The sequence below is a fragment of the Mesoplodon bidens genome (genome assembly GCF_964165515.1).
Source record: "Mesoplodon bidens genome assembly, chromosome: 7".
NCBI classification, from domain to species: Eukaryota; Metazoa; Chordata; class Mammalia; order Artiodactyla; family Ziphiidae; genus Mesoplodon; species Mesoplodon bidens.
In genome coordinates, this window is record NC_138164.1 from 37,476,020 (window position 1) to 37,979,796 (window position 503,777).

At 43.4% G+C, this 503,777-nt stretch overlaps 7 protein-coding genes, 4 long non-coding RNA genes and 2 pseudogenes across 13 annotated transcripts; 7 read left to right on the forward strand and 6 right to left on the reverse strand.

Moving 5' to 3' along the window:
* The first annotated feature begins 8,003 nt into the window (after positions 1 to 8,003).
* Positions 8,004 to 8,594, forward strand: LOC308620349 (ferritin light chain-like). The gene has a single exon (XM_081239849.1). It carries the CDS (start codon positions 8,084 to 8,086, stop codon positions 8,432 to 8,434), a length of 351 nt encoding a protein of 116 aa, XP_081095975.1. The 5' UTR covers positions 8,004 to 8,083; the 3' UTR covers positions 8,435 to 8,594.
* A 12,327-nt stretch (positions 8,595 to 20,921) lies between these two features.
* LOC308620420 (UDP-N-acetylglucosamine--peptide N-acetylglucosaminyltransferase 110 kDa subunit-like) lies at positions 20,922 to 24,091 on the reverse strand (the record flags this gene model as incomplete). The annotated part of the gene is made up of 1 exon (XM_081239957.1): positions 20,922 to 24,091. The coding sequence occupies one exon, from the start codon at positions 24,089 to 24,091 to the stop codon at positions 20,951 to 20,953; it is 3,141 nt and encodes a 1,046-aa protein (XP_081096083.1). The 3' UTR covers positions 20,922 to 20,950.
* Positions 24,092 to 50,028: 25,937 nt separating this feature from the next.
* LOC308620762 (centrosomal protein of 78 kDa-like) lies at positions 50,029 to 473,632 on the forward strand (annotated as a pseudogene). The gene is made up of 17 exons: positions 50,029 to 50,432; positions 53,533 to 53,705; positions 443,896 to 443,968; positions 445,020 to 445,129; positions 447,358 to 447,532; positions 449,523 to 449,636; positions 451,631 to 451,694; positions 454,629 to 454,707; positions 454,812 to 455,167; positions 457,143 to 457,402; positions 458,593 to 458,642; positions 460,053 to 460,183; positions 469,228 to 469,305; positions 470,760 to 470,926; positions 471,989 to 472,160; positions 472,483 to 472,530; positions 473,069 to 473,632. The product of its transcript is annotated as a centrosomal protein of 78 kDa-like (transcript).
* On the reverse strand, positions 133,769 to 143,454 carry LOC308620061 (NUT family member 2G-like; the record flags this gene model as incomplete). The annotated part of the gene is made up of 3 exons (XM_081239400.1): positions 133,769 to 134,623; positions 135,144 to 135,211; positions 143,364 to 143,454. The coding sequence occupies 3 exons, from the start codon at positions 143,452 to 143,454 to the stop codon at positions 133,832 to 133,834; spliced, it is 951 nt and encodes a 316-aa protein (XP_081095526.1). The 3' UTR covers positions 133,769 to 133,831.
* Positions 187,676 to 213,817, reverse strand: LOC308620062 (centrosomal protein of 78 kDa-like; annotated as a pseudogene). Its single transcript has 9 exons — positions 213,798 to 213,817; positions 213,303 to 213,440; positions 212,065 to 212,114; positions 210,521 to 210,651; positions 201,322 to 201,399; positions 199,696 to 199,862; positions 189,300 to 189,471; positions 188,930 to 188,977; positions 187,676 to 188,397 (listed from the first exon to the last, which is right to left on the reverse strand). The product of its transcript is annotated as a centrosomal protein of 78 kDa-like (transcript).
* On the reverse strand, positions 225,620 to 226,582 carry LOC308619866. Its single transcript, XR_014016266.1, has 3 exons — positions 226,507 to 226,582; positions 226,180 to 226,336; positions 225,620 to 225,727 (listed from the first exon to the last, which is right to left on the reverse strand). It is a non-coding gene; the product is annotated as an uncharacterized lncRNA (long non-coding RNA).
* On the reverse strand, positions 228,316 to 234,174 carry LOC308620216. The gene is made up of 3 exons (XR_014016298.1): positions 233,942 to 234,174; positions 233,357 to 233,611; positions 228,316 to 228,476 (listed from the first exon to the last, which is right to left on the reverse strand). It is a non-coding gene; the product is annotated as an uncharacterized lncRNA (long non-coding RNA).
* On the forward strand, positions 243,764 to 395,851 carry LOC308620064 (forkhead-associated domain-containing protein 1-like; the record flags this gene model as incomplete). The annotated part of the gene is made up of 18 exons (XM_081239402.1): positions 243,764 to 244,289; positions 249,242 to 249,392; positions 308,315 to 308,421; positions 327,702 to 327,908; positions 344,055 to 344,325; positions 353,501 to 353,610; positions 356,701 to 356,937; positions 369,064 to 369,172; positions 372,835 to 372,965; positions 375,200 to 375,289; positions 376,317 to 376,421; positions 380,160 to 380,261; positions 382,117 to 382,246; positions 382,934 to 383,058; positions 385,978 to 386,073; positions 386,494 to 386,714; positions 387,251 to 387,416; positions 395,735 to 395,851. Exons 3-18 carry the CDS (start codon positions 308,329 to 308,331, stop codon positions 395,849 to 395,851), a joined length of 2,310 nt encoding a protein of 769 aa, XP_081095528.1. The 5' UTR covers positions 243,764 to 244,289; positions 249,242 to 249,392; positions 308,315 to 308,328.
* Positions 263,378 to 300,916, forward strand: LOC308620063 (forkhead-associated domain-containing protein 1-like; the record flags this gene model as incomplete). Its single annotated transcript, XM_081239401.1, has 10 exons — positions 263,378 to 263,447; positions 264,475 to 264,579; positions 268,325 to 268,432; positions 272,294 to 272,446; positions 273,300 to 273,495; positions 284,766 to 284,890; positions 287,812 to 287,907; positions 288,335 to 288,466; positions 300,690 to 300,752; positions 300,908 to 300,916. Exons 2-10 carry the CDS (start codon positions 264,487 to 264,489, stop codon positions 300,914 to 300,916), a joined length of 975 nt encoding a protein of 324 aa, XP_081095527.1. The 5' UTR covers positions 263,378 to 263,447; positions 264,475 to 264,486.
* On the forward strand, positions 413,341 to 416,859 carry LOC308621168. The gene is made up of 3 exons (XR_014016424.1): positions 413,341 to 413,515; positions 414,637 to 414,676; positions 415,379 to 416,859. It is a non-coding gene; the product is annotated as an uncharacterized lncRNA (long non-coding RNA).
* On the forward strand, positions 434,098 to 441,099 carry LOC308620217 (BCL-6 corepressor-like). Its single transcript, XM_081239601.1, has 3 exons — positions 434,098 to 434,575; positions 439,477 to 439,643; positions 440,794 to 441,099. Exons 1-3 carry the CDS (start codon positions 434,492 to 434,494, stop codon positions 440,978 to 440,980), a joined length of 438 nt encoding a protein of 145 aa, XP_081095727.1. The 5' UTR covers positions 434,098 to 434,491; the 3' UTR covers positions 440,981 to 441,099.
* On the forward strand, positions 441,407 to 442,490 carry LOC308620219. Its single transcript, XR_014016299.1, has 3 exons — positions 441,407 to 441,453; positions 441,624 to 441,780; positions 442,233 to 442,490. It is a non-coding gene; the product is annotated as an uncharacterized lncRNA (long non-coding RNA).
* LOC308619849 (transcription initiation factor TFIID subunit 7-like) lies at positions 452,725 to 455,218 on the reverse strand. The gene has a single exon (XM_081239070.1). The coding sequence runs from the start codon at positions 454,361 to 454,363 to the stop codon at positions 453,314 to 453,316; it is 1,050 nt and encodes a 349-aa protein (XP_081095196.1). The 5' UTR covers positions 454,364 to 455,218; the 3' UTR covers positions 452,725 to 453,313.
* Positions 473,633 to 503,777: the final 30,145 nt, after the last annotated feature.

Here is a 503,777-nt window from a genome sequence, read left to right on the forward strand (position 1 = left end):
TGCACCCTAATGTTCATGGCAGCATTATTTACAATTGACAACATATGGAAGCAAGCTAAGTGTTTATTAAGAGATGAATGGGTAAGGAAGATGTGATATATATATATATACAATGGAATACTACTTAGCTAAAAAAAAATTTTGTTTGAATTGAAATTGTATCAAGTATCTTTTCCGACCACAATGCTATGAGACTAGACATCAATTACAGGAAAAGAGCTGTAAAAAAATACAAACACATGGAGGCTAAAGAATACACTACTCAATAACGAAGTGATCACTGAAGAAATCAAAGAGGAAATTAAAAAATACCTAGAAACAAATGACAATGGAGACACGACGACCCAAAACCTATGGGATGCAGCAAAAGCAGTTCTAAGAGGGAAGTTTATAGCAATACAATCCCACCTTAAGAAACAGGAAACATCTCGAATAAATAACCTAATCTTGCACCTCAAGCAATTAGAGAAAGAAGAACAAAAACATCCCAAAGTTAACAGAAGGAAAGAAATCATAAAAATCAGATCAGAAATAAATGAAAAAGAAATGAAGGAAATGATAGCAAAGATCAATAAAACTAAAAGCTGGTTCTTTGAGAAGATAAACAAAATTGATAAACCATTAGCCAGACTCATCAAGAAAAAAAGGGAGAAGACTCAAATCAATAGAATTAGAAATGAAAAAGGAGAAGTAACAACTGACACTGCAGAAATACAAAAGATCATGAGAGATTACTACAAGCAACTCTATGCCAATAAAATGGACAACCTGGAAGAAATGGACAGATTCTTAGAAATGCACAACCTGCCAAGACTGAATCAGGAAGAAATAGAAAATATGAACAGACCAATCACAAGCACTGAAATTGAAACTGTGATAAAAAATCTTCCAACAAACAAAAGCCCAGGACCAGATGGCTTCACAGGCGAATTCTATCAAGCATTTAGAGAAGAGCTAACACCTATCCTTCTGAAACTCTTCCAAAATATAGCAGAGGGAGGAACACTCCCAAACTCATTCTACGAGGCCACCATCACCTTGATACCAAAACCAGACAAGGATGTCACAAAGAAAGAAAACTACAGGCCAATATCACTGATGAACATAGATGCAAAAATCCTCAACAAAATACTAGCAAACAGAATCCAACAGCACATTAAAAGGATCATACACCATGATCAAGTGGGGTTTATTCCAGGAATGCAAGGATTCTTCAATATACGCAAATCAATCAACGTGATACACCATATTAACAAATTGAAGGAGAAAAACCATATGATCATCTCAATAGATGCAGAGAAAGCTTTCGACAAAATTCAACACCCATTTATGATAAAAACCCTGCAGAAAGTAGGCATAGAGGGAACTTTCCTCAACATAATAAAGGCCATATATGACAAACCCACAGCCAGCATCGTCCTCAATGGTGAAAAACTGAAACCATTTCCACTAAGATCAGGAACAAGACAAGGTTGCCCACTCTCACCACTCTTATTCAACATAGTTTTGGAAGTTATAGCCACAGCAATCAGAGAAGAAAAGGAAATAAAAGGAATCCAAATCAGAAAAGAAGAAGTAAAGCTGTCACTGTTTGCAGATGACATGATACTATACATAGAGAATCCTAAAGATGCTACCAGAAAACTACTAGAGCTAATCAATGAATTTGGTAAAGTTGCAGGATACAAAATTAATGCAAAGAAATCTCTGGCATCCCCATATACTAATGATGAAAAATCTGAAAGTGAAATCAAGGAAACACTCCCATTTACCACTGCAACAAAAAGAATAAAATATCTAGGAATAAACCTACCTAAGGAGACAAAAGACCTGTATGCAGAAAATTATAAGACCCTGATGAAAGAAATTAAAGATGATACAAATAGATGGAGAGATGTACCATGTTCTTGGATTGGAAGAATCAACATTGTGAAAATGACTCTACTACCCAAAGCAATCTACAGATTCAATGCAATCCCTATCAAACTACCACTGGCATTTTTCACAGAACAAGAACAAAAAATTTCACAATTTGTATGGAAACACAAAAGACCCCGAATAGCCAAAGCAATCTTGAGGACGAAAAATGGAGCTGGAGGAATCAGGCTCCCTGACTTCAGACTATACTACAAAGCTACAGTAATCAAGACAGCATGGTACTGGCACAAAAACAGAAAGATAGATCAATGGAACAGGATAGAAAGCCCAGAGATAAACCCACGCACATATGCTCAACTTATCTTTGATAAAGGAGGCAGGAATGTACAGTGGAGAAAGGACAGTCTCTTCAATAAGTGGTGCTGGGAAAACTGGATAGGGACATGTAAAAGTATGAGATTCGATCACTCCCTAACACCATACACAAAAATAAGCTCAAAATGGGTTAAAGACCTAAATGTAAGGCCAGAAACTATCAAACTCTTAGAGGAAAACATAGGCAGAACACTCTATGACATAAATCACAGCAAGATCCTTTTTGACCCTCCTCCTAGAGAAATGGAAATCAAAACAAAAATAAACACATGGGACCTAATGAAACTTAAAAGCTTTTGCACAGCAAAGGAAACCATAAACAAGACCAAAAGACAACCCTCAGAATGGGAGAAAATATTTGCTAATGAAGCAACTGACAAAGGATTAATCTCCAAAATTTATAAGCAGCTCATGCAGCTCAATAACAAATAAACAAACAACCCAATCCAAAAATGGGCAGAAGACCTAAATAGACATTTCTCCACAGAAGATATACAGACTGCCAACAAACACATGAAAGGATGCTCAACATCTTTACTCAGTAGAGAAATGCAAATCAAAACTACAATGAGATATCATCTCACACCAGTCAGAATGGCCATCATCAAAAAATCTAGAAACAATAAATGCTGGAGAGGGTGTGGAAAAAAGGGAACACTCTTGCACTGCTGGTGGGAATGTGAATTGGTACAGCCACTATGGAGAACGGTATGGAGGTTCGTTAAAAAACTACAAATAGAACTACCATATGACCCAGCAATCCCACTACTGGGCATATACCCTGAGAAAACCATAATTCAAAAAGAGACATGTACCAAAATGTTCATAGCAGCCCTATTTACAATAGCCCGGAGATGGAAACAACCTAAGTGTCCATCATCGGATGAATGGGTAAAGAAGATGTGGCACATATATACAATGGAATATTACTCAGCCATAAAAAGAAACGAAATTGAGCTATTTGTAATGAGGTGGATGGACCCAGAGCCTGTCATACAGAGTGAAGTAAGTCAGAAAGAGAAAGACAAATACTGTATGCTGACACATATATATGGAATTTAAGAAAAAAAAATGTCATGAAGAACATAGGGGTAAGACAGGAATAAAGACACAGACCTACTAGAGAATGGACTTGAATATATGGGGAGGCGGAAGGGTAAGCTGTGACAAAGTGAAAGAGCAGCATGGACATATATACACTACCAAACGTAAGGTAGATAGCTAGTGGGAAGCAGCCGCATAGCACAGGGAGATCAGCTCAGTGCTTTGTGACCGCCTGGAGGGGTGGGATAGGGAGGGTGGGAAGGAGACGCAAGAGGGAAGAGATATGGGAACATATGTATATGTATAACTGATTCACTTTGTTATAAAACAGAAACTAACACACCATTGTGAAGAAATTATACTCCAATAAAGTTGTAAAAAATAATAATAAAGTTAAAAATTTTTTAAAAAGAAGAAAAAAACCCCCAAGCAAACTAGGAATAGAAAAGGAACATACTGAAACTCATCAAGAGGGTCTACAAACAACCTATACCGACATTATATTTAACTGTGAAAGACTGAATGCTTTCTCTGTAAGATCAGAAACAAGGCACCGATATCTGCCCTCACCACTTTTATTAAATATATTAATGGAGGTTCTAGTAAGAAAGTAAAGCAAAAATAAATAAATACATAAATTTAAAAGTTAAATTTTTAAAACATTTATTTAAAAGATAAAAGGACTATTCCTACTACGTTGAATAGGAAGGAATATACCCTACTGAATGTTGAACAGTAATATATACTATTATATTAAATAAGGAAAAGTAAAACGGTATCTGAAGAGGAGATGATAATCTAAATGGAGAAAATACCAAGGAATCCACAAAAAGCTTGAGAAATAATATTAGTTTGTAAATGTTTTAGAGTACAAATCAACACAGTTTTATCAAATTATATATTAATAACAAATGTGTAGAAGCTTAAATAAAAATATGTGATGCCATTTACAACTGACCTAAATAAATACTTAAATATAAGCCCAATAAGACATTTATAGGTCCTCTATACTGAAAATTACAAAATGCTGATGAAGAAAAATGTAAAAGTCCCAAACAAATAGTGAGACATACCTTGTTCATGGATTAGAAAACACAACATAATAAAGATGTCAATTCTCCCCAAGTTAAGAGGCTTAACAGAGTTACTCTTAAAATGCCCTCAAGGTTTTTGTGTATATAGACAAGCTTATTCTAAGATTTATATAGTAAGAAGAGGCTGAAGAATAGCTAAAACAATTTGTAAAGGAAGATTAAAATGGGAGGAATTCATCTACCCAATTTCAAGATTTTGCAGTAATGATGGAGGTTAGATACACAGATCAATGGAATGGAATAGAGAACCCAGAAATAGACTGACATAAATACATTTAACTTGTTCTTGACAGCAGTGTGAAAGCTATCAAGGAAGAATAGACTTTTCAAAAAATGGTACTGAAACAGTTGGACATCCCTCGACAAAAACAAACAAACAAAAAATGAACCTTAACCTAAACCTCCACACCTTACACAAAAATTAAATCAAAATGGATCATAATCTTCAATGTAAAAGCAGGACACTTTGAGAAAAAAAATAGGAGAAAATCTTTGGCATCTAGAACTACGTGAATAATTCTTAGACTTGACACGGAAAGTATGATCAATAAAAGCAAACATTGATAAATTGGATCTCATCAAAATGAGTTAAAAATGCTTCATAGAAGATCATTTTAAGTGGATGAAAACTCAGATTACACAGTGGGAAAACATATTTGAAAATCCCACATGAGACAAATGACTTGTATCTATAATATACAAAGAACTCTCCAAACAACTTAAAAAAACCCAACTAGAAAATAGGCAGAAGACAGGAACAGACATTTCATGGAAGAGAATATACACATGGCAAAGAAGCACATGAAAAGATGCTCAACATCATTAGCCATTAGGGAAATGCAAATTCAGACCATAATGAGATATCAGAGAATAACGAAAATTAAAGTATAGTGACAACATCAAATGCTGGTGAGTACATAGAAAAAGGATCTCACATCACTGGTGGGAAAATAAAATGGTTTAGCCACTCTGAGAAACAGCTTGACAGTCTCTTTTAATCCTAAAAGTAGATTCACCCTACAACACAGTAATTGTACTCTTGAGCATTTATCCAAAAGAAACAAAAACTTCATTAAGTTCCCACAGCAACTTACACATAAATGTTCATAGCAGTTTTATTTATAACAGCCCAAAACTGGCCACTACCCAAATGTCTTTCAATGGATGAATGTTGAAACAAATTGTGATAAAATCTTATGATAGAATACTACCGAGCAACAAAAAGGAACAAATTATTAATATATGCAAAAATTGAAATGAACTTCAAGGGAATGATGCTGAGGGAAAAATTTTAAAAAGCCAATCTCCGAAGATGAAGTAATTCATGATGATATTTACATATTATTCTTAAAATAACAAAACTGTGGAGATGGAGAACAGATTAGAAGTTGCCAAGGGTTAGACATGGGGGTAGAAAGTACAGCGGGGGATCTTTGTGAGGTTTTTGTGGTCCCAGTACAAATAATACAGCAATCTTGGTTTTAACCGCGAAAGATGTTTAAAAGCAATTCCTAATAAGAGGTGTCCAGATATTTAGCAATGGCAGCAGATTAGAGGTATAGCTACCCAACATGACAGCTTCAAAACAGATGGTACTAATTCAATGCATATGTTCATTTTTAAAAGGCCAATCACAACACTTAAATGGCATATATCTTAACGATATTATTCTAAGGATCCAGCTATACCAGATGGACTAGCAGGATTTTCTGTACATTCAATCTTATTTTAGACAGTAAATCTTATAATAAGACAGTTAAAAAAAGAAAAAGAAAAAAAAAACAAACCAACTACAGTTGGATACTCTCATAGGAAGATGAGGTGAAAATATGTAGCAGCGGTTCAAAAGCTTAAGCAGTGGCACCTAAATTTGGCTGCACATTAGAATCATCTGAAGCACTTTTTAAAAACCCTCACACCAACAGTTGGTCATCCTAAACCAATAAAATCATTTTAAATCTCCTCAGACGATGCCATTGTCTAGCCAGAAGTGAGAACCAGCGGACTAAGCAGAAGGGGATGTTTCTACAAAGATTTCTTAACAATAAGTTCTTTCACCCAATCAGATTTACCTTCCTGCAAAGGGGTAAAGAAGGCTAGATGTTGTCCATACTTGCTTAGCTTTAATTAGCACTTGTGACTTGCCCAAAACCTAGATCATGTTTCCCCTAAATTTCATGTGATTTCCTAAGTTCTTCAAATCCAGGGCTAAGGGGTTTGCCAGGATGAGATTTTAAGTGCTCACACAGGGGAAGTCCCTGGCAAACCAGGACAGAGGTCACTCTACATTGAAATGTAAAGCATCCTAAATAACCCTGCCACTGCCCCCAGATACTTGTCTGTGCCAACCAGTGGAGAAAAGGCATTCTCCATTACTACCACGGCAAATGCTGCTCTACTTGCCTTGGCTACTCCCTATCTTTTCCAGGCGTCTCTCCCCTTCACCTGCTGGTGGACGCTTTGGCAGCTGACAATGCAGATATTTTCAAACTTTAAGGTGAATAAAAATCATCTGGAGGGCCAGTTATAACAGAAATCACTGAGCCCCACTAGAGTTGCTCATTCCATAGGGCTGGGACAGGGTCCTAAAACTTGAATATCTGACACATTATCAGGGGACGCTGGTAAAGCTGGTCAGGTTGTTACCGAATGCACGTTCGTGTGTCTGAAGCACAGTGAGGCCAAACAAACCGAAAGGTTGGAGTCTGGGGCAGAGAAAGGTTTATTGCAGGATCGAGCAAGGAGAGGGGTGGCCCGTGTTCCAAAAACCCTGAAATCTCCAAAGGATTTCAGCAAAGCATTTTTAAAGGCCACGTGAGGGAGGGACGTCCCAGGGAATGTGATCAGCTCGTGCACAATCATCTGACTGGCTGATGTTGAGGCCACAGGGCAGGTAACATTATCCATCCTTAGGTGCCAGAAGGTCTGGGGGCTGTGTGCTCATGATCATCAAAGAGTTAACTTCTTCCACTGGGTGGTGGTTTTTAGCATCTGAAAACTCAAGAAATATGCCTGAGATACTATTATCTGAGGACTTCAGAGAGGAACTACAGCAGAGGCTATGGAGGATGGGTCTGTCCTAGGAAGGCCCCATAGGGTACTGCTTGGTTACAAGGTGACCATACTTTGAGAACCACTGCTCTAGTGGCTTGGAATGTTAAAGTAATGGAAGAAGCCCTTCCCAGATCTAGATTCTAGTATCACCAGCTATTTTGGTGGGGTTCCGGGAAGGGTAAGTTTTGTCCTTGCTTGGACTTCTTGTTCATTTATATCAAAGCCTATTTGAGGCAGTGCACTCGGCAGTCCTGCAGATCTGTCTTTGGCTTCAACAGTGTTTGGAATGAACAGACCCAGGGACGCTCCTTGCTCCAGCCCCCGACCACACTCCAACATTTCTTCCTGTCGCAACCTTTGGAATCAGCCACTCAGCTATCCTCAGCCTCCAGGACAGGCCAACACCGTTTTTGGAGCTTAGCTCCTTATCACTGATCAACCACGAGTTCCCAGGTTCGTCAGAATTATTCCATTGAGGTGGAGGCCGCCATCCACCGCCTGTTCAACATGCATCTGTGGACACTTACCTCTCTCTAAGCTTCTATTTCCACAGCAACAGTGGGACTCTGGACAATGGGGGCCACAGTTTTCGCCAACTGGCTGAAGAGAAGTGTGAGGGCGCCCAGCGACTCTTGAAAATGCAAAACAAGTGCTGCGGCCGCGCCCTCTTCCAGGATGCGCGGAAGCCTTCTCAAGATGAGTGGGGTAAAACCCAGGACACTGTGCAAGCCGCCATTCTTAGGGAGAAGAACCTGAACCAGGCACTATCGGATCTGCGCGCCCTGGGTCCTGCCCGCGCAGACTCTCACCTCTGTGACTTCCTGGAGAGCCGCTTCCTGGAGGAGCAGCTGAAACTCATCAAGAAGATGGGCAACCACCTGACCAACCTCCGCAGGCTGGCTGGTCCGCAGGCTGTGCTGGGCGAGTATCTTTTCGAAAGGCTCACGCTCGAGCACAAACAGGAGTCTCTGAAGTCCAGCGGCCTCTGAGGAGCCCCTCTGGCGTCAGAGCTTCTGCCCGAAGCCCAGCTCTGCAGCCACTAGGCAGCTTTGTAACCGCCCTGGAGCACTCTCCCAAGCCTTGGACCAAATGGAAACAATAACGCTTTTTGCAGAAGGAAAAAAAAAGCCTATTTGAAACACAAACAGAATAAAGAGAAAAAAAGAAAAAATATATATATATATTCATGTTCTTTTAACATATGAATTGCCCCACTTTATCTGTGTGAAATACGTTTGTTCCCGTTATTGGGCTGGTTCTCAAGCTTTGCTGCTCGTATGAATTACCTAAAGAGCTCTTTTTTTCTTTTAGTATTAAATATTTTTTTAATTAGTTTCTGCTTTATAACAAACTGAATCAGTTATACATATACATCTGTTCCCATATCCCTTCCCCTAAAGAGCTTTGAATAGAAACTTTGGTGTCTGGGTCCCAGCCCCAGAGATTTTGATTCAGTAGGTCTAGGGAGGAGCCTGGGCACGGTGAGGTCTCAGAGTTCCCCAGGTGATTCTAATATGCAGCAACTTTGTGAACCACCTCTTGGCTTCAATCCAGCTAGTGATCAGATATTAAATCTAAGACACATGGGCTAGTGCGTGAGCTCTGCTGCTAGGCGTGTTCCATTTTCTTCCTCCTGGAAGATTTGTGCCAGGGAAAATGATTGATAGTTGTGTTACTTCTCTGAAATGGATAGAAATTTCCAATTAGCGTGAACAGGGGAGGGTGAATGGGTGAATGCAATAAGGTGTATCATTTATGTATTTCCCTATGTGTATGGCTAGAAGCTTTTGCAACTGACGTCTGCCCTACTTTTCATGCGAATGGTAGTGCTTGTCCTCCTAATGCAGCTGTAAACTTTATAAGCCCATAGGTAGACAGCATCACAAAATATTTACCCCTCCCCACTGGCCCACTCTCAAGCTTCACTCCCCTTCCCCAATACACAAATGTACATCAGTGTGCTTGAGACCAACATCAACATACTGACTGTCAATTCTTCTACTTTGCAGCTTCCCTCTTATCAGGAGGTGTCAGCATTTAGTGCCCAGAGGAGGCATTTCCAGTCATCTCAGCTTAGAGGTCAAATATCCAAATATCCAAAGTAAAAAAGGTTAAAGAAAAGAAGAAGAAGAAGAAAGCAAGGAAGAAAAGAAGGAAACAATTTTCTTATCTCATAGTAATAAGGCAGTTTTCCTTAAAAAAAAATAAAGACTTAAGCCTTAAATTCTCTTTCCTAATCAAAATGTGCTTTTCCGTCTTTAGACTATTCCTCTTATATCCTGTATTATTCATGATGTTTAATTCTTGAAATAGCACATGGCTGAAAACAGAAGCTAACCTCTTGTCCACTATGAATTAAATCTTCTTTTCCTAGGACCCGTCTACAATGTACAGTTTGGGGTTTGCCAACGTAATTATTTTCTCTGAAATAAGGTACAGCATTTTGCCTTTTCAATATATAGTTATACAATACATTGTTAACACAACATAGTTAATATAGTCAATACAACTATAACACACATGATATGATGCCACTTTGGTGATTTTCTTCATCCATGTAATTCTGAAATTTGACAGTATAGTTTTCATATTCTAATGAGCTGAGTATTACCTTTGCAAGGATAGAAAAATAAAATAAATTCATAATATTCTTGTGTGGTTTGCCCCTGGGGTGGATTACCATAATGGGGGCATATTTGAGCCTTTCTCCAAGTCATTAAAAAACCTCCAGCGAGTAGCCCCTTGTCCTCTCCAGGAAACTGCGGGAAGGTATCTTTAATCACAATAATCCTGGGGGGAGAAATCTCGGAAATAAGACATCTGCTTCTGTGCCTTGTTGTTTTGCACAATAGCAATGATTGCTTTAGCAGCTTCTATTGCCATATGTGTATAGTAAGTAAATGAACATAAAATTGAATGAACGCATAAAAGAAGGATAAACCCACCCAGTTTAACAAATCCACTCTCTCACCTGCTGTGCCCTGAAACGTGAAAGAAAGAATCACGGGATCATAAGGATTCATAAAGTAACAGTCTCTGTTAACAATATTGACAGGAGGTATAAGGATGATTTGTCTGATGTGGGACCAACAGCTTAACTGCTTAATTCTTTTTTTTAAGGGCAAATCATTCATTTATTGTTTAAAGATTGCAAGACAACATCGGAATTTTTGTAGCACAATTTAAATGTTTTACTTTTTTGATAAAGCAGAGTATAATAGAAAAACAATTAGTTTCCAGTAATATCTATATTTCTATTCAGAATTAAGTCTTCCACAGACATGTAACCTGGAAACAAAAGCCTGTTCCAATAAGCAAAGCTTCAACAGAGCGGCTACTTTTCGGGCCAGGGAAAGGTTCATCCCTATAGGATGATGATGTGCTGTGTAAAATGGCTGCAAGGTCACAGCCTTGAGGGCGTTGGAAGTCTGTTATCCTATTCCACATTAAGTAGTTTGGTGAACTTCAAACGACCGTTCGTCTGCAACCAAGCTGCCAACCTTTAACTGATATTTCAAACAGGTAAAAAATAAATGAAAAGAAATCCCTACACTGATGTTCCTCGATTTACACTGTTAAATGGTTCATTAACATGTAATTCTGGCTAAGAATTACATTTGAGACTCCTTGCTCAGATTTTGGTGAACAGTACTAATCTTTAGAAATTCAAGTTCTTATTAATCAATAATTTGTCAGCTAGGATACATTCAGGCATCAGCTGCAACTACAGAATAGGTGCACTGCCTCAGCGCTTTGGAAAGACATAATCTACAACACTACTAGCAGACAAAATATCTGTTACTAGACAGCATATGTGCAGTACAGCAAGACAAAAACATATATTCATATGTGCCGCGGACCAGCCGGAGAAAGAGGATTTCACCGCCCAGGGTCAGAAGGGACGGGGTAAGGAACTGAAGTAGCACCGACGAATGGGGTCAGAAGGACCAAGACAACTGATGGTTGCAAGGCAAGTTTTATTATGCTACGGTTGCAGATTATATAGACTAGAAATGGAAGGTTGCCAGATGGTGGTTTACATTATCTATAGACTGTCTTGGCTCAAGGTTAACTTCCCTGGGAGAAAACCCATAAGCCCAGAATCATCCAAAATAACCTGCATGTGCAAGGGGGAGACAGCTTTGCTTGTCTCATTTTACATTCTTTCTGATTTCTGGGCCCTGGTGATTTATCTCCCATGGAATGGAACAAGGAAGGGAACAAGTAGGGACAGTCCCTTCGAGCAGCGGCGGCATGCCTGGCATGTCCATAGCCTGATCTCAAGGCTGACTGTTTCCCTCAGTTCCCCCTTTTTTATTTTTTAATTTTTGCTGCAAAATAATTCCATGAAGCGTAGTGCCGAGAGTAGTATATTGTTGCATGAGGATACGAAACAGACATGAGAAGATTATTATCAAAAATAGGCAAATTATGGCCAGGGTAATAAATCCTGACAACCCTCCAGTAATCCATGACTGAGGGTTTAACCACTTTAAATGGTCCAGTAAAGTTTTAATTACATCTTCTTGCCAAATATCATCAAGATGTGCATTTTGTATATCCTGAATTTCAGCATTTAATTTCTTAAGGTCAAGACTAATATTATTATCTGACCAAACACTCAGCAGATGCATTTTTACTTTTTCCCATTCCCAAATACAGTCATTGTACTTGTAAGGAGTAACACAAATCCATGTATACTTTTCATGACAAGCTAAACGCATCCTCAATTTTAATGCTGCCATCTGATCTCCAATCCCCCAAATTGCGTTTTTAAATTCATCTAACTTGTTATTCATCTGTAAATCTACGTGACTTTGTAAAGATAAAGCAAGACTGGTATTTTGAGATAATTGATTAGCAAAGTGAGCATGATTAATACTCTGTGAAAGAGCAAGACAGGCAGTAGCCGCGGTAGCAGACAGAGCAGCCAAGGCAAGTAAACTTACTATTAGCCACCCAATAAAGCGTCTCCTTCTCTGCAAGGCTTTAGAGAGTTCTACCCATGCCTGTACTCCAGTATCTTCCTACCAAGGTTCTCTCAGATGTACAGGCACCATAACATATATGGGTTACTTTAGTATAAGCACAGATTGTGTTCCTGCAGAAGGGAACATACAACTGTAAAAATACAATGAACACAGCTAATATTATATCCTCCTTTGGAAGAATTACCAATGCTAATAGAACCAATCAAAAGTGTATATGGAGGAGCAACACAAGTTATAACAGGTGTATTGGAATAAGTTAGAGCTAGTTTCCATATACCCCAGTTCTTTTGAAATGCGATAAACCTATCTATGACGGGAATACAAGAGATAAGAATTTACCCCTTGGTATAATCTATAGTACACCATATTTGGTTATTATTCCAAGATGCATTGCAACATTCAAAATTGGATCCAGGAAAGTTAATGGTCATAAAAGGAGGAAATTGATTTTTTGATTTTCTCTTAAAAATAGTAACCATATATCCAGCCATAAGTATCCCTTGTCCTCCAAGTAAACGCTTCATACACAAATAATTTCCTGAATCTTCACCTGTAACCTTGGCTATAGTAATAGCAGAATCCCTAAGTGGTGAGGCGTATGAGATTTGACCTCTAATATTAATAGGTTGCCCATTTTTATAGCAAATGATGGTATCCTTAAGATCCTCTCGTCGGCTGGTAGCCGGGCATGTAAGAGTAATGTTGGTTCCTGTAAAACGAAGGATGCCTGGAGAGCCTGACAAACTAATTGATTGATCCGTTCCCTCATAAACATCTGTATGCTCATAACTAATAGCCTTTACACATCCAGTTTCCAGATTCAATGGGCTAAGACAGACAGGATAGGTACTAAACCAGTTAGTATAATTTACAGACATATTGATTTGTTTTATATTCCCAATAAGAGGCCCATAAACAGTATCATTGTAAAATACAGGAAACTCTGCTTCAGACCAAGATATGGGTTTTAATAGTGGAGGATCAGGTACATAGGCCCAGTAAGTTGCTGCATTAACAGAGGGAACACATGAAATGGTTGCCAACATAGCCAAAAATAAAGTCACAGGTGTAACAGGATTATTCTGTTGTTTCACTAACTCTAGAGCTCGTGAAACCAATTGTTTAATTTGTCCCCAAGTTGGAACATCACTCCTTTGAGTCGTCCTGGCAAGTGGTCTCCTCTTCTTCTTCTTTTGCTGAATCAACACTGTCAAATTTTCGGGAGAGATGCAGAGCTTCTTCATCTTCTGAACTAGTTGTGAGCTGTGGCGAGCCATCTATTTGCTTGACTAAGCAAGCGCTCAGGAAGCCAGAGAGGTCCAGGAGCTGATCTGGGAAATATACACACGTGACCACGTCCCCAAATCAACACAGGATCAGGACCACGCCAAGTGCTGGTTAGCGGATCTTTCCCGAGGACCTCCAGAGACTGAAAGGCCAATCTTGGCTCAGCCACCAACCTTTCCCCTGTCAACAGTGAGAAAATTTAAAATAAACAGAGCATGATTTATAAGGTTATGTAGTGTTGTTCTATATAATTCCCCCATTTTTATTTTTTCAATAGTTAGCTTTAAAGATCTACTTGCACGTTGTATAATACCTTGTCCTTGAGGGTTACGTGGAATGCCTGTAATATTGGTAATTTGTAATGAATTACAAAATGTTGCAAAGCAACACTAGTGTAAGTGCGCCCATTGTCTGTTTTAATAATTTTGGGAAGGTTCATGAAAGCAAAACAGTGTAATAAATGAGTGATGACATGTTTAGTAGCTTCTCGGGTCTGTGCTGTAGCACAGAGGAAACCAGAATAAGTATCAATAGTGACATGAACAAACTGTAATTTCCCAAAAGACGGGATATGAGTAACATCCATTTGCCATAAATGACTAGGTAATAATCCACGAGGATTAACACCATAATGTGGAACAGGAAGGTGAGGTAAGCACTGTGGGCATTGCTTAACAATTTGTCAGGGCAGCTTCACGAGTAAGGGAAAATTGTTTGCGTAATGTAGCTGCCGACTGATGGTGTAAAGCATGCGATTGTTGTGCTGCTTGTGAAGCAGTTTGATCATAACTTACCATAATATGAGGGTGTCCAGGACATGGACCATGAGTATCAACAGTATGAAGATAATGAATGCAATACCTTAGCCATTCTTGACAGCATGACGAACGGAAAGGAGGAGGACGGTAAATTGGGATATGTCCTGCTTTAGGGAAAAGAGATTGAGGAGGAAGAGTAACTTTAACTTTATTTTTGGGAGGAAAATGCACAGGATAAAGATCACGTTTAGATCGAGTTAAAACATCTGCAGTCCCATTCATTTTAGACAATGGACCAGACAAGTTAGAATGAGCACGGATATGCAGAGCTGCAACAGGACCATCGTGGGAACGAATAAGCTGTTGAAGCAAACGAAAAGACGATGATAATTCAGGGTCATTAGTATATCCTCTGGTCGCAGTCTCCAGAAGAAATAATAAGCTAATAAGATATTTACTATCAGAAAACAAATGAAAAGATATAGAAGGCAAATGTTTAAAAGCCATAATGACAGCAAACAGTTCAACACGTTGAGCTGAAGTCAAGGAAGTTTGTTTAATGAGTTTTGTTCCATCGTCAATGATTACAGTAGCCACTCCTGAAGAAGAACCGTCTGTAAAAAACCAAAGGTACATGAGGAATAGGCTGTTGCCTAATTATAGAAGGAAAGATATAAGAGTTAAGTTTGCTGAATTGGATCAATTTATCAGCAGGCTAATGGCATTCCAAGGTACCTGAAAATCCTGCAAGAACAAGACCCCATTCATTACTATGTTGAAAAAGCCAATTTTGTTGACTAACTGAATAAGGGATAATAATTTGAGAAGGTTCTAGACCTATAAGTTGTAAGCATCTAGTTCTACCTTGCATTATTAACTTAATAATAAGTTCATAATAAGGGTTAATAACTTTAGAGGATGGAGTTTTCATATGAATCCATTCAATAATTCCACCAGTTTGCCATAAGATGGCAGTAGGCACATGAGGTGTTGGACAAGCAACTAAAGACATGGGCAGGTGAGTATGTATTCGAGTTAACTGTGCAGAGCTGATAGCTCTATTAACTATTTGGGAAGCTTGGAATCCTCTGGAGTCATAGAGCGTGAAGTAGAAGGATCTGAGTCACCTTTAAGAATATCAAGTAAAGGCTCTAACTGAGCAGTAGGAAGTTCTAAGGAAGGCCTTAGCCAATTAATATCTCCAAGTAATTTTTGAAAATCATTTCATGTTTTTAAATTATCAACTCGAATTTGCAGTTTTTGAGGCCTAATGGTAGAGTTATCAATATATTTTCCCAAATAGAAAAATGGAGATTGTCTTTGAATTTTTTCTGAGGCAATGACCAAGCCAAATGATTGTAAGGATTGTTGTAAAAATTGAGAAGCAGTCTCTAATCAAGAAATATTGTCAGTGGCTAAAAGTATATCATCCATATAATGTATGAGATATAACGTTGGAAACCTTTTTCTCACAGGAGTTAAGGCCTGAGCCACATATATTTGGCATAATGTAGGACTATTTGCCATGCCCTGAGGCAATACTTTCCATTGATATCTCCTCATGGGTTCCTTAAAATTTAAGGAAGGCAAGCTAAAAGCAAAATGTTTTCTATCTTCAGGAAACAAAGGAATAGTGAAAAAACAATCTTTAAATCTATAACTAAAAGATGATAACTGTGTGGTATGGCTGTTGGAGAGGGTAGGCCTAGTTGAAGAGCTCCCATTATTAGCATAGTTTTATTAACAGCTCTTAGACCCTGTAATAACCTCTATTTTCCAGACTTTTTCTTGATAATAAAAATAGGAGTATTCCAAGGACTATTGGAAATTTCTAAATGCCCGAATTGTTCCAGTACTAATTGTTCTGCAGCTTCTAATTTCTCCTTTGTGAGGGGCCATTGGTCCACCCATACAGGGTCATCACTCAGCCAAGTAATTGGACCAGCAGTGAGTGGAGGAGAATCCAAGGCCCCTAAGAAAAACCCAAACCTTGTCTATCACTTTTTATTTTCACATCAATAGGATAGACAGTTCCTTTTTGATTTGTTCCCAGCCCTTTTGTGGGAAGAAATCCTGGATCCAACACCATATTAGAGACGTGAGAATTTGGACTATAAAGTAATACTCCCATTTCTTTTCATATATCTTGGCCCAAGAGGTTTAAAGGCAGCCCAGGCAAAACGTAAGGCTGGAAGTATCCTGAATGGCCCTCACTATCTTGCCATAATAATAACTGACTACTTTGCATAGGAGAACTCTGTCCTATTCCTTGAAGTTCTGTAATAATAGGACTAACGGGCCAATGTTTAGGCCAGTGCATCTGCGTCATAACAGAGACATCAGCTCCAGTGTCTAAAAAACCTGAAAAAACCTTTCCATTCATGGTTCATTTCATTTCTGGACGTTCTTTCCCTATCTTCTGAATCCAGTAGGCAGCACTAGATGATCCAAAAGCCTTTGTTTCTCTCTTTTGATGTTGTAAAATTTGTCCATGAGGTACAAAGGGCAAAAGTAGCAATTGTGGAATTTTATCACCAGGAGAAATCGTTATTATATTTTTAATAGTTTGTGCCATGATTTTTATTTCTCCTTCGTACTCAGAGTCTATGAGTCCTGGCATAATAGTTAAACCCTTCATGGCGACACTACTTCTTCCCAATAACAGTCCAATCAAACCCTTGGGTAAAGGTCCATAGATGCCCATAGAGAGGGCCTGAGGACCCATTGCAGGAGTTAATACATATCGGGCGGAGGTACTGAGGTCCAGTCCTGTGCTTCCTGCTGTTGCTCTGGAGAGCGAAGATATTGCATGTTTTTGTTTTTGGTTAATGTCTGATTGATAGTTTGAGGAGGATAGGCAGACGTTGCCCCTATTATTTGTTGGGGCCGGGGAAGGCCCCGGGAGGAGTTTCCCGACAGTGGTGTCCCATCCCTGTGGGCCACTGAGTGACAATCTCGTGCCCAACGTTTTCCCCTATTGCATTTAGGGCATAAACCAGGGATTTTCTGACCATCTGGAGGTTTTTGAGTAGGGAAGGAAGGAGCAGGGTTACAATGAAAAAATCCACATTCTCCAGCAAAATGACCTGCCTTTCCACATTGAAAACTAGTCTTTGTTCTCTTTTGATTGTTTTTAAACCCCACTTTAGTTAATGCTGCAGCCATAGCAGCACCCTGTATATAAGCAGGCCCAATGTCTGCACAAAGGCGAATATAATCCTCCAGTGTTCCCCGTTTTCTCCAAGGTCGAATCGCAGCCTGACCTGCATTATTAGCGTTTTCAAAAGCAAGTTGCTTAACTACAATTGTACCAGTGAGTCCATCCACAATGAGTCTCCCCACCGCCTGTAACAATCTATCTACAAAATCAGCATATGGTTCATCAGGTCCCTGTCTCATTTTTGAAAGATCCTCAGTTTTGTGTGTAGAAGGTAATTTCCTCCAGGCTTGTAATGCCAAATGATTTATTTGAGGATAAGCAACAAAGGTATAAGTTAGTTGATCTTGTAAAGAAATATATAGTCCTTCCCCAATCAGCATATGATAATCCACTGGAATATCATGGGTAGCATTCTTTTCTGCTTCTTCAGCAGCCCGTTCATAAAAATCAAACTTCCATATTAAATAATCTCCACCATTTAAACAAGCTCGTGCAATAGACTTCCAATCAGCGGGGGAAAGAGCTTCTCCTGCAATAGTGTCAACCATAGCAGTAGTAAAAGGAGCAGTGGGCCCATATTGAGCACAAGCAGATTTTAAATCTTTCAAAACTTTAAAAGGAAGAGCCTGATGCTCCCTAATAGCCTGTTGAGGATGATTAGGATCAGGTCTTTCTATGACAGGACAACAGAAAATAGGATCTTCTCCTCGTTTTATTGCTGCTTATACAGCACGTTGCAAGAGACTGAGCATTTTTACAGATGTAGATTTTTGAGGAAGACAGTCCTTACTAATTTGCAGCTTTTTCACTGACTTATCTGTCATAGCCATTAGAAAATCATCCTCAGGATGATTCTCTCTTTTATGTTTTTTTTTCTCTCTCTTTTATGTTTAAAAGCCTCATCGGTTAAGTCAAAATGTTCCTCTTCATCTGAAATATTTAAATTAATTAGCTCTTTCGGTTTAGGAAGTGGCGACACAGTAGCTGATAATACAGTCTTGTCTTCTGTCAGAGGCTTATGTTTTTCTGACTTTACATTCAAATCAACACTATCATGAGAAGAACCTAAACATATTTTTATCAGATTCCACAAACTAAATGTAACAACAGCAGTATGAGTAGGCCCTCGAGACTCATAATAATTTTTTAAATCTTCTCCAACTTTCTGCCAGATTTCTGTCACAGAGCCGCCATCAGGAAACCAGGGAGATACATCATGGATATGCTGCAAAAATTCAGTCAACTGTGAGGTAGAAACTTTATTACCCCGAGCTATAAGCATCGAAAGTAAAACCTGAGCAAATAATTCACGCTCCTTTGAGCCCTTTTGCCCCATCTTATTTTACTTCTGACTGTTGCCTTATGCCTCTATTAGTTTCACTTTTACTCGTGGCCACACATATTTTGCATAAGGGTTCTCTTACCTGCACTTTCTTTTCCTTTTAATTGCCTTCATGCTTCAGGTCCCTGTTCGGGCACCACTTGCCATGGACCAGCCTCAGAAAGAGGATTTCACCACCCAGGGTCAGAAGGGACGGGGTAAGGAACTGAAGTAGCACCGACGAATGGGGTCAGAAGGAACAAGACAACTGATGGTTGCAAGGTAAGTTTTATTATGCTACAGGTGCAGATTATATAGACTAGAAAAGGGAAGGTTGCCAGACGGTGGTTTACATTATCTAATGACTGTCTCAGCTCAAGGTTAACTTCCCTGGGAGAAAACCCATAAGCCCAGAATCATCCAAAATAACCTGCATGTGCAGGGAGGAGACAGCTTTGCTTGTCTCATTTTACTTTCTTTCTGATTTCTGGGCCCTGGTGATTTATCTCCCATGGAATGGAACAAGGAGGGGAACAAGTAGGGACAGTCCCTTCGAGCAGCAGTGGCATGCCTGGCATGTCCGAAGGTGCTCTCAAGGCTGACTGCTTCCCACACATATGTTGGCTTGTTTAAGCCTCAAGCCCTCGATCCTTTGTTGAAATACAATAATTTCATTCCTATGGTTTTCAATACCAAAAACTCAACCTCCAGGAGGGTTAAAGTCTAATTTGTACTCCAAACCAAGTAGCAGTGCAGTTCACTACTACTGAGGCTGAATCCATAAAGACTTCAAGACCACGACCAGAAGACAAGTTATTATATATAATACCCTAGAAGGCCTGAAACATAATTATCATATACATAGCTGGTCCTTCAGAACTTTTTACCTATAACATGTTTTTTGATGAAAGTTATTTAATGTACTGGAGATAACTGTGAATTACTGATCAAATATTTGAATACTTATACTTACCTGGAATTTCATTTCTGCTGAAAGAAAAAGGAAGAACAGGACTCACCTAAAAAAAACAAACTTTAGAAATGAAAGTAAACATCTTATCACACACTATCACTTTTGGAAGCAGCATAGAGGGGCAGTCAACAGTAAAACTGGTGAAATAGGACAAAACTCTAGGCCAAAAATCCATTATTATTATCATCAGTGACAGTACCACAACTGTGCCCTTCATAATTAATAAGCACTCCTAAGAGTCTTCATTTGGCACCAGATGATGTGTTTAAGAGAAACACTCTGGGAGGTTTTGAATCAGACTTGGTTTTTTGTTAGCCAAGTTACAGGAGAATTTTTAAAGTGGGGGGAAGGGAAGAAGGAAATGGACCAGAAAAAGGATTGAAGCCATCATCTACAAACCAACAAAGCACTGAGAGTTCCAAACGTTATGTCAGACACTAAAATGACTGATACAGGCTCAAATGGTTTATAAAACCTAGAAAAAGACTACACCAGCAAAGTCCCCATTTATCTGTAGAGTTCAGAAACTAAAACAAGGAATATTTCGGCTTAACACCTTATCTCAAGAGAATCATATACACTTCACATGAATAAAAATACCTGAAACCAAACATTTTTAAAAGCTCCAATACCCAAAATAGAAAGAAAAAAATTAATTCAGAAGACTCAATCCATCCATGATAATCACAAAATGGCTGGGCAATCTCTATCTCCCTTCCACACTAACCATCCATCCCCTGGAAGACCAAGGGAGATCAGACCTTCCAGACTTACCTTCCAGACCTTCCAGACACCTGGCTGCGGCAAAATTCGATGGAATCTCCTTGTGGAACAGCAGTTTCCCATCTCTTGTGTCTCTCCCTGTCATGATCATGCAGGAAGCAAGTCTGGCTGTGCTATTTCTTATCATTGTGTGTCACCCATCTGCAACATGATATTGAAAAAGTAGTTCCCCTTCCCCCAGAAGGTTGAGGCTCAGCTACAGGGGTAATTCTCCTGGGCACACAGTCATTATTTAGGCCGACTCAGTGACTTCAACAGGCTTAATCATGTCATCAGGTTTGTTGCCAGCTGCATAATGCTCCCACATCTGTAGATAGAGCCGCTCTAGTTCCATCGTGTATTGTCTGGTGTTGAACAGAGGGCTAGATGTTCTCTGCTTCCAGACTTTGCCACGAATTTTCTTCAGGTATTCTACATCAGTTCCCAGTTTCACAGCTATCTCTTCATATTCTTGTCTATTTTTAGCAATCAGCTCAAGACAGCCTAAACAAGTGAGCTGGGAAGCTGCAACTCGGGAAGCAAGAGTCTCTCCTGGCAGAGTCACCATGGGGGTCCCTGCCCAAAGGACGTCCATCCCTGTGGTGTGTCCATTACAGAGTGGAGTGTCCAAGCAGACATCAGCCAGCTGGCCTCTCCGAACATGTTCCTCTTTAGGAGCAACAGGGGAAAAAATGATACGGCTCGGGGGAAGGCCCATATTTTGTGCGTACTGTTGAATATTAGCTTCTCCTGCTGCTGGAAAACGCAACAGCCACAGTACACTATCGGGAACACGCTTCAGAATATTTGCCCACATCTGCAAAGTAGATGGGTCAAGTTTGTATAACTGATTAAAGTTACAGTACACAATGGCATCTTCCGGTAACCCGTACTGAGAACGTGTGGTTACAATAATGGTACGGGGAACCTCCTCTCCAGTGGCAGCCTTATTGTTGATCAGGGTAGTTGCCAGTCCATTGCTAATACTGAATCCATTAATTGTAATCTGAATTTGTCCTCTGTTAATCATTTCAATAACTGCTTCTGCAACAGTATTCATAGGAATGACAGGCATATTAAGAGCTGTATTACTGCTGTCTGCGTTGTCTTCTCCATCAGGACATTTCATCTTGACTATTTGCACATCTGATAGACTATCAAGAAATGCTTGGAGGTCGATGCCATTCAGCACAATCCGATTGTCATAAATGTGCCCATCGGACTTAAAATCGATGACGGCTTTTTTCTTCAGGTGAGGAAACATATTAGCATGATCACCAATAAAGAAAGTATGGGGCATATAAGCCAGTTTCTCAGAATACTGCTCAGCAACTTCAGCAGGTGAAGTTTCCTGATCAGTGATGATATAATCCATGAAAAGCGCGCCACTAGTCCCAGGGTACCCCAGCCACATTGCCTGAATAGGAGCTGGCCTGAGAGCAAAGAGTTCATTTCGAGCACCCCTGGTATAACCATTCAGATTTACGAGGATGTGTATACCATCTTGATGGATGCGATCAGCTGCTTTCCCATTGCATGGAATCTGAGAAAGATCAATGAAATGATTGGCTTCTGCCATCACCTTCGCTCGGAAGTTTGTGCCATCATGTGGGCTCAGGCCATAACAGAATATCTCAAATTTATCAGGATTGTGCATGCCTGGAATAGACTGCATAAGATGAGAAGTAGGATGATTCCCAAAGTCAGAACTCACGTATCCTACACGCAGTCGACCATCACTGAGCTTCAGGTCTTTTGGATGTTCATACGGTGGTTTATGAAGGACACTTATATTAGCCAAGCAGAGGTTCCCATGCCTCTCAGCAATAGCCTTCCTGAAGCCATGAGAAAGAGGATAGAGCATACTATGATGAGGCTGCACAGAAGGCAACCTATTCCTCTCCAACTGGTCAGCCACAATGCTGACCAACTTCTTCATTCGCTCATCATAGTCTGTCCAATCACAGACAACCTGCAGGCAATGAGCCAAATTACAATAAGCGTCAGGAAAGTCAGGTTGAAGCTTCAGAACAGTGCGATAAGAAGCAATTGCTTCTGGAATATTCCCTGAATCGTGGTGAATGGAAGCCAGATTGCTGTGGGCATCCGCAAATGCAGGGCTGATCTGAACGGCACGAGTATAACACTGCAAGGCTCCCTGAACATCCTGCATCTCCCGTAGGGTGTTTCCCATATTGCAGTAGGCATCAGCAAAGGTAGGACTGATTCGAATAGCCTCCTTATAATGCATCAGAGCTTCGTGCAGTTTTCCCTGCTGCTTCAATACACTTGCTAAATTTGAATGGGCATCAGCAAAGTCTGGGCAGAGCTCTAATGCTTTACGATACAAGCGAACTGCCTCTTCACTGTTTCCCTGTTCTCCTTTGATATTGGCTAGGTTATTCAGAGAGTCTGCATGGGTGGGACACAGCCGGAGAGCTGTATGATAACAATCTTCTGCTTCAGCAACACTGCCCTTCTCTTTGAGAGCGTTTCCTAGGTTGCAGTAAGCATCAGGGAAATGTGGTTGCAATTCAATAGCTCGCCTGTAGGTGTCTATTGCCAGATCCATCAGGCCTTGCTCATAGTATACACAAGCCAGGTTGCCATGTACCACTGCATGATTTGGACTCAAGCTTAGGGCACGAAGGTAAGCTGCCACAGCTCTGTCAAAAATCCGTGCCTCATTGAAGACATTTCCTAAATTGATATAAGCATCCAGAAAATTGGGGTCAAGGGTGACAGCCTTTTCAAAGTGATGAATTGCAAGCCAAATCTCCCCCTGTGCATTGAAAACACAGCCAAGATTACTCCAAGCTACTGCAAAGTTCGGTTGCGTCTCAATTGCTTTCAAATAACATGCCTTGGCTTCTTCTAAGCCACCCAGGGCTTTGAGCAGGTTCCCCAGGTCACTGCGAACACAGTACAAATAAGGATTGTACTGAAGAGCAGAGACGTAAGCTTGTACTGCCCCTTCCATGTCGCCTGCTGCTACCAATGCGGCTGCCAGGTTAATATAACCATCGATGAAATCTGGTTTGAGACGCAATGCATGCCGGTAATGCTCAGTTGCTTCCTGCAACTGCCCTCTTTCCTTGTACACATTCCCCAAATTCGAATAGGCTTCTGCCAGAAGAGGGTTCTGTTTAATTGCCAGAGTACTAAAGTGGGCAGATCTGTCCAGCCTTCGACACTGGAAGTGTATAGATGAAAGTAATAAAAGTACACCAGTATTGCCTGGCTCTTGTCTCCAGAGCTGCATGCAGTGTCTCTCAGCTGTCTCAAAATCTCCTGCCTGATATTCTCGATGTGCCAACTCAGCTAACCCTTGGAAGGAAAGCATACATTTCGTTGGTTCTGTGCTGTCGGCCACGTTGCCCACGGAAGACGCCATCTGGAGCTTCTGGAGAGAGTGAAATAAGGGGGTAATTGAGTCCCGCTGCCGCCACTACTGGCAAGAATGTTTCTAGAGGTAGCAAACACGAGCGCAGCAGCCGTACCACTGCTTTGGCAGGCTTAAGCGGCGGCAACGGTTACAGGCACCGAAACTTAGGAACTCTGGTTGGCCATCTACCTCTCATGCTCTTGAAATCTTAATTCTTAACCCTGCCCTCTTCCACCATTTTTCTGCTAATCAGGGAATAAAAATTACCTATCCATTTGCCTTACAAGAAATCAAAAGTCAGTAGTCCAAACACTTTTAAAAATATTGTTTTCTGTCCAGTTGGAAATGAGATACATGATTGACTTTTCTTCATCATTCATATAGTCAACGTGGAAAACATTAGGGCCATGAATTTCAATACAGTAAGATGAGAAAATTTTAAATTGGCCTTCCCAAACCACTAATAAGTAACCGATGTTGTATATGATGCTAAAATCTTAGAGACTGAGTTTGATATTTTAAAAGTTCTGAAAACATTAGCTAATTTCTCCTCATCAAATTTCTCATGACTCAAACCTGAGTGTTACTTTTTAAAAGATAAATTTATTTATTTTTATTTATTTATTTTTATTTTGGCTGCATTGGGTCTTCAGTGCTGCGTGCAGGCTTTCTCTAGTTGAGGTGAGCGGGGGCTACTCTTTGTTGTGGTGCCGGGGCTTCTCATCACAGTAGCTTCTATTGTTGTTCCACAACTCTATGGGTTCCTTTTTAGGTCCTACAAAGAACCCTAGAAATTAGTTCATGTAATTATAGGTTTTTGCAAAATTGTCAAAAGTGAGATATTTTAACTTCCATCAGGTAAGTCCAGCGTCTATTTCTTTGCCAATTTTCCTTCTATCATAGTCCGCTATGTTGGATCATATTGGATTGGTCACAGGCTTTTTTGAAACCTGGCTAAGGAGATGTTTTAAGTGAGGCTATTATGTGATTTTCAGACACCACCATATGTAATTGACTATATAATATCCCATTACAGGAATAACTTCCAGTACTCTTACTGACTACTCTACTGACTTAACTAGCACAAGACACAGAAACGTAAGGACAAAAACCACCTTACAATATAGCCATGTCTTGCACTTCACAGCTCTCAAAGCATGTGCATTTGAAGAAGAAAAAAAGAACTGAAAAGTATAAAACCAGAAGTTATTCTGTGGAAAATTATTTCAATCATCAGGCATGTGAAAGATAAGTCAAAGATTCAGTTTTCTTCAATGCTTAGTCAAAACGGACATTTCCTTCTGTCAAGAATATACTCCAGGGCTTCCCTGGTGGTGCAGTGGTTGAGAGTCTGCCTGCCGATGCAGGGGACACGGGTTCGTGCCCCGGTCCGGGAAGATCCCAAATGCCATGTAGCGGCTAGGCCCGTGAGCCATGGCCACTGATCCTGCATGTCCGGAGACTGTGCCCCGCAACGGGGAGAGGCCACAACAGTGAGAGGCCAGCATACCGCAAACACAAAAAAACAAAAAAACAATAAACTCCAGGGGCTCCCCTGATGGCACAGTGGTTAGGAAGCCACCTGCCAATGCAGGGGACATGGGTTCGAGCCCTGGTCCGGGAAGATCCCACATGACGCGGAGCAACTAAGACCGTGTGCCACAACTATGGAGCCTGTGCTCTAGAGCCCGTGAGCCACAACTACTGAGCCTGCGAGCCACAACTACTGAAGCTTGCGTGCCTAGAGCCCGTGCTCTGCAACAAGAGAAGCCACTGCAATAAGAAGCCTGCACACCACAACAAAGAGTATCCCTCAGTCGCTGCAACTAGAGAAAGCCTGCGCACAGCAACGAAGACACAACACAGTCAAAAATAAATAAATAAATAAATAAATAAAAGAATATAGCCCATCACTAATGTGTGTAATGGAATGGTGTGAATGAGTATTTTATCAGAATTCCTGTAATGCACAATCCTATAGCAGTACTGAAATCAGTAATGCATTTATAATAGTAAATAGTTATGAGGAAGTAATCCATAGAGGTTTTCTCAAAGTTAACAATGAAAATTAATGTGACATTATCAATAATAAATTGTGACGCTGAAATAAACTTTTCTAAACTATTAATAACTAAAAGCAAACTCTAATCAACCATGTTAAAAGAAATCTATGTCTATAAACTACAAAGTTTATTTCTGAAAATTTTATTTCTAAAACACATAAACTGTCATATGAGGAGGCAGTTAAAGAATATATAGCTACAAGAGTGGGGAAAAAGTTTTATAGAGACACATCTGGCAGTAGTGAATTTTCAAATGTCATTTTTCTAGATTTTGTGACACCTATAGTATTGATATTTGAAAGCATTTAAAAAATTGTAATTTGAAGATTTGCTACTTCCAGGTAGAGTAAAATATTTGGAAGCAAAACAACATTTCCACGGAGAAAAATTTTAAAAGCCAAATAAAATAGTCAGCATTCAATCAAAAAGTTCTAGACATACCAAGAGATAGAATCATTTGACTAAAATTCTAAGAAAGGAACAGATAATACAAAAATATTTATATAAGATATTGTGTATCTTTATCAGGAAAAGTCTTTATCAAGAAAAGACTTTAAAATCATCAGAATTAATATTATATTTTATTTATTTGTATATTTTATTTATATATTTATATAAAGGACTTAAAGATAAAGGCCTAGTTAAGGCAGTGACAAAAGCAGTAGCAGTGGGAGTGAAAAGAAATGGTTATATTCAAGGATATTTTGTCAGTAAAAGTCCAAGATCAAATGTCTGACTGCATACATGGGATGGATAGACGGAGTGGGAAAAATCAAAGTTAACTATAGAGGTTCTAGTGAAGATGGGGTTGCCATCACCCAACCCAAGGGGTTGCAATCATCCCCAAGGTCTAGGAGACTCAAAGGGAAGGTCATGGTCGAGGAAAAGTTAATTGCTGGGAAAATAAGACTCCCAGTCTCTCCATCTCCTTATACTAGTTTTTTTTTTAACATCTCTATTGGAGTATAATTGCTTTACAATGGTGTGTTAGTTTCTGCTTTATAACAAAGTAAATCAGTTATACATATACATATGTCCCAATATCTCTTCCCTCTTGGATCTCCCTCCCTCCCACCCTCCCTATCTCACCCCTCTAGGTGGTCACAAAGCACAGAGCTGATCTCCCTGTGCTATGCGGCTGCTTCCCACTAGTTATCTATTCCTTACACCAGTTTTGTTTTTCCACTCATATACGTAGCAGCATTTCATTCAAGGGGAAAGCCATTGATCTGACTGGTCAAATTAAACACCATAGTTCAAGGCACATTTACAGTGGTTAGTTCCTCCACAATTTAGAAAGTAACATTCACAATTTCCCTCTTCCTACACCGTGGAACACATTGGCCATTCCTCCAAAGTTTCCACTCCATAGAGTGGACCAGAGTTGACATTAGCCCAGAACTGAGAGCTTGGCATGAGATGGTGTCAACCCCTCCTAGAGCTCTGGCATAAGTTATGACCCAACCCAGCTCCACAGAGAGCTCTGCATGGAATCTTGTCTCAGCCATAATAATGTGATTCTGCTTTTCATTTGGTTTTCTTCTTTGCTTAACTTTCTCTGGCCACTCTGACAAACAAAATTTCAGGCATTCCTGGGCCACTCACTAACTTTATTCTGTCTAATGATATCCAGATTCCCAAGAAAATTACTAACAATAAAGGGGGAAATTTGGAACATGGTGAGTTTTAGGTGCCTGAAAATACAGGTAACTGAATCCAGTTAAGTAGCAAATTATTTGGGTATCAAATATGCCAGTAGAAGAGCAGACTAAGCTCAATTTAATGTACTCTTATTGAGACACATGTAAATTCTGGGTCAATTTTGAAAAAGTTAAAAGCACATAGCTGAGATTAAAAGAAAGAAAGGAATACCTGCATGTTTCAGAAAGTAACAGAGAAATGAAATCCAGAGAAATAAGAGCAGACTGATGTGTATGGGTTCCGTTCCTTAGTATAGGCCTTATGTAAATAGGGGCTGGAGCTAGAAATCTAACATTACCTTGAGGCCAGGAATTTAGACTCAGGATGGAACAATATTGAGAAGTTAGTACAGATATCCTACAGAAATTTCATGAGGAACTGCTTAGTCCATTAAGAGGGCCAAGGGAGGTGGTGAGGAAGACTGATATCTCTTGAAAACCTTCAGGTACAGAAAACATCAACACCTCTGAAAAGTAGGCCTGTCCTTCCCAGAGTTGTGATGGCCAGGTTGTCACTAACCTGTAAGGCCCTGTAGGAATCAGAAACTGCAAGGAGAGTAATTCAAAGAAAAACAGATGCAGGATGGGTGTGGCAATAAATCCTAGGACCCTATCAGAAACAAAATTAAAACCACTCTAGAGGGAAATTTTAACAAACCAGAGCAGAGAGTATCCTAACCAGAATAGAATAATAATTCTGAAGAAGTTACTTTAGTTATTTACGTAATATTCAATGCATTTCCATGGCCAGGCCCTTTTGAAGAATTCGAAAACATATACAAACAATTCATTTACATCTTATATATCCCACCATCCAGAGCAAAATTCACTTAAGAACTGTACTGGTGGAAATTGGGCGGCACTATGGAGAAAATAAAACGGTGTTTGCCATCAAAAAACATGAAGGTAAGAAAGATAATGTCTAATTTTTTAATTATCCTGTGGTTTCTTGAAACCTTTTGGAAACCCAAAATAGAGAAACCTAGGAGGAAATGAAGATTTAAATATTTAGAGATTTATCAACTCATCTCTAAAAGCTTTATTAATCTCTTATTTTAATAACATTCCTGAGAGGTATAAATGTGTCCAGTGATAGGGTTGAATAAGCCTGAGAGAATTTCATTTGTTTACTATTCTTGGTCAGCTCTTAAGACCTTTCAGGAGCATCTTGATTTTCATGGCCTCATCCAACAAAAAGCAGGATATTTTACAGAAAGTCCTGGTCCACTTTTTGGCTTACTTTTGTGTTTATGTTTTTGGTTTTTTCACATTGGGCGGTACATTAGGCTACTTATTGCATACTCCCTCATTCATGCATGCATTTATTCAAACAATATTTACTGAGTTGAGACATTTAATTAACACTCAATAAATGATGTTTAGATGAATGAATGTGCTTTTTATCAAAGTAAGTGTAAGTACTGAGAAAAATTACAGAATGTATGATCCCAGCCCCACAAAAGCTTATAACTGTGTTGAGGATGCTGATGAAATAACTAATATATCATATTATCATAATATATCATATTGGACAGTTTCTAAGTTCAAAAATTAGTTTTTATAGATAATCAGAGCATAAGGAGGACAAAGAAGGGACAGTTCATTATGGGTTGAATCTATCAATAAATGTATATTTCAGATGAGATTTGAGATTGACCTTAAAGAAGAGGACTTAGATATATGAACAGAGAACAAAAAAGGCATGGTGATAGCATGTGCATAGATAGTGTGGCCGATATTTATGTTCTTCATTAAAGATAGTCAGAGATAACCCAAATGTAACTGTTTCCATGGGTCCATTCTCAGTATCCAAACAAAACGGCAAATCCTATCTTAGTAAAACTAATGAAAAACACAGTCTTTAACAAAGAGATTGTGAAGGAAAGGGAGAGAGAAAGGCTTGCATCCCACACCACACAACAAAACTTATTGAATTCTTTGTTTAATTTTCTCCCTCTGAAAATTTCCTCTCCCTCTCTCTGTACGTCTCTCTTCTCCCACATCTGGCCACACTCTACCAGCCATCTTTCCAGATCTTTCCAGAACTCTCCATCCTAGTTTCATTAGGCCACAATTTAAACATCTCACAGGTCTCCAGGATGCCTCCCCATCACTTATTCCACAAAGACAAACAAAGGACACTTCTCAGGATCACATTTCTTTGAAGGAAGAGGTCATGAGGAGTGATTATAAATAATATAAGGTGGAGAACAGTGACTTAAAATACCATTTTTCAGCTTAGAATGTGAATACAGGGAACTTTGGGAAACTAGAAAATCTAGAAAGGATTCATTGATAATTATTTATGTTCAATGAATAAAATAAAATGTAATAATACAGCTAAACTCTGACAGATTAACTTTTTCAAAAGTTGCTTTCACACACCTTCACTATTGGGATGATTGATAAACACACCTTTCCTTCTTTACTTTCTTCTTTCTTTGCAGATACTGGCACCAAACTTTCAAACAATAAGAACCTTCCCATAAGTCCCTTGCCGGGAAGATTAAGGTATAACAATCCAAACAAATTTTTGAAGAAGATAACTGGTTGAAAGCATAAGAAAAGAGCTGGGGGGCTTCCCTGGTGGCGCAGTGTTTGAGAGTCCGCCTGCCGATGCAGGGGACGCGGGTTCGGGCCCCGGTCCGGGAAGATCCCACATGCCGCGGAGCGGCTGGGCCCGTGAGCCATGGCCGCTCAGCCTGTGCGTCCAGAGCCTGTGCTCCGCAATGGGAGAGGCCACAACAGTGAGAGGCCCGCATACCGCAAAAAAAAAAAAAAAAGAAAAGAGCTGGGTTTCTCTTATTCAACAGTCACATAATGAGTAATGTGGGAATTGGTTTAAAAAGTCTCTCTGCATGAAGGGCTAAGGTTAAGATTAGAACTTCTGAGGCCAGAAGAGCAAAATGACTACAACAATCCACATATTTTCAAGAGCTGCCCTTTGGATGTGAGGGATTCATTTTTCCCACTACTTTTTCAGCAACCCAACTGGTGTCTTTATTAAACGACCTAAGAGAATACAATGTGGCCAAGAAGGCTTAGATTTCCTTAGCCCCAAGTCAGATATTCTCCAGTGATTGTCCACTCTAATTAAAAAGAGAGATTTACAAAAGGAAACTGGATACAACTGAGTGTACCTTAATTTCAACCCTTTACCTGAGTTATTTGTTTTGCTTTCAATTCTCCGCTGAACTGCCTACATTAATATATTTTTAAGAACATTTCCTTAAGTTGAAGTATTCATTCAGTATATTCATTTATTATAATTTAGAAAAGTCAAATGATCTAGGCAAATTCATTTCTATATTGCCACAGCAGTGTATTGTGAACTAAATGACACCTGGCAGTTCTTTACTCAGATACTAACTCAATTAGAAGGCAGAACAAGGATACCTACCCATTCAGGGAAGGAAAGGTCACTTAGCCTCTGTAGCTGTCTTAGGTCTCTCATCATCACAGTAACAAATTGAACACTAAAAACCATATGATCATCTCAAGAGATGCAGAAAAAGCTTTTGAAAAAACTTCAATATCCATTCATGGTAAAAACTCTCCAGAAAGTGGGCATAGAGGGAACATACCTCAACATAATAAAGGCCATATATGACAAGCCCATAGCTAACATACTCAATGGTGAAAAGCTGAAAGCATTTCCCCTAAGATCCAGAACAAGACAAGGATGCCCACTCTCACCACTTTTATTGAAGGTAGTTTTGGAAGTCCTAGCCACAGCAATCAGGCAAGAAAGTAAATAAATAAAAGGACTCCAAAATGGAAAGGAAAAAGTAAAACTGTCACTGTTTGCAGATGGCATGATACATAGAATATCTGAAAGACACCATCAAAAAATTATTAGAGCTCAAAAATGAACTTGGTAAATTTGCAGGATACAAAATTTATATATAGAAATCTATTGTATTTCTATACACTAACAGTGAACTATCAGAAAGAGAAATTAAGGAAACAATCCCATTTACAATCGTGTAAAAAAGAATAAAATACATAAGACTAAATCTGCCTAAGGAGGTAAAAGACCTGTACCCAGGGAACTATACGACACTGATACAAGAAATTAAAGATGACACAAACAGCTGGAAAGATATACCACGGTCACGGATTGGAAGAATTAATATTGTTAAAATGACCATCATACCCAAGGAAATCTACAGATTCAATGCAGTCTGTATCAACATATCAAGGGCATTTTCCACAGACCTAGAACAAATAATTTTAAACTTTGTATGGAAACACAAAAGATCCTGAATAGTTAAAACAGTCTTGAGAAAGAAGAACACAACTGGAGGAATCATGCTCCCTGGCTTCAGACTGTGCTACAAACCTACAGTAATCAAAACAGTGTGGTACTGGCACAAAACATCGATTACTGGAACAGAATACAGAGCCCAGAAAGAAACCCATGCACTTATGGTCAATGAGTCTATGAAAAAGGAGGCAAGAATATGCAATGGAGAAATGTCTGGGCTTCCTTAGGGATGGTTTCATCAATTAATTTGTTTTCTTAAATGGACCATACTTTTCCATGTCTTTGTATACCTTGTGATTTTTTTGGTTGAAAATTTGTCTTTCAAATATTATAATGTAGTATCTATGGAAATCAGATTCTCCCACTTTCCCAGGGTTTTCTGGGCTTTTGATTGTTGAAGGCTGTAGTAGTCTGTTTGTTTAGGGACCTTCCCAAACTATTTTTGCAATGACTGTTTTCCTTATTGTATGTACGCACTGAAGTCTCTGTTCCTTTAGTTCATGTTTAGCTAATGTTTTGACAGAGATTTCCTTGAATTCCTGCAACTAAAACAAACAAAAACAAATATACACAAGCACATCCACATGCACACTCAAAACCACACACCTGTGCCCATTGTGCAGATTGATGGATCACTCCTTCAACATTTAGCTGACTTGCATTGAGTTCAGGGCTCAACCCATGGTCAAAGCTTAGAGACTCCTCTAGTGTTTTCAGAACATGCATCTTATCTTGAGTATGCATGTGGCTTTCTGAATTTCTCTGGGCACATGTGTACTTTTTGTAGGTTCTAATTTCCCAAAGAATCTCCCCCAACTTTGGCTCCTGCATCTTCTGTGGTCTAGTGTATTTCAATGCACAGTCTTCTGCCCCAGCCATCTGTGCTTTGTTAGTTCACCTTGCACTTTTTTTGAGCAATGACCGCTGCTTTTCCAGACTGTGTTCCAAGTTAGCTAAGACAGAGATAAGCATCTTGTGTCAGTCCTTCAGGTAGCTCCCAGACAGGTTAGAACAGATACACATGATAATCTGACAGTACGGTCTCTTCTGCTCCCTCCTGAAGCAGGATTGAGGGTCCCATACTAGGAATGGTCTGCTGCTACTTTCAGACTATCACTGCATTAAGACTCCACCACTTTAAGACCATCACTACACTAACAGTGGATGGGGCAAGGGCAGGTAAAAATGCCACAAAGCTTTCCTGCCATTTTCAAATTGCCTCTTCCCTGGTTCAGTATGTGTTTGGTTGCTATAAATCTTTGGCTCATTTCGGGACTAAGAGAAACTCAAAGAACCCCACAGCAAGAAACAGTACAATCAAACTCTCAGAAGCCAAAAGACACAGAAAGAATCTTTTCTCCCAAAGGAGAAAGAAAAAAGAAATTTGTTACAAAGCAGGGATCCTCAGAAAGATTAGAGCTAATTTCCTATATGAAACCACGGAAGCAAGAGGCCAGACATATTTAAAGTGCTGAAAGAAAAAAAATTGTCCACCAAGAATTCTATATTTGGCCAAACTGGTTTCAAAACTTAGGGAGAAATTAACGCATTCCCAGATGAACAAAGGCTGAGGGCGTTTATTTTACAGCTTCCTACCACTGCCCTAGGAGAAATGCTAAATTGAACCTTCAGGTTGAAATGAAAGGACACTAGACAGCAACTCGAAGCTGTAGAAAGAAATAGAAATCTCCAGTAAAGATAAATACATGGGCAAATACTAAAGCCAGTATTGTGTTATTGGCTTGTAACTCTACTTTTTATTTCTTACATGATTGAAAAAACAAATGCATAAAATAATCATAAATCCATGTTTTTGGGCTCACAAAGTATAAAGGTGTAATTTGTGACAACAATAATGTAAAGAGGAGGAATGGAACTGTAGAGGAACAGAGTTTCTGTGTGCTACTGAAGTTGGTTTCAATTGAAATTATATTGTTTTAACTTTAGAATGGTAAATGGAATCTTCTTGAGAACCACAAAGAAAATATCAATAGACTATATGCAAAAAGAAATGAAAAGGGAATCAAGAGTTCACCACAAGAAAATCGGGTAAGCACAGAAGTCAGTAATGGAGTAAATCAGGGGCAAAAAATGCATAAGACATATAGAAAACAAGCAGGAAACAGACAGAATTAAGTTCTTCCTCATCAGTAAGTTTTGAAAAAGTAAGTGGATTAAGCTCTCCAATAAAAAGATAAACATTGGCAGAATGGACTTTAAAAACAACCATAATCCAAGTATATGCTGTCCGCAAAAAACTCACTTGATTTCAAAAGACACAAGTTACTTGAAAGTTAAAGCATAGAATAATATATCCCATGCAAATAGTAACAAAAAAGAAGGAAAGAGAGACAGAAAAAGAAAGAAAGGAAGGAAGGAAGGAAGGAAGGAAGATAGATCTGGGATGGCTATGTTACTATCACACAAAATAAACTTTAAATCAAAAACTATCACAAGAGGAAAAGGAGGCCACTATATGTTGATAACAAGTTCAATCTATCAAGAAGATATAACAACTATAAACATATATGTACCAAACAACCCCCAAATATGTGAAGCAAACATTGACAGAATTGAAGGAAGAAATAGATAGTTCTAAAATAATAGGTGGAGATCAATACCTTGCTTTCAATAATGGAAAACACATCTAGACAGAAGATCAGTAGAGAGGTAGGGGGACTGAATAACACATTTAATCAACTAAACCTAACAGCCATATATAGATCACTCCACTCAACAACAGCAGAATACACATTTTTCTCAAGTACACATGGAACGTTCTCCGGGAAAGACCATATGTTAGGCCACAATACAAGTACCAATACATTTTTAAGAAATTGAAATCATACAAAGTATCTTCTTTAGCCACAGTGAAATGAAGGTAGAAATCAATAACAGAACCATTGATAGCCATTTCCCATCATGCCTGCCACACATGATATAAAGCAATGAAGGGAAAAGCATAATTTACCATTTAGAAAAGTGGGAAAGAGGACATACCATTGACACAGAGTGTGTGCTGTTTTCCGTTGTCAGGGATAGAAATAAATTAGCATCATTTATTCATTAGTGTGTTAATTTCTTGGTCAATCATTGGGCAGCCAGTGTTTCTGCCTGATGGGAAGATTTCCTATACTCAGTGTTGAGTGGAGCCAACCTTGAAAGGGACATTTTAAAGGATTATACTGTGATGGGCTTCGCAGTACCCTTCCTCCTATGCCAGTATTTAGGCTGGGGTATTTCCATGGAGTGTGTAAAATCGTAGGCCCCAGTTCACCAGAATTTAGTTTGACTCGTTTTGTTAATACATTCCCTCAGTACTTTGTCTTTTGTAACCTTTTGCATTTACTTCATTCTTTATTATCACTGCAAAACAACTTTGTTTCCTGTTCAGATGCCAAAAAGTGGATATCAATACCTCCTGAGTTTTACACATCACAGATCAGTTTTGGATATCAGGGACAGAGACAACAGCTATTTCCAATGACTCTGAGACATACTTTGAACATGTGATTAAAATGTTGAGTGTTGAAATGTGTGTCGAGCTCATTATAGTTGCTCTAAAAGGATCAAACTGCAAAGATTTAAAAATCTTTACCTTTGAATAGTTTTCCTGTGCTGTCCTTTTGTGTCAGACTGTTAATGTGCAGTCTGGCACCTTCAAATAACGTGGCTTTGTAACCAATTATTTACATGTTGTTTTATCCACAGAGAATCTTTTTTTATTTTTTTTATTTTTATTTTATTTATTTATTTATTTATTTATTTATTTTTGGCTGTGTTGGGTCTTCATTTCTGTGCGAGGGCTTTCTCTAGTTGCGGCAAGCGGGGGCCACTCTTCATCGCTGTGTGCGGGCCTCTCACTATCACAGCCTCTCTTGTCGTGGAGCACAGGCTCCAGACGTATAGGCTCAGTAGTTGTGGCTCACGGGCCCAGCCGCTCTGCGGCATGTGGGATCCTCCCAGACCAGGGCTCGAACCCATGTCCCCTGCATTAGCAGGCAGATTCTCAACCACTGTGCCACCAGGGAAGCCCCAGAGAATCTTTTTTTAAAAATAAATTTATTATTTATTTTTGGCTGTGTTGGGTCTTTGTTGCTGCACACAGGCTGTCTCTAGTTGGGGTGAGCGGGGGCTACTCTTCGTTGTGGTGTGCGGGCTCCTCATTGCTGTGGCATCTCTTGTTGCGGAGCATGGGCTCTAGGCGCTGGGTCTTCAGTAGTTTTGGCACACGGGCTTCAGTAGTTGTGGCTCATGGGCCCTAGAGCACAGGCTCAGTAGTTGTGGCACACGGGCTTAGTTGCTCCGTGGCATGTGGGATCTTCCCGGACCAGGGCTCGAACCCATGTCCCCTGCACTGGCAGGCGGATTCCCAACCACTGTGCCACCAGGGAAGTCCCCACACAGAGAATCTTAAGGTCAAAACATACAACTCGATTAACTACACTTCCTCCTGTTCACATTTCCCTCATCTTTTCTTCATCTTCTGTCTATGTATCCTTGGCCCTGTTTATATTAAGTGCTTTTGCAGTTATATTTGATTGTCTGTATTCCGGTGAGTTACCACAATGCTTTATGAGACACGCTAGGATATAAATGCATTTAAGTAATATATATATATATGTGTAGTTTGCTTGAGTGCAGTGTTTTTTGTTTTCTGTACTGAATTCATTAGCATGGGTCGGTATAAACTTTAGCATAGGTCGATATGTAATTTGTAAACTCATAAAGTCTTGAAAGTGAGGAAATAAGTCTTTCAAATTTAATTATTTATTGTAAAGAGCAGAATAGCATACATAAACAGGTGCCTAATGAAAACTTGTATTCTAATTTGGAACTCTCATGAACACCTATTTTTTTGTTCTTCTAAGGGTATGATAGTAGGCCATTTGATTATTTTTATTTTTATGGCTTTAACTTTAGAACAATGAAATATTCATAAATTTTAAAAAGTATTTTTCTTTATTTCATGGGGGTGGGATGCTGGAGAAGTGAAAGGTCAAACACCTATTGAGGAATCCATACTTGTCTATATAGTGTGTACTTTTATTTCAATAACTGATTTAAAATTCCTAAAAGGATGCTATAATAAGTTATTATGCCATTTTACAGACTGAATCAAGTGAATTTCAGGGAGGTATGAAACTTGCCTAAGGCCATCAAGCTGCCAAGTGGTAGAAGTGAGAATTAAATCCAGGTATACCTATCGCCAAAGTTTCTGCTCATCTCTTTACATCATCCACTTTTAATAGCCAATGCTTTTCTGCTTACAAATATGACTGAGGTTTCCAGACAGTCAACATTGCTTTTTAATAAGATAGAAAAGTTATTGTTGCTTCTCTAAAGACATATTCCTTTTCCATTAAGTGACTTTAGTTGTTCAGATAATACTTCCAGACAGTAGTCATCATACAGTTGGAGACTAAGAACAGAACTCAGGGATGTGTCTAGCAGTCAGTAAAGACCAACTGGGCTCACTGATGATACTTACGGTCATTTCCTCTAGACTAACATAATGTTATTAATAAGACCCTAATAATTCACAGTACTGCCCTTGCCTGATTGTTTGTTCTTCTCCCTCTATCACTCTCTCTTTCCCCATATTATTATTATTTTTGACAATTTTTGGTGAATTAAATTCAGGGATTAGTATTCAGGAGCGCTAGTCACAAAAGCAGAGAATCTTAGCTCACACCAAAGGAAGAAAATAGAGAAACAGTATAAATTATATGAATACACACATTTCACACATGTACCAACTATATGTTGCACTTCTCCAAAATCTATTCGGTATCTGCACATTTATTGTATATTAGCAGTAAGACTAGAAATGAGCGTAATGCTCTGTTTACAAGATACAGAAAACAGACCCAAATATGAAAATTACTAGCAATGAGAATGGGGAAGAAAGACTACAACAAGGAATGTAGATGATATTTTTGTTTCTTAGCTGTGATGCCAAATATTGAACTTTCAACTTGAGACAAGGAGGCCATAAAAAGTTGTATTAATTTCCTAGAGCTGCCATGACAAAGTACCAGAGACTGAGGAGGTTAAACAACAGAAATTTACTCACTCACTAAGTAAGTAAATTTACTTACTCAGTGTAGAGGCTAGAAATCTGAGATAAGGCGTCAACAGGATTGATTTCTTCTGAGGTATCTCTTCTTGGTTTGTAGATGCCATGTTTTCCTTTTGTCTTCACATGGTCTTCTCTCTGTGCATGTCTGTGTCCTAATATTTTCTTTTTATAAGGACACCAGTCATATTGAATTAGAGCCCACCCATTTGACCTCATTTGACCTCAGTTACCTATTTAAGGGCCTTATCTCCAAATACAGTCAGATTACGAGGTATTGGTGGTTAAGACTTACACATAAGTAAGTAAGTAACTATTGTTTACAGTGAGTTGCTTAAGGATATGAATTTACACAAGACAAACAAGAAGAAATTACATAACACTGTGTGTTACACAAAGATATTAAATTAATCATCTTAACATCCTGTGAGATGGGCATTAAATTAGACTAAGCAAGAGTAAGCAACTTATCCAGAATTGTATAGTTGGTACTTTCCAGAATTTAAACCAGGTATTTTTCCAGTTCCATTCTACGTTATATATTCATTTCATTATTTGAAATGAATTTTGAGTCCTCATTTTGCTTAGTTTCTGAAGTTATATGGGGATAGAATGGAGTTGGATATTTTCAGTGACATTCACACATGGGGAAGGAAATTGAGTCCAGAAGCTTCAGCAATGTTTCTATGGAGAATGCTAACAACAGAACCAGAAACACCGTTATCCTTTTGGTTCAGTGATCTTTCCTAAAGCACTACAAGAATCAATTTTAAGAAGCCCAGTGTTTTCCAAACTTTCACCAATGGGCTCTGTAGGGTCCTCTAACAATATCTAAGAGACTAACTAGCTTCACATTCCAAGCCACTTAAGACAAGGAGTTCTGATTGTTCTCTGTGAGGAAATCAAGTGACAATCATAGCTGGTAATTTAGGGTAGTTTCTTCAGGGCCCAGGCAAAACCTAATACACAAGTAATAATCATTGTTAAGTGCATCTCTGACAGGGATTCATCACGTAGCAAAGAGGTCTATAAATTGGGAGAAATTATGATCAAAGACAAACATAGACCACAGTTATTTAATTAATGCTCAATTATTTATGAGTTTAACTTTGGTTAACCTCATTTTCCTTCTTCTAGACAATTTCCAATTCATCTCCACAAAGAGACCAGAATACTTACCTTCCAAAACAAGATTTATTGTGTTCCTTTAATTCAAAGCATACAGTGACTTCTACATTCACTCCACCAAGTTTTGCTAGGAGAGAAAAGGAGACATTATATTTTGTCTTGAATTACATATGCCACCATACTTGACTTAGCCCATCCTACTGGAAGCACTTTGACGCAGATTCTACAGTGTTGTCTTACATCCTCTACGGAATCAAGCCAAGGGAATCACACATAGTTACAGCTGGAAAAACGTTTGTTCTGGGTTGATACTTTTGGCCTTTACCACCAAGACTTTATCACCAAGATCTATCTTTACAGTCTCTAAACAGGAGACCTTCTTGCCTTCCATTTTCATATTGACAAGGAAGGTAAAGGGAAGAACTGAGAAGTACCCAAAGTCAGCTAGCAGCCAGCACAGATAAATCATCTGTGGGGATATTGTTTCTTTCAAAAGATATAAACATGAGAGGAAGTCCTAGTGTTTGAAACAATTGTGCATAATAAAATTCCATGAAAACCTAGAAATCCAGATGCAGATCAGTAACATATTGGCTAAATAAGCTGTTATGTTCATGCAATGGACAAGTGTACAGACATTAAGAAGAACGAGATACTCATTTCTATGAGATTCTCTTTTCACTGAACTCATCAGTGTTGCAAAAACAGTGTTACATAATACTTTTTCTTTAACATTATATCAGGCATCCTCATCTTGTCCTGCATTTATTGCCAGTGTTACTAAAGTTTATCATTTACCTCTTTCTCTTTTAGACATATAATTTCTTCTTATTTTGGAAGCATTCATCAATCCCTATTTTACTCTTTCTTCTAAATTACAAATGAATATTGAACTTTAGAAACTATCTTTTGGGGGCTATTTCAAGTGATTGTATAGTTTGGCTCTCCTTGGACCTTGTTATATGGTAAATTATATTTTGTTATTTTATATATGCTATTTATTATATTTCGTATTATGTTTACTAATTACATTTATTATATTATAATTACATTATAATTAAGGTAGCATTTTGTTTTAGATAGACAAAACAACCAGTGGAATAGGAAGCATCTTAAAATTAAATGCAAGAGCATAAGGGAATTGAGATTAAAATAAAATTCACATTTTGGATCAGTAGCAAAAATTATTCAACAAAAGTGGGAAAATATGGCTATCATTACTAAATTCTAGATACAGCAACTAGTTAAAAGTTAAAAAAATAATGAAACTGTAAAAGTATCAGAAACCTGGGAGACATGAAATAAAGTATTCATGAGGAATACCTTTCTAAGATACAAAGAAAAAAGGATACATTTAATTATATAAGAATTAAAATTTGCCTCATGGCAAAATGCACTACAATGGTCAGAAAACAAGCAAAAGAAATTGGGAAATATATTAAGAAATGGATATGCTTTGTTTACAACTTTTGAGAGAAGCACATGTTTCTTTTTCCTTTAACCTGTTATGGGGGTATTCATCTATAATGTAAGTGCATGGTTCCTTTCCTTTAACCTGTAATGTGAGATTTAATCCATATGGTAAGTGCATGGTTCCTTTCCTTTCATCTGTAATGTGAGTGTGAACATGTGGCACTGTTCCCAAGCACAGACTTTGGATGTTCCTGTACTGGTCCCATCACTGACCATCCACAAAAACTTACAAATGTTGCTTCACTTTCCTGGGGGTTAGAGTCTTAGCTACGAAATGGAAGCAAAATAGAACTTTCCCACAGGGATGATAGAAGGTTTAAAGGAGTAAATATGTAAGTGCCTTAGCACAGTGCCTAGTACAAGAGAGATCAATATAAGTACTTATCAATTTTTTAAAGAGACAGATGAAAGAAATAAAATGTGGTAATTTCAATCTATTGATATATATTCTTGACTTTAAACTACCTTTTCATTCATTGGATGACCTAACTTGCTCATGCTTTTTCTTACTCTAGTGAACTTGGGTAGCTAATATCATAGTTTAAAATTTTTGCTTTTATATTTACAAGGAAATTTGACCTGTAAATTTCTTTTTCCTTACAGTCCTAATCTATTTTCAGTATTAGGATTATATAGACTTCATAAGATGAATAAAGGAGCATTCTTCCGTCGCTTTCTCTAGAAGTTTTTCTTTGTTAATATTAACGTTATCTGTTTAATAGAAGTTCGATAGAATTGACCTCCCAAATGATCTGGCTGGGTCTGGTATTTTCTTGGTGAAAGATTGTAAACTATTGACATAATTCCTTTACTGGTGAAAGAACTCCAGCTATAGATTTCCTCTTGTGTCAGTTTTGGTAAACTTTAGGAGCTAGGAAATTGTCCACTTTACAGAAATGTTCAAATTTACTGGCATTTTATATATTCTCTGTTTGTACTCTCTGCTATAACATTGTCCTGATTCTTTCTGTATATTATTTACTTATGTTTTTGTTTTGCTTAATCAAAGTGTGTTTTTTAAATCTTTTCAAAGAATATTCCTTTGACTTACTAAATCACCTCAATTTTATACTTTTTTCTGTTTTATTAAGTTCTGCTCATGTATTTATTATCTATTTTTCTATGTTCTCAGGGTTTATTGTTTTACTCTTCTGATATCAATTAAAACGCTTGATTATTAATTTTTAGAAATCTTTTTAGTTATAAATAGTTGAACTTTTTGAAGATTCCAGCTTAGTTGTAAGTATCTAAGGGTCAGCTCGTCCACATTGTTGCTAGCCTAAGGCTTAGTTCACCCTATCGCAATGTATATATTGACATTTTTTACCCTCGACTTTCTGTGTTTTGCTACTTCTCACTTTTCTTTGGAGAGAAGCCCTTTGAAATACCCTTAACTTATTTTACAGCCAATAAGTCTTTAAAATAATGTGTATTTTTTAAAGATAGATCTACTTATATAATTAGGCAGAAAATCTGATCTGCCATATTTTTTTTTTTTTTTGCGGTATGCGGGCCTCTCACTGTTGTGGCCTCTCCAGTTGCGGAGCACAGGCTCCGGATGCGCAGGCCCAGCGGCCATGGCTCACGGGCCCAGCCGCTCCGCAGCATATGGGATCCTCCCAGACCGGGGCACGAACCCGTATCCCCTGCATCGGCAGGCGGACTCTCAACCACTGCGCCACCAGGGAGGCCCTAATCTGCCATATTTTTAAAAACAGCATAAATTCACTCTTCTCCATGATTAATCTGCTGTATTACACGACCTTCGAGTTTTTAGCTTTATCAATGACATGTACTTGAAAAATGTTTTAAAGATCCTACCCAGTCTTTTAAAACATCCTTGTTCCTTGTTTCAGTTCTAGTTTCATGTATATTTTCTGCCTTGCACCTGATTAGTCCAACATCTGATGGATGGCCTTGGGAATCTAATTCTGGTATTGATTGCTTTTTGCTGATTCTCTTCACTTCTAGCTGATTTCTTCATTATTGTGTAAATTTAGATCATGAGCTCATGTTTAGCTAAACTTTATCTGTGGGAATGCTATAGGCCTGTGTTGAAGGTCTACCTCTCCAGAAAGGGTTTAGTTTTGTGTTTGGAATACCACCGATTTGGGAGCATTTTAAGTTAATTTCTTAGCTTCTGTTTGCAAGACCGCACATAAATTGGCAACCCAAACACTGGGAACACAGATCTGGGGTTCAGAATTCTGAAGATTTCCTACCTGTTTCCTACCCAGAGCAGAGGCCAAGAGAATTTGGTCTTAGTCTCCCTTTGCCAGCAGATATTTTTTCTCCTGGCACACCCTTTCATTGAAGGTGAAGCTAGGGATAGATAGGTTTAGTTCTAACTTCCCATCTAGTAGGAATGGAGTCTTACCTCCTGCCTCTCATGTGGTCATGGCCATTTAAAAACAAGTTTCTATGTCAGGTGTGTCATTAAACTAAGGCATCCAGACAGATGCCTATTTTTATGGCCTATGAGCTATGAATAATTTACACATTTTAACTGGTAACGTTTTAAATGGTTACCTAAGTACCTAAATAATATCCTCAATTTTGCCTCTTTGGTCTACAAAGCCTAAAATATTTGCCACTTGGCTCCATAAAAACAGGATTTCCAGCTTCTGTTCTAAGCTATCAAGATCTTCAATCCACTCCTAATATAGCTATAACTCTCACGCATGTACCACCCTTCTTTCATGGGTCCTGGAAATTTCTACTGCATACTTCAAAAATCAACCACGCACTTAAAAATAAGTTGTGTACATTTAACCTAGCATACCTAACCCTTTTCCTTTAGGAGAGTTTTTCAAGTAATCTTGCCCACCGTATTCTTTAGAGCTTTATTAATAATGGCAAAAAAATTAAAACAACTTAACATTTAACAAATGGGAAGTGTTCATAACAATTATAGAAGCACATACAGTAGAAAACTATACACTCTTATTGAAACAGTGAGACATAACTAGTTTTATTCTTAGAGAACTATGTTTATTTAGGTCCCTTTTGTGTAAATAAGTATATATTTCTGTGTATGCATGTATATAGTCATGTATTTATATACACATACATTATTTGTATGATATAGTTATATAAACATATGAAATACATACCTATACACATACCTTTGATTTATATTTGTATACATACACAGGAATATAATTATATATATTATATAGTTATATACATTGAACTGAAAACTGGTAGTATACATATATATAGTGTATAAATGTGTGTCTATGTGCATGTGTAGAAAAGCAGTTTGAGAGATATGGAAGCATGAGTTAGACAGGGTTCACGATTGTAAAAGTAGTTATGTGTAGGTAGTGAGGTTAAGGCCTATTTGATTGAAAATATTGCATATTTTTACATCAATTGTTATGATGAACAGATTCCTATGTAAGTAAAATTATAAATAGGGCTTCCCTGGTGGCGCAGTGGTTGAGAGTCTGCTTGCCGATGCAGGAGACACGGGTTCGTGCCCCGGTCTGGGAAGATCCCACATGCCGTGGAGCGGCTAGGCCCGTGAGCCATGGCCGCTGAGCCTGCGTGTCCGGAGCCTGTGCTCCGCAATGGGAGAGGCCACAACAGTGAGAGGCCCGCATACTGCAAAAAAAAAAAAAAAAAAAATTATAAATAGCTATACATACTTGTATGTGTAATGTACAATTAAAATATATATAGTTTCATAGATGTATTATATTTATATTACATAATATAATTGTCTTATACTAATACATTATGTATTGTGTTATATAGAATATATTAACTATAGTGTATTATATCAGATAATAATAATTATATATTTATAATATATATATAAATATATATATTTATAATTTATATATTATGATATAATTGTTTTATAATCAATATTACAGGATATATCATATTAATATTATGAACATATTAACCATATAAATACATTTCATTACTCATATATTTTGTATATAATATATGCTAGGCAAAAATATATATTAATATAATACATAATTGTTATACATTAATATAAATATTAGTATATTACATTTATATATCAATATAATATTTAATATTGGTATATTATAGTTAATATATACATAACTAATGCTCTGCTACAAGTAGAATAAGACCAGGAGTATGGCCAAAGCAAATTCTAAAAATATTAGATTACTTCTATTCATTTATATGTCATTTTCCTGGAATCTGCATCTGGCTATTAGAGAGGACACACAGCAAAATCAACACAAAGTGCCCAGGAGGACATTGGATCCTTTGTTTATCGGAGCCTCAAAGGAAACACAGTGCTATCCAGTCCCCCATCAAAGAGCCAAGAGCAAACCTTGAAGCACCCAGTAAAAGCCCATTCAAACAAAAAAGCTTTTCCGGGCTTCCCTGGTGGCGCAGTGGTTGGGAGTCCGCCTGCCGATGCAGGGGACGCGGGTTCGTGCCCCGGTCCGGGAAGATCCCACATGCCGCGGAGCGGCTGGGCCCGTGAGCCATGGCCGCTGAGCCTGCATGTCCAGAGCCTGTGCTCCGCAACGGGAGACGCCACAACAGTGGGAGGCCTGCATACCGCAAAAAAAAAAAAAAAAAAAAAAAAAGCTTTTCTACTTAAACTGGAAAAAGTTAAGTTCCCAAGAGACCCCCTACATCGACCACCAAAGCTCATTTGGCAGTAAAAGCAATAACGTTCACCGAACAACAAGAAACCCAAAACAATAGTTGTTTTAGCACAAACACAAAAAAGCAGCTAATTAGTGTCTCTCCCGTTTGAAAGAAGGGGGTGGGAAGTGGGCAGAAGACCTGATAGGAAAGATAAAAAGCAAAGGAAAAGGAAAATAGAAGTTTCCAGTTTGACACTCAAGCTGTCTTCTGCATCCATTTCGTCAAGACCACCAAGTCAATGTGGAGGCTTTTTCCTCCTTCCCTTTTCTTTTCATGAGACTGATCACAACCAGCACTGCAGAGTCCATCGAATTAAGGAATGCTGTTGCCTACATGTGTGAATGAGCTGTGAGTAAAGTACTGAAGTAGAGGACACCTAAAGTGAAACGTCTTCATGAATGTCCATGTGGCTGAGCAGGAAGTTAACCTTTCGTAGATGTGCTAAAGAAGAAGAGTTGGCTTTTATTTTATTTACTTTTCCCTGGACTCTGTTGAATGACTATCATCTACAAGTTCAGGCTACTTTTTGCTGAGGATTAATGCACTGGGAGAGCTGAGAGAAAACTGAACAGTAGAGCTGTCTTTTTCTTGACCAGTTCACCTTACTTTCCCAAACTCTAAGTCTTTCCCTAATTCTTTCTCCTTTTTAGTGTAGTAAAATGAACAGAACACAAAATGCACCATTTTGATCATTTTACAATTCAGTGGAATTTAGTACTGTCACAATGCTGTGCAACTATCACCACTGTCCAGCTGCAAAACATTTTCATCCCCCCAAGAGGAAACCTACACCCATTTTAAGGACTCATTCCCTATTTCCCTCTGTTCCAAACCCCTGGCAACCACTAATGTATAATATTTGCCGTGTGTATGGATGTGCCACTGCTGGACATTTCGTATAAATGGAACCATACCATATGTAGCCTTTCGTGCCTGATGATAAGTTGTGCAGTGGTAGGAAAAACTAAAATGCGATGTACTGTATGATGTATGTTTTACTGAAGTGGCTTGGTCAGATTATAATGATTTATGATAGAAATCACGTAAAGCAAGCATCACAATTCTCCAGGAATGTTCTGAAGAATGCTGATGTTAATTATGAATATGTGAATCCCAAATCTTTCATTTGTATTGACCTTATCTCATTAATTCTTCTCCCAACACTGCCATAACTAGAGTTGAGTTCTAAAACTTACCTTCCTCTTTCCCCATAGAAATTGTCCCACAATTTCAAAAAGTTCTCAAAGGTGAAAAAGTGCACACGACGTTTATCACGTTTGCAAATGCCGATGGAAATGCTTAGCTAACACTGTCCAAAATGCAATATTCTTCTGTGAGAGCACCCAACTTTAAACAAATACACATATTCTAAATACAGCTTAGACCTGTGACATGTTTTGGTCACTGAAGTATGAGCAGACATGATGGCCTTAAATGAGCAGAAGAGGCCTTAAATGGGCTTGTGCGGTTGGGCTCACCTATGTTTCAGTGAACTTTTAGAGAAGACAGGGCCTGGGAGCTGCGGCCTCACAGTTGGGCTCCAGACGAAGAGGTGTGTGACAGACCTCAAACTGATCCAAAACACGGAGCAAAACTAGCCATCTAGAGGTCTAAAAGAGAGCCACTGCAGCTAGCCCATAGGTCCAAGAAAAATAAATTCTTGTTTATGTAACTGAGTTTGGGGTGATTTGTTCCAAAGCATTATCACAGCAAGAGCTGACTAACACAACATCCTCCAAATCATTGTTATGTAAATGGATGCCACCATGCCTACATTTAAGGCAACTGTGTCCTCAAATTGTGAGAAATCTTGAACCCTTGGTGCCTCTCCAACACAATGTACATGGCTAAATTTCCACAAATAAGTTCACTAATATACCACAAAGATCTCCCTAAACTTGTATTAAATGTAATGCAAAGTTCTTTCTTTTCATTTTCTGCTTCTACATAGTTAAAATGCTGTTTATCAATGGAAAACGGTTCTTGCCGTTTGGCTTCTGTCGTTAGAGTCCTTTGAACTCTTTGGCTTTTCAGCTCCTAGGCTGTAACATTTCAATCAGCAAATGCCCCAAGGAGAAAAGCTGCACCAAATGTGAAGCTTGCGTCTGTGTTTCCCTTCTCTCCAGAACTTGGCCCACATGTCTTGGTGTCTCTCTAACACTCAGACGCCAGCGAACAGAAGTTCTCCTACTCTATCCAGCTTCTCTAACATTTCTTTAGGCTTCGCCTGATCTTCTGTTATTATTCAACTATCATCTCAATTAACCCTAGGAAGCAAATCTACCATTTTTAGAGAAAACGGAACCCTGGTACACCGTTGGTAGGAATGTCAACTGGTGCAGCCACTGTGGACAACAGTATGGAGGGTTCTCAAAAACTAAAAATAGAACTACCATATGACCTCGCAACTCCAGTGCTGGGTATAAATCCAAAAAGAACAAAAACATGTGTTTTCAAAAACATGTATTTGAAAAGATACATGCACCCCAATGTTCGGAGCATCAGTATTTACAATTACCAAGATATGGAAGCAACCTAAGTCTCATCAACTGATGAATGGATAAAAAAGATGTGGTACATATAACCAATGGCATACTACTCAGCCTTAAAAAAGAAAGAAATGTTGCCATTTGCAGCAACATAGATGGACTTGGAGGGCATTGTGGTAAGTGAAATAAGTCAAACAAAAACAAACACTGTAGGATATCACCTATATATGGAATCTAAAAAATACAGCAATCTACCGAATATAACAAAAAAGAAGGGGAGTCACAGATATAGAGAACAAACTAATGGTTGCCAGTGCGGAGGGGGAGGAGGGGGCAATACGGGGTGGGGAAGTGAGAGATGTCAACTACTGGGTGTACGATAGGCTCAAAGATGTATTGTACAACACAGGGAATATAGCCAATATTTTGTAATAACTGTAAATGTAAAGTATCCTTTAAAAAGTATACACAATTTTTTACAACAGAAATCATACTGAAAATTGGAAACAATTTAAATGTCCATCAACAGGAAAATGCAGGAAAATATAAATTATTGCATTTCCCTACATGGGAATCCTACATAGTGAGGAAACTACATGAACTAGACAGATCTTTACGTGTCAGCATGGATGAACCTAGCAAAGATAACACTAAAAAAAGCAAGTAAGAAGAGAAAACATAGTAGAATACTATATGAGGTTTAAGAATACTTAAAAATGTAGCCTAAATAGAAAGACATCCATGCAGTGATGGAGACCAAGTTCAGAAGAGTGGTCACCCAGGGTCAGCTGGGGAGTGGCTGTGTTTGGGAAAGTGGTCACAGCAGGCTCTTCAACAGGAATGGTAATGTTTCACTTCACACGCTGGCTGGAGGACGGAGGAGTGTCTGCAATGTTATAATGTGAGCACGCTGCATGTGAAAGCCATTGCTGACCACATCTAGGGGATCTGATACGCGGGAGCTGGTAGTGGGTGGAGGCATCCAGAAGGTGGTGGTAGAAGAGGAACGTTGTATGCATAACGCCTAAGGCCTGACCAGAGGACGACCACTGTTCTAGAAACTGGACACAAATCCAACTTCTACGGCCAATGTTAAAAGACAAACTGAGGCATGTTTAAAAGAAGACTTTACGTGAGCAAAAATAGATTCAATTCAGGCACCGCCAAAGCGGAAGTGGTGAGGAGCACTCCAGCCACAGGAGCTGCAGAGATTTTTAGTTTCAAAGGGCAGAAGCAAAGCAAGGAAATGACTGACTTGCTATCGCTTTAAAGCCTAGTTGGTGGTTTCTGACTAGTTGTCCTCAGCGCTGTGCGTCACCCTGAGGCGTTGACAGGCTTAGATTTCGGTTGCTTTACGTAGGCGGCCGCATCACTAGAGCCACCGCAGGCTAACGGCCTCCTTGCAGGGTTCATTTACTAACACCAATTGTCTGAGTCCTTACTCTTACTCGGCCACTTCACTTCCTACGCCTCAATTTCTCTTCTGTAAAGTGGATATTCAGTAGTAAATTCTCTGTGGAGTTGTCAGTACAAAACAAAGTGATTAGTAACCACGATCATGTCCTGAATGCATGGAACACGTCACCATTTGCCAACTACCGTGTCAAGTTAGCAGAAACTACGGAAATTAAGAGCTCTCCGCATAAATTCACACACCCGTGCACCAGGTAAGGGACCACAGGCAGACGTTCACTCAGCCTTTCGTGTGTCCCTCACGGAATACACGCTCTCTCCTGGGCGGGGGGAGCACAGACACTTACGGGAGTTTACTTTTCAAATGCGTTGATACAACCAGGTCTCACTTTTGTTTGGATGAGTCAGCAAACGCTTTTTGGAAGCCCCAAAGTCTCCACACCTCCAACGTTTCGCGCTGCCTTAGTCTCAGAGCTCAAGCCCCTACTCTTCAGGCCGCGTCACCATGGGAGACAGGGCTGCATGCGGACGCGACGCACGGCGAGCGTGCTGACGTCCTCGAGCCCCGCCCCCACGGTCCCGCCCGCTGACTTAAACGGCAGCCCCGCAGCGTGGAGGGCGTAGGTGCGTGAGCCAACACCAGGCCGTGCGGGGTCTCCGGAGCGCGGCATGGGGGGGTTGGCGTAGCTGGGGCCCGTGGCCCTATGTCTTCTGGCTGCGACGCCGGTCCTGCGCACGCTGCGGGGCCGCAGCCGCCGGGCGGTGGGCGCCCGAGGGGCCGGGAGGCGAGCCGGGGCCCCCAGGCGGGTGTGGGCATCATGTCCGCAGCCAGCGTCCCCGAGGCCGCGCTCGGGCCATGATCCCTTGGTGAAGCTGCGCCGGGACGGCGTGGCCGATATCTTTCCGCGCTCTGAGGACCTGTGCGCGCTGCAGGACTCGGTGCCTCTGCCCTCCGTGCGCGCTTCCCTACAGGAGGGCCTGCTGGACTTAAGGCCGACCGCCTCCGCGGGGTGCACTGGGCGCCGCTCCTGAGCACCCGCTGCCCCTGATCTGTATCCAGAGCTTCTTCCAGCCACGGCGTGTCGAGACAGGTTTGTACTTCCCGCTTCCAGGGCCCCTCGTGTGGGCACTGAGAAGCAGGGTTTTAAATGGTGCAAGGTGGAGGGTGGGCACTAGAACCAGTGCCCAGTGACCGGGTGTGCGTGCACTAGACAGGGCGTGTGGCCTAGGACTCCTGCCGGCTCGGTGACCCCGGCCGAGTGCCTTAAGGCTTCAAGGTCTCAGTGTTCTCATCTGTAGCGTGGGCTTAACAGGACCCAGTCTCTCTGGCGGTTACAAGGATGCACTGTGTTAATGCTTCTAGACTCTACAAAGTAGAACACTTAGCACAGTTTGGAGCATCGTTAATTGTTGCACAGATGTTACCTGGTCTGTTGAATGACTTTGCCTGGTACACACCAAAGCGATTAGGAAATGGATATATCCCAGCTTCATTTCCTTTCCATTAAAACAGGGCTCAGGAAAGAAAAAATCTGTTTTTCAGTAGTCGTATCATATAGTGGAAAGAGCACTGGTGTGAAGGCAGCCTAGGGTTTGAATTCCAGGGCTTATGCTGTCTGTGGCCTGGGCAGGTTTCTTTTGCACTACAATCCCCACACTTGTAAAATGACATTAATAACCACTCTTTCTGTGGGTTCTTAGAATGAATTAAGCAGGTTATGTGTGTAAAGTAGCCTGGCACTTAAATGAGTTGTCAGAACCAAGGGCTGCTGGAGAGGATGCTTCTGCCCTAGGTAATCTTCCCTTCTACTGGGCAGCAAGTAAACACAAGCACAGTAGTCAGTGCTCTGGAAGAAGTGAGTTCTGGTGCTATAGAGCACAGAATCTCTTTTTTCTTTAATTTAATTTTTATTTTATATTGGAGGATAGTTGATGTACAATATTGTGTTAGTTTCAGGTGTACAGTAAAGTGATTCCGTTATACATGTATCCATTCCTTTTCAGATTCTTTTCCCGTACAGTTTGTTCCAGGCTATGGAGTAGAGTTCCCTGTGCTGTGCAGTAGGTCCTTGTTGATGATCTATTTGATATAGAGTCGTGTGTCTATGTTAATGCCAAAGTCCTAATGTATCCCCCCCCCACCTTTCCCCTTTGCAGAGCACAGAATCTTGGAAGGGAAAGTTCAGGGTAGGCTTCTTGGAGGAGGTGCCATCCTTTCTAAGGATATGTAGAAGCTACTGGGGTGGCAGGAGGGAGCAGTGTGTGTCAAAGTTTGAGAAATATAAGAAAATATGGCAAAACTAAGGTATAGGACTGGAACTCAGGGTTTGGGAAAGAAATGAGAGTTGATATTGGAAACCTAGTGGGGCCCAACAGAACGGGGCCTTGTTTGTCCTGTCAGAAGTTTAGATGTTTATCCTGAAGGCTGTGGGAAACCCTAAAGAACAGTGAGATGGACTTCTGGTTTAGAGACTTACTCGGACCTCCATGTGCAAGGCACTTGATTGGGTGCAGGGTGAATTGTAATCTAAGGTTCCCACTTAAGTTATAAAAGGTTGGACTGGATTTTGCAGATCTGAGAGAGAATGGGTGGGGCCTGGTGACCAGTTAGAAAAGGGAGGGCAGCAAGCGTGGGTGACAGTTTACAGCTGCATCTTTTTGAGAGATACAGAGCACCGTAGGAAGGTATTGGGGGTGGGGAGAGGATTTTAGTTCATCTTCAGTGCTTTAGAGGGGCCTGGTAGACAGGTCTGGGCCCAAGGTTCAGATCTGGGCTTTTGGGGAGGAGAGGTGTTTGAAGGCATGGTAGAGACTTAGGTTATCCACAAGAAGATCCAAAGAATCATAGGTCTGAGAGATTTTTAAGTGGGTATATTTGAGGATGTTTATAAGCTGTGAGAAAGTAGCCAGCAGAGGAAGGGTGTAAAGATCTAGGACAGGAAATGATTGTTCATTTGATTTTGAAAAGCTGAATACTTATCGTGTGCCTGGCCCTTTTCTAGGATCTGGGGTTCACACCATCTGTTATCTCTTCTGCAAGGATAGTTCAACTCCTCCCCTGGTGAAGAGAAGTCAGATTATTCTTTGCGTCCCATTCAGGTATAAGAACTGTTCTGTACCTCTGAAGGGACTTTACTTAACCAGAGTAATAAGTTAGAAATCAAAAGAAATTAGAGCTGGAAGGGACCTTAAAGGCCACTGTACTTAATTTTGCCTGATATTTGACATTGAATGTAAGAAAAATTTATTGTAGAGCCCATTCTCTTCAGAGTTCCTTCACTGAACTTTCTTTATGTCTTGCATCCAGTGGGTCTATCTTGTAAATTTTGGCCTCCTCCTAAATTTTCTTCTTCATCCATATTACATTTTGCCCAGGCTATGGCAGAAACTCCTGGGTGGTTTCACGGCCCCTGGTCTCAGTTCCTCTAAGTTCATCTGCCTACTCGGGTTGAGTGATCTTCTAACATGACAAGATATGCCTAAAATAATGCTGCTAATGGCTTGCCCACACAGAGTTAGTGCATACTAGCCGCCCAGCGTGTGCTCTGCACAGAGGCCTGTAGTCTGAACTGTGCTTTGCCAAGCCTCCTGGGGCTCTTTGGCCTTGAGGAAGGGGAGCTTTTTGTGATCACTCCCTTTATCTAATTGGTCCTTCAGCAGCGGGGCACCTTTTTCTAATCAGCAGAGGCACCCTTACTCAGCCAGTGGTAGCCCCAGGCCTCATCACCTGTGGGATACAAGCCATGCTCTCTCCCAGGCTTGCTTGGGCCAACATCTCTATTTTTATTTCTGTCTCTTCTCACACTTGGACCCCTGGTCTTTAGTCATCCCCACCTGCAGTATTTACAGTGCCCAGCAGGTGTCAGGCTTGAGTGTCTTTGCACAGGTGCTCCCTGTGCAGTTAATGCACCTCCTACTCCAACTCTGCATAGCCTCATCTTTCTAGACTGTACTTCAGGGTTATCATGAAGCCGTCACTTAGATATAACTTTTGGCCTCCATAGGCACTTCTGTGCTTAAAGGTTATAGTTCTTTATCTCATGTGATTGAAATTTTGAGTTTATAGATCTTCCTCCTTAATGAGGCTTTAAGGACAGGAGTCATTTCTAATCCTTAGCACAGAGCAGATGCTTTTTAAAGGTGATAAAATGTATGGTTTAAATGACTCATTTTACAATAATTTTGCTGTAGCTTCCGATAGAAATAAAGTTTCCAGATGTTGTGTTCCTGCAATAAGAAATAAAGATGTGACCTTCCAGCTGTGTAAAGCCCATCAACGCTGTGTAAGTGCATCGGATGCGCTAAGGAACGTGGAGCCAAGTGGGCTAGTTGTGAGAGAGAGAGACTTAACTATGTTAACAAAGGTAAGCCTTCATTGTGTCCTGCCAACATTTGATAGTTACTTTTGGGCAAACTAAAGCAATAAAATTTTAAACTGTTCCTCCCCATTAAAGGGATTGACTATTTGGCCACTTTGGTGCACCTGTGTCTTGTGAATTGTCCAATTGGAGATGGAGGTTTAGAAAGTGAGTTTCAGTCTTGTTTCAGTCTCTTCCCATCAGACTGGTCTCGTGATTTCCTACACACCATGTTACTTCCTGTCTACCTTTCCTTGGTGTTGTTCATGCCTGGATTGTCTCCTGTACCTGCTCAAACCTTGGTCCATTCTCATTTGTACCATGGAAGTTTGTCATGCCGGATACTGTCAGAACTAATTTTACTTAAGTTTGTGTTAAGGTGCAAAGCACACGTTTTGTATATTATCTGTTTTTTGTGTTTGTGTATATTTTTATGGTTTCTCTTCAAGAAATATTATGAGTAGGGAAATAACAAGATGTAAAGAGCAAAAAAGTCATCATTCTCTTTTAAGTTGTTAGAACATCTACCCGCAATCATACTGCACTGTGGTATGTGTTAAAATAGGAAATTTATGTCATGTCCCGTAGGAGCAGGAAAGTCAGTGGTGTTAGTGAGGGTGTGTCATGGAAGTAATCACTAAGCAGGTGACTGCTGGTTGGGGTCCTGAAACATTAGTGTGTGTTCCCTGTGTCCAGTAGTGGTCTGGAGAGGTCAGGAAGCGTGCCTTTCAATTTGAGGGAACAGAGGGTTTGAGGTCCTCTCTGTTCTATTGCTCTAGTACACTGCATAGCAGCTCATAAAATACTGTGTTTATAGTTGATATTTAAATCGCTGATTGATCATCAAGATTGGGATGTATCATTGGAAATGAAAATAGGAAGAGTCTTATGCTTTTTAGGTTTTTCCTTTTTTCCCGATGTCTCAGAAGGCTCTTTGACGGGGGACATTTTATTCTCCCATACAATTCCATGAATACTTATACCCTGGCACTTATTTTAATGTCATTTTCAATTTATAAATGTCTCTGAAACACATACTGTAAACTATTTGAGGGTAATGACCATGGCCATTGATGACACATCTTAAATGTGCATCGTGTTAATGTTTGAGTGTCAGGTGGTCTACCATCAGTGCTTCCTTCTTTCACCCAGTTTTCTTCCTCATTTCCTTCTCCAAATTTGTCTCATTTTTCTACTCTCCCTTTTGCTTCTCTATTCTTGCTTTCTCTTTCCCATTGCATGTGTCATTCTTCTTTTTCTTCTTCTTCTTCTCCTTCTGACTTCATTATTATGGCCAACCAAAACCTTTTCCAGGATTGTCTCTATCTTCCTTTCCTCTTCATTGCCATCCACAAACTCTTAGAGAATATTCTTGCTTGACTCCCTTACTTCCTAGCATACCCATGTACTTCCTGATCACTTTAGAACATTGAAAAGGGTTGGAATTTTTAAAAATAGGTAATTATAATCAGTCTTCTTTCACCTCTGGCATAAGACTCTTCTTCCTCAATCTGACCATTCTTAAATCTAGAAGTACTCCAGCTCATTGGTCTCCCTTACCCCCATGTTTAGGCCAAAGAACTTGTGAAACCTTAGCCCTGTTTAATACTTGAATTTATCAAAACATAAGAGGGCTAATTCTGCCTAAGGGCACCAAAGAAGAATAAAGATGCCACAAATAAATGTTTAGTCCAGATTTATAATGGACTCTTAAGTGCCTAGTTGAGTGCTAACCGTTAACTCACTTGAACACCAGGGAGGTCATGACACAAACTAACATGTTAATTGTAAAGACACTTCACTTCACCATTCCTCAATGTAGCTGATAAACTGCATCCAGTTAGCTTAAATAACATGAATGATGAACTTCCCTGTGTATATAAATTGGGAGTTTCTAAAGTTTTCTTTTTCCCTTTGTACAACTACTGACTGCCACCTCGCTTGGTCAGTGCAATAGGAAATGATGACTAAGAAACACATTGTCTCAATATCAGTGGACATAATGTCCTAGTAGTCTATAAAAATCTCAAAATTCTTAATCTAAAAGGTAGGTCTGCCAATCTTATATTCCTTTTCCTTTGTTAATATAAGTATACAATCTATGAAGGTCTCAGTTTCCTTACTTAGAATATGAGGTGGATAGATTTGCTAATATCTAGGGACCTTTCCAATTTTAATATTCCCTAGTTATAAGGGCTGAGCCAAATACAATGGCTCCCTTAATCATTAACCTCGCTCATGATGAAAGTTATCAGCAAGTTCTACTTGTAAGAGATCAAACATTCATATCCATGTATATTGTAGCACATTGACTTTTACAGAACTCCAAGTAACACAACATAGTTACATTCATAGACTTAAGGTCACCGTGGTATACTTTACAATTTTTCTTTTCCCTAGGAAGGAAATGTAGATCCCTAGGAAGGGATTTCTTTCTCTGCCTTTCAGTAATGTAAGCCTTTTATTATCTCTTGGATCCTAAAAATGGGTAGGGTTTTGGCAGGTGGAGCTTAGGACAAACATTCCAGGTGACAGAGACAACAGGAGAAAGGGCAGAAGGAAGAATGGATTTTCAGAAAGAGTTGATATCTTACATGATGAGAGCAGCGTTTCACAATCTCTGTCCTGCAGAACACTGGTTTTAGATGATGTTAATGTAGTTACAGGACAGAAGCATTTGGGAAGAACTGTACTCTACATCCCGACATGAAATTCAAGTTTCACTTTGTTTCATTACATACTCTGAAAAGTTTTGGAGGAAGGAATTGATTTATTTTTGTTTAATTCAGTCTTACTCACAGTTACTTGACAAACCTATATTCAGCTGATGGGACTGTATTTTGTGAAAGGCCAATCGGAGAAATGGTGAGATGGAGCTTAGGCTATTTCTCTGTTGGGACAGGCATGTGATTATTTTTCTTATAATCCTTTACTGTTTGTCCTAACAACTGTTACTTTGCAGGCGTCAGTGGTTTTTTTTGTTTTTTTTTTACATCTTTATTGGAGTATAATTGCTTTACAGTGTTGTGTTAGTTTCTGCTGTGTAACAAAGTGAATCAGCTATATGCATACATATATCCCCAGGATTCAGTTTTAAGCCCTCTGTTTTTATCTGAGTTATTGGGACTCTTAGAAAGCTCAACAATCCTGGAGTCTTCATCTGTGATGTAGTTTCCAGAAGCTCCTGGCACTTACCACTATTTCCTCTTGATTCTTTTCCTCCGACTTCAGACTTCTTACAATTATGAGCTGATGGTTTTCTCAGCCTCTAGTGTCAAAACCAGCTACCTCACTCATCTTCATTGTCTCAGTTACAAGGTGCAATATTTCCCATGTTTATATGCGTCAAAATAGAAGTCAGGGATTGATACATAGTATATGCGTAATAAAAATTGTATTTCTTTTTTTTCTTTGTTCAAAGGTATCCAAACACTGGCCAAGTTCTTAAATTGAAAGTAGAGTGATCTAACTTATTCAGCTCATCCAACCATCAAAGTTGAATATTTGTCTTTTTTCTTACACATATTTCTTGTATTCCAATTGTGACATTCTAGAGCACAGTGAGTACATTTATAACTTATTACTGCATTACTACCTTGGCTATTCCTTGATCAAAATTTACTTCATACAACTGACAGCCTAATTAACCTACTAGAGTCTTTTTTTAATGTACGCATATATTAAAAAAACTCTAGTAGGTTAACTGCATTGCTAATAACTGAATTTTTACACCTCTATGCACCCATGTATCCAACACCAGATCAAGATATTATAAAATATTTCTAACACCCTACACGGTTCTCTGTTACTTCTTTCTGTTCCATACTCTCCCAGGGCAACACGTAAGCTGACCTCTATCACCATATATGACATACGTGGAAACACACAGTGTGTATTCTTTGGTATCTGGCCTCTGGTTACATATCATTATATCAGTAGTTTATTCTTTTATTGTGTTTTCCTGATTTTTTTAAACCTAGACATTCATACAGTGTCAAAGTACCACTGAGTTCTTCATATTATTATGCTGACCTCCATCTTCAGGGGCTTTCTACAGTCTTCCATGTGTCTTTGCACCTACTTTCTCTTCCGTCTAATTATGTTTCATTTAACCAACCTCAGCCAACCTTCCCCCATATTCCCCAACACGTAGCACTCCTGTGTTCAGCTTTTTTTTTTTTTTGTCCCCTATTCCATAAGCCCTTTGTGCCATTCCTGACACTGTGCCTGTTCCCTGCCCGGAAGGCCTGTTCCCTACCCTCTATATACTTGTTCAAGACTCAGTTTAAATGCTACCTGTTCTGAGAAGTCTTCTCAGAAGAAGCCAGTACTTTGTGGAATCCTTCTTTAATGAAATCCCATAGCAAGTGTAATCTGTCCTCCCTGATCTGGTAATTAATTATCCATTGTTCCTATCATATAGTGTTTGTTTTCCTTGTGTGCTGTTATTATTTATTGAAGCAGATTACAGTGACTTGAACCAGGAACTGGGTCATTTTCCTCTTCATTTTAGTGCAAGTTTCTGTGATAAACTCTTTTTCCCTCACTTCCCATTCACCCTCAGCAGTTGTTAAACATGAAGTACAAGTGAAACTTATTGGTTAACAGGTTTTTGTGGTCCTTGGTTCTGGTCCCTAGGTCTAAGCTGCACTTCTGTAGTGCTAATTTGACTGATTTCTTATTGTCACATAACTCAGGCATTAACTAAATCCTTACAAATTTAGCTACATATAAGATAGTATTAAAAAAACCCAGTGGATATCAAAAGTTTTGGCCTGGAGGAGAGTGTTGTATGAGTCCTAGTTTGGTGGGGCTCACACTTAATGATCGAGCCTTCCAATATTCCACTGTAAGTAAGAAAGAGGTATGCAAATATATGGTTAATATTTAGCAGTGTTGATAAAAAGAAGAGAGAAAGGGATGACAGATACTTTGAGGGCCTTTTGGAATTCATGAACAATTATGATTGGATGAGGAAAAAGAAGAACCGAGGGCTAACCTCCCACAAGTGAAGTCAGGAAAGAGAGAAGGGCTCATCTGGTATGCAGGTAGAGAGGTTTGACCTACAGAATCTTAGAAAACCTCAACAATCTGAGCAGCGTTTGCAAGAGGCAAACTAAAGGGCTAACAAAAGTCTGCAAAAGTCTCACACAAAGAACTCTGGCATGGTGTTCATCATCTAGCTAATCCTAACATGCAGACATTTATGAGAGTAAAGTCAGGTCTTTACCAGAGTGGGTTTCTTATTTGGGCAACTGGGTCAAATGAAGAAAGGCAGGTGTAGGCTGCCAGAGTAATAAATAAGGAGAGGAAAAACAAAAAGAACGAGACATATCATTCATCAGTGATTTCCCCCCAGTATTCTTAGCCTCCAGCTTATCTCCATCTTACTGCTAACACAGGAACTAGACCGAACAGTGAGGTAAAAGGTCTCTACAGAAACTGAGGTAATATAGAAAATAAAAAAATAAAACATAACATTGTCAATTTTCTTCCTAGGGGTAATTGAGATGGTAGTTCAATAATAACATAAGATCAGGCGAAGTCTAAAGAAATTTTAGAAAAGCTGGATAAAGTAAGAAAACATCTGTTCGCTGCCATCTGAATGTTAGAGAGACACCAAGACGTGGGCCAAGTTGTGGAGAGAAGGGAAACACAGACGCAAGCTTGACATTTGGTGCAGCTTTTCTCCTTGGGGCATTTGCGGATTCAAATCTTACAGCCTAAGAACTGAAAAGCCAAGGAGTTCAAAAGACTCTAACCACAGAAGCCAATGGGCAACAGCTCAAGCTAAAGGCAACAACTAATGGAATGACAAGCTAAGTGTATCTTTAGTCTCACAGGGCTGCGGGAACCATTACATTTAAAGCCTAACAAATACAAGGGTAGTTGGGAATAGGGAGAATCCAAACTTTCACATGGTAATCCCAAAGGGCAACACCCGTAGAGGAAGGACAAGACAGGAATAGACCAACCTTCACACAGACTGAAAAACGGCTTTGAATGAGCTCAAACGGAGAATGGACTAAGGTTACCAGTCCCTATAGTAACTGTCTGCCATGGGCCAAAGTAAATCTTTTCAAGAGAAAGATAACAACATCCAGAATGTGGAGGTATCTTTATAGTTTCCTAAAATAAGTTAAGCCCAATTTTAGTATAAAAAATAATTGGACATAACCAGGAAAAAGACTAAATGATCAAAAGTTCAAAAAAAGAAAGAAAGAAAAAAGACAACATAAATAGACATAGGAGGACAAGAGTTAGCAGGCCTTGGTTAAAAAAAAAACAACAAAACTACTATGGTTAAACAAAGAAAATAGACACATGGCAAATAAGCATATGAAAAGATGCTACACATTCCATGTCATCAGTGAATTTTGAATTAGAATGATAATGAGATAACACTACACACCTATTTAAATGGCTAAAATCCCCAAACTGAAATACCGAAGTTGGTGATGATGCAGAACAATTGGAATTCTCATTTGTGGCTAGCGGGATACTTGGCAGTTTCTGACAAAATAAACGTACTTTTACCATACAGTGATCTAGTAATCCTGCTCTTTGGCATTTACCCATAGGAACTGAAAAGTTATGAAAGTAAGAGCCTTTACAGTGAGAAAATTCTATGATTCTATGGTTTTTCAACTCATTAATTTGTGTAGTTCATCCATTTTACTCATTGTATACACTTAAGTATATTGTTCCTTGAAATGGCCATTCAAAGTTGTTTCCTGTGCCACACACTATGAATGTTAGGGTTGGTCCTGTGTAAATCTTACCCCCATTGATTTAGTATTATCCCTAAACAAGCAACTTTCTTCCATAAGGAAACAAAAAAGAGGTTCAGAAATGTCCAAACTAAGTTTTTATAAAACTGTGTTATCAAATCTTATTTATCAAAAAACTTCAAACATAGCAGTATGAGTTCCCATATACCCTTTACTCAGCTTCCCCAAATGTTAACATTTTCTATTACTAGAGTATAATTATTGAAAGCAGAAAGTTTACATTGTCACAATGCTACTAATGATTTATAGACTCGTATTCAAATATTGCCTATTGTCTTGCAGTCCAGATTCAAATCTAGGATCCCTTATTGCATTTGCTTGTCATATCTCCCCATTCTTCTCTAATCTAGGATAGTTCCTCAGTCTTTTTTTGTCTGTTATGACCTTGAAGTAATGGAAAATCTTAGCCAGTCATTTTGTAGAATTTTTCTCAAATAGGGTTTGTTTGATATTTTCTCATGGTTAGACTGAGGATATGTATTTCTTGACAAGAACACTTCAGGAGAGATATTATGCCATTTTCAGTACATATTAGAGGTACAAACAAATCTGTATGTCTCACTACTGGGGATGCTAACTTTGATGACTTAGTTATAATGATAGCTGCAAAATCACTATTTTTCCCTTTGTAATTATTTGAGATTGTTCAAATATTCTGCTTCTTGTTTAATTTTCCCATACTAATTTTAGCATCCATCAATAATTTTTGACTCCACCCATTACTGTGGTGTTTGATGATTGTTCATTTTCTATCCCCATCATTCCCTCTACATTTATTAACTATAATTTGAGTATAAGAAAGAGCTGTTCTTCTCCTTCATTTATGTATTTATCTGGTTATTTGTTCATATATATACATACATCAGTGTGAACTTGTGGATAATTATTTTATTCTACGGGTTAAAATTTATTACTATCATTAATAGTTTTGTTTCTCAAAGTGTTCCATATTTGGTCACTGGTACTCCTTCCAGCTGTCTCCTATATTTTTCCTACATGGCCATACAATTGTTGGAGTAATATCTTACTTTCTGACACCACAAAGTGCTCCAGACCCATCTTTTACTTTCCTCTGTCTCAGCCTTGAATCAGTCATTTCTCCATGGAGTTCTTGTTCCTTGCATTAATAATGGTATTCAGAAACCAGAATCTTGGTATGAGGTGGATTTATCACTATGCAAGCTACCTCATTGTGTTTTCAGCAGAGAGAGCTAAAAATATATATACGAATACATAAAAATATACAAGTATCTATTTTCATATTATCTATCTGGGTGTGTGTGTATATACACACACGTGTGCACGCACACACATTATCATCTGTCTATCTACATATATATATAACTTCAAATTGATACATGAATTCAAATTGATACCTTGATTCCAATCCAACAGCACAGGGTTTATTCTAGCCTCCCTTACCCTTTCCTTATTTGTCACTCTTTAACAATTAGAAACCTGATTCTCATTATTTGCAGTCTATTCATTTGCTCAATTCTGGAATACACATAAAATATTTAAAAATCATTAACCTGTACACGTGTGAAAAATAAATTTACTAACAAGTTCAATATTTGTGTACATTTCTTTTTGTCTTTAGCTTTTCAGTATATATTGTGCATGGTTAATCACAGTATATTAAAATACTGTTTTCCAAAGTTACTTAGGTTAGCTCTTTCCCACCTCCTTCAGTGTGTTTTTTTTTCTTCTGCAGTGTGAGAAAATCTAGTACTTTGTGTTCAACTCAGACTACCAAACCAGAAGTTCTAGCAGAAAAGGTGATAATCCATATGTGCAATGAGATCCCCAGGTGATTCTTTTCATTGGAGAAATATGAGGAACACTGCTTGACGTCTCTACAACTAAGATGTCTAAAATGAAACTTCAATGATTCCTTCTTCCAAACTTTTCCATCCTGCAAATCTTTTCTTCCTCAGTGAATGGTGCCATGATTCACACAAAAAGTAACTCCATGCAAAAACCTGGGAATGATCCTCAGTTCCTTCCTTTTGTTCACTTTCTGCATAGACTGCATCATTAGGTCCTCTGGAATCTCATCTCTCTCTCTCTCATCACATATATAATGTTTCTCTTCATCTTCATTGCCACCGTCTTAGCCACTACCATTTCTCCTTTGCTCTACTTGAACAGCCTAGTATCTACACAACTATCTTTTCATTTAATTGCTTTCTCTTGCATCTAAGATAAAGTCAAAATCCTTAGCCTTATAGATTCTGGTCTTGCCTTTTCTTGTAAGTTGTATTTTCATACTTATAAGTACAGGCACACTCTCACACACACACACACGTATAGTTGGTATTGTTAGTTTAGGTTTTGTTTGCCCTCCCATCCTAGCATGAGAAAATTAAGAAACAAAGTCAAACCAAAAAAAACACTTTAAAAATAAATTTGAATAATATCCTTTCCCTCCAGAACATTTCTCTAAAGCAGTATTATCATTAATGGCAGTACAGACCAGAATTTTTTCCCTTAGACATAAAGGCATGGTGAAGAAGTCTCATTAAAAACTGGAATCTAAGCTTTCAATGTCAAATTCTGTCTCTAATCTTCTGCAGTAAGCCCTAATGATTAAAGTATAGGAATCTGAATCAGAGGTCTGGTTTAGTATAATCTTTTTTGTAATAAGCTTTGTACCTTAGACAAGTCATTTATCTCTCCATTCCTTAATTTCTTCATTTATAAACGGAGATGTTAAGAGTATTGCTATTCAAGGCTAATGAAAAAAGAATGCATCTAAGTACTGTATCAAACACTTTAAAAAGTAACCAGTTCAGGTTCTCTGCCCATTTTTAAATTGGAATATCTGGGGTGTTTTGATATTAAATTGTATGATTTCTTTAGATAATTTGGATATTAACTCCTTATCAGATATATCATTTGAAAAAATCTTTCATTCAGTAAGTTACCTTTTCATTTTGTGATGGTTTTCTCCTCTCTGCAAAAGCTTTTCAGTTTGATATAATGACACTTGTTTAATTTTACTTCTGTTGGCCATGCCTGAGGAGATAGACCCCCCAAAAATATTGCTAAGATCGATGTCAATGTATTTTTCCTAGGGGTTTTATGGTTTCAGGTCTTAAATGTGAGTCTTTAATCCATTTTAAATTTATTTTTATATATGGTATAAGGAAATAATTCAGTTTCACTCTTTTGCAGGTAGTTGTCCAATTTTCCTAACACCATTTATTGTCTTTATTTCATTGTATGTTCTTGCCTCCTTTGTTGTAGATTAATTGATCACATAACTGTGGGTTCATTTCTGGGCTCTCTATTCCACTGACCTATGTGTCTGTTGTTATGCTAATACCATACTGTTTTGATTACTATAGCTTTGTAGTATAGTCTGAGATCAGTGCATGTCATACCACCAGGTTTGTTTTTCTTTCTCAATATAGCTTTGGTTATTGGAGGTTGTTTGTTTGTTTGGATGATTCTATACAAATTTTAGGATTATTTGTTCTAATTCTGTGAAAAATACCATTGGTATTTTGATAGGGGTTACATTGCTTTGGGAATACATACAAATGACCAAAAGACACATGAAAAGATGCTCAATATCACTAATCATCTGGGAAATGCAAATCAAAACCACAGTGAGATATCACCTTACACCTGTCAGAATGGCCGTCATCCAAAAGGGAACCCTTGTGCACTGTTAGTGGGAATGTAAATTGGTGCAGCCACTATGGAAAACAGTACAGAGGTTCCCCTAAATGTTAAAAATAGAATTACCATATGATCCAACAATTCAACTTCTGAGTATCTATCCAAAGAAAACAAAGACACTAATAAGAAAGGATGTATGCACCCCTCTGTTCATTGGAGCATTACTTATACTAGCCAAGATATGGAAGAAACTAGTGTCCATAAATAGATGAATGGATAAAGAAGATGTGGTGTATATATACACACATATATAATGAAATATTACTTAGTCCTAAAAAAGAATGAAATATCTTCACTTGCAACAACATGGATTGACCTAGAGTACTAGGTGTGCTAAGTGAAATAACTCAGACAGAGAAGAACAAATACTGTATGATTTCACTTATATGTGAAATCTAAAAAAGAAAACAAAGAAAACAAAAGAGAAACAAACTTGTAGATACAGAGAACAAACTGGTGATTACTAGAGGGGAAGGGGGATGGGGACTGAGAGAAATAGGTGAAGGGGATTAAGTGGTACAAATTTCCAGTTATAAAATAAATGTCTTGGGGATGCAATCTACTGCATAAGGAATATAGTCAATAATACTGTAATAATTTTGTATGGTGATATATGGTTACTAGACTTATCATGGTGACCAATTCAAATGTATTTAGATGTTGGATCACTATGTTGAACACTTGAAACTAACATAATATTGTATGTCAACTCTACTTCAATAAAAAAGTGACCAGTTAACATTAATTGGTATTATAATTACATTTTCTCTTCATAAAGGCACATTTTATTGATTTTTTCATTATGAAGTATAAAAGTACCTTTTACTTTCAAGATGAGTTCTAAGATTACTTGTTAATGTTAATATGGTAATTTAAAATACGTCTAGATATAATTTAATTTTAATTGCCTAACACAAATATGTCTGATATTCACCATTATGAGTTCAAACCTTTTAGTAAAGATGTCAAATGAGTCACCAAAACATTTTTGTTTATTGCCTCTCATTGAACCCTAAATGCTAACAAGACTTTTTGTTGGAATGAGGGATCAAAGTTTTATACTCTTTAAGAACTAATGCCATAGCTGTTTTATTTTTATAAATAAAGCTCTTTCTGTTTACTTTGTAGTGTACAATTTTTGACTGGCCTGGAAAGAGAAAAATTATTCTTTGGGCTGACAAAGAGGCTCATTGCTGATGAAGGGAAGAAGACAAAGAAGAATAGAGAAAGAAGGATTAGTTCCTCTTTCAAAAGGGAGTAAGATACTAGAGCTTTCTGCAGGGAAACTGAAGCACACCTTTCTTTCTGAGATTTGAAAGGAAGAGATGCCCTACATTTAAATATCTAGAGTATATCTTCCATTTAAAAATGAACCTAGCTATCTTTCTGTTTTTGTGCCAGTACCATACTGTCTTGATTACTGTAGCTTTGTAGTATAGTCTGAAGTCAGGGAGCCTGATTCCTCCAGCTCCATTTTTCGTTCTCAAGATTGCTTTGGCTATTCGGGGTCTTTTGTGTTTCCATACAAATTGTGAAATTTTTTGTTCTAGTTCTGTGAAAAATGCCAGTGGTAGTTTGATAGGGATTGCATTGAATCTGTAGATTGCTTTGGGTAGTAGAGTCATTTTCACAATGTTGATTCTTCCAATCCAAGAACATGGTACATCTCTCCATCTATTTGTATCATCTTTAATTTCTTTCATCAGTGTCTTATAATTTTCTGCATACAGGTCTTTTGTCTCCTTAGGTAGGTTTATTCCTAGATATTTTATTCTTTTTGTTGCAGTGGTAAATGGGAGTGTTTCCTTGATTTCACTTTCAGATTTTTCATCATTAGTATATAGGAATGCCAGAGATTTCTGTGCATTAATTTTGTATCCTGCAACTTTACCAAATTCATTGATTAATTCTAGTAGTTTTCTGGTAGCATCTTTAGGATTCTCTATGCATAGTATCATGTCATCTGCAAACAGTGACAGCTTTACTTCTTCTTTTCCAATTTGGATTCCTTTTATTTCCTTTTCTTCTCTGATTGCTGTGGCTATAACTTCCAAAACTATGTTGAATAAGAGTGTTGAGAGTGGGCAACCTTGTCTTGTTCCTGATCTTAGTGGAAATGGTTTCAGTTTTTCACCATTGAGGACGATGCTGGCTGTGGGTTTGTCATATATGGCCTTTATTATGTTGAGGAAAGTTCCCTCTATGCCTACTTTCTGCAGGGTTTTTATCATAAATGGGTGTTGAATTTTGTCGAAAGCTTTCTCTGCATCTATTGAGATGATCATATGGTTTTTCTCCTTCAATTTGTTAATATGGTGTATCACGTTGATTGATTTGCGTATATTGAAGAATCCTTGCATTCCTGGAATAAACCCCACTTGATCATGGTGTATGATCCTTTTAATGTGCTGTTGGATTCTGTTTGCTAGTATTTTGTTGAGGATTTTTGCATCTATGTTCATCAGTGATATTGGCCTGTAGTTTTCTTTCTTTGTGACATCCTTGTCTGGTTTTGGTATCAAGGTGATGGTGGCCTCGTAGAATGAGTTTGGGAGTGTTCCTCCCTCTGCTATATTTTGGAAGAGTTTCAGAAGGATAGGTGTTAGCTCTTCTCTAAATGCTTGATAGAATTCGCCTGTGAAGCCATCTGGTCCTGGGCTTTTGTTTGTTGGAAGATTTTTTATCACAGTTTCAATTTCAGTGCTTGTGATTGGTCTGTTCATATTTTCTATTTCTTCCTGATTCAGTCTTGGCAGGTTGTGCATTTCTAAGAATTTGTCCATTTCTTCCAGGTTGTCCATTTTATTGGCATAGAGTTGCTTATAGTAATCTTTCCTGATCTTTTGTATTTCTGCAGTGTCAGTTGTTACTTCTCCTTTTTCATTTCTAATTCTACTGATTTGAGTCTTCTTCCTTTTTTTCTTGATGAGTCTGGCTAATGGTTTATCAATTTTGTTTATCTTCTCAAAGAACCAGCTTTTAGTTTTATTGATCTTTGCTATCGTTTCCTTCATTTCTTTTTCATTTATTTCTGATCTGATTTTTATGATTTCTTTCCTTCTGCTAACTTTGGGATGTTTTTGTTCTTCTTTCTGTAATTGCTTTAGGTGCAAGGTTAGGTTGTTTATTCGAGATGTTTCCTGTTTCTTAAGGTGGGATTGTATTGCTATAAACTTCCCTCTTAGAACTGCTTTTGCTGCATCCCATAGGTTTTGGGTCGTCGTGTCTCCATTGTCATTTGTTTCTAGGTATTTTTTAATTTCCTCTTTGATTTCTTCAGTGATCACTTCGTTATTGAGTAGTGTATTGTTTAGCCTCCATGTGTTTGTATTTTTTTACAGCTCTTTTCCTGTAATTGATGTCTAGTCTCATAGCATTGTGGTCGGAAAAGATACTTGATACAATTTCAATTCAAACAAAATTTTTTTTTAGCTAAGTAGTATTCCATTGTATATATATATATATCACATCTTCCTTACCCATTCATCTCTTAATAAACACTTAGCTTGCTTCCATATGTTGTCAATTGTAAATAATGCTGCCATGAACATTAGGGTGCATATATCTTTTCAAATTAATGTTTTTGGTTTTATTTTTTTCGATATATATCCAGGAATGAAAATGCTGTGTCATATGGTAGTTCTAATTTTTTTTACAAGTTTATTGGAGTACAGTTGATTCACAATGGCGTATTAGTTTCTGCTTTATAACAAAGCGAATCAGTTATACATATACACCTGTTCCCATATCCCCTCCCTCTTGTGTCTCCCTCCCTCCCACCCTGGACCCCTCTTTACCGCTTCCCAGCAGGTGCACTGTCCTCTCCCTGCTGGACTCTCCCTCTCCCTCCCATTCCTCTTCCACGGCCTGGTGGGAGAGTGGGGAGAGGGACAAGGAAACTTAGGGGAAGCAGCAACGTTTCAGCCTTATAAGAGTGAGATAATGGCTTCCGTGGTGGCGCAGTGGTTGAGAGTCCACCTGCCGATGCAGGGGACACGGGTTGGTACCCCGGTTCGGGAAGATCCCACATGCCGCGGAGTGGCTGGGCCCATGAGCCATGGCCGCTGAGCCTGTGCGTCCGGAGCCTGTGCTCCGCAACGGGAGAGGCCACAACCGTGAGAGGCCCGCGTACCCCCCCCAAAAAAAATAAATAAAGAGTGAGATAAGTATGTAAAAAAAGATCCCAGGTACATCGACTCAGTGGATTAAAAAGTTACGTTAAAACACGCAATTTGGCAAAGCTCTTTGGCTGAATGTTTACTGACACTGCGTTCAGAATTCTGTACTGGGGGAGTACACGTCCGCTCCCCTCAGGCACCTTTGAGTCCAAGAGCCATTTGGAGAAGCTAAAATCATAGAAAACTACAGGTGCTCACGCACCCTTCAAAGGGTGTCTACAAACACACACACACACACACACACACACACACACACACACACAAAGGGCACCTTTGGATGTCACAAAGTCCATGGATTATCCAAAGCCTGCCCCTTGATTCCAGTTAAGAAGTTCTAGTCTACTTATCAAAATCTTGAGAATGTGGTATCACTGTTGACCCAGAGATTTCACTACCTGAATAAAAATGTCACATGTACAAAATACTAAATGGAAAAAACTCCAGTTCAACACAGATTATTTTTCTGAATAAAAATGTCACATGCACAAAAAGACTAAATGGAAAAATTTCCAATTCCAGACAGGTTATTTTTCTATGAGGGTAGGAAGTATATGGTAGCCGAGATGCAGAGAAGAAAATAGCCAACTCAGGGTCATGCAGTGTCACTGGAAGCTTCTTCTGAACCTCCCAACTCGTACTTCCACTCCTCCCCTTGGGGTCTGAGTCTTGCTTTTTTTCTTGGGTTTCCCTGGTGGCACAGTGGTCAAGAATCCGCCTGCCGATGCAGGGGACACAGGTTCGAGCCCTGGTCCGGGAAGATCCCACATACCGCGGAGCACCTAACGCCCGTGCGCCACAACTACTGAGCCTGCAAGCCATAACTCCTCAGCCCGCGAGCCACAACTACTGAGCCCACGCGCCTAGGGCCCATGCTCTGCCGCAAAGAGAAGCCACCTCAATGAGAAGCCTGCACACTGCACCGAAGAGTAGCCCCCGCTCGCCGCGACTAGAGAAAGCCTGCGCCCAGCAACGAAGACCCAACGCAGCCGAAAATAAGTAAAACAAAAATCTTAAGGAAGGAAAACAAGAATTCTCATTGTTGTGCAACCATCCCGACCATCCATCTCCAGAATGTTTTCATCCTGTCCAAGTGAAACTCTGTCCCCATTAAACACTGACTCCCCACCCCCCTCCCAGCCCCTGACACCCACCACTCCACTTTCTGTCTCTATGAATTTGACCCATCTGGGGACCTCACAGAAGTGGAATCATGTAACATTTGTCCATTTGTATCTGACTTATCCACTTAGCTTAATGTCTTCGCGTGTCATCTGTGTGGTAGCCTGTGTCAAAATTTCCTTCCTAGACCCCAAAGCCAGTGTGGACAGTACACAGTGAGTGAGAAGGAAATAAAACCGTGGGTCTGAAGAAGTTCAGATGTTTGCCAAGTGCAGTGGGAAAGCAGTGAATGAGAGGTGTCCTGATCCAGTTTGCACTGAAAGAGGAACAATTGATTTTGGCTGCTGCATAAATGGATGGGGTGGGGATTCAGTAAGAGTGGAAGTCGGGAGACCCAGATAAGGTTAGGAATTTGGCGTGGTAGTCCAGGAAGACGTTGTCTGAGAAGATGGAGAGAAGTAAACAGGTTCTCTATATTTGGAGGGAGAATCAGCAGGGCTCATCGGGGGATCAGATTGCGGGGAGGTAGCGGGGCGCTATTCTGTTTACTCTGTGTGCACGTGTGTGCTTATGCCTCTACTGCTGAGACTTAATTGTTTCTACAAAGAAACACTAACCTTTCCTCTTAAAAGTGGAATTGTTAAATTTTCACTGTTCATACAAAGAAATGTCAATCTTTGAAAAATACATAAATGGTCTTTGTATCAATTAGAAACTTTCCTTCCTGTTTGTGGGTGAATAATATCTGTTGTGTGAATATACACACTACATTTTCTTGATCCATTCATCTGTCAGTGAACACTTGGTTTGTTTCCACAGTTTGGCTCTGAATCTTGCTTTTGAATTATTGTTTGGACTTTGATGAGAAGTATCTCTGTTGTTCAGGATGTGCCCAGAGGTTTATTCTGTCTTCTGATCACTTCCATATTTCTAATTAGCCCAAGCAATGCATACGTAGAGTCAAATCAGTTCATCCAAGGTGCAGGGACTGAGTGTCTCTTTGGTTTGCACTCGTGGACTTTCTGAGATGTTCTAGGTCTCAGAGGCCGTGCAAAGAGTGTCTGAGGTCCTCCAGAGCTGCCACAGCCTGGCTCTCCTCAGGGTCTGCACTGCTGGGAAAAGCACTGCTGCTTGAGGACCTGTGTCCCTCTGCTGTAGACGTTGCATTGTTAGGAGGCAAATGAATTCAGATTTGCGTTCATCATGCTTTCAACCATCACAGCTGATTGGGTCCTTGTATAACAAAACAGAAGTTCACTCTCCCTCTTGGCTAACAGGCTTTCAAATATTAGAAGGTTGGTATTCTGTCCCCATGAAAATTTCTCTTGTATACTGTGAAATACCCTGATTGCTTTATCTAGTCTTCAGATCTGGATTTGCACAATCCCACCCCACCGCACCTTGTCCAAATGTGCAACAGTCGGGTGGGACCCATCTTAAGATGTGTTGGTATGTTGTCCAAAAATGGCGTAAGCAGCCCAGATTGAATGTGATGTTGTAAGTGAGCAGGACCTTGTGGGGCCTTCCTGGGATGGATTTTCCCCATGTCTTCTGCCTGCTTCTTGTCTTTAGAAAATTTTAGCCTCCTAGCCTTCCGTGAGTTGGAAACAAACAATTTAATCAGAGAAGGGAGAAAGTGCCAAAAGAAAGGAAAAGAGTCCCCAAAGACCAAATAATACTAGTGTAGCCATTAAACAAAGTCAAGGACCTTTAGTTCCTCCTCAAGGGCTGTAGATACTGTTCTGAGCCACGTCCTTGGAGCTGTTTTGCAGAGACTGAAGCCCCCAGCAGGGGGGAGGAAGGTAACTGCATGCTGCCCACAAGCACGTAGACCCCAGACCAGCTGGAACCAGCCGGTTGATGATGTTGACCTCAGATTACCTCACCACCAACCAATCGGAAGAATGTCCACAAGCTGACCACACACCCCTCAACCTCCTCTCCCTCACCCCACTCGTTTGTAATTCACTTTAAACATTTTTTAAATTTTATATTGGGAGTATAGTTGATTTACAGTGTTGTGTTAGTTTCCGGTGTACAGCAAAGTGATTCAGTTATATGGACACAGATATCTATTCTTTTTCAGATTGTTTTCCCATTTAGGTTATTACCGAATTTTGCTTTTTTTTCGTGGTGCTGTGTGGCTTGTAGGATCTCAGTTCCCTGACCAGGGATTGAACCCAGGCCACGGCCGTGAAAGACCAGAATCCTAACCTCTGGGCCACCAGGGAACTCCCTAGGTTACTACAGAATATTGAGTAGAGATCCCTGTGCTCTACAGGAGGTCCTTGTTGATTTCCTGTTTTATATATAGTTGTGTGCATATGTTAGCCCCAACCTCCTGATCTATCCCTCTCCCCCACCTTTTCCCTTTGGTAAACATAAGTTTTTTTTCTATGTCTGTGAGTCTGTTTCCGTTCTGTTCAGAAGTTCATTCGTATCACTGTTTTAGATTCCACAGAGGAGTGGTAGCGTATGGTATTTGTCTTTGTCTGACGTCCTTCACTTAGTCTGATAATCTCTAGGTCCATCCATGTTGCTGCACATGGCATAATCTCATTCTTTTTTATGGCTGAGTAGTATTCCATCACACATATGTACCACATCTTCCCTATCCATTCCTCTGTCGATGGACATTTAAGTTGCTTCCATGTCTTGGCTATTGTAAATCGTACTGCTATACATATTGGGGTGCATGTGTCTTCTTGAATTATGGTTTTCTCTGGGTATATGCCCAGGAGTGGGATTGCTGGGTCCTACGGTAGCTCTAGCTTTAGTGTTTTGAGGAGCCTCCACACTGTTCTGCATAGCGGCAGCACCAGTGTACATTCCCACCAACAGCCTCACCCCATCTGTAAACACCTTTCCCTGAAAGCCACGGGGGAGTGGGGGCCTTTTGAGCCCTAGATACCTGGACCCCTTGCTTGTTGCCCTGCTGTAAACGCGGCACTTTCCTTCACCGTGACCCGTGTCCGTAGACGGGCTTTAGTGCGTGCGGGCGAGTGGACCCAAGTGTGGTTCCGTAACAGCGTGTTTGGAGATCAGCAGAACTGTCGCCTCTCCTCCTCTCTCTTCCTCCTGCGGATGCAGTTTAATACAACAACGGCTGTAGCTCTAGTGCAGAAATATCAGTGGGGTGAAGCAGAAGGGCTTTGTCAATACAGTCCTTTGGGCATGAGAGTCCCGTGGAGAAAATATTCCAACACAGATGCCTGGACCCAGCCTCACAGATTCTAATTCCACAGCACTGAGCCAGGGCCTAATTTTAACCTTCTCAATTGACATGCTTCTGATGTGGAAATGACTGGGTGGGATGTGCCACCCAGGCTGGTGCAGTAGGGGGTCTTCAAGGCATCGTTGAATGCAATAAGCAGGAGGGAGGTGAACCGTGACCTGGATTTCAACCAGGCAGCCTCTGGCAGGGCTGTGGCCAGGCCATGGGTCCACAGCTGAGCAGACGTCTGTGTCAGCCTGCAGTCCTCCTGCCAACGGGTCCGTGACAAGCCCTCCAGCGGCCTGGTGCTGCTGCGGATGAGCAGCCCTGGGATCGGAGTTCAGCCCAGGCACCTACCTGCTACATACATAGTGCATGTGCTTGTGAGGAAACCGCCCTCTCCACCAGGAAGCCTGGAGCACATCCTCCCATACAGCCCTCAGAGGGGACCAACCCTGCTGACACCTTGATCTCAGACTTGCAGCCTGCGTAAATGTCGGACAGTGCATTTGTGTTGCTTAAGCCCGCCAGTGTGTCGTATTTTGTGACGCAGCCCAAGTAAACTGCTACGACCTGTATTTTGAATAAGAAGGAATTCACATGAGATGGTCACTTTCCTGCTTCCCCTGCCTTTATTTTTTTTATTTTTATTTGTAAAAAATTATTTATGTCTCTTAGGCTGCATCGTGTCTAATTGCAGCACGCAGGCTTAATTGCCCCGTGGCGTGTGGGATCTTAGCTCCCGGACCAGTGTTCCCAGGCTTTGAACCCACGTACCCTGTATTAGAAGGCGGATTCTTTACCACTGGAACACCAGGGAAGTCCCTCCCCTGCCTTTAAATTAAGACGTGTCGCTGAGCTTCAAAGAAGAGCCTGTCCTTTTCTGTTAGATTACAAACTTGAGTTTTCTTCTTAAACAGTGCGTTTCCTGGTTGTGGTAGATGTGTTAGTGTTGAAAAAAATGGTTGAGAGACTTTAAGAGGAAAATGATTTTAGAAATCCTGAAGATGGGTGCCAGTTATCTTGATAAAATTGGTATGTTAAGAGACCCAAAATAAACAGGAGAAAACACAGGCAACTACTTAGGAAATGCAGGATGGGAAAGGCTTCTTCAAGTACAGTGTCCAAGCTGATGAAAAGTATGAAGTGAAAGTGAAAGATTTGAACACAAAATATCTTTTTAAGTGTCTGTATAACAGAATGTGAGAGGAAAAAATTAACTTAAAAAGATAAAGAACAGGGATTGACAGATACACACTTTTATATGTAAAATAGATAAACAGTAAGGACCTACTGTATAGCCCAGGGAACTATGTTCAATATCTTGTAATAACCCATAATGGAAAAAAGAACCTGAAAAAGAATACATATATTCTTACATAAATACATGTAACTGAGTCACTTTGCTGTACACCTGAAATATTGCAAACGAAGTATACTTCAATAAAAATAGATAAGTGACAAAGTAGGGAAAATATCTGTATTTAATAGAAATGCAGATACAAAAAGAGAAAGCTTTATATTGTAAATCTCCATATATATGAAGAGATCTTAATGAAAGCAAACTAAAAGGTGGCCATTGCTGCTTCTGGTCAAGGTGAAATCGCAGGGTCCAGGTTTACCCTCCTAGCTTCAACAACTTTAAAAAGGGGGAAATGTATGAAATGACAGTTTTTCGCCTTTTGGAGAGAGGGGTGAGTCGTGAGAGACATCAGCTCACTGCTGGACATCCTGTTCATTGGGATGACTCCGTACTTATTATTCCCTTTTTTAGAGCATTTCCTCATGACAACTTGTAATAGAAAGACTTCCAGAGAGTGTCCAGGGCAGGGGGCTGGGGAGCCCAGCATGTCTCTGGGCTGAAGGAATAGAGTGAGGTGTGGAGGTGGGCACAGCAGCTGGGGTTCACAGGCCACCCCAGTCTTCTGCTGAGACACGGTCAGTGCACGTGGGTGAGGTGAGAACTGGAGGCCTGGTGGCGTGCTCATGGGCGCACTGCCCTTCCAAGGCGCTTCCCAGCAAGGTACTCTGTGTAGCTGATGTCCTTACGTGGTGAACTTGGAAAATGCGAGAAATGCGCCCTGGAGGTTTGCCAGGCTCAGGCTCAGAGGAGGTGTGGTCGCTGTCATTCCCACACAAGCAGCATTTCATCAGTGAGAATTCAGGCAGAGGCCACAGTCAGCAGCAGCAAGAACTGGAAAAGACCATTCGTGGCTCTAAGCAGCCACTTCCAAGAGCAGTTTTGGAGAAGCACACATTTTGTGCAGGATTCATTTAATGTGGCAGTTCAGCTGGGGAAATCAGGAATGGGTTAGGTGCTTATTCATTTGCATGAATCATCACTTCTTATTTCCGTTTTTAGAGGATTTCCTCAAGACGCTTGTAATAGAAATACTTCCTCTGTCCCTTTCGTAAGTATCTAAATCTTTTTAAAAGCTAAATCAGTCTCTTGCCAGCATTACAACCCAGGAATGTTTATGTTAAGGACCTGAGAGCTATCTTCTTTATCTCTCTGTCACCAGGGGAGTTTAGGCTAGGTGTTAGGCACTTTCCTCTGAGCTATAAGTACGTGCTTGTCCTAGAGATAGGAGAAGTTGTCTTTCTCCTTTGGATAAAGGGTATTAACTAGCATGGACAACCACCGAGATGACCAGGTGAATTTAGGATGTACTCTGAAAGAATGTATGCCATTTTTATGGTGGTGTCAAGTCTATTCCCATGAGGCAAGTTCCCGTTTATCTTGAGAACCTGTATGCAACAGATTTTATCTGCTGAGCTCTAAAAAAAAAAAGGTGAGGTTGATTTCATTTGCACAAACATTAGTGGTTCACCTGTGGGTGCACAGCACAGTCTGGTTTAATGGTTATTCAACAGTAAAACCGTTTTCTTTCTCTCTACATTTGTGGAGAGGATTTTCTCGGTTGGCGAGAGATTTTTTTATTTTTATTTTGTGTGTTCGTTAATTAATTAATTAATGAGACTGTGCTGCACAGCATGCGGGATCTTAGTTCCCCAACCAGGAATCAAACACGTGCCCCCTGCAGTGGAAACTAGGAGTCTTCACCACTGGACCACCAGGGAAGTCCCTGGAGATTTTATTTTTACCTTTTCCCCTAGCAGCTTTTAAGGAACAGTTGGCCAAGAACACAGTTATATTATTTCACCCCCAGTGATAAATAGTGATAAATCATTACCCTTCTGATTCCATTTTTGAAAAATGATATTTTTACCTAACATAAACAGTATCCTGTATAAGAGGTAAGAGCCCAGGTATCTGTTTTCTGTTTTCGGTTTGTGTGTACGTTCTGATTTTCGTACAGTTTTTAATGCGTTGGTTGTGTAATCTAAACAGCTACAGTTTCTATTTTCTTTTCCTTCCGTGGGCAATATTAGTTTGTGTCATGGCTGGGCATTTATTGTATTCTAGGATTTGAATGAAAGTTGTAGCGTTTCAGTTAAGGGAACATGATACCCTCCTTCCCCTCTCCTGGTGGTGGGGGAATCTCAGATGTAACCCGAAATGTCCCAGGGCCGGGAAAGGACCAGGGAGCCTGGAGACCATCACACAGCCCCCACTTGAGGCCACACCTTTCCTTGATCCCTAACAGGAGTGAAGACAAATGGGCAATGGAGTCCCTGGTCCAGGCGGCACACCCTCGCAGCACAGCAGCACTTGAGCGCCAGATGAGAAGGAGACATTTCATACGCTCACTATCTTGACGGCACGGAGACTTCTGGGAGGCTTCTGGAGTCCGGGTACTTGTCCCGTGCTCCTGGCGGGCTTTGGCAGGCGGACTTCGGGCGTCCGCCTGCGCAGGTGCGCCTCATGATTTGTGCGTGTTGGCGCACGCGCACCGTCGCCGCCCCGCCCCCGCTTCCTGTGCGTGCCCAGGTCGTCGCTGGCCGTCGTTCCCCAGTCTTGGCCTCTTGCGGGCGAGCATTTCGGGGCCTGCGGGGCGGTACGCTGTCCGGGCCGGCCGGCAGCCCGCGGGAGCGGGCTGTGCGGGCGAGGGTTCGCGTGGGCCGGGCGGAGGCTGGAACTGTGACCTCCGAGCTCGAACCGCGGAGCCCGCGTTTGGGCCGGAGTGGCCGGGCGGCCGGCAGCGGTGCAGTGCCCGACCATGTGCAGCGCGGGGCCAAGCGAGGTCCCGGGAGGGACGTGGGCCCAGAGCCGGCTCCTCTGGCCCAGTGGTCTCGGGAGGCGGAGCGGAGGGACCCCGAGAGAGGAGCGCGCCCGAGGAGCAGCCCCCGGACGGGAGCCCGGGGCCGGTGAGCGAGTCCCGACGGGGTAGGTGTTGCGTCTGCAGGCCTGTAGTTGGTTGTGGAGCCTGCGGCCCTTGAAGAGCAGGGCTTGGGGTAGCCCGCCCCGGGCCCCGCGGTAGAGCCACCTGGAGGGTTTGACCGCTTCCCGGAGGTGGAGGGGCCGGGCTGGAGGACAGGGCTGGCTGCTCCGGATGGGGCTCCCCTGGGACTTGTGAGCTCTGGGTGTCCTGGGGGAGCAGGGTCCACAGGCTCGGCCGGGACGTGCTGCGTCCTCCCCTCCGTCCAACCCCGATCCTCCTCCTCGTCCTCCCCCTCCTGTCGCCGTCTCGGCATCTCGCACGTGTGTCTCAAGGCGCGTCAGCACCTTGGTTGTGTAATGTAAGCGTCCGCCGCCCCCCTGGGTTGTGCCCTGTGGAGTCGCCCAGTGTAATCGGTGCAGGATGAGTCTGCAGGGCTTCTGTCCTGCTGCCTCGGGTGAGGAAGGAAGCGATGGGGCCTGAGAAGGGAGATGACTTGTCCTAGACCCTCACCGGGTGTGCACGTGGGGTCGCTCACAGGACTCCAAACTCCTAGGGCAGGTGTTCTGTCCACTTAAAGTCAGCTTTAATAAAAGATGTTTTCGAGCGTTGCACTTAAGTTTGTAAAGTTTGTACAAATCATTGCAAGACTGAAACGCACCTGAGTGTGTCCCTTTATTCTGGGTATCCTGTGGATGTTCTGACCTAAGTTGTTAACAGACTGAGAAGAGATAAACTATAAGCGTTTTTTAATTTCATATTTAATGACGGAGGTTTATTTTAATAGGGTTCAATGTACACTCGCTATGGAAAAATAAAGTATCCCCTCAGGTACCAGAGTCACGTGGGAGTTACAGACCTGAGGGTGGTTGCTCCCTCCTTATTCTCACAGGCCCTTCTGAAGGTGAAAGGACGGGTCTCCCACAGGTGTCTCTTGTGGAGCGCGGGGCGGGTGCTCGTGCACCCCGAGCCGCTTCAGTCGTAGCTTCACTGCCTGCGTTTTCCTTCTCCAGGTCCGCCTCCACTGTCACAGTCCTGCACGTTGTTCTAAGAGCAGCGGAAAATGAGTCAGCCTCTGGTGAGTTTTGCTGTTTACGTATTTACCTGCTGCTGTTCTTTTGTGATAACACCTTGGGAGGCGAATAGTTCAAAAGTTAAAATGGGAAAGTAGGAGTCGGTAAAAGATGTGGTTAGACAAAGTGTAGAGGAGCAGGTCAGCACCAAGTGTTTCTGGCAAGTTCTACGTGTAGATCCCAGGATCCTCTTAGAGCCACAGTACAAGCCTCGTGTTCTTGACATTTGTGGCAGAACACCATCCCTTGCTTGACTTATATGGTCCTGCCAAATCACTTTTGTTCTCGAGCGTTAAAAGGTTTCCCTGAGGATCCCGCTGTAGGCCGCGAGCCTTCCTGAGCAACAGCCCCTAACGTGTTGACGTTGGTGCCTTCCTTGTGCTTCCTGTAAGCCGAGAGCGTGCTGTCCAGGGAGCACTCAGTGCATATAAGTTGTCTGTTCAGTAGAACACCGTTGTCACATAGGTACATTGTTTTCAGTGCTCAGTCGAGGGATGCAATGAGGATCATCTGGAAGAACAGCCTTGTCACCCTTCCAGTAAATTGCGCTCTTTGTCTCTTACAATCTCAGAGGGTCGCGCTACACACCATGCAGTGAGGTCTCTGGCAAAGATTCTTGTTTCCCAGCTGAATTGTATCGTGCAGCCTGCGGTCTTGGTTCTGCCCCTCCACGGAACCTGATCCGGTTGAGGTGACCTGGCATCCAGCATACAAAGCAGTGGAGATTTGCCAGTCGTCACCTCAGACCACTGTCGCCTTGCCATCTGCAGAGTCTGCGCTGTTGGTTTCTGTGACAGATCTCTCCTTGCTGTCTTCCTGACTGACTCTGTCTTCCGCCCTCTGTGTGTGTTGTCGTTTCACCCTTGGTCCATGACTCTCCACCCCGTCTGATCTCACCCTCTGGTGCTTTTCACCTCCAACTCTGTCAGTTCTCCCCCCTGGACCCGACAGATGCCTCTGTCCAGCCACTTGCCAGCATCTCTATGGAGTTTGTCCAAAGGGCACCTCGGATGACTAGATCCAGTAGATCCAGAAATGATTATTTACAGCTCCCCTGCCCCTTGCCTTGTCCTGTTGTCTCTGGCGGCTCATCGTTGCATCATCCAGCCTGTCACCTGCCCAGAAAAATGAGTTCATTCTAAAGTCCTTCTCCATCCTCTGTTACCACGTTGTAGTGTGAGGCTTGTTAATGTCGTCTTCTGGATGGTTTTTATTCGTTCTCCTTCATCCCATACTTGCTACCATTAAAACAGCTTATCTGTTCATTTCTGTAGTTACAGAAACTTCTTTTCTGTGCCGCTACCTCTTTCCTCCAGCAGCTCAAGTGTATTCTCCACGCTGAGTATTTCTCCTAAAATATTAATCACAGCGTTTTGTCTGCATGTGGGAAGCACTTTAGAGGTTCCCTGGGTGACTGGACAAACGAGGTTGCCGTTCCGCGGAGCCAATAACCATCGAGCCCAGCACTGGGGGGGAGAGGTCCTAACTCGCCGATGATGTGTTTGGATGGATCTGTGGGGTAAAATCCTGATCGGAGAGGCTTAGGAGAGAGGAGTGGGAGAACTGGGTTTGTTCTGGTCCCAACTTTTTCAAGACATTTTGCTGTGACGGGGAAAATAGAAACTGGACAGTAGCTGGGGTAGGAGCTGAGGTCCGGGGAGGATGTTGTGTTGTGTTGTGTTGTGTTGTGATGGGAGAAATAACAGTGGGAATGATCCAGTAGATGCGTGTGGGGGAGGGGAGAGCTGCTACCCGTGGTCCTGGAGTGGGGAGGGGATGGCTGAGCAGGGTTGCAGGTGGGGAAGCCCTCCGATGGCTTCTGTGTTCTCAGGGAAGCAGCTCCTCAGCTGAGGGTGAGGGTGAGGTTGGGGGTTTGAGGGGAGAGCAGAGCTCTGGGGCCCAGCTCCATCGTGACCATCAGCACACACAGTGCATCCAGCTGGGAAGACTGTACTTGCCTTCCCTGCCTGAAAAGCCATCTCCTTTCTTAAATGTGGGAGTAATTACTCTTTGGGGAGCCTATGTAATTACACGGGTGCTGCTCAGCTCAAAGCGAATTGAGTGCCAGTTCTGGCCACGGACATTTTCTGCTCTGCTGATGGAAGGGTCCCCAGAGGAAGTGTCCTGCTTGCCTGGCTCTTGGCCTTGAGGACCCTTCACACCATCTAGTGTTGTGTCTTTTATCTTTGACATAAGCATCAAATGTCTTCAGTTTCTGCATGTGATCTTAAGAAGCAATTCTCTGCTTCCAGGAGCTTCTGTGCTCCTCGGGAAAGGCACTTCACAGACATAATTACAGGAGAGCTCGGGAATCCTGCCCGTCGATACATAGGGAACTCCAGAGTGCTGACAAAGGAGAGCCTGCTTTTATTTATTTATTTATTCATTCATTTTAATTTTTTATTTGTTTACTATTTAACTTATTCAGTTTCGGCTGCGTTGGGTCTCTGTTGTTGCGCGCGGGCTTTGTTCTCTAGTTGCGGCGAGCCGAGGCTACTCTTCGTGGCAGTGCGCGGGCTTCTCATTGCGGTGGCTTCTCTTATTGTGGAGCACAGCTTCTAGGCATGCGGGCCTCAGTAGTTGCGGGTCGTGGGCACAGTAGTTGTGGCACGCAGGCTCTAGAGCGCAGGCTCAGTAGTTGTGGTGCACGGGCTTAGTTGCTCCACACCATGTGGCATCTTCCCGGACCAGTGTTCGAACCCGTGTGCCCACCATTGGCAGGCGGATTGTTAACCAGTGTGCGACCAGGGAAGTCCGAGAGCCTGGTTTTAAATGCATTGTCAGAGCACGTGGCTCAGTGACTCGGGGAAGGGGGACGGCCCTCAAGTGCCCAGGACTTGGGTAGCTGCAGAGGTTGGTGAGGCTCTCAGAGCAGCGTGAGGTGGAGTGGATGAGGCTCCTGAGGTGCTGGTAAGGACCTCCTTCCTTAGGATGTGGGCCTCCCGTCAGGAAGAGTGGGACGTGAAGGCAGGCAGACCCTGAGTTTGACTGAAGAGCCTCCCCTCTGTGCTGGTTTTGGTTTCTTCCTGTGCAGAAACTGAAACCTTGTAATTGGGACAGTGAGTCATCTGATCAAAAGATGTCATGTGTAGAGACTGTGGACGGCATGAAACGCGGGGTGGGGTGCGGTGGGTCAAGTCAGGGGGACTCTGGGCTCCAGCGCGATGCCCGACAGGAAGGGGCGAGGCCGCGGCGTGTTCCCGCTCATCCTAGGCCCCGGTAAGCAGTATGGACGTTCCCTCGGGGTTTTTCTGAATCGTGAATGAGGTTGAGAGTATTGTCACGTGCTTAGAAGCCGTTTCTTCTTTTTAATTGGTGGACAGTCTTTAGCGCAGCTTTAGGGTTATAGGAGAATCAGAATCGAGCAGACAGCGCTTTCCTATACCCGTCCCTCTGGGTTCCCTCCCTTGGTAACGTCTCTGGCCTGTGTGGCGCGTCATCTCAGTGATGGATCGGCATTGACACCTAATTCTCCCCTGGAGTCTGTAGTTTATATCAAGGCTCACTCTCTGTGTCCTACTGTTCAGGTTTGGACAGGTGTGATGACCTGCAGCCACCACTGCAGTGCCACCCAGAACCATTTCACTGCCCGAAACATCCCTGGGGGCCACCTTCCCTACCAGTGCCCTACCAGAACATCCTACCAGTGCCCCCAAGCCCCCGACAGCTGCTGGTCTTGTTACTGTCTGTGTATTTTTGCCCTTTCGAGAATGTCACGTAGTTGGAGTCCTTCATTCTGTGGTCTTTTCAGACTGGTGTCTTTCTGTTTTTGTATGAAGGGCCTGTTCATGTCCACTGCCCGTCTTACTGCCCCAATGCTTTCCTGTGGTTTTTTTTTTTTTTTTTTTTTCTGTGCGCGCGCCTCTCACTGTTGTCTCCTCTCCTGCTTCGGAGCTCAGGCTCCGGACGTGCAGGCTCAGCAGCCATGGCTCAAGGGCCCAGCCGATCCGCGGCATGTGGGATCCTCCCGGTCCGGGGCACGAACCCGTGTCCCCTGCATCGTTTGGCACTGGAAGGCTTCCAGAAGCCTCCCCCTTCCATTGCAGCTGAGGAAGCAGCTCCTCAGCTGAAGGTGTGGGTGAGGTTGGGGGTTTGAGAATAGGCAGTTGGAAGAACTCAGTCTGGAAGACACGATGTGGGAGGGAATCTGAGTAGCTCATGTAACGTGTGTATAGATTATTCACTAAATCTTGAGTTAGCTCTTAAGATTGAGAAGAAGCAGCATTAGGGAATAATAAGCGAGCTGTCCTCCACATCCTAAGACACGGTACCAACTGAGACTATAAATCTGCAGGTCCAGATTCATTCACAGATGGTAGGCTGCTGGGAAGCTGTTAGCCAGAGTTAGGGGGTTAGGGAGCAAATCCCCAACTTAGATTCTGTAGAGGGTAACAACCTGCCTCTCTCATGCAGGGGGAGATGGAATTCTCAGCTGAATGCCTCAGGACTCCGGTCCATTATCATGGCTGTTGTAATCTGTTTCTGAAGTGGTCTTTTCTACAACATTGAAAAAAGTGACTGCATTATCCTGAACATTTTTATCAAGTAACAAATCAGCTGATATAAATGCATAAAGTTGGCTGAAAGCAGGCCAGGATTTCAAAGCCCCTTCGGCATGTCTAGGTTGGGCACACGTCATGGAGCCTAAGAGTTTATTTAGATGGGGAATCTTAAAAAGCTGCGACTAAAAGTCACCATGAAATCATCAAACTTTTAAGTTTGAAAAAGGCTCATTCTTTTTCATATGTAAAAAAACATTAAGTGAGTCATTACAAGAGCTTTTTAAAAAGCCTCCTGTCAAGAGAGTGACAGATACAGAACTTTAAACCCATGCCTCTGGGGCCAGTGCTCTTTCTGTCATAAAATGTTTCTCCCTAACATTTGATGAATCAAAACATACACACACACACACACACATACACACACACACACACAATGTTAAGACCCAGTGTTCACTCTTCAACTTGCTTTCAACCATATGGAAACTTTATGGATTGAGTCTTTCAGATATTATTTCAGAGCAGATAAGCCAAACGCTATTTCTCTCACCTGGCTCCAAGCACTGTTTAGTCTTCTCCAACTGGGTGTAATTATTCACTAGGGATCTCACCTATTGTTCAACACTCAAACTTGTGATGGCCATGCTGTGGACTCCATTGTCTTGAGAGGAAAGTTTACACACCAAAACATTTGGGTGGGTGAAAGGAACACAGGAGAGGAGACTAGAGGAAAGGTATCGGTAAATATGTAGTGAGTTGTTGCTCTTCTACCTTGATTATGCCTGAATGGCTATTTTTATTAACATGAGCTTGTGCTACGTGCTTGATGCATGACACACGCAGACTCCCTTAACTTAGAACATAATTGTGGCACATGTATCTCCAGCTACAAATATAGATACCAAAGAGCCTAAGGAGCTCTGAGAGTCACATACCTTCATTTATTTTTTTGACTTTTTCTTCTTTTGTGAGGATTGAATAGAAATAAAAGCTAAAAAGTATCCCTTATTCACCTAGCAATTTCTTCTCATCTTCCTTTTCTCAGGTAACATCTCTAGGAATCCTCCCATACCCAGGAAAAGATAGTTTCTCCTGCTCTTTACAATCAAAACCCCCTGGGCAACCCTTTCTCATACCTTTTATAGTAGGGTGTTGAATTGTGGATTTACTTGTCTGAATCTTCTTGAACCTGTGAGAAAATTGAGTGCAGGGGCTGAATCTTCCAACGGTGTATCTTCCAGTGCCAAGCACAAAAGAGTCAACTAACATGTAGCTTTAAAAAAAAAGTATCTTGTACATATTGTAAGTGTTCAATACATTTGTACATCAAATACATGAAATAATCAAGGCTGAGAAATATGATAGGAAAAAATTAATATTAAGGAGGATTTATAAATGAGTAGAAAGGGGATTTTAGGGAAGAAATCATGATTTAAGATTATTGTTTTTTTTTAACCTGGTATATGTTGCGGATTGCTATAGAAGAAAAGGCAGTTCAGTACTTTGAAAATGTGTGAAGTCTATATTCATTAGTTCATCAGCTAAAATAAGGTGGTATGCCCATAGCTGCTCATCTTTCAAAAATTTTCATAAATGTCAACTTGTTGAAAATATTTTTGAAACTAATTTTTCTTTACCTTTTAAATTCTCTTGGAATTAAACATGGTGATTTACCACTAAGACCTTCAAGATGTATTAATTTATTTAGGCCACCATAATAAATTTGAGAGAGTCTTTGTACAGAGATGCATTTTAAAAAACACAGTTAATCACCCAAAAGTAATTTATAAAGGAATTCAAATTTTAACCATTACTCATAAAAAAAGGTGAAAAAAGGAATTAAATTCATAAAAAGTTGAACATTCCTAAATCTTCATCCCCCTACTCAATTTTCTTGTAGTTCACAGTGCTGCAGAATTCCTAATGCAGAAATCCTCAATTATATCCAGCACTTTTTGGCTTTTCCCTTTTCTTTACAAACCCTCCATTATTTTCTTTTTCTTTTTTTTAAATATCTTTTTTGGAGTATAATTGCTTTACAGTGGTGTGTTAGTTTCTGCTGTATAACAGAGTGAATCAGCTATATGTATACATATATCCCCATATCCCCTCCCTCTTGCGTCTCCCTCCCACCCTCCCTATCCCAGCCCTCCAGGCTGTCACCAAGCACCGAGCTGATCTCCCTGTGCTATGCGGCCGCTTCCCACTAGCTCTCTATTATTCTGTGTTTGGTAGTGTATCTATGTCCATGCTACTCTCTCACAGCGTCCCAGCCTAACCTTCCCCCTTCCTTGTGTCCTCAAGTCCATTCTCCACATCTGTGTGTTTATTCCTGTCCTGCTCCTTGGTTTATCGGAACCTTTCTCTTTTTTTTTAGATTCCATATATATGTGTTAGCATACAGTATTTGTTTTTCTCTTTCTGACTTCCTTCGCTCTGTATGACAGACTCTAGGTCCATCCACCTCACTACAAATAACTCAATTTCGTTTCTTTCTATGGCTGAGTAATATTCCATTGTATATATGTGCCACACCTTCTTTATCCATTCATGTGTTGATGGACATTTAGGTTGCTTCCATGTCGTGGCTATTGTAAATACAGCTGCAATGAACATTGTGGTCCATGACTCTTTTTGAATTATGGCTTTCTCAGTGTATATGCCCAGTAGTGAGATTGCTGGGTCGTATGGTAGTTCTCTTTTTTAGTTTTACCTCCATACTGTTCTCCATAGTGGCTATACCAATTTACAGTCCCACCAACAGTGTAGGAGGGTTCCCTTTTCTCCACACCCTCTCCAGCGTTTATTGTCTGTAGATTTTTTGATGATGGCCATTCTGACCGGTGTGAGGTGATACCTCATTGTACCTTTGATTTGCATTTCTCTAATGATGAGTGATGCTGAGCATTGTTTCATGTGTTTGTTGGCAATCTGTATGTCTTCTTTGGAGAAATGTCTATTTAGGCCTTACGCCCATTTTTGGATTAGTTTGTTTGTTTTTTTGATATTGAGCTGTGTGAGCTGCTTGCAAATTTTAGAGATTAATCCTTTGTTAGTTGCTTCATTTGCACATATTTTCTCCCATTCTGAGGGTTGTTTTTTCGTCTTGTTTATGGTTTCCATTGCTGTGCAAAAGCCCCATAGCAGTATTGTGAGTGTCACTGAAGCAGACTTGGGTCCACTTATCCACGTGCAATAAACCCAATCTACTGACACTGGGTTGTGGTGAAATAAAGTGCCGTGTTTTATTGTAAGGCACCATACAAAGAGTCTGGACAGCTAGTACTCAAAAAGCCTCATTTTCCTGATGGGTTTCAGCAAAGTGTTTTTAAAGGCACGGTGAGGGAGGGGAGTCCCAGGGTATGTGATCAGCTTGTGCACAGTTCTCTGTTTGGTTGATGGTGAGGTTTCAGGACAGTGTCACAGGGGTTAATGTCATCAATTCTTTGGCTCCAGTAGGCCTGGGGGCTATGTGCTCATGGTCATTAAGTAGTTAACCTTCCATTTGGTGGGAGTTTTAGCATCTGTAAAGCAGGAAATGTGCATCAAATACTGTTATCTATGTACTTCAGAGAGGAGCTAAAGTAGAGGATATGGGGGAGGGGTCTATCCTAGGAAGGCCCCATAGGGTCCTCCTCTGTTATATGAGCCCTGATGTTCTTTCCAAAATCCTCTTAAAGTTGAAGACAGACAGATTGGGTTTCCATTTTTTTGCTACCAAAAGCATCCTAACTTATACACTTGGCATAAAAATACTCTACTAATTTGGTACCTGCTCAGAGGTCTTGCTCAGGGCTGTACACAACTCCAGCTTGTGTCATTCACATTGACATTATTATGAATGGTACCCACTGGAGTTGTGCAGTCCCCAACTTTCATAGTTGTAAAAGGCTGTGCTGCTTTGTATCTGCTCATCTTTCCAGCTCCCCTTCAGTTGTCTTACATATGTGAGCTACAGTTGAGTCAGTTCCAACTACTTTTGCTCTCCAGAGGAACCATGGTATTACTTGGGGTTTTTGTGATCACTTTGTTCCCAATGCCAAATACAGATTCTTCACAGTTTGTTCATCTGACAGAGTCGTGTTTATTCTTTGATGGTCTTCTCAGATATCACCTTTACTCTAAAACTTTTCTGGTCACATCATTTTCCTGCCATAGACCCTAGGCACTCATAGTAAATGACTTTATCAAATGTAAACATAGCACTTTGTGTACATTTCTATCAATGCATCTCATGATGTTTTTTTATGTTAGTCTTCTGTACTGACCTATGTGCTTTTTGAGCAAACAGATTTTTCTAATTGTGGCCTAGTAGAGGAAACCCTAGCACACAGCAGATGCTTAAAGGACTCTCTCTTTGTGGACTGTTTAATGTATTCATTAACACTCATAATTCACTGAATGAACCAAATCATTTAATATTTACAGTTTTCCACAGCAAGATCTTTTTCGACCCACCGCCTAGAGTAATGAAAATAAAAACAAAAATAAATAAATGGGACCTAATGAAACTTAGAAGCTTTTGCACAGCAAAGGAAACCATAAACAAACTGAAAAGACAACCCTCAGAATGGGAGAAAATATTTTCAAACAAAGCAACTGACAAGGGATTAATCTCCAAAATACACAAACAGCTCATTCAGCTCAATATCAAAAAGACAAACAACCCAATCAAAAAATGGGTGGAAGACCTAAATAGACATTTCTCCAAAGAAGACATACAGGTGGCCAAGAAACACATGAAAAGATGCTCAACATCACTAATCATTAGAGAAATGCAAATCAAAATGACAGTGAAGTATCACCTCATACCAGTCAGAATGGCCATCATCAAAAAATCTACAGACAATAAATGCTGGAGAGGGTGTGGAGAAAAGGGTACCCTCCAACACTGTTGGTGGAACTGTAAATTGGTACAGCCACTATGGAGAACAGTATGGAGATTCCTTAAAAAACTAAAGATAGAGCTACCATATGACCTAGCAATCCCACTCCTAGGCATATATCCAAAGAAAACCATAATTCGAAAGGATGAATGCACCCCAATGTTCACTGCAGCACTATTTATAATAGCCAGCACGTGGAAGGAACCTAAATGTCCATCAACAGAAGAATGGATAAAGAAGATGTGGTACATATATACAATGGAATATTCCTCAGCCATAAAAAGGAATGAAATAGTGCCATTTGCAGAGATGTGGTTGGAGCTAGAGATTGTCATACAGAGTGAAGTAAGTCAGACAGAGAAAGACAAATATTGTACAGTACCATTTATGTGTGGAATCTAGAAAAATGGTAGAGATGAACTTACTTGCAAAGCAGAAATAGAGTCACAGATGTAGAGAACAACCTTACGGTTACCAAGGGGGGAAGGGGTGGGTGGGATGAATTGGGAGATTGGGACTGACATATATAACTACTATGTATAAAATAGGTAACTAATGAGAACCTACTGTATATCACAGGGAACTCTACTCAGTGCTCTGTGGTGACCTAAATGGGAAGGAAATCTAAAAAAGAGCAGATATATGTATATGTATGACTGATTCACTTTGCTATACAGCAAGAAACTAACACAACATTGTAAAAGAACTATACTCCAATAAAAATCAAATAAAAATTTTAGAGTTTTCAATCTCCCATTACCACATATATCCAGATGCAGCAATATTTACTTCTTCTATCAGTTGCCAATGTCAACTAAAAAAACCCAAACAATAGCAGCACAGTAAGGAGAAACTTTACTCAAAAGGGTAAGTGCGAGGAGGGGCCTATTGCAATTGGGGGAGGAGAACTATCGCATTAGGGAGAATGCTGTGACCCTAAGATCTGCAAGCCTCTCAGTGGTTAATCAAAAGGGGTTTTTCTTCTCTTGAGAGGAAGTAACAAGGGTATTAAGGGTAGGGTGTGGGCAAATGGGATAAAAGAGTAGCTTGAGTGGATGGTAGATCAGAGAATATTTTACCTTGAGGTCAGCCTGTTCTTAGGAGAGATTATCTGTTGACTCAGTCTGACAGTGAGTCCCAGTTCTGGAGCCTGGAGGAAGGAGTGAAACTTTACAGTTTGATTAATAAGCAGTTTGTTCCAATTGATTAGTAGGAATAAACACTTCAGATGATAATTTATGAGACAAAAAAATGGCAATTTGGAATATCTTTGTCTGGCATTGCCATAGGTAAACAAGAGGAGGCATCTGTGGTGGTTCTTAGGAATAAGCTGTTTTCCACAACACAAAGGGCAGAGGGATATCTTAACTTTTGCTGTTTTCCAGGATTCGAGGGCTCAGGTAAAATTCCACATTGTCACTAATAATAGTTTTCAGTATCGAAGGACACAATTAGACTATATAAAACTTTATTTTCTTTTGCAGTGGTCATCACACAGCCAAGCAAATGTATCCACTTGTTAAATTTAATTACCTTTTATCTTAGAGAGTTCCCCCAAATTAAATAGGTCGGAAATTTTTATAAAGAATCAAATATTGCTTTCCTGTCTGAAAATTGTGGACTGAGTATCAGAGACTTATCAGATTCCTTTCAAGCTAAAGTCACCTTCATTCACTTGATAAGACTGTAGAGGGCACAGTTGGACTGAAACAAAGCTTGAGTGAAAGAGTGTGAGAACTTCATTACACCCAGCTAATATCCACCTGTGTGCTGTCAGTGATTCATATCTGCCTTTCAGAGCAAAGGTCTTTTAAAAAATCTTTTTGAAAGAGGGTTTTCTTATTTGTCACTTTACTTTCTTTTTAATTAATCCTGACAACATTTCATGTGAGAAAGTGTGTTTGAAGAGATAGAATTATAAATGAGTCCAGCATTATTGTTACAGTCCCTGTATTAAAATGTTACTGTAAGCTAAGGCAAGGAAGTCAAAGATAGTAGATTAAGAGAAAACTGCTGGGGAAATGAGCAAGCATTATTAAAAACAAGTGACAGGTTTGTATTACTCTATTGGAAGGAGCATATAGTAGTGGAAAGACTAAGGAATTAGTTGGGCTATCTGTAAGCTATTTGAAGCACAGCTTTTCCAAAGCTAAGTAAAGTTTTGTCTAATCATCAGCTAATTTGTGGTTTCAAAATCCTGTAGTGTTCTTGATGCAGTTACCACCAAAATGAAGCATGCCCTTCTTCCTAATGGTCTACTCCTCCCCTTCCTTGTACTATATGTGCAAAACAAATGACATATACGAACTCTTTATGTTCTCTTTTCACCCTGCTTTCATTCCACATTGCACCAAGATTTCATTTTCCACATCAGTAATGGCTTTATAATTTCCAAATTCAAAGGTTTTTCTTCTGTCTCATTTACCTTAAAATCTCAATTGCCTTTGATTTTTTGCTCCTCACAGATGACTCTTATCTTTTTGCTGTAATTGTGTTGACTATGTACTACCTGTTACTCTTTTCACATATTTAGCAAATCAGTTTGTTAGTTTGAGTGCTTCTTTTTGATTTTTCCCATTCCATTATTTTGGGAATTCACCATACTTCTGTATTTTGTGTGCTGGTTCTCCTCTATCAGACTATTGATTGAATTTTATGTTTCCAGCTAAAACCTGCCATTGGATTGGCTATTACCTCAGTGGGAAATGGCTAGGGTATCCATGTAATGTACTCTCACTAAAGCCCCAACTTTGTATTGCTAATTGCCTTCTAAATATTCATAAATGGATGTCTTGCTGTTCCTTGAAAGATAGCTATTCAAAATCATTTTTCTCTCCAAACCTAGTCCCTCTTTCTGATTTTCTCATTCTTCTATCTCTGCCATAGCCTTTAGATAGAAAAAAATTTGACTGTTTTTTCAACTAACACTCTGTAGGCTCCTTGCTATCCTCCTAGGCCAGGTCTTTGGGCCAAGGTAACTAGTGTCTGGATCCATTAGAAAGTCCAAGGGGGCAGAATTTTCTTTATGCTTTGTTCATTAATGTAGCCTAATCACAAAGGATGATAACTAGCTCAATTAATATTCATTAATAAATGAATGAGCCCAAATACCCAAAGTTAGGTTCTCCTATTCTTTATTTTACATTAATTACCAGATGAATATTTTTAATACCACTTTTGTATTGCTGCTTTTCTGATCAGAAACTTCATTGAGTCTATTTTGTCTCTTTTTTTCTGACTTTTAAGATTGTCCATTTTTCTATTCTAAGGAGGTCCTAAGAAAGTGAATTAATGTTGTGGGTAAGAGTGAACGTACTGGAGTTAAACAGCCTGAGTTTGATTATTGTTCTTTCATTTACTAACTGAGACAGGTATTTAATTTTTCTGTGCCTCGGTTTCTACGTCTTTAAAATTGAGATAATGATCAGTGGATTGATGTTAGGATGAAATAAGTTAGTGTGTCTTAAGCACTCAAACAGTGCCTGGTATTTAATGAATGCTCAATATGCATTATTATTATTATTATTATTATAAACCTCTACATTTGAAAAGCGTCTGTACAGTCAGTGACATCCAGATGTTTAACAGAACATATCCCATCTTTCAAACAAAATTTTACATGTAATCCCAATAACTTTATGAAATACAAAATAAGTGTGGCTTTGATTATTTGTACCCTCCGCTCTTTCATAAACTCATAAATGTCCTTGACAAAATCCCCAAACTCCAAGAACTACAATTTAAAAACCCCTGGTCTCAGTAACTTTTTTTCTTTTTTTTTTAATATTTATTTTTTTGGCTGCACTGGGTCTTAGTTGTGGCATGCAGACTTCTTAGTTGTGGCATGCGGAATCTTAGTTGCAGAATGTGGACTCTTAGTTGCAGCATGCATGCGGGATCTAGTTCCCTGACCAGGGATCAAACCCGGGCCCCCTGCATTGGGAGCACAGGGTCTTACCCAGTGGACCACCAGAGAAGTCCCTGGTCTCAGTAACTTTTGATGTAAGTATTTACTGATTGACTAAGTCATGTTGAAAACCATTAGATTGTAGAAAGAGCAGGCATTTTAATAATACATCTATTATATTGCCTGTCTCAAGTGAGGGTATTGTAAGACAAGGAAGTTACATTTGAAAATATTATGTAACACAGACAATTTATATCTATTTTAGTAAATTTAGATCAAAGGAATAAACTTTTTTTTTATAATAAATGAGGGGTAAGTTTGAATTACAAATCATACTTAAGGAATCAAAGTGTTGTGTTATTATAATTGTCATATATAGAATAAATTATTTGCCCTTTGAGCATTTGGAGATGACTTAAAACATTATTTGTTTCTGAACTAAACCTAAAAGATGTAAAAAGCATTTTCTAAATGATAATATTGATATTAACAATACTTATCCTTTTACTTTCAACTCTGTAAGCTTAGTAAAACTTCAGTCTTTATTGATATCCCCATATCTAAAAGATATTTATCTCTACTGCTTAACTGGAAATTTTTGAGAAAAAATTAATTGATGTTATTAAAAGAAAGGTGTCATCTAAAATTATACTGTCTTATTTTTAGAAAGAATTTGCTGAGTGATCCAATGAACATCTGACTAAGAGTCATGTACTCTTAAAGGGGTTGAGAACAGGTTCATGAGATATTTGAGTCCCTTCATTTTACAAATGAGAAAAATATGAGCCTGCTTAGCTAAGGAATTTACCAAAGATAGATGATTGCATATTAAATATTAAGAAGTATTAAAATCTCTGTTCTCAATCCAGTACTCTTTCCACCATTTGGAAAATTAATCATACAGTCTCAAACATCAAAATATTTTTTCCTGTATCCAAAAGAGAACAGAATGTCATGTTTTAGAATCCAGATGTCATATCAACTTAAAAAGCAACATAAAAAACAATTGTAAAGTAAAACTTTGGATTAAGCAGATGATGACTGCTTGATTGGTAGTGGCTTATACTGGAATATAAAGTAAATCAATAAGCAGAAATACTGCAGTCATCTGTTTTTCTGAATGTCAATCAACAGAGCTGTTCTAAGAAGGATTGAGAAATAGCAAAAGGCTGGTCTTTCTCCAATCTGTGGTTGTCTTTATTGAACTCATTTTCTTTTTTCCTTGCCCTTTTTGGTGCCTCTTATCTCTGTTCTCTCCTTCTCCTACCAAAACTTCTAGGAAACTTGTATCAAACTTGTACTGAAATGTAAATGGCTTACAAGCCTTAAGGTGCTGCCTCTCCCAGGGAAGTGTGAGGAGTGAGATTTAAGAGGGGCAAAGAAAGGTAAAGTTATAGACTGTATATCTAAATATGAAATTTTAAGCATCAATGAGGAAGAGAATAGCAGTTTTAAATTGTAGGAGGACACACTTCCCAGTGATTTTAAAACCATTGTTAATCTCCCCAAAGAAATAAAAACCAAACAGACAAACAAATATGCAACAAATATAACAGCCAAACACAAAAACAAAAATAAGAAACCCCAAATTAATGGGACTTGACTATGTTGAAACTGAGATTAATATGTGGAGTATTGATTTCTCTAATAAGTTGAGTCCCTCAGTCCATGAACATGGTATATCCCTTTATCTAGGTATTCTTTAATTTTTCTCAGTACTGCTTCATAATTTTGCATATAGAAGTCTTCGTATCTCTCATTAGATTTATTTTTATGTGTTTCACTTTTTAGATATTACCATCAAGAGCATCGTTTTCTGAATATCCTATTTGCTGTTGGTCTGTACAAATACAATTGATTTTTAACAATATTGACCTTGGATTCAGCAACCTTGTTAAATTATCTTATTCAAATGGCTTACCTGTAGAATTTGTTTCAAATACCATAAGGATTAAAAGATCAATCCTCTAAAACAATGTAATAAATCTAAGATTTGATACAAACAGTAATGTTTTTAAAAATTCATACAGCAAAACTTGACAGGAAAAGAAGAATAAATATGTAAATCCACAATGATCGTGGGAGATTTTAACACAACTCCCTCAGTAGTAGGTAGAACAACCAGCCAAAAGTCCATGGAAGATTTTTAACACAAATATCAAACTTGATCAATTTGAAATATATAAAACGCTCTATGCAACAATGATGGAAATCACACTTTTCACAAGTATATATAGACTATATTACAAAATTACTTATATGGTTGTACATAAAGCAAGTCTCAGCATATTTCAAAGACTGAAATACAATAAAATATGCTTTCTGACCATTGAGATGTTGAGTTAGAAATCAGTAACAAAAATTATTTTAAAATAGATCCAAATGTTCAGGAATTAAGCATTTTACTTTAATAATCCACAAAGAAGAAATCACAATTAGCATAAGAAAAGCAAAATTTTAGCTATACTCCCATGGTTTATTACATATGTGTGTACTCTAACACCATCACAGTTTCCCCCACAAGCATATGCACTAACAGAGTTTGTATCCTATCTATCTAGTTTCCTTTAGGGTCTGATAAGGCCAGTTGAAGATGCTTACTAAATGCTAATTGGGTGTATCGGCAGAACTCTTGGTTTTAAGCAACATGATATGACTTAGATAGCTTTAAGAAAATGAATTTATTACAGTGATACAGAGTAGCTCACAGAATGGTTTGGAGAGTCAGAGAACCGTGGGTCTAAACGATCAGCCAGGAGAAATGTCTAAACTTATTTCATGGTCTGATGTGGTGAAGGCGAGATTGCCGCTACTGCTGGATTACTTGATTACTCTGCAGATTGTAATGCTGAGCTCACAAACACAGAATTTAGATGCTGCTGGAAAGAGGGTATTGCTTCCACTAGGGTTCTTTTGTGTGACCAGTATAGACTCTACAATTACTGTTTTCCACTCACTCACTGGCAGCTTTTAATTGCAAATCTGGGGCATATGCATCCAACTGATAGAATTCCGTTTTTGTGCTAATGCCCTAGTTTCAAAGGAGGCTGAGAAAACAAGTACTTGAGATGTTTAGCTTCTATGGTGAAAGGTGGATTTGCCTCATAAAGGGGGAGATTCCTAAATCATAGGGAATGGACAAGGTTCATGCAATTTATCTATGACTTTCAGGCAGACATGGGTCTTGCCAAGACACTTTGGATAGTCTATTTACTGATCTGTAGGTTCTCTGAGCATGATGTCATTAAAATAGAGGATAAGTGTGATGTCAGAAGGTCAAGGTCTCTATGAACTAAGCTGTGATGTAGAATGAAAAAGTTGAGACAATACAGTGAAATTAATACTGCTGCCTTGTGATTTGCAAGCAAATTGTTCTGATGTTCTCAGCTTTTTAGAGTAAAGGAATAAAAGCATGTGCCTAATCAATAACTACTGATTACTTAGAAAGCAAAGCAGGTCCCTTAGAACCTTACTGATTTGTTCTAGTGAAGAGACCACATATAGAACAATGGTCTCAATTTGCTGTCTCTAGCTGATCAAATTTATAACAATCTTCTGTTTTACTCCTGAATACTCTGACTTCTACACTAGACAAATTGAAATTTTAAAAGGGAATATGATAGAAATCACCAACCCTGAATTTGTAAAATCTTCAGTAGTGAAACTAATCACTGTGATTCTCTTAGGGATTTAATCATGCTTTTGACATATTATTATAATAAATAGAGGAAGCTCTTGGGGCTTTTATTGAGCTCTTCCTAATAAAAATATTATTCCCTGAGACATGCAGCCAAGATGGTGATTCTGCTTGTGGCTGAGTGTACTACTTTAATGATATACTAAGAAACTAGTGAAATATTTATGGAATTTTGGGGCATCCTAGTAGTCCTACTGGGAGGCAGACTTAAGTCAAACTGCCATTTATCATTTCATCTTCATGTCTCCACCCTGACTAGTGGAGAATAGTGGTATCGAAGGTACCAAGAATCAATACAGGGAAGGGTAAAGAGGTTGGGATGGGAAAAATTGACTTCCATTTTCTAGGTAACTCTTCTTGGCTAAGTCATTACATGTCTCCAATCATGGCGAAAAAAATGTTACTATATGTCGTAAAATTGACTTCTCTTTAGAAAGATGGCAAGTGAGGGTTGGAGAGTCCTTTCTTTATTGGAATCTACCATTATATCCTCATCCCACTACAAAGAAGTCCAGTTCTTTTTCAGTCAGTGCCCCATTCCAAGATGCCAATTAAACTCTCATAATAAAGCAGTCATCAGAATTAAATGTTTAGTGTTATTCTATCTCAACCTGTGGATGCAAGAAGTAAGACTTTTATCACATTCACAGAAAGTTAATGATATTTGGCCTTATCTTGAGCTGGGAATTTAAGACTGGAATATTACATTCTTATTACATTGGTTTATCCTGTTGTCTTTATTTTTAATTTATTTTATTAATTTATGAAAAGAAATTTTATTGTGGTAAGAAAACAATATGTGATCTACTCTCACATTTTTAAGTGTATAATACAGCCCCTGGCAACTATCATTCTATTCTTTGTTTCTGCGAGTTTGACTATTTTAGATATCTCATGTAAGTGGAATCATGCAGTATTTGTTCTTCTGTGACTGGCATATTTCACTTAGCATAACATCTTCAGATATATCTATGTTACTGCACATGGCAGATTTTCCTTCTTTTTTAAGGCTGGACAATATTCTATTGTATGTATATATCACATTTTAAAAATGTATTCATCCATCAATGGATATGTACGTTTTGTCCATATCTTGGCTATCATGAATAATGCTACAGTGAGCATGGTAGTGCAGAAATATCTTTTAGATCTTGATTTCAAATCTTTAGACTATCTACAGAGAAGTGGCATTGCTGGGTCACGTGATAATTCTATTTTTAAGGTTTTCAAGACCCTCCATACTATTTCATAGCAACTGTACCATTTTACATTCTTACCAACAGTACCCAGTAGTTCCAATTTCTCCACATCCTTACCAATACTTTACTTTATTTATTTTTATAATAGCCATCCTAACAGGTTCAGGATGATACCTCATTGTGTGTTTTCTTTTGTTGTTTTCTGGGGGTTGTTTTGGTCTGTGCTGTGCGGCATGTGGGATCTTAGTTCCCTGACCAGGGATTGAACCTGCACCCTCAGCAGTGAAAGCACAGAGTCTTAACCACTGGACCACCAGGGAATTCCCTCATTGTGGTTTTGATTTACATTTTCCTGATGGTTAGTGATGTTGAGCACCTTTTCATATATCTGTTGACCATTTATATATCTTCTTTGGCAAAATGTCTGTTCAAGCCCATCATTGCCCATTTTTAAATTGGGTTATTTGGGGGGTTTTTTGCTATTAAGTCATAGGAGTTTCTTATAAATTTTGAATATTAAGCCCTTATCTGATACAGGGTTTGCAAGTATTTTCTTCTCTTCCATAGGCTGCCTTTTCATTTTGTTGATTGTTTCCTTTGCTGTTCAGAAGGTTTTTAGTTTGATGTAGTTCTACTTGCCCATTTTTGCTTTGTTGCCTGTGCTTTTGGTGTCATATAGTTAGGACATCATTGCCAAAATTAGTGTCAAGGATCTTTTCCCCTATGTTTTCTTCTAGGAGTTTTACAGTTTCAGATCTTATGTTTAAGTCTTTAATCCATTTAGAGTTGATTTTTGTGTATGATACAAGAGTCCAGTTTCATTCTTTTGCATGTGGATATCCAATTTCACCAACACCATTTGTCAGTTCTGAGAAAGAACAAAGTTGGAGGCATAAGAGTTTCTGATTTCAAAAACTATATTACAAACCTACAGTACTCAAAACAGCATGGTACTGGCAAAAAGACAGACGAATGGAACAGAATAGAGAGACTAGAAATAAACATATGCATATACAGCCAACTGATCTTTGACAAAGGAGCTAAGAATACAATTGGGAAAGGATGCTCTCCCAGTGCCCTTAGAAGTAACCATGACACCCTACAGATTTGGAATATTCAGGGCCTCCATACTTTTTTAAAAGATAAATTTATTTATTTATTTTTGGCTCCATGGTGTCTTCGTTGCTGTGCACGGGCTTTCTCTACTTGTGGCGAGTGAGGGCTACTCTTCATTGCAGTGTGCGGGCTTCTCATTGCGGTGGCTTCTCTTGTTGCAGAGCACAGGCTCTAGGCTCATAGGCTTCAGTAGTTGTGGCACACAGGCTCAGTAGTTGTGGCTCGTGGGCTTAGTTGCTTCCCGGACCAGGGCTCGAACCCGTGTCCCTTGCACTGTCAGGTGGATTCCTAACCACTGCACCACCAGGGAAGTCCCAGGACCTTCATCCTTTTACATGTGAGTTACTACTTGATTTTCCCTAGTCAGGTCACTAGTAGGCTTTAAGTTCCAGGAGACTCTAAGGTTAATTTTTCTCAATTTGTTTCTTATTGCCAACTAGGGATTTACTGTCTTCAGTGCCAACCAGGCTAGATAACTGATGGCAGTTTCTCCTATATCCTCAATGATCTGTTGTCTCTGATCTCTCCTGGTATCAATTTTTATGTTAGAGCAATAGATGACTTACTCTGGGTTAATTAAGTAGAAAATAAACTACTAAAAAGATATTGGACAGTTTATGGAATCTCTAAATAAAAGATTCAAGAACCAGCATTGGTGTTTGGAAGTTTAAACTTATGCCTAGGAATCATGCTGTAGAATTGGTCCAGGGAACAACCTAGTGCAAGAGTCACTGGGCAGAGACACTTCAGCTAGAACTACAAATATCAATGATAGGGGATGCTAAATACAGTAATATGAATCACTGATACATTTGTTCTGGATACTGAAAACTGTGTGTGCTTTCCACTTCCAGAATATATTCTAAGCAGTCTTTTCTTCTTGTCAGTAGCTTCTAGTCCAGTCTCCAGAATGGATATAACTGATTGTCAGAGCTAAGGTCATATGCTAGCCTATGGCCCTAAAGGTTACTCAGAGATTAAGTAGCTGGCATTTTCAATCTCAATAACGAGAGACAGATTCTTCCTCATAAGATGGGGATTTCCATAACTTATATATGGGTTCATACACTGGACAAAAACGAAGAGTAGAACTCTCCATTAGAGTTTATTCATGAATAAATACCACATAAGTCATAATTTTCTTTACAATAATATTTTGGAAACAAGAATAAGGAAGTTATATATATATATATATATATATACACACACACACACACACACACACACATATATATACACAGACACACACACATACACATATATGTATATATGGGTGTGTGTGTTTATAAATTCTGACTTTATATAAAGTAGGCCTTTGTTTTTTACTGTGACTGTTCTGAATGCAGAATGGGGATTCTTTTAGTTACAAAGAGGAAAATGAAAACTTTTTTCTGAACTAAACTACATGAAGTGTGAACATGAAGATTAACATCGTCTCTGAGGCAGGAACCTCAAAATTATACTCCTTCTCAATCAATGTTATTGTCAGTTCTTAGTTTTATTAATTATTAAAGGAAAATATATATCCAAGACATTACTGCAAATAAATATTTTAGAATATGTCTGGCTTTTCCTGTACAGTGAAAACATTTTTATAATATGAAATGTAAGAACAGATATTTTTCCAACGTAAGTTCTCGTTGCACATTCTCACATATTATAACCATATGTAATTACTGTTAAGTGAAAAGCCTGAATTAGATGAGTAAATTGTTAGAGCCAGTGGTAAGAAAATTATTATATATATTTTTAGCACAGTATTTAAATTTTATATTTAAGAAACTTTTGAGGGACTTTTCATCTAGCTAGTAAGTGAGTTAATTAAAAACAGAGGAACGTTGTGAAGAGTGACACCATGGTGTTTTTAGAATCAGAGGGGTATGAATTCCAAGTATTCAATGATAATTTTTGAGATCCTACCACAGCCAGGTACATGGCTTTTACATTTTCTCTAGGAATTTCATTTTCATCATCTAAACAATAGATATAAAACATTTAACTAATGAAGTTTTTGAGAGCAGAACAAATCTTCAAGGCAAGACACAAAAAGGTGAAAACCTTTCCAAGTAACTTGACTATGTTCCAGAGCAAAACTCAATAATATTTATAGAAATACAAAAATATTCATCACTACTACAAGGCAAAATTAATAAGTTATGGCATCCAACCAAAGATTACCAGGCATACAAAGGGTCAGGGAAAGATGAACTATAATAAGAATAATCACTTGAGAGTGACCCAAAACTGGCACAGATGTTAGAATGAGAAGATAAGGAAGTCAAAATAGCTTTTATAATTGTACCACCCATGTTAAAAAAAGTTATGTCGAAATATAGAAGATATAAAAAAGAACCCAATTTAACTTCTAGAGATGAAAGCTACAGTTATTGAGATCAAAACAAAGCAAACAAATCATTTGATAGGTTTTGTGTGTTTGAAACTTTGTTGTTTGAAAATTTGTTTCATTTGTTCTACCAGTTAGACCTGGTAGAAGAAACAGTGTTTCTGGGTAAGAGATGATAAAAATACCAGTCCTCCAGTTAGTTCACTGTCACTCTCAGAGAGCTTAAAAGAGAACTCAGTGTGGTTGAACAGTAGCCCAGAGAATAAGTTGGAGGGGGTTATTGCTGGAAGTGACAAAAGTAAGACACGGCTTCCACTTTGGGGTGTCTTCTGTTGTAAAAGAGGCAAGAATGAGGATGAACCATAAACTCTTCCCATGCTGAAGCCACAGAGTGAACCCATCCCATGTTATTAGAGGCCACTGATAGCAGAGGCAGAAGACCAGGATCATAACTGCTAATGGGCAGCTAATTGTGCTTGTAGTCAGAGGAGGGTCTCCCTCTTTTCCCCTTTTTCTTTTTAATTCTAAACTCAGGGTTATAATTAAACAAAACAGGAATTTAGAGAAGAGCATGTGGGAAGCTTTTTGGCTATTTGGAGTTGTTGCTTTGAACAAATATCCCCCCAATAAAAATAATAACATAATAATAGTAGTACATGAAATGTCCATATATTGACTTAAATGAATTCTTTAAAATTAGATGTAGTTTTTGGTCTAGACTGCAAAAGCATTAAATTTCCCTTGTAGCAGTTACTGAAAAAAAATTAAACATTTAAATTTCTTTACTTCATCAAGATTGAATTTCTCAATCAAACCACATATGATTAACCTGGTTTTCCAATGTATCTTTTATAACAGACACATAATCTGATAATAAACATGGCATTGCTTTCTAAATTATTTTTAATGACATACATGATAGAACATGAGAGGATCTTGGCCCATTTAGCAACCCCCATACTTTTATTTTAATGGAACATATAGTTTAGGTAGAAAATATAGCCTAGTGGATTTAAAAAAAATTATCTTTGGAAATGAAAAATAATGGAACTGAAAGATTATGTATAAATTAGAGACTATAAGGATTTGATTTATTTGAAGTACAGAGTCCTTAAATTGTGCTTCTGGTTAATAAACTGGCTTTAGACATTGGACAAAGGTCTGTAATTTCTTCTACTACAGTCTGGTATTTCAAGAGCTACCAAGAAAACACTGCTGAATGGCTTTAGGTCTCAGAAGTTAAGACACAAGAGAAGTCAGATATCACCACTATGGTGGTAAATTCCCTCTATGCCAAACAATTTTAAAAAATTCCACTTCTCTCATTAGAATACCACAGTGCAGAACTTGCGTGGTGGCGCAGTGGTTAAGAATCCGCCTGCCAAGGCAGGGGACATGGGTGCGAGCCCTGGTCCAGGAAGATCCCACATGCCCAGAGCAACTAAGCCAGTGTGCCATAACTACTGAGCCTGCATGGCACAACTACTGAAGCCCACGTGTCTAGAGCCCGTGCTCCACAACAAGCGAAGACACCGCAATGAAGAGTAACCCCCACTCGCCGCCACTAGAGAAAGCCCACGCGCAGCAATGAAGACCCAACGCAGCCAAAAATAAATAAAAATTAATTAATTAAAGAAGAAAAAAGAATACCACAGTGCAATGTCATCATCTCCTCAAGAAAAAGTGCCATATAATTCTGTTCTCTGTCTTCAGTGTTATGCAGTAAGACAAGATTTGTTTTCTCCAAGTCCCCCCTCCCTTTTTTTTGGTCATTTCCCCCTCCTAGAAGAGAGCCTTAGCTTAGATGAGAAAATAAAGTTTCTATTATCATAACACCAAATAAAGGCTATCAACATTTGCAAGGGAAATTTTGATTGTAGATGTTTAACTGAAAGATTAAAACATATTTCCGTAGGACCTTCAAGGTACCTGACCTCTCCCACAGCGTATCTTGCTGAGAAGATGAAAGGAGCCTATTGACTGCTAATCAAGCCTTGCAGAGTAAGAAGAAAGCTGAAAAAACCAAGGTCATGGTGAAGAGGAGAAAAGTTAGGGAGAACCTACAGAGATGCAGCTTTAAGCTGAAACCGGTATAGACTTTAAATGGAAAAGAGGAAAACACTATCCGTGCTCTCCACTGTTCTCTATGTGTTTTGTATCGTAAAGTAGGCTTTTCTTCTAGTAACAGACCCACTTTCATGCTCTTCCAGATATTCAAGTCTACATAAATAAGGATTTATATACTTGTGGTCTTGTCTGAGATTACTGTACTGTGACATAACATATGGCTGTGCCTCCATCTAAGACTACCATAGAAATGAGCCAAGAAATACTCCACCGTTTATCTAAACTACCAGATTGTTGCTGAGGAAGGGGAGTGCTCACAGCTTTTGTAAATTGATGTAATGAATACTCTTTCAGCAGGGGAGTAACTTGAGAAAAGTAGTAATCTTGGCCTGGAAGCACTGGCGGAGAGAATGCATGGTTTAACATGAATGCCTAGGTTAATGCTTTCTTGTGAGTTTATTAGTTTCCCATAGGAAAATTTCACAAGCTGTTATCAGGCTATGAAGAGAGGGAAGAAGTCTGGGGAAGGTCATATGTGTGTCTGCATCATCCAAAATGGCTGATAGAAGGGAAATTAGATTGTTTATGAAGGCGGAGGAAAAGTCCCTGAATGATATGGCAATATTGATGGGGGCAATGCAGTTGATAGAGTATTTGGCTCCAGCTACATTTGAAAGAGGGCTTGAAACTAGTGAAAAGACAGCCAGTAGGTACGTGAGAAGAAGAATGCATTATTTAGGAATTCATGATTCTCTGCCATTCTCAAATAATTCATTGAATAATTAATTGAGAGGATGGGTAAGGGAAATTGATTAAGCTTTAGAGAAACTGATAAAAATTATTTAGTGGACAGTGTATGTTATGGTTGATTTAAGAGATTTTCAAGGGTAATTTTGACTTTACTCCCTTAAACAATATTTTCCACTGATTTTAGCACCTAATCAAATATCAGAGTAATATTTGACTCCAATTTATGGACAGATTTGAATATACAAAATCTTAAGTAACCTGAGAATGGAAGGCAAGTTTAAAGAGAAGTTATAAGGTATGGATACAAATTTTTCCTCTCAATAAGCAGTGCAAAAGGAGAACTACAGCTGTAGAACCCTAGAGTTTGTAGAGCTTTTCAGTGTGATTGAGCCATCAGAGATCAATGTTTTATGGTACCATAGTAGGAAATCCTATATTATGATATCGTAGTATCGAAGTTAGTGATCTTATTCAATTGTGATGGTATTTTAAAAGACTAAGAAAATTAGGATGTGTGTGTGTTTGTACTAAAGGAAGTTGAAGAAGAAACTATTAATCATTAATTTACTGTATCCCAAATTCAGAATTCAGAAGTTGGCATGGTATAGATTCAGGAATTTTTTTGTCTGTGTTAGATTTAAGGAAAGAGTGAATATTATTTGATACCCATAGGAAGACTAAACCTAAAGAGAATATAAATACTTTTTTCTAGGGAGATTTTTTTTCCTTTGAAAAAATGCTTCAGGGTAACACTAGAGTCTAAACTCTTTGGGGACAGTGGCTATTGGTGAGAGTATTTGGAAGTGTAGGTCTAGTTAAATAATAAACTTGATTCTTGGAGTTAAGGACTCTGAAAAAGCAAGAAAAGTTACTTCTCTAAGGGCAGGATCACCTTAAGGAAGTTAATTTGAAAATGTCATTTAACAGGTGTGAGTTTTGACACACTTCAGTGAATATGTGCACCATGTTGTTCATTGACAAGGGGAAAAAGAATTACTATGTCATTAACAAGACCACTTCTTACCAATCTGAAAGAACTAAAGATATTTGGAGAGTTCAGATGGTATTATAATTGATTCATCCAAGATTACTCCTAGAGTGAAATAAGTGGATTGGCATTCAGCATCTATTTGATCTATAGTCATTTCCCTTTATTCGAGGTTTCATTTTCTACTGTTTCAGTTACCCACGGTCAACCGAAGTCCAAAAATATTAAGTAGAAACTTCCAGAAATAAACAATTCATAAATTTCTGAGTAGCGTGATGAAATCTTGTATCATCCATCCACCCACCGGGATATGGACCATCCCTTTGTCTGGCATATCTCACCCCTTAGTCACTTAGTAGCCATCTTGGTTATAGAACTGACTCTCAGTATCACAGTGCTTGTGTCCAAGTCACCCTTATTTTACTTAATAATGGCCCCAAAGCAAAAGAGGAGTGATGCTGGCAATTTGGATATGCCAAAGAGAAGCTGTAAAGTAGTGTCTTTAGGTGAAAAGGTGAAAGTTCTTGGTTTAATAAGGAAAGAAAAAATCATTTGCTGAGGTTGCTAAGATCTATGGTAAGAATGAATCTTCTGTATGTGAAATTGTGAAGAAGGAAAAATAAATTCATGCTAGTTTTGCGGTCACACCTCAAATTGCAAAAGTTATGGCCACAGTGCATGGTAAGTGCTTAGTTAAGATGGAAAAGGCATGAAATTTGTACAATAAGATATTTTGAGAGAGGAAGGGACCACATTCAGATAACTTTTATTATAGTATATTGCTATAATTTTTACATTTTATTATTAGTTATTGTTAACCTCTTACTGTGCCTATCTTATAAATTTTATCATAGGTATGTAAGTATAGGAAAAAAACACAGTATATATAGGATTCGGTGCTATCTGCTGTTTCATGCAACCACTGGGGTCTTGGAATGTATACCCTGAGGATAAGGGGGCTACTGCATTTTCTAGTATACCTTCCTAAGGCAGAGGTTAGAAGTTAAGAAAAAAAAATCCCAAACCCTCTTTCAGCTTGGGATCTTTATGTAAAAGAAATTCCACAAACTCAGTGCATTTATGTGAGACTTGGAATTTGAAAATAAGGAAAGGCAGTTATCCTGGTGCTTTAGCTTTTGTGGCCAGCAAGCATCGCTGTGGAGACATAAGTATTCATCTGTAGCATCATTCCTGTGTACTTAACTCCCTAGGTAGTAAGCACAATAGCTGTTTCTCTTTGTGAGTTTAGATGGAAAATCTATAGACTCTATGTACATTTAATGAAAATTATGAAGCAGTAACAATTGTTACAATCACACGGGTCAAGAAATGGAACATTGGCAACAACCAAGAATCCCCTCCATGCCTTGCATCATCACAAAACCCTCCCATAGCACAAACAATAACCACTTACCTAACTTTTATGTTAACCCATTCATTGTTTTTCTTTGTAGATTTATTACTTATGTGCACATTCCTGTAATACTGTTGATAGATATTTGTGTTGTTTTCTATTTATGGCTGTCATGAACAATGCTGAACAAGATACATGTTTATATATGTATCCTAGTAGACAGGAGAACACGTTTCTCTAGGGAGTGAACTACTGGGTTACAGGGAAGTTTCAGGAATGAGATGCTGAGTCACAGAGAAAATATGTCCTTAAACCACAAGATAATGACAAGTGGTCCAATCAACTTACACTTCCAACAGTGGTGGTGACTCATATTTAAATTCCTTGACATTAGTTGTTATCATTTATTTTAATATTTCCTATCTAATCTGTGTGTAGTGGTACCTCATTATGGTGTGAATTTTAGTTTTCATGATTACTATTGAAAATATAAATATTTTACAGTTTTAAATATAGTTATTGGCTTTTGGGATTTGCTGTTTTTTGAAGGGTCTATTGAATTTTTGGCCTACTTTTCTATTGGGTTATTTGCCTTTTTATTCTTGCTTTTAAGAGTTTATTTCATTTTTTAGTTGAAGTATAGTTGATTTACAATATTATATTACTTTCAGATGTAGAACATAGTGATTCAATATTTTTATAGATTATACTCCATTTAAAGTTATTATAAAATATTGGCCATATTTCCTGAACTGTAAATATATCTTTGTAGCTGATTTATTTTACACATTTTATACCTCTTTATCCCCTACCCCTATCTTGCCCCTTCCTCCTTCTCTTTCCCCACTGGTAACCACTAGTCTGTTCTCTATAACTGTGGGTCTATTTCAGTTTTGTTATAGTCATTCATTTTATTTTTTAGATTCCACATATAAATGATAACATACAGTATTTGTCTTTCTCTGTCTGACTTATTTCACTAATCATAATACCCTCCATGTCCATCCATGTTGTTGCAAATGGCAGGATTTCTTTCTTTTTCATGGCTGAGTAATATTTCTCTCTGTGTGTGTGTGTGTGTGCGTGCGTGTGTGTGTATCATACCACATGTTATTTATTCATTTGGCTGTTAGCAGGCACTTAGGTTTCTTCCATATCTTGGCTATTGTAAATAATGTACATAATGCTGCTGTGAACATTGGGTGCATTCATCTTTTTGGATTAGTATTTTCGTTTTCTTTGGATATATACCCAGGAGTGGAATTGCTGGATCTTGTGGTAGTTCTGATTTTAGTTTTTGAGAAACCTTCATACTGTTTTCCATAGTGGCTGCACCAATTCATATTCCTACCAACAGTGTACTAGGGTTCCCTTTTCTCCACATCCTTGCCAACATTTGTTATTTGTAGTCTTTTTGATGATAGCCATTCTGACAGGTATGAAGTGATACCTCATTGTGGTTTTGATTTGTATTTCTTTGTTGATTAGTGATGTGCATCTTTTCATGTGCCTATTGGCCACCTGTATGTATTCTTTGGAAACATGTCTATTCAGGTCTTCTGCCCATTTTTAATTGTTTTTTTAATATTGAGTTTTATGCGATGTTCATGTATTTTAGATATTAACCTCTTATAGGTCATATCATTTGCAAATATTTTCTGCCCTTTAGTAGGTTGTCTTTTCATGTTGTCAGTGGTTTCCTTTTCAGTGCAAAAGCTTTAAAGTTGATTTAGGTCCCATTTGTTTATTTTTTCTTTGGTTTCCTTTGTCTTAGGAGACAGATCCAAAATAATATTGCTATTATTTATGTCAGAGTGTTTTGCCTATGTTTTCTTCAAGGAGTTTTATGGTTTCTGATCTTGTATTTAGGTCTTTAATCCATTTTGAATTTATTTCTGTATATGATGTGAGAAAGTGTTCTAATTTAATTGTTTCACAAGTAGCTGTCCAGTTTTCCCAGCACCACTTATTGAAGAGACCTTTTTCCTATTGAACATTCTTGCCTCCTTTGTCTTAGATTAATTGACCATAAGTGTATATAGGTTTATTTCTGGTCTCTCTATTCTGTTCCATATGTCTGTTTTGGTGTCAGTACCATACTGTTTTGTTTACTGTAGGTCTGTACTAGAGTCTGAAGTCAGGGCGTGAGATACCTCCAGCTTTATTCTTTTTAAGTTCTTTTCATATTTTGAATAGTAGTCTCTCTATTGGTTTTATATGTTGCAATGATCTTTTCAGGTCTGTGGCATGACCTCTCTTTTAACTATCTTTGTGTTTTCTTTTGTTGGAAAATATTTCTTAATTTAATGTGGGTAAATACATCAATCTTTTCCTTTAAAGCTTATACTTTTTTCCATCTTTCTACTTTGTGGCTTAAAGATAGCCTCCTATATTGTCTTTTAAAATATATTTGGTACCATTTCACATGTAGGTCATTAATCCATCTGGAAATAATTTTGTTTACAATATGATACAATTTTAATTATTTTTTCTTTATGGATACCCTAGTGCTCAGCATTTTTTAATCAAAAAGTTTGTTATGTCTTTGTTGAGGTGCTGTGATACCTCTGTTATACAGAGGTGCCGTGTGTGTGTGTGTGTGTGTGTGTACATATATATACATATGATTTTGTTTTAACAATATATGTTTTGGTTTGTTTTTCTGTGTCTCTATTAAGTCTTCTTTTGGTTCATTTGTTTGTCTCTATATCAAAACTGCACCCTCTTTGTTACTAGAGCTTTATAAGAACACTAAATATTCAGTAGAACAAGTTTTCCCACATTTATATTATTCTTCAAGTGTGTGGTGGGCTTTTGTAATCCGTATAAATTTTTAAAGAAGTTTTTCAGGTCCAAAACAAAATCTTTGGCATTTTCACTTAGATTTTTCTTACCCTATAACTTAATTTTTAGAGACTTAACATCTTTTCACTATTAAGATATCCAACTTATAAACACAAAATATATCTCTTCATTTCTGATTTCCTCAAGGTCTTTGAAAAACTATTATAATGTTGTCTGTAAAGGCTTTGTATATCTTATTGGATTTATTGCTACTTCAGCTTTTTGGTGCTATCTAAAAGGATTTCTTTCTTTTTACTATCACTTTCTGTTTGATGCTATTATATAAAAACACAATTTATTTTTATTGATTTTTATCTAGAAATCTTAAGAAGCTCTCTTACAAATCCTAGCAATTTCCTGTACATTATTTTGTATTTTCTCTGTACACAACAATATCATATATAAATAGAACAAGTTGTGTGTTTTCTTTTCTAATCCTTAGACATTTTAGTTCTTTTTCTTGACTTTCTCCACTGGCTAAACTCTCAAGTACAATACTGAATAGAGTGGTGACAGGGGGCATCCTTGTCTTCTTCCTGATCTTTAAATCTTTAATCATCTCACCTGTATCTATAATGTTACTCTATGGTAGATAGCTAATTTTCATTTAAGAAAGTTTCTGTTTCTAGTTTGATAAGATTAGCTGCGGGTTTTTGTAAAATCATACATGACTGCTGAAATTATAAGAAACTTTGGATTTAATTTTTTGTATCTTTAATTTTATTAATTTTGTTATGTAAAATAATTTTGGTTGTCTGTCATGAAATTAGCTTTTTATGTTGGACTCAGTTTGCTTATATTATATTTACCATCTGTTTTCCTGGGTAAGGTCACCTCTAATTATCCTTTCTTATACTGTCCTTTCCTGTCTTGAAATGAAGAAAATATTAAAAAGTAGTTGAATAGTGTTCCCTCTTTCTATTCTCAAAGAGTTTGTGTACTACTGGAATTCTTCCTTTCTTTAGAACACACTAGTGAAAAATCTTGGATTTCAGCTTTCTTCATGGTGAGAATAGTGAGTGCTGATTCAGTGTCTGTAATGTATAAATGTATGTATAAATTTCTATTTCTGTTTGAATCTATTTTGATATTATATTTTTCTAGGGGACTGTGATTTTTATAAAATTTAAAATTTATTTGAAAACACTTTGTTCATTTTTTCCTTTGTAAAGTCTGTAACATGTATGTGATATATGACCCTTTTACCTTTCTGATATTGGCTTCTTTTTCTTTTTTGGTCTTGAGAAGACTCTCAAGTAGATAGCCATTTTTATTAGTATTTTCAAAGAGCCAAATGTTAGCTTTTGAATTTGTATTGTTTATTTTCTATGTCATTAATTTCTGCTCTTGCATTTATTATTTACTTCTTCCACTTTCTTTGGGTATGTCTCTTGAAGATAGCACATAGTTACATGTAATTTTATACAATCTGACACGTATTTTCTTTTCATTTGGAGCAGCCAATCCATTTGCATTAAATGTAGTTACTAATTTGGTTTAAATCTTCCTTTTTTTCCTACTTGTCTAAATTCTTTCATATTTTTCTTTTTCTTCTGGAATCGTGAATATTTATAGCAGTCTACTTTGACTCTATTAAGTTTGAAACTGTAAGCTCTATTTTATTATTTAATGACAATTTCTGTCAGAATTTACTAAATATTTAGAGCTGAAAAAAAAAACCCTTGCTGGGAACCTGTAAATCAATACTTGTAATCTGTGTCTCACACACACACACACACACACACACACACATTTGAAAGGAAACTTATTAGAAATTAATTAGCTAAGTTTGCAACATAAGAATTAAATAGATTGTGCCATAGAAGAAGAGATAATTAATAAAACAAGTAGGACAAACAGAAAACAAACTATAGAGGGTATCAATAATCTCCAACTTGTAGGAGGACTCACACTTCACACTATTTAAAACAATAGTGGTAGGACAGTAAAATGGCGTCACTCAATTGAAAACCATCTAAGCAGTTCCTCCAACAATTAAACATGAAATTACCATATGACCCAGCAATTCTACTCCTAGATGTATACCCAAGAGAAATGAAAACATATGTTCACACCAATTGAACAAGATTGTTTACAGCAACATTTTTCATAGTAGCAAACATGTGGAAACAGCCAAAACGTCCATCAGCTGATAAATGGATGAACAGAATTGGTATGTCCATACAATGAAATATTACTTGGTTATAAAAAGGAATGAAATACTGATGCATGCTATCACCTAGATGAACCTTCAAAATATTATGCTAAGTAAAAAAGTCAGTCACAAAAGACCTTATATTGTATGATTCTCTTTCTATGAAATGTCCAGAATAGTGAAATCTACAGGGACAGAAGATAGATTAGTGGTTGCTTAGAGCTTGTGGGAAGTAGGGTGGGAATATAGGGAGGTGATGCCTAAAGAATATTAGATTTGTTTTTTGAAGTGATAAAAATGTTCGAAATTGACTGTAATGATGGTTGCACTTATATGTGAATATACTCAAAATCACTGAAATATATAAATAGGTGAATTCTATGGTATGTGAATTATATGTCAGTAAAAAATGGGATCTAAATTGACAATAGAGAGGATCAGTAAACTTCAATTTTGTTTCTTTGAAAATATAAAGAATGGTATTTTTTTATGTTCATAGAAGAGGAAGGCACAAACAAAACTATGAAAGAATAAGGGTTTTACTTACATATATTTGGAGTTTTACTAATTATAGGAATAAAGTAAAGAGTATCATGCCATTAATATGAAAATTTATAAAAACTTGAATTAAAAAATAAAATTAGCAAAATTGTCTTAAGAGGAAATAGAGAAACATAGTATACTAACAACTTTTACATGAATAGGCTAGTCTGGTCAAATGTCTAGAAATCAGCAAACAAAAACACCAGGACCAGACATTTTAAAAGTGCTTTGCAAATCCTTCAGGGATCAAATTAACTTTTATCTTATATAAAATTTTTCAGAGAGTGAAACAAGAGGGTATACTCACTTTTTCAATATACAATAGCCAAACCAAAATAAATAAATAAATAAAATATACAACACATCCATTTATAGAGATCAGTAAAACTATTCCAAATAAAATATTAACACAAGATTAATTTATATGTACAGAAACAAAAGCCAGTGGAAAATATATTTGAAAACAAAAAAAGAGGTGGAAAATGTCTGCATACAAAATACAAGAAAATCTGTAATCTCTGAACTTGCTGGATACAAGACTGACATACAAAAACCAATAAGAATTTAAAATATTAGCAACAACCAGTAAGAAAATGTACTACTATTAGTAAATACTATTCCATTAATACTTTTACTATTAAGTAAAAATATCATTCACAATAAAATAATAAATATCAGGTATTTGAGAATAAATATCATAACGTGAGTCAAATATTCATGGAGAAAATGATGCTTTCTTAAAGGATGTAAAAAATGAAATGGAACACTTTATAATATTCTTTGTAAAAATGAATCAATATTTTATAATTGACCATGCCACTAACTTGTGTATGCATTGCTATCACAATGAAAATTGCAATAGATATTTTCATAAGCCATGACAAGCTAAATCTAAAGTTTATATGGGAGAGAAGTGTATTAGGCAGAGTTCTCCAGAGAACCAGAAGCAGAGCCAATAGGAGATGTGTATGTGCAAAACATCTGCAGGGCAGGGCAACAGGCTGGAGACCCAGGGAAGAGCTGATATTGCAGTGTGAGTCCAAAGGCGACTCTGCTGGCCGAATTCCCTCTTTTTGAGGGGACGTCAGTCTTTTTTCTATTAAGACTTTCAACTGATTGGGTGAAATGTTAATCTCATCTAAAAAAATGCTTCACACAAATATCATGAATAATGTTTGACCAAATGTCTGGTTACCGTGTCTTAGCCAAGGTGACCATTACGTATAAGTAGGGAGTTGAAAGTAGCCAAAAAATTCTGAAGAAGATATGAAAACATTAAGAAACATGAAGAAAGGGCAACCTATGCTACCTGATATAAACATTTAAAGTCATATTAATTAGAACAGTGTGGCACTGGCACAGCAAAGGTATAGACAAACAAAATTGAACAGAATATAGGGCCCAGGAACATAGATAGATTAAAAAAAAGACTAATGTGGTAACATTACAGATTTGTGGAGAAAGGATGAACCTTTTAATAAATGGTGTTGAGATGATTGGGAATTCATATGGACAAAGGATTAGACCCCTATCTTAAAGAAATGAGAAAATAAATTCCAGTTCAAATCAAAAATTAAATATGAAAGAAAAAACATGAATACTTTAAGAGCAAAATATGGATATAGCTTTATGAAATCAGGGAAGGGTTTCTTAAACACAACATTTAAAGAATCACAAAGTATGAAGAAAAGCTGAACAGATTATATGACATTCATATTGAAACATTTCCACAGCAGTATAGACAAATGGACAAATAAAAACACAAAAGAATAAATCTGGGTGGCCACGAAACTTATAAAAGAAAGGTCAGCCTCTCTATCATTAAGGAAATTCTTATTTATCTACATTAGAAGCTATGTGCATTGGAATCTTAATGTAGTGCTGTTTATAATAAGGTGGATGTTACCTAAATTCCCTTCTTAAAGGTAATTGATAAATAAATTATGGTTTGTTCTCAAAAGTAATATTATACAATAGGTAAATTGAATGAAATGTTTTTGTGTGTATTAACATGGGTGGATCATAATAACATAATGTGAATTTAAAAAATAAATTGCAGTTACAAAAAGAGTATGTAGGTTTACAAATATATGAACTGAAGGGATGGGTGTGTGTGTGTGTTTGTGTGTGTATGTGAGAGAGAGAGCAAGAGACAGTGTGTACATGAGTTTTTGTGTGTGTTAAATAAGAATATATATGTAGTCAGATATGGCAACATGAACATAGAAGATTCACATACCTTTTGGATAGAGATCTCTCTAATGATTGGGGATGATCTGAAGCGAAATGCAGGAATCAGATCTTTGGAAATACCCGTCAGGCTCCACGTGAAGTTTTGAAAAATTTACCACTTTAAGTAAACATTTTCTTCTCTGAGTCTGTTAAGATTTATTGCAAGTTCGATCTAATGAGCTGTATAGTAGAATGAACTTTTCAAAGTATGCTTGGTGAGGGATAGATTTCAGATCATTGATTGTTCCCCTAAAGACTAAGGCTATTTGGTGAGGAGGCTCCAAAACAAGGATTTTGTCGATATATAAATCTGTTTTCTTGAAGAGCTAATTATTTGTAGTTATGGCAGTATAATTTATTGAAGCTTTAATTTGTGTTTGTTTTCCCCAATAACTCTATGACCACCACTTCAAGATGGTAGTCAACATTTGCTGTTAATTACTTCAGGGGAGATTTGTGTTAGGGTGAAAAGCTGGTGTTTCCTGGAATTGACCGATTTTCCTTTGTTCTTTGAAAAGCACAAATACTTTGAAAGAATAATGTTAGGTGAGAGAGAGAGAGAGAGGAAACAGAGGAGAGCCATTGAGACTCCAAAGGAAGAGGGATAGATGTCCCCGAGGCTGGAGAGAGGGACATATCTTCATGTAGCAGAAAACTTAAACATTCACTATGGCAATGTGAAAATAGGGCATGTCTCCAGAGGTACAGAAAGATTTCAGAAACAGTGGTTATGCACTTCATGCAAGTAATATGGGTTCAGGCACCAACTTTCCTGTTATTCCAATTTATCAGTGAAGCAGTAGAGTCAGCAGATTTAAAGCCACCATGAAAGTTCAACAAGATGTATCTTTTGTTTAAGGCCCAAATACAGAGCCTCTACCACACTTTCTAGGGTTATTTTAAGCCTCTAGAATGTTCATGTGACCTAACGAAAGAAATGGATTCTTGAATGATGACAAATGGTAGTTTCTTCTTTGCCTGATGGGATGAGGGCTTACATTATTATTAAATTTGACATAAAAGAAGTGAATGAGCCTCTTCTTTTTTTTTTTTTTTAAGATGTTGGGGGTAGGAGTTTAGTAATTTATTTATTTATTTTTGCTGTGTTAGGTCTTCGTTTCTGTGCAAGGGCTTTCTCTAGTTGTGGCAAGCGGGGGCCACGCTTCATCGCGGTGCGCGGGCCTCTCACTATCGCAGCCTCTCGTTGCGGAGCACAGGCTCCAGATGCGCAGGCTCAGTAGATGTGGCTCACGGGCCTAGTTGCTCCGTGGCATGTGGGATCCTCCCAGACCAGGGCTCGAACCCGTGTCCCCTGCATTAGTAGGCAGATTCTCAACCACTGCACCACCAGGGAAGCCCGAGCCTCTTCTTGACCAAACACTTGAAATTCACTTTAATGAGAATACCAATATGGTGTTGTAGAATAACAAAATCTCATGCAAGAAGGGAGCCTAGTGATCACTCCATCCAGCCTACCATTTTGTAAATAAGGAACCTGAAATTGATCAAATGTGGACAACTTGCCCGAACTTAATATTCTGGTAATTAATCAAGCTGCGATTCAAACTCAGGTCTTTTGATTCCAGGTCTAGTTTATTTTTCCCATTACATTAGGCTTTGTTTAAATAGATACAATTTTAAAAGTACATGATACCTTTACTCACTGTGGGACAGTATTCCAACATGAAGGTTTTATTTCTATTTGCCTTTCCTTGAACCTAGGACAGTTGAGGAACACACACACACACACACACACACACACACACACTCAGTAAATCTTCATTGCTTTGACTATCAATCCATTGGTATTTTAGCGTTTCCTTCAGAGATATGATGCATCCTAAGAAGCTATATTTTCAAATAGCATATTTCAGATGAATTATCTAAATGTGTGGGGGTTAGTTCCTGAAAATCTATTTCTCAGTTAATTGCTAGTTAATGTTTTTCTATTTTTACCACCTTAATCTGCTGTCCGTTACCTGGACTCTTAAAAAGGGCCTTCTAAAGTTTCTTCTTGAATCCTTGTTTACTTGTCTATAGGAAACTCCCCATAGATAATCTTTTTTTTTTCTTTTTTTTTTTGTGGTACACGGGCCTCTCACTGCTGTGGCCTCTCCCGTTGCGGAGCACAGGCTCCGGATGCGCAGGCTCAGCGGCCATGGCTCGCGGGCCCAGCCGCTCCGCGGCATGTGGGATCTTCCCGGACCGGGACACGAACCCGTGTCCCCTGCATCGGCAGGCGGACTCTCAACCACTGTGCCACCAGGGAAGCCCTCCCCCCCATAGATAATCTTTAAAAATTAAATTAGATCATTTTTCTCCCATGTTTAAGCCTCCAAACCCAACTCTGCATTGCACTATCCTATTGTAATTGAATAAAATCAATATTTCTCACCATTGACTAAAAAGCTTACATGATATGGCATCTCCCAAATACTCCTTTGTTTGGTCTGCTATGACAAAAATACCATAGACGGTCTTTTTCTGTCTTATATCACTTATATATGGAATCTAAAAAAGCCAAAGTCATAAAAGCAAAGAGTAGAATGGTGGTTTCCAGGGGCTGGGGGTGGGGAAATTGGAAAAATGTTGGTCAAATGATATAAACTTGCAACTGGTATTGATAGATAAATAAGCCCTGGAGATTTAATGCACAACATAGTGATTACAGTCAACAATACTGTACTATAAACTTCAAAGTTGCTAAGAGACTAGATCATAATTATTCTCACCACAAAAAAAGGAATGATAATTGTGTGACATGATAGAGGTGTTAGCTAATGGTACTGGTGGTAATCATACTGCAATATACAAATGTACCAAACCAACAAGTGTACACCTTGCACTTACATAATGTTATATTTCAACTATATCTCAATAAAAAATACTATAGGCTGGGTGGCTTAAACACAAATATTTGTTTCTTATAATTCTGAAGTAGTATTTCCCCCAAATACTACTTCACTATGGAGTTGTAAGATCATCTTACATATCCTGGATGCCAGTCTATGTTATGTATATATCTATATCTATATCTATATCTCATGAATGTTTTCTCCAATCTGTGGCTTGCCCTTTCATTTTCTAATGGTGTCTTTAAAAGTGCAGAAATTTAAAATTTTAATGTAGTTATAATTTTTTTTATAATTATCCAAATGCTATTTTTAAAATTCTGAGGTAACATGGTTTTAATTATAAATTGAAAAGCAGATAGTATAGGTATGTGATTTTGTATCTCATGCAGAATTTGGCAGTCTGGTAGCTTGTGAATATTTTCTATTTGTACTATTATTGCATGTATGAATTTATTTACAATAAATATACTTATGTGATACATAGAGAATATTTAAATTGTCAGGATTTGCTATTTCCCCATAACCTTTCTCCTGCCAATACTCTGAAGACTTGAAATGTTTACTTTCTTAATTGGTACAAGGCCTTTGTTGAGGTGGGGGGTGGACGGGAGAGAGATATAAAGAATGTAAAGAATACAAATAATAGCCCAGGCTATTCTCTATGAGGAAGAATGAAAGAGGGCAAAGGGGTAAGAAGGATAGGGAACAATAAAGGAAGGGTGAGGACAGGAGAGAAGAGGTAAAAGGAAAGAGCAGTCACTATCAGGAATGGGATTTAGGAAAGGGAGTGTGTAACAAATCTTTCGGAATCCTAGCTGTGTGCTGCCTGCATCTTTAAAACAAATCAACATGATCTTCAGTGCTTTCTGGAGGTTGGTTTCTGTTTGTGTGCATTATCATACTTAGGCTGTGATATATTTGACATCCTAAATTTTCATGGAGTTTATTTCCCACTCTTTGACATCTATGTATCTTACTGACACAACTTGAGTACCTCCTACTTTTTCTCATGTCCAATCACCATAAACTCATCAATACAAGGGACTATCATAATGCTTTTGTGATATCCAGATGACTAATCTCCCTATGGACTATAATATTATAGACATCGGGAGACTTGGCATAGCACTCAAGTAAGACAAAGTTTGAGTGTACTTCTGTCTCTGTCAGATAGAAGTGAACTGCTCCGTTACCTTTGCTGTTTGATGTGGAGACAACTATTCGCCAGATCAATAGCTGTGTATCAGGAGTTAGAGATGTTTTGATTTGTTCCAGAAAAAAGAGGCCCATAAAATCCAGCAGCTTTGATTAGAATTAGTACCTCATTATCTTATGATAATCAACAATCATTGTCCATGACTTATTTGCCTTTTTTACAGGCCAAACAGATTATTTAAATGGGGCGGGTGATGGAGATTCCCATCTGCATGGTTATTTTAGTCTCTGCAAATTCCCCAGATATGTGCTATTGCTATTTTTTGGTATCGTTTTCATGTAGGGACAGTTCCAGGAGTTTCCACTTGGCCCTTCCTATGTATTTTTTTCCAGTTGTGGCCAAATATGCATGACATAAAAGTGACCATCTTAACCATGTGTAGGTGTACCATTTAGTGGCATTAAGTACATTCACGTTGTTGTGCAACCATCATTACCATTCATCTCCAGGACTTTTTTCATCTTCCCAAACTGAAACTCTGTACCCATTAAACAACACCTCTCCATTCATCACTGCACCCAGACCCTGGCAATCACCATTCTATGATCTGTCTATATAAATTTGACTACTCTAGTACCTCATATGACTGGAATCACAGTATTTGTGTTTTCGGTTCTGGCTTATTTCATTTAGCATAATGTCTTCAAAGTTCATCCGTATCGTAGTGTGTGTCAGAATTTTTTACCTTTGAAGGGTCATTAATATTCCATTGTATGTATATACTACATTTTGTTTATCCATTCCTCTGTTGATGGACATTTAGGTTGTTTCCATCTTTTGGCTATTGTGAATAATGCTGCTAAGAAGGTGAAATTACAAACATCTGTTCAAGTCCCTGCTTTTAATTCCTTTGGATATATACTCTGAAGTAGAATAGCTAGATCGTATGGTAGTTCTGTTTAATTTTTTGAGGAACTGCAATGTAGAAGGGTTCAGATTTCTACACATCCATGCGAATACTTGTTCTTTATTATTGTTTTTAATAATAGCTATCCTAATGGATGTCAGGCAGTAGCCGTTCTTAATAGCACTCACTGACCTTGGTTGAGAGTTCTGTCATTTTCCAAGTATGTGTACTCCAAAACTACATTCAGATATGGGGAAATATAGTGTGGGTCACTGCACAAGATTTCTAGTGAGGTGAACTTGTGTCAAAATTCCAATTATCACATGGCTTCCATAAGCCCTATTATGACCTGAAGACCACAGTGATGTTTTGGAACCTCAGGTGTGTAAATTTATCTTAATAATCTCTGAAAAATTCTGAGTTTTCCACTTTTCTTTCTAAACATTCCCCCTGGAAAATTGTAAACCCCTTTGAGGTAGACCTGGAGGAAAAAAATAATCACACTCTATACTTTTGACAGTGTTGCAGCAAAGTTCCTGAAGCTATTGTAGCCACCTGATCTCTGGTTTAGGTCTGGGCGAGGCTGTAATTTTCATTGCTGGAAAATCAATGCAGGTTTCTGCTCATTGTGCTTGAATTTTATTTTCATGTATACAGTTCAAGCCTGCTCATCAATGTAATTCCCAGTGTAAATGTGATTAATCTGTTACTGCTGGAAGTCACTTTGGGTCAAAATACTGCCACTCTGCCCTGCTGACCTTTATGATAATTGCACTCACCTTGTTTCTCATGTTAAATGCTACCACTTAACCTCTGCTACTTTGTAACCCAATGTTCCTGTCAAAAAGCACGGGGGCCATTTCATTGGTGCTATCCCGCATTGTCATCTTTAGCCCACAGAAGACAGATGCCACAGAGGTTTAAAAGGATGCTTGTATTTCTCTCATCAAAGAATGTCTTAATGTCTTGAAGAAGAATGTTATCGGTGACCTCTGAGGGGGCATAACTATGGGATAGTTGAGTGGGTTTTACATAATTAATCCACTCCAACATTCTTATTTTAAGTACATGGATTCCTTTGTCTACATTCTGTCAGATAAATTATGGCATCTTGCCCTCTTTGAATGTTGCTGACTATTGAATCTATGTTTCAGTCAGCCAAACAAGCCAACGATTAGAGCCAATTCCATCAGCTAGAGCTAATACTTTGAATCTCAGGTAACGTCTTTATAATAAATTCAACCCCTTGCAACTTTATATTCGATCTTTCTCAGTCTAACACTTATAAAATATATGCCAGGGCTTCCCTGGTGGCACAGTGGTTGAGAGTCCACCTGCCAATGCAGGGGACACGGGTTCGTGCCCCGGTCCAGGAGGATCCCACATGCCGCGGAGCGGCTGGGCCCGTGAGCCATGGCCACTGAGCCTGCGCGTCCGGAGCCTGTGCTCCACAACGGGAGAGGCCACAACAGTGAGAGGCCCGCGTACCGCAAAAAAACAAACAAAAAACCCCAAAAAAACATATGCCACACACACATTCTACAGGTTTCTGCTGATACACATTAGCAGGATATAGCATTTCTTTTGATGTATATGCTAACTCCTACCAGGGTGGACATTATACTTGCCTACTGGGGCCTGGTAGAATCTGACTGTAGTTATTAGGATGCAATAAGTGCTGATGTGGGTGGGTCTTGAGAAAAGTAGAAATTTCCTTGAAAACTAACCTATTTAGATGAGGTCTTTAGAGATATGTTAAGTAAGGGAAGGTTAGTTTCCTCAAATGGGGAGGAAGAAGGGTGGCTTCCTTTGGCAAGGAAACCACAGGAAGATTTGGGTTAAAAATTTTCATATTAATCTGAGTCTGCCTACCTGCACTTATCCTAAATACTCAATATATCCTTATCTTAATACCCAACTCTTCCTGATCAATGTCCTGATATTAATCTGTGAGGCTTAGCACAGATGTACGTTGAACTTGCATTTTAATTCTGCAACCCACACTTTTAGATTTGAAACTTGATCCTCAGCCATGTCTGCTGTGTGGCTCTAAGACATGAGAAAATTTTAAGGCCCTCAGTGTGGCTCTCTGTGTCTTCCCATGCCTCGATCTGAGAGCTTAAACACCTAACACCTTTTAACATTAAGTGTAAACATTTTCATTTTGTAAGCTCTCTGGTGCTATAAGAAGCAGCTAATGGTCCCCATGGTGCTTGTAGGTATTACTGCTGTAATAGACAAAATCCGCTGCCGCTTGAGATGTAAAAGTATTGTCTTCAACTGGCAATATGTTCAAAGCAAATATTGCTGGTAATTTATTTATTGCTTCCACTACTCGGAAGAAGCACTTGTCTTTGCATTGGCAATGGAGTCACTATTACATTCAAGCTCAAAACCTTATTCCAGAGCCCCATCTTGAGCATCTTTTTCCTGGGATTACTCATGCAGGACAGGAAATCTGCTTCAGGAAGTTTAGAAAGTAGATTTTAATAAAAGGAGCTTGTTTCAAAAGTTATAAAAGCTGGAGTCAAATGAAATAGGAAGGCAACCTAGAGTTTGGAAAGACTGAATCCCCTAAGCAGAACTGGAATGAATGTAGAGACTGCTAGTGGGTGCTGGGAACATGGAGGGAGAAGCCCTTGAGCAGGAATTGGACGCATGAGGGAGACGAAGCCTCAGTTGTATGTACAACTCAAAGAAAGAGGGCATTCTGGGTTCTCCCCTATCCCCTTCCTCCAAACTCTCACCAGTCCTTCCTTTACTCAAAATTAATTGGAAGCTAGTTGTCAGTGAATCCTGGGAAACCGAGTTTTCAGGAGTCAGTCCTCTAAAATAAAAATCAGAGCTGGAAAAAGAGAAATAGTCTTTAAAAATTATTCACACAAATATGCCATCCCTTTACAATAACTTCTCACATTCCAGTTCACTTGTTCAAATACCCCACCACTATGATAGTACTTTGACGCAAGTCTGTTTACTCCCTTGCTTTCTCCTGATACTGCCTTTGTATCTCCCCATACTCTCTTACATTCCAATGTCCATTATCTACTAGTGTGTTTGTCCCTACCCCTGTTCCAGTGTCTTTTAATTATGCTGGATCAACCCAAACCATTGCTTTCTCTTTTCTTGATCTCCAGCTTTCAAAGTCTTCCCAAGTAAAGTGTATAATAGTTTAGATTGTTTCCTTTATAAATTCATGATCACTAACCTAAAAGGTCCTTTAATATTGCCCTTTAATTCTGCTACATTAATCTGGACCCATCATTTCCCACTCTTTACACTTTGTTCTCTCTTTCTGCACTATTCTTTTTTTTTTTAATCTTTATTGGAGTATAATTGCGTTACAATGTTGTGTTAGTTTCTGCTGTATAACAAAGTGATTCAGCTATTGCACTATTCTTAAATGGCATGTCCCCACCATTTGCTATAATATCAGGAGATAATCTCTTTTAATTCACAGAAAAGAAAAGAAAAAACATTAGGAGAACTTTCCTGTTAATTAACATAATAGAGTTACTACATCTGCTGCCATCTTTATCTCCTTTGGTAATTTAACAGAACAGAAGCTCTATTCCTACTAAACCCAATTCCCTTACTCCTGATTTGGATTGCATCACCTTGCACTCTCTAAGGATCCTTATTTTGTTCAATACCTTCTCTAATCTGGATCTTTTCCACTATCTTTTTTAAACATTCTAAAATCTTCCAAATTGGGAAAAATAATAAAGAAGAGTAAAGCAAAAAAGGAAAGCAAAACCAAACTCACCTTTCTCCACCTGACTTCTGTTACTAATTACCACACTATCTCTTCTTCAAAGGCACAGTTTTTAAAATAATTCTTGAAAATGTTTTTCTATATCTTGGCAATTGTGAATAATGCTTCAATGAACATGAGAGTGCAATCTTTTTGAGATCCTGATTTCAGTTCTCTTATACATATATATACACACACACACACATATATATATACATATATATATACATATATCCATTCAGAAGTGGGATTGCTAAATCATATGATAGTTCTATTTTTAATTTTTCGAGAAGCCTCCATACTGTTTTCCATAGTGACTATATACCATATTGTATTCCCACCAACAGTGTACAAGAGATCCAATTTCTCCATATTCTCCCCAGTACTTGTTACCTTTATATTTTTGAAACTAAGCATCCTAACAGGTGTGAGGTGATATCTCTTTGTGATTTTGATTTGCATTGCCCTGATGATTAGCGATGCTGAGTACCTTTTCATATACAGTTTGGCCATTCATATGTGTTCTTTGGAAAATGTATATTCAAGTTCTTTGCCCATTTCTTGATGGAGTTATTGGGTTTATTTGCTACTTAGTTGTGGGAATTCCTTATAAATTTTGGATATTGACCCCTTACCAGATATATGATTTGCAAATATTTTCTCCCATTCCATTGGTTACCTTTCCATTCTGTTGGTTGTTTCCTTTGCTGTGCAGGAGCTTTTTATTTTGATGTAGTTCTACTTGTCTATTTTTGCTTCTGTGGTCTGTGCTTTTGGTGTCATAGCCAATAAATCATTGCCAAGATCAGTGTCAAGAAGCTTTTCCCAAAATGTTCCTCAACAGATGAATGGTTCAAAGCATGTAGTATATATTTACAATGGAATATTTTCAACTTTAAAAGAAGAAGGGGGTTCTACCATTGTGGCAACAGGGATGAACCTGGAGGACAATACGCTAAGTAAATAAGCCAGTCACAGAAGGACAAATACTGCATAATTCCATTTATATGAGGTATCTAAAATAATCAGACTCATGGAAGCAGAGAATAGAATGTTGGTTGCCAGGGGCTGGGGAAAGGGAGAAATGGGGAGCTGTTGTTCAACAGGTATGAATTTTCAGTTATACAAGATGAATAAATTTGAGAAATCTGCTGTACAAATAGTGTCTATAGTTAACAATAGTGTTAAGCACGTAAAATTAGTTAAGAGGGTCAATTTCATGTTAAGTGTTCTTACCACACACAGAAAAAATGGGACACAAGGAAGCTTTTGGAGGGGACAGATATGTCTATTACCTTGATTGTGTTAATTGTCTCATGGGTTTATGCATATGTCCAAACTCATCAAATAGTATACATTAAGCATGTGCCATTTTTTGTGCATCAGTTATATACCTCCATAAAGCTGTTTAAAAATGTTTATCTGTATTTGATATCTTCATTTTATGACTTCCTTCTCATGCTTCAACCCACTCCCAATAGAATCCATCTTTTATTACTCCAATAAAAAGGTACTTCATAAACTATTTCCAAATCCATGGATGCGATGTGAAAATTTTATCTCCTAGTTACTTGACCTGTAAGTAGGATTTGCTTCTGTCTTTGAGACTTGATTTTCCTTGACCCAAAAACTCCTCTGGTTTTCTTCTCATCTCTGCGGCAGTTCATTCTCTATCTTCTTTGCAGGTACGTATCCTTCTCCTCAGACATTAAATGTTGAAATTCTTCAAAATTCAGTTTTAGGCCATTATGTCCTCTCACTCTGGAACTCATAATATGATTTCACAGAAACACACAGCTTCAGTTACCAACTCCATCAAGTTTGGACATTTGTGTACCTGAGACCTCTAATCTGAATTCTGTAAATCCAGTTGCCTAATTAACATCTAAATCTGTTCATTTAAAATATACATAAAGCTAAATACTCATGGTCTCCCTAAACTGCTGAATCTCTCCTCCTTCATTTTCATTTGTCTTAGTGTGTAGTGACACCATTCACCCAGTTGTATAAACCAGGCACCTAACAATAATCTTTGAGTTCAACCTCTCGCATCAGCCACTATATCCTATCCATTATCAATCTTATCCATTTTACCTCCTAGATACTTCCTTAATCTATCTAATGTCCTCTATCTACTCATCGTTGTAAGTGGTAAATTAATGCATGAATATATATTTCCCTGATTGCTTTGCTTGGTACCTGTAGTTTTTATGGCAGAAAAATTTATATTAAAAAAAATCCGTTCATCTTCCGTGTATCTTCCCTTCTGTTCCTCCATCCTTCTGTCCCCATTTCAAGCAAGTATACAGGACTCCCTAGAAACCTCTTCCTCAGGAAATATGCCATTTCTAAGCCTCAAGGTGTGAAGGAGGAGATTACAAGGCAGTTGGAGGATTAAAAGCCAGTGAGTACAACAAGCACTGCCTGACACTACCTTGTTACTGGATAGAGCCTTGGAGCTGCACCAACTCATTAGAGGGATGTAGTTGAGAGAGATATAGGGAAGGCATGTAATAGGCATGAGGTATCTATCTCATCAAATATTTCAGCATCCCAAACATTATAGAGGAGCATTTATAAATGGGACATAAAGGTACAGGTGTCCCGGTCTCAGAAGACCAGAAGGACCTCCACAACACTTTCATGTTACAGGGTTTTTATACCACTTTGGTTGTATAAGGTACCTCGAATAATGGCTGAGTCTAAATTCTCTACTTGCTCAGTTATTTAAAGAATTAAATTCATTTAAATCAAGTAAAGAAACAGTAGGTTTATAGCAGCTCATAACTGCTTACTTTTTTTAAAAAAAATTTATTTATTTATTATTTTTGGCTCTGTGTTGGGTCTTCGTTGCTGCACGCGAGCTTTCTCTAGTTGCGGAGAGTGGGGGCTACTCTTTGTTGCAGTGTGCGGGCTTCTCATCACGGTGGCTTCTCGTTGCGGAGCATGGGCTCTAGGTGCACGGGCTTCAGTAGTTGTGGCGCATGGGTTCTAGAGCGCAGGCTCAATAGTTGTGGCACACGGACTCTAGAGCGCAGGCTCAGTAGTTGCAGCACATGGGCTTAGTTGCTCCGCGGCATGTGGGATCTTCGGGAACCAGGGCTGGAACCCGTGTCCCCTGCATTGGCAGGTGGATTCTTAACCACTGCGCCACCAGGGAAGCCCCTTAACTGCTTACTTTATGTAGAAAAGCTGTCACCAATATATGGCAAGAACTTTGCTTGTATAATTTACACTAACTGGTATAATACACCTTCTACAAGAAAACTGAACAAGAATGAACTAGGGAGCAAAACATTTTTATCCTTTGAGCCATTCTGTTTTTAAGGGTTCTTGTAAGCTCTGATGTTTTATCTCTGAGAGAAAGAAAAAAAATTTTTTTAATTGGAAATTTAGAGATTTTTTTTTAAAACTTAAAATGGAAGATCTTGGTAGTAATTGAGTGTATAGTATTGTGTCATATGTTTTATTATTCATTTTATAGAACTAATTGCCCATGTGTTCCTATAATAGGGGAGGAAAAAATAACGGTTTTAGTCCCAGTATAGATATTGCGTGATAAAAGGAGAATGATGACCATCTCCATTTCCAAAGGGAGAACAGGAATTCAAAACATGCTATGCCATAAATCGTTTAATTCAGCATTTTAAAATATTTTGAGCATTTTGAACTCAATGTTTTGTAACTTCTAAAAAAGTATAATGTATATACATAATTTCCACACATTTAAAATGACTTGTTAAATTGTTAAGACCTGACTTCTTTCTCAAAATTAAGGTATGCTAGTCGGACCTGAGAATAGCCTCCAGAGGGCGACCAAGTTTCATCCCTGCAAACAACTGCATCAAAATGTAACATTGCTTCCAACAAAAGCAAGGACTTTCTAAAGTTAAAATTTGAAAAGCCAGTGATAATAGTTAATCCTTGAAAAAATACCATGACCCAAAGTCTGAATAGCTCTGCAAATATTGGTTGTTTCAGAAGGAGACCACCTCTAATTTGATGGTTTAGTAGAGCAAGGGCCTTTGAATCTAGACAAATCTCACAAAGCTACTAGATCAGCAAAACTTGTCATCAGTTCACGCATGCTCTAATTTTCCTGCTCACTGAAGTCTACCTCTTCTAAGCACCTTGTATTAGCAGGGTTTGGCTCTTGCATTTCCACAGACGTAAGGCCTTAAATTCAAGGGTCAGCTCTACAAATGGTTGATATATTACTTTGTAAATAGAGTTTCATCTATGGAATGGGATAAATATCTTCCTTATGTCTCATTGTTTTGTGAGTATTAAATTAGATAAATATATGAAAACACTTGACACAATGACTGGTTGGTAAACTTACTTTCTGCCCATTTCTTTTGCCCTCCCTTTTTTTCTCCTTAAATTGAGAAAGATAGGATCTTATTATGTCATTCACTTGAATGTTTTAGTGCTATATCACTCTTCCATTACTTTTCCCCAAAGTATATTTTTAAAAATCTCACAGAAATAAAGTAGTGATTAAGTTTAAATAATTGATATTTCTCAATCCCTAGACAGAAGTATATCTAATAACAGTAGGTTTGTTAATCCTTGACTGATAATGACTAGAAAATAAAGAAGTATTTCTAATTGGGCAATCCATCCAATTGGCTCTCACCGTGTACCAATGGATTATTTTTTTTCTACTTATTTCATCTTTATTAAAGCTACAACACAGAGAACATTAGTTGAGTTTACTTTGTAACTGCCCTTTCTCATTATTCCTGACCTGTATCTAACTAGCAGACAGTTACTTTTGATTCTTCTGAGAAAGTTCCTAAAGCATTGCTTTTCTTTATAAAATAACCTTCCTGAAGGTAATGCTAATTTTAACTACTGATCAAGATGGCCTTAATGTGTCCCTCAGTTTGGCTAAACTTCAGACAGGATTTTTCTTTACCATAGGCCCCTAACCTCCCTTTTCTGAAAACATTTACTTTAAGAAGCTTGAAATTATAAATTCTTTCTCTGCCCCTTTGAGATGTAAATTTTCTCCTAGTCACTTGATAATTTTCCAACCCAGAAATGTCTTTCTCAAGGACCTGGGAGTCAGCTCTTTGAAATATAACCTTCAAGAAAGGTATTGCCCCTAGTTCCCAGTCTCTGTGGGGAGTATAGGAGCCTAACTTTGATAAGAGCCAAAGCAAACAGAGATGGTCTAATTATATTGACCAACCTCTTCCCCAGCATCCTCTACTATTTTTCCTACAGCTCATCCTGGCATCTAAAAACTTCCATGCCTTTTGTTTCAGCAGAACGGAGTTCAGTGTCTCTCCCCTATTACAGAATCATCTTGAGTAAAGTACTCCTTGCCTGTTTAACCATCTGGTGCAATTTTTCTTTGACATCACTCCATCACATACTCCAAACTGCCTACCACTTTCAGATTAATCTTATAAAACTTTGTATATGTGCTGCTGAAGTGAGCACAATCTTTATAGAACTTTGAATCACTCCCTATTTCCTGTGGCATGAAGCCCACCATTCAAACTTCTCCACAGTCTTATACCTTCCAAACTCATTAGTGTTATCTTCCAATTCCTGAATTCTCTCCTCCAATAATATTAGTACATTTTCTTCCTAAACGTGGCTAACATTTCCCTATTTTGAGATTTCATGTGTCTTCTAATTTTTTTAATATTTGGAAATTTTATTAGACTGTATTTGCCCATAACAAATAAAATAGAAATTGTTTCAAGTCTTTGCAAATAAATTTAATACAGGGTATTAAGAACACCAGTGATGAAACTTCTGAGAAGTAAAGAAGGGCCACCTAGATAATGGAGTGATTAGTAGGAATAGGAATTTACTTGTACCCCTATGCTGGAAAGGCAAAGTTAAGGAGAGGGTTGTAAAGGCGTCCAGGGCCAGGTTAAATGATCATCAATGTCAGACCATACCAGTTCTGTCTCATTGGAGTTGGAGCCGTGGAAGTTACACAGTTGCTGCTGGAGAATCTTCACAAAGTAGAGGAAGAAAGGGAGAAATCTCATAGCTTATCCCTAAACTTCCATATACCATCAGTTGCTTCTTTTTGGCTGAGCCTGATCAGAAGTAAGCTGCCTGTATGAGTCTGCTATCATGTGATAGAAAACAGATTCAAGAAGGAACAATGACTAAATTCAAGAAAAAGCAGTCCCAAACTAGTATTTTTGCTTGAATGTTATGCAACAGTCTGTTTTCTGTATTTTTTCTAACTTTATTGAGATGTAATTGACATATAGCATTGTGTAAGTTTAAGGTGTACAACCTGTTGGTATGTTACATGTTGTGAAATGATTACCACAGTGGAGCTAGTTAACACACCTCCGTTACCTCGCATAAATAGCATTTTTTTTGGTGAGAACATTTAAGATCTCTCTTAGCAACTTTCAAGTATATAATACAGTTCTGTTAACTGCAATCACCATGCTGTAGATTAGATTCCCAGAAATTCATGTGCTAACTGGATATTTTACCCTTTGGTCAACATCTCTCCATTTCCCCCAACCCCAACCCCTAGCAACAACCATTCTATTCTCTGTTTCTCTGGGTTTGGCTGTTTTAGAGTCTACAATTTAGTTACATCATACAGTATTTATTTTTCTCTCTCTGACTTATTTCACTCATCATAATGCCCCAAGGATCCATAAATGTTGTTGCAAGTGGCAGGATTTTCTTCTTTTTCATGGCTGAATAATATTCCATCTATGTACATACCACATCTTCTATATCCATTTATCCATGTATGGACACTTTGGTTGTTTCCATCTCTCGGCAATTGTGAATAATGCTGCAATGAACGTGCGAGTGCAGATATCTCTTTGAAATAGTTATTTCATTTTCTTTGGATATATAGGATTGCTAATGTATGGTAGTTTTCTTTTTAATTTTTTGAGGAGACTCCATATTGTTTACCATAGCGGCTGTACCAATTTACATTCCCACCAACAGTGCACAAGGGTTTCCTTTTCTGCATCCTTGTCAACATTTGTTACCTCTTAGTCTCTTTGAGGTGATATCTCGTTGTAGTTTTGATTTGCATTTCCCTGGTGATTAGTGATGTAGAGCATCTTTTCATGAACCTGCTGGTGATCTGGATGTCTTCATTGGAAAATTTTTTATTCAGTTCTTCTGCCCAAGTTTTAATTGAATTGTTTGAAAATCTATATCTATCTATATCTATATATCTATATATAGATATATAGATATAGCCATTGTATGAGTTCCTTATATATTTTGGATATTAACACGTTATCAGGTACATGATTTGCAAATATTTTCTCCCATTCTGTAGCTTGCCCTTTCATTTTGTTGATTGTTTATTTTTCTGTGTAGAAGCTTTTTAGGTTGATGTTATATAACAAGTTGTATAACAAGTTGTATATAACAAGTTATATAACAAGTTGTATTTCTCTTGGTGATTTTAAGATTCCCTTGTTATCTTTAACGTTGACATTTTAATTTTAATATTTCTTGGTATGGATCTCTTTAGGTTGATCTGCTTTGGAGCTCTCTGGGCTTCCTGTATCTGGATGTCTGTTTCTTTCCCCAGGTTAGGAAAAGTTTTCAGATATTATTTCTACAAATGTTTTCTGCCCCGTTTTCTCTTCTCCTTCTGGAGTTTCCTATAAGGTGAATTTTATTCCATTTGATGTGCCATAAATCCCTTCAGCTATATTCATTATTTTCATTCTTTTTTCTTCCTTATTCTCTGATTGGATGAGTTCCTCTGACCTGTCTTTGAGTTCACCTATTCTTTCTTGTGCTTCATCTACTGTATTTCTAAGTTCAGTTATTGCATTCTCCAGTTCCGTGACTTCTATTTGGAACTTTCTTATATCTTCTATTTCTTCGTTGAAGTTCTCACTGTTTTCATCCATTTTCCTTCTGAGTTCAGTGAGCATTTTTATGACCATAACTTTGAACTCTTTATCAAGTAAATTACTTATGTTCATTTCATTAAGATTTTTTCCTGAGGTTTTATTTTGTTCTTTTTTTGGAGTATAGTCCTCCCTTTCTTCATTTTGCTTGACTCTCTGTGTTGGTTTCTATGCATTAAGTGAAATAGCCACATCTCCCAGTCTTGAAGAGCTGTGTGACAGATGAACCTTGTCATTTAACCCTGTCTACTCTTGGTTGCCTCTCAAACCTTTGTGATTGTCTAAGCAGTTTATTTTTAATAGACCTGGCACACCATCCCAGCGGTTGAGGGTGTGCCAAGACAAATGAGCAACCCAAAGTGGAGGATCTCAGGCAGCACCTAGATTCAGGTTGATAGGAAGCCAGAAAACTTGGTAACAGCTTTTAAAGAATGCAAATGTATTTAGTCTTGTGAGATTGCAAGTGGAAGCCCTGCTGCGCCCCAGAAGCAAGCAATCTGAAGGTGTTCCCTGGGGAGCAGTCACAAGAAAACAGTGCTTCAGATAAGTGTACAAGCTCCATTCTGGGAGATAGCAGTGGACTGTAGTAAGGCAGAGTGAGGGTGGAGAGATGGCACCCCCAGCCTACCTTCCCCGAGAGCACATCCGTAGCCTCTAGATGTGTGCTGAACCTGAAGCCTGCTCTTAAGTCTTGTCCCTACTAGCAAATAGGCCTTTTTCATGTAAAGGCTGGGGCTGTGTCTCAGTCTGATGTGTAGTGGTACATCCTGGGGGTGGTATCCTGCCAAGAACTGTCTCTCCAATTGTTACAGTCCCATGGGACCCAGAAAAGAAATCCCTCCTGGCCTCCAGAGCCAGGTGATCAAGGAGCATCCCCTGAGTGGAGGCCACAAAAATGGGATCTCCTGTCTTGGAGATTCTGGCTCTCTGGAGCACATCAGAAGGAAAGTGTGAAGATGATGCTTACTGGCTGAGTGAGGCGGTGGGAAGAGTGCAAAGATGACACCATTTGAATAAAGGGAAAGAGGGAAAAGAAAAAAAAGAAAAGAAGAAAAAAATATATATATATAGCAAGACAGAGGAAGAGAAGGGAAGAAGGAGCCAGCTGGCTGGCGCACAAAGCTGTCACCTGCAGGAAAGGAAAAAGGGGAAAAAAGATGGCACCTTTCAGTTTTATCAAGGCAGAGAGAGAGCAGGAAGATGGCACCCGCCAGCCTCTGTCCCTGGGGAGTATTCCAGCAGGCCCCTGTTCCTCAGATTAATGCTTTAAAATTGGGAAGTGAGTCTCTTTCACCAAAAGTCAGAGTGCTTTTCAAAGGGCTGCTTCTACACTTGGCCCTGGGACAGGTGAGTCTGTGCACAGGCCCTTTAAGAGCTGTTCCTCAGTTCACCACAGCCCTGTGGGTCTCATGGGATGTGCCTTGTTGGTCTTCAAAGTCAGATGTTTTGAGGGTCCATCTCTCAGGTGCCAGCCTTAAAATTTGGAGTGCCCAATGTGGGGTCCATACCCTTCACCTCTCAGGAAGAAGCTCCAGGTTTTGAGTTCCTTCCTAATTGTGTGTCTCCACACCAAGGATGGGGTTTATGGCAAAATTGTGTCTCAGCCTTTCCTACCTGTTTTGATGTGGTTTCCCTCTGGTTTTCCTGATGTGAAGGGGTTGCTCCACCATCTTTTAGTTTTCTTCAGAGGAAATTTTTCCATATGTAGCTGTAGCTTTGGTGTGTTTGTGGGAGGAGGTGGGTTCGGGATCTTCCTATGTTGCCATCTTGAACTGGAACCTATTTAATATGTTTTAAATTTTGGTTTTCAGTTGTTCAGTTTGTTACTAGTATATGGAAATCTGATCAATGTTGTGTATTAATGTGTATGTATTGATTTTATATTCTGAGATCCTGCTAAAGCAAGCTATTATAATTTATTATGAGTCTACTTATACCTTCCTTGGAATTTTCTATGTAGACAATTATGTCATCTGTAAAGAATGACAGTTATATTTCTTCTTTTCTAATATGTATGCCTCTTTTTTCCTTTTCTTGCTGTACTACACTGACTAGCATCTAAAGTACTAAGTTGAAAACTAAGATAAGAGTGGACCTTCTAACCTAGTTTTTGAACTCAGGGAAAAGCATTCATTCTTTCACCATTTCATGTGATGTTAGAAGTAGGTTTTCTGTAGAGGCTCTTTATTAGGTTGAGGTAGTGCCCTTCTATTCCTAGTTTCCTGAGCACTTTTAATATGAAGGGGCGTTGAATCTCGTTCAGTGCCTGTTCTGTGTTAACTGGTGTAACAGCACGTGTCTCCTCTTTAGACTCAATCTGGTAGATTACATTGGTGAGTGGTCACCATTGAACAAGGCTTGCGTCCCTGGAATAAACGCCACTTGGTCATAGTCTGTTATTCATGTGGATGCTGATGGTAGGTATTCTTGTGGATTCCTTCTAGGAGGGTAAATTCTGGTTCCCCCAAAACGCCCGTGTTTAACCCCTCCTATGACAATATGTGCACGTTACCTTGTATGGAAAAATGGACTTTGCAGCTGTGACTAAGTAAAAAATCTTGAGATGAAGAGATTATCCTAAATTTTCTGGGTGGGCTATATATAAACACAAAGAGCTGTGTAGGAGGGACACAGGAAGAGTCAGAGTTGGAGAGACCATGTGATGAGGGAAGCAGAGATTAAAGTGATGCACTTTGAAGATGGAAGAAGGGACTAATTCCAAGGAATGCAGGCAGCCTCTAGAAGACAGAAAGGGAGAGGAAACAGATTCTCCTGTAGGGCTTCAAAAGGAACAAGCCCTGAGACACCTTGACTAATATCAGACTACTAAGCTGCAAAAACTTTCTTTCACAAAGGGTCAAGGAGGGCTGGGAGCACATATGTGCTGCCCACCTGGACAGAGGGGGACCTGTGAGGCTGACCTACAGATTCTGTGGAGGTGGAGAGACATGAGCCCCTTTCTTCTCCAAGCTCTTTGCAGGGTCCAGCAGAGAGTCATGCCACCTGTGGAAGCCTGCGGCCCCAGTTTTGCATGCTGGTGGTGTAGGGGTCATGTTCAGGGAATCTCTGTTGTCCTAACACCTGCCTGGGTCCTGGGGAAGGAATCAGAAGTCAGAAGCAGGAGAAGAGCCTTTGGCCAGCAGGGAAAGGGGGGTGAGGCCCAGGGCAGGTCCATAAAAGATCAGAGCATCTCAGTGCTTTAGGAGGAAGGGGCTTCAGAGGTGGGCCAGCACAGGCTGTGACAGAGGCTAAGCGGACTGGGAGGGGAGGCACTTCTGGGAGACAGCAGGGGTCTACTCCCTGCCCCTCATTGTTTGCTCATCTCACTCTAATGAGGGGGTCATTTCCCCTGCTCTGATGATTCGAAGCCTCTGCCGACACCCACAGGACGGTGACTGAGGCCTCCACACTCCTCAGCATGGATCCCAGCTCCCACTCAGATCTGGGGCCACAGACACCTCTCCCACCCCCTGCCGCCCCTGTGAGCAAGCTGTTCTTGTGAAACGTGGTCATAGTTTGTTAGGAGGACCTGCTTCCTATGGGGATACAAACCAGTGTTGATACCAGTACACACACACGTCCAGCCATGGGTGCAAAGGGAAGGGACAGTAGCTCTGGGGTGTCTTTGCAGACCCGGAGGCCCCGGACGCCAGTCCCCACGGCCACAGCCACATGGGTCCTCCTCCCTCAGTTGAACGAGATGCTGCTGCACAGAAATCCCACAAGTTCCACAAAGGGGCCCGACTGTCCTTTCCCTTATACACACCTTTAACGGGTGCCCCATGAATCTCCCCACACCCATTCCCCTTGTTGCATCCTCATTGGGATGAAGAGGTAGCTGCCTCCACCACTCTCCACATTGCAATAATCCCAGTGGAACTAGAGGATGCTCCCGCTACGATGAGGCAGACAGTCCCGTCCCCATGGCCAAGACTTTTCGTCTCTGGTCAGGCCACCCACAGAGGAAACCCTGGATGAGCGGAGGGTCATCCCAGCGCCGTCGTCTGGCCACATGAGGAAAGCAGAGAGAAGCTCCATAATGACAAGGGCCGTCTCCAGGCTCCATCCTAGAAACTGGTGAGTGTCCAGAGGGCTGAAAGGCACAAGAGCAGCTCTGCCTCCCCAGAAGGTTCAGGGATGCAGAAGACGGTACAGATGCCCCAGAAGGCCCCTAGCCGAGCAGGCGTTAGAGAAGGGGCTGATGAGGGGGTCCCTGGGGAAAGTGAGAGCTGTGCGTTCCCAGGGGCAGCCTGAGGAGTCCTTGTCTATGTGGAGGAAAGGTGTGGCCACCTGTAGACCCAGAGCTCCTGTGACCTCCCTCATCCTTCCTTCCTCTCAGGATCGCTCTCTGTGGAGCAGCTCAACACCAACAAGATGACAGTGGCCTGAGAGCATTTCCCACGAAAACGATCTTTGTTCACAATTTACATACATCACTCCAAAGGTCCTGCTCCCACCCACACCTGGCCACACCCACCTCCCCCACCTCCCTAACCCCCAACAATCCCGCTCCCCCTCCCCACCCTGGTGGTCCTGCCCCGCTCCCTTCCCCCCACATCATCCAGGATCAGCACTGGGAGGAGGAGGAGGAGCCCCTAGGCTCCCCAGGGGGCTGCCCTGGGGCCTCGCCCTGGAGGGCCAGCCCAGCTGTTCCCTACTGGCTGCAGTGCTTCTTCCTCCTCTTCCCACGCTTCTTTGTGTCAAACGGGTCACGCTTTCTCTTTCTCAGCTGTGAGGGGCGAGCCAGCCCCAGAGCCAAGGCTGGCCTCCCAGAGACGCCGAGGCCAGCCCCGGGGATGGGCAGCTTCTCAGCAGCGGCTGGGTGTCCACACAGAGCCCGCTTCCTCGACTTGGGAGCGGCTGGTGGAGCTGGGCTGAGGCCTCTTCTCTGAGAGGAGGGGGACTGGGGAACACTCTGGGCCCCCCAACCTCCAGAGGAAGCCAGGGCTGAGACATGCGCAGGACTGAGGGACATCCCGAAAGGCACCAGTATATGCTGAGAGTCTATGATGAAGACGCTTTGGAGCACCTCCTCGTTCTCACTGGACCCTTCCCTGGGCACTCGGGCCTCCCGAAGAGGAGAGGCCTTTCTGAGAACAGACGCATCCCTGGATCTCAGTAGAGGGCCGGTGCGCCTTTGACCCTGGGGAGGGGAGAGCCATACGGGCCGGAATATAGAGAACTCCTGACGTCCTCCAGAGGGAACAAAGACTTTGGGCCTGCACAGGGCAGTGTCTGTTTGCATGAGCCTATGAAGAGCCTGAGAATCAATCTCTGGTGGGCAGGCTTCATCACTGACCCCTAGATGGGGGTCTTGGTCGTGCCTCTGGGCACCTTGGCCGGCGTCGGACTCAGAAGGACTTGAGGCCATTCCGGGTGCACTGTGACTCAGGGCTGCCCGCACACCGTCGTCCTCTTTCAAGGCCAGGAGTCGTTTCTGCACCAGCTGGTAGGAGGGAGGAGGACAGTGACGGCTCCACACACACGTGTGAGAGGAGGAGCACTGGGCAGTGGGACAATGGCCCTGGGGGGGAGGAGGGGACGGGCGACCCCAGGACTCGAATCCAAATACAGACACTGTGGCAGTCCGGCCATTCTCCTGCAACTGATTCCCAGCTTTGTGACCTTCCCTCCCCTCCCGGCTCCCTATCCTCTCCTTCCTTTCACCCTGCACTGCACCCACCCCAGAACGGGCCCTTCCCCATGCCAGGTGTCCCAGGCAGGGGAGGGATGGACAGCGCTATGTGGCCCTCCTGTTCTGGGGCCCTACCTCTCCCCTGTTCACTGGGGTCCCTCTGTGCCCTGGTCTTCCTGAGTGTCCCTTGTGTCCCCTGTTCTACCGGGGATCCCTCCCTCCTCTGGCTCCCCTGGGTCATCTGGGTTCCCCTGTCCCCTGGATCACCTGGGGTCCCCCTCCCGTGGGGTCCCCTGGCTCCCTGAGTGTCCCTCTCCCTCCCCTGTCTCACTTCTTCGGGGGTGAGCCCTTCCTCCTGCTCCAGCTCCTTCTCTAGGGCCAAGAGATCCAGCTGTGGGTCTGGGGAAAGCAAATCTGCCAGGAATCCAGGGTGAATGACTGCCTCCACCTAGAACAGAAAGAAGAGGCTGTGAGCATCCTCGGCCAGGAGTGGCCTGTGAGACAAGAAGGCCAGGAGGGAAAGTGAAAAGCAGAGACCCACCCCACTCTCCTCCACAAGGCGGGGATGGTCAGCGCGCACACGCACACACACACACACACGCAAACATGCACATACACAGTCACACACAAAAGAGCACATATACAGAGGCACAAACACAGACACAAAGGCATACACACAGATAGACACAAACATATACACACAAACATCTGCGTAAACCTCCCCTAACACCAGGCTCAGGAACAAGGAGCTGAGCTTAAGTCCCAACGGCCTGAGCAGAACCCAGATCTTGGGTGCTGAGAGTTCCATGCCCTGGCATCTTGCAGACCCCAGTCTCCAGGCCTAGCCTACTTTGGTGACAAAGTCCTCCTGGGAACACAGCTTGTCGATATAGCTTAAGAGATCCGGGTCCGAGTAGGTGCCGTCCTCTTCCTGCTGCAGCTCATTTCCGTCCTCTCCCCATTCTGCATCTGAGTCGCCTGTGGCTGAGTGGACGGGCCCCACCAGCGCCTCCATGATGTCCATATACTCCCTCACAGCCTCAGGTGGAATGTCCTCGGGTGCCTTGGGCTCCGGGGGTCGCTGGGACCCGTGTGGCTTCGGGCGGGAGGGCTGGGCCCAGGGGCCGGACATCCTGGGAGCACAGGCTGCGGCAGAGCAGGAGGAAGGGAAGGAAGGTGAGGGGCTCCCGGTCTACCTCCTGACCACCGAGCGCACGCTGGTGAGGGCACTGTTGGGGGACATTGATGTGGGTGTGGGGGGGTCAGGACCACCTGAAGCTTCATGCACAGTTGGAGGGGGGAGGTAAGGGGGCATCTAAGAGAGTCACATATAAGGAAGTGGGGAACCTCCAATTTTCTAGGGGTGTCCCCATCAAGCCCACTTCTTAGGCAGACTTTGTGTGCAGTCCTTTGACAGGGAGGCGTGAGAGAAGTTACAAGATTGACCAAGTCAATACCCCGTAGTAACAAAGGGCATCTGAGACCCCACCCCCCACCCCCCGCCTCGGTGGCTGTTTTGCTTGAAAGACCAATGCCCCTGTCTTGAAGGAAAATGATCCACATGGGAAGAGTGGCCAACCCTGGGCCCCTGTTACCTGTGCGTTCAACTCCAGTGGGAACCTGGGTGGCCGGCTGAAGGCCCACTTTCGGGGCTGGGGGCCCCCGAGGATCCAGCTTCGGTGGGGCTGGAGGAGGCAGGCCCTGCGCGCACTGCATCCACCGCAACTGCTGGATCTGTATCTCCTCCTCTGCCTCAAATTGCATGAACCTGGGGTGTGACGGAGGCACAGGCCATCCTGAGAAAATGGCCTGGGTTCTGGAGCCCAACAAAGGCAGCCAAGAATGAGGGATTGGGAGAGGATGTGCCTTGGGGCTGTCAAGGCCCTGTGAGGTGCTGTCCACAGCAGAGAGCTGCTCCTGGAACTGATACAAGATCTGGGACCCTTCCTGCCTCACCAGCACTGGAGAGCATTCAACAGCATAGAGCCAGGTCGCTGCATTGAACCAGGTCAACGGGACACATGGCTGACCCAGGGGGCACCCTCCCCATGCCCCCCATCCAGAGCCACATGAAGGGCTGACAGCCAGAGGCTGGAACAGGCATGTGTTCCCCACAGGGGTCCTTGCCCAAATCCAGGACCCTGGGTTGGGACTGAGAGTTCTGGAACGTAGACCTGGAGACAGGGCTCAGGAGAGGCTGGACGATGTGGATGCTGAGCTTAGAGGACAGGCCTTCCTTTCCTCTGAGAGGTGCTTGTTTGTTTGGTTTTGTTTCTTAAACCAAGGGGATTACCGTGGAGCAAACACTGGAAGGGCCAGAGACCCTTGGGCTGATGACAGCTGGCTTCCCCAGCCTCTTGAGGGATGCCAGGGTACCCACTCAGGCCACTTTTCGTGAGGAGAGGGGGTCCCAAATCTATGTCAGTGGCCGCCAGCCAGCCACCACTAAGGAAGCAGCAGGCTGGCGGGTGGAGCTCTTTCCCCAGCCCAGCCCATATGGCCGGAGTTGGACCCCTACTGGACTCACAGCTTCACCCTGCCCCGTCCTGAGACCTTCATGTGAGGGCAAGGGTAGGTCAAACTCAGGGGAGGGCAGAGCTCGTGGTGGAGGAAGGACAGAAGACCCAAACTGTCAAGGTGAGGGAGGGGTTTCTGGAGGACTGTAGGGCCTCTGGGCTGCGGGCCCCCCGTTCCGAGCGACAGCCCTTCTCCTTTGTCCTCTCTGATGAGCACCCCCACGGCCAGACCCTGCCCTCACCCACTCGCTTCACCCTCCACGCAGCCCCTGGGCCCAGGACGCTGACTCACTTTTGCGCCATCTCGTAGTAGATCATCCGGTCAGAGTTGCTAATGTGCTGCCATTCCTGCACGGCCCTGCACAGTCCCTCCTCCAGTGTCATGGTGGGCTTCAGGCGGGCCAGGGATCGAAGCGCTGGGCTGTAAGCACTCGGGGTCAGTCTCTGTGCCCAGCCCAGCCCCCACCTGCCTGACCCCACCCACCAATGTGGACCACACATCACTCAACACAGCATGACTGAGCAACAGGAGAGTGAGAGGCAGGTGTCTGGGAGAGCAGAGACAAGCCTTCCCGGCTACGGCTGTCACCGCCTCACACTCACTCGAGGATGACCATCCACTCCCAGGCTAGAGCTGGGACACTGTGCCTTGGGGAGCTCTTTTCCTCTTCAAGGCTGCCTTTTCATAATAAAAATCACCATCATCAGTGAGGCGTGGCATGTGCCAGGCAATCTGCTCACACTTCATAGATTAGCCCAAGGAGTCTTCTGCACGGTCCTCTGAAGGTGAAGTGTGATTGTCCCCTTTTTACGAGGGACCGCAGGTTTAGGATGGAAATGCCTGCCAGGCTCACAACTCTAGTGGGAGAGAGCCCATGCCCTTAGGAGAGCTCTACCATCACCCTGTTCCTAGTGGAATTCTCCACATCAACAAAGTCGAGGCGTGCATGAAGCGCTCTCCTGGGCCCCGCGCTCCTCCCCCTTCTCCGAAGTGACCTCCCCCGGCCACGTACACTCAAGTGCTGTATGAAAGGAGACGTCAGCACAGGAGAGTGTGGCATCCACTCCTTGGCTCCTCAACTTACACCACGACCCTCTCTGACTTCAAGTCTTCAGGCCATATTACCAGGAGAATCATGGAAGAGCAAGCTGGCTAGACTCACAGAGGGGTGGGGTCAGTTGAGATAAGGCACATTTCAGTCATGATGTCATGGACTAGCAGGCTCGCCCGTATGACTGACAGTGTGCCTTTTCGTGGCGTGGACATCGCCTTCACACCTTGCTTCCAGTATCCCTAGAAACCTAACCTGCGAGTCCATCCCCAGTTCCTCTTTATCTAAGAGCTCCGATAAGCTCATGACCCCCTGAGCGTTCACTCACATGAGAAAGCAGGAAAGAGCTTCTGCATCAGGACTCTGGGGAAGGTGTCTCCGGGCCAGTGGCTTGAGGCGCTGCCACCGTCGGAAGTTACTGTACACGCTCTGGTGGTTAGAGCAGTCCTCCTGCGAGGCATAGGGCTGGTTGGTGTCCAGGCTGCCCTCCCTGGAAGTGCCACGTGGCCATGGCCCAGAGTTCACTGGGCGAATGTTAGGGGCCATCTGGGCAGCTGGTGGTGGAGCTTGAGGAGGAAAGCCTGGGGTCCAGCCTCCCTTGCCAGCCTGAGTAACTCCAACAGCTGGAGCAGTCACAATGGTCTCCATCGCAGGGGTTGCTAAGAATATGGGTGCAGGACATGCAGCACTCCCGCTGAGGGCCCCTGGAGCGCTCCAGTTGAGGGGGCCCTGAGGAACGATAAAGGTCTGAGCTGGGGGGGCCTGCACTGGCCTCCCTTGTGACCTGACTTGTACAGTGAAGTTGCAAGCCCCAGGGGCACTGGGGCCACAGCCACCATTAGCCACCAAAGGCATCCTGGGGAAAGCTGGCAGCCACAGGCTGCTGCCAGGAGGGAATGCGGGGGTGATGAGAGGTGGCAGGTGCTGCTCCCAGGGTGGCCAGTGCTGGGCGCCAGGAATGGGTGGAGGAAAGGACACTGCCGTGAAAGTAGACAAGGAGGCACCGGGGTTCATGGTGACATCCGTTCCCAGCACTGCAGATGCTGTTGAGGCAAAGGAAAGGAGTGAATGGAGGAGGAGAATGGGCAAGTGGGACTGAGGCTTTCTGCGGCATCAGAGTGTAAATCTCCACAGATGAGAGACTCTTGGACAAGGGAAACTGCAGCGTGCAAATGTCTTCAAGTGATTTTCATGCCCTGACCTCCAGTTGAGAATTATTCCACTGGTGACCCCACGCCCATCCACCAAGCTCCCTGACCCCTGCCTGCCGAGAAGAAATTGCCTCAGCAAGCACTCACTTGGAGAGCCTCCCTAAGGCACACCCTGGCACCTAAGCCTCACAGGCTGTCTCCCAAGACCTGGAGCTGTGTGGACATCTGCTCTGTGAGAAATGCCCCTCAGCCGGCGTACTAGCAGGTGGGGCCTTCTGCAAGGTAAGTTCTAGGCCCCCAAAGGCCCTTTGTGGACAGGCACTGTGTAAAATATTAGGGCCCCACCTCCTCCTCAGTCCTCCTTTTCCTGATGCTCAGTATAAATCCCCTCTTTCTTTCCTAGCCTCACAAAACAAAACAAAATGCTGGAAAATATCTCTAATGGAATCCTGATACAAACCCATGACACTGGCCCAGAAAGCACCTGCATCTCCGAACAACCCACAGCAGATACGTAACATGGGCCAGGTCCTGCCACCCCTTCCCCAGTGCCCAGAGTCACTGTCATCAGTCAGGAGTTCTGTTCCTAGGGGCTTGGGGTGGTCTGAGAAGTAGGCGCGTGTCCCTTAGATTCTGTCATTTCACAGCCAGTGATGGCTGCAGAGGATTAAACAAGGGCCAGGGAATTGTCATGTTACATTGGTCGTGGGAGTATAGACTGCCTGTGGTCCTTCCCCTTCCAGCTCCCAATAACGGAGAGACAATCTGAGATGCAGGCATAAGCCAGATGCCATGGCGATCAAGTTGTCTGAAACACATCCCCGTTCAGGAGAACAAGGTACACACCACGGTGCACCTAACTCACCAGAACAGATGTCATAGGACGTTTAATAGTAACACAGAAGATCATCTTCCTGATCCTGGGCTACACTCCTTCCCCCTTTAAAAGAGGAAGCAGGCTTCATAGACATTCCACCCGAAACAACCCCACTCCACATCTGTTCCCTGTCCATGAAGGAGTGACCTGAAATAGGAACAAACTCTTCCTCTCAAGGCAGCCTGAGGGTCCACCATGAGATACTGGACAAGATGAAGTAGGTCTGAAGTACTGCCATTCCACAAAAGGAAGAACAATTCAGAGCAACTCAGGAACCTGAGCCCTCTCTTGGCTGAAGTTACTCGTAATGGTTGCCCATCCCCTGTTGAATCCAAGGCAACAGTTACCTGAACTGACAAGTGAGCTCTGGGCTGGGAGGAGTGGACGAGGTGTGGGCTGCGGCAGTTAGAGTAACCCCCTGCCTAGCTCTCGGAGAGGACACTTCACTGCAGGTGTAGCCACACACAGCCCCATTGAATAGTTTTCTCACCAAGACCATCTCTCCCCACGGCCCCCTGAGATACAGTATGCTCCTGTTCAAACCCCTTTGAAAGATATGGTGAGGCAAGCTTCAGGTGCCTGAGGAACACAATACAGCTCTAGGCTTTCCTCATGACCCTCCCCGTGTCACCACCAGGACATCACACACATCCTTACACACACGTTTCAAAGTGGCTTGTCTCCCTTCTAGAAAGAATCAGACTGTCTGCTGCCATCCTTTCTCCATAGCCAGGGCAATTCCTCTGGATCCACCTCCAACGACCCCTCCTCCCCAGGGCAGTCTCAGGTTTCTTCAGGCTCCCCAGTCTCCCCAGGTGAAATGTCCTTGTGCGTCCAGTGCTCTCTTCTCCCTCTACTTCAGTCCAACTAGGTGCCCACAGTTAAGTGTAACATGTGAACCTGAAGGATGTGAGGATGGCAGGGTCTCTGAGAACACACCCCCAGCCTATAGTAGCTTACCTCCTATTGAAGCCATCCTGCAGGCTTGGGCACGGACTACTGCTGCCTGGTAGCCTCAATGAGAAAAGTCAAGACCAGGAGCCAGAGAGCGACCTGCTTCAGCAAACGCTCGGGATCCAAGTCAACGAGGGACACGTTTGAAAGTAAACAGGAAAATGCGGGCTGAACCGTTCTGCGGTGGGGGAGGGGCAGAGGGCACGTGGGTCGGGGTGGGGTGGCGTGCGCTGGGGGGACATTCCACGAGGGCTCTGGCAGGTAGGCAAGAACCGGAAGTTCCTTCCACCTCCCACAGTGGCAACACAATTGGCGTGTGCCTCTTTAGGCAGTTTATAAACTGTTGTTTTGATTCACGGCACCGAGGTTGAGCATGACAGTCCCTTCCTTTCACGTCTTTATCCATCAACCTAGGTTTTGTTTGTTTGTTTGTTTGTTTGTTTTGCGGTACGCGGGCCTCTCACTGTTGTGGCCTCTCCCGTTGCGGAGCACAGGCTCCGGGCGCGCAGGCTCAGCGGCCATGGCTCACGGTCCCAGCTGCTCCGCGGCATGGGGGATCTTCCCAGACCGGGGCACGAACCCGTGTCCCCTGCATCGGCAGGCGGACTCTCAACCACTGCGCCACCAGGGAAGCCCTGGAGCTTTTATAATGAAGGAAAACTTGTATGATTTGCAACCAATAACTTCATACTAGAGGAATGGTGAGGCAAAATATTGTACCCAGGCACTCGAGAAAGGCAGGCTTCCTTGTTGCTTCCTCCCTTTGTTCAGTCATTCAACCAATTATTTACAAGATTCTCACTCATAATTCTGATACAGTATTTGAAGGACTCTTCTCAAGGCCACTGATACAAAAATTGCACTGTGCAAAAATTAGCCAGTCCCAATACTGCAATCACTTTTGTAATACTTCAAAATCCTACACCCCACAGACAGAGATAATCAAATTAGCCCAAATGTAACTTGGGAAGACCAGTCACAGAAGGGAGTATCTAAAAGTCCTTTGGATCATGATCTCTGACTATTCCTGCACAGAAGGTGGGGGCGGGCATTGACTACTGAGAAAAAACATCTCTGGACATGCATCACAAGCCTCAGAAGACAGTTCATCTTCCACTCAATCACGAAACATTAAAGAAACGAAGAGATACCATGTTTGTGTCTTGTGGAGTTTTCAAGTCTGCACTTGGAGGCGCTTAGTGCTGTTACATGTGAGGGGTCTTCAGAGGCATCCTGTTGAGTGAGAAATGCTCTAATCTTGCATTTGACCAGAAAGCGGATCTGATGATTGAAGTTTCTTTGGGAAGTATTACAAAGTCAGGTCAGTAAGTTGATCCCGCTACTGTTTTTGTTGTTGTTGTTTTATTGTCAACTGAAATTCTGCAAGATATTATAAAAAAGGAGGGAGGGAAAATAAAATTGTTCCCATACTACCTGTTGAAATTGGCCCAGATTGTCAACTCTTTCTCAAAATTATTTTTTAAAAAACCCCAAAACCGTACAAAGGAAACACCTGTGAACACGGAGAAAAAATATTCTAGTAGAGTAAATGCGTTGGAAAAACTCTAGGAACGGAGTCAGGAGACAGTATCTTAAGAGTGTTTCCCAGGTCTGAAATTCTTTGCTAGCATTGTTCTTTAACGGAAACTTCAGGTGTGCTAGGAAAAAGGACCTACTGTTTTTTGAAAGGCATTAACAAGAACCAAGGAACGGCAGTCCAAAGGGCATGAAAGTACTTGCCCCAATTTGAGGCTACTGTGCTTACAGCGGAGCTCTCCAGAACTCTTTGTAGCTAAGTGCATGGGTTTCACGAGTGCAATATAAAACTCACGAGTGCACATTTCCCAAGAGCTGGTTTTAAGAAGAGACCGTCACGAAGGTTCCCAGCGAGGAGCGTCGCCAGAGAAGTTCCGCAGCTTGCCCGACCCTCCATTTCTGTCCTCTCCTGCAGAGACCTCCTAGGCCCGCGCACCCCGCGCCTGCACGCCCGCGCACGCCCACTGGGGCGGGTCTCTCGGGCACGGCGGACCGCCGTCCTCCAACAGCTCCCGGCGTCTGCTGGGGCAGTTTGCTCCGGAAGACAGGAGCGCATGCGCGAGCGCGGAGGGTGGGGCCCCAATGGCTGTCCGGCGGGGGAGGGGCCTGTCATGGCGGCCTGTAGAGTCAATTCTAGGAATCCTGAGGTAAGGGGTACGGGGACTTTTCACCCCTCAGGTGTCACCGCTCTGCACTGTTGTTCACCCTGTGGGTTATTTGTGCCCTTGTCCATGTAAGGAGACTCCCCACAATGTGGATTCACGCCCCCATAGAGCTCGATTCCCTTGAGATGTTTACCCCAGGATTATCGGCACCACTGGGGAGCCGGCTGCATGAAGGGTTCAGTGATTGCGGGGCCTACAGTGGGGGCTAAATAGTGTGTGCGAGCTATTAAACAGGTGCCGTTCTAGTCTGCGCGTTGTGAAGAGTACAAAAGCTAGAGGGAAGTTCTTGCGAGTTGAAAACCCTCATCTGGTTCCGAAGGTGTAGCTCAGGTGATTGGAAAATGAGTGAAGATGGAAGGAACACACTCATCGTTTCACTAGTGTCTTCCTTCTTATCATAAAAACATCAGTCAACGCTTAGGTTCAAACTGCATTCTTTTGTCGGTGATGCGAGCAACTTTGCTGAATGTGGTAATAAGCATGTATTTGTAGTCTGGTGTCAAATCATGATTGATTTGCAAGCATAGATGGGGTCTGTACATACTTAATTGGTTGGTGGGAATCTGATAGGTAGTCAAATGTGTGGGTTGGTTTTGTCCGTGGATATTTGTGTTTGAAGGGAGGTCATGCCTGTGTTTTTGTGAGAGTGTGTAAGAGTGAGCGTTGTATTTGGAGGGTGTTGAGATGTGACGCAGGCATACTCAAGGAGTTGGTGGTTAGGTGTTTGTAATTTGGTGTTTGGGGAATATGTTTACATGTGTTTTTTTCACCCCTGAATTTGGGGATTTGTGTGTGTGTAATGGTGGATTTGGAAGGATTATCTGCATATGCGTAAGGGCCATGTCAGGAAAAGTAGTGGTGTATATTACTTTGGGTGTCCAGTCTGTTAATTTTGTATATTTGGGGAATGTAGGCTGATCATTTGTGTATTCAGGGCACGTTGTATGGTTATGGGGTGTTTGTGGGTGTGCATTTTCAGGAGCTGTGTATGTATATTTGGATGTGTAGAGGGCAAGTCTGTGACTATTTTATGGGGCTGGTGGATGTTGAATGTGTAGGTATGTTGTGTTTGTATGATCCTGTATTCTGCAAGATGGCAGAGTTCATTCTGTGTGAGAGGTTGGGAATATGGGGTTATGTATACGCCAGTAGTGTGGTACTGTATGTGTATTTGGAACAAAGGGTGTATAGGGTGACATTATTGTCTATTTGTAGTGTACTGGGTAATCGTGGTTCTATTTGGGACTTGTGGAGAGTTGTGTGTTAAATGAGTTTGTGTGTGTATTCAAGGGGCATGGCCACTTGGAGGAATATTTGCTGAGGCTGTGCATTTGTAATTTTCAGTAGGAGCCTCTTAGGCTTATGTATTTTGGGAAGTGAGTATATGTGTATCTGATAGAGAGGTGGGGTTCTATGTTTCTACAGGGAAGATGGACAATTGCATTTGTATGTATTAGAAATATGTGATACGGGTATTTGTTAGTACTTGCATATGTGTGACTGGCTCCTGATAGCTAGGGATAATTTGATATATGGAAGTTGTTTCATAAATGGTTTGCTGGAGATATTTCCATGTATCTTACTTGTGTATTCTAATCCGTGTGCGTGTCCATCATCAGGTGCATGCATTATCAGAGTTTGTTCATAAGGTATGGAGTTGTTAGGAGTATTCAAAGTGTATTTCTTTGGAGAACGCTAGGGTGTTTATACATGTGTTTGGTAGGAGTAAGAGGTGGTCTGTCTATATATTCAGGGTGAGGGTAGAAACATATATATATACACACACAGACATATACAGTTTGTATGTTGGAGTAGTGGTGGGGAGCTTGTATTCTGGAGAGGTAGCATAATGTATAGTGTTTGGGAGGGGATCCATATGTTCAGGGGTTAGGAATATTTGCATGTGTGTGTCCATAGGTGTGTGAGAATTGTGTATGTATCTTAGTAAGACTGCAGAGGTTGTCAGTGTTTTTCTGTTTTGAGTGTGTCTGAGCATTTGGGGTGTATACTCATGAGTAGTTTGTGGATGTGTGTATTTGTGATTTGTGAGTGTAGCAGGAGGCTTCGAGTCCTCTGTGTGTCTATTTCAAAATGTAATGCCTGAAGAATTTAGTGGTGTTGCTTGTATGTGTGTTCTCAGTATTAGTGAGGTGGACTTATATGTACAGTTGACCCTTGAACAACATGGGTTTGAACCACACGGGTCCACTTATAGTGGATTTCTTTTTCAGTAACTACTACAGGACTACTACAGGATCCATGGATGCAGAGCCACTGCATGGAGGGTTGGCGCCCTAACCCCCAAGCTGTTCAAGGGTCAGCTGTCTTTGATAAGTATAGATTATTTGTGTCTGTGTGTGTGTTTGAGTTCCTGGGGCTTCTGGGGTATGTATTCTGTGGGACGTGAGAGTTTAGTTTGTGTGTTTGGAAACCAGTAGGCTGTGTGGGTTCTGTGTGTGTGCAGGAGTCCTGCAGTCTATGTATTTTAGGGCCGTGGGATTGCATATGGGTGTTTTTTGGGTTGCACATGAGACAGTTGTGTACTTGGTGACCCTGTGTGCTTAGGTACTCAGTGTGTACATCTGGATGGCATATTGGTTGCACATGTTTGTTTTCAGGCCCATGTTGTGTGTGTATATATAGTTGTGAGAGTGGAATGTGAATATTCAGGGTGAGTAAGGTTTCATCTGTAAAAATTTAGGTAGTAAGAGGTGGTCTGTTTGTGTATTTATTCAGGGTGAGGGTGTGTGTTCAGGAGATATATATATATATATATATCTATGTACAAACACAAATGTGTATGTGGTGTCCTTTTGGTTATATATCTGTGGTGGGAGTTGAGAGTTCTCCTTGGGGTGTAAGTGGATTCTGTGCACACATTCACAGGAAAAGTTATGGCATGTGCTGGAACTGGTTCATACTGTCTTGGGAGAGTCAATGGTGCATATCTCTTCCCAGCTGTGTGTTTAGTGATGTCAGGTGGGTAGCTTGAAATTGGTCCTGCTGGGAATATTTATACCATGTAGATACCATAAGTGAAGTCTTTCCCGCCTTTCTCGGAGAGCTTTTTATCAAGCACTTAGCAGCGTACCACTGATGTGCGTGTTTGGATTGTGTATGTATGAAGCAAGAATATTTGGGCATCGGTGGGTACGTATGGGACCCTCATGTGAATTGTGAGTGGGGCATCTGGGGCTATGGGCCCTTGTATATGTGCATTGACCCTGGTAATTGTGAATCATTGCATTGCTCCTATCAGGTTGGTCTGTTCTTTAGGGCCAGAGAATCCCCACAAATGTTGTTGATTCCCAGTAGAAATCATGCAGATGGATACAGGGGTGTCTGTACCTTAGGCAGGTGGACACTCCTTCAGCATTTGTGTGGTCCTAGCATCTGGGTCCCTAGAAGGGGGCGCCTGGCGGACAGATGGCCATGCAGAGCAGAACCTTCACAGGTGTGTTGTTGGCATGACAGGCAGCAATCAGAAAGTCATGGGGCTTCCTGGATAGGAGGTCAGATGACCAAGGGCTCTCCCAGGAAAACCCCCTGAGAATCAGTTGGACAGCTACAGGCATTACTGGCTCTTCTGTGGCACAGCGGACGTGCAAGGACACCCTCCACATGGGGTCCAGAGCCATGTGTCCCTGAGCCCAACTGCCCCAGGGTGGTGGGAACTGTTGCATATCAGGCTGGTCAACTGTATCACTAGGTCTCAACCAACCTGTCTCATGGAAACCTAAGTCCTCACGGATAGGCAGGACCTCTAGGGATCACTGAGCTGACAAGGGCAGAGGTAGGGAGGCTTTGTCACTGAGGGAGAGTTGGGGACTGAGACCTGGAGAGCCTGGGGAGTCCCACTCTGAGGAGATGTGGCTCTGATGTTCCCAAACCCTTTAGACATGTTCTCTGTTCTTTTCTGAAGGCTCAAGATGCTTCTAGCAGTGGGAAGCTTATCTCAGTTTCATGTTTCTCTGATAGCATGAACTGACCCTTTTATTCACTCTTCCACATCGAGCTGCAAACCCATCAGAGGGAACCATGTGATCGTTGTAGCCACCAGCTGACCCCACAGCCACCTTGTGCCTGCCTTGGACCCACCCAAGCATTTCTGAGCCTTCTTTATGGTGAGTCTTGTGGCCTTTTCTCCCTCATTGTGACTCCTCCTGCCAATAAAACATGCTGTGAATGTTAACAAAAGGAAAGCTGCACTAGAATTGGAGTCTGGAAGGCCCGTAGAGGGAGCTCTCATACCATGCCACTCATCATCAATTACCCCAACAGGAAGAGGTCACTTACTGACCCCAAAGAGGAAGTGCAACCACTTTACTACCCCAGCTGGAGGAGGGAAGACTTCCTTCCTGGCCAGCAACAAGAAATAGAAAATAGAAATAGCTAATAGAAAATTCCGCAGTTTAGCCAATGAGACGCCGTTGTCACCTGAAGTTTTACTTTCCTCCAGTGAACTTTCATTTTTTCCCTTGATGATGACTTTCTTTCCTTGTCCCACCCTCCTTACTATACAAGTCTTCTGGGACTTCCCTGGTGGTCCAGCAGCCAAGACTCCGCGCTTCCAATGCACGGGGCATGGGTTCGATCCCTGGTCGGGGAACTAAGATTTCCACATGCCACGTGGCATGGCCAAAAAAAAAGAAAGCCTTCCATGTTGTGTAACCCGTTGGAGTATCTCCCTTTCTATCAGATGAGATGCTGCCTGATTCATGAATCGTTTAATAAGGCCAATTTATTCAAAATTCAAAGTAAATCTTCCAATTTACTCCGTTAAATTTTGTTTTTTAATACATTGGGGGCATGCAGAGGTGGCCACTAACAGTTTAATATGTATCCCTCCAGAAATGTTCTGTATAAAAATATGTATGTGCACTTTTCTAAAATCCACTCTTATGATTGCTACTGCTAACAAGATGATTTTATGATTAAATGCTTATCTTTTTAAAAAGAAAAAGGTAAATATATTGGTGGCAGTGATGGGATCTGAAGCAAATTTCTGATAACATTTGGGACAAGGAGGAACAGGTGTGGTGCCCACAACTCCTTTGAGTTCACTGTCTTTCTTGCCATTCCTGAAGGTTGTTGGTAAGCTCCTCTTGGTTTGAGCTCCATTCTCTTTGCGTTTGTGCTCCCAATCTAACTGGCTTTCCTTTACAGGGCAGGTCAGTTTGGCTGGTAGAGGATTCTCCTTGAGGCCAAACCCCTAGCCTTTCAGATGGAAATTCCCAGGACACAGTAACATCTCTTGGTTATTGCCAGTATATTTTTTGAGTGGTAAACCATAGCCCCTAATTTTGTTCCCTGGATTCCACACTGGGCACTGCTGACAGTGTAGTCTGCACTTGCCCATCTGTTTGGAATCAGCCCCCAGTTTCCATGCTTGGAGCTGTTGGTGGTGGCTATAGTTCTCCATTTTGTTTGGAATCAGTTTGCAGTCCCCCTTCCTTGGGATTTGCCGTTTGGATCTTTTTCCTCAGTCCAAGGATCCCTGGGAATCGGTGGTGATGCATACCAGGCCTTCTTTTGTCCAGGACATAGTAACATCTCTTTGTTACTGCTGATATATTAAGGCGCAGGTTTTTTGTGTGTTCTTTTGGGTTGACAAAGGCTAGCTAAGGAAATGAGATCCTTTATCGCCCAAGAGTTGAGAATGCCAGCTTCTGGCACACCTGCTTATTTTATATTTAAGAACTATGGTCCTGGAGGTTGTAGATATTTAGAAAGATGGAAAAATTATACTAATATTGATCTAGAATTACAGTGGTCATTGTGGGGCATGTTCCAGTTAGACAAGATTGTACATTTAAGGAAACCACTAGAGAGCAAGGGTTCACAGATTGCACAGGGAGAATGAGATGCCTGCTTTACTTGGTATGTAAAAGTTTACAGACGGTTTCAAGATTCCAAAATAGCTTCGTTTAGAGACTTAGAACAAAAAGCTAATGAAAAATTAAAGGGACAAAAGGTACCTGAGACAAAAGACCGTAGGACGGATGTGACTGCAGACGCACCTCCTACTGTCCCCCCCTTTCCGTTGTCACCCGAGGACTCTTGTGTTACTCATTTCCTGTCTGAAATACTTCTCTATTCCAAAAAGAATATTTAACAATTGCCATTTAAAGTGAAACTACCTGAGGTTGCAGGTGAGCCCCCTCAGGTGTCCTTTACCCCTTGGTCAAAGACTGAACTGAGAGCTGTAGTCAAAGAATTCTCTAAACCTTGGAGGAACCCCCAACATTTTTTAAAGAACTTAGAGTCACTGTCAGGGCGTATGTCCCCAAACTGCTAGATCTTTATCCACTTGTACACATGTTGGTAGGACTGGGGGAAGCCCCAGAATAGATGTGGGAAGCAAAATGACATAATCCCTAGGATGGTATTCAAGATCCTCAACCTAAAAAGGCTTGCAGAATAACAACTAACCTTTTATAAGCTATTCCTAAAATCTTCCCTGCTCACACTTGGTCTATTATTAATTGGCCTAATAATGATCGATGTATTATTCACTCGTACAAACAAAAGAGGGGTGAATCTGTGGAAGACTTTGGAACCAGTTTGGAAGCTCTCTTTTTACAGCAGTTGGTGTTCCAAGCAATAAAAAGGCCACTCAGCCTGCTTTAACTGTCCTCTTTGTAAGTGGATTATCTTCTGAGATGAGTGGATTGATAAAAGGGCAGAAAAGAGGGTGGGAGGCTATAGGCCTGACTGAACTCGTGACTATAGCTGAGCATTTTGAAAGGACCTTGGAGCAAGATCACAAACAGAAATCCACCAAGCTCATAGCCTTACAGTTACAACAGCTCTAAGGCAAGGGACACAAAATGACACCTGGGCCTCCCCCATTACAACCTCCTAGGGGTCCATGATCAATTTGATGACCCAAAGTTGATGTTTCATTTGTAATCAGTGAGGACACTGGAAAAAGAGGTGTCCTCAAAGGTCCTATGCAAACTCTTCACAAATGCTCTGATATCTGTCTCAAAGGGAGGGCCCCCCATGACCCTCTCCCCTAGTTGGCAGAACTCCAGAGGTTCTCTGGTAAACTATTAGCAGCAATGACCTTAAACAGCCCAGAGGAAAATATAATGAAAAACGGCCAAATTTTAGTTGATACTGGAGCTATGCTTTCTACTTGAAACCCCACTCTCATATTTTACTTTGAAATCTACATTAAACTCTAACCCTAACTGTAAACATAATTACCTAACCCTTTAACACCCTACCCCTAGCCCTAACCAGAGCTGTGCTTTCTACTCTAAATCCCACCCTCAAAGAACAACAGGTGCCTCTGAGTAAAGAGGATGTTTCCATAGTGGGAGTACCTAATACAGTTCAGAGAGAATTTTTATCTCAACCAAGATTCCTTTCTGCTATGCAGTATAGCCCCAGTTAATCTATTCAGTAGAGATCTCTTTTCTAACTTCAAAGGGCCAGTACATTTTGCCTCCAGTGGAGATCTCACCTTAAAATTTCCTGATCAACGTGAACCTGATCAGTTATGTTCCTTACAATCTGTCCTGGACCTAAAAGCGGAAGTTCAACAAAAGTTCCCTAATTGGAAGGAGATGCCTGCAAATTTGGGGGCTACTTCTGACAGGATGCCTGCAAATTTGGGGGCTACTTCTGACAGTGTTAACATCAGAAGAATAAAAAAATGCAAACCTATAAAGATTCAGATAGATGTAGCTAAACCTCTACCTAGGTTTCCTCAAGAGCTATTAAAGCCTGCGGTCATACAAGGTCCCATAGCTATTGTAGAAGACCTAATTGCCCAGGAGGTAATCATTCGTGTACTCGTCCCTGCAGCATGCCAATCTTGCCTGGTTGGAAACCTGGCAGGATGGCGATTTGTCCAGGACTTGGGAGCTGTTAATAAAAATAGTTTTTCCCTGTTTTCCTGTTGTTCCAAACCTAGCCACCCTTGTGTCACAAGCTTGAACTGACTTGAAATGGTTTACAGTTGGAGACCTTTGTTCACCTTTCTTCAGCATCCCGGAGACCCAACAGCCAATATCTACATGGCTTTACTTGGAACAATCAACAATATACCTGCACTTTTATGCCTCAAGGGTTCACTGGGACTCCTTCTTTTTTCCTCCCAAGTACTTCACCAAGATTTAAGTACCCTCTAGTTCCCTGAGAAATCAGCCTTTTTACCATATGGAGATAACCTCCTGCTGTACTCAGCTACTGTAAAGGTTCCATAAGGCATTCATAAAAGATTCCATTTATTTGCTGCAACAGTTAGCTGAGAAAGAACAAAGGAAAAATTACAATTATCCGTAGACGCTGTTCATTACCTAGGACGTAATCTAAGCACTGAAGGAATTCAGCTAACTCCAGAGAGAATTAGGCTGATACAGGAACTTCCTAGACTCACAACTAAGTGCTAGCATTGTGGATTTCTAGGTTTAGCTGGTTATTGCAAGCTCTAGGTTCCAAATTTTTCTGTTACCTCTTCCACTCTATGAACTTATTAAAGATTTAGTTCCTGAATCCTTTGCTTGGGAAGATAAACATAAGCAGGTTTTTATAAGGCTAAAACAAGCACTGCAAGAACTGCCTGCCTTAGGGTTACCCAAATGATCAGGTTCAGGTTGATCCGGAAACTTTTTTTTTTTTTTTTTGCGGTACGCGGGCCTCTCACTGTTGTGGCCTCTCCCGTTGCGGAGCACAGGCTCCGGACACGCAGGCTCAGCGGCCATGGCTCACGGGCCCAGCCGCTCTGCGGCATGTGGGATCTTCCCGGACCGGGGCACGAACCCGTGTCCCCTGCATCGGCAGGTGAACTGTCAACCACTGCGCCACCAGGGAAGCCCGATCCAGATACTTTAAGGTGAGATCTCCACTGGAGGCAAAGTATATTAGCCCTTTTAAGTTCGAAAAGAGATCTCTACTTAATAGATTAACTTTAGGTTATTCAAAACCTTTTCCTTTATTTGTGCATGAAAGGCATAATCAGGCCGCGCAGAACTGTGTGAGCATGGTAGTAAACACAGGCCTATTGCCTGTTATAGCATACAACTTGATTCAGTTGCTTTTGCCTGTCTCAGGTGTCTTAAGGTTATAGCCACAACTGCAAATTTAGTGGAAGCCTTGGCAGATTTGACTCTAGAAAATGAAGTTTATTTGCAAACTCCACACCTTGTCCACAGTCTTCTTAACGCTGAATTGACAACATTTCTCCGCAAGTATCACTGGATTAACTTCCTGTGAAATCCTGCTTTCACCACCTAATCTTTAAACGTCACACCGTTCTCAATCCCGCTACACTACTACCTCTGCCTCACAAAGGTGAGGGCCGTGACTGCCAGGTAACAGTGTCCCATGGGAATTCCCTGGGAGTCCATTGGTGAGGACTCCGAGCTTCCACTGCAGGGAGCGCGGGTTGGATCTCTGGTCGAGGAACTACGATTCCACGAGCCACATGGCATGGCCCAAAACAAAAACAAAACAAACAGAAAACAGTGTCCCACTTTGTGACACCGTGTCCTGAGTAAAGATGTTACCAAGTCCAAGCTTGCTCTGCTTGCCGCACGACAGGCCATAAATCGGAGATGAGGTGTTGAGGCAAGGAATATGACTTTATTCAGAAAGCCAGCAGACCGAGAAGATGGCAGAGTAAAGTCTCAAAATAACCATCTTATCGGGGTTTGGGTGCCAGTTTCTTTTATAATACAGAGATGGGGAGGAGATGAGGAGGTAAAGTAAGAAGGCCATAAGTTGTGCGAATAGCCCCTGGAATGGCCAGCCTCGGGGAGGAGACGTGTTAATTTCTTCTTAATTGTAGCCATCCACAGGTGGAAGGAGTCCATATGTTTCCCTGAACAAAGGCACTTTGGTTTAACATTCAGACAGAGGGACAGGATTCCCCGAGGCAGGCCATTATGTACAGGTACAGACAGTATCCTTGTAGTGAACAAAAGCAGCAGAAGGCAAAGGTTAAAGTAAAAGGAACAGGTCCCATGTGGAGTCCGATTTGGCTCTTCCCTGTTAGAATTCCCTACTGTCAATGTCCATTCCACAGTCTTGTGGATAAAAGGGGGTGACGGCCCTTCTAATTGCTTCATCAGATGGATCTTTCCGGGAGTGTCCACCATTGGTGCCGGTGTTCCAAACGTTGGGTTTTTGGTTTTTTTGTTCCTCTCTGGAAAGTGTGTCCTTTACACCTGTAGCCTTAAAAAAAATATTCTCAGCCTAAAAGTTGAGAGTTACGACCTCTTTGATGGGAATTTTGAGGGCTTCAAGCCTGGGAGGCAGCATCTTAAGTTAAGGAATTCAGCACTTTTCCATGTACGGGAAGATGCAAGGGTCTGGGCTCACTGAAATCAGTCATTTGATATGTACCTCAGCTGTCTGGGGCCTGTATCCTATATTCTCATATCCTGAGTTTCGTCAGGGCTCACCGGCTCACGTTGGGGGGCTGCAGTCGCTAATGACTGATGTGTCAGGAAATATTCCATTTCTCAGATCCTCTCCTCTTGGTCAGGATTTTGACCAATATTTGGGAGACGTTTCAGGATCAAATTTTGTCCCACGGCGCTGGGAGGCTCATCCCAGGTCAGGGGAGAATTCTTGATATGCCACTCCAGGTGCTAGTTTTTGGATTAGGCCCTATTGCTAATTAAAGATCTTCTGGATCCTCTATCTAATTATGATCCAGGAGACATTTTCCCTTGTTGCTTCCTCCTGTACCTAGAATCACACTATTACAATTATTTCATGTTATAAATGTGGTCTATTTTCTCAAGATGTTTAGCCATTGAAGTATTGTTGGAGGCCTGGTTCCATACTGGGTACTGTAAGAGACGCCAGTCTTATAAAGTAGACAGGATATAAGTAATGCAGCTAGTAACGTTAACAAAGACACAGTACAGCAGGGAGACACAAAGAGCAAACAATCTGGAAACAAAGAACAATGATCAGTATAACTACTTGTAATCCAATTGCAATAGCGAGCGACCAGAGGTACCATAACTGATTTAGTGAGCCATCCGCTGTTTCAGTGTACCAGCAGTGCGTACTTAGACGTGCATGGCTTAATCTTTGGGACAAGCATATGCTACTGGCAGGATCACCCAGGTAGAGAGAAAAAGATAAATGTTTCAATTCTGCTTACAAGGGTATAATTTAACAAATGACTGTAAATCATAATGAGTTTAAGGGGAGCGTTTTGCTTACACCTGGAAAACACAGAGTTAAAACAGTCATTTTTCAGATAGAAACCATAAAAATTATAACCATAATTATAACCAAAATTATAACCATAAGTATAACCCTTTTACCCAGGCATGTGCAACTAATCGTTTTTGTTAACAGCTTTATGAAGCCATCAGGTTTCCCATTAGAATTCTTCAAGTTCTTACCCAGTTCACCTTTATGGTTTGAAAATCAGAAACTTGTATTTATGCAAAGGTCCTTTCTATAAATCTTCTTGGAGAGGAAGCATTTTTGCAAAGGCATCAGAGTGAAACCATGACTGTGTACAATGGTGAAAGACTTAAGAAGGCACGTTTCAATCTGATTACAGTGCAATTGAGAAAGTAACGTGGTTACTGCGGTGACATGCAACACTTTCAGACAATAAAGAGAATTCTGACTGGTAACATTTTACCAGGACATACCAGATTTTAGGAACTCCATATAATCTGCAGAATACCTGTGTCATTTGGCATACAATAGAACCTAAGAAGATTTATTGCTTATTTGACAACACTTCCTGTGTCATTCAACCTAATTAGTTAATATCTCTCTTTGGGGTGTTTCAGGGGCCCTTTGAAGCACCCCAAAGTTAGCTAGAGGTCAAAGGAACTTCATTATAATTTGATTTGGAAAGTTTTGTCAAAAAAATAAGAAAAGGGTTTAAAACAGATAGGATCCCATGTCACTGTGAAACAATAGTTATTCACTTAGCCAAAGTAACAATAAAAGATTTCAAAGGCAAGTACAGAACAGATCTCTTAAAAGGTAGAAAAACTTAAAATCTGGTATCAAAGGCAGTCCAAAATCTTAAGAAACCTTGTCTTCTTAACAAAGAGAAAAGCGAAATTCAAGTTGTGCACCAGCTTACTTTTAAAACGTATTTACCCAATTAAACTTATTTTAAACTTAGTCCTGACCACGTACAGAACTCTTTTTTTCAGGGTCCACTTTCCATAAACCTTCTGTCACTTACTTTAGCACAATTCTGACTTTCAAGTGGTCAAATATCTGGAGAGATTAATTTTAGATAGACCTTCCTAAAAAGTATTTTAAAAAGTTCACCTAAAGCTCTTACCTCATTTGCCTTTTCTTTCCTTAAAAGTTTCTTCACATCAAGTTATTTCCTTGCTGACAAATTTGCAACAGATATAACAAGATTTTATTTAGCTTATATTAAACGTAGGCACAATAAAAGTATTATACTTAATGTTGATGACTCTAACAGCATGTCTCTATTAATTAGATCAACAAACGAACGTTAATACCAGGTCTTAATTAATACTGACTATTTCCCAGTTCACATGAACCTGAAGCTCATTTAGCTCAGTTTCTCTTGTATTTAGAATAGTTTGGTGTGTAAGTGCTTACTTTTCTTTAAGCCAATTAAATAGAGCTCATCCACAAATCAACCTCAGCAATGTTATCCAAAGACAAAGACACATACAAGGACACAAACATACAGAGACGTCATGGTTGTCATTTCAGAATTTCAGCACTGAGTCAGGTACAGCCATGTGAAGCCCATCAGTTTAGAAAAAGAGGTTGGATTCAAATTAGGTTTCTGGCAGATGGAACAAATCCAACTCACTTGTCTAGATGGCTGAATTTTTACAGAAAAGACACTTAGGTTTTTTATTTATCCTTGATAAGTCAGTTTCTAAATTACTTTACCCTCTTTCAAAAAGGTGCATTTTAGAAAGATGGCAGAGATGAGAGTTCCTGAGAAGACCAGAAAGGACATTTGCATCTCAAAGATACAGGCAAGTTTTTCCTAGGATGACTTTGTTTCCCCTTTGTTTAATATTTACAAGCCTCTTAAGATAAACAGGGAGGGTTTGGGGAGTGGTATCTATTGGAGAGTCAATCAACTCGTTCCCCACTGTCAAAGTTCCCTGGGGCTCCTGTGGGGAAATTAGAATCGGACGCCTCAAGGCCAAGGGAGTCCCCTGGCCTCTTATAGGATGTCCGCACAAGGGAACTTGCCCTGCTGTGGATGTGGCTCCCAGTCCAAATTGGGTGGCTTGTGGAGTCTTAGATGGTGATACTAAATCAGGCTCCTGTCCTCTGGGGGTTAACACAGAAACTTCTATTTGATCCCCGTGGGTAGGGGAAACAGGAGGTGGTGAATATGATGGCGGCATGGGGGGAGGGTGGGCAGGTGGAACAACTGCCGGTGCAGCTTGCTGTTTTGCAAAACACTTCTAACTGCGAGATCCTATAAAAATTGAGTGAGCCATTTAGGGGCTACCGCCCTTGTGATCCTATATTTTGGGTCCACACCCTATTACAATAGTATACATGTCTTTCTTAGTCATAGGCTCAGGGCTATGTTACACCCATTTATCTACTATAGGCCCCAAAGGGCTCTCCTTCAGGGTTGATGGAGTATTTCCCATTTTGTACACCCAAACGCAAAAGACGCAAACAAATTCTGGCATCAGTGCACACAAAACCAAGACCAAAACCAAGGAACCAGTTCCCAAATCGGTTCTGAGGGGGTGTAGTGGTGTAGAGAGCAGCCGTCTGGTGCAGAAGCCCACAGGCAGCTAGGAGGAGCTGTGTTAGTCCAAAGGGTCCGGGACACATAGTCCATTCTCAGCCCAGAAGGAGCAGCCAGGGGGAACCAGTGGGAGGGCTTGACTAATTGAGCTTTGTGCCTGCTATAAAGCTTATTGTTTAGCTCTTGGCCAGTAAACTATGGAGGGTTTGTACGTGGCTGCATAAATGGGTCTAAGAATGATGGACAAGTGTGGTATTCGTTGCCTCCAAAGTGTGGAGAGACCTAAGTAAGATGTGTTGGGCTTGCTATAGTGTGTTTGGGGGCTGAATAGTTAACAGCTGAGGTTTAGCTGCAAAAGGAATTTTCTGGCTTTTAGAGGATCAGTTAATGCCCAGAAATTTAATAGTTGTGGACAGCCCTTGAATTTTATGTGGGGCAATAAATAGCCCACCTGTATGTTATAGATGGGTCACCAACCATGTTAGGGCCTTGTGCACCAGTCTCCTGAGGGGCTGTGGATTAGAACCTCAGTATAGTGCCAGACGGTGCAAGGGGACCCCAGGTCTTGCCGGCAAAGACTGTGGGCAATAGCTGGGCTGTTAAGATAGCCAGTAGGCAGACAGGTTAAAACATACTGGGTGCCTTCTGAAGTAAAAGTAGACTGCAGCTGGGACTCCTTAATAACTGGTACTGAATAGAACATAACAGCTAGATTGTCACAGCAAAGTAATTCCCTGGAGCCCTTTGGATATCCTTAATGAACTGGACAATGTTGGAAATGGGAGCCTTAATAGTGGGGAGCAGCACTTCTATTTCAGTAGTTGATTATAAGTCACCACTCATTAATAGCAGGCTTTAATAGCAGCCAAATGGGGAAATTGAAAAGGAGAAATGGTGTGTTTAATGACTTCTTCTTTTCATAAATTCTGAATTATGGGCTGCAATCCCACAGCCCCCTGTCATACATGTTATTGGGGGATATTTACTGTCTTAGGTGGCAGTCTTATGGGCTCCCAGTTTCAGCTTCCACCAGGAAGGCCAGGAATTTGGGTTTGTTCCAAATGGCGTTGCAGTACATCAAGGCATCCATAGCTGTAACGGGAAAAGGTAGGGCCAAAGGGGCTACCACCACTAAAAGATTTTTAATAAAGATTGTTTCAATAGTGACATTCAATGGAAGTTGAATGCTTTCTACTCCCCTGACTACTATGCCTTGTAATCTAAAGTGTGGCCCTTGCTTATAATTGGAGGGGTTCCCAGGAGGCACTGTAATTTGAGCTCCCGTTGTCAATGAGAGCCATAAGAAAATTTGTTTATGTGTGTCCCAAGGAAAATTAGAGAAGTATATGGGCAAGTGTCCCAGAGGAGGGCCACGCTCCAGGGATCTGCCAGGTCCCTAAGGCAGAGGCGTTGGCAGAGGTCAGGGTAGAGGATTCGGAGAGGTGATGGCTACCCATCACTCCAGTCTCCGGAAGAGTCTGCAGCGCCTGAGCAAAAATTTCTAACTTGTGCTTGGGCGGTCTCAAGTTGACATCATTAGGGACCCCCATCTCCAGAGCTGCCAATACAGGGAGGTCTGTTAGTCATCTCATGAAGGATGGAGCTGTGTGATGGCACCACCCCTTGGTGGAGCTCAGTAAGGGTCCCAGAAGTCCCTATATCCCTTAAGGGTCCTCTGCTGGGTTCCTGGCCAATGGGGCAGCGGGGCCCATGTGCCTTTACTGGCAAGCGAGATTTGGGGCTTCCGAAAACTTATCTTTTTCGTATCCAGCTACAACATGGATGCAGTCCCACGCCTGTTGGACTGTATCTGCCGTTTCTTTGAATCGTAACTGCATGGCTTTAGAATTAGGGGGAACACCCTTCTCCCCCTTCCCTTGGACAAATGTTTTCTAGAAAAATTTGCCTTTCAACCATGGTATAGTTACATGTCTCTGTTTCTTGTTCATGCTGGTCATCTGATGTTTTGGTGCAATGGATGGTGACAGGGAACACCTGGAATGGAGTTTCCTCTTCCTGACTCATACGCTGCCACTTCCTGTTTAGGGTGTCCCAGTCAGCCTGGGTGGGGTCAAGGGATGACTTGCAACAGCAGCAAGAAATGCAGCAACATAGGAGGCACTTACCTCAGCGGCATTTGCCCGTTCAGGGTACCGTGATGCCCCTGGTACAGCTGCCTCTATCATCGGTTAGGGCTGTGTGGGGAACTCTTGGATGTATGTTTCGGGCATAGGATGGTTTGGGGTAATAGTAAAGCTGTGTAGAGACTGTGTATGTGTGATCTGGGGAGAGATGAGGGGCATGAGTGCCTTTGTGAGTGTACGGTTGGTGTAGCATGGTGTGGCTGGGTGGTGGGCTGCTTCTGGGTGTTTTGAGGCTATGTGTGCAGGCATTTGAGAAGAGGTAGGGGTATGCATTTTAATGCTTTGTGTGTTGGATCCGTGTGTATTCAGAGTGCAGGGGTTATACACATGCTCATCCTGTAGGGTAAGAGTCCAGGGAGTGTATTTTTGATGTGGAGGAATTTGCAGAGATTGGGGTTGTCAGTGTAAACTGGGGCTGCTAGCTGTGTGTGTATAATCAGGGGATGTGTCAGAGGCTGTTTATAGTATCTCAAGAGGGAGATGGGTGTGTGTTTGTATTGGGGGTGTGAGGTCATGATGTGTTCTGGGGGGAGTATTTAGGAGAAGGTTGGAAACATTGTGTCTCTCTGATGGTATTTTGTGTTTGTCTCAGCTTCTGAGGCATTGTACATACGTGGATGTTGACAGCTGTGTGCGGACTGTATGTGTTCTACTTGGATTTGGGGGGTTGTGTCTTCTATTAAGAAGTCTGTGAGTTTGGTTTGAATATATTTGGCTATTGTTGAAGGGTTTGTGTGTTTGCATTGAGGGGTTATATGGGGTTGGGTGGATTTTTGTGGGGTATGAGGATTTAGGTGTTTGATTATCAGGGGCCATTGGGGGTGTGATTTTGTATTCAAGACTGTGGCTGTGGTTTTATTGGGGTTTGTAGTGCATGTATATTGGAGCAGGAGGGTTCTGGGCACACAGTCAGGCATTTGCTCATAAGTAGGGAGTTTGTGTGTTTGAGGATGTTTGGAGCTCTGTGGGGCTCTGTGATGGTGGCACAGGTGACTGTGGGCAGGTGGAGTGTGTGTTGGGCTGGAAGGGAAACTCGAGGGCCTGTTGGGGACTGTGAGGCACCCATGTGAACTCCCACGTGGACTGACCTTTGTTCCTTCTGATCCTCTGTGGCTTGTCCGCATCGTGATCTTCTGTGGCATCTACTCCCCTGGAGTGGTCAGCGATACTCTGCTCATTCTTAGCCAGATGAGTCAGGAAATGTCACTTCCTCTGGCAGCTGGATGTGCCTCTTGCAAGTGAGTGGTCCTGGAGTCCAGGGTGCAGGACTGGTGGACAGATGCAGAGTGAAGCTGATTCCCCCATGAGCCCTCTCCTCAGTGAGGTGGCCAGGAGGTCAGGGCTGTATCTCCAGAAGGTCAGACATGGCCAGTCCTCTCTAGAATGTGCTGGAGCGGCCAACTCGTTGAACGCACCCTGCCAGGAGATAAACAGACCCTGAGGACAATTCCTAAGGGAGAAGTCTATACCTACCCATCTTCCACTTTCTCCTTTGGATGGCCTCTACCACAAGGTCAAAGCTAAGCCCCCTCACACGGCCTTTCTTGGCCTGGTCTTACTGAGCGGCCAGTCTCTCCCCACATCCTGGCTCACTATGGGCCCTCTGGTGATACCAGCAAGAGGGCTCCCTGCATGTCAGTTCTCACCTCCTTCCCTTGGCCCATGCTGCCCTTGCTGTTTGTCCTGCTCTTACTCTCCCAAGGCTGTTAAGTCACCCTGTCCAGGTGGGAAGGATCCACTGAAAATGCACATTTGAATAATTACTGCATCACCTGAGTCTCTAGCATGTACCAGGCACTATGACGCTTGCCAAATCCCTAAAAACCCCACAAAGCGGATATGCTATTAGTTGAACTTTGCAGGTGATGAAGCTGAGGTTCAGAGGTGAGCAACCATGACCAAGTACCCTGTATGTACCAGAATATCAATCAGACTGGTCAACGTATCCAATAAAGCCAAACATTAGTCTGATCAGTACGCCTAGATGCAAGGCTGTAAAGGCGCAAAATATGTCCCAGCACGAGAAAGAGCAGTGCCAAGTACCCCAGCAAAGAAGCAGTGTTCATATCTTGCTTTCTTAATCGAAATAACTGCACATCAACCCACAATTTCCTACTCTGTTAATAGGAGAAAAATACCAATGTGCGTTGTCCTGTAAAACTACCTTAAAAGAATATGTATGATCCCGAGTGCTTTAGTAATGACCCCAAATCACCATCATGAAGTTGGGATACTTCTTAAAACACTGCAAGTCTTACACACTGGCATATAGAATCTGTAAAGTTAGTTCTTTGGGTAATGATGGTAGATAGAAGTGGCCCAGAAGGACAGAAGACAGGAAATAGAGCAGAAACTATTTGTCCAGAGGTGACAATGGGTCATAGCCAAGGTTCAAGCATTACGAGGGAGGTGGTGAAAATAGTAATGGGCATAGAGTGTAATAAGTCAAGGATATCTAATGTAGTTTCTAATGAATGTTTGTGAAAGACATATAACTAAAAAGATAATAGGCTGGGAGGTGAAATAATACAAAACATTTGATATATTTTTTACAAGGATAAAAGAAGATAGAAATGAACATTAAGGAAGTAGGTCTTTAGAAATAGAAATAGAATATAGAAAAACTATAAGATGGTTACTAACCTCACAATATGATGAGGCAACTTAGATTTATTTTGTTTAAATAAATTGGTAGACTATATTTACAGTAGTTTTAAGTTTAAAGAGAATTTTTGAGCAGAGTATTGAGTTCCCATACACCCCCTCACATCTATTCCCCAAACCACACTTTCCCCTATTATTAACGTCTTGCATTAGTGTGGGGCATTTTTTTACAATTGATGAGCCAATGTTCATACATTATTATTAACTAATATCCATAGTTTACATTACAGTTTACTCTGTTGTATATCCTATGGGTTTTGACGAATGTATGACAAGCATTGACCATTACAGTGTCATACAGAATAGCTTAAGTGCCCTCCGTTTTCCAGGATGTCCTATAGCTGAAATCATACAGCATGTATCCATTTCAGTTTGGCATCTTTCATTTAGCAATATGCGTTTAGGGTTCCTCCATGTCTCTTCCATTTAGTACTCTTATAGCTCAAGCTGCCATAACATAATACTATAGGCTTAGTGACTTTAACAACTCACAGTTCTAGAGGCTTGGAAGTCTAAGATCACGGTGCTGGCCAATTCAGTGCCTGGTGAGGGCTCTCTTGCTGGCTTGCAGACAACTGTCTTTTCACTGTGTCCTCACATGTTGGAGAGAGACAGAAAAAATTCTCTGGTTTCTTCTTATAGGGGCACTAATAGAGCCTAATCCTCATGACATCATTTAATCCAATTACCTGCCAAAGGTCCCATCTCCAAATACCATCACTTTCTTAGAGCTTGAATATATGAATTTTGGGGGAACAGAATTCAGTTGACAGTCTCATTCTTCTAACAGTATAAAATATGACTAATAAAGAAAGCTCATCATTAAATTATCTCTTTTCTAGCAATACATAGATATTTACATGCTGTTTTAAACCATTTATATATATTTTTTACATCTTTATTGGAATATAATTGCTTTACAATGGTGTGTTAGTTTCTGATTTATAACAAAGCGAATCAGTCATACATACACACATGTTCCCATATCTCTTCCCTCTTGCGTCTCCCTCCCTCCCACCCTCCCTATCCCACCCCTCTAGGTGGTCACAGAGCACCGAGCTGATGTCTCTGTGCCACGTGGCTGCTTCCCACTAGCTATCTATTTTACGTTTGGTAGTGTATATATGTCCATGCCACTTTCTCGCTTTGTCACAGCTTCCCCTTCCCCTTCCCCATATCCTCAAGTCCATTCTCAAATAGGTCTGTGTCTTTATTCCTGTCTTACCCCTAGGTTCTTCATGACATTTTTTTTTACATATTAATTGGAGTATAATTGCTTTACAATGGTGTGTTAGTTTCTGTTTTATAACAAAGTGAATCAGTTATACATAAACATATGTTCCCATATCTCTTCCCTCTTGCGTCTCCCTCCCTCCCACCCTCCCTATCCCACCCCTCCAGGTGGTCACAAAGCCCCGAGCTGATCTCCCTGTGCTATGCGGCTGCTTCCCACTAGCTAGCGACCTTATATTTGGTAGTGTATCACAGCTTACCCTTCCCCCTCCCCATATCCTCAAGTCCATTCTCTAGAAGGTCTGTGTCTTTTTTTTTTTTTTTTTTGCAGTACGCGGGACTCTCACTGTTGTGGCCTCTCGTGTTGCGGAGCACAGGCTCCGGACGCGCCGGCTCAGCCGCCATGGCTCACAGTCCCAGCCGCTCCGCGGCATGTGGGATCTTCCTAGACCTGGGCACGAACCCGTGTCCCCTGCATCGGCAGGCAGACTCTCAACCACTGCGCCACCAGGGAAGCCCCAGGTCTGTGTCTTTATTCCTGTCTTACCTCTAGGTTCTTCATCACATTTTTTTCTTAAATTCTATATATATGTGTTAGCATACGGTATTTGTCTTTCTCTTTCTGACTTACTTCACTCTGTATGACAGACTCTAGGTCCATCCACCTCACTACAAATAACTCAATTTCATTTCTTTTTATGGCTGAGTAATATTCCATTGTATATATGTGCCACATCTTCTTTTTCCATTCATCTGATGATAGACACTTAGCTTGTTTCCATCTCCGGGCTATTGTAAATAGAGCTGCAATGAACATTTTGGTACATCACTCTTTTTGAATTATGGTTTTCTCAGGGTATATACCCAGTAATGGGATTGCTGGGTCATATGGTAGTTCTATTTGTAGTTTTTTAAGGAACCTCCATATTGTTCTCCATAGTGGCTGTACCAATTCACATTCCCACCAGCAGTGCAAGAGTGTTCCCTTTTCTCCACACCCTCTGCAGCATTTATTGTTTCTAGATTTCTTGATGATGGCCATTCTGACTGGTGTGAGATGATATCTCATTGTAGTTTTGAGTTGCATTTCTCTAATGATTAATGATGTTGAGCATTCTTTCATGTGTTTGTTGGCAGTCTGTATATCTTCTGTGGAGAAATGTCTATTTAGGTCTTCTGCCCATTTTTGGATTGGGTTGTTTGTTTTTTGTTATTGAGCTGCATGAGCTGCTTATACATTTTGGAGATTAATCCTTTGTCCGTTGCTTCATTTGCAAATATTTTCTCCCATTCTGTGGGTTGTCTTTTGGTCTTGTTTATGGTTTCCTTTGCTGTGCAAAAGCTTTTAAGTTTCATTAGGTCCCATTTGTTTATTTTTGTTTTGATTTCCATTTCTCTAGGAGGTGGGTCAAAAAGGATCTTGCTGTGATTTATGTCATAGAGTGTTCTGCCTATGTTTTCCTCTAAGAGTTTGATAGTTTCTGGCCTTACATTTAGATCTTTAATCCATTTTGAGCTTACTATTATGTATGGTGTTAGGGAGGGATCGAATCTCATACTTTTACATGTCCCTGTCCAGTTTTCCCAGCACCACTTATTGAAGAGGCTGTCCTTTCTCCACTGTACATTCCTGCCTCCTTTATCAAAGATAAGGTGACCATATGTGTGTGGGTTTATCTCTGGGCTTTCTATCCTGTTCCATTGATCTATCTTTCTGTTTTTCTGCCAGTACCATACTGTCTTGATTACTGTAGCTTTGTAGTATAGTCTGAAGTCAGGGAGCCTGATTCCTCCAGCTCCGTTTTACGTTCTCAAGATTGCCTTGGCTATTCGGGGTCTTTTGTGTTTCCATACAAATTGTGATATTTGTTGCTCTAGTTCTGTTAAAAATGCCAGTGGTAGTTTGATAGGGATTGCATTGAATCTGTAGATTGCTTTGGGTAGTAGAGTCATTTTCACAATGTTGATTCTTGCCATCCAAGAACATGGTATATCTCTCCATCTATTTGTATCATCTTTAATTTCTTTCATCAGTGTCTTATAATTTTCTGCATACAGGTCTTTTGTCTCCTTAGGTAGGTTTATTCCTAGAAATTTTATTCTTTTTGTTGCAGTGGTAAATGGGAGTGTTTTCTTGATTTCACTTTCAGATTTTTCATCATTAGTGTATAGGAATGCCAGAGATTTCTGTGCATTAATTTTGTATCCTGCTACTTTACCAAATTCATTGATTAGCTCTAGTAGTTTTCTGGTAGCATCTTTAGGATTCTCTATGTATAGTATCATGTCATCTGCAAACAGTAACAGCTTTACTTCTTCTTTTCCGATTTGGATTCCTTTTATTTCCTTTTCTTCTCTGATTGCTGTGGCTAAAACTTTCAAAACTATGTTGAATAAGATTGGTGAGAGTGGGCAACCTTGTTTTGTTCCTGATCTTATTGGAAATGCTTTCAGTTTTTCACCATTGAGGACAATGTTGGCTGTGGGTTTGTCATATATGGCCTTTATTATGTTGAGGAAAGTTCCCTCTATGCCTACTTTCTGCAGGTTTTTTATCATAAATGGTTGTTGAATTTTGTCAAAAGCTTTCTCTGCATCTATTGAGATGATCATATGGTTTTTCTCCTTCCATTTGTTAATATGGTATATCACGTTGATTGATTTGCGTATATTGAAGAATGCTTGCATTCCTGGAATAAACCCCACTTGATCATGGTGTATGATCCTTTTAATGTGCTGTTGGATTCTGTTTGCTAGTATTTTGTTGAGGATTTTTGCATCTATGTTCATCAGTGTTATTGGCCTGTAGTTTTCTTTCTTTGTGACATCCTTGTCTGGTTTTGGTATCAGGGTGATGGTGGCCTAGTAGAATGAGTTTGGGAGTGTTCCTCCTTCTGCTATATTTTGGAAGAGTTTGAGAAGGATAGGTGTTAGCTCTTCTCTAAATGTTTGATAGAATTCACCTGTGAAGCCATCTGGTCCTGGGTTTTTGTTTGTTGGAAGATTTTTAATCACAGTTTCAATTTCAGTGCTTGTGATTGGTCTGTTCATATTTTCCATTTCTTCCTGATTCAGTCTTGGCAGGTTGTGCATTTCTAAGAATTTGTCCATTTCTTCCAGGTTGTCCATTTTATTGGCATAGAGTTGCTTGTAGTAATCTCTCCTGATCTTTTGTATTTCTGCAGTGTCAGTGGTTACTTTTCCTTTTTCATTTCTAATTCTATTGATTTGAGTCTTCTCCCTTTTTTTCTTGATGAGTCTGGCTAATGGTTTATCAATTTTGTTTATCTTCTCAAAGAACCAGCTTTTAGTTTTATTGATCTTTGCTATCGTTTCCTTCATTTCTTTTTCATTTATTTCTGATCTGATCTTTATGATTTCTTTCCTTCTGCTAACTTTGGGTTTTTTTTGTTGTTCTTCTTCTTCTTTCTCTAATTGCTTTAGGTGCAAGTTTAGGTTGTTTATTCGACATGTTTCCTGTTTCTTAAGGTAGGATTGTATTGCTATAAACTTCCCTCTTAGAACTGCTTTTGCTGCCTCTCCTAGGTTTTGGGTTGTGGTGTCTCCATTGTCATTTGTTTCTAGGTATTTTTTGATTTCCTCTTTGATTTCTTCAATGATCACTTCATTATTAAGTAGTGTATTGTTTAGCCTCCATGTGTTTGTATTTTTTACAGATCTTTTCCTGTAATTGATATCTAGTCTCATAGCGTTGTGGTCAGAAAAGATACTTGATACAATTTCAATTTTCTTAAATTTACCAAGGCTTGATTTGTGACCCAAGATATGATCTATCCTGCAGAATGTTCCATGAGCACTTGAGAAAAATGTGTATTCTGTTGTTTTTGGATGGAATGTCCTATAAATATCAATTAAGTCCATCTTGTTTAATGTATCATTTAAAGCTTGTGTTTCCTTATTTATTTTCATTTTGGATGATCTGTCCATTGGTGAAAGTGGGGTGTTAAAGTCCCCTACTATGAATGTGCTACTGTCGATTTCCCCTTTTATGGCTGTTAGTATTTGCCTTATGTATTGAGGTGCTCCTATGTTGGGTGCCTAAATATTTACAATTGTTATATCTCCTTGTTGGATCGATCCCTTGATCATTAGGTAGTGTCCTTCTTTGTGTCTTCTAATAGTCTTTATTTTAAAGTCTATTTTGACTGATATGAGAACTGCTACTCCAGCTTTCTTTTGATTTCGATTTGCATGGAATATCTTTTTCCATCCCCTTACTTTCAGTCTGTATGTGTCTCTAGGTCTGAAGTGGGTCTCTTGTAGACATCATATATATGGGTCTTGTTTTTGTATCCATTCAGCCAATCTGTGTCTTTTGGTGGGAGCATTTAGTCCATTTACATTTAAGGTAATTATCGATATGTGTGTTCCTATTCCCATTTTCTTAATTGTTTTGGGTTCGTTATTGTAGTTCTTTTCCTTCTCTTGTGTTTCTTGCCTAGAGAAATTCCTTTAGCATTTGTTGTAAAGCTGGTTTGGTGGTGCTGAACCCTCTCAGCTTTTGCTTGTCTGTAAAGGTTTTAATTTCTCCATCAAATCTGAATGAGCTCCTTGCTGGGTAGAGTAATCTTGGTTGTAGGTTTTTCTCCTTCATCATTTTAAATATGTCCTGCCAGTCCCCTCTTGCTTGCAGAGTTTCTGCTGAAAGATCAGCTGTTAACGTTATGGGGATTCCCTTGTGTGTTATTTGTTGTTTTTCCCTTGCTGCTTTTAATAGGTTTTCTTTGTATTTAATTTTTGACAGTTTGATTAATATGTGTCTTGACGTGTTTCTCCTTGGATTTTTCCTGTATGGGACACTCTGTGCTTCCTGGACTTGATTAACTATTTCCTTTCCCATATTAGGGAAGTTTTCAACTATAATCTCTTCAAATATTTTCTCAGTCCCTTTCTTTTTCTCTTCTTCTTCTGGAACTCCTATAATTCGAATGTTGGTGCGTTTAGTGTTGTCCCAGGGGTCTCTGAGACTGTCCTCAGTTCTTTTCATTCTTTTTTCTTTCTTCTGCTCTGCAGTAGTTATTTCCACTATTTTATCTTCCAGGTCACTTATCCGTTCTTCTGCCTCAGTTATTCTGCTATTGATGCAATCTAGAGTATTTTTCATTTCACTTATTGTGTTGTTCAAAAAGAGGAAAAGAGGAGAAAATCATAAATCTTGCTCTCAAAGTCCACCTCCTCAAGTTGGGATGATTCCTTGTCTATTCATGTATTCCACAGATGCAGGATACAAGTTGATTGTGGAGCTTTAATCCGCTGCTTCTGAGGCTGCTGGGAGGGATTTTCCTTTCTCTTCTTTCTTTGCACAGCTCCCGGGGCTCAGCTTTGGATTTGGCCCCGCCTCTGCATGTAGGTCGCCGGAGGGCATCTGTTCTTCGCTCAGACAGGATGGGGTTAAAGGAACAGCTGCTTCGGGGACTCTGACTCACTCAGGCCTGGGGGAGGGAGGGGTACGGAGTGCGGGGCGAGCCTGCGGCGGCAGAGGCCGGCGTGATGTTGCACCAGCCCGAGGTGTGCCGTGCACTCTCCCGGGGAAGCTGTCCCTGGATCCCGGGACCCCGGCAGTGGCGGGCTGCACAGCCTCCCCGGAAAGGGAGTGTGGACAGTGACCTGCGCTCGCACACAGGCCTCTTGGCGGTGGCAGCAGCAGCCCCAGCATCCCACGCCTGCCTCTGGGGTCCGCGCTTTTAGCCGCGGCTCGCGCCCGTCTCTGGAGCTCCTTTAAGCAGCGCTCTTAATCCCCTCTCCTCGTGCACCAGGAAACAAAGAGGGAAGAAAAAGTCTCTTGCCTCTTCGGCAGGTCCAGACTTTTTCCCGGACTCCCTCCCGGCCAGCCGTGGTGCACTTACCCCTTCAGGCTGTGTTCAGGCTGCCAACCCTAGTCCTCTCCCTGTGCTCCCGACAGAAACCTGAAACCCGAGCCTCAGCTCACAGCCCCGCCCGCGCCGGTGGCCGAGCAGACAAGCCTCCCGGGCTGGTGAGTGCCGGTCGGCACCCATCCTCTGTGCGGGAATCTCTCCGCTTTGCCCTCCGCACCCCTGTTGCTGTGCTCTCCTCCGCTACTCCCAAGCTTTCCCCCTCTGCCACCTGCAGTCTCTGCCCTCGAAGGGGCTTCCTAGTGTGTGGAAACCTTTCCTGCCTCACAGCTCCCTCCCACTGGTGCAGGTCCCGTCCCTATCCTTTTGTCTCTGTTTATTCTTTTTTCTTTTGCCCTACCCAGAGTGCATGGGGAGTTTCTTGCCTTTTGGGGGGTCTGAGGTCTTCTGCCAGCGTTCAGAATGTGGTCTGTAGGAGCTGTTCCACGTGTAGATGTATTTCTGGTGTATCTGTGGGGAGGAAGGTGATCTCCGTGTCTTACTCTTCCACCATCTTCCCCCAGGCCCCTAAGGAGTTTTATTAGCAAGTAATCAAGATGTTTTTTCACAAGGCTCCCGATTAGCTGTTGGTATACTAAGAGTGAATCAGAGTTAGCGTAGTTTCTGATTTCTTTACATTGTCTATGTGGATGATCATATTTTTACTGCTGGGGGTGGCGGTGGTGGGGAGTGAGGGAATGTTGCTTTCCTGCTCCTGATGGTTCAGTCCTGTCAAGAGAGCTCATAGGGTCCTATCAGCGCTGCTTCTTTACTGACTCTGCCCCAGGGTGATCAAGTGACTTATATAGAAAGCTTGAAAAGAATTAAGTGAGCATGCTTGCCTTGACTAATTCTGTTCTCTCCCTTGAGAGTGTGAGTGTCTTCTGTTTCTCTCATTCTGTGTATTACTAGTTAGTAAATCTGCCCAATTCTGCGGTTCAGTTATGTGATCATTTCATTCAAACTGGATTCTCAAGCCAGGGTTATCAAGAGTAACAGGAATATTCGGCCCTCCATCTTTTCTCTTTTATCTTATTTCCTAATTTATTCCAAACCAAATGGAATTAAGACATTGTACTTGCTGAAAGGTAATTAGAAGTTCCTGACACTTGGTGCATTACCTGGGAACACTGAGAAATAAAAAGAAAGGAGCAGACATTTTGGAGAGGAAAATGTCCATGTGGAAAATCTTTTGTTACTGCCAAGGAAGGTAGTCTACTGCCTTGGTCTTTAATGTATGGTGGGATGTTGAAACCTTTGACTGTTTGAAAATATTTAGGTTTGTGCAGTAAACTGCTGAAGCTTAGAAAACGTTTAATGCATGCTGTATAAATGTGCCGTGCTTGCTGGGAGACTAATAAACTTGGAGGCTGAACACAATAGAAATTTACGATCTCACAGTTGTAGAGGCCAGAAGTGTGTTGTCAAGGTGTCAGCAAGGCTGCTCTCCCTACTGATGCTCTAGGGAAGATTCTATCCCTTGCCTCTTTCAGCTTCTGGTGGTTGCCAGCTTCCTTGGCTTGAAGCCACGTCACTCAGTTTTGGTCTGTGTCTTCACATCACCCCCTTTCTGTGTCTGTATCTTCTCTTTTGTGTGTCTCAAATATCCCTCTGCCCTTCTTGTATATTAAGGACAATTGTCATTCTATTTAGGACCCATCCAGCTAATATAGGATGGAAATCCCATCTCAAGATCCTTAATGACGTTTGCAAAACCCTTTTTTTTTTTCAAATGAGGTAACAGTCAAGGCTTAGGACATGGATATATCCTTTTGGGGGCCACCATCCAACCCAGTACACCAGCCATAAGATACTTTGATTTTGGCTGATGGCTGCAGCTTATGGTGTGGGAGAGTGGCTGTTTCTTTCGAGCCACTTAAGTAAAGGTCTGATATAAAGAAAAGGGGCATTAGGGAGTTGCAGGTGACTGAGCAATACCTGGAGCGGAATGAATAAGGCACCTGGAGGGTCTTTAGTATACAGAGACCTTTACCTGGCACTTGACTTGAGAGTGTGCAGGAGTTTACAGGGCAGGAAAGTCTCAGGCAGCCGTCCACCTTGCCTTACTCTTCAGGTACAGTTTTTCCCAAGCAGGCTTGACTGAGACAAAGACTCAATTATAAGGAAAACATGTTTTATAGAACTTGTCGGCACTGACACATATGGTCTACCGTAGGCTCAAGTGACGCCCTTCACATGTGGACCCAAGCTGACACTGGATTTGTCAATTATATTGGAGAAAGAAATGTTGTCCTAAAGGCAGCCGCCTTTGGTCTATGTAGTTCCATAGCAGGAGGCAGTGAAAATGGCCATGGCGGCATAGGACTGTCAAATCTACGCCTCAGACCTGGAGGTGTAATGTCACTCGACAGAACCCATAAACAGCTCAGTACTGCAGTGTAAACAACAAGGTCATCAAAGAGGAAGGATAACGCAAGAGTCCATGTGTGACAGATGCTCAGGGCTGTGCACTGCACATGGCAAATTCATAGTGACAAATCAATGTCAAGCTAAAAGTTTCCTCCTGGTTCGAAGTTCGCAGGTCAGAAATTTCAGTTAAATGGCATAGACTAATGGACATTCTAGTGAGGCTAAAACCAAAGAGACTTTCTCTTTCTCTCAAATGCCATTGAGTTTCCGCTATGTTCTTTGATCAAAGTCTTTACTGGATTCCGGGAACAAAAATGTGCCTAGTTTCACTCTTCTAAGAGTGGGGGTTTGGCTTGCTTTTGAGATTGTTTTTAAATGTTGGGGATAGTGCTGTAAAATCAAATTGTATCTTAGTAACTCTTTAGACTCTTTAAAAGCATGGTTCATGAGAGGGTTGATAAACTGATAAAACAGCCAAGGCCCTGAGAGACCCACACCCGTGTCAGTGACAGAAGTCCAAGCTACAGATACTGAAGGAGCCCTCAGTCCCATTCAGGCAATGAAAGCCCTGTCACTGAGAATGAACCAAATGTACATTTGGGAGGATTGTTTATGGACATTTAGGACTTTGGATTTTTAACCCACAGTAACAAGGAAACTTGATTTCAAAATTGGGATTTAATACTTTGGAACCTTAATTCATAAGAGCGTGTAATGTGTGCCCTTTTAATTTGTCTGTGAAGAATTTGATACTGGCAAAGGTGTACTTACAAATTTGCAACATTTCTATGATTTCTGAATTGTATTACTGGATGCTTTTCTGTATTTAATCTTAGTTTGTCATTTGACCTCATCAAATGTCTATGGTTAGCTATGTTGTGGATGGCTGGTAGAACAAAAAGTTGTTTCTGATCATTGGATATGAGTAGCCTTGGAGTTCATTTGAATTAATGCAATTTCTCACCCATATCAGAGACTTCTGGGATGAAACTCTAAGGCATCCACCAGCAGTTCCTGGAGGCCACTCAAATGAGTAGCCCCATAAAAGTGTGAGCAGGACTGTCCTGATAAAGGTCTATGCTTTCCTGAAGGGAGAGCCATATTCCATTAATTATAGGCTTAAAAGCATCGTTGAGTGGGTTAAGAGATTGAAAACACCAGGGGAGCATTAGTGACAGTTTCCCTTCTCATTCTTACGGGTACCAGCATGTGAAGGGAATTTGATTAGTGTAACTTTTAACCTCCCTGCTCTTATGTTCACTGACACTGGCTAGGTGAGGTGACCTACCTGACGGGCAAAGTTGGGAAGAATAACTGGCCATGCTTTGCTAAGCTCTTCTTTCCTTCATCTTGGGAGTGAGTCTGGTGATAGAGAGACAGAAGTTCTCTGCTCCACTGTGGACATGCCCCTCTCACCTGGCTTTGCCTGGAACCAACTTGCTGCAACAAAGTGGGTAAGTCTGGATAACTCTACAATTCAGTTGACAGACTCACTTGGCTATGTCATGAAGCCCCATTTTCCAACATGGGCTCTAACGGTAACAAGTGACATAATGTGTGGGCTCCAGTGCAAAATGAAAATATAGTGCCTCTTGTTCAAACTGCAAAGAAAAAGTCTTGTTGAAAGTATTTGCACTGGGGTGCATAGTGTCCTCCCCAAATTCATGTTCACCTGGAACCTGTGAATGTGCCCAAGTAAATTCTTTTTTCAGATAGAATCGAGATAAGATGACATCATACTAGATTAGGATGAGTCCTAAATGGGTTCTGTGGGTTGTTCTCTCTTCTCTTTTTCATACATGTCATCTTTTTCAGCAGACTGTTTGGCTAATATTGGGAAGTAACACGAGTAAGAAAGAATATGATAAGATTCCTTGGACATTCTTGTTTCTTAAAAAACAACACTTTCGGGCTTCCCTGGTGGCGCAGTGGTTGAGAGTCCGCCTGCCGATGCGGGGGACACGGGTTTGTGCCCCGGTCCGGGAAGATCCCACATGCCGTGGAGCGGCTGGGCCCGTGAGCCATGGCCGCTGAGCCTGCGCATCCAGAGCCTGTGCTCCACAACAGGAGAGGCCACAGTAGTGAGAAGCCCGCGTACTGCACAAAAAAAACCAAAAAAACAAAAAAAAAACAACACTTTCTTTCTGTGTTAGAAGTAAGTTCAGATTCAAATGGAAAGCATGGCCTCCACATCTGTTAACACCTTCACTTAGTCTTGGATGTGACCAGTAGCACAGAATTCTGGTGGAACACAGCAAGACTCCAAATGGGTACCAAATAAGCATGTCATGGAAAGCACACCACAAGCAGGGTGAAAACTAGATGTGAATGGGGCAGCAGGAATGGTGGCAGACACACATATTGCACACGTCTCCTCTGCTCATGCATATATTTTATTGTCCCATAAACTTTACTTACAGAACGTAAGTTCAAAGATAAAATCATTAAGAATATTAAGACAGCAATATCAGAGCATGAAACCAAGCAAGTGTGGGGCCCTTCTGAGCATGGTTCATCTGGGACTTGATAAACTGGTAAAAACAGCCAAGGCTGTGAGATACCCACACCATGTCAGTGACAGGAGTCCAAGCTACAGATATTGAAGGGGCCCTCAATACCACTCAGGCACTGAAAGCCCTGTCACTGAGAATGAACCAAAATATAAATTTAGGAGGATAATTTATGGACACTTAGGACTGGATTTTTAACCCACAATAACAAGAAAACTTCATTTCAAAAGAAAGTGTGAGGTCTTCAAGTTTGCTTTCGTTATTGAGGGTCCTTTGTGGTTACATATCAATTTTGGAGTGGTTTCTTCTATTTCTGCAAAAACAGGGGATTTTGATAGGCATTGCATTAAATCTGTAGATAGCTTTGTGTAACATGGACATTTTAACAATAGTTCATGAACATGGGATGTCTTTCCATTTATTTATGTCTTCCTTAATTTCTCTCAATACTGCTGTAGTTTTCAGTGTACAAGTGTTTCATGTCTTTGGTTAAGCTTATTGCTAAGTATTTTATCCTTTTAGATGGTATTGTAAATGGAATTGTTCTCCTAATTTCTTTTTCAGATTGTTCATTGTTAATGTACAGAAATGCAAGTGATGTGTGTATGTTGATTTCATATTCTGCAAACAAACTTTGCTAAGTTTATTCTAATACATTTTTTGTTCTAATAATTTTTTGTGAAATATTTAGCACTTTCTACATCTTTTTCAATCGTTTCCCTTTCAGCCTAAATGTATCCTTAAATCTAGGGGACATTTTGACCTCCATCTTAGGCTTTCATCTTATTTCTCAACTTATTCAGTCTTAGTTATTGAGTGTTCTCCTTATTGTTTGCCACTTTGGAGAATCCAACAAAATGTTCTACTCAAGGTGAGACGTCTTTTCTCTTCCGCCTCTGAACCTGAATATCACTTATTACTTACTTCATTCTCTTAGCACTTAGCATTCGAAGTTTAACGGGTGATCTTTCTTAAAGGAGGCCAATATGCTCACCGAATTCAAGACCTCTGGTGAGTTGTGTCAAGTGTATAGGAATCATATTAACTTGTTGGCTGTTAGCACCCCTGGAAACATTTCTAAAGTGGCCTTTGACATTGATATTCAGGTATATTGAGCACCACATTAAAGAGTTTAACAGAATAAGAGTAGGCTGGTCTTTCCTAAAGCAGAGTTTATTCAAGGGTGACCTTTTCGTAACCTGCATCAGGCTCATCCGCATTGAGTCATTGAGTGCCCTCAACCCCCCTAAACTGTAAACTTTTTTTTTTCTTTTTCTTTTTTGTGGTACGCGGGCCTCTCACTGTTGTGGCCTCTCCTGTTGCGGAGCACAGGCTCCAGACGCGCAGCAGAGGTTCCAGACATGCAGGCTCAGCGGCCATGGCTCGCGGGCCGAGCCGCTCCGCGGCATGTGGGATCCTCCCGGACCGGGGCACAAACCCGTGTCCCCTGCATCAGCAGGCGGACTCTCAACCACTGTGCCACCAGGGAAGCCCCTGTAAACTTCTTATACACAAGAATTATGTTTTATAGCTCTTGTTCCCCTTCCCTATACCTAAACATACCTGGAATAGAAGGTGCCTCTACGAACAGGTGTTGCTTTAGTTTAAACTACATTAAGTACATGTATATGTTCATTTCCCTCTGGGAAAGGAGGCTACTTTCCACAGGATTCAAATATCAAGCCTTTAAACTTCCTTGAACCCATAGATATATAAATAGTTGCATAACTATCCTCCCTCTATACAACTCTAAGATGATCATATCAAAGTATGGTCATTAATTGTTTTTAATTGCAAACAGATAATAAGCAAAGTGTAAGGAATTTCTTCCACCAAAGTAAAGGCCAAAGTTCAAAAAGTCAAATTAATATGGGATTTGTTACTATTCTAAATAGTAAAGAACACTGACAAGAAATAGCACAGTGCTGGTTGCTATTATCATCTTTTCATTTTCCATTACTGTTGTTTATATTATCTTCATGGGATTTCACTGAAATTATCAAGGTTTTTTAATAGTCACTAAAAAACAAAATGCCTTGAAATGCCAATACAAAGAAAAATGAGTCAGAACATGAAAAAGTGTTTTAGACAAGTTGACGACATATATTCTTTGCTCATTTCTCTTTTTGAGACAACTTCCATCTTCTTCACACCCACATGTACAATACACTGAATAAAATACAAGCCCATCACTCGATGGTGATAAGAAAAGGAAAGATAAGCCGGTTCCAGAAAATCCCTCTATTCCTAGTATCTTGTTGCATCTGGCAAAAAAGAGCATTTTGAAATATTCTCTAAAGTTTTGTATTTTATTTTATAATAATTTACTTCTTTATCTCAATGTAAATATTAAAAACGCATGAGAAATATGTTAACATTCAGCATTTGACTATTCTTATCTACTTCCTTAATGTTTCCTTTGCCTCCTATGATGATCTTTTGGGATAGACAGCACATACCACTCTCATACTCCCCAGACTCTACAGCCCCATACACATGCAAAATAGCTTGTGTGCGGATGTGTTAACATATACTTGGTTGAGTCAGGAAGGCTGTAGAGTACATCGTTTTTACACCTCAACATTTTAAGAGTTTTTGGAAAGTAACCCTAGTTTGAGTGCAAGTTCCATCGATTTATCAAATGCATTTCAGGTATATCTAGGTATGTCCAGTCATATGGTAAGGCTATATTACTGGGAGACTATTTACATGAGCAAGTGAAAAGAAATCAGTGAAAGAATATATTATAACCAAGAGTCAGATATAATAGGTCAATCAAATAGAATGTAGATCCCAGGAACATATCCACACATATAAGGACAATTGATTTTTCAACAGAGGTGCAAAGCCAATTTTGAGGAGAAAGGATAGTCTTCTTGACAAATGGTGCTGGAAGCATGTAGTACATGGATATAGTGCCTAGTTCACCATATGCAAAAGTATGACCTTTGATCCCTACTTCACACCATATAAAGAATTAACTAAATGTAGATCAAAACACAAATCTCTAAAACTTGGACACAATCTTTTTGACCTTGGGTTAAGCAAAGATTTCCTAGAGATGACACCAAAAACAAGATCCATAAAAGAAAAAAAGTAATAAATTGGGTTTCATCTTTGGAAGCCATTATTAATAAAAGAAAAGCCACAGGTTGGAAGAAAATATTTACAAATTATACACCTGAAAAGACTTGTGCCTCTAACACGTAGAGAACTCTCAAAACTCAGTAATTAGAAAAAAAATTTTAAATTAACAATATGGGTAAGAATATTTAAAAAGAGATCCTGCCAAGGAGGTGTACGGACGCAAATAAGCACATGACGTTGCTCAATGTAATCCATTATTAGCTCTATGGAAATGAACGCCCCAGGAGATACCACTACACACCTACTGAATGGCTAAAATTAGAAAAGTCCAAGCACACCAAGTACTGGTGAGGCAGTGTAGGAACTGCGCGGCTTTTACATGCTAGTGGGAGGGCAAGAGTGCAGTCACTTCAGTCCGCAGTTCGGCCGTTTCTTCATAAGTTGAACGTACACCTACCGTATGACCCAGCCTTTCTGCACCCGGATATTTATGCAAGAAAAATGAAAGCATATGTGCACACAAAGACTTGTACATGGATCATCATAGCATCTTTATTTCTAATAGACAGAATTGAAACAACCTCGAGCACCCATCAACAAGAGAATGAATAAATATACTGTGGTATACCCATACAGTGAAACACTATTCAGCAAAACAAAGTGATAAACTATTGACACCCACCAGAATATGAATTACTCTCCAAATAATTACATTGAGTGAAAGAAGCCAGATAAAAGAGTCCTCAGTGTGTGAATCCCTTTATCTAAATTTCTAGAAAAATGCAAACACGTCTCTAATGAAAGAAAGCATATCAGTGCTCACTTGGGGATGTGGAGGGCTGGAATGTGAGGGGAAAAAAGGGGCTTTATGAATGAGGCATAAACACTTGCAAGTGATGGATATGTTCCTTTTCTTGATTGTGTTGGCAGTTCCATGGGTATATGCATATTTCAGAATTTAAATTGTGTTTTTAAGTATGTGCAGTGTACTGTGTCCGTTCTATTTAACAGAGCCATTAAAAAAAGACTAAGAACAGACGTTTGTCTCAACGAATAAATGTAACAAAGAACAGAAAAGTCAACTACAGTATGATCTCTGTCAGTTGAATTTTCCTGTAGTTTATTTCCTCAAAAAATATATCCCAGTTCTTAAAAGAGGTGGGACTCTTAATAAATGGTTAAAAAAACCCAGCAAAGCCATCAGCAGGGTGAGCTCCGGCTACTTTTCAATTGTGAGACACTAGGTGCACAGTGCAGACATGCTAGGGTGTTTGTTCTTCCTGCCCAATATCTTAGAGAGGATATGAAACACCCCCATTAAATGCCTGCAAGTGATGCCCAGAGTGGAGTTTGGAGAATGATGGCTGTGATCTTTAATATGGTTGTGCCTTTGTAAAGAATCTCACTCAGAATTTCCAGGGTAATTTTGGAGTCCATTTTTTGTGTGTTTTTTGGATGATATATATGTAACTCACCTGAAGAATATACCCACGTAGACTTGAAGTTAGGGACCAGCTGGTGTAAATCTGTGTGGTTATCTCCTGACCTAACCTTTTAGCTTCTTTTTGCTCCTTGATTGTAGTTAAGCTTCATCTTGCCTCAGGGACTTTGTATTCGCTGTTCCCATGTTTTGGAAATATTATTTCCAGAAAAATTTTCCATAACTGATTCCTTTCTATTCTTTGGCACTCATCTCTTAAAGATATTTTTTCCTTGATTGTCCTACTAGCCTAACTCAGTCCCAATTTAACAGATTACCTTACTTCTTTCACAGAATAATAATCAAACCAAATATTATCTTTGGTGTCTCTTTGTATTTAGATGAACTTCTTCCCAAAGAACTCAAGCCCCCCAGTGACAGAGGTTGTTACCTTTCTTATCCCTTATTCTGGGTCTTAGAACTGTGTCTGGCATGTAGTAATCACTCGAGGTCTGTTGACTGTGTAAAGAATATGTGAGTAGATGAACAGATTTGGAGTTATTTGAGGTCGCTCTTAAAGATGGCTCGTGTTGGTGATTAAATTAAAGTTGTAGGTTTTAGAGTTGGAAGTGATCTTGCTGAGTCTCACAGTTAGGGCAAAACTCTCCCTACTGTAGCATCCCTGACAGATGATCAAGTCTGAGCTTGAATAACTGTATATGAAAGACCCTAACCAGGGCACCCTCCTAGCTCTGCCAGGTCAGATAGAATTTTGGACTATTCTCTTTCTCTCTCTTGTAGACAGCCACTGTCATTTGGTAAGCCATAAGCCTTCCATTGCTTTGACTGTGGTTAGTGTGTTTGCTGGATTTCTAAAATATATTTTTAGTGTTTACTTGTTTAGATTGAAAAGATTGGGCTATATTTTTAAAAGTTGATCCCACCATTTTGGAAGGCCTTTTAAGTTGTGATATTGCATGCAAGAGTGCTAATGGAATTCTGGACTCCATATTTTCGTTTTTACCTTTTTTTTTTTTCTCAGACTTTGAACTAACAATGGCTAAGAATGAGAGGCACTGAGACCCGAATATTTTTTCCCTTGTCAGGCACAGAGAATATGGGAAAGAATGAAATTGGGAAATTGTTTTGCTCCTCTTCCTTTCCTCCTTTTTGGTCAGTTACCTTAGTCGTCCACCTCACTTTGTATTTCTAGCCTGGCTTCAGAAGACCTGAATTTGATGAACTACACACTGATGGAGTAGTAGATTGCTAGAAGGAATGGCGGCTTCACAGAATTATTTTCAAGAAGGATGGTCCAGCCAATTTCCTCACTTCCATTGTGAAAGGAGTTCCCTATTCCTAAGAAAATGGACCTATGTCCGACTGACACAGAAGATGGAGATGTATCCCAGTGCATTTATATATGTATATCTATTAAATTTATGTATATATATATAATGCCTAATGGAAACATCTCAGATGTTCTCTTTGGTATTTTTCTTTAATTTTACTTATAAAATTGTGACCATTTTTTAACTCAAAAGAGGAGAACCTTAAAAATTAATTAAGAAGACATCCTCAGTAGTCTAAGGTTCAGAGTGACTTGGCAGAGAAAATTGCTGAATGGTTAGATAATAGTGCTGGTATGCTTGGCTATTGTAACACTTTACATTTGAGTTTCTCTTCCTTGAAATTACAAGAACTATATGACTCAAGAGAAAGATTGATAATTAGGAATATTCTGCTTGCTTTTTTTTTTTTATTATTTTTGTTGTTGTTGCAGTACGCGGGCCTGTCACTGCTGCGGCCTCTCCCGTTGCGGAGCACAGGCTCCGGACGCGCAGGCCCAGCGGCCGTGGCCCACGGGCCCAGCCGCTCCGCGGCATGTGGGATCCTCCCGGACTGGGGCACGAACCCGTGTCCCCTGCATCGGCAGGCGGACTCCCAACCACTGTGCCACCAGGGAAGCCCCTCTGCTTGCTTTTTATATAGCGTATTGAAGAACATTTTAATTATTTGGAGGTCATAGGAAGGAACCTTCATGATCTAAGTTTTGAACAAGTAGTGTTGCAACACAAAGCTATGACTTAAAAAGGAAATTTGAAATGACCTATTTCTTTTGGCATCTCAATCCAGATATCTGTCAGTAAAATGAGTCACTTTTCAGTCAAATGGGTGGTCAGCAATATAATTTTTTATTGGGAAGCTGAAAGACACCATTGCCAAGCAGAGCACCTGCAGTGTTCACATCTATATGTGAGCATCTTTCGTTTTACCAAGGGGTGCAAGTGAAGAGAAGGCAGGCAGAGAAATGCACTTGAATAAAGCTTTTCAAGATGGATAGAACAGAGAGCATTCCCAGAGGCAGGTCAAGTCCAACCCAAGAACAACTCTCTCAGTGCTTTCACAACTAGGTAAAATACAAGACCAGTAGTAACTCAGCTCTCAAATCAGTGGTGAAATCCAGCGGAAGGTTGTTAATATTGATATGGTTAACATACATCAAATAGGATTACTGAATTTTCTGAATCCAACTGAACTCCCAGGATTGTTTGGTTTCAAAGGCTGTTGGGCTCAAGACGCATTTGGTTTTAAATAATCCTTCCTAAAATGTTCAGCTTTCAGTCTAATATGATTGAAACCCAGCTTGAGTGTGTCTTATAATACACTGGACTGGAAAGACTATGGGCACTGAATTATTCAAAACATGGCAGGTGAAGGAGTGATATGTGGGGAGGATGTGATCATAGAAATGAGTGAGACTTGATATGTCTTGTTATCTCATTTGATTTACCTGTTAGAACTCTTCCAAATATTAGAGGAAAGAAATCAATATCAATTTTCACCTGTCACGTTCCACACTTCAATGATTAATGAATGTCAAATTTGACCACAGTTTTCTGTACCACCTGCTCTGAAATAATATTTCTGGGCCTTTATTAAAAATGTAAAATTGTTGGGCTTCCCTGGTGGCGCAGTGGTTGGGGGTCCGCCTGCCGATGCAGGGGACGCGGGTTCGTGCCCCTGTCCCGGAGGATCCCACGTGCCGCGCAGCGGCTGGGCCCGCGAGCCATGGCCGTGGAGCCTGTGTGTCCGGAGCCTGTGCTCCGCAACGGGAGGGGCCACAGCAGTGAGAGGCCCGCGTACAGCAAAAAAAAAAAAAAAAAAAAAAAAAAAAAAAAAAAAAATGTAAAATTGTCATTGAATTTCCAAATATGATTCTGCAGTGGCTAATTCAGCTTGTTTTATTAGTAAGCAAGTTCTGATGAGTAATACTAACTTAATAAGCCTGCATGTGAGGTTAAAGTGTCAACTGTTCCTGCTGAAGGTGATGAGATATGACTGTGATGAGGTGGTAGGGCACTCACCTTCCTGAACGAACCCTGCGAGCACACAGTTCTTGGGAGAAACCAGTACAAATCTGATATCATTTTGCATGTCTCCTGTAGCAGTGGAATGCACACACATACAAACATGATCATGGGTGAAAAAACACACATGCGCACCTTAGAGGCTTACATTAATTTCTGAATATAGTTCTCCGGAAAGAAAAAGCTTCACTGATGATTTGTATTTTTATAGTTTATTGTTTTATCCATACTCAAACACTTCATGAAATCACTTCCTGTTTTGTTGTCCATGGAATCCTTTCCATTTTGAGATGCTAAATATAAATCGAAATAATGATTATAGTCCTTGGCCATGAAAGACTAAGTTACAGAGAACCCGGTGACTGGAGGTCAGAGCTGCCACAGAATTATTCTCTGCTCCAGAGACCATCAGAATATCACTGTGTACCCACTTAAGGATAGAATGCTGCTATTGAGAAACGAGCTCTCTTTTATTTCTACTAAAAGGAGAGAACAGTAGGGGACCTTGGCTGCGAGAGTGTATGAGACTTTCTCTGTTTTGTACAATAAGCCAAAAACAATACATGAAATAGCCACACGCCTTTTGTCTTTTGTACCGAGCTCCTTCCTGTATTGCTCCTGATCAATTACACTTAAATCAACAAGAGTTGCTTGAACATTTTGACAGTTATGTTCCCCATACCCTGAAGCCTTTTTAAAGGGTTACTGAGATAAAGCTATTTCAAAAATACTCCCTCCAAATTTTTTCAGGGTGGCATCAATGAAAGTAACTTAGAGGAAAAAAACTTGAGTTCCTGGCCTACCCCTCTAAGGCCAGGCAAGCATAAACCTTCATAGCAAAACCTAAGTTTGCTCCCAGTTGAGAATTTGGTTTCCACGGTCTTATATAAAAAGTATATGGAGACTTTAATTCCCTATAAGCCCTTTCCAAAGAGTGAATACAGTTCATCATTCGTAAGAGATGATGGAAGTTACAATTTTGTTGAATAGGTGGAATATATATTACATATAATATACATATTTATTTTATATATATATATATAATATATATAAAGTTACTATTCAGAGTCCTAAAACGTGGATTTTTCTTACTTACCAAGAATGAACAGTAACTTGATCTCTAAACAATAAAGCACCTGGTCATAACAGAATCATAACAAATATTTGATATCAGAATGAATTCACTGTTCAGGTGTAAAGAGGGAATAGCTTCAGTTTTCCTCTTTCGGGCACCCCATTATTGCATCCTGGACAGAGGGGATTTTCTTGATTTTAATCTAAAGGAGAAATGGTCACTTTTGTTGAGATGGAAATTGACCACCTCAGTAGGCAGAGGCACTGTTTTTATTTGGCTGAATTCATGTTTCTAGTGATAATTCAAGGTGTAATAGGGTTTTCTCAGCCACTCCAAAATCTGAAAATGATAAGCATCTCACCAGAGTTTCAGGATGGCCCATTACCTATTCTGTGGAAAGGATATTCAAAACACCATGCTTCATCAATGTCTTCTTTGACTTATTAATGAATGGACAACTACTGAGTTAAGACAGTGTCTTATCCTTGCTTCAAAAAAATAAAAACAAAAAACCCCCACAAACACAAAAAAACTGTTAACAATGAAAACTTATTATGCCAGGCCTTAGTATGGCCTGACTTGGAAATTTAGTTTCAGAGGCTTTTGTGAATATACTAAGGAAAGAGGACCTAGGTGTATCTTATTCCCACAGGCCGCCAATAAATATTTGCTTAACGGACAAAATATGAATATATAGTGTAGGAGAGAACCTGACAGATGCTTAACATTATTGAGTGATAGCAATGCCCAAACTCATCTGTGATCAAGCACTATGAAAGTATCCTCCTAAGGATAAACTTATTACAAATAAGAAGTGAAAATTCAATTATGCAGATACTTTCAGTGTCAGCTCTGATATGCAAAAAGCATGGAAGTTGTCACTGTATCTTGTCCTTACAAGATAATGCTGTACAAAATGAAAATCAGTGACTTTTCTCAGACGTGATTAATAAAACATGTAACTATGAAAGAATTTTCAAACGGTAATTATGTATGTGTATATATGTGTCTCTGAAAAATCTGTGTCAAAGAAAACTGAGGCTATCAGTATAAACTTCTTTAACTTCTATCTCTTCTTACCTTTATTTCCTCCCAAACTTACCAGTATCCATCCAGCTCGAAGGATACAAGTGATTTTTATATACTGTGCAAGGTTTTTTTTTTCTTATTCATATGTCCGTGTTTCCCCAATTCTCTAAATTATTATCTACATCTTCAGGATCTCCTTTATTGGTTCCTTCATTTCAACATGTAAAATAGAAGTCCTTCTCATTCTAAAAAATTCTTTTTTGCTAATTATTTTCTCTTTTCATCCAAACTCCTTGAGAGCAGCCTCTTCCCACTGTCCTCACTAGCCCCGCCTGGCCCCGACAGGCAGCCCTACACCCTCAGTTTATTACCATCTGGCTTTTTGTCCACCACTTCCCTGCACTGCTCTAAGGTCACTGGGGACCTAACTGCCCAAATCCAATGGACACTCACAGTCTCTGAAGGACGACGCTGGCATCTCCTTCCTCCTTCTTGAATCTCTGTCACCTCTCTCCTTCCCAGAATTCTTTCTCTGCTTATCACTTAAACGTTGTCAGGACTCACAGTTCTCTGAAATCTCATCCATTTTCATGATTTTAATGACTGCTGATATGTGCTGAGGACATTCAAATTTTTATCTTTCCATGTCTTCACGTGCATGTCCAGTTATCTACCAGTTTGTCTTCTGAATTCTACAGGTGCTTCAAAATTCTACATGTCCAGAACTAAAGTCTTTTCCCCACTTCAGTTCTTTATCCCCTATTTCCAAACTCAATGATACCACCACCCAACCTTAGTCACACAGATGGGGGTTCAGCCTCCGCCTCCTACTTCTTCCTTACTTCCCAAGGTCAAGTCTTGCTGGTAATTTCCTAAATACAATTAGAACTTATTTCTTCCCTTCATCTATACCTTATTTCAGACCCCTTTCTTCTTGCTATTACCTGGTCTAGAAGTTACGAAATTGCTGTTCGGTGGAACCAGTTGTTAGACATTCTATTAAAAAAGGACTCTAGGGTCAAATAGCTTTGAGGATGGCTGTGTACCATACGCCTGCTGTGACGATCCAGAATGAACATTAGCCTACAGCAGTCCCGAGAAGCTGTACAGTAAAGGAACCTGATTAACTTTACTTAAGCCAGGTTGTCCCTTCTGCCGGCCTATAAACCTTTCAGTAGGGACAGGAGAGGAGGTGGCAGCGTGAAAATCCCACTTGAAAATATAAAGCACTGCTCCTCAGAAGAGTGGGGCATAATTATCTCCAGGCTTCTTCAGATTCCTCATCCATACTGACGTCAGTGGTCTAAAATGCCACCTGAACTTGTCCTTTCCATTCTTAGCTATTTTCTGAGGAAACCAGCTCCACGCACATGGTTGGTTAAGACCTGCTCTCCTCCTCCTCGCTGCCTCCTTTAGGGGCACTTGCCGCTGCCTGGGGACACTGCACTGATCCTCCAGAGCCTGTGCCTGTGGCTCTGTAACACACCCCTCGCACACTCACGGCTCTGGACTTCCGCTGTCCACTCTGCCTTGAGTATCCTTGCCTTTCACCGGCTGACTCACCAGTTTCTCACGAGTCCTTTAAAACTTAGCTTAGGGACTGCCTCTTTTGATGACTTTTCTTTGCCTCACGGCTCCCCCTCTTCTTCCACAAACACTGACTAAATGCCCTGAATATGCCCGTCACAGCAGGTCACGTGCAGGATGAGACATCTGCTGTGCGTCTTCCCCTCTCACTCCACTGCTAAAGGGCCAACACTACATCTTGCTCATTGTTTCACTCCTCTAACATTCAACCCATGACTAATGAACTAACTAGTACTGTAGTAGCCCTCTTAGTAACAATCAGGCAGGACCTTCTACCAGAAATCTGACACTCCAGCTTTTCTCTGATCTCACCTTTCACTCTGATTCAACTAAAGACTTACGTGTACATGTTTTACCAGGGAGACATCATTTAATCCAGAGATGTGTCATCACATACTCTTACATACTCTGCCATTTAAAAATTCTGCTCACGATGGGGGAAGGAGACAGGTGTGCTTTCTGACAGCCCCACTGTTTTTGCACTTCTAGTGGTCACTGGCTTCTCTCTCAGTGCCTTCCTTAAACCCTTCTTCTCTTAACAACAAGGAAACAGAATAACAAAGTACTTAAGAGCCTGGGTTCTGCCTATCTGTGAAACTGAAACATAACCAAGGACATAGAGAATAGACTGGTGGTTGCCAAGGGGGAGGGGGTGAGAGAGGGTTGGATTGGGAGTTTAGGATTAGCAGATGCAAAGTGGTGTACATACAGGATGGATAAACAAAAAGGTCCCACGTGGGACTTCCCTGGTGGTGCAGTGGTTACGAATATGCCTGCCAATGCAGGGGACACGGGTTTGAGCCCTGGTCCAGGAAGATCCCACATGCCGTGGAGCAGCTAAGCCCGTGCGCCACAACTACTGGGCCTGCGCTCTAGAGCCTGCGAGTCACAACTACTGAAGCCTGTGTGCCACAGCTACTGAAGTCCATGCACTAGAGCCCGTGCTCTGCAACAAGAGAAGCCACCACGGTGAGAAGCCTGCACACCGCAAAGAAGAGTAGCCCCCGCTCACCACAACTACAGAAAGCCCGCGTGTAGCAACGAAGACCCAACGCAGCCAAAAATAAAATAAATAAATACATTTATTTTTAAAAAGTGGATGTATTTTAAAAAGGTCCTACTGTATAGCACAGGGAACTATATTCAATATCCTGTGATAAACCATAATGGAAAAGAATATGAAAAAGAATGTATATAAATGTATAACTGAGTCACTTTCCTGTGCAGCAGTAATTAACACAACACTAATTCTACGATACGTCAATAAAAAAATAAAATTTTTAAAAACTGCCATAAAAATCATCACATAAGGGGGACTTCCCTGGTGGTCCAGTGGTTAAGACTTTGCCTTCCAATGGAGGGGGTGAGGGTTCGATCCCTGGTCGGGGAGCTAAGATCCCACATGCCTTGCGGCCAAAAAACCAAAACATAAAACAGAAGCAATACTGTAACAAATTCCATAAAGACTTTAAAAATAGTCGACATCAAAAAAAGTCTTAAAAAAATCACATAAATCAGAAACAAATGAAACATAATAAAGTCCATACATTAAAAAAAAAAAAGAGCATGGGTTCTGTTCAGGTCACATCCCAGCTTCCCACTTAGTTATAGCTGTGTAATTCTGGGCAACTCACATAATGTCTCCTCAGACTCCTCATCTATAAAATGGGGATGGTAATAGTTCCCTACCTCATAGTGTTGCTGTAATCCATAAACACGGTTAAGTGCCTTGGTAAATGTTTGATGCTCTCTGGTTATTGTGAATTAAAATATGTCAGTGGCTTCTGGCCATACGATTTATAATAGTTTGACAGTTAACCAAATGGTAAAACGATTCCATTTATTATTCCCATCTCTTTTTACCCCTTACCCTGTTTTGTTGTTTACGTTTTCTCCCACCACAGAGTGTTAGTTCCAGGAGAGTAAAGGCTTTATTTTGTTCACTGATGAAAGCAGTAGCACTCAGAAAAGTACTGTACATATGAAGCCCTCAGTAAACACTAGCTGAATGAATGGTGCAAACTGTCACAAGGAAAAATACACCAAAACTTTCATTATAATAAAAAAGTATGGATAAATCTTTCTCGAATGTCTTCCAGTCAAGTATTTCAAAACACCATATGCTATAATAAAAACATAAGTAATTTATTAAAATTTGAAGGCAAAAACATAATTTTAAAAGATTTTAAAAGATGTAGACCTATGTTAGGCGTGATGGAATATGGATGCTTTCTGGAAATTCACAATCAGATCCAAGAGTCTCACTTTCAGAATGTTCTAGTAGACTGAGTTTACTTTTAGTTGTCTTTGATGAAACAGTCACTATTGTACTCTCTTTCTTAACAGAAATGTGTTTTTTTGAAGACTCACTTCTAATTGGTTCAGTAAGCAAAGAATTATTTTGCCCAATTCCTTTGCTTTTCTTCTTTACAGGTGAGTCAGAGCAGGAATGCAGGTCCTTCCCAGGTTGTTTCTTAGCAGAGTAGTTTTTGGTATATTATGCTTTGGTCATTTTCTCTGAAGGAGACCTGCTATTTCTAGGTAATTCCTCTTCTTTTCTTTGACTTCCAGTTCCAGAAATGACGTCTGCTGAAGGAGAACATGTTCTAGCAATGAAATCTTCAAAAGACTCCTGCCGCTGCTCTGTGCCTGCGACCCCAGGTTGTCTTTGGAAGTTTCTAAGGCCTCCTGAGTAGAGACTGGGACACGGAAGGAGTCGAGAGGCAAAGGAATCCCAGCATCACCTGTAATTTTCTGAAACTGGAGGGGAAGACAAAAGACAAAACTTCAGTGATGAACAAAGCCAACCATTAAAAAGCAGAGTTCAAAACTTCAGTGTTACTCTGTGATCTTATTATTAACACAGTCAATTGATTAATCAGAAGATTTCAGAGCCAGTTTTTTTGTAATTATATCTTGCCAAGTGATTCTCAGCTTAACCTAGCTATATCCAAGGCTATGTCCGCTACGTTTTCAGACTTTGGTGATTGGGGTAGTTATTACCCATTTCCTTTCCCTCACTAAAAATAAAACCCTATTCTGTAGGATAATTAATGTCTTTTCTATCCTCCAGGCACATGTAAACCGTATATAGTTTGTGACCAGACTGTGTTCTCAAGCTGTCAGTTCCCAAGACCACTCTGAGATGGGCTGATGGGGGCTCCAAGTAAGGCTGGAGGAAAAGCTGACAGGTGTTCCCCTCCCATTCCCATAACCAGGTGATCCACTCTAATATGTTACCTATTAGCTATGTCTGGACTACTTATTTTAAAAATTATATCAGTATGTGTACCTTCATTAGTGTTCCTTCATTGTAAGCTGACTGCATACAAATAGAAACCTAGATAAAATATGAACAGAATAGACATTTATACAATTTAAAATCTGGAATATTTTCTCTAATGTCTTCTTTCTTCATTAAGGATAGTTTGCTTTAACTCATAAATTTTCTCAAGAACTTCCAGTCTCCTTATTTACAAAAGTACAGTATCATGAAATGGGCCCACATTTACTAATCTCAGATTTGGAAAGGACTCCAGAGTCTTCTAGCTCCCGAGCATGTGAATTATTAGAGACTGATCATTATTGTTTTCTCCCTGACTTGGTCATTTCCTTTTTGCTAATCACTCTTAGAATCATTAAGTGCTGTTCTGTCCATTTACTTGGCTATTTTGCATTTGTTATGGGGCACCCTGTTTTGATTCTGATTTTCCTTCTTCAAGTGCCTTCTTTTCTTCTTTAGGTGGACTACTAACAGGAGAATTCATCTGGGGACGACCTAGTAAATGAAAATCTGACTGATCTATACCAGCCATTGTGGCCAACTGCCCAAGCCTAGGCGAGAGGAGGAAAGGAGAAAAGACAAAGGTTATTATAATCACAAAGAGCAGTTTAGATTTCCCCAGACTTACAATCATGAAATACTTCTAAAATCTTTTTTTTTTTTTTTTTTTTTTTTGCGGTACACGGGCCTCTCACTCCTGTGGCCTCTCCCGTTGCGGAGCACAGGCTCTGGACGCGCAGGCTCAGCGGCCATGGCTCACGGGCCCAGCCGCTCCGCGCCATGCGGGATCCTCCCAGACCGGGGCACGAACCCGTGTCCCCTGCATCGGCAGGCGGACTCCCAACCACTGTGCCACCAGGGAAGCCCCTCTGCTTGCTTTTTATATAGCGTATTGAAGAACATTTTAATTATTTGGAGGTCATAGGAAGGAACCTTCATGATCTAAGTTTTGAACAAGTAGTGTTGCAACACAAAGCTATGACTTAAAAAGGAAATTTGAAATGACCTATTTCTTTTGGCATCTCAATCCAGATATCTGTCAGTAAAATGAGTCACTTTTCAGTCAAATGGGTGGTCAGCAATATAATTTTTTATTGGGAAGCTGAAAGACACCATTGCCAAGCAGAGCACCTGCAGTGTTCACATCTATATGTGAGCATCTTTCGTTTTACCAAGGGGTGCAAGTGAAGAGAAGGCAGGCAGAGAAATGCACTTGAATAAAGCTTTTCAAGATGGATAGAACAGAGAGCATTCCCAGAGGCGGGTCAAGTTCAACCCAAGAACAACTCTCTCAGTGCTTTCACAACTAGGTAAAATACAAGACCAGTAGTAACTCAGCTCTCAAATCAGTGCTGAAATCCAGTGGAAGGTTGTTAATATTGATACGGTTAACATACATCAAATAGGATTACTGAATTTTCTGAATCCAACTGAACTCCCAGGATTGTTTGGTTTCATAGGCTGTTGGGCTCAAGACGCATTTGGTTTTAAATAATCCTTCCTAAAATGTTCAGCTTTCAGTCTAATATGATTGAAACCCAGCTTGAGTGTGTCTTATAATACACTGGACTGGAAAGACTATGGGCATTGAATTATTCAAAACATGGCAGGCGAAGGAGTGATATGTGGGGAGGATGTGATCATAGAAATGAGTGAGACTTGATATGTCTTGTTATCTCATTTGATTTACCTGTTAGAACTCTTCCAAATATTAGAGGAAAGAAATCAATATCAATTTTCACCTGTCACGTTCCACACTTCAATGATGAATGAATGTCAAATTTGACCACAGTTTTCTGTACCACCTGCTCTGAAATAATATTTCTGGGCCTTTATTAAAAAGGTAAGATTTTCATTGAATTTCCAAATATGATTCTGCAGTGGCTAATTCAGCTTGTTTTATTAGTAAGCAAGTTCTGATGAGTAATACTAATTTAATAAGCCTGCATGTGAGGTTAAAGTGTCAACTATTCCTGCCGAAGGTGATGAGATACGACTGTGATGAGGTGGTAGGACACTCACCTTCCTGAACGAACCCTGCGAGCACACAGTTCTTGGGAGAAACCAGTACTGCATATAGTAGCAAATCTGATATCATTTTGCATGTCTCCTGTAGCAGTGGAATGCGCACACATACAAGTATGATCATGGGTGAAAAAACACACATGCGCACCTTAGAGGCTTACATTAATTTCTGAATATAGTTCTCCGGAAAGAAAAAGCTTTACTGATGATTTGTATTTTTATAGTTTATTGTTTTATCCATACTAAAACACTTCATGAAATCACTTCCTGTTTTGTTGTCCATGGAATCCTTTCCATTTTGAGATGCTAAATATAAATCGAAATAATGATTATAGTCCTTGGCCATGAAAGACTAAGTTACAGAGAACCCGGTGACTGGAGGTCAGAGCTGCCACGGAATTATTCTCTGCTCCAGAGACCATCAGAATATCACTGTTTACCCACTTAAGGATAGAATGCTGCTATTGAGAAACGAGCTCTCTTTTATTTCTATTAAAAGGAGAGAACAGTAGGGGACCTTGGCTGCGCGAGTGTATGAGACTTTCTCTGTTTTGTACAATAAGCCAAAAACAATACATGAAATAGCCTCACGCCTTTTGTCTTTTGTACCCAGCTCCTTCCTGTATTGCTCCTGATCCATTACACTTAAATCAACAAGAGTTGCTTGAACATTTTGACAGTTATGTTCCCCATACCCTGAAGCCTTTTTAAAGGGTTACTGAGATAAAGCTATTTCAAAAATACTCCCTCCAAATTTTTTCAGGGTGGCATCAATGAAAGTAACTTAGAGGAAAAAAACTTGAGTTCCTGGCCTACCCCTCTAAGGCCAGGCAAGCATAAACCTTCATAGCAAAACCTAAGTTTGCTCCCAGTTGAGAATTTGGTTTCCACGGTCTTATATAAAAAGTATATGGAGACTTTAATTCCCTATAAGCCCTTTCCAAAGAGTGAATACAGTTCATCATTCGTAAGAGATGATGAAAGTTACAATTTTGTTGAATAGGTGGAATATATATTACATATAATATACATATTTATTTTTAATATATATATATATAATACATATAAAGTTACTATTCAGAGTCCTAAAACGTGGATTTTTCTTACTTACCAAGAATGAACAGTAACTTGATCTCTAAACAATAAAGCACCTGGTCATAACAGAATCATAACAAATATTTGATATCAGAATGAATTCACTGTTCAGGTGTAAAGAGGGAATAGCTTCAGTTTTCCTCTTTCGGGCACCCCATTATTGCATCCTGGACAGAGGGGATTTTCTTGATTTTAATCTAAAGGAGAAATGGTCACTTTTGTTGAGATGGAAATTGACCACCTCAGTAGGCAGAGGCACTGTTTTTATTTGGCTGAATTCATGTTTCTAGTGATAATTCAAGGTGTAATAGGGTTTTCTCAGCCACTCCAAAATCTGAAAATGATAAGCATCTCACCAGAGTTTCAGGATGGCCCATTACCTATTCTGTGGAAAGGATATTCAAAATACCATGCTTCATCAATGTCTTCTTTGACTTGTTAATGAATGGACAACTACTGAGTTAAGACAGTGTCTTATCCTTGCTTCAAAAAAATAAAAACAAAAAACCCCCACAAACACAAAAAAACTGTTAACAATGAAAACTTATTATGCCAGGCCTTAGTATGGCCTGACTTGGAAATTTAGTTTCAGAGGCTTTTGTGAATATACCAAGGAAAGAGGACCTAGGTGTATCTTATTCCCACAGGCCGCCAATAAATATTTGCTTAACGGACAAAATATGAATATATAGTGTAGGAGAGAACCTGACAGATGCTTCACATTATTGAGTGATAGCAATGCCCAAACTCATCTGTGATCAAACACTATGAAAGTATCCTCCTAAGGATAAACTTATTACAAATAAGAAGTGAAAATTCAATTATGCAGATACTTTCAGTGTCAGCTCTGATATGCAAAAAGCATGGAAGTTGTCACTGTATCTTGTCCTTAAAAGATAATGCTGTACAAAATGAAAATCAGTGACTTTTCTCAGACGTGATTAATAAAACATGTAACTATGAAAGAATTTTCGAACGGTAATTATGTATGTGTATATATGTGTCTCTGAAAAATCTGTGTCAAAGAAAACTGAGGCTATCAGTATAAACTTCTTTAACTTCTATCTCTTCTTACCTTTATTTCCTCCCAAACTTACCAGTATCCATCCAGCTCGAAGGATACAAGTGATTTTTATATACTGTGCAAGGTTTTTTTGTTATTCATATGTCCGTGTTTCCCCAATTCTCTAAATTATTATCTACATCTTCAGGATCTCCTTTATTGGTTCCTTCATTTCAACATATAAAATAGAAGTCCTTCTCATTCTAAAAAATTCTTTTTTGCTAATTATTTTCTCTTTTCATCCAAACTCCTTGAGAGCAGCCTATTCCCACTGTCCTCACTAGCCCCGCCTGGCCCCGACAGGCAGCCCTACACCCTCAGTTTGTTGCCATCTGGCTTTTTGTCCACCACTTCCCTGCACTGCTCTAAGGTCACTGGGGACCTAACTGCCCGAATCCAATGGACACTCACAGTCTCTGAAGGACGACGCTGGCATCTCCTTCCTCCTTCTTGAATCTCTAGCACCTCTCTCCTTCCCAGAATTCTTTCTCTGCTTATCACTTAAACGTTGTCAGGACTCACAGTTCTCTGACATCTCATCCATTTTCATGATTTTAATGACTGCTGATATGTGCTGAGGACATTCAAATTTTTATCTTTCCATGTCTTCACGTGCATGTCCAGTTATCTACCAGTTTGTCTTCTGAATTCTACAGGTGCTTCAAAATTCTACATGTCCAGAACTAAAGTCTTTTCCCCACTTCAGTTCTTTATCCCCTATTTCCAAACTCAATGATACCACCACCCAACCTTAGTCACACAGATGGGGGTTCAGCCTCCGCCTCCTACTTCTTCCTTACTTCCCAAGGTCAAGTCTTGCTGGTAATTTCCTAAATACAATTAGAACTTATTTCCTCCCTTCATTTATACCTTATTTCAGACCCCTTTCTTCTTGCTATTACCTGGTCTAGAAGTTACGAAATTGCTCTTCGGTGGAACCAGTTGTTAGACATTCTATTAAAAAAGGACTCTAGGGTCAAATAGCTTTGAGGATGGCTGTGTACCATACGCCTGCTGTGACGATCCAGAATGAACATTAGCCTACAGCAGCCCCGAGAAGCTGTACAGTAAAGAAACCTGATTAACTCTACTTAAGCCAGGTTCTCCCTTCTGCCGGCCTATAAACCTTTCAGTAGGGACAGGAGAGGAGGTGGCAGCGTGAAAATCCCACTTGAAAATATAAAGCACTGCTCCTCAGAAGAGTGGGGCATAATTATCTCCAGGCTTCTTCAGATTCCTCATCCATACTGACGTCAGTGGTCTAAAATGCCACCCGAACTTGTCCTTTCCATTCTTAGCTATTTTCTGAGGAAACCAGCTCCACGCACATGGTTGGTGAAGACATGCTCTCCTCCTCCTTGCTGCCTCCTTTAGGGGCACTTGCCGCTGCCTGGGGACACTGCACTGATCCTCCAGAGCCTGTGCCTGTGGCTCTGTAACACACCCCTCGCACACTCACGGCTCTGGACTTCCGCTGTCCACTCTGCCTTGAGTATCCTTGCCTTTCACCGGCTGACTCACCAGTTTCTCACGAGTCCTTTAAGACTTAGCTTAGGGACTGCCCCTTTTGATGACTTTTCTTTGCCTCACGGCTCCCCCTCCTCTTCCACAAACACTGACTAAACGCCCTGAATATGCCCGTCACAGCAGGTCACGTGCAGGATGAGACATCTGCTGTGCGTCTTCCCCTCTCACTCCACTGCTAGAGGGCCAACACTACATCTTGCTCATTGTTTCACTCCTCTAACACTCAACCCATGACTAATGAACTAACTAGTACTGTAGTAGCCCTCTTAGTAACAATCAGGCAGGACCTTCTACAAGAAATCTGACACTCCAGCTTTTCTCTGATCTCACCTTTCACTCTGATTGAACTAAAGACTTACGTGTACATGTTTTACCAGGGAGACATAATTTAATCCAGAGATGTGTCATCACATACTCTTACATACTCTGCCATTTAAAAATTCTGCTCACGATGGGGGAAGGAGACAGGTGTGCTTTCTGACAGCCCCACTGTTTTTGCACTTCTAGTGGTCACTGGCTTCTCTCTCAGTGCCTTCCTTAAACCCTTCTTAACAAGGGAACAGGATAACAAAGTAATTAAGAGCCTGGTTACAGCCTATGTGTGAACAGAAACATAAACAGGGACATAGAGAATAGACTGGCGGTTGCCAAGGAGGAGGGGGTGGGAGAGGGTTGGATTGGGAGTTTGGGATTAGCAGATGCAAACTGGTGTATATACAGGATGGATAAACAAAAAGGTCCTACATGGGACTTCCCTGGTGGCGCAGTGGTTAAGAATACGCCTGCCAGTGCAGGGGACATGGGTTCAAGCCCTGGTCCGGGAAGATCCCACATGCCAGAGAGCAACTAAGCCGGATGTCACAACTCCTGAAGTCCAGGCACCTAGAGCCCGTGCTCTGCAACAAGAGAAGCCACCACAATGAGAAGCATGTGCACCTCAACTAGAGGAAGCCCACGTGCAGCAACAAAGGCCAAACACAGCCAAAAATAAATACATACATGCATTTATTTTTAAAAAGTGCATGTATTTAAAAAAAACCATAAAAGTTCCTACTGTAGAGCACAGGGAACTATATTCTATATCCTGTGATAAACCGTAATGGAAAAGAATATGAAAAAGAATGTACATAAATGTGTAACTGAGTCACTTTCCTGTACAGCAGTAATTAACACAACACTGTCATTCAAGTGTATGTCAATAAAAAATAAAATTTAAAAAAATTGCCAGAAAAATAGTCACATAAGGGGAACTTCCCTGGTGGTCCAGTGGTTAAGACTCTGCCTTCCAGTGGAGGGGGTGAGGGTTCAATCCCTGGTCGGGGAGCTAAGATCCCACATGCCTTGAGGCCAAAAAACCAAAATATAAAACAGAAGCAATACTGTAACAAATGCAATAAACACTTTAAAAATGGTTGACATCAGAAAAAATCTTTAAAGAAAAAATTCACATAAATCAGAAACAAATGAAAGATAATAAAGTCCATACATTAAAAAAAAAAAAAGAGCATGGGTTCGGGTCACATTGCAACTTCCCACTTACTTATAGCTGTGTAATTCTGGGCAACTCACATAATGTCTCCTCAGACTGTTCATCTATAAAATGGGGATGGTAAGAGTTCCCTACCTCAGAGCGTTGCTGTAATCCATAAACATGGTTAAGTGCCTTGGTAAATGTTTGAGGCTCTCTGGTTATTATGAATTAAAATATGTCAATGGCTTCTGGCCGTGTGATTTATATAATAGTTTGATGTTTAACCAAATGGTAAAACTATTCCATTTATTATTCCCATCTCTTTTTAACCCTTAGCCTGCTTTGTTGTTTATGTTTTCTGCCACCACAGAGTGCTAGTTCCAGGAGAGTAAAGGCTTTATTTTGTTCACTGCTGAAAGCAACAGCACCCAGAAAAGTACTGTACATATGAAGCCCTCAGTAAACACTAGCTGAATGAATGGTGCAAAGTGTTACAAGGAAAAGTACACCCAAACTTTCATTATAATAAAAAAGTATAGATAAAAAAATCTTTCTCTAATGGCTTCCAGTCAAGTAACTGAAAACACCATATGCTATAATAATAACATAAGTAATTTATGAAAATTTGAAGGCAAAAACATAATTTTAAAAGATTTAGACCTACGTTAGGTGTGATAGAGTATGGATGCTTTCTTGAAATTCACAATCAGATCCAAGAGTATCACTTTCAGACTGTTCTAGTAGACTGAGTTTACTTTTAGTTGTCTTTTTTTTTTTTTTTTTTTTTGCTGTACGCGGGCCTCTCACTGCTGCGGCCTCTCCCGTTGCGGAGCACAGGCTCCGGACACACAGGCTCCGGGGCCATGGCTCGCGGGCCCAGCCGCTCCGCGGCACGTGGGATCCTCCGGGATAGGGGCACGAACCCGTGTCCCCTGCATCGGCAGGCGGACTCTCAACCACTGCGCCACCAGGGAAGCCCCCTTTTAGTTGTCTTTGATGACACAGTCACTATTCTACTCTCTTTCTTAACAGAAATGTGTTTTTTCGAAGACTCACTTTTAATTGGTTTATTAACCAAAGAATTATTTTGCCCAATTCCTTTTCTTTTCTTCTTTACAGGTGAGTCAGAGCAGGAATGCAGGTCCTTCCCAGGTTGTTTCTTAGCAGAGTAGTTTTTGGTCTATTCACCTGCTTTGCTCATTTTCTCTGAAGAAGACCTGCTATTTCTAGATAATTCCTCTTCTTTTCTTTGACTTCCAGTTCCAGAAATGACGTCTGCTGAAGGAGAGTATGTTCTAGCAATGAAATCTTCAAAAGACTCCTGCCGCTGCTCTGTGACTGGGACCCCCAGGCTGTCTTTGGAAGTTTCTAAGGCCTCCTGAGTAGACGCTGGGACACGGAAGGAGTCGAGAGGCAAAGGAATCCTAGCATCACCTGTAATTTTCGGGAAGTGGAGGGGAAGACAAAAGACAAGACAAAAATTCAGTGATGAACAAAGCCAACCATTAAAAAGTAGAGTTCAAAACTTCAATGTTACTCTGTAATCTTATTATTAACACAGTCAACTGATTAATCAGAAGATTTCAGAGCCAGTTTTTTTTGTAATTATATCTTGCCAAGTGATTCTCAGCTTAACCTAGCTATATCCAAGGCTATGTCCGCTACGTTTTCAGACTTTGGTGATTGGGGTAGTTATTACCCATTTCCTTTCCCTCACTAAAAATAAAACCCTATTCTGTAGGATAATTAATGTCTTTTCTATCCTCCAGGCACATGTAAACCGTGTATAGTTTGTGACCAGACTGTGTTCTCAAGCTGTCAGTTCCCAAGACCACTCTGAGATGGGCTGATGGGGGCTCCAAGTAAGGCTGGAGGAAAAGCTGACAGGTTTTCCCCTCCCATTCCCATAACCAGGTGATTCACTCTAATATGTTACCTATTAGCTATGTCTGGATTACTTATTTTAAAAATTGTATCAGTATGTGTACCTTCATTAGTGTTCCTTCATTGTAAGCTGACTGCATACAAATAGAAACCTAGATAAAATATGAACAGAATAGACATTTATACAATTTAAAATCTGGAATATTTTCTCTAATGTCTTCTTTCTTCATTAAGGATAGTTTGCTTTAACTCATAAATTTTCTCAAGAACTTCCAGTCTCCTTATTTACAAAAGTACAGTATCATGAAATGGGCCCACATTTACTAATCTCAGATTTGGAAAGGACTCCAGAGTCTTCTAGCTCCCGGGCATGTGAATTATTAGAGACTGATCATTATTGTTTCCTCCCTGACTTGGTCATTTCCTTTTTGCTAATCACTCTTAGAATCATTAAGTGCTGTTCTGTCCATTTACTTGGATATTTTGCATTTGTTATGGGGCACCCTGTTTTGATTCTGATTTTCCTTCTTCAAGCGCCTTCTTTTCTTCTTTAGGTGGACTACTAACAGGAGAATTCATGGGGGGACAACCTAGTAAATGAAAATCTGACTGATCTATACCAGCCATTGTGGCCAACTGCCCAAGCCTAGACGAGAGGAGGAAAGGAGAAAAGACAAAGGTTATTATAATCACAGAAGAGCAGTTTAGATTTCCCCAGACCTACAGTCATGAAATACTTCTAAAATCTTTTTTTTTTTTTTTTTTTTTTTTTTTTTTTGCGGTACGCGGGCCTCTCACTCCTCTGGCCTCTCCCGTTGCGGAGCACAGGCTCTGGACGCGCAGGCTCAGCGGCCATGGCTCATGGGCCCAGCCGCTCCACGCCATGCGGGATCCTCCCAGACCGGGGCACGAACCTGTAGCCCCTGCATTGGCAGGCGGACTCAACCGCTCCGCCACCAGGGAAGCCCTACTTCTAAAATCTTAAAAGCCAACATCCTACTCCAGACTACAAGCCTCTCTCTCTCCCAAATCCTCAGCCCTTTCCAGATTCATCCTCTAGGAGACATCCCACTGTCTCACTAGCAGCTTCAATATGTACCATGCACCCTGTCCACTGCCTGTCACACCTCCATTCCCACACTTGTTTACCACCTTTCCTTCAGTTTCCAAGAATGTGTTTGTTCCTTCCTTCCCAACACCAACACCAGTTCATTCACTGACAAAACACCACTCCATCAACTATCAATCTCCACTTCCCTCTTTCAGCAAAATTGCTCTCGGTTGAGAACCACTGACCTATATCTCCCCTGCAGATTAATAATCATTTTTATGTCTAAGGCAAAGATAACTTTAATTCAAACTTATCAAACAAGCAAAAGAAGTGAAAGATAGGAAAATTCTTATGCATTCCCGAATATTTTCAGTGAAAACTGCCTTTAATTTAGTCTTTACAAAACAACTATACCTACTAATTACTCTGTCTACAGGTTACTCTTTTATAATGGGCTCCCCACTCTACCAAAGCAGGCTTCCCTATTTGCATTTCTTAAAAAATTTAATTCCTCATTTTAAAACGTCAACTATATTACCTATAATTACACTAAATTTGGCTAAATATAGCCACGTAAGTGATGAAAATTGCTCCAGTTCCTCAGCAAACTACCATTAGAGTCGCAAAGAGAAGAATGCCATGAAGAGAAATGAACTAACCCAGCATCTTTAAGGAGAACCAGGAAAGCATGGAACTTCTGAAAAGAATTCTCAGTGCTGCCCCAAACACCTTCATCATCCAGGATCATGCTTGTCAATGAGTGGGCATGAAGGGCTTCAGACAAAGAGAAAGTTGTGTTTCTTAACTGGGCATTTTCATGTTCCAGCTATACAAGAAGACTGAAAACGTCTGACATGATTTTTTCTCATTGTCATCAAAAGTAGTCTTGCCTTGGGCTTCCCTGGTGGCGCAGTGGTTGCGAGTCCGCCTGCCGATGCAGGGGACATGGGTTCGTGCCCCAGTCCAGGAAGATCCCACATGCTGCGTAGCGGCTGGGCCCGTGAGCCATGGCCGCTGAGCCTGTGCATCCGGAGCCTGTGCTCCGCAACGGGAGAGGCCACAACAGTGAGAGGCTCACATACCGCAAAAAAAACCCCAAAAAACAAAAAACAAACAAACAAAAAGTAGTCTTGCCTAGTTTCAAGGAACAAAACTAAAACACTCAAAATGTAATTAATTTATAATTAATGTAACCCTCTGCCAGTAAAGACAGAGACCATATCACATAATAACCAAAACCCACAGGCACCCAACAAAGTTTCCTATATAACACTTAGGTGGTATATAAATAAACCAAAGTTACTGTTTTATTAATGATCTTTCACAAAAGATCACATTTCTAACTGGTTCAATTCATAATGGAGCCTCATTCACATTAGAAAATTACCTGCTCTAAGTTTCCCTTAAATTAGAAAGTGAAGTATAGAATCTGATTTGAACAAAACATATTACAACTCTGCTGAATGTTAAGAATTAACTTTAGTGAGTAAAATATCTAATGCTTACGTTTAAAAGTCCTAAATCATACCCAACCCAATTTATTAAATGTACGATCACCAATATTTTCTTTGGCTTCTTCAACATATTCACCCCCGTGCACTCTTCCCCTTCCGCTCAGCATCTACGCACTTAAAACCCCCTGTAAGCTCAACTCTTGTATTTCTCAGAAAGGCCGTTAATGTTCATGATGCCCCTTTTGCCTTACATGAGCAGGTGCTCAACATTTATTGAATGAGTGTCTGCCAATCCAATGGATGCACTTTCAAAAATTCCTCCCTACACTCACCCTGTGATAAATTATATGTAGATAGAACTTTTTAGATTATGCCCTGCTTTCATGCACATTACCTAATGTAATTCTCATAGTATATATTTTTATCTTTCATTGCATTCTTAGAAGTTTTCCAATATCTTAAATTTATTTAAATGATTCACTTTCCTAATTCATTGCCAGGAGAGTCTCATCATGTCTTTTATGTTACTGTATATACAATACATGCACAGAAAGTGCCTTCTTGAATCAAAGAATCATGAACAGGAAATAAGCTAATGTCATATAAAAGCACACACACACATACACAAAACGAGCTTTTCACATCTTTAAAAACATGCTTTCTGGAATATAGATCATATGATCACTAAATACCAGTAAATGCAAAAGTCCATATGATATCACCAATTTGCAACATATTACAGTTTTAAAGCTTCCAAAATATGTGTATATGGCTTAAAATCAAATCAAAATAAAACCAAAACACTCTCAAAAGCAGATGAAACGTGTTTACCTCACTGACTCGTCTATCAGCCTTCAGTCTTATTACTCTTTCCTCCTTTAACTGCTTTAGGCACTCCTCCAGGGTTTCCTAAACAAACAGAGTCAATATTATAAGTAATTCATAGTATAATATCCAAAAGCCTTTCCAGCTATTGGTCTCATCAGGATTTAGGGGCAGAGCCAGAAGTGAACTCAGATTTTAGTCTGCTACTGGTCATATCATACCATGCCAGTGAAATGAATGATCAAAATCTATCAAATTTGCAAAGATTTATTTAAATTCCACTCTTTCCAACATAAATTTGTGGCAGCCCACCATAAAAGGCATATGCATATAACATAGTAAGTCAGAAATAAGAAGTTACGACCAAGAAAGAAAAATTCTATTTTTATTTGTGGGTCTCTTTATAGCAGGAAGTCCTATTAACGAACCTGCTTAGCATACCTGAATTGCATAATTGCAGATTCAAAAGCATGTTTTAAAAAAGTAATCACTTTTAAAGCAATTTACAGTCAAGCACTGTTCCTGGAGTTCCCTGGGTATTAAATAATCGAATCATCAAAACCCTAAGAGGGGGCTTCCCTACTGGCACAGTGGTTAAGAATCTGCCTGCCAGTGCAGGGGACACGGGTTCGAGCCCTAGTCCAGGAAGAACCCACATGCCGCAGAGCAACTAAGTCTGTGCATCATGACTACTGAGCCTACGCTCTAGAACCCACGTGCCACAACTACTGAAGCCTGCGCGCCTAGAGCCTGTGCTCCACAATAAGAGAAGCCACCGCACCGCAACAAAGAGTAGCCCCCCTCTCGACGCAACTGGAGAAAGCTGGCGAGCAGCAACGAAAACCCAACGCGGCCAAAAATAAATTTATAAAACAACCCTACGAGGAAAGAATCATCACTAACTCCATGTTATTTTACAGATGAGGGAAACAGAGGCAGAGAAGTAGAGTAAGTAGAGCAGCACAGCCAAGGTCACACCACTAAGTAGCAGAGCCACACTGTGGACTCAGGAAGCTGGCTGCCATTCCTGCTCACGGAGGTGGTAGTCTTCCCTTCACCAAGGTCACTGAAATAAAATGAACACTGATAAACTATCTTAGGAGTTTTAGGAACTAAGACACTTCGGTCCTTCAAGTGGGGACACTGCTTGCAATAGGCAGAATTCTGACAGAGCCCCCAAGACTACCACTTACTGAAGTACACAAACCTTCCACTTATCCAATCAAACTCTAAGTGTAGGTGCTGTAGTGAAGGCATTTTGCACATGGAATTAAGGTTCAAAATCAGTTGATCTTTTAAGATAGGGAGATTATTTTAGGTGGATGTGGCCTACTCAGGCACCCCATGAAAAGGACCTGAACTCTTCCTGAATTGAAGTACAAAAGGCACAAGAGGGAGACTCTCCATTGCTGGCTCTGAAGAAGTCCAATGCTGCGGCAGGGAAGGCAAGCGAGAGGCCTCTAGGAGCTGAAACTCTCCCCCGACTGACAGCCAGCAAGGAAATGGGGACCTCTGTCCTGCAACTGCAGAATCTGAATTATGCCAACAAGCCGGAAGAAGCCTGTAGGCATTCTTTCCCAGAGCCTCTGGACGCTAACACAGCCAGACTGACATCTTGATTTCAGCTCTGTGGCCCACACAAACTATGGTGAACATCCAATGTTTGGGGCTCAATATCTTACACTTAAATTTCACGTGCTTTAACACTCTCAGGAGGGAACCCACATGTTCCCGTGTGTATCTGAGCAGGAAGCCCAGTCACACTGTGCCTGGACTTCTGACCTACAGAACTCTGAGCTAGTCAAACAGGTATTGTTTTCAGTCAGTAAGTGTGTAGTAAAAGAATATTCTACTCAACCTCCAGGTTCGTGAACAAAATAAATGATTGTCATTGTTTTAGGCCACTGTTTTGGGCTGGTTTCTTATGCAGTGATAAACAATCATAATACCTATACTTATGAAAACAGTAAGGTATATTTATACATGTTAACTGCTTTGAACAATCACTTAAAGAATGAGGAACTCTATTACCTGCCATCATTGGGAGAGGAGCTGGTATCACTGTCTGGACAGTAGCTTTTGGTACCTAACAACAATCCTACATCAGGAGTTTACCCTAAGGAAATCAAAGATGTGGGCAAAGATTTATCTACCAACATGATGTCATAAGATTGTTTATAACCAAACCCTAGAAGAAAGCTAAGAGCCTCCGAATTGGGACTGGTTTAAATAAAAACAGCTCATCGTCTGTAGGAATGCGCTATGAAGCCACTAAGAATGACAAGAGGTCTCAACCAGAGTTCATGAATGGGCTTCAGGAGTGCTACATTCAAAATATATCTGTGCGTTTTTCCTGGGAGATGATGCATAAGCTTAATCAAATTCTCTGATGTAGAAGAGTAGTTAGTGACATGGCAAAATATTTCGGATACTTTTTTAAGACAAAAGAGCAGATTAGGTGTGTGTACATGCAGAGGTGGCTTTTATTTCCTTCAAGAAGTTGTTCATTGTTTTCAAACATTTGCTCAATGAACATATATTTTTATATTCAGAACATGTTTAAAAAATTGAGAGTCTAAGAACTTCAAATTCTTTAATGTTTCATTACCAAAGCCAGTCAAGTTTTCAATGGGGAAAAAGGGGAAAAAATTGCAAAATTCCTCTACTTTTAATATAATGGTTTAATCAATCTTCTAAAACTGATTTCAAAGAAATTCTAAACAAATAAACAAACAAACAAAAAACCTTCAGCACGGTCAGAGGAAGGTAGACTAAAATTCCTGACTGGTTCTAAATAGCACATCAAAGTGCAATTACATGCAACAGTTTCTCCCTCTAATGGAGGGAATTAGAACACAGTGTTCAATTTTTGTGAAAAAGTGTACCCTCCTCCTACAAAGTATTCAGAATTCATGTCCCTTACATGGACATATGGAACCAAAAAAGTTAGAAAGTAAAATTGCTTGATATTCTATTACTTAAGTAAGACTAATGATAAGGCTTTGGAATAATTTTCCTTCCTGCCATCTGCTCTCCATTCCACCCTTCTGTACACTGGCTAGGGTGATTTTTCTGGGACAAAGCTCCCATCATATTGGATATCAAATTTTATGTTCAACTTTTCTCCATTTAACATTGAAATCAATCATTTCTCCTATAATCAGGGGATTCATAACCTTGATTTTTTTGTGTGGGCTAAAAAATATTCCACTGAGTGGGTTTACTGGTTAACCATTTTACAGATTTAAATTCTTTCCAACTTTTCAGTATTATCAGACAAAATAACCGTTTTTATGCATGAAGGCTTTTTTCCATATTGAGAATAACATTCTTACAATAAATCCATAAAAATGAGTTTGAGATCAAAGCAAATGCACATTTTTAAGGCTCTGAGGTACCTATTTCCAGACTTCTTTCCAAAAGATTTCTGAGATTTTACACTGCCATCAGCGATGTATCACTTGGTATATAACCTCTACTGTAACTGTTGGCTTACTTCCTCACTTAGAGTGCAAGTTATTTGAAGATAGGGTGTGTATTTTATTAAGGTTTATCCCCAGCACCTGTGCCTAGCACAACGTAGACGGTCAATAAATAATTGCTTAATAAGGAGAATCCCTGCCACACACATACATATAAGATGTACGTGTGTGAAAGACAGACTGTGTGTTTTTCTCTAACTGGATAGATGAAAACTTGTCATCTTTAATGTGCAATTTTTTTGCTTATAATTAGTCATTAAATTTCTCTTTTAGGTTATATTGTAAATATTCAGATTCTCTGAGGCAAATGGGCCTGGCACTACCCATTAGCTACATAACCTTGGACAAGTTGTATAACTCTAGGCCTCAACTTCCTCATCTATAAAATGGAGATAAGCTCCCATATTACAGAGCTCTTGTGAGAATTACATGAGTTAAAACACATATAAAATTAGAAGAGTGCTTGGTACATAGAATATGTGCAATTAATGCTGAATGAATGAACATGCGAATGCAAACAGTAGTGAAGGGCTTAAAATGAAACGGTCTCATCCCACTCCCACATCCAGCACTCAAGAAGCGACCGATTCTTTACGCAGTTTTTAATTGTAAAATACGATATGGGTACTAAGAAGTGCACAGAACAAAACTGTCAATGTGACAAATAAAAAGAGAATACTTACATAAGCACTACTCGAAGCTGAAAGTATTGATACTTGTCAGCATCGCAAAAACCCCCCATATCCTTTTCTCATCACAAGCTCCTTCCCTCTTCCCGGTTAAACACCAACCTCACTTCTTGACAGTCATTTCCTTTAACCTGCATGCATCCCTAACAAAAGAGTTTAGTTGTGTCAACATCTAACTTTATGTACAGGATCATAGTATATGAAGTCTTTTCTATCTTATTTCTTTCTCTCAACATTGGTTTAAAAAATTCATCCACATTGCTGCCTGTAGCTCTAGTTCATTCAATTTTATTGCTGGATAGTTTTCCCACTGTACAAATACACATCATTTATTTAATTTTTGACTCTTAATGGACATTTGGTTTGTTTTCAGTTTGTGCTAATACAAATCATGGACAGGAATCCTGCTGTACCCATTATTCTGGTGCATTTACATAGGGCAGGGGTGAGGGCTGCTGACTACACCTCGTTCCATACTGTGCCAGTGTCACTGCCCTTGTGCAGGGTGACCACATACCCCAAGGCGCCTTGGGGTGTTCCAGTTTATACCTGTTGTCCTGTTGTCTAATGTTACAGCATTAGAGTGCCTCCTTTATATACCTTCAGTTGACGGAGAGGGCTAAGTGCTTTCCAAAGTAGTTGTGTCGATTTATACTCCAGTATAAACAGGGTAGAAGATTCCCATAGTACTTCAGGTCTACAATACCTGATACTACCAGACTTTTTATTTATGTATTTGTCAATCTGATTGACATGTAGTTTCCTTGGTTTTGACTCACTTTTCACTTATTACTTAATGAAGTCGTACACTTTTCTGTGTTTACTGGCTGTATGGATTTCCTTTTTTATGAGGTTTACGTCAAATATTGTTATTTTTTATTATTTTATTATTATTATTTACTTTTGGCTGTATTGGGTCTTCGTTGCTGCGTGCAGGTTTTCTCTAATTGCGGCGAGCGGGGGCTACTCTTCATTGCGGTGGCTTCTCTTGTTATGAAGCACAGGATCTAGGCGCGCAGGCTTCAGTAGTTGTGGCACATGGGCTCAGTAGTTGTGGCTCACGGGCTCTAGAGCACAGGCTCCGTAGTTGAGGTGCATGGGCTTCGCTGCTCCGTGGCATGTGGGATCTTCCCGGACCAGGGCTCGAATCCGTGTCCCTTGACTTGGGAGGCAGTTTCTTAACCACTGCGCCATCAGGGAGGTCCAACTATTGTTATTTTGAATTCTTCTCCATTTCCAAGTAATACTCGTCCATGACTATTTTCTCACTAAATTGGAGGCATTATCTGTTCACTTTCTAACTTATGTCCACACTGCTCAGTAAAGTTATGTCATGAGGTATTCCACTGCTCATGATCTCTTTGACTTGTAGTGATATACTTAAAAACCTACATTGTTGATCAACTAGAAACTCTCTCAACGTCACGCTTTGTAAAATGAGGACATTCATACCATCTTCCCTTTTTTCTACCTCCTGTCTACCTTCCAAACCTAGCTGTTACGTTGTCAAAGTTGAAATTTATATTCTGTTCTATGTGCAGTTAAGTCTTCTGTTACTTGAGAGTCAGTACGGAGTAAGGTTTAAGAGAACAGGCAGAGAGCCTAAACTCAAAGCCTCGATCCAACCTTAAATTAGGTACAGCCTGGGCAAGTTCCTTCCCTGACTTAGCTTCCTGTTCTCAAAAGTGGGAATGATATTAGCACCAACCTCATAAGGCTATTCAGAGAATTAAATGAGTTAATATATGCAAAAACACTTAGAGCCTAATATATACTAAGTACATACTAGTACACAATACATTTCAGTACATACCAAGTTAATACTCATACATACTAAGTATAGTTTACTTTAGTTATTTGTGATTACATGCAAGTTGACAATAAAAGCTGCAAACCACGACAGTATTGCCATTATTACAATGAAATTAATATTGCCCACTGCAGATGTACTGTGTCTCTGTGTATAGACTACACCTCGTTCCATACTGTGCCAGTGTCACTGCCCTTGTGCAGGGTGACCACATACCCCAAGCCACCTTGGGCTGTTCCAGTTTATACCTGTTGTCCTGATGTTACAGCATTAGAGTGCCTCCTTACACTGTTGAAGTGTAAGGAGTTTGGACAAGTTCCGGTTTGGACAACCAATTAGATAGGTGGTCATTACCCCTGTGTGTCACTGAAAAGGGGGACATCTATAGTGTCAAGTTGAAGTGGATTCTTCTCTTCCTCACCAATAGTAGGTTAAAAATCAACCATAGTTCAGTGTGCTTCAGCTTTATGTCCGTATAGCCTTTTCTCCTCTGGAGTTCAAGTTCCTTCTCCTCTTCCTCTCCCTCCTCCCTTCCAACAGTGCCTAACACCTAGTAAGTACAATATGCCTCAAGGTGTTTCTAAGCTCTCAATCACACAATCAATAGAAGCCTCTCCACTCTAGACTAGCTGCAATCTGCACTGAATCCCCTATTACCTTCCTTCTTGGTTTATTGCCTCATTTTGCTAGATTATGTCTATAAATAGCTTAAGGTGTAGCACAGGAGGTCAATTTTTCAAATTTCTTTCTGTACAAAATATCTTCTTCAGCCTCCACGTATGACTGATAGTTCGGCTGGATACAAACCCCTAGGGTGAAAATTATGTGCCTGAAAAACTTTGGAGGTATCTTTCTAATGCCTTCCAGGATCCACGGTGCTCATGACAAGTATGATAAAGTCAGATTTTAACCTTTTTTTTTTAGGTGACCAGTATTTTTCTCTCTGTAATGGATGTATCCTCTCAGTATTTTATTCTATTTTAATTTAGTTTTTCAGTATTTGAAAGTTTCACAATGAAGGGTGCCTAGGTATGAGTCTATTCTTGCTCATCTTGCATAACTATTTTCAATCTGAGGCCTGATGTCTACTTTCAGCTGTGGGGAATTTTGTTGCCCTTTGACAGTTTCCCTCCATTGTTTTTCTGGGTCTGGACTTTCTAATAGTAACATGTGGGATCTCCCAGATGCAGCCTCTCTAACATATTTCTATCACATTTTCCATTGTGTCTTTCTTTTTTATATACTGAGAAATTTTTTAAATTCCTACTGAATTTATTTCAGCAACCATATTTGCATTTCCAGGAGACCCCTCTTGCTTTCTGACCATTCTCCTTTTCATTAATACCCTAGTCTTATTTTATAGTTGCTAGCTCTTTTTAAACCTCTCTCAGGATACTAATTAGGGTTTTTTCTTAAATTATTCTGTTCCCTAAATTGTCCCTGGTCCTACTAGGATATGTTTGCACTCTTTCCCCCTCTCTCATATTGTAAGCTTTACTCAACTTACAGGCAAATGACAGTTATTTTCTATTTAAGAATGAGCGCAGAAAGCTCCCTGAAGTCAACGATTGATTGGCTTCTTATGCAGGAAGAAGCGGGGAGTAACTGTAACAGGATCTCCCCCAAACACAATTTTCGAGGGTGTAAAAACTCACAGTAGCTGCCCCAGTTCTCACCAGTTTCACTGTTTTCAAAATGAAATCATCTCATTTCAGGAGGGTGAGGGCGGGGCTGGGAGTCCACTCCTCCAAACACATCCCTTCAATGAGCTCCCCTATTGGTCACACTTTTAACTAACTCCACCCTCTCTCCTACATGCGCACCTGAGCATGGGGCTACTTTTTCAGGTGGGGTCAGAATCCTCCTCAGTTGCACGTGGTCCCTGTGCATATTCTAGGTGATGCTTTTCCTCTGTTTTACTGCTTCAGTTTCACACTCTTCCACCTGTCTTCTGTCTTTCAAAACTATGTTGAAATCTCTTGATTGTTGTGGGCATATATACTTAAACACTTTGATACCATCATTGTAGTGTCTTGTCAAAACAGAGAAGAGCTAAAAGGGTTCTCAGTGTATTCTGAATCTGCTATTCTGTGGTCCCAGTGTTTAAACTTCTTGGACTTCCCCAGTGTCTATTACTGCTTTTACAAATACAATCTCGTGGTCTATTTGTGAAGGAAATGAATACACCACATCTAAAATAACAAGGAATGCGGGTTAGATGCTCTAGGGTCATGTCATACTCTGCCATTTACTAATAAACCACTTACGTTCTACAAATTGTAGGTGCTCATTTATAAAACGAAAGGGAGTAACTCCACTTGAACTATAGATTTCTCCTACTCTAACATTTCATAATTTTCTAAGTTCTTTTCTTAAAAGTTCTCTATATTATCATTAATTTTAATTAAAAAATAAAAATCTAACTTTCTCTTTTGAAAATCAAAGAGTAATTCCCATAGTCCTACAATAATGGGATAATCAGTTCTGAAACCTGTCAAGTGTCATGTTTCATATGAAGAGAAAGTCATATTAAATAATTTTTAAAAATTAAACATGGACTTTGTAGCACAAAGACAAGGTCCCCCCCAAATGGTGTTCCTTTATTTACTAGAAATGTTCAGCTCTGCATTAAAGTTGAAATAAAATAAATATATTAATTTTGAGGTGCAAAAATTTCTTATAAAAATCAATTTTTCTTTTCTGCCCATACAAACAAAAGTATGGAATGACATTAGAGGTCAGGTTTATTTGGTAATAGAATGTAGCTTCTTGATATTTTTGATTTTAGGAAAGGAGAATATCAACATCAAAACGTTTTTCAACTTTACTTTTATTTAAAATGAGGCCATATTTTCCTCTTATAAAAAGAGAGTTCAACTAGAACTGTCCATTTTCTCATCTGTAAAACAAGAGCACTGAATCAGCTGACTGTATTCATTCAGAACTCAATTTCCTTATCTTATGATCACTAAGCTTCTCCTTAAATCTAATATACTAAGGTTCTAAGGAAAGGAAAATATATTACTAACGACATGTTTTGATTTTAGTTTCTTAGAGTTCAAATGTCCGCCATTCACCTTGGTCTAAGCTTAAGGAACCATTCAAGGGGATACAATGCAGGTGGGAGGAGAAAACAGAACCCTCACACAAGCTGTGCTGTGTTGCAATCAGCCTTCCGTTTGAAAAATAATCTTCACTATAGCTTTAAAGTGATAACTTTGTACCTGCAATGCTTCTTGTTTCAAACGGATTTTCTCTGGCTCCTCCTGAACACGTTCTGAGGAATCATCGACCTCTTCGATTTCTGAGGAGGAAGGACTCTCTACTGTCACAGTCACAGGAAATTCTGATGGACCTGAGTGTCACAAGAAGAAGATAGGAAACCACAGAGTTGTTAAACTAAAGTGCAAAGAAAGAAGACAAGATTGTATAAAAGACAACACAAGCCAGATACCAAATATCCAAATATTAGAGGACATTTAACAAAAGTGATCTGAGGTATCATTCTTTATAAATGTCTCTCACTGCTCTTTAGTGTAAAACAGGCAATGACTAAGTAAAAGTACAGGAACTTATTTTTGCTATGTTACTGTACAGACCTCTGTTGTACGTGGTTAGGATTAGTAATGGGAATTGCCCATATTATTTTATTACGTTTCTTTCACAGAAGCCAAGTGAAGATCCAAGGTAAACATTTTTTCTCAGATCAACTTTATACTGCCAATGAAAAATTTATTCTTCACCATCAGACAAAAACAGTCTGGAAGAAAATGTAGTTTTTCAGAGGAAAATACATCAGTAAAGGGACTGATGAATAATCAGGAAGTCAACATATCTAAGCTGTGAATAATAGACATTAGAATTTAAAAAAATAAATCACATACACATACACAACTAAAACTGACCCATCAAAAATTTCATCTTCTCACCACCCTTAAGCCAAAACTAGGGCAACAATTCTCCCAGCAAGCTTCACTGCCACTGCAATGTTGTTCAATAGGACATTTCCAAACATTTAAAAACTGACCTGGCCACAACCCCATAAAAGTCTACAGATCATAAAGAACTGTGCTGGGATTATATAACCACGCAGAAGACAAGTCACTAGGACATCATTTTGACAACAAGCAGCAAACCCTGCAGCATAGGAAAACCCTAACAGGAGAACGAGGTGCACACCCCTCTCTCTGGGAATGCAAGGCCAGGACTGACACCCAAGATGCTCTTCTCTCAACCTCAGCAGTGGTGCCATTCACAGAGCAACTATGCAGTCTCCCAAGACCACTGGGAAGGAGAATCTGATACTGACAGTATTCGCTTGCCACGAGGCCATAAGCGAGGGAATGTGTGTGGCCTTGGTGAGAGAGCAGAGGTTTGGGAGATGTTGCTTTATATTGGCTTTCAGATCAGGAATTTGTACATATAGCCTGCAAACAACGTTTCTTGAAAACATGCGAATATTCTTGAGTATGACAGCTCCACGTGAGGGGTCAGAAATGGCAGTCAAGTTCGTTTCACTGGGTAACAGCTGATTTGCGGACTGGAAAACAGGCTTCCTTGTTTACAGACATAACCACAAGGCTGCCAGGTGTGCACTAAATCCACACAACTACACAGTTGCATTGGGAGAGCGACCAAACATGTTTTACATGGATTTATTTCAGAGAGGGAAATGCTTCTTGGAAGGCTCTGTCAGTTTAAAAAGCAAGAAGAATGACCATCCACCTTTCCCAATTCAAGCCCTATATATCATAAATATGATAGCTACACACCACCAACTGATTACATACATCACGAGCTTTGATGAATGGAAAGCCCCTAAAAAGATAGCAACAAAACGAACTTAGATCTTCATGTAAATACATCACCAGTTAAACCCAGTTAATACAACTATTTAGTAGTATGAACAGTATCCATACAGAATTGTGTATGAAAGTAAATAAGCTCAAAACAAGGACCTGGAGGACTCTGCTACGGAGAAAACAGAACAGAATTCAGCCTACTGGCTTGGTAATAACTCTCTGAACTGCTGAGAGGCCCCTTCAGCTCCTATGTTCAGGATGGTTGAGATTTCAGTCTCTCTTCTTTAAATGGTGATATTAATCGTTCTCTAATTTACCCCCCTGTGTGAGGAGGAGGGACCTGTGATTAAGTGTCTCAGGAAGAAGACAGGAAACCACAGAGCTGTGAAACTCAAGTGCAAACACTGGAGATTCAACACTAGTTTATGCAACAGCAATTCACATTACCATTTGCAAAAAAGTAGTCGGTTGTCCAGTGGGGATTAGAAACATCCATTTAACATGAGCAACTGAACAGATATTTTACACAGGAACTACTTCAAGTACTATTTCAAATCAATTCTCTTTGTTTTCTTAAGCAATTGTTAATCCCCAATTTCCTGATTACTACCAAGTAAGTCACCTGAAGATCATCTAGAGCCATCTATTTCACTTAGCAAGCCTAAAGCTATAATTCAACCATTTTATTTACTGTTCTGTGACAAAAATTACTATGAACAGCTATCCCCTGGATAAGAAATCAGGTAATGCTAGTTTGACTCACTAAATCTGATTTACTGAGTTAATAAGCCAGTTGATTCAGAATAGGTCTAATGCATATTTTTCATCCATTCTGCATTAAACAATTTCCCATGCCTAAAATGTCTTTTTTCCCATTCGTACGTATCCAAATTCTTACTTCTGTGCTGTAGGGCTTCGCTCAACTACACCTGCCTTTAATCAAACTTTCCTCACATGCACAATTGGTGATCATTTTAGTCTCCTCAAGACTCCCACGGAGTTAACTCTGTTGTGACACTTGAGAAACAACTTGAAACTCCCAATTACTTTTAATTTTTCTTCCTTAGAGGGCTTATTAGGCAGAAGCCATGTGTGAGTTACCTTTTTTCCTCTACACAAAGCACCAGAGACCACCCACATAATACAAGTTCCAAAATAAAGAACTCTAAATGACTGAAAAAGACAGGGAATGCAAACAGGTTACCTGTTGCTTTTTGCACTTTCTGCAGGACACAATGGCCGGAAACCAGACACTCCAGGTGGTAGCGCTTCAGGAGGGTAACATTCTTTACCAGCAGGGTGTTTCCTTCCTTTACTTACAGGCTTCTTTGCGGCCAAAAGACTACGTTTGACAAAGCATGAAAACAAGGAATCAAGATGCACCAAAGGTCTACACAGCAACTGTCACATGTGCACACGTCGAAAGGAATCAAAAAGGCACTTGACAATGATGCCAAGCCCATTAAAAAGAGGATCGGTTTTGTACAAAGGTTTTCCATAAGCCAGCATTTTAAAAAAATATAAGTTCTCTACAGTAACAAGTTATTTTAACTAAAACAAAAGTATTGAGATGTGCAGAAATGCAAAAATAAAGTTTAAAAAAAGATCCCAAAGTATGATACATTTTATGTATCATGCAGAAACACTCAAGTTTCCTGAATCGTAGAACACCTTTGGCATTTCTGAGTCTCAAGGACACAGGAACACAGATATACCCATGACTTCTGCCAAACAGAATCTTCAGAAGTAGACCAAAAGTTAAATTTAAGATGAATTTTTCTATGTAAAAACAATACAAGTTATAAGGCTGCAAGTTGCTGAGGGGTAGGTGAGTCAATTTTACCCTCCTATAAGCCTGTCAACCTTCACTGCTCCTTTGATTTCATATAGAAAACGCACAAAAAAACAAATGAAACCCACCGGATGAAAGAGTGAAATGTGGAGACTTACCCTATATTTCAGTAGTAAAGAGGCAAGTATCTTTATAGGAAACATTTGGTTGCAGAAACTAGACCTACGTGTTAATATTTTACTTAGAACAAGCCATATATTAAAATTCACATTTAAATATTTAATTTGAATTTACTGAAAACAAACATCATAGGTTAATATGGTTATATTTATCCTTCAAAGCTACTGTATTTTATGTTATTTTATTTATTTATTTTAATAGATCTTGATTGGAGTATAATTGCTTCACAATTCTGTGTTAGTTTCTGTTACACAACAAAGCGAATCAGCCATATGCATAAACATGTCCCCATATCCCACCCTCTTGAGCCTCCCTCCCACCCTCCCTATCCCACCCCTCTAGGTCATCGCAAAGCACCAAGCTGATCTCCCTGTGCTATGCTGCTGCTTTCTACTATATTTTAGCAGCATTAGGATGCAGGGTAAAATGGAGTGTATGTGGTAATATAGGACAAATATTTCATAGAGTGTAGCTTATTGATAATCACCACACGATCCTGTGTGATTTACATGCCTCTTAAAAATATATAGGAGCTCAGTTCATTTTGTGCTATTTTATTGTGTTTTTTAACTTCATTGCCATCAAAAAAAATGTTTGTATGCATATGGTTTGTATGTGTATACCCTTCCTTTACTTTCAGAAACTAATGCAAATACATTTGTATTAAAATTTTTTTTAATTACACTTTTCTTGTTAGGAGATTAAAAAATTTCTAATAAAAGTTCCCATCTTTTATTAGGCATATATAAGTACAATATAAATGTGACACAATTCACACCATTATTTCACTCCTATACTCACCTGGATCTAGGTATATACCCAGATACTGATTTGGCTTACCTCTATGTCTCCAAATAACTGAGGCAAATACAAAAAAAAGCCCAAGAAATAAAATTACTCTTAAAAGAGCTCAATGAGCTTGTATACTTCAGTTACATTTCCACTTTGTTTAATCATGCTAACTAAAAAAAAAAAGTTTAACTGTTCTCATTCCATGATGCCCTATTATTCTGTACTAATTTTACAGAATTCTTAATATGTTTTACATATACATGTTTTATTTATATATCTTTCCATTTCTAATATCATAGCAAAAGTCAATGTAGCTATTTTAAGAATGCTTTACATATGATATAAATTTTTAATAATAATATCTAATGAGTGTGATATCACAAATCTTAACTTCTTTGAATGTACTATTTGATTATTAAAATATCACTCTCTTGAAATAACAATGGGCAGACGATCATAAGCTTTTTTTTGACTTCATAAACACTCTTAACAACTTATTTAATATACTATTGTCCAAGCAAGTTGATTAATAGAGAATCAAAAACATACAACTTTAAGTAGAAAAAAAAAAAGCTGTATTTATGAAGATGTTTACAATAGTTTATTTGAGGTTATTTCCAATTTTTCACCAATTTAAAAAATTGACCTACTCAATGAAACCTTGTGAATGCAATGGTAAAAAGTATAACTATGAATCACAGAATTTAAATTTAGTATGAAAAGATAAGAATGGCAAATTATATTGAAGCTATGTGGAATTATGTTTATAGACAGCAGGAAAGAGAAAATAAAAATGTAAATATTGCTTGATAGGATAATGGGATTAGAGGTGGTCTTTTAAATTTTTCATTTTTATGCTAATACAATACCGTTATAAAACCCAAAAACCTTCAAACAACACATTTTTAAAAAATTGTGGTAAACTACACAAAACAGAAAATTTATAATTTTAACCATTTTAAAGTGGACTGTTCAGTGATATGAAGTCAACAAAGTTTTAAAACTTTCAGAGGGCACCTGAATAAAAGATGTGTTGTCCACTGGTGATTTTAATGTATCTGGTATATAACTAAAGTCACCACAAAACTCTTTCTGGGAAATTGGCAGATCATAAACATAAAAAATTTATTTTGCTTTTTATTAAACCTTATTGTTTTACTGTTTCAAAATTCAAATTTACTCACAAGAAAGAGTCAGTTTCATGTTAGATTTGGTTTCACAAATGCTGCTCCTACTATTCATTCTTATCACCAAAAAAAAAAAGACTATTTGTGACTAACGATAATATGCTACAGAAAATAAAAAGTTAAAAGGTTTTCAATCTGCATATCTGGGAACCTAAATTAAAGCATCACACAACATTTTCAAAAACAGAAAAGCCATTTGATTTGACTAAAATCTTAGTTTTAAGATAGCAGAAAGTACCTTGATAATTTTCTTTTAAGAAAGAAAGAAAACCAAGCCATTAAAGAGAAATTCTTCCGAAAGAACTGAAACATGTTATATAGGACTTGGCACTCCTTCCATCTGGAGAACTTTTTTGGTAACTGTTTTCATCACAGAATGATCTAAAGTAAAATGAATTCAAATTAGAGTAATTATTTTCCAATGAGTGGCTATTTCCATTTAAAACCCAAAGCCAACTAATTATTGCTTTTCCCAGACATTTAAATATGAAATCTACATTATATAATTATACACTTATTTCCCCCTTTGTGTATTCTAATTTCGTCCTCAGAAACCTAAGATGCCATCTTGCAGACTGCCCACAGTGGCTACTATTTTGGCAGCAGCAAAGGTCAACTTGAAACATTTTGCATCTAAAGTGGCTTTGGATACCTTTGGATACAAAGTACAGTCTGAGCACCGTCCAGACACTTAGATACCTAAAGAGCATCTAAGATATCAAACCAGGGCATCCAAGATAACAAACCAAGTCCTGATATTCCCTCAAAAGCTGCTCCTCCCATCCGCCCCCTTCTTCTAAGGGATACTACCCAGTTGCACACATAATCATCAACGACTTGTCTCCTTGTTACTATTTCCTTCATACCTCACATCTATCTGCAGATCTTGAGAGCTACACCCTCAAAACACAACCTGAATTCAACCACTTTTCACTTGCTGCAAACTTCCAACCTAACCTAGGCCATAAACATCTCTTATTTGGAGCACTGTGATAGTCTCCTAACTGGTCTCCCTGTTCCTCTTCTTTTTCTTTTTTTTTTTTTTTTTTGCGGTACACGGGCCTCTCACTGTTGTGGCCTCTCCCGTTGCGGAGCACAGGCTCCGGACACGCAGGCTCAGCGGCCATGGCTCACGGGCCCAGTCGCTCCGCGGCATGTGGGATCTTCCTGGACCGGGGCACGAACCCGGGTCCCCTGCATCGGCAGGTGGATTCTCAACCGCTGCGCCACCAGGGAAGCCCCCTGTTCCTCTTACTTATCCTCCCAGGTCCCTTCTCTATACCAGGTCACCTTATTCAGATACGATTTGGATCATGCCTTTTTCCAGTTCAAACCCCTCTACTCATTTAGAATAATCCACATCTTTACTCTGGCCTTCAAGACTTTACAAGAGCAGACCCCTGGCTAGCTCCTTGACCTCATGTCATACCACACTCTTCTTCACTCGGTACTCTGCCCAGATTGGCCTCCTTGCTTTTCCTTAAATACTCCACCCACCTACATGCCTACATACTCATTGCCTCCTTGTCCTGGAATGTGCTTACTCCACATCTTCCATGGCTTGCTCCTCTCTTCATTCAGGTTTCCGTTCAAATGCCACTTCTCCAGTGAAGCTGTCCCCTAACAAACCTATCCAATGGAGTCCTACCTGCTCTCCCTCACTCTCCTTACATTAAGATAGTTTTGCACTTCCTACTCTCTAAAATTATATGACTTATCTGTTTACTCATTTCTATCTGATCTCCTTCACTAGAATGTAAGCTCCATGAGGGCAAGACTTTTGTCTGTCTGGTTCACTGCTTTATCCCTAGTCCCTAAACCCGTCTCTGGCACACAGAAGATGATTACAAAATTACTTGTGAATCTGACAAATGAATAAAGTACTCCTGGCAAGAATTCAGAGGTTGCACAGGAAAGAAATAATGCTCTTGTTGGAAGCAGGCTTAGTATCTAGGTTCACCTCTATTCAGAGTAGAGATAAGAAAAATTGACAAGTATAATTCACTTTAATTAGTACATTAGCTGCTAAAAACATAAGGGAAGTGCAACACTAGAAAAGTACAGTTGAAGCTTGAACAACATGGGTTTGAACCTCGTGGGTCCACTGACACACGCATAGTTTTCAATACATAGTTACTATCGTCCTACATGATCCAAGGTTGGTTGAATCCACAGATGTGGAACCACTGACTATAAACTTATACCCAGATCTTCAACTGCATAGGGGTCGACACCCCTAACCCCACGTTGTTCAAGGGCCAACTGGATATGATGAGGAAAGTTAAACACATTAAATTTTAAAAAACTGTCAATACCTGAACAAATTCTTTTTGTTTTGCTATGTGTTTATCAATTTAAAAAAAGTGACCACATACCAACCAGCAGATTTTTTCTTATATCCAGAACGAGCAGAGTTCTGTTGGTTTCAAGGGCCTTTAGTAAAGCCTTTGCTCCTTCACTGGTGAGGCCGCACTGCTGCAGGTCAAGTGCTTTCGATGAAAGACAAAAGGTCACTTGCTAACTCTACAGATTTAACATATAGACAACTCTCGTTTTCTCACGTGTGGAAGAGTCCTGCACAGGACAAGTCATGGCAGGTTTGTAATTTTGGCTATGGAAAAAAAGAGACATATATGCACACACATAATGCATAATCCAATTTAAAAACCTCTTCTTGGATGTGCAATGATAACCCTGGCTTTAGTACCAATAAATCAGACAACATATTTTACAATTACAGAACTGAAGAATAACTGTATATAACCTATGAGCAAAAAGCATCACAAAATGAATCTCAGTTCATAATTAGCAAGGGCAGCAGGGGCATGTAAACCTCACAAGCAAAACCTGGTGGAGCTCAGAAATGCACTGCATTCTTTTGATCATGATCTTCAGCTCCAAATCACACTTGAAACTAGTTCAAAGGGGAAAACAAAATAGAAGAAATGTAATAACTGTTAGTTTTAGAGGAAAAAAAGACAAGTCTAAGAGGATACAAATAATAAAAACTTTCAACAATGTGTGAATAGAGAATACATACTAAAAACCTATCATGAAAGTATGATGGTCAAGAACCCTCGCAGTAAAAGGTCAGACAAAAACCAGAAAAACTGATCATGAATTCTAGTAGTTCTGGGGCTGAACAACCTACTCATTTAAACCAAAGGGATCATCACTAAAGCACAGGGATTAAAAACTATTACATGAAAGGAAACTATCATGAGTCTTTTGTTTAAGTGTTGTGTGGACCATCACATTAAAATAACTGGAGTCTTTCAACACCCCCATGACACATAGAAATAGCAAGTCAGACATACGGATCTGACAGGATATGATACAACCCTTACAAACTCCCACTACAGAAGAATGGACACAGGGTATAATTAACCAAATAGCCAAATTAATACAAACAGCCAGTAAACCTCACCAGTCAATCAAATGAATACAAAATAAAACAAAATGTGGTTATTCTCCTATCAGATGAAGCCACGATTCTGTAAGAAAAGCCTTTAAATAATGTCTATACACTTTGGATCCAACAACTCTCTTTCTAAGAATTTAACCAAAAGAAATAGTCAGAGATATAGGTAAGGATATATATCAGAGTACTATTTGTAACTGAAAAACTGGACAAAGCTTATATACAAGAATGGATAAGCTATGTGCACTGTGGCATATTCATATAATGGAATACTGAACAATCACAAAAAATGATGTAGGAGATGCAAATTTACTGACTTGCTAAAATGCTCATACTAAATTAATTGAAAAAAGTTATAAAATTTGGAGTAATCCCACTTGCATAGAAAATGGACAGGTACTCATTTTTGTAGTTTCACATTTTTTTACAAGTGCTACAGGCCAGTGTTTGTGAGAGGCAGGCTTCCCATCTACTGTTGGGGTGGACTACAAATTGGCATAGCCTTTCTGGGTGGTAATTTGGCCATGTGTATCAAATGTCTTAAAAATAGGTCACACTTAGTCATTCCACTTGTAGTACCTTATTCTACAGAAGTAATCCCGATGGACACAGAGATGTATATACAACGTATTCACATTGTTTCTGACAGGGAAAAGCAAACAAACTGTCTAAATAGAATTGCAAAGAATTGATTAAACTATGGGACATCAATATGACGCAATACTACATGATACATCTTTAAGTGAAAAAAGCAGGAATGTGAAATAGCAAGTATACTACAATTCTATTTTTGTAATCCCTAAGTGTACATATATATTTGTAGAAGAAAAAAAGACTGAAAGTATATACGCCAAAATGAACAGTGATTATATCTGGGTATTAAAATTATAGGTTCTCTTGTTACTCTGTATTTTCTGTAAAGGATATATGCAACTCTTAGAGAAAGTTGAAAAGCAAAATAAAAGCTATCAGTAAAATGAGGCTTTAAAACATCCTATCACAATAGTATCATGCCAAAAGCTAAGCATATTTCATATTAAACATTCAATATTTTCAATTTTAGAATTTCCCTCTAAGCCATAAATCCTCACTAAGAGATTCTGCCAAAGCACTTGCACCCAGGTCACCAATGAGCGTGTTGCAGTTCAGAGTGATGCGCCTCAAACCAGCCATGCAGTCAAGATCACGTCTCCTGGAATGAAGACTCTCAGCCCAGGTTTCTTCATGCCTTCTGGTAGTCGGATACTTCAAAGATTTAATGGGATGAAATTAAGATGCTTGAATAAGGAAACAGGGTGTGCCTGAATATGGCTTCTTATGTCAGAGATTTACACACACACACAGATCAAGCATATATGCCAGGAGCATCAACCTGAGAAATTCAACAGTCACTTCTGGTTTACGAGTCCAGTGACCCAGATACTGCTCGGTCAGTGATTAGATTCTAGCCACTGCATTTCCTGTTTCTGAACACTTATGTAAAGTTGGACAACTCAATTACAGTCTATGAATTATTTTCCTTATCTTCTAAGTCAGGGAATTGGTTCTAAATTCTATCTTTGCTGAGGCCCTATATTGCATCATCCTGTCCTCCAATGGCCTCCAAACACCTGACTGGGCAAACCATAAGAAAACTTTTTAATATGCATCTTATTTATTAACACATTATATACACAAAGTTCCATACATAGAATTTATGTACATGATAAACTACACAGATTTTTAAAAATAATACAAAGGTAAAAATGTTCTAATATTTTCTTTTCCTAACTCCTAAGGCATTATTTTATTTTACTTATTTTTTTATAAAGATTTATTTATTTATTTGTTTGTTTGTTTGGCTGTGCTGGGTCTTTAGTTGCAGCACGCCGGATCTTTTAGTTGTGGCATGTGGGCTCTTAGTTATGGCAGGCACGTGGGATCTAGTTCCTTGAGCAGGGATCGAACCCAAGCCCCCTACATTGGGAGCACATAGTGTTAACTGCTGGACCGCCAGGGAAGTCTCAAGCATTATTTAAAAAACTATATTTACAAAATGTATCTCACATGCTACCTAGGGTGTGCACACAAGCTTTAGAGGCCTGGACTATGCAGAGCCAGTTTGATGTGCCTTGGGAAAATAATGGTTTGACATTTAAGCAAAAGTACTGTCTTGAAGACATTCAATTCTTTATATTCATAAAGTAAATTTTGGTAACAGGGAACACTGACTGTCAATGAAAAAAGTCTTATTACATTCCAGAAAAAGTAAAAGACTCAAACTGCCTTTGTTACTCTAAAAGGAAAATCATTAGTGTCATTTTTCTATTAACAATAACTTATTAAAGCTCCAAGCAGAAACAACAGCAATCACTTACACAGCGCTTAGTATGTGCTAGGCACTATTTATACAAATAAGTGCATTTAAACCTCATAATGAGGCATAGAGGTTAAGTGATTTGCCCATGGTCACTAGCTATCAAATGGGAAAAAGGGAATTTGAACCTAGGCCATTTGGCTTCTGCACCCAAGTTCCTGACTGTTTTCTCGGCCCCACTGGTGTAGGGTGAAAGGAGCCATAACTACCATGTAAACAATGGGTGCGACTGTGTTCCAGAAAAACTTCCTTTACAAAGCCAGGCGACGGGCTGCATCTGGCCCACCAGCCAGAGTTTACCTATCCCTGATCTGCACCATCAAACTATTAAAAAGCCTTCATGTCAAATTATTAACTAACTTTAGGCCTAAATACAGTCATTATAACCACTGTAAAGTTGTTAAGGCATTATTTTAAAAACTGTATTTACAAATTGCTGATGTACTGACTTTTATTAGTTTAAAAACTACAACAGCTAATAAACACTTGATTCATTTAAGTCTTGAAGACTAGAATGGCATAGTTTCTTCACAGTATTACAATAAATGTTTTCAGTAAAATAATACATAAAAGTATTATTAGGTATTATATATTAAATCTCTTATTTCTAAAATTAAGTGGACTATCTTTACTAAATGGTAGAATCCCAAACTGAAAACTGGTCATATTCTTTCAACAAAATGAAAGCTGCGCTCACATGTATCAAAAGGCAAAAATTAGGGCTTCCCTGGTGGCGCAGTGGTTGAGAGTCCGCCTGCCAATGCAGGGGACATGGGTTCGTGCCCCGGTCCGGGAAGATCCCACATGCCACGGAGTGGCTAGGTCCGTGAGCCATGGCCGCTGAGCCTGCGCGTCCAGAGCCTGTGCTCCGCAACGGGAGAGGCCACAACAGTACCACACACACACACAAAAAGAGACAAAAATTAACTGCCCTCTGTATCAATATATTAATGTGTTTCAATCACATATGTTTTCATGAAAGTTTAAACATAAAATCACCTTTAAGATCTAGGCCATGTGATCTGCTCCATGCCATGTCACAATACACCCCGTGACGTTTACTTAACTTGTCTTAAGTGTGATAGAATTCTTTATACCTTGACAAATAACTAAAAGGAAACAAAAAAAACCCACACACACAATAAGATGAAGAGCCTATACATTTGTCAATCTTGACTTATTTGCTTTTCTTGAGTCAGTTGGAGGTTTATAGCCACATTCTCAAAATCATTAACTACAATCTTCCCAAACAGGTAATTGATGAACAGATGCATTCTAAAACTTGTCAGTAACAAAGTGCTATTCCACTTTACAGCAACAGTTTAATTCTATTTAGATACTAAAACTGAATACACTGAATACTGCAAACTTTATTCCCAACCACTCAGCAAAGTACTACATACATTTTCAGATATAGGAAAAAAAAGAAAAAAAAGAAAAAGCATACGATTCTTCCTATTTTCATTTCCAAAGATACATCCCAATCTTAATGATCAATCAGCGATTTAAACGTCAACTGTAAACCCAGTATACTGCTGCTATGCAGTGTACTAGAGCAATAGAAGAGAGAGGACCTCAAACTCTCTGTTCCCTCAAATTCAAAGGCAGGCTTCCTGACCCCTCCAGACCACTACTGGACACAGGGAAGGCACACTAATGTTGCAGGACCCCAACCAACAGTCACCTGCTTTGTGATTACTTCCATGACACACCCTCACCAACACCAGAGTTTGCTGCTCCTACGGGACGTTACATGTATTTACTATTTTAACACATACCACAGTGCATCATAATTATGATTGCAGATAGATGTTCTAACAATTGAAAGAGAATGATGACTTTTTTGCTCTTTACATCTTGCTATTTCCCTTCCCATAATATTTCTTGAAGCGAAACCGTAAAATATAGACAAACACAAAAAACAGAAAATATACAAAAGGTGTGCTTTGCACCTTAACGCAAACTTAAGTAAAATTAGTTCTGACAGTATCCGGCATGACAAACTTCCATGGTACAAATGAGAATGGACCAAGGTTTCAGCAGGTACAGGAGACAATCCAGGCATGAACAACACCAAGGAAAGGTAGACAGGAAGTAACATGGTGTGTAGGAAATCACGAGACCAGTCTGATGGGAAGAGACTTAAACAAGACTGAAACTCACTTTCTAAACCTCCATCTCCAGTTGGACAATTCGCAGGACACAGGTGCACCAAAGTGGCCAATTTATTCAATCCCTTTAATATGGAGGAAGAGTTTAAAATTTTACTGGTTTAATTTGCCCCAAAAGCAACTCTCAACAGTTATGGCCTCTGTCGTCGGAGCTTTGTATGAAATTAAGTCAAAGTGTGGAGCTCCTTTGCCTTTTTTTTTTTCTCCTTAAAAAAGAAAAGAAACAATTGTTCCGAGTAAAAACAAACATATTCCAAAGCATGTGTACATTGAAAAGTAAAGAAACTTTATTAACAACTTCATAAAAACTGACTTAAAATTTTAAAAAGAAAAAAACATATTTCGAAGTCCTTCCGACTGGAGTCGGGTCTCATAGTGTCCTTTCTTTACAGAAATAGTCGTATTAGGACACATATGCACAAGGATTAACACCATGACACACTGTACACGGCGGGCCCCGGCGAGCTCACCAGGCGTCGTCTGAGTCCAGGTCTCTGGGGAGGATCCACTCCACGGATGAGCCCAGCAGAGTCTGAAGCTCGTTCGTGAACTCCACCACATCTAAGAGCTCCTTACTTTCCGGATTAAAGGACTCCAGGTCTTTGGGGCAACAGAATAAGAGACTTGCTGACACTTGCCGGTAGAACTCGGCCTCCGCGATGGTGACAATTTCCCATTTGGAAAATTGCAGCGGAATATGCAGGAGGACATTTGCAGTTTCTTGAGCAGGTCTGAGAGCAACAGCCAGTTACGAGGCCTACACCAGAGAAAGGACAGTGGTTTGAGTTTCCGGCAAAATTAGAGGCGCTCCCAACTATGAACTACCCGTCTCCTGGCGGGGAAAGGGCCTGCTCCTTCCACTTTGATTACCCCACCCCCACCCCACTTCTCACTGTCCTTAGAAGATCTACTTCTTCTTTTTCTTTTTAAATTTTATTTATTTATTTATTTTTGGCTGCATTGGGCCTGTTGCTGTGCACGGGCTTTCTCTAGTTGTGGCTCGCGGGCTCTAGAGCGCAGGCTCATTAGCTGTGGCGCACGGTCTTAGTTGCTCCGTGGCATGTGGGATCTTCCCGGACCAGGGCTCGAACCTGTGTCCCCTGAACTGGCAGGCGGATTCTTAACCACTGTGCCACCAGGGAAGCCCGGAAGATCTACTTCTAGCGGGGGAACTCTGGACTCATGTGCATGTGTTAAGAGACCACCTAGGGCGGATCAGCCAACTTAGACAAAAGCAGGAGCAGCGCCCCTGAACCAGCCTCGTTGCAGGCCACCCCAGTGCTGCCTTGGCTCTGGCCACAACTCAGGTCACCCCTCTCCAAGTAAGTGCACCCCGTTCTAGTCACTGGGGAAAACCAGTCTGTATGCCAACCCAAGGGAGATGGCAAACACCTCTTTGACCTCTCCTCTCCTCCGGCCCTCACGGAGAGAGCATGAGAAACACTCGAGGTCACCTGGCTTTCCTTGCCTTTCCCACACCTCCAACCCGCCCCTCAATGTTGCCGGGAGTGAGGCTTTTTCGAGAAGGGAGGTGGTACAATCCTTTCTGATACCCTGCCACGCTTTATGATCTCTATCCCGAATACAATGTCACCACAAAGGCAGACACGGTCCCAGCCTCAGAGTCCAAGGAGGATGCTACTCCTTAAGCACCGGGGTCAACACACAGCAGAGCAAGGTCTCCTGATGTGTTCACTCCGAAGGGTTGGTCATGGGGCACAGTGGCCCGACTGTGGGGACAAGACTCGATCTAAGCAAATCTGAAGACACATAAGATCCCAGGTGCCACATACGGCTTTCTCTAATCTTATACGAGAAGAGGGTACACATCAGTATTGTCCCGTGGACCTCACGCGCCTTGGAAGGCCCCTATGGTAGCCGTTTGGGGAGGATCCCTTCCCCAAGAGTTTAGTGACTGAAACTGTGCAATTGCAGTCGCTGACTCCCGTGTCCTTTGGGCTCTAGGGGTGTGTTCCAATGAGGGCAGTTGGCTGGGGAGCCCTCCCACCCCCCAAACTTTTCTGGAAAAGTTCCACTGCATTATGTGAGGTCGGTGGACACTTGGTGAGGAATTCACTCACCCCCCAACCCAGCCACCCTCATCTGCTGAAGGGGATTTCTAACTCCTGCCACCCCACAGAGCAGCTGGGCTGGCTCTCGACCACACGCTGGCCACGCTCACCCCTGAGCGACGGACACCTGGACGTTATAACACGGCAAAACGGGGTCTTCGGAAAATTCAAACTCCAATAGGTTACCATAGGCCTCGTTGCTGTCATCCTGGTCCTCCAGTCCTGGGGGATTTGCTAAAACATCGTAACCACTTTCATCATCTGGTTCTAACCGGGGGGGCAAACAAGAGAGAGGTCAGTAAGCTGGAGCAAGATTCCAGCTGTTCGCCAAAAAGGACCCTGGAAAAATTCTTTCCCAAGCAAGCCCTGCTCACAGCACCACCCCCACCCCCACCCCCACCCCCACAAGCCCAACTGAAACGAACAAGGCTGCTCACCACACACACAGCTGCCAGAGAACTCCGAAGAGCAACCGGGGTTACCGTCGTCAGGAGCCTGCAGGTTATTTCAACAGTGTGGAGAGAGAGGGGGAGAGAGAGAGAGAGAAACAAGATAACGCCTGCTGGTAAGAGGCAAATGCTGCTGGAGTTTGGGAACATCTCACGCTGGGGCTGGTGTCACCTCCTGACAAGTCCCACTGCACACGCCTCCAGGTATCTGACTAAAACCTCCCCACGCGTCCACCCGCCTTCCTGAGGGACTGCCCGCCTCACCGCCCCAGCCTGCCAAACAAAAGCTAGCCTGGCTAGCTAAGAGTTTTCCAGCCCCCCACCTCGCAAAACTCAAAATATGTATCTCTTCTTTGACAGACTAACGTTGGGCCGCTTTTCCCAGTAAAGGGTCACTTAGAGTAAACGAGGGTGGGGGTAGGGGGAACCCAGGTGAAAGGCTGTGAAGTCACCGTCTAGATGCTTGAACAAGACCGTGTCTTGACCTCTGCCGTACCTGTTAAGAACTTCTCCAGAAGTTCGCTGTGGTTCACTTTCTTGATGGTTCTACCTGAGTATGTAGCCAGGGTAGGAACAGCACCGTAGGAGAGGAGCAAGCGGACAATTTCGAGATGATCATTCTTGACAGCATCGTGGAGAGGCCTAGGAGAGGTGCGGGGGATTACACCCGTGCACGCGACGCTTGCTTCTAAGGACACGGGGCAAAATCGAGCGTGTGCGGCCAAGCCTCGTAGGCGCGCTATTTCACCAAGGAGGTGAGTGTACGGTCGCTGCGACAAATTACTCTGTTATTTCCACACATAACCCTTTACGGGACAGGTGAAGGGACCATCTCAGGCCTAATTCTTCAATGCAAATCTCTCTTAATGCATGGCCCAAGGAGGAACTCAGGCCTAGATGAAAACGTTTCCAATGAACTTAAATAGTGACAGACTGTATGAAGGTAACGTACGGCGGGGTGGGGGGAAGAACCCCAGCACCACGGAAGCAGATACGACAAGCCATTGTTATACCATTACAAACAAAACCCAAAAAGTGCAGTTTGTCAAAGAAACTGGGGGCAAAGTGGAACCTCTCCTGAAACCAACTTGGAGATGAGTGATCAACCCTCTCGCCCAGAAGCAGTCGACAGGCAGGGCGAGTTCTCAGGAGGATACAGAGTCCTCCTGCCCGTGTCCGCTGGGGTCAGGAACACTGTCCGCAGTCCCATCCAGAAAGGATGCGATTTGGAAACCACGAACCACCAAATACCTTACAGTTTTGCTAATGTTATGACCGTCAGGAAAGCCCCAGTGCCCTGCCTCGTGGTGGCATCCCAGGTACAACCAGGAAGATGCTTGGGCTGACTCAGACCTGGGCCTCTGGCCAATAAACCGAGGTCAAGGACAGAGTGGGGGCCAGGCCCGGGGATGTGGGTGGACACGGCAGGTCCTATCAAGCCAGTTGCCACTGGACCTGTCTGTACTCCTGCAACTTTCAACTCACATATATGTTCAAGATTGAGATTCAACAGACGCTGGTGAAGAGTCCAGGGTCTTAAAAGAGAACACCCCTGATTATTCATGCAGGCTCAACATTTTCAGGGACCTCTGTCCATAAGAGTGTCACAGAGTTTTAAAGTTCTATGTAAATTTGCCAGAAAGATCTGTCCGATTCCATTCTAGAGGACTCCACCACCAGTGTGCTTACATGGCACTCACTCTCCATCTTTCCTTCTGGGGTTCCCCGCACACCCTGAGAACCACTGCCTATGCCCCAGCAGGGCCAGGCCAAGAGCAAGACCGCCACTGACCCGGTTCCATCCTGGGCACTGCAGTTGACATCGGCGCCATATTCAAGGAGGTGTCGTACGATGTTGAGCCAACCTCTTGCACAAGCCTCGTGCAGGGACAGTAACCCGCGTTGTCGCGGTGGTTCACATCACAAATCTTGTTCTCCAGGCAGTACAAGACCGCTTCCTACGGGGAGAGGAGAGGAGAGGAGAGGAGATACCATCAGACAACCATACAGTGAACCTTGTAAGGGTGACCTCCCCATAGCTTGGCGGTGCCCACTTTCAAAGGCATACATCCTTGGGGCCAAAAGCCCACCATGGCGCGGGCAGGCGGCAGGCACCTTGGTGGTGGGCAAGAGTGTGTGAGAAGGGCTTGGAGATGCAGACAGTGTTGTCTAAGGCTCTGCTGCACCAGTGGCCTGGCCATGGGCAAGTTACCCTTGAACTTCTCCAAGCTTCCACAGGGCTGCTGAGAGGACGCATTCGGATAGCGATGAAAGCCCTCAGCCCAGGGGCCGACGTGACCAGTACAGAGGTGTCACGGCTGCTAACATCTTAGATGACACATTGCCAAGCACAGACCATTCTCACTTGATGGGTCTGTTCAGTCAGTGGCAGTGGACGATAACACAAGTTTAGATAAAAGTATGGATGACCAACACTTAAAGAGAGCTTAAATCAGCCGGAGAACATTCCCCAGCTTAGAGAAGCAGGGACACCCAGGTCAGCTACATACTTGCGCCCCCTGTTAAGACCCCAAATAAGAACCTGGGCCTCAGATGCTCTTGTCTGTATGTTAAGTGGAGTTAAAGAGAAGCTCTCTCCCTCCATCCTCGAGGAATGACACAAAATGCCTCCAATAACCCCACCCTCTATTTTGCCTCCCTCCACCCTCTCGAGTAAATATGAAAATTTTAGACTGATTCTGCCCCAAGTTAATGACAGGAACCTGATACACCACAGGCTGCAACCTCCACATTTCAAGAATCAAATAAAACGTTCACCCCCACCTCCGGAGATGTTCTGTGTCAACACTGTGCATTAGAATCACTGTTATTAACCTTCTTTCTTTGGCTTGTTAAAATATTAATATGAACCACTCCCAGTAAGCAGAGCAGGAATTTATTCAATGTTTTATTACCTTAAGAAAGCTTTCAGACACATCGAAAGCATTTGCCACCAGAAAACACGTTATACTGTTTATACTGGGTAAGTCGTGCCCAGCAGAGAGCCGTCAGGTTCTGAGAGCTGGGAGTAGGCAGAACGTGCATGTGGCCCAACACATGGTCTGTTGGGTAAGGGGGGATGGGATGGGGTCAGAACAGGCCTCCTTGTGACATCTCTCAGGTAACTCATCTGTTAAACCTAAAACGGGGATCATTCTAGCCGCCCATAAGTGCGAGATGGGTTCTGTAAAACCTTTTATGCCCTTTGGAGGACACGCCAATCAAAGGTGACCACTCACTTGGGAGCGAACTAGAATGTTCCATTTGCTTACCACGTGAACCCAATGGGGCATGCTGGTAAACCTGGCCATCGGTGCCCTGTTACTTCAGGTCACTGCAGCAGCTCCCTTCCAAAACAAGAGGAGGAAGAGAAAAGGCACGCCCACGAATGCGTTTCTCCGTTTACATCCCAACCTGCCAGAAAGCCCACAATCCTCTGGGCTCCCAGGCCACCTGCCCCGAGCCCTGGTATCCAGGATACCGCATGAAGCTGCTGCTCTTTTAGCAGGCCCTCACTAGCCAGACTTGAGTGGACGGCTGCAAGCTAATGAGTTGTGTGCCCCAGCCAGGGAGAGGCCCTGTCACGTGGCTCTGGGATCAGGTCTGAACGCCACCAACTGCTGTGCACACATCAATTTACTCAACCCAGGGTTTATTTGCTGTGACAATCATGGCCTTCACCTGGAAACCTTCATCACTACTAGGGCAGATTCAAGGGTACCTAGAAATGAAAGGCCGTCCAAGCTGATGGGTAAGTCAACTCTCTTCTCCTGGAAGATGGCAGCAGAGGCAGCAGTAGCCCCACGGCCAGGTCAGACTTTTTGCCACGGGCTGTCCTAACTCAACCACGTTGATCCCACTATTTACACAGTGCTTTTCATTTCCCCAGATGAGGACGTCTTCTGTCACCCACAGTAACCCAGGAGCTACCAGGAAAGGAAGGTAGTACTATCCTCATTCAACACTTGGAAACTGAGGCCCAGAGATATTAAACCCCAAGTTCAATTAACATGAAGTACTAGACCTATAACTCAAGTCTTTGGTACCTGGTTAGCTGGGAAGATTCAAAAGGCCCAAGAGGGCCCCAGTTAGAGGGATGCAATCCAGCTGTGACGAGCATCCCACAGGCCTTCTCTGTTGGGGGTCAAGTGGGCTAACTACACTCTCCTAGCTAGGAGGGTGATGGCCTCTAAATGGATGGCAACCATCGCCACCAACACTTTCTCTAACTGAAAGGTGAAGAGGCGGGGCGAGTCTGTCGAGGCAACACATTCCTTGGTTTATTTTCTCCGCTAGAAATAAACGGGAGTGTCTGAAGGGCAGCCCAGCCATTCCCAAGCAAAGTCAAACTGCTTTTGTCGGACAGCTCTCTGTTCAGCGGCTATAAGCCGAATGCCATTACCCGCAAAATGTAACCATAAAGGCCATAAGCCCGACGTTGTGAGTTAATTAAATGCCTCATTAACTTTTTAAAAAACATGACTTATTCAGTTCATAGAAAATTTAACCATCACCGCTAAAGGCACAAGCATGTGGTTGCACACTAGCGTTTTAGCCTAAGAAATAGAAGCCTTTTTCCCAGGAGGGAAAGGTTTGAGGTCTTTGGCCACGCAAGTGATCTATTTAACGCGGATCTGAAGCCAGAGTGTGTTTCTAAACTTCCAGAACCACATTATCATGACATAAAGCTCAGACAGCCTTTATACTGCACATGGTATCTTTGGCTAAGCAGAAGAAAATAACCAAGAATGCTGAAGACAAAACTTCAGGAAAACCCTCCCAAACCACACCCTTATCTGCTTAAGCAAACTGTCCTTCAATTTGAAAAGGTTGAAGCTGCCACATCTCCCAACTGGGCCATCATCCCAACATTTAAAATTCTGCCCAGAGAAATCCCAGAAAGCTGGATTCAAAGTTGAAAGCGTTCATCTACTTGTCACAATGTTCAGCATCAACACTGGTGATCTGTGGAATCTACATATTGAAATTTACATTTGAAGAAAAAAACAAATCCGACCGTAAACATTCCCAAGGCTTCCTGTGCAATCAAAGGCCAGGTAGCCTAAAAAAGGATGGATCAAGTGCCCCTTGGTCCAGGCCTCAGAGCCACCAAACCAAAATGGAAACTGTCTTAGAGGACCAACGAGGGTCTTTTGACGTCTCTGGTCCCAAAGGGAGGCTGCTGGAAATGATGCCAAGTTCACAGGTGGGGCTCGGAGCCCCGCCCCTCCACGGCGGGTGCAGCAGCACCCCGCCCCCCCATCTCCAGCATTTGCTGGAAGCGGGAGTCTACTTTCTCAACCCTAACCCAAAAGTTGGGGTTAGGGGTCTCCCCCCCACCTCCAGCGTTTGCTGGAAGCAAGGAGACTATTTTCTCAACCACGGGGGGTCTAGCTCAACACTATGTGCAACAACTGCTCTGTCCTCCTAGGCGCCCGCTCTCAGCTCTTGGGAAACCAACTGGGTGCTCCTTGGACTTCACCTGCAAGTAACTGCGCTAATTACCAGAAAGTGCTCTCTAGCTAATGGAGAGGTCTCCAAGAGACGTGTAGATATAAACAACAGCACATTCAACCCACAACAACAACAAAAAACACCCCCAAACTAAGCATAGCCCTAGTGCTTCCAACTTCCCACCCACAGTCATGCCTTAGGGCCAAGGCAGGCACACTTCCAAGGGCTCACGGCACTATGGACCGGGGTGGGGGGACACGACGGGAGACGGGGGACAGGGGCACAGAGCTGGCTGAGGGTGTGGGCGCCAGGGCTCCGGGCCAGCCTGGATCCTGCCACCCCAGTGCTCAGCCACACCTCCACGCTCAGCCTGCTGCACCGCGTTTTACTGTCACCATTCAACTCCCAGAGGGCTGGTGCCAGCACAGAAAAATGCCTTTGCCCTGTGGGCTATTACATCACAATTGCTACTGACAAGTATGGTGGGGGAACTGCACAGGGCAGAGAGAGTCATCTGTCTCACAGAGGTTTTGAACTGTCAAAAGGGCAATTCCAGTGTGAGCCAGTCTTGCTGAGGAGCGTGGTGGGCTGTGGAGCACTGCTGGATTGCTACCTGTACGGGTATCAGCTAACCCCTCTGAGGCTCAGTTTCCTCATCCGAGAGTGGGCTAGTACGCGTTACTCCCAAGTGAAGATGTTAACAGGGTGAAAGGAGTTACTACAGATCACACGGGCTTAGGCAGATATCAGCTATCTTTCTATGTTGCTCTAGCAATAGAGGCCATCACTGTCATCAGCCGTGCTGGGTTGGGATACAGCAGTGTGGACAGGGAGTTTTGTGCAAGGCTCAACCCCTGCTCCCCGCCCATCAGCCCTCGGCTCCCGTGCCCTCTCAGAAAGAGACTGCTCAGGTCTGCCCCACTCCCACCCCTGCTCTGCACAGACACTTCCCACCCGCTACCCCACAGGGGCATCACTCTGCCCCAAACAGCACAAGTTAGTAGAGCTAATAACTACTCTCCTTCTTGCTATTCAGAATCCAAAAGGGCTCATTAAAATTCCCCTGGTCGCCAAGCCCTGGGTTAGGTCAGATTTTATATCAGAGATAAGTGAGCCAGACTGGCCTAAGCAGCCTGCCTGCCTGAACGGGAACGGAACATCAGAGAGGCCTGCCTTTCTTTTCACACCACGACTGAACAAGCCACCAAAGAGCCCGCAGTGTGAGCGGGGCCAACGCAAACACCCTGCTGGAACACCCAGCCCAGCCCGCCACGTGGAGGGGGCTGGGCTCTGAGACCCGCCCCCCATCCCCAGCCAGTGTGTCCCCCACCCAAGGAGCAGCAGCCAGCGGATCCTGATCCGGGGCACCCACAAGGATGCTCACCTCGTAGCCAAGCCGGGAGGCCTGCTGTAGGAGGGTCTCACCCGCGTTCATATTGACAATAAGTCTCCGCGCTTCCGGTGGCATCGGGCGGGACTGGGTGGTCTCTGGAGGGGAGCTTGACCATGTCAGCTGCGAGGCCTGGGAAGCTGGTAACAATTGCTGCAAACAGTCCAAGGGCTTCTGGTCCTGCTTGGCCGGCGAAAGATCATAGTCAGAACTGGGCTCAGGCCGCTTTCAAAATCTCTGGACGGTCACCTATCACGAAACCAGGCAGCGCACACATTTCAGGCTGTCCTTCCTCCACCCGGCTGGTTCGCCTCCTCCCTGAGTTACAAACCTGAGTGGAGGAAAGCACTTTTCCTCCTCTCTGTCTGGGGGAGGCGGGGTGCGAGGAAGGGGTTGCATTTTTACTAGCTGGAAACTTCACCACCACCCAGGAGACACGTCCCCTAGGAAGGGGCAGGGACGTTTTGGGGGGAGGGGTTCAGGAAAAGGAAAGCTTTGTCCCCAGAAGCAGAGAAGCAGGCAGGCGGGATGTGCCTGCATGGGCCCGGGGGGCGGGGGAGAGCCAGGGGCAAGAGGTACCTTGCCATCCGCATTGTCCACCTAGGAGTCCCCTGGCAGCGGCAAGCCCCGCCTGGGCTCCTGAGGGATCAAATGCTTGGTTTTGCACGGTCGCTTCCCGGATGGTTTCTCGCTGTTGTCGGTGTATTTCTGCGGCAGGGGCGAAGGCTGCCGATCCATTTCTTCGTCCATGCACAGCACATCTGTCAGGGGGAGAAGCAGCGGGCGTTACACAGTTGTAGCCGGTGAGGAAAGAAAAGCCCATTGTTAGCACTGATCGTTGGAGCAGCTTCAGTTTTTAAAGATATACCAATTATGTTTTCAAAGCGCTAATATTTTAATCATCCCACATTCAACCGGCAAATAGGCTAACCCACGAAACGCCAAATGGCAAGTCGCTTCAAAGGGCCGCAAGAGAGGGCAGAAGCCAGCCCTTCGTGCGCTCCCGTCCCCACCCGTGGGGGGCCTGGGTGCTCGGGACAGGGCGACTGGGGACAGCCTGAGGCTGGAATGAGGGCACTGACAAGCGCCCGGGGTCACCCAAGACTTCCCTTCCTGCCCAGCCGCGGGCTGGGTGATGAGGAGCAGCCCAGGAAGTCGAGCTCCCGCCTCACTGTCCATTCCATAAGGAAGTGTGCAGGCTGAAAGGACCTCAGGAAGAAAACTCCCCGCTCGCCACACGCTACTCTTGTCAACTTGGATGGCCCTCAGGTCCCCTCCAGGGCCGTTTCCCACAGAGGGTGGGTGATCCACCCTCCAGGAGCGCCCCCCGCCCCGTGCGTACCTTGTTCATTGTCACTGCATTTAAGGGACTCCTCCAACCAGCTTCTGTTGCTTTTGGCCTCTGCTCTTTTCCTGCCAGGTTTCTCTTCGGAGATGCTATTGCCCTGGGGGGTGACCGCAGGCTGGACCGCCTGGGTCACTTCCTTCCTGCCCTGCCGGCCAGGTTTGCTCTCTGCTCCCGCCGTTCTCTAAGGTGCAGCAAGCGGCGCTGCTTTCTGGGATGGAGCCCTGTTAATTCAATGCACACCTCAGGTTGGTCAGCTCACTATAATGTGGCTCTTCTAAGTGGTTAGAGGAACTGTTTGTCATTTCCCTCTCAGGCCAGTCAGCTAATGGAGAAATAACTACAAATTAATGAAGAAGCCCCCCAGGGCGGGGGGGGGAACAAACTGTCTTACACATCACTAACAGGGGTGGGGGAGGGGAGAGGTGTGGTCACTGTGTTGGCTGGAACTTGTCACCAAGTCTCGGGAGGGGGCCTATTTGCCTTTGGCCACCTTTGGGCTCCAGCCCCGCCACCTGGCTTTGGGGGGTTGGGGGGTGGGATGGGGTTGGGGGGTGGGGAGGTGTGAGTGGCTCCCCCCAGGGATCCAGGGTGGGACTGCAACTTTCCACTGCTCCGCTCCAGGACTTCCGTAGGGTGCCCTGCGGGCCCGAAGCCAAACCGAGCTCACCTTTGGAGACCCGTCTCCGCTTGGCTTTCAGCAGAGAGTCCTCCGGGAGCACAGTGGTCTCAGTGTGGTTCCTATCGCCAGAGACCTTGCGCTTTCTGTTCAGCCGGAGGGTGGGGCTGCGTGACGCGTCCGGGGCCGCCTGGTCGGCGGGGGACTCTCTGGGGGGCTCCGTGTCCATGTCCTCAGGAAGATCACTGTCTTCTGGGGCTTCAAAGCGGTCAGGTTTGCTTCCATCAAAACACTCCCCTAGGGGAGGGGAGACAACCCGGAAAGGAGGGAACAAAGGTCACCAGGAGCAGGCAGGACCCCCACGCCCAAGGCAATCTGCTACCAACAGACCACCCCCCTTTGGAGACCAGGGGCCTCACACGCCGGAAGCACAAAACCCTCAGAAAGACGTCCCAAAGGAAGGACAGCTGAACACAACCAGCAAAGAAAGCAGAAAATGAGGCGCGTAGCCCACTCACAATCCATCCTTCAAGGGTCAAGGTGAGGCATCTACACCATCCGTCTATAGGCATGTGAGATCACTCCCTAACTGCTTAACTCTCCAAGGTGGCTTACTTTTAAAGGGGGGGTGAGTGACCTCACAGTAAGATCCAACCAATCAGGGCAGAGCTACAAGGGGGGGTGAGTGACCCCACAGTAAAATCCAACCAATCAGGGCAGAGCTACAAATGACTATGGAAACAGCTGCTAGTCAACAAAAAAGGCTGATGTCATCAAGAGACCAAATAGCCCCCAACTGCCATCTACACAGACATAGCACCAATGTTCACTTGGGTCAGCAGGGGCAAGGGTGAAGAAAAAGGGTAGGGAAAGAATGGTGGGAGGCTGGGAAGCTGGGGAGACCAAGGCAAGAGGAGCCTGGCAAAGGGAAAGGAAAGGCTTCCTGGTGCACACACAAGGGTCAAGGGCAATTTCAAAGAACTCAACCAGATTGCTACAAGTCCGTCTGTCCTCTTTCCACACCCGTGGGGGGAAAAGCATTTCACTGCCATCGAGGGGCTGCTCCTATTTCCTGTCTAGGAAGAAGGCCCTCAGTGACACCAGTCACCCACCTGGCACGTCTCCACGCCTTCCTTCCCAGGCAACAAGCATCTAAGGACATTTCAAAGACAAGACTCCAACCCCCTTCATGGGGGGTGGGGGGTGGGGGGGTGGCGGGCAGGGCTGAACTGCTCACACCCCAGCTCCGCCTGTGTTGCTCCTGCCCCCCTGCTCAATCTAGCATCCACTTGGGGCTTTTCCTCCAATCACCCCAGCCTAACATCACTCCTCACTTTTGCTCTAGCCAAAGAAACAGTTCAACTGCTTTGCTAGTCACATTGTTTCTAACACACAAATAATTCCATAATGATCACTGTGCTGTTAAAGAGTTCCCCGAAGATGACCCTGTGTCCATCACCGGCCGGGGGTGGGGGTGGGTGTATGAGTTTGGTACTTCATTAACACCTGAGCTAAGCTCCCACAGCCCGTTTTTCTAGATGAAATCATGGACACACCCCTCACATGCTGCTCGCATTCCTCCTCCTCTCCCTAGACCACTTCAAGTATCACTCCCACTTCTGCCCAGCCGGCTGGTCCCCTGATCAGCCTCTCTTGGGGGGCATTCCCAGCATTTAATGGCAGCCAGTTGTGGGGATGAACCTCACCCTGGCCTGGGCTAGCCTGACCTGTGTTCTCAATGGTGGAACACACTTCGCTTTTCTCCAAGGGTATCCCAAGGTGGGAGAGATCCCCATCTACTCTTGCCGGAATGGTGGAATCACCCCAACCGCGAGGGTCTCCTGTCATGGCAGCAGGAGAAACCCCAAACTCCTGGCCTGTGCTTACAGGTGATGCAGCCCAGGCTACCACAGGCCCGGTGAAGACGGCGTGCTGCAACTCTCACTCCGGCTGCTCTGTGACCCTCTTAAACACTCGGGCAGGAATGGCGCCGCTTTACAACTCGGCCCCCTTCACTTGTAAAGTGGGAATGTTATTGCTAGCCTCCCTCCAGGGTGGGCTTCATAATCACGGGCCGGGCTCAGCACAGAGAAAGGCTGGAAAAATCCCTTTAACCAAAAGATGCCAAGACTTTCAGACCAGCCTGAATCTCAGGCCTGAAATGTAGGAAATTTTAAGAGGTGAGCCCTGCTGGTTACACCATTGGACTTCTCTGGTCCAATCAGCCTTCCCTAAAAGCTCCGTGGGAGGGGATCCATGGAGGAATGGAAGGGCTACCTTAAGAACCCCCATGTCCAATTTGAAAGTTTCTTTTCCCAAACTAGGTCCATCCACCCTTCCCCCAACCCCGGAGCCTTTTAGGGCAAAGATCTCAATTCCCCTCAGCTAAGGCCCCCCAAGACCTTACGCTAGTGTGACCTTACCCAGGCCAGTAATAACCCTGAAGGACGCCCACCCCGACTGCCCAAGATACCCATGGCCACCAGCTATGGGGTAGAGGCTCCGTGTCACTTGGAGCTTCTCAAAGACTGTTCTAACCACGACCCACAGGAGGATGACCCTTGAGGGCAAAGGAGATGGGGAGATAAATAGATACACGGGGATCCTAACCATCAGGCTTTGCCATCATTGCTACTTTTGGCCCTTCTAAAAGTGGGAAGCCATGTGCCCTTGGTCACCCAGTCTAAGCAAGATGTGCACGTGGTCCCTGCAGCATGGTCCTATGACTCACAGCACATATATCCCAAATTCATTATGGTTGTACCAATAGCATCACCTCACAGAAGCATCACCACAGCAACATTTACAAGTCACTGTGGCAACAAAGCACCCTCACCACTGTTGAGCCATGCCCAGTGAGGCCTAAACAAGGTGAGGGTTCTGAGTCGCTGCAAGGCTCCCCAGGATTAAAATCCCCTTCTCTGTAGCTTAAGTATAATAGCACCTCCAGTCAGGGCTAACCTTGTTCAAAGTTACACCCGCTACAGAAGGAGTGCAGGGGATCTCTGTTCCAAAGTAGTTTACAAACATGCAGGTGCTCAGCTGGAAGAGTTCCCTGAGCAAAGAAGTTTCATGAAGCCTCTTGACTGAGGCTTCCTCCAGCTCCTGGCCAGGCACTGCCACTGAGCAGGTCCTAGGCCTGTCCCAGCCAAGTGCTTGGCAAGGGAGATGGTTACTCCAAGTTTGAGAAGGAAGGGACCAATGCCTCCTTGCCCCGCCCCATCTTCAAATGCCACTGAGGGTTCCTAGTGATGAACTTCCAAGTCTGAGGAACCTCCAAACTCATTTGGTGAACTTCCAAAATAAAAATTTCACTCAGCCACCCATGTGATCATAAAGAATAAATGAGTATCTCAGCCACTGTGTTTTCAAGTTAATTTCTTTTTTAAACAAGCCCCTAGCAACAAGATGCACCCGCACCAGGACAACCAGGGCTGCGCAAACAGCACCCACCACCTTGGAAGCTCCTGGGCCCTCCATGGGTAGGGGCTGCCTCAGAGGGGGGAAGGCATCTTGACTTTTTTTTTTTTTTTGCGGTACGCGGACCTCTCACTGTCATGGCCTCTCCCGTCGCGGAGCACAGGCTCCGGACGCGCAGGCTCAGCGGCCATGGCTCACGGGCCCAGCCGCTCCGCGGCATGTGGGATCCTCCCGGACTGGGGCACGAACCCGTGTCCCCTGCATCGGCAGGTGGACTCTCAACCATTGTGCCACCAGGGAAGCCCCGAAGGCATCTTGAAGGCATCCTGGACCCTCTCTGTGACCCCTGCCCGCCCCAAATCCCCGCCCCAGCTCCCATGTGCTCACAGCTCGGCTCTCGGCCACACCGACACCCATGAGAAGGACCTGAGCCCATATCAGCTCAAGACATGATGGCCCAAGAACAAGAAGGCCCATTCATATCCAGCTGAATGGAATGAACACCTGCTGGGCCTTGGACGTGGAGGCCGCAGTAAGAACAGTGGCCCCTTCAGGTGACTCTCCAATAAAAGGAATCAGGGCTCCTCAGAGAAATGACTGATTCTAGGACTGGGGCAGGAAATACACAAAATGAGCCTGGAGCACCTTGTGGTACCAGAAAGTCAGGAAGTGTTAAACACACACACAAACATGCATGCTAAACACATATACACACAGATACACAGACACACACAAACTCACACACCCCAAAGGGAGTATGTCAAAGGAGCACAGGCGCCAAAAGCAAAAGCTCCCAATGGCCAAAGCTGGAACAATTCAAACAACAAAATAAAGTAGTATTGGATTATAACCCAAAGGATAAAATAGATATCCACGAGTCTATACTGATATAAATAAATATCAATAATTGAATAAATTAATATTTGGGGGGAAATAGACAACGCTGCGTGGAAGAATTCCAAATACTTTATGTACATACTCTGTCCTCAAGGAGGTGGATCATAACTCTCCACTCTTTGGGTTTGTGCTTCACATAGTGACTTCCTTCCATCAAGTGTAGTGTGGAAGGGGTGGAGGAGTGACTTTTCAGTGGAGAAATCTGAGACACGACCTCAGCCAGGTTATCAAGGTCAACATCAACAGTCAAATCACGTTGATAGCATGTACCCTTGATAAGATGTTATAAAAAAGGCACTTTATCTGGTTGTCCTCCCAATAAACCATAATCCCAGTCTTACCATGAGAAAAGCATTGGACAGTTTACATTAGTGAGGTATGCTACAAAACACTTGATCACTGCTCCTCAAAACCGTCAAGGTTGGGGCTTCCCTGGTGGCGCAGTGGTTGAGAGTCCACCTGCTAATGCAGGGGACACGGGTTCGAGCACTGGCCTGGGAAGATCCCACATGCCAGGGAGCAACTAAGCCCGTGAGCCACAACTACTGAGCCCATGTGCTGCAACTACGGAGGCCCAGGCGCCTACAGCCCGTGCTCCACAACGAGAGAGGCCACTTCAATCAGAGGCCGGTGCACTGCAACGAAGAGTAACCCCCGCTCTCCGCAACTAGAGAAAGCCCGCGCGCAGCAACGAACACCCAACACAGCCATAAATAAATAAATAAATAAATAAATAAATAAATAAATAAATAACTGTCAAGGTTATCAAAAACAAGAAAAGCCTGAGAAACTACCACAGCCCAGAGGAGCCTAAGGGGGCTTGATAACTAAATGTAATGTGGTGTCCTGGATGGAAGCCTGAAATGGAATTAAGGACATTAGGCAAAAGCCAAGGGAATCTGAATAAAGTACAGACTCTGGTTAATATTATTGTATTAATATTGGCTCATTAATTGTAAAAAAGGTACCACACTAGTGTACGGTGTCAATAATAGAGGAAATTGGGAATGAGATATATAAGAACTCTGTATTATCCCCTTAATTTTTCTGTATATCTAAAACCATTCTAAAATAGATATAGTCTATTAGATAAAACAAAAAAGGTAATGATGATTTGATTGTGACATCAGAGTAGTGATACTTTGAGATATCTATAAAACTGCCTTAGGAAATTGTCTGTGATATCTGCTGGGGATATAGTCACAGGTACTCCTAATATTATTGTGGTTTGTTGTCTGCATTTAGATTTAAAGGACATGCTAAATACTAAATTGCAGTTAGAGGATAGTGACATTAAAGATGTAATATTCCCATCCAGATTCCACATACACTTTGATACATATTAAGAATCCCCTGCTCTTTGGTGAGGTCTAATTTTATGAAAGTGAAACACAGAGAGATGAATTAGGTTGTTCCAGCTTTTAAAAAGCCCGCATTCTAGGGTCAAGAATTCTTACTGAGCCTTGTTGAAACTGTTTGCTACACTACCTCCTAATTTTGGAACTGCTAAACAGAGAGTTGGGAAGGCTTCCTAGAGTAAAAGTACTGCCTTGGCCTTGTGCAATTATACTGTTTAGGTTGCTGGACAAATCCAAGGATAAAACTGGCCTGGACCTAGTGATGGGCAATTCCAAAAGCAAGCTGAATGTGAGAAGTTCACTCACAGAGAACCCTAGTGTCAAAGAGCCTCTCTACTTGGGAATGGCTCAACACTGGGAAAATAAACCCTGGTTCAGCTGTAAAGAGAGCACATCCTTGGCCTTTTTTCCCCCTTAAATCCGGAAACTGATGATCTGGTCAGCTTAGGAGAGGGACGGAGGGAAGGAGGGAGGGAGGAAGATGAGAGAGAGAGAGAAACCTGTTAAGAGCTGGTGCCAATTTAAAGAGAGAAGGAAAAGGCTTATTATATACGTATATGCTAATATGATTCTTAAAGCCAATTCTGATCAATCCTTCGGGAAAGAAAGAGATGCAGCCATCTGTTAATGTGGCTTCAGCTTCTTTGTTTTCAAATGTTACAGCTGTCACCAGACCAGCCATTCCACTTGGGGCGAGGCCAGGGGGTTAGAGGGGGAACATCTGTCCACTAAGGACACCACTAAACAGCAACAAAATCTTGGGGCGACCCCTCTCTCTTTCCTCGAGTGCTTTCGCTAGCCGGTCCTACTTCCCCACTCCTTTGGGAGTTTCCTGTTTCATTACGTAGGCAAGAGGGCGAGAGGTCCCAGCTTTCCTAATTGTGAGTGGTTTGGCTGGGTGTGTACGTGCGAGTAACTGTGTGTGTGTGTGTGGGGGGGGAAGTGGAGCTCGCTACAAGGGGCTTAGAAAAACTAGTCGCCAATTTAAAATATTTTCGGAGTGTTTGAATGATATCTTAAGAGCTAATCCCACTCTCAAATTCAGCGAAATGAACAATACAGATAAGGAAGATGAAGAGGGTGGAAAACCCACACAGCGGAATGGAGCCGTCCATGCCGCGGGAGTGACAGGGGAGCGCTCAGAGGAAAGGCGCTCTGCAGGGAAAGTCACTCTGGCTCTTCTCTCTCGGTCCACCAGCCGGCGACGCTTCTTCTGTAAAAGCATTCCTAGAAAATAACCCTACAACCGGGAAGGGTAGCGATCGTTGAGCGCAGTTCCCAGGAGCCGGTGCCCGCAGCCGGGAGAGGCCCCTCTCCCCCCGCGGCTGGCGCGGAATGTGGCGATCCGGCCAGGGGCGGGGGATGACTTCCGGCGGCCGGAGCTCAGCGCCGGGAGCAGCTGCTGCAGCTGGCAGGTGGGGTGGGGGCCGGCCGAGCTGACCACACACAGACCCGGCGCGGCGGCACTGCGGCCCCGGGGCAGCCGGCGCCGGGGACATGCGCTGATTCGATCCCTCCGGAGAAGGTAAGCAGCCCGGCTATTATTAGCCTCGGCCACACTGCGCGGTGCTTTCTGCTTGGTTAGTAATGGGGTTTGTAATACAGAGGGAAGAAGGGGAATATCCCTGCCGCCTTCTGCAATGGGAAAAGGAGCAACAACTGAAATTGAAATGTTAATCAGCCAAGTGCTTGAGATTATTGGAGGAGCGGTGTTACTGGGCAAACAAAGAAGGCGGTCAGCCTCTGTAATCTTAAGATAATCAACCATTGCTGTGCTACACTCGCTTAGATATTGAAGAGGATTCCGAATGTAAAATAATTTGAGTTGCACTTTTACGTTGCTACCTTCAACCTTCGCTTGGTTAATTTGTGGTTTGCTAGCAGCAGGTTCTTGTCAGCAGCCTGGAGAAGTAATCGGAAATCTTCCTTCTCCTTTTGCGTTCCTCAGCCTCCTCCCTTTCCAGTTATCAGAATGGGTCTGCACATTTCAACGTCAAACATCCACTTCAATACTGAACCTTTAGAAAGAATCTCAAATTAGAGGAGAAATTTACCTCCTGGAGTTCAGCTTGGGTTGAGCAGCACTTGTCCCCACTTCTCCCTTCATTTACCATCTTCTCTTGTCAATCATCTCACTGATCCCCCCACCCGCCCCGGGGATGCTGTGCTCATTAACAAACCAGCTCTTGTCAGCTCCTGTCCACCACCTGTGTTCCGTGACTGATTTTTCAAGGACCCAGAAAGGGCATTGTCTTATACCACGTTTGGACTGTTATCTGTGTCCTTCCCCAAAATGCATGGCATGAAAAATCCTTTAAGCCCAGTACCAATATGGTTTCCGATAACTCCCTTCATTGTAGTCACTGCAGCTACCAGATGGGTTTCAAGGACAGCAGAATCTATTGGGGTGTGAGAAAGAGGGCTCTACCTACATATTTTGTGCATAAGAATAGGTGGAAGTAGAAATGCAAATGTCAGTCTATCCCGTTTTTCTTGAAGGTTTTTTAGTCCAGCTAGGTTGTGAGACACCTAGCTGGGTAGGGTATGGGGCAAGTCCTCCTGCAAAAGCAAGCAGTGTGTTTGTCCTAGGATTCCCCCAATAACCTCAAAAGAGTTTCCAGAGAGACTTTTCCCACAGGCAGTCAGAAAGCCAGGGGAGGTGGCCAAGGTAAACCTCAGGTTATTTGGGCATCCTCAAGTTAGTCTCCCCTTTTAGGGGTTCTGACCTAGGATTTCCCCACAGACGCTTTGCTCCTGAGCTCAAGTACCCATTCTTGTTGCTCACCTAGGGATGTACAATTGAATGATATTCTGTGAAATGGTGAAGATTGCTATGGTGGGGATTGCAAATGTGCCACTTCACCAACAGAGAACAGTTGTAATAAGCCAGACTGTGTGGTGTCTGTGTGCCAATATTCCATTTAAAAAGAGATTTGTTATCTTTAAATCTGAAATTAAAGAGACAGTTTGACTCAAAAGGCCATGGATTTTATTTTAAGAAATTAAAATAGGAGATCAATAAAAAAGAGGGCCAGGGTTTATAGCTAAACTTCTTACTTTTTTTTTTTTTTTTTTTGCGGTACACGGGCCTCTCACTGTTGTGGCCTCTCCCGTTGCGGAGCACAGGCTCCGGACGCGCAGGCTCAGCGGCCATGGCTCACGGGCCCAGTCGCTCCGCGGCATGTGGGATTTCCCCGGACTGGGGCACGAACCCGTGTCCCCTGCATCGGCAGACGGACTCTCAACCACTGCGCCACCAGGGAAGCCCAGATCTTCATTTTTTTTAAGGTCAGTTATTGGAGTTTTATTACTTTCCTTTGGTGGTGTCATATTTGCCTAATTTTTGTGATCCTTGATTCCTTACATTGGTATCTGCATATGTGAATAATTGGGCTCTTCCTCCAGACTTTACTGGGTATTATATTCAGTAGTAGTAGTACATGGGGCTATGAATTAGTTTCCTGGCAGAGAATCAGAGCTTGTATAGGACCTGGCTCTGGACAGGACCCAGAGCCTGTATAGTTCATTGTTTGGGAACCCAAATCAGGCCAGAGTGTGCACTTAATTCCCTGGTCAGGTGAGGGCACTGGTTTTGCCCTGCAGATGGTGGAGGCTGTGTTGTCTGTTCAAGTGCCACTGTATCTAGGGCTGTTTAATGGGCTGTACAGCTTCCCATGTTCTCTGGTTAGGTTCCCCAGTTGGACATGCTGAAGGCTGTATTCAGTGATGAGTAGGGCTATGAATTAGATTTCCTGCCTGGGTGCAGCAGGAGAAGCAGCTCTAAAGCCAGTAAAGCTCTTTGTTGTCTTAACTCAAGCTGATCCACACTCCACGTTCTGTGGCTGAACAAGGCCACTGGCTTGGCTTTGCAGACTATCAGCTCTGCCTATACCCTTCTCTAGGTTTGAGCACTGCTGGGCCGCACAGTTTCTAGGAGTTGTCACCAATCCTTCTAGTCAGATGGGCCAGGAAGACACTCTCCACAGCAGATGGGATGGGACTAGTCCCAGTTCCTTTGCCTGGGTGGGATGAGGAGGGGCCGCCCCAGGCTACTCTTAATTTCTCAAACAGGCTCCCCAGTTGGGAGGAGCTGGGAGCTCCTCTCAGCCTTGGATATGAATTCATCTCCGTGCCTGTGCATGGTACCGGATCCCTCCACACTTGATACTGGCTCTGCTTTGTACCAGAGCCAGTGATGAGCTCTGGCTGCCTGCCTCTTGGCTGGAGCACGACTGGGCCAAATAGCTTCCAGGATTTATTGCCAGCCCTTTTGGTCAGATGGCCAGAAGACACTGTCCACAGTGGGTGGGCTGTGACTCTGCTCTTTCCCTGGGTATGGTCAAACCAGGTTCAAGGGCCAGATGCGTATCAGGTGGATCTGTACCCTGAGTTCCCTGGTTGTAGTGCCCCGCCAACCTGGCTCTGTAGATAAGCAAAGATGCCCGTTGTGATCCCTACTTGGGCACTGCAGGTATGAATTCCATCTGTCACAATCCATGTGCTGGCTGTTGCATGCCCCTTCCCCCTTCATCACAGTCCAACTTTTAGTGGTCAAACCCTGCAGATTCCCCTGCAATCCCAGTGGAGCAGATTAGAGCAGTGGCTCCCACAAAGCAACCCCAATGCTAGTGGTGGTGCTTGCTGTCCCCCAGTTCTCTTCTCCTACTGGAGGAACCAGAGGTTCACGGGAGACCTCACCCATGGTGCTCCACTGGCCTGGGGGAGGGGCAGTGTGGTCAACGTGTAGCTCCTTCTCTCACCCTTCTAATGCAGTCTGTCTTGGTCTCTGTGGTGCACAGGGGTGCTTCAGCCTCACCTCCATGTTCTAGGATTCTCTCAAATAGTGTCCTGTTTCCAAATAATTGTTAGTTGTTCCTCCTGTGGGGAACGCGGAGCCAGGAATGACCTTGGTGATGTCACCCCACTCTGGGCTTACTTTGACAATATGTGTGTCCTTTATAGCCCAGACATTTCTGGTACTTGAAATGAGGTTCTCCTTTTATTGTTCTCCCTGCTTTAGGACCTAAAATGGGAGCTCTTCCTTAGCACTGGCACAAAGGCTGCTGAGATGACTAGGAAGCAAGTGCCAAGGAGGATAGTGAATCAAAGAACCTTGATTCATGGAAAAGGAATCCCAGAAGGAGCTCTAAACATTACACACTCCAAAGGATTTATTCAGGGTTTTCCAATCGAAATCATTTTTACAAAAAAGAAACAGTTCTCAGACTTCGAGTAGTATACTGCCAAGTATGTGGAAGAACATTGCCAGCAGTTGAGTGGTGTGGTCTGCTTTGAAATATATTCAGTTTTCTTAGGATGGACATATGTCTACTTCAAAGTTACTATTTCTTTCTAGTAATGCTGTCTACAGTAATATATTTGCTTTTGCCAAGTTAAGAAAACAGTGACATCCCTCCCAGGTTCTAAAACAATTACCAGCATAAAAATACATTAAAATTTTTCGCTGATACTTAAGGAAACCAGTACTAGCTAGCATTCCTACTGATGCTAGTATTCAAAGAGAGGCGTGACAAAACCATTAATCTGGAAAACACCGGGTTGGAAAGATGGAGAGAAAGAACTCAAGAGGACTACTTAAGCTGTTGCTTTCTTTACATGTCCCCAAATATGATAATAACCATATAAGCTCCTAAAATAAGTGCAATTTTATGCAAACTTCATAGTATGCCTAGTAGGAGGTAAATTTTTACTTTACTTTATAGTATATTTTTATTTTGGTAAAATGTCCCATAATGTAAAATTTACCATTTTAACCATTTTTAAGTGTATCATTTATTGGTATTAAGTACATTTACAATGTTGAGCAACCATTACCATTATCCATTTTAAGACCTTTCTTATTATCCCAAACAGAAACTGTACGCACTAAACAATAACCCCTTATTTCTCCCCTCCCCTTAGCCTCTGGTTAACTCTATTCTATTTTCTGGGTTTATAATTTGCCTATTCTAACTACCTCATATAAGTGGAATCATACAATAGTTGTCCTTTTGTGTCTGGCTTCTTTCACTTAACATAATGTTTTCAAAGTTTATGCATGTTATAGCACGTAGCAGCATTTCATTCCTTTTTAAAGCCATACAATGTATAGTGATTTTTAGTTGCAAAACACTTTTAGTACATTGTGTTTCTATTATATTAATGATATCTAGCATATATCACTACCATATTGCCTTTAGTAGATGCCCAGTAATGTGTACTATGAGTGAGCCATAATTTCATTCAGTCAAAACCCATTGATAAACATTTATTAAGTTCCAAACAGTTTTATGATTTCAAGAAATGTGGTAATGGACATAGAGGTTCATGTCTTTATGTACTGGAGCCTTTACTTTTGATGGAAGAATTCTTGGAGTGGCATGGAATGGTATTTTGGGGTCAGAGATTATGCAGAAACATTTATAATTTGAATACATACATTGACTATAAAAACCATCAACTTCTTCAACAGATAATATTCCTGTATTTTATGTAACCATTTATGACTATGTTAAAAATGAATGCAAGTAATATAAGGGAATCCACTTAATGTGATTTGAGCAAGGAAACATTCTCACTTTTTTCATTTCTAGTTCATGGAAGAAAATTCCTATACACAAGTATTGAAATATTTCAAGTCTCTGGATCACACATTTCATCATTTCAAAAATATTACAGAGTACATCACGGATGTCAGTCAAGTCTTGTAACAACAGTGTAGAAAACTAGTAACATTTATAGCTAGTTTTTTTTTAAGCTTCAGCAATGGATCAATTCTCTCCAGCCTAATCTGTAATTTTAATTAGATTAATTTTTAAAATAAAAAAGATTCATTTTTAATTTAAAAGTATTTTTAGTTCATATTTATGTACCTGCATTATGGTAAATCTTTTATTTGGTTGTATTTTTTCTTAGTTTCTCTTTAGAGTATCTTTTAAAATTTATTTTTAAACAGAATAATTAAAGCCCAAAGATGAGAATGTCTCACTTAAGCTAAACTAAAGAATGTTGGAATAGCTGAAGTATGAACACAATTGGCACAACTTTTCACTACCCTCCTTAGAAGAAGACTGTTTTGATTTGCATGGTCCAAGAAAGCAGAAACAGATAACTTGCTGGGGATTGCATCCTGCTTTACTTAAATTAGACATTAACAGGCTAAAAAGGCAAGGATGAAGCAACATGTTTATAACATATTTTTGAAAAGCTACTTAAAGGTGAAGGGGGCTTCCCTGGTGGCGCAGTGGTTGAGAGTCCGCCTGCTGCTGCAGGGGACACGGGTTCGTGCCCCGGTCCGGGAAGATCCCACATGCCACGGAGCGGCTGGGCCTGTGAGCCATGGCCGCTGAGCCTGCGCGTCCGGAGCCTGTGCTCCGCAACGGGAGAGGCCACAACACTGAGAGGCCTGTGTACCGCAAAAAATAAAAAAAGGTGGGGAGGGGGCTTTTTTAAGGATATAGGGGTGAGTGCCTCATAAAAACTGGGAGCTGAAAGAGAGCCTGGCCTCGAAATAGAACTGGTAAGCCATCAGATCTCAGGCATCATCTCTTTTACACACACACAAGCATGCGCACATGCACACACAGGCCGTATCTCCTCTCTGTGTCTCTGTGTGGCTCCCCTGATCTCTGCTCTCTCCAGTCATGTGACAGGAAGGAATGACCTCATGGTCCCCCAGTTCAAAGGACCAGCCCAGGAAGCAAGTAGCATCTTAGAACCCATAACCCAAATCCTGGGAGTGACCATCTTAAAAGCCCAGCCCGTGCCAAGTGCCCGATCAGCTATGACCAGGGACAGAGTCATACACATGGCTGCCTGGATCCAGGAGTAGTGCTCAGAAAAGGGTTAGACAGACCCCCTAGAGTATGCTGCATTTTACCCTCCTAAGACATCAGAGACATAAGGCATTCAGTTCAGTAACAGCTTTTCGAGAGAAAGTCCATCCCAATGAAATTGCCTATAATCAGAAACTGCTGGTTCAAAAAAAGATGCAAATGTCAGAAGAAAACGTTATCTGTGTATCTGGAAGAGTGTACACCAAAATGTGAATAAGGTTACCTGTGGGTAGTTTGATAATGGTGGATCATTTTACCTTCGTTTTGCTCACGTCTATGTGTGTATATAAATACTTTTTACAACAAAGATTTTTTTTTGAGTTAAAAAAAAGGCCATTTGAGAAATATTTGGGGATCTCCCTACAATTATAGAGTTTGGGCATTTGTTGCTCTTGCTTGTTGTAGGTTGGAGCCAGAAAAGGCACCCCAAAGATGGACCAAGGAAGGGAGATGCTGAAGAGAGAAATGTCCAGCAAATCCAGCCAGAGCCTTCTGTTTTCTAAACCTGGTGGAAGGAACTAGAAACGTCGTCCCGCTGGGCCTCGCGTGATCCTCCGTGAGTCAGTGTAACTCTTCTGCGTCAAACTACTAAGATGCTTTTTTAGGACATTAAAGGTTGCTACCCTAGTGTGTTGCTTCCTAGACTGGTATTTTGCACAATACTGGATTTTGGAGTGTGTGAGGAGAGGGGTTCTTTTCACAGATATTATGAATGTAAACATACGCAGGCATATGAAGAATAAGTTTGAAATTCAGACTCCTAGGCCTGGTAGATGCAATTATGTGTTTGGGTAGTGACAAACCCAAATGTCACACCTCCAAGGAGCTCTGAGAAGCCCGCAGTTGAGAAAACCCAGGGCGTGTACTGGGGCCACAGGACAGAATGGTAACCTCAGGGCTGTTGGGGCCATGGTATAGTGCATTTATATCTGAATTGATTATAATAAGTGTGAACAGCAACCAGTTTTATCGCTTCCATAACAGTGAGTCATGTTTATATGGCGCTCTGCAGTGTTCAAAACACTTGTCTAATCCTCTCTCAAGCCCTGGGAGGTAAATAGCATTATGTTCCCCATTTTACAAATGAGGAAGCTGAGGCCCAGAGAGGTTAAATGGCCCGTCTAAAGTCACACAGCTAGTAAATTCAAGAATTGGGTCTGGAACCCAGGTTTCTAACTCCATCTCACGCTGCCCATTCTGCCGCACCAAGACAGCCCAGTAGGTCAAGTCCCAGGCCATCAGGACAGACCAAGTACCCAGTCATCAAAGAACACACACTGCCCAGGTGGACACACCCCTTTCCCGTGGTGTTTGAAGAGACCCTCATTTTTGCCTTCTCTCCAGCCATCTGTTCTCTCCCTGCCTTTCTTGTACGGCCAGAGACCACCAAATAAAACAGGAGGAAGAGCCAGAAGCCATGAATATCATTTATTTTTTATTTTTAAAAAGCCACAATAAAAGTATTTTGATATTTTAAAACCAAATGCATTCTTTATACTGATTAAAACTAGAAGGAAATGGGAAAAATGATTTGCACGATCTTCCACTAAAGGTACTTCTTACACAGTGAGAAGGGTGAGCATCACCTGACCTTAAAAATAATCTTGAAAATCCCAGCAGTTTTCCATAAAGAACATATTACTTATACTGTACCATATCCCCCAAATCCAAAACAGCAATCTCCAGCACCAGAAAAGATCACTTGGTCAGGCAGTAGTTAAGTAGCTGGCTCATGTTTGGAAGCCAAATTGTGTGGGAAAAAAACTACTTTGGTTGAATACAAATATTTGAATTTGCATAAGTTAAATGTAATGCCTATGTGACTCCACTGTATTTGAGGTCTTTCAAAGGACGTGTTAATCTTTATCGTATCAACATTGCAACCCACAATGGCAATGTCCTTTCTTCACTCCTTGAACTAGATGGTTCTTTAGGTGTCTCCTCAGCCACACACCCCTTTCTCTGAGAATGCACATTCCCCAACCAGGTTTACCCTACCTACTGCTGCTCTCTTGGCCACACCTGACTGGCTGATCAGTAGATAGTCTACCCAAGCCAGACCAATCAGGTTTCTCTTCTAACCCAAGCTGGGCCAATCAGCACCTGTGCCCTTGATATTTGGAAGTGGGACACGGAGTTACCACACAGGTCATTAAGGGTCCGGAGCTGAAAGTCTTGATGCAGTTCCCAGCTGGGGTGGCCATTTCTCCCACTGTGTTTGGAGAAACAAAGCCAGTCTTAGAAAGAGATGGCCAGGATAGATAAGCAACAGGTAGAGACAAGAAACCAAGACCCAGGGAATTCCCTGGCAGTCCACCCTGCCCTTTCACTGCCAAGGGCCCGGACTCAATCCCTGGTCAGTTAGCTAGGATCGCATAAGCCACACTGTGTGGCAAAAAAAAAAAAGAAGAAGAATCCAAGACGACCCCCAGAGAGACAGTGCAGCAGACACTACAAGCCCCTTAGTCATTGCCTCCCTCTACTGTATAAGCAGCACGCGAAATGCCCTCATTTCCCAGCCTCCCTTGCAGCTAGACCTGGCTGTGTTGTTCAGTTCTGGCCAGTGACATGCAGGTGAAGGCCCTGGGCAGGGCTTCCCTTCTGGAATTAAAGGCAAGGCTTTGCTAGGAGAAAGTTTTTCTCTTTGTCCCTTTGCATTGTCTCCTTTTCCTCTCCTGGAGCTCGGACTTGGAGCTGGAACAGCCATGTTGGGGATCACCAGGTAACAAGCAAGAGACCAAAGCCAACCTCAAAGGACAATGGAGTGGAATGACATGAAAAGCCTGGGTGGGAGCCTAGTGGCATCACTGTGCTCTGCACTGTACCTGAACTGCCTACCTCTGTACATCCTGTTGTATAAATAAATCAATCCTCTCAGTTTCAGCCACTGTAGTCAGATGTACCTGTTTGTGCTGTGGAGCCAACGACTCAAAAGTTAGTGACTTAAAATGGCAACTATTAGTTCTCATGATTCCAGGCGTCAAGCTGGCCCCTTGTACTGGTCTGGTTGGTTTGTCTGGGGCTAGTTTAGGGTGGCTTCGTGTACATGCCTGCCTGGTCATTGCCAGGCAAGCTGGGTTAGGACAGTGGTTCTCAACTGGGGGCGATTTTGCCACCCAGGGGTCATTTGGCAATGTCTGGACACACTTTGGTTGTTAAACTGGGGTGGGGGTGATCCTATCATCTAGGGGTAGAGGCCAGGGATGCTGCTAAACATCCTGCAGTGCACAGAACAGCTGCCCACAACCAAGACTTATTTGATCCAATATGTCAATAGTACCGAGAATGAGAAACCCTGGTCTAGAAAGGCCTCAGCTGGGACGTCTGATTCTGCCTGGTGTGGTCCCTCATCACCCAGCAAGCCAGACCAGGCCACGTGTGGTGGGTACAGGTTTCCAAGAGCAACAGGAGAGAGAAAGCCCCAAAGCACACTTTTCAAGTCTCCACCTGCCATGTGTTTGCCAACATCTCATCAGACAAAGCAAGCCACATGGCTAGAGTTCATTTGGGAGGGGCTCCAAATTTTTACCATCTACCCACATCCAGGTTTCTGTTATTTAAAGCTGAAGGCAGCGCGCGCGCAGAGCGTTAACGGGCGGGGGCGGGGGTGTGGAGTTGGGAGGACAACTGGGCCTCCTGGTAGCCTCCCTGAGTTCAACCAATCCAGTGAGGAGAAGCCGTGGGCGGGGCGAGCTCCGCTGCCAGAGCGGCGTGAAAAATTTCCCAAGGCAGAGCGAAAACCTTTCCTGAGCGACTGAGCATGCCCGCTGGTGAAAGGTCCAGCCCAACTTTCACCACATCCCAGACACCAGAGGGACTTTTCTGAAACCCAGAGAATTGACCATGTCCTCAAACAGGTTAAAAATCTTCCATGGCTCCCCCATGCCTCCTCAGGAAAAGAAGATCACACTTCAGTGGGTTTTTTATGCTTCATCCTCAACCAATTTCTTCAGCCACGTCTCCCACTACTTTTGCAAGAACTCTTTTGCTCCACGGATGTTGAAAACTTGCAGCTTCTCATACATACCATGTTCTCTGTGCACACAGGTTCACCAACCTGCGATTCTCTGCCCAGGCCCTCTCTACTAGGATAATTGCATCTGGGTTTCTAGGTCTATGAAAACAGTCATGCTTCATCCCTCTGGCATAGTTCTTGTTTTTTGTTTTTTTGTTTTTTTGTTTTTTTTGCATCTTTGTTGGAGTGTAGTTGCTTTACAATGGTGTGTCGGTTTCTGCTTTGTGGCAGGGTGAATCAGTTATGCATGTGCATGTGTTCCCATGTCTCTTCCCTCTTGCGTCTCCCTCCCACCCGCCCTCCCTGTCCCACCTCTCTAGGTGGTCGCGGGGCGCCGAGCTGATCTCCCTGTGCTGTGCGGCTGCTTCCCACTAGCTATCTATTTTATGTTTGCTGGTGTATATGTGTCCATGGCATAGCTCTTCGTATTCTGTGTTGTGAATATACTCTATGTGCTCACATGTCTTATCTTCACTAGAATGTGAGCTACTTGGGGGCAGGGGTCTTGGCATATTTTATACCTGTATGGAACTCTAAGACCTAGCAGGGTGCCTGGCACAGGATAGATACTCAATAATTGCTTATTGAAAAAATGAATGGATTATGAGCTCCATGAAGGAAAAAAAAAAAAAAAAAAAACCTGAAGGCATTCCAACTGATGCAGAAAGTTGCCCTGATTCCTGATGACTTTCTGGTTCCTAGTTTCTTTTCTTGGAAAGGCCCATTCCAATGCCTGCCCTTGGGTTCCACTAGGACGTTTTGTATCACTCAAGATTCTCTGGTTGCAACCAACAGAAATCTCCTGTGGCTAACTTAAACAGAAAAGGAGTTTACTGAAAGGAAATGCGGAAGGTTAGAGAATCAAAGGGCAAGCAAAGCTGAGGAGTCTGAACAGGCAGGAGCCATCTTTTCTTCCCCGTAGATGTCCCCTTTTTTGCTTCAGCCGGTTTGAGTTTCTGTTATTTGCAACCAAAATGGCATTTACTAAGACGCTCTGCACAGCCCCAACTGGTAGCTCTGAGAAGCTACCAGCGACCTTTCTTTCCCCTGACGTTGTACCAAGGGACAGCAAGGTACCTGCAGTCCCCCCCCCCCGAACTCCCAATCTTCTGATCCCCCAAGAAGCTAAGCCAAACAACTTCCTTCCACCCTTGCCAATGGGGGCCCATTTGGATTCGTGACTTTGCAGATAAGGTGCCCTTCTCCAGCAACTTGGCAGAGCCAGCAGTGCCTGCTGTTGTGGAAACTGGGGTCATGAAGTGTCTACGGAAGAAAACAGCTTCCCCTGGATCCGTGTTGCAAAGTGTGTTCCTGGTAAGTGGAGTGGTTTCCAATTTTTTAGGGTCTTAGGAATGAAAGCAATACACTAACGATGAGAGGAAACCCAAAATCTGCTAATGCATTTATTTATTATTATTATTATTTTTTTTTTTAAAGTTATGGCTGCTTTGGGTCTTTGTTGCTGCTCCCGGGCTTTCTCTAGTTGTGGTGAGCAGGGGCTACTCTTTGTTGCGTTGCGTGGGCTTCTCATTCCATGGCCTTCTCTTGTTGCGGAGCACAGGCTCTAGGCATGGAGGCTTCAGTAGTTGTGGGTCGCAGGCTCAAGGACGCAGGCTCAGTAGTTGTGGCGCACGGGCTTAGTTGCTCCGCGGCATGTAGGATCTTCCTGGACCAGGGCTCGAGCCAGTGTCCCCTGCATTGGCAGGCGGATTCTTAACCACTGCACCACCAGGGAAGCCCCTCATTTACTCTTAATGCTTCCCCCTGTTGAGGACAAACAGGAGAAAAAAGAAAGGGCAGGGCTTCCTTGGTGGCGCAGTGGTTGAGAGTCCGCCTGCCAGTGCAGGGGACACGGGTTCATGCTCCGGTCCGGGAGGATCCCACATGCCACCGAGCGGCTGGGCCCGTGAGCCATGGCTGCAGAGCCTGTGCGTCCAGAGCCTGTGCTCCGCAGCGGTAGAGGCCGCAACAGTGAGAGACCCACGTACTGAAAAGAAAAGAAAAAAAAAAAGGGCAATAGCAAGGTTCCAAATGAGCTGAGAAATGACCTTCTAAAAGGGCTCTCAATCTGGCCTCTGGTAGATGTCTGTCGGGGTTTCAACCCAGCCTAGACCCTCCTCAGGAGAGAAGACGTTTAGGGCTTACAGTGGGCTGCCTGGTGGCCCCAAAGATCTCAGGCTCTAATCCCTGGGACCTGAGAATGTTACCTTACAAGGTAAAGTTTTGCGGATATAAGGATTTTGAGTTGAGACTATCCTCGCCCTAAGTGCCATCTGTAAGTGTACTTATAAGTGAGAGACAGGAGGAGATTATATACAAAGAAGAGGCGGAGGCAGTGACCACAGAGGCAGGACTAGAGTGCTGCACCTACAAGTCAAGGGATGCCAGCAGCTTCTGTGGTTAGAGTCTTTTGAACTCCTTGGCTTTTCAGCTCCTAGGCTGTAAGATTTGAATCCGCAAATGCCCCAAGGAGAAAAGCTGCACCAAATGTCAAGCTTGCGTCTGTGTTTCCCTTCTCTCCAGAACTTGGCCCACATGTCTTGGTGTCTCTCTAACATTCAGATGCCAGCGAACAGATGTTTTCTTACTTTATCCAGGTTTTCTAAAATTTCTTTAGACTTCACCTGATCTTATGTTATTACTGAACTACCATGTCAATTACCTCTAGGAAGAAAATTTACAATGTTTAGAGAAAATGGAACCCTGGTACAGTGTTGGTAGGAATGTAAACTGGCACAGCCACTGTGGAAAACAGTATGGAGGGTTCTCAGAAAACTAAAAATAGAACTACCATATGACCTCGAAACTCAACTCCTGGGTATAAATCCGAAAAAAACAAAAACACGTGTTTTCAAAAACATGTATTTGAAAAGATACATGCACCCCAATGTTCAGAGCATCATTATTTACAATTACCCAGATATGGAAGCAACCTAAGTGTCATCAAGAGATGAATGGATAGGGGCTTCCCTGGTGGCGCAGTGGTTGAGAGTCCGCCTGCCGATGCAGGGGACACAGGTTCGTGCCCCGGTCCAGGAAGATCCCACATGCCACGGAGCGGCTCTGCCTGTGAGCCATGGCCGCTGAGCCTGCGCGTCCGGAGCCTGTGCTCCACAATGGGAGAGGCCACAACTGTGAGAGACCCACGTACCGCAAAAAAAAAAAACACAAAAAAACCCCAAAACAAAACAAAAAAAACACCCCGTGGGTAGTCAGAGGAGAGGACCGTCACAGCTCATCCCCCTGTGTCGTGTGCCAGGCATGATCTGAGCACTTGTACACGTGCACATTAAAATACTTCTAACAATCCTATCAGGTTGGGACTACCATCACCCCGCGTACAGACGGAACAAAAGGAAACAGAATATGGTGTCCTCCTTGTGTTCACAAAGCCCGTTAACTGGCAGAGGCAGGACTTGAAGGCCACAGTCCGGCTCCCGAGTCCATGCCATGCTTTACAGCCTCCAACTTCTCACTTTCATTCCTAGAGCCACCTGGGAAGGAGGAACCAGGCAACTAAAGACTGGGTTTGAATCAGACTCCACGTCTGACCAGCCACATGATCCCGAGCAGGGGGCCTCACCTCTCTGAGTCTCAACCTGGCTCCCTTGCAAAATGGGCACATTAATGGGAACGTCAGCCTTCAGCAACGCTATGACGAGTATCAGTGTAGCATGTGTGAACGGGCTTTGTAAACTCTGGAGTGTTCTGTGAGGTATAAACTACCCTCTATTCTCATTAGAGGGAATTCATTTCATAACCTGCTCCCGGCTCTTGAACTTTGCTGTGCATCCAGTCAGTGCTGGATGATCTGGAACCAACAGCTGGTCTATTTATGGCTGAAAACCCACAGGTCATAGGAAGACAGCAGCACCGGAGCCCCTGGGTGGCCACAAAGATAAGGTCCGTGTCTCGAGGACCAATGACATGGTGGTCACTGAAGGAACAGGCCCCCTCCTGCCCCTTCCACAAGTGACAACTGAAAACTTTGGTTTCCCCAACACCCTGATCCAAGATCAACCCGACTCTTTGCCCAACGTTGGAGAAGTACCGGCGTGTCCTGCAGGCCTGGCTGGCCCCCTCTGACTGTGTGTTGCCTCCTTCCACAGATCAGTGCCCTACAGCAAGGCTACAACTAGGTGCTGTGCCAGACCCTGTCTGAGAGAAACTTACAAATCACCTCCCGGAAGCACGAGGCCGAGAACTTAAGGAGGGAGGCCGCCATCACGTCAGGTGAGGCCCTTCTGCATTCAGGCCCCAGAGCTTCTGCCCTCCCCCTGCAGACATCACCAGTCAACCAGCACACCTGTGCCCTTGACCTGGGTGCAGCCTCAGGGATCACCCGTGTCGGTGCATTAGAGTTCTCCCTCAGTGGAGGTTTCTTGCCACCCAGTTCCGAGGGCAGGGCCAGGTAAATATTTGAGAGAATGGTATCTCTTGGCTACAAGGTCTCCTGAGCACTGGCCCCACCAGGGAGAACACAGGTCGCCTTGTGGCTTGGGTGGTTCCACAAAGCAGCCTGAGTGCAAACTAGAGCGTGGACAAAATGGGGTCACTCCTTTAAGGCACCCATTGTCTCACCCATTTCAGCCGAGTGCACTTGGGCCCAAGGGAAACCATTTTCTAATTTGATCAGAGGTGGTTCCCTGATAAAGGGCTTGGGTTGGGAGAGGGGCAGCCAACGCACAGCTGTGACTGAGCTTTGATTCCCTGGATTCCTTCATTGCTTCCACATGTTTCTTGAGCTCCTACTAGGTGTCAGGCCCCGTTCCAGGCTCCGGGGAGGGAGAGCCAAGCAAGACAGTCAGATTCCTGTACTCACAGATTCGGGACGGGGTGACAGACAATAAAAGTAAACGGATGAATAAACAAGCCCACTTCAGAGAGCAGTGGTGCTGTGGAGAAAATAAACTGTGTGTCGTGGTGGCCAGCGCTTCAAGGGGGGAGGCCAAGGGGGACCAGCTTAGTGGGTGTGCAACCATGGAACTCAGGTGGGTCTTGAACCCGTGGGCTGGGACTCGAACCCAGTCAGCACCCACTATCTTTTAATCGAGATCACGCATCTGGTCTTGGGACTTAATAAAGCTCAGGTTCTTTATGTCTCATCGCAGAAAGAATCCAGTGAGAGAGAAAGTAAGAAGTGGATTTCTTTAGAGAGAAACACACTCCACAGACAGAGTGTGGGCCATCTCAGAAGGCTAGAGGCCCCCAAATATGGGGCGGTTAGTTTTTATGGGCTGGGTAATTTTATAGGCTAATGAGTGGGAGGATTGTGACAACTCTAATATTTTGGGGAAGGGGCGGGGATTTCCAGGAATTGGGCCAACACCCACTTTTTATTTTTTATTTATTTATTTTTTTTCTGTACGCGGGCCGCTCACTGTTGTGGCCTCTCCCGTTGCGGAGCACAGGCTCCGGACGCGCAGGTTCAGCGGCCATGGCTCACGGGCCCAGCCGCTCCGCGGCATGTGTGATCTTCCCGGACCGGGGCACGAACCCGTGTCCCCTGCATCGGCAGGCGGACTCTCAACCACCGTGCCACCAGGGAAGCCCCACCACCCACTTTTTGACCTTTATGGTCAGCCTTGGAACTGTCCTGGTGCTGGTGGGTGTGTCATTTCGCTCATGTATTACAATGAGCCTGTAATGAAGCTCCAGTTCCCCTGGAAGTCGAATCTTATGCCCCCTTGGACCTAGCCGATTCTAACCAGTTCATGTTGTATCCTCCACGGCTATGTCCTTCTTTTAGAGAGCACCTGTTTCAGGTGGGCAAGGACAAGCCAAGGGCAAGAGAGGCTGCATGGAGTGAACAGGGGATTGTGGGGCTGGGCAGGGTCGGGGGGTCTGCGTTTTTATTCCAAGGGTGTGGGGAATCCAGTGGAGGTTTTTAAGCAGGAACTGACATGCCTAGAGACCTGAAGAGGATGGGACCACTCACAGACGAGGGGAGGGAAAGAAGCAGGTGACAGGGAGGAGGCAGTGAGCCTCGGAGGGGCACATCACTCTGAAAGCAGCCAGCGCGTAGCAGGAAACATGCCCACAGCTGTAGAAGGCAGGCATAGCATTGAGTCGCACGTGAATCCCCATCTCTGTATGAATCTGTGCTTTTCTTCTGCCTCACTCTGCAACTTAATCACACCCAGCCCCACCCCCTGCTACCCCCAGGTCTCTGCTTATGCTCCTCCCTCACTTGGGATGTCCTCAGATATTTTCTGAGCACCTCCCCCAGGCTAGGTGCTGTTCTGGGCACCAGGAATGGAAGGATGAACTCGCTGGTCCTCACCTTCCTCCCGTATGTCGGCCAGTGAAACCTCATCCAAGCATCGAGCCTGTCTCAGATCCCTCCTTCTCCAATCAGGGAGTCGGACAGACCTGGGTTGGGATAACTCTTGAGATGGGCTGGACCCACTCAAAGTGTGGCAAGCCCCAGAGGGATTTCCAAGTAACTGAACTGTGTCCTGGAGGCAAAGCTCATTTTTAAACTGAAATTCTGGAGCATTTTGTGCTTTATTTCATAGACATTCTTGATTGATACCTACCACTAAAACTAGGCCTGATGTTCTTTCAAGAAAAGAACTGTAGGAGATAACCCAATACCACTGCATTTATGCACCCTTCTTCCCACTTTTATTCAAAATGATACTACAATGCAAGAGGGAAGAGATATGGGGAGATATGTATATGCATAACTGATTCACTTGGTTATACAGCAGAAACTAACACACCATTGTAAAGCAATTATACTCCAATAAAGATGTTTAAAAAATGATGCTACAGTAATGGAGTAGTTATCTATTGCTGCATAACAAGTTACCCCAAAATGTAATGGATAAAACCCCAACCAATATTTATTATCTGCCCCAGTATCTGTAGTTCAGGAATTTGAGCGGGGGGTGACTTAGTTCTCATGAGTTGCAGTCAAGATGTCGGCAGGGGCCTAAGTCATGTCATCTAAAGCCTCGGGGGGAGCCTGAGGATCCCCCTTCAGAATGGCTGCTCATGTGGCTATTGGCTGGAGGCCTTAGTCCCTCAGCACACATGCTTCTCTCTAGGGCTGCTTGAGTGTCCTCACGACACAGCAGTTGGCTTCCCCCAGAGTGAGTGATTCAAGAGGGAGCAAAGAGTTGGCCACAGTGTCTTTTATGACTCAGCCTGAGAGGAAACAGTCCGTCATTTCCACAGTATCATATTGGTTACCCATGGCAGCCCTATTCAGGGTGGGAGGGGCTACACAGGGCATGAATTCTAGGCGGCAGGGATCATTGGGGCCATTTTGGAAGCTGGCTGCCGAGAAAAATAATAGGCGCCATGGAACAAACATAATTTAGCCACTTTGTGTTCTTGGGACATACCGTCTCATTTGACCCTTACAATAACTCTGTGTGGGACAGACAGTGGGAGGTGAAATAGCTTGTCCAAGACCACCAAGCTAATAAGTGGTAGAGAGGGGTCCAAACTCAGAGGACTGTGAAAACCACCACCCCATCAATAGCGTCCAGCAGTGCCCTCTGCCACACGCCCGTCTCCTGGCCTCTGGAGAAGAATTCCTGGACCTTCCGTGTGCTGGGCCTCTGTTCCCCAGGCCCATGGTGTGGCCTCTCCTCCCAGCTTTGCCTGGCCTGTGCCCACAAGGGGCCCCCAAAGGTTTCTCCTCTCGCTGGTGCTGACTGCCCCTCATTCTCACTGAAGCCTCAAACCCTGTTCTGTGGACTTTGCTCTCATTCCCATTCCTGCTTTGGGACCCTTGGAAAAAGCCTCCCCAGTTCTAAGCGGGCACCGGTGGTGGCCCAGGATTGGAAGGTCTTGTCCGAACATTGGCTGACAGCCATGGTGTTGCCAATAATCCTTCCTGCCTCTTTGACCTCCATGAGTCTTTTGTTTTGGTTTGTTTGGTTCTTTTACAGAGATGGTGTCATCTTTGCAAAGAGACGTGTTAGTAAAGGATGGTCATGTTCAACAATGAAAACAGGAGGTGAATCAACTGAAAAGTGAGAACAAAGAAAAGGATCACCAGCTCGAAGCCCTCAGCTCCAGAGTGAGTGTCGGGTCATCAGCAAATTGTAGCTGCGAAAAGCAGACACAGTGGAGTCACATGACACACGGTGGTGAGATGAGGCCAGTGCCCAAGGACAAAGGGAGGGTAGTTGCTGGGCAGGTGGCCAACTTCTCTGAAGCCTTTCAAAGGACAGCATGTATGTGGCTCAGAATAAGCGTAATAGATTTTCAAATCCAGCAAACATTTTCTAACCCCTATTATAAATGAGTTTGTTTATTTCCAGCAACAAACACACCTATGAGCATATACTGCCATTGCAAAGTTTAATATTAAGCAGAATACGATCTCTCTGTGAGCACGGATGACCACACGGCTGCATCATGGTAACAGCACCACTGGTTCTCATAATTGTCTTCAAAGCAGAATGTCTGAAGATCCAGATGCAAACACGCAGACTCTCATTTCTTCCTTAGACTTTAGTGTGTAGAATATCTCTATGGAAGATGAACGTGGTAGGCAAGCAAAGAGCTTTTTACATGTAACTTTGACTATTTGCAAATCTTGCCTTCAATGCTAAATTTAGAATCCTGACTCTAGAGGATAAGATTTCTCAGTATTTGTATGATGTGCCTGTTTCTGTGAGTCAAGGTAAAACCTCAAAGCTTTCATCTCAGGTGGCAACTCAGAGATTCCCAGAGGCTACCCGATAGCTAGGTCTGCATGGGGGTGGGGTGAGAACAGATGTTGAGCTTCCAAGGAAAAGGCACAGTAAGTAATACCTGGTACGTAGTACCATACCCAGTTTGGAGCTGGTGAAAGGCACTGCATGAGCTTTGGGATCAGACAGACCAGAGCTTTCTTTTATTGTAACTTATTTGGCCTCCATTTCCCGATCTGTGAAATGGGGATGACAAAATCATTTTCCGAGAAGTGGGAGGCTGGTTTTAGTTGTGCTCTTCTGCCTCTGCCCAAGGTCGGCTGCCTGGCCAAGCCCTCTGCATTCGTTTCTCCCAAGCAGAGTTTCTTCCCAGGCATGTGCTATAGCTGTTTAATGTGGTGTGTGTGTGTGTGTGTGTGTGTGTGTGTGTGTGTGTGTGTGTGTGTGTGCGTGCTGGGGACGTGAAGGGGATGCAGAGCTGGTGCTATGTAGAAGGAATCTGCAAAGACAGCACCTGCTTGGCTCTTCTACCTCCTGAAGTGCATTTGGATGATTTTGTCCCCGTTTCCCCTTCCTCGTTGACAGCGGAATGAGATCCCTTCTCCTCTAGACTGTGCTGGCCAACAGCAGAAGGGCTCGTCACCACCAAGGGTACTGCTCTTGTGAACATTTGAGATGCCTTTTTTTTTTTTTTTGCGGTACGTGGGCCTCTCACTGTTGTGGCCTCTCCCGTTGCGGAGCACAGGCTCCGGACGCGCAGGCTCAGCGGCCATGGCTCACGGGCCCAGCCGCTCCGCGGCATATGGGATCCTCCCGGACCGGGGCACGAACCCGTATCCCCTGCATCGGCAGGCGGACTCCCAACCACTGCGCCACCAGGGAGGCCCTGAGATGCCTTTTTTTAAATGACATACATCATGTGTGTTAATTTTAGAAAAATAAGTAGATGACATTGAGAAGAAAAAATAAAAAGAGAGGAGAGGAAATGCTACCTTGAGAAATCAGTGTTAATATTTTCATGTATGTTCTTCCAGTCTTGTTTCTATATATTGCCTAGAAATCAATCAATCAATCATTTTATAGTGAATTTATACTATGCACATTTAAAAAAATTTTAAATACGTATTATTTTCCCATTCTAATAAATCAACACTCTTATCATTCGTCTTAAAAGCTACATACTTTCTCCTGGATGTACCCAGTGTTATAAAGTGGTCTGCTGTGCTAAACAACACTTGGGTTGTTTCCTCTTTTTTTTTTTCTTCCACTGTTACTGACAATTCTGGGAAGAGCATCCTTGAAACTACAGATTTACTTATTTCTCCAGTCATTGTCCTTAAGGTACATTCCTAAAGTGGGAATTGCTGGGTCAGAAGAAGGCACATCCATCCTTATGCACTTAATGCCTGTTGCCAAGCCGCCCTCGGGCAAGACAGCTCCGTTTTCCCCTCCACACCAGTCGGGGCAGTTGTGTCTTTGAGATGCAACCTGCACAAAAGCCCTAAAATGGACCTGAGCTCACTGGCCCAGCCCCCTGCACCCTCACCGGTCACAGCGTGAAAACATCCCAATTCCTGCACCCTAAGTACCCAGACTCTACAAAGCTGGATTTCCCCTGCAGTGAAGCTTGCTGGCTTTTGAAGAGGAATTTAGACGCTCTATTCCTCAGAACTCATGAGAGGGGTGAACTGGGAATGACTGCAGGATCCCATGCTCCCATCACACAAATGGTCTCGCCTCTCAGAATTCAGAGGTGTGATTGGGTTATACAGCAGGAAACACTCCTGGGCGTGAACACAGGTACTTGGGACCCCCAGCCAAGCCCCCGTGGCCTTGTCCATTTTATGCACAGTGCTCAGTGCTGAAAGAAGAGTTACAGAAGGAAGATGCCCAGAAGGAGAACTGGGAAGCCCAAGAGAAAGAGTTAAAACTCTGCAAAACCGTGCGTTGAACCTCCTGACCCCTAGGTGTCCACTGAAAGCCTAGATTATGGCCTTGAGGGTTTTGGAGGGGTTCCTTGGCCCATTAGCTAGCACAAGCTCTGGGGCTTTCTGGGTGTTTGTCTGTTAATGTAGTCTCCTAATGCTTTGATTTGCTAGCCTCAAAGAGATGGGTGAAAAGACCATGGAAAACACACTCTCCCCAGATTTTCTGGGCAATTGGCTCAAGGCCCCTCATCAGGTTTCCCCTGGGGAAAGGGACGGGAAGTGGCCACCATATGCTGCTAGAAATTCACCGTGGTCCCTACCCCTGGACTTGTGATGCCCAGACTTTCATGATCCACTGTCACAAGTTTTATCACAGCCCTGAGCACTGTTATTAACACAACTCTTCTTGAAGTATTTTTGCTTAAATACATTCAATTTTACAACAATTCATAAAAACAAAATAAAAAGCAAATGTATCACTGGCCTTGTATGGAAGGTGAACATAAAAATCAATACAGTGAAAAGATGACCACTCAATGTAAATGTTCACCCCCTGTACAGGCTTGAACCCTCGTGCACATCACCAGGCATACGTTTTCCATCCGTTGGGAAGGACGGTGCCTGGGACGGGGGCAGGAGACGTGTGTTCTTCTCTCTGTCAGGAGCACACTTCTCTGCCTCAAATGAGAAAAAAGAAAAATGTCATTGTTCTTTGCTTCCAAACTGTGCCCATTGTGTCTTCCAAACAGCCCTTATTTAGATTGAACTCAAAAATATACCCCAAGGAAAGAGATTCTAATGAGTGGATAGGTATCTTGTACTGTTTAATCCAGGATCCATGCTGATCTTCAAAAGAAACTCAAATTTTCCCTCACCCAGCCCTTTCATTGCATCCGTTGAAAGAAAGTCTACTTTGCCTCAAAGATGTGGAATTGTCCCCCAAGGGAAGGAATGAAGCGAATCCCAGACTCGGTTTCTGCCTTAATGAACCAGATGAAATGAGTTCTGAAGTTGACTTCCCTGTTGTTGGAACTCTTTCAGCAAATCCATGACATGGAAAAAGAAATGAGGAAGCTCAGGGTGGAGCTGAAAAGGAGCAGTACCGAGCAGAGCCTGATCTCTATGACGCTGTGGGAAAAGAGCAAGGTATGGCAGGGACAGGTCGGCCTGGGAACCACTCTGGGGCAAGCACTCCACCTGCATCATCTCTGTTCATCCTCACAATGACCCCATGCGGTCTATACTGGTATTCACCCCACTTTACAGTCGGGAAAACTGAGGCTCACAGAGGTGAAGGAAGTTATCCAAGTTCACTTGCATAAAGTAGTTGTGGCAGAACTTGAATCCAGGTCTGCCTGACTCCAAAGCTCCTGTGTGTAACCACTACCCTAGACTGCCTTCAAATCTTAATTGTGAAATTATCTAAGAAAGAATTGATCCATTAAATCAAGTTTGCCAATGATGTTGTTCCAACTTAAATTCTCATATTGATTTTTTTTTGGCTTTTTGTTCCATCATTGAGAATGTTTTTAAAAATCTCAACATGTTTCTCATTTGTGTTTCTTCTTTTAATATGAACGATGTTTGCTTTATATGTTTTGAGGCTGTGTTACTAGGTGCATATAAATTTAGAATCCTGTAGAGCAAAACTTTAGATCATCATGAAATGTCCCTTTTCATCTCTAGTAGTGTTTCTCCCTTAACGTCTCCTTTGTCATTTAGCTTCCTCACTGGCTTTCTGTTGGTTAGAGTTTTCATACCATATCTTTTTCATATGTTCTCTGTCAATTTTTGTCTTAAGGTTTAGACATATGCCTTCAAATAGCGTATCATTTTTACAAAATCCAGTTTGACAATCTTTGACTTTTAGTCCATTTATATTATGTAATTACTCGTGTACTGGGGTTTAAATCTACCTTCTTGCTCAATACCAGTTGTACCATCTGTGCTATGTTCCTTTTTCTCTCCTTTCTTGCCTCCTTCTGAGTGGATGGTTTTCTCTTATTCCACTTTCCCCCTCTATTAGCTTGGAAATATTTCACTTTTTTACTATTCTTTTAGTAATAGTAAGACAATAGCATTCATCCTTGACTCACCAAAATCACACATTAATTAAGTTTTTCACTCTTCTACTATTCTCTTAGTAGTCATCCTGAAGACTACAATATGCATTCTTTTTTTTTTTTTTTTTTTTTTTTTTTTTTGCGGTACGTGGGCCTCTCACTGTTGTGGCCTCTCCTGTTGTGGAGCACAGGCTCCGGACGCACAGGCTCAGTGGCCATGGCCCACGGGCCCAGCCGTTCCGCGGCATGTGTGATCCTCCCAGACTGGAACACGAAACCGTGTCCCCTGCATCGGCAGGCGGACTCTCAACCACTGCGCCACCAGGGAAGCCCTGCATTCTTAACTTACCAAGAGGCAATAGTAGTTGATAATTATGCCCTTCTCCTTGACAGTGCAATGAGTTTCAAACACCTTAACTTCACTTACCCCCTCCAGATTTATAAGCCATTGCTGTCATTTTCTAAACTCCTCTTGATAGTTAATACCCCACAAGACATTAGTAGTGTTTTGCTATAGTCAGTATTATATCCACACATTACCCTTACTGTTGCTTGTCTTTTCTGCATCTCTGATCACCCACCTGGGTTCATTTTTCTTGTGTCTGAAGAATACCCTTTAATGTTTTCCCTCATGGTGGCTCTGCTGATGACAAATTCTCAAATGTGCCTGTGTGTCTGTCTGGAGATGTATATTTAACGTCCATTCTTAAAACACATTTGACTGCATATTGAATTCTACAATGGCAATTCTTTTCTTTCAGCACATTAGATACAGCATTAGATATGTCACTATTGTCTTGTGGCTCCTATTATTTCTATTTAGAAGTCATCTGTAAGCCTAACTGTTGTACCTTTGCATAATCTGTCTTTTTCTCCGGTTGCTTTTAAGATTGTCTTTTCCCTTGATTTCCAGCAGTTTTATTATGGTTTATCTAGGGGTGGATTCAGTTTTATTTACCTCGTTCAGAGTTCGTAGGGGCTTCTTGAATCCCTAGCTTGGTGTTTTGCCTTAGTTCAGGCGCTTGGGCTCTGTACCACACAGGCAGTGGGGAGCTCCTAAGGCTTCTGAACAAGTGACTGATGCAATGACATTTGTGGACAGTAATCAGGGTGAAAATGATCGTTACAATTTCTTACGTACTAGGTGTTCCCTTGAACATTTCATCTCTTCATCTTCACAACAGTGCTGTGATCTAGAAATCATCCTCTCCATTTTACAGATGAGAAAGTCAAGGCTACTAGTTACTAGTAAAATAACTAGCCCAATGGCACAGTCGGTTTTGTCTGACTCCAGGTTCGTCTGACTTCAGTGACGCTGGCGTAGCAAACAGCCACATGCTACTGTTTACACTGAAATTAATGAAAATTAACTAAAATTTTTAGTTCAGTTCCTCCGTCACACCAGCCCCATTTCGAGTGCTCGATCCCCAGATGTGGCTGGTGGCTGCCGTATTAGACAACACAGCCTCGCTCAGAGTACCTGTACCGCTGCAGAAATTTCTGTTGAACAGAGCTGCCTTACAGCTGGGTAACTCTCAGAGTACCGTTAAGATTGCACTGGAAGAATCTAAACTCGAGGCGAGGAGGCCAGTTGTCACAGTCCAGCTTGCATGTTAGAGGGACTGGAGGACAGGCGTGAGACCACCGAGTGTGAGGGAGGGAGCAGGGCGGCCGCTGAAGGTGCCTCTGAGGCTTGGGGACGGGAACGGGGGTTGTTCATGCAGAACACAGATAAGGGCAGAGTCCAAGGCTGGACTTGGCTTTTGCAGCACATGAAAAAGGCTGCTGACATAGAAGTCCGAGCATGTTTAGACCTGGGAGAAAACTAAGGCCCAGAGAGCTTAGATGACTTTTCCAAGGTAACAGAGCTGGGTAGAGGCTCTTCCACTGGACCACACTACTCAGAAGAAAGCTCTTAAGGGCTTTTCTGGGTCTTTTATTAGATCCCTGTGATCCCCCTCTTCAGATCCCTAAAAAAACAGCCTGTGAATTTGTTTCAGCACAAAAACTTTCCATTTATTTATGAGAGTTTGCCTCATTTCCTGTTAGTGCCAGGGCCCAGGGCTCAGCAGGTGCATCCAAGAATTGAGCAGCTGCAAGGCCTACACTGGCCAGCCAAGGGTAGCGTGGAGCACGCCCAAGCTTACCGTGCGTTGACTGTTACCCAAGCAAGGGGGGAAAAGTAGGCAAGCTTCTCCACTTTAAATACCTTCCTTGGCAGGCTGCAGTTCTTAATAGACATTGCTTTAGCAAGCCTCCAGAGAGGTTACCACCAGTGAGTGTGCTCAAAGTGGTAACGACAAACAGTTATGATAATAAACCCAATCATAACATTTCCAAGTACCCATCACGAGTTATTAGAACGAGACTGTACGGCGGACATTCCCGTCCACCTTTCCTAGGTTACAACAGTACTTAACACACTCACAGAGCCCTTAAGCACTATTCCAAACATTGAATCCCCACAATAACTCTATGCAGTGATACTAGTATCATCATCCCCATTTGACAGATGAGGACACTGAGTCACGGAGCAGTGAAATAACTTTCCGAGTGTCGTACGGCTTGTTTGGGACCGATCTGGGATGGGAGTGTGCGGTAGAACATAGTTGAGCCCCGGGTGCAGAGCTCGGCCCTTTCCCGTAGGGGGCAACTCCCTGTGAGTTTGCCTCCACCCTGTGCATGCCTGTGACCCCTTCTGCTGGGCTGCAGCTGTCCCTACCCCTCAGGGACTCCCCCACTGCCATTAGCAGCCCCCCCAGAAGAGTTTCCCCAGAGGGCATGATGATCACATTAGCAGCAAGCCCACGCTTTCATCATCCTTTCAGGTGGAAGAGAAGCTTCGGGAGGATTCCAGAAGGAAATTGCTTCAGCTGCAAGAAATGAGGAACAGAGAAAACCTCATTAAAGCCAATTTGGAAAGGGCAGTAGGTCAGGTAGGCGTGCTGCAGAGCCCCTTCACGGGCCCGTGCTCTCCATGGAATCCCGCACCCAAGCGGCCGGCAGGGATGAATGAAGAGGAAGACGGCCTGGCTTAGTTCACCCGCTTATCTCAGGGGCAGGGCTTTGTGCGGCTTCCGCGTCCCCGTGGATTTCACTAAAGAGGCTTTTCCTTCTGGGAAGCTGCCCACTCCAGTGTTTGCTGTTGCCTGAGACCCTGACCAAGCAGCCAGTCCCAGCTCATGGCCCACGCCAGTGAACCAGCTGTGAGGTTCCCTCTTGGGAAGGGTTTGAGCTCTTGACCCCGGTGGTGTTTCTAGCACTTTCTCCTTCACATTTTTTGTCCTGACATTTACAGCGATCTTTCTTCCTCTGGGACCCCAAACAGATGCTACAGTCAGTGTCCCCAGGGAAATGCCACATTTCTGTTTGTTTGTTTGTTTGTTTGTTTGTTTTGTTTGGCCGAACCGCGTGGCTTGCCGGATTTTAGTTCCACGACCAGGCATGGAACCCGTGCCCCCTGCAGTGGCTGCGTGGAGTCTTAACCACTGGAGCGCCAGGGAAGTCCTGTCACTTTTCTTAATAAAGTAAAGCCCAGAATACCACAGCTTATGCCAGGTGGAGGTGGGCAGGGTGGGGAGTGGGCCATTTCCCAGGACTCTGACCCAAGATGGCCCAGTGGCCCTTCCTCTGACACGTGGCACAGACATGAGGGCCAGAACATGCAAACGAACCTTCACCAAAGGCTAAGGGAGAGCAAACGAGAACCCAAGATGGGGCACTGGCCCTCCAGAACACAGCCCACCGAGGGCAGCCCATCTTGGACCCCCTCCACAAGGCATCCTCTCCTGGCAGCCACGGCTCCAGGGGGACCAAGAACGTTTTGCGTGTATGTGTTTGTGCTTTTCTTTTTCTGGGAGAGTGAGTCCACCTCGTCACTCATTGGATGCTCAGAAGGATCTGTAAACCACCAAAAAAGGTTAAGAACCACGATCCTTAAAGGAGCCCTCCGTCCCACCCAGCTCAGCTCCCAAAGCCCTTGCATTTGGTAGCATCCAAGCCTGAACCATCAGTGTGACCGGAATTTGTCCCACGCACTGAACTTCAGAGGCAACCACAAGTTAAATGACGATGCTGACCCTCAGGCAGGTTTGAAAGCCTCTTCAACCAACTTCCACACCATCACCCCCGGTGTCCTTTCTCCTGCAGAGTGCCGACCCCTTAGCAAGGCAGAGAGCCCGCCAGCCTGGGCTTCCCTCCGTGCACCTGGGCTACCCCTCACCTTGCTGGCACTCTGCACCCACGGCGCACACCCGCCTTGAGGGCATGATCTGCGCCACTTGCTGAGCACCTGGTCATGGCTCTGGCCAGGGGTCATCCAGGAAGACCCTCAGAGACTCTGAGATTCCTCCAGGTCTAGACTCGAGAGAGAAAGGACGAACAAGGCTTCTCTGCGCTGCCTGGGCCTTCCTGCTTCACCCCCTTGTCTCCACAGCCCGCTCCCAGCCTGAGGTCCTGCCCTTCCCCAGGCCAGTGACCACAGGACTCAGCCCACCGTCCAGCAGGACCTGTCCCTCCCCACCCCCACCCCCCACCCAGCAGTCCTGTAGGGCGCCTCTGGTGATAACGCGGGCCATTGCCCACAGGGCCCTCTACATAACCTCTTCCTCGGGCGAGCTAGGACCCTCCCTTGGCCATGAAACCAGCAGACGACCCAGAGTCCCTCCAATCACCCAGCTGGCTTCCAGCAGGATGACTGCAGAGGTGTCCTTAGGAGAGTCACAATTCCTCTACTTGGCTTCCCAGAGCTCCCTGGTGTGCAGCAGACTCCTGTGTCTTAGGACCTGTTCACGTTCTCATTGATTGTGTGGCCCTTGTGGTCCTTCAGGGCTCTGTTTTAGAGCCTTTCATGACCACATTTTGCCAGTGAGCCAAAAACCCAGGCCAAGGGCCATCACGTTGGGAAATTTCCAGAGAATCTTGGGCTTCTTTGCCGTTCAAGTCTCATGAGCCTGGGGCATCTTGAACTCGTCATTCTAGAAGCCCTGATTTAATTTAACTGCGTTGTTTCATCATCCGTAATATGAAGACACCAGCATCAGGGAGGCACTCAGTAAAAACTGGCTGAACTGAAGGAGAGGACTTTGAACATCTGACTTGACAGGTGTTTCTGTTCTAAGCATTCAATGAATGTTTATTGAGTGCCTGCTGTGTGCCAGGCACTGCACCAGGCTCCGGGGACCTGGAGAGGAATACAGGAGACATCGTCTTCAGGACACAAGGTCTAAGGCACAAAACGGCAGCAGGCAGCTCCTCCTTCTCTCCCCAGGCGCCCTTGCTGATGACACGAGTTACCTGGGCTGACAGCCTCAATGTTTATCTCACATCCTGGTGGCAACGTAGCAATTACGGAAAGCACTCCTAGCCCTGGACTTCCCACTGGATAATTGGCAGCAAGTGGCTCTTCCGAGAGCCCAAGACGTGTGTGTGCTGACCGTGTGCGTCGGCTAGGTTAAGCGGGCACACCTGAAAAGTCATTAAAACCTGCTGTCCCCCTCTCTTGTGTGGGCACTGCCCCTTCCGGTGAGAGGTGAAGGTGTTAATTACCCATAATGACCACTAAAGGCGTGCAGAGCCTTCTCACCGATTTCTCCCAGACCCAGCGATGGAGGCGCCTCCCCCAGCCTTGCAGCTGCAGCTGTGCCACTCACCTCATCCCCTTCCCTTTCTTTGTGCTGCAGCTGGAGCTTTTCAGAGGTCAGGTCCTCAAGGCCACTTGCGGACGCGTGAAACCGTTCCAGGACAAACCCGTCTCCAATCAGCAGGCTCGTCTCTCTTCCCCACTTTCTCCTTCAGGGACCCGGGGCTCCAGACACTGGGAGCATATGTTCCTGTTTTTTGTTGGTGGCACATAATTTTCACACTGTTGCTACTCCATAAAGATTTGTTTTGATTTTCTGGGAATTCCTGGCTTTTCAAGTAAAAGCCAGTTAAACTCCCTTGTAGTGTTTCTGTGAAAATCAAATTAAACCACCCAGGACTGTGTCTGGTCGGCAGACCCGCACGGTGAACCTCCGTTAGCCCCGCGAGGAAAGGGGCGGCCTCAGCATGGACGGTGCGTCCTCGCTCGCTCGTTCCTCCTGAAGTGGCAGATGGCAGTGAGGGTGGGCCTCTGGCTGTAACGATGCCTTATTATCCTTCCGTTTATCCTCTCCAACCCTGGGTGTCAGCGCACGGGTCACAAGATCACACCACGGGCTGCTCTCAGACGACCTCCTTTTTAGGAGCCCACAGCATCAGGCTCAGCGTGATGAATCCCTCCCAGAATGCAGAAGAATCTAGAACACACTCGTGGCCACATGACAGGCCTTTGGCTCTTAAAAAACCATCTCTGATCCTGGGAAACATGCCCCGGTGACAGAGCCAATATCCACCCTCCAGAGCCATCCCCAAAACACGCCAGGACCTCCCTCCTCCGAGCTTAAGCTGAAGCCCTCCATGTCCCCTCCCCCCAGAGCCACCCTGCATTTTAATTAATTAATTAATTAATTTTTGCTGGGTTGGGTCTTCGTTTCTGTGCGAGGGCTTTCTCCAGTTGCGGCGAGCAGGGGCCACCCTTCATCGCGGTGCGCGGGCCTCTCACTATCGCGGCCTCTCTTGTTGCGGAGCACAGGCTCCAGACGCGCAGGCTCAGTAGTTGTGGCTCACAGGCCCAGTTGCTCCACGGCATGTGGGATCTTCCCCGACCTGGGCTTGAACCCGCATCCCCTGCATTGGCAGGCAGACTGCCAACCACCGCACCACCAGGGAAGCCCCACCCTGCATTTTAAATCTTTTTTTTTTCTTTTCCTCACCAGTTACTAGAAAAGAGCACCAGGGTCACAGAGGACAATATCAACGTTTGGCAGAAAAAGCGGACCCTGCAGAAGGAGACCCAGCTCAGCAGCTGCAAAGAGGAGGAAATCACCCAGAACATCAAGAAGCTGAAGACATCCTTAGACAGTTGCCAGGTGCCCCCTTCTCCATTCCTCAAATGTCCCCTGTGTCTCATTTTTGTGCTCCTTGTTCAGGAAATTGTCCAGCTCTGCTTTTAGTCCACCTTTTCTCTTGTTGGAGAAATCTGTTTGAGATCAGAAAACAAAGGACCTCCAGAAATGCCTCCCAGGTGAACTTGGTGTGGCCAAGGAGAAGCTGCCCGACACACTCCAAGTACTGCCTTTGGGAGGCCCCAGACCCCGGGGAAAATAAAACAGCCCCGTGTTATTTCCAGAGAAACCAAAGAAACATTCTGCTCTTTATTTGCAGTTTTCTTTTCTGTCCCAGCAGTGGAAGGCTGCTCTTACCCTTATTGGACCAGAGGGTCTGGCAGAGCCCCCACTTCATGGCTCCCACGCAGGGATCCAGCTTATCACATCAGGCAGCTGCTTCTGCTTTCTCTGGAAATATGCAGCTGCTATCTGGGGAGTCTGGGCAAATATTGGCTTGTCAGCACTCTTTCAAGTCGGGAAACCGCACTTTATGACCAGCTTGTGTGTTGATCTCAGCAGGAATTCTGTAACCAAATTTGCTTCCCCTTTCAGCCAAATCGCCCTTGGCAATTTGGGTTTGGAATTGCCTATACCTAAACAAAGGGTCTCTTTGACCATCCAGAGTCCCAATTAGAGTGCACGTGAAATAAAAGCTGCCTCCTTCCTTCCGCCCCCCCCAAAAAGGGAAGTAGAACTTGGCCGTCACAGGGCGGCCAACATACGGCTCTGCCTGCTTCACGGGCCCGTCAAGAACACTGCTCTGTGCGGGTCACAAGCGTCAGGTGCTATTTCTGGCGATGGTGCCCGGGCTCCTCACGACCTCATCTCTTTCCAGGCATGCATGACAATGTCTTGCTGTAGCAATGACCTGAAGAAGGAGGTCGACCTCCTGCAGCACCTGCAGGTGAGCCCACCTGTCTCAGGGCTCCAGAAGGTGGCACTGGACATCTTGCGCCTGTCACTGTCCTGGCTGGAGGAAACGGAGCATCTCCTCCACGAGGTGGGGATCCAGTTCTGCAGCTCCGACAAAGGTGATTGAAACTCTTTTCTCACATAGTTACATGACTGAAATATTGCGTTGAATCTGATCACGATGGGACATCTGTTGAGGGAGGCTTCTTAGGTATGTGGCCAAGTGTTCCCTTCTCCAGACTTCACTTTGCTTCACCACTTGAGAAGCAGTGTTCCTGGAAACAAGTACACAAGTGCGACGTGATTACTGGAGAAAAAGGAGACGTGACAGAGTCAACAGGAAAAATCGAAATTATGCTCAATCTTCTCTCTCAGAAGTAACCCTATATATACATAGAGAGAGCAGAGACGTTTTTCAGAGCAGTTTTATGTTCATGGCAAAATTGAGAGGATGATACAGAGATTTCCCAGGTACCCCCTGTCCCCACTCATACACAGCCTCCCCCATGTATCAGCATCAGCACCAGAGAGGTACAGTTGTCAGGACTGATGAACCTACATTGACACATCCTAATCACCCCAAGTCCATGGTTTATATTAGGGTTCACTCTTTTTCATTTTAATTTTATTGGAGTGTAGTTGATTTACAGTGCTGTGTAGGGGTCACTCTTGGTGTTGTACATCCTATGGGTTTGGGCTTGGACAAATGTGTGATGACATGTATCCACCATTATAATATCATACAGAATCGTTTCACTGCCCTGGCCTTTCTCGCCTTCTGAGATGGCCCACGCTCTGTCTGTGGAGTGTGTTTCTCTCTAAATAAGTCCACGTCTTACCTATCACTTTGTCTCTCACTGAATTCTTTCTGCGATCAGACATCAACAACCTGAGCTTCATTAAGTCCTGAGACCAGCAGGTCCACCAATAATGAGGCCCACCCCGGGGAGGACCCAGAGGCCCTATAAATCACGATGCTCCACCGGGAAGATGGTCCAGTCCTGAAGGTGCCTTTGATCCCAAATCTACTGCCCTAAGCAGAAGCCAGGGAGCATGGTGGGGGACGTGGTTCAGATCAGGCCATCTCTGAGCAGATTGGTGGATTCTGTGCACAAAGTCCTGGTATTAGGTCAACTCGATTTATGAGTTTCACTTCTCAGGTCACTCTGTAACTACACAGTAACAGAAAGGACAGAGAATTCATTAAAAGCCACCTGTGGAGTCCATAGAGGGGAAGTGGGGTGGGTGAAGTTACAGATCAGGGACGTGGTAATAAAGCAAAATGATGATAACCCATAAACCCAAATATCTAGAAACTGATATTCTAGAAATTGAGGAAAGTAAAGCTACAAGTTTAACAAAATAAAAAGAAGCAAAGGAGAAGCCAACTTCAAAGCCAGCCTATGCAATTCCTCCAGGGCAGCGCACATTTGTCTGATTGAAGCCTGGCCCTGCTGTTCTTCAGTGCCTTCCTATTAGTGCCTTAAGTAATCAACATCTCCAGTAATCCCTCTGCAGTGTTCAGGAATTCAACTCGTCATGGGGAAACCTGTGGTTTGACGACTTATGTTTTTAAGAAACCTTCTTTTCTTTTCAAAACTGGACATTTTTATTTCAAATAAAAGAACCTATCCCCCCCAAAAAAAAGAATAGTTTCACTGCCCTGAAAATCCTCTGTGCTCCCTCCCAGCCCCCGCGCAGCCCCTGGCAACCACAGATCTTTTTACCGTCGCCATAGTTTTTGCCTTTTCCAGGATATCATGTAGTTGGAATCATACAACTTTTCAGATTAGTTTCTTTTATTTAGTAATATGCATTTTCGTTTCCTCCAAGTCTTTTCATGGCTTGATAGCTCTTTTTTTCTTTTTAAGTGCCCAATAATATTCCATTATCCATTCACCTACTGAAGGACATCCTGGTGGCTTCCAAGTTTTGGCAGTTATGAATAAAGCTGCCATAAACGTCCACGTGCAGAGTTTTGTGTGGACATGTTTTCAACTCCTTTGAGTAAATACCAAGGGCGCGGTTGCTGAATCGTGTGGTTAGAGTACATTTAGGTGTTTTTTTAAATTAATTTATTTTATTTTATTTATTTTTGGCTGCGTTGGGTCTTCATTGCTGCGCATGGGCTTTCTCTAGTTACCGCAAGTGGGGGCTACTCTTCCTTGTGGTGCAGGGGCTTCTCATTGCAGTGGCTTCTCTTTTTGCATTGCGTGGGCTCTAGGTGCGCAGGCTTCAGTAGTTGTGGCACGCGGGCTCAGTAGTTGTGGCTCACGGGCTCTAGAGCACAGGCTCAGTAGTTGTGGCACACAGGCTTAGTTGCTTCGTGGCATGTGGGATCTTCCCAGACCAGGGCTTGAACCTGTGTCCCTTGCATTGGCGGGCGGATTCTTAACCACTAGGCCACCAGGGAAGTCCGTAGAGTACGTTTAGTTTTTAAGAAAACCACAAAACTCTTTTCCAAAGTGGCTGTTTTGCGTTCCCGCCAACAATGAATGAGAGTTCCTGTTGCTTCACATCCTCACTAGCGTTTGGTATCGTCACTACTATCATATTTTGTGTGGAACTTCCAGGGCATTTTCCCATGGAAAGAGCTGTGTGATTCTAGGCAAGTTACTTCCCCTCTCTGTGCCTGTTTCTTTACCTGTAAAATGGGGATAATAGGGAATACTCACCCCTTAGGATTTTTGTGAGGATTAAAATGCATTGATATATGTAAAGTACTTAAAATAGTACCTGGCATAAAATAGGCACTACCTATACACATGTATTGATTTATTTAACTTTACAAAAGAATAATGTCATATTATACCCAATTTCCTTTAGTTTCATTCCTAACAGTACATCTGGAGCACCCTTCAATGTCAATACACACAGATCTACATCATCGCTGTCACTGATGGCAAGGAACCCCATTCTGAAGGATGTACCATAATTTATTTAGCCAGTCCTCTATAATGGGCATTTAAGTTGCTTCCAGTTTTTCACACTTAACAGATGAGGCTGACATAAATATTATTCACACATACCTGTTCATCTTATCTTTATCATCCTAGATGTGGAAGGATATGAACCACTTTCATTCAACAAAGATTTATCGCAGGCCTCCTAGATACCAGGCACAGTGCAGGTTGGAAATATAATGGGGTCAGAAACAGGTAGAATTCAGGTTATGGGGTATATGGATGTTGGCTGTAAAATTCCTCCCTCTTCACTGTACATTTGAAATCTTTCATTATAAAATATTGGGGAACTAACAGGCACTCTCCCTGTGCTTGTAGATCTTAGGGTCTCAGGGAGGAATAGGGTGGGGCCTTAACTGAAAAATCACTCACATGGTTAAAACTTTAATCATGACAGTTGCTTTGAAGGAGAAGTGCAGGGCTCTGACCTGGTCAGGGACGGCAGGGCACCTGCAGGATGCATAGGAGTTATTTGCCAAAGAGGGGAGGGGAGGGCATTCTGGGTGGAGGGAGCAGCGTGGTGGGATCGCAGGAAGCATGGAAAACTCACGGGACTAAAAGAAATGGAGGCGGAGGGCAGGGACTGGTGAAGGAGGTCCACAGGGGCTGTATCATGGTGTGGCCGGGGGCTTGCAGAGCGCTGGTAAGAAGCTCTGCTTTAACCTGAGAGCAGAGAGAAGCCCACGAAAGGTTTTAAGTAAGGAACTGATGGAACAGGCTTGCATTTGGAGACAGTCATCTTGGCCACGAGTGGAAAATGTACAGGAAGGTGGCCAGCACAGAACCCCGGGAGAGCAGTTAGGAGGCTGTCACAAGACACGATGGTGGCCCTCACTGTGGCAATGGAGGGGACGGAGCAAGAGAGAAGATTCCAGGGGCATTTAAGAGATGAATCAACAGGCCTCAGTGATGGAGTTAGATATGGCTAGAAGGGAAGTGATGGAGAGAAAGGGGGCTACAGGTCTCCAGGTTTCTGGCTTGTGTTAAAAGTACAGATGTGGTTCCTTCACTAAAATCCAGAGTAAAGAATGCCACAGGAGGACCAGGTTTGAGAGGGAAGATGAGTGTGAGGTGCCTGTAGACATCCAAAGTGAGGTGCCAAGGACGCAGCTGTCACCCTGGATATCCAACCGTATCAGTGATGTGGCCCCGGAACCCAGAAGAACATGTGCCACATAGCGGGTGCTTAGTCAGATGGGATGGATGGACGGGTGGATGGATGGATGGTGATTAAAGCCATACGTGTGAATGGTATCACTAAGAAGGAAGTATTGAATGAGAAGGGAGAGCCCAGGGCCACACCTGGGAAACTCCAACATTTATCGTTGATACTTCTTGCCAAAGCGCTCTCCAGAGAGGCTGCACAAATTTGACATTCTTACAATAATGAATGAGAATAGAGGAGTGATTTTCAACTCTGGTGATTAAACAACCCCAGCCAGGATATGTCTAAGGTAATCCAGAAGGTGGTGTGAATTTCTTTTAAACGTGTTTAAAAAGAAAGGCAAGGCTTCCCTGGTGGCACAGTGGTTGGGAGTCTGCCTGCTAATGCAGGGGACACGGGTTCGAGCCCTGGTCTGGGAGGATCCCACATGCCGTGAAGCAGATAGGCCCGTGAGCCACAACTACTGAGCCTGCGCGTCTGGAGCCTGTGCTCAGCAACGAGAGGCCGCGATAGTGAGAGGCCCGCGCACCGCGATGAAGAGTGGCCCCTGCTTGCTGCAAGTAGATGAAGCCCTCTCACAGAAACAAAGACCCAAGACAGCCAAAAAAATAAATAAATAAACAAATGTGGGGTTTAAGAAAAAAAAAAGTATTAAAAAAGAGAAGGCAAAATCAAGATTAACTTTTCTGTAAGTGCCTGCCCCTCACAGATAGCATAGAGAACAGGGGCGCTGCATTTCTCCCGGCAACCCAGACCCTCCCCAACCCCTGTATTACTGTTGTTGTACTCATGGCAGAGTCTGAGTGTGCATGAAACCAAGAGAGATGTGGCCCACAATTCTAGCTGTTCTTCAAAATCAGAACTAAAACAAGGAAAGACCATGATCTCTATCCTAGTAATAGCGGGGCCAAGCAATGTGTGCACTGTCCCCTCCCCAGGCTTCAGGAGTCACTGAAGCCTCTGTCTCTAAATCTAGTCATACATTCCCGTAAAGAAACATGGGTTGCGAAATTAAGCCATCATGGGCTTCCCTGGTGGCGCAGTGGTTGAGAGTCCGCCTGCTGATGCAGGGGACACGGGTTCGTGCCCTGGTCCGGGAAGATCCCACATGCCGTGGAGCAGCTGGGCCCGTGAGCCATGGCCGCTGAGCCTGTGTGTCCGGAGCCTGTGCCCCGCAATGGGAGAGGCCACAACAGTGAGAGGCCCACGTACTGTAAAAAAAAAAAAAAAGAAGCTGGCTCAAAAGCTTTTTATGTGTTAGACCACCATGATAAGTGACTCAAGGTACTTCCCATTACTGAGGCCAGCAGGGGATCCCCGAGTCACTCATCACCATACACAAACAGTCCTAAGAGCCTTCTGTGTTCACAGTTCCTAAGAGGAGGGTAGGAACGATGGTTTGTTTAACTCCTCCTGGGTACTTGTCACTGTGTTAGTTGTTTTACATGTACTGTGTACTTTCATCTTCCAACAGCCCAATGAGCCAGGTACTATTGTCATCTTTATTTTGCAAGTAAGGAAACTGAGTATCAATAACATTAAGAAACTTGCTCAAAGTCACACAGCGGGTACATGGTAGGGTCAGGACTCAAACTGAGGTCGTTGTGATCCTAGCACTTGTGATTTTTCTGTGACCCCACATGCCCTCTGAAGATCCAGAGGGGTACCAGGTACATGCCCAGTTCCTAGAGGACAGGTTCTGTCGTTAACTTGAACAGAGACAAACCTGAGAGTTTCATTCCCTGGAGTGAAGGGTGTCTGATGCGCGCCGCGGGCCTCGCCCCAGCAAAGCCCCATTTGCATTAGAGCAAATAAGTCTGAGTTCAGGCTTTGGAGACCAGCTGCTAAGGTGTGACTATCAAGTGTGCGCTTACTCATTGTGTGAGCAGGTCTCGACTTCTGTGTGCCTCTGTTTACTTGGTTATAAAATGGGGTTAAGATCTCACCAGGTAGTTGTGAGGATTAAACGACGTGGTACCCAAATCATGGGGTCACACATAAGCCTTAGGAAACGGTAGCTGCCATCCGCATCAGCCTTGAATACTTGTTGATTGAATGTGAACTAAATGTGGATGGCAAGCAGATGGGTATGCGCACAGGCAGGGCAGCTTGATTTACTCACGCCGAGGTGCCTTTACCTGTGACCCCTGCCGCATCTCTATTTGACAGCTAGTCAGATTTTCTTAGCCGTGAGCACTCAGTTCTCTTCCCAGGCCTTCTTCCTCGGCTCTTGACAATGGGCTGCATTTCCTAGCTGCCGAGTGGTAAAGCTGGGACTCAATCCAGGTCCCTCTGACCTCAAAGCCCCTGCTCTGAACCACCATACTACCTGCCTTTTAAAATATTGTCCTAAGGGAAAAAACGCATGTAACGAGCTAGGTCTGTAAAATCCTGAAATAAATCCCTCAGGGAAATCCAGGTTGAGTAACTATTGTTGGATCATGTCATGAGCAACCCAGGAGATTGGGGTCACTACTAAAGATCTGATTGGTTAAGATATCACCTAACACCTGTCAGAATGGCCGTCACCAAAAAGAACACAAATAACAACTGTTGGCGAGGATATGGAGAAAAGGGAACCCTTGTACACTGTTGGTAGAAATGTAAATTGGTGTGGCCACTACGGAAAACAGTTTGAAGGTTTCTCAAAACACTAAAAATAGAACTACCACATGATCCAGCAATTCCACTCCTGGGTATTTATTCCCCTAAAATGGAAAACACTAATTCAAAAAGATACATGCACCCCAATGTTCACAGCAGCATTATTTACCATAGCCAAGACATGAAAGCAACCTAAGTGCCCATCAACAGATGAGTGGATAAAGAAGATGCAGTAGGGAATTCCCTGGCGGTCCAGTGGATAGGAGTTGACGCTTTCACTGCTACGGCCCAGGTTCAGTCCCTGGTTGGGGAACTAAGATCCCACAAGCTGCATGGTGTGGCCCCCCCAAAAAATAGATGTGATATATATATATATATATATATATATATATATATATATATATATATATATATATATATATGCAGTGGAATACTACTCAGCCATAAAAAGAATGCAATTTTGCCATTTGCAGCAACATGGATGGACTTGGAGGGTACTATGCTTAGTGAAATAAGTCAGACAGAGAAAGACATATACTGTATGATACCACTTTTATGTGGAATCTAAAAAATAAAACTAGTGAATATAACAAAAAAAAAGAAAAAGACTCACAGATATAGAAAACAAACTAGTGGTTACCAGTGGGGAGCAGGAAAGGGGGAGGGACAAGTTAGAGGTAGGGAAATAAGAGGAACAAACTACTGTGCTCACTTCAGCAGCACATATACTAAAATCGGAACAATACAGAGAAGATTAACATGGCCCCTGTGCAAGGATGACACGGAAATTCATGAAGCGTTCCATCCTTTTGTGACCGGAATGGGAAGGAAATTCAAAAAAGAGGGGATATATGAATACATAGAGCTGATTCACGTTGCTGTACAGTTGAAACTAACACAACATCGTAAAGCAGCTATACTCCAATTTAAAAAAAAGAGGTACAAACTACTATGTATAAAATAAATAAGCTACAATGATATATTTTACAGCACAGGGAATATAGCCAATATATATTTTTTTAATTTCAGTTTTTCCTAACTTTTTTTTAATTCTTTTCTTTTTTTTTTAAACCCCACATTTGTTTATTTATTTATTTTTTTGGCTGTCTTGGGTCTTCGTTTCTGTGCGAGGGCTTTCTCTATTTGTGGCAAGCGGGGGCCACTCCTCATTGTGGTGCGCTGGCCTCTCACTATCGCGGCCTCTCTCGTTGCGGAGCACAGGCTCCAGACGCACAGGCTCAGTAGTTGTGGCTCACAGGCCTAGGCGCTCCGCGGCATGTGGGATCCTCCCAGACCAGGGCTCGAACCCGTGTCCCCTGCATTAGCAGGCAGACTCTCAACCACTGCGCCACCAGGGAAGCCCATAGCCAATATTTTATAATAGCTATAAATGGAATATAACCTCTAAAAATTGTGAATCACTATGTTGTACACCTGAAACATGCAATATTTTACATTGACTATATCTCAATTAAAAAATAAAAAAGCTGTGACCTAAAAAAAAAAAATCTGATTGGTGAAGGATTACTGTGTGGTCCCACTGGAAGACAGGAAACATGTAAGGAGGACCTTAAAAGTCAGCTCCCCTCTCCTCCTGCCTGGTTTCTCAGCTTCTTTTGATAAGGGAAAGAAAGGACTTTTTACATTGATCTTTGCAAGCTCAGTTGATTGTGTCTATGTCTGCAAGATTTTGTTGCAAATAAAAGGATTCCCTGCATACATAGAAAATCGCTCTTTCTCAGATATCCAAGATATGCAGTATTTTTATGTGAAAAAAAAGAAAGTTGTAATACAATATGCACAGTGTTCTCCCTTTTTTTTCTTTTTTTTAATTCAAATGCCAATATCCGACCACAGGTGAAATCTGGAGGAAAAGACATAAAAGTGTTGAGAGTATTATCCCAGCATGATGAGACTGCATGAGCCATGACTTTCACTCAGTCATTCAACAACTATTTATTGCAGCCCTACTGTGTGCCGGCCACTGAGGATACAGCGGGGGGACACTTTCCACTTTATGGGTTTCTGCCCTGTTTGGATTTGTGTAACAGGCATGTGTAACTTTTGTATCCAGAACTATAATCAAGAATTGCTTCTTCTCCCAAAGAAGAAAATCCCTCTTTCCAACAGCCCAAGTCCGCATCACCCATCTCTGCCATCTCGGGATCCGCCCAGCGCCCCTCTCCTCACGCACCCTTCACATCAGCCAGCCCAGCCCTTCACTCTCCAGCCTCTAGTCTCTCTGAAAAGAGAATGACAGACCTAGGTCTGAATTCTGATCCTACTGCTTACCAGCTCCATAGCTTAACCTTGCTGGGTGTCTGTGTCTCACCTATAAATGCAAACACATTTCCTTGCTGGGCTGTTTGTAATGATCAGAAAATATCACGTGTTAAACTTCTGGCATGGTGCCTGGCACACGGCAAGTGGTTAATACTGAATAGCTATTATTATAATATTATTATTCTCACTCTTCCAAGCTGGAAATTCTCAACAAGTGGCATTGTCAGAGGTCAAGGGCCCAGGCACGAGCCGGTTCAGCTCCCCTCCTGTCTCTCTCCACACCCATCTTTCCTCCTTTCCCTCCATCTTCCCTCACTAACGTTCTCTTTCCAAATGCAGCTCTTCCCTCCCTGAGTCTCCCCTTCTCTCCCCCTCCCAGACGACCTTGTGCACAAGCTCCTGAATCACGACCTCCTTCTTCAGTGTCTAAAGCCTCCCACTCCATCTTTCTCCTTCGTCATCAAACATGCGCTTCAAGCTGGTGCATCTTCACTGGGACCACTGCTTCTTTAGCTCCTTTTCTACTGCTTGTACTCCTGTCCCACTAAGACCTTGAAGTGCATTACACCCTGTGTGCTCACCACCAACTTCCCACATTGTCTTTGCCTCTTTGGCAACTGACGTGGCCCCCCTGCACTGAAGCCCCAGCTTCCTCCCACCACCATGTTCTCTCTGGCCTACCCAACCCTCTCGGTTTGCTTTCTTGAAACCCTCTCATCTTTGATAATTACAGCTTGGGTGGGTGATGCTCCTGGCAGCCAGTAGGTGGAGGCCAGGGATGCTGCTAAACGTCCTACGGTGCCCAGGACGGCTCCCACAACGAGGACTGTCCAGCCCAACACGTCGAGATGCTGCAGTTGAGAAATGCTGCTGGCTCCTTCGTCTCTAATACATCCCGGTTATTTTTCTGAAAAAAAAAATCACCCTTCATTAAGCCAGCTCACTGCTCCATCAGAAGCTGAAATAGCAGTGACTCAGACCCTGGAGTCACACCACTGTGATCCCAAGCCCTGGCTCAGCCATTTGCCAGCTGTGTGGCGTCCAGCAGCCACAGGTCTCAGAGCCCGACCGCCTCGTGTGTAAAAGGAGGCGATGGCGGGACAGCACAGTGGGGTGATGCGTTGATTGCTTGGCAGAGGGCCGGGCACACAGGTCACACTTGTGACATTTCAGTGATGTTTAAATCAAGTTTATACTCTTTAGGCTACTGTTCTAGGCTGGCCACAAACTGAGCTCAGCTTTCCATCCCGACTCTTCCCTCTACTCCTCCCCTCCCCCATCATCTGCTCTAACCCAGTTAAGCTCTTCCAGAACATGCACTGCATTTCCCCACCTCTCATCCTACCTCCTGCCTTCACCCCCCATATTAGTTTCCTATGGCTGTTCTAACAAATTACCACAAACTTAGGGGCTTAACAAAACTCATATTTATTCTTTTACAGTTCTGGAGGCCAAAGGTCCAAAATCAGTTTCGCTAAGGTAAAGGCAAGGGGCTGGTTCCTTCTGGAGGCTCTAGGAAAGAATCCGTTTCCTTGCCTTTTCTAGTCTCTAGACTGGAAAAGGCGAGGAAATAAAAATTCCCCGCTTTCCTTGGCTCACGGCAGAGGAGCACCTTCAACTCTCTGCTTCTGTCACAACACCGTCTCTGTCTGTAGTCAGACTCCCTGTGTCTGCTTCTTGTAAGAACCCATGCGCCTATGTTGGGTCCCCCCAGCTAATCCAGGATAAGCCCGCATCTCAAGATCCTTACCCTCATCACATCTGCAAAGGTCCTTCTGCCCTGTCAGGTAATGTTCATAGGCTCTACGGATTAGGAGCCAGACATCTTTGGGGGGGAGGCATCATTCACCCAACCACCTCTTCCATTCTGACACGCCATCCCCTCCAACTCTGCATACCCACGCGTGCCCACGCCCAGTGGGGCCTCAGCCAAGCAGTGATCACACCAGGTGAATGATGGCGCCTCCCCTGGGACTCTTTCATAGACGGATGCTGTGCAAGGACCAACCTTGGGGAACTTCCCAGGATAAATACCCTGTTTAGAGGGAATAGGGCTTTCAAGAAACCAAGCTTGCTGCTGGGTGGAGCCCTGGGCTAGGACACAGAAGCCTGGGTTCAAGTCCATCCTCACACCTGTGGCTGAAGGTTCCCCCTCAGTGCCCCCGCCCTGGGAGGCTGCAGCCTCATATGAGCTGTGTGGCCTTGGACAAGTCATTTCACCTCTCTGGGCCTCGATGCCTCACCTGCCAAGGGAGGATGGTGAGCTAATTAGTACTGGCCTGTGGTAAGGGTCCAGTAAATAGCAGCTGTGACTTTTACATGCAGTAACTTCTTCCTGAGCCTTTCTTTTGAGTGTAAACTTTTTCTTTTATAGATCACAAGGACCACATGGATGGATCATTTCTAGACTTAAAGACCCTCGGGATAGAAAAAAATGTTCGGAAAATATTGGATGTAAAACCTGACTTGCCAACTTTTTCAAGAGTAGAGATCGGAACGGTAACCAAAGAAACTTTGTCTCTGCATTGACTGACACGTGGGGAGGGTGGGCATGAGGACAGACACGAGCCGTGTGCCCTGGCACCACTGTATACATCATTGGTTCGAGGCCAGGTCCTCCCTGATGGGCTGGCACCTGTATGGACTGGTCGTTGCCTGGCCGTAATAGTGATCCAATGTTTGAATAGAAAGGCGGCTTCCCATCATGTACAGCATGATATAGCATTGCACTGATGCTGGCCAGGTCAATCTCTGGGCCCTCCTTTTCACATCACATGTTATATTCTGCAGAAAATATCCAACAAGCTAATGTACAACATTATGTCATGAGCTTGCCTAACACTTGCTTTTTGCTATAAACTGAAAAACATGAACACATAAAGGGCAGCAGAAGGGAGCCATGATGATTAAGAAGACACAAGTTCTAGAATCAGAGACCTGTGTCCTAATCCCAGCTCTGCAAGCTCTGTGACCTTGGGCAGCCTCCTAACCTTTCTGGGACTTCATTTCCCAGCTGTAAAATGATGATGGAAAAATTAAAGGAGATCATCATGTAAAGTGATTATCCCAGTGCCTAGCTCATAGCGAGCACTTTAATAGATGATAGTTATTATTGTCAAACAGTATTTAAAGAGTATTATCCAAGAAAACCTTCCTTTCTTAGGGAGCATAGTTTGTGTTTTCCAGGATTTTCAGAAGTAATTTGATTGTTAGGTTGAAGGTGCCGTGTATCCTAAATGGATGTTTGATCAGGTGTTTGACTGACACATGACAATGGACAGCTCAGGTCAGCGTGGCTTGCTGCGGCAGCTAGTCTAAACCAGCTTTTGGAAAACATAATAAAGCCATCCTCTCTGTACCAGCATTTTCTCCTACAATTTTTCTAGACATTTGCTCACACGTCTAGAGATGTGAGTCTTCAGAAACGTGTTGGTCTTCCTGGTAAAATCGAATCTTCCTTCTCTGAGGTTGGGAGTAGAGGGATTGTCTCCAGGTGGGGAGCTCAGCTGGATCTCACGTCCTGATGGTCCTGCTTCCAAGATTGACCTTCCCCTTGGCAACAAGCCCTCATCCCACCACTGACACCACAGAGCAGGAAACCTCCCAACTCTCAATCCTCCAAGGTTGGCAGTAATTAAATGAAAGAGCAGGAGGAAGAATAGCTGACATCTGTGAACTGCTTAATGTGTGCCAGGCGTTGAGCTCCATGCCGGCTCCATGCCTTATGTCATTTAACCATCGTAGCAGCCTTGTGTCATAGTTACTATTTTTGTCCCCATTTAACAGATAAGAAAAATTAAGGCTTCAGGAGGTCAAGTACCTCACCCAAGGTCACAGAATAATGATTGAAGACACACCAGCGGTGTGTCCCTGGTGGTCTGTCTGCGAGCCTGCAGAGACCGTGTGGGGACTGTGTGCTTGGATCCTGTAGCCCAGGCTCTTCCTTAGTGACCCTCCCCTCAGGAAAAGAGGGGGCGTCTGGAGCGGTACAGAGGATGCAGCTCAGGGTAGCTGAAGACACTGAGCAGCATCTCAGGTTCTTTTTGCAGCAGATCTGCCCAGTTTATTGTCATCTTCAGATACCCTCTTTTATTCTCATCTCCATAGATACATAGACAAATATGTCCACTCTTATCTATCACAGTCACTTTGGGGGACATTATAGTTTTTTAGTTGTTTTGTTTTTAATCTCAGAGGTTTTCAGGGTAGTGCCAACAAATGCTAGGGCTAAGAGGTGCTCATGGCAAGCATTAAAAGCCAATTTAGTTTTTAAGGAGGCTTATTATGGTTATTTGTAGTCGTTCAGATCGGGTAACCTATTCAGACTGGTGGCCATTCCATGCAGTCATTTGGGCTTCCAGCAGCCAGCTGGCTGGTTGGGGTCTTAGGGAGATGCAGCTACAAACACTATCTGCATTGTCTCTGGAAAGGGTCTGAAGTGATGCCCACCCACCAGGTTTCAGAGCTAGGAGAAGGTTGGGCCAAATTTTGTGAGGGTATGGTTTCTGCTGCACAGAAATGAGATTCCTTTAATAAAAAGGAGGGAGGCTATTTTCCACTTAACCTTCATTCGTTCATTCAACAAACATGCCCACTATGCACCACTCGGTGCCAGGTGCCATGCTGGGCACAAGGAGGGAGATAGTGAGCAAAAGCCACATGGTCCCCATTTTTCTGGAGCTTGTCTTCTCAACATCAGCGGTACTGATTTTTTGAGCCAGGTAACTCTTTGTTTGGGAGACTGCCCTATGCATCGTGGGGTGTTTAGCAGCATCCTTGTCCTCTACCCACTAGACGCCAGCAGCAATTATGACACCCACAAATGTGTCCAGGTATTGCTAAATGTCCTGGAGGGGGTAGGGTGGCCAGAGTCACCCCCGGTTAAGAACCACTGGCCTAAAGTGAAGACAGACGAGACGGTGGCCAAAGAACGGCACAAGTGATGCATCATTTCAAAGGCAGTCGTGCTCTGAAGGGGTAGGAACACAGTCATAAAGAAAGCAGTTCACAGAGTCAGAGTGGATTTAAAACCAACTCTCTTGGCATGGACATATATACACACACACGCTACCAAAGGTAAAATAGATAGCTAGTGGGAAGCAGGTGCATCGCACAGGGAGAGCAGGTCGGTGCTGTGTGTCTACCTAGAGGGGTGGGATAGGGAGGGTGGGAGGGAGACGCAAGAGGCAGGGGATATGGGGATATATGGATACGTATAGCTGATTCACTTTTTGATACAGCAGAAACTAACACAGCATTGTAAAGCAATTATACTCCAATAAAGATGTTAAAAAAATTAACTCTCTCAAATTATTCTTTAGTATCTTTCCGGTTCTTCCATTATTCTTTGGGTTATTCTTCTGGATGTAGAAAATCATAATGGAATGCCAAGAGAGTTTTTCTTCTTTTTTTTATTTCAGCCTCAAAATGGCCTTTCCAGCCCAGGGTCCATCATGGTCTCTGAGAAGTTAAGGAAAATGGATGTGGCTGACGCTTTAGATCTTAGTGAAAAGCTGGTAGGTATACCCAGCATCAGTCCCCTCCTGTCCAAACGTGCGTGCCCTGCAGATAGTTTAAACATCAACTCCACATACATGTTTAGTTGTTACAGTAGCTCCATGAGACCCATCTCCTATCCCAGCATGGGCTGGAAATTGCAGAGCCCAATTCCTTGGAAGACTGGGTAGTAAGAATGAATGTTTATGTCTGTTGTCATTCCCCCTCCCCACTTCCCCCCAATTCTCAAAAAGGCATAGTGTAAATGGATGCGGGGGAAAATGAAAGTCGAACTAAAAACCCCAAATGCACTCATTTGCAAAGCATGTGTTTCTTCTCTGCAACTGCAGAAAATGAATGAAACACAATTAGACGTTTGCCTCCTCAAAGTGGCCACCAGCGGTCTTGGGCCAGGCCTCTTACCTGCGAAATGCTTTCTCGTCGTAGTACATGGACATGAGCAAAACCCTCGGGACTTTGATGAACATCAAAGGTATGTCAGGTCACGTGTCCATGAAACACCTCTCCCCAAAAGAGAGGGAGAGAGTCTACCAGCTTCGACAAACAGACCTGTACCTGGTGTTTGATAAGATCACCCTACTGAAGAACCAGCTGCAGAGAAAAGAAGAGCTTTTGCGACGATACGAGAAGGACATTGAACAGCTCATGTGTGGCCCATGTCTCCGGCAAAAGGCCCAGGCCTCCATTCTCCAGGCTAAACCTCGGTGCAGCTGCAGACCCGTAGGGACCAGGACAAGAGGACAGAGGCCGGGGTGTGGAGGGGGGCAGGCGGGATGGTGACTCAGGGCCTGATGGACCCAAGTCTCTGGGCAAGAAAGCAGCAGTTAAAGTACCCTACTGTTAAGGAATAAGGTGCACCTTTTATAAATGTGTCTGATGTTTCACCATGTGTGTGCTTTTCGTAATTCCATCCTATTTTCAGTGGTATCCGTTCCCCCACCCTCTCTGGGAAATTGGGAGGGGCTGGTAGCATAACCGTTGCCCCCTTCGTGCTGCACGTCCACAGCCAATGGGCTATTTATTCTGCCCTCTAGTCCCCACATCTTCAGCCTTCCCCCCACTTGTAAGGAAACTGCGAAGCCAGGCATATATGGAAGTGTTCTGAGGATCTCCCAGGTCGGGAGCATTGGTGGTGATTGAGAAAGCTGAGAAGAAAAGAGACTTTGTCTCTCCTGTGTGCTCAGGCAGAGCAAAGTGTCGGTTCAGATGTACCAGTCACAGGTGGTAAAGCTGAAGGACGACATCTCCAAAGAGGCCGAAGAAAAGGCGCTGCTGAAGGAGGCCCTGGCGCACATGGAAGAGCGGCTGCACCAGGAGAAGAGGGTCACCAGGGCGATCAGGCAGCAGAAGGTGAGAGGTCCCTGCTCGGAGCAGAGCCTCTGAGGCTGCCCCTCAGCTCCCTTTAGAAACAGCCAACTGAGGCCCCAGTGGGATTCAGGCAGCAAAGAATGCATTCACTCATTTCAAAGGAAGGTGGCAGAATAGCTTTAGCATTAGGCAGACTTAGGTTTAGACTCTTGTTCTGCCATTTACTGTGTGACTTCAGGCAGCTTTTATTTTTTTAACATCTTTATTGGAGTATAATTGCTTTACACTGTTGTGTTCATTTCTGCTGTGTAACAAAGTGAATCAGCTATATGCATACGTATATCCTCAGATCCCTCCCTCTTGTGTCTCCCTCCCACCCTCCTTATCCCACCCCCCTAGGTGGTCGCAAAGCAATGAGCTGATCTCCCTGTGCTATGCAGCTGCTTCCCACTAGCTATCTGTTTTACATTTGGTAGTGTATATATGTCAATGCCACTCTCTCACTTCGTCCCAGCTTACCCTTCCCCCTCCCCATGTCCTCAAGTCCATTCTCTACATCTGTGTCTTTATACCTGGCTGCCCCTAGGTTCATCTGAACATTCTTTTTTTTTTTTTTTTTAGATTCCATATATATGTGTCAGCTTAGCCTCTCTGAGACTCATAGTCTAGGTTGCCTCTATTTTTTTAAACTTTCTTTTTTTTAAGTTAATTTTTATTTTATATTGGAGTATAGTTGATTTACAGTGTTGTGTTAGTTTCAGGTGTACAGCAAAGTGATTCAGTTATACATACACATATATCTATTCTTTTTCAGATTCTTTTCCCATATAAGTTATTACAGAATATTGAGTAGAGTTCCCTGTGCTATACAGTAGGTCCTTGTTGATTATATATTTTATATATAATAGTGTGTATATGTTAATCCCAAACTCTTAATTTATCCCTCCCCACCACATTTCCACTTTGGTAACCATAAGTTTGTTTTCAAAGTCTTTGAGTCTGTTTCTGTTTTATAAATAAGCACATTTGTATCATTTTTTTTAGATTCCACATATAAGTGATATCATATGATACTTGTCTTTGTCTGACTTACTTCACATAGTATGATAGTCTCTAGGTCCATCCATGTTGCTGCAAATGGCATTACTTCATTCTTTTTTACGGCTGAGTAGTATTCCACTGTATATTTGTACCACATCTTCTTTATCCACTCCTCCATCGACATTTAGGCTTCTTCCATGTCCTGGCTGTTGTGAACAGTGCTTTCTGAGACTCATAGTCTAGCTCGTCTGTATTTTTTTAACTTTTGATAATTCGTGTATTTTATCTTGTTCTTTCTATCCAGATAACTATTTCTTCTACCAGTTTTATTGAGACATAATTGACACACAGCACTGTACTAAGCTTAAGGGTGTCCAGCGTCATGATCTGACTTCCCTGCCTCCTGCAATGATGACCACAATCAGTTGAGTGAACAGCCCGAGTGTTTTTAAAGGCGGCGATTCTGATTTTCATTGCTCTGCCAGGTGCCAGGGATACACCGAGGAATAAGCTCTCTGAGAATAAAGATCTGGGTTTGCTCTTCTGAGTAGCCAGAATAGTACCCCAGTCTTTCTGACTTGGGGCTGTGTATTTGTATACGCATGCTTGTGTGTTTGTGTGTCCATGTGAGTATGTGTTGTGTGTTGGCATGTGTGTGTATTTGTATGTGTGTGTTTGTTGCCTGCATGAGCTCTAAGGAGGCCAAGGTGATAGAAGGGTGCCCTTCTCCTCAACCAGGAGGTGATGGTCAGATAGTTCCTTGCAGAAGCCTGCCCTCCATCCTGCGAACCTTCCAGGCAATAGGTTTCCAGACAGCAGGCTCTCTGGCTTAGAGCCCCAGAAATGAAAAGTGGCTGTCCTGCTCTGAGGGAGCCTGGATGTGGTGTTTCCAGTGCTCACTGCTCTGAATTAAACATCACAGGCCTTAATCTGTGTGTGACATGGGGTTGCCTCAGGCAGAGGATAGTTTCCTTTCACACCAAGCAATGCCTGGGAGAGCTGGGCCAGTGACAGAGTTGTGACTTTCCCTTTGATGTGCCCTCTGGAGAGCTCACCCCTCCCCAGGGTGCCCACCCCCGCCCCCAGGGCTTGGCAGACTAGGTCCCAAAGCAGAGACACCAGACCACAGAATGGGACAGAGAAGGGCCCCCCAGAAAGCCATTGTCATGTACTGAAAACCTGAGGATTTACATAATGAGGTTTCACATGCATTATTCCTGGGCTGCCTCATTCACACACAACGCAAGGGACATGCCAGCCTGTTTGGCGCTGGACATCCCTCAGCCGAGAAGGGTCTGAAATGGCCAAGCTGAACCTTTGTCAGGGTCCCCAGAAGAGCTACAACTAGTAGCTTTCAAATTCGTGGAATTCACAACTGGGGGAAAGGCTTACCAAGGGACAGGCACCTGCTCCACACCGCACATGCTTCATCTCTCCCATCAACCCGCAAGGGATGCTGGCAAGTGTCAGCCCCTTAGAGAGAGGGGAAAGCTGACTTGACAGAGGGTACCGTTCCCTGGCTACTAAGTGGCAGAAACAGGATTTCCTCCCCACCTGCTGCCCTCCCCCGCCCATGTTCACTTTTCCACACCCCCTCCTTCTGTGTCTCCCTTACCAGGGTGGCCCCCTTGGATACATCGCACCATTGCTCCTGGGGGTTTCACTCCAGGACTCAGGTTTGCATTTCAGGCTTGTTGTTAATATGTTGTCAGAAATCCCTGTTTGTCGGGAAGAAAACAATAATACATTTGAAGGTTTTGCTGGATCCTAAAGGGCACTTGTATACATCTGTCTTGGCATCCGTTCCTTCCAGGGAGTATATCTTCGTTGTCTTTAAGCAGAAAAGAACAGAAAGTAGAATTCCTCTTTCCTAACTTTTACACTTAGTATTTTCACAAGGAGCCTTAGTTTTTTAGCCTCCTGTATAAAACTTTGAAACTCTTCACCCGTTCACAGAGGTGGCACGGTTGAAGCACTGAGATGAAATTACACATCTTAAGCTTCAGAATTGCCCCCCCAAAAAAAAATGGAGTTTGTAGTTTTAATGTTTGACCATCTCTTCACCAAGCAGACCTTTCAAGAATCAAAAGTCCTATTTCCACACTAATATCTCTGGCTGTGAAAATGAGACTTGGTATAAGATGCTGGGCCTTCACAGCGAACTGGGTCTGTGGCTCTGTCCATGTGGCAGAGGGACGGGAACCGCGGCCCAGGCCGTGCTCACTCGAATCCACTTCCCACATCACTCGAGAAGCCGGCAGTGTCTCTCAGAGTTCAGAGGCCAGATTTGGAGTCAAACAAATAGGGGTCAAGCCCCACCACTGCCCTGAATGACCCTGAGTAAGTGGCTTGACCTCTGTATCACAGGTTCCTCAACAAAAGCAACCAAAACTGTTAGCAAGGGGCCTACTGCGTGGGGCAGCGGGAGGGTTAAATGGCAAAATGCCTGCAGTGCCTGGCACATCACAAGCCCCGTTTCTAAGGGGGAAGAATAGGCAGCTCATGGCTGGGTGGGGATTCCTCTATTTCTTTCAGGGAGCTTCCTGCCAGCTGACGCCTTCCCCGGTCCTCCCAAAGCCGCCAGCTCTTATGGGACGTGCTCTTCTCTTTGGTGAATACGACTAGGCCACCGCCAAGAAAGGACCCAGATACCTTTTGTGAATGGGCTAAGGCTGGGATTTTCAAGAGGAAATTTTTAAATGCACAGAAGTTGCCACTTGGGAAGCACGCAAGCCCTTTCTTAGGGCTTGAAGTGTAAGAAAGGCTGAAGGGCACCAGCTGCTTCTGGCAGGAGAAGCCGCTCAGCTCTCCTGCCAATCAAATCTCCAGCCAATCAAGTCCTGGCTAGGGGGCGTGACCACCGCTTTGTCTTGTGGTCTCAGCCAGGAAAAGCCCCTAACCATCCCTCTGCTTAATTAGCTCAGATCCCTCTTCTTTAAGATGAGAATAAAAATGGCACCTAGCTCGTAGCCTTCCCAATGGGAGCTTGTATACAAAACCCTTAGCACATAGGACCACAAAGCATACATGCTCTCCTACCATCGTCATTATCCTCACTATTCTCTTTAACTCACTATCTTCCAAGATTTCCTTGGGCCCAGGTATTCTTAAGATTCTGGCTTCTTCCGTGCCACTTGTGTGTTTTGTTTGTTTGTTTGTTTGTTTTTGCGGTACGCAGGCCTCTCACTGTTGTGGCCTCTCCCGTTGCGGAGCACATGCTCCGGACGCGCAGGCTCAGCGGCCATGGCTCACGGGCCAAGCTGCTCCGCGGCATGTGGCATCTTCCTGGACCGGGGCACGAACCCGCATCCCCTGCATCGGCAGGCGGACTCTCAAACACTGCGCCACCAGGGAAGCCCGAACTGTATATTTTTAAATGGTTAAGATGGTAAATGTTATGTATATTTTACCATAATTAAAAATTAAAAATGTGAATTATTGGGGGAAAAAAAGCCGTTGGGAACTTTGTAATGGATGGCTCAGTCTGTTAGCACTGGACCTACCATTCAATCTCAATATCGTTAAAAACAGGATGACCAGACATTATGTGCTCACTGTGTGATGCAGGATGGATCACACAGTACCGCCTACGAAGGCGTCTGGACAACAAAAAGACTTTGATCTCCTCAGACCTCTAGATCTAACTATTTGTTTACAGGAAACATGGGGAAAAGAGGAACAAGTTAACTGAAACCAAGAAGAAGTGATCAGCCAAATCCAGGATGTGAATGTTCTCCAGGACAAAAGACCCAGTTTCTCCAACAAATCAGTGGCTGGGGGATAAAAAAGGTCAGGGGCGGGTGTTGCTGTTACAGAATTAAAGACATTTCAGAGACATAACAACCAAGTGTAATGTGTGGACATTGTCTGGATCCTGATTCTAACAAACCAACAGTAAAAAAGATATCTCTGAGAGAATCAAGGAAATGTGATCATGGACTGAATATTAGATGATATTCAGGAATGATTATAAGTATTTTTAGCTGTGATCATGTCAAGGCGGGGATAATGTAAAGGAACAAAAAGTCCTTTCAGTTAGGATGTCTTTATGGGTGAAATGACACAACTTGCTTTAAATTAACCTAGAAAAAAACTCAAAAAGGAAGAAAAAAGAATGAGAGAACACTGGGAAAATGTTGAAGCTGGATGATGAATACATGGAGTTAATCGCAGGCTTCTCTAGTTTTGTGTGTGTTTCCAAAATCCCAGAATAAAAAACAATTTTTATGTAGGCAATCTCAAAGGAACATACAGACACACACACAAACAGAGTGAGCTACAGCCAAAGCATAAGCAAATTAGGAAGCCATTTGCCTTTAGTAAGTGCAGGAAAAGGGAGATTAAGCCTTGGGCCTTGAAAAATGAGCTAACCAAGTCTAAGATGCCTATATTAAGCTGGCACCCTCAAAGATGCTCCACACCCTGGCAAAAGGAGGGCTTAAAAACTTTTTTTTTCTGGACTTTCAGAAAGGGGAGCCTATGAAAACCTGTAGTTTTCAATGTGGCTCTGGAGGGGAAAACTAATAATGGCCACAATACTGATGATGATGATGATCACCCTGAAGGTTTGTAACCACGTGGGTCTGGGGCTCAAGTTTATACTCCATGTATTCAGTGGGAAAACTCCCAAGTTGAGGAAATAAATGTCAGTGTTCAGAGGTTATTAGCATCCCTGGCATCCAGCTGAAACAAACAAAAAAGACTTCCGAGAGCAAAGCAGCCAGGAATCAGACCCCTCAGGATTCCCACAGATTAAGTTCAATCAAGAATGAGATCACAGTCAAATTACTAAACATCCAAGCAATAAGTCAGTATGAGCCAGAGTAAGCAGACACAACAAACAAGACATTGAGACACCACCCCTCTGCCACTCCCACCCAAAGACTTCAGATGTTGGAATTATCAGATAACAGATTCTAAAATCACTATGTATTCAATATTTTTTTTAAAGAAGGCTTTTAAAATGAGCAAGGAATGAGACTATCAAAAATGGCCAGGCATTTGTCCTCAGGAGTTTGTGGGAGCACAGGAGAGCTATTTGACCCCTGTACATTTGGCTCTTCCATTCTGGTGGGAAAAACAGATTTCTTTACAGAATCAAATTATGCTGGCAATAAAAATTCAAGTGCTTCCAGGAGCCAGAGAGGAAATATGAGCAGTGCATTGGGCAGGCAGAACATAGGCTGTATCTAAAGAGGGAGCCTCTTCTCAGCCCCAGCAGATTGTTGATCTATATACAAGAAGAGAGTCCAGGTATTGCCAGATATTCCCATTTTCCCAAAAAAAGGCATAAATCCAGATGTCAATGAGCTGTACATGTTGGCTACTGTGGTAGACATCTGGTTTTTGTCACCTAATAGCAATTGACCTCTCTTCTAAAATATTATGGGGTTATGATCCCCCTTTGGGGACAACACCTTTCTCCTAGTCTCAGTCCAGTTTCTCAGAGATGGTGTTGATTCCACCTCTGGCTGCAGGGCTGGGCATGTGGCTCAAGCTCAGCCAATCAGAGCAGTCTCCTGGGCCACAATAATTGGCTCAGGAATGGGCTTGTGACCCACCCAGAGAAAATGAGAGACAGTGAGGGCATCGAGGGAAGCTTAGGAAAAAGACTCTTATCCTTCCCTATGGAATTCAAAGCTGAGAAGATGTAAGGGCTGGAGCTTCGGCCGCCTTTTTGTGACCATTATAGAGAGATTCTGTCTAAGGTTGGATCCACATGGTTCAAAGAATCCCTGAGAGCTGGAGAGAGGCCAAGGCCTCATGAAATCATCTGAGCCTGAACCCAGAGGTTCCCTCTAGACTTTTCATTTTTGGTAACCAGTGAATTTGCATTCATGCTGAAGACAATTTGAATAGGTTTCTCTGTCACTCCACAGAAAGAGGCCTCTCCCTTCAGCAACTAATTAAAAGTCTTAACACGCTGGGAAAGCTAGACAAACATATCTGAGGGCTGACCATGGACCTTCAGTCTGCGGTCTCAGCACCTGGCCACCCCTCTCCTTCTGTACTCCTTTCCCTAACTTCTCTGATGACTCATCTTCTAGCCTCCATTCCCACTGCTCCTTCCTTGGACAATCCTCTTCTCTCCCTGCTCTGCCTCCGGAAATCCTACTGTTCCCTCAAAACTCAAGTCAAATGGTTCCTTTTTTCTTAGCGCTTTCCTGACAACCCCACCCTAAGCCCTACCCGAGGCAGAAGAAGATACCTCTTGCTCCATCCCCAGGCCCCTCTGATCCCCCCGATGAACACTCAGCCCTTCTGCTGAGGATCCTAATTACGCAGCCACGTTCCTGTCTCCCCTGCTTCTTGACCGTGATCCAAATTCAGACGCAGATTAGAAGGGATGATATTTGAGGCTTAAGTTTCAAAAAACAATCAGTTCTTAGGAGAAGTCAGAAAACATGGTGAAAGATGAGGATTTGGGTCAGGGATTCGAAAGAAAAGAACAGTTGTTCCGCGGAAAAGAGAGGGTCTATGTGGAGTGCAGTGAGGAAGGAGGAAACACTGGACATATTTAGACCAAACGAAATGATTCAGAGGAAACCTGAGAAGAAATGTCTAGAGAGGCATGAGGTTGATCTGACTGGAAAGGAATATAAAAAATGTGTGACAGGAATGACCCAAAACAACAACAACAAAATGCCCAAAATAGGTGCACTGTTCACATGAGAAAAGAATGCAGACAACAGGAAGATGCTGAGCAACCTCCAGAAAACAAGAGAGAAGGTGACAAAGGATGAGGTCATCTCAAACCAGATAAACTGGGAGGCTTTCTATTCATTGAAAGGGGTTTTTCAAAAGCTAAGGCTCATGTTGGCTTGCCCCTGATGGAAACTCAGGGCACCGAGGCCTTCTGGAATTTTCTGTTCAACAGACAGACACAGGGAGGGTCCCAGGAGGCCAGGCAGGGGCTAGATGTACCAAAAGAACTACCATGGGTCAAAGGTCAAAACAAGCAAGGTGTCAGTTTATGAGCCACCCCAGGCAAGCACTGTCTCGCTTTTTACTTCTAAGGACCATGGGACCTTTGTCCACAATTCCCATGCCTCCAACCCTGGGACCAGTTCTTTCTTCATGTGATAAAATACCTAAGTCGGACAGTAGCCAATCATAGCGGCCTTTAACCTTTGTTGGGGACATACCTGGTTGAGGCTCTGAGCCCTCTTCCCAGAAAAATGCACACAGCCTCAGACACAACAAAGTTTCCTTCCCGTTTAAGCAGTTTATACCCTCCCTGGGGCCCATCTCTTGAACAATATTTCCTAAACTCATTCACTTAATCAAAAAAACATTTATTGAGTGCCAGCTACCTGGTACCTGCCAGGTACTGCTGCCGGGTACTGCTCCGGACACCAAGGATACAGGGATCCTCGCCTCATGGAGTGGACCTTCCAGTTTGTACTTGAGCCCTCAAATGATCAGAATGTCTGGCGAAGCGGCCCGGGAATTCAGTGATTCTGACATGGGGCTAGAATTAGGACCTGTCGTCCCAAAGAGCCCCAGCTCAAACACCGCTTCTGTAAAGAGAGAGGGGAGGAGTGTATTGAAAGCATGTGCTCTAACTGGGAAGCTCATAGCCTGCTGAGGGAGTGTAGAGGGTATCTGCACTTTGGAAAAATGTTTGGCAGTATCTCATAAAGCCGGACGTATGTGTGACCCAGAAATTCTACTCCTAGATATATACCCAAGAGATATGTGCACATGTGCAGACCAAAAGGCATACACAACGGCCCCCAATTATCCCTGGTGTTCACACCTCTGTGTCCCCTCCCCTTGAGAGTAGGCAGGACTGTACCTTATTTCTAATCAGTAGATGCTGCAAAGGTGATGGGCATGTCATTTCTGTGATTATGTTACAGAAGATTGTAACTTCCATCTTGCCTGGAGACCCTCTCTATGGACTCTCACTGGCTTTGATGAAGCAAGCCACCTTATGGAGAGGCCCACATGGCAAGAAACAGTGCAGGATCTCTGGCTAACAGCCAGCAAGGCGGTGAGGCCCTCAGACTAACTAACAACCCTCAGGGAACTGTATCCTGCCAACCACCACATGAACTGGAAAGAGGATCCTTCCCCAGCTGAGCCTCAGATGAGACCCCAGCCCTGGCCACCTCCCTCATTGCAGCCTGGGAGAGACCCTGAGCAGAGAACCCAGCTAAGCAGAGCCCAGATTCGTGACCCACAGAAATTGTGACATAAGTGTGTGTTTTTTGGATCCGGTAAGTTTGCCATAATTTGTTCTGCAGGAATAGATAACAGAGTGTAATGCAATGTAGCAGTGAGAATGAATGAACCACAGCTACATCAGAAAACGTGGTCGAACCTCACATACTTGAGTGAAAGAAACCAGGCAGCAAATGGAATCTGTAAGATTCCATTTCCATGAAGCTCAAAACCAAGCAGAATTAATCTATGATTGGAAGTCAGACAAGCGGGAGGGGGTAACAAGAATGAGCACAGGGAGTCTTCTCGGAGGGGAGGGGGTGGGTGGTGATGTTCTGCTTCTTGTTCTGGGTTCTGATTAGGGTGGGTGCATACACTTTGTGAAAATTCTTCAAGTGTACACTTATCAGTTGTGCTCTTTTCGAGATGTATATTATGTTTTGAAAACAAAACTTTACAAAAAAGAAAATATGCTGGAGTCCAACAGCTAGGGTTCGAATCTTGGACCTATCACTTACAAGATTTGTAACTGGGCAAGTTACTTGACTTTTCTGAGCCCGCTTCTGTGAAATGGGTTGGGCCAAGAATTAAATAAAACAGTGCATGGCATAGCGGCTGGTACCTAACAAGCCTCAGTAAATATTAGCTAGTTTGGTTAACCTCATTCATAGTGGTTCATTGTTAATCCCCCCAAAAAAAGTAGTGGAGGTTGATTTGCCTGGATGCCTGCAAGTTGAATATATGGAGTTCTCTTGCACGTGCCACGCCACAGAGACCAGCTGGATTCTCAGAATCCCTCTAGCAGCGATCAGGGGAGCTCAGCCTGCCTCTGACACCCACACCCAGAAATGTCCCTGGGCAACAAGCAAGATGATATGCGAGTGTTCAGAGGTCAACTTTGTCTGGGTTGGAACTGAGACGATGCAAATCAAAGCTCTCCCCAGGATGGCTGTGATCGGGTTGAGATGGTGCTGTCCTCCCACATCATCAAGAAAACAACAAAAACAAGCAAACAGACAGACAGCAACGCGGACATTCACAGAAGGAGTCTGTGGTACCGGGCACAGTTTACTACTTCACACATATTAACCCATGTGGTCTTTACAGTCAATGTTGCTATTACCTCCATTTTACAGGTGAGAGAAGTGAGGTACAGACAGAATAAAACAAACAAACGAAACCAGGCCGATCAGAGGTGGGATCAGCAGCCTTCATCTGCAGCTTTCAAACAGAACATACAGACTGACCTCCCTGGCAAAGCTTTTTTTCTGTTTTTTTGTTTGTTTTTTTTAGAGAGAGTGGTTTTTTGGTTTTGTTTTAAGTTTTTTAATTAATTTATTTATTTATTTTTGGCTGTGTTGGGTCTTCGTTTCTGTGCGAGGGCTTTCTCCAGGTGTGGCAAGCGGGGGTCACTCTTCATCGCGGTGCACAGGCCTCTCACTATCGCGGCCTCTCTTGTTGCAGAGCACAAGCTCCAGACGCGCAGGCTCAGTAGCTGTGGCTCACGGGACTAGTTGCTCCGCAGCATGTGGGATCCTCCCAGACAAGGGCTCGAACCCACGTCCCCTGCATTGGCAGGCAGATTCTCAACTACTGTGCCACCAGGGAAGCCCCCTGGCAGAACTCTGATTTGCAAGACATGAACACCCCAACCAGCCTTGTCTCTATCTGAGAAAACACCTGGGTGACTTCTCATTTTCTGACAGGGGAAGGGGGTGAGCACGGCCGCAGAAGGCCTCAGTGACCAGCTGTGATTTTGTGGTTTGAATTTATTTTTGTGAACCTGTGTGTGTGTGTGTGTGTGTGTATAAAAACCTGCATTTCCTTAGCCCATAGCGTCAGGTTATGAATGGACTGTGGAGCCTCCAATGGCCCTTTGCTCTCCCATCTGTCACCTACTCAACAGCTTAGCTACTTCCTGATCCTCGAACGCTCTCTCTCTCTTTTACTCCCCCTTTCTCCTTTTCCAGCTCTTGCCCTGGCTCTCTCTTACCCCTTAAAGGCTGGGCAAGCTCCCTACCTCTTCCAGGCGGGAGGCCAGCATTCATTTCTTGTTGGAATGCAGGGGACAACAAGCAGATCTGGGGAGGGGGCACAGTGGATGGGCTCTCCCGGTCAAGGACAGCCCAGGGAAGGTAACTGCGGCCCAATGAGATTTTATGGGGCAGAGGTCCTGCAGGAAAGAAGCCCAGTGGGTGGCAGGAGAGGTCCCTGGCAAGCCCCAGCTACCCCTCCTGGCCTCAGCTCCCTCCCCCTCTTGCTGCAGGCACTGCCCAAACTTCAGGACAGCCGGAAGCCCAGATTGTTCAGGGCTGAGGGAAAGCAGGTGGTGAGCATGGGTGTCTCGTGGTTGTGACACCTGTCACGTGTGGTCCCCGGGGAAAATACCGTCCCATCACAGTCATCTAGATTCAAATCCTGTTCTGGCTGTGTCACCTTGGTCACACACCTCCATGTCTCTTGAGCCCTATTTTCCTGTTCCAGTGGGAGTGACGTGATAGAAATAACACCCGTCACGACACTTTTGGGCGCTTCTCTGCAGAGCTCCGAGGTCCAGGTGTTTCACACACACCTACTGCCCCAGGTTATGGTGAGGATTAAATGAGATGATCCACAGGAAGGACTGGGACAGAGCCCTGCGGGTGGAAAGCCCGGAGTTAACATCACACGCTCCAGTATTAGGAGGACAGCTGGGAATGACAAAGCTGGGACCTGGACCCAGGCCTTTCAGACACCAGCATCCTGATGCTGATGGAGACACAGTACAGCCTTGGTAGCCACCCAGAGCTCAAGAAGATTGATTGATTACAGGCATCACCAAGGAGCCCGTATAAGCTAGAAACCTCTTTTTTTTTTTGGCCATGCCTTGTGGCTTGCGGGATCTTAATTTCCCCACCAGGGATTGAACCCGGGCCATGGCAGTGAAAGCACCAAGTCCGAACAAGTGGACCGCCAGGGAATTCCCCAGGTGCAGTATTTTGAACACCCCATCATCGCAAAGTACAACTCTCACTCAGCCCAGGACATGCTATGATAAAGCCATGAGTTATTGGGGTATTTTAGTTTCTGTTTTTGAAATTTAAGTGGATGACATGGAACTGGGTTTTTAGACTTTCACACACCCTTTGAGATGACTGTGGCATCCTGTGGGGAGTGGCAGGATCCAATCAAGATTTGGCAATTTCTGCTCCAGTGAGCCTGAATGTCAGCTTTGTTCTCCGTTTACTATTTCCTCATCGAGAGATGGACTAATGGCAACATATGCTCTCCCAAGCCTATCAGGGGGCCATGGGCGGCTCCGGCTCCAGGCTGGCCTGGATGGGCTCCGTAGGGTCTGGCTGGCAGTGAGCAGGGTTGCGTTCTGTGCTCATGTTGATGACACTGAAGACAAGCATGGAGATGGGCATGGGGCTGGGGAGGGCCAAGGCTACAGAAGCCTAGGTCCTGGGGTAAGGACAGTTCAGCTCAGCAGCTCAAGAGTAGGAGGCAAGGCTGTGGGCGGGTGGCAAGGGCTGCCCCTGTTCATTCACTCATTCGTTCATTCAGGCACTGTTCTAGGTACTGGTGATACAGCAGTGAACAAAAGAGAAAAAAATCCCTGCCCTCATGGAGCTTAAGTTGGGGGCAGGGGGGAGTTGGGAGTGGGGAGACTGACAACAAATAAGAGAAGGAAACTAAATAAATAGCATGTTAGAGGAGTGGTAAGATGAAGGGAAGAGCAATAGAGTGAGGTGTTTGTTTTGTTATTCATGTTTTTGGGGGGGTGTTTTTTGTTTTGTTTTGTTTTTTTGGGTGGCATCATGGGGCTTGCAGGATCGACCAGGGATCGAACCGGGCAGTGAAAGCACTGAGTCCTAAACACTGGATCGCCAGGGAATTCCAAGACCCTTTTAAATAGGGTGATACTTGAGTAAAAATCTGAAGGAGCTGAAGGAGATCCCTGGGGGAAGTGCCTGGTAGGGAGAAGAAACAGTAACTGCAAAGGCCCTGAGGCAGAAATGTGCCTGGAGAGTTGAGCCTGACCCTCTCTGTTCCTCTGAAGTTACCACTCAGGGCCCCGGCCTCTGTGGTCACTCCTCATACATTCCTAAGGTCTTTCTGGTCGAATGGAACTAACCCAGGCAGAACCTTCCAGGCTGACTGAGGGCCTCGAAGAGATTTCTAGGGAAAAGTTCTGGGAGGGCTCTGCGATTCAACTGCAGGGTTGAATAAGTCCTGAGGTTTTGCCAAGCTTTTAACAAATGCACAAGGAATTTGCAAGAATGCAATAAATTCATTCCTGGACCATGCTCCAGAGCTGCTTAATCAGAATCTCTGAGGTCTGTGCCAGGGAATGTGCATTTCCAAGAGCCTCTAGGCATGTGGGAGCATCTTTACCATATAATCCATCCCATATCGATTTCCATGATTTTTCTCTCTTATATCTTCTTCTAATTGATTAGAGTGGAGTCTGCCATCTTTCATCTTTCTCAGATGAATATTTTGAGTTTGTCTTGGGGCACCTTGTCTGTCATTTCCTGCCAGGGAAATGAGGCATTCTGTAGGTAGTCAGCAGGGCTGTTCTCCCAGACAGAAGGGGCTGATCTGAAAAAGGTGACATGGGGTGAGGGGAGATAGTTGGCATTTGCATGTCTTCTCCACACTCTCCATCCCCCCAGCCCCGTGCCCATGGGGAGTGCGGGGGGGTTTCTTAAGGATCTGATCCAGGTCAACACTGGGGCCACCGTCTGACCTTGTAGGGACTCAGGTGATGTTTGTAGAAGTAAGGAACACATGAATGAATAAACGCGAGTTTTGACAGGGAAGGACAGGAACAGTAAGGTTGGGGGCTTGTAAATACCCTTTCCTTAGCACGTGGGAGAATCTTTCATTCTTTCAGAAGTGTTCCTTCCACCCCACCCATCTCCCATCTCCACCCCCACCCCCAGAAGTGATGGTCCCCCCAGCTTACTCTGTTTTCTCCTCCACAACAGAGAGAACTAGAGATTCCGGTGGGACGGGGTGTACTAATCTCCAAGCTTCTCGTGGTTCAGCTCCATTACCCTCCCACGCCTGACCACCCCCTCCTCAACGCACCAAGCCTGGAGCTAAGATCACTAGGAAGGATTCTCGAGTCTGCTCCTTCCCGGCTGTAAGACTTGCAGCTACTTCTGTGAACACTGAGCCTGTTTCCCCATCCTGGAAACGGGGCTGGGGACCTCTAGGGGGGAGGTCGGGGAGGGCTCGCAGCGCTGCAGCGGGCTGTAATTGGCCGGGTGCTGCCAGCGCACCTCCCCCTCATCTTCGGGCGCCGCGCACGCCACGCCCCTCCCCAGCTCCGCCGTCAGAATGGCGTTGCCGTGGCGACGTTTGTAAAAAGGCCGGGCGGGCGCGCGGGCTGCGGGCCTTCGCCTGGAGACTCCGCAGGAGGGCGGCAGAGCGGAGGTCAGGGCTCTCGGCGGAGGACGAGGCGTGGGCTTCTTCCTCTGGCCAGGTGAGAGCGGCGCGCGAGGAGGCGGCGGGAGGAAACCTGGGCCGGAGGAGGCCAGCCCTGCGAGGTCAAGGGCGTTGGGGTAGGCAGGGGACCTGGCGCCAGCCGAGTCCGAACTCTCTGATGCAGGCTCGGGTCGCCAGGAGCACCCCAGAAAAGGTGCCCCAACACCAGCCGTTCCTTCCTAAGTGCAGCCCCTACCTCGCCCCCCAAGGGAGGCGGCACGGGAGCTTTAAGCCTCTCCTGGGCACCAGCTCTTGGATGTCCTGTGGGTATAGCTGGGATTAAGAGAGGAACCCCTGTTTCCCCTGATTTATGGACAACACCCACCCAATGGTCAGAGACACACACACACACACACACACCCCTTACCTGAACTCCCCTTCTTTAAGGAACTTTAAGGTCACTGTATACCTCAAAAGTAAGTTTGCTCCTATAGCCCAATTCTGAGCCATCCAAAGTGGTCGGGGGAACGCAGATGACTGAAGCCCTTTTGCTCTTTCCTGTGGCTGGTGCTCCATGGCACTGAGTAAGAACGAATTCACAGAGCTCCACACATTCAAATTACTTTGACAGTGTTTTCACGCAAGGAAGTGATGCACAGGGCAAAATGAAGGTGGAGAAATATTGTCCAATCCAAAAGCTAAAGAGATAGAATTTAGGTTTTCCAAGGAGTCATCTAAGCTAGATACTGACAGGAAAAATGAAAGGTAGTTACTATCAAAGCTTCCTAGCCAGCTGGCTGTACTGACTTGCTTAGAGGTGCCCTTTGTATTTTCATTCACTCAGCAAGTGTTTCCCAAGCACCTACTATGTGTCAGGTTCTGCCCCCCCCTGCCGCCCCCTACCCTGGAGAAGGGGTAATGCACAGAACTGGCAGGAACTGCAAAGGGTCTGACATTTGACCCTGTTTGAAAGTTAGTAAGTTAGCCTGCCCAGCTTATAGTTCCTGGCAGAAGACAAGAGACTCCTGGGCCAGAAACAAAGAACTTGATTACTCACAGCACAGCCGACATAACAGGCAGCAGAGCTGCATATGCACATTGGTTCCTGTTGCCCTGAAAGTCCCTCGGGGTGGTGCAGAGCAGCCAGTGTGGATGCTGTGCGCACAGTGGGTCTGTGTCCCAGGTAAGGAACTCCAAACTCAGGAAACTGCAATCTTTGAAAGGGGCTGCTAGCAAACCTGCCCAACTTTTGCCCCAGAAGGAGCCGTTATCTTTATTAGAAACATTACCTCTATCCTCCCAGGCTGTTTGCCATACAAGCATCCTCAGAAAGTGAGTGCAGGACAAAATCTTTCAATGCCTTTGCTCTGAAGATGGGTACAAACACAACATACCCATGAAGAATTGCTTCTTAACAAAATGAACACAGTCCTGGTTTTCCAGGAACATATATGTTAGTGAAAGACAAACCAACAGCAAGCATAACTAAAGAAAGGAACAAGAACATGTCAGAGAATGATAAGTACAAGGAAGGAAACACAGCAGGGGAAAACTAGCAGGGGAATAACATGACTGAGGGTGCCTTTAGCCAGAGTGGTCAGGTGGTTGCCCCGAGGGGGGACGTCTGAGCAGAGAGAAGACCCCAGCCTTGGGGACGTCTGGGGTGAGAGCTAAAAAACAAATATGTGCATGATCCAAGTTTAAGTTTTAGATTAGTGGCATTTCCTGTGGTTTTCCTGCAGAAGAGACATTTCTTGGAAGTTTCCATTTTAGCTTAATTAGACTTGAATGTGTTGCGTGCTAACATGGTCCTCTGCAATTGAAGATTAATAACTGAAGGCAGCAGAGCATGGTTCTTTGGGAAGAGGAAATGTCTTTTCCCCTGTATACATGACAGCGAACTTAATCAAATGTATTTCTCATTATATGAAAGCATCAATATTTGTGGGACATCCACAGGCCTCAAAGTTTACAAATATAAACTATGCTGCTTATTTTTATTTCTCTTACCCCCAGGTAGGGTCTCGTCTTCCTTTCAGAGGATAGAATGCTGGTTTCAAGGACTTTCTTTTATTACATGTGCCAAGTGTCAGCAGACAGTGCAATTCTCCCACCCCTACTCTGCCCCACCAGCAGCAATGGAGGTTTGTACACTGGTTACATGCAAAGGCTCAGAGTTGTCACACACTTACTATTGTGTGACCTCAACTTCTCTGAGTCTCAGTTTCCTCATTTGTAAAGCGGGACAATACTGACATCTGCCTCGCAGGGTGGTTCTGAGGATGAAAAGAGGCCATGTGTGTAAAAGGATAGCCCAGTGCCTGGCACTTAGTAGGGATTCAGTGATGGAATGATGATGGAGATGTTGATGGAAAGCAGAGCCAGACCGGAGACCCTCTACGGTCAGACCTAGAGATTTTTGTTTTTATCCACAGTTTAAGAACTTCACACTTCAGTGACCTTTCAGTTGAAAAGAGACTTTGGGGACTTTCCTGGTGACTCAGCAGTTAAGAATCCGCCTGCCAATGCAGGGGACACGGGTTCGAGCCCTGGTCCAGGAAGATCCCACATGCCTCGGAGCAACTAAGACAGTGCACCACAACTACTGAGCCTGCACTCTAGAGCCAGCGAGCCACAACTAGGGCCCTAGTGCCGCAACTACTGAGCCCACGTGCTTCAACTACTGAAGCCTGCACACCTAGAGCCCATGCTCCACAACAGGAGAAGCCACCACAATGAGAAGCCTGCGCACTGTGAGGAAGAGTAGCCTCCGCTCGCCACAACTAGAGGAAGCCCGCATGCAGCAATGAAGACCCAACAGAGCCAAAGAAAAAAAAAAAAAGGAAAAAAAAGAAAAGAGGCTATCTTTGACATGGCACTGAGATGGATCAGAATTCAAATATCATGTGAATTATCATCAACATCTTGGAACCAGCTGAAGTCACTGAAATTTTTACGTTTTAAAAAACATGTATATATGGGCTTCCCTGGTGGCACAGTGGTTGAGAGTCTGCCTGCCGATGCAGGGGACACGGGTTCGTGCCCCGGTCTTGGAGGATCCCACATGCTGCGGAGCAGCTGGGCCCGTGAGCCATGGCCTCTGAGCCTGTGCGTCCGGAGCCTGTGCTCCGCAACGGGAGAGGCCACAACAGTGAGAGGCCCGCGTAACGCAAAAAAAAAAAAAAATAAAAATAAATAAATAAATAAATAAATAAATAAATAAATAAATAATAAAAAACATGTATAGGGCTTCCCTAGTGGCGCAGTGGTTGAGAATCTGCCTGCTAATACAGGGCACATGGGTTCGAGCCCTGGTCTGGGAAGATCCCACGTTCCGCGGAGCAACTAGGCCCGCGAGCCACAACTACTGAGCTTGTGCATCTGGAGCCTGTGCTCCACAACAAGAGAGGCCACGATAGTGAGAGGCCCGCGCACCGCGATGAAGAGTGGCCCCCGCTTGCCTCAACTAGGGAAAGCCCTCGCGCAGAAACGAAGACCCAACAGAGCCAAAAATTAATAAATAAATTTTAAAACCATGTATAGGATTTACTTTGAAATGCATTAAAATATAAAATGTATAGATGGGTAGATATGTGAAAAAGCAAATAGAGCAAAATGTTGATTGTAGAATCTGGGTGGTGGTTCTATAGAAGTTCACCATCCACTTCTTTCAACTTTTCTGTGTGTTTGACATTTTCATAATAAAATGCCAGGAAAAGATACGTACAGAGTCTTGACCGTACAGCCAAGCTATAATCTTGATATTTTGTCTTTGGAAATCATTTTTTTTTCAACCGAAATATATGAAGGAATGCGGTGACTTAAAAAGAAAGTATCTTCTAATGCCCATTTCCTTGATGACTGACTCTTCCACACTTTAAGAAGCTCTGTAGAAGTTGGGGTTTCTTGAGTCAAAGTTCAGAAGCCCAAGATTAATAACAGTCACAATCACAGTAGGACAAATGGGTGTTTAGTGTAGCAATCACCATTCTAGATGCTTCACATTTAATCCTCAAAAAACTCTTTGGGATACAGAGTATTATTAGCCCCATTTTACAGATGAGGAAACAGAGGCATAGAGAGAGAATAAGTAAATCACCCAGAGTCACAGAGCTAGTAAGTGGTGGGTTAGTAACACTGAGTACTTGATTCTGTCAGATAACTAACCCCAAACTAAGCTTAATGGGAGGTGGAGAGCGGTTATCAGTGGAATTCAGATTTGTTTGTTGTTTTTTTTTTTTGCTATTGCTTGTTTGTGCTCTGAATTACACAAAGGATGTCCTCTTGTGATCAGAAGCAAGCTCATCTATGCCGGATATCACTGTTAAAAGGACAGTCTTAAAAATGTGTGGAATTATCATTGTGATCATTTCTCCTGTGGACATTATGGTGTATTCCATTCATTCTAAATATGACATTGAATAATTAGAGGACTGTATTTTTCTAACAAAATTGTTTTCTGAAAACATTTTATAGGGAAAGCAGAGAATATGAAAGCCTATCTAAAGAGTGCAGAAGGCTATTTTGTCCTGAATAAAAGCACTACGATTGGAAGGCATGAAAATTCAGACCTTGTTTTAGAGGTAAGACCTCTTCCTAGCCAGTCCCCAACCCTCCCTACACCTCACACCACCAAAAGTCCTTACTGTTCTGTGGACTCCAGTCTCTTGTAAAGCACAGCCTCTGGCTAACAGTCCCAGCCTTCCTCGGTGTGCCACCAATAACCAATCCCGGCATGTGCTGGGTCTCCCTGGCACATGTGGTAAGAATGAGCACAGTGCAAAGTGCGATGGGCCCTGTGTCCTTTGCTGACTGTGTGTGCAGTGTCCCACCCTGATGGCGCGGTTTGGAAGGTGGGCATAGAGCTGATGCTTGACCTTCACCTGCTCCGCGTCTGGCAGCCACGGCCACCTGAAGGGCCCAGCTTGAGCAATGGCCTCTCGCCCTTTCCAGAGCCTCTGGAGACTATGGGCCCCTCAGAGCCCTCCCCCGCCCCCGTACCTCCAAGTAGTAAATCAGGGTAAGCCCTGGGCGTGGCCTCAGCACTCTCTCACTTCATTTCATTCCATTCTCTGAATTAGCTGTGGCTTGGTCCACAGTCCCAGCTCATTGACAGCCAAGGAAGTTGGAAGAAATTGTAAGTAAGGAATTATAAAAACAGTGGCTTTGAGCCTTTTACCATTTTGAAAGGGATTAAAATATTAAAGCAGAAAGAGAAATGCAATGGAATCCCTTTAGGACTGTGAAAGGCAGACCACTCTCAGACTTCACTCAACAGAGTTTTTTAAACTTTATTTTGAAATAATTATAGATGCACAAATGGTAGAGAGAATGGCACGAAGCATGTGTGGAGTCCTGTGCCATTTTACCACGTGTGGATTTGGGTGTGACCATCAGGATATAGGAGTATTCCATCATCAGAGATGTCCCTTGTGATGCTCCTTTTATAGTCACAATTCCTCCTCCCACCATCGTCCCCACACTCCGAAAACCACTAATCTGTTCTCCGTCTCTATAATTTTCATCATTTATCTATGACCTTTGCGATTGATTTTTTTTTTTTTTTTAGTCATTGTAATGCCCTTGACGTCCATTTAGGTTATTAGCTTGTTCTTTTATTGCTGAGTAATAGTCCAGGGTATGGACGTATCACCTATGTTTAAACATTCACTTTTTGAAGGACATTTTGTTTCCATTTGGGGCTATTACAAATAAATGTACTATAAACATTTGTATACAGGTTTTTGTGTGAACATAAGTTTTTATTTCTCTGTGATAAATGCTCAGGAGTATGATTGCATGGATTAACATATGTGTTTATATATATTCGGTTTGTAAAGAAACTGCCAGACTTATCCAGCATGGCTGTACCATTTTTCATTTCCATCAGCAATGTATGAGACACATCCTCACCAGCAATTAGCATAAACACTGTTTTTCATTTTAGCTGTTTTAGTAAGTGTGTAGTGGTATCTCATCATAGTCTTAACTTGCATTTCCCAAATCGATAGTGATGTTAAGTGTCTTTTCATGTATGTGTTTGCCTTCTGCATATCCTCTTCAGTGAAATATCTCTTCATATCTTTTAAGTGTCTCTAATGGAATTGTTTAGTTTTTTACCATTGAGTTTTGAGAATTCTTTATGTAGTTTAGATATGAGTCCCTTGTCAGATAGATGGTTTGCAAATATTTTCTCCCATCCGTAGCTTGTCTTCTCATTCTCTTAGCAGAGTATTTCACAGAGCAAAAGCTTTAACTCTTGATGAAGTCCAGGTAGTTATTTTTTCTTTTATAGATCATGCTTTTAGTGTCATGTCTAAGAACAGGCCACAACGTCCCTGACCCTGAGGATTTTCTCTTATGTTTTCTTCTAAGTGTTTTATAGTTTTATTTTTAAATCTTTGAACCATTTTGGGTTCACTGTCGTTTATGATGTGAGATTTAGGTCAAAGTTCATTTTTCTTGCATGTGGATATTTAGTTGTTCCAGAACCATTTGTTGAGAAGACTATCCTTTCTCCATTGAATTGCTTTTGCAAGTTTGTCAAAAATAATCTGGCCATACTTTCTATGGGGGCTACTTCTTAGTTCCCTATTATGTTTCATGGATCTATTTGTCATAATGGATCTACCATTATGACATAGCCTTGATTACTGTCGCTATGTAAGTCTTAAATCAGGTAGAGTGATTCCCCACACTTTTCTTTAAAACAATTTTTTAACCTATTCTAGTTCCTTTGCCTTTCCATTTACATTTCAGTGTAAGCCTGTCTGTATATACAAAATATCATGCTGTAATTTTGATTGGAATTGTGTTTAATCCTATATAACAATGTGAGAATAATTGATATACTCCTACATTGTCTTCCAATTCATGATCATGGTATATTTCTCCATTTATTCAGTGTCTCTCATGAGTGTTTTGTAGTTTTCAACATACGAGTCCTGAACATGTTTTGTTAGATTTACACTTAAGTATATCTCTCTTTTTTTTTTGAGTGATTGTAAATGGTATTATATTTTTAATTTTGGTGTCCACATGTTCATTGACAGTATATAGAAATACAGTTGATTTTTGTATGCTTCTTGGTATCTTGGAACCTTAACTGCACTTTCTTATATAAGGGCTTTTGTAGATTTCTTGGGATTTTATACATAAACAATCATGTCATCTGCAAATAAGAACAATTTTATTTCTTCTTTCAGAAAAGGAGATCTGAATGCCTTGAATCTTCTTTTCCTTGCTTTATTTCCCTGGTTAAGACTTCCAGGACTCTGCTGAACAAGAGCAGTGTATAAATCCTTATATTCGCTTGTTCCTGACCTTAGGGGAAAAAAGTCAGTCTTTCACCGTTAAGTACGAGGTTAACTGTAGGGTATTTATACATGTTCTTACCAAGTGAGAAATTTCCCCCTTTATTCCTAGTTTTCTGAGAATGTTTATTGTAAACGCAACAGATTTAAAGATAACTCCATGAACCTCCCCGTGAGATTCTCCTCCATGATATGGTCTCCCTTCAAGGACAAAGAACATCTGTTCAGTGTGCAAAGTGGGAGGAAAAAGAAGAAGAAGAAGAACTGTAGTTTCTTCTTTATCCTAACAAGGCATAGATTTGGGGTCGTTTTATTTCCTGTCTGGCTAAAGTAGAGACAGAGATCTCTGTTTTGAACCTGACTATGATATTAGAAAACTGTAGTAATTTTTAAAAGCACAGGCTTTGGAGATAGACAGAGCTGGGTTTGAATCTCATTAGGCTACTTTGTGGCTGAGTGACTTCAACCAAATTACTTAATCACTCTGAGGTCCTTTTCCCTGTCTGTAAACCTCTTACCTCACAGGGTTATTCTGAGGATTAAGTGAGAAATGCATATAAAGAGCCTGGCATGTGGTGCTCAGTGAATGACACAATGATCATTATTATGGTCTCCTAAAACAGAGACTGAGAAGAATCTTCAGAGGTGCACAGGGTTGAGATGAGGATCCACTGACATTAATAAGCCATTTGGAAAAGGGAACTAATGAGGACAGTTATTAACTAGACAGAAATTGAGTTGCATTCATTGTATATAAATAATTGACTGCTTACTGCTCCTCGGACTTAGCTTAAGAAATACGTCACTAGGCTTCCCTGGTGGCGAAGTGGTTGAGAGTCCGCCTGCCAATACAAGGGACACGGGTTCGTGCCCCGGTCTGGGAATATCCCACATGCCGCGGAGCGGCTGGGCCCGTGAGCCATGGCCGCTGAGCCAGCGTGTCCGGAGCCTGAGCTCCGCAACGGAAGAGGCCACAACAGTGAGAGGCCTGTGTACTGCAAAAAAAAAAAAAAAAAAAAAAGTCAGGGATTTATATTACTAAAAATCATCCTTGCAATTACCCAGAGGTTACATCTAGCAAATAAAAAGGATTGTTTGTTTTATTTGCCTGGATCAATCCTAAAGAATAGGCAGTCATGCTTCTAAAGATTTCTACTCATCAGCAAGGCTGACATGTTGTTTTGACTATTGGTATCGTAGTATTTCGACATCATTTACTCTTTCCGATAATGGAAGGTAGTTACATGCTTCTTGTTTTTAAAAATTGGGAGAAAGGAAAATATAAGGAAGAAAATAAAAGTCACTTGTAATCATTTGGCTCAGGGAAAAATCAATATTGATATTTGCAGGGTTTTACCCTCCAGACTTTTTTCTATATCCTGTAAGGAGTTTGGTTCCCTAAGGCAGTAGGAAGCCTGTTTATAGCCAGGCTAGTGAGAACTGTTTATAGTCAACAGTGATAACTGTTGCTATCACTCATTCATTGCACAGTATTTACCCAGAGCCTCAGCACCGAGCCAAGTCTAGGGGTACAGTGATGGCAGAACTGGACATGGTCCCTGCCATCAGGAAGCTGCCAGGAGAGAGAGAAATAAGTCAAATGATCCCACAAAGGTGTGACTAATTCCATTCCAACATTGGGGCTGTAAAGGAAAGGAATATGGAAGACAAGGAGGACTTAACTAGACAATAGGAGAAGGGAATGGCATGTGCAAGGGCCCTGGGGTGGAATAGCATATTGTGAACCCAAGGGACTGAGAGAAAACCAGGGCGTCCAGAAGTCAGAGTGGGAAGGAGGAGGGCTAAGGGACAAGTCGGCCTACTTCATGTCACCATAAGGGTTTTGATCTTTATCTGAAAAGCAGTGGGAAGAAGGCTTGAAGGATTGTAAACAAGGGGGAGACCTGCCAGTGAACATCCTGGCTGCTGTGTGCAGACGAGCCATCAGGAGCTCTAGTCACAATCTCCCCTCTCCCATTTTACACGGCTCAAAAGCCTCCGCCTTGCTCATTTCACAGCTAAACCTTGCAAGTTATAATTTATATGATTTGATGTGCCTTGTTATGTGTAATCTTTAGAGTTGGATGTGGCTGTTATTTAAACTCTGCTGAGAAAGGGACTCAGTTCTTCCAGAATGAAGAAACACCAAAGCCAGTGGTTGTTGGATTTTCCGTATGTTTAAGAGTGGTTGTTCAACATGAACTCCTAGGCATTCTGACCCAGTGGGTTTGGGGTAAGGCCCAGGAATCTTCACATTTATATGCTCCCCAGGTTCAGGTGGGGTGAATGGAGTCGCCTGGAGTTGGTTCCAGGACTACACTTTGAGAACCCCACCATCAGTGCTCCCTCCCACTCCCTTCTTGATCAGCAGAGCTCCTGCTTGTGTGTGTGTGTGTGTGTGTGTGTGTTTGTGTATTCTTTCAGTAAATTTTGTTTTGAGGAAAAGAGAAGCGAAGGGTAAACAATGAAGGGCTGACTGACCCTACCCCTCCCCAGGGGCTCCCCCAGTCCCACCCTGGGGAAGTCCCAGGATCCCTAGAAGACTGAGCTCTAGGACAGCCCAAGTCAGTGCAGGGCTGCAGCTAGGAGGGTGGAGATGGAAGAGAAAAAGAAAGAACAGACATGACAGGGGGATGAAATGCTGGTGTCCACCCCTCACCCTCGGTGGTCAGTGTCCTGCCAGGCATCTCCTTTCTCATGGGTTTAGCCATCTCTCCAGCCTGTGTCAGCCCTTCTTGCGTGGGATCTGAGGGTCGTGAAGCCAGACTGATCTCATACACACACCCCAGATCCCATCCAGCCAGATGACTCTCGTCCCTTTTCCTGGCCCCTGCCAGTTCTGGGCTGCCTCTCAGGAAAGAACCAGAGCCTACACCATAATCTTGTTTATTATTATTAAACAAAGCTGCTGGGATTCTCCTATTATTTGCGTAATTTCACGGACATGCAGGTATGTCTGCTCTGTCAAAGGACACACACAGCTGTAGCTCTGATGGGCATGGCCAAATTTCCCACCAGAGGTTTCCGGATGTGGTGTCCTGCCAGCAGTGGACGCCCGTCTCCCACTCCCTCCCCAGCCTAGGGTGCTGACCCCCCATTGGATCTTCACTGATCTACGGGGTGAAGTATGGTACCTGTGTCATTTTAATTCACGTTTCTCTTATTCTAAGCGAACACCTGCATTTTGAGACAGAAGGTGACAGGTGGACTCTCTGTGGGGAAATCCACAGAATGAAACAGGCCTGGGAGGGTGCACTTGCTGGCTCCCCATCTGCATCACGCTTGTCCTCCTGCCTGGGTCGTGCTCCCATCCTCCCCCCTCACCCCCACCTCACCCCTGGCTTCTCCCCAAGTGCTCCTTGCTCTGGTGGTTCACCTGTTTGGTCTCACCAGTCCTCAGGGAATGTTTTGTCCCCTGTTTGTGAACTGACGGCTGATTTCATTGGTCAGTACCCACCACAGCAATTGATGGGACTAGTTTCTCACCAGCAGATGGAGGGCTTCCAAGAGGAAAAAGTTCAGAGGAAGGGGCTAGATCGTGATTTCATTTTTCTCATTTTTTTTTATTGTGGTAAGATATGCATAACATAAAATTTACCATCTTAACCACTTTTATTAAGTGTGCAGTTCAGTGGCATTAAATATATTCACACTGTTGTGCAGCCATCACCCCCATCCATCTCCAGAACTCTTTGAATCTTGCAGAACTGAAACTGCACCCATGAAACAACAACTCCCCTTGTCCCCCCATCCCAGCCCCAGCAATCACCGTTCTGCTTTCTGTCTCTATGACCTTGGCTACTCTGGGTATCTCATATAAGTAGAATCATAACAGTATTTGTCTTTTCATGACTGGCTTCTTTCACTGAGTATAATATCCTTTCACTGAGTATAATGTCCATGTTCATCCATGCTGTAGCATGTGTCCGAATTTCCTTCCTTTTTTAAGGCTGAATAATATTCCATTGTGTGGATTCACCACATTTTGTTTATTCATTCATCTACTGATGGACACTTGGGTTGTTTCCACCTTTTGGCTGTTGCAAACAATGCTATGAACATGGGTGTATAAATATCTCTTCAAGGCCCTGCTTTCAGTTCTTTGGGATATATACCCAAAAGTAGACTTGCTGGATCATATGATAATTTTATTTTTAATTGTTTGAGGAACTGCCATGCTGTTTTCCATAGTGGCTGCACCAAGTTACATTCTCACAACAGGGCACAAGGTTTCCACTTTCCCTGCGTCCTCACCAACACTTGTTATTTCCCTTTTTTTTTTATACTAGCCATTCTGATGGATGTGAGATGAAAGAAAGATCATAATCTTTTGAATAGCATACATAATACAAACAGCTACAGCATACATTTATGGACTACTTACTGTATCTCACATGGCTTTATACATCATCTATGTATGTTCTGCATATATATTTATAGAATTATATCCACAAAACAAATCCTGTGCGGGTGAGAACTACTATTATCATTATTATCCTCATTTGATGACATGGACATGGGACTCAGAAAGGTTAAGGAACTGGCCCAAATCACACAGCTAGACGGGGGAGGTGGGGCTGAGTTTCAGACTGAGCTGACTCAAGCTTCTAAAAACAGAAGCTTCACTTTTTGAGTGTAAATTTAGCTTTGGGAACATCTAATATCTAAATTGGAAATTCTCAGTTAACTGAGATAACAAGATAATTGAGTAAGCTAGGGAAATTCCACCCTGTGGAATCGAGAATGGGGGTTGTCAGTGAAATGTGAGATCAATGTTCTCCTGATCCTCATTCATGCAACAGACTGAGGTGTTGCCATCTAGCGGGGGATTTGGGTAAAGAGGAAACGTTGACCTGGTGCTTTCCCAGGAAGAGGAGCATTGGGGCTGTTAAGTGGGGGCCCAGCAAGAAACACCACTTATCTCTCCAATCCAGCCAGAGTAAGTTCTCTGCTTCTAAGGACTGGTGGAGTTCAATTAGTCCCACCTGGATAACCCAGGATAGTCTCCCACTTTTTAAAAAATTTTTAAAAAGTTTTTGGCTGGGTTTGGTCTTCGTTGCTGAGCACAGGCTTTCTCTAGTTGCAGCGAGCGAGGGTTACTCTTTGTTACGGTGCATGGGCTTCTCATTGCAGTGGCTTCTCTTGTTGTGGAGCACGGGCTCTAGGCACGCGGATTCAGTAGTTGTGGCACATGGGCTCAGTAGTTGTGGCTCGTGGGCTCTGGAGCGCAGGCTCGGTAGTTGTGGCACACGGGCTTCATTGCTCCATGGCATGTGGGATCTTCCCGGACCAGGGCTCGAACCCGTGTCTCTTGCATTGGCAGGCGGATTCTTAACCACTGCAACACCAGGGAAGTCCTTAGTCTCCCTCTTTTAAGAGCACTGATTAGTAACCTTGACATCGGCACAGTCCCTTTGGCCACGTCATGGAGCATATTCCCAGGTTCTGAGGATCAGGGCATGGGCATCTTTGGGAGACCATTCTGCCCACCACATTAATACTACCACCTGACTGGACCGTTGCTTTGGGACTGGTCTGAGAGCTTTCTGGAAGAATCAGTAGGATCAATGCCACAGGCCATGGAGAAAGATGGCTGGATGAGCTGGCAGGTGATAATCCCGTTACCAAGAGGGCAGGAAGCAGGACTGGTTGAGTGAGCACCTCAACATCCCAGAAGCAGCCAGGCAGTTTGGGGCCTGGAGATGAACCAGGGGTTGGAAATACACACCTGCGAATCGAGGGGGTGGCACAGTGGCCCCAGCCCATGGACAGAGTGCAGAGGAAACGGACATCTGAGGGGAGAGGAGCCCGGCGTGGAGACCTGGAAGCAGTCAGAGAGGTGAGGGAGCCAGAGAGCTGCTGCCAGGCTGAGGGTATTCATCACAGAGACAGCTTGCTTTGTGCCAGGTACTGTTCTGGGCACTTTCGAGTGTATTAACTCATTTCATCCTTAGGAGGTTAGTGTTGCTTGCCCCCACTTTACAGATGAGGGCGTTGAGGCACAGATAGGCTGAGTATCCTGCCTGAGGTCACAGAGGGAGGCTGGGGCACTGGGCACCACGCTCGGGCAGTCTGATTTCAGGACCAGCCTCTCCTGAGGCCTTGCCGGTCCACAGGGCTCTCCCGGGGAGACCGGGGAGGAAGGATCCAGCTGACGGGGAAGCAGAGAAGCTTCTTCTTTCCTTCCAATCCCAGACCCGTCGTCTCACCAGCGCCTGGCCATTTCCTCATATCCTTATTCTTTTGAAAACCCCATTTTTTTTTTTTTACTATTTCTGCACTACATCCCTTTCTGGAGGCAGTGGGGGGATGGGGCTGGGAATGGGATAGCCTAGAACCAAAAGGTTAAAAGAAATAGATAAAACACACACACACACACACACAAACATACACACACAAGTTAATTTCAAAAATGTTATCCCACTCCTTTGAACATGTCACCAAGCAGTACCTTTTGTCAATCCTACGAAGCCCAGCTTATCAAACTCATTTTTGCTGCTCAGGGAGCAACCAAAGAGAAGCAAAGAACCATGCCCCAGGCTGCACAGCTGGAAGGTAGCAGAGGTGGGACTGAACTCAAGGCTTTCTAACTCCAGAGCCCATCCTCTTGCTCATAATAGAGAACATTTCCCATTTGCCCTATGTTCTCTTCTAAGTGCTTTAGTATGTATTATATCATTTATACGTCACCAGTAGCTTATAAGACTGTCCTTTTGTTACCTTACAGATGAGGAAGCTGAGGTATCACTTGCCCAAGGTCACCCTGCTAGGAAGTAGGAGAGCTGGACTCGAGCCCAGTCTAATAACCACCACGTTGCCCTGCTCCCCCAACCCCTGAACCACCAGGCCACGTGCCTCTCTCTGACAACTGTGTCACATGTCACAGGGAGGCCGAGAGCCCGAGGGCCCCCGAGGGCAATGGCAGTGGGTTGAGGACCCAGCGGGAGAGGAACCTCTTGAAGCCATTTGACAATAAAGGAAAGGAAGGGGGAAGGGGCGGCGTTTCCAGGCCGAGGGGGTGGTGAGCACGTTCACAGGTTAGACGGAAGTTACACTGTCAAGGTGAGGATGCAGAAGAGGAGATGGTTGAGGAGAGGGACCAGACCAGGGTGGGATGAAGGCAGGACCACCCGGAGGCCCTTGGCAGCTAAGAGAAGCCTTGAAGGTCCCACCTAAGAGCTTCTCCAAGCCTGGGAAGTCCAGGTCCTGGCAGGGAGCTGAAGGCACATTCACAGGGGTGTGGAGTGATGGAGGGGAGTTTCCTGAAGGGACTCCATAGGGAGTGGGCAGGGCTCAGAGAAACCACAAAGGATAGTGCAGGACCCAGAGCTAGTATGAGTGAGGACTGTTCCCACCCCCAGAGCTGAGGGGTGAGGGGCAGGGGCATTTCCTGGGACCCGGAGACCCCGAGGGCTGGGTAGAGTCCTCTGAGGGAAGCTGTGTGGCCCCAGAGAATGGAAGCCAGGGGAGTAAGTACCCCAAGCTCTCTCCTCCCTGCTCTGATCTCTAACCACCCCCATTGGCCAAACCCAACCAGAAACCAGACACAAGGAGCCCATCAGCCCATGGATGTAGCCACACAGGTGGGCCTGCTGGGCAGAGGGCACCATGTAAAGGGATGGAGGAGGGTTGGGAGAAGCAGACGGAGGATGCAGGCAGGTGCAGGAGGTGAAGACCTAGGAGGCTGTTGTCAAAGTAGAATGAAAAGCCTGAGAGCAGGGACCTGCTGGCTGGGGGGCCCAAAGGGCACTGGGCCAGCCTCAGGACAGAAGTGTGAGGGTGGCAGGAGGGTTTGGGGGCCGGGATGGACTTGAAGGAGCTGGTGAGCTTGAGCAGGGCCCAGGCTAGGTGAGCATAGGGCATTACCCCTAGGGAGCAAACAGGGAGCAAAGGCTACGTGACTCAAGGAGAGGATGAGACAGAGGATAAGGAAGGCCGGGAGTGGGAGGTTATGGTCTGAGATGGGGCTTCCCAGTGCCAGGTGATGCAAGGTTGAAACCTAGCTCCAAAGGACGGTTCCAGGTACACGTCGAACCTCAGCGACAATGTCAGTGAACCTCAGGGCAATGTCATAACTAAGTCAGCTTCCCGAGGAGGCTTCCTTAAAGCACAGGGGTCATCAGAGCAGATGGTCATTGTTAATAGAAGTTTAAACGTCTCAATATTTTATGGACTCACTATATACTTTTTAAAGACATTTTCAATGCAGGAGCCTTAAAAAATGCACTTGTTTTGTATATTAGGTCCTGCCTGTCTCCTCTCTCATTATTAAATCACTCTCTACTCTGAAAATCACAGGGTACAAATCAAAGGTACACGTTTTGGAATTAGACTTGGGTTCAAACCCTGACATTGCCCTGGGCCAGCATCCTGATGTTGAGTGAGTCCCTTCATCTTAGCCATTTTTTAAATCGTGGTAAAATACCTATAAAGTTTACCGTCTTAACCACTTTTAAGTGTACAGATCAGTACTTGTAAGTTATTCACATTGTTGTGCAACCAGCCTCAGAATTTTTCATCTTGCAAAACTGAAACTGTACCCATTAAACAACAATTCCCCGTTTCCCCTTCCCCAGCTCCTGGCAACCCCCGTTCTATTTTGTTTCTATGAGCTTGACTACTTTATGTACCTCACATAGTGGAATCATACAAAATTTGCTTTTTTGTGACACTTATTTCACATAATGTCCTCACGGTTCATCCGTGTTGTAGCATGTGTCAGAATTTCCTTCCTCCTACACTGAATACTATTCCACTGTATGGATGGACCACATTTTGCTTATCTAATCATCAGTCAGTGGGCACTTGGGTGGCTTCCACCTTTTGGCAATTGTGAATAATGCTACTGTAAACATGAGTGTACAAATAACTCTTTAAGTTCCTGTTTTCAATTCTTTGGGGTCTATACCCAGAAGTGGACTTGCTGGATCATATGATAATTTTATTCTAAATTGTTTGAGAAGCCGCTCTACTGTTTTCCATATCAGCTGCACCATTTTACATTCTCAGCGGTGCATAAGTGTTCCCCTACTCTACATCCTTGCCAACACTTGTTATTTTCTGTTGCTGTTTGTTTGTTTTTGATAGTAGCCATCCTAATGGGTATGAGGTGGTATCTCACTGTGGTTTTGATTTGAATTTCCCTAATGACTAGTAATGTTGAGCATCTTTTTATATGCTTGTTGGACATTTATATATCTTCTTTGGAGAAATGTCTATTCCAGTTCTTTGCCCATATTTGATCAGGTTATTTGGGGGTTCTTTTTTGTTGTTGTTGTTGAGTTATAGTTCTCTATATATTCTTCATATTAACCCTTTTTCAGATTTGTGTTTTGCAACTATTTTCTCACATTCTCTAGATGGCCTTTCACCCTGTTTATTGTGTCCTTTGATTCACAGAAGTTTTAATTTTTGATATAGTTGAATTTATCTATTTTTACCTTTGCTGCCTATGCTTTTGGTATCATATCCAATAATGCATTGCCAAATCCAATGTCATAAAGCTTTCCTCCTGTGTTTTCCTCTAAAAGTTTTATAATTTTAGACTCTGTTTAAGTCTTTGATCCACTTTGAGTTAATTTTTATACATGGTGTAAGGTAAGAGTTCAACTTAATTCTTTTGCAGTCTTTCCCAGCATCATTTGTTGAAAATACTGTTCTTTCCCCATTGAATAATCTTGGCACCCTTGTCAAAAATCATTGGACCATATATGCAAACTTTTATTTCTGTGCTCTCTATTCTATTCTATTGGCCTATGTGCCTGACCTTATGTCAGTATCACACTGTTTTGATTACTGTACCTTTGTATGCAGTAAGTTTTGAAATCAGGAAGTGTGAGACCTCCAACTTTGCTTTTCTTTCTCAAGAGTATTTTGGCTATTTGGGGTCCACTGAGATTCCATATGAATTTTAGGATGGATTTTTCTATTTCTGCCAAAACTGCTGTTGGGATTTTGAATCTGTAGATCCTGCTGTGTAGTAATGACATCTTAACAATATTAAGTGTTCCAACCCACGAATACAAGGTGTCTTTCCATTTATTTGTGTCTTTAATTTCTTTCAGCAGCACTTTGTAGTTTTCAGTGTACACATCTTTTACCACCTTGGTTAAATTTATCCCAAAATATGTTATTCATTTTGATGCTATTGTAAATGAAATTATTTTCTTAACTTCCTTTTCAGATTGTTCATTGTGAGCATATAGAAACACAACTGATGTTTGTGTGTTGATTTTGTGTCCTACGATTTTGCTAGTGAATGGTATTTTTTAGTTCTAAGAGGGTTGTGGTTTTTCATGGACTCTTTAGGATTTTGTACATGTAAGATCATGTTGCCTGTGAACAGAGATAATTTGACTTCTTCCTTTCGAATTTGGAAGCCTTTATTTCTTTTTCTTGCCTAATTGCTCTGGCTAGGACTTCCAGTACTTTGTTGAATAGAAGTGGCAAAAGCAGGTATCCTTATCTTCTTCTTGATCTTAGAGGAAAAGCTTTCAGTCTTTCACCTTTGAGTATGATGCTACCTGTGGGCCTTTCATATTTGACCTTTATTATGTTGAGGTAATTTCCCTCTATTCCCTGTTTGTTGAGTGCTTTTATCATGAAAGAGTGTTGCATTTTGTCAAATGCTTTTTGTACGTCCATCGAGATGATCATTTTTTTCCTTCTTTCTGTTAATGTGATGTATTACGTGGATTAATTTTCATATGTTGAACCATCAGGTCTGCATTCCAAGAACAAATCCCACTTGGTCATAGTGTATGATCCTTTTAACGTGCTGTTGCATTCGGTTTCCTCCTGTTTGGTTGAGGACTGTGGCGTCAGTGTTCACAAGAGATACTGGTCTGTGGTTGTCCTGTCGTGTCCTTGTCTGGGTTTGGGATCAAGGTGATGCTGTCCTCTCACTTCAGCCTTTGAGTCTCAGCTTCTTCCTCTCTAAGGTGGAGATAACACTAGAGTCCCTGTTTAGGGCCCTCATGCAGATTAAATGATAAAAATGCACACAAAATGCTTCAGCAGGGCCCAGTTCACAGGAAGCCCTCAAAATATGTTAGAGGAGGATAAGGATAATGACAAAAATAATAATAAATAAATAACAGTTCATCTCATAGTGGGACAGCTCAGTAGGCTGGGGCTTACAGACTCAGTCTGTATTAGCAGCAGGGCGTCTGTCCAGGAGCAGCATTTAGCAATTTTCCAAGTAAAGGGAGCGAGTGATATTATAGGCCAAACTAGGAAGCTGTCTCCTGGCCTAACATGTGGTAGAGGCTCACCCAACTTTGTGGAGTCATTGAAAACTTCCTGCTTGCTTTGATGTCTTAATAATGGCCTGACAGTTTTTGAGGAACTGAACGTAGTGAAGCCTGGCAAGAGACAAACAAAATGTCACAGACAGAATTTCTCTCATTCCTGGGTTATCAAAGGTTCAAAGGACACAAAGATCAATGGCAATGGTGATGAAGGTGATGTGGGTGACATTTTCCAAAGAACTAATGTGTTTTCATTTTTTTAATACTTTATTTTTTTGAACAGTTTTAGGTTTACAGGAATTTTAGCAGAGAATACAGAGAGTTCCCATATATCCACCCCTCCAATACACACAGTTTCCCCTATTATTAACCTCATGCATTAGTGCGGTACATTCGTTACAACTGATGAACCAATATTGATATGCTATTATTAACTAAGTCCATAGTTTACATTAGGGTTCACTCTTTGCGTTGTACGTTCTTTCTTTTTGACAAATGTATAGTGACAAGTATCCACCATTACAGTATCATAAAAAATATTTTCACTGCCCTGAAATCCCCTGTGCCCCTCCTCTACATCCTGAGCCCCAGAGCCCCTGTGCCCCTGGCAAGCACTGATCTTTTACTCTCCTTATAGTTTTACTTTTTCCAGAATTTCATACAGTTGGAATCATACGGTATGTAACCTTTTCAGACTAGGTTCTTTCACTAAGCAATATGCATTTAAGATTCCTCCATGTCTTTTTTGTTATTTGATAACTCATTTATTTTTATCACTAGTATTTCATTGTATGGATGTACCACAATTTGTCTATCCATTTACCTTTTAAAGGACATCTTGGTTGCTTCCAGTTTTGGGCAGTTATGAATAAAGATGCTGTAAGCATGTATCCAAAATAAATGAGTCTTCATGGATATAGAGAACAGACTGTGGTTGCCAAGGGGGAGGGGGTTGAGGGAGAGATGGAGTGGGGGGTTGAGGTTAGCAGATGTAAGCTGTTACATCCAGGATGGAGAAACAACAAGGTCCTACTGTATAGCACAGGGAACTATATTCAATATCCTGTGATAAACCATAATGGAAAAGAATATTTTAATAAGAATGTATATATATGTATAACTGAATCACTTTGCTGTAGAGCAGAAATTAATACAACATTGTAAATCAACTACATTTCAATAAAATAAATTAATAAACAATATAAATAAGTCTTAAAAATCAACAATAAGAAACCAAACAACCCAACTTAAAAATGGGCAAAAGAGCTCAACAGACACCTCACCAAAGAAAATCTACAGATGTCAAATAAGCATATGAAAAGATGTTAAACATCATATATCATTAAGGAATTTCAAATAAACATGAAATATCTTTTCATTTATTTAGACTACTTTGATTTCTTTCATCAATATTTTGTAGTTTTCTTCATATACCTCTTCATATAGCTAAGTATTTTGTTAGATTTATTCCTAAGTACTTCATTTTTTTTTTTTTGGTGCTAAAGTAAATGGTGTTGTGTTTTTAATTTCATATTCCACTTGTTCATTGTTGGTATATAGGAAAGCAATTGACTTTTGTATATTAATCTTGTATTCTGCCACCTGGGTACAATTGCTCATTAGTTCCAGGAGGGCTTTCTGTCGGTTCTTTGGGATTTTCTGCATAGACAATCATGCCATCTGCAAAATGGGCAAAAGATCTGAACAAACACCTCACCAAAGAAGATTTCTTTTTCCTTCCCAATCTATCTTTTATTCTCTTTTCTTGCCTTGTTGCATTAGCTAGGACATACAGTACAATGTTGAAAATGAGTGGTGAAAGGGGACATCTTCACCTTATTCCTGGTCTTAATTGGAAAGTTTCTAGGTTCTCACCATTAAATATGACGTTAGCTTTAGGGTTTTTATAGATGTACTTTATCAGGTTGAGGAAGTTCCCCTCCATCCCTAATTTGCCAAGAGTTGTTGTGGTGGTTTGGTGGTTTGTTAGTTTATCATGGATGGTGTTTAATTTTGTCAAATGCTCTTTTTGCATCTACTGTTATGATAATGCGATTTCTCTTCTCTGCGCTGTTGATGTGATGGATTACATTAATTGATTTCCAAATGTTGAACCAGCCTTGCATACCTGGAATAAATCCCACTTGACTGTGGTGTAGAAGTCTTTTTATACATCACTGGATTCAATTTGCTAATATTTTGTTGAGGATTTTGCATCTATGTTCATGGGAGGTATTGGTCTGCAATTTTCCTGTTTTGTAATATCATTATCTGGTTTTGCTATTAGAATAAGCTTGGCCTCACAGAATGAGGTGGGAAGTGTTCTCTCTTCTTCTATTTTCTGGAAGAGATTATTTAGAACTGATATCATTCTTTCCTTAATGTTTGATAGAATTGACCAGTGAACCCATCCAGGCCTGGTGCTTTCCATTTTGGAAGGTTATTCATTATTGATTCAAATTCTTTACTAGATATGAGTCTATTCAGAGTATTTATTTCTCCTTGTGTGAGTTTCAGTAGATCGTGTCTTTCAAGGAAATGGTCCACTTCATTAAGTTATAAAATCTGTGGGCATAGAATTATTCATAATATTCCTTTATTATCCCTTCAGTGTCCATGAGATCAGTAGTGATGCCATCGCTTTCATTTCTGATTTGAGTAATTTGTATCTTCTCTCTTTTTTTCTTGGTTATCCTGCTAGAGGTTTGTCAATTTTATTGATCTTTACAAAAAAAAAAAAAAAAAAAAACCAAACAGCTCTTTATTTTGCTGACTTTTCTCTATTGTTTTCCTGCTTTTTATTTCATTCATTGCTTCTTTTCTTGTGCTTGTGGTAGGCTTATATTGCTCTTCTTTCTCTAGTTTCATAAGGTGGAAGCTTAGATCTTTTCAAATGTATGCCTTCAATGCCATAAACTTCCCTCCAAGCACTGCTTTCACTGCATCTTGCAAATTTTCATAGGTTGTATTTTCATTTTCATTTAGCTCAAGATAAATTTTTATTTCCCATGAGACTCCCTCCTTGACCCATCTGTTATTTAGAGGTGTGTTGTTTAATCTCCAAATATTTGGGGATTTTCCAGCTGTCTTTCTGGTATTGGTTTCTAGCCTAATTCCATTGTGTTCTGAAAACGTACTTTGCATAATTTCTATTCTTTTACATTTGTTGAGGTATATTTTGTGGCCTGGAATGTGGTCTGCTTCATGAATGTTCCATGGGAGCTTGAGAAGGATGTGTGTTTTGTTGCTGTGGGATGAAGCTGTGTGGTTGCCAGTTAGATCCAGATGATGGTAGTGCTGTTCAGTTCAACTTCATTCTTCCTAATTTTCTGCCTGGTGGGTCTGCCCATCACTGACAGAGGGCTGTTGAGGTCTCCAGCTACCATGATGGATTCATCTGCTTCTCCTTGCAGTCCTATCAGTTTTTGCCTTCCATACTTTGATGCTCTATTGTTGGGTACATACAATGAAGGACTGTTATGTCTGCTTGGAGAATCGACCCCTTTATCACTATGTATCGCCTCTCTTTATCCCTGATAACTTTCCTTCCTCTGAAGTTGGCTCTGCCTGAAATTAATAGAGCTACTCCTGCTTTCTTCTTGTGTTTCAGTATTTTAAGTGCCAAAGTGTTTGGTAGGAATTTGAAAAGTGGGTAAAGGCACAGTCATTTGAATCAGGCAAACCTGGGAACAAGCCAAGCGAGTCAAAGTGGCTGACTGTGGGCACACTTAATCGTTCTATGCCTCAGTTTCCTCATCTAAGAAATGAGTAACTATCGGACCTACTGTACAGCACAGGGAACTATATTCAATATCTTGCAGTAACCTGTGATGGAAAAGAATCTGAAAAAGAATAGATATTATATATATGTATAAGTGAATCACTTTGCTGTACACCTGAAACTAACACAACATTGTAAATCAACTAGACTTCAATAAAAAATTAAATTTTTTTTGAAATGAGGAAGTATCCCTTTGAATTATTGTGAAGATCAACAGGATAATGCAGTAAAGCACTTAGCAAATTTCCTGGCATTTGTGTAATTACACATAATGTGTCATTAATATATTCTACTAATATATGCAGTTATATTATTATCTATTCATATACTATAAGCTATTATTAATATAAGCTATTGGTTATAATTATATTGTGGGACATTAGTATAGATTTCTAAGTCCAAGTACTCTCTATGAAAGTTGGATGAGGCACTCTGAGAAGATTGACTTAGAAAATAGTTGCAAAGTCTCAGGCTGGAGTGGATGGCTCATAGGCAGTGTCCTGAGAAGACAGAGGACTTCGCACGTGCCCTGCAGCCCATAGTCCAGGGCGCCGGGGCCAGGGGGGGATGTGATATTTCCTCCTTGGTGCCGAGTTTTGCTCATTCTTCTTATGAAAGTGGTTACACAGGAGGTTTCTGAGGCCACTGACAAATCACTGTCTGGGGTCTCTCTCTTTTGAGGGAAATGTGGTCACACCAGGGCCCCTATTGAAAAATAGATCATCTTTGGTTAGATAAATTCTGATTAGCTTTTAAGAAGCAACAGTAAGAATTAAGCACATGGGAAAAACCTTCATTGTACACCAAGGCTTTTAAAAGGTAGTTATAAAACTATGTTTTGTGGTGTGAGCTCAATTGTGTTTAAACTTTTTAAAAAGATTGTAAGCATAGAGAAAAGACTGGAAGGATGTGAACCACCGTCTTCTCGGTGCCTGCCTCTGGGGGACGGGAGTCTAAGTGATTTTAATGTCTTCTTTGTGTTTTTCTCTAGTTCTCATTTTCTGCATTATTACAAAAAACATGTTATTTTAAAAATGAATAGAACAAACAACAATTATTACAAGACCTCCCCTTAACTTTAACACTTGCAGTAAATGGACAGTTGTCACTTGCCAACTGACCTTTCTGGTTTGTGTTGGGCCATTTCTGCTGTCTTGCCACTCGGGACAACCAAAAGGATACTGGCATGGGATCAGAGAACTATCAAGTGGCCAATTCCTGGCCAATTCCCCCCGAGTTCCCTCTTGCCTCTGTGTTGCCTGACGCCCTACCCCAAAACTGGGCATCTATTCTGGGTCTGCTGTCAGGGTCTGGTGACCCTCCACTCACTAGCTGTGTGGCCTTAGGCAAGTCACTTAACCTCTCTGACCCTCAGCATCCTCCTCTTAAAATGAGGATTGCAGTGACTGTCCAGCCAGATGAAGTGGTTAGCACATTGGGGCCCCCAGTGTCAGTGGCACTAGTTATTCCTTGTTATTCCTGTTATTGCTGGCTCTGACTGTCCCCCTTCTGCATTTCAGTCTGCAGACGTCGACAACCATCACGCACTCATTGAATATAATGAGGCCGAAAGCAGCTTTGTTCTCCACGACTTCAATTCCTGCAACGGCACGTTCGTCAATGAGTGCCACATTCAGAACGTGGCTGTGAAGCTCCTACCCGGAGACATCCTGAGGTTTGGGTCCAGAGGGCTGACCTACGAACTGGTCATCGAAAACCCAGCCTCGGTGAGTCCAGGCCCCTGCGGGGGTGGGGTGGGGTGGGGTGGGGTGGGGTGCAGAGGTGCCGTGTTGTGTCACCTTCCGTGCAGCCTAGGGCTCGGGTACGGCCACAGGTGGAGTTCGTCTGGAGCGCGTCACTCTTCCTTTCGCGATTCTGCGAAGTTCAACCCCATCGCGTGGGTGCCCGGGGAGAGCGAGTCCTCGCGCCCTCTTCTGGGCATTTCGTGGAATTACATGCAAGGGTTGCCTAGCGACCAGCCTGGAGCGAGAGCGTTTTCCTGAAAAGAGAAGCTTGGCGAGGGGAGGTGGAAAGCAAATGTGTGCTTTTGAAGATGCAGAGATGGATGCTTCCTTTTTAGGCAGATCAGTGCTCTGCAACTTCCTAGCTTTGTGACCTCGGCCAGGCTTCTCTGTATGCCTGGGTCTGGGTCTTCTCAGCGGTGCAGGGCGTTGAGAGAGTATCTATGTATAAAAAGTCAAAGTCTCTGGCCAGAGTAGACGCTCAAGGCCTGCCAGCTGTTATCACACCGGATCAGAAATGTTCCCGGGATCAGGACCTAAAGTATGGCCCCAGGTTAAGCGGAACGTAACCCAAAATTCGCCCAGCAAAGCTCAGTGACAAGAAGTATCTGGTTCAGTAGGGAGGCAGGATGGGGGCTGGTTAGCAACACAGTCCTGGGTCAGAACCCCAGCTCTGCCACTGGCCTACTCGGTGCGCTCTTGCACAAACCATTGGACCCCTCGGAACCTCGGTTTCCTCATCTACAAAATGGGGCCAACGACAGCAATGACCTGGCAGGCTTATCTCGAGGGCTAAATGAGATGGTTATCATTGAAAAACTCCCAGAATAATGCCCATTCGTGGTGAGCACACAATGAATACCTGTCGTGTGTGTCCCAGAGAGACGGCGTGTTAACCTCACTCCCCAGCACCAAGAACCCTGCATGGACTGAGACCTCCGAGGCTTAAAGTCCTTTCTAGGACGAGGCTGGGTATAAATAAATAAAGTTTAGAGAATCTAGACAGAATCCTGGGGTGTGGGTCCACTAGGCAGCCTTAAATACTCACTCAGAGAAGATGAGCACCGTCCCTCAGGCTGCAGGGCCCGTGACACCGCATCCACCACGTTTGGCTTTGAAAACCTGGGACAGTTTTCTCCTGCTGCTTCTCAGCCCCCTTTTCCTCCTTGGACCAACATTAAAGTGTGCTCACTTGTGGGATGCACTGGGATCCACTGGCCGCCCTGAGGAGGGGCTCCTGACCCAGAAGGTGTTGACCTGATCAGGGGTTCTCAACATGGGTTCTAAGGATCCCCCTCGTCAGAAGCACGTGGGGAGCAGACCAACAGTGCAGATCTGGGCTTCACCCCAGGCCTGAGGACTCATACTTAGGATTCCCAGATGAAATACAGGACACCCAGTTAAATCTGAATTTCAGATAAGCAACAAATAATTGTTATGTACAGGTGTGGCCCAACTATTGCAAGGAACCACTTATGCTAAAAAAATTATTTGGTGTTTATCTGAAATTCAGATTTAACGGACACCCTATAGTTTATTATATATTGATTTATTCATTTCTTTATTTATGTGAAATCTGGCAACCATACACATCCTCCCTGGGAGTAGGGCCTGGGAATATGCATTCTCACAAGCTCCCTGATGATTCTGATGCACCGCCAATAGGAGGGAAACCGAAATTTAGAATCATTTGTATGGAACACTTACAGAATTTTTTAGGGATCAAAGAAAAGGGGATTTCACACTCCCAAGCCTGAAAATCCAAGTTCATGAAGTTTGATTCAATGTGCCCCAACATGTCTGATTCCAAGAATTTTTCAGGAATGTTCAGTCAAATTACAGGTTCCCAGGCCCCCTCCCTGGGAAATTCTGACGTTGTGGCTTGCCCGTGGGGAGAAGAAGAGGGGGAGCAGCAAACAATATCTGCATTTTTTTCTTCTTTTTTCCTACAAAGATATTTATTGAACTATTATTTATAGGGGCATAAAATTTGAAACCTAAATTTCCATCCAAAGGGGGCATTGTTTAATAAATTATATTGTTTAATATATTCTAAGGAGTTTAATATATTATAAGGAGTTCGTTATATATGGAATACTCTTCTGCCTTTTTAAAACACAGCTTTATTAAGATATAATTGACATGCAATAAACAGCACATGTTTAAAGTCTGTAAGTGGATGGGCTTTGACATATGGGTACACCTGTGAAGCCATAGCCACAATCAAGACAGTGAACAGCTCCTTCATCCTCCAAAGTTTCCTCCGGATCACAGCATGTGTTTGTTTGCTTGCTTGCTCTTAACAGCTTCACTGAAGTACAATTTACATAACAGAAACTTCACCCATTTGAAGTGTCCAATTCAATCAATTTGAATATATTGATGGAGTTGTGCAGCCATCACCACAACCTGCTCTCAGAACATTTTCCTCCATTTCTATCACCCCAAACCTCGGAGAAACCTTGGAGGTATTTCATTTTGGGGTTTGTTTTTAACTTTTAATTTTCAAAATTATGGTAAAATACACATAAAATTTACCATTTTAACCATGTTTCAGTGTACAGTTCACAGTGGCATTAAATCTATTCACACTGTTGTGCAGCCATCACCCCCATCCATCTTCAGAACTTTGTTCATCTTCCCAAACTGAAACTCTATGCCCATCACATCAACCCCCCTGCTTCCTTCCTCCCCTCCCACCATGCTTTCTGTGTCTGTGAATTGGACTATTCTAGGTTCCTCATATAAATGGTATCTTACATTGTTTGTCCTTTTGTGACCATCTTATTTCACTTAGTATGATATCCTCATGGTTCATTCCAGTTGAATATTTCATTGTATGGATTCACCACATTTTGTTTACCTGTTCATCCATCCATGGCCACTTGGGTTGCTTCCACCTTTTGGCCATTTTGAGTAAGTTTGTTATGCACACGGGTGTACAACTATGGAATGGGGACTTTATTTTACAAGGTGCTTCTTATATAATTGTGGGAAAAAGTGATGACGACCTCTAACCTTGAGTAGATAAGACGGAAGAAGATGCTTTGTAAGAAGAGAAACCAGGAGAGCAGCAGGAGGAATCACTGACGTGAACAGCACTGTGCTAAGCAATTCACCTGCTCTCCCTTATTTCACGCTCATAGCAACCTATGAGATGGGTTCTCCCATGATCCCCATTTGACAGACAAGGAATCCGAAACTCAGAGAGGTTAAGTAATTTCCCCAGGGCCACACAGCTAGTCAGTGCAAATTAAACACTATCCCCACTTGCGGAAAAAGGAGGGGAGAAAACCATTTAGTCTGATGCTAGCTGGAGCAGTAGCCTTGACTGGTTTTCACACCGAGGAAAGCATACTCTCACGGTCTCTCGAATATACACGGATTTTTTCAATTCTTATTCCTACACGCACTTGCACCTTGCTTCATTCCTCAGTTGACTGCAGGCAGCTGCACAAGTGTTCCCCTGGCCTGTGCCCAGGGCACTTTGCAGGACTCTCCACAGCCCCATCTTCTCAAAAGCGCTCTCTGCCGGGGTGTCCCCAGCTTGAGAAGCTTCCATCCATGATGCTCATATTCATGGAGGGGTCCTTTGCAGCGTCCGTGTGAGGGCGGCCTGTGGACTGACTGACACCTTCCTACAAATTCCACTTCCTGATGACCCCAACCTGCTGGCTATTTAAAAGAAGAGAAAGGAAGAGGGGAAAAGGGAGAGGTATTGAAGAGCATCTCTCATCAAATATTTTGAAGCCCAGTTTTTCTAAAAAATTCGTGGCCCTCTTGCTTCCGGCCTATTCTTGTTTCCAATTGACTTTGGGGTCCCTGGTGAGGGCGCTGTGTTTCCTCCTTGGATGGAGTTTCCACGGAGGACTGCCGTGATATCATACAGATTCAGTATGATGAGAACTGTTCTTCTCCCGACAAAGAGTTCCCAAATGAAAGCATTTATTTCAGGCTTTGTGGTGACCCTAACCAGTAGAGGAGGGTGTGACGGCATTTTATTGGGGGAGGCGGGGGAGGTGCGGGCAGTTAGGAATCCAGATGTGTTTGCAGATGTCTCAGTGGTTAGAGCACGTGCCCTGAGGTCAGGCTGACTCCAGCGCCGTCCCAGCCCTGCTCTTGACCGGCTTTTATACTGGACGTGCCCAAATCATCTACCTCTCAGGGCCTCGGTCCCCACTCCTGTAACAATAGTTCCTACCACCTTGAGTGACTGTGGAATTAAGTGGGCAAAGTGTGTAAATTGCTTAGTCCAGCGTCTGGCACCTAATAAGCACATGATAACCCTCAGCTTTAGAGTCAAGCAAACCAGCATGGAGCAGCCAAGATGCCTCCTTTGTAAGTGTCCTTTTGGACAGGGAAACCTCCCAAAACCTGCCCCCGCTAGCAGATAAATACATTTGCAGATAAATTACCCTTAGAATAACATACAAGATGGAAAAATATAAAGAAAAACTTTTGTTTGACAAAGTGCATTGGCAGCCAGGTTGTGCCTAGGACCATTCTTTTTTTTTTTTTTTTTGTGGTCGCGGGCCTCTCACTGTTGTGGCCTCTCCCGTTGCAGAGCACAGGCTCTGCACGTGCAGGCTCAGCGGCCATGGCGCACAAGTCCAGCTGCTCCGCGGCATGTGGGATCATCTGGGACTGGGGCACAAACCCGTGTCCCCTGCATCGGCAGGTGGACTCTCAACCACTGCGCCACCAGGGAAGCCCCCAGGACCATACTGTGTAAATTATAGCTCTCTCATCAAAGTATAACCTAGGGCTGCCATGTTGCACAACTCCAGGGTCACCATTCACAACGTAGTCCATGTGGATGGCGCCCACTGAAGTTGTGCAGTACATAACCCGCAGGGCCATCTGCAATGCCCTGAAGCAACCGTTGATTAATCCCATAGAGTCTTGGCACCAGGCGTGGGAAATTGAAGTCCCAGAGTCAGGTGTGCTGCCGTGTTGTGGGTTTTGTTCGTTGTTGCCTTTACTCGTGCTTTCTGAACTCTGGAAAAGGAGGTGTGGAAACAAGCTGTGCTAGTCACAGTGGCGCCGTTCTTACAAGGCAGCTGAGTAAGGAAACCCACGTCACCCGTATGTATCAATCATGTCTTTCTCTGTTCTGAAATACGGCAAAACTGATGGAAATGGCCAGAATGAAAAAGGAAGCCAGGCGCCACAAATGACGTGCCGAGTTGTTCCATGAGGGGGTTGACAGCTCCTTGGCGGCAGCCCCCATCCCCATGACAGCCTGTGTCTGGCCTTCCCTGTAGCCTGCTCTGCCCTGTTCCCAGTCCAGCCAGGCTCTCCCACGTGGCTCCTGGATACTGTCTTCTGTCCCTGCAATGTCCTGACGTTCTGTCTTGTGAGAAGAGCGCCCTCTGTCGGCCAATATTCCTTGCTGCTTTAATGGGGAAGCTCTGCAGAACACAATCCAGAAAGCAAGGGCTTTGGAGTTGGATGGACCCAAGTTGAAATGCCAGCTGCAACTAGCTTTACCTTTCTGAGCTTCAATTTCCAATGTCTGCCAAGGAGCTACTCATTAATCCCAGGTCCCCTTTCCCCCTTCAGTTGTTTTTATAGAGGTCCCTGGGACCACCCCTATCATGGCATAAACTGAGGCTCAGAGAGTTTCAGCGACTTCCCCAAGGTTAGGCATCAGTCCTATAGATCCAGAGGCAGGATTAAAAGCCAGCTCTCCTGAGTCTTTTGGAGGCTTTTCCTAATAGCATGAAGCATCGTGGGGCCGTGAGAGCCCAGGCAGGTCCTTCACTGCCCAGCGGTTAAGGAAGGTCTTGCAATTCCCAGTCCAACCTGTAATTTCACACGCTGACAGGGGATGATTCATTATGTGGGTAAAAACGAAAGCCACTGATAATAGAAGAAAATGCATTTTCAGTTACCTGGCTTCCTTGCTTGTTTGGCTCCACTAACTTATTTTTAGGCTGCACTAACGCAGGATCTTAGTTCCTCAACCGGGGATCAAACCTGCACCACCTGCATTGGAAGCGTGGAGTCTTAACCACTGGACGGCCAGGGAAGTCCTTGGCTCCACTAACTGTTTTTTCTTTAATTATTTTATTTATTTTATTTATTTATTTTTGGCTGTGTTGGGTCTTCGTTGATGCGCGCGGGCTTTCTCTAGTTGCGGCGAGCGGGGGCTACCCTTCGTTGCAGTGCGCGGGTCTCTCATTGCGGTCGCTTCTCTTGTTGCGGAGCATGGGCTCTAGGTGCGTGGGCTTCAGTAGTTGTGTCACGCGGGCTCAGTAGTTGTGGCTTGCGGGCTCTAGAGCACAGGCTCAGTAGTTGTGGCCCATGGGCTTAGTTGCTCCGCGGCATGTGGGATCTTCCTGGACCAGGGCTCGAATCCCTGTCCCCTGCATTGGCAGGCGGATTCTTAACCACTGCGCCCCCAGGGAAGTCTACCCACTAACTCTTTACTAGGGATATTGCTGCCGTTCCTGGACAAATTCAGTTGCCCCCTTTCTTCTTCTTTTTTGACAATGATGATCATACCTGATGGCTAATGTTTTATGCTCATTTATTATGGACCAGGAAGTGTTCCCAGCATGTCACGTGCACTATCTCATGCACTTCTCACAGACTAAGAAATGGCTGTTAGTATCCCTGTGTCTTACAGACAAGGCACAGAAATGACACACTCGTCAGGGTCACAGAGGAGGAGCAGAGCCGGGAGCCGGACCAGAGTCTGTGTGATGCCAGATCCCAAGGTCTTAACACGAGGTCGGCACGTTATGGCCCAGGGCCAAGTGCAGGCCATTGCCTGTTTCTGTAAAGTTTCCTGGGAACACAGCCATCCCATTCATTTCAGTATTGCCTGTGTTGTCGGCTACAACGGCAGAGTAAGCTGGGCAGATCATATGGCACACAGGGCTGGAAATGCTTTCTGTCTGGCTCTACAGAAAACGTTCACTAGCCTCTGCTTGTAACAGTATGCAGTACTGCCTCTTTCATTTGACTTGGTTTCTAAAAGAAGAACTTAAAATAGAGGGGGGAGCTGGGGAGAAAGAACTCACTCAGATTGAGCCTTACTGTGTGCCAGGAAATGTGCTGGTTAATTGCTTAAGTTTACTGAGGAATAAGAAGAAACAGACAAGCTGGAAAAATAAATTTTGAACAGTCTTTTCAATACCTCTTTAAAAAAGAGCTGGAAATATGTGGTTCTAAGTATACATACACATATATATGCATTTGCAAATATAGTAATAATATAATTACATTGACATGGATCTGATAAATATACTAGACATTAACATATTATATATACAACAGATGCATATTATAAATTTTACCTGTTTCTTCAACTGGAAAGTTTTCTTTTAAAACTGTGGAATGTTGGGAATTCCCTGGTGGTCCAGTGGTTAGGACTCAGTGCTCTCACTGCTGAGGACCTGGGTTCAGTTCCTGGTCAGGTAACTAAGATCCCACAAGTGCACAGTGAGTCCAAAAAACGAAATAAATGAAACTATGGAATGTCTTCCCTGAGTCACTTTTGAAGCAGAAATTTGGGGTTTGTAGTCTGAAGCCTGCTGTAGCTAAAGAGCTATTTATCTATCAAAGTTTCTCTAAGCAGCGTTTTACTACTTGTCTTATGATTGGTTCCTTGGTCTTAAATCATTCTTCTCTGGAGATGCTGCTTTACTTTTATAAGTTGAAAGGTAAATTTGGTGCATGATGACAGTCTGGTGGGTTTTATTTGAGCATGTCATAACCTTTAAAACAACTTTCACTCTGAGTACATAGTGATGCTTATGCTAAAGTCTCAATAAGCATACTGTCCAGGAAATTTGATTGTTTGCAAGTGTCAGAAAACCAACTAAAACTAGCCTAGGCAAAAAAAAAAAAAAAAAAGCTCATGGAACTGAAAAGGCCAAAAGCTGCAGCTTAGGCCCAGCTGGATCCAGGCGCCCAAATCATGGTCAGGAATCTGACTCTTTCTTCCCTGTTAGCTTCCCAATCTCAGACAGACTCTTGCCTCACCTGTAGGAAAGTGGCCAGCAGCAGCCCCAGCACCCTACAAAGTAGCAGTTCCAGGGAAAGAGCCAGCATCTTCATTGATAGTGGCTTGGATCACGTGGCTTCCCCTGAACCAATCACTGAGGCCAGGGGCCAGGAATGCTCTGATTGGCCAGGCCTGGGTTATGGTCTCACCCCTGGGGTGGAAGGGTCAGAGTTCTATGGACTCAGGATTGTCAGGGAAAGGGTGTCTTCCCTGCAAAAAAATTAAGGTGCCCATCCAGAAGATGGAAGAAATGGATGCGGGGGAGGCAAAAACAAAGAAGATGTCCATGACATTAGGAAGCATTCCTATTGCCTAAGTGGAGCCTTCCTAACGGGATTTGCCACCAGGGATCTGGGGGGAGGAAAATGATGAATAATCCACTTTTCCATTGGAAAAGTCCCAGGCCAGTCTCCAAGGAAGCAGAGTTGCTCATTTCTCTCCTGTGGTGAACAGGTGTGATGAGAAGCTCAGAGTCGGGGCCTTAGTTGTCCATCCCCAAGAAGGGTGGTGTTTCCACATTCCTGGGACCTCTGAATAGGGCCCATTGTTGAGGAGGATGTGGCTTTACTGTACCGGGAGTTGAGAAGCCGGCAACTGAGTGAATGACCAGAGAGTATGGTGCCCTTCAGAACAAAGCCTCTTTCTGGTCAAGCTTTGTCATCTCCTACCTGACCTTGTAGGATTTCCTCTACCCTGTGCTCTTACAGGTCCCATGGGGACTTACTTATGTGATGAGAACTCCTGAGGCTGGGTGTTTTATATCAAAGGCGATTTCCCGAGACCAGTGAAGTGGAGGGCACGGGGCAGCAGACAGCCTCAGGCTCGGCCTCTGCAGCAGAAACTCACACAAAAGGACCCCTGAGGCTGTGTTGTCACCAGATGTCTACAGGCGATGCAGATGACATCGGGGGAGGTGGAGACGGGAGCGCGGGCTGAACCCTTAGCATCCTGCTGAGACAGAACCCGTACCCGGCCAGGAACCGGGCCGCGTCCTGCTTCCTCTGGCAGACCACACCCTTTGTTACCAAATCAGAACCACGTTGCTCCTTCTCTGAACTTAGTTGATGATCATTCATTCATTCATTCATTCATTCCATCTCTCTATCTGGCAAGACCGAATTGAAGCAGGCCAAGTCTAGGGGTAGCAAAAGCTATTTGCAAAAATCCGGCTGTTTTCTCATTAGATTCTATTTCCCATTTTATGGACTGACCAGGAAGCTGATTAGAACTTGAAAGGAAAGGAAAAACCGTAAGATTGAAGATTTACAAGAAAATGGGAAAATTAGATGGGCCAGATCTCCTTGAACACAGCTGGGAAAACCCCAAACGAATGGCTTTTCTGAACAGCTCAAAGGGACTTAATTCTTTTAAGTACGAATGGCTTTTCTGAACAGCTCAAAGGGACTTAATTCTTTTAAGTTCCAAAACCTAAAAATGATGTATAACTTGGCGGTTCTGTGTTCTAAATGTATAACCCTGATTTCTCACACTGAAACCCCGTACCTGATTTACCCTTTTCTTGGGGACATAGAATTATTATCCGTCTCTGAGTTACGGTGACATCCCGGGAGCTGTTGAGATAAAGGCCATTTGTCCTGGCACCATGTAGCCCCCTCTCCTGGCTTCTGAGTTCTACTGGCCATGTTTTCTAGTCTCCATTCTGTCTTTCCAGGTCCATGGCTCCTCCATGCTGCGGTCAGTGTGCCTGCTCGCCACCATCACCCCTACCCCCCAGGCCCTTCCATACTGTGGGAATTAAGCTCCACATCTATGTATGTTAAATTCTTCTGTAAGGAAGCCGGTCTCTTCTCCCTCCTTTATGTATTTACTCACTAATGTATCTATGTCAGTATGGATCCATGTATACTGATTTTACACTTTGAATTATAATCCAATACTCATTAACTTGTTCATCGCTCAAATTCTTCCAGCCTTGGCCACTGGGAGCTCTTTCAGATTGCTTGCTGTGTCCTTGAGCATCTCCCCACCTTTTCGTTTTGGGCACTTCCTTACTCTCTGCTGTTACAAGATGCGCCAGGCTTAGCATGTGTTTTCCCCATCCCAGCCCCAGAATCAAAGTGCTTTTTATTTACACTCCATTTGCCAACTGTTCAGCTCAGTCAGCGAACACCTACCATGAGTAGCAGGCACTCTGCTGGGTGCCAGCACAGCCAGCGATTGGCTGGTAAATATTTAATGACCAGCTCTCTGGGAAAAGTAAAGTACATGGATGCATAGCATAAGGTTTACTGATATAAAGAATGTGTAGCACAGTCTTTCCATGTAACAAGATATACAGTACTCTTTCTTGTAAATTCTATATAGCCAGCTGAGTCTCACAGAATGCTTTCATTGACTTTAGGTGATCTCTTGTATCCATAGCCAATTTCTCATTGCAGTTGACGAATGAGAGAGTTCCCAACCTGAGCACTGGTGGGTATTTTTGGATATTTTGGATTTATGAATAATACAAGTGAAAAAAGAAAGACGTTAGAACTTCACATGTTCATCAGTGACATGAGTGACTTTGTTGCTGCATCAGATAATAATTTTTAAATACTGGAAGAACGTTTCCCCAATTTTTTGCTCTATTCATAACATAACGGCTAAAACACAACATGCTTTTGTATAATCTGCATTGTTAACGTTTTCTCCATTACCATCTTAAGTCTAGGCAATCAACAAAACAAACAAACAAAATCAAGCTCTACATGTACCACCATTATTAAACCTATTTATAAAACTTTTTAAAAACCAAGTCCTCATTTATAACATTTCCTGATTTCTATGGTGTAATACACCCTCCACGGTCAATTTCAAGCTCCCAATGACACATCCCTGAATACAGAGAAGGAAAGAGAGGTGTGGTAACACATTACTATGTAACATTTCCAACAGAAACATATAGTAGAGTGAAATAACCTCAAGAGCATAGGTAACAATAAAATAGAGTAAAATAATTAGGAAGGGGTGACTTTTAAGTTTGTATCACCTTTGTTTCTAATATAATTCAATTGTAAACTTATGTAAGTTAATTCTTATTAATGGCTGTGTTTATCAACCAGTTGGCAAAATTCCTGGACATTTAACAATCAGTTCTCGTGGGCGGGTACCAGCTGGCCCCAGCACTCCTCTGGTACAGCAGTGAACATACCACAGGTCTTCCTGGATGGAGGCTGGGGTCCTCTGAGCTGCTTCCAGGGCGTGGCATGTACCAGAAAGAATAACACTTCCATAAGACAGTTGTCAGTGTTCCTAGAAAATCCCATTTCTAAGTAGCCCATGCGATGTCTTGTGTTTTTTCACACCATCTAATGTTCATTTCCTTTTTTTAACTTGGAAAATATCCTATCATTCACTAACCAATCGTCTAAGATCCGTTTGTGAGTATGGAAAGCAGGTAATAAATCATGACTTCGAGTAACCTAGAAGTCCTAAGAGCACAGGTATTGGAGTCAAATAGTGTCACCGCTTCCTGGCTGTGAGACCTTGGGCAAGTCATTTAACCTCTCTGAGCTTCAGTTTCTTAATCCACACAATGAGGTGTAAAATGCCTCCTGCAAGATTATTCTGGAGATCAGATGAGACCACATGCATTAAGTGCCCAGCACAGTCTGTGACACATCTGTGGCTTCTCTACACAGTGGCTCATAGTCGTTGTATTGTTGACAATTACTTACAAATGGCAGAGCGCATAACAAGCTCTCCAAGGGCAAGGTCTAAGTTTCCACCTTCTCTGCAGGCTCCAGGGCTTCCTGGCAGAATTCATGTGTACTGTAGGCACTCGATGTGCAAACTACTTCGAACTTTTTTTAGGGTGTCCCATTCAACTTACACTCTTTTCAGGGTTAGAAGCAGATATTGGGGAAATAACACAAAGAACAAATAGATAATTTGAAAAAAGAATGGATAGTGATTTCTTGAGTAAATCATTGACCTGTGTTTATTAAAGCTAATATAAATTCAGCCGTGGATGTGGTCATGGTTAATCCAGGTGGTTGAAAACCTGCTTTTTTTTTTTTTTTCGGTACACGGGCCTCTCACTGTTGTGGCCTCTCCCGTTGTGGAGCACAGGCTCCAGATGCGCAGGCTCAGCGGCCATGTCTCACGGGCCTAGCCGCTCTGCGGCATGTGGGATCTTCCCGGACTGGGGCACCAACCCGTGTTCCCTACATCGGCAGGAGGACTCTCAACCACTGCACCACCAGGGAAGCCCCAACCTGCTATTTTAAAGGTAGTATGGAAAAGAAATCAGGAGTATCACATATGCTACCTCAAAAACAAAACAAAAAACCCAACCATGGCAACATACCATATGGTCAGAGAACAGACACAAAGAAAGAGAAAAGGCATTAGCGTGTACTTTTAAACTAAAGTTTCTAAAAACAGACTTGAAGACTTCCCTGGTGACACAGTGGATAAGAATCCACCTGCCAGTGCAGGGGACACAGGTTCGAACCCTAGTCTGGGAAGATCCCATATGTCGTGGAGGAACTAAGCCCATGCGCCACAACTACTGAGCCTGCGCTCTAGAGCCCACGTGCCACAACTGCTGAGCCCATGTGCCCCAGCTACTGCAGCCCATGCGCCTAGAGCCCACACTCCGAAACAAGAGAAGCCACCACAAGGAGAAGCCTGCGCACCACAACAAGAGTAGCCCCCCACTCGCCGCAACTAAAGAAAGCCTGCACGTAGCAACGAAAACCCAACACAGACAAAAATAAATAGAATTAAATCTAAAATAAATAAATAATAAAAACAGACTTGTTGATAACTGACCTTGACCCCATGCTTCCTGTACAGCCCAGAGCTGGCTTTTAATGTGAGTCTTCTTCTTATGTTTGCTTTTCTCCCTGCCTGTTTCGTTGTAGTTACCAGCAGCAATTTCTGAGAAAACCTTGACCTTCCCTTTGATAAAGCAAGCCGGGAAACTAGAGAAAACCAACTTTAACCTTCCAACTAAAGCTACCCTCAACCAACATGCTTCAGAGAAAAAAAAAAAAAACCTTTATTTTTAAATTTTTATACCCGAAGAGCTTGGAGTCTCTGCTGTGTTTATACATCTTTGGCTCCTTCCCACTAGGGGCCCTATCGTTCGGGCTCTGTGTGCTGCAAGCAACAGAAACCAGCTCTAGCAAGCCTCAGGGATGGAGCACTTCAGGGTAGCACCCCAGCCAGGGCTCAAAACCAGCTTCCTTATTTTCCCCACCATGTTCACAGCAGCATAGTTATAATAGCCAAGAGGTAGAAACCACACAAGTGCCCATGACACTTAATGGATAAACAAAATACACACTAAACTGTATGGTGGAATATTATTTAGCCTTAAAAATGAAGGAAGGGCTTCCCTGGTGGCGCAGTGGTTGAGAGTCCGCCTGCCGATGCAGGGGACACGGGTTCATGCCCCAGTCCGGGAGGATCCCACATGCCGCAGAGCGGCTGGGCCCGTGAGCCATGGCCGCTGAGCCTGTGCGTCCGGAGCCTGTGCTCCACAACGAGAGAGGCCACAGCAGTGAGAGGCCCGCCTACCACACACACACAAAAATAATAAAATAAAAGAAGGAAATTCTGACATGTTACAACATGGATGAACCTTGAGGGCATTATGCTAAGTGAAATACGCCAGTCACAAAAAGACAGGTACCATGTGATTTCACTTATTTGAGGTACTTGGTACTTAGAGTAGTCCAATTCATAGAGACACAATGTTGGTCACCACGGGCTGGGTGGCGGAGGGAATGGGGAGTTGTTGTCTAATGGTTAATAGAGTTTACGTTTTGCAAGACGAAAAAGTTCTGGAGATCCATCTCACAGAAATGTGACTATACATAACACCACTGAACTGTATACTTTAAAATGGCTAAGATGATAAATTTTATGTTGCAGGTTATTTACCACAATTTGAAAAATAAATAAACAGCTTCCCTCTCTCCATGTCTGGGCTCCACTCCCTCATGCTGGCTGCATTCTGAAGTCCCACCAGGTCACTCCAGATCCTGGTGTCCAGCCAAGTCTTCTTGGGTCTCCTTGGCTCTGATTGCATCACTTGCCCCACCACTGAACCAATCAGTATGTCCAGGGAGTGTGATTGGTTGATTGCTTAGCCCCACCCACAGCAATGGGCCGACAGATTAGGAGAGAGATTCCTGGAATTTCCAGAAGAGCCAGGTGGGTTGCGGCCTGTCCACTACGGCAGTGGATCACTTGAGGCATGAGATATGACCACTCCCTTCAGCACCCTGGCAGTTAGTGAGCAGTGAGGCACATCTACCTGAGCATCCCAGCACAAAAGGGAATTCCTCCACACTACCCGTGGTCTCTCGATTTGTTTTCTATCAGGCGGGGGTAAAACATATTCAAATTTCCCCCTTCCCACCTTCAGCCCTTTCATTCAATAAATCTTTATTAAATCGATGAGGAAAGGTTGTAGGAATGATTGAGGCAAGACAGCCCCAGAGGAGAGGACGGGAAGGGATAGGATGGATGGAGAAGTGAGTGCAAGGCAGGAGCAGGACACCTCAGCTTCTGAAAGGAGAGAAAGGAAGAAAGCTTCGGTGGAGACCGAGGTGCCCACAGTGGAGAGAAATTCGAATCTTCACATAAGGTAACAGAGTTCTGGAACACTGCCAAGTCCGTTCCTGAAACAGGTTTCAACGGGGCCAGTGTCATCATAAATGCTGGGCCAGGTGTCGCCAGGCAATTGGAGTTTGATTTTCCCGAACAGTGTTCTCCCTGACTCCAAAAAAGTCTTCAGGGGAATTCACCAGATTCTTGACTTGGCTGGGAAAGACTGTAGCTAAAAGACTGGTTTGGGAACCTGAGTGAGTGGAGAACCTTCCTCTTGAATACAATCCAGCTGGAGCTATAGGAAGTTCTGTCTGCCAGTGCTCCTATTTCGGAAGCATTCTGTCCTGTTTCTCATTATGTGTCTGCAGTCTGCAGAAAGAGAAACGTGACCGCCACAGGCGGCAAACCTTTGAACTTAGCTTCTTCCTTGAAAAGTGTGTTTTTTTCTGCCAAGCGACTGGGGGTGGGGTTGGGGCAGAGAAGGGAGAGAGAGACAGAGAGGGAAAGAGCTTTCCAGAACCCCAGTCCCACCACCCTCTCCACCACCACCTGAGCTTGGTGAAGTCCTTAACCTCTCCAAGCCTCATTTGTAAGCTAGGAATAAGGAGAGCTCCTCCCCTTCAGGGCTATCGCGAGAAATCGGTGAGTAATTACAGTAAATGGTAGCATTCACGATGGTCACGGTTTAACCACTAGGCACAGGGAGGGATGGCCACAACAGCATTAACCAAGAAAAAGCCAGGTGTCAGCACCTCTCAGCATTTGCTTCTCCCGGTGTAGATGGATTTTGATGTGCTCTCTAATGAAAGTAGATACAGACATCTTCCGCCGGGTTAGATGAAAAAAGGTTCCCTCGATAGATATTTATGGAGCGTCTGCCAAGAATCAGATGTGGCAGATGTTGAGGATCACAGGCTAATGAGCCAGCTGGGTTTCGAGCCAGGTGGGGTGCCTGCCACCCCAGAGCTCTCGGCTTCGGGGAACAGGTGGAATGGGAGTGCCAGGGAGACACACAGTGTGGATGTGTGTGTCCTGGAGAGCTGGGCTTGAATCTCGGAGATGTGTTCATTCATTCTTTCAACCAATATTTAAGGACCTACTGTGTATGTGCCAAGGGTTTATTCTAGGAGCTGAGGATACGGTGCTGAGCAAGGTAGACAAAAAGCTGTCAGCCTCTCAGAGCTCAGAGGTGGCGTTGTACCAGCTCAGACGCTCACTGCCAAATCTGTGGTCCTGGGAAAGTCACTAGGTCTTGCTCAGCCTCGGGCTCATCACAGAGCATCAGGGGTATTAAATGAGGTAATGCATGTGAATCTCTTGACTGGGTGCCTGGCACGAAGGCTGCACCCAATAAATGGTGGTGCGATAGTGTGCAAGGTGACCCATGGTGGGGACCGCCATCCCAAATTTGGGGAGAGTGTGGGAGGGATTCTTGGGAGAAGTGACTTATACGCCGAAATCTAGGGCAGCAATTATGTCGCCGGGACAGAAAGGTGAAGACCACCCCAGCTGCTCGTAACCTCCCCTGACCCTCTTGTCTGCCCCTGCAGGTCTCCTTCCCATGGGTGAGGGGCCCAGCACCTTGGCCAAGGCCACAGCCACCTTGGGCCACCCAGGAACTGAACCAGTCGCCCTCACCAACAGAGACCCCCTTCTACCCGGGCATCTGGACAGCGCCAGTGCAGAGGAGCTGGTCGCAGGGGTCCCCCGAGCCCCCCATGGTCCCACCAGCCTCCCACAGGCGGCCCGTGAGTGCCAGCGAGAAGATGTTCTCCTTCAAGGTGGACAGAGCCGCCCACAGCGTTCCCATCATCAGGCAAGGTACTCATGGGCGCTTCCTTGGCGGCTTAGGGGAGGGGCTTTTGCTAGGAGGATGGGTCTCAGTTTCTGCTTTCCCCTTTTTTTTTAAATTTTTATTGAGGTGCAGTTGATTTACAGTGTTGTGTTAGTTTCAGGTATGCAGCACACTGAATCTGTTCAACATGTACATGTATCCACTCTTTTTTAGCTTCTTTTCCCATATAGACCATTACAGAGTGTTGAGGAGACTTCCCTGTGCTATCCAGTAGGTCCTTCTTAGTTATCTCTTTTATGTATAGTATTGTGTATGTCAATCCCTCTCTTCCAATTTATCCCTCCCCCCTCTTATTCCCGGTAAGCATAAGTTTATTTTCTACGTCTGTAACTCTATCTCTGTTTTGTAGATAAGTTCATTTGTACCTTTTTTTAGATTCCACATATAAGCAATATGGTATGATATTTGTCTTTCTCTGGCTTTTGCTTATGTTCTCTGGTTCTGAAGTAGAACATAATCAAATGTGAAAAAATTGGGATAAGCAGAAAGTTAGAAAACAGTAAAAGATAAGCTGTCACCCTTATCACCAGAATTCTCCCTGTTGACTTTTTGGTACAAACTCCTCCAAGACTGTGCTCTGCCCATCTGCACACGTCAGTACCTCTGTGGTGAGTGAGTGTGTGTGTGTGTGTGTGTGTGTGTGTGTGTTTGTACATATATATGAATATATATGAATTTGTATCAGAATCTAAATTTATATACTTCAACTCAGATGTACAGACATATTGGTAACTGAAATCCCTCTTGCCTTAGGAGGTTTTTAAATATTTTATTACCATTTTACAGGTAAGAGGAGACTGAGGCTTATGGAGAAAATTATTTCTCCGGAGGTTATGTATTCAATCTAATCTAAAATAACGCTTTTCGGTCAAATTTAAGGCTGGTTATCTCAGTGACTGTCACTCACAGCCTGGTCACTTTGGGGACACACAGCCATCAGGGTTTCCTTCTCCCCCCCTCCCCCCCAGGAGGCCTCATGGCACTTGGGGAGGAGACTTCCTGTCTGTCACCATCCTCTTGGCCTTGCCAGGCTTACTGGCAGAGTAGCTGGGTCGACTTAGTCCCTGGCATGATTCCCAGGTTTCTTCTGTGGCCACTGGTGTGGAGGTCCCATTCTCTGTTTTCTGTGTCCCAGCCCCAGACCCCTCTGAGTCCCCAGGTCTCTCGATGCCTCCACACCCTTCCCTGGTCTCACTCAGGACCACTCACCTAGTCACTTCCCTCAGCCATTCAAATAATAGTTATTATTCTGAAATAAACAGACTAAGGAGCAAATGAAAGGTATCTCTGCAGTTTACATCATCATCATCATCATCTAAGGAACGCTCATGTACCAACCACCCAAGTTAAGAAATTACTCAGCCATATGCCCCCAGCATTTTTTTTAATTTAATTTTATTTATTTCTTTATTTATGGCTGTGTTGGGTCGTCACTTCTGTGCGAGGGCTTTCTACAGCTGCGGCGAGCAGGGGCCACTCTTCATCACGGTGCGCGGGCCTCTAACCATCGCGGCCTCTCTTGTTGCGGAGCACAAGTTCCAGCCGCGCAGGCTCAGTAGTTGTGGCTCACGGGTCCAGCTGCTCCGTGGCATGTGGGATCTTCCCAGACCAGGGTTCGAACCTGTGTCCCCTGCATTGGCAGGCAGACTCTCAAACACTGCGCCACCAGGGAAGCCCCCCCCACCAGCATTTTAATGTGAAGACTTTCAAACATACAGCAAAGCAAAAAGAATTTTACAGAGACAGCTCTCCTCCTAATTCTACCGCTAACACTTTGCTGTACTCTTTATTACATTTCTGTCTACCCATCCTTCTTGTCCTGCATTAATCCATCTTATTTTTTGGATGCATTTCAAAATAAATAGCACACATCTGTAGTCCTCCCCCTAAATGTTTTAGCACATATACCATTAACTAGAACTCAACATTTTTTGTCTCCTTCATGTAAAATGAACACAGAATGTGTATTAGTTATCATGAATGCATAACGAATTCTCCCCAAACGTAGTAGCCTAAAGCCAAATCAAACATGTGTTATCATCTATACGGTTTCTGTGGGGTCAGGAATTTGGCAGCAGCTTAGCAGGACGGCTGTGGCTCAGGGTCCCTCGTAAGGCTGCAGTCATCTGAAGGCTTGACCTGGGCCAGAGGATCCACTTCGAACACGGCTGCTCACATGGGTGTCAGCAGGAGGCCCCGGTTCCTCACCACATGGGCCTCCCCAGAGAGTGGCTCGAGCGTTCTCATGACACGGCAGCTGCTCCTCCTGAGCAAGTGATCCTGGAGGACAAGATGGAAATGGCAACATCTCTTGTGAGTAAGCCTCAGAAGTCATGCTCTGTCATTGTTGCAATATCCTGATGGTTACCCAGGGCATCACCCTCCAGTGTGGGAGAAGACTACACAGGGGCCTGAAGACCAGGAGGCGGGGATTATCAGCAGTCATCTTGGAGGCCGGCTACCACAGCCTGCCCTCGGGTCCTCAATGATTCACACTCCTCCTCCTCTCTCCCGAGGCGCCCCAAAATCTCACCCCAGTAACAGCATCGGCTCAAATTCCAGAATCTCGTCTAAATCAAGTCCAGGTACAGATGGGGCTCATGGGTGTAGTACGTTACGTTCAGCTCATCAAGTACTACTTCCAGAAATCTGAAGACCTCTGAACAAAGGGTCTGTCCCTCACACACCCAGCACATATTGGTGGGACAGACATAGCATCACTGCTACATACACTCCTCTTGTTCCAAAAGAAGAAAAACAGGAAACACACAGGAGTCCCTGGCCCAAAGCAGTTCTGAAGTCCAGCTGGGAAAATATCGGCAGTTCCTTGACTGGGCTTCAGTCCAACTCTTGCCCAGAAATGACTTTCCAGGGCTCTTGGCTCTGCCCCTGGTCCGTGAGTTCCGCCTTCTGAGTCGTCCTCCCTTTCCTATGAAAGGTGTCCCATGGATGTGGCTGCATAGTTTTATAGCCTGCTTCCTGCCTGTAGAAGCTTGGGGGTCCAGACGCTTCTTTGACTTTTGTGGGTCTCTGTCAGTGTGAGTTGGCAGTGCTTCTTATTGGGGTTCATCCTATCAGGCAAAAACCACGCCCACAGACTTTTTTGTCACAAGCCCTTCCACCATGGGCTTCTGCAAAGACTGACAAAGGACCGAAGCTTCTTAGAAGCCCAGTTCTTTGACCGAAGGGTTCTCTTGGACACTGCCCTGGATCTGTATTCTTAACAAAGGATTTTACAACCACACCCTCAGCTTCTTCTCTGGACTGTGTTTTCTTGAGAGTGCCCTTGATTTGATCTTTGCCCAGAACCTGTTTCTTACATTTCATTTGCCACCTGGAGAGGCAGGGAATTTTCAAGCCCAGAACATTGCCCTGATTTAACAGCCCTTGCTTTAACTGTCTCTCCCCCTCACATTTCACTATAAGTAGCAAGAAGTAACCAGGCAGCACCTTCCAAGACTCTGTCTGGGACTCTCTTTAGCTTGACCACTCAGCCTCATCACAAACATTTTCTACCTTCCTCATGACCACAGGCAACGTGTTAGGAAACCTTCTGCCACCACCTGACAAGGATCCCTTAACCCCAGTAACATTTTCCTCACTTTCCTGGAACCCTTCCCTCACTGCCTCCTCAAAGGCCATCGGGCTTCTACTAAGACTATTCACGCTTTCTCAAGGACTCTTGGCCAAAGTCCTCCAGCTTCTGGCCACTGTTCCATCCCAAACCACTCCACATTGTAGGGTTTTTGTTAAATTTTGCACCACTCCTGGTGCCCAAACCTGTATTTGCTACTTATTGTTGCATAACAAATTACTGCAGGATGTAATGGCCTAAAACAACAGTAAACATTTGTTATCTCCCAGTTTCTCTGAGTCAGGAAGTTGGGAATGGCTTCGCTGGGGGATTCTTGCTCAGGCTTGTCCATGAGGTGGCAGTCATGGTGGTGGCTGGGCTGTGGTCCTCTGGAGGCTTGTCTGGGGCTGGAGGACCCACCTCTAGGATGGTTCACTCACATGGCTTTTGGTAAGAGGCCTCAGTTCTTCACTAAGTGCACCTCTCCATACGTTGCTTGAGCATCCTCAAGCTGCCAGCTCCTCCAGACAAGTGGTCCTAGCGAGTGAGGCAGAAGCTGCAATGTCTTTTAGGATCTAACCTCAGGAATCAAACTGTGTCATTTCTGCAATATCCTTGGTTACATAGAGAAGCTTTGTTACGGACTGAATTGCATTCCCCCAAAATGCATATGCTGAGGCCTCAATCCCAATATCGCAGAATGTGACCCTATTTGGAGATAGTGTATTGAAATAGATGAGTAAGTTAAAATGAGATGATTGGGTGGGCCCTAATCCAAGGGCTGGTGTCCTTGTAAGAAGAGAGAGAGAGACGCCAGGGATGCACGTGCACAGAGAAAAGGGCATGTGAGGACACAGTAGGAAGGTGGCCGTCTGCAAGCCAAGGAGAGAGGCCTAACCCTGCCCACACCTTGATCTTGGACTTCCAGCCTCCAGAACTGTGAGAAAATGAATTTCTTTTGTTAAGACCTCCTGTGGTGTTTTGTTATGGCAGCCCCAGCTAACTAATATAAAGTCCATCCAGTATTGGAGAGGATGATGCAAGGGTCTGAATACCAGGAGACAAAAATCAGTGGGGCCATCTTGGAGACTGGCTACCACATCCTGAAAAGTGTTAGACCTTGAATGTGCTCACTGAGTTGTGCCAATCGTGCACAACTATGTAACCCAAATTCCTATCAAGATATAGAACATTACCATCACCCCAGAAAGTTCCCTCATGTCCCTCCCCAGTCAATTCCCAGCCCCAGGCCCCAGAGGCACCCACTCTTCTGAATTCTTTTCCCGCCATGGATTAGATATTCCTGTTCTAGAATCTCAAGTACACAGAACCATGTAGTACATGTTCCTTTGTGGAAGGCTTTTTTCACTCAGCATAGTATTTCTGAGATTCATTCATTTTGTTGTATGCATCATGTTCTGTCTTATGAACATATATACAGGGTTTTTGGGTTTTTTTTTTAATGTGTCCTTTGGACACATGGCACATGGGCTGTTTCTTTTCTTTTTTTCACTCTGCCATTTAAATTTTTCCACTGTAATCACCGGTTTCTCCAGTGCCATGCTGAACTTGGGGCTTCTCTGAAGGACTTGGATTCCCCCTGGAGAAATGAAGGATGAGTCGTATGGCTTAGAGTCCCTCACATCTACCTGGGCTCTATCTCCTCAGCCTCTCAGCCAGGTCTCATGTTTCCAAACGTTTGCCCTCGTTCCCCTGACACTCTCGCCATCCTCAGAAAAGGACTTTCATCTTCCCGTGTCATGGGGAGTTCCTTTGTGTCTGGGCCTCTCTACTCCACGCTTTAGAGCAAACTCTGTGCTCCAGTCCTCCATGCTGTCTCTTGACGGAAAACACCTCTTTTTAAGGGTTCCGAGAAAGCTCTTTCCTCTCTTAGCAAAGCTGGGCTCTTCCAATTAAATTGGCTTACTGTTAGACTGTCACCTTGCTTTAGACTTGAAAAATTCTATTTGAAAACCCAAAGCCAAGGATTTATTTACTGCAGATCAGGTCAGGGTTTCTCAATCTTGGCACAGTGACAGGTGGGTCGCATAACTCCTTGTTGAAGGATCTGTCCTGTCCACTGTCGAATGTTTAGCAGCATCCCTGACTCCTACCCACCAGAGATACCAGTAGCAACACCACCACCACCAACCGCCCTAACTGTGGTACTCAAAAATGTCTCCAGACATTGTCAAAAATCAAAACATCATTTTGCCTGGGGGAAAAATCACCCTGTTCTAGTTAATACTCATCCTTCCTTTACCACAAGGCAATAAAACGTCAGCTCCAAGGCCAAATCTTAATGGCAAGAGCTCATGGGAGGTGGGGAAGAATTACTGAGAAAAGAAAATATGTGGAGTGACTTATTAAAATAGCATCTTGATTCATATATATATATATATTTTTTCCCAATAATGGGATCATATGAACCTAACATAGGTAACCTTTTTTTTTCTTTTTTTGGCCGTGCCGCTCAGCTTGCAGGATCTTTGTTCCCCAGCCAGGGATGGAACCTGTGCCCCCTGCAGTGGAAGCACAGAATCCTAATCACTGGACTGCCAAGGAATTCCCTACCTGATTTTTAAAATTCAATAATATGTCATAAACATCTTCCCACTTCAATACATTGACTACATAGTGGTTAAAAGCATAGGCTCTGAATCCAACAAACTTAGGTTCATCCCTTGACTCTACCACTTACCAGCTGTGTGTCCTTGAGCAGGTGACTTGACGTCTCTGTGCCTCATATCTCTCACGTATAAAATGGAGATGGGAATAATAATGCCTATATCACTGGGTTGTTATGAAGACGAAATCGTATCCTGCCTGTAAGTGCTGAGCACGGCGCCTGGTGCATAGCGAACATTCAGTAAATATTAAAATATTTAATATTTTAATATTTAAATTTTAAATTTTACAATCTTAATAATTTGTATATTTTAAATTTTAATATTTAAATTTTAAATATTAAAATTTAAAAATTAAGTTATTACCTAACCATGATTGTTATTTAACTTTTATTTACAACTTACAATGTCTGAAAGACACAGTTAAGGTGCACACATACTGCCCCTGCTGCAGACTGGTGATTATTGGAGCGCACCAGGACAGCTGGGGGTTGTTAAAATATTAAAGTAACTCCCCTGGCTTTTGGCCAACAGCTCATGCCCGAAAATTCTTAAAGTGCCTGCGTCCCCATATCCACCGTCCCACCGCCCCAGACCTCCCGACTCTCCCTGGGGCTTCTCCCCACTGGGACCTCCGAAGGATCCAGCATCTAGAGTTAAGCCGGTTTGGTCATACATGGCCCTTAGGTTCTTTTTGATAAATAACAGTAGCCGGTAAAGAAGTTTGGGGCAGGTGAGGGGTAACTGCTCCCGCACCTCCCTGCCTGGGTGTAAGGAAAGCAAGTCTCAGAGCAAATTCTAGTCCCACAAAGACTTTGAGTAAACACACCTTCCCCAGTAAAGGGACCCCATCGATCAGCCTGTTCTGTAAGTTTGATGAAGTCCCCCCTCCGGCCATCATCTTGCAGGGAAGCGTCCCTCAAGACAGCCACGACAGGTTCACAGAGGCAGCCGGAGTCACCCCTAGAGATGGCATCAGACGCCAGAACTCTAAGCTGAGACTGGACAGGGGCCCAGTTAGGGTCAGACCCCGAGGCCCTCCCTGGGGACACAGTCCAGGCAGTACCTTCCTCCAGTGGGAGCCGATTTCTTGAGGAATATGAAAACAGATGAAATCTTCCTCCTGAAAACTCAGTTTCCAAATTGAGATGCGCAATCAGTGTAAAATAAACCCCGGATTTCAAAGGCTTCATGCCTCGAAGAAAAAGAATATAAAATATCTCCATATTTTTTGTCGATTACATGTTGAAATGATGCTTTTTAATGTATTGGGTTAAATAAAATTGATCATTAAAAATTCCTCTCTTCTTTTTACCTTTTTCACGTGACTACTAGAAAATTGAAAATTGCATTCTGTAGCTCCCATTATTTCTCTATCAGGCACTGCTGCTGTAGTCAGTTAGGACTTTGCTGCTCAGGATCCAAGAGAGTCAGATGGGGGCAGTGAGCTTCAAATAAAAGTTTTCTAATCATGGACCTAGTTGGGGAGGTGGAGGGAGAGAAAATGGGCAGCTGCTGAAGTTCCAGGCCCTTCTGTTCCTCGCGCCCCAGGGAACACTGTGGCCAGGGCTGCTCATTCAACACGCAAGGCTGTGCATTCTCTGGGCACCACAGGCCATCAGCTATGTCCACTAGAGGTTCTAGGGTCCACAAAGAGGTTTGAGACCTGGCTGGGGGGCAGGAATCTTTGACTCTAAAATGCATAAATAAAAAAGGCAGAAGCAAAATGAATAGATGATGAATGTCCACAAACATGACAGTGCCTGCTTCATCCATCATTGATGTTAAGACTCATGAAAGTTTCATCACCACTGAAAACAATTTGTTCAGCTTCTCACTTCACAGGAAGATAAGAATGTGCAGTGACTGTCCAGAAACCATAGTCACCTGGAAATTTAAAATACGCTGCTTGGGCCCAAGTGGTTTCACAAGTAGAATTATAGAAATCTTTACAAACGTTTCTACACCAAGAAAAAGAAATATATTCAGTGTTGATGTGAGTGAATTGCGAGATGTCTGATGTGATACAGAGTGGGGTCCCCAAACACAATGCCATAATCCCTGAAAGTCATATAAAAAGGCCTTGTAATACTGGGGTAAATAAGAAAAAATATAGGAAAGCTTAAATGGCCATCAAGTGGATCCTAGTTAAACACGTTTGGCACACTTGTACAATGGACCCCAATGCTACCCTGGAAAAGAACCCAGTACAGCCTCAAATACTGACATGGGAAGATGTTTTTGATATTGTTAGCTGAAAAGTAAGCTGGATAAGCATCTCTGTCATGTAAATGCATTTTTGTTTATTGAAAAGATATGGCTGCAATATAAACAAACATAGCTAATCTTTAGGGCTAAATGCTCTACTTGAGGGGTCAGCAAACTTTTCCTGTAAAGAGCCAGATAGTAAATACTGTAGTACTTGTGGGTCACATGGTCTCTGCTGCAACTACTCAGCTCTGCCTTTGTAGCTGGGAAGCAGCCATAAATAATATGTAAATGATCACTGTGGCTATGTTGCAATAAAACTTTATTTACAAACATAGGCAGAATTCCAGATTTGGCCGCAGGGCCATAATTTGCCAAGCCCTGCTCTATATCATTATTCTATTTAATCTCCAGATAGCCCTTTATAACAGAGACTATCAGGGATCCTGAATTATGTATGTGGAAACGAAGGCTTAGAGAGAGCAAATGACTTGCCCAAGGTCCTCAGCTCTTATGCAGCATAGAAAAAAGTCTGGAAAGAGACACACCACAGTGCATCAGTGCAGTTAACGCTGGGGAAGAGAAATGAGGCAGCTCTTACCCTTTCCAGTCCTCCTGTAATGCTTTCAGTGCATAAGTCTCATGAATGTGAAGGTTAATCTGAAAATATTCTTTAAGACTTTGGGGAAACTCACTGTCTCCTCTGCCTTCTCTGTTGACCTTGTGTGTTAGTGTGGACCAACGCGGCGGAACTGTCGGAACAATCAGTGGCCGAGGAAAGTCCTGGGACAGGGCCCTACAGAGAAATTTTTGTGGACCAGGACCTGTCCCAGCACGATAAGGTGAGGGGTCTTGGGGAAGCACAGAGCTACAGCAGCAAGAGGGACCATGGAGAGATTGCCACTGCCTCTTGTTCTCTGTGTCTCAAGGACTGTCCCTTTTTCCTACTTCCAAGAAACCATCTCTTCCTCCCAAGACATTCAGCCAGGTTTGGCCACTGCTCATTTTATCCCAAATAACATCTACAACTACAAGGTACTGAGCACCTACTGTGTGCTGGGCCATGTCCTGTGCACTTGACATTTATTAGCTCGTTAATCTTCACCATCTTCAAAAAAGATTTTATCACCCTCACTTTGCAGATGAGGAAACTGAAGCTCAGAGAGGTTCAGTAATGTGTTCAAGGCTGTCCAATGCAAGGAGCAGTGTTAGGATTCAAAGCGAGGTCTGGTTAGCTTCTCAGCGGGTACTTCTAACTCCCACACAGTAATCACTTGGTCAACCTTCAGTGATGGAACAGTGATGCAAAAACACGTTCCTAGCAGGAGGAATTGAGCCCTGAAGTCAGGGAGGCGTGGGCCGAGAGACTCGTTAAAGAACCAGAGAGGTTTAAAACAGGGATGCGAGCAGAACAGGTGGATTCAAGCCATCCTGGGAAGGGCCCAGGTCAATTTCTCCCCACTTAGACACGACTTGAAAGTTACTCTAAAAGAAGCAGTCTATAATATCTCGCTTTCCTTCAGGGCCAGGGCCTGCTCCTGCAGCAATTCTCAGAGTTTGTGAGGAGCAGACCTACCTGGGGTTCTTGTCAGACACGGAAATCCAAACCTTCAGGAGGCAGGGGGTTCCAACCCAGGCATCCTGGGACCAGACTCTGCAAAATGTTGCAGAAAGGCGAGAAGCCACACTCAGATTCTGTATTTATCGCTGTGTAACAAGCCATCCCAAAACTTAGCGGCTTCAAACAGCAATTCATTATTCCCCAGAATCTATGGGTTGACCTGGAAGGTTCCTTTGCTCGTGTCCCCTGGCCTCACTCATGCGGCCTCAGTCAGCCGCTGGCTTGGCCAGGCTGGTGGTCGGTCTCCATTGGCCTCCTTCCCACATCTAGGGCCTCAGCCAGGACGCCTGGACTGGTGCGCCCCTTTGTGCATGTGGTTTTTCATCACAGCACAGTGGTCTCAGGGTTCCCAGGGGGTCAGAGCAGAAGCTGCACAGCCTGTAAGAACTTGCCTGGAGATCATGCAGCATCACTTCCACTCCATTCCGTTAGTTAAAGCTAGTCACGGGGCCAGCCCAGACTAGAGGGTGAGGAAATAGACTGGATGGCAAAACTGCAAAGTATTTGTAGACATTTTTCAACCTGCCTCAATTTTAACTTGGAAATATAGTGCAACCACTATAATTTTTTCTATTTATAGAAAATTTTTATAAGCCATTTATCATTTTTTCTATTTATAATAGAAATAATTCTTTCTCTTGATAAGTCGTTTATACCCTGACTTGCCAGGACTCCTTCAAGTGACAATAAACAAATTAGCTTGAGGGGGAGCATTGATTAGCTCATCTTATTGGAAAATTTAAAGGGCCACTAGCTTCAGGTATGGCTAGATCCAGGAGCTTGAATAATGTCATCAGAACACCTCCCCACTACCAACTTCTCCCCTCTGTTTCCCTCAGTGTCTGGCTTTCTTCATAAGGCTGGCTTTGTGTGTTAGAAAAGACAAACTCAGGCAAACAAGCCTACATGATCCAAAAGAAGGCAAGATCCTCTCCCTCTGTAATCGATGTGTGAAATCTCTGATTGACCAGCTTGGGCCACATGCACATGGGGAGGTGGGACAGGAAGGAGCAGGGCACATGACTGACAGTCCTACCCAGACCAAATGGAAGGAGGAACACTCCCTCCAAGAAGGGCAAGGGGACCCTCAGCAGGAAAGCAGAACCCACAGCTGTCCACTGCCCTCTGCAAACTTCTTATATTCCAGCACTGGCACGGGGCCTGGCACTTAGTTGCTGCCCGTTGAATGTTTGTTGCATGAAAAATGAATAAGCACCTGGCTGATCATAACAGGGTGAAACAGGGGAAACTGCCCAGGAGTAGGGAATATGTCTGATGCTCTCTCTTGAAGTTTTGCCACCAACTTTCACAAGGACCCAAAGGAAGGCTCCTGGCAGCAGCTGGCTGTGTCAGACAGGCTTTCTCATGAGCGAGACCCTGTCCTTCCCCAGGTCACGGAGCTAGCAGGTCGTGAGGCTGACTGCATGGCTCTCCTGGGAATGAGCTGGCCCAGAAATTGCCCGTTTACCTCCTCCCGTGACTGCTTTGGAAAAGGCCTCTGGGGAATTTCTTCTTCTTCTTCTTCTTCTTCTTCAGTTTTTCTGACATTTTATTGATAACGTCTGGTGAGAAGTTTGGGGGAATTTTTTTTTCCTTTTTTGGAAAACCTAACCAATTCTTTGGCTGCAGAGCTTTATCACTGGAGAGATGGAGGACAGGGTTAATTATACCTGTGGGTACAGTCTACCAGCAATTTTGTTTTTCCAGCCAAAAGTTTACATGAGCCCATGCAAATAAATCAGTATTCCTGTCTCATTTACTTTCCAGATTGAGTTACCTGGAAAAAATTCATACATGAATAGCCAAAAGAGGCAGGAAATATTAGAAGAGAGGAAAGGGAAAACAAATAGTTCAGAATGTTTTAAGTTAAAACAAATAACCCTCATTATAGGCAGAATGTGGTCAAACAGAATGTTGTTTTCCTAAGTACCTTTCCTAGGTCCCCGGTGTGCTAGGCTGAATATTATAAATGAAAACACTCTAAGTAAACTTTCTAGCAACAAAAGTTCCCAAGTGGGATGGTTGTTCTTAATATGAAAGTCTAATTCTCGGGGAAAGGAAAGTTTCCGTACCTGTGAGGTACAGACATCCATTACAGGAGTCTATATACAAGTACATCATTTTAACCCAATTCTTGTCTCTATGAGATTTTCCAAGTGACAGAGATAGCCTTGAAAGTCTGCTTTTTCCCTCCCTGCCTGCCCTCACCTTCCCAAAGAATGATACCATATTTTTCCTGTCTTTCTTTAAATGGGCTCAGCCTTACACCCAGACCCACACCTAGTAAATTTCCCATCTGGCCTCCACCCAGGATGAAATAATTCTGCTGCTGGGAAAAGAAGTCAGCCGTCTCTCCGATTTTGAACTTGAATCTAAATACAAAGACACGGTGATAGCAAGCCTGCAGAACCAAGTGGCCAACCTGAGGCAGAAGCTGTTGGAAACAGCTGCCTCCAGGCAGAAGCAGAGGGTGATCCCGCCCAAGTTTCAGGTTCTGCATGAAGAGGACGATGCCCAACATAGAGAGATCCAGAGCTTGAAAAAGCAGGTAGGGCTCAGAGACAAGTGGGTCGGGGTCTTGGGGTCACAACACAGGGTGACAGCTCTCAGGTAGAGCCTTGGCGGAGCCACCCGGGTAGTTAGAAATGGGCAGTCAGCACAGCATGGAGAAGAGTGCAGATCCAGGGAGTGGAGGGTTGGCAAATTTCTAGCCTTGTAAGAACAATATTAGATTTGATTAAGTGCCTACCATGTTCAGGCCCCGGTGCAGGTGCTTTGGGTGCATTAGCTTATTTATTTATTTATTTATTTATTTATTTTATTTATTTATTTATTGGCTGCATTGGGTCTTCGTTGCTGTGCACGGGCTTTCTCTAGTTGCAGTGAGCAGGGGCTACTCTTCACTGCAGTGCGTGGGCTTCTCATTGCAGTGGCTTCTCTTGCTGCAGAGCATGGGCTTCAGTTGTTGCAGCATGAGGGCTTCAGTAGCTGTGGCTCGCGGACTCTAGAGTGCAGGCTCAGTAGTTGTGGCCCACGGGCATAGTTTCTCCACGGCATGTGGGATCTTCCTGGACCAGGGCCTGAACTCGTGTCCCCTGTATTGGCAGGCAGATTCTTAACCACTGCACCATGAGGGAAGTCCCCTCATTAGCTAGTTAAACCTCAGTCTTCTGACACATGCCATTCTACAGATGAGGAGACTGAGGCACGCTCAGAGATGCCCAGGAGCTTGTTACAGCTTGCACAGCAAGTGAGAGGCAGTGATGTGACTTGGGCTCAGCTCTGCCACCTTGTACACCTCATGCTTTCACACCCACTTTGCATTTCCACCCAACTCCTGTCGCTTCAGTGACCACTTCTCACACCCACCCGGACCCAGCCAGAAAGAGCTGGAGGTGGGGAGGAGGAACCCCACAGTGTTCCAAACACTGAGGCCTTTATCAAACCCTGAAGGCAGCTGCTGGTTCATTTATAGGGAATTTCACCAAAAAATCTCCACCCAGAATGTCTGGATTTACCAGTCAACTTCCTTCCTCCTGAAACTAAATCCAAAAAAGAAAAAAAAAATTTTTTTAAGTTTTAAAGAACTACTTTAAAATTGGCCACTGATCTTGTACATAAATTATATCGCAACAAAGTTGATAAAAAAGCAATTGGTCATTGATGAATTTTGGCCTCAGTGCATAATTCTGCTTAAAACCGTAGTCAGATTTGGTTCAACATGGCGGAGTAGAAGGACATGCTCTCACTCCCTCTTTCGAGAACACTGGAATCACAACTAACTGCTGAACAATCTTCGACAGGAAGACACTGGAACTCACCAAAAAAGATACCCCACATGCAAAGACAAAGGAGAAGGCGCACTGAGACAGTAGGAGGGGCGCAATCCCAATGAAATCAAATCTCATCACTGCTGGGTGGGTGACTCACAAACTGGAGAACACTTATACCACAGAAGTCCACCCACTGGAGTGAAGGTTCTGAGCCCCTCGTCGGGCTTCCCAACCTGAGAGTCCAGCAATGGGAGGAGGAATTCCTAGAGACTCAGACTTTGAAGGCTAGTGGGATTTGATTGCAGGACTTTGGCAGGACTGGGGGAAAGAGAGATTCCACTCTTGGAGGGCACACACAAAGTAGTGTGTGCATTGGGACCCAGGGGAAGGAGCAGTGACCCCCCTAGGAGACTGAACCAGATCTACCTGCTAGTGTTGGTGGGTGTCCTGCAGAGGCAGGGGACAGCTGTGGCTCACCAAGGGACAAGGGCACTGGCAGCAGAAGTTCTGGGAAGTATTCCTTGGCATGAGCCCTCCCAGAGTCTGCCCTTAGCTCCACCAAAGAGCCTGGGTAGGCTCCAGTGTTGGGTCACTTCAGGCCAAACAACTAACAGGGAGGGAACCCAGACCCACCCATCAGCAGACAAGCAGATTAAAGTTTTACTGAGCTCTGCCTACCAATGCCACAGCCAGCTCTACCCACCACCAGTCCCTCCTATCAGGAAACTTCCACAAGCCTCTTAGATAGCCTCATCCACCAGAGGGCAGACAGCAGCAACAAGAAGAACTACAATCCTGCAGCTTGTGGAACAAAAACAATATTCACAGAAAGACAGAAAAGATGAAAAGGCAGAGGGCTATGTAACAGATGAAGGAACAAGGTAAAACCCCAGAAAACAACTAAATGAAATGGAGATAGGCAACCTTCCAGAAAAAGAATTCAGAATAATGATAGTGAAGATGATCCTGGACCTCAGAAAAAGAATGGAGGCAAAGATCGAGAAGATGCAAGAAATGTTTAACAAAGATCTAGAAGAATTCAAGAACAAACAAACAGAGATGAACAATACAATAATTGAAAAAAAAACACACTAGAAGGAATCAATAGAATAACTGAGGCAAAAGAAACGGATAAGTGACCTGGAATACAGAATGGTGGAATTCACTGCTGCAGAACAGAATAAAGATAAAAGAATGAAAAGAAATGAAGACAGCTTAAGAGACCTCTGGGACAACATTAAACACAACAACGTTCACATTATACGGGTCCCAGAAGGAGAACAGAGAGAGAAAGGACCCGAGAAGATATTGAAGAGATTATAGTCAAAAACTTCCCTAACATCGGAAAGGAAATAGCCACCCAAGTCCAGGAAGCACAGAGAGTCCCATACAGGAGAAACCCAAGGAGAAACACACCGAGACACATAGTAATCAACTTGGCAAAAATTAAAGAAAAATTATTGACAGCAGCAAGGGAAAAATAACAAATAACATACAAGGGAACTCCCAGAAGGTTAACAGCTGATTTCTCAGCAGAAACTCTACCAACCAGAAGGGAGTGGCATGATATACTTAAAGTGATGAAAGGGAAGAACCTACAACCCAGATTACTCTACCCAGCAAGGATCTCATTGAGATTCGATGGAGAAATCAAAAGCTTGACAGACAAGCAAAAGCTAAGAGAATTCAGCACCACCAAACCAGCTCTACAACAAATGTTAAAGGAACTTCTCTAAGTGGGAAACACAAGAGAAGAAAAGGACCTACAAAAACAAACCCAAAACAATTAAGAAAATGGTCATAGAAACATACATATCGATAATTACCTTAAACGTGGATGGATCAAATGCTCCAACCAAAAGACACAGGGTTGCTGAAAGGATACAAAAACAAGACCTATCTATATGCTGTCTCCAGGCGACCCACTTCAGACCTAGGGACACATAGAGACTGAAAGTGAGGGGATGGAAAAAGATATTCCATGCAAATGGAAATCAAAGGAAAGCTGGAGTAGCAATACTCATATCAGGCAAAATACACTTTAAAATAAAGAATGTTACAAGAGACAAGGAAGGACACTACGTAATGATCAAGGGATCAATCCAAGAGGAAGATATAACAATTATAAATATATATGCACCCAACATAGGAACACCTCAATACAAAAGGCAATCGCTAACAGCTCTAAAAGAGGAAATCAACAGTAACACAATAATAGTGGGGGACTTGAACACCTCACTTACACCAATGGACAGATCATCCAAAGAGAAAATTAATAAGGAAACACAAGCTTTAAATGACACAATAGACCAGATAGATTTACTTGATATTTGTAGGACATTCCATCCTAAAACAGCAGATTACACTTTCTTCTCAAGTGCGCACGGAACATTTTCCAGGATAGATCACGTTTTGGGTCACAAATCAAGCCTCAGGAAATTTAAGAAAATTAAAATCATATCAAGCATCTTTTCTGACCACAACGCTATGAGATTAGAAATGAATTACAGGGAAAAACCTGTAAAAAACACAAACACATAGAGGCTAAACAGTACGTTACTAAATAACCAAGAGATCACTGAAGAAATCAAAGAGGAAATCAAAAAATACCTTGAGACAAATGACAATGAAAACACGACGATCCAAAACCTATGGGATGCAGCAAAAGCATCCCATAGTTCTAAGAGGGAAGTTCATAGCTATACAAGCCTACCTCAAGAAACAAGAAAAATCTCAAATAAACAATCTAACGTTACACCTAAAGGAACTAGAGAAAGAAGAACAAACAAAACCCAAAGTGAGCAGAAGGAAAGAAATCATAAAGATCAGAGCAGAAATAAATGAAATAGAAACAAAGAAAACAATAGCAAAGATCAATAAAACTAAAAGCTGGTTCTTTGAGAAGTTAAACAAAATTGATAAACCATTATCCAGACTCATCAAGAAAACGAGGGAGAGGACTCAAATCGATAAAATTAGAAAGGAAAAAGAAGTTACAACAGACACCGCAGAAATACAAAGCATCCTAAGAGACAACTACAAGCAACTCTATGCCAATAAAATGGACAACCTGGAAGACATGAACAAATTCTTAGAAAGTTATAACCTTTCAAGTCTGAACCAGGAAGAAATAGAAAATATGAACAGACCAATCACAAGTAATGAAATTGAAACTGTGATTAAAAATCTTCCAACAAACAGAAGTCCAGGACCAGAAGGCTTCACAGGTGAATGCTATCAAACATTTAGAGACGAGCTAACACCCATCTTTCTCAAACTCTTCCAAAAAATTGCAGAGGAAGGAACACTCCCAAACTCATTCTCTGAGGCCACCATCACCCTGATACCAAAACCAGACAAAGATACTACAAAAACAGAAAATTACAGACCAATATCACTGATGAATATAGATGCAAAAATCCTCAACAAAATACTAGCAAACAGAATCCAACAACACATTAAAAGGATCATACACCATGATCAAGTGGGATTTATCCCAAAGAGGCAAGGATTCTTCAATATATGCAAATCAATCAATGTGATACACCATATTAACAAATTGAAAAAGAAAAACCATATGATCATCTCAATGGATGCAGAAAAAGCTTTTGACAAAATTCAACTCTGATTTATGATAAAAACTCTCCAGAAAGTGGGCATAGAGGGAACCTACTTCACCATAGTAAAGGCCATATATGACAAAGCCACAGAAAACATCATTCTCAATGGTGAAAAACTGAAAGCATTTCCTCTAAGATCAGGAACAAGACAAGGATGTCCACTCTCACTACTATTCTTCAACATAGTTTTGGAAGTCCTAGCCACAGCAATCAGTGAAGAAAAAGCAATAAAAGGAATCCAAATTGAAAAAGAAGAAGTAAAACTGTCACTGTTTGCAGATGACAGGATACTCTACAGAGAGAATCCTAAAGATGCCACCAGAAATCTACTAGAGCTAATCAATGAACTTGGTAAAGTTGCAGGACACAAAATGAATGCACAGAAATCTCTTGCATTCCTATACACTAATGATGAAAAATCTGAAAGAGAAATTAAGGAAACACTCTCATGTACCACTGCAACCAAAAAATACAATACCTAGGAATAAACCTACCTAGGGAGACAAAGACCTGTATGCAGAACACTGTAAGACACTGATGAAAGCAATTAAAGATGATAGCAACAGATGGAGAGATATACCATGTTCTTGGATTGGAAGCATCAATATTGTGAAAATGACTCTACTACCCAAAGCAATCTACAGATTCAATGCAATCCCTATCAAATTACCAATGGCATTTTTTAGAGAACTAGAACAAAAAAGCTTAAAATTTGTGTGGAGACACAAAAGACCCCGAATAGCCAAAGCAGTCTTGAGGGAAAAAAACGGAGCTGGAGGAATCAGACTCCCTAACTTCAGCCTATACTACAAAGCCACAGTAATCAAGACAATATGGTACTGGCACAAAAACAGAAATATAGGTCAATGGAACAGAATAGAAAGCCCAGAGATAAACCCACACACCTATGGTCAACTAATCTATGACAAAGGAGGCAAGGATATACCGTGGAGAAAAGAGAGTCTCTTCAATAAGTGGTGATGGGAAAACTGGACAGCTACATGTAAAAGAATGAAATTAGAACACTCCCTAATGCCATACACAAAAATAAACTCAAAATGGATTAGGGACCTAAATGTAAGACCAGACACTCTAAAATTCTTAGAGGAAAACATAGGAAGAACACTCTTTGACATAAATCACAGCAAGATATTTTTTGATCCACTTCCTAGAGTAATGGAAATAAATACAAAAATAAACAAATGGGACTTAATGAAACTTCAAAGCTTTTGCACAGCAAAGGAAACCATAAACAGGATGAAAAGACAACCCTCAGACTGGGGGAAAATATTTGCAAAGGAAGCAACTGACAGATGATTAATATCCAAAATATATAAAGAGCTCATGCAGCTCAATATTAAAAAAACAAACAACCCAATCCAAAAATGTGCAGAATACCTAAATAGACGTTTCTCCAAAGAAGATATACCGCTGGCCAAGAAGCACATGAAAAGCTGCTCAACATCATTAATTATTAGAGAAATGCAAATCAAAACTGCAATGAGGTATCACCTCACACCAGTTAGAATGGGCATCATCAGAAAATCTACAAACAACAAATGCTGGAGAAGGTGTGGAGAAAAGGGGACCCTCTTGCACTGTTGGTGGGAATGTAAATTGATACAGCCACTATGGAGAACAGTATGGAGGTTCCTTAAAAAACTAAAAATAGAATTACCATAGGACCCAGCAATCCCACAACTGGGCATATACCCAGAGAAAACCATAATTCAAAAAGCCACATGTACCCCAATGTTCATTGCAGTACTATTTACAATAGCCAGATCATGGAAGCAACCTAAATGCCCATTGACGGACGAATGGTTAAAGAGGAAGTGGTACATATATACAATGGAATATTACTCAGCCATAAAAAGGAACAAAATTGGGTCATTTGTAGAGACATGGATGCATCTAGAGACTGCCATACAGAGTGAAGTAAGTCAGAAAGAGAAGAACAAATATCATATATTAACGCATATATGTGGAACCTAGAAAAATGGTAAAGATGAACCAGTTTGCAGAGCAGAAATTGAGACACACATGTAGAGAACAAACGTATGGACACCAAGGGGGGAAAGCGGCAGGGGGTGGGGGTGGTGGTATGATGAATTGAGAGATTGGGATTTACATGTATACACTGATGTGTATAAAATGGGTGACTAATAAGAAAAATATAAATAAATAAATAAACATTTTAAAAAAGGAGAGAGGAAAAAAAAACCATAGTCAATGCTTGGGGGCCTTTGTTCTCTTGTTCTCTGTTTACTGTCTTTCCCTCTGTAACCGATTCTAGGTACACAGTTTCAATCCTAGAAATGGTGCTCTAGAAAGGACACAGATTGTGTATGGTGAACCTAGGAGATTCTAGCAGGAAACTGTAAGCTCCATGAAGGCAAAGGTTGGGCCCAGTAACCTTCTAGAACTCTGTTAGGACCGTGTCTGTTTGTTTGTTCTTTATTCATCCATCCATCCATCCGTCCATTAATCCAAAGAAATATTTTGGGGGGCCTATCCCGTGCCATGCCCTCTTCCAGGCTCTGAGAATTCAGCAGAGAACAAGACAGACATGATCCTTCCCCCTGTTATGCTCTAGTGAGGGAGACAGAATAAACAAGTCAACAAATACATGCTCTAATATTTAAAGGAACTAATGACTCTCCTTCAAACCTGGTTTTGAAAAAACAAGGAAAGTAACAGGTCCTGTAGGGATTATTAGTGCAAACAGCTACCTTGACATGTAGCTGACACATTAATGAGCATCTTTTTCTTGAACTGAACACAATTTTGCTGAAATATTCCTTTCAGTTATTCTCCCATTTCAGAGCTTTCCTGAGAAAGTGACATGTCTTTTTCAGGTACATGGATGAGGCTGAATTATTCCCACATACCTTTTTTTTTTTTTGGCCGTACCACGCGGCTTGCAGGATCTTAGTTCCCTGACCAGAGATCAAACCCAGGCCTCCAGCAGTGGAAGCACAGAGTCCTAACCACTGGACTGCCAGGCAATTCCCCACATACCTTTTTTTAAATAATTGAAATATATTTGACATAGAATATTATATAATTTCCACATATCTTTGAATATCAGCCGGTCCCAATTTGAGTATTATTTAAAGTGGCTGCCGATATCTGGGGGAAAAATGTTTTTTTACAAAGAAATTATCTAGAAATAATTACACTGATGCATCGTGCTGTTGCCTCCCCTACCCCTGGAGCTTCACTTATAACTGAAGAAGAATATTTTATAGCAAGGCATATATGAACCAGAGGCTCCATCGGTTTGAACTCAAATCGAGTTTCATCCACTGACATTTTAGTTTCTTAACTATTCTACTGCCTGCAGAGCATTCCACCAGAAGTGTAAGCCACATGGCAGGTTGATTTATGGTTCTGATTACTTTATGTGTTTTCCCTGGTCCCTGAAGGTGTGTGCATAATGATTTGCTCTCAGAGATCTTCGATCTGCTACAGTATCACTAGAAAATTCTTACCTCCATGTGCTCTTATACGCCTGTGGTAATTAGAAGCCAAATTATCATCCTGAAACAATCACTCCTCCTAGCACTCTTAACTTTCTTATGATTCAGTGCCCATTTTATTACACAGCTTAACAGACATTAAACATCTTGGAATTTATGCCATTACAAACAATATGGATATTTACTTTGATAGTAAAAGTATCAAAGAGGTTTGAAGAGTCTTTGGAGTTTTCCAGCAATCCAAAATCCTAAAACTCTGACACTCAGATTGAAATATTTTCAATCTGTCAAAACCACTGGAGTCTTAGAGGGGAACATACGTTTTCCCTTCTGGAAGTTTGTCTCTGTGTGTTCTATCTCTGGTATCATGCAAATAAAAGCATTAAGCTGAGAAGAGCTTACAAACACTTTCAGTGTTCCAAGGACCTTTTATGGAAAAGTTGTAGTTCCCCCCAACAGAGAAAAGTAAGATGTGAAAGAATTTTTTTACTCAAAGTTTCCAAAGCACAAACATGCAAAAGTATAGCCTTGGGGAGAGTGGGGGTCAGAGTGGCCTGTGTCCCCGCAACTTCCAGCATAGACCCCCCCCAATAATGTCTCAGGTGCCCCAGGGAAAAAGTAAGTGTAACTGCCCCAAATGTCCTAGACTCTGAACCATGATGGTGTATGAAACGAGTCAGAAAACTTGTGAGACCTTGACGTATCTGTTAACTCTACCAGAGTAATAATGACAAGATTTCCAAGGACACAAACCAAGACCAAAGGCTGTGAGCGCCATCTGGTGGCCATATCAGCACGCCCGAACTCCATTAACTGGGCATGCCCACCACCTCCCCCCAATCTTTTTTTTTTTTTTTTTTTTAGAGTGATGCCCGCAACCTGGTCTGATGATAAACAGGGAAATTCCTGTATTTCTTCTTTTGGAGGGATTATTTTTATTTAAGACACTGAGTCTCTATTTATTCTTATAACAGTTATTTTTAATTTAATGCACGTTTTTAAGTTTAAAAAGGGAGCTGCTTCTACGAAAAATGCTAAGAAATTATAGTGGGGCTAGCCAAGAGACATGGGAAAAATGGTGAAAGTGGTATATGAATAACTGAAGTTTAGGAACTCTCTTCGGGTGGGGTTGCCAGATAAAGTAAGGACACCCAGTTAAATTTGAATTTTAGAATTTCGTTTTAGTGTGTGTCCCAAATATTGCATGGGACACACTTGCACTAAAATATTATTCATTATCTGAAATCCTATTTTAAGTGAACATCCTTTTTTCCTCCCCTAAATCTGGCAACCTTACCTTAGGAGAACAAAGAAATTGCACCCAGGACTTGGCTGGTGGCACAGTGGTTAGGGATCCGCCTTCCAGTGCAGGGGACACGGGATCGAGCCCTGGTCCGGGAAGATCCCACATACCGTGGAGCATGTAAGCCTGTGCGCCACAACTACTGAGCGCTCTTGCCACAACTACTGAAGCCCGTGTGCTTAGAGCCCAGGCTCTGCAACAAGAGAAGGCGCCACAATAAGCCTATGCACCGCAACAAAGACCTAACACACCAAAAATAAATAAATAAATAAAATTTATTTTTAAAAAAAGAAAAGAAATTGCATCCTTCTCCTTGTCACTTCCATTTTGATCTATCAAAACAAGCTAGTGGGGCTTCCCTGGTGGTGCAGTGGTTGACAGTCCGCCTGCCGATGCAGGGGACGCAGGTTCGTGCCCCGGTCTGGGAAGATCCCACATGCTGCGGAGCGGCTGGGCCCGTGGGCCATGGCCACTGAGCCTGCACTTCCGGAGCGTGTGCTCCACAACGGAAGAGGCCACAACAGTGAGAAGCCCGCGTACAGCGAAAAAAAAAAAAAAAAAAAACAAGCTAGCTCTTGTCCTGTCTATGGATTGCTTGACATTTATGCCCCAATAAACGTGCCCCTGTGGGAGTACTGAGGCCTGACATCTGAAAAATCACAGGGCAAAGGCCCACAGTGCACCTTGAGGTGGGAATGTCCGGGCCACTCAGAACAAGCAGTCTGGCCACATCAAACCGAGAGGGAGGGGGTTCTGGGCCCAGCTCTCTTTCCCGGCCTCTCGGGTACCTGCTCTGTGGAGGCCGAGGCCTGGCAGCTACTTTCGGGCCCTTACCAACGTTGCATTTGATGGAGAGCCTTCCACACCCCACGTGTAGACCTAGACCCCTAGAGGGGGGCCCGCCCTTGAGGGGGCTCTGAGCCATGGACTTAGAGGGTGCTCACAGCAGCCATAGATAGAGCCGGCCTGTGGTGCACCCACCCACGATTCCTGTATTTCCTTTATTTTTTTTTATTATTTTTTTTTGTGGTACACATGCCTCTCACTGTTGTGGCCCCTCCCATTGCGGAGCACAGGCCCCGGATGCGCAGGCTCGGCGGCCATGGCCCACAGACCCAGCCGCACCGCGGCATGTGGGATCTTCCCGGACTGGGTCACGAACCCGCGTCACCTGCATCGGCAGGCGGACTGTCACCCACCTCGTCACCAGGGAAGCCCCTGTATTTCCTCTTAATAACAACCACACTGGCGTTTAAGTGAGCCTGGCAAGGCTTACAAATGCACACATAAAGATTACCAACTACATTCTCCAGAGACGGACGAGGGAAGTTGAAGCTAAAACACACCGTGAGGGCTTCCCTGGTGGCGCAGTGGTTGAGAGTCCACCGGCCGATGCAGGGGACACGGGTTCGTGCCCCGGTCCGGAAAGATACCACATGCTGCGGAGGGGCTGGGCCCCTGAGCCATGGTCGCTAAGCCTGCGCGACTGGAGCCAGTGCTCCGCAATGGGAGAGGCCACAACAGTGAGAGGCCTGCGTACCGCAAAAAAACCCCAAAATAAACCCAAAACAAAAGAAAAAAACACCCCGTGGGTAGTCAGAGGAGAGGACCGTCATAGCTCATCCCCCTGTGCCGTGTGCCAGGCATGATCTGAGCACTTGTACACATGTTAACTTATTAAAATACTTCTAACAATCCTATCAGGTTGGGACTACCATCACCCCGCGTGCAGACTGAACAAAAGGAAACAGAATATGGTGTCCTCCTTGTGTTCACAAAGCCCGTTAACTGGCAGAGACAGGACTTGAAGGCCACAGTCCTGCTCCCGAGTCCATGCCATGCTTTACAGCCTCCAACTTCTCACGCTCAATCCTAGAGCCACCTGGGAAGGAGGAACCAGGCAACTAAAGACTGGGTTTGAATCAGACTCCACGTCTGACCAGCCACGTGATCCCGAGCAGGGGGCCTCGCCTCTCTGAGTCTCAACCTGGCTCCCTTGCAAAATGGGCACATTAATGGGAACGTCAGCCTTCAGCAACGCTGTGACGAGTATCAGTGTAGCATGTGTGAACGGGCTCTGTAAACTCTGGAGTGTTCTGTGAGGTATAAACTACCCTCTATTCTCATTAGAGGGAATTCATTTCATAACCTGCTCCCGGCTCTTGAACTTTGCTGTGCATCCAGTCAGTGCTGGATGATCTGGAACCAACAGCTGGTCTATTTATGGCTGAAAACCCACAGGTCATAGGAAGACAGCAGCACCGGAGCCCCTGGGTGGCCACAAAGATAAGGTTCGTGTCTTGAGGACTGATGACATGGTGGTCACTGAAGGAACAGGCCCCTCCTGCCCCTTCCACTAGTGACAACTGAAAACCTTGGTTTCCCCAACACCCCGATCCAAGATCAACCCGACTCTTTGCCCAACGTTGGAGAATTACCGGCGTGTCCTGCAGGCCTGGCTGGCCCCCTCTGACTGTGTGTTGCCTCCTTCCACAGATCAGTGCCCTACAGCAAGGCTACAACCAGGTGCTGAGCCAGACCCTGGAAATCACCTCCCTGAAGCACGAGGCCGAGAACTTAAGGAGGGAGGCCGCCATCACGTCAGGTGAGGCCCTTCTGCATTCAGGCCCCAGAGCTTCTGCCCTCCCCCTGCAGACATCACCAGTCAACCAGCACACCTGTGCCCGTGACCTGGGTGCAGCCTCAGGGATCACCCGTGTCGGTGCATTAGAGTTCTCCCTCAGTTTAGGTTTCTTGCCACCCAGTTCCGAGGGCAGGGCCTGGTAAATATTTGAGAGAATGGTATCTCTTGGCTACAAGGTCTCCTGAGCACTGGCCCCACCAGGGAGAACACAGGTCGCCTTGTGGCTTGGGTGGTTCCACAAAGCAGCCTGAGTGCAAACTAGAGCGTGGACAAAATGGGGTCACTCCTTTAAGGCACCCATGGTCTCACCCATTTCAGCCGAGTGCACTTGGGCCCAAGGGAAACCATTTTCTAATTTGATCAGAGGTTGTTCCCTGATAAAGGGCTTGGGTTGGGAGAGGGGCAGCCAACGCACAGCTGTGGCTGAGCTTTGATTCCCTGGATTCCTTCATTGCTCCACATGTTTCTTGAGCTCCTACTAGGTGTCAGGCCCCGTTCCAGGCTCTGGGGAGGGAGAGCCAAGCAAGACAGTCAGATTCCTGTACTCACAGATTTGGGAGGGGGTGACAGACAATAAAAGTAAACGGATGAATAAACAAGCCCACTTCAGAGAGCAGTGGTGCTGTGGAGAAAATAAACTGTGTGTCGTGGTGGCCAGCGCTTCAAGGGAGGAGACCAAGGGGGACCAGCTTAGTGGGTGTGCAACCATGGAACTCAGGTGGGACTTGAACCCGTGGGCTGGGACTCAAACCCAGTCAGAACCCACTATCTTTTAATCGAGATCACTCATCTGGCCTCGGGACTTAATAAAGCTCAGGTTCTTTATGTCTCATCGCAGAAAGAATCCAGTGAGAGACAAAGTAAGAAGTGGATTTCTTTAGAGAGAAACACACTCCACAGACAGAGTGTGGGCCATCTCAAAGGCTAGAGACCCCCAAATATGGGGCGGTTAGTTTTTATGGGCTGGGTAATTTTATAGGCTAATGAGTGGGAGGATTGGGACAACTCTAATATTTTGGGGAAGGGGCAGGGATTTCCAGGAATTGGGCCAACACCCACTTTTTTTTTTTTTTTTTTTTCTGTACGCGGGCCTCTCGCTGTTGTGGCCTCTCCCGTTGCGGAGCACAGGCTCTGGACGCGCAGGCTCAGCGGCCATGGCTCACGGGCCCAGCTGCTCCGTGGCATGTGGGATCTTCCCGGACCGGGGCACGAACCCGTGTCCCCTGCATTGGCAGGCGGACTCTCAACCACCGCGCCACCAGGGAAGCCCCACCACCCACTTTTTGACCTTTATGGTCAGCCTCGGAACAGTCCTGGTGCTGGTGCGTGTGTCATTTTGCTCATGTATTACAATAAGCCTGTAATGAGGCTCCAGTTCCCCAGGAAGTCGAATCTTATGCCCCCTTGGACCTAGCTGATTCTAACCAGTTTATGTTGTATCCTCCACGGCTATGTCCTTCTTTTAGAGAGGACCTGTTTCAGGTGGACAAGGACAATCCAAGGGCAAGCGAGTCTGCGTGGAGTGAACAGGGGATTGTGGGGCTGGGCAGGGTTGGGGGGTCTGGGTTTTTATTGCAAGGGTGTTGGGAATCCAGTGGAGTTTTTTAAGCAGAAACTGACATGTCTAGAGACCTGAAGAGGATGGGACCGCTCACAGACGAGGGGAGGGAGAGAAGCAGGTGACAGGGAGGAGGCAGTGAGCCTCGGAGGGGCACATCACTCTGAAAGCAGCCGGCGCGTAACAGGAAACATGCCCACAGCTGTAGAAGCCAGGCATAGCATTGAGTCGCACGTGAATCCCCATCTCTGTATGAATCTGTGCTTTTCTTCTGCCTCACTCTGCAACTTAATCACACCCAGCCCCACCCCCTGCTGCCCCCAGGTCTCTGCTTATGCTCCTCCCTCACTTGGGATGTCCTCAGATATTTTCTGAGCACCTCCCCCAGGCTAGGTGCTGTTCTGGGCACCAGGAATGGAAGGATGAACTCGCTGGTCCTCACCTTCTTCCCATATGTCAGCCAGTGAAACCTCATCCAAGCATCGAGCCTGTCTCAGATCCCACCTTCTCCGATCACGGAGTCGGACAGACCTGGGTTGTGATAACGCTTGAGATGGGCTGGACCCACTCAAAGTGTGGCAAGCCCCAGAGGAATTTCCAAGTAACTGAACTGTGTCCTGGAGGCAAAGCTCATTTTTAAACTGAAATTCTGGAGCATTTTGTGCTTTATTTCATAGACATTCTTGATTGATACCTACCACTAAAACTGGGCCTGATGTTCTTTCAAGAAAAGAACCGTAGGAGATAACCCAATACCACTGCATTTATGCACCCTTCTTCCCACTTTTATTCAAAGTGATACTACAATGCAAGAGGGAAGAGATATGGGGAGATATGTATATGCATAACTGATGCACTTGGTTATAAAGCAGAAACTAACACACCATTGTAAAGCAATTATACTCCAATAAAGATGTTAAAAAAAATGATACTACAGTAATGGAGTAGTTATCTATTGCTGCATAACAAGTTACCCCAAAATGTAATGGATAAAACCCCAACCAATATTTATTATCTCACCCAGTATCTGTAGTTCAGGAATTTGAGCGGGGGGTGACTTAGTTCTCACGAGTTGCAGTCAAGATGTCGGCTGGGGCATCAGTCATGTCATCTAAAGCCTCGGGGGGAGCCGGAGGATCCCCCTTCCGAATGGCTGCTCATGTGGCTATTGGCTGGAGGCCTTAGTCCCTCAGCCCACATGCTTCTCTCTAGGGCTGCTTGAGTGTCCTCACGACACAGCAGTTGGATTCCCCTGGAGTGAGTGATTCGAGAGAGAGCAAAGAGGAGCCCACAGTGTCTTTTATGACACAGCCTGGGAGGAAACAGTCCGTCATTTCCACAGTATCATATTGGTTACCCATGGCATCCCTATTCAGGGTGGGAGGGGCTACACAGGGCATGAATTCTAGGTGGTAGGGATCACTGGGGCCATTTTGGAAGCTGGCTGCCGAGAAAAATAATAGGCGCCCTGTAACAAACATAATTTAGCCACTTTGTGTTCTTGGGACATACCGCATCATTTGACCCTTACAATAACTCTGTGTGGGACAGACAGTGGGAGGTGAAATAACTTGTCCAAGACCACCAAGCTAATAAGTGGTAGAGAGGGGTCCAAACTCAGAGGACTGTGAAACCAACCACCCCATCAATAGTGTCCAGCAGTGCCCTCTGCCACACGCCCGTCACCTGGCCTCTGGAGAAGAATTCCTGGACCTTCCCTGTGCTGGGCCTTTGTTCCCCAGGCCCATGGTGTGGCCTCTCCTCCCAGCTTTGCCTGGCCTGTGCCCACAAGGGGCCCCCAAAGGCTTCTCCTCTCGCTGGTGCTGACTGCCCCTCATTCTCACTGAAGCCTCAAACCCTGTTCCGTGGACTTCGCTCTCATTCCCATTCCTTCTCTGGGACCCTTGGAAAAAGCCTCCCCAATTGTAGGCAGGCAGTGGTGGTGGCCAGGACTTGGAAGGTCTTTTCCAAACATTGGCTGACAGCCACGGTGTTGCCAATAATCCTTCCTGCCTCTTTGACCTCCATGAGTCTTTTGTTTTGGTTTGGTTTGGTTCTTTTACAGAGATGGTGTCATCTTTGCAAAGAGACGTGTTAGTAAAGGATGGTCAAGTTCAACAACTACAACAGGAGGTGAATCAACTGAAAAGTGAGAACAAAGAAAAGGATCACCAGCTCGAAGCCCTCAGCTCCAGAGTGAGTGTCGGGTCATCAGCAAATTGTAGCTGCGAAAAGCAGACACAGTGGAGTCACATGACACACGGTGGTGAGATGAGGCCAGTGCCCAAGGACCCAGGGAGGGTAGCTGCTGGGCAGGTGGCCAACTTCTCTGAAGCCTTTCAAAGGACAGCATGTATGTGGCTCAGAATAAGCATAATAGATTTTCAAATCAAGCAAACATTTTCTAACCCCTATTATAAATGAGTTTGTTTAATCCCAGCAACAAACACACCTATGAGCATATACTGCCAGTACAAAGTTTAACATTAAACAGAATACGATCTCTCTGTGAGCAAGGATGACCAAACGGCTGCATCATGGTCCCAGCACCACTGGTTCTCATAATTGTCTTCAAAGCAGAATATCTGAAGATCCAGATGCAAACACGCAGACTCTCATTTCTTCCTTAGACTTTAGTGTGTAGAATGTCTCTATGGAAGATGAACGTGGTAGGCAAGCAAAGAGCTTCTTCCATGTAACTGACTCTTTGCAAATCTTGCCTTCAATGCTAACTTTAGAATCCTGACTCTAGAGGATAAGATTTCTCAGTATTTGTATGATGTGCCTGTTTCTGTGAGTCAAGGTAAAACCTCGAAGCTTTCATCTCAGGTGGCAACTCAGAGATTCCCAGAGGCTACCTGATAGCTAGGTCTGCATGGGGGTGGGGTGAGAACAGATCTTGAGGTTCCAAGGAAAAGGCAAAATAAGTAATACCTAGTACATAGTACCATACCCAGTTTGGAGCTGGTGAAAGGCACTGCACGAGCTTTGGGATCAGACAGACCAGGGTCCAATCCCAGAGCTTTCTTTCATTGTAACTTATTTGGCCTCCATTTCCCCATCTGTGAAATGGGGATGACAAAATCGTTTTCTGAGAAGTGGGAGGCTGGTTTTAGTTGTGCTCTTCTGCCTCTGCCCTGGGTCGGCTGCCTGGCCAAGCCCTCTGCATTCGTTTCTCCCAAGCAGAGTGTCTTCCCAGGCATGTGCTATAGCTGTTTAATGTGGGGTGTGTGTGTGTGTGTGTTGGGGACGGGAAGGGGATGCAGAGGTGGTGCTAAGTAGAAGGAATCTGCAAAGACAACAACTGCTTGGCTCTTCTACCTCCTGAAGTGCATTTGGATGATTTATGTCCCCGTTTCCCCTTCCTTGTTGACCTCGGAATGAGGTCCCTTCTCCCCTAGACTGTGCTGGCCAGTAGCACAAGGGCTCGTCACCACCAAGGGTACTGCTCTTGTGAACATTTGAGATGCCTTTTTTTTTTAATGACATACATCATGTGTGTTAATTTTAGAAAAATATGTAGATGACATTGAGAAGAAAAAATAAAAAGAGAGGAGAGGAAATGCTACCTTGAGAAATCAGTGTTAATATTTTCATGTATGTTCTTCCAGTCTTATTTCTATATATTGCCTAGAAATCAATCAATCAATCATTTTATAGTGAATTTATTCTATGCACCTTTTTAAAATTTTTAAATACTTACTATTTTCCTGTGCTAATAAATCAGCGCTCTTATCATTCGTCTTAAATGCTACATACTTTCTCCTGGATGTACCCAGTGTTATAAAGTGGTCTGCTGTTCTAAACAACACTTGGGATGTTTCCTCATTTTTTTTTTTATTCCACGGTTACTGACAATTCTGTGAAGAGCATCCTTGAAACTACAGATTTACTTATTTCTCCAGTCATTGTCCTTAAGGTACATTCCAAAAGTGGGAATTGCTGGGTCAGAAGAAGGCACATCCATCCTTATGCACTTAATGCCTGTTGCCAAGCCACCCTCGGGCAAGACAGCTCCGTTTACCCCTCCACACCAGTCGGGGCAGTTGTGTCTTTGAGACTCAACCTGCACAAAAGCCCTAAGATGGACCCCAGCTCTCTGGCTTGGCCCCCTGCACCCTCACCGGTCACAGCCTGAAAACATCCCAATTCCTGCACCCTAAGTACCCAGACTCTACAAAGCTGGATTTCCCCTGAAGTGAAGTTTGCTGGCTCTTGAAGAGGAATTTAGACGCTCTATTCCTCAGAACTCATGAGAGGGGTGAACTGGGAATGACTGCAGGATCCTGTGCTCCCATCACACAAATGGTCCCGCCTCTCAGAATTCAGAGGTGTGATTGGGTTATACAGCAGGAAACACACCTGGGCGTGAAGACAGGTACTTGGGACCCCCAGCCAAGCCCCCGTGGCCTTGTCCTTTTTCTCCACAGTGCTCAGTGCTGAAAGAAGAGTTACAGAAGGAAGATGCCCAGAAGGAGAAGTGGGAAGCCCAAGAGAAAGAGTTAAAACTCTGCAAAACCGTGCGTTGAACCTCCTGAGCCCTAGGTGTCCACTGAAAGCCTAGATTGTGGCCTTGAGGGTTTTGGAGGGGTTCCTTGGCCCATTAGCTAGCACAAGCTCTGGGGCTTTCTGGGTGTTTGTCTGTTAATGTAGTCTCCTAATTCTTTGATTTGCTAGCCTCAAAGAGATGGGTGAAAAGACCATGGAAAACACACTCTCCCCAGATTTTCTGGGCAGTTGGCTCAAGGCCCCTCATCAGGTTTCCCCTGGGGACAGGGATGGGAGGTGGCCACCATATGCTGCTAGAAATTCACCGTGGTCCCTACCCCTGGACTTGTGATGCCCAGACTTTCATGATCCACTGTCACAAGTTTTATCACAGCCCTGAGCACTGTTATTAACACAACTCTTCTTGAAGTATTTTTGCTTAAATACATTCAATTTTACAACAATTCATAAAAACAAAATAAAAAGCAAATGTATCACTGGCCTTGTATGGAAGGTGAACATAAAAATTTATAAAATGAAAAGATGACCACTAAATGTAAATGTTCACCCCCTGTACTGGCCCGAACCCTCGTGCACATCACCAGGCATACGTTTTCCATCCGTTGGGAAGGACGGTGCCTGCGACGGGGGCAGAAGACGTGTGTTCTTCTCTCTGTCAGGAGCACACTTCTCTGCCTCAAATGAGATAAAAGAAAAATGTCATTGTTCTTTTCTTCCAAACTGTGCCCATTGTGTCTTCCAAACAGCCCTTATTTAGATTGAACTCAAAAATGTGCCCCAAGGAAAGAGACTCTAATGAGTGGATAGGTATCTTATACTGTTTAATCCAGGATCCATGCTGATCTTCAAAAGAAACTGAAATTTTCCCTCACCCAGCCCTTTCATTGCATCCGTTGAAAGAAAGTCTACTTTGCCTCAAAGATGTGGAATTGTCCCCCAAGGGAAGGAATGAAGCGAATCCCAGACTAGGTTTCTGCCTTAATGAACCAGATGAAATGAGTTGTGAAGTTGACTTCCCTGTTGTTGGAACTCTTTCAGCAAATCCATGACATGGAAAAAGAAATGAGGAAGCTCAGGGTGGAGCTGAAAAGGAGCAGTACCGAGCAGAGCCTGATCTCTATGACGCTGCAGGAAAAGAACAAGGTATGGCAGGGACAGGTCAGCCTGGGAACCACTCTGGGACAAGCACTCCACCTGCATCATCTCTGTTCATCCTCACAATGACCCCATGCGGTCTATACTGGTATTAACCCCACTTTACAGTTGGGAAAACTGAGGCTCACAGAGGTGAAGGAAGTTATCCAAGTTCACTTGCATAAAGTAGTTGTGGCAGAACTTGAATCCAGGTCTGCCTGACTCCAAAGCTCCTGTGTGTAACCGCAACCCTAGCCTGCCTTCAGATCTTAATTGTGAAATTATCTAAGAAAGAATTGATCCGTTAAATCAAGTTTGCCAATGATGTTGTTCCAACTTAAATTCTCATATTGATTTTTTTTGTCTTTTTGTTGCATCATTGAGAATGTTTTTAAAAATCTCAACATGTTTGTCATTTGTGTGTTTCTTCTTTTAATATGAACGATGTTTGCTTTATATATTTTGAGGCTGTGTTACTAGGTGCATATGAATTTAGAATCCTAATACTTCCTGTAGAGCAAAACTTTAGATCATCATGAAATGTCGCTTTTCATCTCTAGTAGTGTTTCTCCCTTAACGTCTCCTTTGTCATTTAGCTTCATCACTGGCTCTCTGTTGGTTAGAGTTTTCATACCATATCTTTTTCATATGTTCTCTGTCAATTTTTGTCTTAAGGTTTAGACATATGCCATTAAATAGCGTATCATTTTTACAAAATCCAGTTTGACAATCTTTGACTTTTAGTCCATTTATATTATGTAATTACTCATGTACTGGGGTTTAAATCTACCTTCTTGCTCAATACCAGTTGTACCATCTGTGTTATGTTCCTTTCTCTCCTTTCTTGCCTCCTTCTGAGTGGATGGTTTTCTCTTATTCCACTTTCCCCCTCTATTAGCTTGGAAATATTTCACTTTTTTACTATTCTTTTAGTAATAGTAAGACAATAGCATTCATCCTTGCCTCACCAAAATCACACATTAATTAAGTTTTTCACTCTTCTACTATTCTCTTTGTAGTCATCCTGAAGACTACAATATGCATTCTTTTTTTTTTTTTTTTTTTTTTTTTTTTTGCGGTACGCGGGCCTCTCACTGTTGTGGCCTTTCCTGTTGTGGAGCACAGGCTCCGGACGCACAGGCTCAGCGGCCATGGCTCATGGGCCAAGCTGCTCCGCGGAATGTGGGATCCTCCCAGACCGGAACACGAACCCATGTCCCCTGCATCGGCAGGTGGACTCTCAACCACTGCGCCACCAGGGAAGCCCTGCATTCTTAACTTACCAAGAGGCAATAGTAGTTGATAATTATGCCCTTCTCCTTGACAGTGCAATGAGTTTCAAACACCTTAACTTCACTTACCCCCTCCAGATTTATAAGCCATTGCTGTCATTTTCTAAACTCCTCTTCATACTTAAAACCCCACAAGACATTATTAGTGTTTTTCTATAGTCAGTATCATATCCACACATTACCCTTACTGTTGCTTGTCTTTTCTGTATCTCTGATCACCCACCTGGGTTCATTTTTCTTGTGTCTGAAAATACCCTTTAATGTTTTCCCTCATTGTGGCTCTGCTGATGACAAATTCTCACATGTGCCTGTGTGTCTGCCTGGAGATGTATATTTAACCTTCACTCTTAAAACACATTTGACTGCGTATTGAATTCTACAATGGCAATTCTTTTCTTTCAGCACATTAGATATGTCACTATTGTCTTGTGGCTCCTATTATTTCTATTTAGAAGTCATCTGTAAGCCTAACTGTTGTACCTTTGCATAATCTGTCTTTTTCTCCGGTTGCTTTTAAGATTGTCTTTTCCCTTGATTTCCAGCAGTTTTATTATGGTTTATCTAGGTGTGGATTCAGTTTTATTTACCTCGTTCAGAGTTCGTAGCTGCTTCTTGAATCCCTGGCTTGGTGTTTTGCCTTAGTTCAGGAGCTTGGGCTCTGTACCACACAGGCAGTGGGGAGCTACTATGGCTTCTGAACAAGTGACTGATGGAAAGACATTCGTGGACAGTAATCAGGGTGACAATGATAGTTACAATTTCTCACTTACTAGGTGTTCCCTTGAACATTTCATCTCTTCATCTTCACAACAGCACTGTGATCTAGAAATCATCCTCTCCATTTTACAGATGAGAAAGTCAAGGCTACTAGTTACTAGTAAAGTAACTAGCCCAATGGCACAGTCGGTTTTGTCTGACTCCAGGTTCGTCTGACTTCAGTTACCCTGGCGTAGCAAACAGCCACATGCTACTGTTTACACTGAAATTAATGAAAATTAAATAAAATTATTTATTCAGTTCCTCCGTCACACCAGCCCCATTTTGAGTGCTTGATCCCCAGATGTGGCTGGTGGCTGCCGTATTAGACAACACAGCCTCGCTCAGAGTACCTGTACCATTGCAGAAAGTTCTGTTGGACACAGCTGCCTTACAGCTGGGTAACTCTCACAGTACCGTTAAGATTGCACGGGAAGAAACTAAACTTGAGGCAAGGAGGCCAGTTGTCACAGTCCAGCTTGCATGTGAGAGGGACTGGAGGACAGGCGTGAGACGACCGAGTGTGAGAGAGGGAGCAGGGCGGCCGCTGAAGGTGACTCTGAGGCTTGGGGCTGGGAACGGGGGCTGTTCATGCAGAACACAGACAGGGGCAGAGTCCAAGGCTGGACTTGGCTTTTGCAGTACATGAAACAGGCTGCTGACATAGAAGTCAGAGCATGTTTAGACCTGGGAGAAAACTAAGGCCCAGAGAGTTTAGATGACTTTTCCAAGGTAACGGAGCTGGGTAGAGGCTCTTCCACTGGACCACACTACTCAGAAGAAATCTCTTAAGGGCTTTTCTGGGTCTTTTATTAGATCCCTGTGATCCGCCTCTTCAGATCCCTAAAAAACAGCCTGTGAATTTGTTTCAGCACAAAAACTTTCCATTTATTTACGAGAGTTTGCCTCATTTCCTGTTAGTGCCAGGGCCCAGGGCTCAGCAGGTGCATCCAAGAATTGAGCAGCTGCGAGGCCTACACTGGCCAGCCAAGGGTAGCGTGGAGCACTCCCAAGCCTACCGTGCGTTGACTGTTACCCAAGCAAGGGGGGATAAGTAGGCAAGCTTCTCCACTTTAAATGCCTTCGTTTGCAGGCTGCAATTCTTAATAGACATTGCTTTAGCAAGCCTCCATAGAGGTTACCACCAGTGAGTGTGCTCAAAGTGGTAATGACAAACAGTTATGATAATAAACCCAATCATAACATTTCCAAGTACCCATCACGAGTTATTAGAAAGAGACTGTACGGCGGACATTCCCGTCCACCTTTCATAGGTTACAACAGTACTTAACACACTCACAGAGCCCTTAAGCACTATGCCAAACATTGAATCCCCACAATAACTCTATGCAGTGATACTAGTATCATCATCCCCATTTGACAGATGAGGGCACTGAGTCACGGAGCAGTGAAATAACTTTCCGAGTCTCGTACGGCTTGTTAGGGACCGAGCTGGGATGGGAGTGTGCGGTAGAACATAGTTGAGCCCCGGGTGCAGAGCTCATCCCTTTCCCGTAGGGGGCAACTCCCTGTGAGTTTGCCTCCACCCTGTGCATGCCTGTGACCCCTGCTGCTGGGCTGCAGCTGTCCCTACCCCTCAGGGACTCCCCCACTGCCACTAGCACCCCCCAAGAAGAGTTTCCCCAGAGGGCATGATGATCACATTAGCAGCAAGCCCTCGGTTTCATCATCCTTTCAGGTTGAAGAGAAGCTTCGGGAGGATTCCAGAAGGAAATTGCTTCAACTGCAAGAAATGAGGAACAGAGAAAACCTCATTAAAGCCAATTTGAAAAGGGCAGTAGGTCAGGTAGGCGTGCTGCAGAGCCCCTTCACAGGCCTGTGCTCTCCACGGAATCCCACACCCAAGTGGCCGGCAGGGATGAATGAGGAGGAAGACGGCCTGCCTTAGTTCACCCGCTTATTTTCTATACGAAGAAGTGTCTAGAAAGAACTAGAGCTGAGATTCTATCTAGATCTAGAGTCTGAGCTCTTAACCACGATGCTCTACTACTTCGCTATTAGTTACTATGCTAAGCATCGTTTTTCTGTGTTTTGAAGAAAGTTTCGTGAACCTTTGTCCCGCCCCCAAAGGTAGTGGAAATGACTCCTGCGTTAGTCCTGTCCCCCATCAGCTGCAGTTCCCCTTCCCCTCATTTCAGATGAAGATCAACAGTTCTCAGGAAACTCGGCAGCATCTGGCAGAGAAGGAGAAGCTGACCGAGGAAAGGCTACAGCAAGAGGAGAAGCTGAAAGCCAGAGTCAAGCGGCTAATGGAAGAGAAATCGGTAAGGTGGTCCCCGTCCTTCTCTTTACTACTGGAAACTGATGAAATGGGCTTTCCTATGAGAAACAGAGGGCGCGTACTTAGATGGAGGAATCTCAGCAACTCCTTGTTGGGAGCTAAATTAATTAAAGAGGGTGAATGATGTAGGAGGAATTAACATGAAGCTTGCATCCTAAAACTCAGAGATCAACTTGAAGATCAACTTGAAGAGGCAAGGTTATTGAAATGTCTAGAAATGATACTTTGTTTATATACCGCAGCTGATTTTATTGATACAAATCCCAGTCGTTACTGCGGGTCCTGGTTTGTGTCTAAGTGTGTGCAAGACCAACCAATAGTATTTCAGTCTTTTGCTTTCTCTTCATGCATATCAGGGGAAACACATGGCCAAAACGGCTACTTACTTTTCCAGAAACCAGCCAATTACAGGATAGTTAACAGTGGCACCTCTCAACTCAAAGGTGTCCACGGATCATATGCGGATGTTGTTGAAATGCAGATTCTGACTCAGCAGGTCTTGGGTGGGGGGAGCCTGGGATTCTGCATTTCTGAACAGCTCCCAGCTGGTACCGATAGCACAGCTCTGCAGACTACATTTTCAGCCACAAAGTCTTAGAAGAAGGTTTTCCCCAAGTTGGCCGATAAGAACCACCTGGGGCTTCCCTGGTGGCGCAGTGGTTGAGAGTCCGCCTGCCGATGCAGGGGACACCGGTTCATGCCTCGGTCCGGGAGGATCCCACATGCCGCGGAGCGGCTGGGCCCGTGAGCCATGGCCACTGAGCCTGCGTGTCCGGAGCCTGTGCTCCGCAACGGGAGAGGCCACAAGAGTGAGAGGCCCGAGTAACGCAAAAAAAAAAAAAAAAAAAAAAAGGCCGCTCCAGGGACTTCCCTGGCGGTCCAGTTGTTAAGACTCTGTGCTTCCGCTGCAGGGGGCGCGGTTTCGATCCCTGGTCAGGGAACTAAGATCCCGCATGCCCCATGGTGCCGGCAAAAAAAAAAAAGCCCCTCCTGGAGCAAATCTGATGTGATTGTTCAGAGATGAGACCAGAATGAGAACAAGTGGAAACCCCAGCTTAGAAGAGCATTAGAAGAACAAGAGAAAGAAAACGTGGGGAGGGAACATAGTGGGGATCTCTTATGTATAGTGATGCTAAGTGGGTAGGAAAGTTGGAAATCTTCCTAGATGTGACTTTGCATTCGAAATGAAATTTTTTAATTCCTTCTCTGCTGAAGCCCTGTAATGATATTTTCCAAGGTACTGAGTAAGTGACAGGGTTGCTGCTAATCCATGATTTGTTCATGTTTCTTCAAATACAAGAGAGGGAGGTTGTGATCACTGATAAAGCTGCTGTCCTCACCATTCTGGCCACAGGAACAGTCCTTCAGTGATCTAGGGGCCAAGTGCAAAGCGTCCCGACATGAGGAAGTCATTCAGTGTCAGAAAGAGGCTTTATCTGAGCTTCGTGCACGAATTAAAGAACTTGAGAAGGCCTGCTTGTCAAGTAAGTTTCCTCCTGCCTAGTCACCCCCTCTGTGCTGAGAACCGTGGACCCCAGACTTGAGGGTTCACTTTAGGGACTAACCAATTTGCCAGGACCACCATCTTCTATCCCCATCATTTCATAACTAAAAAAACAGAGTTATAAAAAAAGATGGGCAGGAAAAAAAAATAGATGGGTAGGCATGAGCTCAGAGTCAAGAGCAGGCCTTGATATTAAATAAACAGGATTTCATGAAAAACTCAGAACCTTGTCCCTCTTTTTCTTATTTCACTGTGGCCCAGTGAAAACTTTTTCATAGACTGATGCTGTGCAAGGACCAACCTTGGGGAACTTCCCAGGATAAATACCCTGTTTAGAGGGAATAGGGCTTTCAAGAAGCCAAGCTTGCTGCTGGGTGGAGCCCTGGGCCAGGACACAGAAGCCTGGGTTCAAGTCCATCCTCACACCTGTGGCCGAAGGTTCCCCCTCAGTGCCCCCGCCCTGGGAGGCTGCAGCCTCATATGAGCTGTGTGGCCTTGGACAAGTCATGTCACCTCTCTGGGCCTCGATGCCTCACCTGCCAAGGGAGGATGGTGAGCTAATTAGTACTGGCCTGTGGTAAGGGTCCAGTAAATAGCAGCTGTGACTTTTACATGCAGTAACTTCTTCCTGAGCCTTTCTTTTGAGTGTAAACTTTTTCTTTTATAGATCACAAGGACCACATGGATGGATCATTTCTAGACTTAAAGACCCTCGGGATGGAAAAAAATGTTCGGAAAATATTGGATGTAAAACCTGACTTGCCAACTTTTTCAAGAGTAGAGATCGGAACGGTAACCAAAGAAACTTTGTCTCTGCATTGACTGACACGTGGGGAGGGTGGGCATGAGGACAGACACGAGCCGTGTGCCCTGGCACCACTGTATACATCATTGGTTCGAGGCCAGGTCCTCCCTGATGGGCTGGCACCTGTATGGACTGGTCGGTGCCTGGCCGTAATAGTGATCCAATGTTTGAATAGAAAGGCGGCTTCCCATCATGTACAGCATGATATAGCATTGCACTGATGCTGGCCAGGTCAATCTCTGGGCCCTCCTTTTCACATCACATGTTATATTCTGCAGAAAATATCCAACAAGCTAATGTACAACATTATGTCATGAGCTTGCCTAACACTTGCTTTTTGCTATAAACTGAAAAACATGAACACATAAAGGGCAGCAGAAGGGAGCCATGATGATTAAGAAGACACAAGTTCTAGAATCAGAGACCTGTGTCCTAATCCCAGCTCTACAAGCTCTGTGACCTTGGGCAGGCTCCTAACCTTTCTGGGACTTCATTTCCCAGCTGTAAAATGATGATGGAAAAATTAAAGGAGATCATCATGTAAAGTGCTTATCCCAGTGCCTAGCTCATAGCGAGCACTTTAATAGATGATAGTTATTATTGTCAAACAGTATTTAAAGAGTATTATCCAAGAAAACCTTCCTTTCTTAGGGAGCATAGTTTGTGTTTTCCAGGATTTTCAGAAGTAATTTGATTGTTAGGTTGAAGGTGCCGTGTATCCTAAATGGATGTTTGATCAGGTGTTTGACTGACACATGACAATGGACAGCTCAGGTCAGCGTGGCTTGCTGCGGCAGCTAGTCTAAACCAGCTTTTGGAAAACATAATAAAGCCATCCTCTCTGTACCAGCATTTTCTCCTACAATTTTTCTAGACATTTGCTCACACGTCTAGAGATGTGAGTCTTCAGAAACGTGTTGGTCTTCCTGGTAAAATCGAATCTTCCTTCTCTGAGGTTGGGAGTAGAGGGCCTGTCTCCAGGTGGGGAGCTCAGCTGGATCTCACGTCCTGATGGTCCTGCTTCCAAGATTGACCTTCCCCTTGGCAACAAGCCCTCATCCCACCACTGACACCACAGAGCAGGAAACCTCCCAACTCTCAATCCTCCAAGGTTGGCAGTAATTAAAGGAAAGAGCAGGAGGAAGAATAGCTGACATCTGTGAACTGCTTACTGTGTGCCAGGCGTTGAGCTCAGCCGGCTCCATGCCTTATGTCATTTAACCATCGTAGCAGCCTTGTGTCATAGTTACTATTATTGTCCCCATTTAACAGATAAGAAAAATTAAGGCTTCAGGAGGTCAAGTACCTCACCCAAGGTCACAGAATAATGATTGAAGACACACCAGCGGTGTGTCCCTGGTGGTCTGTCTGCGAGCCTGCAGAGACCGGGTGGGGACTGTGTGCTTGGATCCTGTAGCCCAGGCTCTTCCTTAGTGACCCTCCCCTCAGGAAAAGAGGGGGCGTCTGGAGCGGTACAGAGGATGCAGCTCAGGGTAGCTGAAGACACTGAACAGCATCTCAGGTTCTTTTTGCAGCAGATCTGCCCGGTTTATTGTCATCTTCAGATACCCTCTTTTATTCTCATCTCCATAGGTACATAGACAAATATGTCCACTCTTATCTATCACAGTCACTTTGGGGGCATTTATATTTCTGTAGTTGTTTTGTTTTTAATCTCAGAGGGTTTCAGGGTAGTGCCAACAAATGCTAGGGCTAAGAGAGGCTCATGGCAAGCATTAAAAGCCAATTTATTTTTTAAGGAGGCTTGTTATGGTTATTTGTAGTCGTTCAGATCAGGTCCCCTATTCAGTCTGGTGGCCTTTCCATGCAGTCAGTTGGGCTTCCAGCAGCCAGCTGGCTGGTTGGGGTCTTAGGGAGATGCAGCTGCAAACACTATCTGCATTGTCTCTGGAAAGGTTCTGAAGGGATGCCCACCCACCAGGTTCCAGAGCTAGGAGAAGGTTGGGCCGAATTTTGTGAGGGTATGGTTTCTGCTGCACAGAAATGAGATTCCTTTAGTAAAAAGGAGGGAGGCCATTTTCCACTTAACCTTCATTCGTTCATTCAACAAACATGACCACTATGCACCACTCGGTGACAGGTGCCATGCTGGGCACAAGGAGGGAGATAGTGAGCAAAAGCCACATGGTCTCCATTTTTCTGGAGCTTGTCTTCTCAACATCAGCGGTACTGATTTTTTGAGCCAGGTAACTCTTTATTTGGGAGACTGCCCTATGCATCATGGGGTGTTTAGCAGCATCCTTGTCCTCTACCCACTAGACGCCAGCAGCAATTATGACACCCACAAATGTGTCCAGGCATTGCTAAATGTCCTGGAGGGGGTAGGGTGGCCAGAGTCACCCCCGGTTGAGAACCACTGGCCTAAAGGGAAGACAGACGAGACGGTGGCCAAAGAACGGCACAAGTGATGCATCATTTCAAAGGCAGTTGTGCTCTGAAGGGGTAGGAGCACAGTCATAAAGAAAGCAGTTCACAGAGTCAGAGTGGATTTAAAACCAACTCTCTTGGCGTGGACATATATACACACACACGCTACCAAAGGTAAAATAGATAGCTAGTGGGAAGCAGCTGCATAGCACAGGGAGAGCAGGTCGTTGCTGTGTGTCTACCTAGAGGGGTGGGATAGGGAGGGTGGGAGGGAGATGCAAGAGTCAGGGGATATGGTGATATATGGATACGTATAGCTGATTCACTTTTTGATACAGCAGAAACTAACACACCATTGTAATGCAATTATACTCCAATAAAGATGTTAAAAAAATTAACTCTCTCAAATTATTCTTTAGTAACTTTCCAGTTCTTCCATTATTCTTTGGGTTATTATTCTGGATGTAGAAAATCATAATGGAATGCCAAGAGAGTTTTTCTTCTTTTTTTTATTTCAGCCTCAAAATGGCCTTTCCAGCCCAGGGTCCATCATGGTCTCTGAGAAGTTAGGGAAAATGGATGTGGCTGACGCTTTAGATCTCAGTGAAAACCTGGTAGGTATACCCAGCATCAGTCCCCTCCTGTGCAAACCTGTGTGCCCTGCAGATAGTTTAAACATCAACTCCACATACATGTTTAGTTGGTACAGTAGCTCCACGAGACCCATCTCCTATCCCAGCATGGGCTGGAAATTGCAGAGCCCAATTCCTTGGAAGACTGGGTAGTAAGAATGAATGTTTATGTCTGTTGTCATTCCCCCTCCCCCACCCCAATTCTCAAAAAGGCATAGTGTAAATGGATGCGGGGGAAAATGAAAGTCGTACTAAAAACCCCAAATGCACTCATTTGCAAAGCATGTGTTTCTTCTCTGCAACTGCAGAAAATGAATGAAACAGAGTTAGATGTTTGCCTCCTCAAAGTGGCCACCAGCGGTCTTGGGCCAGGCCTCTTACCTGAGAAATGCTTTCTCGTAGTACATGGATATGAGCAAAACCCTCGGGACTTTGATGAACATCAAAGATATGTCAGGTCACGTGTCCATGAAACACCTCTCCCCAAAAGAGAGGGAGAGAGTCTACCAGCTTCGACAAAGAGACCTGTACCTGGTGTTTGATAAGATCACCCTACTCAAGAACCAGCTGCAGAGAAAAGAAGAGCTTTTGAGACGATACGAGGAGGACATTGAACAGCTCAAGTATGGCCCGTGTCCCCGGCAAAAGGCCCAGGCCTCCATTCTCCAGGCTAAACCTCGGTGCAGCTGCAGACCCGTAGGGACCAGGACAAGAGGACAGAGGCCTGGGTGTGGAGGGGGGAGGCGGGATGGTGACTCAGGGCCTTATGGACCCAAGTCTCTGGGCAAGAAAGCAGCAGTTAAAGTACCCTACTGTTAAGGAATAAGGTGCACCTTTTATAAATGTGTCTGATGTTTCACCATGTGTGTGCTTTTCGTAATTCCACCCTATTTTCAGTGGTATCCGTTACCCCACCCTCTCTGGGAAATTGGGAGGGGCTGGTAGCATAACCGTTGCCCCCTTCATGCTGCACGTCCACAGCCAATGGGCTATTTATTCTGCCCTCTAGTCCCCACATCTTCAGGCTTCCCCCCACTTGTAAGGAAACCGCGAAGCCAGGCATATATGGAAGTGTTCTGAGGATCTCCCAGGTCAGGAGCATTGGTGGTGAGTGAGAAAGCTGAGGAGAAAAGAGACTTTGTCTCTCCCGTGTGCTCAGGCAGAGCAAAGTGTCGGTTCAGATGTACCAGTCACAGGTGGCAAAGCTGAAGGACGACACCTCCAAAGAGGCCGAAGAAAAGGCGCTGCTGAAGGAGGCCCTGGCGCACATGGAAGAGCGGCTGCACCAGGAGAAGAGGGTCACCAGGGCGATCAGGCAGCAGAAGGTGAGAGGTCCCTGCTCGGAGCAGAGCCTCTGAGGCTGCCCCTCAGCTCCCTTTAGAAACAGCCAACTGAGGTCCCAGTGGGATCCAGGCAGCACAGAATGCATTCGCTCATTGCAAAGGAAGGTGGCAGAATAGCTTTAGCGTTAGGCAGACTTAGGTTTAGACTCTTGTTCTGCCATTTACTGTGTGACTTCAGGCAGCTTTTTGTTTTTAACATCTTTATTGGAGTATAATTGCTTTACAGTGTGGTGTTCGTTTCTGCTGTATAACAAAGTGAATCAGCTATATGCATACGTATATCCTCAGATCCCTCCCTCTTGCGTCTCCCTCCCACCCTCCTTATCCCACCCATCTAGGTGGTCACAAGGCACTGAGCTGATCTCCCTGTGCTATGCAGCTCTTTCCCACTAGCTATCTATTTTATGTTTCGTAGTGTATATATGTCCATGCCACTCTCTCACTTCGTCCCAGCTTACCCTTCCCCCGCCCCATGTCCTCAAGTCCATTCTCTACATCTGTGTCTTTATTCCTGGCTGCCCCTAGGTTCATCAGAACATTCTATTTTTTTTTTTTTTTAGATTCCATATATATGTGTTAGCTTAACCTCTCTGAGACTCATAGTCTAGCTTGCCTCTATTATTTTTAACTTTCTTTTTTTTAATTTAATTTTTATTTTATATTGGAGTATAGTTGTTTTACAGAGTTGTGTTAGTTTCACGTGTACAGCAAAGTGATTCAGTTATACATATACATATATCTATTCTTTTTCAGATTCTTTTCCCATATAAGTTATTACAGAATATTGAGTAGAGTTCCCTGTGCTATACAGTAGGTCCTTGTTGATTACATATTTTATGTATAATAGTGTGCATATGTTAATCCCAAACTCCTAATTTGTCCCTCCCCAACACATTTCCACTTTGGTAACCATAAGTTTGTTTTCAAAGTCTGTGAGTCTGTTTCTGTTTTGTAAATAAGCACATTTGTATCATTTTGTTTAGATTCCATATATAAGTGATATCAAATGATATTTGTCTTTGTCTGACTTACTTCACATAGTATGATAGTCTCTAGGTCCATCCATGTTGCTGCAAATGGCATTACTTCATTCTTTTTTATGGCAGAGTAGTATTCCACTGTATATTTGTACCACATCTTCTTTATCCACTCCTCCATCGACATTTAGGCTGCTTCCATGTCCTGGCTGTTGTGAACAGTGCTTTCTGAGACTCATAGTCTAGCTCGTCTGTATTTTTTTAACTTTTGATAATTCGTGTATTTTATTTTGTTCTTTCTATCCAGATAACTATTTTTTCCACCAGTTTTATTGAGACATAATTGACACATAGCACTGTACTGAGTTTAAGGGTGTCCAGCGTCATGATCTGACTTCCCTGCCTCCTGCAATGATGACCACAATCAGTTGAGTGAACAGCCCGAGTGTTTTCAAAGGCGGCGATTCTGACTGTCATTGTTCTGCCAGGTGCCAGGGATACACCGAGGAATAAGCTCTCTGAGAATAAAGATCTGGGTTTGCTCTTCTGAGTAGCCAGAACAGTACGCCAGTCTTTCTGACTTGGGGCTGTGTATTTGTACACGCATGCTTGCGTGTATGTGTGTACATGTGAGTATGTGCTGTGTGTTGGCATGTGTGTGTATTTGTATGTGTGTGTTGCCTGCATGAGCTCTAAGGAGGCCAAGGTCATAGAAGGGTGCCCTTCTGCTCAACCAGGAGGTGATGGTCAGATAGTTCCTTGCAGAAGCCTGCCCCCCATCCTGCGAACCTTCCAGGCAATAGGTTTCCAGACAGCAGTCTGTCTGGCTTAGAGCCCCAGAAATGAAAAGTGGCTGTCCTGCTCTGAGGGAGCCTGGATGAAGTGTTTCCAGTGCTCACTGCTGTGAATTAAACATCACAGACCTTAGTCTGCATATGTCATGGGGCTGCCTCAGGCAGAGGACAGTTTCCTTTCACACCAAGCAATGCCAGGGAGAGCTGGGCCAGTGACAGAGTTGTGACTTTCCCTTTGATGTGCCCTCTGCAGAGCTCACCCCTCCCCGAAGTGCCCCCCCCCGCCCCCAGGGCTTGGCAGACTAGGCCCCAAAGCAGAGACACCAGACCACAGAATGGGACAGCGTAGGGCCCAAAAAAAGCCATTGTCATGTACTGAAAACCTGAGGATTTACATAATCAGGCTTCACATGCATTATTCATGGGCTGCCTCATTCATACACAATGCAAGGGACGTGCCAGCCTGTTTGTCAGGAAGAAAACAATAATACATTTTAAAGTTTTGCTGGATCCTAAAGGTCACTTGTATACATCTGTCTTGGCATCCATTCCTTCCAGGGAGTATACCTTCGTTGTCTTTAAGCAGAAATGAACAGAAAGCAGAATTCCTCTTTTCTAAGTTTTACACTTAGTATTTTCACAAGGAGCCTTAGTTTTTTAGCCTCCTGTATAAAACTTTGAAACTCTTCACCCATTCACAGAGGTGGCAAGGTTGAAGCACTGAGATGAAATTACACATCTTAAGCTTCAGAATTGCCCCCCCCAAAAAAATGGAGTTTGTAGTTTTAATGTTTGATCATCTCTTCACCAAGCAGACCTTTCAAGAATCAAAAGTCCTATTTCCACACTAATATCTCTGGCTGTGAAAATGAGACTTGGTATAAGATGCTGGGCCTTCACAGCGAACTGGGCCTGTGGCTCTGTCCATGTGGCAGAGGGACGGGAACCGCGGCCCAGGCCGTGCTCACTCGAATCCACATCCCACATCCCTCGAGAAGCCGGCAGTGTCTCTCAGAGTTCAGAGGCCAGATTTGGAGTCAAACAAATAGGGGTCAAGCCCCACCACTGCTCCGAATGACCCTGAGTAAGTGGCTTGACCTCTGTATCGCAGGTTCCTCAACAAAAGCAACCAAAACTGTTAGCAAGGGGCCTACTCCGTGGGGCAGTGGGAGGGTTAAATGGCAAAATGCCTACAGTGCCTGGCATATCACAAGCCCTGTTTCTAAGGGGGAAGAATAGGCAGCTCATGCATGGGTGGGGATTCCTCTATTTTTTCCAGGGAGCTTCCTGCCAGCTGACGCCTTCCCCGGTCCTCCCAAAGCCGCCACCTCTTATGGGACGCGCTCTTCTCTTTGGTGAATACGACTAGGGCCACGGCCAAGAAAGGACCCAGATACCTTTTGTGAAAGGGCTAAGGCTGGGATTTTCAAGAGGAAATTTTTAAATGCACAGAAGTTGCCACTTGGGAAGCACGCAAGCCCTTTCTTAGGGCTTGAAGTATAAGAAAGGCTGAAGGGCACCAGCTGCTTCTGGCAGGAGAAGCCGCTCAGCTCTCCTGCCAATCAAATCTCCAACCAATCAAGTCCTGGCTAGGGGGCGTGACCACCGCTTTGCCTTGTGGTCTCAGCCAGGAAAACCCCCTAACCTTCCCTCTGCTTAATTAGCTCAGATCCCTCTTCTTTAAGATGAGAATAAAAATGGCACCTAGCTCGTAGCCTTCCCAATGGGAGCTTGTATACAAAAGCCTTAGCACATAGGACCACAAAGCATTCACCCTCTCCTACCATCGTCATTATCCTCACTATTCTCTTTAACTCACTATCTTCCAAGATTTCCTTGGGCCCAGGTATTCTCAAGATTCTGGCTTCCTCCGTGCCACTTGTGTGTTTTGTTTGTTTGTTTGTTTGTTTTTGCGGTACGCAGGGCTCTCACTGTTGTGGCCTCTCCCGTTGCGGAGCACAGGCTCCGGACGCGCAGGCTCAGCGGCCATGGCTCACGGGCCCAGCCGCTCTGTGGCATGTGGCATCCTCCTGGACCGGGACACGAACCCTGCGTCGGCAGGCGGACTCTCAACCTCTGCGCCACCAGGGAAGCCCCACAATTGGTAGATGTTGTGTAGGAGGAGCGTGGGATGGGAGGGGCTTGGGGTGGTGCTCTTCCGCCCACAATGATGAAGTAGAACCATGTGGCCAGGCCTATGCAGCATACGGATAGAAGAAGGCTAAAGAAAAAGACCCTCCCGCACCCCCTTCATCACATCCCAGTGAGTTCAGTAAAGTTCAGGAAAAGCAGGTGCACAGGGGCCAGGCTCTGCCCTCAGTGCCCAGCTGCCCACTGATGGAACTTAATCCAGGAAGGAATTTTGCAGCAATGTTCAAACTGGGGTTCCCTGGAGCCTTTGGGTGCCATGGAAAGGTGTGACTCTCAAAGCACACACACCTTTCTCCCACCAGAGAAGCTCTCCGTTATCTTATACCCCAAGTTCCTCATGGGATTTTGCTTGGATAAAGGGTTCTGCAAACAAAAGGGGGGGGATGGGGTGGGAGAGAAGAAGGCTGTTGGTTTAAAACTAACCCCTGCTCTATAATATCTGGGCATTTGGATAGTGATTGTCTCAGCGGAGTTTGTGATAAATACCGAGTGGCCGCAGGCTCGAGGCTTCTCCACGGAAAACGCCTGGAGGGCAATTGTCAGTTCAGTACGGGCCCATCAGCCTTCACGGACAGTCCTCTGAGGGTAGAGTCAGCATCCTTCTGGGAGAAGGGAAGAGTCTCGTAAGCACCTATGCCCTGTCCCAAAAGACAGCCTTATTTCCTCCCTGAGTTTTGTGACTACCCGGTAGGGTTGCCAGATTGAGGGGAAAACAAACAAACCAAAAACACGATGCCCAGTTAAATTTTAATTTCAGATAAACAACAAAAGCTATTCGGTATAAATGTCCTAAATATTACACGGGGCATATTCACACTCACAAATTTGTTGGCTTCATTCTGAAATTCAGATTTAACTGGGCATCCTGTATTTTATCTGGCAACCCCTCCAACATTTACTGAGCACCAACTAGACACCAAGCAGGAAGGTTCTGAAGCAGGTGTCACAAGATGGCAGCCCACAGATATATTCCATTTGTCTCTTGGGATTTTTTTTTTAAGTTACATTTCAAAATAGGGCAGTTTCCTGGAATATTCTGGATTTCCAGCTTCTCTGGGAAACTTGGAAGATCTGGCGACCCTAGGCCCACAGACCCACAAGCCACCATCACAAGCCTCCATCTTCCAGGCCCCTTAGAAAGGCGCTGGGCTCGTGTGTTTGCTGCTGTCCACCACCACCCCAGCTCACTTCACCCACTTCTTTTACTTTCCTGGCCGCTGTAGGAATCAGGTTGGCGACCCCAGTGGATGCTCAGGGCTCTAGGAGAACGTCTCCTTCCTGACACCACTGCACATTCACCTGCGGAGTGTCAGTCTGCAAGGGAGACCCCAGTTCCCTCTCACTTTTGTGTCTCCAGTGCCTAGGGGATGCTCTTTCTTTGATGAGCTGCCCCTGAGGTGCAGGGTCTTGAGCAGATCAGGGTCAGCAATAGTCATCAAACCCCAGGGGAGCGGCAAGCTCCAGGTTTTCAGTGATGCTGGCTTCCCAACAGGCCCCTGTAGTCCCTGCCAGGGAGGTTAGCCACTGGGGCTTTCAACATTTCCACTGGGTGGAAAGCCACTGGACATCTACAGCCTCTTCCACTGATCTAGGAGGCTCTGCTTCCAGCTAAAGCAGATCTGTCCTCCAAGAAGAATGCAGTATCCTTCATAGCCTTCTTGGTTGACCACCTCCTTCTCTGCTGGAATCTGGAACAGAGATTCCCTAAAAGGTGCAGCAGGACAGTGTAGCGTTACCCCAAAGCCACACCCCCTTCTGGAGACCTCTATCCTCACCTCCTCACCTAGGAAGGCTCAACATTCCATCCAAATGGGTAGCATCTGAAAGTTGAGAAAAATCCATTTTTCTCTGATGCAAAAGGCAAAGAAGAACATAAGCTAAATTTTTTTTTTTTTTTTGCGGTAGGCGGGCCTCTCACTGCTGTGGCCTCTCCCCTTGCAGAGCACAGGCTCCGGACGCGCAGGCTCAGCAGCCATGGCTCACGGGCCCAGCCGCTCCGCGGCATGTGGGATCTTCCCAGACCGGGGCACGAACCCGTGTCCCCTGCATCGGCAGGCGGACTCTCAACCACTGCGCCACCAGGGAAGCCCCAAAAGCTAAATTTTGTCAATATTCTTTCTGTGTTAGAGACGAATGTTTGGAGAGCTGATGAAGAACTCAAAGATGCAGAACTCACATTTCCAGGTGAGCCAGAAGAGAGAAGAGAGAAAACCCTAGGACGTCAGCAGGAAGCCCAGTGGACAGTTATCCCACATCTATTATGTATTGAGCCTTTGGCATGTGCCGGGCACAGAGCCAAACACTTGACGTGCAGTATCTCTTTTAAGCTTCACAACAACCCTATGGGGTGGGTGTTGTTATTATACCCAATTTACAGATGAGTTGTCTGAGGCTCAGAGACTTTCTTTGTCCAGAGCCACACAGCTCAGTAGGAGAGCTGGGAATCAGTGCAGATCTGACACCCAGGTGAGTGCTAGCTTTTCCTCCTTTAGGTTATAAACCTCCAGGTAATAAACCTGATACATTTCCAGTGGAATTTGTCTTAAATTTCAAGGAAGCATCCTCTAGAATTCCCTTCAAAGTTGAGGATTAAGACTATGAAATCTTGAACATGTTGAAACATTGCCATTGACAAATCAGCCCTGGAACTGCAATTAAGCCAGTCCACGTTCCCACTTTGCAGACAGTAGAGGCGAGCTCTCAGGAAGCTAGAAAGCCAAACACATTTTGGTTGAATATGAGAGAGGAGACATTCAAGTTTGATAAAAGGCCACAGTCATGCTGAGGCAACCAAATTATCATGGGAAGAAACGAAGATATTCTAGGTGAGGGATATATTTGGAAAATAGAAGCTTCTCAACCAGCATCCTTCTGCTAAGACCAGAAGGTGGTTACTCCCCAGAGCAGGATGTTAAGAGGATAGAGAGCATCCTGAGGGCCCCACTTGATCTGAGACGTTTGCCACCCTGCAAAGTGGAAACGACTGGAAGTTTGTTACTTATTCACTCACATATATGACTGAGCTGGGAGGAGGCAGAAACTGCCCTACATCTAGGTTTTGTCTGAGGACCAGCGGGGATGTGAAATGGCAGAGGAGATATTGGGATGGGTCCCGGATGTTGTGGGAACATTGTGCTTCTCTGAGATGTGAGACACCCTGGAACTTCACGCTGCCTCTGGCTTTAACAGAATCAGGGCAGATGGTGCTTCGGCTAAGAGCAAAGAGCCAGCTTCCCATTCTCCCTGCCCTCCAGCCTGAGCTTAGAAGTTTGGTGTCTAGGATCTCCTCAGTACAGAAAGGTTTCCTCCAGGTTCCTTGCCAAGTGTAACTTGGGCGACTCCTTCCCCAAGAGTGGGCCTTGGGCTTCCTGGTGGCGCAGTGTTTGAGAGTCCGCCTGCTGATGCAGGGGACACGGGTTCATGCCCCGGTCTGGGAAGATCCCACATGCCACGGAGCGGCTGGGCCTGTGAGCCATGGCCGCTGAGCCTGCGTGTCCGGAGCCTGTGCTCCGCAACGGGAGAGGCCACAACACTGAGAGGCCCGCGTACCGCAAAAAATAAAAAAAAGGTGGGGAGGGGGCTTTTTTAAGGATATAGGGGTGAGTGCCTCATAAAAACTGGGAGCTGAAAGAGAGCCTGGCCTCGAAATAGAACTGGTAAGCCATCAGATCTCAGGCATCATCTCTTTTACACACACACAAGCATGTGCAAACGCACACACAGGCCGTATCTCGTCTCTGTGTCTCTGTGTGGCTCCCCTGATCTCTGCTCTCTCCAGTCATGTGACAGGAAGGAATGACCTCATGGTCCCCCAGTTCAAAGGACCAGCCCAGGAAGCAAGTAGCATCTTAGAGCCCATAAGCCCAAATCCTGGGAGTGACCATCTTAAAAGCCCAGCCCGTGCCAAGTGCCCGATCAGGAATGACCAGGGACAGAGTCACACACATGGCTGCCTGGATCCAGGAGTAGTGCTCAGAAAAGGGTTAGACAGACCCCCTAGAGTATGCTGCATTTTACCCTCCTAAGACATCAGAGACATAAGGCATTCAGTTCAGTAACAGCTTTTCGAGAGAAAGTCCATCCTAATGAAATTGCCTATCATCAGAAACTCCTGGTTCAAAAAAAGATGCAAATGTAAGAAGAAAACATTATATGTGTATCTGGAAGAGTGTACACCAAAATGTGAATAAGATTACCTGTGGGTAGTGTGATAATTGTGGATCATTTTACCTTCGTTTTGCTCACGTCTATGTGTGTATATAAATATTTTTTACAACAAAGATTTTATCTTGAGTAAAAAAAAATGTCATTTGAGAAATATTTGGGGATCTCCCTACAATTATAGAGTCTGGGCATTTGTTGCTCTTGCTTGTTGTAGGTTGGAGCCAGAAAAGGCACCCCAAAGATGGACCAAGGAAGGGAGATGCTGAAGAGAGAAATGTCCAGCAAATCCAGCCAGAGCCTTCTGTTTACTAAACCTGGTGGAAGGAACTAGAAACGTCGTCCCGCTGGGCCTTGCGTGATCCTCCATGAGTCAGTGTAACTCTTCTGCGTCAAACTACTAAGATGCTTTTTTAGGACATTAAAGGTTGCTACCCTAGTGTGTTGCTTCCTAGACTGGTATTTTGCACAATACTGGATTTTGGAGTGTGTGAGGAGAGGGGTTCTTTTCACAGATATTATGAATGTAAACATACGCAGGCATATGAAGAATAAGTTTGAAATTCAGACTCCTAGGCCTGGTAGATGCAATTATGTGTTTGGGTAGTGACAAACCCAAACGTCACACCTCCAAGGAGCTCTGAGAAGCCCGCAGTTGAGAAAACCCAGGGCGTGTACTGGGGCCACAGGACAGAATGGTAACCTCAGGGCTGTTGGGGCCATGGTATAGTGCATTTATATCTGAATTGATTATAATAAATGTGAACAGCAACCAGTTTTATCGCTTCCATAACAGTGAGTCATGTTTATATGGCGCTCTGCGGTGTTCAAAACACTTCTCGTCTAATCCTCTCTCAAGCCCTGGGAGGTAAATAGCATTATGTTCCCCATTTTACAAATGAGGAATCTGAGGCCCAGAGAGGTTAAATGGCCCGTCTAAAGTCACACAGCTAGTAAATTCAAGAATTGGGTCTGGAACCCAGGTTTCTAACTCCATCTCACGCTGCCCATTCTGCCGCACCAAGACAGCCCAGTAGGTCAAGTCCCAGGCCATCAGGACAGACCAAGTACCCAGTCATCAAAGAACACACACTGCCCAGGTGGACACACCCCTTTCCCGTGGTGTTTGAAGAGACCCTCATTTTTGCCTTCTCTCCAGCCATCTGTTCTCTCCCTGCCTTTCTTGTACAGCCAGAGACCACCAAACAAAACAGGAGGAAGAGCCAGAAGCCATGAATATCATTTATTTTTTATTTTTAAAAAGCCACAATAAAAGTATTTTGATATTTTAAAACCAAATGCATTCTTTATACTGATTAAAACTAGAAGGAAATGGGAAAAATGATTTGCATGATCTTCCACTAAAGGTACTTCTTACACAGTGAGAAGGGTGAGCATCACCTGACCTTAAAAATAATCTTGAAAATCCCAGCAGTTTTCCATAAAGAACATATTACTTATACTGTACCATATCCCCCAAATCCAAAACAGCCATCTCCAGCACCAGAAAAGATCACTTGGTCAGGCAGTAGTTAAGTAGCTGGCTCATGTTTGGAAGCCAAATTGTGTGGGAAAAAAACTACTTTGGTTGAATACAAATATTTGAATTTGCATAAGTTAAATGTAATGCCTATGTGACTCCACTGTATTTGAGGTCTTTCAAAGGACGTGTTAATCTTTACCGTATCAACATTGCAACCCACAATGGCAATGTCCTTTCTTCACTCCTTGAACTAGATGGTTCTTTAGGTGTCTCCTCAGCCACACACCCCTTTCTCTGAGAATGCACATTCCCCAACCAGGTTTACCCTACCTACTGCTGCTCTCTTGGCCACACCTGACTGGCTGATCAGTAGATAGTCTACCCAAGCCAGACCAATCAGGTTTCTCTTCTAACCCAAGCTGGGCCAATCAGCACCTGTGCCCTTGATATTTGGAAGTGGGACACGGAGTTACCACACAGGTCATTAATGGCCCGGAGCTGAAAGTCTTGATGCAGTTCCCAGCTGGGGTGGCCATTTCTCCCACTGTGTTTGGAGAAACAAAGCCAGTCTTAGAAAGACATGGCCAGGATAGATAAGCAACAGGTAGAGACAAGAAACCAAGACCCAGGGAATTCCCTGGCCGTCCACCCTGCGCTTTCACTGCCAAGGGCCCGGACTCAATCCCTGGTCAGTTAGCTAGGATCGCATAAGCCACACCGTGTGGCAAAAAAAAAAAAAAGAAGAAGAAGAAACCAAGACGACCCCCAGAGAGACAGTGCAGCAGACACTACAAGCCCCTTAGTCATTGCCCCCCTCTACTGTATAAGCAGCCCGCGAAATGCCCTCATTTCCCAGCCTCCCTTGCAGCTAGACCTGGCTGTGTTGTTCAGTTCTGGCCAGTGACATGCAGGTGAAGGCCCTGGGCAGGGCTTCCCTTCTGGAATTAAAGGCAAGGCTTTGCTAGGAGAAAGTTTTTCTCTTTGTCCCTTTGCCTTGTCTCCTTTTCTTCTCCTGCAGCTCGGACTTGGAGCTGGAGCAGCCATGTTGGGGATCACCAGGTAACAAGCAAGAGACCAAAGCCCACCTCAAAGGACAGTGGAGTGGAAAGACATGAAAAGCCTGGGTGGGAGCCTAGTGGCATCACTGTGCTCTGCACTGTACCTGAACTGCCTACCTCTGTACATCCTGTTGTATAAATAAATAAATCCTATCAGTTTAAGCCACTGTGGTCAGATGTACCTGTTTGTGCTGTGGAGCCAACCACTCAAAATTTAGTGACTTAAAATGGCAACTATTAGTTCTCATGATTCCAGGCATCAAGCTGGCCACTTGTACTAGTCTGGTTGGTTTGGCTGGGGCTCGTTTAGGGTGGCTTCGTGTACATGCCTGCCTGGTCATTGCCAGGCAAGCTGGGTTAGGACAGTGGTTCTCACCTGGGGGCAATTTTGCCACCCAGGGGGCATTGGGCAATGTCTGGACACACTTTGGTTGTTAAACTGGGGTGGGGGTGATCCTATCATCTCGGGGTAGAGGCCAGGGATGCTGCTAAACATCCTGCAGTGCACAGAACAGCTGCCCACAACCAAGACTTATTTGATCCAATATGTCAATAGTACCGAGAATGAGAAACCCTGGTCTAGAAAGGCCTCAGCTGGGACGTCTGATTCTGCCTGGTGTGGTCCCTCATCACCCAGCAGGCCAGACCAGGCCACGTGTGGTGGGTACAGGTTTCCAAGAGTAGCAGGAGAGAGAAAGCCCCAAAGCACACTTTTCAAGTCTCCACCTGCCATGTGTTTGCCAACATCTCATCAGACAAAGCAAGCCACATGGCTAGAGTTCATTTGGGAGGGGCTCCAAATTTTTACCATCTACCCACATCCAGGTTTCTGTTATTTAAAGCTGAAGGCAGCGCGCGCCCAGAGCGTTAACGGGCGGGGGCGGGGGTGTGGAGTTGGGAGGTCAACTGGGCCTCCTGGTAGCCTCCCTGAGTTCAACCAATCCAGTGAGGAGAAGCCATGGGCGGGGCGAGCTCCGCTGCCAGAGCGGCGTGAAAAATTTCCCAAGGCAGAGCGAAAACCTTTCCTGAGCGACTGAGCATGCCCAGTGGTGAAAGGTCCAGCCCAACTTTCACCACATCCCAGACTCCAGAGGGACTTTTCTGAAACCCAGAGAATTGACCATGTCCTCAAACAGCTTAAAAACCTTCCAGGGCTCCCCCATGCCTCCTCAGGAAAAAAAGATCACACTTCAGTGGGTTTTTTATGCTTCATCCTCAACCAATTTCTTCAGCCACGTCTCCCACTACTTTTGCAAGAACTCTTTTGCTCCACGGATGTTGAAAACTTGCAGCTACTCATACATACCATGTTCTCTGTGCACACAGGTTCACCTACCTGCGATTCTCTGCCCAGGCCCTCTTTACCAGGGTAATTGCATCTGTGCTTTCTAGGTCTATGAAGACAGTCATGCTTCATCCCTCTGGCATAGCTCTTGTTTTTTTTTTTTTTTTTTTGCATCTTTGTTGAAGTGTAGTTGCTTTACAATGGTGTGTTGGTTTCTGCTTTGTGGCAGGGTGAATCAGTTATGCATGTGCATGTGTTCCCATGTCTCTTCCCTCTTGCGTCTCCCTCCCTCCCGCCCTCCCTGTCCCACCCCTCTAGGTGGTCGCGGGGCGCCGAGCTGATCTCCCTGTGCTGTGCAGCTGCTTCCCACTAGCTATCTATTTTATGTTTGCTGGTGTATATGTGTCCATGGCATAGCTCTTCTTATTCTGTGTTGTGAATATACTCTATGTGCTCACATGTCTTATCTTCACTAGAATGTGAGCTACTTGAGGGCAGGGGTCTTGGCATATTTTATACCTGGATGGAACTCTAAGACCGACCAGGGTGCCTGGCACAGGAGAGATACTCAATAATTGTTTATTGAATAAATGAATGGATTATGAGCTCCATGAAGGGAAAAAAAAAAAGCTGAATGCATTCCAACTGATGCAGAAAGTTGCCCTGATTCCTGATGACTTTCTGGTTCCTGGTTTCTTTCCTTGGAAAGGCCCATTCCAATGCCTGCCCTTGGGTTCCACTAGGACTTTTTGTATCACTCAAGATTCTCTGGTTGCAACCAACAGAAATCTCCTGGGGCTAACTTAAACAGAAAAGGAGATTACTGAAGGGAAATGCGGAAGGTTAGAGAAACAAAGGGCAAGCAAAGCGGAGGAGTCTGGACAGGCAGGAGCCATCTTTTCTTCCCCGTAGATGTCCCCTTTTTTCTTCAGCCGGTTTGAGTTTCTGTTATTTGCAACCAAAATGGCATTTACTAAGACGCTCTGCACAGCCCCAACTGGTAGCTCTGAGAAGCTACCAGCGACCTTTCTTTCCCCTGACGTTGTACCAAGGGACAGCAAGGTACCTGCAGTCCCCCCCCCCAGAACTCCCAATCTTCTGATCCCCCAAGAAGCTAAAGCAAACAACTTCCTTCCGCCCTTGCCAATGGGGGCCCATTTGGATTTGTGACTTTGCAGATAAGGTGCCCTTCTCCAGCAACTTGGCAGAGCCAGCAGTGCCTGCAGTTGTGGAAACCGGGGTCATGAAGTGTCTACGGAAGAAAACAGATTCCCCTGGATCCGTGTTGCAAAGTGTGTTCCTGGTAAGTGGAGTGGTTTCCAATTTTTTAGGGTCTTAGGAATGAAAGCAATACACTAACAATGAGAGGAAACCCAAAATCTGCTAATGCATTTATTTTATTATTATTATTATTATTATTTTTAATTTATGGCTGCATTGGGTCTTCGTTGCTGCGCCCGGGCTTTCTCTAGTTGTTGTGAGCAGGGGCTACTCTTTGTTGCGTTGCGCGGGCTTCTCATTCCATGGCCTTCTCTTGTTGCGGAGCACAGGCTCTAGGCATGGAGGCTTCAGTAGTTGTGGCTCGCAGGCTCAAGAACGCAGGCTCAGTAGTTGTGGCGCACGGGCTTAGTTGCTCCGCGGCATGTGGGATCTTCCTGGACTAGGGCTCGAGCCTGTGTCCCCTGCATTGGCAGGCGGATTCTTAACCACTGCACCACCAGGGAAGCCCCTCATTTACTCTTAATGCTTCCCCCTGTTGAGGACAAACAGGAGGAAAAAAGAAAGGGCAGGGCTTCCTTGGTGGCGCAGTGGTTGAGAGTCCGCCTGCCAGTGCAGGGCACACGGGTTCGTGCTCTGGTCCGGGAGGATCCCACATGCCACCGAGTGGCTGGGCTCGTGAGCCATGGCTGCTGAGCCTGTGCGTCCAGAGCCTGTGCTCCGCAGCAGTAGAGGCCGCAACCGTGAGAGACCCACGTACCGAAAAGAAAAGAAAAAAAAAAAGGGGGCAATAGCAAGGTTCCAAATGAGCTGAGAAATGACCTTCTAAAAGGGCTCTCAATCTGGCCTCTGGTAGATGTCTGTCAGGGTTTCTGCCCAGCCTAGACCTTCCTCAGGAGAGAAGACGTTTAGGGCTTACAGTGGGCTGCCTGGTGGCCCCAAAGATCTCAGGCTCTAATCCCTGGGACCTGAGAATGTTACCTTACAAGGTAAAGTTTTGCGGATATAAGGATTTTGAGTTGAGACTATCCTCGCCCTAAGTGCCATCTGTAAGTGTACTTATAAGTGAGAGACAGGAGGAGATTATATACAAAGAAGAGGCGGAGGCAGTGACCACAGAGGCAGGACTAGAGTGCTGCACCTACAAGTCAAGGGATGCCAGCAGCTTCTGTGGTTAGAGTCTTTTGAACTCCTTGGCTTTTCAGCTAGGCTGTAAGATTTGAATCCGCAAATGCCCCAAGAAGAAAAGCTGCACCAAATGTCAAGCTTGCGTCTGTGTTTCCCTTCTCTCCAGAACTTGGCCCACATGTCTTGGTGTCTCTCTAACATTCAGATGCCAGCGAACAGATGTTTTCTTACTTTATCCAGGTTTTCTAAAATTTCTTTAGACTTCACCTGATCTTATGTTATTACTGAACTACCATCTCAATTACCTCTAGGAAGAAAATTTACAATTTTTAGAGAAAATGGAACCCTGGTACAGTGTTGGTAGGAATGTAAACTGGCACAGCCACTGTGGAAAACAGTATGGAGGGTTCTCAGAAAACTAAAAATAGAACTACCATATGACCTCGAAACTCAACTCTTGGGTATAAATCCGAAAAAAACAAAAACACGTGTTTTCAAAAACATGTATTTGAAAAGATACATGCACCCCAATGTTCAGAGCATCATTATTTGCAATTACCAAGATATGGAAGCAACCTAAGTGTCATCAAGAGATGAATGGATAGGGGCTTCCCTGGTGGCGCAGTGCTTGAGAGTCCGCCTTCCGATGCAGGGGACACGGGTTCGGGCCCCGGTCCGGGAAGATCCCACATGCCGCAGAGCGGCTCTGCCCGTGAGCCATGGCCACTGAGCCTGCGCGTCCGAAGCCTGTGCTCCGCAACGGGAGAGGCCACAACTGTGAGAGGCCCGCGTACCGCAAAAAAAACACACAAAATCCCCAAAACTAAACTAAAAAACACCCCGTGGGTAGTCAGAGGAGTGGACCGTCACAGCTCATCCTCCTGTGCCGTGTGCCAGGCATGATCTGAGCACTTGTACACATGCTAACTTATTAAAATACTTCTAACAATCCTATCAAGTTGGGACTACCATCACCCCGCGTGCAGACTGAACAAAAGGAAACAGAATATGGTATCCTCCTTGTGTTCACAAAGCCCGTTAACTGGCAGAGGCAGGACTTGAAGGCCACAGTCCTGCTCCCGAGTCCATGCCATGCTTTACAGCCTCCAACTTCTCAAACTCATTCCTAAAGCCACCTGGGAAGGAGGAACCAGGCAACTAAAGACTGGGTTTGAATCAGACTCCACGTCTGACCAGCCACGTGATCCCGAGCAGGGGGCCTCGCCTCTCTGAGTCTCAACCTGGCTCCCTTACAAAATGGGCACATTAATGGGAATGTCAGCCTTCAGCAACGCTGTGACGAGTATCAGTGTAGCATGTGTGAACGGGCTTTGTAAACTCTGGAGTGTTCTGTGAGGTATAAACTACCCTCTATTCTCATTAGAGGGAATTCATTTCATAACCTGCTCCCGGCTCTTGAACTTTGCTGTGCATCCAGTCAGTGCTGGATGATCTGGAACCAACAGCTGGTCTATTTATGGCTGAAAACCCACAGGTCATAGGAAGACAGCAGCACCCGAGCCCCTGGGTGGCCACAAAGATAAGGTCCGTGTCTCGAGGACCGATAACATGGTGGTCACTGAAGGAACAGGCCCCCTCCTGCCCCTTCCACTAGTGACAACTGAAAACCTTGATTTCCCCAACACCCCGATCCAAGATCAACCCGACTCTGCCCAATGTTGGAGAAGTACCGGCGTGTCCTGCAGGCCTGGCTGGCCCCCTCTGACTGTGTGTTGCCTCTTTCCACAGATCAGTGCCCTACAGCAAGGCTACAACCAGGTGCTGTGCCAGACCCTGTCTGAGAGAAACTTAGAAATCACCTCCCTGAAGCACGAGGCCGAGAACTTAAGGAGGGAGGCCGCCATCACGTCAGGTGAGGCCCTTCTGCATTCAGGCCCCAGAGCTTCTGCCCTCCCCCTGCAGACATCACCAGTCAACCAGCACACCTGTGCCCTTGACCTGGGTGCAGCCTCAGGGATCACCCGTGTCGGTGCATTAGAGTTCTCCCTCAGTGCAGGTTTCTTGCCGCCCAGTTCCGAGGGCAGGGCCTGGTAAATATTTGAGAGAATGGTATCTCTTGGCTACAAGGTCTCCTGAGCACTGGCCCCACCAGGGAGAACACAGGTCGCCTTGTGGCTTGGGTGGTTCCACAAAGCAGCCTGAGTGCAAACTAGAGCGTGGACAAACTGGGGTCACTCCTTTAAGGCACCCATGGTCTCACCCATTTCAGCCGAGTGCACTTGGGCCCAAAGGAAACCATTTTCTAATTTTATCAGAGGTGGTTGCCTGATAAAGGTCTTGGGTTGGGAGAGGGGCAGCCAACGCACAGCTGTAGCTGAGCTTTGATTCCCTGGATTCCTTCATTGCTTCCACATGTTTCTTGAGCTCCTACTAGGTGTCAGGCCCCGTTCCAGGCTCCGGGGAGGGAGAGCCAAGCAAGACAGTCAGATTCCTGTACTCACAGATTCGGGAGGGGGTGACAGACAATAAAAGTAAACGGATGAATAAACAAGCCCACTTCAGAGAGCAGTGGTGCTGTGGAGAAAATAAACTGTGTGTCGTGGTGGCCAGCGCTTCAAGGGGGAAGGCCAAGGGGGACCAGCTTAGTGGGTGTGCAACCATAGAACTCAGGTGGGACTTGAACCCGTGGGCTGTGACTCGAACCCAGTCAGAACCAACTATCTTTTAATCGAGATCACGCATGTGGTCTCGGGACTTAATAAAGCTCAGGTTCTTTATGTCTCATGCAGAAAGAATTCAGTGAGAGACAAAGTAAGAAGTGGATTTCTTTAGAGAGAAACACACTCCACAGACAGAGTGTGGGCCATCTCATAAGGCTAGAGGCCCCTAAATATGGGGTGGTTAGTTTTTATGGGGTGGGTAATTTTATTGGCTAATGAGTGGGAGGATTGTGACAACTCTAATATTTTGGGGAAGGGGCGGGGATTTCCAGGATTTGGGCCACAACCCACTTTTTTTTTTTTTCCTGTACACAGGCCTCTCGCTGCTGTGGCCTCTCCCGTTGCGGAGCTCTGGCTCCGGACGCACAGGCTCAGTGGCCATGGCTCACGGGCCCAGCCGTTCCGCGGCATGTGGGATCTTCCCGGACAGGGGCACGAACCCGTGTCCCCTGCATCGGCAGGCGGACTCTCAACCACCGCGCCACTAGGGAAGCCCCACCACCCACTTTTTGACATTTATGGTCAGCCTCGGAACTGTCCTGGTACTGGTGGGTGTGTCATTTCGCTCATGTATTACAATGAGTCTGTAATGAGGCTCCAGTCCCCCTGGAAGTCGAATCTTACGCCCCCTTGGACCTAGCTGATTCTAACCAGTTTATGTTGTATCATCCACGGCTATGTCCTTCTTTTAGAGAGGACCTGTTTCACGTGGGCAAGGACAAGCCAAGGGCAAGAGAGGCTGCATGGAGTGAACAGGGGATTGTGGGGCTGGGCAGGGTCGGGGGGTCTGGGTTTTTATTCCAAGGGTGTTGGGAATCCAGTGGAGGTTTTTAAGCAGAAACTGACATGCCTAGAGACCTGAAGAGGATGGGACCACTCACAGACGAGGGGAGGGAGAGAAGCAGGTGACAGGGAGGAGGCAGTGAGCCTCGGAGGGGCACATCACTCTGAAAGCAGTCGGCGCGTAACAGGAAACATGCCCACAGCTGTAGAAGCCAGACATAGCATTGAGTCGCACGTGAATCCCCATCTCTCTATGAATCTGTGCTTTTCTTCTGCCTCACTCTGCAACTTAATCACACCCAGCCCCACCCCCTGCTGCCCCCAGGTCTCTGCTTATGCTCCTCCCTCACTTGGGATGTCCTCAGATATTTTCTGAGCACCTCCCCCAGGCTAGGTGCTGTTCTGGGCACCAGGAACGTAAGGATGAACTCGCTGGTCCTCACCTTCCTCCCGTATGTCGGCCAGTGAAACCTCATCCAAGCATCAAGCCTGTCTCAGATCCCACCTTCTCTGATCAGGGAGTTGGACAGTCCTGGGTTGGGATAACGCTTGAGATGGGCTGGACCCACTCAAAGTGTGGCAAGCCCCAGAGGGATTTCCAAGTAACTGAACTGTGTCCTGGAGGCAAAGCTCATTTTTAAAATGAAATTCTGGAGCATTTTGTGCTTTATTTCATAGACATTCTTGATTGATACCTACCACTAAAACTGGGCCTGATGTTCTTTCAAGAAAAGAACCGTAGGAGATAACCCAATACCACTGCATTTATGCACCCTTCTTCCCACTTTTATTCAAAATGATACTACAATGCAAGAGGGAAGAGATATGGGGAGATATGTATATGCATAACTGATGCACTTGGTTATAAAGCAGAAACTAACACACCATTGTAAAGCAATTATACTCCAATAAAGATGTTAAAAAAAATGATGCTACAGTAATGGAGTAGTTATCTATTGCTGCATAACAAGTTACCCCAAAATGTAATGGATAAAACCCCAACCAATATTTATTATCTCTCCCAGTTTCTGTAGTTCAGGAATTTGAGCGGGGGGTGACTTAGTTCTCATGAGTTGCAGTCAAGATGTTGGCTGGGGCATCAGTCATGTCATCTAAAGCCTCGGGGGGAGCCGGAGGATCCCCCTTCCGAATGGCTGCTCATGTGGCTATTGGCTGGAGGCCTTATTCCCTCAGCCCACATGCTTCTCTCTTGGGCTGCTTGAGTGTCCTCACAACACAGCAGTTGGCTTCCCCCAGAGTGAGTGATTCAAGAGGGAGCAAAGAGGAGGCCACAGTGTCTTTTATGACTCAGCCTGAGAGGAAACAGTCCGTCATTTCCACAGTATCATATTGGTTACCCATGGCAGCCCTATTCAGGGTGGGAGGGGCTACACAGGGCATGAATTCTAGGCGGCAGGGATCATTGGGGCCATTTTGGGAGCTGGCTGCCGAGAAAAATAATAGGCGCCATGGAACAAACATAATTTAGCCACTTCTTGTTCTTGGGACATACCGTCTCATTTGACCCTTACAATAAATCTGTGTGGGACAGACAGTGGGAGGTGAAATAGCTTGTCCAAGACCATGAAGCTAATAAGTGGTAGAGAGGGGTCCAAACTCAGAGGACTGTGAAACCAACCACCCCATCAATAGCGTCCAGCAGTGCCCTCTGCAACACGCCCGTCTCCTGGCCTCTGGAGAAGAATTCCTAGACCTTCCCTGTGCTGGGACTTTGTTCCCCAGGCCCATGGTGTGGCCTCTCCTCCCAGCTTTGCCTGGCCTGTGCCCACAAGGGGCCCCCACAGGTTTCTCCTCTCGCTGGTGCTGACTGCCCCTCATTCTCACTGAAGCCTCAAACCCTGTTCCGTGGACTTTGCTCTCATTCCCATTCCTGCTCTGGGACCCTTGGAAAAAGCCTCCCCAGTTCTAGGCGGGCACCGGTGGTGGCCCAGGCTTGGAAGGTCTTGTCCAAACGTTGCCTGACAGCCATGGTGTTGCCAATAATCCTTCCTGCCTCTTTCACCTCCATGAGTCTTTTGGTTTGGCTTGGTTTGGTTCTTTTACAGAGATGGTGTCATCTTTGCAAAGAGACGTGTTAGTAAAGGATGGTCAAGTTCAACAACTACAACAGGAGGTGAATCAACTGAAAAGTGAGAACAAAGAAAAGGATCACCAGCTCGAAGCCCTCAGCTCCAGAGTGAGTGTCGGGTCATCAGCAAATTGTAGCTGCAAAAAGCAGACACAGTGGAGTCACATGACACACGGTGGTGAGATGAGGCCAGTGCCCAAGGACACAGGGAGGGTAGCTGCTGGGCAGGTGGCCAACTTCTCTGAAGCCTTTCAAAGGACAGTGTGTATGTGGCTCAGAAGAAGCATAATATATTTTCAAATCCAGCAAACATTTTCTAACCCCTATTATAAATGAGTTTGTTTAATCCCAGCAACAAACACACCTATGAGCATATACTGCCATTGCAAAGTTTAATATTAAGCAGAATACGATCTCTCTGTGAGCAAGGATGACCACACGGCTGCATCGTGGTCCCAGCACCACTGGTTCTCATAATTGTCTTCAAAGCAGAACGTTTGAAGATCCAGATGCAAACACGCAGACTCTCATTTCTTCCTTAGACTTTAGTGTGTAGAATGCCTCTATGGAAGATGAACGTGGTAGGCAAGCAAAGAGCTTTTTACATGTAACTTTGACTATTTGCAAATGTTGCCTTCAATGCTAACTTTAGAATCCTGACTCTATAGGATAAGATTTCTCAGTATTTGCATGATGTGCCTGTTTCTGTGAGTCAAGGTAAAACGTCAAAGCTTTCATCTCAGGTGGCAACTCAGAGATTCCCAGAGGCTACCCGATAGCTAGGTCTGCATGGGGGTGGGATGAGAACAGAACTTGAGGTTCCAAGGAAAAGGCACAGTAGGTAATACCTGGTACGTAGTACCATACCCAGTTTGGAGCTGGTGAAAGGCACTGCATGAGCTTTGGGATCAGACAGACCAGGGTCCAATCCCAGAGCTTTCTCTTATTGTAAATTATTTGGCCTCCATTTCCCCATCTGTGAAATGGGGATGACAAAATCGTTTTCTGAGAAGTGGGAGGCTGGTTTTAGTTGTGCTCTTCTGCCTCTGCCCTGGGTTGGCTGCCTGGCCAAGCCCTCTGCATTCGTTTCTCCCAAGCAGAGTGTCTTCCCAGGCATGTGCTATAGCTGTTTAATGTGGGGTGTGTGTGTGTGTGTGTGTGTGTGTGTGTGTGTGTGTGTGTGTTGGGTACGGGAAGGGGATGCAGAGGTGGTGCTAAGTAGAAGGAATCTGCAAAGACAGCACCTGCTTGGCTCTTCTACCTCCTGAAGTGCATTTGGATGATTTATGTCCCCGTTTCCCCTTCCTTGTTGACCTCGGAATGAGGTCCCTTCTCCTCTAGACTGTGCTGGCCAGTAGCACAAGGGCTCGTCACCACCAAGGGTACTGCTCTTGTGAACATTTGAGATGCCTTTTTTTTTTAATGACATACATCATGTGTGTTAATTTTAGAAAAATAAGTAGATGACATTGAGAAGAAAAAATAAAAAGAGAGGAGAGGAAATGCTACCTTGAGAAATCAGTGTTAATATTTTCATGTATGTTCTTCCAGTCTTATTTCTATATATTGCCTAGAAATCAATCAATCAATCATTTGTTTTTTTTTTTTTTTTTTTGCTGTACGTGGGCCTCTCACTGTTGTGGCCTCTCCCATTGCGGAGCACAGGCTCCGGCTGTGCAGGCTCAGTGGCCATGGCTCACGGGCCCAGCCGCTCCGCGGCATGTGGGATCTTCCCAGACCGGGGCACGAACCCGTGTCCCCTGCATCGGCAGGCGGACTCTCAACCACTGCGCCACCAGGGAAGCCCAATCAATCATTTTATAGTGAATTTATTCTATGCACCTTTTTAAAATTTTTAAATACTTACTATTTTCCCATGCTAATAAATCAGCGCTCTTATCATTCGTCTTAAAAGCTACATACTTTCTCCTGGATGTACCCAGTGTTATAAAGTGGTCTGCTGTTCTAAACAACACTTGGGTTGTTTCCTCATTTTATTTTTATTCCACAGTTACTGACAATTCTGTGAAGAGCATCCTTGAAACTACAGATTTACTTATTTCTCCAGTCATTGTCCTTAAGGTACATTCCAAAAGTGGGAATTGCTGGGTCAAAAGAAGGCACATCCATCCTTATGCACTTAATGCCTGTTGCAGAGACGCCCTCGGGCAAGACAGCTCCGTTTACCCCTCCACACCAGTCGGGGCAGTTGTGTCTTTGAGACTCAACCTGCACAAAAGCCCTAAGATGGACCCCAGCTCTCTGGCTCGGCCCCCTGCACCCTCACCGGTCACAGCGTGAAAACATCCCAATTCCTTCACCCTAAGTACCCAGACTCTACAAAGCTGGATGTCCCCTGCAGTGAAGTTTGCTGGCTTTTGAAGAGGAATTTAGGCGCTCTATTCCTCAGAACTCATGAGAGGGTGAACTGGGAATGACTGCAGGATCCCATGCTCCCATCACACAAATGGTCTCGCCTCTCAGAATTCAGAGGTGTGATTGGGTTATACAGCAGGAAACACTCCTGGGCGTGAACACAGGTACTTGGGACCCCCAGCCAAGCCCCCGTGGCCTTGTCAATTTTATGCACAGTGCTCAGTGCTGAAAGAAGAGTTACAGAAGGAAGATGCCCAGAAGGAGAACTGGGAAGCCCAAGAGAAAGAGTTAAAACTCTGCAAAACCGTGCGTTGAACCTCCTGACCCCTAGGTGTCCACTGAAAGCCTAGATTATGGCCTTGAGGGTTTTGGACGGGTTCCATGGCCCATTAGCTAGCACAAGCTCTGGGGCTTTCTGGGTGTTTGTCTGTTAATGTAGTCTCCTAATGCTTTGATTTGCTAGCCTCAAAGAGATGGGTGAAAAGACCATGTAAACACACTCTCCCCAGATTTTCTGGGCAGTTGGCTCAAGGTCCCTCATCAGGTTTCCCCTGGGGAAAGGGACGGGAGGTGGCCACCATATGCTGCTAGAAATTCACCGTGGTCCCTACCCCTGGACTTGTGATGCCCAGACTTTCATGATCCACTGTCACAAGTTTTATCACAGCCCTGAGCACTGTTATTAACACAACTCTTCTTGAAGTATTTTTGCTTAAATACATTCAATTTTACAACAATTCATAAAAACAAAATAAAAAGCAAATGTATCACTGGCCTTCTATGGAAGGTGAACATAAAAATCAATACAGTGAAAAGATGACCACTCAATGTAAATATTCACCCCCTGTACAGGCCCGAACCCTCGTGCACATCACCAGGCATACGTTTTCCATCCGTTGGGAAGGACGGTGCCTGGGACGGGGGCAGGAGACGTGTGTTCTTCTCTCTGTCAGGAGCACACTTCTCTGCCTCAAATGAGATAAAAATGTCATTGTTCTTTTCTTCCAAACTGTGCCCATTGTGTCTTCCAAACAGCCCTTATTTAGATTGAACTCAAAAATGTGCCCCAAGGAAAGAGACTCTAATGAGTGGATAGGTATCTTGTACTGTTTAATCCAGGATCCATGCTGATCTTCAAAAGAAACTCAAATTTTCCCTCACCCAGCCCTTTCATTGCATCCGTTGAAAGAAAGTCTACTTTGCCTCAAAGATGTGGAATTGTACCCCAAGGGAAGGAATGAAGCGAATCCCAGACTAGGTTTCTGCCTTAATGAACCGGATGAAATGAGTTCTGAAGTTGACTTCCCTGTTGTTGGAACTCTTTCAGCAAATCCATGACATGGAAAAAGAAATGAGGAAGCTCAGGGTGGAGCTGAAAAGGAGCAGTACCGAGCAGAGCCTGATCTCTATGACGCTGCGGGAAAAGAGCAAGGTATGGCAGGGACAGGTCGGCCTGGGAACCACTCTGGGGCCAGCACTCCACCTGCATCATCTCTGTTCATCCTCACAATGACCCCATGTGGTCTATACTGGTATTAACCCCACTTTACAGTCGGGAAAACTGAGGCTCACAGAGGTGAAGGAAGTTATCCAAGTTCACTTGCATAAAGTAGTTGTGGCAGAACTTGAATCCAGGTCTGCCTGACTCCAAAGCTCCTGTGTGTAACCACAACCCTAGACTGCCTTCAGATATTAATTGTGAAATTATCTAAGAAAGAATTGATCCATTAAATCAAGTTTGCCAATGATGTTGTTCCAACTTAAATTCTCATATTGATTTTTTTTTGTCTTTTTGTTCCATCATTGAGAATGTTTTTAAAAATCTCAACATGTTTGTCATTTGTGTGTTTCTTCTTTTAATATGAACGATTTTTGCTTTATATATTTTGAGGCTGTGTTACTAGGTGCATATAAATTTAGAATCCTAATACTTCCTGTAGAGCAAAACTTTAGATCATCATGAAATGTCCCTTTTCATCTCTAGTAGTGTTTGTCCCTTAACGTCTCCTTTGTCATTTAGCTTCATCACTGGCTTTCTGTTGGTTAGAGTTTTCATACCATATCTTTTTCATATGTTCTCTGTCAATTTTTGTCTTAAGGTTTAGACATATGCCTTCAAATAGCGTATCATTTTTACAAAATCCAGTTTGACAATCTTTGACTTTTAGTCCATTTATATTATGTAATTACTCGTGTACTGGGGTTTAAATCTACCTTCTTGCTCAATACCAGTTGTACCATCTGTGCTATGTTCCTTTTTCTCTCCTTTCTTGCCTCCTTCTGAGTGGATGGTTTTCTCTTATTCCACTTTCGCCCTCTATTAGCTTGGAAATATTTCACTTTTTTACTATTCTTTTAGTAATAGTAAGACAATAGCATTCATCCTTGACTCACCAAAATCACACATTAATTAAGTTTTTCACTCTTCTACTATTCTCTTAGTAGTCATCCTGAAGACTATAATATGCATTCTTTTTTTTTTTTTTTTTTTTTTTGCGGTACGTGGGCCTCTCACTGTTGTGGCCTCTCCCGTTGTGGAGCACAGGCTCCGGACGCTCAGGCTCAGTGGCCATAGCCCACGGGCCCAGCCGTTCCGCGGCATGTGGGATCCTCCCGGACCGGAACACGAACCCATGTCCCCTGCATCGGCAGGCGGACTCTCAACTACTGCGCCACCAGGGAAGCCCTATCCTGTGGTTTTTAAGTATCCCTGCACACTCTGCCTGTCTCTAGAGTATTAAGTCCAGTTGCGCTGTTTTTACCTCTTTGTTTATTGAGATTATTATTTACTTGCATTAAAATGTACCAATTTCAAAGGTACAGTTTGATTAATTTTGGTAATTGTATACCAGGTGTAACCACCACCACGACCCAGATATAGAAAAGTTACTTACCCTTTAAAAGTTTTCCATCCCAATTTGCCCCAATTCAGTTTTGAGACACTTTATTGAGTTTTACTGCTTTCTCTAACATCGACTCTTCGGGTGATTTAGGAAAGTCACTTTACCTCTCTGGATGTGTTTTTGCTTTTATAACATGAAAAATGCCAGAACAGATGTGTTACCAAGGGCCCTTGCAATACTTTCAGAAAATGAGGGGGTAGGGTAAGGGCGGGGATCTCAGCCTTGCGTCCTCATTCTTCACACAGCACACGCATGTGGCAGATCCTAGTGGGAAAAGCCTGTGGTCGCACCAGAGAGAATTAGGTTTCCATCTCCTCTCTTGCTAGTGTGTATGTAACCTTTTGTAAGCATCAGCTTTCTCATCTCCAATATCAGGCTTATTAACAAGGTCTGTTTGTTTACTCTTGTGAGGATGAATTGAGATGCACCGGCAGCCTTAAATGTTAGTTGGTATTTGTATTATGGCATAATAGAAAGGCACTGCATTCAACCATCTCAGTTACTACACGTTTATGCAGGCTGATTCTCACAGCCAAAACAGACGCACAAAGTACACCCACCCATTTACATACCTGGGGAAGCCCGAAGCCTCCCTTGCCTGCCTTCCTTACGGGGCTCAGAGAAAAGCTGCGCATGCGTGCGCGTGCTTCCAAAGCGCCTCGCTAGGGGGCGGAATGGGAAACAGGAAGTTCTAACGCCTGTCGTACAAGCGCGACGTAAAGCGGGTCTGCTTTATGGCACCCTGCTTCCGCCGTAAAGCGCCGTTGGCAATCCCGCGTGAGTGGGTTGACGAGACGACTGCCAGGTGAAAAACGCGGTGCTTGGAGGTTGGCTGACTTGACGTCTTCCCCATGGGCAAACGCGGGAGCCGGAGCCGGAGCCGGAGCCGGAGCCGGAGCCGGAGCCGGAGCCAGAGCCAGCTGCTCAACTCCCTAACTAAAAAGCAGAAGCATCATCTAAGGGATTTCGGCGAGGAGCATCCCTTCTATGACAGGTATGGAGAGGCAAGGCTGGGACCGGCGCTGCCGGCGTCCTTTCCCGGTGGGAGCCCGCGTGTCCCCGCGTTTGGTCCGCCGGTGCCCCGGGGGTAGTGACAGGGCAGCTCCCGCCGCGTGCCACGCTGCCCCGGCGCCGGCCTAGCTCGCCCGGGGATCCTGGCGGCTTCCCGCCTGAGGTGGGGTTCTTCGCCGGTCTTCCTACCCTTTGTTGAGCCTGTAGTTTTATGCTAGACGGCACGCCTCCTGTGTGGCGACTGGGCAGAGGTTTTATAAGCTTGTGTTCGTTTTCTATGTTTTTAAAGAATTGCTTGGGGGCTTCCCTGGTGGCGCAGTGGTTAAGAATCCGCCTGCCAAGGGAGGGGACAGGGGTTCGAGCCCTGGTCCGGGAAGATCCCACATGCCGCGGTGCAAGTAAGCCCGTGCGCCACAACTATTGAGCCTGCACTCTAGAGCCCGCGAGCCACAACTACTGAGCCAGGTTGGTGCAACTACTGATGCCCGCGAGCCTAGAGCCCCTGCTCCGCAACAAGAGAAGCCACCTGTCGCCGCAACTAGAGAAAGCCCGGGCGCAGCAACGAAGACCCATAGCAGGCAAAAATAAATGAATTAAATAAGTTAAAAAAAAAAAAAAAAGAATTGCTTGGGACCCTCGACATCACCTATCTATTCAATGACCATGAGGAAACTAATGTTTGGGTAGTTGTGGGTTCCTCTCTAAGTGTCCAGACTCTCAGTTATGATCTTAGTGCTCATCCCACCCCTTTGGGCTGCTTTATCAACAGTTAGAGGGATAGTCTACTTAAGAAATTTGCTAGAAAAGGTGAACCCCGAGGGCTTTTATTTGCCAAAATTTCCCATCTTTTGGATGAGAGCCTGTTACTGTGTGACTGTAGTATTTGTCATGTGGTCTTGTTAGACTTTTTCATTCGTCTCTTATTATCTATTTGGCATATCCTTCCAAAACCTGTCCAAATGCATATGGAGTTTTTACTTGACAATAGATATAATGTATTTATAACGGTATAGTCTGCCATGTTCATTTAAAGTTGTATCATTAGACTTTTCCTAATTGCTACCTACCAGTAGTTAAAGTTTAACATTGCCTGTTTCTTCTCAGGGTTTCCAGAAAGGAAACAAAACCACAGACTTGTCAACTGGTAATGCTTTATACCTTCTTTATGATAGTAGATTCTGGACTGTTACTTTTAAGATTATATATGGTACTAAAGTTTGGCTACATTTCCACTCTCTTTGATTTTAGATGTAAGCTATATTTTAGTAATATTGCTTAGTTTTAAGTGCAGATGTCTGTTAAAATGCCATTGTGATAACTAATGTAGTATAGAGTATGGAACTGTCCTGAGAGATTAGCCTGTTAGAACCTGTTAAGGAGGCTTACCAGAGGGCTCTTGGTGAATCCTAAGAGGGAATGTCATGTTTGCTTAACATAAAATAGAGTGCAAAATCATCAAAGGTCTTATTTCATTACCACAGACTCAGAAATAAAGTACTTTTTTGTTGTAAGTTTTCCTGTTGCTCCTTTAAAGGTGCCAAATGTCTGACACATAGGTTAGATCGCCTTATAACCTAAAGCTCCATGTGTTTAGTTTGCTGTCTTCCCATGTGGAACATGAGCAGTTCAAAGAAGAGGAAGCGCTTCTAGAATCATAGATAGATTAGCTGTTTGAAACAAATTTGGTGCTCGGTCTGGTTGAATAGATAGGATTGCATATTTGCAGAAAAGCTAGTTTTTATTTAGAAAAGTCTGAACTTGGTTCCACTGTGGGCCTGATGATAGTCGTGGGGTAGCAACAAGACCAGTATAATTTTTGTTTTTAAAATCCCCATTTTCCTTTTAGTCAGAGAGTTTATAGATACTTCAAGTTCTGAAAGTGAAGCATAGAGTGAACCAGAACAAGTTTCTGGTTACAACAGACTACTTGCCACATTAAAGGATGTCTCCAAGGAAGATGAGGAGGAGGAAGAGGAGGAAGACAGTGTTCTAGATGAGACAGAAATGAATCTTGAAGATGGCGATAGTGACGTCATTGTGGAGGAAGAGCTGGCAGTGGAGTCCACTGACATGCAGAAGAGTGAGTGTCTCTGATGTGGGTTTATCATCTTTGCAGGGACCACAGACAGATTGCCCCAGGGGCAGGGTGCCTTGTACCACAGAGCTGGGTGAAAGCACATGGATTCAAAGCAGAGATTCTTAACATTGTTGGGCTCTGTGATATCTTCAAGAATCTGATGAAAACACAGGACCCTGTGGCCATAAAAATGCAGAAATGACATTTTTGCTTACGATTTCCAGGATTTCATCAATCCTACTTCAAATTCCCCTGATTGGGAGGAAAGGGAACATAATTCTGTTTTTGTAATGGTCTCAATTTATGAAAGAGATTATTGTTCCTGCCTTAGAGGAACCAAGTTTAATGGAAGCTAGACATAAAATATACAAAACTTTTCAAGCATCAAATCTGAATGGAACCGATAAATATAAGGTGTTAAAGAGATGCAAAGTGGTCACATGCTGCCAGGGTAAACGAGGGGAGGCTTCAGAGAAGAGCTGGGACTGAAAGCTGAAAGGGACTCTGTCTCACTCAGACATCTAGGTGACTATTTTTTAAAAAATTATCATTAATTTATTTATTTCTGGCTGCATTGTGTCTTTGTTGCAGTGCGCCGGCTTCTCACTGTGGTGGCTTCTCTTGTTGTGGAGCATGGGCTCTAGGCACGTGGGCTTCGCTAGTTGTGGCACACGGGCTCAGTAGTTGTGGCTCACGGGCTCTAGAGCACAGGCTCTGTAGTTGTGGCGCACGGGCTTAGTTGCTCGGCGACATGTGGGATCTCCCCAGACTAGGGCTTGAAACCACGTCCCCTGCATTAGCAGGCGAATTCTTAACCACTGTGCCACCAGGGAAGTCCCCATAGGTGACTTTTTAATTTAACTTTAAAATCAACTTTATTGAAGTATGAATTACATTCAACAAGGTGTACCCATTTTAAGCGTGTAATTTGATAAGTTTTGACAAATGTGTATATCTATATTGTCATCGCCAAAGTCAAGATACAGAACACTTCCAATACCTGCAACAAGTTCCTTCTTATCCTTTTACAGTCAGTTTCCCAGGCCTGGCATCAGGCAACCACTGACATGCTTTCTTTCACTATGTATTAGTGTTTCCTTTTCTAGAAATTCATATGAATGGAAGCATACAATAAGTACCCTTTTGCACGTGGCTTCTTTGGCTCCTCATGTTGTGACTCATCCGTGTAGCTCATATTAGTAATTCATTTCTTTTTATTACTGGAATAATAGTCCATTGTCTGAATATATCTGGGTAACTTCTTATATTCTATTATCTTAATGCCTACTTGCCTTACTGTATTTTTTTCTATACTTTAAGGTGTCACACACCATTCTTAGTATTTTCATTCATCACTTGTACTCGGATAAAAAAATCGTTGCCTCAGACTTAGGGATTGTTTTAATTTTGTTGGTTTTCCAGTTTTCTTTCATGTTTTAGGTTTTTAAAAATGAAAAGTTTGGCTTTTTAAATTATAAAAGTAATATATATTTACTGTAAAAATTTAAGAGGGTAATACAGTTAACGTATATCTCCTCCACCGTGGGATGAACACCTTTAACATTTTATAGAACCTTCCAGACTACTTTTTTATGGATATATGAGTGAATATATATTTGTGTGTATGTGCATAATGGCCTCATACATTTCTGTAAGTTAGTTTTTTCTTTAATAATATAACGTGTGTAACTGTGGGTTACTGCCGCTAGAACCCTGGTGTCCAAACTCCCAGGCCAAATCTCCTTCTACTACATTACACTACCATGGGGAAGCTTAAAAAAGAAAGGGAAAGTATGAAGGGTGATTTTTCCATAAATTAAATCAACTTGAAAAGGTGCATTTGGAGAGTCAGAGAGTACTGATATTGTTAGAAAGAAGAAAGGTTTAAAAGCTGGTTAAATCTCATTCAAAAAAAATCCATATGTACCACATTGTAAAAAAGAGAAGGAAGACGGCGTTCATGATTACTGGGCTGGCAGGGTAGGGGACAGTTGCATGCTGGGGTTGGCTCTCGTACTGGCTCTTCCACTCTTCACACTTGTGCTCGGCCAGGGCCAGGGACCGCTGAGGGAGATCAGAGGAGAGGGTGGTGCCTTGGGGGTTCCAGGGAGTTGTGCAGCTGGCTCCCTTGCCACCCAGACTGCCCCAGGGTTCCCAGCCCCAAGGATTATGGAGCATCCCCACACCTGTTTGCTCTGCAGTTGCTGTTGTGCACGCATTTTCTCCTCCAGCACTTTCTGCAGTGTCTCCTTGGCCTTCTGCTCATAGCTGTTTTCCTGGTCTTCCATCCGTAATAGCAACTTATTCATTGCCCAAGAAGTGTATTTCTGTAAATTTGAGGCAATTCAACAAATACACATTGACCAACTGTGTGCTAAAGCCTGAGCAGGGATACAGAAATGAAAAGAAATTGGTCCTTGCCCACAGGGCAGAGATGTCCGTAATCTGGTAGACCTTCTTCCAGGCTGGAGGCAGGCAGGGAGAGTCCCTCAGGTGATGTGAGAGGTGAGTGGGGATAAAAAACTGCCCTGGGCATGCTGGGCCTCCTCCCCTAGGCCTTCCACAGGCATTTGAACTCCGACATTTCTAAACCTGCTCCTATCTCAGTGGCCAGCATCACCCCCCACCCAGTCTCCCAAACCCTAAACCAGGGAATCATCCTTGATTTCTCTCTCACCTTCTTCAAGGAATCAGTTCCTCATCAAGCTCTGTCAACTCAGCGTCTTTAACGGCTCCTTCGTTACCTGTATCCTCTATCCCTACCGCCACCTCCTTAGTTCAGACCCTAGTGACACTATTATATGGATTATATAGACTATGTGTTATCTTCATGCCTTGCCTCCCTCCAAACCCTTTTCAGTCCTGCAGCTAGAGGGTTCTTTCTAAAACTTAAATCTGATCCCATCACAACCTGCTTAAATCTCTCAGTGGTTCTCAGTGTTCTAAGAATCAGGTCCAAACTCCTTGGCATGGTTCCTACTTACAAGCCCAGACTTTCATCTCATGCTGCCTCCACGCAAGCTGAACTGCTTGTAGGTCCCCTAAGCACTGTGCTTTTCAGCCTCTGCCTTTGCCCATAAAGCTTCTTCTGCTTAGAGTATCGTGACCCACGCTTCTCACCTGGTTAACTTCTACCCATGTTCAAGATTCAGCCCTAGAATCATAAATTCTGATAAACTTAGCCAACCATACCTACCCCCCGACTCTTTATGGATTAGGCAGTTTTACTGGTGTTACATAGTATCTATATTTCTGATCTATTGACTCATCTGTCTCCTTTAAGGGATTGTAAACTCCTTTGAGGCAGGGAGCATTTTTATTTTTGTATTTTTTGTATTTTATTTATTTATTTATTTATTTATTTATTTTTATTAGTTTCTGCTTTATAACAAAGTGAATCAGTTACACATATACATCTGTTCCCACATCCCTTCCCTCATGCATCTCCCTCCCTCCCACCCTCCCCATCCCACCCCTCCAGGCGGTCACAAAGCACCGAGCTGATCTCCCTGTGCTCTGCAGCTGCTTCCCACTATCTATCTACCTTACATTTGGTAGTGTATATATGTCCATGCCTCTCTTTCGCTTTGTCACAGCTTACCCTTCCCCCTCCCCATATCCTCAAGTCCATTCTCAAGTAGGTTTGTGTCTTTATTCCCGTTTTACCCCTAGGTTCTTCATGACATTTTTTAAAAATTCCATATATATGTGTTAGCATACGGTATTTGTCTTTCTCTTTCTGACTTACTTCACACTGTATGACAGACTCTAGGTCTATCCACCTCATTACAAATAGCTCAGTTTCGTTTCTTTTTATGGCTGAGTAATATTCTGTTGTATATATGTGCCACATCTTCTTTATCCATTCATCCGATGATGGACACTTAGGTTATTTCCATCTCCGGGCTATTGTGAATAGAGCTGCAATGAACATTTTGGTACATGTCTCTTTTTGAATTATGGTTTTCTCAGGGTATATGCCTAGTAGTGGGATTGCTGGGTCATATGGTAGTTCTATTTGTAGTTTTTTAAGGAACCTCCATACTGTTCTCCATAGTGGCTGTACCAATTCACATTCCCACCAGCAGTGCAAGAGTGTTCCCTTTTCTCCACACCCTCTCCAGCATTTATTGTTTCTAGATTTCTTGATGATGGCCACTCTGACTGGTGTGAGATGATATCTCATTGTAGTTTTGATTTGCATTTCTCTAATGATTAATGATGTTGAGCATTCTTTCATGTGTTTGTTGGCAGTCTGTATATCTTCTTTGGAGAAATGCCTATTTAAGTCTTCTGCCCATTTTTGGATTGGGTTGTTTGTTTTTTTGCTATTGAGCTGCATGAGCTGTTTATAAATTTTGGAGATTAATCCTTTGTCAGTTGCTTCATTTGCAAATATTTTCTCCCATTCTGAGGGTTGTCTTTTGGTCTTGTTTATGGTTTCCTTTGCTGTGCAAAAGCTTTGAAGTTTCATTCGGTCCCATTTGTTTATCTTTGTTTTTATTTCCATTTCTCTAGGAGGTGGGTCCAAAAGGATCTTGCTGTGATTTATGTCATAGAGTGTTCTGCCTATGTTTTCCTCTAAGAGTTTGATAGTTTCTGGCCTTATATTTAGGTCTTTAATCCATTTTGAGCTTATTTTTGTGTATTGTATTAGGGAATGATCTAGTCTCATACTTCTACATGTCCCTGTCCAGTTTTCCCAGCACCACTTATTGAAGAGGCTTTCCTTTCTCCACTGTACATTCCTGCCTCCTTTATCAAAGATAAGTTGAGCATATGTGCGTGGGTTTATCTCTGGGCTTTCTATCCTGTTCCATTGATCTATCTTTCTGTTTTTGTGCCAGTACCACACTGTCTTGATTACTGTAGCTTTGTAGTATAGTCTGAAGAGGGAGCATTTTTAAAAAACTAAAATTATTTTTGTAGGCTTGGGGATCTGAACAATATTCAGTAAAGTCAAGTTTTAAAAATTAATACATTTGTATTTTTAGAATTTCTCCTGGCTTGAAGGTCAAAAAGACAAAGACACAAGAGCAGCTTTGCAAATTCACTGGGGGTCTTGCCTTTCCAGTGCTTTTCATTTTCACGCCCTGTGATTTTTGGGAAAGCAGGAGCCTTTTACTGTCGCTTCTGGGTTACCCAACTGGGTAAGAGATAGTCTAGATAATGCAGATTTAGAGTTCAATATCAAATCATTTCCATTTAGCTTTGGAGTCATCTGAAAATTTGGATTTAAATGTTGAGTGGGTCTTATGTTCTTGGAATTGTCATTAGAAACCAGATACAGGAGTTACTGGTTGAGATCATACATGGTTATGTCCAGGTTATTGGACTTAACCATGCTGGTCACTGACCAGCTTTATCCCCCATTGAAAACGAGTAGACTGGCATTCTGGATTATATGTCAGTCTCTTAGGAGCTTGGTTGGCATTACTGAAAAAATAAAAGTTGTGGATCCGCAAACCCATAGACTCTATAGGCTATGTTCCCCTGCAGAATTCTAACTACATGGCCACCTTATCTTCCTAACATCAAGTGGGAGCAGTCTGGCCGGTCCATCTCGTTCTCTTGATCTTGAGTCCTCTGCAAAAGACATCCCCCTTTTCTGCACCAGCACATACGTCACAGCCCTGAAGAAAGTGTAGACATCTGAGATACGTTAACAGTGGGGGAGGGCTGATATCCCGTGAACAGACACATAGATGCCTGTTAGACCTGGAAATTGAAAACCAGAGAGGCGGGGCCACACTGGTTTTGGCCCAGGCCACCAGCCACTGGTGTTCCCAGCAAAATGTTCCCAATGTGGGAGTTTGAGGAAGCAGGGAAAGGCAGGTGGTGTGAGTTTATTAGGACTTGAGGCCCTCAGCCTTGCACTGAGGCCAGCTGAACCCCCAGAGCGTGCTTCCTGCCCTCCTATGGGCTGCTACTCCTAAAGGTACTTGGTTTCAACAGTTATTTGTGCATCAGGTTAAAGACTGAAGGGAGAGGGAACTGCAAGCCTAAATTCTTCATATCATACGCCACCTCCCTTTCTCTTCTTATTATATAAGCAATTCATGTGAAAAACAAATAAGGCAAGCCAAACAAAACAAAATTACCTGAAATCTTGCTATCCAAAAGTTGCCATTAGTATTTTGGTGTATACGTGTTCCAGATTTTTCTTTATTTTTAACCCTTCATTAAGGCCATTGTAGTCTTGACAGATGATGCTGGCACAAGCACCTGAGATGAGACTCCTCTTTTTAAAATACTGTATTTGCATTTGGCTTAATTTGTCTCAGGCCCTGCCTTGCCTGGTCCCCAGCGTGGTGTTTTCTGCTGCAGTCTCTGTAAATTGGAGTTGGGGTGATGGGGCGGTCAGGCAGGGCTGTGTGTATCTGTGTCTGTATGAGGGAGGGCGGGCACACTTTCCAGTGTTTCTGGGCAACAATCAGGCACTCACTGTAGTTTCCTATCCCTCAGGCCTGGGCTGTGGAGACAGGGGAAGTACCAGGAAGGGGTGGACGACCCCGACCCAGCTAAATGGAAGGCCCAGCTCCGCTGTGCGCTCAACAAGAGCAGGGAATTCAACCTGATGTACGACGGCACCAAGGAGGTGCCCATGAACCCAGTGAAGATATATCAAGTGTGTGACATCCCCCAGCCCCAGGGCTCTATCATTAACCCAGGTGAGGCCCCAGCTGCTGGGGAGAAGGTGGACAGTGTGCCAGGTTCCGGGCTGGACCCTTAAAGCGATAGTCGACTTGAAAGTCGCCTCGCTTACAAAGTTGAAGACTGGTAAATAAAGCAAGAAATGCTGTCCCTAGAAAGAACCCAGAGAACAAAAGATATAAACTCAGCACAGTCTTCCTGCCCACCCAGTGGAACAGTAAAGCATTAGAAAGAAGAGGGGGTATTGAGTTCTATAAAAAATAACTTCTCTTGGGACTCAACACTGAGAACAGAGGCCAGGTAGTTTAGAAGAAGGAGGGCTTAAAACTTAGAAGGTCTGAGTTATAAACCTCGGTCTTTCTATTTCACTACTTGTGGGACATTGAATCAAGTCATTCAACATTTTGAGCCTCAGCTTCTTCCACTATAAAATCTGGGTTCTGATCTTTCCTGCGTATTTCAAAGGCTGTTCTAAGAATCAATTGCCATGACATTATGAAGGCTATTAAGTTCTCTTTATAAATGATGGGTAAGTGATCATTTAATTTGTATGGTATTTTTCCTAGGAGAATACCACCTGATCCCTATATTTACTCAATGTTGAGCCAGTTCCGACTAAGAGCCAGATAATTTAGACTTGACCTCCAGTGAATCTAGTGAGGCTCTGCCATGAGGGAAGGGTCTGTCTTCACAGTAAGCTTATAAAGGAGAGAAGCTGTGCTCCTTGGGTCCTTAGAAGGGATGCGAATGTGTAGAAAGGGGTTTAGAGTAGGAATTAAAAGGTTTCTAGGAGAAGGGAGTAGGGTCTGCAGCTCCTGGATAGGGGAGGGGATGAGAGCTTGCACTGGGGCTCCGTAGGAGGAGCTGGCAGTGGGCTGCAGGGATGACAGTGCAACGTGAGCGCCTCACTTTTGACCTTTGTGTGTGTGTGTGTGTGTTTCTCGGGTAGGATCCACTGGATCTGCTCCTTGGGATGAGAAAGATAATGGTGTGGATGAAGAAGATGAGGAAGGTGAGCTGGACCAGTCACAGCACCACGTTCCCATCCAGGACACCTTCCCCTTCCTGAACATCAATGGTGAGTGGGGTGGGGGGTGGGACCGAGGCATGGAGAGGATGTAAGGGGCTTTGATTTTGCAACCGTTGACACCATATCCACCATTGCACTGGGAGCAGCGACCAGGCCCTGGGGCCAGGCTGCCAGTCTGTTAGCAAGTAGGAGTCATAGGCAAAGGCACTCCGTAGGCATAGTTATCCCAGTGGGGTGGCTTCTAGGCAGAGAGAGCATCTTCTGAATCTTACGTGATAATTCAGAGAAATTAAAAAATTAAACTCGTTCTCCATCCCGCATACAAATACACAAGCTGTTACAAATTTTGCTGATTTCCTTCAGGCCAAGTGCAGGGAGCATTTTCGTGAATTGTAGGCAAACTCTTCTGCTATTTCCCTCGGTACAAATTTTCTGTCACTGCCTTAACAGCCTCTGCTAAGGCCGTATCATGGGAAACTTGTGGCTCTACAGCTCTTAATACTAGGCTCTGATACAATTTCTCTACTAGAGACTTTTATCTTTTTTAAATTTATTTATTTATTTATTTATTTATTGTGGTACGCGGGCCTCTCACTGTTGTGGCCTCTCCCATTGCGGAGCACAGGCTCCGGACGCGCAGGCTCGGCGGCCGTGGCTCACGGGCCCAGCCGCTCCGCGGCATGTGGGATCTTCCTGGACCGGGGCACGAACCCGTGTCCCCTGCATCGGCAGGCGGACTCTCAACCACTGCGCCACCAGGGAAGCCCTATCTTTTTTTAAAATTGACTTTTTGAATTCAGCTTCCCAGGAAAGATGCGTTTAGAGGTTGGAGGGTCCCTGTGAGACAGAGCAGGTACTGCACCTCCCATTGCACGTTCTGAGGACGCTCAACCACAAGGTGAACTGCTCTTCCACAGCATCTTCCCTTGAACTTTTCACTGACATGCTCCTAGTCATATGACTTGCATTCAGTTGAGTAGCTTTTCACTACTTTTCTAAGTTCCATCTGGCTGCTAGGGTCAAAGGAGATACTTTTGCCACCTAGAAAATTTAGTATATGAAGAGGATTCCTGTAGGATTTTGCAGTCCCCTTCCCTAGGTGATGCCCCTTCTTTTGAGAATCAGGAAATGACTCTTATCTGTCTACTTGCCCTCCTTCACTTGCCCTGTCATTTATAACCTTGCAACCAAGTGATGAGTAAAGACAACGATCATAGAGCTCTCTCAGGTTAATACTGCCACAGCTACATTCCCACTTGGTGCAATTTTAAGATTTGGACGTTTGGAAATGTGAGATCCTTTCCCAAATCTTTGGCTCACTCATTCTGTTATTCTCACCCCTTAAAAGGATGCAACCCATTTCCAGGATCATGATTTCCCTTTTTTTTTTTTTTTTTCATGTGTTTTTAAAGCTAATATTGTGTGTCCTTACGTTATGGGCCACCTTGGATCCTTTATGGAAACATGTGAACATATATTAAAAAATAAAAAAGTAAAATATGGCCCTACAGCCACACCGGGATTTCATTGCCCTGAGAGAGGAGTTGGGGTGCATCAGTGACTTCCACGAAGCCTATACTTTCAAACAGGCTCCGGGCCAGCCAGTTTCCGGCTTAAGCAAGGAGAATGTTCCAGCGGTAACCAACAAGGAGAACCTGGTGACGCCGGTCTCGACTGCATTCCTGGAGCCGACCCTGGGGAGCGACGGCTCTGCGGTCACGTTCGGGAAAACCCAAGAGGATCCCAAACCATTTTGCGTGGGCAGTGCCCCACCGAGTGTGGACGTCACCCCCACCTACACCAAAGACGGAGCTGACGAGGCAGGATCAACCGATGGCAAAGTTCTGAAACCGAAGCCATCTAAGCTGGCAAAGAGAATCGCAAACTCCGCTGGTTACGTGGGTGACCGGTTCAAGTGTGTCGCTACCGGACTGTACGCAGACTCCCGTCAGCTCAGTCGGGAGGAGCGGGCATTGCAGGTGAGCCCCCACCACCCGAATTTCAGGAGCCTGACCAGTTGTCAGGTTTTTTTAATGTGTGAAGAGGAGGGGGCCGGGGGTATGATAGGGCAGGACACTGGGCTGATTTGGTTAATGAAGCTTAGGATAATTTAAATGTTTGAAATGTGTCCAGTAAGGGGACGTAAGTGGATACTTTAAGTTATTCTGTAGATTTTAAGCGAACTCCACTCGAATGCTGATAACGGAAGTTTTAATTATTGCGAAGGATGTCTAAAAGACTGCATGACATTTACCTATCAATCGCTTTGATTTCTCTGCCGTTACTGTACGTTAACAAATATACCTAAAAGCGCTGCTTAGAATGCCTTACGTGATACTTGGTGGAGGTGTGTAGCGGCCGCATGTCTGTGAGATTCGTGCAATTTTTTTTTCCACCCAAAAAACAAACAAACAAACAAAACAAAAACACAAACCTTGCTTAATGGGATAGAGTATGTATTTAACTTGCTAGTGAATGATAGATGTTGTATAGGAATTTCCTTAAGATATTTTACTTTTAATTAAAACACAAATAAAGCCAAATTGTTTTGCAATGTTAAGAAAAAAATTGGTTTATGCTTATAAAAATGGCTGAAGTTATCTAAATGATCCATTGAGTGCCCATTTTAATTACATAGATGGAAGGATTACAAGAGGACAGTATTTTATGTCTACCCGCTGCTTACTGTGAGGTCAATTCTTCAAATTTTTATTACTAGAATCTTCCATAAACCTTTTGAGTTAAATTTCATTTCCAAATATACAAAGGGAAGTTTGTGGGCCATGGTCGTCTTTATTCACTGTGCATTTGTTTTCTTTTCTGTTGTGTTTTTGTTTCGCTTTCTTTGCGTTGTGTTTTTGTTTTGTTTTATTTACCTTCGAAAGAGAATGTCTGTCTGTATGCCACAGTGTATGTATGGCTATATATACACACCACATATATCTCTACATACGTATGGCTTTACGAATAAAGAGTGTGTGACTAGTTACACATAGACACTCTTACGTTTTATCGTTCAATTTTAAAATATCTCAGTTGTATCATAAATTGTGGTTGGTTTTGGGCAAACTTTTCTTTGAAGATACTTTCCTTTAAGGTAAGGGCAGTGAAATAGCTTTGGTGGTAAGGTGTGTCTTTTTTCCATCTCCGTTCTCTTTGTAGCGTGCAGTGATGCGCTTCTCAGAGTTGGAGATGAAAGAGCGAGAAGGTGGCCACCCCACGACCAAAGACTCCGAGGTGCGCAAATTCAGCCCCGCTGACTGGGAAAGGCTGAAAGGAAGTCAGGACAAAAAGCCAAAGTCGGTCACCCCGGAGGAGGCCATTGCCTACCAGAACGACAGTGAGAGATGTAAGTGAACCCAGGCGGCTCGCGTGTGGTACCACGTCGGTGGGAACGGGGCGGTTCCGCTCCCAGTGCCGAGGGAGGTGAGAGGAAGCAGTATGCTTCCGACGGCCCAGCGTCTGGGTGCTGGCTGTTCGGAGAACGGGCTGCTCTGGCCACCCTTCCCAGCTGTGGATTGCAAGGCTGGTTGTCCTTTTGAGCGTTGCGGCATCCAGGAGTGAAGCACCTATGAAATGCTGTTCCCTGGCACGCGTCTCCTTTTTCCGGAGCAATGCTAGTCCTGTAGTTAGTCATAGTCTGATACAGTAGAGCAGAGGAATGGCAGTGCAGGACCTCCGGCGTAGCAGGTATGTGTTCTGTTGTGTAGCAGGTACGGACACGGGTTTTTGGTAGCAGTGGGATGACACTTGCAGCCAGAGCCAGACCCTCCAGAGTGACAGTCTCCTGTGGGAGGGAGTGGAGAGTACTCGTATTCTCCCTCCAGAGGCAGAGGTTTCGTTCAAGTGCGATGAGGGCTGATGAAGGCCCCAGAGAGATGAGCATCATTGTGTTCTGTGGAGGCTCGTTTGCAGCCATGAGGAGCTGACACCACGCTCCCAGGCCGTGGGACCAACGAGGCCGTTCTTCCCACCAGACGGCTGTGTTCTGTTCTGGAGGCCGAACTGGAGAGAAAGCTCGTGTTGGCCTCGAGTCACACTCTGCGGTCCCCTCGGCTGCTCCCCCACTGGGGTTGACTTCGGGCTTTGCCCTCGAGACTTCCTGGGCTAATGAGATGCGTTGGCAGCAAGTGGAGGTCTTTCTCCCGCTTTCTTCAGTGTGCGTGCTTGTGGCCTGTGGCCTGCAGCCTGCTCCGGACCCCAGAAACCTCACCGGTGATGGTGAGTGAGGGCACCTAGGTGAACGTCGAGGACAGGGTGGGCGTGCAATCCTCCTGAGACGGGACAGTCGGGGGTGGTGGGCACGTTTGGGAGGCCCAGGCCCTTGGACCCAGTCGTAGGGTCAGCGTTGGCCCGCACGCTTAGGTCGTGGGTGCCTGATGCAGTTCGGGAAAATTGTGGTCAGCAGCAGCGTGTGCTTCTCTCTGCTGCTTGGAGCACTGCCCTCCCCCAGCTCATCTTTGGGGTCAGACAAAGGCCTGTGGCCAGGGTTCTGGGTAAGCCACACCGGGACCGGTGTGTCCCACGTGGCTCCCGTAGAAGGGGATTTCTGGGGCTAGTCAGTGGCGGCCTTACCCGAGGGATGGGGCTCTTGATGTGCCTGGAGTAGACGATTCTGAGCTCCTCCCCCTCGGGATTGGAATGAAAAACGGAGGGTCCAGGCCACCCTGGAGTGAAGCAGCAAGAAGGCCTCCCTCCTTGCCTGTGCTCACAGCTGACACGCAGCCCTTACCCTCCTGAGTGGCCTCATAACTCAGCTCCTAGGGAAGTTTCTCAGAGAGATGTGGTAAAAGTGGGCAAGGCCAAGTTCACGGGGATGCACTTTTCTGAGGAGGGAATCTGCCTGTTGCGGGTGGATGGTGAGGGAGGCTGGAGGAAGGGAGCGGGCAGTTAACCGGCCTCGAGTCTTCTCGCCCTTTTCTCCAGCAACGTGGCCAAACCCAGGGTGGCCGCTGCCCTTCATGTCTCAGTGGCCTCACCCACCCTTCTTCCCAGAGACGTTAGTGTGCGTCCTTCCCAGTCTTTCCTGCTGACCGTGGAGACGAGAACTCGGTGTGGCTGATGGGGAGCAGGGCCTGAGCCCCAGATGATTCCGAAAGCCCCCTCCCCCCACCGCCTGCCTCCAATCTCAGACCGACCGACGGGTCTCTTCCTGGAGCACCCGGGACGTGGCCCAGTGAGCCATGAATCGCCACCATGGGAGGGCAGGAGAAGGGTTGGGGAAGGTGAGGGGCTCCGTTTGAAAGGTTGGGGCAATGGAGGTGGGTTCCCCACCCACCCTCTGTCTTGTAGAGACGTGGGGTTTGTAAATAGCTGGTCAGGAAAGGTCACCTGAAGGGGCCACTGTTCTTACTGCAGCCTCCACGTCCAAGGCCCAGCAGGTGTTCATTCCATTCAGCTGGATATGAACGGGCCTTCTTGTTCTTGGGCCATCACGTCTTCAGCTGATATGGGCTCAGGTCCTTCTCATGGGTGTCGGTGTGGCCGAGAGCCGAGCTGTGAGCACATGGGAGCTGGGGCGGGGATTTGGGGCGGGCATGGGTCCCAGAGAGGGTCCAGGACGCCTTCAAGATGCCTTCCCCCTTCTGAGGCAGCCCCTACCCATGGAGGGCCCAGGAGCTTCTAAGGTGGTGGGTGCTGTTTGCACGGCCCTGGTTGTCCTGGCGCGGGTGCATCTTGTTGCTAGGGGTTGTTTAAAAAAAGGAATTAACTTGAAAACACAGTGGCCGAGATACTCATTTATTCTTTATGATCACATGGGTGGCTGAGTGAAATTTTTATTTTGGAAGTTCACCAAATGAGTTTGGAGGTTCCTCAGACTTGGAAGTTCATCTCTAGGAACCCTCAGTGGCATTTGAAGATGGGGCGGGGCAAGGAGGCATTGGTCCCTTCCTTCTCAAACTTGGAGTAACCATCTCCCTTGCGAACCACTTGGCTGGGACAGGCCTAGGTCCTGCTCAGTGGCAGTGCCTGGCCAGGAGCTGGAGGAAGGCTCAGTCAAGGGGCTTCATGAAACTTCTTTGCTCAGGGAACTTCTCTTCCAGCTGAGCACCTGCACGTTTGTAAACTACTTTGGAACAGAGATCCCCTGCACTCCTTCTGTAGCGGGTATAACTTTGAACAAGGTTAGCCCTGACTGGAGGTGCTATTACAGTTAAGCTACAGAGAAGGGGATTTTAATCCTGGGGAGCCTTGCAGCGACTCAGAACCCTCTCACCTTGTTTAGGCCTCACTGGGCATGGCTCAACAGTGGTGAGGGTGCTTTGTTGCCACAGTGACTTGTAAATGTTGCTGTGGTGATGCTTCTGTGAGGTGATGCTATGGTACAACCATAATGAATTTGGGATATATGTGCTGTGAGTCATAAGACCATGCTGCAGGGACCACGTTCACATCTTGCTTAGACTGGGTGACCAAGGGCACATGGCTTCCCACTTTTAGAAGGGCCAAAAGTAGCAATGATGGCAAAGCCTGATGGTTAGGATCCCCGTGCATCTATTTATCTCCCCATCTCTTTTGCCCTCAAGGGTCATCCTCGTGTGGGTCGTGGTTAGAACAGTCTTTGAGAAGCTCCAAGTGACACGGAGCCTCTACCCCATAGCTGGTGGCCATGGGCATCTTGGGCAGTCGGGGTGGGTGTCCTTCAGGGTTATTACTGGCCTGGGTAAGGTCACACTAGCGTAAGGTCTTGGGGGGCCTTAGCTGAGGGGAATTGAGATCTTTGCCCTAAAAGGCTCTGGGGTTGGGGGAAGGGTGGATGGACCTAGTTTGGAAAAAGAAACTTTCAACTTGGACATGGGGGTTCTTAAGGTAGCCCTTCCATCCCTCCATGGATCCCCTCCCACGGAGCTTTTAGGGAAGGCTGATTGGACCAGAGAAGTCCAATGGTGTAACCAGCAGGGCTCACCTCTTAAAATTTCCTACGTTTCAGGCCTGAGATTCAGGCTGGTCTGAAAGTCTTGGCATCTTTTGGTTAAAGGGATTTTTCCAGCCTTTCTCTGTGCTGAGCCTGGCCCGTGATTATGAAGCCCACCCTGGAGGGAGGCTAGCAGTAACATTCCCACTTTTTTTTTTTTTTTGCGGTATGCGGGCCTCTCACTGTTGTGGCCTCTCCCGTTGCGGAGCACAGGCTCCGGACGCACAGGCCCAGCGGCCATGGCTCACGGGCCCAGCCGCTCCGCGGCATGTGGGATCTTCCCAGACCGGGGCACGAACCCGTGTCCCCTGCATCGGCAGGCGGACTCTCAACCACTGCGCCACCAAGGAAACCCAACATTCCCACTTTACAAGTGAAGGGGGCCGAGTTGTAAAGCGGCGCCATTCCTGCCCGAGTGTTTAAGAGGGTCACAGAGCAGCCCGAGTGAGAGTTGCAGCACGCCATCTTCACCGGGCCTGCGGTAGCCTGGGCTGCATCACCCGTAAGCACAGGCCAGGAGTTTGGGGTTTCTCCTGCTGCCATGGCAGGAGACCCTCGCGGTTGGGGTGATTCCACCATTCCGGCAAGACTAGATGGGGATCTCTCCCACCTTGGGATACCCTTGGAGAAAAGCTAAGTGTGTTCCACCCTTGAGAACACAGGTCAGGCTAGCCCAGGCCAGGGTGAGGTTCATCCCCACAACTGGCTGCCATTAAATGCTGGGAATGCTCCCAAGAGAGGCTGATCAGGGGACCAGCCTGCTGAGCAGAAGTGGGAGTGATACTTGAAGTGGTCTAGGGAGAGGAGGAGGAATGCGAGCAGCATGTGAGGGGTGTGTCCATGATTTCATCTAGAAAAACGGGCTGTGGGAGCTTAGCTCAGGTGTTAACGAAATACCAAACTCATACACCCACCCCCACCCCCGGCCGGTGATGGACACAGGGTCATCTTCGGGGAACTCTTTAACAGCACAGTGATCATTATGGAATTATTTGTGTGTTAGAAACAATGTGACTAGCAAAGCAGTTGAATTGTTTCTTTGGCTAGAGCAAAAGTGAGGAGTGATGTTAGGCTGGGGTGATTGGAGGAAAAGCCCTAAGTGGATGCTAGATTGAGCAGAGGGGCAGGAGCAACACAGGCGGAGCTGAGGTGTGAGTACTTCAGCCCTGCCCGCCGCACCCCCCCACCCCACCCCCACGAAGGGGGTTGGAGTCTTGTCTTTGAAATGTCCTTAGATGCTTGTTGCCTGGGAAGGAAGGCGTGGAGACGTGCCAGGTGGGTGACTGGTGTCACTGTGGGCCTTCTTCCTAGACAGGAACTAGGAGCAGCCCCTCGATGGCAGTGAAATGCTTTCCCCCCACGGGTGTGGAAAGAGGACAGACGGACTTGTAGCAATCTGGTTGAGTTCTTTGAAATTGCCCTTGACCCTTGTGTGTGCACCAGGAAGCCTTTCCTTTCCCTTTGCCAGGCTCCTCTTGCCTTGGTCTCCCCAGCTTCCCAGCCTCCCACCATTCTTTCCCTACCCTTTTTCTTCACCCTCGCCCCTGCTGACCCAAGTGAACATTGGTGCTATGTCTGTGTAGATGGCAGTTGGGGGCTATTTGGTCTCTTGATGACATCAGCCTTTTTTGTTGACTAGCAGCTGTTTCCATAGTCATTTGTAGCTCTGCCCTGATTGGTTGGATCTTACTGTGAGGTCACTCACCCCCCGTTGTAGCTCTGCCCTGATTGGTTGGATCTTACTGTGAGGTCACTCACCCCCCCTTTAAAAGTAAGCCACCTTGGAGAGTTAAGCAGTTAGGGAGTGATCTCACATGCCTATAGACGGATGGTGTAGATGCCTCACCTTGACCCTTGAAGGATGGATTGTGAGTGGGCTACGCGCCTCATTTTCTGCTTTCTTTGCTGGTTGTGTTCAGCTGTCCTTCCTTTGGGACGTCTTTCTGAGGGTTTTGTGCTTCCGGCGTGTGAGGCCCCTGGTCTCCAAAGGGGGGTGGTCTGTTGGTAGCAGATTGCCTTGGGCGTGGGGGTCCTGCTTGCTCCTGGTGACCTTTGTTCCCTCCTTTCCGGGTTGTCTCCCCTCCCCTAGGGGAGTGTTATGATGGAAGCAAACCTGACCGCTTTGAAGCCCCAGAAGACAGTGATCTTCCTGAGGATATGGACACGGAGCCCCCCAGAGAGTCCCCCGCCGACCAGGCGGCCCCGGACGCGTCACGCAGCCCCACCCTCTGGCTGAACAGAAAGCGCAAGGTGTCTGGCAATAGGAACCACACTGAGACCACTGTGCTCCCGGAGGACTCTCTGCTGAAAGCCAAGCGGAGACGGGTCTCCAAAGGTGAGCTCGGTTTGGCTTCGGGCCCGCAGGGCACCCTACGGAAGTCCTGGAGCGGAGCAGTGGAAAGTTCCAGTCCCACCCTGGATCCCTGGGGGGAGCCACTCACACCTCCCCACCCCGCACCCCCATCCCACCCCCCACCCCCCCAAAGCCAGGTGGCGGGGCTGGAGCCCAAAGGTGGCCAAAGGCAAATAGGCCCCCTCCCGAGACTTGGTGACAAGTTCCAGCCAACACAGTGACCACACCCCTGCCCTCCCCCACCCCTGTTAGTGATGTGTAAGACAGTTTGTTCCCCGCACCACCACCCCCGCCCCGGGGGGCTTCTTCATTAATTTGTAGTTATTTCTCCATTAGCTGACTGGCCTGAGAGGGAAATGACAAACAGTTCCTCTAACCACTTAGAAGAGCCACATTATAGTGAGCTGACCAACCTGAGGTGTGCATTGAATTAACAGGGCTCCATCCCAGAAAGCAGCGCCGCTTGCTGCACCTTAGAGAACGGCGGGAGCAGAGAGCAAACCTGGCCGGCAGGGCAGGAAGGAAGTGATCCAGGCGGTTCAGCCTGCGGTCACCCCCCAGGGCAATAGCATCTCCGAAGAGAAACCTGGCAGGAAAAGGGCAGAGGCCAAAAGCAACAGCAGCTGGTTGGAGGAGTCCCTTAAATGCAGTGACAATGAACAAGGATACGCACGGGGCGGGGGGCGCTCCTGGAGGGTGGATCACCCGCCCTCTGTGGGAAACGGCCCTGGAGGGGACCTGAGCGCCATCCAAGTTGACAAGAGTAGCGTGTGGCGAGCGGGGAGTTTTCTTCCTGAGGTCCTTTCAGCCTGCACACTTCCTTATGGAATGGACAGTGAGGCGGGAGCTCGACTTCCTGGGCTGCTCCTCATCACCCAGCCCGCGGCTGGGCAGGAAGGGAAGTCTTGGGTGACCCCGGGCGCTTGTCAGTGCCCTCATTCCAGCCTCAGGCTGTCCCCAGTCGCCCTGTCCCGAGCACCCAGGCCCCCCACGGGTGGGGACGGGAGCGCACGAAGGGCTGGCTTCTGCCCTGTCTTGCGGCCCTTTGAAGCGACTTGCCATTTGGCGTTTCGTGGGTTAGCCTATTTGCCGGTTGAATGTGGGATGATTAACATATTAGCGCTTTGAAAACATAATTGGTATATCTTTAAAAACTGAAGCTGCTCCAACGATCAGTGCTAACAATGGGCTTTTCTTTCCTCACCGGCTACAACTGTGTAACGCCCGCTGCTTCTCCCCCTGACAGATGTGCTGTGCATGGACGAAGAAATGGATTGGCAGCCTTCGCCCCTGCCGCAGAAATACACCGACAACAGCGAGAAACCATCTGGGAAGCGACCGTGCAAAACCAAGCATTTGATCCCTCAGGAGCCCAGGCGGGGCTTGCCGCTGCCAGGGGACTCCTAGGTGGACAATGCGGATGGCAAGGTACCTCTTGCCCCTGGCTCTCCCCCGCCCCCCGGGCCCATGCAGGCACATCCCGCCTGCCTGCTTCTCTGCTTCTGGGGACAAAGCTTTCCTTTTCCTGAACCCCTCCCCCCAAAACGTCCCTGCCCCTTCCTAGGGGACGTGTCTCCTGGGTGGTGGTGAAGTTTCCAGCTAGTAAAAATGCAACCCCTTCCTCGCGCCCCGCCTCCCCCAGACTGAGAGGAGGAAAAGTGCTTTCCTCCACTCAGGTTTGTAACTCAGGGAGGAGGCGAACCAGGCGGGTGGAGGAAGGACAGCCTGAAATGTGTGCGCTGCCTGGTTTCGTGATAGGTGACCGTCCGGAGATTTTGAAAGCGGCCTGAGCCCAGTTCCGGCTATGATCTTTCGCCGGCCAAGCAGGACCAGAAGCCCTTGGACTGTTTGCAGCAATTGTTACCAGCTTCCCAGGCCTCGCAGCTGACATGGTCAAGCTCCCCTCCAGAGACCACCCAGTCCCGCCCGATGCCACCGGAAGCGCGGAGACTTATTGTCAATAAGAACGCGGGCGAGACCCTCCTACAGCAGGCCTCCCGGCTTGGCTACGAGGTGAGCATCCTTGTGGGTGCCCCGGATCAGGATCCGCCGGCTGCTGCTCCTTGGGTGGGGGACACACTGGCTGGGGATGGGGGGCGGGTCTCAGATCCCAGCCCCCTCCACGTGGCGGGCTGGGCTGGGTGTTCCAGCAGGGTGTTTGCGTTGGCTCCCGCTCACACTGCGGGCTCTTTGGTGGCTTGTTCAGTCGTGGTGTGAAAAGAAAGGCAGGCCTCTCTGATGTTCCGTTCCCGTTCAGGCAGGCAGGCTGCTTCGGCCAGTCTGGCTCACTTATCTCTGATATAAAATCTGACCTAACCCAGGGCTTGGCGACCAGGGGAATTTTAATGAGCCCTTTTGGATTCTGAATAGCAAGAAGGAGAGTAGGAGAGTAGTTATTAGCTCTACTAACTTGTGCTGTTTGGGGCAGAGTGATGCCCCTGTGGGGTAGCGGGTGGGAAGTGTCTGTGCAGAGCAGGGGTGGGAGTGGGGCAGACCTGAGCAGTCTCTTTCTGAGAGGGCACGGGAGCCGAGGGCTGATGGGCGGGGAGCAGGGGTTGAGCCTTGCACAAAACTCCCTGTCCACACTGCTGTATCCCAACCCAGCACGGCTGATGACAGTGATGGCCTCTATTGCTAGAGCAACATAGAAAGATAGCTGATATCTGCCTAAGCCCGTGTGATCTGTAGTAACTCCTTTCACCCTGTTAACATCTTCACTTGGGAGTAACGCGTACTAGCCCACTCTTGGATGAGGAAACTGAGCCTCAGAGGGGTTAGCTGATACCCGTACAGGTAGCAATCCAGCAGTGCTCCACAGCCCACCACGCTCCTCAGCAAGACTGGCTCACACTGGAATTGCCCTTTTTACAGTTCAAAACCTCTGTGAGACAGATGACTCTCCATGCCCTGTGCAGTTCCCCCACCATACTTGTCAGTAGCAATTGTGATGTAATAGCCCACAGGGCAAAGGCATTTTTCTGTGCTGGCATCAGCCCTCTGGGAGTTGAATGGTGACAGTAAAACGCGGTGCAGCAGGCTGAGCGTGGAGGTGTGGCTGAGCACTGGGGTGGCAGGACCCAGGCTGGCCCGGAGCCCTGGCGCCCACACCCTCAGCCAGCTCTGTGCCCCTGTCCCCCGTCTCCCGTCGTGTCCCCCCACCCCGGTCCATAGTGCCGTGAGCCCTTGGAAGTGTGCCTGCCTTGGCCCTAAGGCATGACTGTGGGTGGGAAGTTGGAAGCACTAGGGCTATGCTTAGTTTGGGGGTGTTTTTTGTTGTTGTTGTGGGTTGAATGTGCTGTTGTTTATATCTACACGTCTCTTGGAGACCTCTCCATTAGCTAGAGAGCACTTTCTGGTAATTAGCGCAGTTACTTGCAGGTGAAGTCCAAGGAGCACCCAGTTGGTTTCCCAAGAGCTGAGAGCGGGCGCCTAGGAGGACAGAGCAGTTGTTGCACATAGTGTTGAGCTAGACCCCCCGTGGTTGAGAAGATAGTCTCCTTGCTTCCAGCAAACGCTGGAGGTGGGGGGGAGACCCCTAACCCCAACTTTTGGGTTAGGGTTGAGAAAGTAGACTCCCGCTTCCAGCAAATGCTGGAGATGGGGGGGCGGGGTGCTGCTGCACCCGCCGTGGAGGGCGGGGCTCCGAGCCCCACCTGTGAACTTGGCATCATTTCCAGCAGCCTCCCTTTGGGACCAGAGAGGTCAAAAGACCCTCGTTGGTCCTCTAAGACAGTTTCCATTTTGGTTTGGTGGCTCTGAGGCCTGGACCAAGGGGCACTTGATCCATCCTTTTTTAGGCTACCTGGCCTTTGATTGCACAGGAAGCCTTGGGAATGTTTACGGTCGGATTTGTTTTTTTCTTCAAATGTAAATTTCAATATGTAGATTCCACAGATCACCAGTGTTGATGCTGAACATTGTGACAAGTAGATGAACGCTTTCAACTTTGAATCCAACTTTCTGGGATTTCTCTGGGCAGAATTTTAAATGTTGGGATGATGGCCCAGTTGGGAGATGTGGCAGCTTCAACCTTTTCAAATTGAAGGACAGTTTGCTTAAGCAGATAAGGGTGTGGTTTGGGAGGGTTTTCCTGAAGTTTTGTCTTCAGCATTCTTGGTTATTTTCTTCTGCTTAGCCAAAGATACCATGTGCAGTATAAAGGCTGTCTGAGCTTTATGTCATGATAATGTGGTTCTGGAAGTTTAGAAACACACTCTGGCTTCAGATCCGAGTTAAATAGATCACTTGCGTGGCCAAAGACCTCAAACCTTTCCCTCCTGGGAAAAAGGCTTCTATTTCTTAGGCTAAAACGCTAGTGTGCAACCACATGCTTGTGCCTTTAGCGGTGATGGTTAAATTTTCTATGAATTGAATAAGTCATGTTTTTTAAAAAGTTAATGAGGCATTTAATTAACTCACAACGTCGGGCTTATGGCCTTTATGGTTACATTTTGCGGGTAGTGGCATTCGGCTTATAGCCGCTGAACAGAGAGCTGTCCGACAAAAGCAGTTTGACTTTGCTCTGGAATGGCTGGGCTGCCCTTCAGACACTCCCGTTTATTTCTAGCGGAGAAAATAAACCAAGGAATGTGTTGCGTCGACAGACTCGCCCCGCCTCTTCACCTTTCAGTTAGAGAAAGTGCTGGTGGCGACGGTTGCCATCCATTTAGAGGCCATCACCCTCTTAGCTAGGAGAGTGTAGTTAGCCCACTTGACCCCCAACAGAGAAGGCCTGTGGGGTGCTCGTCACAGCTGGATTGCATCCCTCTAACTGGGGCCCTCTTGGGCCTTTTGAATCTTCCCAGCTGAACAGGTACCAAAGACCTGAGTTTTAGGTCTAGTACTTCATGTTAATTGAACTTGGGGTTTAATATCTCTGGGCCTCAGTTTCCAAGTGTTGAATGAGGATAGTACTACCTTCCTTTCCTGGTAGCTCCTGGGTTCCTGTGGGTGACAGAAGACGTCCTCATCTGGGGAATGAGAAGCACTGTGTAAACAGTGGGATCAACGTGGTTGAGTTAGGACAGCCCGTGGCAAAAAGTCTGACCTGGCCGTGGGGCTACTGCTGCCTTTGCTGCCATCTTCCAGGAGAAGAGAGTTGACTTACCCACCAGCTTGGACGGCCTTTCATTTCTAGGTACCCTTGAATCTGCCCTAGTAGTGATGAAGGTTTCCATTTGAAGGCCATGATGGTCACAGCAAATAAACCCTGGGTTGAGTAAATTGATGTGTGCACAGCAGTTGGTGGCGTTCAGACCTGATCCCAGAGCCACGTGACAGGGCCTCTCCCTGGCTGGGGCACACAACTCATTAGCTTGCAGCCGTCCACTCAAGTCTGGCTAGTGAGGGCCTGCTAAAAGAGCAGCAGCTTCATGCGGTATCCTGGATACCAGGGCTCGGGGCAGGTGGCCTGGGAGCCCAGAGGATTGTGGGCTTTCTGGCAGGTTGGGATGTAAACGGAGAAATGCATTTGTGGCGTGCCTTTTCTCTTCCTCCTCTTGTTTTGGAAGGGAGCTGCTGCAGTGACCTGAAGTAACAGGGCACCAATGGCCAGGTTTACCAGCATGCCCCATTAGGTTCACGTGGTAAGCAAATGGAACATTCTAGTTCGCTCCCAAGTGAGTGGTCACCTTTGATTGGCGTGTCCTCCAAAGGGCATAAAAGGTTTTACAGAACCCATCTCGCACTTATGGGCGGCTAGAATGACCCCCGTTTTAGGTTTAACAGATGAGTTACCTGAGAGATGTCACAAGGAGGCCTGTTCTGACCCCATCCCATCCCCCCTTACCCAGCAGACCATGTGTTGGGCCACATGCACGTTCTGCCTACTCCCAGCTCTCAGAACCTGACGGCTCTCTGCTGGGCACGACTTACCCAGTATAAACAGTATAATGTGTTTTCTGGTGGCAAATGCTTTCGATGTGTCTGAAAACTTTCTTAAGGTAATAAAACATTGAATAAGTTCCTGCTCTGCTTACTGGGAGTGGTTCATATTAATATTTTAACAAGCCAAAGAAATAAGGTTAATAACAGTGATTCTAATGCACAGTGTTGACACAGAACATCTCCGGGGGCGGGGGTGAATGTTTTATTTGATTCTTGAAATGTGGAGGTTGCAGCCTGTGGTGTATCAGGTTCCTGTCATTAACTTGAGTAAATATGAGAATATTAGACTGATTCTGCCCCGAGAGGGGGGAGTGAGGCAAAATAGAGGGTGGGGTTATTGGAGGCATTTTGTGTCATTCCTCGAGGATGGAGGGAGAGAGCTTCTCTTTAACTCTACTTAACGTACAGACAAGAGCATCTGAGGCCCAGGTTCTGATTTGGGGTCTTAACAGGGGGCGCGAGGATGTAGCTGACCTGTGTGTCCCTGCTTCTCTAAGCTGGGGAATGTTCTCTGGCTGATTTAAGCTCTCTTTAAGTGTTGGTCATCCATACTTTTATCTAAACTTGTGTTATCGTCCACTGCCACTGACTGAACAGACCCATCAAGTGAGAATGGTCTGTGCTTGGCAATGTGTCATCTAAGATGTTAGCAGCCGTGACACTTCTGTACTGGTCACGTCGGCCCCTGGGCTGAGGGCTTTCATCGCTATCCGAATGCGTCCTCTCAGCAGCCCTGTGGAAGCTTGGAGAAGTTCAAGGGTAACTTGCCCATGGCCAGGCCACTGGTGCAGCAGAGCCTTAGACAACACTGTCTGCATCTCCAAGCCCTTCTCACACACTCTCACCCCCGACCAGGATGCCTGCCGCCTGCCCGCGCTATGGTAGGCTTTTGGCCCCAAGGATGTATGCCTTTGAAAGTGGGCACCGCCAAGCTATGGGGAGGTCACCCTTACAAGGTTCACTGTATGGTTGTCTGATGGTATCTCCTCTCCTCTCCTCTCCTCTCCTCTCCTCTCCTCTCCCCGTAGGAAGTGGTCTTGTACTGCCTGGAGAACAAGATTTGTGATGTGAACCACCGCGACAACGCGGGTTACTGTGCCCTGCACGAGGCTTGTGCAAGAGGTTGGCTCAACATCGTACGACACCTCCTTGAATATGGCGCCGATGTCAACTGCAGTGCCCAGGATGGAACCGGGTCAGTGGCGGTCTTGCTCTTGGCCTGGCCCTGCTGGGGCATAGGCAGTGGTTCTCAGGGTGTGCGGGGAACCCCAGAAGGAAAGATGGAGAGTGAGTGCCATGTAAGCACACTGGTGGTGGAGTCCTCTAGAATGGAATCGGACAGATCTTTCTGGCAAATTTACATAGAACTTTAAAACTCTGTGACACTCTTATGGACAGAGGTCCCTGAAAATGTTGAGCCTGCATGAATAATCAGGGGTGTTCTCTTTTAAGACCCTGGACTCTTCACCAGCATCTGTTGAATCTCACTCTTGAACATATATGTGAGTTGAAAGTTGCAGGAGTACAGACAGGTCCAGTGGCAACTGGCTTGATAGGACCTGCCGTGTCCACCCACATCCCCGGGCCTGGCCCCCACTCTGTCCTTGACCTCGGTTTATTGGCCAGAGGCCCAGGTCTGAGTCAGCCCAAGCATCTTCCTGGTTGTACCTTGGATGCCACCACGAGGCAGGGCACTGGGGCTTTCCTGACGGTCATAACATTAGCAAAACTGTAAGGTATTTGGTGGTTCGTGGTTTCCAAATCGCATCCTTTCTGGATGGGACTGTGGACAGTGTTCCTGACCCCAGCGGACACGGGCAGGAGGACTCTGTATCCTCCTGAGAACTCGCCCTGCCTGTCGACTGCTTCTGGGCGAGAGGGTTGATCACTCATCTCCAAGTTGGTTTCAGGAGAGGTTCCACTTTGCCCCCAGTTTCTTTGACAAACTGCACTTTTTGGGTTTTGTTTGTAATGGTATAACAATGGCTTGTCGTATCTGCTTCCGTGATGCTGGGATTCTTCCCCCCACCCCTCCGTACGTTACCTTCTTACAGTCTGTCACTATTTAAGTTCATTGGAAACGTTTTCATCTAGGCCTGAGTTCCTCCTTGGGCCATGCATTAAGAGAGATTTGCATTGAAGAATGAGGCCTGAGATGGTCCCTTCACCTGTCCCGTAAAGGGTTATGTGTTGAAATAACAGAGTAATTTGTCGCAGCGACCGTACACTCACCTCCTCGGTGAAATAGCGCGCCTACGAGGCTTGGCCGCACACGCTCGATTTTGCCCCGTGTCCTTAGAAGCAAGCGTCGCGTGCACGGGTGTAATCCCCCGCACCTCTCCTAGGCCTCTCCACGATGCTGTCAAGAATGATCATCTTGAAATTGTCCGCTTGCTCCTCTCCTACGGTGCTGTTCCTACCCTGGCTACATACTCAGGTAGAACCATCAAGAAAGTGAACCACAGCGAACTTCTGGAGAAGTTCTTAACAGGTACGGCAGAGGTCAAGACACGGTCTTGTTCAAGCATCTAGACGGTGACTTCACAGCCTTTCACCTGGGTTCCCCCTACCCCCACCCCCCCGTTTACTCTAAGTGACCCTTTACTGGGAAAAGCGGCCCAACGTTAGTCTGTCCAAGAAGAGATACATACTTTGAGTTTTGCGAGGTGGGGGGCTGGAAAACTCTTAGCTAGCCAGGCTAGCTTTTGTTTGGCAGGCTGGGGCGGTGAGGCGGGCAGTCCCTCAGGAAGGCGGGTGGACGCGTGGGGAGGTTTCAGTCAGATACCTGGAGGCGTGTGCAGTGGGACTTGTCAGGAGGTGACACCAGCCCCAGCGTGAGATGTTCCCGAACTCCAGCAGCATTTGCCTCTTACCAGCAGGCGTTATCTTGTTTCTCTCTCTCTCTCTCTCTCCCCCTCTCTCTCCACACTGTTGAAATAACCTGCAGGCTCCTGACGACGGTAACCCTGGTTGCTCTTCGGAGTTCTCTGGCAGCTCTGTGTGTGGTGAGCAGCCTTGTTCGTTTCAGTTGGGCTTGTGGGGGTGGGGGTAGGGGTGGGGGTGGTGCTGTGAGCAGGGCTTGCTTGGGAAAGAATTTTTCCAGGGTCCTTTTTGGAGAACAGCTGGAATCTTGCTCCAGCTTACTGACCTCTCTCTTCTTTGCCCCCCCGGTTAGAACCAGATGATGAAAGTGGTTACGATGTTTTAGCAAATCCCCCAGGACCGGAGGACCAGGATGACAGCAACGAGGCCTATGGTGACCTATTGGAATCTGAATTTTCCGAAGACCCCGTTTTGCCGTGTTATAACGTCCAGGTGTCCGTCGCTCAGGGGTAAGCGTGGCCAGCGTGTGGTCGAGAGCCAGCCCAGCTGCTCTGTGGGGTGGCAGGAGTTAGAAATCCCCTTCAGCAGATGAGGGTGGATGGGTTGGGGGGTGAGTGAATTCCTCACCAAGTGTCCACCGACCTCACATAATGCAGTGGAACTTTTCCAGAAAAGTTTGGGGGATGGGAGGGCTCCCCAGCCAACTGCCCTCATTGGAACACACCCCTAGAGCCCAAAGGACACGGGAGTCAGCGACTGCAATTGCACAGTTTCAGTCACTAAACTCTTGGGGAAGGGATCCTCCCCAAACGGCTACCATAGGGGCCTTCCAAGGCGCGTGAGGTCCACGGGACAATACTGATGTGTACCCTCTTCTCGTATAAGATTAGAGAAAGCCGTATGTGGCACCTGGGATCTTATGTGTCTTCAGATTTGCTTAGATCGAGTCTTGTCCCCACAGTCGGGCCACTGTGCCCCATGACCAACCCTTCGGAGTGAACACATCAGGAAACCTTGCTCTGCTGTGTGTTGACCCCGGTGCTTAAGGAGTAGCATCCTCCTTGGACTCTGAGGCTGGGACCGTGTCTGCCTTTGTGGTGACATTGTATTCGGGATAGAGATGATAAAGCGTGGCAGGGTATCAGGAAGGATTGTACCACCTCCCTTCTCGAAAAAGCCTCACTCCCGGCAGCATTGAGGGGCGGGTTGGAGGTGTGGGAAAGGCAAGGAAAGCCAGGTGACCTCGAGTGTTTCTCATGCTCTCTCCGTGAGGGCCGGAGGAGAGGAGAGGTCAAAGAGGTGTTTGCCATCTCCCTTGGGTTGGCATACAGACTGGTTTTCCCCAGTGACTAGAACGGGGTGCACTTACTTGGAGAGGGGTGACCTGAGTTATGGCCAGAGCCAAGGCAGCACTGGGGTGGCCTGCAAGGAGGCTGGTTCAGGGGCGCTGCTCCTGCTTTTGTCTAAGTTGGCTGATCTGCCCTAGGTGGTCTCTTAACACATGCACATGAGTCCAGAGTTCCCCCGCTAGAAGTAGATCTTCCGGGCTTCCCTGGTGGCACAGTGGTTAAGAATCCGCCTGCCATTTCAGGGGACACAGGTTCGAGCCCTGGTCCGGGAAGATCCCACATGCCACGGAGCAACTAAGCCCGTGCGCCACAGCTAATGAGCCTGCACTCTAGAGCCCGCGAGCCACAACTAGAGAAAGCCCGTGCACAGCAACAGGCCCAATGCAGCCAAAAATAAATAAATAAATTAAATTAAAAAAAAAAAAAGTAGTAGATCTTCTAAGGACAGTGAGAAGTGGGGTGGGGGTGGGGTAATCAAAGTGGAAGTAGCAGGCCCTTTCACCGCCAGGAGACGGGTAGTTTATAGTTGGGAGCGCCTCTAATTTTGCCGGAAACTCAAACCACTGTCCTTTCTCTGGTGTAGGCCTCGTAACTGGCTGTTGCTCTCAGACCTGCTCAAGAAACTGCAAATGTCCTCCTGCATATTCCGCTGCAATTTTCCAAATGTGGAAATTGTCACCATCGCGGAGGCCGAGTTCTACCGGCAAGTGTCAGCAAGTCTCTTATTCTGTTGCCCCAAAGACCTGGAGTCCTTTAATCCGGAAAGTAAGGAGCTCTTAGATGTGGTGGAGTTCACGAACGAGCTTCAGACTCTGCTGGGCTCATCCGTGGAGTGGATCCTCCCCAGAGACCTGGACTCAGACGACGCCTGGTGAGCTCGCCGGGGCCCGCCGTGTACAGTGTGTCATGGTGTTAATCCTTGTGCATATGTGTCCTAATACGACTATTTCTGTAAAGAAAGGACACGATGAGACACGACTCCAGTCGGAAGGACTTTGAAACATGTTTTTTTCTTTTTAAAATTTTAAGTCAGTTTTTATGAAGTTGTTAATAAAGTTTCTTTACTTTTCAATGTACACATGCTTCGGAATATGTTTGTTTTTACTCGGAACAATTGTTTCTTTTCTTTTTTAAGGAGAAAAAAAAAAGGCAAAGGAGCTCCACACTTTGACTTAATTTCATACAAAGCTCCGACGACAGAGGCCATAACTGTTGAGAGTTGCTTTGGGGGCAAATTAAACCAGTAAAATTTTAAACTCTTCCTCCATATTAAAGGGATTGAATAAATTGGCCACTTTGGTGCACCTGTGTCCTGCGAATTGTCCAGTTGGAGATGGAGGTTTAGGAAGTGAGTTTCAGTCTTGTTTAAGTCTCTTCCCATCAGACTGGTCTCGTGATTTCCTACACACCATGTTACTTCCTGTCTACCTTTCCTTGGTGTTGTTCATGCCTGGATTGTCTCCTGTACCTGCTGAAACCTTGGTCCATTCTCATTTGTACCATGGAAGTTTGTCATGCTGGATACTGTCAGAACTAATTTTACTTAAGTTTGTGTTAAGGTGCAAAGCACACGTTTTGTATATTTTCTGTTTTTTGTGTTTGTCTATATTTTATGGTTTAGCTTCAAGAAATATTATGGGAAGGGAAATAGCAAGATGTAAAGAGCAAAAAAGTCATCATTCTCTTTCAATTGTTAGAACATCTATCTGCAATCATAATTATGATGCACTGTGGTATGTGTTAAAATAGTAAATACATGTAACGTCCCGTAGGAGCAGCAAACTCTGGTGTTGGTGAGGGTGTGTCATGGAAGTAATCACAAAGCAGGTGACTGTTGGTTGGGGTCCTGAAACATTAGTGTGCCTTCCCTGTGTCCAGTAGTGGTCTGGAGGGGTCAGGAAGCCTGCCTTTGAATTTGAGGGAACAGAGGGTTTGAGGTCCTCTCTCTTCTATTGCTCTAGTACACTGCATAGCAGCAGTATACTGGGTTTACAGTTGACGTTTAAATCGCTGATTGATCATTAAGATTGGGATGTATCTTTGGAAATGAAAATAGGAAGAATCGTATGCTTTTTCTTTTTTTTCTTTTTTTTCCTATATCTGAAAAGGTATGTAGTACTTTGCTGAGTGGTTGGGAATAAAGTTTGCAGTATTCAGTGTATTCAGTTTTAGTATCTAAATAGAATTAAACTGTTGCTGTAAAGTGGAATAGCACTTTGTTACTGACAAGTTTTAGAATGCATCTGTTCGTCAATTACCTGTTTGGGAAGATTGTAGTTAATGATTTTGAGAATGTGGCTATAAACCTCCAACTGACTCAAGAAAAGCAAATAAGTCAAGATTGACAAATGTATAGGCTCTTCATCTTTTGTGTGTGTGGGTGTTTTTTTTCCTTTTAGTTATTTGTCAAGGTATAAAGAATTCTATCACACTTAAGACAAGTTAAGTAAACGTCACGGGGTGTATTCTGACATGGCATGGAGCAGATCACATGGCCTAGATCTTAAAGGTGATTTTATGTTTAAACTTTCATGAAAACATATGTGATTGAAACACATTAATATATTGATACAGAGGGCAGTTAATTTTTGTCTTTTTTTGTGTGTGTGTGTGGTACTGTTGTGGCCTCTCCCGTTTCGGAGCACAGGCTCTGGACGCGCAGGCTCAGCGGCCATAGCTCACGGACCTAGCCGCTCCGTGGCATGTGGGATCTTCCCGGACCGGGGCACGAACCCATGTCCCCTGCATTGGCAGGCGGACTCTCAACCACTGCGCCACCAGGGAAGCCCTAATTTTTGCCTTTTGATACATGTGAGCACAGCTTTCATTTTGCTGAAAGAATATGACCAGTTTTCAGTTTGGGATTCTACCATTTAGGAAAGATAGTCCACTTAATTTTAGAAATAAGAGATTTAATATATAATACCTAATAATACTTTTATGTATTTTTTTACTGAAAACATTTATTGTAATACTGTGAAGAAACTATGCCATTCTAGTCTTCAAGACTTAAATGAATCAAGTGTTTATTAGCTGTTGTAGTTTTTAAACTAATAAAAGTCAGTACATTAGCAATTTGTAAATACAGTTTTTGAAATAATGCCTTAACAACTTTACAGTGGTTATAATGACTGTATTTAGGCCTAAAGTTAGTTAATAATTTGACATGAAGGCTTTTTAATAGTTTGATGGTGCAGATCAGGGATAGGTAAACTCTGGCTGGTGGGCCAGATCCAGCCCGTCGCCTGGCTTTGTAAAGGAAGTTCTTCTGGAACATAGTCGCACCCATTGTTTACGTGGTAGTTATGGCTCCTTTCACCCTACACCAGTGGGGCCGAGTAGTTGCAACAGAAACTGTATAGCCCACAAATCTGGAAATGTTTAAATTTAGATTTTAAAAATTGAAAACTTCTTTGAGCCTATACAGGGCAAGTCCATTGACCCCTGAGGTAGAAAACAGGAACTTGGGTGCGGAAGCCAAATGGCCTAGGTTCAAATTCCCTTTCTCCCATTTCATAGCTAGTGACCATGGGCAAATCACTTAACCTCTATGCCTCATTATGAGGTTTAAATGCACTTATTTGTATAAATAGTGCCTGGCACATACTAAGCTCTGTGTAAGTGATTGCTGTTGTTTCTGCTTGGAGCTTTAATAAGTTATTGTTAATAGAAAAATGACACTAATGATTTTCCTTATAGAGTAACAAAGGCACTTTGAGTCTTTTACATTTTCAGGAATGTAATAAGACTTTTTTCATTGACAGTCAGTGTTCCCTGTTACCAAATTTTACTTTATGAATATAAAGAATTGAATATCTTCAAGACAGTACTTTTGCTTAAATGTCAAACCATTATTTTCCCAAGGCACATCAAACTGGCTCTGCATAGTCCAGGCCTCTAAAGCTTGTGTGCACACCCTAGGTAGCATGTGAGATACATTTTGTAAATATAGTTTTTTAAATAATGCTTGAGACTTCCCTGGCGGTCCAGCAGTTAACACTATGTGCTCCCAATGTAGGGGGCTTGGGTTCGATCCCTGCTCAAGGAACTAGATCCCACGTGCCTGCCATAACTAAGAGCCCACATGCCACAACTAAAAGATCCGGCATGCTGCAACTAAAGACCCGGCACAGCCAAACAAACAAACAAGCAAATAAATAAATAAATCTTTATAAAAAAATAAGTAAAATAAAGTAATGCCTTTGGAGTTAGGAAAAGAAAATATTAGAACATTTTTACCTTTGTATTATTTTTAAAAATCTGTGTAGTTTATCATGTACATAAATTATATGTATGGAACTTTGTGTATATAATTTGTTAATAAATAAGATGCATATTAAAAAGTTTTCTTATGATTTGCCCAGTCAGGTGTTTGGAGGCCATTGGAGGACAGGATGATGAAATATAGGGCCTCAGCAAAGATAGAATTTAGAACCAATTCCCTGACTTAGAAGATAAGGAAAATAATTCATAGACTGTAATTGAGTTGTCCAACTTTACATAAGTGTTCAGAAACAGGAAATGCAGTGGCTAGAATCTAATCACTGACCGAGCAGAATCTGGGTCACTCACTGGACTCGTAAACCAGAAGTGACTGTTGAAGTTCTCAGGTTGATGCTCCTGGCATATATGCTTGATCTGTGTGTGTGTGTAAATCTCTGACATAAGAAGCCATACTCAGGCACACCCTGTTTCCTTATTCAAGCATCTTAATTTCATCCCATTAAATCTTTGAAGTATCAGACTACCAGAAGGCATGAAGAAACCTGGGCTGAGAGTCTTCATTCCAGGAGACGTGATCTTGACTGCATGGCTGGTTTGAGGCGCATCACTCTGAACTGCAACCCGCTCATTGGTGACCTGGGTGCAAGTGCTTTGGCAGAATCTCTTAGTGAGGATTTATGGCTTAGAGGGAAATTCTAAAATTGAAAATATTGAATTTTTAATATGCTTAGCTTTTGGCATGATACTATTGTGATAGGATGTTTTAAAGCCTCATTTTACTGATAGCTTTTATTTTGCTTTTCAACTTTCTCTAAGAGTTGCATATATCCTTTACAGAAAATACAGAGTTACAAGAGAACCTATAATTTTAATACCCAGATATAATCACTGTTCATTTTGGCGTATATACTTTCAGTCTTTTTTTCTTCTACAAATATATATGTACACTTAGGGATTACAAAAATAGAATTGTAGTATACTTGCTAGTTCACATTCCTGCTTTTTTCACTTAAAGATGTATCATGTAGTATTGCGTCGTATTGATGTCCCATAGTTTAATCAATTCTTTGCAATTCTATTTAGACAGTTTGCTTTTCCCTGTCAGAAACAATGTGAATACGTTGTATATACATCTCTGTGTCCATCGGGATTACTTCTGTAGAATAAGGTACTACAAGTGGAATGACTAAGTGTGACCTATTTTTAAGACATTTGATACACATGGCCAAATTACCACCCAGAAAGGCTATGCCAATTTGTAGTCCACCCCAACAGTAGATGGGAAGCCTGCCTCTCACAAACACTGGCCTGTAGCACTTGTAAAAAAATGTGAAACTACAAAAATGAGTACCTCTCCATTTTCTATGCAAGTGGGATTACTCCAAATTTTATAACTTTTTTCAATTAATTTAGTATGAGCATTTTAGCAAGTCAGTAAATTTGCATCTCCTACATCATTTTTTGTGATTGTTCAGTATTCCATTATATGAATATGCCACAGTGCACATAGCTTATCCATTCTTGTATATAAGCTTTGTCCAGTTTTTCAGTTACAAATAGTACTCTGATATATATCCTTACCTATATCTCTGACTATTTCTTTTGGTTAAATTCTTAGAAAGAGAGTTGTTGGATCCAAAGGGTATAGACATTATTTAAAGGCTTTTCTTACAGAATCTTGGCTTCATCTGATAGGACAATAACCACATTTTGTTTTATTTTGTATTCATTTGATTGACTGGTGAGGTTTACTGGCTGTTTGTATTACTTTGGCTATTTGGTTAATTATACCCTGTGTCCATTCTTCTGTAGTGAGAGTTTGTAAGGGTTGTATCATATCCTGTCAGATCCGTATGTCTGACTTGCTATTTCTGTGCGTCATGGGGGTGTTGAAAGACTCCAGTTATTTTAATGTGATGGTCCACACAACACTTAAACAAAAGACTCATGATAGTTTCCTTTCATGTAATATTTTTTAATACCTGTGCTTTAGTGATGATCCCTTTGGTTTAAATGAGTAGGTTGTTCAGCCCCAGAACTACTAGAATTCATGATCAGTTTTTCTGGGTTTTGTCTGACCTTTTACTGCGAGGGTTCTTGACCATCCTACTTTCATGATAGGTTTTTAGTATGTATTCTCTATTCACACATTGTTGAAAGTTTTTATTATTTGTATCCTCTTAGATTTGTCTTTTTTTCCTCTAAAACTAACAGTTATTACATTTCTTCTATTTTGTTTTCCCTTGAACTAGTTTCAAGTGTGATTTGGAGCTGAAGATCATGATCAAAAGAATGCAGTGCATTTCTGAGCTCCACCAGGTTTTGCTTGTGAGGTTTACATGCCCCTGCCGCCCTTGCTAATTATGAACTGAGATTCATTTTGTGATGCTTTTTGCTCATAGGTTATATACAGTTATTCTTCAGTTCTGTAATTGTAAAATACGTTGTATGATTTATTGGTACTAAAGCCAGGGTTATCACTGCACATCCAAGAAGAGGTTTTTAAATTGGATTATGCATTATGTGTGTGCATATATGTTTCTGTTTTTTTCCATACCCAAAATTACAAACCTGCCATGACTTGTCTTGTGCAGGACTCTTCCACACGTGAGAAAATGAGAGTTGTCTATATGTTAAATCTGTAGAGTTAGCAAGTGACGTTTGTCTTTCATCGAAAGCACTTGACCTGCAGCAGTGCGGCCTCACCAGTGAAGGAGCAAAGGCTTTACTAAAGGCCCCTGAAACCAACAGAACTCTGCTCGTTCTGGATATAAGAAAAAATCTGCTTGTTGGTATGTGGTCACTTTTTTTAAATTGATGAACACATAGCAAAACAAAAACAATTTGTTCAGGTATTGACAGTTTTTTAAAACTTAATGTGTTTAACTTTCCTCATCATATACAGTTGGCCCGTGAACAACGTGGGGTTAGGGGTGTCGACCCCTACACAGTTCAAGATCTGGGTATAAGTTTATAGTCAGTGGTTCCACATCTGTGGATTCAACCAACCTTGGATCATGTAGGACGATAGTACATATGTATTGAAAACTATGCGTGTGTCAGTGGACCCGCGAGGTTCAAACCCATGTTGTTCAAGCTTCAACTGTACTTTTCTAGTGTTGCACTTCCCTTATGTTTTTAGCAGCTACTGTACTAACTAAAGTGAATTATACTTGTCAATTTTTCTTATCTCTACTCTGAATAGAGGTGAACCTAGATACTAAGCCTGCTTCCACCAAGAGCATTCTTTCTTTCCTGTGCAGCCTCTGAATTCTTGCCAGGAGTACTTTATTCATTTGTCAGATTCACAAGTAATTTTGTAATCATGTTCTGTGTGCCAGAGACGGGTTTAGGGACTAGGGATAAAGCAGTGAACCAGACAGACAAAAGTCTTGCCCTCATGGAACTTACATTCTAGTGAAGGACATCAGATAGAAATGAGTAAACAGATAAGTCATATAATTTTAGAGAGTAGGAAGTGCAAAACTATCTTAATGTAAGGAGAGTGAGGGAGAGCAGGTAGGACTCCATTGGATAGGTTTGTTAGGGGACAGCTTCACTGGAGAAGTGGCATTTGAACGGAGACCTGAATGAAGAGAGGAGCAAGCCATGGAAGATGTGGAGTAAGCACATTCCAGGACAAGGAGGCAATGAGTATGTAGGCATGTAGGTGGGTGGAGTATTTAAGGAAAAGCAAGGAGGCCAATCTGGGCAGAGTACTGAGTGAAGAAGAGTGTGGTATGACATAAGGTCAAGGAGCTAGCCAGGGGTCTGCTCTTGTAAAGTCTTGAAGGCCAGAGTAAAGATGTGGATTATTCTAAATGAGTAGAGGGGTTTGAACTGGAAAAAGGCATGATCCAAATCGTATCTGAATAAGGTGACCTGGTATAGAGAAGGGACTTGGGAGGATAAAGAAGAGGAACAGGGGGCTTCCCTGGTGCCGCAGTGGTTGAGAATCCACCTGCCGATGCAGGGGACGCGGGTTCGTGCCCCGGTCCAGGAAGATCCCACATGCCGCGGAGCGACTGGGCCCATGAGCCATGGCCGCTGAGCCTGCGCGTCCGGAGCCTGTGTTCCGCAACGAGAGAGGCCACAACAGTGAGAGGCCCGTGTACAGCAAAAAAAAAAAAAAAAAAAAAAAAGAAGAGGAACAGGGAGACCAGTTAGGAGACTATCACAGTGCTCCAAATAAGAGATGTTTATGGCCTAGGTTAGGTTGGAAGTTTGCAGCAAATGAAAAGTGGTTGAATTCAGGTTGTGTTTTGAGGGTGTAGCTCTCAAGACCTGCAGATAGATGTGAGGTATGAAGGAAATAGTAACAAGGAGACAAGTCGTTGATGATTATGTGTGCAACTGGGTAGTATCACTTAGAAGAAGGGAGCTGATGGGAGGAGCAGCTTTTGAGGGAATATCAGGACTTGGTTTGTTATCTTGGATGCCCTGGTTTGATATCTTAGATGCTCTTTAGGTATCTAAGCGTCTGGACGGTGCTCAGACTGTACTTTGTATCCAAAGGTATCCAAAGCCACTTCAGATGCAAAATGTTTCAAGTTGACCTTTGCTGCTGCCAAAATAGTAGCCACTGTGGGCAGTCTGCAAGATGGCATCTTAGGTTTCTGAGGAAGAAATTAGAATACACAAAGGGGGAAATAAGTGTATAATTATATAATGTAGATTTCATATTTAAATGTCTGGGAAAAGCAATAATTAGTTGGCTTTTGGTTTTAAATGGAAATAGCCACTCATTGGAAAATAATTACTCTAATTTCAATTCATTTTACTTTAGATCATTCTGTGATGAAAACAGTTACCAAACAAGTTCTCCAGATAGAAGGAGTGCCAAGTCAGAGGTATATAGCATGTTTCAGTTCTCTTGGAAGAATTTCTCTTTAATGGCTTGGTTTTCTTTCTTTCTTAAAAGAAAATTATCAAGGTACTTTCTGCCATCTTAAAACTAAGATTTTAGTCAAATCAAATGGCTTTTCTGTTTTTGAAAATGTTGTGTGATGCTTTAATTTAGGTTCCCAGATATGCAGATTGAAAACCTTTTAACTTTTTATTTTCTGTAACATATTATCGTTAGTCACAAATAGTCTTTTTTTTTTTTTGGTGATAAGAATGAATAGCAGGAGCAGCATTTGTGAAACCAAATCTAATATGAAACTGACTCTTTCTTGTGAGTAAATTTGAATATTGAAACAGCAAAACAATAAGGTTTAATAAAAAGCAAAATAAATTTTTTATGTTTATGATCTGCCAATTTCCCAGAAAGGGTTTTGTGGTGACTTTAGTTATATACCAGATACATTAAAATCACCAGTGGACAACACATCTTTTATTCAGGTGCCCTCTGAAAGTTTTAAAAATTTGTTGACTTCATATCAATGAACGGTCCACTTTAAAATGGTTAAAATTATAAATTTTCTGTTTTGTGTCGTTTACCACAATTTTTAAAAAATGTGTTGTTTGAAGATTTTTGGGTTTTATAAAGGTATTAGCATAAAAATGAAAAATTTAAAAGACCACCTCTAATCCCATTATCCTATCAAGCAATATTTACATTTTAATTTTCTCTTCCTGCTGTCTATAAACATAATTCCACATAGCTTCAATATAATTTGCCATTCTTATCTTTTCATACTAAATTTAAATTCTGTGATTCATAGTTATACTTTTTAACATTGCATTCACATGGTTTCATTGAGTAGGTCAATTTTTTAAATTGGTGAAAAATTGGAAATAACCTCAAATAAACTATTGTAAACATCTTCATAAATACAGCTTTTTTTTTTTTTCTACTTCAAGTTGTATGTTTTTGATTCTCTATTAATCAACTTGCTTGGACAATAGTGTATTAAATAAGTTGTTAAGAGTGTTTATGAAGTCAAAAAAAAGCTTATGATCGTCTGCCAATTGTTATTTCAAGAGTGATATTTTATTTTTTTTAAGGTGAAAATTACTTGCTTTTATTTATTGTTAAAACAACTTTATGAAATGATTTGCAATGCAAAATGTGGAAAACTGCTTTGAATAACTGGGAAAATAGCTACAGCATGGGAAAACGTATGTAAACAAACTTCACTGCCACCAAACTAGAATCTACTAATTTATCTCAGATGGCATCACAGAGTAGCAATGGCAGCTTCTGGTAAACGGAGAAACAGCAGCAAAGTCCTGCAGTGAAGCTGTGATTAATTACCAAACTGAACTGTTCACTCCACTAATCCTACAACTTCCCTACATTTATCTGTCTATACATTCCTACTTACTACAGGACAAACACCCACCGAAGTGGTTCCAAAAAACAAATGAGATAGAAATTCACAATTATAAAACAAATCCAATAGAAGGCAGTGGAGGAAACTGGGAACTACTGCAAAGTTTTACTGTCTAGTCCAGGTGATGAAAACAAAGTTTTTCTTTCAAGGCTGACCACTGTCAGGAATGAAATTAAGTATCAAAACTCTCCTCACTTCTCTAGGAGTGATTCTAGCTCTTCTTGCAAAGAGCTGAGCTGCTCCTTTTCTCGGTCTTCCTTTTGTTTCAGTTCATCCAGCACAGCCTGAAATCTGTTCTTGAGAGCCAGGTTCTCCACTTTCATGATGAGATCCTCCTGTCGCTTTGCCCTGTCCTGGGTCTCTTGGAGCTTGCCTTTCATGTTATCAATCTGTTTCTGAATTCCCATAACCAGCTGATTAGTTCCCTCGTTTTCTTGGTGGTGTTCATCTGACTCATTTAGCTTGTGCTGTAGCTGCCTTTCCAGATCTTCCTCAGTGTCAATGATGTTTATATCTTCTTCATCTTGATGCTGTGTCTCATCTTCATCTTCACTGCTGCTGCTGAGGTCATTGAATATCTCCCGAAGCTCATCATGTTCTAATGAGTCATGGCCCTGCCTGTGGCCAGACATTCCTGGGGAAGAGATATCAAGGCCTTGACTTTCTGCTTCTTTTGTTTCATCTTCAGCAATTATTTCCCAACGGGTACTGACAGCTTCAGCATCTGTGCTCAGCAACCGCTTTACTTCTTTTTCCACATCTGGAGACTCAATATATTTCTTCTTTGCTGTCTTACGGAACCTTCTCTTTCTGACATTTTTTAGAGGCAGAGTAATTCCATGGTTCCATATAAACTTTTTCTCTTTGTCCTTATCCTTTTTCTTGCTTGCTTTGGGATCAGCAGTGGCAACTGGTTCCTCAACAGGAGGATAGAGATCACCATCAGCTGTACAGACAAGCATCTGAGAGATATCAGCTGTCTTGTAAAAGGTTTTTTTATCAATGGTTTTCAAACTTTCCATAACACATGGCAGATCTACCAATTTTGACGCCAATGGGACCTGGTCCACTCTGACAATTCCATGACGCCCATCAGGGTGTAACTCAATTGTCAGTCTGTCCTTCAGGTTGACATGACCAGACTGTATCGCCCGCCTCACAGTAGAGGCATACTCCGGAGGTAGGCGTAAGATAAACTGGCTCTCTACTTCGTGAGGAGCATCATCTTTGCTCTTACTCATCTTTACTTCTTTGTGACTCAGTTTTTCTCTAATAACCACTTGTTGCACTAAAAAATTTCAGCTATTTCAACAGAAAGACCAGTTCTTTATAAATTGACGTCTTTAATTACAAAGAGTTCTAGGTAGGAGAGCAACTAAGCGTCTATTCGGAATTAAGTTCCAAGTCTTTCTAAATATGCTGTGACAATACCAGTCGTTAATGACGCATTGCCTTACTCAGGTCCATTTAAATCTGTTAGCTGCAATGCCAAGTTCCAACCTCTAGATAGAGGTTGTCCTGCCGCTGCAGGACAACGCAGGGAAAGCAAATGGCGGCTCCTACGGAATGATTTTCGGCACAGAAAGTAAGGCTCAGCAGATACTCCCAATCCACAAACTCTCCCGGAACAAAGATACGCAAAAAGCGGGGCGTAGTGAGCTCTCTTCGCCTCGGGTACTTACAATCCAGTGACGGTTATAAGTCCAGTTTCTCCGGACAGGCGCGAGCGGGAAACGAAGCCACTCAGAGAAAGGCGGCCGGGAGCCGAGAGTCTCCTTCCGAATTCCTTTGTTCTTCCCGGCACTTGGCAAAGCGATCCGCTGATTATCGGTGAAACGGCTGAGGACGGGCAACGCGAAATCTCGCCAAGAACCGCAGCTCCGAACGCCAGATTCTGCAACTCCGCAGCTCAGGCGGCCTCCGTCCGTTACAGCAGACCTAGCCGAGAAAAAACAGCTGCGTCACCACGCGAGACCGGCAGCTGCTGTGAGTCGCAACACGCCTCGGGCGGAAGTGCGAGCTGCCCCAGCGCGCGCAGGCACAACGTGCGATTAAGCTATCCGGCGTCTTGTCGTCTCGCGAGAACTTAGCCTTAAAGGGATGAAGACTTTCGCCAAGAGCTGTTGGTTTAAAAGTATTTAGAGGAAACGGTTCTAAGAAGGACATGGATTCTCCCGCGCGCCTCCGCTACCCCCTCCGCTAAAGAGAGTGATATTTTAATAATCAAATAGTACATTCAAAGAAGTTAAGATTTGTGATATCACACTAATTAGATATTATTATTAAAAATTTATATCCTATGTAAAGCATTCTTAAAATAGCTACATTGACTTTTGCTATGATATTAGAAATGGAAGGATATATAAATAAAACATGTATATGTACAACATATTTGGAATTCTGTAAAATTAGTACAGAATAATAGGGCATCATGGAATGAGAACAGTTAAACATTTTTTTTTAGTTAGCATGATTAAACAAAGTGGAAATGTAACTGCAGTATACAAGCTCATTGAGCTCTTTTAAGAGTAATTTTATTTCTTGGGCTTTTTTTTTTTGTATTTGCCTCAGTTATTTGGAGACATAGAGGTAAGCCAAATCAGTATCTGGGTATATACCTAGATCCAGGGGAGTATAGGGGTGAAATAATGGTGTGAATTGTGTCACATTTATATTGTACTTATGTATGCCTAATAAAAGATGGGAACTTTTATTAGAAATTTTTTAATCTCCTAACAAGAAAAGTGTAATTTTAAAAAATTTTAATACATATATATATATATATATTTGTGTGTGTGTGTGTGTGTGGTACGCGGGCCTCTCACTTTTGTGGCCTCTCCCGTTGCGGAGCACAGGCTCAGCGGCCATGGCTCACGGGCCCAGTCGCTCCGCAGCATGTGGGATCTTCCCGGACCGGGGCACGAACCCGTGTCCCCTGCATCGGCAGGTGGACTCTCAACCACTGCGCCACCAGGGAAGCCCTCCTATATATTTTTAAGAGGCATGTAAATCACAGAGGATCGTGTGGTGATTATCAATAAGCTACACTCTATGAAATATTTGTCCTATATTACCGAATACACTCCATTTTACCCTGCATCCTAATGCTGCTAAAATATAGTAGAAAGCAGCAGCATAGCACAGGGAGATCAGGTTGGTGCTTTGCGATGACCTAGAGGGGTGGGATAGGGAGGGTGGGAGGGAGGCTCAAGAGGGTGGGATATGGGGACATGTGTATGCATATGGCTGATTCGCTTTGTTGTGTAACAGAAACTAACACAGAATTGTGAAGCAATTATACTCCAATCAAGATCTATTAAAATAAATAAATAAAATAACATAAAATATAGTAGCTTTGAAGGATAAATATAACCATTTTAACCTATGATGTTTGTTTTCAGTAAATTCAAATTAAATATTTAAATGTGAATTTTAATATATGGCTTGTTCTAAGTAAAATATTAACACGTAGGTCTAGTTTTTGCAACCAAATGTTTCCTATAAAGATACTTGCCTCTTTACTACTGAAATATAGGGTAAGTCTCCACATTTCACTCTTTCATCCAGTGGGTTTCATTTGTTTTTTTGTGCGTTTTCTATATGAAATCAAAGGAGCAGTGAAGGTTGACAGGCTTATAGGAGGGTAAAATTGACTCACCTACCCCCCAGCAACTTGCAGCCTTATAACTTCTATTGTTTTTCCATAGAAAAATTCATCTTAAATTTAACTTTTGGTCTACTTCTGAAGATTCTGTTTGGCAGAAGTCATGGGTGTATCTGTGTTTCTGTGTCCTTGAGATTCAGAAATGCCAAAGGTGTTCTAAGATTCAGGAAACTTGAGTGTTTCTGCATGATACATAAAATGTATCATACTTTGGGATTTTTTTTAAACTTTTATTTTTGCATTTCTGCACATCTCAATACTTTTGTTTTAGTTAAAATAACTTGTTACTGTAGAGAACTTATGTTTTTTAAAAATGCTGGCTTATGGAAAACCTTTGTACAAAACCGATCCTCTTTTTAATGGGCTTGGCATCGTTGTCAAGTGCCTTTTTGATTCCTTTCGACGTGTGCACGTGTGACATTTGCTCTGTAGACCTTTGGTGCATCTTGATTCCTTCTTTTCATGCTTTGTCAAACGTAGTCTTGGCCGCAAAGAAGCCTGTAAGTAATGGAAGGAAATACTCTGCTGGTAAAGAATGTTACCCTCCTGAAGCGCTACCACCTGGAGTGTCTGGTTTCCGGCCATTGTGTCCTGCAGAAAGTGCAAAAAGCAACAGGTAACCTGTTTGCATTCCCTGTCTTTTTCAGTCATTTAGAGTTCTTTATTTTGGAACTTGTATTATGTGGGTGGTCTCTGGTATTTTGTGTAGAGGAAAAAAGGTAACTCACACATGGCTTCTGCCTAATGAGCCCTCTAAGGAAGAAAAATTAAAAGTAATTGGGAGTTTCAAGTTGTTTCTCAAGTGTCACAACAGAGGTAACTCCGTGGGAGTCTTGAGGAGACTAAAATGATCACCAATTGTGCATGTGAGAGAAGTTTGATTAAAGGCAGGTGTAGTTGAGCGAAGCCCTACAGCACAGAAGTAGGAATTTGGATACGTATGAATGGGAAAAAAGACATTTTAGGCATGGGAAATAGTTTAATGCAGAATGGATGAAAAATGTGCATTAGACCTATTCTAAATCAACTGGCTTATTAACTCAGTAAATCAGATTTAGTGAGTCAAACTAGCATTAGCTGATTTCTTATCCAGGGGATAGCTGTTCATAGTAATTTTTGTCACAGAACAGTAAATAAAATGGTTGAATTATAGCTTTAGGCTTGCTAAGTGAAATAGATGGCTCTAGATGATCTTCAGGTGATTTACTTGGTAGTAATCAGGAAATTGGGGATTAACAATTGCTTAAGAAAACAAAGAGAATTGATTTTAAATAGTACTTGAAGTAGTTACTGTGTAAAATATCTGTTCAGTTGCTCATGTTAAATGGCTGTTTCTAATCCCCACTGGACAACCGACTACTTTTTTGCAAATGGTAATGTGAATTGCTGTTGCATAAACTATAGTGTTGAATCCCCAGTGTTTGCACTTGAGTTTCACAGCTCTGTGGTTTCCTGTCTTCTTCCTGAGACACTTAATCGCAGGTCCATCCTCCTCACACAGGGGGGTAAATTAGAGAACGATTAATATCACCATTTAAAGAAGTGAGACTGAAATCTCAACCATCCTGAACATAGGAGCTGAAGGGGCCTCTCAGCAGTTCAGAGAGTGATTACCAAGCCAGTAGGCTGAATTCTGTTCTGTTTTCTCCGTAGCAGAGCCCTCCAGGTCCTTGTTTTGAGCTTATTTATTTTTATACACAATTCTGTATGGGTACTGTTCATACTACTAAATAGTTGTATTAACTGGGTTTAACTGGTGATGTATTTACATGAAGATCTAACTTCGTTTTGTTGCTATCTTTTTAGGGGCTTTCTATTCATCAAAGCTCGTGATGTATGTAATCAGTTGGTGGTGTGTAGCTATCATATTTATGATATATAGGGCTTGAATTGGGAAAGGTGGATGGTCATTCTTCTTGCTTTTTAAACTGACAGAGCCTTACATGAAGCATTTCCCTCTCTGAAATAAATCCATGTAAAACATGTTTGGTCGCTCTCCCAATGCAACTGTGTATTTGTGTGGATTTAGTGCACACCTGGCAGCCTTGTGGTTATGTCTGTAAACAAGGAAGCCTGTTTTCCAGTCCGCAAATCAGCTGTTACCCAGTGAAACGAACTTGACTGCCATTTCTGACCCCTCACATGGAGCTGTCATACTCAAGAATGTTCACGTTTTCAAGAAACGTTGTTTGCGGGCTATATGTACAAATTCCTGATCTGAAAGCCAATATAAAGCAACATCTCCCAAACCTCTGCTCTCTCACCAAGACCACACACATTCCCTCGCTTATGGCCTCGTGGCAAGCGAATACTGTCAGTATCAGACTCTCCTTCCCAGTGGTCTTGGGAGACTGCATAGTTGCTCTGTGAAAGGCACCACTGCTGAGGTTGAGAGAAGAGCATCTTGGGTGTCAGTCCTGGCCTTGCATTCCCAGAGAGAGGGGTGTGCACCTCGTTCTCCTGTTAGGGTTTTCCTATGCTGCAGGGTTTGCTGCTTGTTGTCAAAATGATGTCCTAGTGACTTGTCTTCTGCGTGGTTTATAATCCCAGCACAGTTCTTTATGATCTGTAGACTTTTATGGGGTTGTGGCCAGGTCAGTTTTTAAATGTTTGGAAATGTCCTATTGAACAACATTGCAGTGGCAGTGAAGCTTGCTGGGAGAATTGTTGCCCTAGTTTTGGCTTAAGGGTGGTGAGAAGATGAAATTTTTGATGGGTCAGTTTTAGTTGTGTATGTGTATGTGATTTATTTTTTTAAATTCTAATGTCTATTATTCACAGCTTAGATATGTTGACTTCCTGATTATTCATCAGTCCCTTTACTGATGTATTTTCCTCTGAAAAACTACATTTTCTTCCAGACTGTTTTTGTCTGATGGTGAAGAATAAATTTTTCATTTGCAGTATAAAGTTGATCTGAGAAAAAATGTTTACCTTGGATCTTCACTTGGCTTCTGTGAAAGAAACTTAATAAAATAATATGGGCAATTCCCATTACTAATCCTAACCACGTACAACAGAGGTCTGTACAGTAACATAGCAAAAATAAGTTACTGTACTTTTACTTAGTCATTGCCTGTTTTACACTAAAGAGCAGTGAGAGACATTTATAAAGAATGATACCTCAGATCACTTTTGTTAAATGTCCTCTAATATTTGGATATTTGGTATCTGGCTTGTGTTGTCTTTTATACAATCTTGTCTTCTTTCTTTGCACGTTAGTGTAACAACTCTGTGGTTTCCTATCTTCTTCTTGTGACACTCAGGTCCATCAGAATTTCCTGTGACTGTGACAGTAGAGAGTCCTTCCTCCTCAGAAATCGAAGAGGTCGATGATTCCTCAGAACGTGTTCAGGAGGAGCCAGAGAAAATCCGTTTGAAACAAGAAGCATTGCAGGTACAAAGTTATCACTTTAAAGCTATAGAGAAGATTATTTTTCAAACGGAAGGCTGATTGCAACACAGCACAGCTTGTGTGAGGGTTCTGTTTTCTCCTCCCATCTGCGTTGTATCCCCTTGAATGGTTCCTTAAGCTTAGACCAAGGTGAATGGTGGACATTTGAACTCTAAGAAACTAAAATCAAAACATGTCGTTAGTAATATATTTTCCTTTGCTTAGAAGCTTAGTATTTTAGATTTAGGGAGAAGCTTAGTGATCATAAGATAAGGAAATTGAGTTCTGAATGAATACAGTCAGCTGATTCAGTGCTCTTGTTTTACAGATGAGAAAATAGACAGTTCTAGTTGAACTCTCTTTTTATAAGAGGAAAATATGGCCTCATTTTAAATAAAAGTAAAGTTGAAAAAAGTTTTGATGTTGATATTCTCCTTTCCTAAAATCAAAAATATCAAGAAGCTACATTCTATTGCCAAATAAACCTGACCTCTAATGTCATTCCATACTTTTGTTTGTATGGACAGAAAAGAAAAATTGATTTTTATAAGAAATTTTTGCACCTCAAAATTAATATATTTATTTTATTTCAACTTTAATGCAGAGCTGAACATTTCTAGTAAATAAAGGAACACCATTTGGGGGGGACCTTGTCTTTGTGCTACAAAGTCCATGTTTAATTTTTTAAAATTATTTAATATGATTTTCTCTTCATATGAAACATGACACTTGACAGGTTTCAGAACTAATTATCCCATTATTGTAGGACTACGGGAACTACTCTTTGATTTTCAAAAGAGAAAGTTAGATTTTTATTTTTTAATTAAAATTAATGATAATATAGAGAAATTTTAAGAAAAGAACTTAGAAAATTATGAAATGTTAGAGTAGGAGAAATCTATAGTTCATGTAGAGTTACTCCCTTTCGTTTTATAAATGCGCACCTACAATTTGTAGAACGTAAGTGGTTTATTAGTAAATGGCAGAGTATGACTAGACCCTAGAGCATCTAACCCGCATTCCTTGTTATTTTAGATGTGGTGTATTCATTTCCTTCACGAATAGACCATGAGATTGTATTTGTAAAAGCAGTAATAGACAGTGGGGAAGTCCAAGAAGTTTAAACACTGGGACCACAGAATAGCAGATTCAGAATGCACTGAGAACCCTTTTAGCTCTTCTCTGTTTTGACAAGACACTACAATGATGGTATCAAAGTGTTTAAGTATATATGCACACAACTATCAAGAGATTTCAACATAGTTTTGAAAGAAGACAGGTGGAAGAGTGTGAAACTGAAGCAGTAGAACAGAGGAAAAGCATCACCTAGAATATGCACAGGGACCACGTGCAACTGAGGAGGATTCTGACCCCACCTGAAAAAGTAGCCCCATGCTCAGGTGCGCATGTAGGAGAGAGGGTGGAGTTAGTTAAAAGTGTGACCAATAGGGGAGCTCATTGAAGGGATGTGTTTGGAGGAGTGGACTCCCTGCCCCGCCCTAACCCTCCTGAAATGAGATGATTTCATTTTGAAGACAGTGAAACTGGTGAGAACTGGGGCAGCTACTGTGAGTTTTTACACCCTAGAAAACTGTTTTTGGGGGAGATCCTGTTACAGTTACTCCCCGCTTCTTCCTGCATAAGAAGCCAATCAATCGTTGACTTCAGGGAGCTTTCTGCGCTCATTCTTAAATAGAAAATAACTGTCATTTGCCTGTTAGTTGAGTAAAGCTTACAACATGAGAGAGGGGGAAAGAGTGCAAACATATCCTAGTAGGACCAGGGACAATTTAGGGCACAGAATAATTTAAGAAAAAACCCTAATTAGCATCCTGAGAGAGGTTTAAAAAGAGCTAGCAACTATAAAATAAGACTAGGGTATTAATGAAAAGGAGAATGGTCAGAAAGCAAGAGAGGTCTCCTGGAAATGAAAATATGGTTGCTGAAATAAATTCAGTAGGAATTTAAAAAATTTCTCAGTATATAAAAAGAAAGACACAATGGAAAATGTGATAGAAATATGTTAGAGAGGCTGCATCTGGGAGATCCCACATGTTACTATTAGAAAGTCCAGACCCAGAAAAAAAATGGAGGGAAGCTGTCAAAGGGCAACAAAATTCCCCACAGCTGAAAGTAGACATCAGGCCTCAGATTGAAAATAGTTATGCAAGATGAGTAAGAATAGACTCATACCTAGGCACCCTTCATTGTGAAACTTTCAAATACTTAAAAAATAAATTAAAATAGAATAAAATACTGAGAGGATACATCCATTCCAGAGAGAAAAATACTGGTCACCTAAAAAAAAAGGTTACAATCTGATTTTATCATACTTGTCATGAGCACCATGGATCCTGGAAGGCACTAGAAAGATACCTCCAAAGTTTTTCAGGCACATAATTTTCACCCTAGGGGTTTGTATCCAGCCAAACTATCAGTCATAAGTGGAGGCTGAAGAAGATATTTTGTACCCAAAGAAATTTGAAAAATTGACCTCCTGTGCTACACCTTAAGCTATTGATAGACATAATCCAGCAAAATGAGGCAATAAACCAAGAAGGAAGGTAATAGGGGATTCAGTGCAGATTGCAGCTAGTCTATAGTGGAGAGGCTTCTATTGATTGTGTGATTGAGAGCTTAGAAACACCTTGAGGCATATCATACTTACTAGGTGTTAGGCACTGTTGGAAGGGAGGATGGAGAGGAAGAGGAGAAGGAACTTGAACTCCAGAGGAGAAAAGGCTATACGGACATAAAGCTGAAGCACACTGAACTATGGTTGATTTTTAACCTACTATTGGTGAGGAAGGGAAGAATCCACTTCAACTTGACACTATAGATGTCCCCCTTTTCAGTGACACACAGGGGTAATGACCACCTATCTAATTTGTTGTCCAAACCGGAACTTGTCCAAACTCCTTACACTTCAATAGTGTAAGGAGGCATTCTAATGCTGTAACATCAGGACAACAGGTATAAACTGGAACAGCCCAAGGCGGCTTGGGGTATGTGGTCACCCTGCACAAGGGCAGTGACACTGGCACAGTATGGAACGAGGTGTAGTCTATACACAGAGACACAGTACATCTGCAGTGGGCAATATTAATTTCATTGTAATAATGGCAATACTGTCTTGGTTTGCAGCTTTTATTGCCAACTTGCATGTAATCACAAATAACTAAAGTAAACTATACTTAGTATGTATTAGTATTAACTTGGTATGTACTGAAATGTATTGTGTACTAGTATGTACTTAGCATATATTAGGCTCTAAGTGTTTTTGCATATATTAACTCATTTAATCCTCTGAATAGCCTTATGAGGTTGGTGCTAATATCATTCCCACTTTTGAGAGCAGGAAGCTAAGTCAGGGAAGGAACTTGCCCAGGCTGTACCTAATTTAAGGTTGGATCGAGGCTTTGAGTTTAGGCTCTCTGCCTGTTCTCTTAAACCTTACTCCGTACTGACTCTCAAGTAACAGAAGACTTAACTGCACATAGAACAGAATATAAATTTCAACTTTGACAACGTAACAGCTGGGTTTGGAAGGTAGACAGGAGGTAGAAAAAAGGGAAGATGGTAAGAATGTCCTCATTTTACAAAGCGTGACGTTGAGAGAGCTTCTAGTTGATCAACAATGTAGGTTTTTAAGTATATGACTACAAGTCAAAGAGATCATGAGCAGTGGAATAACTCATGATGACATAACTTTACTGAGCAGTGTGGACATAGGAAAGAGTGTAGAGGAACTAAACCCTTACTTATTAGTAAGTTAGAAAGTGAACTGATAACGCCTCCAATTTAGTGAGAAAATAGTCATGTAAGAGTATTACTTGGACATGGAGAAGAATTCAAAATAACAATAGTTGGACCTCCCTGATGGCGCAGTGGTTAAGAAACTGCCTGCCAAGGCAGGGGACACGGGTTCGAGCCCTGGTCTGGGAAGATCCCACATGCCACGGAGCAGCGAAGCCCGTGCACCAGAACTACGGAGCCTGTGCTCTAGAGCCCGTGAGCCACAACTACTGAGCCCACGTGCCACAACTACTGAAGCCTGCGCGCCTAGATCCTGTGCTTTATAACAAGAGAAGCCACCGCAATGAAGAGTAGCCCCCGCTCGCCGCAACTAGAGAAAACCTGCACGCAGCAACGAAGACCCAATACAGCCAAAAGTAAATAATAATAATAAAATAATAAAAAATAACAATATTTGATGTAAACCTCATAAAAAAGGAAATCCATACAGCCAGTAAACACAGAAAAGTGTACGACTTCATGAAGTAATAAGTGAAAAGTGAGTCAAAACCAAGGAAACTACATGTCAATCAGATTGACAAATACATAAATAAAAAGTCTGGTAGTATCAGGTATTGTAGACCTGAAGTACTATGGGAATCTTCTACCCTGTTTATACTGGAGTATAAATCGACACAACTACTTTGGAAAGCATTTAGCACTCTCCATCAACTGAAGGTATATAAATAGCCTGTGAGCCAGCAGCCCTCACCCCCGCCCTGTGTAAATGCACCAGAATAACGGGTACAGCAGGATTCCTGTCCATGATTTGCATTAGCACAAACTGAAAACAAACCAAATGTCCATTAAGAGTCAAAAATTAAATAAATGATGTGTATTTGTACAGTGGGAAAACTATCCAGCAATAAAATTGAATGAACTAGAGCTACAGGCAGCAATGTGGATGAATTTTTTAAACCAACGTTGAGAGAAAGAAATAAGATAGAAAAGACTTCATATACTATGATCCTGTACATAAAGTTAGATGTTGACACAACTAAACTCTTTTGTTAGGGATGCATGCAGGTTAAAGGAAATGACTGTCAAGAAATGAGGTTGGTGTTTAACCGGGAAGAGGGAAGGAGCTTGTGATGAGAAAAGGATATGGGGGGTTTTTGCGATGCTGACAAGTATCAATACTTTCAGCTTCGAGTAGTGCTTATGTAAGTATTCTCTTTTTCTTTGTCACATTGACAGTTTTGTTCTGTGCACTTCTCAGTACACATATCGTATTTTACAATTAAAAACTGCATAAAGAATCGGTCGCTTCTTGAGTGCTGGATGTGGGAGTGGGATGAGACCGTTTCATTTGAAGCCCTTCACTACTGTTTGCATTCGCATGTTCATTCATTCAGCATTAATTGCACATATTCTATGTACCAAGCACTCTTCTAATTTTATATGTGTTTTAACTCATGTAATTCTCACAAGAGCTCTGTAATATGGGAGCTTATCTCCATTTTATAGATGAGGAAGTTGAGGCCTAGAGTTATACAACTTGTCCAAGGTTATGTAGCTAATGGGTAGTGCCAGGCCCATTTGCCTCAGAGAATCTGAATATTTACAATATAATCTAAAAGAGAAATTTAATTACTAATTATAAGCAAAAAAATTGCACATTAAAGAAGATGACAAGTTTTCATCTATCCAGTTAGAGAAAAACACACAGTCTGTCTTTCACACACGTACATCTTATATGTACGTGTGTGGCAGGGATTTTCCTTATTAAGCAATTATTTATTGACCGTCTACGTTGTGCTAGGCACAGGTGCTGGGGATAAACACTTAATAAAATACACCCCCTATCTTCAAATAACTTGCACTCTAAGTGAGGAAGTAAGCCAACAGTTACAGTAGAGGTTATATACCAAGTGATACATCGCTGATGGCAGTGTAAAATCTCAGAAATCTTTTGGAAAGAAGTCTGGAGATAGGTAGCTCAGAGCCTTAAAAATGTTCATTTGCTTTGATCTCAAACTCATTTTTATGGATTTATTGTAAGAATGTTATTCTCAATATGGAAAAAAGCCTTCATGCATAAAAACGGTTATTTTGTCTGATAATACTGAAAAGTTGGAAAGAATTTAAATCTGTAAAATGGTTAACCAGTAAACCCACTCAGTGGAATATTTTGTAGCCCGCACAAAAAAATCAAGGTTATGAATCCCCTGATTATATGAGAAATGATTGATTTCAATGTTAAATGGAGAAAAGTTGAACATAAAATTTGATATCCAATATGATGGGAGCTTTGCCCCAGAAAAATCACCCTAGCTGGTGTACAGAAGGGTGGAATGGAGAGCAGATGGAAGGAAGGAAAATTATTCCAAAGCCTTATCATTAGTCTTACTTAAGTAATAGAATATCAAGCAATTTTACTTTCTAACTTTTTTGGTTCCATATTTCCATGTAAGGGACATGAATTCTGAATATTTTGTAGGAGGAGGGTACACTTTTTCACAAAAATTGAACACTGTGTTCTAATTCCCTCCATTAGAGGGAGAAACTGTTGCATGTAATTGCACTTTGATGTGCTATTTAGAACCAGTCAGGAATTTTAGTCTACTTTCCTCTGACCGTGCTGAGGGTTTTTTTTTTTTTTGTTTATTTGTTTAGAATTTCTTTGAAATCAGTTTTAGAAGATTGACTAAACCATTATATTAAAAGTAGAGGAATTTTGCAATTTTTTCCCCTTTTTCCCCATTGAAAACTTGACTGGCTTTAGTAATGAAACATTAAAGAATTTGAAGTTCTTAGACTGTCAATTTTTTAAACATGTTCTGAATATAAAAATATATGTTCATTGAGCAAATGTTTGAAAACAATGAATAACTTCTTGAAGGAAATAAAAGCCACCTCTGCATGTACACACACCTAATCTGTTCTTTTGTCTTAAAAAAGTATCAGAAATATTTTGCCATGTCACTAACTACTCTTCTACATCAGAGAATTTGATTAAGCTTATGCATCATCTCCCAGGAAAAACGCACAGATATATTTTGAATGTAGCACTCCTGAAGCCCATTCATGAACTCTGGTTGAGACCTCTTGTCATTCTTAGTGGCTTCATAGAGCATTCCTTCAGACGATGAGCTGTTTTTATTTAAACCAGTCCCAATTCGGAGGCTCTTAGCTTTCTTCTAGGGTTTGGTTATCAACAATCTGATGACATCATGTTGGTAGATAAATCTTTGCCCACATCTTTGATTTCCTTAGGGTAAACTCCTGATGTAGGATTGTTGTTAGGTACCAAAAGCTACTCTCCAGAAAGTGATACCAGCTCCTCTCCCAATGATGGCAGGTAATAGAGTTCCTCATTCTTTAAGTGATTGTTCAAAGCAGTTAACATGTATAAATATACCTTACTGTTTTCATAAGTATAGGTATTATGATTGTTTATCACTGCATAAGAAACCACCCCAAAACAGTGGCCTAAAACAATGACAATCATTTATTTTGTTCACGAACCTGGAGGTTGAGTAGAATATTAATTCTTTTACTACACTCTTACTGACTGAAAACAATACCTATTTGACTAGCTCAGAGTTCTGTAGGTCAGAAGTCCAGGCACAGCGTGACTGGGCTTCCTGCTCAGATACACACGGGAACATGTGGGTTCCCTCCTGAGAGTGTTAAAGCACGTGAAATTTAAGTGTAAGATATTGAGCCCCAAACGTTGGATGTTCACCATAGTTTGTGTGGGCCACAGAGCTGAAATCAAGATGTCAGTCTGGCTGTGTTAGCGTCCAGAGGCTCTGGGAAAGAATGCCTACAGGCTTCTTCCGGCTTGTTGGCATAATTCAGATTCTGCAGTTGCAGGACAGAGGTCCCCATTTCCTTGCTGGCTGTCAGTCGGGGGAGAGTTTCAGCTCCTAGAGGCCTCTCGCTTGCCTTCTCTGCCGCAGCATTGGACTTCTTCAGAGCCAGCAATGGAGAGTCTCCCTCTTGTCCATTTTGTACTTCAATTCAGGAAGAGTTCAGGTCCTTTTCGTGGGGTGCCTGAGTAGGCCACATCCACCTAAAGTAATCTCCCTATCTTAAAAGATCAACTGATTTTGAACCTTAATTCCATGTGCAAAATCCCTTCACTACAGCACCTACATTTAGAGTTTGATTGGATAAGTGGAAGGTTTGTGTACTTCAGTAAGTGGTCATCTTGGAGGCTCTGTCAGAATTCTGCCTATTGCAAGCAGTGTCCCCACTTCAAGGACCGAAGTGTCTTAGTTCCTAAAACTCCTAAGATAGTTTATCAGTGTTCATTTTATTTCAGTGACCTTGGTGAAGGGAAGACTACCACCGCCGTGAGCAGGAATGGCAGCCAGCTTCCTGAGTCCACAGTGTGGCTCTGCTACTTAGTGGTGTGACCTTGGCTGTGCTGCTCTACTTACTCTACTTCTCTGCCTCTGTTTCCCTCATCTGTAAAATAACATGGAGTTAGTGATCGTTCTTTCCTCGTAGGGTTTTTTGTTTTATAAATTTATTTTTGGCCGCGTTGGGTCTTCGTTGCTGCTCGCCAGCTTTCTCCAGTTGCGTCGAGCGGGGGGCTACTCTTCGTTGCGGTGCGGTGGCTTCTCTTATTGCGGAGCACAGGCTCTAGGCGCGCAGGCTTCAGGAGTTGTGGCACGTGGGTTCTAGAGCATAGGCTCGGTAGTCGTGACGCACAGGCTTAGTTGCTCTGCGGCATGTGGGTTCTTCCTGGACTAGGGCTCGAACCCGTGTCCCCTGCACTGGCAGGCAGATTCTTAACCACTGTGCCAGTAGGGAAGCCCCCTCTTAGGGTTTTGATGATTCGATTAATACCCAGGGAACTCCAGGAACAGTGCTTGACTGTAAATTGCTTTAAAAGTGATTACTTTTTTAAAACATGCTTTTGAATCTGCAATTATGCAATTCAGGTATGCTAAGCAGGTTCGTTAATAGGACTTCCTGCTATAAAGAGACCCACAAATAAAAATAGAATTTTTCTTTCTTGGTCGTAACTTCTTATTTCTGACTTACTATGTTATATGCATATGCCTTTTATGGTGGGCTGCCACAAATTTATGTTGGAAAGAGTGGAATTTAAATAAATCTTTGCAAATTTGATAGATTTTGATCATTCATTTCACTGGCATGGTATAATATGACCAGTAGCAGACTAAAATCTGAGTTCACTTCTGGCTCTGCCCCTAAATCCTGATGAGACCAATAGCTGGAAAGGCTTTTGGATATTATACTATGAATTACTTATAATATTGACTCTGTTTGTTTAGGAAACCCTGGAGGAGTGCCTAAAGCAGTTAAAGGAGGAAAGAGTAATAAGACTGAAGGCTGATAGACGAGTCAGTGAGGTAAACACGTTTCATCTGCTTTTGAGAGTGTTTTGGTTTTATTTTGATTTGATTTTAAGCCATATACACATATTTTGTAAGCTTTAAAACTGTAATATGTTGCAAATTGGTGGTATCATATGGACTTTTGCATTTACTGGTATTTAGTGATCATATGATCTATATTCCAGAAAGCATGTTTTTAAAGATGTGAAAATCTGGTTTTGTGTATGTGTGTGTGCTTTTATATGACATTAGCTTATTTCCTGTTCATGATTCTTTGATTCAAGAAGGCACTTTCTGTGCATGTATTGTATATACAGTAACATAAAAGACATGATGAGACTCTCCTGGCAATGAATTAGGAAAGTGAATCATTTAAATAAATTTAAGATATTGGAAAACTTCTAAGAATGCAATGAAAGATAAAAATATATACTATGAGAATTACATTAGGTAATGTGCATGAAAGCAGGGCATAATCTAAAAAGTTCTATCTAAATATAATTTATCACAGGGTGAGTGTAGGGAGGAATTTTTGAAAGTGCATCCATTGGATTGGCAGACACTCATTCAATAAATGTTGAGTACCTGCTCATGTAAGGCAAAAGGGGCATCATGAACATTAACGGCCTTTCTGAGAAATACGAGAGTTGAGCTTACAGGGGGTTTTAAGTGCGTAGATGCTGAGCGGAAGGGGAAGAGTGCACGGGGGTGAATATGTTCAAGAAGCCAAAGAAAATATTGGTGATCGTACATTTAATAAATTGGGTTGGGTATGATTTAGGACTTTTAAACGTAAGCATTAGATATTTTACTCACTAAAGTTAATTCTTAACATTCATCAGAGTTGTAATATGTTTTGTTCAAATCAGATTCTATAATTCACTTTCTAATTTAAGGGAAACTTAAAGCAGGTCATTTTCTAATGTGGAATGAGGCTCCATTATGAATTGAACCAGTTAGAAATGTGATCTTTTGTGAAAGATCATTAATAAAACGGTAACTTGGGTTTATTTATATACCACCTAAGTGTTATATAGGAAACTTTGTTGGGTGCCTGTGGGCTTTGGTTATTATGTGATATGGTCTCTGTCTTTACTGGCGGAGGGTTACATTAATTATAAAATAATTACATTTTGAGTGTTTTAGTTTTGTTCCTTGAAACTAGGCAAGACTACTTTTTCTTTGTTTGTTGTTTTTTGGGGTTTTTTTTGCGGTATGTGAGCCTCTTACTGTTGTGGCCTCTCCCGTTGCGGAGCACAGACTCCGGACGCACAGGCTCAGCGGCCATGGCTCACGGGCCCAGCCGCTACGCAGCATGTGGGACCTTCCCAGAGTGGGGCACGAACCCGTGTCCCCTGCATCGGCAGGCGGACTCGCAACCACTGCGCCATCAGGGAAGCCCAAGGCAAGACTACTTTTGATGACAATGAGAAAAAATCATGTCAGACGTTTTCAGTCTTCTTGTATAGCTGGAACATGAAAATGCCCAGTTAAGAAACACAACTTTCTCTTTGTCTGAAGCCCTTCATGCCCACTCATTGACAAGCATGATCCTGGATGATGAAGGTGTTTGGGGCAGCACTGAGAATTCTTTTCAGAAGTTCCATGCTTTCCTGGTTCTCCTTAAAGATGCTGGGTTAGTTCATTTCTCTTCATGGCATTCTTCTCTTTGCGACTCTAATGGTAGTTTGCTGAGGAACTGGAGCAATTTTCATCACTTACGTGGCTATATTTAGCCAAATTTAGTGTAATTATAGGTAATATAGTTGACATTTTAAAATGAGGAATTAAATTTTTTAAGAAATGCAAATAGGGAAGCCTGCTTTGGTAGAGTGGGGAGCCCATTATAAAAGAGTAACCTGTAGACAGAGTAATTAGTAGGTGTAGTTGTTTTGTAAAGACTAAATTAAAGGCAGTTTTCATTGAAAATAGTCGGGAATGCATAAGAATTTTCCTATCTTTCACTTCTTTTGCTTGTTTGATAAGTTTGAATTAAAGTTATCTTTGCCTTAGACATAAAAATGATTATTAATCTGCAGGGGAGATATAGGTCAGTGGTTCTCAACCGGGAGCAATTTTGCTGAAAGAGGGAAGTGGAGATTGATAGTTGATGGAGTGGTGTTTTGTCAGTGAATGAATTGGTGTTGGTGTTGGGAAGGAAGGAACAAACACATTCTTGGAAACTTGAGGAAAGGTGGTAAAGAAGTGTAGGAATGGAGGTGTGACAGGCAGTGGACAGGGTGCATGGAACATATTGAAGCTTCTAGTGAGACAGTGGGATGTCTCCTAGAGGATGAATCTGGAAATGGCTGAGGATTTGGGGGAGAGAGAGGCTTGTAGTCTGGAGTAGGATGTTAGCTTTTAAGATTTTAGAAGTAGGGCTTCCCTGGTGGCGGGGTGGTTGAGAGTCCGCCTGCCGATGCAGGGGCTATGGTTTGTGCCCACGTCTGGGAGGATCCCGCATGGCGCGGAGCGGCTGGGCCCGTGACCATAGCCGCTGAGCCTGCGCGTCCGGAGCCTGTGCTCCGCAATGGGAGAGGCCACAGGAGTGAGAGGCCCGTGTACCGCAAAAAAAAAAAAAAAAAAAAAAAAAAAAAGATTTTAGAAGTATTTCATGATTGTAAGTCTGGGGAAATCTAAACTGCTCTTCTGTGATTATAATAACCTTTGTCTTTTCTCCTTTCCTCCTCTCGTCTAGGCTTGGGCAGTTGGCCACAATGGCTGGTATAGATCAGTCAGATTTTCATTTACTAGGTCGTCCCCAGATGAATTCTCCTGTTAGTAGTCCACCTAAAGAAGAAAAGAAGGCACTTGAAGAAGGAAAATCAGAATCAAAACAGGGTGCCCCATAACAAATGCAAAATAGCCAAGTAAATGGACAGAACAGCACTTAATGATTCTAAGAGTGATTAGCAAAAAGGAAATGACCAAGTCAGCGAGAAAACAATAACGATCAGTCTCTAATAGTTCACATGCCCGGGAGCTAGAAGACTCTGGAATCCTTTCGAAATCTGAGATTAGTAAATGTGGGCCCATTTCATGATACTGTACTTTTGTAAATAAGGAGACTGGAAGTTCTTTAGAAAATTTATGAGTTAAAGCAAACTATCCTTAATGAAGAAAGAAGACATTAGAGAAAATATTCCAGATTTTAAATTGTATAAATGTCTGTTCTGTTCATATTTTATCTAGGTTTCTATTTGTATGCAGTCAGCTTACAATGAAGGAACACTAATGAAGGTACACATACTGATATAATTTTTAAAATAAGTAATCCAGACATAGCTAATAGGTAACATATTAGAGTGAATCACCTGGTTATGGGAATGGGAGGGGAAAACCTGTCAGCTTTTCCTCTAGCCTCACTTGGAGCCCCCATCAGCCAATCTCAGAGTGGTCTTGGGGACTGACAGCTTGAGAACACAGCCTGGTCACAAACTATATACGGTTTACATGTGCCTGGAGGATAGAAAAGACATTAATTATCCTACAGAATAGGGTTTTATTTTTAGTGAGGGAAAGGAAATGGGTAATAACTACCCCAATCACCAAAGTCTGAAAACGTAGCGGACATAGCCTTGGATATAGCTAGGTTAAGCTGAGAATCACTTGGCAAGATATAATTACAAAAAAAACTGGCTCTGAAATCTTCTGATTAATCAATTGACTGTGTTAATAATAAGATTACAGAGTAACATTGAAGTTTTGAGCTCTACTTTTTAATGGTTGGCTTTGTTCATCACTGAATTTTTGTCTTGTCTTTTGTCTTCCCCTCCACTTTCCGAAAATTACAGGTGATGCTAGGATTCCTTTGCCTCTCGACTCCTTCCGTGTCCCAGCGTCTACTCAGGAGGCCTTAGAAACTTCCAAAGACAAACTGGGGGTCCCAGTCACAGAGCAGCGGCAGGAGTCTTTTGAAGATTTCATTGCTAGAACATATTCTCCTTCAGCAGACGTCATTTCTGGAACTGGAAGTCAAAGAAAAGAAGAGGAATTATCTAGAAATAGCAGGTCTTCTTCAGAGAAAATGAGCAAAGCAGGTGAATAGACCAAAAAATACTCTGCTAAGAAACAACCTGGGAAGGACCTGCATTCCTGCTCTGACTCACCTGTAAAGCAGAAAAGCAAAGGAATTGGGCAAAATAATTCTTTGGTTAATAAACCAATTAAAAGTGAGTCTTCGAGAAAACACATTTCTGTTAAGAAAGAGAGTAGAATAGTGACTGTGTCATCAAAGACAACTAAAAGTAAACTCAGTCTACTAGAACAGTCTGAAAGTGATACTCTTGGATCTGATTGTGAATTTCAAGAAAGCATCCATACTCTATCACACCTAACGTAGGTCTAAATCTTTTAAAATTATGTTTTTGCCTTCAAATTTTCATAAATTTCTTATGTTATTATTATAGCATATGGTGTTTTCAGTTACTTGACTGGAAGCCATTAGAGAAAGATTTTTTTATCTATACTTTTTTATTATAATGAAAGTTTGGGTGTACTTTTCCTTGTAACACTTTGCACCATTCATTCAGCTAGTGTTTACTGAGGGCTTCATATGTACAGTACTTTTCTGGGTGCTGTTGCTTTCAGCAGGGAACAAAATAAAGCCTTTACTCTCCTGGAACTAGCACTCTGTGGTGGCAGAAAACATAAACAACAAAGCAGGCTAAGGGTTAAAAAGAGATGGGAATAATAAATGGAATAGTTTTACCATTTGGTTAAACATCAAACTATTATAAATCACACGGCCAGAAGCCATTGACATATTTTAATTCATAATAACCAGAGAGCATCAAACATTTACCAAGGCACTTAACCATGTTTATGGATTACAGCAACGCTCTGAGGTAGGGAACTCTTACCATCCCCATTTTATAGATGAACAGTCTGAGGAGACATTATGTGAGTTGCCCAGAATTACACAGCTATAAGTAAGTGGGAAGTTGCAATGTGACCCGAACCCATGCTCTTTTTTTTTTTTTAATGTATGGACTTTATTATCTTTCATTTGTTTCTGATTTATGTGAATTTTTTCTTTAAAGATTTTTTATGCTGTCAACCATTTTTAAAGTGTTTATTGCATTTGTTACAGTATTGCTTCTGTTTTATATTTTGGTTTTTTGGCCTCAAGGCATGTGGGATCTTAGCTCCCCGACCAGGGATTGAACCCTCACCCCCTCCATTGGAAGGCAAAGTCTTAACCACTGGACCACCAGGGAAGTTCCCCTTATGTGACTATTTTTCTGGCAATTTTTTTAAATTTTATTTTTTATTGACATACACTTGAATTACAGTGTTGTGTTAATTACTGCTGTACAGGAAAGTGACTCAGTTACACATTTATGTACATTCTTTTTCATATTCTTTTCCATTATGGTTTATCACAGGATATAGGATATAGTTCCCTGTGCTCTACAGTAGGAACTTTTTGGGTTTTTTTTAAATACATGCACTTTTTAAAAATAAATGCATGTATGTATTTATTTTTGGCTGTGTTTGGCCTTTGTTGCTGCACTCGGGCTTCCTCTAGTTGAGGTGCACATGCTTCTCATTGTGGTGGCTTCTCTTGTTGCAGAGCACGGGCTCTAGGTGCCTGGACTTCAGTAGTTGTGACATCCGGCTTAGTTGCTCTCTGGCATGTGGGATCTTCCCGGACCAGGGCTTGAACCCATGTCCCCTGCATTGGCAGGCGTATTCTTAACCACTGCGCCACCAGGGAAGTCCCATGTAGGACCTTTATGTTTATCCATCCTGTATATACACCAGTTTGCATCTGCTAATCCCAAACTCCCAATCCAACCCTCTCCCACCCCCTCCTCCTTGGCAACCGCTAGTCTATTCTCTATGTCCCTGTTTATGTTTCTGTTCACACATAGGCTGTAACCAGGCTCTTAATTACTTTGTTATCCTGTTCCCTTGTTAAGAAGGGTTTAAGGAAGGCACAGAGAGAAGCCAGTGACCACTAGAAGTGCAAAAACAGTGGGGCTGTCAGAAAGCACACCTGTCTCCTTCCCCCATTGTGAGCAGAATTTTTAAACGGCAGAGTATGTAAGAGTATGTGATGACACATCTCTGGATTAAATTATGTCTCCCTGGTAAAACATGTACAGATAAGTCTTTAGTTCAATCAGAGTGAAAGGTGAGATCAGAGAAAAGCTGGAGTGTCAGATTTCTTGTAGAAGGTCCTGCCTGATTGTTACTAAGAGGGCTACTACAGTACTAGTTAGTTCATTAGTCATGGGTTGAGTGTTAGAGGAGTGAAACAATGAGCAAGATGTAGTGTTGGCCCTTTAGCAGTGGAGTCAGAGGGGAAGACGCACAGCAGATGTCTCATCCTGCACGTGACCTGCTGTGACGGGCATATTCAGGGCGTTTAGTCAGTGTTTGTGGAAGAAGAGGGGGAGCCGTGAGGCAAAGAAAAGTCATCAAAAGGGGCAGTCCCTAAGCTAAGTCTTAAAGGACTCGTGAGAAACTGGTGAGTCAGCCGGTGAAAGGCAAGGATACTCAAGGCAGAGTGGACAGCGGAAGTCCAGAGCCGTGAGTGTGCGAGGGGTGTGTTACAGAGCCACAGGCACAGGCTCTGGAGGATCAGTGCAGTGTCCCCAGGCAGCGGCAAGTGCCCCTAAAGGAGGCAGCGAGGAGGAGGAGAGCAGGTCTTAACCATCCATGTGCGTGGAGCTGGTTTCCTCAGAAAATAGCTAAGAATGGAAAGGACAAGTTCGGGTGGCATTTTAGACCACTGACGTCAGTATGGATGAGGAATCTGAAGAAGCCTGGAGATAATTATGCCCCACTCTTCTGAGGAGCAGTGCTTTATATTTTCAAGTGGGATTTTCACGCTGCCACCTCCTCTCCTGTCCCTACTGAAAGGTTTATAGGCCGGCAGAAGGGAGAACCTGGCTTAAGTAAAGTTAATCAGGTTCCTTTACTGTACAGCTTCTCGGGGCTGCTGTAGGCTAATGTTCATTCTGGATCGTCACAGCAGGCGTATGGTACACAGCCATCCTCAAAGCTATTTGACCCTAGAGTCCTTTTTTAATAGAATGTCTAACAACTGGTTCCACCGAAGAGCAATTTCGTAACTTCTAGACCAGGTAATAGCAAGAAGAAAGGGGTCTGAAATAAGGTATAGATGAAGGGAGGAAATAAGTTCTAATTGTATTTAGGAAATTACCAGCAAGACTTGACCTTGGGAAGTAAGGAAGAAGTAGGAGGCGGAGGCTGAACCCCCATCTGTGTGACTAAGGTTGGGTGGTGGTATCATTGAGTTTGGAAATAGGGGATAAAGAACTGAAGTGGGGAAAAGACTTTAGTTCTGGACATGTAGAATTTTGAAGCACCTGTAGAATTCAGAAGACAAACTGGTAGATAACTGGACATGCACGTGAAGACATGGAAAGATAAAAATTTGAATGTCCTCAGCACATATCAGCAGTCATTAAAATCATGAAAATGGATGAGATTTCAGAGAATTGTGAGTCCTGACAACGTTTAAGCAGAGAAAGAATTCTGGGAAGGAGAGAGGTGCCAGAGTTTCAAGAAGGAGGAAGGAGATGCCAGCGTCGTCCTTCAGAGAATGTGAGTGTCCATTGGATTTGGGCAGTTAGGTCCCCAGTGACCTTAGAGCAGTGCAGGGAAGTGGTGGACAGAAAGCCAGATGGCAAGAAACTGAGGGTGTAGGGCTGCCTGTCGGGGCCAGGCGGGGCTAGTGAGGACAGTGGGAAGAGGCTGCTCTCAAGGAGTTTGGATGAAAAGAGAAAATAATTAGCAAAAAAGAATTTTTTAGAATGAGAAGGACTTGTATTTTATATGTTGAAATGAAGGAACCAATAAAGGAGATCCTGAAGATGTAGATAATAATTTAGAGAATTGGGGAAACACGGACATATGAATAAGAAAAAAACCTTGCACAGTATATAAAAATCACTTGTATCCTTCGAGCTGGATGGATACTGGTAAGTTTGGGAGGAAATAAAGGTAAGAAGAGATAGAAGTTAAAGAAGTTTATACTGATAGCCTCAGTTTTCTTTGACCAGATTTTTCAGAGACACATATATACACATACATAATTACCGTTCGAAAATTCTTTCATAGTTACATGTTTTATTAATCACGTTTGAGAAAAGTCACTGATTTTCATTTTGTACAGCATTATCTTGTAAGGACAAGATACAGTGACAACTTCCATGCTTTTTGCATATCAGAGCTGACACTGAAAGTATCTGCATAATTGAATTTTCACTTCTTATTTGTAATAAGTTTATCCTTAGGAGGATACTTTCATAGTGTTTGATCACAGATGAGTTTGGGCATTGCTATCACTCAATAATGTGAAGCATCTGTCAGGTTCTCTCCTACACTATATATTCATATTTTGTCCGTTAAGCAAATATTTATTGGCGGCCTGTGGGAATAAGATACACCTAGGTCCTCTTTCCTTGGTATATTCACAAAAGCCTCTGAAACTAAATTTCCAAGTCAGGCCATACTAAGGCCTGGCATAATAAGTTTTCATTGTTAACAGTTTTTTTGTGTTTGTGGGGGTTTTCTGTTTTTATTTTTTTGAAGCAAGGATAAGACACTGTCTTAACTCAGTAGTTGTCCATTCATTAACAAGTCAAAGAAGACATTGATGAAGCATGGTATTTTGAATATCCTTTCCACAGAATAGGTAATGGGCCATCCTGAAACTCTGGTGAGATGCTTATCATTTTCAGATTTTGGAGTGGCTGAGAAAACCCTATTACACCTTGAATTATCACTAGAAACATGAATTCAGCCAAATAAAAACAGTGCCTCTGCCTACTGAGGTGGTCAATTTCCATCTCAACAAAAGTGACCATTTCTCCTTTAGATTAAAATCAAGAAAATCCCCTCTGTCCAGGATGCAATAATGGGGTGCCCGAAAGAGGAAAACTGAAGCTATTCCCTCTTTACACCTGAACAGTGAATTCATTCTGATATCAAATATTTGTTATGATTCTGTTATGACCAGGTGCTTTATTGTTTAGAGATCAAGTTACTGTTCATTCTTGGTAAGTAAGAAAAATCCACGTTTTAGGACTCTGAATAGTAACTTTATATGTATTATATATATATATATTAAAAATAAATATGTATATTATATGTAATATATATTCCACCTATTCAACAAAATTGTAACTTTCATCATCTCTTACGAATGATGAACTGTATTCACTCTTTGGAAAGGGCTTATAGGGAATTAAAGTCTCCATATACTTTTTATATAAGACCGTGGAAACCAAATTCTCAACTGGGAGCAAACTTAGGTTTTGCTATGAAGGTTTATGTTTGCCTGGCCTTAGAGGGGTAGGCCAGGAACTCAAGTTTTTTTCCTCTAAGTTACTTTCATTGATGCCACCCTGAAAAAATGTGGAGGGAGTATTTTTGAAATAGCTTTATCTCAGTAACCCTTTAAAAAGGCTTCAGGGTATGGGGAACATAACTGTCAAAATGTTCAAGCAACTCTTGTTGATTTAAGTGTAATGGATCAGGAGCAATACAGGAAGGAGCTGGGTACAAAAGACAAAAGGCGTGAGGCTATTTCAGGTATTGTTTTTGGCTTATTGTACAAAACAGAGAAAGTCTCATACACTCGCGCAGCCAAGGTCCCCTACTGTTCTCTCCTTTTAGTAGAAATAAAAGAGAGCTCGTTTCTCAATAGCAGCATTCTATCCTTAAGTGGGTACACAGTGATATTCTGATGGTCTCTGGAGCAGAGAATAATTCCGTGGCAGCTCTGACCTCCAGTCACCGGGTTCTCTGTAACTTAGTCTTTCATGGCCAAGGACTATAATCATTATTTCGATTTATATTTAGCATCTCAAAATGGAAAGGATTCCATGGACAACAAAACAGGAAGTGATTTCATGAAGTGTTTTAGTATGGATAAAACAATAAACTATAAAAATACAAATCATCAGTAAAGCTTTTTCTTTCCGGAGAACTATATTCAGAAATTAATGTAAGCCTCTAAGGTGCGCATGTGTGTTTTTTCACCCATGATCATGTTTGTATGTGTGCGCATTCCACTGCTACAGGAGACATGCAAAATGATATCAGATTTGCTACTATATGCAGTACTGGTTTCTCCCAAGAACTGTGTGCTCGCAGGGTTCGTTCAGGAAGGTGAGTGTCCTACCACCTCATCACAGTCATATCTCATCACCTTCGGCAGGAATAGTTGACACTTTAACCTCACATGCAGGCTTATTAAATTAGTATTACTCATCAGAACTTGCTTACTCATAAAACAAGCTGAATTAGCCACTGCAGAATCATATTTGGAAATTCAATGAAAATTTTACATTTTTAATAAAGGCCCAGAAATATTATTTCAGAGCAGGTGGTACAGAAAACTGGTCAAATTTGACATTCATTCATCATTGAAGTGTGGAACGTGACAGGTGAAAATTGATATTGATTTCTTTCCTCTAATATTTGGAAGAGTTCTAACAGGTAAATCAAATGGGATAACAAGACATATCAAGTCTCACTCATTTCTATGATCACATCCTCCCCACATATCACTCCTTCGCCTGCCATGTTGTGAATAATTCAATGCCCATAGTCTTTCCAGTCCAGTGTATTATAAGACACACTCAAGCTGGGTTTCAATCATATTAGACTGAAAGCCGAACATTTTAGGAAGGATTATTTAAAACCAAATGCGTCTTGAGCCCAATAGCCTATGAAACCAAACAATCCTGGGAGTTCAGTTGGATTCAGAAAATTCAGTAATCCTATTTGATGTATGTTAACCATATCAATATTAACAACCTTCCACTGGATTTCAGCACTGATTTGAGAGCTGAGTTACTACTGGTCTTGTATTTTACCTAGTTGTGAAAGCACTGAGAGAGTTGTTCTTGGGTTGGACTTGACCTGCCTCTGGGAATGCTCTCTGTTCTATCCATCTTGAAAAACTTTATTCAAGTGCCATTTCTCTGCCTGCCTTCTCTTCACTTGCACCCCTTGGGAAAACGAAAGATGCTCAAATATAGATGTGAACACTGCAGGTGCTCTGCTTGGCAATGGTGTCTTTCAGCTTCCCAATAAAAAATTATATTGCTGACCACCCATTTGACTGAAAAGTGACTCATTTTACTGACAGATATCTGGATTGAGATGCCAAAAGAAATAGGTCATTTCAAATTTCCTTTTTAAGTCATAGCTTTGTGTTGCAACACTACTTGTTCAAAACTTAGATCATGAAGGTTCCTTCCTATGACCTCCAAATAATTAAAATGTTCTTCAATACGCTATATAAAAAGCAAGCAGAGGGGCTTCCCTGGTGGCACAGTGGTTGGGAGTCTGCCTGCCGATGCAGGGGAGACGGGTTCGTGCCCAGGAGGATCCCACATGCCGCGGAGCGGCTGGGCCCGTGAGCCATGGCCGCTGGGCCTGCGCGTCCGGAGCCTGTGCTCCGCAACGGGAGAGGCCGCAGCAGTGAGAGGCCCGCGTACCGCAACAACGACAACAACAAAATAAATAAAATAAAGCAAGCAGAATATTCCTAATTATCAATCTTTCTCTTGAGTCATATAGTTCTTGTAATTTCAAGGAAGAGAAACTCAAATGTAAAGTGTTACAATAGCCAAGCATACCAGCACTATTATCTAACCATTTAGCAATTTTCTCTGCCAAGTCACTCTGAACCTTAGACTACTGAGGATGTCTTCTTAATTAATTTTTAAGGTTCTCCTCTTTTGAATTAAAAAATGGTCACAATTTTATAAGTAAAATTAAAGAAAAATACCAAAGAGAACATCTGAGATGTTTCCATTAGGCATTATATATATATACATAAATTTAATAGATATACATATATACATGCACTGGGATAAATCTCCATCTTCTGTGTCAGTCGGACATAGGTCCATTTTCTTAGGAATAGGGAACTCCTTTCACAGTGGAAGTGAGGAAATTGGCTGGACCATCCTTCTTGAAAATAATTCTGTGAAGCCGCCATTCCTTCTAGCAATCTACTACTCCATCAGTGTGTAGTTCATCAAATTCAGGTCTTCTGAAGCCAGGCTAGAAATACAAAGTGAGGTGGACGACTAAGGTAACTGACCAAAAAGGAGGAAAGGAAGAGGAGCAAAACAATTTCCCAATTTCATTCTTTCCCATATTCTCTGTGCTTGACAAGGGAAAAAATATTCGGGTCTGAGTGCCTCTCATTCTTAGCCATTGTTAGTTCAAAGTCTGAGAAAAAAAAAAAGGTAAAAACGAAAATATGGAGTCCAGAATTCCCTTAGCTCTCTTGCATGCAATATCTCAACTTAAAAGGCCTTCCAAAATGGAGGGATCAACTTTTAAAAATATAGCCCAATCTTTTCAATCTAAACAAGTAAACACTAAAAATATATTTTAGAAATCCAGCAAACACACTAACCACAGTCAAAGCAAAGGAAGGCTTATGGCTTACCAAATGACAGTGGCTGTCTACAAGAGAGAGAAAGAGAATAGTCCAAAATTCTATCTGACCTGACAGAGCTAGGAGGGTGCCCTGGTTAGGGTCTTTCATATACAGTTATTCAAGCTCAGACTTGATCATCTGTCAGGGATGCTACAGTAGGGAGAGATTTGCCATAACTGTGAGACTCAGCAAGATCACTTCCAACTCTAAAACCTACAACTTTAATCACCAACACCAGCCATCATTAAGAGCGACCTCAAATAACTCCAAATCTCTTCATCTACTCACATATTCTTTACACAGTCAACAGACCTCGAGTGATTACTACATGCCAGACACAGTTCTAAGACCCAGAATAAGGGATAAGAAAGGTAACAACCTCTGTCACTGGGGGGCTTGAGTTCTTTGGGAAGAAGTTCATCTAAATACAAAGAGACACCAAAGATAATATTTGGTTTGATTATTATTCTGTGAAAGAAGTAAGGTAATCTGTTAAATTGGGACTGAGTTAGGCTAGTAGGACAATCAAGGAAAAAATATCTTTAAGAGATGAGTGCCAAAGAATAGAAAGGAATCAGTTATGGAAAATTTTTCTGGAAATAATATTTCCAAAACATGGGAACAGCGAATACAAAGTCCCTGAGGCAAGATGAAGCTTAACTACAATCAAGGAGCAAAAAGAAGCTAAAAGGTTAGGTCAGGAGATAACCACACAGATTTACACCAGCTGGTCCCTAACTTCAAGTCTACGTGGGTATATTCTTCAGGTGAGTTACATATATATCATCCAAAAAACACAAAAAAAATGGACTCCAAAATTACCCTGGAAATTCTGAGTGAGATTCTTTACAAAGGCACAACCATATTAAAGATCACAGCCATCATTCTCCAAACTCCACTCTGGGCATCACTTGCAGGCATTTAACGGGGGTGTTTCATATCCTCTCTAAGATATTGGGCAGGAAGAACAAACACCCTAGCATGTCTGCACTGTGCACCTAGTGTCTCACAATTGAAAAGTAGCCGGAGCTCACCCTGCTGATGGCTTTGCTGGGTTTTTTTAACCATTTATTAAGAGTCCCACCTCTTTTAAGAACTGGGATATATTTTTTGAGGAAATAAACTACAGGAAAATTCAACTGACAGAGATCATACTGTAGTTGACTTTTCTGTTCTTTGTTACATTTATTCGTTGAGACAAACGTCTGTTCTTAGTCTTTTTTTAATGGCTCTGTTAAATAGAATGGACACAGTACACTGCACATACTTAAAAACACAATTTAAATTCTGAAATATGCATATACCCATGGAACTGCCAACACAATCAAGAAAAGGAACATATCCATCACTTGCAAGTGTTTATGCCTCATTCATAAAGCCCCTTTTTTCCCCTCACATTCCAGCCCTCCACATCCCCAAGTGAGCACTGATATGCTTTCTTTCATTAGAGACGTGTTTGCATTTTTCTAGAAATTTAGATAAAGGGATTCACACACTGAGGACTCTTTTATCTGGCTTCTTTCACTCAATGTAATTATTTGGAGAGTAATTCATATTTTGGTGGGTGTCAATAGTTTATCACTTTGTTTTGCTGAATAGTGTTTCACTGTATGGGTATACCACAGTATATTTCTTCATCCTCTTGTTGATGGGTGCTCGAGGTTGTTTCAATTCTGTCTATTAGAAATAAAGATGCTATGATGATCCATGTACAAGTCTTTGTGTGCACATATGCTTTCCTTTTTCTTGCGTAAATATCCAGGTGCAGAAAGGCTGGGTCATACGGTAGGTGTACGTTCAACTTATGAAGAAACGGCCAAACTGCGGACTGAAGTGACTGCACTCTTGCCCTCCCACTAGCATGTAAAAGCCGCGCAGTTCCTACACTGCCTCACCAGTACTTGGTGTGGTTGGACTTTTCTAATTTTAGCCATTCAGTAGGTGTGTAGTGGTATCTCCTGGGGCGTTCATTTCCATAGAGCTAATAATGGATTACATTGAGCAACGTCATGTGCTTATTTGCGTCCGTACACCTCCTTGGCAGGATCTCTTTTTAAATATTCTTACCCATATTGTTAATTTAAAATTTTTTTTCTAATTACTGAGTTTTGAGAGTTCTCTACGTGTTAGAGGCACAAGTCTTTTCAGGTGTATAATTTGTAAATATTTTCTTCCAACCTGTGGCTTTTCTTTTATTAATAATGGCTTCCAAAGATGAAACCCAATTTATTACTTTTTTTCTTTTATGGATCTTGTTTTTGGTGTCATCTCTAGGAAATCTTTGCTTAACCCAAGGTCAAAAAGATTGTGTCCAAGTTTTAGAGATTTGTGTTTTGATCTACATTTAGTTAATTCTTTATATGGTGTGAAGTAGGGATCAAAGGTCATACTTTTGCATATGGTGAACTAGGCACTATATCCATGTACTACATGCTTCCAGCACCATTTGTCAAGAAGACTATCCTTTCTCCTCAAAATTGGCTTTGCACCTCTGTTGAAAAATCAATTGTCCTTATATGTGTGGATATGTTCCTGGGATCTACATTCTATTTGATTGACCTATTATATCTGACTCTTGGTTATAATATATTCTTTCACTGATTTCTTTTCACTTGCTCATGTAAATAGTCTCCCAGTAATATAGCCTTACCATATGACTGGACATACCTAGATATACCTGAAATGCATTTGATAAATCGATGGAACTTGCACTCAAACTAGGGTTACTTTCCAAAAACTCTTAAAATGTTGAGGTGTAAAAACGATGTACTCTACAGCCTTCCTGCCTCAACCAAGTGTATGTTAACACATCCCCACACAAGCTATTTTGCATGTGTATGGGGCTGTAGAGTCTGGGGAGTATGAGAGTGGTATGTGCTGTCTATCCCAAAAGATCATCATAGGAGGCAAAGGAAACATTAAGGAAGTAGATAAGAATAGTCAAATGCCGAATGTTAACATATTTCTCATGCGTTTTTAATATTTACATTGAGATAAAGAAGTAAATTATTATAAAATAAAATACAAAACTTTAGAGAATATTTCAAAATGCTCTTTTTTGCCAGATGCAACAAGATACTAGGAATAGAGGGATTTTCTGGAACCGGCTTATCTTTCCTTTTCTTATCACCATCGAGTGATGGGGTTGTATTTTATTCAGTGTATTGTACATGTGGGTGTGAAGAAGATGGAAGTTGTCTCAAAAAGAGAAATGAGCAAACAATATATGTCGTCAACTTGTCTAAAACACTTTTTCATGTTCTGACTCATTTTTCTTTGTATTGGCATTTCAAGGCATTTTGTTTTTTAGTGACTATTAAAAAACCTTGATAATTTCAGTGAAATCCCATGAAGATAATATAAACAACAGTAATGGAAAATGAAAAGATGATAATAGCAACCAGCACTGTGCTATTTCTTGTCAGTGTTCTTTACTATTTAGAATAGTAACAAATCCCATATTAATTTGACTTTTTGAACTTTGGCCTTTACTTTGGTGGAAGAAATTCCTTACACTTTGCTTATTATCTGTTTGCAATTAAAAACAATTAATGACCATACTTTGATATGATCATCTTAGAGTTGTATAGAGGGAGGATAGTTATGCAACTATTTATATATCTATGGGTTCAAGGAAGTTTAAAGGCTTGATATTTGAATCCTGTGGAAAGTAGCCTCCTTTCCCAGAGGGAAATGAACATATACATGTACTTAATGTAGTTTAAACTAAAGCAACACCTGTTCGTAGAGGCACCTTCCATTCCAGGTATGTTTAGGTATAGGGAAGGGGAACAAGAGCTATAAAACATAATTCTTGTGTATAAGAAGTTTACAGGGGCTTCCCTGGTGGCACAGTGGTTGAGAGTCCGCCTGCTGATGCAGGGGACACGGGTTTGTGCCCCGGTCCGGGAGGATCCCACATGCCGCAGAGCGGCTGGGCCCGCGAGCCATGGCCGCTGAGCCTGCATGTCTGGAACCTGTGCTGCGCGTCTGGAGCCTGTGCTCCGCAACAGGAGAGGCCACAACAGTGAGAGGCCCGCGTACCACAAAAAAGAAAAAGAAAAAAAAAGTTTACAGTTTTAGGGGGGTTGAGGGCACTCAATGACTCAATGCGGATGAGCCTGATGCAGGTTACGAAAAGGTCACCCTTGAATAAACTCTGCTTTAGGAAAGACCAGCCTACTCTTATTCTGTTAAACTCTTTAATGTGGTGCTCAATATACCTGAATATCAATGTCAAAGGCCACTTTAGAAATGTTTCCAGGGGTGCTAACAGCCAACAAGTTAATATGATTCCTATACACTTGACACAACTCACCAGAGGTCTTGAATTCGGTGAGCATATTGGCCTCCTTTAAGAAAGATCACCCGTGAAACTTCGAATGCTAAGTGCTAAGAGAATGAAGTAAGTAATAAGTGATATTCAGGTTCAGAGGCGGAAGAGAAAAGACGTCTCACCTTGAGTAGAACATTTTGTTGGATTCTCCAAAGTGGCAAACAATAAGGAGAACACTCAATAACTAAGACTGAATAAGTTGAGAAATAAGATGAAAGCCTAAGATGGAGGTCAAAATGTCCCCTAGATTTAAGGATACATTTAGGCTGAAAGGGAAACTATTGAAAAAGATGTAGAAAGTGCTAAATATTTCACAAAAAATTATTAGAACAAAAAATGTATTAGAATAAACTTAGCAAAGTTTGTTTGCAGAATATGAAATCAACATACACACATCACTTGCATTTCTGTACATTAACAATGAACAATCTGAAAAAGAAATCAGGAGAACAATTCCATTTACAATACCATCTAAAAGGATAAAATACTTAGCAATAAGCTTAACCAAAGACATGAAACACTTGTACACTGAAAACTACAGCAGTATTGAGAGAAATTAAGGAAGACATAAATAAATGGAAAGACATCCCAAGTTCATGAACTATTGTTAAAATGTCCATGTTACACAAAGCTATCTACAGATTTAATGCAATGCCTATCAAAATCCCCTGTTTTTGCAGAAATAGAAGAAACCACTCCAAAATTGATATGTAACCACAAAGGACCCTCAATAACGAAAGCAAACTTGAAGACCTCACACTTTCTTTTGAAATGAAGTTTTCTTGTTATTGTGGGTTAAAAATCCAGTCCTAAGTGTCCATAAATTATCCTCCTAAATTTATATTTTGGTTCATTCTCAGTGACAGGGCTTTCAGTGCCTGAGTGGTATTGAGGGCCCCTTCAATATCTGTAGCTTGGGCTCCTGTCACTGACATGGTGTGGGTATCTCACAGCCTTGGCTGTTTTTACCAGTTTATCAAGTCCCAGATGAACCATGCTCAGAAGGGCCCCACACTTGCTTGGTTTCATGCTCTGATATTGCTGTCTTAATATTCTTAATGATTTTATCTTTGAACTTATGTTCTGTAAGTAAAGTTTATGGGACAATAAAATATACGCATGAGCAGAGGAGACGTGTGCAATATGTGTGTCTGCCACCATTCCTGCTGCCCCATTCACATCTAGTTTTCACCCTGCTTATGGTGTGCTTTCCATGACATGCTTATTTGGTACCCATTTGGAGTCTTGCTGTGTTCCACCAGAATTCTGTGCTACTGGTCACATCCAAGACTAAGTGAAGGTGTTAACAGATGTGGAGGCCATGCTTTCCATTTGAATCTGAACTTACTTCTAACACAGAAAGAAAGTGTTGTTTTTTAAGAAACAAGAATGTCCAAGCAATCTTATCATATCCTTTCTTACTCGTGTTACTTCCCAATATTAGCCAAACAGTCTGCTGAAAAAGATGACATGTATGAAAAAGAGAAGAGAGAACAACCCACAGAACCCATTTAGAACTCATCCTAATCTAGTATGATGTCATCTTATCTCGATTCTATCTGAAAGAAGAATTTACTTGGGCACATTCACAGGTTCCAGGTGAACATGAATTTGGGGAGGACACTATGCACCCCAGTGCAAATACTTTCAACAAGACTTTTTCTTTGCAGTTTGAACAAGAGGCACTATATTTTCATTTTGCACTGGAGCCCACACATTATGTCACTTGTTACCGTTAGAGCCCATGTTGGAAAATGGGGCTTCATGACATAGCCAAGTGAGTCTGTCAACTGAATTCTAGAGTTATCCAGACTTACCCACTTTGTTGGAGCAAGTTGGTTCCAGGCAAAGCCAGGTGAGAGGGGCATGTCCACAGTGGAGCAGAGAACTTCTGTCTCTCTATCACCAGACTCACTCCCAAGATGAAGGAAAGAAGAGCTTAGCAAAGCATGGCCAGTTATTCTTCCCAACTTTGCCCGTCAGGTAGGTCACCTCACCTAGCCAGTGTCAGTGAACATAAGAGCAGGGAGGTTAAAAGTTACACTAATCAAATTCCCTTCACATGCTGGTACCCGTAAGAATGAGAAGGGAAACTGTCACTAATGCTCCCCTGGTGTTTTCAATCTCTTAACCCACTCAACGATGCTTTTAAGCCTATAATTAATGGAATATGGCTCTCCCTTCAGGAAAGAATAGACCTTTATCAGGACAGCCCTGCTCACACTTTTCTGGGGCTACTCGTTTGAGTGGCCTCCAGGAACTGCTGGTGGATGCCTTAGAGTTTCATCCCAGAAGTCTCTGATATGGGTGAGAAATTGCATTAATTCAAATGAACTCCAAGGCTACTCATATCCAATGATCAGAAACAACTTTTTGTTCTACCAGCCATCCACAACATAGCTAACCATAGACATTTGATGAGGTCAAATGACAAACTAAGATTAAATACAGAAAAGCATCCAGTAATACAATTCAGAAATCATAGAAATGTTGCAAATTTGTAAGTACACCTTTGCCAGTATCAAATTCTTCACAGACAAATTAAAAGGGCACACATGACACGCTCTTATGAATTAAGGTTCCAAAGTATTAAATCCCAATTTTGAAATCAAGTTTCCTTGTTACTGTGGGTTAAAAATCCAAAGTCCTAACTGTCCATAAACAATCCTCCCAAATGTACATTTGGTTCATTCTCAGTGACAGGGCTTTCATTGCCTGAATGGGACTGAGGGCTCCTTCAGTATCTGTAGCTTGGACTTCTGTCACTGACACAGGTGTGGGTTTCTCAGGGCCTTGGCTGTTTTATCAGTTTATCAACCCTCTCATGAACCATGCTTTTAAAGAGTCTAAAGAGTTACTAAGATACAATTTGATTTTACAGCACTATCCCCAAAATTTAAAAACAATCTCAAAAGCAAGCCAATCCCCCACTCTTAGAAGAGTGAAACTAGGCACATTTTTGTTCCCGGAATCCAGTCAAGACTTTGATCAAAGAACATAGTGGAAACTCAATGGCATTTGAGAGAAAGAGAAAGTCTCTTTGGTTTTAGCCTCACTAGAATGTCCATTAGTCTATGCCATTTAACTGAAATTTCTGACCTGCGAACTTCGAACCAGGAGGAAACTTTTAGCTTGACATTGATTTGTCACTATGAATTTGCCATGTGCAGTGCACAGCCCTGAGCATCTGTCACACATGGACTCTTGCGTTATCCTTCCTCTTTGATGACCTTGTTGTTTACACTGCAGTACTGAACTGTTTATGGGTTCTGTCGAGTGACATTACACCTCCAGGTCTGAGGCGTAGATTTGACAGTCCTATGCCGCCATGGCCATTTTCACTGCCTCCTGCTATGGAACTACATAGACCAAAGGCGGCTGCCTTTAGGACAACATTTCTTTCTCCAATATAATTGACAAATCCAGTGTCAGCTTGGGTCCACATGTGAAGGGCGTCACTTGAGCCTACGGTAGACCATATGTGTCAGTGCCGACAAGTTCTATAAAACATGTTTTCCTTATAATTGAGTCTTTGTCTCAGTCAAGCCTGCTTGGGAAAAACTGTACCTGAAGAGTAAGGCAAGGTGGACGGCTGCCTGAGACTTTCCTGCCCTGTAAACTCCTGCACACTCTCAAGTCAAGTGCCAGGTAAAGGTCTCTGTATACTAAAGACCCTCCAGGTGCCTTATTCATTCCGCTCCAGGTATTGCTCAGTCACCTGCAACTCCCTAATGCCCCTTTTCTTTATATCAGACCTTTACTTAAGTGGCTCGAAAGAAACAGCCACTCTCCCACACCATAAGCTGCAGCCATCAGCCAAAATCAAAGTATCTTATGGCTGGTGTAGTGGGTTGGATGGTGGCCCCCAAAAGGATATATCCATGTCCTAAGCCTTGACTGTTACCTCATTTGAAAAAAAAAGGTTTTTGCAAACGTCATTAAGGATCTTGAGATGGGATTTCCATCCTATATTAGCTGGATGGGTCCTAAATAGAATGACAATTGTCCTTAATATACAAGAAGGGCAGAGGGATATTTGAGACACACAAAAGAAAAGATACAGACACAGAAAGGGGGTGATGTGAAGACACAGACCAAAACTGAGTGACGTGGCCTCAAGCCAAGGAAGCTGGCAACCACCAGAAGCTGAAAGAGGCAAGGGATAGAATCTCCCCTAGAGCATCAGTAGGGAGAGCAGCCTTGCTGACACCTTGACAGCACACTTCTGGCCTCTACAACTGTGAGATCGTAAATTTCTATTGTGTTCAGCCTCCAAGTTTATTAGTCTCCCAGCAAGCACGGCACATTTATACAGCATGCATTAAACGTTTTCTAAGCTTCAGCAGTTTACTGCACAAACCTAAATATTTTCAAACAGTCAAAGGTTTCAACATCCCACCATACATTAAAGACCAAGGCAGTAGACTACCTTCCTTGGCAGTAACAAAAGATTTTCCACATGGACATTTTCCTCTCCAAAATGTCTGCTCCTTTCTTTTTATTTCTCAGTGTTCCCAGGTAATGCACCAAGTGTCAGGAACTTCTAATTACCTTTCAGCAAGTACAATGACTTAATTCCATTTGGTTTGGAATAAATTAGGAAATAAGATAAAAGAGAAAAGATGGAGGGCCGAATATTCCTGTTACTCTTGATAACCCTGGCTTGAGAATCCAGTTTGAATGAAATGATCACATAACTGAATCGCAGAATTGGGCAGATTTACTAACTAGTAATACACAGAATGAGAGAAACAGAAGACACTCACACTCTCAAGGGAGAGAACAGAATTAGTCAAGGCAAGCATGCTCACTTAATTCTTTTCAAGCTTTCTATATAAGTCACTTGATCACCCTGGGGCAGAGTCAGTAAAGAAGCAGCACTGGTAGGACCCTACGAGCTCTCTTGACAGGACTGAAACATCAGGAGCAGGAAAGGAACATTCCCTCACTCCCCACCACCGCCACCCCCAGCAGTAAAAATATGATCATCCACATAGACAATGTAAAGAAATCAGAAACTACGCTAACTCTGATTCACTCTTAGTATACCAACAGCTAATCGGGAGCCTTGTGAAAAAACATCTTGATTAGTTGCTAATAAAACTCCTTAGGGGCCTGGGGGAAGATGGCGGAAGAGTAAGACACGGAGATCACCTTCCTCCCCACAGATACACCAGAAATACATCTACACGTGGAACAGCTCCTACAGACCACATTCTGAACGCTGGCAGAAGACCTCAGACCCCCCAAAAGGCAAGAAACTCCCCATGCACTCTGGGTAGGGCAAAAGAAAAAAGAATAAACAGAGACAAAAGGATAGGGATGGGACCTGCACCAGTGGGAGGGAGCTGTGAGGCAGGAAAGGTTTCCACACACTAGGAAGCCCCTTCAAGGGCAGAGACTGCAGGTGGCAGAGGGGGAAAGCTTGGGAGTAGCGGAGGAGAGCACAGCAACAGGGGTGCGGAGGGCAAAGCGGAGAGATTCCCGCACAGAGGATGGGTGCCGACCGGCACTCACCAGCCCGGGAGGCTTGTCTGCTCGGCCACCGGCGCGGGCGGGGCTGTGAGCTGAGGCTCAGGTTTCAGGTTTCTGTCGGGAGCACAGGGAGAGGACTGGGGTTGGCAGCCTGAACACAGCCTGAAGGGGTAAGTGCACCACGGCTGGCCGGGAGGGAGTCCGGGAAAAAGTCTGGACCTGCCGAAGAGGCAAGAGACTTTTTCTTCCCTCTTTGTTTCCTGGTGCACGAGGAGAGGGGATTAAGAGCGCTGCTTAAAGGAGCTCCAGAGACGGGCGCGAGCCGCGGCTAAAAGCGCGGACCCCAGAGGCAGGCGTGGGATGCTGGGGCTGCTGCTGCCACCGCCAAGAGGCCTGTGTGCGAGCGCAGGTCACTGTCCACACTCCCTTTCCGGGGAGGCTGTGCAGCCCGCCACTGCCGGGGTCCCGGGATCCAGGGACAGCTTCCCCGGGAGAGTGCACGGCACACCTCGGGCTGGTGCAACATCACGCCGGCCTCTGCCGCCGCAGGCTCGCCCCGCACTCCGTACCCCTCCCTCCCCCAGGCCTGAGTGAGCCAGAGTCCCCGAAGCAGCTGTTCCTTTAACCCCATCCTGTCTGAGCGAAGAACAGATGCCCTCCGGCGACCTACATGCAGAGGCGGGGCCAAATCCAAAGCTGAGCCCCGGGAGCTGTGCGAACAAAGAAGAGAAAGGAAAATCCCTCCCAGCAGCCTCAGAAGCAGCGGATTAAAGCTCCACAATCAACTTGTATCCTGCATCTGTGGAATACATGAATAGACAAGGAATCATCCCAACTTGAGGAGGTGGACTTTGAGAGCAAGATTTATGAGGTGGACTTTGAGAGCAAGATTTATGATTTTCTCCTCTTTTCCTCTTTTTGAACAACACAATAAGTGAAATGAAAAATACTCTAGATTGGATCAATAGCAGAATAACTGAGGCAGAAGAACGGATAAGTGACCTGGAAGATAAAATAGTGGAAATAACTACTGCAGAGCAGAAGAAAGAAAAAAGAATGAAAAGAACTGAGGACAGTCTCAGAGACCCCTACAACACTAAACGCACCAACATTCGAATTATAGGGGTTCCAGAAGAAGAAGAGAAAAAGAAAGGGACTGAGAAAATATTTGAAGAGATTATAGTTGAAAACTTCCCTAATATGGGAAAGGAAATAGTTAATCAAGTCCAGGAAGCACAGAGTGTCCCATACAGGAAAAATCCAAGGAGAAACACGTCAAGACACATATTAATCAAACTGTCAAAAATTAAATACAAAGAAAACCTATTAAAAGCAGCAAGGGAAAAACAACAAATAACACACAAGGGAATCCCCATAACGTTAACAGCTGATCTTTCAGCAGAAACTCTGCAAGCAAGAGGGGACTGGCAGGACATATTTAAAATGATGAAGGAGAAAAACCTACAACCAAGATTACTCTACCCAGCAAGGAGCTCATTCAGATTTGATGGAGAAATTAAAACCTTTACAGACAAGCAAAAGCTGAGAGGGTTCAGCACCACCAAACCAGCTTTACAGCAAATGCTAAAGGAATTTCTCTAGGCAAGAAACACAAGAGAAGGAAAAGAACTACAATAACGAACCCAAAACAATTAAGAAAATGGGAATAGGAACACACATATCGATAATTACCTTAAATGTAAATGGACTAAATGCTCCCACCAAAAGACACAGATTGGCTGAATGGATACAAAAACAAGAGCCATATATATGATGTCTACAAGAGACCCACTTCAGACCTAGAGACACATATAGACTGAAAGTAAGGGGATGGAAAAAGATATTCCATGCAAATCGAAATCAAAAGAAAGCTGGAGTAGCAGTTCTCATATCAGTCAAAATAGACTTTAAAATAAAGACTATTAGAAGACACAAAGAAGGACACTACCTAATGATCAAGGGATCGATCCAAGAAGGAGATATAACAATTGTAAATATTTAGGCACCCAACATAGGAGCACCTCAATACATAAGGCAAACACTAACAGCCATAAAAGGGGAAATCGACAGTAACACAATCATAGTAGGGGACTTTAACACCCCACTTTCACCAATGGACAGATCATCCAAAATGAAAATAAATAAGGAAACACAAGCTTTAAATGATACATTAAACAAGATGGACTTAATTGATATTTATAGGACATTCCATCCAAAAACAACAGAATACACATTTTTCTCAAGTGCTCATGAAACATTCTGCAGGATAGATCGTATCTTGGGTCACAAATCAAGCCTTGGTAAATTTAAGAAAATTGAAATTGTATCAAGTATCTTTTCTGACCACAACGCTATGAGACTAGATATCAATTACAGGAAAAGATCTGTAAAAAATACAAACACATGGAGGCTAAACAATACACTACTTAATAATGAAGTGATCATTGAAGAAATCAAAGAGGAAATCAAAAAATACCTAGAAACAAATGACAATGGAGACACCACAACCCAAAACCTAGGCGAGGCAGCAAAAGCAGTTCTAAGAGGGAAGTTTATAGCAATACAATCCTACCTTAAGAAACAGGAAACATGTCGAATAAACAACCTAAACTTGCACCTAAAGCAATTAGAGAAAGAAGAAGAAGAACAACAAAAAAAATCCAAAGTTAGCAGAAGGAAAGAAATCATAAAAATCAGATCAGAAATAAATGAAAAAGAAATGAAGGAAACGATAGCAAAGATCAATAAAACTAAAAGCTGGTTCTTTGAGAAGATAAACAAAATTGATAAACCATTAGCCAGACTCATCAAGAAAAAAAGGGAGAAGACTCAAATCAATAGAATTAGAAATGAAAAAGGAGAAGTAACCACTGACACTGCAGAAATACAAAAGATCAGGAGAGATTACTACAAGCAACTCTATGCCAATAAAATGGACAACCTGGAAGAAATGGACAAATTCTTAGAAATGCACAACCTGCCAAGACTGAATCAGGAAGAAATAGAAAATATGAACAGACCAATCACAAGCACTGAAATTGAAACTGTGATTAAAAATCTTCCAACAAACAAAAACCCAGGACCAGATGGCTTCACAGGTGAATTCTATCAAACATTTAGAGAAGAGCTAACACCTATCCTTCTCAAACTCTTCCAAAATATAGCAGAAGGAGGAACACTCCCAAACTCATTCTACAAGGCCACCATCACCCTGATACCAAAACCAGACAAGGATGTCACAAAGAAAGAAAACTACAGGCCAATAACACTGATGAACATAGATGCAAAAATCCTCAACAAAATACTAGCAAACAGAATCCAACAGCACATTAAAAGGATCATACACCATGATCAAGTGGGGTTTATTCCAGGAATGCAAGCATTCTTCAATATACGCAAATCAATCAACGTGATATACCATATTAACAAATGGAAGGAGAAAAACCATATGATCATCTCAATAGATGCAGAGAAAGCTTTTGACAAAATTCAACAACCATTTATGATAAAAACCCTGCAGAAAGTAGGCATAGAGGGAACTTTCCTTAACATAATAAAGGCCATATATGACAAACCCACAGCCAACATCGTCCTCAATGGTGAAAAACTGAAAGCATTTCCAATAAGATCAGGAACAAAACAAGGTTGCCCACTCTCACCAATCTAATTCAACATAGTTTTGAAAGTTTTAGCCACAGTAATCAGAGAAGAAAAGGAAATAAAAGGAATCCAAATCGGAAAAGAAGAAGTAAAGCTGTTACTGTTTGCAGATGACATGATACTATACATAGAGAATCCTAAAGATGCTACCAGAAAACTACTAGAGCTAATCAATGAATTTGGTAAAGTAGCAGGATACAAAATTAATGCACAGAAATCTCTGGCATTCCTATACACTAATGATGAAAAATCTGAAAGTGAAATCAAGAAAACACTCCCATTTACCACTGCAACAAAAAGAATAAAATTTCTAGGAATAAACCTACCTAAGGAGACAAAAGACCTGTATGCAGAAAATTATAAGACACTGATGAAAGAAATTAAAGATGATACAAATAGATGGAGAGATGTACCATGTTCTTGGATTGGAAGAATCAACATTGTGAAAATGACTCTACTACCCAAAGCAATCTACAGATTCAATGCAATCCCTATCAAACTACCACTGGCATGTTTCACAGAACTAGAGCAACAAATATCACAATTTGTATGGAAACACAAAAGACCCCGAATAGCCAAGGCAATCTTGAGAACGTAAAACGGAGCTGGAGGAATCAGGCTCCCTGACTTCAGACTATACTACAAAGCTACAGTAATCAAGACAGTATGGTACTGGCAGAAAAACAGAAAGATAGATCAATGGAACAGGATAGAAAGCCCAGAGATAAACCCACACACATATGGTCACCTTATCTTTGATAAAGGAGGCAGGAATGTACAGTGGAGAAAGGACAGCCTCTTCAATAAGTGGTGCTGGGAAAACTGGACAGGGACATGTAAAAGTATGAGATTCGATCCCTCCCTAACACCATACATAATAGTAAGCTCAAAATGGATTAAAGATCTAAATGTAAGGCCAGAAACTATCAAACTCTTAGAGGAAAACATAGGCAGAACACTCCATGACATAAATCACAGCAAGATCCTTTTTGACCCACCTCCTAGAGAAATGGAAATCAAAACAAAAATAAACAAATGGGACCTAATGAAACTTCAAAGCTTTTGCACAGCAAAGGAAACCATAAACAAGACCAAAAGACAACCCACAGAATGGGAGAAAATATTTGCAAATGAAGCAACGGACAAAGGATTAATCTCCAAAATTTCTAAGCAGCTCATGCAGCTCAATAACAAAAAAACAAACAACCCAATCCAAAAATGGGCAGAAGACCTAAATAGACATTTCTCCACAGAAGATATACAGACTGCCAACAAACACATGAAAGAATGCTCAACATCATTAATCATTAGAGAAATGCAACTCAAAACTACAATGAGATATCATCTCACACCAGTCAGAATGGCCATCATTAAGAAATCTAGAAACAATAAATGCTGGAGAGGGTGTGGAGAAAAGGGAACACTCTTGCACTGCTGGTGGGAATGTGAATTGGTACAGCCACTATGGAGAACAATATGGAGGTTCCTTAAAAAACTACAAATAGAACTACCATATGACCCAGCAATCCCATTACTGGGTATATACCCTGAGAAAACCATAATTCAAAAAGAGTGATGTACCAAAATGTTCATTGCAGCTCTATTTACAATAGCCCGGAGATGGAAACAAGCTAAGTGTCTATCATCAGATGAATGGAAAAAGAAGATGTGGCACATATATACAATGGAATATTACTCAGCCATAAAAAGAAATGAAATTGAGTTATTTGTAGTGAGGTGGATGGACCTAGAGTCTGTCATACAGAGTGAAGTAAGTCAGAAAGAGAAAGACAAATACCGTATGCTAACACATATATATAGAATTTAAGAAAAAAATGTGATGAAGAACCTAGAGGTAAGACAGGAATAAAGACACAGACCTGGGGCTTCCCTGGTGGCGCAGTGGTTGAGAGTCTGCCTGCCGATGCAGGGGACACGGGTTCGTGCCCAGGTCTAGGAAGATCCCACATGCCGCGGAGCGGCTGGGACCGTGAGCCATGGCGGCTGAGCCGGCGCGTCCGGAGCCTGTGCTCCGCAACACGAGAGGCCACGACAGTGAGAGTCCCGCATACCGCAAAAAAAAAAAAAAAAAAAAAGACACAGACCTTCTAGAGAATGGACTTGAGGATATGGGGAGGGGGAAGGGTAAGCTGTGATACACTACCAAATATAAGGTCGCTAGCTAGTGGGAAGCAGCCGCATAGCACAGGGAGATCAGCTCGGGGCTTTGTGACCACCTGGAGGGGTGGGATAGGGAGGGTGGGAGGGAGGGAGACGCAAGAGGGAAGAGATATGGGAACATATGTTTATGTATAACTGATTCACTTTGTTATAAAACAGAAACTAACACACCATTGTAAAGCAATTATACTCCAATTAATATGTAAAAAAAATGTCATGAAGAACCTAGGGGTAAGACAGGAATAAAGACACAGACCTACTTGAGAATGGACTTGAGGATATGGGGAAGGGGAAGGGGAAGCTGTGACAAAGCGAGAAAGTGCCATGGACATATATACACTACCAAACGTAAAATAGATAGCTAGTGGGAAGCAGCCACGTGGCACAGAGACATCAGCTCGGTGCTCTGTGACCACCTAGAGGGGTGGGATAGGGAGGGTGGGAGGGAGGGAGATGCAAGAGGGAAGAGATATGGGAACATGTGTGTATGTATGACTGATTCGCTTTGTTATAAATCAGAAACTAACACACCATTGTAAAGCAATTATATTCCAATAAAGATGTAAAAAAAATATAAATGGTTTAAAACAGCACGTAAATATCTATGTATTGCTAGGAAAGAGATAATTTAATGATGAGCTTTCTTTATTAGTCATATTTTATACTGTTAGAAGAATGAGACTGTCAACTGAATTCTGTTCCCCCAAAATTCATATATTCAAGCTCTAAGAAAGTGATGGTATTTGGAGATGGGGCCTTTGGCAGGTAATTAGATTAAATGATGTCATGAGGATTAGGCTCTATTAGTGCCCCTATAAGAAGAAACCAGAGAATTTTTTCTGTCTCTCTCCAACATGTGAGGACACAGTGAAAAGACAGTTGTCTGCAAGCCAGCAAGAGAGCCCTCACCAGGCACTGAATTGGCCAGCACCGTGATCTTAGACTTCCAAGCCTCTAGAACTGTGAGTTGTTAAAGTCACTAAGCCTATAGTATTATGTTATGGCAGCTTGAGCTATAAGAGTACTAAATGGAAGAGACATGGAAGAACCCTAAACGCATATTGCTAAATGAAAGATGCCAAACTGAAATGGATACATGCTGTATGATTTCAGCTATAGGACATCCTGGAAAACGGAGGGCACTTAAGCTATTCTGTATGACACTGTAATGGTCAATGCTTGTCATACATTCGTCAAAACCCATAGGATATACAACAGAGTAAACTGTAATGTAAACTATGGATATTAGTTAATAATAATGTATGAACATTGGCTCATCAATTGTAAAAAAATGCCCCACACTAATGCAAGACGTTAATAATAGGGGAAAGTGTGGTTTGGGGAATAGATGTGAGGGGGTGTATGGGAACTCAATACTCTGCTCAAAAATTCTCTTTAAACTTAAAACTACTGTAAATATAGTCTACCAATTTATTTAAACAAAATAAATCTAAGTTGCCTCATCATATTGTGAGGTTAGTAACCATCTTATAGTTTTTCTATATTCTATTTCTATTTCTAAAGACCTACTTCCTTAATGTTCATTTCTATCTTCTTTTATCCTTGTAAAAAATATATCAAATGTTTTGTATTATTTCACCTCCCAGCCTATTATCTTTTTAGTTATATGTCTTTCACAAACATTCATTAGAAACTACATTAGATATCCTTGACTTATTACACTCTATGCCCATTACTATTTTCACCACCTCCCTCGTAATGCTTGAACCTTGGCTATGACCCATTGTCACCTCTGGACAAATCGTTTCTGCTCTATTTTCTGTCTTCTGTCCTTCTGGGCCACTTCTATCTACCATCATTACCCAAAGAACTGACTTTACAGATTCTATATGCCAGTGTGTAAGACTTGCAGTGTTTTAAGAAGTATCCCAACTTCATGATGGTGATTTGGGGTCATTACTAAAGCACTCGGGATCATACATATTCTTTTAAGGTAGTTTTACAGGACAACGCACATTGGTATTTTTCTCCTATTAACAGAGTAGGAAATTGTGGGTTGATGTGCAGTTATTTCGATTAAGAAAGCAAGATATGAACACTGCTTCTTTGCTGGGGTACTTGGCACTGCTCTTTCTCGTGCTGGGACATATTTTGCGCCTTTACAGCCTTGCATCTAGGCGTACTGATCAGACTAATGTTTGGCTTTATTGGATACGTTGACCAGTCTGATTGATATTCTGGTACATACAGGGTACTTGGTCATGGTTGCTCACCTCTGAACCTCAGCTTCATCATCTGCAAAGTTCAACTAATAGCATATCCGCTTTGTGGGGTTTTTAGGGATTTGGCAAGCGTCATAGTGCCTGGTACATGCTAGAGACTCAGGTGATGCAGTAATTACTCAAATGTGCATTTTCAGTGGATCCTTCCCACCTGGACAGGGTGACTTAGCCTTGGGAGAGTAAGAGCAGGACAAACAGCAAGGGCAGCATGGGCCAAAGGAAGGAGGTGAAAACTGACATGCAGGGAGCCCTCTTGCTGGTATCACCAGAGGGCCCATAGTGAGCCAGGATGTGGGGAGAGACTGGCCGCTCAGTAAGACCAGGCCAAGAAAGGCCGTGTGAGGGGGCTTAGCTTTTACCTTGTGGTAGAGGCCATCCAAAGGAGAAAGTGGAAGATGGGTAGGTATAGACTTCTCCCTTAGGAATTGTCCTCAGGGTCTGTTTATCTCCTGGCAGGGTGCGTTCAACGAGTTGGCCGCTCCAGCACATTCTAGAGAGGACTGGCCAGGTCTGACCTTCTGGAGATACAGCCCTGACCTCCTGGCCACCTCACTGAGGAGAGGGCTCATGGGGGAATCAGCTTCACTCTGCATCTGTCCACCAGTCCTGCACCCTGGACTCCAGGACCACTCACTTGCAAGAGGCACATCCAGCTGCCAGAGGAAGTGACATTTCCTGACTCATCTGGCTAAGAATGAGCAGAGGATCGCTGACCATTCCAGGGGAGTAGATGCCACAGAAGATCAGGATGCGGACAAGCCACAGAAGATCAGAAGGAACAAAGGTCAGTCCACGTGGGAGTTCACATGGGTGCCTCACAGTCCCCAACAGGCCCTCGAGTTTCCCTTCCAGCCCAACACACACTCCACCTGCCCACAGTCACCTGTGCCACAATCACAGAGCCCCACAGAGCTCCAAACATCCTCAAACACACAAACTCCCTACTTATGAGCAAATGCCTGACTGTGTGCCCAGAACCCTCCTGCTCCAATATACATGCACTACAAACCCCAATAAAACCACAGCCACAGTCTTGAATACAAAATCACACCCCCAACAGCCCCTGATAATCAAACACCTAAATCCTCATACCCCACAAAAATCCACCCAACCCCATATAACCCCTCAATGCAAACACACAAACCCTTCAACAATAGCCAAATATATTCAAACCAAACTCACAGACTTCTTAATAGAAGACACAACCCCCCAAATCCAAATAGAACACATACAGTCCGCACACAGCTGTCAACATCCACGTATGTACAATGCCTCAGAAGCTGAGACAAACACAAAATACCATCAGAGAGACACAATGTTTCCAACCTTCTCCTTAATACTCCCCCCAGAACACATCATGACCTCACACCCCCAATACAAACATACACCCATCTCCCTCTTGAGATACTATAAACCGCCTCTGTCATACCCCCTGATTATACACACACAGCTAGCAGCCCCAATTTACACTGACAACCCCAATCTCTGCAAATTCCTCCACATCAAAAATACACTCCCTGGACTCTTACCCTACAGGATGAGCATGTGTATAACCCCTGCACTCTGAATACACACAGATCCAACACACAGAGCATTAAAATGCATACCTCTACCTCTTCTCAAATGCCTGCACACATAGCCTCAAAACACCCAGAAGCAGCCCACCACCCAGCCACACCATGCTACACCAACCGTACACTCACAAAGGCACTCGTGCCCCTCATCTCTCCCCAGATCACACATATACAGTCTCTACACAGCTTTACTATTACCCCAAACCATCCTATGCCCTAAACATACATCCAAGAGTTCCCCACACAGCCCTAACCGATGATAGAGGCAGCTGTACCAGGGGCATCACGGTACCCTGAACGGGCAAATGCCGCTGAGGTAAGTGCCTCCTATGTTGCTGCATTTCTTGCTGCTGTTGCAAGTCATCCCTTGACCCCACCCAGGCTGACTGGGACACCCTAAACAGGAAGTGGCAGCGTATGAGTCAGGAAGAGGAAACTCCATTCCAGGTGTTCCTTGTCACCATCCATTGCACCAAAACATCAGATGACCAGCATGAACAAGAAACAGAGACATGTAACTATACCATGGTTGAAAGGCAAATTTTTCTAGAAAACATTTGTCCAAGGGAAGGGGGAGAAGGGTGTTCCCCCTAATTCTAAAGCCATGCAGTTACGATTCAAAGAAACGGCAGATACAGTCCAACAGGCGTGGGACTGCATCCATGTTGTAGCTGGATACGAAAAAGATAAGTTTTCGGAAGCCCCAAATCTCGCTTGCCAGTAAAGGCACATGGGCCCCGCTGCCCCATTGGCCAGGAACCCAGCAGAGGACCCTTAAGGGATATAGGGACTTCTGGGACCCTTACTGAGCTCCACCAAGGGGTGGTGCCATCACACAGCTCCATCCTTCATGAGATGACTAACAGACCTCCCTGTATTGGCAGCTCTGGAGATGGGGGTCCCTAATGATGTCAACTTGAGACCGCCCAAGCACAAGTTAGAAATTTTTGCTCAGGCGCTGCAGACTCTTCCGGAGACTGGAGTGATGGGTAGCCGTCACCTCTCCGAATCCTCTACCCTGACCTCTGCCAACGCCTCTGCCTTAGGGACCTGGCAGATCCCTGGAGCGTGGCCTTCCTCTGGGACACTTGCCCATATACTTCTCTAATTTTCCTTGGGACACACATAAACAAATTTTCTTATGGCTCTCATTGACAATGGGAGCTCAAATTACAGTGCCTCCTGGGAACCCCTCCAATTATAAGCAAGGGCCACACTTTAGATTACAAGGCATAGTAGTCAGGGGAGTAGAAAGCATTCAACTTCCATTGAATGTCACTATTGAAACAATCTTTATTAGAAATCTTTTAGTGGTGGTAGCCCCTTTGGCCCTACCCTTTCCCGTTACAGCTATGGATGCCTTGATGTACTGCAACGCCATTTGGAACAAACCCAAATTCCTGGCCTTCCTGGTGGAAGCTGAAACTGGGAGCCCATAAGACTGCCACCTAAGACAGTAAATATCCCCCAATAACATGTATGACAGGGGGCTGTGGGACTGCAGCCCATAATTCAGAATTTATGAAAAGAAGAAGTCATTAAACACACCATTTCTCCTTTTCAATTTCCCCATTTGGCTGCTATTAAAGCCTGCTATTAATGAGTGGTGACTTATAATCAACTACTGAAATATAAGTGCTGCTCCCCACTATTAAGGCTCCCATTTCCAACATTGTCCAGTTCATTAAGGATATCCAAAGGGCTCCAGGGAATTACTTTGCTGTGACAATCTAGCTGTTATGTTCTATTCAGTACCAGTTATTAAGGAGTCCCAGCTGCAGTCTACTTTTACTTCAGAAGGCACCCAGTATGTTTTAACCTGTCTGCCTACTGGCTATCTTAACAGCCCAGCTATTGCCCACAGTCTTTGCTGGCAAGACCTGGGGTCCCCTTGCACCGTCTGGCACTATACTGAGGTTCTAATCCAGAGCCCCTCAGGAGACTGGTGCACAAGGCCCTAACATGGTTGGTGACCCATCTATAACATACAGGTGGGCTATTTATTGCCCCACATAAAATTCAAGGGCTGTCCACAACTATTAAATTTCTGGGCATTAACTGATCCTCTAAAAGCCAGAAAATTCCTTTTGCAGCTAAACCTCAGCTGTTAACTATTCAGCCCCCCAACACACTATAGCAAGCCCAACACATCTTACTTAGGTCTCTCCACACTTTGGAGGCAACGAATACCACACTTGTCCATCATTCTTAGACCCATTTATGCAGCCACGTACAAACCCTCCATAGTTTACTGGCCAAGAGCTAAACAATAAGCTTTATAGCAGGCACAAAGCTCAATTAGTCAAGCCCTCCCACTGGTTCCCCCTGGCTGCTCCTTCTGGGCTGAGAATGGACTATGTGTCCCGGACCCTTTGGACTAACACAGTTCCTCCTAGCTGCCTGTGGGCTTCTGCACCAGACGGCTGCTCTCTACACCACTACACCCCCTCAGAACCGATTTGGGAACTGGTTCCTTGGTTTTGGTCTTGGTTTTGTGTGCACTGATGCCAGAATTTGTTTGCGTCTTTTGCGTTTGGGTGTACAAAATGGGAAATACTCCATCAACCCTGAAGGAG

Bases quoted from the DNA above. Each gene is read 5' to 3' on its own strand.
- LOC308620349 (XM_081239849.1), top strand. From the start codon at position 8,084: ATGCAAAACAAGTGCTGCGGCCGCGCCCTCTTCCAGGATGCGCGGAAG.
- LOC308620217 (XM_081239601.1), top strand. From the start codon at position 434,492: ATGCCACCGGAAGCGCGGAGACTTATTGTCAATAAGAACGCGGGCGAG. The intron at 434,576-439,476 runs GTGAGCATCCTT...CTCTCCCCGTAG, and splicing joins CCTCCCGGCTTGGCTACGAG to GAAGTGGTCTTGTACTGCCT. The intron at 439,644-440,793 runs GTCAGTGGCGGT...CACCTCTCCTAG, and splicing joins AGTGCCCAGGATGGAACCGG to GCCTCTCCACGATGCTGTCA.
- LOC308619849 (XM_081239070.1), bottom strand. From the start codon at position 454,363: ATGAGTAAGAGCAAAGATGATGCTCCTCACGAAGTAGAGAGCCAGTTT.